Consider the following 576,716-nt stretch of genomic DNA (forward strand, 5'->3'; position numbering starts at 1 on the left):
TTTGAGGATGGGACTGATATGCGGTTACTTTGCTTGGTGGGACAAACTGACTTGATCTTGTTTTCACATTTGTCACGATCAAAGTCCGTAGTTTTATCACATAATATGAAAGTAGATGCCAATTGATAGTGGATAGCGGTGTTATCTCAAAATTGACGAAAATCCATATGGGACTGATATGCGGTTATAGGCAGTACAGTACCGGACATAAGTATATGACCTCGCTATTTTTTTTCTCTTCAAAAAAGTTCAAAGAGCTACAACTTTTCCGTATGTCCATGAAGTTTTCTGAAATCTTGGCTGCTGGTCGGCCAACTATTCAAGATTCATCGGTGAAATTTTGAGCGTGATTGGTTGAGTTTGTAAAAAGTTGGAGCATTCTTAGTGTAACGACTTTTTTTGGAGTAGCCTATCTAAAAATGAGATTTCTTGAAGTACAATGAATCAAATAAGCTAGAATTCGGTCCATTGATAGTCAAGACATAGTGCTTCCATATGCTTCAAGATTTACTAAAATCCGTTCAGTACAGAAAAAGTTTTGCCAATTTAATTTTTTCCACCATCTGACAAAATGGGCGACGTCATATATTTTTGTCCGTTTTTGGAGGACAAAAATATATGACCTTGCATGAGTACTACTGCAACGTAGTAACATAATTCTGAACTCAATTTTTTAGTTTCTGTTAGTTTCCAGTCTCCCGAACTGTTGACAATTTAAGCGGCTTCAATCCTTTTCAAAATAAAATACTTATATGTGATAAGAGGTTATGTGCTTTTGTCCTCCCAAAACGGACAAAAGTAAATGACCTCACCATTTTTTGTCAGATGGTGAAAAAAATCAAACAGGGAAAATTTTTTCTGTACTTAACGGATTTTAGTAAATCTTGAAGCATATGAAAGCATAGATAGGCTTCTCCAAAAAAAGTCGTTACACTAAGCATGCTTCAACTTTTTACAAACTCAACCAATCACGCTCAAAATTTCACCGATGAATCTTGAATAGTTGGCCGACCAGCAGCCAAGATTTCAGAAAACTTCATGGACATACGGAAAAGTTGTAGCTCTTTGAACTTTTTTGAAGATAAAAAAAATGTCCGGTACTGTAAGTAGGGTCCAGGTGTGGGAGCTGCCTCCTTGGCGTCGGTAGCATTGGTACTGAGTACGGAAAACAGATCGACAGAAAACAAACCAAATAAAAAAAATCAGATAGGGTAAACGCTCCAGTAGTTGCGGAACCTAACCTAACCTAACCTAGGAACCTAACGCTTCCAACGTATCGCAACTACTGGAGCGTTTACCATATTGAAAATTGTTCAAAATCCAGGATTGACTTGTGAAGTTTTTTAAGATCTTGTGACTTAGAGAAGCTTTTTAAGATCTTGTGCTTTAAAATATCAATATTCCAGTTAAAACATTTTTTTTTTGATGTTCTAGAAATTGAAAATTTTTCTGTATTCTAAGACTTAAAAAATGATGATCAATATTTTGAAGTTCCAATCAAATTCCCGGTTATTTTCCGGTTTTTCCCGGTTGCTTCCAATTCTCAGTTAATTCCTGGTTCTTGCGGGTTTCCTGGTTGAGTGGCCACCCTGACTGAAGATGGGAGTAAATTCGATTTGTTGTTAACAGATGAAAACAGGTACGTAGCAAGGTCTCCAGGACAGTTTTATAATAAGCCCAACAGTGACTATTGCAATCTCTGGACATAAATCCAGCAAAATATTGATAGGAGGAGCTTGAGCGGTAAATTCTTGTTCGATTCTGACGATCTAATGGCGGTAATCGGGAAAGAATGGTGCAAAGTAATTCTCAAAGTGGCAGTTATTGCATTAGATGGCTAGCTATCGCTCGGTATAGTAAGTAATAAAAATAAATGTTTAAAAATTTCCTTAACAGCTTAGTTTAGCTGAAATTACGAAGCCTGACAGGAGTTTTTCAGCTTGATGCCTATTTTGTCTACCTCAAGTTTGCAATCGCATGGTTTCTCCAACCCCCATTCAAACACATTCTAAAACTAATACAATCATCCTGTGCCATAAGTTAACTCAGTGATCAAATAACATAAAATTTGTTCAGATTTATATAAACATTATAGAAAAAAGTATGTAAATTTCAGTGGCTAGGCTTGGTGCATTTTTATTGTCCGATACTGTAGGATTTCAGTAAAATTAAATTTATTTTGACAAACGATATCAAACGATTTGTTCAAAATTAAAAATCCCACTTTGATTTCACTAATATTTGCGTAGATTGTGTATTTTGTGGCCTCAGAAAAAGGCACGGTTCAATGCTCGGTTCTGTCGAGAGAATCTTTCAGGCTTGAATTTTTCTCGACATCCCTGGGCATAATTTTTATTTGCCACACAATATACAAATTCATGGATTGGTGCTGGTACATAGAGCTCGCAATTAATAACTGTGGAAGTGTAGATTGCCTCTTGGGCCTAATCCCCCGCTGCTGGCCTATCGAGCAGAAAACATCCAATATAATAAAGACAATTACACCGTCTTCAACCAGAGATCGCACAGACTGAACACTTAACACTAGACAACGGACAACACACAACACCCAGTAAACCAGTAGGGAATATTACGGGTTACGAAAAGTTCCACCGGCTGGAGCGGGAATCGAACCCTCACTCCGTGGTACAAGCTGAACGACGGGTGACGCCGCTAAACACTCGACCACGAAGCTCACGATATATTTATGTATTTATGTAATATATTTATGATTTTAGAGTAAACGAGTCAATTATACGTTTGGTACGATGCTTTTAGATCAAAAGCTACTACACAAATTTCTTACGCTCCATAAAGAAAAAATCAATTTTGTATGAAGAAAATTTTACAAAGGGGTTTGAAAACGTCAGTGGATGGTCCTTAGTGTATCGGGATATCCGCTGTTGTAACCACGGTCAAGTCCCATAAAAGGGGCTGTTTACAAACTAAGTAGACGATCGTGCATACAAATTTTTAGAAGTTTGTACCGTACACAGCCAACAGAAATAACCCACGGAGTGAGTTCAGTTTACTCACCTTTGTCAATCTGAAAAAAATCCACACCCGGTCATTAAATCACACCTCGCACTTTTGCCGAAAGAAAGTACGATTTGTGTGGTTTATCCGCAGATTGACGCAAAAATGAGTAAACTGAACTCACTCCGTGGGTTATTCCTGTTGGCCGTGTAGAAAATTTCCAAAACCAACCCCCCCACTCCCCTCACTAAACCGTCTACGTAGCTTATGCACAGTCCTTTCGATACAGGTACCCACTAGGTTTCTATTAGCGCAGCCCCTATTAAACGCTTTGTCAGGGGAAGCCTGTATATGGCAGCAAGTTGCAGATACGAAGATAGCTATAAATATCTGGGAGAAGTTGATGGGATTTTTTCGAACGGGAGAAAAAATCACAAATACCTAATACAATTTATGAACGTTAAAATAAAATTGATGATGATTCCTCTATCATTTGGTTGAGTCGACTTGCGATATAACTTTAATCCGCGAGAAATCGACCATTTGTTTGTTTACAAAAAAAAAAATATCAAAATTTCAAAAAGAAAGTAAATTGGAATGCGCTCACCAAATTCTGCATCCGTTATCCTTTAAATGATCATGGTACTAGTAGACTCCTTAGAAACCTGAAGATCCGATGCCATCGCTGCTGTTTTTTCTTTATTTTTTTCCAAGGCGAATAAAACAAAGAATTTTGCAAATCCTTCAACCCGTTCTTCTATTGTAGGTGACAAGTGGACACCATTTTCTATTAGATTTTTGTAGATCACTGCCTCAATTTGAATAACTTCATATTCTTCTTCTTGGCATTTGAAGCTTATTGTTTACGGCATTTAAAAAAGACAATTGACACAGCCTTCAACCAGACGTTGCACAGGCTGAACACTTGATACTAGAAAACGGACAACACACAACATCCAATAGACCAGCAGGGAAATTTTAAATTACGATAAGCTTCACCGGCTGGCACTTAGCTTTTGCGTGCCTTCAACTTATGTTTTAGATGCGAGTTTTTTCGATGGTAACTCCAATGCATGAATTTGTGTATCATGTGGCAAGTATAATGATATACTATGCCCAGGGAAGTCGAGAAAATTTCCAACCCGAAGCATTCCCTCGACCGGATCGGGACCGCCATCACCGACTTGGCCGCACTGCATGCAATCATCGCCATCTTTACCGCATCTGAGGCAACAAATTCTACGCAATACACTATTTCTTCAGCACTAAGTCTACGTAGAGCCGCCACGCCAAAGGTTATCGCACTGCATGCACTGGTTGCACTTACCCGTACGATTAAAATCGATTCGCACGATGAAAAACAATCAAAACGCGAGACCACCAAAAGCGAAAACTACCGCACTGCCACGGACTGTGTGTGTGTGTGTGTCATCCTCTATCCCTCACCCAGCCGGGGGCGTTGGACAAGTAGAACTGCGAATAATTTGATCAAATCTCATGCTCCGTAATGGTGCCCTTTATGTTGTGAAGACTAGTACTTCAAAAAGGGTAACTTTTGAGGCAAGACAGGGTGTCCTCAACAAGTTAAGGGAACAGGGTGCACTAGATGTCCACAACAGGTACAGCAAAACATCACATAGACGCCCTTATTCACACTAACTACTCAGGGGATAGAAGGTCAAGAAGAGCCACCGCCGCCAACTAAAGCTTGAACCGGGTATCTGGGACTCCCACGATATACCCGCGGCAATGGTCAGCAGACGATGCCCTGTGCGTATTTAGTATGTAATATGTTTTATTTGGATACACAAAATGTTTGAAGCCATGCGTCATCTAAACCATAATTTGCATCACCACAAATACACTTGTCAACAATCTTCAACTGGAACGTGCTCATCAAATCACTTCACCCGGGAGCGCATTCCCGATGCTTCCACGCAAATTTTTCTCTCCACTTCAACCACACAACAACCAAATATCACTTTTCTTCACTTTTCTTTTTCAAGACACTCCGTGCACAAAAGCAATGCACATCGCAAAACCCTAACAATAGATCAGCGCCGTGCTCATCACCGCGTTAATAAAAAGAAATTAAAATTTTCACTCGCGATGCCACAAATTTTTGGTCCGGGAAAAACAATAAAACCACGCAGCGCCTAATCTTCTGATGCTTTCAATTTTGCAAACATCATGAATCATGTTTTCTTTCTTGATTCTAAAACTTCTCGGAAAGCGAGAAAACCACCACTCACACACGTATAACCGTCCGGGAGGCAGAGTGCCAGCGCTAATCCGGCAAATGCAGCCGAAAACTATGAAAGTGAATGCACGCACAAAACAGAGAGCAAATTTAGATACAACCGTATCCAAAGGCGTTCAAAACTCGACTATTTTTTGAAGAACAGAACACTTGTAAACATAAATCTTAAAATTTATGATGCAAAATTTATTACATTTATGCCATATACTAGAGAGCTGTAAAGTGCTATAAGTTCGGTTTACAAGAATAATGTATTGTAATAATTGTTCTGGTGTCTTATGAACAACTTATTACCACATTACAGCTCCTAGTTTGAACATGGCATTTGAGTCATCGAAAATTAATTTAATTAATCTAAAAGCATTTCGCGCTTCGCGTTGAGTTTACAATATGACTGACTACTCCTTGAAAAGAGCTAAATTCGCAGTGCTGACTCATTGTATAGGTACACCCAACCCATTTTTTAAGCGGTCTTATTTTCATTTTTTCCGATGTTCAAATAAAACCAAGCTTGACGAAACTGGTGTCCAAAAATCTGCAAAATATTAACCAACAGAAAATTTCTAAATTCACCATAAAAAGAAAATTGTGAAAATTCACCTGCTTAAAAACCACCTAAGCCACATAGCCTTTGATCAAGCTCAATATGCAAGAGGAGCAAATTGTATTTGTATTTATAAAGTGTTACGTTAGCCTGCAGTTGACAGTTTTTACTAAATCAACAATTCCGCAAAATATGAACGCATTAAGTGTTAAATCAAAATATGCCCAAAATTCACCTTCACCCAGACACATATTATGTGGTACTAACAGAAAACATACCGAACAGCAACTGCACCCCGTACGGTAATCTCTGTTGGATAGGACAGGGAAAATGGAGACCCGAGATAGAGTTGCCACTTTGTGTGATGATGATGACGATGACGATTCTACCACTCTACCGCTAATGACGGTGACGGACGGACGATGACCAGGAATGACTATCAACCACTACCCTTCCTAAACTCTTTGCTGGGAACCACCAGCAACGGAACAAACCCGGATTACAACGACCACCAACGATACTGTTTTCTCCACTCGAATAGAAAGAAAAAAAAAAATGTTTACTTTATTCACTTCACGCCATTATCCGTAATCCGAGCAGCTCCGGGCTTCGTAGCGTGTTACACTTTCATCGCACCGTTCGTTGCCACTGGCACTGGGGACCGTAATATCGCTTTTCAGGGAGGAACAAACACTTTTTGGTCACTGCCGGAAACAGGACAGAACCGTCGACGGCACCGGAAATTGGTAGCAGGAAAATCGACACCGCAAACTAGCACCAGATATTATGGACTTTCATAAGTCTGCAGAGAGCCTCACCCCGACCCGACGAACGATGACGATGATGATATTATCACTTTGATTTTTTCTTTTCTTTCTGGCTTTCGCAAAAGCGGCACACAAGACAAGACACAAGCGACGACGAACGCATTCGCAAGGCAGGCTACACGAACAACGAATGACGAACCGATCCGCCGATCTGAGTCAACTACCGCACTGCCACGGACTGGAATGAAAACTAATTAGAATCGAGCCGAGCCGTCACTCTTCCTTTTTTTGCCTCGCTGGTCGCTGATGCGGAGCACGACTTACGAGCACGAGAGCTTATTCACGCATTTTTCTCTCTTTTCCGCTTCGTTCGAGCAAACTCTCGCGAGAACCAGCAAAAAGTTTCTCACTCAGCCCGACGGCAGCCCGTGAGCCCGATGCTCTTCTTAGTGGGTACCCAGTAAGAATGCCGTCGGACGAACTGGCTGCTGTCGGGCTGGAGAGTTACTCTTCTCTGCTTTTCGCGAGTGGAATTGCTCGAACTGAGCGAAGAAGAGAGTAGAATGCAAAGTAAAACGAAAAAATTAGAGAATAAGCTGTCGTGCTCCTGTCCTGGAATATTACAATATAGGGGAAACATGTCAGAAGGGTATAACTCGAAACGTAAACAATGACTTTGCACGTCGATTTCTCTTGAATGACCACACACCCACGAAATCTGACTACACTAGCTCATAGAACAAACTTTTTTTCTGTCAGATGATTTAGTTAGTTTGAGTGGGTGTGTTGTCATTGGTAAGAAACCGACGATCCAAGTCATTGCTTACGTTTCGAGTTAGACCCTTCTGTCATGTTTTCCCTGAACAACTCTGCGTAGTTTAACTAGGTCTTAAGCTCTTTATTTCGACAAATTTTGTTGACGAACTCGGTGAAGCTGGACCCAGCAGCAAAAAAACAAAAAACAGAGATGTTCTCTACGCATAGTGTTGATTTTAACGGTATGCATTCATATTAATTTATATCTACATTTTATCGGTTTTGAAACATATATTTAAAATTCTCTTTTAGACCCGAGTGAAGTTATGCATTTTATACTGCCGAAATGCATACAAATTCGCCGAATTGAAACTCCAGAATGTAAGTTAATGACAACGTTTTAACCTTTGCGTGCCAAACGTCTAAATTAGCATAGACTTCAAAATGCAATTAGCTCTAAAACCATAATTCCTCAATCTTCTCAATCGGGAATCTATTGAAGTTTTTGAATCCATTTGAAAACATTTGGATCAATACATGGTTCCGGAGTTATTCCGGTTCCCGTTGGGGTCACTTTTGGTCGGCATTCGGCTTTACTGTTCTGTAATAAGTATACACACGATGAACATCATGTTTTTTTTTTCTCTCAAATGATGTGATTGGACCAATGGCATTCATACTGACGTTTCACGGTCACATTAGGCTTCCCGGAAATGTTGCTGTGTCCCCGGGGAAGTGGCCAATTCTCGACAAGAACCAAAACCTATCGTGCGACATATCAAACTTCATGATTTTACAAATCTTGGCCGAAAATGGTCTTATTGAGAGTCCATGGTCACACTAGCCCTCCCGGGCATGTTCCGGTGCCCCGGGGAAGTGGCCAATTCTCGGAAAGAACCAAAACCCATCGTGCGACATATCAAAATTCATGATTTTACAAATCTTGGCCGGTAATGGCCTTAATAAGATTTAACGGTCACACTAGCCCTACCGGGAATGTTCCGTTGCCCCCGGGTATTTTTGGAATCAGGATGACAATTACCGTGAGTGAGTTATTTCGGTTTCCAACTCTAGCGACAATACTTGTTTTCCATATAAAAAAAATCTACATTTTCATTTGAAAAGGTCTCAACATTTTATCAATGTTTTTTTTACAAAAAAAAATAAGCTCATTAATGATAAGACCTAGAAACAATTGGTGAAAAGATGAATTTAAGCTTAACTTAAGAACAAAAATATTAGCAATCAATTTATATGACTACACTGAAAAAAAAAACATTTTTTTAAATTTTAAGGTGATTTTAAAAAAAATATTCCATTTCTTAAATGTTGATTTTTTTTATAGAAAAACAATCCAATTAATCACAAGTCGTCCATACATTGCAAGATAGTCACTTTTATATGAAAATACTTTTTCTAACAAAAACTATTTGATGTCTGAACTCAAAGAACTTAGAAGATGATTTTCATTCTACAGCAAAATAATTTCTACCAGCACCCTCCCAAATTAGAATAAACCATTATTTGTGTATTTACTTTGGGAATTTTAGCAAGTTAATTTAAAGGCTCATTCATAAATTACATAGCGCTAAAGGGGTTTGGTGGGTAGTCATCAATACGCTACAAGTTGTTACAGTCAAATTAGGGGAGTTAACTCATAGCGGTAACTCAAAGATCAGGGGGTCCTGAAGAAACATGCTCAGCTCTGGTACTATTTTCCGTTCCAAGCTAATTGAAGCACCCTTCAAAACATAGGAAAATCCACGAACCTCTCATTTTATCTGAAAATTTTTCCCAGAGTATCAAAACAAACAGATTGTAGTACTAGAATCTCGACGAAAATGGTGCCCCCGGTTGGTTTGCGTTACACGTTACGGTAAGGCCCAAGTAACACACAAAACATCTTTCTGAAAAAGAATTAGAACGACTTGTTGTATTAATGTATTATAAGTGATGCATAAAACATCCCATGTTTTATATGAGGTTTAAAGATGTTTTGTTCATACTTCCTTGAATTCAACATTTTCCAAAATAGTTTTCTTTTGCTTTTAACTTTAAATGTTATTTAAACGTGCATCTTACTGTTTTAATACCACTATAAAACTTGTCGTATGCAAAATAAATTTTTGTTGAATTTATAAAGCTCTTGAAGAGATTCTGCACTTTCCAGATTGACGTGGACATTGACGGTGCCATTGAGCCGGACTGTCACTTCACGCAGTCATTGTAAGTAGAAAACACTCTTTTATGACATCTCATAAATTAATGCAACTGAAAAGGTGCAGGATGTGTTATAAGTAGTTGAATATACATTTAAATAACACTCTGGCAATTAAATGTACGCATGCTGCTTACAAAACATCTTTATAACGGATCGAAGCAGGCGTGTTGCACAAGAATATAATTTTCATGCCATTGGCAAGAACATGATAGATACTTATTATTAAACTTTTATCAAGCGGAGTTGGTCTAGTTAGGAAGAAATAAGTCTTTCACGCCAGTGTTCGAATCCCATGCTCATTTTTTTTTTTTAATTTTTTGCCGCTGGTTTTTATGATGTTTCGAAAACATGTTATAAGACCAGTATTAAGTTTTATAAGCTCCGCTTTTTAGGGTGTATAAATGTATTAAATGATGTGAATTAAAGTATTATTGATTCTATACGTAAGTCATTTAAAAGTATTTTCAACTTCATTATGACAAGCCGTGTTGCTTGGGGGGTTGGAGAGGTTGTATTATACTTGTTAGGAAGAGGTGGGTGGGGTCGAAAAATGTCGTTTTCCACTTTATGTAATTTACGAATGGGCCTTAAGTATGAAACAGGTATAAAACAGGTTTTGCCAGAATGTCATTTTTCGTGAGAGAGTGCCCATCTTGCAATGCATGGATGGATTGAAGATAATTCTAGATTGAGCTGGAAGAAGGGTCTAACTGCTTTTATAATCAACAACTTCTCTTGATGACTTCTGGGAATTCAGGACTCGCCCACACAAACCAACATCACTATCGGGAAGGGGAAGGCTTCGATGGTGGTGTTGAAATAATAGAGAGAAGTCATTGATTACAAAAGCAGTTAAGCACTTATTTCAGTTCAATATAGAATTAAACTGTGTTTACAAGCACGCATTGCTTGATTTTAGAGAATGAAGTTTTCGAGATCAATCAATTTGAAATTTTATAATGCGTTTTTTTTAGTGTAGCAATAAAAAAAATATTTGTAATATATTTAAATAAATGATCAGACAATTTCCTATCATCCACCATTCAGCAAAATTTGTGTAGATGTTTTAATTTTTGAAAAATATGTTTTTGCAAAAAAAACGAAAAATATCTAAAACTAGTATGCACACTTAATCTAGCTCGGTAAAATCTCCAACAGCCGATTACCTCGGCATTTACTTTTCCTGATATCTCTGCAAAATATCTGTTTGTTAGCTGATATCTCAGCAAAATGTTATTTGTTAGCTGAGGCTCGGCAATTGTTTTACTGAATCTCAGCTAAATAAATTGCAGAATCGCTCGGCTGTTGGAATCTCGGCGAAAAAATTAAGTGTGTGGGAAATGTTGGCATCGGCAATACCTTAACCTATTATCGTTAGGCGGTAAACAAAGTCCTAGGGCACTCAAATTTGGCCAATAGTTGCTCTGAAACACAATGTATCCACATGCCAAAATTGAGCTCTCAAGAACGTTGTTTACCTCCCTGACGATAATAGGTCAAGGTATTGCCGAAGCCAACTTTTCTTCTATCTTAATCTTCAAGAATGATAATCTACACAAGAAAATTGCTAGAACTAATATATAAAAAAATAAAAATTAATTCATTGAAACACTGAAAAAAAAATCCGCTGTAAAACATAAATTGTTTTTTTCTCGAAAACTCAATTTTCAAAAAAAAAAAGAAAAATTGAATTTCTAGATGAACATATGAAAAAGACTTATGAACCACAAGTAAATAATGACTTTAAACGTCGATTTCTAATGGATGAAGACATAATTAGGCAAACCAACAGCAACATCTGGTTAAGGATTTTTATACACAGTAGTGTTAGCGTTGTTACGGTATACTTCGTAGATTGGATAGTAGTGACTCTCATGTCTCTTTGGAAAATTCTCAGTCAGGCTGCTTTTAGGAATACTACTGGGGAGTAAACATTGATTCCTATCTAACCAAGAAGAGCAAAAGCATGATTGTCACTATTCCCGGCCACGCCAATATTTACCGTAACTAGGTATAAGGAAGGAAATTTTGATGTAGTACTTACTTAACGAGAGGCCACCGACTCAGCGACACCCTCATAAGTGCTACGGACTTGCAATTGGGTAGGGTATAAGGTCAGGATTCACATCTAGCTGGCGATACGACCAAAAGCATATGTTGTTTATTTGTTGTTCATTTAATCTATCGACAGAATATTATCATTTTATGTATTGTTTATGCATTTTAAGGTTAATGGTAGAAGTACTTGGGATTAAACCCATGATTTTTTTGCTTTGTAAGCAAAAACAATCCCTTGAGGGTCATCGAGTTCCTTAAACCACCCCGCTCCACGACAAAACACGATTTTCTTTTCACGTGGTGTGAAACGCATTAACTGAAAACCCTGGTCCAAACCCTTCTTATATTCTATCTCAGTTCCCCGTAGTTCCCATGCATACGAAAAAACAAACGAGTCACATGACCATCAACAAGAAGAGCCTAGGGCCAGAGTTCAAGGGCTAATTACTGTGGAGGGCACCCAGGTACTCCACAGGCTCCGTTAGGGATTAGGTTTTTATTAGACTCCCTAACCATTCATTCATTGGCAAGGTAAGCTAAAGGCCGCATGACACCGTGAATTAGGGGTCGCCTGTGTGATGGACTTCTACCACCGAAACAGGCGATCCGTAGTGCTATTCTTAGTAGGTCTTTTACGACCCATGCCAACACTACAACTTAATTGTTTTCTTAGGTCTGTGTACATTGTAGCATCCAGTTGTGTTCAGAAGATTTTCATATTTGTTTATTCCAAAACTTTTGGAACATTCACCTTAATTTTTCACCTTAATTTTTCACGTTAATTTTTTCTTAAGGTGAAATTGTATTTCAAAAAGTTTGAAATTGTATTCAAAAAGTTAACTTTATTATATTAACATATAGAAAGTTCATGCCTTGTGCAAAATTATAGGGCTTATAATTTCAAGAAACTTTGTTGAAGACATCAAGTTGCCATGACTTCAATCTGTTGAAATATAAGAGAATCTTTGCCACTTGCACCTTAAAATCAGTTTTTAGAGCTTTTCTTCGTTTTAACTACCTTCATTTTATCTCTTTGGTGTATTCTGCAAAGTTTTAGAAAACATTAAAACGCACAACTTTTCTAAAGACACCAAAGTGCTATATTTTCGTTTGTGAGAGATATAGCGATTTTTAAGCAAAAAGTAGCCCTTATTCCAGAAGTTATAACTAAGCTGGCCGCAAGTTGCCGCACTTGAAACAAGTTTCATTTGAAAGTTTAGAATATGTACTTTGATTTTTGTGGAGATCAGTAGTATCCGTTAGTATCCTGAAAACTGTAGTGGTTTTATTAAACAAAGAATTTTGATTATTGTACGGTACTATTTAAGAACAAATCGAAATTTAAGTAAAAAAAATGATTAATGTTTCGTTTGTTAATTTTATTCTATTCTCAATTTTCATCAAAAAAACTTCCTCAAAACTTAATACCAAAGGTATAAGCAAAAATTAAAATAAATCAAATTAAACTTCAAAATTGTCAACACATCATTCTCATTCTCCGAATCAATTTCTTCTTCTTCTTCATCTAAGTTCAAAAAGAACTTTGAATCTGCGACAATTTGATGATTTATTTGCAGGTTGCTACCCCTAATTTCATTGAAAAGTTTATAAATGTTGTCAAAACAGACTGAATTTGGCAATAGGCTAGACCGATATGGGTGTTTTATGAAAAGTTCCTGCGGTTCTTATTCTTAAAAAAAACCAATTTTGTGGGTTATCTGACAGTATTTCCAAGTTTCTCTGTATGCAGAAGCTACCATCTTGGATTTTAAAACGGCGTCAGACATCTATTTCTGGTCTGTGCACGTCAGTCCGATTCCAAAAATACCCATATTGTGCGGTATTTGACTATGTTTCCCAATTTCAATGTAGCTGTAGTTTGCAATCTTATTATGCTAACTTTTACTATTATTATGCTAACCCTTATTATTACGGTAGTTATTTTATTTATTATGCTTATTCATGTTACAAATGGATCTCGATTTTTGAAACACAGATGTTTCATCTATGTTGCCAAAATCGATCGAGACCTACACAATTCGAAATTTTTTCCACTTGTCCTCAAATTACGTAATATAATTTAAAGAACTTCCTAGCGTGATGAATCTACATTTAGCACGGCTGCCGACGTAGATCTCCATCCAGTGGCCAGGGTCCACTGGCACGGAGACAAAAGTTGGCAATCACACAAGATCAAAATCGACAGCCGAATCAAGGACCGCTTCAGGACAGGAGACAACTCGCTGGCTTTACGCCGGACAGTTGTCGAAACTCTCGGGGCGCACAACCAAGGTTATGAAGTTAGGTACACCGTTCTCAGCTGAGGCAGCGGCCATTCTCGACGCGGTTAAGTTACCGGCCAACCGGCCGATATTAGTCGTAACTGACTCACACAGCGTGATATTGGCCCTAACACCGGGCCGAAACACCGAAGCATCCGTGGATCCAAGGAACGGTAAAGCACACGCCGCCCAACACAGTATTCATGTGGGTACCCGGTCCAAGGGAACGTAATAGCCGACCAGTTCGCCACACCGGACCCAGGTCCACCGGCAATGTACCGCTCCAAGATGTCAAAACGTTGATCAAGCGGACGATTCGGAGAGCCCGGGACACCGAGTGGAGGAACAACAGGACACACCATCTTCGGAAGATCAAGGCGACCACCGGAACCTGGAAGGATCGACCAAACATACGAGAACAGCGAGTGGTGTCAAGGCTGCGCACCGGGCACAGCAGATTCTCCCACAACTTCGGAGGAACATCGTTCCGGAGGACCTGCGAAACCTGCAGAGTGCCAGCCACCGTGGAGCACATCCTCGTGAACTGCGCGGAGTTGGAAGACCTTCGGGCTGCCTTTGGCTTGGCCAAGATTGGGAATCTCCTTCTGAGAACCCAATTTTTTCTCCTTTTTTCAATCTTAAGAGATGAACTAGCCATATGGCTAAAAATCTTTATAATAAAAAAAAAAAAAACTACAATATACCTATTAAATAAAATGTGATTTTTTAACAATATCGAAAAATTTAAATTTTTAGTTATTTAAATTGTTTTATTTTTTATGCTTATTCTTATTATTGTTATTGCTTTTTTATTACAGTATAATCATTCCTTGTCTCATTATTGTTATGCTTATTGTTATATTCATTAAGCTAATTCTTATAATAATTTTGTTAAATACCCTAGTGTACCTCATAGTAAGCGTAAACCGCACTCAACCTCTTAACCACTTGACAAATAGTAGAATGTTTCAATAAACTTCTAAATGGATTTACCAATCACACCGGTTGATTACCAAAGGAGTAACAAATTGTTGTGATAATGATAAAATCTTTACACCTCTATTTGACGCCCATTCCGTCATACGGTTTCAATTCCGGCAGAACACATTGAAATGCCATTGAAATCCATTCAGCACACGAGTGCAGGCTGAAAAAAATGGTGTCGCTCGGCGCACTTGATTTGTTTTTTAGAAGAATGAATGTAAACATTCATTTTATGCGTTCTCATAATTATAAATTGTTTTGTAGCTTTTGAAATAAACTGTCATACCAAGGGCTCGATTGATTCAGCGAATTTATTGATTTATTTGATGTTTCCGCTGGATATGACGGAAATGGGCGTTTATGCCGTAGATGTTCCCTACCCTATCCAAATTTAATAAAAATCTACACCCCGATGCGAGCACGATGCCAGGAACAAAATTTTGCCCCGCATCGGCTTCACGTCGGAGTGTCATTCTGATAGGAATACGCTCAAAAGCGAAAATCGACACTCCGATGAGAGCCCGATACGCCATGCAAAATTTTGTTCCACATCGGAGTCACATCAGTGCTACAAACCGAGCGAGAGCATGCTCTCGAGGTCTACAATTCCGATGTTTTGGTTGCAAATTAGCACGATACAAGGGGTCAAATCGGACTGTTTTATCGGGCTTACATAAGGCCGATAGTCCGATGCATCGGTTTCTCATCGGAGTCGCATCGGACCGACAATTCTTACTGGGTATGTACGTAGGATTTATCGAATCATTAGAATCCGTGCAATATTCAAAGTGCATCCTCTCCGCTTCACCGCACCATAAATTTCAACTCTGGCACTCACTCTCGCAACATAGAATCGGTTTCTGGTAGGTGTTCATCCGAACTTTCTCTCATTCATGCTTCGCGCAACACAGTTCGTCCCCGCGCGTTTCCTGGCGGACGCTCATATTGATGATGGCGTGTAGATAGCGGATCATGCATTAATTACGACACGCATTTAGAATGGGAGGGCGCTTCTGGTTTTTCTGGTGTTGTTGAAAAAAGTAGCGAAAATGACGGCTTTGGCACTTGTTGGCCTATTATCTTCAGGCGGTAAATGAATTCTTTGAGCGCTGATTTCCGAATGAAGGTGCATCATATTCCACAGCATCGTTTTGCAAAACAATTAACGCTCTAAGACTTCATATACCCTTGACGATAATAAGTAAAGAAGTACTGAAGCCTTCATTTTCTCTATTCCAAATCACGCTGGAAGTCATGGTTTTAAATCTCATCCTTGGAAAAGTTACAAAGGGCTTTAACAACGATTAAAGCTACTGCAGACAACTCTCCGTACCTCGATGTGCTACATCTCAATTTCTGTTAAGGGATTTTAACTCTTGGTGACAGGGATGGATCCACCTCGGAGCAGATAAAGAGAAAAGTAAAATTCTAATTTTACTCAGTTTTTAATAACATGCCCTCTTCTGCGCAGCCTCAGTTGTTCAGTGGATCCTACACGATTGCTTTAATTGACAATAATCGTACTGTCAATACATTGATATTGATAATATTTCTGTATTCACATCATCAATATTATTGTCAATAATTTCCCTTCGCGTCAATATATTGATAAGTGTGGTGTTCGCTTTCGGATGTGCAAAAATACCGAGTAAGCCACATTTTGTTCCTCTTTTAAAAACTGTTTGGCTTGATTGAATTAGTGTTTGATTCTTATTTGGTTTTCTTCGCAGTGTTCCAGCAAGCGTCGGTATGCGCCCTTTGGATCCCAGAGTTTGTGGTTCGTGATTTTGACAACATGTGATAACAATAGGTCTGTTCCCGCACTTGCTTGCTGTAAGATACTGTACACCAAAAAGAAACAGCATGTTTCCGTACTTCTCATATTATTTTCTTACAAGCAACTTGCAGCAAAAGCAAAATAGCAAAATACGAGTACAGACCTAATTAAAGAAGGGGGGGGGGGGTTATGTTTGCGTGACGTAGGTTTCCAAGAGGGTTGAAAATTGTTACATTGTGTAAAGAGTGGGGGGAATAATGTTAGGAAAATTTTGCGTAGCATAATTAATGAACGTTCCCTAGGTGGTGCGACCGATAGACGAGAGACAGAGGAAGGCACAATACTTACTCTCATCTGCGCCACCACATGAATTTATAAAAATGCACATGTCTTTCCTTTCTATCTCTAATTCATCGCAGCTGTTTCCGAATGTTTTCCGCTCCCTTCCTGATTTGCCTTGCCTTGTCTCCTTTTTTCCATGCAACAACACCGCATTCGGTTTCGTCGTCATCGTCCGTCGACTGTTGTGTTGTTTTGTTGGGATTGCTGCCTGCAAAAGAGGGAACAGAACGAAATTGTTTTCGCCGCTTGCTGATGTTTGTTACCATCATCGTCATCACCATGATCATCATCAATGACGAAGAGGACCTCGACGTCGATGATGGCGGTGGTGGTTGATGGTGGCGACGCGCGGTTGCCAATGAGAGGAGAGCAAAATGTGTTTTGTGTACACTCTCCTCGGTTCCCTCGTCCATCCGAGCGTCATTCGGCGAGAGGGGAACACACTCATACCCAACAGCAGTGGAGGCAAGTGCTACTGCTGCTGCTGCTGCTGGCTGCCCTCTATGGGTTTGCGCTTTTCCGACTTCTGCTTCATGTCGCATTTCGCTTCGATATTTAATACGAACAGATGTAACGCAGATGTTACTTTTGCTAAAAATATTTTAATAAAACTGATCGGGGAGCAACTGTTTGTGTGCTGCTGCTGCTTCTGTTCACCGCCTGCACCAACGAAAGTTTCTTTTTTGCTTAATTTTTTTTTCTCTGGTGGATATTTGAATGTGTATTACCTATTTACAGAAAGTACACCGACTGCTGCTGAAGATGGATTGAACTGTAATTTGTTTGTGGAAACATAATTGCCTCATGGCACGAGGTGTACGGACAGATTGTAGCAGTAAAATCAATACAATTGAACTGGAAATTGTTTATACATTATTGTTAAGGGTTTCGATAAACTGAAGGAATACATAGCTGCCTAAAAATTTCACTCTATTCTAAAATAAAATGCCGAGCAGCTCGGTGGTGCACATCTCGGCAAAAAAATCTAAGAGTGTTGTTTGGCCACCTTCAGATAATCATCACTTTTGAGACAAAATTCACTGTGAAATTCAAGTGGATACCTGGGAAAAAAATAAAAACAATGTGACAATATATTTTGATATTCTGGTATAATTGTTTATGATAACATAACTTGACAACGCTGTGGTTGGGTAAACGGCTATCAGAACTAAAATGAGATCTAAAAATTGTATAAATATTATCAAAATAATGACAAATATTGGCATCACTGAGAACTAATGAATAACTAATAATGTTATCGGTATTTTATGTAATAATGTAATCATTTTGTTATAATGTATATGTAAAAAGTACAAAATACAAGATATCAAAATATTTTATCATGCTTGTATGCGGAGGAATCTTCAATGTGGATTTATCGACCCATTTAGCGCAAAGTGCACGAAACTTTGGAGCACTATGGAATTCTTCATTATAGTTTTACGAAATTGCTAACGTCCGTCTGTACTTCAACAGAACTAGAAACAATCATTCAGGAATACAAATAACATTCAAATATATCATGAACCGTATTTGCTATTACAGTCAAATCCCAGAGGGAAAATTTCAAAATTTATTTGGTTACTCTGTTTTACATCTTTAGTCAAATTACACGTGCGATGGATTTTGCAACACGCATTAGAAATTAGCGCGTTTTCAAATGCATCACACGAACGAGCTGTCACTGTTATAGATCAGTGCACGAAGATTTGCTGCACTCTTCTCTCACCCGTAAATTTTGACAGTTCTGGGTGGTTTGTTTTGGTTCCCATTCGTTGCCATCTCTTTTACTCAGAGACAAAATGATTGGAACCAAAAAGTGAGGTTAGGGACCGTGCACTGCTCTATAGACGGTCAACCAGCGTAAACACATTAATGTGTAAAATTTTACACATTTCGTGAAAAAGGGGCCTATTCATAAAATGTGTAAATTGCGTTTACACATTCCAGTCGACGCTGCCAGGATGTTCTGAGGCATAACATCTCTGATCGCGCCGAGGATCACGCCTTCCTTCGAAAGGGAAGTGAAGCCATTGATCTCCGGTTCATGAGTTGATGGGTCGATAGGTAGGGTCCAGGTATGGGAGCTTCCTCCCTGGCGTCGGTAGCATTGGTGCTCAGCACGGAAAACAAATCAAGGGAAGAAAAACAAAAATCAGTATATGAAGTATATAAACTAAACTAAAACTAAAAGCTATGAAAAAAGTATAAATCACCTACCCTCTAGCATGTCCATCGTTGCACACTGTTCAGTTTGGACCGTAGTTCCTCCATTTTCCTGCTGTTCTTTACTTTAGCAAAATGTCGTGCGTCAACAAAGCAGGATGCAGCAAAGTTTGAAGTTTTTTACCCATTAATGAGTATAAAAATATACATTTTTTGACTGGTACTACATTCTTAAAATGTGTATTTTTTACACATTTAAGGATCTCCAAATTTACACTATTTTTGACAGCTGCATATAAATATAAAAAAAAATGTATAATGAGAGAGAGAAGGATTAGTATTTTCCATTTAATTCCACTACTTTATTTCCTTATCCTTGACAGATACGCGTATTTCGTCTACAATGTGCAGACTTCTTCAGTGTCTTGTACTAATACTCGACTGAAGAAAAACATCGCATTTACCGAGGGGGGCGACACATCTAAATCGCAATTCTAGATGCTCAACAAATCTCTCACTAGCGAATCAAACTTCGAAAAATCTTCTTTGATTTCTCGTATCTACTTGCATCGTGCATCATCTTTTTGCAGGAAATCTTCAAAATCGTCATCAATCTTCTTCATATCTACTCAGCGTGCGCGCAGCTAACCACAGTGAAACACAATTTTTCATGCATCGTAGATAGAGTCGCCCCCCTCGGCATTTACCGAATATATATTAACACAGGTACATTTTCACTTAGAAACTAGGTAAACTTAAATTTAATTTTCTATAGGAACAGGTACTCCGCTGCTGACTCGTTGATGTGTCCTAGGTAGTAACGGAGGACATCACGATTTTACGAACCGTATCTACACCATGGAAATTGGATGTTGCAGAAAGCCTCGAGATCAACAAACAACGTAATTCACCTTTACTCAACAGGAATCAAGGAAACGGACACACATGGCTTTTCAAGTTACTACCTAGGACACATCAACGAGTCAGCAGCGGAGTACCTGTTCCTATAGAAAATTAAATTTAAGTTTACCTAGTTTCTAAGTGAAAATGTACGTGTGTTAATATATATTCGGTAAATGCGATGTTTTTCTTCAGTCGAGTATTAGTACAAAACACTGAAGAAGTTTGCACATTGTAGACGAAATACGCGTATCTGTCAAGGATAAGCAAATAAAGTAGTGGAATTAAATGGAAAATACTAATCCTTCTCTCTCTCATTATACAGGTATTCCACTAAGACGCCCACATTCATCAGGATAAAAAATGTGTATTTTGACGTAGAACTAGGGTAAATGTTGGCTTCGGCACCCATTGACTGTTTTCGGCAACCAAAATTTAAACGATAATTTCACAATGTTTTCCCATCAACACACTTCCCTGAATGTATTCAAACGATTCTTTAGTCTTTCAGCTTCAATCTGATTATATTTGTACGACCGAGCAATCCTATTATGCCAGATTTTTCTTCAAATGAAGTATACGCACTACAAAATGGGGCTGATTTCGAGTTGCCGATAATAGAACAGCTGGTTAACACGCAGTTCTAATGGGAAGGTTGCCGAAGAAAAAGAGGCTGCCGACAATAGTCACACTCACCTGAGAAGTTTGGAGCGTTGTAAAATCGCTTTCAAACCGGTTTGAAAAATTCTGTCGATTGGAATGGATAGAGAAGCAAGCAGCAGATGAATGTTAACAAACAGACACGTGATATATGTGAGTAACGCTGACAAAATGCTAATAGAAGTGCGGACGCTGCTTAGATTGACGAGAATACGTAAATTCCCCTATGTCTTTGTCGACTTTACTGGGGTGCAAATCAAAAAAATATGCGTGGTGAAATAGTGTTAGGTTTTGAACGCTTGTAACTTTGTCATTTATTGATGAAATAAAAATCCAAATACGCCAATCGATAGGATATTACTTAACAAATCTGCTAAAATAAATCCTTTTCCAATTTTTTTTATCAAAAATCTTTTGAAAAATGCACAAATGCTAATGTTATCACTGTTTTCATGAACTAAACGTTTTCCCCAAACCCAGTCATCATAAACGAATACCAATTGGTTGCATATCATTCTGTTTGAACCTGAAAAGATATAAAACAGCGCTGCTGTTGTGCCTCTGCTCAGACACATTCGTTGCTAGACCGTCTAGCAGTATAGTTCGTTCGTTCGTTCGCTTCGCTATCGAGTTTTTTCTAGTTTGTTTTATTGCTACGTTCGCGTCGTGGAAGTGCCGTCATCGACAGGCGCATTGGCAAGTCTAATTGCACTTGCCAATAAACAAAGCATGGTACGCAAGCGTACTACTGCTCCTGCATCGGAGGGCCCTAGCAAGAAGGCCCAAACGGATCCCAGCGCTGCTTCGGATGACGCAGCAAATCGGCTGCTACAGAGCAACCAATTCTCGGTGCTCGGAGTAGAAAATGGCGGTGGTGCGAAAAAAGAGCGGATTCCCCCACTGTTTACCCCGATGATGGACGTCGCCCAGCTTAGGGATGAGCTGGCAAAACGCAAATTGTTCCCGCGATTGAAAATCTGTAGCGGACCGTGAAGCTATAAAAATTGCAAATTGGAACGCTTGCTCACTGACGAACAAGCATAGAGAGCTACTCGATTTCCTCAACACCAAGGAGGTCGACATTGCTATCATCACCGAGACGCATTTGAAGCCCGAACTGAACGTATTCCTTCCCGACTTCCGGCCCGTCAGACTTGATCGCACCTGCTCTGGAGGTGGAGGAGTGGCCATCGCTGCAAGAGAGAACATCAGTTGCCGGCTGCTACCAAACTTCCAGCTGAAAACAATTGAAGCCATCGGAGTGGAGGTGAGCACATCACTTGGCCCAATCATAAAGATCATAAACAACTATCTATCAGACAGGACGTTCCGAGTCTCTCTGAATGGCATCACATCGGATGCTTTCAACATCGATGCCGGGGTTCCACAAGGAAGCATCCTTGGCCCCATCCTATTCAACTTGTTCACCTCCGATTTGCCGGCTCTCCATGATGGTGGATCGTTGTCTCTGTTCGCAGATGACACATCCATCGTCTACAAGGGTAGGGTCAGAAGAACGGAGAGTATTCATCCTGGAAAGGTTCAGAGACACCTGTCTGAGATCAAATCACCAGATCATACGTGATCTAGCACGTTAGGTTAAGTTATGCTCGTAGTTAGGTAGGTTATCACTTTTTTCAATTCAAATAAAACACATCCCCAAAGGGATATTCTGTAAACTAGTTGAAAAACGCAAATATTAAATTAGAATATCAAATTAAACAAAGATGAAGAGCCAAGTAGGCTAATCAATTAAAATGATAAATCAATGTACTACCATAATCAACAGAAATAAACATAAGTCAGCGGACGGCGTGATCACCTATCACACAATAAGGAATGAGACTTAAACATGAAAAATACCCATGAATGAGACTTAAACATGAAAAATAAATCTAAGACAACAGATAAATCTGTTGTATCCAAAACGAACATTTTTCATACGATTTAATGGTTTGTTTGGATACGTCAACTCACGTTTTTGGAATCGGGATGACGTTAAGAGATTGGAAGTAGATGTGCGACACCATTTTGAAATCCAAGATGATGGTCTCCGGCTCAAGAAAAAGTGCATCCGATTCCATTTTCATGAATAAAAAATCATGAACTGAAAAAAATTGCCATCCCATGAAATCGTAACAATGCTTCATGATTTCGTCATGTAAATTCATGATTTCATAATGTAGTAGAATCAAGACCGCTACAAGCGTTACACGTACGTGGCAAACCGTGTTCATAAACCGCACTACATAGGTATCTCTTATACGCCTTTTGTCTTCTAACTTATACAAGTACTGATAGTCTAGTGGTCAAAGTATGGGTTTAATGATCTCAAGGTTCTTGGTTCGAATCTAGTTTGTTGCTTTATTTAATTCTTTTTATATTTTTTGGTTAAAAATTAAACCCATGAATATAGCTCATGATTTCAACTCGGATGATTCATGATTTTGGGATTTTTTGGTGCGTTACGTTGATATCATGAATATTATTTTTTTACGCTGTGTTCATAAAATCATGAGTCATTTTTCTCATTTTCGAGATCGGATTTTTTCCCGTGTGGGATATACCAAAGATGAATACTAAGATGAAACTGTCGGAAGAAAAACTTTCTATTTTAGTGTCTTCTTTCACGGTCCCTTTCATCCAATGAGAACCCCCCGTATTCAAGGTAATTTTGTGGTTTTGCTGCCCCCTCGGAAGAGATGAAATTTTTCGCTCATTTTTATCAAAACAATCACACCAAAATCAGAGATGTCCCATTTTTTAATTACTCGATTAACAACTAATCGATTATTTTTTGTTCGCTGTGCTGCCATTTTGCCACCAATGAGAGTGCAGCACATGTTTGAAACGATCGGTGATGATCCTGTGGAGATGTTAATGCTTATATCGGCATGATCTAACCGATTATAAATAGTTTACTTTTCGGTTCGTTAATCGATTAAACGATTATTCGAATGAAAATCGAACATCACTAGATGAATGTGAAACGTCATTTCAAATATAAGGCCGTTCATAAATAATTATACAATTTGAAAGGGACCGGGGCTAATCACAAATTACGTCTCCATGGTAACTGAAATAAACACGAGTGTTCACCGGTTGGATATACTGTCAAATAAATCGAAATAGTCGATATCCGACGCCATTTTGAAAAGCAAGATGGTGGTTACCGGTTTAAGAAAAAGGGGGAAATTCTATGAAATACCCATCAATATGGGTATTCTTGAAATCGGGATGACGTCTAGAGAATGAAAGTCGATACCCGATGCCATTTTTAAATCTAAGATGGCGGCTTTTGGTTTAAGAAAAAGTGGGAAATTTTATCAACTACCCATCAAACGGATTTTTTTAGAATCGGAATAACGTTTGAAATCGACATCCGATGCTATTTTGAAATCCAAGACGGGTTTTCGATTTTAGAAAAGTGTCAAATACCCAAAAATATGGGTATTTTCGGATCGGGGATGACACGTAGATGCCGAAAAGACAGGTAAATACTGCTCATCAATGTGAGTATTTTCAAAATCCCAGTAACGTCTAGAGGCCAGAAACCCATGTCCGATGCCATTTTAAAATCTAAGATGGTAGCTTTGGTTCAGAACAAGTGTGAAATACTGTTAAATACCGATAATATGGGTATTTTTTTAAATCGGAGTTTTCTTTAGAAATGTCAAATATCCCCCCCCCCCCCCGTTCCGGAAATACCCATAATATTTTCTGAAACCCGATGACCACGATCTTGGATTTCGAAATGACGTCGAATATCAATTCTCGGCATCTATGTTACGCTCGGAAAATATCTATGTTGATGTAGAATTTCGGCATGTACGCGTTGTTCCCGTTCAAAAATACCCATATCTTAGGGTATTTGACACTTTTCTGAATCTATATTGGATTCCAAAACAGCGTCAAGTATCGATTTTTGGCAGCTACACGTCGTCCCCGTTCCGAAAATATCCATATTGTAAAGTATTTAACACTTTTTTAGAATCCCAATGGCCACCTGACTGAATTTCGAAATGGCATCGAATATCGATTTTCGGCATCATTTGGTGTTAACATGTGTAATTTTGATGATATTTGGCCATTTTCTTACAAATGAGTGACTGACAAAACGATTAAGTGAAATTTTATAAGCCTGATATTCGGCCAAAGCACTAATCATTTAGGATGTTGTGTAATTTTCAAAATGGCTTTTTTGAAATTTTTAATTGAATTGCAGCATTCACACTTAGAAAAATTCATGTGAATTTAGGTGCTCTGAGACTGACATATACGAGCGTCAATTTTGACACAAAATTAAGTCATAAGAGACACAAAATTCAGCTCAATCAAACGTACTTTTCGTCGAGTATCGAACTTTTCAGTCTCGGAGCACTTAATTTTACATGACATGTTTGTTTACGTCTCATCCTTTATGTCAGATATGAATTCCGTCACATGTAAAATTGGTTATTTCTAAGTGTGTGGGAACGACCATTCTGATCGGAATGACGTCTGAAACAAAGCAGTGAAGATAAATGATGTTTTTTTTTCTGAGAGAAAATAAATAAATTAATGTTTTTAGTGATCGCAAATAAAAATTTAAAAAAATATTTAACAATTTTGATGTCTCCAAATATTCTTGTCCGATTTTTTAAATATTAAATAAAAAGAAGGTCATGAAAAATACGAAGTTTTGGAACGTTTAAATTTATGAACACCTTTTGTTCCTTAATTTATTTTCCGTCGATCTTGTTTTCCGTGCTGAGCACCAATGCTACCGACACCAGGAAGGCAGCTCCCACACCTGGACCCTGACTATCTACCCATCAACTCATGAACCGGGGACCAACGGCTTTACTTCCCTTCCGAAGGAAAGCGTGATCAGAGATGTTATGCCTCAGAACATCCTGGCGGCGCCGACTGGGATTGAACCCAGGCCTGCTGAGGTGAGAAGTAATCACGCTTACCACTACATCACTGGCGCCGCTTATGAACACCTTTAAATTGACAAAAATCGTAGATTAAGAACTTTTGGCAAAAATTTGGCACTTTTTGTTTAAACGTTTTTTTATGTAATTTATACTCAGAAAACAATGTTTAAGACATCTTGAAGCATTTACTTTGAAAAATACATAAAAAGCATGTTTACCAAAAGTTCAAAATTTTTACCAAAAGTTCATGGTCTATGATTTTTGTCAGTGCCCATAGTTTTAAACAATTGAAATATTTTGGGTTTTTATATTTTTTTTTTAAAGTTTGACTTTAAATAAATTAAAATTATGTGTTCTATCTAGGTGTCTAGCTCTTAAAAATGAGTAATTCTCATTGAATCCAGGCCACTATTGACACATGGTCTTTAAATATTTATATATATCCGCTTGATTGATCGAAACTGATGAAAAAAAAATCAAATTACCACTTCCCTTAGCTCAAATTAATGAACCCCTCGCTCGCCAAGGGGCCTTACAGTTTACAAAATAGTTGAATATCTAACCATTTTTGACATATTAATCATGTTATTGTTTTGAATTTAATATGGGTCCCTCCTGCAAACAACACGTTATTCATCGTACATGTAATCTAGCATTTAATTTTAGGTTTTATCAATATACATTTAAAACATTATCAAAACACCATGCTCAGATGCGGCAAAGTTCTACACGAAAAGTCATCATCATATTTCCGAAAGCCAGTGGAACCGGCAGCCCTATGGGGGCTGCTTGATTTCCGCTGGCACACCGGATTCCATTGTGGCGAATGGCGTCTGATACATGAACAAGAATAGTGATTTCCTCATTCTAGGAAGGCTCTCAAACGAACGGATACAAACTTGCTTCCAACTGCTTAGTTTTGCTACTAAATTTGTATGAAGATTTCTGCTACAACCATCGACACAAACCGACAATCTACGAGGGAATGAAGGAAGGATAGGGCTTTCATTCAGAATGAATATTTTTTGTTCGGCCATCTTGGATTTGGCCACCCTATTGGATTTTTTCAGAAAAATGTATTTTTCACTGTGTTTGCAATCACCGATTATGATTCTGAAATGACCACCAGAAAGCTATCAGATACATTCATCAGATTAGGTGATCAATGACATTAACACTATGCAACAACCATTTTTCTATAACGAGGTTCACAATTTTCTACGCATGTGTTCTGTGTTCTTTTCATGCTTTGTTTACGTTCTTTATAGCTATTTTTTTTTTATATGGCGAATGTAATTTAATTTATTGTTCTGTTATCTAAGTACAGAAATTATATACTACCCAAGTAAGCACCAAGCCCGCTAACTACCCGATAATCGCCCTTTTTGTGCGTCAAACACAAACATTACAATCTTTTCTTGTTACTTACACATACAAAATATCATTATAATATCTTACTATTCTATAATTTAATAAAACATTTTTTTAGGCAAAATGAATGGAAGGCACCCTGTTGTGATATAAGATAAATATAGGATTTCCGAACAAATATCAGTCGTACGTCAGTCTTATATTGCAAAAAGGGCTATTAGCGGACTTGTTGGTTACTTGGGTAGTTTTCAAGTATCCATCCATCCTCCAAGCAAGCATTATGCCTCTAAAGGGTGATACGGTCAAAATTTGGTCAATATCAACTTGACGTATTTCTTTCAATTTTGCATTTAAAAAACCTGAACACCCCTCATTTTGAAGGTGTGTGTGTGTAGAATATTGCTCCTTTTTTGATTTTGGAATTCACTCTTCAGTTGTCAAAATGCCGTCCAAACAAGAAGAGCAGCGTATCAAAATTTTGCTCGCGCATCGCGAAAATCCGAGCTACTCGCACGCAAAGTTGGCAAAATCGCTAAAAGTTGCCAAATCAACCGTTACAAATGTAATTAAAGTGTTTGGGGAACGTTTGTCGACAGCCAGGAAGTCTGGATTGGAAGGAAATCGAAAACCGGAAGCCGCTGAGACGACAAAGAGAGTTGCCTGTAGTTTCAAGCGAAACCCTAACCTCTCTCTCCGAGATGCCGCAAATAAGCTGGGTGTATCGTCTACAACCGTGCATCGACTTACAAGAAGGTAGTGACTCCAAATCGCGATGATAAACAAAATACGACGGCCAAAGCGCGATCCCGGAGGCTGTACACGACGATGCTGACAAAGTTTGACTGCGTGGTAATGGACGACGAAACCTACGTCAAAGCCGACTACAAGCAGCTTCCGGGACAGGTGTTTTATACGGCAAAAGGAAGGGGAAAGGTAGCAGATGTTTTCAAGCACATGAAACTGTCAAAGTTCGCAAAGAAATATCTGGTTTGGCAAGCCATCTGTAACTGTGGCTTGAAAAGCAGCATTTTCATAGCTTCCGGGACTGTCAACCAAGAAATTTACGTGAAAGAGTGTTTGAATAAACGTCTGCTGCCTTTCCTGAAGAAACACGGTTGTTCCGTACTGTTTTGGCCGGATTTGGCATCTTGCCATTACGGTAAAAAGGCCATGGAGTGGTACGCCGTCAACAACGTGCAGGTGGTTCCCAAGGACAAGAACCCTCCCAACACGCCAGAGCTCCGCCCAATTGAGAAATACTGGGCTATTGTCAAGCGGAACCTAAAGAAGACCAAAAAAATTCTAAGGGCGAGCAGCAGTTCAAGGCAAACTGGCTTTCTGCGGCGAAGAAGGTGGACAAGGTGGCTGTACAAAATCTGATGGCAGGGGTCAAGCGTAAGGCCCGGCAATTCGGATTTGGAAAAGCGGAAGCCTAACTGAATATTTTTCCTGAATTTTATACTAATTGAACTTGAAAAAGAAATTTAATTTGATTTTTTAAATAAACGATTTTACCGATTTACACGCGTTTTCCCTTGACCAAATTTTGACCATATCACCCTTTAGCAGAGGTAGCCAATAGTACATTTTAAGTCGTAAAGGATAGCCATGAATTATTTGTGCACCGAAAGCGACTAATCCGCTAAATCCATACCCTCTACAATTCGCTATTTGCTGTCGACTGAAGTCTGGACTAAATCAAACAAATACACAACGTAGGGGCTCACCATTAGATGAATCATCATGTTTTGTTTATTCTTGCCAGAAAGTCAATATTATTCTCTACATCTTTAATTGCGATCAGAAATGCTATTTATGTGTTACAATTTTTTGAAAACTTTCAAAGAGTTCATTTTGGAAATATTACAAAATCTGAAATGGCAATTTTTTTGATATAGTCCATAAGAAACGAATATGTACAGCTTCATATAAATCGGAGAAGCTTGATTCAAACATTAATTTTGTTTCCTCCCTATTTTTCCTGGAACTGCTCAACTATTATATCTTATAACAACTAAAATATGCGAGCAGCTTTTAGCTACTCGAAGTTGCTCCGCGATAGCTAAATGAAACATGCACAAGCAACTGAGAATAGCTTGAGTCGGATGAATCAACGATAAAATTGAAATCAAAAGTGTTTTCAATCTGTTTAGAGCGTTGGGCGTAGCCTTATTCTAACATGTTCCACAGATTGTAGTATAAGCAAAGCAAACAAAATCTCCAGAATCAACAAAAGGTTGATCAATCTAGGTTTTCCAGATTTCGAAGAGAAAAAACATCCCAAAGAATCAAGGACAAGCATTAAAAACCGTCAAACAAACTGTTCCGAATATTCTGATAAGAACAATGGAGTAAACAAAGCCCCAAAATCAAAAATTGTCAACCTCCATTATCCGAAGCCCGACAGCGACTTTCTTCCCTATATATATTTAGTATAAGCAACCAAATGTGGCGCGAAACTTCTGACGTATCATAATAAATATATATATACAAACAAACAGCAGCATGGCACACACACACACACACACATAGCGTTGGGTGGTGGCATGGGAAAAAATGTTGCCGAAGCAGCAGGTCCTTTTTTCTCCCGACAACAACGACGACGACGGCTACGACGATGAGGACGACCGTCGCGCGTGTGTGAGCGATTATGACAAGTGGTGGGTGGGTGAAGCTGGATCACAGTCAAACATTGGCTGTTATGACAACACAACCGTAGATAACTTCAGTCTATGCTTCTGAGAGGGAAGAGAACAGTTGGGGAATCGGATCAGTGGGAAACCGCACAACTTTTTGGATATGTTAAATCCACAAGCGTTCGCTTATTGAAATGAGCTCTCTGGGGGTGGTTAGAGGACAAGATTGGGGTGGGTGTCTGGCAGAGTGGGTTGATATAATGGGTGGATGTGATGGCATTTTTTCTCATAAGGATTGTCATCTACCAGCCGGTACCCCGTTTGCGTCATATGGCATTGGCTGCCGCAGCGGAAGATGGAAATTAAAATCTGTGATTTGTCGGGTGATCTTAAATTCCGGCACGAGAAAAAACTCGAAAAACTGCTGTGAAAAAAATTCCCCAATCACAATTACTTCTCGATAACTGTTCCCCTAAGGGCATCGAATTCACTCGCTTGTTTTTCCTCCCTGCGGGTAAAAGTTTGAGCGCTGGACGCCGGATCAGCTGCACAAATAAATCATCGCCACGATAAATAATTCACACCGTTTACCGATTACCACCAATTTCAACCCCATTTGTATTAGCCTTTAAAACAATTTTCGCCATAATCCCTCCGCCCGTTCGCAACTGGTGCACTTTTTCACACAAGGACGACGACGACGACGACGACGACAACATGGGGGTGGTGGTGAAAGCGGTGGCTGCCAGACGATAGCTCCTGCTGGACTAAGAGCATAGAGATGGTTGAGTGGAAGTGAGTTTGAGCGAGGAAAAGGGTCGACGAAAGCAACAAAAACATAATAATCCCTCGCTGTTTCCCACCGTTTGCCTCGTGCACTAGACTATCAACAACGTTGCTGGCAACTCCATTACACCTATCATGATGGAAGTGGGAAACCGTGGCATCGGACTATCGTTTGCTTACCTTGCACTTTTCTATTGCTATTCGGAGCGGATGTTTGCAGAGGGAGTTTCCAATTTTCCGCAACTCTGCTATGTATGTAAATAGTTCATTCGGTTTCACAACAATCCGGCCACAAATCATGCAGGTTGAGGTATCTTTAAACAGGATTGCATTAATGTGAAGCCATACTTCGTTCAACGGTACACATTATCAAACATGGCACTATCTTTTGAACGATTGCAAACAAGAAGCATTCATCAATGCTGCTCATTCTCTCGTCGAGGAGAAGCCCTTCTTATATTAGCTCATTTCTGTCCAATGTCCTCGGTAATGGAGCATATTTTAGGAGGGAAATCATTGAAATTTTCAAAATCCTAATCACATTACCCTGAGCAAATACAAAGTTACGATACAGGTACACATGATTGGTATGAGTAGAGATCGGTTTCGAATTGGATTCGGTACTTACAAGGTATTGTATTGTTGCTCCTGAAGCGTAGCGTGGTAGGGAAGACGGGGGCGATCCACCATGGTTGTCACCCTAATTTTCGAGAAAAATTTAAGCTCTATGAGCTGCATGTTTATGTATTTTTTTTTTTAAACCAGAACTATTATTAACTTTAAGTTTCAGAATTGGTCAGATTTTAAAATAAACTGGGACCAAACAAATGTCCATGCATCAGATTAAGCATGCAACACTAATTTTTGCGTACAGAATCTTTAAAAAATCGGTTTATAATAAACATTGATAATTTCATTTCAACACTTCTCAGATTTTCTCAAGATTTCCTTAAAACCATTCAAACAATTACTAATAGCGCGTTTCAGAATTCATGTGAATCATTCTTGGTTTTCTCTCTAGAAAACTCCACCATTAGCTTGTTATCCTTAATAATTCCCCAAAGAATTTTGTTGAGTTTATTTCTTCAAAATTTCTGTAAAATGTAGGTTTACGGGTTGTAATGTCAGCCTAGCTCCTCACTTAAGCCTATCAAGCAAATAACTCATTCGTTCAGCAATAATACACAATAGTAATGAAAAAGTAATATCAACAATCAATACGAAACTAACGATTTTAAATTGGCTCACCACTTTAGTAGCCTATTGGTCCCAAGCAAACGATTAACGTACCCTATTCTAGTCGAAATTCTAGTACTACGCAATGTTTGTTTTGATTCGCTATGAAAGTTTGACAGATAAAATGAGGGGTTATTGGTTTTTCCTATGTTTCGAGGGGTGATTCGATTAGCTTGGGACCGAAGAGAGTACCAGAGTTGAGCCAAAAAGTTGAGCACGTTATTTCGGGACCTTCTAGTCTTAGAGTTACCTCTATGGTAATACCACATCTGCTGTGAAGTTGAAATCCGTAAATGAATTGCCTATTTTTGGCACAAATTTAGAACATTAAATGTTCATATATTTTGATTTCTAGGCGCAAGATCATGGCCATATCATTGCACTAACACTGTGATGGTCATCAAAAAACCGGATAATTTCATAAATTGAAAGGACATACCTTTTTGTAACATGCTAGCATAATAAATCAATATAACGCTTTTCACTCTTATTGTGAATTTAGAAGATTTCATGTTCTTTGTGCTTTATAACTGTGGGCCGAACATTAGGGACATAATTTTGAGACGTACGAACTATATTTGATAATTATGTGTTGGTATTGGTGAAACCATTCGCGTTGACGACGACTCTGCATATGTTCACTCCTATAGGAAAACCCCATAGGTAAATGTTGAATTTCGTGGACCGTTTCTTATCTTTTCACTTCACTGAAAAATCCCGAGGCATCAAAACGGTACACACATTATTTCTTAACAAGCCAACGCGTCAAAAGAAGGGTACCCCAAAGTTTGGACTAACAAAATGACGATGAGAAAACAGGTTCTCTCACTATCACGAGATGAGACTACCTATCATTAGCTTTCTTGTCATTTTTCAATGATCAAGCACTCATGAGAATAATTATATTAGACTGATGCAAAATTTGAAATTTTCGCTCCACAGTGCTTAAACGGTTCCAAAGTTTATATGGGAATTACTATGGGAAAACTTATGTTTTTGTTCATATCTATCTAACAGTTCACCACATCACTATGCTTTTAAAAATGATAGCAGTGATTGTAGCAATTTTTTTTAGCTACAACTTTGTTGAAAATCATTTTCAATCAAATGTAAGGAACAAAAGTTATTAATGATTCAAGTCACTGATGTCTTATGATTATGCTCATTCAACAGTTCAGCAGGCAACATTGGTGTTTCTGGTGCGAAGAATAGAGCACAAATATCATGGCTACTATGTCACACTGCAGAATACAGTGTTGTCCACAGAACAGCCGCTTGATCATGCCATAAGATTATCAATCTCTTAAACAATTAATAACATTTAAATTTTAAATTTGGCTGAAAAAGAATATTCCGCAAAGTAGCTTAGAAAATTTCCCGTAAGAATCCCTAGTAGCACGCTTGTTACAAATCAATTGTAGAAACTTATATACGACTTATTTCAGTCATAAACAAGTTGCTGTAACTTATTATGATGAAAGTGTGCTACTCGGGATAGTTATAGAAATTTTCGAAAAAGCAATATGGAAAATGCGTAGAGGACAATGAACAAAAAGTTTGGTTTTCCCATAGTAATTTCCATACAAACTTCGAATAGTTTGTACCAAGTCAGTTTCTTACCAAATGATTTTAAATTTTGGGAGGCTAATCAGGACCTGATTTGAAACCGTTTGAGCACTGTGGAGCGAAAAAATCAAATTTTGCATCAGTCTAGTGAATATATTATTAAGATTTGCTCGGTACAAGTAACTTTTAATAGCATGAAATGAGCTAGTAATTACGATGATCACAACACTGTCACGTTCTGTCAAGACAAAAAATTCGATAAGATTTTGAAGAAAATCTCTATCATCGTTTTCTCATCCAATGATAGTGACAGAAGTATCTCTGTAAATATCGCGTGAGATCTTTGATTGAAAATGACATTTGCCAGCCCTGCTCCGAGAACATCAAGACACATCAGAAAATCAAACAAGGCAGTTTAAATAACTTTAAAAGAAATTGAAGAAACCTTTTCGGAAACTTCAACAAAGCTTCAAGGGAATTTCTGAAACGCATTGAAAATATGTGAAGATCCGGAAAATATGAGAGTATTTTAGGGGTGTTGAATTATGAAAATTTCAAGAATTTACAGATATTGTGAAAATTGAGCTCAACGAAGTGCAATTAATATGAAAAAAAACGAGAACTTTTAGCAATATCGATACCTTTAATAAATTCCAGAGAACTTCTAAGATATTTTGAAGCGTATATATATAGTTTCATGATATTGAGCGAAGTTCCAAGTACTTTATTAAATTATGCAACTTATGGGGCTCCGTGGGATTGTGGGATATTACAGAAATTCTATGGTTGACCCGAAAACTTCTGAAGCGCCAGGGAATTACGAATTTGTATCAGAAAATTTGCCAGCATATTTAACCAATTTGAAAAATCCTTAGGTAAGCATAGCAAACTTCAAGTATGTCCAGATAAGTTAAGGGAGAATTTGTGACTTAATACAAAGCTCCGTGAGTGCTTATACAGTTTATTAAACTTATGGAAAATTGTGGAAAATTGAAGGAAATTAAATTAATTTCAGTAAAATTGCGAGTTCTTTTAAAAACTACTGAGGAATTCAGGGCAGTCTAGAGAATTTAAATATCAGGAAAGTCTACACTATACCGTGCGGGACCGAAATCCGTACACCTAAGCACGAGAGAATCATTAACGGTCAATACTAAATAATGCTATCACATTATGCTCTGTATCACATCTTTTTCCTATACATTTATCTTTATTTTACCATTATTTGCAAACACCAGGTCTTAAAATTACCTTTAATTATAAGAAAAAAGTATTTAAATTGCACATCTCTTGAATCAAAATCCGTACACCGTTCTACGATTGAATCAAAATCCGTACAATTTTGAATCGAAATCCGTACACTGTGTTGAGGATGAATCAAAATCCATACAGTCATGAATCAAAATCCGTACATGCATGTAAATCGATCTAAATCAATGAAAAAAAAAACATGTTGCTGTCTTGAATAAAGTATTTTTTTAGAAGTTGCTTGGCTAGGAGTCCAAAACATATATGTATACTCGTTTAAATACACTAGTTTACAGCATGTTTGAACTTTGTACGTTGATGGTCATTTCCCATGTAAAATCGTGCGCTGAATCCGAAAATGTAGTCCAAAAAAATCTCAGTAGGACAGTTTTTGAGATATACCGTTCCGATTCAAATTTCGGACGATTCAAATTTCGGACACTTTCATTTTTAATTAAATATTACATCCAGTTAGAAACAAAGTAATAATGTTAGATGATCGTGGAGGGCACTAGTCAAAAAAATTTAAAATTTACAAGACATGTGGATCATATTCGACTTTTAAAAGTGTCCGAAATTCGAGTTTAAGTGTCCGAAATTTGAATCGGCATGGTAGTTAAAAAATGAAACCTCACTTTAAAAAAAAACGTGTTTACTAAAACCACAAATACCTCCGGCTGTAATGAAGTAATATTAATTATTTTAACACCGAATTAAACGTGATAAAATTTGATTTCGATCATTCCAACACTATTTTTCCGTTAGAGTAATGGTAGAACCACAATAAACATTTTTATTTACATTGCTTAAAAAATTAGCAGAAATTCAATTTTCTAAGGAAAACTTAAAAAAAAAACAAATTATTAACTAATAACAATACCACAAACCTCACTGACAATTGATGTTCAATTGATCGAACGAAAAATTTCTTACCTCTAATTCAGCGTTAAAATAATTGACATTTATATTGTTGGATTCAGCGCACGATTTTACATAAGAATCATTCGTCAACGGTTCAAGTTCATTTTTTTACTTTTATTTTTTTAACTAGTAATATCAGCGTTAGATTAATTGATGCTCCAATCGATTCAAAGGAAAGGTAACTGATTTCTTTTTATTTAAGAAGATGACTGCCCTGGATTTTTATGCTAACTAATATCATGTTTAAGGATTCATCTCCTCCTAATTTTATTCTATACCAGTGCTTTTGGGTTAAATATTATTACTAGAGTTTACCTCCGATCACAACTTCGAGGTCTTTGAAATTTGACATGTGGTAACGTGCAAGATGCGCCATACTTTGGAACTTGGGGGCACTCCAGCTCAACGCTACAAAACATTATTAACCGGGCCTAAACTGGGCGGTGTAGCTTAAACAATGTTGTCGAATCAATAATAGCAAACTGAAGAGAAGACTGCCGAAACATCTTTAATACACCGATAATGGAAACGCTCCACCAACCCACTGGCATCAAGCGATAGAATAAGCGGTTCCTAAGATGGTAGCCCTATAATGGCGGATAAGTGAAAAAAATAGAACCATCTTCGAAACCAACAAAAAAGACAATGAATTAACATCAAAGATCAGTTTTTGGTTTTGTGCATGAAAAATAAAATAAACGTAAGTTAACTACTAAAACTTAATTTATTTTAAAACGCAAAAGAGAGTAATAATCATAAAAATGCAGATCTTTCATTGCTTCTGTTCCGCAGCTTTCTTCTGCTTCTTCTGCATTGTTGCCATTGCCTTTTCAAGTTATAATGCTTTCTTGCTTTCAGCTTTCTTTCCTCTTCTCCCTCTTCTTCCTCCTCTTCATTTCTCGCTCAACCTTTTTCTTTTGTCGTTCCTCAATCCTTTGTTTCTTTGCGTTCTCTTTATCAATTTTCTCCCGTTCACTTTCATGTATATTTCCGGCCATTCCTCGCTGGTGGCTACTGTTGGGAATGCTCTCTTGCCCATTTCTGTCTGCTCTCTGTAATTTGTATATGCGTGTTGGTGTAGAGGAGCTGCGCTGTTTTCCTTTTCGGCTGGTTCTTGACGCTCTTCATTAGAAGATATTAATAATCAATACGAATAAAATAAGAGCGTAGCGATTCAATACGGCATCTCTTATGGTGGTGAATGGAACGGCAAAATCCCTGGATGCTTCTCGGTAAGATTTCTCCGCAAGCATCATTGCCACAGTCTTCTCCAAATCCTCCGGTGTGTATTTAGCTTCCATGATCTGCTGAAAAACATTGGATAAAGTGGAGTCGTCATTGTTAATACACAAGTGTATGGATTTAGAATCAGCTGTTATATATGGATCGAAATCCGTACAGTACTAATTTTGATAAATAAATACCATATGAATGATCCATTACTTAGAATTGAGATATAAAACGATAAACACTTACCTTTCCGATCGACCTTCAGGAAACTACTTGCAAAAATCACTTAAATACGCTTAACAACTGGAAGTAAATCCGAGTGGTTTTCTTAGAAAATCGTTAAGAACGCAACCGATTGATAGAAATGCCCGACACATGATTAGGTTTTTATTTTTCTTATTTTAATTGCACGACATACTGCTTAATTGTTGACGTAAACATCAAGCTAATGCATGAATGAACATGAATATGTATTCATGTATAATATTTACATTGTTATGATGCATATAAATAAACAAATTCAACAGGGTGTACGGATTTCGGTGCTGTACGGATTTCGGTCCCGCACGGTATAAGAAGTTAGTGTCGATTATTTAAGGACAGATGCACGAGCTACAGAAAAATCTTGAGAACTTTAGTGAACATCATAGAACTATATTCATTATTTTGTTTTGATTCCAAGAAAATTGCGGGAGCTTGAAGAAGTTCAAGAAAATTCAGAAAAACTTCTAAAATTTCACAAAAGTACAGAGCTTTTCTGAAACATTGCGAGAACTTCATATAAGTCTATGGAACTTAAGGGAAGATCTGAGAACTACAGATACTTGCATCAACAAGTTACGTAAGCTCCAATAATAGGGGAATTTCAGGGTGAGTTCAGTTTCAGAAAATTTTAAGAAGTTCCCAGGTTTTCAGAGAACTTCCGCGATGTTTAGACAATTATTAAGGTCTTCACATAAGTTCAGAAGAACATGGAAGCTTAAACATTTTTAGGGCAGTTCAATTAAATTTATGGCAGCACAGCAGGCTGTATGATAACTACAAAATTTTTATAGAAGTTTCGAGGACTTCAGGAAAGAACAGAGAAGTTGTGTTAAGATTAGAGAATATATAAAATTTTTAATCAAGTTCTGAGAACTTCAGCGAATAATTTTAGAGAAGATCCACGATCTTTTGGAAAATTGAGGAAGTCCAAAAATGTCCCGGAACGTTAAAAAAAATGGATGAGAAGTATTAATAGTTTCTCAAACTTCAAAAAGAAAAACTTCAATTCAGTTTCGTTAACTTTAGACAATTTTTGGGAACTTTCAAGTAGTCCATTCCATATTTAACGGAATCTTCTCATCCAAATTCCCGTTGATGTTCTCTACAACATTCGTTTTGTATTCTCCCAAAACTCTCATAGAATTATTCAATTAATTCACTTGGAATGCTCCTCTGAACTATTTTAAAAATTTCAGCAGTATTTACTTACAATACGTCTTGCAATTAATTTAAAATATTCCTCATGATTTCGATGGAACAAGCGCCCGAATTAATTTTTCTTTGAATTTCCCCCGAAATTACCCTGAAATTCTCCTCAGTAAGAAACCCTTTGGAAAGATTCTCAAAATTGTAATTTAATTCATTTCAGATTTTCTTCTGAATCTCACTCCTTCGCATTTCTCCTCATAAATTCCTTAGATTTCTCCTCATAACTTGTTTGGCAAACTCTCCTGGATTTCTTTTCCGAATTCTTTTGAAGATCTCCTGTAGTTATTCTCAGATTTAATTGTAATCCTTCTTACCCCTAAGTATTCTCAAAAAATAAAAAATTCCAAGGATTTATGCTCCGGATTCGTTTTCTAACACAAACTTCAGGAAATCATCCTTAACATGCCATTGGGATTTTCCTCTGAATTCCACTGGATTCCATTCAAGTTTTTATTAAAAACTTCTTGAAATTCTACTCAGAACTATCTCTGGCTTCCCATGAACTCTTAAATTCCTCAAAACTACATTGAAAGCAAATTGCACTTGTTGTTTTTCTAAAAACAAATCCCTTAGAATGAAGTCCTTATAAATTATAATAAGGATTATAATTCTATGAGCTTTTCAACTGTGCAAGGAATATGACTCCAGATTATTGAAAATTTCTTGAAGTATTTTAAGTCCAGAATTTCAAAAACTTAAAAATGTGCGAAACATGAACATTCCAGAACAAAAATAAAAATATTTCAAGCCTCTGAATTTTCAAAATTCATGAGTTACTGGAAATAAATTCACTCTGGATCTATAAATTGAAGTTTATGAATTTAACGAGGAAAGATATACGATTTTGTTAAAAATTCATTCATTTCTTTAAAATACCCTTGGTGAGCAAAATTAATAAAATCCTGGTGGGACCGGGCATGAAAAATCCTCATTTACATTCATTTGCCTCTAACTTTTTTCATCAACAGCATTCCACAAAATAATGTATAGAGCTTTAGTAGAATTTGTTATTAGCTACAACTTTTGTCCATAACTCAAATCTGTATCTCTTATGCATCACGAATTAGAGCGGGCAGACCTTGTTACTGTTTTTCAGTGAATGTGAAATACATTCACTGAAAAACAGTAGTGGCTTCTGTTATCTCTGGTTCGTCATGCATAAGATATACGGATTTGAGTTTTTACAAAAGTTGTAGCTACTAACAAAACCTACAAAAGCTCCATACATCATTTTGCGGAGTTCTGTTGATGAAAAAAGTTAGGGGCAAATGAATGTAAATGAATGCACGAAATGAATGTAAATGATTGTCCGTGCCTGGATGAGACTCCCTGAGATATCCGGATATTTTCGTGAAAAATAAAGCTGCATGAAGAATCCTGGTTTTTCAGCTTTTTACAAGTAGTATCTTTCGCTTTAGAGGTTCATATCGTACAAAATTGTTTATGAGTGAATAAGTTCAAAACATCAAACATTTAAAGGAAATTAATATTAAGGATCCTAGGATTATTCCTACAACAATGCATCATCTGGACAATACAAATGGATATTTTTGGCTGCTAGTGGAAAATTGGTAAAAAGGCTTTCCTTTGAAATTTATGCATGGGCTTATTAGGGGTTATATTAGGGACATTAACCCTATGGTACGAACGACTACTTTCCTTCTTGTAGGTCTCTTTTTTGCAACTAGAAGTCACTATTTGGAAATATTTATCAGACTATTCACTGTTTAATATCCAAAATAATTCTAGAATTATCTTTAAAATTCGGTTCAGCAAAATTGTAGATATATTTGGAAAATGCCCTTAGAATTCTTCCTGAAATTCCCATTCAATTTTTTAAAGCCTTTATTTAGAAGAGTTCGACTGGAACACTTTTCTGAATTGATCACATACTTCAACCAGTCCAAAATGACGCCTTCTTCTACTCAAACTGTGCCGTGGAACAAATTTTTTTATATTTTATTTGTTATTAGAACCTCGAGTAAAGAGTATCTTACTCATTCTAATGCTTGAATGCTTGTAAAATCTGGAATTTATTGCATCATTTTTGTAAAATCGCTTATAGAAGGTCATCCCAAAACTGCTCGACAACATGATTAATTGACTTGGAACTCTGGTCTACTTTTTCTTGGAACTATTCTCAGTATTATTTTCCATTTGTTTCTTCTCTAAATTTAATTGTTTGGTTTTTTTTTATATTTGTGTGAATTTTCTGGAGAATTTCCTTTAACGCTTAAATCTTCATAGAAACACATTCAAATATTCTTCAAATTGTCAGAATTAAAAAGAAATGCATGAACCTGCAGCAGGGGACAATTGCGTTTGTACGAGACGAGCACTTCCTAAAGCGATCCAAGTCAGCAAAGTCTTTAGCAACAACATTATTAGTTTAGCAACAGTAAGAACGTCGTTAGTAACAGGCTTGTTTCGAACGTTCTCGAACTAAGCCAAACTTGCTTTAAATGTGGGACCCCTATACCCAGGATTTTGTCGCAGATCCCGCCTCTCAAGGGTGAATAACCTGGCTGTCTACAAACAAATCATAGCACCTGCGATCCTCTTCGCAGCTCCGGTGTGGGAATCATGTGCACAGGCTCATAGGAAAAACAAGTGATGCAAAATATCATGACACTCTCTCGACACTCGTCAACGCATCAACCGATTATCGCTGACAGAACGTTTTGTCACTAGTAATGGTCGCTGCTCACAGGCAAAACGTAACACTCGCTGCTGATGATTTCAACCACAACGAAAACAGTGAAGATTGTCTCAGTACGATGATGAGAAAAAGCGAAACGACAGAAGAATATGAAAACAATGCCTACGAATTCCAAGTTCGTCTCGGCACACGCGACTGTGTGAGTTTCAAACAAAGCTGATAAAATTAAACGAAAGCTGTTGGGCTCCCTCACCAACACACTCACATAAGCAAGCAAAGCAGCAACTGGTTCAAAACGAGCACAGATGAGTGTCGTGATTGTCAGGAATGACCATATCGGTGAATGTACCAAGTGTTACAACCATCAGCTGTTTGACGATCGTGATTGTGATAGGTTGCAACTCTGGGAACAACATCCAGGTCGCTCAGAATAGAGTGCTGAGGATGGTTCTTGATCGTGTCTGTGATAGAAGAATTTTCGATCTCCACCTAGAAGCGAACGATCTTAAAATAGATTTTTAAATTGTTGACCTAAATACTAGGTTTGTGCAGAAATGCAACACCCCAGAACATGCTTTGATAAGCAATTTGTATATAGTAGTTTAGGTGTACATATATAGTAGTTGTAGGTTAGTTGTAGTTGTAAATAGTAGTAATAAATAGTCTTTTTTCAATTTCAAACAATCTCGTTCGGAGCATTTGCCTTTGAGCGGCAGATGACGCGATTGTGCCTGTCTCATACCGGTCGTTTGAGAAAATGGAAGAGATGCCAGTCTTCTTGATATGTTGTCTCCGTTTTTGATCAATATTTACTTCAAATCTATCAAAAGCCCATTCATGAAAAAAAGTAGAAGGGTCTGTGCCTACACAGCAAAAAAATAATTTTGATATCACATCAAAGTGGATGCACTACAATCATGTCGAAAATTTCATGTAATTTTTATGACCACATAAATAAACAAATGCAGTAAAAGCAGCGTAATGTCAGTTCATGCATTGTATTAAAGTTAAGACCTGGAGGGTCTTTTCGAATTTTTAAAAAAGGACGCGAACTCGTTGACGGTCGAAACAGAAGTGAAGTATGATTTTATTTCAATTATGAGTTAAGTACAAAATGCAAACTAAGCAGCGGCTACTCGTTGACAACAGCTTGAATTCCTCACGGGTTGAATGCCTCGATGTGGTGCAGCGTCAGCGTATCGCAGGTGCTCGGTCGTCCGGTGTGCTATATTGATGATTTGGTGGATCGGGTGTTAACTACTCCCCCTTTGGAATGTTGAGCCTCCTGGGTCAACGACTGGTAGAAATGTAGGTGTCAGCAAGTGTCGGTGGTTGATATATGTAATGCAGCGAAAGAGCCTGTGGTTTTTCGTGCGGTGTACTAATGTTGATTGAAGCGGTTTGTTGACGTGCCTTAACGAAGATATAGAATCCAATTAAGATGATCAATGTTGTGGTAAACGATAATCCTCCCCACAATGACCATGATGTTACATCTGCCTTTGTCTGCAGGTATCCCAATTTGTTAATGTTTTCTAAATGAAGTTGATGTATTCTGTTAATGTTAACAGTTTCGTATGTTTGAATTCTGGATATGTTTAAATCAGTTGATGGCGTGAAGAACGGTTGTTCTACGACTCGGATTATTGCGTTCGTAAAAGTGTAGTTTTGAAAGGTAATAGAACAGTTTTCATAAACGATCAGATATGAGCCTTGTAGGTGTCTGTTCGTAGCTCCGCAGGTGTTGCGTAATGTATCGTTTACATCGTTCAAAACTACTGTAGTGGTTCCCATCTCAATGACTGGAATGTGATTGTAGACTGCTTCGTATGAACAGTTGCTAGGGGATCCTATTATGACGTTGCTGATGCATCTATCGTTAGACACGTCTTTTAGTTCAGACGTTTTACAAATGGTCCAGTTTGCTAATTTTGCACAAGGTGTTATTAAGAGATACAGGTTTGACTCGCTTTTGAAGAATAATTTGCCAGGTATTATGATACGCTCTGCTCGATTAATCACGGCTTCTGCTCGAAGGTGTTGAAATGTGGTTTTGCTGAAGTTGGGGATGCCTACGATGTACAAGATGACTTCTCCATTGGTGATGACCGATGTAGTAACAAACTGCAAGGCTTCGTCTATCAGGTGCTGGTGAATTCCTTGTGTTTCTAATCTTATTGTGATTTCTTCAGTTTCATCTGGGTGTAACAATTTATTGTTTAAAATATTCAATTTTGAAAATATAATCGCATTTCTAATAGCTTCGATTTCGTCATTTATGAGATCTAAATTGAACATGATTTTAAGTGAATCTAACTCTTTTGATATTTCTTTAAAGTTTTGGGAATCTAAAGAAGTAATGTCGTTCAAGTAGTTGGTCAAATTCACAAGGCTTACATGTAATTTTTCGTTGATTTTTACTTGGTCATTATTATTGTCAACAAGGTGATTTATTGAATTGTTTATAGCATTAAGGTCATCTGAATCAGGAGATCCAGCCATCCATTTCCATGCTTTGCCTAAAGCGTCCCATCTTCTGATTCTATTGCTTTTTAGTGGTTTAACTTGTGCTAGGTTGTTTTTTACAGTTTTGATTCTATGTGCAAGTATGGGGTTTGTATTATTTTTTTCATTTACAATTTCTTCCAGATAGGCCACAGTGGTTTGGATAGATGTAACGTTAACGGTGTGTATAATTTTTGTGTAACCTTCTAATATTCTTCCGTCTCTTAATTTTACAACTGCTATGGGGTTTTTATCAAGGTTGTGGATCTGGAGGGATGCAAGGATGGGAGGTATGCTGAAATGAAAATGATAGGGGTGGCATTAGAGGAAGGTTGCAGGATTCACCAGAACTTCTCTAATTTTGGGTTCGTATATTTAAATTCTTAATGTTTGATTTATGTAGATTCTGATTTTTCTCGTTTCTCACTGTTACTCTTTGATTAGTTTGAACAAAATGTTTTTTGAAAATTGGTTTATGTTTGCCTTTGAAAATTTTATCCTTCACAAAAATCTCCTGTCCTGTTTCTAACTCTGGTGGTTCTTGTCGATTTTTGTTATGAGTGCCTAATAAATTTTGTTGTTTTTCCTTTAATTTAACAATTACTTCATCATATGTTTTGTTTCTTATTTCGTCGAGTTTTTGGACGGGAATGGAGTTATTTGATTTGCCAAAAAGAATTTCCTTGGGTGTTTTTCCGGTAGTGGAATGGATTGTATCGTTATATTTGTTCACGGAAATTGTCATTAATCTTTTGCAGGGATAGGATGGGTTTAAGGATTTTTCAATACGATATAATTCGGTAATTGTTGAATGGAAACGTTCAACTTGTCCATTCACTTCTGACTTGTTGCTAGGTGTCACATAAGCTCGGATGTTCAGATCTAACATTATGCCTCTTATTTCTGGTGACAAAAATGCTTTCTCGTTATCTGTTGTCACGGCTGAAGGAATGATGTTAGATGTTATAGTATCCTCAAATGCTCGGTGAATGTGAATAACATGTCGGGATTTGATTGGTATGATCCTTCCAAATTTTGAACATTTGTCTATGCTAGACAAGAAGTAATTGTTATCGACCTGGTAAATATCTATATGAATGATATCGTATGGGTGGTTTGGGATAGGTGTTTCTTGGATATGAATTTTTAAGGGATGTCTGTCATATTTTGTAGTGTTACAAGTGTCACACGTCCGCACAAAGTCTTTAATTTTAGCAGAGAGCTTTGGAAAGTAATATTCACGCAAAATTTGTTTCTTGTTTTCATCAATGCCTCGGTGGGCTCTTTCGTGAGTCTTTTCAATTAATTTATCTTGTTCATTAGGGTCGATTACATCAATCAGAAAATTTTGTGTGAATCGGATTTTCAATAAGTTTGCTCTGCTAAAGTATTTCCTATATATTTCCTGAAGTTGTCCGAGAATAGTTTCAGATGTGTATAGACCAGTAAGCTTACTTGGAATGAAGAACTCTTTCATAATTGTAGTTAGAATTTGTTCTGTAAATCGAGTTCGCCTAATTAGAATTCTTTTGTAACCGGGAAAGGGTGTCGTCACTGTCGTTTCGGGGTTCGTGTTTGTCTGTTCAAGGATAATTTGAAGTCGAAATGCATTTAGTGGAGCTTCGGTTGAAATTATGTAGTTACTATCATCGTCTTCGGCCGAATGTTGTGTTGGGGTGAGTGAATTTATCTGAACTCTACTTAAAGCGTCTGCAACAACATTTGTCCGTCCAGGTTTATATATTATCTGGTAGTCGTGTTCCTCCAAAAACGACTTCCAGCGTTTTAATTTGGCATTGGTGTTTTTTGACGATAGAGAGAAAGTTATCGGTTGATGATCTGTTATTACTGTGAATTTTTGACCGTAGATGTAGTTCCTGAAAACTTTCAAGGCCCAGTAGATAGCAAGCATTTCTTTTTCTGTGGCTGAGAAGTTTTCCTCGGACTTGTTTAATGTCCGAGAGGCAAAGTGAATGGGTTTATCTTTTCCCATTTCGCCTTGACTAAGAACTGCTCCTATGGCATAATTAGAAGCGTCTGTGGTTATAAAAAATGGTTTGTTGAAATTTGGATACGTTAAAATATCACTAGAGGTGAGTATAGTTTTGAGTTTATCGAAAGCTTCTTTCTCTGTATCTTCAAAGCTAATTTTTTTATTTGATGAAGGGTCTCTCTCCCCTCTGAACAGATTTGTAAGAGGTTTTGCTATTCTAGCAAAATCTTTCACAAATCTTCGGTAATATCCAATTAGACCCAAAAATCCTCTTAATTCCTTGATCGTTTTCGGTTCAGGCCATTTCTCTATTGTTTCGATTTTATTTATGTTTGGTTTAATTCCATTTTCAGTAATTACGTATCCTAGAAATTCTACCGATTTTTTCAAAAATTCTGATTTATCGGGTTGGACTTTCAGATTCGCTTCCTGTAGTATTTTTAAAATGGTTTCTAAATTTTGCATAGCCGCTTCCAATGATTTTCCGAAAACAACGACATCGTCCATGTACACATAACAGATTTTGCCTATGTGTTCACGTAATACGTCGTCCATTGCCCTTTGGAAAATTGCTGGAGCGTTTTTTAAACCAAATGGCATACGAACAAACTCGTATTTGCCATGGTTTACCGAAAATGCTGTTTTTTCGATGTCTCTGGGATTCATCTTTATTTGATGGAACCCAGAGGCTAGATCCAGGGTAGTAAAATAACGGTTTCCACCGAGTTGATCAAGTATGTTCGAGATTTCAGGCATCGGATACTTGTCTGAAATTGTTTTTTGGTTTAATTTCCGATAATCTATGACGAGCCGAAATTTCTTCTTACCTGACGCATCCATCTTCTTTGGAACAATCCAAACTGGTGAGTTCCAAGGAGATCTAGATGGTCGAATGATTCCGTCATCTAATAATTTTGAAATTTGTGCATTAACTTCTTCCTTATATGCGACAGGATAAGGATAGGATTTTTGGTAAATAGGAATATCATCTTCTGTACGTATATGACATTCCACATTTGTAGTACATGATAATCGATTATCAGGGTTGTGAAAGACTTGTTTTATTGAATTTAAAACTGGGAGTAACGCACTTTGTTCTTCTTTGGAGAGGTGTGAGGTTCTAATATTTGAAGTTAGGTTCACTTGGTTTATTTTACGTGGATTAGGGGAGGGAAAATAAAAATGTAAGGGAATGTTGAGAGTTGTGTCAATGCCAAACACTTGTAGGGTCGATGAACCAGAAATGAGATTAAAATCTTTTCCGAAAATTAATTCGGTTCCGATCAAACCATCGAAAAAGGTATGAAAGTCGAAAACCAAAAATTCTGATGGTTCACATCTTACGGGTTCAAATAACGAAAGATGTACCATTTCCGAGATAACGCTTTTCCCAGTAACTCCTTTAACAGGTTCATCTGGTATTTTTAAAATAGGTTTACCAGAGTGGTACGCCCAGTGTTTAGAAATTAAATTTACATTTGCGCCACAGTCGATAAGCAGTTTCATTTCACCCTTTGTCGTAGGGACTTTGATGTACGGAAGGGGGAGATTTTGGCTTTCAATCGAACCATTTGCTCACCCATTCCGTATCGTTCTCTAAAAAATTTACGTTTGTCTCATTTTCCTCATCTTGGAGTCCTGTTAATTCTTGCAGTTCGAAAGTTTCTATTTCTTCAGCAAAATTCAAATTTACTTCATCAGGTTCATCGTAATCCTCTCTTGAAATATCTTCGAGTTGATGGGCAACTCGTTTTGTAGGTGGATTATTAGCCTGCATAGACTCGGATGTTGGTCTTGCAGTTTTGAAGTTTGGTCGATTGCCGTAATTTAGCATGCGGGATTGAATTGATTTATCTATGTCCATTGGCTCAGGTTTAGGTTGCTGTTGGTAGAAGGTCCTATTTGGGGCAAAAACATTTGTATTTTGCGGTCGGAATGGAGGTTGATGTTGAGTTTGGAAGGAATATGGTTGTTTGTTATGGGAATGTGTTTGGAAAGGAGTTTGATGGTTGGTTTGGACAGGATATGGTTGCCTAAAGTTTACTGGTGGAGGTTGGTAATGGTTTCTAGGTGGAGGTGGTGGAGCATTTTGATGGTATCTATTTGTTGGAACTGGTCTGGGTGGTGGAACTGGAATGTGACCACGAGGAGCTGGGATTGGTGCCAAAGGATTAGATTTGAAGGGAGCACTACGAGCATTTAGATTCAAAAATTCTACGCAGTAGTGGTAGGCTGACGCTAGTGATTTTGGTTTGTAATTTTTGCAGAATAATGACAGAGGTTCACCTAAACCTCGGATGAACGTGTCAAGGGCCATCATGTTATAAAGCTTGATTAGGGCTGCCTCATGCCCTTTCCAAGTTTCGTCTGTAGAGATTGCTGAGCTGATCAATGTTATCATCTCGCGCACTCTACTGTAGTACGTTTCAATGGTTTCTTGCGGTCTTCTTGACATGACCTTTAACTGGTTGTCAAGCGTCATCAGATCGCGTTTGTCAGCGTAGTATAGTCTTAAAACATCTTTTATCTCACTCCAATCGTTTGGAGTGTTATTTGAAATGAGGATATCGTTTGCTTCGTTTTTTATTTTTCGTCTTACGGTCTTCATCACGAGATGGTACTCGTAACTATCCCGAAAGTCATTGAATAATTCAAGGCAATCTTCAACGTCGAGGATCCATGTAGAAAGATCTCGTGCGTTGCCATTAAAATCGGGCAAATCCTTAATGATACTAGGAATTTTACCTCTGTCGAGGAACCCTACGTTTACGTCAATCGCATATCGTGGAGCTGGACGCGGTACGTTTGGAATGGGAACGGGATTTGGAACAACTAATCGTGCGGGTTGTAGGATTGGATTTAGGTTAGCTGGATTTGCCATTTTTTTTGGAAAAATTATGATAACACTGCTAATTTCACTTCACTTCACTCACTTTTTTATTGATTTTTTTGTTTTGAGTTAGTAGCGCGCCTATCTGTGATATTCTAGCGGGTCACTTACGGGTGGTCCGGGTTCGCCGCTGTGTTATTAGTATTCGATTTCGCGTTTTTATGGTTTTGAATTTAGATGGTTAAAGTTTGGAAAATTGTTATGTTAGTTTGCGGTATTTTTGTGATATTTCAGGGGCTTGGATACTGTGGGTCAGTCCGCCTCCCTCTGAATTAGTATGCGATTATTTTTTTTTACGCACTAGCAGCTTACGGTGCGGTTTTGGCTTAAAACTATTTCTTTCTGTGTTAAATTGATACTCACAGTAGCAGCAGGAGCAGGGTTTTCATTTTCTGTCGGTGGCAGCGATAAACTCCAATAACCACTGGTACGGGTAGCGGGTGTTCTTTTCCAGTGTACCTATTCGCCGATTCCAAAGACGCAAGTCGCTGATTTGACAGCAAGTGGAGTTAGATCCGGTCGTTTGGCTCCTCAAAGGTGGCTCAGGGCAGCTTCGTGATTAGACACTTATACAATTACTGGATAAAACGGTCCCGACTTCGGGCGCCAGTTAAGACCTGGAGGGTCTTTTCGAATTTTTAAAAAAGGACGCGAACTCGTTGACGGTCGAAACAGAAGTGAAGTATGATTTTATTTCAATTATGAGTTAAGTACAAAATGCAAACTAAGCAGCGGCTACTCGTTGACAACAGCTTGAATTCCTCACGGGTTGAATGCCTCGATGTGGTGCAGCGTCAGCGTATCGCAGGTGCTCGGTCGTCCGGTGTGCTATATTGATGATTTGGTGGATCGGGTGTTAACTTTAATGATAATTTTGTCCTTTTTAGCAAGTAATATTACACCATATTTTCGACATGATTGTAGCAACAATCAATACGAAACTAACGATTTTAAATTGGCTCACCACTTTAGTAGCCTATTGGTCCCAAGCAAACGATTAACGTACCCTATTCTTGTCGAAATTCTAGTACTACGCAATGTTTGTTTTGATTCGCTATGAAAGTTTGGCAGATAACATCAGGGGTGTGTGGATTCATGCAGAACATGCAGGGGTGAGTGAAATAGCTTGGGACTGCTTGGGACCGTTGTTCTGGTACTGAGTGAGCCAAAAATAATAATGATTTTCTTCGGGACCCAGTGGTCTTAGAGTTACCTCTATGATTGTAGTGCATCCACTTTGACGTGATATCAAAATTATTTTTTTGCTGTGTAGGGGCACGAACGGAAGCTTGACGTAGGACCGCTAGTGGACGGAACAAATATGTTGATCATTTAGTTCTTAACTCTTTCCGTTTTTGAATTGGTGGCCCTGATAAGGGCCGGTTGTTTTTCAAGTGGTGGCCACGTCAGTACAAGTCGATGTCGACCGGATTACGGCGGCTCAGACAGTGGCCTAGTTATGCTGCTTATTGCGGCAAGCCTTTCCTCCGGTCGATGTGGGTGTTTTCGTCGTCGCCCGTCGTCTTTGTATTGGTGCGATGCGTACTGTTCCACTCATAAGTCGTGTTCGACGCTTATCCGTCCGTCGCTCGAAAGCAAATGACGATTTGGCAAGCGTTTTTATTATCGCTGCTTTTCTCCTCCCTTCCTTTCATTGGTGAAAAGATGAGCGGTGAACCGAGCATTGAGCTCAATCATGTGCGATTTGCGCTCTATCGTTGCGTCCGTGTTTGGGATTTTTCGTTACATGTCTGAATTTTGATTGTTTTTAATGTGACCCCCAGTATAGAAATAAACGACGTAGTCCTACGTCAAAACATGAAGAAAGAGCTGCCCACGACATGTTTTGGTGTAAAAATGCAATCATTCTCTGCTACAGATTCCTAGGGGGCATCCTGGTGGCCGATGTGGTCCAATTCAAATCTATCAGAAAAGCTATTCAGAACCCTGCATCAGAACCGATTCCAGGGAAATGGCCATATATCGGTTGATTATGGGCCGAGTTTAGTTCTTGGCATATCATTCGTTTTGGAAATGGCTCTTCTTGCTGTGTTTTTACTAAAAATATAAATTTTTAACCAGCATCCTATAAAAATCTTATCACAAATTTAGCAAGTTTTGAAAAGCCCTCCGAAAACCCTGAATATCTCCGGCATCCATGGTTATTTCCATGGCTTCACTAGTCGAATGCTTTTTGAAGAATTAAAATTGGACCAAATATGACGAAGTTAAAACACTCCAAAATTTGACCAAAAGTTTGCCTCTCCTTGTTATTTTGAGTATCCCTGTATGGGCAAATTATAATTTTCTTTACACAATATTTTATTTGATATAATATTTGATTTAATATGTAATAACAAATTAAGTATGACAAGTGATTTAATCCAATTTTATATGTTATGTCGTACAATTCATTCATCGTATGTCAGTCGTAAATTTTCATCATAATTTCATGCTGAAATTGAAACATAATGCAATGAATTTCAATATTAAATGCGATGTCGACTTCATATGTAGTACTTAACGATTCTTCATATGCATTATTATACGACTTCTGGCTGCCTGGGGGGTTATATGCATTTTGATTACAATTTGTTTTGATTGAAGAAGCGCATGTAGATCGATATTTCGGAACCCATTTAGTTTTGACGAAAAAAAATCAAACAAATTGGATTTTTGAGCTACTAATGGAAAAAGAGCAACTTTGAATCATGACAGGCCTGTTTGTCCCTCGCCTTGATGTTCCCTTTCTTGTTGCTTTCCTTTCATGTTGCGCCAAATCTATGCAATTTAGTAAAGCGTAAATAGAAACTGTGCTATTGACAGTTTTCTTTTTTCTTTTTAGATTGATTGTGAAAATTCACTTCTTTTGTTAAAATCTCTGGGATCAATTTTTCGCCGGTGAAATAATATATCCGTTAAACATGGAACTACCAGTGGTACAATGTAACCAAACAATATAATTTATTGAATAAACATAAACGATAAAATAGCCATTCAATTTATTGTATCCAAAATAGAATCTATGGTAAATTGGGAAATCTTCAACAGAACAAGGGAGTTGATAAAACAAAGCTTCTATTTCCGATCAAATTTGAGCCACTTAACATTCATTGTATTATTTTTCTATTGCCTAAAATTCTTACTATATCGGAAATATTGTAGATCTATTGTAATAACAATACGTTAATATAGGTATAATAAGATCGATGTCAGCCCTCGGTTTTGTTGTAGTTGTATTTCTAGACCAACAATTGAAAAAGGCGGAACAACCAAACGTAAACAATGGCTTTAAACGCAAATTACTCAATAATCAAAGCACGTCCAAGCAAACTTCCTTTATCGAATGGCATTGTTAGTTTACGTGGGAGTGTTTTGATTCTCAAGAATTTTGTGTTTAAAACCATTGTTTACGTTTGGTTGGTCCGCCTATTTAAATTGTTGGTCTAGATTTTATTTCATGCTAAGGGACCATGCACTTTTTACGTACTATTTTAAATGGACATTTTCTTACTTTTTCTTACAAGGGAGTGAGAGAATATCAGAAATACCTAATACGTAATTATGAAGAATAAAATGAAGATCACAGAACTTGTGAATGTCCGATGTAAGATTTTACTAAAGGGTAGCTGGAGTAGAAAATTAAGTGCATGGTCCCTCATTGTATGGTTATTCTACCAGGTAGGCTTCTAAGGATAGTCGTCCCTCTATTCAAATATGGTTTTTGCTTTATTACCGAGATTTCTAGCACAATGGCTAGTTCATCTCGAGAACCAAATAAGTAATTACTTTTTTCCCCAGAATAATATTCAGATGATAGCTTAAGATTGTTATTCAAATTAAAAATGTTTGAAAAACGTTGATTATCTGGATTTTTGCAATAGCGACCCAAAACTTTTCCGTCTCTTAATTTAAAAATTTATTTCAAATAGCTCCCATTTATGAACACAATTAATCAAGCGATCAATGATTGGAGCACACACACACACACACAGTGTAACGCAGTCAGAACACTAACTCATTAACAACCTCGCATCGCTTGAAACCTGACCGATATCACTCGGTAACATGATAAAACATTCTAAAGATTGTTTTATATGTGTTCCCTCCTCCCTGAAGAAGAATGAAAACTTCCGTTTGGCTGTTCCTGACACCTGTGCAACAATCCCACGCTGCATCTCTCGCGCACCATTTCTCAATCGTTCTCTCCGAGTGAGTGCGCGTACATGGAAACTGCCGAGTGTGAGAGTGAGTGCTCACGCGAATCTGAACGAATGAACATTCGGCGCGCGGATGAATGAGGGAACCCGAGGGAACAACAAAACAAAACGCCGTCTGATTGCAACCGATCTTGGCATTCCAATCGTGTTCGTTGTCCGTGCCGGTTCAGCTTCTCTGGGGTTTTCCGATAACACTGTGTGGAAATTGTGTTGCTGGTTCCCGGTGGTTCTCCTGATAGTTGCAGCTTGGCTCAAGAGTTAGGAAGTGCTTTGAAGTTCGATAGTAGCAAGTAGTGCTAGCACATGTGTGTAATGTAATACCCACTTTGGTACCCACCATCAGCAGATCGCATCGTCAAGTGTGGGCCGTTTTTCGGCCGAGTTCTGGCACGTAGAGTATCTTGCAAACACCACCGCAACTGTTGGTGCAGCACATGGTGGTGCTGAAAGAAGATTGTTTTGAATGGTGTGTGATAAGAAGGTTCGGTGGTAAATTGGAAGCAATCCAAGTCAAGGTGAAATTTGAAGAATTTGAAAGTGAAATGATGTAGAAGTGGTGCGGTGTAGATTGGCGAATGTTGACCATTAAAAAGTTGTAAAACTGTCCGGAAAGTTGACAGTTTGATCGGTTGAGGACCGGTGCGGATTAGCTCAGTGTTTGTGTGCAGACGCGTGTAAAGTTTCCAAAGATCATAAAAGCGCTGGCGATTGAAGGTGTTTAAATCCGTATCTTCATCGTTGACTGGATATAAATAAACCCGTAAGGTAGGAATTACTTGCATTAAGGGAGCGTGTGTGCATTTGTTATGGTCCATTTTCAGAGCAAATTTCTCCAAATCACCCAGTGGATTAAATGAGAAAATACACATTAATGGCAGAGATCCCGGGGAGCAATAGGCGTAATAAATCAAACCTCTGAAATTGCTTCTGGCAGTAGTCGAGCGTGGCCCGTTGCCGCCAAGCTCAGGGCTCTAGCACTACCAGCTATCGTCCATGCATAAACATATGCATACAACTAGCTGTGATTGCCCTCCTGGCGTGAGTTTGGTGTGCAATGCCAAACTAGACGACGAAGTCGCTTGAGACAGGGAAAACACTATCTCTAGAAGCACGATAATAATTTGCCATGAACACATCAATTCCCATGCTCTCCGATGATTGCTCCGAAACACGCAACCCAAAATAAACATTGTGAGGAGCAAAGTTGTAGGATGTTTATTCTGGCTGTTACTCCAGTACGCTCCCATAATACCTTATAACTATCACAGCCGTCGTAGAGAAGGGGACCAGGCAGCAGGCGAAACGATTCGAACAGAACCAACTCGGAACGGTCTGTTTGCGATGCACATGTTCTGGTTCACGAGGTCGTGATTTTCTAATCTTTTATTCAGGAACTTCATCCTCAATCGGCTTCCGGTTGGATAATTGGAAGGGATATCCACCTATTGCACCAGGTTCCCATCAGCTGTACTTTGTAACAACGTTAAAATAATCCCCCTTTGACCTTCCTTGGCTCGTGCTAAAATACCTGTAATTTCCACCCATATCTCCTCGCTCACACAAATGCGAAAGCATGAGCAAAAGATCGAGTTGAAAAACCATTTATTTACACCTGTCACGAATCAGTCTAAATTTATGAGATCATATGTTGACAGGGAAGCGACGGCAGCAGCTTGCGTTGGAGAGTCCTATGCTGCGTTGTCGTCATGTGTGTTTTCTTCCCGGTTTTTGTTCGAAGATTCAGATGTGTTATGGACCATTCAAACGAACCGACCGGTGTGCGATGCGACGATGACGATGACGATGACGGTGATGATGATGATGATGCCGACCCTTTTGAGGTATGCAAGCATGCAGCAGAAGAGGGAGGATGGAAAAGCAGAATGTAACCATCAGCGGCAAATGTCTGCTTCAGCTGTTTTCCTGCACAAGTGTTGGTGTGTATCCGACACAGGTCCATCAGAGAAGCTGTGTTGTATAAAAAAATACACAAAACAGAAAACAGCGACGGACGATGATGGTGGGAAGAATGGGATAGTGGGATAAAGACCGATGAATTAGGAGTTTTTAATCGTTCTGTGTGTTTGGCAAATAGAGACGATAGGCAGGAGCGTCGAAGGTGATTCGTTTGGGGGTGATGAACTGAGATGTTATGGCATTTCGATGAATCTTGGGATGGTATTTCGTGAGTTTGTTCGAGGAAGACTTGATTTTACCATCCTTTTTGTATCTTGGGTAATTGGATTATTAAGATTTCGTTGGATTTCCTGCGGCGTGTCAAACGTTTTGGAGGTCTATTTATTGATAACAGAAAACATCTTCAAGATTCGAAAAATACTCCCTCTGGATTGACTCGATTGAGCGAGTTTGTGTTTGCTTTTCTACCAAGCCATATCTGCACTTCATAATTTTCCACGAGTGAAACAAATTTTAAAGACCCGATGGTTTTTTTAGACTATTTTACGAGAAAACTCGATAATATAATCCCCTTTGTGATACAACTAGCTATATTTGTATAGATTTCATAGAAAGATACCTAGTTGTAACATTTATGGGACGAGTGTAATGTCATTAGGCCGAAAGTCTAAAGGCCGAACGAATGGGTAATTTGACTGAATTTTGGAGAGGGAAAGATTAAACTTAGTATTTCTTGGAACATGTAATACTGAGAAGGAATAATGAAAATATAACAAAATCTAGAATTTTAGCTTTTGAGGGGGTTGAGGAAGAGACTTTTTAGTGACTAGCTTGAAAAAAGTGAACAATTTGGAATTTGGTTTGGAATTTTTCGATTGTTCTTTGGAGTGTTCCATTTAAGCTCTTTCATACGTGGTACCAGTTGAGCTTCCATATCTTGAAGACAGTCATCGGGACATTTACAATGGTCTTTCTGCTCGATTGTTATGTTTTCTCCATTAAAATTTAACAACCTAACTATTGGTAACGTAACTAGGGGTAGCTCTGAGTTGGTTGTTTGGTTCCATTGCAGACACTAGCTCAATGTTTTGCCTGGCTGAAATTCAATTCAGTACATAATGAATCATATCGCTGTTCCGCTGGTAGGAAGTAATGAATATCCTCATATAGAATTTGAGAAAATTGGGAATTATTCGCTTTCGATGCATATTCAGGACAAAAAAAGTGAAAGACAACCTAAATAAATCAGTCAGGGACTTTGTCGTTCATTTTTTCCCAGATATTATTGTTAAACAAGCTACACAGCAAAAAATAAATTTTAATATTACGTCCAAGAGGATGCACTTCAATCACGTCGAAAATCTCATATAATGTTTATTGCCACAAAAATAAACAAATGCAGTCAAAGCAGCGTAATGTCAGTTCATGCACTGTATTAATAATAAATTTGTCCGTTTTGGCTAGTAATATTACACCATATTACACACGATTGAAGTGCATCCACTTTGATATGATATCAAAATTATTTTCCTGTACATGTTTTACCCACTTTACTACCAGTCCCAAGAGAGCTAAAAAAAATCGAATCCAAGAATGAAAATTTTCTCTCACGAGCTCAATTTCTCACTCTTTCGTTCATAGCAGACTGGTAGCACACGTAGCTTAAAATATAAGGAACAACTTAGTCAAAGATGTATTATGGAAATATTAATAAATTATGTGTATTCTGCTCGTATATTGCAAAAAAAATACAGGCAGCTTATGCAACGTATCAACTAGATTACCACTAAACATAAAAGTTCATGTTTTGCACAGTCCAACATCTGTGAATTGTGAAGGTAAATTGTAACAATTGAATAAACGCCAATGATTTTTTACACTTAAAGTCCGAGATGTGCAGCGAGCATTTCTCACTTCATTTTTACAACGCACAAACAAATACAGTTTATTACTAGAATTAAAATCTACTTTTTTTTACGTATCTATAACAAGCTTAAACTCTATTCTATGTACTGCTTCAAAAATAACTATGTTACGTCAACTGTGTGCGAAGTTATTAGCAAATGAGCAGTTCGCGACAAAAAATGTGTATGCCAAGCATGCACATGGGATCAGAATAGCAATTTGCAATCGAGGGTGAGACCAAGGTAGACTACTTCACTCGACCATTCAATGGGAGTGCTATCAAGATTGATCTTGACGTGAGCAGGCGGAACAAGTCGAGGTGAATTTGAGTGTGGAAACAGAATGGTTTGTGCTTTAACTGCATTGATAATCACTCTCTGAATGTTTCACCTGTTTTTGACGTTACACAGGCTGGTACTTTTGGTTCAAATTTTCATATACAAAATGCTCATGTCCATTTAGAATCCGGAATAATAAAATCATCTGTATCTCGGTAACGGATTGACGTACAAATAAGGTTAATGCATCAAAACAAAAGTAATTCACTGTACTTTTAGGAAACAATATCAATACAAATCATTTATCTTCGTTTCTAATGAAAATTCGCACTTTCTTCTTTATTCCTCCCATCAAACGCTGCACACCTCCGGAGTCAACTTCCTTGGCACATTTGTTCCACATTTTGGTCATCTGAATCGCGTCCCGAGCCGTTTTTCCACTTTTCTTAAGCTTCCGCTTCATTATTGCCAAAAATCTCTCGATGTCCCAGAGCTGCGGGCAGCTTCGAGTCCATCGTCTTATTCGTCACGAACACTTTGGTCTTTGCCCTTGCCAAATCATCAGTTTTTTTTTTGGCAAATTTGTCCATAAAAGCAAACTTAAACTTCGCAGGAACATCTCCTCGTGCCGTCGCCATGTAGAATTTTTGGCCAGGAAGCTGTCCGAAATCCATTTTGACGTAGGTTTCATCGTCGATGAGCAGGCATTCTTGGTACTTCGTCAAAACCTGCTGGTAAAATTTCCGAGCTCGAGTTTTGGTGACGAAAAATTGCTTCAACGTTCTGTTTGGTTGCTTGCTGGCTCGATAAGAACGATATCCTGCTCGCAAACGAATTCTTCGAACGGTACTGCGAGCAGCAGCGTATTTTAGTGCGATTTCATTATCTGATAGTCCAGGGTTTGCTCTGACGGTTCTCAACACCTTCTGGTTCAGCTTGCGGTCATATGTTCCACTACGACGCTTACCTTGAGGCACTCGATCCACGCTCTTTCGCTCCCTGAAACGTTTGACCACATCATACACGGTTGATCTGGCGATTTTCAACGTTTTTGCGATTTTTGTTGCGGACCACGTTGGATTATCAATGTGGGTGTTCAGATTTTTTTCTCTTCTCTCGGCTTCCATCTGGAATAATTATTGACTCACTGCACGAAACACCGTGATATTTATAGTAAACAAACCGCTGTAAAATAATTCTTGCAGCGGTCACTTTCCGTGCCGCTGCAACACAATAAGTGATACCGGATTCTAACTGGACAGAACTTTACATTCAAAAGCGAAACTATATAGATAAAAATGAATTTCTGTCTGTCTGTCTGACCCTTATAGAAACTACTGAACCGTTCGGCGTGAAAATTTGTATGCAGGGGTTTTTGGGGCCGGGAAAGGTTCTTATGATGGTTCGAGACCAAATGAAACAGAAAAATATAGCATGATTTTTTGAATCGGCGCATAAACTTAAGCTAATATTGAATCCCGAACAAGGGCGGGCACACTCAGCAAAGTTGTTACTCATTACTTTAACTACAAGTTTTGAAAATCTGAATCAAATCGAGAATAAGTAAACTTTTTATGATCGATAAAGTGTGGGAGTGTCATTTGTTCATGTATTATATCAAAATTCCCCATACAAAATTCTAACTAAAAGCGCCAGTTCATCATACAACCAAATGAGCTAAAACTTTCAGATAATGGGTTTTTCACCTAAAGGCACAAATCTAGGGGTTGGCCCGTGGAAAATTAGAACTTTGGTTTTTGTGGGTCAGTCTACGCCTAGCAAAAGAAGTGTTCTTCCAGTTTTCCTTCACTTTTGAAGATTCCCCCTCTTTTAGCTCCATTCTAAGAGATGCAGCCGATAAGCCACAAAAGGGCTCTGGCCCTATGAACTTATGAGAAGATCCGAGTCTTGCTAGTGCATCAGATCTTTCATTTTCGTCAATACCGCAATGACCGGGAACCCAATATAAGTTGACTTGATTATGACAAGGCGATTTTTGAAGTGATTGAACACACTCCCAGAAAGCATTGAGAGCAGCTTGACTGTCGGACATGATGCATATATTTGAACTCTTATAGCTTCTACGCAAACATATAATAGAACACTCTACAAATGCTTGGATTTCAGCTTGGAACACAGTTGGCCATCTGCCCTTAGGAACCGATATGTCTATCCCTGGGTCAGTTACTCCTGCTCCCACTTGATTGTTCAATCTTGATCCATCTGTATAAAATACAATCGATCCTGGATGAAGCACTGGACCACCAATTTGCCATGAATTACGACCAGGGTTAAATACTTGAAAAAGTCGATTGAAGTTGTATCTTTTCTCCATCCAGTCTTCGTTGTTCCTTACTAGAGAGTTGATACTAACAATTTTTTAAATCCTAAGATGTCCTCTAAGGTCTCCTTTAAAAAGTTTCACTGACCTTGCAATCCTTATAGCAAACTTTTCGGCTTCTTATTATACAAATTGATGCAATGGTAGCACATAAAGCAAAGCATTCGATGGTGTACTTATAATTGTACCTGTTATTGAGAGAGTTGCTAACCTTTGGAGTTTTTCTAACTTTCTCTGAAAAACACTCTCTTTTGTTTTTAACCATCAGACCAATGCACCATAAGTAATCCTGGGTTTCACAATTGCCGAGTAAATCCAATTGATCATTTTCGGTTTCCGTCCCCACTGTTTACCGAATGTTCTTTTGCATAACCATAGAGGATTGGTAGCTTTGTTTATTGCCTGCTCTAGATGCATGTTTCAATAAAGTTTTCTATCAAGCATTACTCCAAGATATTTGACAGCATTAGAAAGTTCCAAAAGTGTGCCTTTCAATCTTAAGTTGTCTAATGAAAATTTCTTTCATCGCGTAAATGGCACAATAGTAGTTTTAGAAGGATTTATATTCAATCCTTCCTTATCACACCATGATGAGACAATTATTACTATATCATCTGCGAAGCCAACTATTTCGAAGCCTTGGGCTAATACATTTTTGAGAAGATCATCAACTATTAAAGACCACAATAGAGGTGATAACACGCCTCCTTGCGGGATTCTTTGGTTGCTCTTACGCTTATGAGTGAGCTACCAAGGTTTGCTGAATATTTCTCCTTTTGATAACATCTCATTAATCCAATTTACAATGCTTTGATCGAAACTACGTTTCATCATAGCGGTAGTCATTGAATCGTGAGATGAATTATCGAATGCACCTTCAATGTCAAGGAACGCTTCAAAAGATCTTTCTTGTTTTGTAACAACCGTATGGAGTGCTGTTACTGATGACTTACCTTCCTTGTATCCAAACTGATATTTGCTCAGAGGTTTTCTTACTAGATAGGGTATACGTCCCTAACCTCGGTCTAATATGCAGCCATAGATTACGTTTTTAATCATAACTCATCAATTAATTTACCTGCAAACGATATTCTACTGCTAAATGGTATGCTTAGATATGCTTATCATGTCGTTTGCTATCAGGAACCGCAAAAAGTTGAAAAACTTACTTTTTTTAAGACAAAAACTCACCAGGGAAATGTATGTAATATCGGTCTATTGTCCCCAAATTGGGTCTATTTATGGATGCAACTTCGTCCTATCCTGTTTGATTCTCAAAAAAAACGCTCTTGGTAACGTTTTCTTATGTATTTTTTTTTATCACTATCACTGTTAACTTAATACTCTTCATTCCTCAAAACATTTCTTAGAGAAAATTTTACGAAAACTACATTAAATCACTCAAGTTAAAAATTAAAAATTAAAAATTTCGCTTATCGTCTTTCGACCGCAGAATATCTAAATCAAAACATTGTGATGTTCATTATACAGATTTGGCAGAAAAAATCTCCCTTCCTGTTCGTTCCTTATCATCCAAATGCAAACCACATTGTTGACGTTACTCTTATTGCTATATGCTGTCAAATGAATTTCATGGGCCAAAGTTAGGAACATAGAAAAGAAATGTGTCCCTAAAGTTGGGTCCATGATTTACTTGTGAAAACGTTGTTAAACAATTAAAATAAACATAAAATATTCAAACAGTAACTGTGAGTTTTACGTCTAGTGTGTATTATCAGGTAATTCCATTCAATAAATGCCATAATCAGGCCATTTGATGATCGTCAGTGCAACCTTCCCATCTTAACCTTAGAAGTCATGGCGGCTAAAAACTCCGAACAGAGTGATATTCTCAACCAGTTTTATTACTTACGAGAGCTGAAAATGTATTGAAATGTTGTGATATAAATTGATTTGTGTGTGGTACACATTTATCAATCATCAGTGATCAATATTTTCCTTATTTTTTGTGTAATATTCCTTAATTAATTATTTATTTGCGTGATAGGCCGAATGAAAGGACTAGACCCACATTACATACCGTAACCCTATGACGACAAATTTTTTTTCCATTATGTTTAGCACAATAGACGATAAGCTTATTGGCCTGAAGGATCATGGTGAAGTTTTATCCTTTTTATTTGTCTTGGGCATAACAGTACCCCGCACTTGTCGCCACACTGCAGATATATAGCTGAATATTAATCTTGCTCGAAATAGCTTTGTTAATATAGACGTTAAAACCGCTTTTCCCTTCTGTAGTAATACAGGAAAAATTCCATCCCTACCTGGTGATTTGAAAGGTTCAAAGGATAATAGCCAAATTCAACTTTCAACTTTCAGTAAAGATTTTGTTGCCCAAAGTGCAAGCATCCGCTCTTGTTCTGTCTAACTCAGTCGTTTCATTCAATATTTCATGAATATCCGTCCTGGTATCATCGATATCAATTGCTGTTGTCGTTGCGTTTTGCTTTTCGTTTGAATTAGTAATAGAACATGGAAAATGCGTCATCATTATAAAATCTAACGTTTTATTTGTAGAAGTAGTAAAAGAGCCATGCTCTTTTGTCAAAGTGCCCAACCCTTTGGAATGATCTTTAGCGAGTATTTTCTGCAAGCTAGCAGTTGCTGGAGTATTTTCAGTGAATCCTCTTTGATCTCCGAAAATTCCTGATTATAAGCGGTGAGGGATTCCACACATTGTTCTCACCATTGTGTTCGTTTAGCGCTGTTGAAAAGTTTTCGGGTCTTTTTACGAAGTTTTTTTAGCCTGTTGTTCCACCAAGGTACATCCCTATTTGTAGAGCGTTCCTTTATTAAGCAACTCTTATAAAAGGCATTTTGGATCAAACTTGAGAGTTGTTTAGAATTATTCTCAAGTTCTTCACAATTGTTTGTTCCAATTACTATCGTGTCTCTTCCTGCCTCTAGCTCTACATTATAAAGCTCTCAGTCTGTTTTCCTAGGATATCTAAAAGTTTGTGTGAGCTGTTGACCAGTCTCATATTCAAATAATGTTTGCTTGTGATCAGACAAAGATATTTCGTTTGATACATCCCAATTTTTGGTTTTGTTCGTGATTATTGGACTACACAAAGTCAAATCAAGAACTTCTTGTCTAATTGCATTTATAAAGGTTGAATAATCTCCTCTGTTATATATGTCTTCATCACAGCATCACAGCAGAATTTAACATAACTTGTATGTGACCTCATAATTTGAAATTGTACCTCAAAATCACATGAACCTTATCTGTAAAATGAAAGCTATATGATATCACACATAGATTTTTTATGTTATGTAATACTCTGATAAAAATAATTAATTTTGTTATTTGAAAAATAGTATGTGCATTCCCAATAGCAACTAGGGGAATTTACGTATTCTCGTCAATCTAAGCAGTGTCCACACTTCTATTAGCATTTTCTCAGCGTCACGCACATATATGACGTGTCTGTTGGTTTACATTCATCTGCTGTTTGCTTGTCTATCCATTTTAATCGACAGAATTCTTCAAAACTGTTTGAAAGCGTTTTTACAACGCTACAAACTTCTCATGTGAGTGTGACTATTGTCGGCAGCCTCGTTTTCTTCGGCAACCTTCCCATTAGAACTGCGTGTTAACCAGCTGTTCTATTATCGGCAACTTGAAATCAACCCCATTTTAGAGTACGTATGCTTCATTTGAAGAAAAATCTGCCATAACAGGACTGCTCAGACGTACACATACAATCAGATTGAAGCTGAAAGACTAAAGAATCGTTTGGATGCATTCAGGGAAGTGTGTTGATGGGAAAACATAGTGAAATTAACGTTTAAATTTTGGTTGCCGAAAACAGTCAATGGGTGCCGAAGCCGACATTTACCCTATGTGAAAACTTTTTTCAGCGTAGAACGTGTTTGAATATTTTAGAAATCGTTAAACTTGTTCCAAAGATAGTACCGGATATTTTTGCATCACCATGATACTAAATCCGACCTAAAATTAATAAAACTCATTTGGCCCATACATAAATTCAGAAAATTTTCAATAGTGACCAAAAATATCCATTAGTACCGTCCCAATGACGCGTTTATCTAGATAAAATTGATAAATAACAGATTTTTCGCGATGGGCCCAATCTTAGATCCATAGGCCAACATTAGAGCCATTTCCCCTACCTTAAATCACATGAGAATTCATCTATCACTTCACCTCATATGAGCACTTTTGTCGGAATTTCGATTAGTAAGAAGGATCAGATCTCAACAAAGGTAGATTAATTCAGGATAAAAATGTATTGCTAGGCTTAATCTAATCAAAAAGTGGATTTCAGCAAAGTTGTAGCTGATAAATTTTCACATTTAATAAAATTATGAAATTTTCCGTAAATTATTATGGCAAAGTTCCAAGACATTGAGAACATAACGTTTACTTTACCTATAGTAATTCCCATATAAACTTCAAAGAGCCAGTGCAGTATGAGTTCGCATTTGATTAGACTTCAAGGTAATTAGTTATTAATTAATTTCGAAGATGATAACTTTCTGATATGAACTATGCACTTATGACATATTAGCCTGGATTTTTTGTCCTAATATTCGCGAGAAGCACACCAATGCTCAGTGGTCCAGTAATGCAATCTAGCGGAACGAAAATAATAACTACAAATCGTGTGATTTTAGTGATTGTGGACAATGATTTTTGGAATGAAAAGTGCCATTTTTTGGTACAAATAATAATGTACTAAACTTGTACTAAACTGCTATTCAAAGTATAGCTTTTTAATAATTCAATTTGGAGAGTTGGTGTCTTTGACAAAGTTTTTTTTTAGAAGTTATGCGAAAAACACGCTACTACGTTAAAAAAATAAAACGCAAGAAACAATTCCTGACCGATTTGAAGTTGTTTCATATTAAATAATCGATCGAGAAATGATGAAATAAGAGAATTTTAAAATTATTAAAAGTGTGGGGATGTTATGTTTTAATACGCTTGTCGCACTATCTGTAGCTCATAAAAAATATAATGCGTTGTCATAAAATGACCTAGTGCGTTCCCTTCAGCGCTGTAACTATTACATACAAGCATTACATCAGTTCTGAAATGAACTTGAATGTCACAAACTTGTCCATGGATCAAAAGCTCCAAGGAGTTCCAATCTAAAATTTCTTCTACATACATTCAATACAGAAAGCTAACAGCCCTGCAAATTGGAATTTTGCGCGTTCTTGAAAGATGTGTCAAATGTATTGGTTTTTGTTCAATCTCATTTTTTCTTGGAGTTGTTTATGTCTATTTGGTTATTAATCCGGTTAACATTTTCGAAGGTGGCCAGGAACACGATTATCCGTTTCTAAAGAAATCAAACCATCTATGCAGAAGAAGCCCTGAGAGAACTGCATCCCATCCCCATCTATCCAACTGGCTGTACGTCATACTGCTGTACTGACTGTGATTTGCCACTGACATACGGTTTCGAAAACGAAGAGGAACCAAGATATTCCATTGTTTGTCGTATTCGAAAAAGCACAAAAGAAAGGGCAATCGCTTGATCCCCCTTCTGATGAAATTCAATTGAGCAATCAATTTGATATGCTTATGGATGATGAAAATGATCCATCATCCAGGTGAAATTCCATTAAACATTCACGGCTTAATGTGAAAAGGAAAGTGGTAACCACCTACTATATCCATTCTCTTCGCACGGAACTTTTAAACTCCGCTAAATTTAAGTTTTCACTTCAAATTGGGCGTCGGGATGAATGCCGTGTATTGGCTGAAGCGTTGGACGGATTCAAGCGTCTTCTCAAGTATCGTACTCAGAAGTAACACAAAATTTTCACTTACTGCACCAAATCTGAACGTCTGTTCAAGGTTGTCATGAAAGGTCTGCCCAGTGGTGAATCCCTGGATCTAATCAAAGATGAATTGAGAAAATTACTTGACGTTGAGTCTGTTCAAGTAGTCAAAATGAAAATAGAATCCCGTCCTGGCGATTCACGCAATGAGATTTCTAATGATTTTTGTTTAGTTCGCTTCAAGTCTAGTGAACTAAACAACCTTAAGGCCTGAGAAAAAGCTAGCCTTATGCTCCATATCCGAGTGAAGTGGGAACATTTCAGGAAGACTGGAATACTCACCCAGTGCCGTAAATGCCAGGAATGGGGTATGGGACTAAAACTTGCTACATGTCAGCTAAATGCATGAATTGTGATGACTCATCTCACGCAAAGGACGACTGTCATGTGAAGGAAGATCATAAGAAATTGTGGTGAAAAGCGCAATTCCAATTTTTTGAGAATGTAAGACACGCAAAGCAATCCTACAATCTCTTTCTTAATGCCAGGTAGGAATCGCTCCACCTTCCAGACCAGGTGCAAATACCTCTGCTGTTAACAATGGTCAGCGAAAAACAAAGTCTACATTCGTATCCATAGGTACACACAGCTCATATGCTTCAAATTCTTCATCTATACCTGCTTCCCTCGCCGCTGACAATGTTCAGCGAGTAAATGGAGCTACCTATGCTGCTATTGTACGGGTAGGAATCCAAATACTAGCCAACGTAATTCTACCGGAAATTTTGAAAATTTTGACATAGGAAGCATTACTGCTCCTAAAATTGAATTTTTACAGAAATCATTAATTGACATGATTACTGATATGCTTAAATCTAACTCCATGTTTGATGCTATTCAAACTGGAGTAAAATTAACGAATAATATCGTCGTGACTTGGAAATTCAGTAATGGATTTTAAATCATTAAATATTTTGAACTGGAATGCTCGATCTCTTAAAGATAGTGAAGACGAGCTATTTAACTTTTTGAGAGACCATAAGATTAAGAGGGACGCAAATTATTTCAATTATAGAAATAATCGTCTTGATGTACCTTGTGGTGGCGTTGCCATAATTGTTCATAGAAGTATGAAACATCAAAGTCTTTCTTCATTTGAATCCAAAGTTTTTGAAGCTTTGGTAGTTTCGGTCGAAATAAAATTTGGACAATTTACGTTAATAGCTGCATATTTGCCATACCAAAGCGTAGGCCAGCAAAAGAATGTTCTCAAGGGTAACCTTTAGAAACTTACCCGTCATAGGTCTAACTTCTTCATTATTGTAAAACACCGCTCATGGAATAATGCTCAAAGCAATTCAATTGGTGATATTCTGTTTGATGATTGTTCTACAGGTAATTACACTATTCAATATCCAAATAGCCCAACATGCTTTTGTTCAGCGAGAAACCCGTCTACTATCGGTTTGGTCTTAACTGATTCATGTCATCTTTGTAGCCAATTGGTTTCCCATGCTGACTTCGGTTCTCATCACCTTCCAGTAATTATTCAAATATCCCAAGAAATAATTTCTAATCCCAACAGCTCTACTTTCAATTACAACAGAGCTTATTGGAAGTAATTTATGGAATATAGCTTTGATCTAAACATTTCCAAACCAAACATGATGTTAATTATGCTCTTGAATCTCTGACTACTTCTATTGTTGAAGCAAGAGCTGCTTCAGTACCAAAATGCGAGGTTAAATTCGATTCAATTATAATAGACGATGATCTTCAGCTCTTGATCCGTCTGAAAAATGTCCGTAGGAGGCACTATCAAAGAACACGCGATCCTGTCATGAAAGTTATCTGACGGGATTTGCAAAAACAAATTAAAAATCGATTATCTGACCTGAGGAACAAAACATTTGAAATTAATGTTTTGAAATAAGACCCAAGTTCCAAACCCTTTTGGAAGCTCACAAAAAATTTGAAAAACCGCAAAAACCTGCGGTGGTAAAATTTTGATCACAAATTCGGTAAAAGATCAGAAACGTGCTAAGCTATTCGAGAGTTCCCATAATTTCAGTTCGCGTCTTACTGAGAATCAGGTTGCTCGGGATTATCTAAATATTTTCTATCGGGAAAAGATGTTTGATGATTCCTGGGACTGATTTGGACGAATTGAGATCTCCAACTGAAAAAAAAAATCAAAATATGAAAGCTCCTGGTGATGATGGAATTTTCTATATCCTCATCAAAAATCTCACAGAGAGTACCTTGTCTTTCTTGGTCAAATTATTTAACAGATATTTCCTTTTGACATTTTTTCCTGATAAATGGAGAAATGAAAAAGTTGTTCCAATTTTGAAGCCGGATAAAACCCAGCTGAAGATTCTAGCTACCGTCCAATAAGTTTGCTTTCTTCAATAAGTTTATTTTTTGATAAAATAATTTTGAATAGAATGATGTTTCATAAGAAGACATAATAATATTGACAGCAACTATCTAGGACGATAATTTTGAACTTATCTGTATACCATCAGAAATGCCTTGATCACATGAACAACTTTGTTAGCAACATCCTAGGTGGTCAGGACTTTGATATCAAGAACATACGGGTTAGGGTGGTTCAAAATATTGATTTTGCTCCACCAAGCTCAATTTAAATCATCATACCCTGATCATTCTCCGTAAATTTTGGCTCACTTGGTTGTGATCTCATACTGCACTGGTCCTTTAAAGTTTATGTGGGAACTTATATGGGAAAAGTGAACTTTTAGTATTGCATGTAGCTCACTTACTCCCTAGCGCTGCGTAAAAAGAGAATACTGACGAACTTATCTATTTATCATCCAGAAAGCCTCAGTCACCTAAACATGTTTGACGATGACAACAGCTTCCTCGATGGTTAGGATACGTAAACAAATATTGTGAAAACGCATTGCATTTACGTCAGAAAATGATTCCAAGACGTTACTGAGAACGAAAGGAAATTGCCGGAAGCTACTGATATTTTTTTTCTACACTAGGTACATGAATCATTCGGGGACAGTACTATACTATTTAAAGTTCGTCTGGAGGTCTTATTGATCCACCGCAAATTTGGAAATCAACATTCAACCGATATATGCTTGCCAAAAAAAAAAAAGGCTCTCCCCCCAAACAGGTACAGCCCCAAAAAGGATCCTTTCAACCGCAAAGACGCACATGCCCGGTCAAAATTTCCTTCCGAAACCCGAAACGTGCAATCACAAAAACCTGTTTGCACAACCGAGTGGAAAGATCTCGGGAAAATGCATTATGCAAACCGTATGCAGGCACAAGCACTGTGCTCTGGTGATGGTAGTTCCTACTACCTACTCGACAACCGTAGAGACAAAACACACACAGAGCGACGCACGCAGTTTTAGCCAAGGGTGGAAAGATAAAGCAAACACAAACCAAACCACCTCCAACAACCCGAAAAACTGCATGCTGCACACACATGTGTTTTTCTTGCCATGAAATAATATAGCATCCGTCGTTTACTCTTTTCGGGAGTCAAACCGGCAGGGGGACCATGAGAGGAAAACGTGTTTCTATCTTTTGCGAAAGTATCCCATATGTGAGCAGGCTGGCGTAGACCAAACCGACTCAACCCAACTCGTCCCAACAACAATAACAGCAGAAAACGTCTATGATGATGATGATGACGACGACGACGACGTTTTGAGAGCATCAAACTTCGTCAACGTTGCGTCGTAGTGATAATCATTGTGCTTGAAAATGCGGGAGTAAATCAAAGAATGATATACCGTAGCGCCCAGGGGGATGAGGCGACCGGGTTGGCCTTCATCTACGACGGCACAGTGCTCTGAACTTCGAACGCACATGAAGGTATGAACCATCAGCTCAGAGCCCTCATACTGTTGAGTTTGTTTCATTTCATCATCATCAGCTACCCCCATCAGAAGCAGAGGCTACGAACTTTGAAGCGTGAGAAAAGAATCGTAGATAACGAGAAGGAATTCACCTCCACTCCTAAATCTTCATTGATGCTTTGGCATGGTTGAATTTTCTAGGCATTGCCCACATGGGAACTGGTTCGATATTCAACCCTGTTTCAACCGTCAATCTTAACCAAGTCTTCGGAGCACCGCATCGAACCAAATGATACGCAGCAACGTTATGGCATTGTCCATTCCAAAAGAACCCCGCTGATGTTTCCGTATCGTCCGAAACTATCCATGTCTTTTGCTTTCACCGAACGTACCCACAGCAATCGAGAAGTAGTGGGGACCTTTTTTCCTCCTTTCATCGACCAGCTAAACAACTAACCGAACTGGAGCCTGCTGCAGCAGACGTGCAACGCATTTTCCAAAAATCTCTTTGTTTTTGCACCATCATCCTTCCATCGTCATCATCATCGTCGTCGTCGCCACTGTTCCGTTTCTGTGAAGAAGGAGCAGCGGAAAAGTGGGCAGTTGGGATGCCACCTGCAGTTTTTCCGGAAAACTGCTCCAAGCAACTTCGCAGAGAAAGCCGCAGTTGTATTTTAGAGCAACCAACTGCTTCCTTGTGGACCCCACTACTGCTAACTCAGTCAAGTGCGGTGGTATGAGAGACGTATCACTTGCACTGTTTTTGGGTACGTACCGCCAAGGTATGGAACCTACCACAGTTGCAGCAGGCTCCAAATTGATTCCTTTGCTTTGCTCCTGGAACGACATCGAATGGCTCACGATAACGGGTGGTCTCGGGTGTGTTTTTACTGGCATAGCGGAAGCGACGGGAAACATTCTAATCTTTATGTCCAAAACGTTTTTCGGATTCTTTTTTTTTCTTTTCTACGAAGGAAGAGAAGCTTTCCATCGTACGGTTGCAATCAAGCTCGGCAATTTCGGTCGGTGGAGGGAATGTGGATAAATGCGTATGAAATGACTCAGTGGTTTGAAATGGAATTATCTGGACATATTTGCTCTAAATTCCCCTTTCTGTCACATATTGTCACACATTCTCGACAACCGCTTTGAACATTTCGTCACATTATTACAACCCCCTCCCCGGTAATTATTTCAAAGATTGTTTGGCAACGAATTTTTGATATCTCTTATTTATTTCCATCCAGGTTTAACCATCCTAGTGCATTACAAATCTTTAACTTTTTAACGAAATATGATAGAGACCTGAAATTTCCTGACGGAAAAGAACATTTTGCTGTCAAAAGAAGCTTTCAGCGACCTCTAGCACAACCTAGCACCGATGTGCAAGCAGGCTTTTGAATTTACATAAGCATTCACGCGTGCACTCCATCAAACGAACACACATCTCAACGTGAGTACAATGTTTATGTTCGTTCATCGTTTGCTTCATAGTTTAAACATTGTTCGAACTCAAGGGCAGTAATCAAATGGAAATAAATTTAAAAAAAATTATAAAAGGGAAAAAAAGTCTGGCTCGAACCATGAACTTTGAGTGCATTAGACCTGCGTGTTCGCCACTCGTCTGTCATTACTCTGAAAGATGTGTAGGCTAAAGGCGTATAAGAAACGTTCATCGATTTCGTCTGCCTTTTCTGTTGCAACATAGCAAGCCTCGATGTTCACACTTGGGTACAGGAACGAAGTATTACGTTCGATGTGCAGAGTACACCTGAGTTCGAAAGACAACACGTGCGTTCAATGAACGCGCACTGAACAAATTGGAACTCAAGATCAACGCCGTCTGCGTTTCGTGAAGACTGCCTCTAGGAGTAGAGCTACAAAAAAAAGTGATACATTGTGCATTAGCGGGCCAAAACAAAAAAAAAAAAAACCCAGACTACAACTCGATACCAAAAATAAATTTTTGATCCAATTCTAGATCTATTGATGATAATTGATCTACCACTCATTGTAGCACGGAAACTAAGTCCGATAGCGGTGGGCGCTAGCAATGGGCGATCTTGGATTGAAACACAAAAAATAGATTCTTTTGGTTCGATTTATCGATTTTTTTAATCGATCTCAACCACGACAAAAATCGACTGGATCGATCCTTTTCATTCGATCCTTTTCATTCGATTTTTGTTTCGATAAAAAAAAAATGTTTTCAGTGCATTTGCATTTGCAATTTAATATTGATTTTTTTTCTTCACCACTTGCCTTGAACATGGATACAGTGAAAGATTTGGCGGAAAAATTTTCACTGCAGTTTGACGAGAGGTTCAAAGACGTTGATCTGGAGGATACATTAGCTATTGCGACGCTCCTTGATCCTCGTTTCATGACACTGTACCTGGAGTCTTCAGCTCACGCTCGGGCAGTTAAAATTGTGTATGAACAGATATATAGTACCGAAAGAGTATACGATTATATGCACACATCTGTGTTCCCACCAAAACCAACCGGAGGCCTGTGGGATATTCATGACGAAATGGTAAAGAAAGTTATTTTTCTACATATGTATAAACATTCCCTTCTTATGACATATTTCAGGTTCATCAGTCCTCTGTTATGTCAGAACTGGATCGCCATTGGGCATGTCGGCAGAATTACAAAATTTCTTGCATCAGCCTGTTTTCCCACGTTCTGTCGATCCCTCAAACATGGGAGAAAATCCGTAGTGAATATCCTCATTGCTCGAGAATATTCATCAAGAATGGTAACAAGTGTTCCATTAGAGAGGCTATTCTCTTAAACTGGTGAAACCACACAGAATCGATATAGGTTCAATGTAAAACGCATGGCTCAATTAGTTTTCTTGGGATCCCTTTCGGATGAGTTTTGGGATATCTGAATTAAGTACTTTCGTTTTTTTTATAACCTGTTAAATCACTCACCTAATCAAGTATCCTGAGCAAATACTTCCACATGTGAAATGAAATCAAAATAGTCATTTGCTATATTCTCATCATGTATGTATGTCACACTCACAAATTTTACTGCGTACGTACAATACATTTTATTGCTAAATGATATCAATCATCACACTAAATGACTATTTTAAGTGAAATCAAGCTGAACATTGCATTAGGTCCTAGGTAAAATTGACAGATTCTCTTTGTCAACTTTCTCTTTGCATCCTCACGGCCATGTTAAATTATTCCCAACTATTTTCAGCTCACAGATAGTTGAAAGAAGCTATTATCTATCTTGTAATATGACAAACATGACAAGAAACGGTTCTATACCCAAGTTATTAACGAAAGAGAAAGTCGATGAAGAGAATCGATCTATGTTACTTAGGACCTAATACAATGTTCAGCTTGAAATGTCATAAAAAAATAGCTTATGATGTAACGTCATATCATATTTAGACTGAACTTGGTGTTAATCTGCACCAAATTGTTTATATTTGAAACATTTTTGTGCCATTTTGAAAAATGAATCGATTCAAACAGATCGATTCAAAAAGATCGATTCAAATGATTCACTAAGATCGATTCTTGCCTTAGGATTGCCCAATGCTACTGGGCGCTCCTCACTGTTTGATTTGATCAACCTTAATAACCTCTGATTGTGCTTAACATGTCACTGTATGAAGGGTCAAAAACGGGTTTGGTGGATTGATAGGTAAATTCACCTATATGCTTCCACGGGATGGTAGAGAATCTCCTTCCGGCCACATGATCTGATCATACAATTGGTCAAAAAACGAGCTGTCCGACAGAAGAATACTCCAATGAGTGTGGAGAAGAGCGCGCCCTTTTTCCACGAGATGTTAACAATAGGGCGTTGACAATTTCACTCTCCCCATTCAAATCGCTTCAATATGGTGACCTGATGGTCCCTCCCAATCCCAGCATTGTTTTGTATATATGAGTAATAATAATTTAAAACGATCTCATCGTGCCTTTTTTTGAACTCGGTGACCTTCTGATGTGTTCTACGATATTTCGACGTCCATTATCTTTGTATGATGATCTTGAGTTCCTAGTTGCGTGTTATAAAACTGTAACACCAATGCGGAAAATAGAAAGTGTCTCCGGGAATTTTCTTAACGAGCAACACTCCATTGTCGTATCGCATGTGTTCCATTTTGCAGCTCTTGTAGCCAGCCCGGATGATCCGACTTAAAACGCGTGGCTTAAGCGCCACTCCACAAGGGAGACCACACGCCCAATGTAAATTTGCCCGGTTGAGACTCTCTGAAGGGCGAGTCCATTAAATTTCCTAGAAAGGATTTACGGATCAGGCAAGCCGGCTTTCAACTAACCGTCCAAACCCATACCAAAAATACCTCTACGAAAGAGAATTTATCCTCATCGGCAGTCTCGTCACTTGCCACTAGACGTCGCCCCGATCTGTAAGTGGACTACTCTCCCCAACATTCAAACTCTCAACAAGAGGACGGGAACCAAAAACTACAACGGAGAACGCGAAGTGATGTCGAATGCATTCATTTGTGTGACGTCACCTTATCGGCAACTCAACTCTAAACGAGTCAGCGCTCCTGGTGACAATGAAGTGGCGTCGGAAATCTTACGCGCGCATACTTTACAGGCGGGAATGCCACATCACGAGTTCTGGAAAAGCGTGTCACGGAAACTCGGCGCTATTCGCTCCTCAGTCTTAGACTGGCAAAAAATCACTCCGTGGCGCCTTCACCGGACGCCACACTCCAAATTTAAAAAAGGCTTCGACGCACTCGTTAGTGATCGTCAATGGTGATCCGATGAATGGAGCTCGAACAATGGCGTTTCACACGTCGGTGCAATGGCGGTTACTCTGGCGGTAGGTTGACGAACCGACGGATGGACCTTGTGCGCGTGAAGATCCCCTGAGTCTCCTCGGACAGATTTATGTAACGGATCCGTCCGCTTCCAGCTGGTTGACGATTGCCGGGGAAATTCCGTCCGTCGGGGAGAAGTTGCTGCGCTCGGGTACGGTGAATTATGGTGTGAACGATTTAAAGATGGCTTCACCAGAACAGTGATCACAAGTACGGGCACGGACATGGACAGCACAGATTGAGCAAATTTAATCACCTGCCATTTTATAGTCTGCCTCCTGATCGCACACAAATTCTTCAGGCATACCCTAGCTTCTTCTAGCTATGGAAACGAACAAAAATATTAAATAATTTAAACACTTAACATCACTTTAAATTACATACTTTAATTTGAAAAACAACAACCACGAACAAGCGCGCACACTTCAAGTTCGTTGGGAAGTCACGGACAAAATAATCGAGACCGCGAATCCTCAGATTTAAAAAAAGTGAAGCTCGGACGAACCGGAAGTCCATCATTTCCCGAAACCCTTCGTATCCTATCTTGAATCTAAATACACGAAAAATAACTTGACTCGTAGTTGAAGATGCTAATTTCAAATAACAGGCTAAAGTGGTAATTTTTATACGATAGATGGAGGAGATGAAAGTCTAGAGTTGATAGTTCCGTTAAGCTGGGTTTAGACAGGGCAAGTCAATTGATCAAGTTAGTTGAATTCAACTGACTTGAACGTGAATTGAACGTGTAAACCATGCCATTCAACTGACTTGATCAACTCACTTGAATTGAAAAAAGTTGAACCAGGCTCAACTTTTCAAGCCAATTGAATTCAACTGAGTTGATCATTTGACTTGCCTAATCTAAACTCAGCTTTAGAGTACGGCAGTGTGAAAATTGCATATAGAAAGTAGATAGCGAGCTAGGAGAACTTTTAAGGAAGGTACAAATCGGTTTTTTCATCTCTCTTTAAAAAAAAACCGATTTGTACCTTCCTTAAAAGTTGTCCTAGCTCGCTATCTACTTTCTATATGCAATTTTCACACTGCCGTACTCTAACGGAACTATCAACTCTAGACTTTGATCTCTTCCATCTATCGTATAAAAATTACCACTACAGTCTGTTATTTGAAATTAGCATCTTCAACTATGTAAATCGTTGACTTCACGCAGAAGTAATACTAAACATATAGTCAAAGAACTTGACTCGTTTAATCGTGCGGCTGTCCCTTTCCTACCTTATCCATAAATTAAATGGGCCCCTCTTAGGAAAGATTTCAGCAAAAATGCTTGTGTCTTCCTACTGCTTACACTAAGGAATTTAATTCAAACAATTTAAACCTATAAAGTTATAAACAAATTTACACAAAATTCCTGATCGTTACACTCTTCTTTCACTTTTACTTTGTTAACTCCATTATTAGCAATGATGTGGTATAACCACAACGGGATGGCCGTTCAGAATGGTTCAACGGATTTCACATGAGGGAACATATAAATTTAACACGATTTAAAGTATTTCAATGCAACATTACATTTGTTCACTAACAATTAAGGAATTTTTAAGTATGTTGTCCTAAATAATTTCTGGTAGAATTTACTTGTATTTTATTCAATCTTTTATTGTGACAATGAACCATTTTTCGAGTACTTGTTTAAAAGGACTAATCAAAGGACTAAAAAAAACTAAGTTACAGTTCGACAAATTATTTTGTAAACTGTTTTAAAACCATACGTTTACATTGTACAATTTATCTCAATGGCATAATTAATGAATGTTACATTGGACGCTCTGTTCACCATGAATCCATGATATATACATGATTCCCTTTCACAGACTTCAGATTAGAGTACCCAAAACCCTTCGTATCCTATCTTGAATCTAAAGACACGAAAAATAACTAGACTCGTAGTTGAAGATGCTAATTTCAAATAACAGACTAAAGTGGTAATTTTTATACGATAGATGGAGGAGATGAAAGTCTAGAGTTGATAGTTCCGTTAAGCTGGGTTTAGACAGGGCAAGTCAATTGATCAAGTCAGTTGAATTCAACTGACTTGAACGCGAATTGAACGTGTAAACCATGCCATTAAACTGACTTGATCAACTCACTTGAATTGAAAAAAGTTGAACCAGGCTCAACTTTCCAAGCCAATTGAATTCAACTGAGAACTGAGAATTTACTTGTATTTTATTCAATCTTTTATTGTGACAATGAACCATTTTTCGAGTACTTTTTTGAAAGGACTAATCAAAGGACTAAGAAAAACTAAGTTGCAGTTCGACAAATTATTTTGTAAACTGTTTTAAAACCATACGTTTACATTGGACAATTTTTCTCAATAGCATAATTAATGAGTGTTACATTGGACGCTCTGTTCACCATGAATCCATGATAAATACATGATTCCCTTTCACAGACTTCATAATAGAGTACCTAAAACGCGTAAAATAACTGGTAACCTTACTTATAACATTAGATTGGTTTTTCATGCCCCGCCCTCAGTGGCAAGCGCCGTACGGCCACACTACATATACAGGTAGACGGTATCCGACCCCGCAATCGTTGCAGGTAATCTTGGCAACAATTTCGCTTGCCTCTCTTCGATTTCCAAGTATGAGGCGACCTTTCAACGGCTAGCAAACCCATTAACTTCGTCCGTAAGCAGTTTTCGAGTTTCTTCGAGCTTCAGTTCGCGCTTAGTAGAAGCAACGGGCCTCCCTTAGCTCCGTCGGTAAAGGCGCAGCTACAAAGCAAGACCATGCTGGTGGTGGCTGGGTTCAATTCCTGGTCCGGTCTAGAAATTTTTCGGGTTGGAAAATTTCTCGACTTCCCTGGGCATAGAAGTATGATTGGACTTGCCACACAATTATACCATTGCAAAAATGGTACAGGCATCGAATGCTTTCAATTAATAACTGTGGAAGTGCACCTAGAACACTAAGTTGAGAGCACGCAATAAGCTAATATGCGATACGCAATAAGCTTGACATGTGAAGAAGAAGAAGAAGCAACGGGAAATCAGCCGGCCCAGACGAGATCGGCTACCCGCTGCTCAAGAACCTGCTTACCCCGGGTAAAGTAAAAATGCTGGAACTCTTCAATCAGCGTTGGCAGACAGACTCGTATCCAGAGCATTGGACGGAGAGCTTGGTTGTCCCCATCCCCAAAGTAAACGAGCCGACACGGGACGTACCGGCAAGGCTACGGTACATCCAAGTATTTTGCGACGCTAGGAAAGCTCCTCAAGGATGCCAAGGATAATGGTCTCGATACGGAGTTGGTTTCCCTGGACATTGCGAAAGCCTTCAACCGTACATGGACGCCCGTGGTACTCAAGTAAATTCAGCTGGGGCCTTAGCGGCCATATCATCCATTTCGTCCAAAATTTCCTGACTGGTAGATCCTTCCGAGTCTCGGAAGGTAATACCAAATCCCGCACTTTCTGCGAGGAAACTGGCGTTCACCAAGGATCAGTGATCGCTATCACTTTGTTCCTGGTAGGCATGAACAGTGTCTTCAAGTGGTTACCAGCGAACATCTACATTTTCGTGTACGCAGACGACGTGCTAATCGTAGCCACAGGTCAAACTCCGGGACGAACGAGGATTAGAGCCCAAGCAGGGATTTCAGCCGTAGCCAGATGGGCCGCTTCGAAAGGTTTTCAGCTGTCTGTTGGAAAGAGCGCTAGGTGCCACGTTTGCTAGTATCTACATCGGGTCTGTGGACCTTCCATAAAGATCGGTAAACTATGAAACTGCTGGGGGTTGTCATTGACCGGTCGCTGAGTTTTGACCAGCACCTCCAAGGGGTCAGTCCAGCTGTAGCAGCAGGATCAACCTCATCCGCACAATCTCCCTTCCCCACCGGTCCAACAACAGAGAAGTACGTTTCCGTGTTGCCCGGGCCATCGTAGACAGCCGGCTAATGTATGAACTCGAGCTGACCTGCATTGCCACCGACAAGGCAATACAAATACTCGCTCCGGTGTACCATAGCTACACACGCAGCATTTCCGGTCTCCTACCCTCGACACTAGCCGATGCCAGCTGTGTCAAAGCCGGCACTTTCCCTTTCCGGTACCGCATCTACGCAGCCATTGCCAACAAAGCCGCTGCATTTTCAGCAAATATCGCCGGAAACGACAGAAAGTTTTCTGTACAATCGCCAACGCAGAGCTTCCCCCAGTGGTCAAAATTCACTGGTACGGAGATAAGAGTTGGCAATCTCCCGCACCAAACATCGACAGCCGAATAAAGGAGAAGTTAAGAGTTGGGAACAATTCCGTAGCCCTTACGAGATCGGTAGCAGAGCTGACCGGATTGTACCCAAACTACATGCATCGATACACGGACGGGTCAAGATCGAGAGCTGGAGTCGGTGTATTTGGAAGAGTGTCTCAAAAAGCGGCTTCTCCTTCTCCTGAAGGCTCACGACGGTCCGACGATCTTCTGGCCGGATTTGGCATCATGCCACTACACGAAGGACGTGCAAAAGTGGTATAAGGCGAATGATGTCGATTTCGTGCCGAAACTCCCGAACTGCGCCCAATAGAAAAATACTTATGAAGGAGCACCTTCTAAAACGACCTAAAGTGGTGATCATTGGCGTAAATAGAGGGGGGATGAGGGGGGGGGGTACCCCCATACCTTGGGTTGCCCCCCCCAGAAAATTGCAGAAATAAATACCGGAGCAATTTATTTTCCAGATTATTCAGAATAAATTCTGCTGTGATTTTAAATTGCTTAATATATTGCATATTAATGGTTGATAATTTGTTTTTTTTTTAGTTATCCTTAAAATACGCTACCTATTTTTCATCAATACCTAGAACGCCCTTTTAATTATACTTATAATTCTTTTTGAACTCTAATCGGAAGTCTTTTGGAATTCTACTTTAATTCTCCAGCTATTTTCCTCACGATGCCCATTTAATTCCTCAGATTCACCTAAGAATTCAAATCAGCACTTCCTTTTATCTCACAATTTCTTAGAACTTCATCTCAAAATTTTCTTGAAATGTTGCTCCCTTAGAATGTTTTCCCTATTTTTCTCTCCTCAAAATTTCTTCAATTCCTTGTTAACTTCCATATCTGTTTTTTTTGGCTCTCTAAATTTAGGATCACTAAGATTTGTAAAAGTTACAAATCTCGAAAAAATGTCATAGTCTAAGACTCTAAACAAATATCAAAGCCTCACAGTCTTGTCAACTTTCCTAGATCCCAAAACATTCCCCAAGAAATTTCCCTAGATCTCATTTATTATAAAATTATAAAAAAACAATTTCTTAATCCATTCATTCCTTATTTAGAATTTGATCTAATTACCCATTCAGGCCGATAGTGTTCCTGCCTAGTGACCGTGATAAATATCTCTGTTTCTCAGAAAATTCTGGAGTTTTGAAAACATAAGGTCTGGGCTGGCGTGAAGCATATGGCTTAAAAAAGTGATAGCAATTGATTTTTCTAAGTACTATTAAAGATTTACCCACACATAACTACGAAAACTGGCACGCGGTCACGATTTAAGGAAAAATAGCCACTTTTACTTTTAACTACAAATTGAAAACTGGGAAATTTTTAAGATTCGTACCGGGAAAATTGGGAAAAAACGGGAATTTCAAAATGAAAAGTCACTGGCCACTCTGGTTTAACCAGTGAACATAATTCCTTATCATGCTTATTATTCAATGTTAAAAGAACATTTTTTTTTGTCCCACAATTCGTTGGGTTATAAAGAGGGGTGATTCATAAATAATATGTTGGAAAATGTAGAAAATTGGAAGTTCTTGGATTTCTTGCATAATTTTTTAATCTTGCATTTAGTATTTAACATCGAAATTAAATTTGGCATTCGCCACTGAAAAATATAAATTATTTCACAATACATATTTGTTCTGCTCTAATTAGAAGTAACATATGGTAAAAATGAAATTTCACAAACAATAGAGATGCCTAAAATCACGTCAAGCTTCCGCAGAATTCCCATATAGATTTATAGGAAATCGACAAAACTGTGCTAACAGCGGAAGCAATCGTGGCTGAGAACTACTATGTTCCAAAACTAATTTTCATCACTAGCGGTACTAAACATTGAAAATGAATTTGTCAAAGAAAAGGTTACTCTTGAACATGTTCTCAACAAGTTTCCTAAGGTTAACCGAAAAGTAAAACTCGTGTGAAACTTAAAATTCAAGAAAAGACATTCGTGATGTTATTTTTTTGGACTGAAATAAATATATCTTTTAAATAAACAATATCTGTAAATTTTATTGAAGCCGGAAACCTCAAAACAACTTGAATATGGGTACATTTTTTTTAACATGTTTGAAATCGTTTAAATCAATGAACTTTATTTGAATAGTACAAGTAAATAGAATAAAGTAATCTCCCTCCCCATACTACCGATGGTTTATGTCTTTTCAGCTAGGGACTTCCCCCCCCCCCAGCCCAACATGCTAGTTACGCCTCTGTGAAGAATGTAGAAGAAATGAAGAAAGCATGGGTTAATATGCAAAAGAAGACTGTCGATTCTTAAGGTCGTGCCTTATGGAAAAATGGGTTAAGGCAAACCCAGGTAACAATTTGATGCTTAACAAGTGTTGTTCAATCGATTTTAATTCAGCCTTAGTTTGAATAATTGTTGTACATAGACCACACTAACCTTTGTTCAGCTTTTAAACATCTAAATCTGGTGATTTTAATCAGCCCAAAGCTTAACAACAATCTAAATTATAAGCTTTTCAATGCATTAACCAACAGTCTTTTCCAACCCTTGTTCAGCCTTAATTTTTTATTTAAAAAAAATATAATGGAAGACCGCTTCATATCTTATATTTTTTTATGAAACTGCTTTAGAATGTTGCTGACTAATTGGATTTACATATTTATATTGTTATTATATGTCTAAAAATTACCTTTACATTTCGGGATTCGAACCGGCAGTCGCTGATTCACAGGCGTCAACTATACCCACTCGACCACATAAGCATATTTGAGGCAGAAGGTATGATCATTAACATGAAGCACGTCAAAATTAAGTTAAATAATAGCAACCGGAAGAGTATTATACAGCAATGCCGAATTATAAACAATAAATTGTGACAGTAAAACATTCCTCTCATTTCAAGTGCAGTAAACAAAATGTGGACACAAGTGCGCGATGTATTTCGATGCTATTTTAGTGCTATTATTGAATTCTATTTTTGAAATGCGGTATGAAAATTAAGTGCAATATAAAGTGGTGAACAGACAAAACACAGGAATACTAATGTTAATACTTCCAACGTCGTCGCAATCCACTTCTAGGTGGAACTATTCTTTAAAAGCTCCTCTTCCTTGTCAATTGTCTCTACTGCTGGTGCTGCTTGGGATTAGAAAGGTAGGCAGTGAATTTAGAATAACTAAAATGTCGGAAATGCAACTGACGACATTTAATAATATTGTGCAATAAATTCATATTATTCTATCAAGCTATCAGAATATTTATAGCGTATTGCAGGTTTGTGGAGTAGTATTAAGCTTAAATAAGTCTTGTTCAGTCTTTATATCAGCTAACTTACTGAGGTTGAATTATGGGGATACAATTCGCTTCATGCACTACTAATCAACTGTATATTCAGCCTGGTGTTAATCAGCTTCGTACACCTTAAATCAACCAATAATCAACTTTTGTTCTTACAATTCAGCTTGAATTGTTACTTGGGAAGGTTCGCGGATTCGGATATAAAGGCGAAATAAATTAAATGAATGCTGTCAAAACTAACTTTAATTGTTTCTTTTTATTCCTTTTTTTATATCTTTTTTAAGGAGACTTTCTTTATTCCTTGAAAATTTGGTGACAATCGAATAGATTCTCGAATTATGAGAAAAAAATTTGTGTGTGCGGATTTTAAACGGTACAACGTTTATTGCTTTTATAGCGTCACAATCAGCGATTTTATTATTCGTTAGCGTTCACTCAGAGTGAGCGCTCACCAATCGTTAAATCGCAGATTGTGACGTTCTGAAACCGGAATTGACAGGTTTTATGAGTCAAACACATTCGTTTCAACCTTTTCTAGTGTTGATCACGCCTTCCTTCGGAAGGGAAGTAAAGCCGTTGGTCCCCGGTTCATGAGTTGATGGGTCGAAAGGTAGGGTCCAGGTGTGGGAGCTGCCTCCCTGGCGTCGGTAGCATTGGTGCTCAGCACGGAAAACAAGATCGACGGAAAACAAATCAAAGGAAAAAAAAAACCTTTTCTAGTAACTTACTAGTACATTATATCATTATAACATCTAATGATTCCATAATTCCGAAAAAAAAAAATATAGCAAGTGAGTGGAAGCAACCTTGCTCTGAACTGTACATTGGAATTTTTTTTACCTATGATTATATTAAATAAATGCAAGTTAATTTAAATCGGTGTTTTTGTATCACACAATGATGGAAGAGCAATGGTTTGCATCGATTAACTTGATTTGTTTTTAGTTTGTAACTTAGAACCTTTTGAAAGAAGAAATCGATAGGTGACGAAGCTACCCGATAGAATGTGCATTTATTCAAATCACCTTGATAGAACATGATCCAATTTCATTTAACGCTTTACAAGTTGAACCTGAGTGCACTTGTCTCTCCGAACGGAAGCGTGTCAACTTATTTTTCTGGGACAAGCAATCAGACATAAAAAGCTTTCCATTTCCCGTTTTGTCATCGTTGGTTTCGAGACAATCCGTTCTGCTTGTCTCAGTCTGGCACTTGTACTCACATGTTAAAATGTTTGCCTACACATGTTCAAATATGTATCCAATTCCCTTTTCTCCCGGGACATCATCCTCCGACCAAGGAATCAGGACACATGTGTGTGCATTCTCGTACATCTTTCTATGCTCGTTCGTTCTCTCTGTCTCTCTTGCCACACCGAATGTATCTCTTCCCACAGCTCTTATTTATGTTTTATTAAATCAAAGGCTTATTATTTTCTGGAAATTGTTTCTTTGTTTCCGTCCCGTTTTCTCTCACCCACTCGTACAATGTGCATGTGTGTGTGTGCGCTGATGGAAAGTAGGAACAAGTGGGACACTAGTGTCGCTTTTTTATCGCCCATATTTTAGCTTGTTTCGCTATCAACAACAACAACAACAACCTTCCTTTCTTGTTCGATGATTGGAGGCACCCAGCGACGGCGAGATTCATATCAACCCGGAGCCGGGAGGTTTTATTTTGCGGCATGCGAGTGCACACATGTGTCGTATAATTTATCCAGCCAGCCATCCATCCATCCACCCACCATTGAAAGAAAATACCCCTCCCAAGGCTGCACCCCCTTGTGAACCGACACAGATTGTCAATGGATTGTCAATTTGGACCCATTAAAGTTTAATAATGTAGTGTGGGTGGCCACAACAACCTTTTTACGATGAAAAGATTGTTTTCCTTTTCAAATTGTGCCATTTAGCTGTCGCTGCCGGATTGACAACAGTAGAGGCGGGGAACGATTTTTTTGCCAGACTAACGTATTGTTTGGGGCTGTGGTATCAATTTGGGCAGAGGGTAACCAGGGAGCAAATTATCCTTGCTTCCACGGAAATTACCCCCGAATGGGGCTTGTTTTGATGTAATCAATAATTACATTGTGTATAAGTTGATTGGATGATGGGGGAAGGATACATTTGCTAGAATTGCTTGTAGTCCGACTAATAGCTTCCACTGATTACATTTATAGTTCAATCATTCTGACTTTGACAGCAATCGATTATTTCTGGCGGCGGCTGTCAACCAGAAGTGAAGTCAATGTTAAAATATGAAATTTAATGAGATTTTTCGAAAACGAGCACTTTTCATTGTTGTCAAGGGCGTAGTTTCCAAGTGTTTTTTTTTTTTTAAATTCTCGTTATTTGTTCACAATTGGGACTCTAAAACCTTTTTTTTAAATTTTTGTCTTTGATTTGTTTTCCGTCGATCTTGTTTTCCATACTGAGTACCAATGCTACCAATGTCAGGGACAGGGCTGGTAGCAGGTCACTTTTTAGTGACTTGGTCACTATTTTCAAGCCAGTCACTAAAAAGTCTCTTTTTTCATCAAAAGGTCACTAAAGTCACTATTCCTTAAAATTTAGTCACTAAAGTCACTTTTTTACTACCAATGTTAAGAGTAAAAAAAAAATTACTTCAAAAACTCACATCAAATCACAGATTGATTTGGTAAAAAATGTGTGTTAAAAAGATTCACTAATTCACTAATATTTTTATTTGTTTGATCTCGAATTGGTTATAGACCTATCACAAATTGTAAGAGGTTTCGCAGGTTGCAATTTTCTCAATTTGGTTGTGTTAGAGATCTCGAATTTTTAGGCCCAAAAAAAAAATGGTCCAAAACCAAGGAGTAGGTCACTCCGCACACCAATCCTGGGTCATCTTTTTTGTCAGTGTGCCACAGGTGTGCTGATTGTGCCGGTCATAGAGCAAGCTGCGATAGTTTGTAAAATACCCATCCCGGCAACCCGGTATTTCTGACACCTTGAATGTTTTGTTTGAAATCGCAGGGATAAATTGGATTGAGGATGACGCAGGAAGTGGCGGGTGTGCGAAATTTTGGTGTTTTGTGTTCATAGGATAGTAAAAGTTGTGTGTTTTAGGGTTTTATAATGCCCTCAAAGGCAGAACAGAAACCTAGCCTTTCGTGATGTGAAAAGCAACGGTCTATTAGCGGCCGGAAAGAGTTGGAACCGGTGGGGAACATGGTTCAAGATCGACTATAGAGGATGATGAATAGACTTCTGTAGTTTGTTTGGTGTGAGGTCTGATTAACTGCCTCTGTCTCTTGAGCCCACTCTAGAACCTACATTTCGTATTTAGATCTATATTTTAACTGCTGGTCTGAGTTCCTCTGGTATATTCAATTACATAATGTTGTGAACAACTTGAATGACAGTTTTTGAAAACTGCGATCTAGAAAATTTGTCTATGTCCCACAGTTATGAATTTGTTTCCTTGTGTTACAGAAGATTCTCTTCTTGGAAGGAATGGAGAGGACCAGTGCGTTATAGCGGCTACAAATAGGAGAACGATTTTTTTTAATTAAAAAACTAATCGCTTATCGCATCGCTTCATCAATATCCTAGATATTTAAAATTGACTGTCTTAATAAAATTGTCAAAATTTATCTAAATCTTTTTTTTCTGTGCCTCAATTTTGAGATCTAATCATCAATGTGTGCTTTCGATGCTTATATCAACTTAGTAAATAGTTTGTTTAAAAAATGCTTATTCAATTCATATTTATTTTTTGATGATAATGGGATCCATAAACCGTTTGTTTTATTTTTTAGAAACATGAAAAATGCGGGTTTGTGAGTTTATAAAATTTCTCGACGTGGCAATCGAAATCAATTGAAGATTGAAACCATATCTTTCTGACCAATAAATGTCACTATTGGTCACTTTTTTATTGTTTAAAAGTCACTATTTGGTCACTATTTTCGTTATTTTAGTCACTAAAGTCACTACTATTAAATCACATATTCACTACCAGCCCTGCAGGGAGGCACTTCCCACAACTACATATCGACCAAATTATTTTTATTTCTACGCACTACGAAAAATTAATTTAAACTATGTGCCCTGAGACCGACACAAAAAGCAGTTGAAAGACACGGGAAATCAAATTCAAATCAACGCACTTTTCGTCGATTAGAATATCAACCCTTCTGTTCAAGATGGAGAAGCTTGTCCATCAACACGTCCGGTTTTTAATTTTCTTTTTTCGTCTTCCACCTAGTACAACTTTTTTTAATACTACACGTATTGAAACAAAACTATCACCACTGGAACACGTATACTTTCAAAACAAATCGCTGTAAAACATTCCAAATCCGACCACTAGAGGCGCTGCTATAGAATAAATAAAGTGTCTGGATTCTAAGTGGACCAGACTTTATGACAGAGATCATAGTAATGAAGAGACTTAGGTTTTTTTTTAATTGCAGGCCACTTTTTAGTGACTAGGTCACTATTTTTAAGTCAGTCACTGAAAAGTCACTAAAGTCACTATTTCCCTAGAAATAGTCACTAAAGGCACTGCGAAAAACTTAGAATTTCGAGGACGAATCGAGAAAAATTAACTTCCTTTTTCCAAAAATAAATTCTGAATCTTGGAAACTTTTCAAGGATTTCGGTCTGTGCTAAATTTACAGAAGTTTTTAAAGAATTATCTAGAAATTTTAATGAAAATTTCAAAGAAAATTTGAAGAAAAATTCAAGAAAATTTGAAGAAAAATTCAAGAAAATTTGAAGAAAAATTCAATCTATAAAATATATAAATTGTAAATGAAATATAATATTACACACTAAAAAATTAATTAAAAACATAAAAAAACGGTGTACAGTAGTGAGACCGAAATTTATTAGTCCTGAAGTCAATAGGTTAATGATCCTTAGGCCTTATGATCAATAACATGATTGGTCAGAAGTTGTTTCCTGGGACTCATTCATTAGCGGAGACGTAGTAAGTTGCCATTAAAGGGCATTAATTACTTCCTTTATGTGGGCCCAAAATTGTGAAAATCAGAAATGATCCTCAAAAGCAAAATAATCAAATTCATTTTGGGCAAAATGATTGTTTGGAATATTGTTGACTCCAGAGCCTAAAACCGGGATTTTATCATCAGCTTGAGGCAATAATTTGCCATCGGATTGTGTGTAAAAACTAACACGACACGTGCTTCAGCGCTATATTTTAGAAAATGAAAATAATCATTTTGCATTTCTAGACCAACAATTGAAATAGGCGCAACAACCAAACGTAAACAATGGCTTTAAACGCAAATTCCTCGAGAATCAAAGCACATCCAAGCAATCTAACACCGTCATCTGATTGAGCAAACTTCCTTTATCGAATGGCATTATAAGTTTGCGTGGGAGTGTTTTGATTCTTGAGAATTGTATGTTTAAAGCCATTGTTTACGTTTGGTTGTTCCGCCTATTTCAATTGTTGGTCTAGATTTGATCCTTAAAATGATCCCCACCAAGATGAAGACGAATACAGCTATCCCCCGAAGACCGCGTTACCCACTGAGTTCTACCCACCGCTTTTTCTCGGTGGGTTTTCAACCAAGCGTTCTGATTTTCTGCGAGTGTCTAGTTCTCCATTGGCACTACTCACATGCAAAAAATCGGACCGACTGGTTGAAACCCCGCCGAGAAAAGGCGGTGGGTGCAACTCAGTGAGTAACGCGTTCTTCGGGGGATAGCTGTATATTGACAACAACGAAGGCGACAATGAACATCCAGCCACGATTGAAGAAAAACAAATGTTGACTACGATGATACTCAGAGGTTGCCTTGATCAAGAGAATGTTGTTATTTCAAAATTCAGATTCATGCAGGTAGGTCTATCTGTTAAGGTTGTCTATATTCAGCCGAATATTCGGCGCAACACTAATCCTAAGCACTTTAGGTGGTGCTGAACTGGGACGGGACTTGACAATCGGGTAGCGATTTCGAGCCAATTTGCTGTCAAATCCGAGCCAGTTTCTGATTGGTCGATTTGACAGTAGCAATCGTGGAATAAAAAGGGTAGAGGGTTCGCATCAATCTGGCTGGCAGTGATGTCGGAATCAATGTTGACGTCAATGGCACTGATAAAGGGTGATACGGTCAAAATTTGGTCAATATCAACTTGACGTATTTCTTTCAATTTTGCATTTTAAAAACCTGAACACCCCTCATTTTGAAGGTGTGTGTGTGTAGAATGTTGCTCCTATTTTGATTTTGGAATTCACTCTTCAGTTGTCAAAATGCCGTCCAAGCAAGAAGAGCAGCGTATCAAAATTTTGCTCGCGCATCGCGAAAATCCGAGCTACTCGCACGCAAAGTTGGCAAAATCGCTAAAAGTTGCCAAATCAACCGTTACAAATGTAATTAAAGTGTTTGGGGAACGTTTGTCGACAGCCAGGAAGTCTGGATCGGGGGGAAATCGAAAACCGGAAGCCGCTGAGACGACAAAGAGAGTTGCCGGTAGTTTCAAGCAAAACCCTAACCTCTCTCTCCGAGATGCCGCAAATAAGCTGGGTGTATCGTCTACAACCGTGCATCGAGCCAAAAAACGAGCCGGACTATCGACTTACAAGAAGGTAGTGACTCCAAATCGCGATGATAAACAAAATACGACGGCCAAAGCGCGATCCCGGAGGCTGTACACGACGATGCTGACGAAGTTTGACTGCGTGGTAATGGACGACGAAACCTACGTCAAAGCCGACTACAAGCAGCTTCCGGGACAGGAGTTTTATACGGCAAAAGGAAGGGGAAAGGTAGCAGATGTTTTCAAGCACATGAAACTGTCAAAGTTCGCAAAGAAATATCTGGTTTGGCAAGCCATCTGTACCTGTGGCTTGAAAAGCAACATTTTCATAGCTTCCGGGACTGTCAACCAAGAAATTTACGTGAAAGAGTGTTTGAATAAACGTCTGCTGCCTTTCCTGAAGAAACACGGTTGTTCCGTACTGTTTTGGCCGGATTTGGCATCTTGCCATTACGGTAAAAAGGCCATGGAGTGGTACGCCGCCAACAACGTGCAGGTGGTTCCCAAGGACAAGAACCCTCCCAACACGCCAGAGCTCCGCCCAATTGAGAAATACTGGGCTATTGTCAAGCGGAACCTAAAGAAGACCAAAAAAACTGCTAAGGGCGAGCAGCAGTTCAAGGCAAACTGGCTTTCTGCGGCGAAGAAGGTGGACAAGGTGGCTGTACAAAATCTGATGGCAGGGGTCAAGCGTAAGGCCCGGCAATTCGGATTTGGAAAAGCGGAAGCCTAACTGAATATTTTTCCTGAATTTTATACTAATTGAACTTGAAAAAGAAATTTAATTTGATTTTTTAAATAAACGATTTCACCGATTTACACGCGTTTTCCCTTGACCAAATTTTGACCGTATCACCCTTTAATTGTTTATATTTGCAAAAGGAAAGCTGAAAAATTGAGTGCACTGCATGTTTTAAGCGATGGATATTTTTGTTTGTTTATGGTTGTTTTTATTGTGTTGAGCAAAAATGATATATAAACTGCTAGACTGCGGTAGAAACTCCCAATAAAATCCAAATTAAAATAGAAAAAATATTTTAAATTCCTGGCATCATTGGTCAACTCCGCCAAACACCACGCACAACTTTCCGAAGGGCATTCTTCAAAAACATTAAGAAGAGTGAGAAGCTCGATTGTCAAGTCCCGTCCCGGGTGCTGAAGGCCAACGTGAAAGATTTCCATCCTTGGATCGTTGTGTTCTCTGTTGGTTTCAGTCATAGATCTCCTATCCTGCCATCATAGGTGTAGCTTCCGGGGATAAGAATTTATTATTCGGCCACTGAATGCCAGTCATGCTGTTTTAGCCGCTCCTCCAAGGTGTGGAATGTGCAACTGTTGCTATGATTATTAAAATCATCACCAATTGCCTGTGAAAATCGATTTCCCTAACACAGATTTCAAAGTTGAATTCGATCCGGTCTCACCAAACGATGTTTATTCAATCACCGCGTGGTGAGTGGTGGTGTTCTACAGTACACAAGGAAAGGCTCCCCGCAAGCTGCGAGCTGCAGCCCACATGAGCATCCATAGAAGGAGGAAGAAGCCGCACCGCTATTGATCGGAATCAGTAGCTTTTCGTGAGTCACTGTGGGCCATCTATGTCAAGCGCGTCATACTAAAGAGTATAAACAGAGAGAACCTCAAATTCCTATTCCTACACAAAACACAAGCTCCTGCTGCAGTTAAAAATAAGATTCATTATATAAGACCACGTAGTCCTACGTCACCATTGCGTTCAATCCCATAGGGCTGTCCTTTGTAGTTTTTTATAGTCATTCTTGCATTTTTCGCAAGGATCCGAATCTAATTGAAAGGTTCTGCTTTTAAGACCCTCCAAAGGTGCGCCCCTTTGTCAGTCAAAATTGGATTCCTTAGCAACAAAATTAACGAATGACACCGATAATGACCATGCATCAGAACCCTAGTCTCAACCACTGCAAACTAGGGAACAACGAATAGAAGATTAGGAATCACATAGATGAAGACTAACTAGCTCATTTTTTCCTTGTTTCAAGATCATCCTCGGTGGACAAAGCCGAGTCTTGTTACTATCAACAAGGACTAAGATGTGTTATTTTGATTACTGAAAAATCCTGTTCCCCTAGTTTGAAGTAGTCAGGACTAAGCCGGAGGAGAACCAGCCCCAGGCTGAAAGCCTCTTTAATAGAGAAAACTTAACTTAACTTAGTTAGGACTAGGAATCGGTGGTAGATCTTACATCTAGTAACGTACCACGAAAAGGCGATCTACCCACGTTACGGGGCAATGACGCTTGGGGTGTTGAAGCATTTCCTTTATCGCTAATGGGGGTGCCAAGGGGGTCCAGGCCCCCTCCAGAATTATCTAGCCCCCCAGAATATCTGGTGTATTTTTGACTCATCGGTATTTTGTCAAGTTCGATGTTCGATTAATAAAATTGAACGACAAACAACATTTTTTTAAAGTCCCTTATGTTGACTACTTTTCTTATATTCTGGACTAGAAGAAACAATTTTGAGAAATTATATTATATCGATATATAATCGATAGCATTATAAGACGTCTAGAGGCTCTACAAATTGGCCATGAACCTAGGGATTTTTCTTTAACTTCTGAGAACCTTTTACGATTGCATTCTGCTGAGTGAGCTGAATGAGAATTTTGCAGAAAGAATAACTTTTTATTTTCTAGCTTTAAACATACATTGACACATTTAAATCGCTATTATTATCAAAAAAAAAAAAACTGTTATACTGTAACACATAAACATAAGCGTCACGCAAATAACTTAAAACTGCTGTGGCCAATTCAACTGATTTAAATCAGTGAGCCAAAAACTATCTGACTCGGCTATTTAAATCGTTAGCATTCGGATTTTACGCATTCAATCTGGTTCTCCCTCGCTAGAGAAAATTGTTCGGCTTCCTTTCAGTTTATCCTTCTTTCCTTCTACTGCTGTCAGTTCTGAGTCGAGCTGCAGAGTCACTTGGTAGGAAAAATTTACACTCGTTCGGCAATCGGTTTGTAGGCGAGGATAGCTATTTTGATACTGTGGTGCTCGCGCGAGTGAATGAATTTTCCCATGCTTGCTGAGAACTTTGTAAAACCTCAAAGAATTCTTAGCAGCTCGGGAAATATCATAGAAATTGAGGAAACTAAGTAGAAATTCTGGGAGCTTAATAGATCTTCAGAAAATTTCGTTGAAACAAGGAACTTGGAAAAGTTCTGAAAGCTGCGTAGAAGTGGAAAATTTATTTAATTTTGAGGAGCTTCGTAGAGGTTATGGGACCCTTATTTTATTTCAGGAAAGCTCATTATTGGTCGGCAATCCCTATATAATTTCGGGACACTTTTTCGAAGCCTCATGGACTTGGAATAGTTATTGAAATTACATACAAATTCAAGAATTTTCAGTCTTGAAACTTCGTGGAAAATCAACGAGAAACGTAGAAGTGCAGCAAACTTTGTAGAAGTTTTGCGAATTTCCTAGCGTTTTGGGGAGCTTCGTAAAATTTCATGTGAGTGTAAGGAATTTTGAAAAAGTTCAGGGAATTTTGTAGAAGATCTAAAACTAGTTCAATAAACTTATTAGAACTTCAGGAATCCTCACTTCAGTTTAGGGAACTTCGTTGCAGTTTGTTATAGAACTTACTTCAAAAAAGCTCCACGAACTTCTTGGAAGTTTACGTTAAATTTCAAGAAACTTTCCAGATGTTCAAGAATATTTGTAGATGATAGGTGTCTTTCGAGAAGTGCACAGATGTACAGAGATCTTCGTAGAATTAAGAGAGATCGAAACATATGGATTTGGAATAAATTCAGGGAAGTTATAGGATATTCTTTCAGACATCCTTACTAGACAGTGAAATATCCAAAAGATCTCCATAAAGACGAATATATTAGTAAAGTTCTTGGGATATTTTTCAAGACTTCAGACTGATCAAGCTCTGAGGATCTCCAACGGCTAAAAAATGCAATGCTCTTTCAAGACTGTAGGTTTTTCATGAAGTTTTCAAAAGGTTTTCATCTAATTGAATCTGATGGAATCTTGAATGATTAATCTAGATTTTATGGACATTTTTGTATATTTTCTATAGGGAAGACTCGTGCATTGGTGATTTAGCTATACTGTCAAAAATTAGCACTGCAGCAGCTGAATTAACGGGGGGGGGGGGGGTTTATTTCAAGCTTATTGCATATTGCATATTAACTTATTGCGTGATCTCAACTTAGTGTTCTAGATGCACTTCCACAGTTATTAATTGAGAGCTTTCGATGCCTGTACCATTTTTGCATTGGTTTAATTGTGTGGCAAGTCCAATCATACTTCTATGCCCAGGGAAGTCGAGAAATTTTCCAACCCGAAAAATTCCTAGTCCGAACCGGGAATCGAACCCAGCCACCTCCAGCATTGTCTTGCTTTGTAGCTGTGTCTTTACCGACTGAGCTAAGGGAGGCCCCAATTTACACCCGGAATTCAGAATTTTCCTCTTGAAAAATGCTGTAACTCTCTAAATCTTGGTAAGTTTCCCAAGATCTTGAATTACAACACTTCAACAGGAGCTTCAAAGCTCGTGCCTATTATCGCAAAACATTGTTTTAATCCCTCTTTAAGTTTTGGCATATTCATTTTGTTGAGTTTTAATGAAATTTTCTATTAGATCAAACATATTATAATTATTGAAATTCTCATTTCCTTTTTTTTAATATTGTATGAACTAGAATTTTTATGAAACGACTGTCAAGGAAGGAACTTGCAATTTTATCTTTGTCTAAGAATTAGGACAATTGGTTAAATTTCGTTGACTTTTATTTACATTTGCCTTCGAACAATTTATACTCATAAGCTGTATCAGAGGTATCTATTTTTTTGGTTACAAAATCTTGAAGACATATGGTTTTGGGATCTTGAAACTATTTTTATTTTAACAAGCAGAATGTTCTGCGTCCTAAATGTATGGCGCGTAAGGTTTGTCCCGATTCGGTTCCGGTACGATGCAACACTCGTGATCCGCCGCTGGAAAACGATGACATGGACTCCCCGTTTTCGATGGTAGAATTCTCAATTGCTCTTCTTTCATGCAATAACTCGGCTCCGGGAATTGATCGAATCAAGTTCAACCTGCTCAAGAACCTCCCAGAAGTCACAAAGAGGCGATTGTTGAACTTGTTCAATCGATTCCTTGAGCTCAACGTTGTTCCGGATGATTGGAGACAAGTGAGAGTTATCGCCATCCAGAAGCCCGGTAAACCCGCGTCGGATCATAATTCGTACCGTCCCATCGCGATGCTGTCGTGTATTCGGAAGCTGTTGGAAAAAATGATTCTTCTTCGTCTGGACAAGTGGGTCGAGGCGAATGGCTTACTCTCAGATACGCAATTTGAATTCCGTAGGGGCAAAGGGACGAAGGACTGCCTTGCGTTGTTTTCAACTGAAATCCAATTAGCCTATGCTGAAAACCAGCAGATGGGTTCAGTTTTCTTGGACATTAAAGGGGCGTTTGATTCTGTTTGTATCGACATCCTTTCGGACAAACTCCATGCGAGTGGGCTTTCTCTGATTATCAACAATTTCCTGTTTAATTTGTTGTCCGAGAAACGAATGAGCTTCTCTCATGGCAACACGGAAATTGCACGAATCAGCTACATGGGTCTTCCACAAGGCTCATGTTTAAGTCCCCTCCTGTACAATTTCTATGTCAAAGACATTGATGAATGTCTGGCCGAAAATTGCACGCTAAGGCAGCTTGCAGATAACGGCGTGGTTTCCATGGTTGGACCAACAGCCCCAGACCTGCAAGAACCATTGCAAGATACCTTGGATAATTTGTCTACTTGGGCAATGAATCTGGGGATCGAATTCTCTCCGGAGAAAACAGAGATGGTTGTTTTTTCTAGGAAGCTTTATCCAGCACAGTTTCAGCTTCAACTTATGGGTAGAACAATCACTCACAGCATGTCGTTTAAGTATTTAGGTGTCTGGTTCGATTCCAAGTGCACTTGGGGAAACACATAGCGTATCTGAGGCAGAGATGCCAACAGCGAATCAATTTCCTTCGTTCCATTACCGGCACTTCATGGGGAGCCCATCCGGAAGATCTGATAAGACTCTACAAGACCACCATTCTCTCGATTTTGGAGTACGGTAGCTTTTGCTTTCAATCGGCGGCGGGGACGCACAAATTGAAGCTCCAAAGGATTCAATATCGTTGCATTCGAATCGCGCTAGGTTGTATGCAATCGACGCATACCATGAGTCTTGAAGTTCTTGCGGGCGTCCTCCCCTTAACAAATCGTTTTGCGGATTTATCGTTCCGGTTCCTCATCCGCTGTGAAGTCATGAACCCGCTGGTGATCGAAAACTTTGACAAGCTGCTAGAGCGGAATCCTCAAACACGATTCATGAGCTTGTACTACGAGTACATGACTCTGGACATCGGGCCCTCCTCGTTCAACCCCAATCGCGCTGTCTCCCATCATTTCAGTTGTTCTTCCGTGAGATTCGATCTCACAATGAGGCAGGAGATTCAAGGAATTCCAGAGCCTCACCGTTCCCTGATTGTCCCAACTATTTTTGCCAACAAAAACCGCCACGAGAAGAGATTTTTCACAGATGGGTCGGTGATAAATGCGTCCACTGGTTTTGGAGTATTCCACGATCTTCATAGCGCCTCATTCCATCTTCAAAAGCCGAGTTCGGTATACGTTGCTGAACTAGCAGCTATATCGTACACGTTAGAGCGTATTGCCTCACTTCCACCTGACCATTATTTCATTTTTACGGATAGCCTAAGCTCCCTGGAGGCTATCCGTTCAATGAGGCCGAAAAGCACTCGGCGTATTTCCTCCAGGAAATACGATCGTCATTGAGTGCTTTATCAAACAGCTCGCATATCATCACCTTGGTATGGGTCCCTTCTCATTGCTCTATCCCGGGCAATGAGAAAGGTGGGCGCTATGGAAGGTGATATTTACGAGCGATAAATCGCCTATCACGAAATTTTCACGATTTCTCGTCAGCTAATCCTCGCCAACTGGCAACAAAAGTGGAATGATGGCGATCTGGGAAGATGGCTACATTCTATTGTCCCACAGGGTTCGATCAAACCCTGGTTCAAAGGGTTGAATATGAGTCGTGATTTTATTCGTGTAATGTCCAGGCTCATGTCCAATCACTGTTCGTTAAACGCCCACCTCTTCCGTATTACGCTTACCGACAGCAACTTGTGTACCTGTGGAAACGCTTATCACGACATCGAGCATGTTGTTTGGTCCTGCTCCTTGCATCATGAAGCGAGATCCGTTCTGTGTGATTCCCTTAGGGTCCGAGGAAAACAACCCTTTAAGCCAATTAGAGACGTCTTGGCTTGCCGTGATATCGACATTATGAAGCTTATTTACGACTTTCTTAAAGCTGTTGATGTATGTGTTTAATGTTTTGTGTTTTAGTCATCCTTTACGTTTAAGTTTTAAATTAGTTCAAAATGCTTTCCCTTGTCCTCCCTCCAAATGATCAATAAATGTAATCCCTAATCTCGAGTAAACCGCGAGTAATCGGCCCCCGTTCTACTAACAATAGTTGTAAGAAAATTATATTCACACACAATAATGTAAAAAATATTCGGCTCCGCAAAGCTAACGCATTTGAGCCTTGAAAAATAAATGGATTATTAAAAAAAAAACACTCTTAGAACTCTGTGTCTTGTTGAACTTTCATCATAATTATCTTGGAATTCTTCTTGAAATTCACCTGTTTCCTCACGATGTACATACAAATCTCCTCAGATTCACGTAGGAATTTTCTTAATGGATTTTTTTTTTCAAAACTCCTTTTGAAATCTCCATAAATTACCTTAGAATTTAATTTAGAACTTGCATTCTTCTCCACAGAAATCTCCAAATTCATCTTACAATTTCTAATTCAGAAATTGAATATAATTCTGGAATTCTGCTCCGAACTTCTCCTTCGAAAATTTTGTAGGAATCCTCCTCAATATTTGTTTGAAAACAACACTTTGAATACTTTAAAATTTTATTAAATATTCCAGACTTTGTCCGCAAGATTCTATCGATCAAACTGTTATGTCTTATAACCCTTAAAATGCTTGCAAGTCTCAGAGCCTTGACAAATATGATTCCACGACGCATAAGCATGATTTTTTTTTTCAAATATGTGATCTTTAAAAAAAAAATCAAAATCTCACATTTTAATTATTTTTTCTCCAAACTTGTATCACGAAGATTGTTATTAAGGAGAAGCTCACTGCCCCGAAAAATAATTACGTTTTGGTTTTAAGAAAAATATTGGAGAAAAGTATCAACAATCTAAGAAAATTCACGTGCAAAAACATTTTTTATAAGTCATAATGACATAAAGTTGGACTCAAAAAACCACAAAACATCGACTTTTCGGTTTTGCTGAGAGTCCATTTTTTTCATGATGAGATATAAAAAAAATGTTTACATGTTATTTTTGTTAAGAATCTAAGAAAGAAACTGATTTTCTTGGATTTTTGATAATTTTTCGCAACATTTTAACAAAAATGAAAACATGCTAAAAAATTTTTTTTTATTTTCTAAGCGGTAAACTTCCCCTTAATCACACATTTTCAAGAAAAGTTCTAGTTTCAGACTGAACACAAATTTCAAAGTCCCTGAATCTTTGGAATCTTCTTAAATCACTTTTTGTTTTATCTTTTCAGTAAATTTCTTTCAGTTTTAGTTGAATATTAACAACCGGGAAATTGTTAAGATTTGAACCGGGAAAAAACCGGCAATTCCGAAATGAAAATTCACTGGCCGCCCTGATTAAAGCAAGCCTTAACGGCGTATTATTGGTCACAGAAAAAATTACCCCAAAACAAGTTGCCTTGACGCAATGTGATTGAATAATATCTTCGCGAGTTTTTATTTAACCGTACTTTGCAGTGGCCTCCCATCGGTCCCCTCCAGAAAATTTTTCTAGCTACACCAATGGCTATGATTACCGCACAAGTGTTCACGTCGCACCTCCTTAGTAATCAGATTGAGAACATTGCCCAGGCTTCGCCACTCCACCGTATCCGTAGTTTCTGCTGGTACTTTGTTGTAATCGTATAACTCGTGGGGTCGTGAGATAGGAACTTGTGAAGACTGAGCTATAGGTATCACGCACCTTATAGATTTTAGACTCAGCATTCTCATCCCTGAAGGGCATTCTTTAGTTTAAGCCTGAAGATCGGTTCTTTGTCACCATTTCAAGAGATTTGCACGATATACCACCAATTGTTCTCAAATCTCAAGAAACGGTTGCATAATCCGTCGAACAAGATATCTATCACAATCTCCTCAGATTGAAACGATGCTAAAGTACCCATCTCACGTCTGGATGGAGCAGGTACATTTTCTACCCCCATCCCAATCAGCACCGCATCATAACAGCGATTTCGGTTGCCTGCTTGCTACCAGCGGCCGCTTCTGCATCCGACGCAGAGAGGAGAGAATGTGTACTAGTCTTAAAAGTTCTAATAACTATCTTTCATTGCCAGCAGCCCAGAAAGCGAACTAAAACACAATCTGTGGAGCCATAAGGCTTGTGCACCTGTCAGGAACACTCTTTTCTTGTACCCGGGCGCTACTCATTCACTATACTCACCGCTCGACGCAGAAGTTTTGTGCCGATAATGCCCCCTTCGGCTGGAGACGTACAGCAACGCTTTTGGTATGAACGTAAAATGATGCCTTCCCTCCGACCCTGTCCCCCTTGGATGTTGGCAGCAGGTTGAAGGAGGCAACTCAATTTTCAACAATCGCTTACCCCATTCTGTTCCGAAGCTCCGGTACACTCACACACACGGTGGTCCCCATTCGAATCCCTGGACTATCCTCAAACGAAGAGCCATTTTCATGCGCACATACACACACACACACCCATCCACCCCTCCAACTGCCTGGACTCGCCGGGAAAGGAAAACAAAAATCTCCAATTCCATTAACAATTTTTTAGTGGTCACAGGTGTCCGGAACATACAATGCATCTGTGCTGCTTTTCCTGCTTCGGGCTGCTCCGGTCTCAGCTAGCTTCTTCCTTGGACGACGACAACGACGACGTCGAGCATCAGCAACAGCCGCTACCGAACCGAACGCCGCCCCCTAACATCGCTCGTTTCATATCTGTGCGGAAAACTGGAAGAGCGCACACAGATGCAGGGACAGGGAAATGGGAAAAACGGAGAAAGAAGCACACAGTCGTAATAGTGCTGGTTGGGCTGCTGTTGTTGTAGATGATGGTAGGTACGATCTTACCACCCACTGCAGCTGTCCTTTCTACCGTCTCTCCGCCTCGGTGTTAGCGTGCAAGGATTGAGCTCAGCTGCCAGCATGCGGTGCCGGGCTACTCCCGGACACATCCATCAACCATCATCTTTTGGCGTCAAGCTGATGCTTTTCCAACCAGCACCACCAGGCTCCGATCCTTCAGGCAATGGAAAAAGGATTTCACTCTCGAGGATAGGGTCTATTTATAGAAAAACTTTACAATCCATTCCATTTGGACTTTGCACTCCCCAGTTCCGAATTCCATCGATTCCGGGACAGTATTTTATCGATTCCAAGGTCGACGAGAACAGTGTATAGTTAGCAATCCTCCTGCAGACGGTTGCAGAAAGGGATGAGCGCTGGCGAAACAAGCCAGACTATTAATCATCACCCATATTTCGCACACGTGTGCGACTGGAAACCACGCTGCTGCTGATGCTGCTGCTGCTGCTGCCTCCGCTGTTGTGGCAATATATTAATAGCTATTTGGCATGCTGTAACATCCATGCAGAACGCGCGCGCATTTTCTGTTGTGGCCAAGCTCAGCCTCATTATGTTCAGCAGATGCAGTTCGGTTTTGGCCGGTCCACCCCCGTCCACTGCCCGATTCTGATCAGATTTTCAAAGGTCTGATTATTCTACCTCCATCAACACTATTGGATGGAACCATGTGCGTGCGGTTTTGGGCCGACGTGCCCGGAAGCGGCCACTAATCGCTTCCATGGACCGCACCGCACGTGCACGCGCTGTTGTCGAGTTCCGGAATGGCGGTAGTTTATTATGCCGATGCGAGAGATTGTGGGAGTGAGAAATTGAGTGCGGTTGCTCGAGCTATTAGTCGTCAACCAGCAGAAAGATTCTCCTCTCGCAGCAGCGCACTTCAAGTGACCTTTGGCCCACGTCTTTGAGCCGTTTGCCAGCATGTTTTTTTTTCTCCATTTAGGTCGTTGATGTAATTATATATTATCAATTGCAAGAAAAGCCCGAAACCCGTACAAAGGCGGGTGTGAAAGTGCATGTGTGAGGTTTAATGGTGACGGAAATCAGCTGGTTTCCGAACCGATGGAGAACACATGGTGGTTTGTGTTGTATTGGAAAGTCGCTTGATGAACAGAATGCTGGTTGGTTTTCTGTTGCTTCAGCATCAGCACATGTGGGATTTCATCGGTATTTATTGGTGAACATTGTGTGAGTGCTAATTCCGGCATTCGTCGCTAGGTGCATCCCACTCTAAACTTTAGTTTAAATTTAAAATATAAATCTCATAATAATTCTTAAGTATTTTTGAGTATGTATTTTAAATCTTACATTATTATCGTCGTAGTGACCGGCTGCTATTGTTGTTGATTATTTTAAGCTCCGTCAATTCGCGAATTAATCGCGTACACCGAAATAATTTAGGGTGTAGATATAGGATACACCTTTTTTTACAAACAAATGATGTTGAGCTGTCAATGATTCGCGCTTATTCCTGCTTATATAACACCGGTGCTACACCGCAAAAACGAAAACGACATATTTTTTTTTTATATCTTTATTAAGGAGACTTTTAGCCGTTGGCTGGCTCGTCTCCGAGATTTAAAAAAAAAAAAAAAACGACATAATTAAAAATGAATTCTAGTTTAATTTTTAATTGAAACGAAAATCAAAAATGGGTAAGAATTTCAATTATTCGTATGGTTATGCTTGTGCATTGTTCGAAAAAACTCAAAAACTCAAATCTCATGCATGAGTTTATGCACCTATGAGTTTTGCCTTCCAAAATTCAACTTTGCAAAAATCACCGATGAGTTTTCAGGTTTAAAAATTCATTTCTGTGTACGTTGGCGCTAATAATTGTTATTACTATTGTTTGTGCATCAGGGGTTGGAAAACTAACACAACATGCATAAGCATTAGACTGATGCAAAATTTGACTTTTTCGCTCCACAGTGCTTAAATAGTTTCAAATCGGGTCCTGATTAGCCTCCCAAAGTTACAACTCATTTGGTTAGAAACAGACTTCGCACAAGCCATTTGAAGTTTACATATAAATTACTATGGGAAATCTCAACTTTTTGTTCATTGTCTTCTAGTCTTTTCCCATATTGAGCTGCGAAACAGTTCGATAGCAATTCTTATAGAAAATTTTCTCAGCTACAACTGCTGAAGATCGTTTCTATGTAAAACGAGACAGGAAAAAGTTATTAATTATTTAAGAGAATGGTAAACTTATGACATGATCAAGCAGCTGCTCTGTAGGCAACACTGTATTTTGCAGTGTGACATAGTAGCCATGATTTTTGTGTCCTACTCAACGCCCCAGAAACACCAATATTGCCTGCTGAGCATATCATAAGACATCAGCGCATTGAACCATTGATAACTTTCGATCGTTGCATTTAATCAAAAAGTGGTCTTGCTGGAAAAATTTCCTACAAGTACAGTTGAGAATTTTTGAAGCAAACCGATATGGTGAATTATTAGATAGACATGAACAAATATCTTGGTTTTACCATAGTAATTCCCATACAAACTTCAAATGGTTTGTGCCATCTCAGTTTCTCACCAAATGGGTTCAAATTTTGAGAGGTTAGTCAGGATCCGATTTGGAATCGTTTAATTATTGTGGAGCAAAAATTTCAAATTTTTCATCACTCTAATAAGCATGCTATCAATTGACTTTTGAGAGGATTTTATGAGCTTAAAGCTGGAATGATTTTTTGGCGTTGTGAGTGTGAGTGCGTGAATATTAGACTGATGTAAAATTTGACATTTCCGCTCCACAGTTCTCAAACGGTTTCAAATTGGGCCCTGATTAGCCTCCCAAACTTTGAACTCATTTAGTGAGAAACTGACTTGGCACAAACCATTTGAAATTTATATGGGAACTACTATGAAGAAACCATAATTTTGGTTCATATCTTTCTCAAAATTCACCAGTTCACTCTAATTTAGAAAATGATAGCTGAGCTTGTTGAAAATTTTCTCAGCTAAAACTTTATTGAAGACCACTTTTAGATCAAATGTAAGGAACAAAAATTATCAATGATTCAAGTCACTGTTGTCTTATGATTATGCTCAATCAACTGTTCAGCAGGCAACATTGGTGTTTGTGGCGCGTAGAATAGCATGAGCATGAGCATGAGCATGATTGACCGCCCACGGTTGCTACTCTGTTATTGCCAGATCAGCTGTAATTACACAGAGAACCAATAGACGATGCTTGGGACTAGCAATCATCCTCAATGTGTAAAAACTGGTGATCTCAAATTAGGCAATACCAGCGCCAGCCGCGCCTGAACGCAGGTCAAGAAAGGAATGGGTAGGAATGTGTTGACGTGACACTCGCTTTGATGGAAGCCGAGAAATCCTCTGCACTTCCACGAGGAGTCACTGGGATGTTGGGTAAGAGGGTAGGGTTTGCAGCAAGGTTCGTTTTAGTAAACGATAAGCTGAATGTTTGTTTGAACCATAGGGAGGGGTTACTGTATAAATAAATATAAAATAATGATCTCTGCCAAATAACCAAGTGGAGCTGCACCAACAGCAACCGGCCAAATTCATATTATATTATAATAAAATAAAAGGTAAATAACAATGATAAGCTATTTGATACACCTTATGGTCCTTCAGGATCTGCAGGACAACTATTTTCTAGAAATGAAAATTTTAGTTATAATGATATAATGAGATTTTAAATATGTGAAATAAAAGTAATTTACTAGTCATGCAATATATAAAAGAATGTAAAATAGACAAGTATTACAAAATACAAATAAGCTCGATTTCAGTTAACCTCAATACATTCAACTGATTTCAACTTCTGATATTTTATTGGAATTGAAACAAACACTTTATTATGCACCATGGAATTTCTTAACGCAACATGGAATGCTTTTAAAAATATTGATAATCTTTCATAATGCATCAATAGTTAGAAAAATCGAGGTTATTTGGACAGTTAACAGTTTTTATGCAATGGATATCATGCATTCCAATGTTTTTTTTATATTTTCCTGAACGAAGGCTGGAAATAGTGAATCATTATAATATTAATCCAAAAATGTCGAAGAGCTGAAAATAAACTTAAAGTTTTAAATCAATTAGTCCAGCCTAAACGGAGGGCTCGCGAACACAATAAGCTTCCTCATCAGTCATATTCAGAATTTGATTAAATAAGTATTTACAAATATACAAATAAATATATCAATAAGTAATGTAACTTTCTATCCTGGAGAGGAAAAATACAATGGTTAATTGCACTGTCATATAAACGTTAAACATACATTAGATAAAATCAAATGATGTTACGTTGCCTCTTCCAGTTGTGTTTTGACCCTGTTATAAATATTTATCATTGAATATATAATAATAATATAATAGGACCTGGAATTTATTCAAACTCAAACTCCATGGTGGTGCCCTGTACACAAGAGTAAGCCTCTACTTCCGACAATCTTTCAAACCCGGAGACAACAAAAACTACGAAAAAGCGCTTATGCCTTCATTAAATTCTACTTTTACGCGACGTTCGTTGTTTGGATTTGGACCTTACGTAAGACGGGTACCGAATCCATAAAACTTTCACATTTTTGAGCTACCGTGCCCCTTACTTCACTAAGTAAACTACGACTGACGCGACAATTTTACCAAATATTGCACATCTCTTAAGCTATCTCGAACGAACTTTATTGTGTTTTAGAACGACTGTTTTTTTCCTTCATATTTCGTCATCAAAACCACCAGACCCCACAATAAAACACGACCCACCGTGACTACAGTCAGTCTTCAACCACGGCCCTGATGATCTTGTTAAGGATACACTTAAGAACACATCAAAAGCTAGTCGTTCGAGTGCCAAGCTTGCATGTTCGATCGCGACATTTATTTTCTTAACGAATCGTGCTTTAAGATGGAAAAAAAATCATAGTGAATTATTCGTAGACACCTAACCGTAAAAACCCGAGGATCATGCATCATGCGACCGTGGTCATCACTCTGACAAATGAAACGATGAACGATGAACATACATAAATCTCGACTACTCCCCCGAAGGGACACATCCGCTCCCGCAAACAATGCATCCCATCCCCAATCCGGCGCAACCAGCATCCCGCCCACGCATGCCAACACCACCAACAGATAGGGGAAATTTTCCCCTACCTGTTGGCGGCGCCATAACGCGCGGGCGAGCCACCAACCACACCAAACCGACCATCAAACGCACTGCCCACAAAAGCAGACACGTCTCCTCGAAAATGCAATCGAGAAATGTATAAGAACAATCTTCAACTGGAACAGATCATATTATATTATAATAAAATAGAATGTTAGTAACAATTATATGATTTAATACACCTTCTGATCGTTCAGGATTTGCAGAAAAACTATTGTCTAGATATGAAAATTAAATTTATAATCTTGAAAGGAGATTTTAAATATGTGAAATAAAAGTAATTTACAAGTCATTCAACATATAAAATATGAAAATGCACAATAAACAAGTATTGCAAAATAAACAAGTATTACAAAATAAACAAGTATTGCAAAATAAACAAGTATTGCAAAATACAAATAAGCTCGATTTTAGTTAACCTTGATACATTCAACTGATTTCAACTTTTGATATTTAATGGAATTGATACAAACACTGTATTTTGCACCAATGAATAATTAATCAATGGTCAGAAAAATCGAGGTTATTTGGACATTTAACAGTTTTCATGCAATTGTAATCATGCATTACAATAATTTTGTATTTTCCTGAACGAAGGCTGAAAAAGAACCATTATAATATTAAAATAAAAATGTTCCATCATCGAAGAGCTGAAAATAAACTTAAAGATTTAAATCCAGCCTAAAAGGAGTATTGGCGAACACAGTAAACTCCCTCATCACTCATATTCCGAATTTGATTACATAAGCATTAACAAGTATACAAATAAATATATCAAAAAGTAATGTAAGTTTTTCTCCTAAAAAAGGAAAAATAAAATAGTCAATTGCACTGTCATATGAACGTTAAACATACATTAGAGAAAATCAAATGATGTTACGTTGCTTCTTCCAGTTGAGTTTTGATCCTGTTTTAAATACTTATAATTGAATGTTTAGTAATAATATAATAGGACCTGGGATTTATTCAAACTCAAACTCCACGGTGGTGCCCTTCACACAAGGATAAGCCTCTACTACCGATGATCTTTAAAACCTAGATGCAAAAAGTAACGAAAAAGCACTTATGCTTCATTAAATTCTACTTTTACTATTTGCTATTTGAACCAAAGCTGGAAAAGAAAGAAGAAAAAAATGCGAATCACTTCCATTGTAGTAAAGATTTACTACGTACCAAGCCATGTAATACATATGTCCACTACCTTCCAGCATCGAATTGCCAAAAAAAGGGACCGCAAGACCCGCACTGAACACTGCAACACGCAAAAGTTCGCTTCTCGTCATGTTAGATATATATACACACATATACATATATATATATACACACACACACATACAAACACATACACACGGTAATACCCGGTGCAGACCATGGCCTATACCATGCTACATAGGCCGTCTCACAATGAGCACTCATACATAGGATTTCCAGTGAAAACTAGATGTATGAATGCTCATTGCAAGACAGCCCACATCACACGATACAAGCCATAGTCTGCACGGGGTATAATCCGCTCTTAGCGTGTGCGCACATCTATCACATAAGGGTCTATCATAAGCTATGGCCAATACTGGTGCACCTCCCCTACCCTTGTGTCTCTAGGATTTATGAAATAAATTAATTAGCGCCTATTCTTTCCACACAATTAAGCTAACCCTTACTTGTGATGCCAACCTAGTGCAAAAATATTAGTGAGCATCTTCATACGCTTCTACCTATACATCTCACTCATGCAATTAAATGCAATAAAATACTATCCCAACCAAACCAACTCGAAAAACACACATCCTTACACACCGCCAACTCAGACTACACACTAGCTAACTCAAAAGCACACCCAGCTAAACACGCTCATCGCTCGACAACAGCACGGTTAATCACCTGTTGCAGCTGAGTGGTTTGGATTCCAGTAACTACGCTGAAATTTTATGAACAATCCAGTATCTTGGACACACATGACTGTAGCACCGCTGCACTCCTTCAATCCAGTACATCGATAGCATTACTGGACTAAAGGAGCACAACGGCACCAGAATCATGTCTATCGATGGTTTACGATTATTACAAGGTACGCAACGGCCTCGGTGTTGCAAAAAGCGCCTGTGCAGTAGAATATAAAGTTTTTTTTAAATTTGGAATACAATTCCCAAAATAACCACCGATACTAAATTATCTACACAACCTAATGCATCTAGAGTCACAACATGCAAGGAATGGAAAATAATAAACAGGAAAGGTCTCACCGATTTTGATGATTTTATCGATACTGGTAACTCTGTATCGCTACAGCTGCCATCACACACTCATTCCACCTAGCATATAGGTCATGCTGTCACATTTTATTATTTCGGAAGATGTTTGCGCCTCCGTTTCTCTGCTCACTAATACACTCGTTTTAATTTCGCTTCGTCCACTAGATTTTCAAACACTCGACCTATCCCGGCGGCGGCGGCACCACACGAACTCTCTTATTTTCGCTGCACTCCACTGTAGCACCTAACCACCGTCACAGCGATGTGTTTCAACACAAATGACAATGAAACGCACACAACTAAAGCCTAATGGCTTGAGACACGAGCATGTGAGAAAATGGCGACTTTTTGGATCACTGATTCACTAAACTTTACTTCATGATAAGGTAAACAGGATTGGTTGTTGAACGGCATTTAAGCAATTTCGTGAAATCAGTGCACTAAGCATCCTTTACAAGTACAAGTTAGGATTTTATTCGACCGACAATCAATATAAATTCACGACACAAACGGACCCGAATTGAAAACGCGACCAACACATGGAAGTGCTGCCAACGGACCCATTGGGTGTTTGTGGCGCGTAGAATAGAGGTCAAAAATCTTGTTGCCCACAATACAGTTGCTTAATCTTACCATAAGATTATCAATCTCTTAAACAATTAATAACTATTTAATTTGAGGTTTGACTGAAAAAAGATTTTCTGCAAAGTTGTAGGTGATAAAAATTCCCATGAGAAAAGCCATAGAATGTGTTAACAGTACAATATTTAAAAGGGCTAGAAGACAATGAACAAAAAGTTTTGTTTTCCCATAGTAATTTCCATATAAACCTCAAATGGTTTGTGCCAAGTCAGTTTCTTATCAAACGAGTTTAAACTTTCGGAGGCTAATCAGGACCCGATTTGAAACCGTTTGAACACTGTGGAGTGATAATTTCAAATTTTGCATCAGTCTAGTGTATATGCATGAGAATCTCAAGCGTGAAAATTTGTTTGCCACATTCGCACGCGAGTTTACTCTCGCAAGGAGGCTCAATGAATGAGATTTGAGAATGATTTTCCGAACACTGTGCTTGTGTAAAAATACCTATTTCTCTAAGTTTTGGCCATCAAATTTGTGTTGTTCGAATTGTTGATGGTTTTGAACTGACTTTCCAGTGCACCACTATGTATTTGAACTCAATTGCAGAGCCGTTCCCGATTTCCCGAGAAAATAAGGAACCATTGATTGATGCGGCAGAACCAAGAGTGTCCGATATATGGCGTAGATTTCCGTGGAAAGCATCTGGAGAAGAAAGACATCTACTTTGAGCGGAATTAAATGATTATGGATCATTATGGAGCACACTGAATAGTGTGGCAAAGCCGGTCGTAATGCAATTTGTTTTCATTAGTTATTATTTTTTAAATATTTTGATGGATTCATAGAAAGATTTTAACTCTCGATACAAAGTTTCATCACGATCCGACAAAAACTGAATTGTTTGCTTAGCTATCAATACGAAAATTCATTTAAAAAATCTCATTTTTTATCCAATAACGTGTGCATCATTGATGACCAAAAGAATTTGATGCGTCTGACTAGATAATTTAAATGGCTTCATTTTGACTTGATTGCAAACTAAATAAACTAAAGTTTGTCATGACTAGGGCTTAATAGTTCTGTTTTAGCTTAGCTTACCAATGTTTTTTTTTGTATTACATAATCAGTATTTTTAACATTTTAATTTAATTTTAAACATCTACTACTAAAATGTGACCAATTGCGCGTAAATGGGACATGAACTATTTGAAAGGATTTTTCAATACCTTTCTAAATATCTTATCCTCATTTTGCACATGTTTGCCAAATTTGATCTTTTTCATAAGACCTTTTTGCTGTAGACGCTTTGTTACTTATGTATAAGAGCAACCGTAACGGTACGCTGCTAAACTCATTTTAGCAGCCCTCATCATAGCGCAGCTACCGTATCGGGGGTTGCCATACGAGTAACTAAAATAGCAGTCGGATTCTCGGTGAGAAGCGCGTTACCAAATTTAGCAGCGCGATAGCAGCGCTGGAGAAAGGTTGCTATTCGTAGAAATGTCAAAATGCTCACTACCGGTACGGACAAAGGTGAGTAAATTGATAACCACGATAGCAGCGACCGGTGTGGAGAAGAGTGACTAAACTAAAATGAGAGCGCTGTGCGCTGTTAAAATAGTCGCGCAAATGACAACGACCGTTACGGTTGCTCTTACTTGACTACCAGAAATCCTTTTATTTATATCAAACTGCTGTGGGCCGCTGAATCTCACTCAGTGACCGAGCAAGATCACGTCGCTATCTTCTCCCCTTCCATGCAAATCCAGTTCTGCCGCGGTGAAAAGGAAGGTCCCTCTTCTTCTCATTCTTGACTCCGGACGTTGAACTTCGCTCCGCAATCCAGCGCCAATCACCAACGGACATCGACTGTCATCATTAACGGCAATAGAATGACTAGGTAGGCGGCTTCCACACCTGGTCAAATATCGCACCTGTCAACACATGGGCCACGACCAATGAGGCTCAGAGTTCTGAGTAAGCCCCATAAACAGAGAAAAATTATAATTCACACATCGATTATACATGAGTAAATATCTACACGGTTAGAAAAAAGTACCCAAAATTAAGTTCTTTTCACTCATCTCGGCACTATAGTGCAGGAACCCAAAAGTAGGTAAAGCTGGTCAAAGTAATTTTCATTTACTTGTGTGCAGATCGTATGGAATTTTCCACTGGCTTTTTAACCAAAAGTAAGTTAGTTGTACCCAACAGTAGGTAAATATGGTTATACTCAACGTTGGGTTCCCACACTTTACTACCCCTGTTGGGTGGGTTTACTCCTCCGTTTTTGACAACATTAGAAGGAGAAAAGGAGACAAACTAGTCAAAAGTAGTTAAAAGTGAACTTTCCGTTGGGTACCTTTTTCTTACCGCGTATAAGAAAAACCCACCAAAAATAAAAATAGACAACAACATACACGGCAAATGAATCTGACTCATATCCGAGCCCATGCAAACTCGCAAAAGCGCAGGACATCCACAGAATGAGTAAATCTCCACTCAAATATGAGTAAATATCTCCCATTAATACCCGAGCAGAGATCCACCCTATCCACACCTCCGCGAACCCGAGTGAACGGGACGCAAACATGAGCCAAATTCACTTGCCGTACACCCTACAACCCGCGTCACTAAGTATTATTCAACGGCAGTGTATGTGAATCGCTCTTTCGAAAAAGCATTAGTTCACCCTAGGCCATCTGTTGGCAGATAGCTTAACGACATTTAAAGAAGAATATACTTGAAGCAGCTTACGATGAGCAGACAAAATGAAGGATGGACAATGTTGTCAGCTGAAACCGAATCGATCATAAATTGCTAGCATGTGGAACAAATAAATCGGTTAAAATAGCTAAATTTAGCAAACCAGTCATTCTCACTGAAAAATAAGTTATTTAAATGGACGATTGGTATACAATAATTTCAATAAATATCAGTGACTGAAGAATATTTCAATGATTTTTTCAATGAATTGAATTAACAAAAAACTTATCTTCTGTAATCCTCCGGTGTTCTGGCATCTCAGTAACAAAAGCTCAGGTATGATGCTATTTTGAATGCAAGATTCAGCAGGTCGTCGCTTTGGTTTGCAGAAAACTATCACTCACACCACAAACCTATTTGCCTCGGACACCATTTTGTTCGTTGCTTCGTCATCTTCTGACCAATTTATCGTTAACGGGCATTAAAAAAATTACAACACTTGGTGCTTCAATCACCATTTCAATTTTGTTTCCTTTGTTAAAACTGAGGTCTCAACCACCGCAAAAAAAAAAAAAAAAAAAAAAAACTTTCCTCATTACGGAATGAAATCATTTTCTACAAAACACTTTATGCACTACACATTGACTCTCGTTGCACGAATCAACACAAACAACCGCTCAACACGACATCCTGAAGAAAACTGATGTGTCGGCCACATACTTATAGCGAATTCGTTTATTATCGGGGTTGGAACCAGTTCCAACCCAGTGCGAAACCGAACTTTTTGTCAGTGTGAACCTCAACCTAAGCTAGGTTTTAAAAACAAACGAGCAAACTGACGTTTGTCAGAAAACAAGCAGACCCAATCTTGATACCCGATCCAGGTTGGAACTGAATAATAAACGAATTCGCTATAAATATATGTACATAAAAAAACCATGCGTGACCACACATACTATTGACAAATCCAAGTTTCAATCGGCCACCGTGGCGCTGCAATCGCAGCGGTGATAAGTCCGAAATAATGTGTCAAACTGAATACATTTTTGAAATTTCAACCAAAAAACTATTATTTTGTATTTATTCTAGCGAGTTTCTGTGGGAGTCAAAACATGATCCGAGCAAAAAAGTAGTACTCGTAATAATGGTATATAATTCTGAATTTTATCGTGCTTTGTTTCGAAAATATCTTCCAAATAAACAAACATCATCCAGATCACCCGATTCGTTCACCGACTAAATCTATTGCCACTTAAAAATTAATTTCAGTCGGTGTATTAATCAGCAGATTAAATCGTTTTTCGTCTGGTGCTACACCGAGCAATCGGCCTATTTAATAGTTTTTCGTCGGTGGATTTAGTCGGCCAACTTTGTCTGCTGTTTAATCGGCAGATGATTTCAAACCTTAATGTTTTCAGTAATTTATAAGTCTTGAAGTAGCTTTTTATTTAAGAACAATGCATTACAAAATAGTTTTGTGCATTTTGTACAAGATTCATCCATGCTGACAAGAAATTTTCATGAAATTACATTGAATTTAAATATTTTTGCAAATAATCAATGAAATGTTCAAGGGCTGTCACAGACTTATCACCGTCGGTTAGTGCTTATTCCTGCCACCAGGCGCACAGGAGTTTAAGTTGGATTTCTCAATTCATTTGCGTGTAAATTTCATGTGTACTTCTGAGTGGATTCTGTTTATGTGTGGTCAAATGAAAATCATGTGGAATTTCACATGGATATTTGTCAAGAAAAATGTGTAAATTGTTTTGAGTCAACCATAACCGAAACATTGAAATACTTGACAATTTTAAGGTAAAGTATAATAGTAAAAAATGCATGAAAAACATCAATTTTGTGTGGTTCTACGTCATACTGCGGTCGTGTCTAGGACACAACCCTTTACTTTTTTTTTTGGTTCAGGAAATTGTGAAATTTTCAAAATCCTGAATAAATATTTAGGAGCGAATTGAGGCAAGGGATTATTTACCTCTCCCTGCAACATCTGGGTCCCGCCCCCACTCACCAAGTTAAGAAGTGATGAAGACCAAGGTGACTAAATATAGGTGGTCCAATGTGGTAAATTCAGGATTCAGCCATGTTAGATTTTTGTATTTTGTATTTTTGTATCTCAAAAGTGACAAAATTATATCACCATGTATATACCCACCATGGCGAAGACATTTGACAAGGTGAAGACTTTTTCTTACATCTTCTGGCATCCCTGCTTGCGACAAGCAGTACAACACTGCTAGTCGCAAGGAGGGATTGCAGAATTTAATGTGTTAAATGAGTGAGTTTTGGGTTGGAGGTGCAACTGCCATCTCTAATTTGAGATACTTTACTGATACGCTATCGTTCTTCGAATAAATGCCCCACGTTTTATCGGACTTGGATAGATTGCACATGGACATTAAACCTATATTACTATCAGATATATCTGACATGGATGTAGCCAGAACACCCTCTTTTACCTTTTTTACTATGATGTGTCTACCTTTTTTCCTACTTAAAGGGCTATTTGCGGATCGATTTGTTTTATTATGTCAACCAATTGCATTGTGTGTACCTAAATTAGCTCCAATTTTGATTTTAAATTATTTGGACCTCCCAACAATTGCATTGCATGGAAGCAAAATGGATGCCTTTCGACACTCTGTAGTGCAGGCTTCAATTGCAATGTCTTGTCAACTGTTGAGTCATATTTTCTGAAGAAAACAATAACCTTATCGATAAAACACGCATTCAAGTGTTGTTTTGAAAATTTTAATGCACATGTAAAACCCAACAGCAAACGCTGCGCGTTCGCCTTCAAATGCAAACAGATTTCCCTCCAATATTCGATTCGGCAGTAAACTAACATGTGCCTTCAATCTGCGTACGTTTTCTCAACCAGTTCTGAAACAAATGCATTCGTGTCATACTTTCACACCAAACTCGTCGCCGAGCTAACGAAATATCAGCCATTTGTTACCAACCAGACTAGCGTCGAGGAATCTCGCAAAACATCTGTTTTGTCTGAAATTCGGATTTTTCTTACATCGAACGATTCAATTATCGCGCCTCTCTTGTTTCGAGTTAGGACAGCGCAGCTAGACCGGTACTGAAGGTACTTCAATCACTGCTCTCTGTTTTCTTTCCATTAAAAACTGGCCTCGTCTTCAGCCCCATATGGTCAATTTGGGCAGCATTAGTAGCGCACCTAGCCATGTAATCGCTGCCGAGTAAGTACTGACTGCTCTCTTCGTACCCGTACTCTTCACAGTTTCCAAGCCGGAGGAATTTTCCGTTCATCCCCGCTGGGGTGCACCAGGTGGACAACGATAGTAAGCCTACAAACTGATTGTGGCATTTAGGTAGACTAGATAGATACTCGGGAGCCGCTAGCAAGCACACGAAAAAAACAAACAAACAGAAAGTTAGGCAAATCGGTTGCCAGTCGAGAGCACAGGTGTAACATAGAAAATTGTGTTTTATTCATTATTTCGAATTCGGATCGGCATATGGTTCAGTGATAGTTGCTCGGTGGCATTTGGGAAGTATGCACCAGTGTTTAAATTTGTTATAACAGAATGAAGATCGTTGAGTATGCTACTGCCAGGTGGAATTAAATTGGAACTAATCGTTGAGATATTTTTTGTAACCATTTATTTTAATGCAAACAGTTTGACAGCGGCGTCAACTAGATGCACACACAAAATGTACAGTTTAAGGTGTCTAGCGAGCACTGATTTTGAAAGCTCATGGTTGTAATTTTTAGACTTAATTAAACTCTATATATGGATACTGTTCACTAGAGTGATGCAAAATTAAAATACTTAAACGATTCCAAATCGGATCCTGACTAACCTCTCAAAATTTGAACCCATTTGGTGAGAAACTGAGATGGCACAAACCATTTGAAGTTTGTATGGGAATTACTAATTCATGTCAATCTAATAATTCACCATATCGGTCTGCTTCAAAAGCTTTCAACTATACTTGAAGGAAATTTTCCCAGTTACAACTTTGCTCAGGACAACTTTTTGATTAAATCCAAAGATCGAAAGTTATCAATGGTTCAATGCGCTGATGTCTTATGATCATGCTCAATCAACTGATCAGCGACAACAGGCAGATTTCTGGGGCGTTGAATAGGACACAAAAATCATGGCTACTATGTCACACTGCAAAATACAGTGTTGCCTACAGAGCAGCTGCTTGATCATGTCATAAGTTTACCAATCTCTTAAATAATTAATAACTTTTTCCTGTCTCGTTTTACATAGAAACGATCTTCAGCAAAGTGTTAGCTAAGAAAATTTTCTATAAGAATGGTTATCGAACTGTTTCACAGCTCAATATGGAAAAAGACTAGAAGGTAATGAACAAAAAGTTGAGATTTCCCATAGTAATTTACATGTAAACTTCAAATGGTTTGTGCGAAGTCTGTTTCTAACCAAATGAGTTGTTACTTTGGGATGCTAATCAGGACCCGATTTGAAACCATTCAAGCACTGTGGAGCGAAAAAGTCAAATTTTGCATCAGTCTACTGTTCACTAATAATAATCACTATTTTCTTTTCTCCTTACAGGTATGGGAAATTCCAAGTTGGTCTAATTTTATTATTATCAAGGATAAATCACGCAAGTATCATTACTAGTGTTATAGTATTTTATGGAGATCGTTGTATTATACCATTATATTTATGATAGGGACTAGAAACTAGACTTCAAACGCAATATTTGCTGACTTTAGAGGCCTTATGCCTAAAGTAAAAATGCATCACTAAGAAGTACTCACCAAAATTAAGTCTCACGACTTTTGCATGACATTTTCAGGGAATGCTATACTACATATAAGCTTGGGTTACGTGTAGCAGGGCTGGTAGCGAGTCACTTTTTAGTGACTTGGTCACTTTTTTATAGGCCAAGTCACTAAAGTCACTTTTTATTGTAATCAGTCCCTAAACTTTTTTTTTTTAACGTGAATTTATTTCAACAGTGATCATTATTCTTCCAGTTTGTAGGATAGGCCTTTATTTTCTTCTAAATTTTGAACAATTTGAAGTTGACGACCTTGCATAGAGTTTTTTTTACGTTTAATCGTCTATCTCTATCTACAAGACATGACAATCAGTTTTAAATAAACAGCTTTACTTAATTTTAGTTAGTCACAATATTTTTAATGTCTTGAATTTTCGTTTTAGCAAAATTGTGGAAACTTTTAAGCAATTCTATTTATCTCAGAAAAGTTAGATCTAGAGATCCACAGATTTCAAAGATCTTAAAGGGAAGTCCCTGAAACTTTAGCTCAGACTATTGGATTCTGTTTAAAATCTTTAAGCGTTAGTTTAGACAAATACAGGATAGTTCCATGATGTGCTGAAATGAAATCGAGAACCCTTAAGATGTTCCGAGAGATTCAGTACAGAGACTTTCTGAAAATTTATGAAAACTTTATGAACTTCACAGAAATCCAGAGAATTCCAGGTGTTCACGAGAATTCAATTTATGTTAAAGCAGAACCGAGATCTTCATTAGCATTGAGAGCAGTGATGGAAATCAAGCGAGCATGATCCGATTTCCAGTTTGTCGTAAGCTGTACAGATCGTGATCTGTACAAACTACGACCAACGATTAGTCCTCTTCCACTTTGAAAATACGTTATTGCGTAGGCAACTCACAGATAACAAATACATTGTTAGACTGAGTCAAGCTCAGAGAAGTGAGTTACCCTTTTCGCTCATTATATCCACAAATCGCAACATGTGCTTATTTCACGAGACGAGAGTGAGTGTCTCTCTGTGAGTTGCATTCTTCGGCAGCTTGGGGTTACAGAGCAATAGCGAATTTGTTTATTCCCAGGTTGGTACCAGTTCCAACCCAGTGCAAACCCGAACTTTTTGTCAGCGCGGAAGTCGACCCGTGCCAGGTTATAAAACCAAACGATCAAACTGATGTTTGCTAGAAAACAAGCCGACCCTAACTTGATACCCAATCTAGGTTGGAACGGTATAATAAACAAAGTCAGCAGATAGGGGCTGACCATCAGTAAGGGAGAACAGTCCCAGTCCATAATGCACCCCCGGGGTAAAATGGTGCGGTGTGGGTTTTCGTTGCTTTCCCATCACTAATTATGAAAATTTCATGTTCCAGAATGTTAGTTCAAGCACTAAACTAGCAATGCTGATTGTTAAATTCACGAATTGACAATCGGAAAGCTATGAAAAACAGCACAGGGCTATTTTACCCCAGGGGTGCGTTTTGAACCATCCTATCCTAACTTTTAACACGAAGGCTGAAACGGGACGATGTGCGGTTTCTATAGGTGAGGACGATGCAAACAAGTCGACTCTTTCGTTCTCTCGGTTTCGAATGCAGCAACAGACGTGACGTAACGTCTGTTGCTATATTAGAACGCGATGAGAATGAAAGAGTCGACTACTTTCCTTGCACCTCACCTGTAAATAGCGCACATTTAGCTAGGTAGTTCATGCACGCTATTTCAAAACTACCCAAATTTGGGTAGAATCGACCCAGATCCGTCAAAACTGAACCTACCCAAAAATGGGTAAACTATGTTGAGAGTGACAAGTTGACAAATGAACAACATTGACATCAATCCGATCGACGTTGTTCATTTGTCAACTTGTCACTCCCAACACAGTTTACCCATTTTTGGGTAGGTTCAGTTTTGACGGATCTGGGTGGATCCTACCCAAATTTGGGTAGTTTTGAAATAGCGTGTGGGATAGTTGTGGAGTCCTTTTCGATTGGGTCGTATGTAACAAATGTAAACAAATTGAGATTTTAATGCTACCAGACACTACTCTGCTTACTCTTACGATAGGCAAAATTTGCGACCGCTACCTCATTTCTGTTTCATTCTATCGTCAAAAAAATATTCGTCGTTTGTGCCAACAGACCAAAACATAGCTCAATTTTACATACGACACCTAACTTCTAAGGGGGTGTCAATCGTCGTATGTAACAAATTTGACAGAAGCGTAAAAACTTTACATAAGACCTGTTGTTTTTTCCTAATAAAAGTGCAAATTTTACAAATATGCAATGTTAAACGGTTGTGGGTGGTCTATCAAATGATAACTACAGTTTTTGTGAGTAATTACTCATAATAATACATTTTTAAACCGCTAAAAAGCGCACGGTCGAATGTAAAAATACGGCATGCAAAAGGTCGTATGATATTGATTGGTTAAAAAACGTTTGATTTTCAACAGAAACGCTATCAATACCTTACTCAGTTGATAGCAACACTCCTGAGATGTTAGTTAATGGGAATTTTGAAAGAATTATCGTTCTCATTGAAAATAGAAACAATTTTTAGTGCATCAACACAAAACACCCCGTCTCTCTAATTGACATAAATGTTACATACGACCCAATCAAAAAGGACTCCAGAGTTCTGTCAACACGGTGAACTGTTCCTTTCTTTTTCACTCCACCGAAAGGACCAATGCCGTCAACGCAAATACATGCGTCTTTCCTAATTCACAGACTGAAAAAAGCAAAAAAAAAAAAAATCACGATCATTATGGCAATGATCAATGATCACGGTTGTTCATCAGTTGTACATAATCCGAACAACTTCTTGTACTCAGCTGTACGCATTGAGATCTTTAGTTTGTACACTCAAAAAATTCCACAAGTTTGATCGAAGTGTTTAAACACTTGATTTTTTAAATGCAGAATCACATTTACTTTAAGTGTATTTCACCTTGGTTCAATGTGTTATACACGTTAATTTATAGTGTTTCAAACTTTGAAATGTTGAAAATCTTTCACTATCTATTCAAGTGTATTGCACATTGAATCACGCTACTGTTCAAAACAGATGGATTTAAAGTGTTTTGCATTTCAATACGATGTGAATTGTTTGCTCAGAAAGGTAAACATCGAAAACAAGAGTTGTGACTTTATCCTATCAACCCGCCTCCGTGGCACAGTGAGATCGAACCTCGGATCGAACGAAGACTCTGGCAGCAGCACACCCCAACAGTTCATGATCGAAGCCCAAATCAGACCCATTAAAAAGATATGTGAAAGCTCTGGCCTCTGGCAGTTTTGTTTATATATTTGTCGATTCATTTTTATAGCCGGTAAAGTAGAAGTCGATAAAGTAGAATATTGTAGAATATTGAACTATGAAGTGCAAAGCTATTGATATCACCATATGAGGCACATAGAATCCAAGTGTGTCACAATTGAAATCCATAGTGTTCAGGCATGGTTTATAGCATAAGATTCACACATGAAATGGATGTGTTTCACAATAAGCGCAAAATTAAATGTGAGACACATGATAATGACGTGTGGAATTTTTTGAGTGTAGTGTGCACTCACAACAAGCTTTGCGTAGTAGTAATGTATCGTGAGTGCACACAGCAATGATGTTGTTATCGTCTTGCTCTCTTGAGATCTTGGTAACTCACTGTTCGAAATGCTCTCTGCGGATTAGTGTTAAGAGTCAGAGTTCATCGTTAGCTTATGATGATGCCAAAAAATCTTGTAGCAGGTGTGTGCGTATTCATTGATCGCTAGAAGGGATTTTTTGACATCACTGTCCGAGAACATCACAACAGATCATAGAATTAAAGGGCAGTTTAAAAAATTTCAAGGAAATTGCAGAAACCTTACAGAAGTTTCAAGAAAATTTCCGGGAACTTCCGGAAACTTCGGTTTTCCCAGAGAAAATTTCTGGAACGCAATAAAAATTATATGAACATCCGGAAAATGTGAGAGTATTTCAATGGATTGATGGATCATGGAAATTTCAAGATCTATAAAAATTCTAAAATTGAGCTAAGATGATTAGAGAACATCAACGAAGTTCCATTAATTAAAAAAACACACAATTTTTAGCAAGCACTGATACTTTCAAGAAACTCCAGACAACTTCCAATAATCTCAGTTCGATTTAGGCTATTCGGTCGATGAAACAAGGTAGGCACTCATCTTATTTCCTTTCAAAGGCAAGGTAGCCGATGAGTTTGCTGGTCGAAAGATCATATAGGATTACCTTTGTATGGGTCCCCTCACATTGCTCAATCCCAGGCAATGAGAAAGCAGACTCTCTCGCAAAGGTAGGCGCATAAAAAGGCGAGATTTATGAAAAAAGAATTTCACATGATGAGTTTTTCCATTAGTACGTCAGAGTTCTCCTTTAAGTTGGCAAAACGATTGGACAAGTAATTCTCTTGGGCGGTGGTTACATTCCATTATTCCAAATGTTTCTTCGAGAGCGTGGTTCAAAGGTCTGGATGTAAGTCGGGGATTTATTCGAGTGATGTCAAGACTTATGTCCAACCACTACTCGCTAGACGCACATCTCTATAGAATAAACCTCGTTGACAGCAATATATGTAGGTGCAGAACCGGTTATGATGACATCGATCACACAGTTTGGTATTGCCCGGGTAATGACGCCTCCAGAGCACGACTATTGGATACCCTAGTGGCCCGAGGTAGATAACCCTGCCGTGAAGTAAGAGTTGTATTGGGAACACGTGATCTTCCCTACATGCAAGCGATCTACAAATTCCTTTGTTTGTCTGATGTTAGAGTTTGATGTGACCATCCCCTCCTTTCCAAACCATTTCCAGCCATTGTGCCCCAGTCTTATTATCCTCCTGTTCCTGTGCTACTTGTCCCTGTTCAGCCAGGATTTGGTCAACCGTCCGAGAGTAGTATCTGAAGGAGCCTTATGAAACCAGTTTCCTACCTAGCTCCTTCCAATCGAAATTATTACCCATTAACCTCGAGCCCGCCACGAGTAATTGGTACCCAATACTAACCTAGAACTACTGCTATTTAAAATGTAAATTCAAACATTACTGATTTTGGCTCCGCAAAGTGTCACACACGACTGAGCCTAGTAAATAAAAAAAACTAGTTAAAAAAAAACTTCCAATAAATTTAGATATTTTTAGATTGTTTCATTATATTCAGTGAAGCTAAGAGTATTCCAAGACGATGAGATAACATCAGAAAAACCCCATTAACTTAAGGAAATTTGCAGTGACTTACAAGAAGTTTCTTGAAATTCTGGGATGTCCCGAGAATTCTATGATTGATCTGAAAACTTTAGAAGATTCAGGAAATTAAAAATGTATATCAGAAAATTTGCCGGAACATTTGATCAATTTAGAAAAATTAAGGTAAGCATACACAGCAAAAAAATAATTTTGATATCACGTCAAAGTGGATGCACTACAATCATGTCGAAAATATGGTGTAATATTACTAGCTAAAAAGGACAAAATTATCATTAATACAATGCATGAACTGACATTACGCTGCTTTTACTGCATTTGTTTATTTATGTGGTCATAAAAATTACATGAAATTTTCGACATGATTGTAGTGCATCCACTTTGATGTGATATCAAAATTATTTTTTTTGCTGTGTAGAAAACTCAGGGCTGGACTTTCCAGAGAAAATCAATGATTTAAGGCAAGTTTCCGTGAGAGTTTATAAATTTATGTTAAATTGAAGAACCTAAAGGCAATTCAATCAATTCCAGTAAAATGGTGGATTCTTTCAAAAAAAAAAAAACAAAATACTAATATATTCAGGGCAGTATAGAGAATTTTAAGGAAATAGATAAATATTTTGTGGCAGTTTCAAATATCTCAGGAAACTCTAGACTGTTGAAGAAGTTATGATTCAGTTTCGATAATTTGAACTTCAGGAAAATCTTGAGAATTTCAGTGAAAATCTTATCTTCGTTAAAAATCCTGCCAAGATTATCTCCAGATCATCTTCGTTTATGTCGTTGTTCGAAACATCGCTGGAATCGTCGGCTTTACCATCTACATAAAGGGTGATACGGTCAAAATTTGGTCAAGGGAAAACGCGTGTAAATCAGTGAAATCGTTTATTTAAAAAATCAAATTAAATTTCTTTTTCCAAATCCGAATTGCCGGGCCTTACGCTTGACCCCTGCCATCAGATTTTGTACACCTTCTTCGCCGCAGAAAGCCAGTTTGCCTTGAACTGCTGCTCGCCCTTAGCAGTTTTTTTGGTCTTCTTTAGGTTCCGCTTGACAATAGCCCAGTATTTCTCAATTGGGCGGAGCTCTGGCGTGTTGGGATGCGAAGATGTCAAATCCGGCCAAAACAGTACGGAACAATCGTGTTTCTTCAGGAAAGGCAGCAGACGTTTATTCAAACACTCTTTCACGTAAATTTCTTGGTTGACAGTCCCGGAAGCTATGAAAATGCTGCTTTTCAAGCCACAGGTACAGATGGCTTGCCAAACCAGATATTTCTTTGCGAACTTTGACAGTTTCATGTGCTTGAAAACACCTGCTACCTTTCCCCTTCCTTTTGCCGTATAAAACTCCTGTCCCGGAAGCTGCTTGTAGTCGGCTTTGACGTAGGTTTCGTCGTCCATTACCACGCAGTCAAACTTCGTCAGCATCGTCGTGTACAGCCTCCGGGATCGCGCTTTGGCCGTCGTATTTTGTTTATCATCGCGATTTGGAGTCACTACCTTCTTGTAAGTCGATAGTCCGGCTCGTTTTTTGGCTCGATGCACGGTTGTAGACGATACACCCAGCTTATTTGCGGCATCTCGGAGAGAGAGGTTAGGGTTTCGCTTGAAACTTCCGGCAACTCTCTTTGTCGTCTCAGCGGCTTCCGGTTTTCGATTTCCCCCCGATCCAGACTTCCTGGCTGTCGACAAACGTTCCCCAAACACTTTAATTACATTTGTAACGGTTGATTTGGCAACTTTTAGCGATTTTGCCAACTTTGCGTGCGAGTAGCTCGGATTTTCGCGATGCGCGAGCAAAATTTTGATACGCTGCTCTTCTTGCTTGGACGGCATTTTGACAACTGAAGAGTGAATTCCAAAATCAAAATAGACACACACACACCTTCAAAATGAGGGGTGTTCAGGTTTTTTAAATGCAAAATTGAAAGAAATACGTCAAGTTGATATTGACCAAATTTTGACCGTATCACCCTTTAGCCATGAAGCTTGATGAGGACATTCCTGCAACATTATATCGGAGGATTCCTTTAATGTAGCCAAAAAATAACTATGGAAGAACTGAACCACCCACCGTGCTCTTGCAAGATTTCTCGTTTTGTTTGCCTTTTTCACAGAGTGGTAAGGTTGTTTGCGGATGAAGTTTTAGCCGGTATCCCTTTTTACGAATTCTTTGCTTCCTGATTTTTGATATTAAGAATACTGACCACAAATGGTATATTTACTACCAAAAATCGGCTACCAAGGAATGAACAAAGAATTATGCCTAAAACTTCATCTGGAAACAAGATATGGTTTCATACTTACTTGGATCTGTTTTTTATCTTTCGAAGAAATTCTCTTAGATCCCAGGAAATTCAAGCGGGGAACAAGGAAAAAACATGCTTTGAACTGCATGTTCTCAGTGAGTTTTTGCAAACGCTTTTGAAATGCTTTCAAAAGTTTTTGGGCCAAATAGTTATTTGAAAATCTCGTTAGCTTAGCCTGACATATCAACCAGCATACGCAAAACTCGTAAAACGATCCTGGTAAATGTTTTGTAAACAATCTTTGTGAATCAATGAATGCATTCATAAACGATTATTTTGTCTATCATTCATAGAACGATGAATGCATCGTAGGAATGAACCAATGCATGAACAAAAATTTCAATAATCACTGTCATATACACTGACATATATCCCGAATTTGAGAAAAGTAAAGATTGGATTCACTCAGTCTATTGGTACTACTCCGAGACTGAATAAATTTTTTGTCAATTTCCTCATTTTCCGGCAGGTTTCTTATGTTTTCCACAGGAAACCATGAGACAAATTTACTCATCGCTGAGCTCCTGCACTTTTGGCGATTATGAGTAAACTAAACTCAAATATGGGTCGTTCTTATTCGCCGTGTATTTATCTCTCCTTTGCTTTGTGTCCTTCATTCACGGGAATGCGTTACTCTTCATAGAGATGGTTACTGAGATTGAAATATTTCAAAGAACATGTTTGTAAATGATTTTAAATTGAACGTTAGGCGATGCGATTTTTTCCATCACTGCCCATGAGTCAGTGTGCAACATTCGAGCAGCATCGATCTATCTCCGACATTTCCACATTCTTTCGGATGCTCCCAGGAGATGTCTCCTATAAAAGCAACCACACTCTTACCATGCGACACACTGTTATCAGTGATAACATTCTCAGCATATAATCTCGCTCCGAACGATAATGTTTGAGCATCTAATGGAGCGTTGTGTTGGCTCAGCGCTTCGGTAGATAATTGTAGCTGTAACGAGTAAGAAACGTGTTGTCGATGTGCCGAGCAATATTATTCTACCGCAGAATTCGTCGGCGGCTGTTGTTAGTTCCCTCTGAGCCATCATCAGAGAAAACAACAAAACATTATTGATTGGGTTTATTATCCTTTCCCCTCGGTCTGCGCCCCAAAATGGAAGACGCAACGGAAATCACCAACCGCATCCGCTTGGCACGTGGCAGGGTGGAATATTATTATTTTATTGCTTCCACTAAGAGGGAGCCTTCAAGTGTGTTGTTCGTATCTTCTTGAACCTGCCAACAATCAATGAGATTCGGTTTGGCCGCTTCGGGGTCCGCTGGAAAGAGAAAAATTCCCACGGTCTCGACCAATCCGTCGGTTCCGAGGAGACGCGCACAAATTCTTTGAATGGAAACGAGACCCTGTCTTGTGCTTCGAATTATGTAGTGATTCGTGATGGAAGATTTGGGAAGAGTAAAAATTTGGAAAAGCAACACTTGCAATAACAATGCTTCAGGAAATTCCGAATAATTTTGTGGTTGGTTCTCGTTAAAAGTACAATCAAATGAAGATGGAAAGAACCAGAGCCGGTTCCCATAAGATTATTTTCAAATTTATTACCAAATAGGCCAAACCCTCGATAGCAGGTGACACCGCCACGAACTCCAATTTCGTTCTTAAAACGTTCCCGGAAAATGGTCCCAGATCCCATCTGGACTCATTTCCTCTCTCCCCCTCCCATCGTTGATGGCGTTCCTAGACACACGCGTGCCTCGTTTTCGTCATGTTCCATTCCGGGTGGATTTGTGGATCGTCAATAAATCAAATTAATCGGTGCTATCCGGTCGCGGGGGCATGGGTCACTCATGATAGCTCGCGCCGTTTGCCACAGCCAGAGGAAAAGGTTTACCTTCTTCGCCATATTTTTCCGAAAAATATAAAACTGCCATCCAATAGCAGCGCGGTGTGCAGCGCTGTCTAACTGATATACCCCGTCCACCCCCACCTGATTCGAGAACCACGTCAGGATTCGAAGCCATTTGGGTTGTCGCGCGGGCATCAGCTGCCGCTTGGAAAAACAGAATGCTTGTGTACCCGATTTTCATGAATAAATAAAATCGCTATTATACTCGATTACTCACCGAGCGGCGATTACCGAGCGGTCGGTGGGGCAGGGTAAGCCACCGAGCGAGAGTTTATTGGTGGGAAAATTCTACCGTTCACCGATCCTAGCTACTCCCCAAACCGTGGGGGGCAGTCGTTCGTTCGTATAGGTATGGAAGGTTTTTTGTTTTGTTTTCAAAAAACACGTTACCCAAACTTATGATGGCCAATCTCTGCGCCGCTTAACCGGCGGGAAAAAAAAGTGCATACATATACGCACTCGCTGGACACACCGCACCAGTTGGCCGTTTGGATACACTGCTGAATGTGTGCTTTGAATGTGCCTAAATAAATCAAAATCCAATCAATTGGGGACAAATATTGGTTTGATGTTCCGTCATTGGCATCGACCGGTGGTGGCTGGTTTTCACGGGGCAGTAGGAAGCTTTTGAAATGCTTGAATGGTGGCTTGGTTTGCCAAGCACTGTAGCCATCAGCTGCCATCAAATGAGGAACAATGTGTTGTGTAGTTCTGGGTTGTATGTATGCTCAGTCTGATATTTCACATAAATAGGGACAGTTAATGTATTTCTATTAGGCCTTGCTCAGACTAGAGTCGGTGCATAATGAGTCACGCCAAGAGAAAAACAGTTGAACTCACATCACGGTTTTCGAAAGATTCCCTTTCTTTTCACTTGGCAACAGAGGACTGCTACATCAACTTCAAATGACTTCTAGCGAGAAAAAATAGCGGCTGTTGTAAATCATTATATCAAGACCAACAATTGAAAAGGCCTCAACTCCATTTTGTGAACAAACCTTGTAAGGCCATCTTTTCGCGATCCGAAACCTACATTCGCAAACCTGAAACACAATCGAGTAGAGCAGAATTTCCCCTACCTGTTCATTTTTGTTGATTTGCGTTGGTGAACTTCTGTTCTCGACAAAATGGCCCTGCAAGGTTTGTTTACAAAATCGAGTTGAGGCCTTTTCAATTGTTGGTCTTGATATCAGTGATTTTGTCCAATAATCTTAACAAAAAATAGTAGAAATTCTCATTAATGATCGTTACCAAACGTATCCCATGACAATTTAATTTCATAGCATCGTAATGATTGTTTACTTTGCACGATAGGTAGCCGGTTTGACAGTTGGGTGGTAGACTTGGCTTCACTCTTGGCGTGACTCATTATACACCGACTCTAGTTCAGACTACAGAGTTATAACATGTTATGATAATTATCGATAGGAAAAATGTCATAACAGTATAACATGTTATAACTGCTCAGTTTGGCCAGTGTGATCGATAGATGAAAAGAAAGTTAGCAATTGCTCTTCATTTCCTTAATAGTTTAACTTTGATGGATTCGCGTATTTCGTCTACAATGTGCATATTTTGTCAGTGTTTTGTACTAATACTCTACTAGTTGGTCATTTTTCGCTAAAACAAGGTGATTCTTAATTAAAAACTATTTCTTCAAATTAAAAACAGAATAACTACTAAGGCCGTTCATCAACTACGAATTTGCTCGAATTAATTAATTATTCCGTGAATGCAATAACGGATAACGGAAGCCATGTAGAAGTTTTGTATATAAATTTCAGCAAAGCGTTTGATCGAATTGACATACCCATGCTTCTCTTTAAACTTAAAAAAATGGAATTCATTCCGCACTACTCAAATGGCTTGAATCATATTTAAATAATCGTCATCAAATAGTAAAGACAAAGGAATGGCATCAAATCCCGTTGATGTCACTTCCGAAGTTCCTCAAAGCTCCCATTTAGGACCCCTTTAATTTATTCTATTCGGCAATGACATCTCTTTCATAATCAAGAAATTTAAAGTTTTATTCTATACTGACGACAATAAACTTTTTTTTGAAAATAAAAGATGCCGAAGACATTAACTCATTCAACAAGGAAATACAGATACAGTCAAGATTGCTATAGTACGGATTCGTTCTTGCTGGATTCCTATAGTGCTGATGCCACTATAGGAATATCCTATAGTACGGTCAATCCGGCATAACGAATACACGTACCATTTGGGTTTTGAGCTAATTGCAGGGTGGCCAGCAAACCGGGAATACCGGGAAATATCCGGGAATTTGAAAAGTAACCGGGAAAACCGGGAGAAACCCGGGAATTCGACGACAGAACCGGGAAAATAAATAAACCATACCATAGAAACAAATTTTTATACCACAATTTCAGAATAAACCATTAAAAAAGAGTGATCCTTTATCAAATGAATATCTTGCTCTATTTGCTGCATAATTTTCTTATTCGTTTTATTGTTTTTAGAACTTAATCACTCAGCAATATTGCAAATTGATTTTTGTCGTCTCAAATTCAGATGTAAAGTGCATGGTCCTTAAAAGAAAATATTGAAGATGTTGGACTTTGGAGACAAATATTTGTAAAAACCGAAACTGAATCATTCTTTTCCGGGGGTTAAATTGTTCGTTGTTCAAAATTCTCATGACATTAATTCCAGAATTGACTTGGAATTCTGTTATGAATTATCTTGAAATTGTTCTGAAATAAACCAGAAAACACTCCGCGTAATAATAACCGTTGAATTCGTTTTAGAATTACCTTGCAACCGCTTCTAAGAATTTAATTAGAATCATTCTTAGAATTCCCTTTTGCCTATCCGGAGACTTTAGTTCCTTTGAAAATCTTTTCAAACATTTCTTTTCATTCTATTCAAAACAGCAGAAATCTTTCGAAATTTTATTTAGAAACCCCTTGAAGTATTTTAAAGAATTTCTTTCTAATTATCAGCATTTTTTTCTGCAATCAATTTTGTTGGAGTTCTTTCGCATTAGGGTTAAAATTATTGCCAGAACATTCTAAGAACTCTGTTTTTTGTTGAATTCTGATCATAATTCTCTTGATATTCGTCTTAAAATTCATCTGTCATTTTCCTCAGAATCATTTAGCAATTTTCCTCAAAGTTTTGTTTTTCACAACTCCTTTTTAAATCTTCTAAAATTACCTAACAATTTAATTGAGAACTTGCATTCTTCTCCACAGAAATTCCTCCAAATTCATCTAACAATTTCTAAGGATTTCATGTCAGAATAATTCTGGAATTCTGCTCAGAACTTCTCCTTCGAAAACTGTGTGGGAATCCTTCTCAATATTTTTTTGAAATCAACACTTTGAATTCTTTTAAATTTTACTAAAAAATCCAGGGTTTGTCCGCTAGATTCTATAGATTGTTCTGTAATTTGTTATAACCCTTAACATGATTCCAAGTCTCAGCGCGTAACATTTATGACTCCACGACATTGCTGTTTTTTAAATCTGTGATCTTGAAAATATTTCAAAATCTCACATTTTCATTATTTTTTCTCCAAATCTTGCATCATGAAGATTATATTAATCACAAATTTTGAAAAAAAAAAGTTCTTGTTTCAGACTCTACACACATTTTAAAGCCCCAGAATCTTGGGAATCTTCTTAAATCACATTTTTTTATCCTTTCAGTAAATTCCTTTCAGAACGTTCTTAAAAATGCGCTCAATTTCGTTTTGTTGTTGAATATTAACAACCGGGAATTTTTTTTTTAATATTTAAACCGGGAAAACCGGGAATTTCAAAATGAAAATTCACTGGCTACCCTGTAATTGGGACCAAACACTGAACAGAGATAACTTCCTGATGTCTTTGGAGAAGTTGTTAAGTAGATAGTTGGCCATCTTTTGGGAAGATTAAGTTTCCGATAAGACACAAGCAGAGATGCCAGATTTTGTTTTGAGAAGTCTGCGAAAAATTTCTGTGAATTTCAGAAATGTCTGTAATTGGGCTGCATAAAATTAGCAGAAGTTTGCGAGTGACGGGAGGCCCCCCCCCCCATGAAATCATCATGAGGGTCATGAAATGGATGCGAAATTTGAAACTGAGCAAGCAAAAAAGACCTGCTTTTAACGAATTGAACCTAATTGGAGTTGGGAATGCATCCAATTTGTTTTCTAATATGAGCAACATCTCGATGCACATATGACATTATTACACGGAAAAGAAGTTTTCATGTAGTTTCCATTGTGAATGTACATAATAATTTTCCATTAACAAAACCAATGATATCTATCTATATTTCACATAAATGTCATGTCATGATGATTAATTAATTAATTTATCTTTATTAGGGAGGTTTTCAGAATGGGGCTGGTTCGCCTCCAAATGTCATGATGAGTGCTATATGATAAATCACTTAAATTTCATTTGACAGTTAAAGTTCATGTGATTTGGTGGTGAAATTCCCAATTATGATATCCCATGAAAGTTATGTGAAATTGGAATGAATATTTTCCATTGGATATTTCGACAATGAGCATGCATTAGGGCGTATACGCAATGATCGATTATCTTCGTCAATTTTCTCTTTGCATTGCTACAGCTAAGTGAAACAATTTTCTAGAATTTGTTCAATGCAGAGTTATAACAGGTTGTATTGGTTTTGACAGTAAACGCACCAGCAACACAGCAACAGCAAACGCACCGAGAAACGTTAAACCTAGCAAGTTATTAACAAAAGAGAAAATCGACGAAGAGAATCGATCATCGCGTTTACGCCCTTATGTATGCTCACTGTCGATTTGATTTATTCTCTCAAATGAGAAAATTTTTCGTCGATTTTTGTCATATTCGAGAAGATTTATGGGGCTCGGAAAGTATTACTCAGTATACACGTTTTATAGAGTTTCAGTAATTTAAACTTAAATTTGAGTCGATGCCATATAGTGTGGAAATCCGTTAATGACTTAATACTGGTCCTTTTGCACGCCAGCAGCGAGAGAACGACCACATCTTAGAGAGAGAGAGTTTCAACTTTAAACCACCTAAGTATGGAGAAATCAAAAATCAAAAGAGCAATTTATACGCCAATTAATACGATTCTAAACTCTTCGTGCTCAAAAAGTATTGAAGAATCAGGATCAGGGCTGCTTAAACGATTGGGATAGGAGGGAATATCGAAAAAAAAAAAAGATCATCGAAAAATGGAGAGTACTGTACAACGAAGCCAAGTACGATGAATTCGCGCTTAACACGAACACTGTTGTAACAATTTTACGAATACAGTTTATAAATAAGATATATCAAGCAACATGCTCATTAAATTTTTCAAAATAATTACACACCTGATTTAGCCAAGTTTTTGGCAAAATATAACAGAATTTGCTGAAATAGTTCTGGTGTCGTATTTTCCCTCCGGTGTTTTACACAACATCGATCACTGGTAGAAGTTCGAGAAAATCTGGCAGTGCAGAAATGTGGAGGATCTGAATCTGATTATTGTCGTTTTAAGAGCGTGAAAACGTGCAAAAAGTTTTATAATCAGGACATAGGGGAAATGGCTGTGATGTCGGCCTAAGTGTCCCTAATTTGGGCCCATACATAAATTCAGCAATCGACTAAATTTTTAGTAGCAACCAACAATATCCATTAGTACCGTCCCAAAGACGCGTTCATCTAGATAAAATTGATCAATAGCAGATTTTTAGCGATTGGCCCAATGGTAGATCCATAGGCCAACATTAGCGCCATTTCCCCTACTTAAGAAAGTGCAAACAAATCGGTGAATCAAAAAGTGGTTCGTTTTTCTGCTCAACAAGCATTTGACGTCGAACCGTATCGAAAATGTTCGTCGTCGATACAACATTGCACCACATAGACAGGTCTTTAACTATGAACGTCTATAACAGTGACAGCTCGTTCGTGTGGTGGATTTGAAAACGCGCGAATTTCTAATGCGTGTTGCAAAATGCATCGCACGGGTAATTTGATTGAAGATGTGAAACAGTGTAACCAAATAAATTTTAAGATTTTTCCTTGATTACAAAAGTCTGTGAATATCTGTGAAAAAAACTTAAAAGTCTGTAAATGTCTGTTACGAAAAAAATGTCTGTGAAAAAACTAAAAGCCTGTAAATTCACAGACATGTCTGTAAATCTGGCATCTCTGGACACAAGTCTGGTCCTGTGAAAGATCCGGAACATCTGTAAAAGTTGTCAATTCATGAAACTGATCCTAGAGCTCCACGGTTTTTTTTAGAAACCACCCATAGACGTTTTATCACTAGAAATTCAGAGGTGGAGGCGAACCAGCCCAAGGCTGAAAGCCTCCCTAATAAAGATAAATAATAATAATAGAAATTCAGAGTTTTGACCAGAAAATTTATACTGGGGACTACGGGATGGTCCACTAAATGATCCGGAACATCTGCAAAAGTGGTCAATTCATGAAACTGATCCTAGAGCTCCGTGGAATTTAGAAACCACTCATACGCATCTTATCAGAATTAATTCAGAGTTGTGTTTGAAATATGGACTCTGGAGACTACGGTATGGTCCACCGGAAGATCCGGAACATCCGTAAAAGTGATCAATTTATGATATTGATCCTAGTGCTCTGTGGTTTTTTAGAAACCACTCAGAGATGTCTTATGACAATACATTCTGAGTTGTGACCAGAAAAAGTTTTCAATTAATGAAATTGATCCTAGCGTTCCGTGGTTTTTTCAAAACCTCTCATATACGTCTTATCACAACAAATTCGGAGTTTTAACCAGACAATGGATGCTTTGGACCACGGGATGGTCCACTTAAAGATCCGGAACATCTGTAAAAGTGGTCAATTCACGAGACGGATCCTAGAGCTCCGTGGTTTTTAGAATCCACTCATAGATCTTAACAGAATTAATTCGGAGTTATGATCGGAATATGGACTCTGGAGACTACGAGATCGTCCATCGGAAGATCCAGAACATTCGTTAAAGTGGTCAATTCATTAAACTGATCCAAGAACTCCGTATTTTTTTCGAAAACTCTCATAGACGTCATATAATTATGAATTCAGAGTTATGATCGGAAAAAAGACCCTAGAGACCATGAATGCTCCTCTGGAAGATCATAGACGCTCCTTTGGAAGATGATAGACGTCTCTTCAGAATGAACTCGGAGTTTTGACAGGAAAATGGACCTCAGGGATAGCGTTTTTCTTCATTTTTGGTGAAACAACTGTGAGAGCGTTTTTTGTTTAAAGTATTTAGTTTAATTTAAAAAGTAATATTTTTTAGCAAAAACTAGCTATCAGGGCTGTCTTGCATCAACGTAGAGAGAGCAAAGTCAGTGATGAAAAATATTGTATTACTATCTTTGTCGCACTCCAAGCAGCGCATGACAAATTACGTATGAAGACAGTCCACTTTCATTTACGTCGTGAAAAAAAAACTAGCTCAGTACGTTCTCTCTCTCTTAGATCGGTCGGTTACTCGGAGAGGATTAAAAACTGCACGTTTTAGTCAGCCGTTCCGTATTGTTTGACAAAAAATGATGATCGTTGGAAGCAACACAAAAAACTTAAAATGGGTGCAAAACGGATTCGAACCACCAACGTTGAGATTATCAGGTTTGTGTCTTCACCACTGGTCTATAAACGCTTAGGAGAATGGATATGCTAAAGGAAAAAAAAAGAAGCGCTCATAGTGTGGTTACTAGTCTGCTCACATGCACGTTCAACGGTATTTGCTTTTATTTTGTCCATGCATGATACAGAAAAGAGAAGTGAAGGTAAAAGATGCGATAGGATTTGATCAAAGGGATTACTGTTCGTCAATGACGAAGGATGTATGGAAATGATGGTTTTGTACCGCGACAATTTATTTTTGGTTTTCGTCAAACGTCTCTGACCAAACTAACCGTTACCAACTCTGCTAGCTATTACTTTTCAAGTAAAGGAGATATCACCTTAAATAGTTCAGCAAAAATATGCATCATCATAAGTTCTAAAAGTATCTACCACAAAGTTTCTACGAGAAATGAACGAATAATAAGATATTTAAAGAAAGTCGATTTTCTAGGGGCCAACCTAACCTGCTTGTTTAAAATAATAATAGATATAAATTTGATGTCTTGCGCTAAGTTGCTTGAAATTAATTGGTGGTGTAGTTGTAAGCGTGATTACCTCTCACCCCAGCAGGCCTGGGTTCAATCCCTGTCGGCGCCGCCGGGATGTTCTGAGGCCTTCGGAAGGGAAGTAAAGCCGTTGGTCCCCGGTTCATGAGTTGATGGGTCGATAGGTAGGGTCCAGGTGTGGGAGCTGTCTCCCTGGCGTCGGTAGCATTGGTGCTCAGCACGGAAAACAAGATCGACAGAAAACAAATCAATGGAAAAAAATCACCAATTTTATAGACTATCCTAATTTTACTAACAAAAAAAGAATGACCAAAACATAAGAAGAAGCTTTCTCCAAGACACCATATACTTAAAAGTGATGGTTTTGACGAAAATTTTGTTGTCTTCCTAAATACGGCTTTGGGACCCTGGGTCAATTTTCCGGTCATAACTCTAAATTCATTCTGATAAGACGCCAATGAGTGGTTTTAAAAAAAAGCGGATCTCTAAGCTCAGTTTCAAGAACTGAACTATTTTATTGATGTTCCGGATCTTCCTGGTGGTCCCCGGAAACTGATGGTCTGGCAAGGAATTTGCAGCAGTGGACTCAAAACCAAGCTTTTCATCACCAACAAAACGATGAACTCGAAGCTGTGCAAGAGTGTCTGGAGGAATGTAAACTACCTTTCATTAAGGCTCACAGTGAAGTTCCGGCCAGATTTGACAAGCTACCACTACATCCGGTGCTACAGTGGTACCACGACAATAAGGTGGATTTCTTCGACAAGGATTTTTTTATCCCAACCATTGGGATTTACTATGTTTTACTGGTGGAATCTCCCTGTACATCACTTAGTTGCAATCAGTACTCATCCCAAGTAACCACCAAGCCCGCTAGCTACCCGATAATCGCCCTTTTTGCGATATAAGGTAAATAGAGGGTTTCCGAACTTTATATCAGTCGCAGCCTTATATAGCAAAAAGGGCGATTAACGGGATTGTTGGTTACTTAGGATATCACCTTCCATGGATGTGATATATTTGTGAATACAATAACTGGTTCAAGACCGGTTGCATGCTACTTGGTAAGTACCGAGTAGAGACTGACTTTATTGAGTCTTCCGGAGGGCTTTTATACCCGTTAAAGTTATTTAAAAAGGTTCTAGGTGGCTCTACGTCTAGGCCCAAAATTTGCTTGGTTGACAATAAAACGATGCGCCGCGAAACTGCGATGGGCGCCATTAGTTTACAAATATTCAAATGTGCGTGGTATTGATTCAACACATGCTGCACTAGGTCAGTATGAAATTGATCAATACGCGCCCTTTATGTTTTATCACAACAAGGATATCAATCCACCCAACTGCCTGCAATTATACAAAATTGAAAAGTATTTAGCAATTATCAAGCGGAAGTTAAAGAAACAGTGGAAAGACGACTTAGGACCCCGCACAGGTGGCTCGATGTTGGAAAAAAAAGTCCGCTGAGGTTGACCAGTCCACTGTTCAGCAGATGATGGCAAGAATTCCAAAGTAAGTCGGCGAGTTCACCCTAACGTCGGAGTAATTTAACAATTTTTATGAAAGTTAAAGGAAATACCTTCATTTTGACTTAATAACATTTTTCTTACGTCAAACCAATCCGTGTGTGTCCGGATTATAAATGGACCAGACATTACTACACATCTCAAGATCACTGAAAAAAAAATCTGATTTTTTTAGGGACACCCTAACTTAAAACAGACAAATTACTCTATTATTATCAGATTGTGACCTAGAAAAATGGTTTTTTCAGCAAAGTTGCTTGACACATATTTTCTACAGCTTTGCTAAATCATGAAACTAGCTAAACCTCAAACAAAAAAAAAGTTTCTGATTTAAGTAAAATTGTGGACCACCAATTGTTACAAGAAGGAGACCCATCCAAATAAAATGAATAGCAACAGAATAAATATTGTTTTTCCTGCTGAATTTCAAAAAATAAAAAACAAAAAGTGCGCTCAGGTCCCAGCTATTTTTAGTGCAACTAATTCGCTATTGATTGATCCATTCGATTTTTCGTGTGTTTGAGATCGATTAAAAAAATCGCTAAATCCAAAAGAATTACAACTACATAAATGACCCGATTTGAGTGTAACCGGTATCATTTTGTTCCTAGCTGAATCTGAATCCAACAGGAAGTTTTTGAATTTCTTGCCAGTTGGACAATTGATTTCCTTCCTTTGAGATGAAACTATCACCGTGATTCGGAAAGATGAACGAACTTAATTTATTTCTGTAAAATGGGCATGACCTTTTGAATTTTTTACTCCACAGGGCTCAATCGGTTCCAAATCAGTTAGGGGTTCTCATCTAAAATTTGAAATTATTGGCTCAAAACTGGCTTTGCAAAACTTTTTGATCACGTCCTTCTAGCGTTTCCACAAAAAATACTGGTTATAGCTCTACTGAAAATGCAAATACCTTAAAAGCCAATTGAAAAAGAACCGCGAAGAACCACTGTGCAATGATTGGGCACTATGCTGGTCAATTTCTGATGAAATTTCAAACTCGCAAGACGTTCCTGCCGTGCAATGCCATGCAATGCTGGTTTGCTGCTGTTTGTCAGTAGTGGTAAGAAAAATGATATCGATGCCAGCATATTCCACATTGCTCTCCAAGCTCATGCTCATCACACGAGTTCAACCTTGTTAGCCGGTACATGATTCGAGCTACACATAATGCGGGTCTGATTTATCCATTCTCGTCTATTCCTTACAGCAAACTGGCACGACTCAGATGTGGGCTAAAATCCAAACCAGGCGCCCTGGACAGCATTAGTCCGTTATGGCGAACTGTTGCAGCCCCGAAGCTGCTATATGGGGGCCTGGTCGGCCATCCCAACGTTATGGTGCACGGCATAAAAGTGTTCAATATGACGATCACAACCGTCATAAAAACCGAAGGAAAACACAAGTCGCCAGCAATCGACGTGAAGATTCCCATTTACGGCACTGTTTGTTGTTCTGATGGGAAATATTGCATCGGCCGGTGGTGGTTAAGCTTCTTGGGACAAAAATTCATCGCTTTTATAGGGCACAGATTGAATTTTTTGGAATTTGGAATGGACCTGGAATGGCACATTTTATGGCAAATATGATACTGAAGGATGCTGGAGGGCGGCGGCTAAACCAGGCCAGTTAGCTTTTGTGATGGGTACCCGGGGTGCTTCTGTATCTGTCGTAAATATTGGTGATAAATTAAAAAGTTTCATATCCTGCCGGGTGATCCGGTTGGTGGGCTTTATGTGCTATTTCGTTGTTGTTCGGTTTCAATCAAATGCTTTATTAGGCAAGGTAGTTCCCGATTGCCTTGCCTTTTTTTTTCTAACACCCAACCCATGACTCATCACCACTTGCTTGGCCCTTGCAATTACAAAGCTTATACCAACAGCAGCTTAGCAGAAACAAACTGTTTATCCAAGAGAACACTCGATAGTTACTCATATTTCCATTTCCATCTTCCCCGGCGGCAGCTGTTTGTACGCTCAGCTGGCTAGCGAACATGCTCGGAAACCTAATTGGAGGAACTTTGAACAGGTGTGTTCGATCGCCTGGCTTTCTTTGTGGAACTTGCCTCCCCGTACCAACCTGCTACTGCTGCTACTAGCTATGCCATTAGTCGTGGTAGCGAAAGCAATTTGATCATTTTTGCGAGGTCACTCGCTCGCATGGGGAGAGCTATTTCCCTAACACAAATTTGTTTTCCAACTGGTAATACATCACCGACTGGTCCAAATATTTTCTTTTCAATCTAAACTCTGACGACAGCTGCCGGCGAGCGAAGCCCACACCCGAATCGAACTCCGGGGGGAAACAAAAAAAAATTCCATCGAAATTTCCATTGGGGAAAAAGAAATAAGGAACACCAGTTGCCATTCCGACTACCTACAGAGGAAGCACAATCGTCATGGAGGAGCACGTGTTCGCCTATTGCCGTTGGGAAACAATCCTCATTGTGACTCACAGTGGGGGAGGACGAAAAACGGCTCCGGAACAGAAAAGTTCTCAAAAAATGCCAAAACAGCTTTAACGGGCAGAGCCGCCGCGAAATTGGAAAAGGCTGCGACACACTTGGCGTGCATCGATCGGAGGAGCGGTACACCCGTTGGCTTCAAGGAAGGCGTCTGAATACTTTTCTCCAGTCACTGCTGTTGGAACAAGGTGATGTAGCAAGGGGACATTTCACCAATAAGAAGCTTAAACTCATGGAGAAAGTATTTGAATATGAAGCGAGAATTTTGCAATCCTAAGTATGCTCAGCAATTTTTGCGCAGAACAATGCGTCATCTGAACAATAAAAATTTATATTTTTGGTTGCTAGTGTAACATTTACAAAACATGATTTCCTTCAAAATGTACAATTAGGCTGTCATTAGGGATATTAACATTATGAGCAAAATTGTACTGCATAAAAACATCATGAGAAATCTGCGTCCCTAAATATTGTTTGAAAATATTAAAAATCCAGAAAACAAACGCTTGAAACGCCTTGAAACGTGAAATGAACAATGTTTTGAGCCCATCATATATGAAATTTAATGTACCCACGAGATACATAAAGTTTAATTTTATTTTGGTCGCCTCATGAATGTTCATGCGGTTCTGTACAGAATAGTACCCATGTATTCAAATGCTTTATCTCCCTGTCCCAATTTTCAATAAGAGTGAAGAGTGTGGGGATAAAATCTAAATTTACCTTAGCATGTGCAAATTACAAGTGAAAGCATAATCCAAACATTTAAATACCGATCCTCCGACAATAACAACAATTTGAACTGCTTAAGAGCTGAATAAGCCAATTTTTAGCTGAAGAAGCATATTTTTGCATGAATAGGCTTTTATTCAGCTTTCAATGTTTGTTGAGAACCCCTCTAACTTTGGGTAAGCAGCAAGTATTCAGCCCAACTCCTACAAAACCTAGGACCTGAAAATATTATAAAGGACAAAATGGAACGAACTCACCAAATCTGGCCAAGTGAACCCAACAAGCTGGCCTGATATGTTAGATGGGAAGTCGCAATTGTAGACGGTTTGCTTCACGGGGTAATCTGAAAACACGTCTTGGCCGTCCGACAAAATCCACTCGATTCAAGTATCCATTCGTCACCAATATCACTTTACTGTTTAAAAAAAACGCAACAACGCAAAATCCAAAAATTTGACGGAAGGGAATACAAGCAAGCACTCTTCGATAATTTTATTTGCCACCAATCTGCATGTTAATCAAATAGAAGTGGCCCATAATTGTCGGTAAACCATAATACTTCGGTGACTCTACATATCCCACATGATATATCAAGATCTAAATTTTAGGTAATTTTTGGATAATGGGACATATATTGTTAGTCAAGAGGTATTCAACTCTGCACATCCCAATCTGTGCCGAGTACTTTATCTGTGCCAAAAGCTAGGTCAAGTGTTGTGCTGAACGTGCCAAAGTGTGGCAATCAAGCTATCAGTCTCAGTAACCCATGAGTTTGGCAATCCTGCACTTATGACTTTTGAGATTGTGTGTTTACATTTTCAAGTCAAGGACGGAAAAAAAGTCGTGATAATATTCAACGAGCTGCTCGCCGGTCATCCGCTTCAAGGAAGTGGCACTCGAAGAAGAAGAAGTGAGAAGGAGAAGTGAGAAGAAGAAGTGAGAAGAAGAAGTGAGAAGGAGAAGTGAGAAGGAAAAGTGAGAAGGAGAAGTGAGAAGGAGAAGTGAGAAGGAGAAGTGAGAAGGAGAAGTGAGAAGGAGAAGTGAGAAGGGGAAGTGAGAAGGAGAAGTGAGAAGGAGAAGTGAGAAGGAGAAGTGAGAAGAAGAAGTGAGAAGGAGAAGTGAGAAGGAGAAGTGAGAAGGAGAAGTGAGAAGGAGAAGTGAGAAGGAGAAGTGAGAAGGAGAAGTGAGAAGGAGAAGTGAGAAGGAGAAGTGAGAAGGAGAAGTGAGAAGGAGAAGTGAGAAGGAGAAGTGAGAAGGAGAAGTGAGAAGGAGAAGTGAGAAGGAGAAGTGAGAAGGAGAAGTGAGAAGGAGAAGTGAGAAGGAGAAGTGAGAAGGAGAAGTGAGAAGGAGAAGTGAGAAGGAGAAGTGAGAAGGAGAAGTGAGAAGGAGAAGTGAGAAGGAGAAGTGAGAAGGAGAAGTGAGAAGGAGAAGTGAGAAGGAGAAGTGAGAAGGAGAAGTGAGAAGGAGAAGTGAGAAGGAGAAGTGAGAAGGAGAAGTGAGAAGGAGAAGTGAGAAGGAGAAGTGAGAAGGAGAAGTGAGAAGGAGAAGTGAGAAGGAGAAGTGAGAAGGAGAAGTGAGAAGGAGAAGTGAGAAGGAGAAGTGAGAAGGAGAAGTGAGAAGGAGAAGTGAGAAGGAGAAGTGAGAAGGAGAAGTGAGAAGGAGAAGTGAGAAGGAGAAGTGAGAAGGAGAAGTGAGAAGGAGAGGTGAGAAGGGTAACTGATGGCAGAAGCTGTCCATCCAGGAGAAGACAGTTCTCTATCGTACGTCATTCTGGCAGACGTTTATCAAAACCAAGAACCCAACCGGCAAGTGGAGCATGAATCTTGTCTGCAATATCGTCATGCTACTCGGGCAATGCTACAATCTGAAAAATAGGAAGGACTCGACTTATTATTATAGCCCACCGGCAGTAGTGGGAGCAGCAATACACCTGCAGTAGCTTCCCAGTATCAGCATTCGTGGTTAGGTACTAAATTCGTCTAACTCTCCTCCCCCTCCATAAAGGGACTACTTGTCCATGGTTAATCCAAATGTCGGTCCAGAATCTCGATACTGGTTTCAGTCGATACCTCCTCCTTGTATCTGCCTGTTGTTCCATCATATGTTTTATCCTTGGTCATGCCGGAATTGCATATAAATCTCCCTGAAACTGCTGCCGGTTCCAATTGCGTTCATTAAGACCGCAATTCAGATTGGCTCTGTTACCTCCGGTGTGGTTACCTTCACAATTCTGTTAGCAGCATCTTTCTTCATGTTGCTGTTGCCGTCAGTGATACGAACCGTTGGGAAAGAGCGTAGATATCCACAGTCAATCGAATCCGAGCTCAGTCCAGAGAATGAACTGTACGGCGGACTGATTGGTGAACCATCAATCGTACCGGGGTGTTATGCGGAGAAACAGCTGCGATTGCAGATCTGAAGATTGGTAGGATCGTTCGGCACCGGGGTGTTGTTTTTTTTGTTTATTAATTTATTTGATAAGGCTCAACTGAATTAACTTTACAGAGCCGAGGATTATTGGTCACTATACAATACATTTTAAAACTATAGTCAAAAGGTACAACACAATAAACACTTTATTTTCCGCTATCCAAAAAGCCTCCTCCATCAGAACTGGAGCCGCTTCCAGTAGTTTCATTGTATGGCAAATTGTTGTACGCCAACGAGGGTCAGAGCGCGTCCATTGCAGCAATGGACGCAAAACGTGGTCAGCACTCACACACTCATCACGAAACGGTTGCTTTCCAAAGTCGACGACGCATCGACCGAAAGAACTGCTGATGAAGAACAATGAGGAGGACCACACAATGGTAGCTGCCGAGAAAACAGACGATCGCGTAGCACACATCGAGAGTGGCCTGCTTTTGTCGACAGCCGAGTGAACACTCATGGAGGTGTTGTTGACACAGTACATTATCGCTGCAATGCTCCTTACCCATACAATTGACTTTCGGTCCGGATCCTATGGCCATCGAGTTAATGCTTAATTCTAGTTAATTCTGGCCTATTCTGCGAGCCGTGGTGACTCTCACTAGTTCGTTTGGACTTCTCTGAAACTATGGACATCTTTCAAAAGCCGTGTGGACTTTCTGTAGGGGTTCATCCCTCAGAAGGCATAAAGACAAAGAGAGTCTCGTCAATTATACAATCCCTTATTATGATTGGGGGCAGTTTCGTTGGAAAATGGCAACTGACAAAAAATCCCTTTCCCCCTTACTTTGAAGTAAACGAAGAAGTTAACCTTAGCAACGATTGGCAAAATGTCAACACAAAACAGTGATGCCAATTTATATTATATCTTGAGTCATACTTGTCATCGTGTGCCATGACGCGCCGATCAGTATGCCATGACGCGCCGATCAGTGTGCCACGATGTGTTTCGGCACAATGTGCAGAGTTGATTACCCCTTGATTGTTGGTACAACTTTTTATCTCACTTGATGTAATAAGGTCCCACGGAGTTTCTTCATCTTCTTCTTTGCATTTCAAGCTTATAAGCTTATTCCGTGCTCTCAACTTTGTGTTCTAGATGCAATTTACACAGTTAATAAGTTTGGAGGCGAACCAGCCCCAGGCTGAAAGCCTCCCTAATAAAGATTAATCAATCAATCAATCAGTTATTAATTGAGAGCTTTTGATGCTTGAACCATTTTTGCATTAGTATAATTGTGTGGCAAGTACAATCATACTCTATGCCCAGGGAAGTCGAGAAATTTTCAAACCCGAAAAATTCCTAGGTTGAACCGGGAATCGAAACCACCCGCCTCCAGCATGGTCTTTCTTTGTAGGTGCGCCTTTACCGACTGAGCTAAGGAAGGCCCCACGGAGCTGCATAGATTCATAACATAAATCTGGATATCATACAATGCTTTGTTGAGCGTGTAGAACATCAGGACCCAATCCTCAGGATAACTTGTAGATAGCAATATGTTTTGTCATTACAATTACATATCCGTCATGATATTGTGATGCTCCACGAAGCATTTTGGGGTCACAAATTTAGTCGAGACATCGTAGAATACCTAGTTGAATCTGTAGAACTTCAATATCTGATCTCCAGGACAATTTTGATAATGGATCAGATTTTGTTAACTCCGTTATATACCTCACATGATGTTATGGAGCTCTATGATGTGGGTTAGGTAGTTCAATTCGGTTGCTACATCATACCAAACACTGTTGAGCCTGTAGAACTTGAATTGCTAAAATGCAGGATAGTTTGTAGGACCGCAGATATTTTTTTAACTTAACATTGATTGAATGAAGCTCTGCGGAATCGAAAAATCAATCGGGACATGCTACTTTAGGACATAGTATAATACTTTGTTGAACCTGTAGAACTTCAAGATCGAGTCTCCAAGATGATCTGGCTGACTTTTACTACCACGTTTGTCCTGTTTATGTGTCTTGTATTGAGATAAGTCTTTTTGATAATACTGATGCAACATATACACACTTAGAAATAACTAATTTTACACGTGACGGAACCCACACACTTCGAAATAACGTGACGGAATCCATCTCTGACATAAAAGATGAGACGTAAACAAACATGTCATGTAATATTAAGTGCTCCGAGACCGAAAAGTTCGTTGCTTGACGAAAAGTACGTTTGATAAAGCTATATTTCGCGTCTGTTAAGACTCAAATTTATGTCAAAATTGACGCTCGTATATGTCACTCTCAGAGCACCTAAATTTACATGAGTTTTTCTAAGTGTGCATCTATGATATAAAAAATGCGACGTAAACACACATGTCATGTAATATTAAGTGATCCGAGACTTAAAGCACGTTTGATTGAGCTTTATTTTGCGTCTGTTATGACTCAAATTTATGTCAAAATTGACGCTCGTATATGCCACTCTCAGAGCACTTAAATTTACATGAATTTTTCTAAGTGCGTAGGCTAGACAACTCTTCAAATGTATGCATGTTTATTATTTCATGAGATTCTGGAGGTCCAAGTCAAGAAAGTGTTCATGAAAATCCCATTTTGTATTTCTTGTACACGGCGAATGAGAACGACCCAAATTTGAATTTAGTTCACTCATAATCGCCAAAAGTGCAGGAACGCAGCGATGAGTTAAATTTGTCTCGTGGTTTCCTGTGGAAAACATAAAAAATCTGCCGGAAAATGAGGAAATTGACGAAAATTTTATTCAGTCTCGGAGTAGTACCAATAGACTGAGTGAATCCAATCTTTACTTTTCTCAAATTCAGGATTTTTTCCCTGGAAAAAACCTGGAAAAACATGAGACAAATTTACTCATCGCTGAGTTCCTGCACATTTGGCGATTATGAGTGAAGTAAACTCAAATTTGAGTCGTTCTCATTCGCCGTGTAGGAGTCATATATGACTCCGTGGGATTGAATTGGTTAAGGAAAGATACGTGAATATACGGGCAGTTCTGAAAGCGTCATAGCAGCTCCACGACCACCAGGAAAGTTTTGAGAACGTCAAAGCAATTTGAGAACTTTCTGGTATTTCTATTTACTTCAGGAAAATTATTGGAAACAATTAAGAAGTTTTGAGTGTTTTATGAAAGATTCAACGTCGAAAAAGATCCGCCCCTATCTCGATGAGTCTCATCGTTATCATAGCCGGTTGAGCTCCAGACGAATGTAGAACCGCACTACCGTTCATACTGGCGAAAACGCTCTGATAAGTCAACCGAAACCCTACTCCCAAGCTCCTCCCTTGATCCTATCCTTCGACAATGTACCCTTCTATCCTTGTGAGGGCCGCGAGTATCATGTCCAACTTATACTAGACATAAGTGAATTTTGTTACAAACATGTACAATAAATCATCGGCTCCGTAAAGCTTACGCGATCGAGCTATCCAAATTTCCCATGGATAGATAAAAAGAAGAAGGTCCGAAAACTTCAGAATAGTTTCAAGAATTCCAAGATCGTTTGGAGGTCTTACAAGCTAACATGTAAGTTCCAATAGCTTCAGTGCTGGTCCATAGATTTCAGGCAAAAGCTTAGAACTTCTGTGAAGATTAGAGACCTTCAAGGCAGTTCCATTAAGTTTGGGAAAATTGTAGGAAGTTTACAAAGGTGTGAAGGTTATTTTGAAACTTTCAGTGCAGTTCCGTGAGTTCCAGAAAATTTTTGGAACTTCAGGGAAGTTACTTTATCTGCAGGAAAGATAAGCGAACTTCTGGGCACTTCTATTCACGAAAATTTTAAGAACTTTAATTAAATTCCTAAAAATGAAAGGAAATTGAGCAGTTCCAGGCAAAAAAGTGAAAAAATATTGAATTTTTGAATCGACCTTCTCCGATTTGTACGAAACTTTGCGTGATTGTTTGTTGTGGACAATCATTCAGAGTTTTGCTAAAATCCGGTTTGTAAAATTTTAAAAATGACGTCCTTGAATTTTTTCAATAAATTATAACAGGGACACGGCATTTCTGATTGAAATGACGTCTGCGACAAAGTTGTTGAGAAAAATGATATCTCAATGGGAAAAAAAGTCAAAATATGTTTAAAAAAAAATTATTATCAGTAAATAAAAAAAAAACACTATGCTAAAAATCTCAAAATGTTCATGCCTGATTTTTTAAATTAAAAAAAGCTTATAAAAATGCAAACTTTTAAAATGTTCAAAACCATTCATACTTGAAAAATGAAAAAAATCGTAGAACAAGTTTTTTCGGTATATTTAAAAAAAATTTACGACGCTGTTTTGTGATTTTTTGCATTTTTAATGTCTCAAACTTTGTTATATATTGAATACTAAGTACAAGACTTTTGTTTTCAAAAAATAAAAAAAAATATTCGGGCAAGGGCATTTTGAGATATTTAGATTTAAAATTTTATTTTTAAATTTACCTGGAATTACTTAAACCATTTGTTGTACCTATATATGTTCCCAAAAAAAAACATTATTTTCCTCTACAACTTTGGCTCAGACGTCATTTCGATCAGAAATACCGTATCCGTACTACAATGCTTTGAAAAAAAAATAAATAAATTTAAATATTACAAGATCCAAAATGGCCGAATTTAAACAAAAACGAACCATTATGCAAAGTTTTATGCAAATCAGAGAAGGTTGAGTTTTTCAATTTTCGAGTTTCGAGAATTTCTGGGATGTTTCTTGAACAGACTGCAGGAACATGGGGAAAGTTCCCAAACTTTCTGGAAAAGTTTAGAGCTCTTCTGGCAAGCTTAAAGGCAGCTCCATTAGCTTCAGGAAAACTGCAGCAACTTGAATAAGTTCTGAGAACTTCATGGATATTCGGAAAACTTCCAGGAAGCTTGGAAAACTTCAAAGATGTCCAGAGAACTTTAGGTAAATTGTTAAAACTTCAATGAAGTTCCAAAAACCCTATGGAAGCTAGTTTTAGAGATCTTCAGCTCAGAAATTTTGAGGGCAGTTCCAATAACTTCAGGAAAATTCTGAGAAATTTTGGAAAATCCAAACATTTTGGAAATTTTATAATCTGTAAGGGCAAGTTAAGAAAAAAATCACTTCTTTTCCAAGAATTTTATGAAAATTTCGATAACATTTAAGAAGTTCCGGGAGTTTAAGGGGCGTCCAGTTTAAAGATGTTTTGGTCATTTCCATTTATTTCAAAGCTTCAGAAAAGCACTTCAGAAGAATTGCGAGAACTTCAGGAAAGCTCCAAGAACATCAAAGAAGGTCCGAGAACCTCAGGGCAGTTAAATTGACATCAATGGAATTACAAGACTTTAAAAGAAGTTCTGAGTAGCTCACGACCCTTTCAAACAACTTTAGCACAGTTCCGAGAGTTTAAGAAAAAAATTGCGGAATCTTCGAGTAAATTCCATTAACATCAGGATTTCCGAGATGCTTAGAACAATCAGAAAAATTCCAGGAATTTCACCGAAGTTTAGATAACTCCAAGGAACAAACAGTACACACTAAGATTATTTTACCGAAATCTGTGAAATTTTACCGAAATCGCAACAGCTGAATGTTCGGTAAACAGTTCGGTGATTTTTCACAGATTTCCTGTAATTTTTCACAGATATTCGGTGAAAAATTACAGGAAATCTGTGAAAAATCACCGAACTGTTTACCGAACGTTCAGTTGTTGAGATTTCGGTAAAATTTCACAGATTTCGGTAAAATGATCTAAGTGTGTATCAAAAACACACTCTCTCCAGACATCCCCTATGAGAAAAGCCCCACACTGCTATAACACTCGAACCACCCGCTTTCCATCCAAGTCTAACCAGTTGCCATATTTTACCGGCAAAATATAATCAAACCCGGTGGCGGCAGCTTTACAATCTTATTTACCTACTTTCCCCGACCTAAACACAGTCACCCAACTCAGGTCCAATTGGTCTTCCAATCACACGCACACAACAAACCCAGCAGATCGAGAAAAATCCCAAAGCCTCCGTCGTCGTCCGTCGCCCGGGCTGGAATCGAGTTAATTGAAATTTTAAATTAAAACTTATCAATTCCAATAAATTGTACAGCCCAACAGCGCCTAAGCAGAGACATAAATTGCAACTGTCTTGGCCCACACTGGTGGCAGCCGTGGAAAATTGGTTCAATTTGAATAAGGAAAAAAAAAGAAATGAAATGAAACGAGGAAAACGGAACTACCCGATGTTCCACAGTGGAATTCAATCCGAATCTGCTTTTCCCACGGTTTGGTTCATTGTCGTCGTCGTCGTCGTCGTCGTCGGTCACCGGCTGTTGAGGAAATTGAGCTCAAAAATACCTTCCAGTAATCGGGATCCCGGAACGACGGGGTTGGCTAAAATAAATAAAAACTCAAACTAATGTCGAACACTTGGCGCCATCCAGCCAGTCAGCAAGCCAAGCCGTATACCAATAGACTTTTGTCGTTGGACCATTTGTGACACAACTGATTGAACGCGGCTGCAGGAATGGCTGGTGTGTGGGCCGAATGGCGGCAGATTTCGTCCCCTCCGGAAACGGTGACGTAGCAAGCGTGAGGAATAGAAAATCTCCCGTAAGTGTGGGCGAATCTCTGGAATTTAAAGGTTGAACACGAAAATCTTGTTGAGATACATATAACGTATTATGCTTATGATAAGACCATTGTTTCAGTTTTCCTTCTTACCATAGGCCATTGCACGAACTTTTCTTCGTACATTGCCCATCTTCTTTTGTACGAACCCTGTTCCCACTTGTTCGGCTACCAAATGCTATTTCTTTTTGAAATCCTTTGCGTCAATTGCAGTTCCACCCTTTTCTTTCAGTATGTGCTTCACAATCACCAGTATTCCTCAATTTGTCTTAGTTCCGAAGTATTGGCCGGCTTAATCTCCTAGGGAACCAGTGTGACGCCATTTTCGCTGTAACATTGTTTGGTGAAATTTGAATAGTGACAGCTTGCCATATCCGGCCAGAATAGGAAATCCACCTCATGCTGCTCCTGAAAAGGCAGTATTCTTTTCCGTAGGCACTCCGCCTGGCAAATTTGCTGGTTCATAGTCCCAGAAGTAACGAAAGTTTCGCTTTTCAGCCCTCAATTGCAGATTGCTTGCCAGACAAGGAATTTTTTGGGGAATTTCGACTTCTTTTTGATTTTACATTCTTCCGAGGCACTCTTCCGGTCAACTGAGATATTAAATTGCAGCACAGGAATTTGTTCGAAAACTGCCAGGAGCGGATAGACCTGTATTTTCGGTTCGAGCGTGCAGGATCGTATCGTGACGTGCTTGCTCCGATGAAGCCATGATGTAAACAAATGAACTTATTCTGACAACCAATGCCTACTGTGATTCTACACACTCTTAGCTTGATTCAGTGAAGTTTTGAAAAAAGTTGCCGTAATGGCTGCGTTTTTAATGAGTCCGGATTTTTTCGTGTTCAACCTTTATTAATCCATCGTGAGTTTCCAAATTTTGCAGCTTTTGTAAATGGGAAATTTACCTTAGGAACTTCCGACAGCCTTGTCAGTTAAGGCATTGATTACCAAGCCGGAGGCGGTGAATTAGAGTCCGGTCTTGAAAATGGACCTGGACATATTAGTAGAGTAGGTTGAGTGTTTACTCGGCTATCGACAGAAGCAGACCACTCTCGATGTGTGTCACGCAATCGTCTGTTTACTCGGTAGCAACCATTGTTCAACCAACCGCATTGTTCTTCATCAGTAGTTCTTTCAGTCGATGCGTCATCGACTTTGGAAAGCTACCATTTCGTGATGAGTGTGTGAGTGATGACTACGTTTTGCGTCCATTGCTACAATGAAAGTGCTCTGTTGGCAATGCTGCCTCCCAATGAAACAACTGGAAGCGGATCCAGTGGCGGCACGTTCCAACCCTAGAAATTCCCGCCGATCGTATATCTCGCGGGGTACAACCGGATGATATCAAGAACGACGCACTGTGGTGGCATGGGCCGTACTACTTGCTGAATGAAGTGGAGTCGTGGCCAGCTCCGATAATTCCATTGACGTCTACCGACATTCAGCAGCAGACACCCGAGCAGCGGCACACGGTTGTACTCCTAAGTGTCACATTTGACGATTCGCTAATCCACGATTACTCACAACTGTCGCATCTTATGAAAGTTGCTTCATACTGTCAACGTTTCGCAAAAAACTGCCGATTGCCGAGGATGGCTCGTATAGTGGGTACAATCACTCCAGTCGAATACGACAGTACTTTGAAGTTACTCATCCGCGTTACTCAAGCTGCATGTTTCCAGCAGGAACTGCGCCACCTGCGGCACAATGATCAAGAATGGATGGCCCTGCGAAAGGCTAACTTCAAATCACCATTAAAAGACCTTGATGTGTGGATCGATGACACCGGTCTTCTCCGATTGAATGGACGGCTAGCAAACTCACCTGAATTCTTCGACAGCCGCCTCCCGATCATACTACCAGCCGACCATCACCTTTCAATATTGATTGCCAACTCCGTTCACCATCAAACACTGCATGCAGGACCCACACAGCTCCTGACAACAATCCGTCAGCGCTTCTGGCCAATACGCGGAAGAGATCTAGCTCGAAGGACAGTCCACCATTGCGTGACTTGTTTTCGTTATCATCCCCCAGCAAGCAACCAGTTCATGGCTCCACTACCATCAAGCCGTGTCACTGCAGCGAAAGTATTCGAGCATACGGGGCTGGATTACTATGGGCCGTTTTTCGTTCGACCATTTGCAGGTAGAGTCGCATCGGTAAAAGTCTGGGTCGCAGTGTACGTCTGTTCCGCCGTAAAAGCCGTAGTCCTCGACATCGTCGTCGGGTTGTCGGCGGAGTCGTGCGTCAATTCGTTGAGGCGCTTCGCGAGTCGTGTCGGGCGTGTTCGTACAATACACTGCGACAACAGCACTACGTTCTTCGGAGCGCGTCGAGAAGTTATAGAGATGCTACTAGCTTTGGTTGATCAACTCAACGGCACTGCATGGACCACCGAATGTTTGGAGAAATCGAATTCCAGTTTATTCCACCACGTGCACCGCATTTCGGCGGCCTATGGGAGGCTGCAGTAAAGGCCTTCCAGTGGCATTTCTGGAAGATCATCGGAGCAGCTATACACCACTACGGCGATATGCGCACAGTTGTTTCCCAAGCTGAATGTATACTGAACTCCAGACCATTGACGCCTCTTTCTAACGACCCGCAGGATCTCTCCGTCCTGACACCCGACCATTTCTTGCTAAGAGAGTCCCCCTTTCATTTGCCGGAGGCAGACCTTTCTCAGGTGCCGGCCAATCGTCTCAACCATTTCCAGGCCACACAACGCTCCGTTAAAAATCTCTGGAAGCGTTGGTCCACGGAGCTAAGTGGAGGAAGTCCGCAACCGAGTTTCTCGTCGGGAATGGTCTTGGTGAAGAAAGATAACGTCCCTTCGATGCAATGGCCCCTTGGAAGAGCTGTGGCCATCTATCCCGGAAGTGACAACATCGTGCGCGTAGCGGATGTGTGCACGCAACTAGGTATTCGACGCCGTGCAACATTTGAACTATTCGTCCTCCCCCATCGAAGATCAGGATCCAACGAAGGCACACGATTGTGAAACCGTCACCACCAACTCTTCTTGAATGCTGCGCTTCAACGGGGCCGGTGATGTTGCGGCCCAGAACTTATAGTACTAACATTAAAGCACTAAATTAGCAAATTATACCATTCATTATACATACAAAATGAATTATAAATTAACTTAAAAATATCCACCACCCAGAACATCGCTTCTACACTTCTACATCTATATACATCCCAAATGGATTACCCTCCATCTCACACTGAAAACGACAAATAAATCAGTTACCTAAGAACTACAAAACAAGACAGACCAGTTTCTGTACACTCGTCCGAAAACTATCTCGGTTCGCGGCAGTCCGCCCAGTGATCGAAACCACAATTTCGCCGTTGTTCACTAGTTCGCCTTTGTCGCCGTGCCGGCCAGATTCCGGCATTCAAGCAAGAACAAAACCTGAGAGCTTAATTGACGACGACGATTTTGGGTGGCCGGAGCCGGAAAGCGACAGCGGTCAAGATAGTGGTGGACGCTTTGTACCAGTCGCGACTGTCGGATCTTCGGAATTCAAAGGCGCTAAGCGCAAAGCCATTCCAAGCGACGAACAGACGAATAACACCAACGGAAGATCAAAGCCATGAAGCAGCTGTACAAACCGCCGACGGTAGAGGAAATCAATCGGTTCAAGGAAACGGAATATTTCTACCACTCGAATCTGTTCCGACGCAGGTGGAAAAGATGCTAAGCGAGGTGAAGGTGAAATTCAAGGTGTTACATTATATTGAGCGTTGGTTGATCGATTTCCGGAAGTTTTTGAGGACGGTAAAATATGCGGATGTGGATTATGAAGGGGTTGATTTTCCGCTGGCATTTCCCGACGGGTCGCATGTTCTCGCCAAGGACAGCTTCGTTCAGCAACGGATTGTGCACCATATTGGATCAAGTCGTTTGGGAACATGAACAGAACTGAAAGTAGATTTACTGCTGGAGATTCTGGACAAGTGTTTCGGGACGGAAGATTACCACAACTTAATTACCTTAACTCACATGAAGAGGGCACATTTCCTGGGCCAGCTGGCGGGCGGAAGCATTGGACAAACAGTCTAAGTATTCTTTGGCCAGTGGGATGCGCTTTATGTCGCTAAAAGGAAACCGCTGGTACTCCGAAACCAGGTCGTTCATGTTGCTCTCGGCTTCGGTGAACTCCATGTCGTCCGTTCCCTCGCCGGTGTACCACTGTAAGAAAACCTTCCGGTGGAACATGGCCGTAAATTTTTCGACGATGCGTTTGAAAATTTTCTGAATCGGCGATGAAGGTGGACGACATTTTCAAACGTATGTATAGCTCTACGTTATGCGATGGAACGACGGAGAACGGGTTAATGATGCGATCCGGGTATTCTTCTCGAATCTTCAAGATCAGTAGCGTGCCCATGCCTGTGGAGAGGAAGGTATTTTTGCTACTGAATTCCGCCAACGTTACAAAAGATTTAAAAGTTACCTGAGCCAGTTCCACCACTGAGCGAGTGCGTAAGCTGAAAGACCTGCAGGCAAACGCAACCCTCGGATTCCTTACGGACAACATTCAGCACATAATCCACCAGTTCAGAAACCTTGGTGTAGTCACTGTAGTACACTGTAGCTTCTGTCACTGTCGTTTGACCCAGTCCCAATGAGTAGGGAGAAGAGTCCGTCGTCAATCCACGAAATGTTGATGATAGAGAGTTGGAAATTCCACTCTCCCCATCCAAATCGCTTCAATCCGGTGTGCTGATGGTCTCATTCCTATCGTTTGCATTTATTGTATCTATAATTGTATACAGGCAATACCATAATACAGTACCCGTTCCAATTTTGCAAGATAATTTTGATTTCTGAGCAATATAGATTTTTTTTAATAAATGCATATTTTATTATCAGCAAATCTACTCCGCAAATCGTTAGATTATCCGACAGCTGGGAGGTGACAAAAGTCACTCACTAGTGAGGCGACTCTCCGTGCAATTCAAATGAAGAGTCATCTCACACGAGGTGACCACTGTCACCCCACTAGCGGCAGAGAACCACACGATTCGCAGAATAGGCCCGCAGGTGACGTTCAATGCACCCCAATTCTACTGATAATCTTCCCATTGGTAATATTTCGTCGATAAAGGGCTGGTTCTTCTCTCCCACTCATTGGGGCATCCTGTTGTTGACACAGGCTTGCAAATGCTTATAACAGCTAAAATGCTACTTTTTGAAATTATCAAACTATGGGATATAATAATAATAATAATAATTTTTATATTCAAGATGCAAGAAGAGGAGGTAAAGTCTGTGTATGACACATGCAACCTGTCAATTTTGCTTTCAGAGGGTTATAATTAGCGATTTTAGTTGTAATGAGCAATCGCGAAGAGTGAGCGCTCATTGTTATAGCTAATCGCTAATTGTGTCACTCTTTATGCGAAATTAACAGGTTTTATATGCAATACACAAAGTTTTTCTCCTCTTCCTAAAAAACCATCGTTATAATATTTCATAGTTTCATAATTCTGGATGATAAAATTTTAGCTGTAATAAGCAATTGCAAGCTTGATCGTAACTAAAGAGAGTCAGGTAATACTGCTCAACAAACAATTTGACTTTGACTATATCTTTAGTATTACTTCTGCGTGAAGTCAACGATTTACATAGTTGAAGATGCTAATTTAAAATAACAGACTAAAGTGGTAGTTTTTATACGATAGATGAGGAGATGAAAGTATAGAATTGATAGTTCCGTTAGAGTACGGCAGTGTGAAAATTGCATATAGAGAGTAGCAAGCGAGCAAGGACAACTTTAGGAAGGTACAAATTGCGTTTATCATCTCTCTTTACCAAACTCCCCCGTTGGAGAGGGATGGTGAGGGGTATTCCCCCCGCCACCACTAACAAAAAGAGATGATCACCGACACGCTGAAGTACCGACGATGTGTTTGAAACAGTTCTATCGATTTTTACCGTACTTAAGTTGTTATCTGAAGGAAGGCATCCAGTCGTAGGTTTGCAAATTGCAGCTATTGTTATCTCTACCACGGTATGTGCTCCTTTCATCGTAGACTTGATGATCTCGATGGACACGGGTAGGGTCGGTGCTGCTACTGTACCTTCCAACCAATGACAGTAATTGATGGTATGCTCCCATCCAGAGTTATGTACTTTGACTATATGTTTAGTATTACTTCTGCGTTAAGTCAACGATTTACATAGTTGAAAATGCTAATTTCAAATAACAGACTAAAGTGGTAATTTTTATACGATAGATGAGGACTCACCGTACTCTAACAGAACTATCAATTCTACATTTTCATCTCCCAGGGTGGCCAGCAAACCGGGAATGACCGGGAATTTGAAAAGTAACCGGGAAAACCGGGAAAAACCCGAGAAATCTGCAAGAAAACCGGGAAAAATTAACTAACCACACAATAGGAACAAATGTTTACACCAGAATTTCAGAATAAACCATTAAAACAGAGTGATCCTTTGCCAAATGAATGTCGTGCTCTATTTGGAGCATAATTTTCTTCAGTTTGCCGTCTTATTATTTTTAGAATTCAATCACTCAGCAATATTGCAAATTGATTTTTGTCGTTTCAATTTCAGATGTAATGTGCATGGTCCTTAAAAGAAATATTTGAAGATGCTGGACTTTGGAAACAAATATTTTTAAAAACAGAAGTTGAATTATTATTTTCTCGGGTTTTAATTATTCGTTGTTCAAAATTCTCATTATATGAATTCCAAAATTTACTTGGAATTCTGCTCTGAATTATCATGGAATTCTTCTGAAATAAACCAGAAAACACTCCGCGTAATAATTACCGTTGAATTATTTTTGGAATTTCCTTGGACCCCCTTCTAAGAAATTAGAATTCCCTTGAACCTATTCGGAGACTTTGATTCCTTTGAAAATATTTTCAAAATGTCTGGCTCTTTTAACAGAAATTTAATTTTTGAAGAATTTCTTACTAATTATCAGCAATTTATTTGCAATCAATGTTGATGGAATTCTGTGACGAATCTTTCGCACTAGGGTTGAAATTGTTGCCAGAACACTCTTATAGAGCTCTGTTTCTTGTTGAATTCTGTTCATAATTCTCTTTGAATTCTTCTTAAAATTCATCTGTTATTTTCCTCATGATCCCCATTCAAATCTCCTCAGAATATAGTTAAAGTTTTTTCACAACTCCTTTGAAATCTTCTTAAATTACATAAGAATTCAATTAAGAACTTGCATTCTTTTGCACAGAAGTCCGTCCAAATTCATCGAACTATTTCTAAGGAATTCATGTCAGAATAATTCTGGAATTCTGCTCAGAACTTCTCCTTCGAAAATTATGAAGGAATCCTCCTCAATATTTGTTTGACATCAATACTTTGAATACTTTTAAATTTTACTAAAAATTCCAGGATGTGTCCGCAAGATTCTATAGATTGTTCTGTAATTTGTTATAACCCTTTAAATGCCTCCACGACTCATAAGTATGATTTTTTTTTTCACATCTGTGATTTTTTTAAATATCGTACATATTAATTATTTTTTAAATAAATTATTTTATTATTAATTATTAATTATTTTATTATTAACATCACGAAGATTGTTATTAATCACAAATTTTGAAAAAAAGTTCTTGTTTCAGATTCTACACAAATTTCAAAGCCCCAGTATCTTGGGAATCTTCTTCAATCACATTTGTTTAGTCGTTCAATAAATTGATTTCAGTCAATAACCTTTCAGTAATATTCTTCAAGTATTGGTCTATTGAACGTTGATATTAAATTTAATGAACCATGTTTAGTTTCACGTTGAGCGAGTTCCAACATCAGTAGGATTTACATTTTTTTTTTTTCGTGTTCAACTTTGTTCATCAGCGTGTGAGTACTGAAAGGTTAATATTTATGTTAGTATAGATAACGAAGTGAAGACACATTTTCTTTATTCGATATCCCAGTCAATTTCCTCAAATTCTCATTTATATCAAGTTCATTTTTTTTTTGTGAAACATTTTTTTTTTAAATTAAATCTCTTATTTTTCACAATTCTGTCTTATAACCTATTCATCCAGGTAGCATTTGGCCTAGTGACCTCAACCTCTGTTACTCAATCAATTCTAGGGATTTGAATTCATAAGATATATCGAGCATAAATAGTGATAGAAATTGATTTTTCAAATTATCTCTAAAGATCAATGATTTGTTCATTAAGTGACTTATAGAGTTGAATTTATACTTTCATCTTTAACTAATACTTTCTGTAATTTTGCTTTTATTTTCCCCACTAATTACCTTCGTCAATTAACAGTTGGCCACGTTTTTTAAAATGTGTACCATTTAGTTTTTTGTTGAATATTTACAACCGGGAAATTTTTAAGATTTGAACCGGGAAAACCGGGAAAAAACCGGGAATTTCAAAATGAAAATTCACTGGCCACCCTGCTCCTCATCTATCGTATAAAAATTACCACTTTAGTCTGTTATTTAAAATAAGCATCTTCAACTAAACAATTTGAGTTGATCAACAGCTGAATAAGCTATTTTTTAGCTGAAAAAGCTTGTTTTTGCCTGAATAAGCTCTTATTCAACATTAAATGTTTGTTGGGTGTATCCACCCCTTATTTTTTTGAACATGCTGGAATTTCCAAAACTCTGTGGACTTCAAGAACTTTTGAAAATGTGAGACCTTCACAAGCCTTCACAATCTTCATAATTCGGTGATCTTGGATTGCAGATTTGGGGGTTCGAGAGCACCAGGAGTACCGACAGTTCTGTTTTTTGTTAGAAGAACTAGGGGATTAGGAGCTGCGGGAATTCTTAGGCATTACATCTAAGAATACTTGAAGAGTTCTGGTTGCGCTGGAATTGGAGTTTTCAGTGTCATGGAAGAGTGGGAAGTAGAGGGGGTGAGGATGGTTATTATTGGTCCACCTCTTCGGTTTCCAGTACAAATGGTATGAACTTATTAAAGAATGAAATTTTTTTCAATTTCCTAAAATATTTGAATGGTTAACATAAATAAAATAAAAGTAATATTAACAACGGATGTTCATATAAAAATAAAACAACAAAATTTGTAACTTTCCGTTACAATAAAGGATATGGTTGAATTCAATCTTTTGAATAGTAAAACTTAATCGCAGCAAAATAAACAAATTTCAAATTTCACACCAACTCTACCAGATTCCAATGAAACTTTGTCGGAGTAAAGACTTCGTCTACTGAAGCTACATTGCGTACTTATTTTCCTTGAATAAAAATATAACTAGACTACCATATGAACAGGGCAAATCTTTTTTTCAACTTATTTACATAAAAGTATAACTCAAACATGATACGACCTTCAAAAAGTATGTCCAAGAGTGATTTGTAAAGAATTATGTAAGCTGTCATCACATAATTAAAAATATAAATTGCTATAAGAGTTTTATGTGGAATGAAAGGAAAAATTTCGAATCGATCTACATATGAAAAACGTAAAATTTACGTGAAAACTAGATAGAAAAAAACTTTGTATGTTTTCATAAAACATCTAAGTGAACATTTTTCTGAGTGTAGGGATCTCTTCAGCTCAATCGCATTTGGTTTTATGCTTAATTTAAATGTATATCGCACAACCGGGAAAATTTCCGAAATTCCGGAAAATTGGTTCACCAACCACAACACACCAAGGCAAACTAACTACACCATCTGATCTTTCTTTCTGAATGAGTCCTTATCCGCGAGAAATGAACGTTTAAAGTGATTATTTACATTTGACACATCGGAACTTTTCACATGTTGTTCCAAAATTTTACATCAATTTCCTGTAATTTGTGTTACTCAAATATTATACTATAACACAATATATTTGTCATGAATGATCATTGATCACCCTCCTCCATTTGGCGATATTATATGCAACCAACAGCTAGCGAAAGGTGCCATCACACCTGTTTACATAATTCACCGCATTTTCCGTGATGCAAGCCGTCAGTTATTTCCTTGCCATCCGCTCAATTACGTTGAATTATACTAATTATTGACACAGATGCCGCACCAGATTCCGCAAGCAATGTACATAGTATGGTTACCTGGCATCATCTGTTTACACAATTGCCCGAACACAGTAGGAACAAATTCCTTGCGTGTACTTTCTCTGGAAAAAATTGACCTGTCAAACTAGCAGACGCTCCTTTTCGGCAAATAGCGCAAACCGCCAAAGCCGGGCCATATTCGTTCGGACGCGGTGTCGATTAAAATCACCTTTTGGCAGTGCATAAATTACGTCTCAGGCATGAAACAACTACAGAAACTTTGGGCAGCATTACGCCACCTTTGCTCCGAACGAATCCAGACTCCGGCACCGTGACCGAATGTTAACCAGACGCATTTCCTGGCCGACGACGACCAGACGGGATCGAACCGAGTGACTGACTACCAACTGCAAACTGACGGACGCCTGTCGGTTAGGAATTGGTACTCTCTCGCGTAGGCCTACAAGTTCTCTGCGGAATGCTTCTCCGGTAGTCATTGGGTTAGTGTTGTTTACCTACCAACTGGCGTGGTAGCAAACAGCGTAAAAACCGTCGGTGATAAATCATTTCGATTTCCTCGATTTTCGCTTGCTGTGCGCGGGATGCCACACGTGTGAGTGAGCCGTTGCTGCTTTCGGGGGAGGAATTTGGCTGACCACCGGTCCGGAGTCGACCTCAAATATTTGACCCCTGCCTGCTACACGCAAGACAGAAGTATCCATCAATCCGGATTGTGGCGCGCTTGGTCGGTTTCGGTGGGGTGGAGCTGGGTCTAATTGATTTACCACCTATACGGCTCAGTCGGAACGGACGTGCTGTAACGCTTCCAGATGCTACGTGTCACGTACGTAGGTGTGCATAGGTAAGCGGAAGGTACAAAAAACTCTTAATCACTGCCATTCTTTTGGCTCATTCACAACACAGCTTGATATCCACTTCGAAAAAAAAAATCGCTCTTAACCACTCAAAAGTAATTCCTGGATGCATGTTTTCTCTCACCTTTACTTCACCGCGACCTCAGAAAAACAAACCCTCGCCCGAACTCAACTCCACTTCGCTTCGCTTCGCTTCGCTTCGCAGATAGTGACTCGCGGACGTACCTGAAAATAGATTGAAGAGAAACACCCTGTTAATGATCCGTGGTCGTCGTCATCATCGACTACTTTCTTCTCTGGCGTGCAATCACTAAATATTTTGAAAGCAGGAGGCTTTCCATCAGCTATGGAAAACTGACCCCCTTTATCCCCCAGGGCATACACATGCACGGAACGAAGGTCGGCGTGCCATACGGCACGGATCCAACCGACAACGCGTGTTTGTCACTTAGTACATCTTACGCGGCCAGTGATCGGAACCAACTGGTGGAGTCTATCCACTAATGAGATTGCTTCGGTTCGGATCGCTGCCGGCCGGGGATGCCGGATCACGTCATGTGCCGTTTGCTTTTCTTTCCTTGGCACACGAGGAATTTCAGATTCGGAAAGAGCTCTCAATTAGGGAATTGATGGTTTCCAGATCCGCTGTCCGGGATCCGTAACGGCGATGTTTCAAAGTTTCAATGGCGTGGATTGAGTTGTTGTCGGTCGATCTCTTCAAGCACTAGAACGTACCCTTGCAAATGGAATTTCTTATTTTGCAGTTGATAAAGCCCAATGCTACAGCTCATTCGTTCAAACAATTTATTGCCACATGCAACGATTCTCAAGCAGCTGCGGGAAAGCAAAAGAAAATAGGGGGAACATCAAAGGGATGAGATTTTCGATTCCGTTCGTTTGTGTAGGTACAATGTGGATTGTGTGCTGTAATTGGAGCGTTCGATTTTTTCTACCCTTTCCACCTTCGGAAAAGTGAAACGTGTGATAAATAAGAAGCCACAGCGGGAGAACGGAAACACTTGTCCTACGCCCGATTTATGTGTGCACCACCATTTTTCTCTACGCTCTACGTCGGTTGGAAGAACTCTGTCGAAGGTGAGACGATTTTTTGATTACTTTGCAATGCATAAAGGTGAACATTGATGCCTAAGATATAACAGTCAGGAATTGTATTTAACTACATTCTAATCATTGTATTCGGTGTAAATATTAAAAGTGCTTCAACAATATTCTTCAATCATCATCATTAGTATACACATACATTCACACACAAGTCATTCCAAAATTTAAAGCAAGTATTTCATGATTTTACATCGTATGAAGATTTCATCACTACTAAATAAACAATCCTTCCGGATCAAAACGCTGTCAATAGTTTCTTGTTACGACAACTAGAGGCGCAACAGTAATTAAAAAGAAGTGGCCAAATACTGACTGGAACCAAATATATTATATTAACAATATGATCCATTCATGCCTTTTCCAAACATTGCAATTACGACCCGAAACATATTGCTTCACCCACCATCTAGCGTTGAAAAAGGTCAGCAAGAATCATACAATTACATCGAGGGGCGAGAATATAGCACTTATTACAAAAATAAAATTCAAATTATTTCCATTAATTACATTTCGTATATTACATGAAAATTTGTCTGACGTGTCACTGTTGTCGTCAAATCAAATAATATGCGGAAATACATACATTTGAAATATTATGCAAATTTTCAATTGGTTTACCCCTTGGGAAGATAAATAAATACAGTGGTAGCCTTTTTGGCCACAAAGGCGCTTTCATCGCTAAAAATTCGGTTCGCCAGCTAAGCGAAAGAGTGGATCATATTGTTAATATAATATATTTGCTGGAACAGACTTTAAAACACCATTACTGCATTGACTTACTTGCGTTCTTCGTAGCATTCCACAATTTCACGTAATCGAATACACAAAATTAATTTAAACTGGAGGTCAAATCTCTTGGTGAACAAAATAAAACACCAAGAAAATCACTTCGACTCCTCTTCTTTGCTGGCGAACGTAAAAAAAATCATTGAGCAAGCGTTACCAGATGTATTACCTCTAGCAGTGAATATAAGTTTTTTTTAAACATGCAAATACAAAGTTTAAACCAATAACTTAGATGCGTGGATGTTTTTAATGGGGAATAAATATCAAAAACTGACTAAATTAAACTAAAAGGGCCTTTTTTGGAACTTAAACGTTCCAATTACAAAGGTAAAAAAAACATCGAATTAACTACAAAAAGGGGAGTTGGCAGCATTGCAGATTAAATAAAATTAATTTGATTCAAATCCAAATATCTCATTATATCTCCGAGTTATTTTGAGTAATTGTAGTCAATTTTATGTACATTTTGAATAACTGATGACGATGAGGTGAACTGGTGATCGCATTTAAAAGTTTTGAATACCGTGCGTGATTTTTTTTTTTTTTTTGATCTCTTGTTGCTTAAGCAATAGTGCTTGGTGTGGTCTTGCGTTTTTCTTTGTTGCCCCGTACAACCTCTATCACGCTGATATATTTTTCTGTTGCTGCGATGAGCAACTTCTTTGTGTGGTGTTAAAGAAGACAGTCCGAAAATACATGACCTTGATTATGCGTGGAGTGCGTTCTTTTGTACGTACGAGCTAGAAGAGCGTTATCAGTGATTGCGGTGGTTCAAGGAAAATTAAATAAAGCATTTCTGAAAACATGACGCTGCAAAGTCTCTAGGCCAATCGGGTGAGATCTTTCCATTTTATCTATTTATATTTTATTTTTTGTCACTGATTTATCAAATGCTCTATATTGACGAATAGAGTTGCCAAATCATTCACCCTCCCACTAACACAACTCTTTCCTTCCTGTGACACCTATGAAGGTAGTATGGGTTCCCTGCACCTTCTTAAGTAGATGTTGGATTAACTTTCCCTCCCTTCCCCTGCGATTGTAAGGATGTGGCCAGGTGTATAATGCGATGCTTCTATTGTAGATTTTATTTTCGTGTGGGGAAAATCACTAATCCCAAGTGATATTTTCTGCGTCAACACTCGATATTTTCTGCAAAACGTATTAGTTGACCATTATATAGCCACCCACGATTTGTACAATCGCATATGCTATGCTATGCTATGCTATGCTATGCTATTTTGAATAACTGATGACGCTGAAGTCCGGAAAAGTTGATGATCACAGTCAAGCAGACCAGTTTTGGTGAGATTATGCCATTTATATATATAAATTAGGAATTTTGGGAACATTGGGAGGCATTTGGTGAGATCTTTCAATTATACTATATTATAAAAACCATTCATTACATAACATATGATTGTTACATTCACTCTTACATAGCTCGGAGCGTTTGGTACGGTATGTCCACGCATCCTTCTAACCTAATAATTTTCCAGGCTGCTTTCTCGTACTGGCTGCGTTTGTGTTAGATTAGATTTGGTAAATTCAGATTGCTGTCGATCTCGATGGAACCTTGAAGACACCTTAGCGGGAGCTCTGCGATGCCATCTTTCGAACATGTCTTGAATCTGTTAACTTCCATGCTTCCATTTGAATAATGATTTATTGTTGAAATTTGTTATTGATTATGATTCAAGTTGAAAAGACAAAGAGGTTTTGTACCTACGGTTGAAGAGGTAGTAAAATTAATCAATGTTCGACCATTTTCCACAGAGATGGCGCTGTTCCGCTGGTAGGAAGTGATAAAAATCCCCATATAGAAATTGAGAGAAGTGGGAATAATTCGCTTTCGGTGCATATTCAGGTCAAAAAAGTAAACGACAACCTAAAGAAATTAATCAGGGACTTTGTTGTTAAGTTTTTTTTTTCCCGGAAATTATTGTTAAACAACCTACAATTAAATAAAAATGATTTTTCCCTATACAGTTATACCTGATTTACTACCAGCTCCCAGAGAGCACAAAAAATTCAAACCTCAAACCTACGCTTTAAGAAAATTTTCCATATGAATGAGTTGAAGTGACGCACAAATGAGTAAAAGTTAATCACAGTTTGGGGGCGACCTCGGCGTAGTGGTTAACATCCATACATCTCACGCCAAAGTCACGAGTTCAAATCTCACACCCGGACAAGTCACGAATGACCCAAGAGTGTTAAAGTGACTATAATAATAATAAAAAAAAAATAATCACAGTTAGTTTCGTTTTCAGTGTACAATGCAACGAACACCCCTGTTTATCACTCGACAGTCAAACGATGACTGTAGTCAAACTTGAATGAATGCAATTTCGTTTATTTAAATTTGATTATTGTAGTTACATTATTTGAACAGGATAATTGATTAGCCTCTAGGCTCTTCTGTAGATTGTGTGACGAACTAGTGTCATGTTTTGAACGCTTGGAGAATGGTGATTTATGAATGAAATTCTATTTTAATTACACCATTTCATTCAGATTGATTATAAGATTTGTTTGTTGAAATAAGACAGTTGTTTATCAATGATTAACTATTGAAAAATGATCAAAGTGTTAAGCCTCAATCAACCAAACGATATCACTCAATGGGGCTTATTACGGATGTCACCTCACGGTGAAAACTTGTCACTTGTCGTGACGGTGAAGTGATTCCCATTTGATTTGTACGGTAATCACGGCTCTTATTCTGAGTATCACTGCCTTATCACCTTGTAGTGATACCCGTAATAAGGCCCAATATCATTATTTCTCTTTGCTTTTTCTATTCATCCACCTACATCAGCAAAATACAGGAAAAGGAGAGGCATAGAATGCTAATCTGCAACGTTGAATGATTGTGCGGCTTTGGTTTGTGTCATAAGGGATCAACTTTATGATGGCTGTGTTAGGGGTGAGCACCTTGCGGTCGAAAAAAATGTATGGGAAATGTGAATATTTCCATATTTCTTCATTCTTAACTGATTAAATATTTAACAATTACAATGTGTTACATACCACACAAATATTATAACACCGGTGAATGGATCGGCATAGCGGCGCCGGTGGTGTAGTGGTAAGCGTGATTACCTCTCACCCCAGCAGGGCCGGGTTCAATCCCAGTTGGCGCCGCCAGGATGTTCTGAGACATAACATCTCTGATCACGCCTTCCTTCGGAAGGGAAGTATAGCCGTTGGTCCCCGGTTCATAAGTTCATGGGTCCATAGGTAGGGTCCAGGTGTGGGAGCTGCCTTCCTAGCATTGGTAGCATTGGTGCTCAGCACAGAAAACAAGATCGACGGAAAACAAATCAAGGGAAAAAAAATGGATTGACACACAAATCATCAAAATCCATTGATTATTGGCCAAGTTATTAGCATTTAAAGACTGACCAATTTTCGTTGCATTTCCTTGAAATGGCACCCTTCCCGAAAGACGTAGTCCTACGTCAAAAAATAGAACATCCAAACTCCAAAGAACTGCACATGTTTAAAAAATTGAAAAATCTACTAAAATTATTTATATCTGTTTTTTTCTTTAAAATTTGATGACCAGCTGCATTTGCAGTCCTAAAAGCTCAAATATAACTAGAACATCAAAACTCCAAAGAACTGTTGATTTTTAAAGGGGTGTTTGGCTAAAAATCATGCCAATTACATAACTAAAAAGAACTACTAACGGTCAAAAGAATAATGAATCCATCGAAAATATAAAATTCATATTTTATACAATATCCAATTTTGAAAAATTCCTCATCTTCATAAACAGAAATCCAAAAGTTTGGAAAATCAAAAGAAATAAAAAGACCCGGATTCAGATACAGCAAAAAATCACATAGAAGCCCTTATTTGCACTATCTATTCAGGGACAGAAGGAAAAGTAGAGCCACCCCAGCCAATTGAATCACAATACCGATTCCACGTACTAAACTTCCACTACCATCATGATCATTGCTTTTTCTTCCCTTCTTAACTCCTGACTTCTGAAGCCATCCTGCATCTTCAAAATTCTCTTGTCCCAACAGTATAGCTTTACTCTCACTCCCAATGTTATTCTATAACTTCGATACCGGACTTCATAAACCCTTCACAACTAACAAATCCTTCTTAGCGGAGCCGGTGGTGTAGTGGTAAGCGTGATTACCTCTCACCCCAGCAGGCCCGGGTTCAATCCCAGTTGGCGCCGCCGGGATGTTCCGAGACATAACATTTTGGATCACGCCTTCCTTCGGAAGGGAAGTTAAACCGTTGGTCCCCGGTTCATAAGTTGATGGGTCGATAGGTAGGGTCCAGGTGTGGGAGCTGCTTTCCTAGCGTCGGTAGCATTGGTGCTCAGCACGGAAAACAAGATCGACGGAAAACAAATCAAAGGAAAAAAAAATCCTTTCACCCCCTTCTCCTCCACCAACCGTTGTCGAAGGAACAGCAACACCTTACCTCTCCTTAACCAAACAAAGAAAAACGCTACTCAATGTTCCACTAAACAAACAAACGACCCAATCAACGCCACAGAAACACTAAATCACCCGAACAACTGTATTAAAACCACTACTGATGACGTTTTCCAATACCGAAAAATCACTTACGCAAAAAAAAACAACCCGAAAAATCGTGACAGTTCCTTAAAATGACTGCGGGCAGAGCCTACTCAGCCTACATGACGAAAACAGCGAACTTGGAACTTACCATTTGTCTAGTATATAACTAAAGAGCCTGAATTTATAAAGAGACGACATGTCAAAATTGGAACAATCGATTGTCTTCTTTCTTCTTTCCTTTATTTAACGTCGGTCTTTGTTCCGTAATCTAGTGTCAATCACCGACGGACATCGATTGCCATCCATTGACGGCAATCGAATGTGCAGGAAGGCAGCTTCCAGCAGTAGGATATCGCACCTATTCAACACACATACGGGGACGGGACCAACGGCTTTACTTTCCTTCCGAAGAAAGACGTGACCAGAGATTATTATGCCTCAGAAAAATCCCACCGACCTCGACTGGGATTGAACCCAGACCCATTGGGGTGAGAAAGCAGTCACGCTTACCACTACACCACCGGCGCCAGCCAATCGATTGTCTGTCAAAGTCATAGGAAAAGTCATTCCAATCGAGCAGAAGACCTGTCAAATAGATAAGATGTCGCCTCTTTATAAATTCAGGCTCTTTAGATATAACTAATCCTCTGACAAGAAGGAGGGTTGCTGAAGCCACCACCATTGGTGGTGTCAGCACTGTAGCCTACAGTTTTTATGCTATGTTTATATATGCATTGACAACACGTATGCGTTAAAAAATCTTGTGTCAATAATCATTAATGAAACTTGAATTTTTCATGATTAGCTTGTCTGATTTAAAAATTATATTAAAAATATTTAATTCCTTCAGGTAGGGGAAACGCTCCTATAGTTGCGGTACGTTAGAAACGTTAGGTTCCTATAGTTGTGCATGGAGACTCAATACACAACTATAGAAACCTAACGCTTCTAACGTACCGCAACTATAGGAGCGTTTACCCTAAGCGCTTGTTGAACCTCGTGTTGAACATTTATCACGATTATTTTGCCGCGCAACCAACCAAACATCTATGTGGACGGAGCATAATTTCTCAATTTTTGCATCAGCTGTCTTAGATTGGCAGATAATCAAGCCAAAGAACCAACAACTTTGGCTTCAAGCTAAATGTTGGTGGATGACGTTTCTGCCACCGGAGTGGATATAACACCTTTGCTTGGCACCTCCACTGGATCTTCATGTCCACCATCTGTAACTGTCTGATTACCTGTGGTGTGATACTTCTTTCAACGAAAAATAATTTTCTTGCATTGTCATGGTCATCTGGTCTAAAAGTAGCTGGTCCACCGAGCACTCGCAATGAGCGGTGCGTGCAGATTAGTATGAGATGGTATTATATACAAAGTGCGAAAAGAGAATGAAAGAAATACGAAAGGGATTAGTTTCAAGAAGTGACAGTTTCATCGGATCCCCCAACCAGGCATGGAAAATCATTTGCATTCATTTCGTGCATTCATTTACATTCATTCGCCTCTAACTTTTTTCATCAACAGTATTACGCAAAATTATGTATAGAGCTTTTGTAGGTTATGTTATTAGCTACAGCTTTTGTTAACAAGTCAAATCCGTATCTCTGATGCATGACGAACCAGAGCAAACAGAAGCCACTACTGTTTTTCAGTGAATGTATTTTACATTCACTGAAAAACAGCAACAAGTTCTACCCGCTCTAGTTCGTGATGCATAAGAGATACAGATTTGAGTTATGAGCAAAAGTTGTAGCTGATAACAAAACCTACAAAAGCTTTTTAAATCTTTTTGCGAAATGCTGTTGATGAAATAAGTTAGAGGCAAATGAATGTAAATGAATGTATGAAATGAATGTAAATGATTTTCCATGCCTGCCCCCAACTAACCATACTCAAACATAGTAAGTATATACAAGCTATATTGCGACATAAGGTTACTTGGCCGTCAGAATGGTTCATGGGTTGCGAAGTGAAGTATTTTTGAAAGTGATGCGTTATATGCCAAATTCGATCGGATACAATACTGAATAGTTATACACTGATTGAACGATGTAGCTCATTTTCGCTGAAATCGAATTCGAAACTGTAAAATGCGTTTATGGAAATTGTCCTGATTTGGAACAATTGTTGTCCTAATTTCAGAATTTCACCCGAAAAAAAAAACACTATTAACTCCTATCCATGGCACGCGCCACACGAGAAGTGTTACTGGATTAGAGGTAGAACACATTCACCAGAACAGGCCCCTTCTCTTGAGAGCGCCCGAGTGCGTTGCGTCTATCAATGGACGAAAACCAGAACAGCTGACGAAAAATCAGCCAGATAATATGCCGGGAAGAAAAAAGCCGCCCTCATCGGTCTCTACTTCTTCGCTCTGATATCTCTCTCTATCTCTCTCTGTCTCTCGCATTCACTGGAAGATTTAATTGATTTTAAATTGTTTGCTTCTGGAATCCTGCAGTCTTCACTTGGTCTCATACGAGTGTGCGATCCGCAGCACTCTACTGGCCAACAAATCGACCCCGTCGTCATCGTCGTCGTCGTCGCCGTCGTCCGCCGGTCGACGTGATCCAGTCTTTCAGGTTCCGTCTGACCAACAACGGCGCGTCGCTCATTCCGCCGCCGAGAAAAGTGACTTAATGGTTGTTTACTCAAGTGATAGTGTTACTGAACGTACTCCCCTCCAGAATTACTACACATATATGTACTTGCATTGCGAAGCCGCGAAAAAAGTAAATATTGGCAATCCTCAAACAGTCCATCCCTCGGCTTCTACTAGGGTGTTATCCAGCTTCACTGTATCAGAAACGCACTTTATCATTCCTCGAGAGCGCGATGGCGGCAAGCCACTAGACGTCTCACCAAAACGAGGGCTGGTATACGCTGTTGGGCCGGTCGGGGGAGGTGCTTCTGGAGTTTCTCAACTGTTGAACTCAATTAAAATGTTTAGTAAACTTTGTATTTTTTTCGGGAGGATCCGGGAGGTACAGCACCAACGGTGGGAATCGATGGAATCCGTTTCCAGTCTCAGTGCGGCCGCCGAAGGGGCAGAAAAATACCGACAATGGCACTTTGCGGCCGGTTCGACATGGGGCCTTCTGGATTGTGTTTTTTTTTTGCGGCTCTTGAGGGGGGAAGGGTTGGGAAAATTTTTCGGGATAAACTTTTCGGGGCGAAATGTGTAAGATTAATTGACTCTCGGTGGTATGTTGAGGGTTTTGCGTACGCTGTGTGGGTTAGCGAGGGACGTGTAATGGAGGAGCCGGAGGGGAAAAAAAAGGGTATACATCTTTGGGTCCAGCAGACTGTCCTTGTGTGGATTCTGCCAGCTGACGGATAGATAAGGTTCGTTTTCGCATGTGTGCCAGCGCTTAAATGTGTTTGCTTAGGATGAAATTAATCGCGGAATGGGGAGGACTGAATCAATACAATTTTCTCTGTTGTCATTGCGTTCGGAATGAGGTTGTATGAACTCATTTTTGCTACAGAATTCATATCGTGTGTGGCATTGGGAGAATATTGATACGGTAGTTCAATGTGTATCGTAAAAAGCTTGTTCGGTTGAATTTTGTGTATACTTCAGTAGGTATTTCTAAATTGGAAATAAATTTATTCCACAAATATCTGGATCAGTTCATTTCCTTGTTGATTTGTAAACGTCAAAAAGTAGCAAGAAACATTTGTGGATAGAGATTCTTAAGTATTTTTAGGCGAGCACCAAACTCTGCTTCTGTTAATATTTTTGTTAGTCTAAACTCGCTGCGAAAATGTGATTTTTTTTCACTTCTTTCACACACTTTCGAAAATTGCTCAATGAATTTTAATGGTTCAATGATACAATACTACAAATTTAATCAACCGGATACGCTTCAGTTCATGTATACTGTGCATTAAAAATTAATCAATGATAAATCTGGAACTGAAACTTTTCCAAGCTTGATGAATAACATTTGAATTTTATAACATAATTCTGATGTATGTTTTTATTTCTGTGATTTCAGGTACAGTCATCAATTAAAGAAAGTGTCTTAGCTGCTTCATCATCCCTGCGTAAGTGGTTTTCACATATCTTTCTATTTTAATCAGGGAATCTAAAATGTCTTTGATATGCGACCTACGAGCCAAATAATGAATCGATTTGTGGATTTGAAGAAAAACTTCAAATCCCCTCATCCATTGATGTATGAGTTCGGTAAAGGAGTGTGCGTTTGACTAGTACTGTTGCATTACTGGCTCTTCGCTCAATTTCAGCTTCTATTCAATTTTCACACTGCCGTACTCTAGCGAAACTTATCAACCTATCCTCTTTAGAACATTCTCTAATTAATAAATTATCACACTAAAGCTTCATGCTAATATTAGTATAGCATTTCCAACCAATTCTGAAAAGAACTTTACCAAAGGGAATTTTTGTTTACATTGGGCAGGTTTTGGCAGAAGCGTCTCAGAATTTTATTTTTTTTTCCACAGGTTTATATGAACAAAACAAAAATTAAAAAAATCGGGTTGATTAATTTTCCCACCGAAAATCACGTACTTTGAAAATTAATAACTCCTTAACTAAGCATCGTAGATAGAACGTTGTTAAGTAAAATGATAAGAAAGTTGTCCCATGTCCAGCAAAGTTATAGCTGATTAAATTTCAAGCAACTTTGTTAATACGAGTTTAAAAAATAACATGCCTCTATTTTTTCATATTATTGAGAATAGCATACGCCCTTGCAAATAACGTAATTTTTTTTTGTTTGCCCCAACCAGAGATATTAAGGTGAAAGTGGATCGGTTCAGAATGACTCACTTCATCGATTTTTTACAAAATAACGCAGCGCTCAATTGCCTTCTAAAAATGTAAAATTTATTTCAGGACACCTTTGATCCAGAAAATAGCTCTAAATCGGTCAATTCATGAGATACAAAAAAGTTTTTTTTTTAACAAAGTTGCTTGAAATTAGCACAGCTATATCTTTGCCTAAAAATGAAAACATTAATTCCATCACACGAAAAAGTTAAATTTTTGATTTCAATGATAATAAGAACCACCCTAGAATTCATTGTCATAACAATGATGGCCTAGCTATAAGGAACAACTTTGTAGATTACACTTTTTGTCTAAAATTTCAATTTCAGGCTCAAAACTTATCCTTTAAGCTAAATCTGCATTCGTAATTTTTTTTGATAATAACTTTATTTGTACAGGCTCAATCGAATAAACTTTACAGAGCCGAGTTATCCTTTCCGTTATACATTATTACTGTCTTATATTTAAAGTTAAAGGAACGGTAACGAGTACTCGCGGTTGTCTCGAGGTTAGTGAAGATTTACAATTTTTTGGATGGGAAAAGGGGTGAAGGAGGTTTGAAATGTGGTTTACGATACAACTATTTAATTAATCCTAAGCATGAAATTATTTCTATTCATCTTGAAAACAAACATTGAAAAAAAAAAAACCCACACGTACAAAATACAAACTAAACACAAGGTTAATCAAACTTACAATCTAAGGTTAATATTCTTAAAGTTAACATATATAAGTTTCAACGAATAGTGATTGGACATGAGGCGAGACATCATACGAATGAAGTCTCGACCCAAGTCCAACCCCTTGAACCAAGGACTCTTCGACACCTTAGGGATAATTGAATGTAGCCATCGTCCCAAGCTCCCTTCACTCCATTGAGTTTGCCAGCTAACGAGCGACTGCTGACGATAAATAGAGAAAAATTCACTATAGGCGATCTGTCGATCATAAATGTCGCCTTCCATAGCGCCCACCTTCGCAAGTGAATCCGCCTTCTCATTGCCCAAAATTGAGCAAAGCGAAGGGACCCACGCGAAGGTGATGATGAAAGAGCGCACGGATAAAGCACTAAGCAGCTCTCGTATTTTCAAGAGGAAATACGAGAAGTGCTTTACCGGCTTAATGGAACGGATAGCCTCAACATAACTGAGACTATCCGTAAAAATAAAGTAGTGGTCTGGAAGAAGTGATGCAATAGCTTCCAAAGTGTAGTGAGAAATCTGCATTCTGGACCACTGTGCATTGTCAAGGTAATGACATTTTGACTAATGTATTTTTTGCAAGCCTGAATACTTCTTATGTTTCACTGGTGAACATTTCAGAGTGGTGTCTTACTGGTTTTGAGAAATGATGAAGAAAAGAATGGCCCGGAAAACTTTGGTTCAACTTCTCTGATTTTTTCGAAATTCTCTTTGAAAACCCATAACTCATGAAACAAGTTGGATCTAATTTAATCCTGTACAATTATTAGGTAAGATAACGCCCAATCATTTTTCTTGTCCATATTGATATTTGCAACATCTGAGATATGACACAAACATCATAATGGCCAGGTCTACTGCGTTGTATTTGCCGCAAAAATGATTCTTGGAAATGATTCGACAAAGCCTCTCAATTTAAGATGGTCGGAAAATCTCACGCTAGCGAATCAATCTATGAAAAATCTTGTTTCATCTTTTGCATCTATTTCCATCTAATTGCATCGCTCTACACCTTTTTGCAGGAAATCTTCAAAATCTTCATCAATCTTCTTTCTAGCCACTAAGCGTGCGATCATCTCACAATAGCAAAGAAAATGTTTCCTGCATCTTAGTTAGAGTCGCACCCCTCGGACAAAGCATTTCTTGAATCCACAGGGGAGTAAGGATGCGTGGACGTACCGTACCAAACGTTCCGAGTTATGTAAATGTGATTACAGTAATATTATGCCATGTAATAAAGGTGTCCGGCCATTTGGCCGAATGCCGTTTGGACGAATACTTGAAAAAAGATTTTCAACTTTTGAACTCTACTTGAAGCTAAATGGCAGCCCTGCTGACGTTTTTTTACGTTCCAAAATTATGTTTTTTTGACATTATAATTATGGGTTTGTTAAAATGTACATTGTATAAAACTGAATTTGTATGCTGTCGTTGAAGTCATTATTCTTATAAATATGAGCTTTTTGTTATGTAATTAGTATTTTTAGCCACCCTTTTTAACATGAGCAGTTATTTGGAGTTTTGATGATCTTACACCCAACCGGGGGATGTAAGATTCGCTTTCAACTATCAACAATTAAAAATTTGTGGGATTCATCATCAGAGGATGTTAGTGGAGGATGCCATATGCCTAGCTGCGGTCCAATGCAAGAAAATTTGAGACTGAAAAATGTGGAGTGTATTAGTGAGTGAAATTAATTATGTCTAAAAAAAATAGGAAAAACTACAAGGGGTTGTACACAATGGTGACGTACACAGATAAAAATTCTGAATTTTAATTGTGATGTAAACATTCATTCACGTAAACTTAAATTTAATTTCACACAACCGAGCAACTTGTAAACAATGTTGTTTACAAAGATGGGCTTTTGTATACAATATTTGCTACATTGCATGAATTGTGCTAGAACTTTACATGATATATAATGTAAATTTATATGATATATGACGCTCCATTTGTGTGCATCATATTGAACAGAAATTTACAATACTTTTCGAACTGTGTAGGACTAATACGTGGTCTTATATAATAAATGTTATTTGTTAACTGGAACATGAGCTTGGGTTTTGTGTAGGAATAGAAATTTGAGCGGGGTTCTCTCTGTTTATACTTTTTAGTTTGCCTTTGATTGCCCTGAAAAGAAACTTTTGATATGAATTTTAGTTGGACATGTTCAATAATTTAATATTGGTGGCCGATGGTAGTAAAGCCTTTGAAAGATGATGATGACGTGTGGGCAGCTGGATCAGCAAATCAGACCGGACAATCCCATATTCTTCGGTACAATGATTGGGCACTCGCAAGAGTCTCGGCCCATCTGCAGCTGGACAGGGGTTGAACTGGGGTCTGCGACAGGTTGGAAGGCCGCAGAATATCAGTGTCCACCCAGCTAAAGCTCCTCCTTTTTTTAGTTTTTCTCGTTAAACTCCTTCTCTCAACAAGTTGGTCAATCTTAGCCTTTAGCAGAAAGACGCTCAACACTTTTTTTCGGCGAATTTATAATCCTGTTTCACGTCATGGTTCTTCTCTATGCCGGTTAAGATAAGCTAGTACTTTTATTTATTTACTCTACTGCGCTAAATCAAACGAGTAGAAATAAGAAGGGAGTCGGTTACGAGCTCGAATAATTGAAAATTCGATAAATATTTATTCGAATAGCTGAAAAAATCTTCACGATTGTCACTTCGACTTGTTTCGTCTAGAAACGATTCTATGATGACTGTGTTAGGGAAGCAGCATATGCATGTACGTAATTGGTCTTCTTTCCTTTATTTAACGTCGGGCTCTGTTCCGCAATCTAGTGCTTATCACCGATGGGCATCGATTGCCATCCATTGACGGCTATCGAATGTGCAGAAAGGCCATTCAATTCAACACACATGGGCCGGGACCAACGGCTCTACTTTCCTCCCGAAGGAAGACGTGACCAGAGATTTTTATGCCTCAGAAAAATCCCACCGACCTCGGCTGGGATTGAACCCATTGGGGTGAGAAATCAGTCACGCTTACCACTACACCGCCGGCGCTGGCTGTACGTAATTAGTGGATTTGTTAGTTATGTCGACGCTTTTGGTCAATGCTTGACATTTACCACTTTTTCAATATTTTTTGTCGAAATCAACAGTCAGAAGCATTTTTACCGATGCGTAAAAATATTTCAGATCGATTGGTGTTAGAATAATTGAAATTGGTCTAGGGACAGCTGAGTTATCAACGTTCAAAATCTTTCATAATTTCGTTACATGTTCCATTTTCGGTTTTCACAAAGTGTACCCCCATGTAGAAATCATAGACGTAGTCCTACGTCAAAAGGTTGCCAAGTGGACTTGAATCACGAACGTTGTGGTTATCAGACCTGTGCTTTCTCCATGCTTTTGAAAATGAATAGCCTAAAAGCAAACACGAAGCGCTCATTTCCTCTCATACTTGACTTCGTATGCTTTTTCTGGTGGAGAGATTTGAGGCAAGTGTGTGCGTCAATGTTATAAATAAAAAGCTTACTTGTATAGTCGAAAGAACGTAGATAGAACACGAAATAAAAAAGACAAAAAGCCATTACATCGCCTCCAAGGTCAACTTCTAACTTTATTTTTAACTTTATTTTTGAGATTTTTAGCCGTAGGCTAATTCATCTCGTATCAACTTTTAACATTCGCTGCGATGTTCATGAACAGAGGATGATAGGAAATGGAACTAACATTCATTGTAATAAATGTATTATTTGCGTGTATTATTTGCACAGTAAACGCAGTAAATTTCATTACAATTATTTTGGCATTTGGCCAAACGACCTATTCGGACAAATGACCCGGAACCGTAATAAGTGGTGTAGCGCTCAAAAGTCATTTTATACGCGATTTTTTCAAAAAAATAAAATGGCAACACTGCGAATCATTAAATTTATTTGTTTTATTTTGCTTCTTCCGCAAGTAAAGAATTCTAACGAAATGATAACAATAATTCAAATCTACACCAAATTATGCAAACTGCTGTACCAAGCAAGTGACTAGGTACAGCAATTTGCATAATTTGGTGTGGATTTGAATTATTGTTATCATTTCGTTAGAATTCGGTGGTTCAAAAGTCATTTGACAACGTGTTTTTTCATGCTTAGTATAAAGTTGAACAAAATATTCCGCATCCATATCACTGGATAAATGTTTTAATAGCTAAAATGAATCAAAATGGATGAAGCGAATATCCTCTCGTATTCCGGGAACGCGTACTGCAATGTTTGAACGATGAGCGATCACAAGTTCAAGTTGCTTGTGGAAGTGTGAGCTTCTGGAAGAAGAAAAAATGGATACAGGCAAAAAGGCAACTCGAATGAACTCTTAATTAAAAGAAGGAATCATTCCTCTATATAAAAATATCTATTATTTGGAAATTTCTGAAATCAGTACAACTCAAAAGAACTGCTCATGTTCAAAAGAAGTTGTTCACTTGGCAACCCTGACTGAATGGCAGTCGCTAATTAAAATACCTTTCATGTACCAGTTGGTAAATACATTTAAAATGCGTATAAAAGACATATAGACTACAACCTGTTTCGGCTAGAGGACTTAAAATTAAAAGATATTTCAGTTAATGGTATTTCGCTTAATGAATGTTTAGTGTATTGTTCTCATACAATTATCGGCAAAATGGATCACCCGAAAGGACCAACCAAATGATTTTTTGGAGGGTAGATGCACCAGTTATGGCTATATATTCCTATTATGGTGTGGCTACACAGGCTACAATTGGAACACACCACAATAGGAACGTATAGACATAACTGGTACACCGACCCTAGTTATTTAAATTAATATTACCATTGAAAAATCAAAGGATTTAAGATTTGACGCCAGCCTTTAGGTTTTGTCCAAGATCATTCGAATGCAAAAAAACATGATATTTATCCAAATTTAGCTTCCACACTCGTGTTTCGTTAGAACATTTAAAATATAAATTCGATTTACAATTGGGCTAGCTATTTGTGTTTTACTCTTGCTTCTGCTCTGATTTTTGTACAAAATTGGCATTAATTCTGCTCGTCATATTTTGAAGCAAATGGTTTTTATTTCTTAATACTAACACTAACTCAAATAAGTGAAAAACAGACATTCGTCTGTGATCAGAAGAAAAATGTCTTGTCCATAAGCTGCCCGGAAATTTATAAGCCGAATCTAGACCTTATAATGCCTTAACATGAAACTTGTGTGGAGAGAACTTAATTGCATGTCGGAGTTGAAATCTGGATCGGTATCAGTACCGTAACAATTCTCTAAGATCATCCAAAATGGGTCATATGTATCTCAAAAACGGTAACAGGCACCACTCTGAAATATTCACCAGTGAAATTTTTTTTTTTTTCAAACATGACGATTTTGCATTATACTTCATCTCCTTCAAATGTTCGTGGAAAACATTCTTGATTATATTTTGTATTGGTTGCTGAGATAACTTGCGTATCATTTCACTACGATTCTCTCTCTCTACGATGCTTTGTTCCTGAGTTCAGAATTTACAATCTACGTGATGTCCGGGTAAATCCAAAAACTTCAGCTTAAAACTGTAAAAACCTGGACAATCTTCGAATTTTCAGGGAATTTGATTTGATCTGAAAATACCTGGAATTATCAGGGAATTTTCAAACTTCTTTATCAACATTGTTTTACATGGATACGAATTCTTTTAATTTAAATCAAAAATATAAATGTTTATACTCTAAACATATGAATTGTTCAAAGTAAATTGAAAACATATTTAAAACTAAAATGTTTATGTTTGAATTAATTTCAAAAGCATGTTTATTTCAACAATATAGAAATGAATCGAATTTGACGGCATCTTTCACCGACGTGTCTGTGTTTGACTGACGATAGCCGGTTACTGTAGGTGGCGAATAGGAATGGTACCTGGCCAAGCGGGAACGGTGACAAAAGCGCAGAAGACGGTAGTTCTTTAGCTGGCCATTCACACGCTACATTACTTCCGGGGAAAAATAGCAGTTGGTATGCAACTGTTTTCCCATCACGGATAACTTAAGTGTGTCAAGTTGGTCAAGTACATTTCGATAATATGGATAAAATCACACAACTAGTTTAAATCAACTTAGTGTCTGCAACGTATTTAAATCTGGGTTTAAATGCATCAGAAACGCCAAGGCGATTCAACCTTATGGCGCACATTAATTTGTTATTATGGCGCATTCGTTAGTTACTTTTACTCTTTGATCTGAACAATTCTGGAGAGGATTTATCCACACAACTTCTTAGGCTTGAATGGTGTGTTTTAAGGTTCATGGGATAATTTTGACATATTTTAAACTTAAATAGACTATTTTTTAAAAAGTTTGTCTCTAATGAGATCAAACTTGGAGAAATTTTCAAGAATCTGAAATGCATATAAACAGCGAATCCAAACACATAAAACAACCAACGATACAGACAAACCGGTTACACGACTACCATGACAAACTCGCTCTGTAACATAGCTCGATCGGGGCGGTAGAAGGATAATGATTTTTTGCTTGCTTGCTTTGTTGCAATATACACGGATGAGGACATAGCTTGATATGAATCGAGAAAAGACATAACATAAAAAAATCCCATAAACACACGTGTATCATCTTCGGCTTTACTTCGTGAAGCAGCCTGCCAACAATTTGCTCGTTTCCTTCTATCGTCCCGAGTGAGTTGTGTCGCACGTGCTGCTTGTCATGACAAAAAGGAAGAAGATTATATCATTATTGCTTCCCACTTCTGACATAACGTTATCATTCGGTTCATTGGTAGCTTGTCATTTTGTCACTTTGGGATATTTTTGATTCCTTGCACATATAAATATTCAAGACTGCGGGCATTCTATGATGCCATATTTTAAATAAATTAAAGGCCTTGCAAAAGCCTCAAAGTTATCTTTAATGAATAAATTTGATGAAAATTTCCAAACATCTATAGAAATAATTTCAAGGGAATTCGGCGGAAAATATTACATGATAAGCAAATCTAAGGATTCCTCTCAAATTAGTTCTGAGGAACTCCAGGCTCCAGGTAAAACGTATAGAGAATTCCTAGAGATCTTGAGTTGGATCCAAAGCAAATTTACAAGAGAACTCTGTGGAGCATTTCATGGCAATCCCTAAGAGAATCCAAAGAGATTCTGACTAAAACTGGTGAGTAATGTAATTTTGATGAGACTTTTTTAAGGGATTTGAGAGGAGAACTAACTTTTCGGGAGGGACCTCTCTTAGATCAGTCGGTATAGGCGCAATTACAAAGCAAGACCCGGTCCAGTCCAGGATTTTTTTGGTTTGTAAAATGGGCAATGCGTATGATTGTACTTGCCACAAAATTATACCTCGATGTCTCGAACCATCATAAGAACGGCCCAAAAACCCCTGCATACAAATTTTCACGTCGATCGGTTCAGTAGTTTCCGAGTATTTAAGGGTCTGACAGACAGACCGACAGACATAAATTCATGTATTTATATACAGGGTGCGTGACGAATTTTTGCAGTAAATGGCATATTTGAGAAAAAATACACCAGTTAGTTGTTCTAGCAATGAATTTTGTGCGATTTATTTTCTTTCGCAACATATGGAAGTTGTAAGTAAATGTATTCAAAAAAATTGCCTTCCCTTTCGACGACTGTAGTTAGCCGCTTCCGGAAACTGCAGTATGCACGTTTTAAAATGTTTCGATCCATAGATGTCATCACTGCCTTGATTTTAGCTTTTAGCGACTTAAGTGTGGTGTGAGTGGTTCTATTGGTATCCCGTTGGACGACGTCCTATACAAAATAATCCAACGGATTGATATCGGGACTGCTTGGGGGCCAAATTTCTTCCTCCCAAATTTACGAAATATTTTCCGTAAGCCAGTATGAGCAGGTGCTCCGTCTTATCACTTTCCCAAGCCTTTTTTAATATTATACACTGTTCTTTCAGACACATTTAGCGACCGAATTATTTCTTTCATGCATACTCCGGCGCGCAACAAAGCGACAACGGCTGACAGATTGCTCTCTTGTTTCGGCATCTTTACGTTTACTCAACATTGTTTGTTTAAATCTTACACCTAACAGTATAAGCTATCCAGTGCTGCCAAATATATCTAAATCATGATGCACCAGCATGAGAAATTACTATTGGAAATTTACTGCAAAAATTCGTCACGCACCCTGTATATACACTACCGATCATAAGTTTAAGGACACCCTCAAAAAACCATGCAAATATGTTTTGTTCAATTTTCGATCTCCAAAGGTTATTTGAATGGTATGAATGGTATAGCATTAAGTGTTTTACTACTACTTTTATTTAAAAATTTGGCCAACCCAATTCTGAGAAAATCAGTCACGATTATTCAAAGTAAATTTTGTAAAATATTGTAACTTTGGGTGAACTTTTGTCACACAAAATTTGAAAATTATATTGAACAATTTACCTACAAGAAAAGTTCCATTCAATACCTTTCAAATGATCTAAAGAGAACGAAAATTGGATGTTACAGAGATATGAACATAACAAATTTGTCATGTTTTTTTGGAGGTGTCCTTAAACTTATGATAGGGAGTGTATATATATATATACTTAATATATATATATATATATATATCTCATATATACATTATAGAGCAAATTGTAAGGTAATACCTAAGATGATCTCTGTGGAAATTGTTAGTTGTTTCTTAGAAAATTTTTGAGACAAAAATAAAACATCCTGTATAAAGTTCCAACTTGATTCAAACACAGAATGTTTATCAAGGTCTCCCTTAGCTCAGTAAGTAAAGGTTCAGCTACATATCAAGACCATGCTGGAGGTGGCTGGGTTCGATTCTTGAACTGTTGCACCGCTTTCCTGGCCATTTTACTGTCCATTGCACCACTTTTACAACCACCTTCTTCCTTCCTTCGGGCACTCAGATGCTCCTTGAAGGTTCTTATCACACGAGACGCAGTTGTATTTGCAATTCCAACCTTTTTAGCGATTCATCGGTGGGACGCTTATGGATTATGATTGTAAGCACACAATTTTTTTTTTCAAATTTTGTTTTCATATGACTGGAACTACTGTATGAATAACTATGAAACTTGACAGATGTAAACAATACACTATGAATAAGAAATCAAATAAAATCAAATTTTCAGGTTTTTACTCATACGGTTCAAAAGTCGCAGAAGATTTTCAGTGTGCCATTTTTCCCGAATACACCCTTTAAGAAGCTTTGATGATTTGAAACTTACACATATATGTGAGCATGCATTCAGTGCGTCACGCGAAATGTAGGGAAGATCAACTACCCTCTCTCCTTTCCTCACGTTTTTCCTATACATAATGCATTACTTGTCACACATTTGTAATCCTCCCTCCGCCCTTACAGCGTGACGTACTTAATTGATGCGTCTTATAAGAAATGACACTTTCGAAATGTTCAATATTGTAAAATTAAAATAAATCATCATTTTTCTAGTACTTAATTTTATTTATTTTTTTCTGACTCAATAAAAACTTCCGAGTCGAGCCTCGACACATTTTCTAATCTTTTAGTGCGTGAAAATGTTTGTACATAAGACTTTGTTCATCGCAAATTATTTACGCAAATTTTTTGTTTGTTTATTAATTTATTTGATAAGGCTCAACCGAATTAACTTTACTGAGCCGAGGATTCTAGGTCACTATACAATACATCTTAAAACTATAGGCAAAAGGTACAACACAATAAACACTTTATCTTCCGCTATCCAAAAAGCCTCCTCCATCAGAACTGGAGCCGCATTCAGTGGTTTCATTGTATGGCAAATTGTTGTACGCCAACAAGGGTCAGAGCGCGTCCATTGCAGCAATGGACGCAAAACGTGGTCAGCACTCATTCATCACGAAACGGTTGCTTTTCAAAGTCGACGACGCATCGACCGAAAGAACTGCTGATGAAGAACAATGAGGAGGACCACACAATGGTTGCTGCCTAGAAAACAGACGATCGCGAGTGGCCTGCTTTTGTCGACAGCCGAGTGAACACTGATTTACGCAAATTGGACATAGTAATACAAATTATCGAGTCCTAGATCTAGGTATCTTTTGATTGGAAATGTTATTCAAATTGTGTACTCTTCTATTTCGACACCTTTATACGTTTTCAAGTAGACTGGTTTCGAAAAAAGAGGAGTGCAAAATGGATGTGAAGAATATGGATCACAGGGAGAAACATAAAACATTAGTAGAACTTTTGTTGTAAATAATGCCTAGCAATTCTGTTGAAAATTAAACTGGGTTCGGGAGTCTGAATTGAGACTTCCGATGTTAAAATCTCCACTTGCAATACAGGAATTTCAAGTGCTACCAGTGAAAACCTTGCATAAGTTTCAGTCGCCTGCACAATAAGTAAAAACCTTTGTGGCACTTGAGGTATTGTTTTATAAAAAATGGCACATTTTTTAAACGTTTAAAATTAAAACAATGGTTCTTCGATAATAATTTCTCCATTTCCATATTAACTTCAAATGGTTTGTGCCAAGCCTTACTAAATGAGTTAAAATTTTGGGAATCTAAAGAGTGTCCACAGTTAAATTGCAGCACTTTCAAAAAGCTGTAACATTTTACCCTTTGGGTTAATTTTAATGAAATTTTGGGCGAGATGGGCTCAGCGTGTATTGTTTACACTGCGTGAGTTTAATTGTGAAATTTAATCAGGGCTCGATTTTGAATCGTTTGTGCACTGTGGAGCGCAAATTTAAAATTTTGCATCAGTCTAGTACACACCCTGGTTCTGTATTTGGTATTGCAACGACCATAATTGGGTTCTTTAATTTTGAAAGCATATATCGGTTTTTATATATTTTCTGAAAGAGCTTTGTTTTCTGAGCACAGCGATATTTTTTTCGAACACAAACATTTTTAAATCAAGATTTAAAGCATAATAATAACTTTACTGTTTGACACTAAATTGAGAAACTGACAGCTCACTCCTATACAAAGTGATACCGAGGGGTGCTAATAAGGTGATTTTTGCAAATGTAATCGTTCTTATTTAAAATAGTTTCAGTGTACCGAAACTGATGAAATTTTGGGTATGGGTTCCATTTTTAATGCAGATTACGAATATGCATTTACCTCAATACCCTTAAAGAACCCAATTGAGGGCACGGTTAAGGCATTCGATTTAACATACACATCTCTTGACGTTGATGCTAACGAACTAAAATTTCATGTCCAAAAAAGCCACAAATGTCCTTAAAACAGCTAAAGTGACAATAGTTATCAAAGTTATAAATTGATTCATCAGAAACATTTGAGTCCATTGAGAGCCGTTTCAATCGCAACAAATTCGGTAATGTTTCACAGTGCCTGCATCGTACGTTGTGCTGAAATTAACCTCACTCCCGCACTCACTCATCACGAAGCCAATTAGGGATCAATCAAACCCATGCGTGCTTCCAAACATGGAGCAGAAAAAAAAAAATCAAACACTGAAAGAGAGAGAGGGCAAAGTGTCAACAGCAAAAGTATTTCAATCAATTGCAACGACGCGCACGAAGCATGAATGAGTTCTCCAGTGTATGACGGCAAGTGCAACATCAGCAGCAGCCGTGGTGTGCAACCATTCATCGAGATGGATGATGCCTATGATGATGCGGTAGGGCGAGTGGGTGGTACGATTTTTCCCACTGACGGCAGTAGCTTTCCCTAGCACGCGCCACAGTTCTACTACATGGCCGATGAAAGTAACTCAGAATTTGAGTAAAATTGTATTGCTATATCTTTTTTTCTCAGTTCCGTGAAAAGTGGAGCGACCCAGAGCTCTGGGTCAAGAGTAACTCCACTTTTCACGGAACTGAGTAAAATTTGCGTGAGAAAAAAAGAGACAGCAATTCAATTTTACTCAGTCGCTAAGCTACTATCATCGACTGTGTACTGCTGCTCACTACTGCTTCCGTCGAGTGTAGCGCGAAGCCCGAATTTTTCCGGAGGTTATGCCATTCACGGGGGGGTGTGAGAGCGTGTTGTTGCCTACGACCATCGCCGTCGTCGTCGTCGTCGGATAGCTGCCACTGATTGCCATGCTGTTGCTGCTGTTCAAGCCATCAACTAGTGCTGCCCGAAACTGGATAGCTGACTGTGACTGTTGCTGATGACGGAAATTATATATGCTTTCGCTCCTGCATACATAAACAAGGGCTAGGAATAACACTAAGTGGTTGTATTACAGTAAGTTGGAACGTTCTTTTTTTACTTTCATTACTTCAAGATGGATAAATGAGCCAATGTGTCATTGGAAATCAAATAAAAATTGGGACATCACAATGCTTATGTGCACACTGTTCTCGATCACAGTGAATCAATTTAGTGAAAACGGATAAGGATCACTCATGTTAGGTCACCATCCTCACATGGGATTTAAAAAAAAACGAAGATTTACAACCTGACTTTCGAAAAATATTCTAGAGATCGTTCATGGCCCACTGTGCGTCTGGTTCCGGTTGGCCGTTGTATGGCATTCCGCTGCGCGCGCGATGCCGTCGTCATGCAGCCAGTAGCACCAGCACCGCCACTTGAACGAGTGTTTTTGATTTCTTTTGTTTCAGACAGGCGGCCTGGTCTAGAACACCCACCTACCAGTATCATCCGCACCACCATCGGCCGTTGCCAGACATCAGAGCGCAGAATTTTCCACTATACCGACTGTTTGGCAGATGAGAGTGTTTGGGCAGAAGGCAAAGGCGAAAAACAGTTTTTTGTTAGTCGACCCTCCGTATCACGCTCGCTCACTTGCTGGTCGTCGTCGTTGTCGGTGTCGTGACCTATTGCCTGTTTCCGACACTGACATGCTGGACTTCTGGCAATGCCAGAAACAGATGAGGGATGCCACTTGCTTGCTCGCGAGCGCAGGCATTCAACGCGGCGCTCGTCGAGTTTTGCTTGATCGTTGGAAATGATGCATGCGATGCTGGTTTTATATGTGCTGTGATTGGGATTGTACTGAGCGTTCCGAGGAATAAGGCCGATTTAGTTTGACCATGAGTTGTGACTATATGTAGCGGTAGTGTTCTCCAGTAGGGCTTAGTACCCAATGGTGGGCCATCTAAGTATATACTTGATTTATTCGTCTGATATTAGAGCATTGTACGCAGCAAAGATCGCTGCTCCATTCATTGGAAACAATGTATTAAAATCAGATCAGCTTTACTAATTGTATTGAGTGATCGGTCTCTGGTACTGAAAATCAACCTAGTTATTTCAAACTTGATGTTTCTAAATGTTGCTTGGTTCCTACAACATATTTTCCAATGAGAAAATTGCATATTGCCGTAGGTCTGCAAATACAATTGGTGCATTGTGTACCATGCATCTTGAATCGAAGATTTATGATTATTGTTTGACAATTATGATTTTACTCATCAAAATGGTAAAATGTGTCAGGTGTGTTATCATAAAATGTTATCATAGCTAATATATATTCAATATCAATGTCACTCGTCTCAATGCCAGTGCGCAAATGACATTGATATCGTAATGGGATTACTGATATTCTAAGCTCTGTAGCAAATATTTCTCAACACTCAAAACACCCATCGGTAAAAATGAAAGTATGCAATGGATTACACAAAATAGTTCATTTACTGAGTTAAAAGTAAGATTTTCAACAGTCTCCTAGTGATATTCATGAGGAATCCTAAGTCAAATCTTGGTACGAATATCAGTGTCAGTATCCATGCTTGGTACGAATATCAGTGTCGGAAGTGAAACTCAGTGCTAGAGCAGTATTCATGTCAATTGACATTGTTGACAGCACGCACCAACGTGGAAATGCAAAATGAGCTGGAGCTTCTCTCAAATATAATTGAAGTTGATCCATTATCAGAAATGGTCATTGGAGCCATCTGCTAGGTTCTGTGCTGGACAAGGTCGGTTCTCGATCGAGCTGACAACAGAAAAGTTGATGAAGTGGTGCCTTGGAGCTCAAATAGGGTAAGGTGGGGTAATATGACCAATGGTATCGTTTATCATGCTTTTCAAAGACTAATTACTATTAATACCTAAATGATGCTAACATGAATCTTCCTTCTAGTAATGGGCGATTTTGAATCGATTCTTGCAAGTTGGGCTCGACTGGATCGATCATTATCGACCATAATTATGCGTTTGGCAGGCTCACTACCTGGGAAATCGGGAAAAAGTCGGAAAATCGAAGTCAGCGGAAAAAAAAACCTGGGAATTTCGATGACATATCGGGAAAACATGCACTTCATCCTATCTTCGAAAAATAAGACTTTAGACCTTGATAAAATGTCTAGACCCTAGATCTAGATTTGGACGGGATTGGATGTTCAGGATGAAGTCACTTGGAAGAACTATTAACACTCCGAATACGGTGGGTAAAAAACTTTACGCCAACTACGAAGCCTCCGAAAAACGTGTAACGGCAAGGTTGCAATGGCACAACAATGAATTTCAAAAACTGTGGTACCTTTAGAATTCCTAGGGTTTGTAGATGATTTTGATAGTAAATAGTAATAGAGTTGTCTACTTTTTTAGAAAGCGAAAAGAGAGAGGTTTTGCAAGTGGCGCACGATCTGTAATTTAGATTACTGGGCACAAATGTTCACAATTAGCCAGAATACAGTCATGGTTCCTATATATATAGATCCTGGAGCCAACGGAACGGTCCTCGAAAAATCTGGAACATTCGTAAAAATGGTCAATCCATGAATCTGAAAACATTAGGAACTGTGATGATAGAAAGAATTTGGGGTTGTGACATAAACATGAACCTGGATGTCCATGGGACCGTCCTCCAGAAGATCCGGAACATCCGTAAAAGTTTTTTTTTTTTTTTTTTGTCTTTATTTTAGAGATTTTTACATCCGTAAAAGTGGTCAATCCATGAAACTGATCCTAGAGCTCCGCAGTTTTTGAAAAACACTAAGAACTGAGATGATAGAATGAATTTTGGGTCGTGCCATAAACATGGACCTTGATGGCCATGGACCGTCCTCCGGAAGATCTGGAACATCCTGGAAAGTGGAAAATTCATGAAACTGATCCTAGAGCTCCACGGTTTTTTCGAAAATACTTGGAACTGTCATATATACATTTATTTGCGGTCGTGACATAAACATGTACCTAGAAGGCGATGGGACCATCCTCCGTAAGATCTAAAACATCTTTAAAAATGGTCAATCCTCGAATATGATCCTAAAGGTCTACGGTTTTTTTCGAAAGCATGTGGAACTGCTATATAAGAAATAATTTGGGGTAATGACATACACTGTGATATAAGACAGAATTTTTGGTCGTGACAAAAACATGGACCTGGATGGCCATTGGACCGTCCTCCGGAAGATACGGAAAATCCGTAAAAGTGTTCCAGTGGTTTCTTATATCGCAGTGTTTAAAAAAGAGCTGAAGAGCTCTAGAATTAGTTTCACAGTATGACAAATTTACGGATGTTCCGGATCTTTTGGAGGACGGTCCAATGGCCATACAGGTTCATCTTGATGTCTCGACCCTAAATTCTTTCATATATCACAGTTGGAAGTGTTTTCGACAAAACTACGGAGTTCTAGAAACAGTATCATGTATGGACCACTTTTACGGATCTTCCGGAGGACTGTCTCATGGTCATTCGGGTCCATGTTTATGTTAAGACCCCAAATTCATTCTTATATCACAGTTCCACGGTTTTTGCGTTCTTGAATCAATTTTATGGCGTGCTTGTTTGCAATCGGGCATGGGCCTTGTTGTCCTCTGCTGTCTGAAGAAGTCGTCTCTACTCTACTCACCTTCCGTTCAAAAACACCAAGGGCGCGTTTGTCCTCCACGAGCATAGTCACGGTCTCGTGGCTGTAGAGGACCACCGGTCTAATCAGCGTCTTTTAGATAGTCAACTTCGTGGCGAACTTTATTCGACCGGAGCGTCCTCCGGAGTCCAAAGTAGGCACGATTCCCTGCCATAATGCGTCTTTGAATTTCTCTACAGTGCGCCCAAATACACAAACTCATCGACCACCTCGAACCTCTTCCTTTCATGTATTTTGTCTTCGATGCGTTGATGACGAGTCCAATCCGCCTAGCTTCAGCCTTCAGTCTGATGTACGTTTCCGCCATCGTTTCAAAGTTCCGTGCCATGATGTCGATGTCATCGGCGAAGCCAGGAAGCTGGATGGACTTCCTGAAGATCGTGCCACTCGTGTCTATCCCTGCTTTTCTGATCACACCTTCTAACGCGATATTGAATAGCAGACACGAAAGTCCATCACCTTGCCGTAACCCCCTTCGAGATTTAAAGGGACTCGAGAGTGTTCCCGATACTCGAACAACGCACATCACTCGATCCATCGTCGCCTTGACCAGTCGCGTCAGTTTATCCGGAAATCCGTACCCGTGCATAATCTGCCATAGCTGATCTCGATCGATTGTGTCGTATGCGGATTTGAAATCAATGAACAAATGATGTGTGGGCACGTTGTATTTGCAGCATTTCTACCTGACGAATCGCGAAAATTTGGTCCGTGTCAGCGCGAGCACCCATGAATCCCGGCTGGTATTGCCCCACGAACTCTCTTGCTAATGGTGACAGGCGGTGGCATAGAATTTGGGAGAGTACATTGTAGGCGGCGCTCAGCATTGTGATCGCGTGGTAGTTGCAGCAATCCAACTTGTCGCTCTACGGCATACGACGCCTTCCATCCATTCTTCCGGTAATATCTCCTCCTCCCAAATCTTTGAAATTACCCAGAGTAGCGCTCTAGCTAATGCTTCACCACCGTATTTTAATAACTCACTTGGTAGTTGATCTACACCAGTTGCTTTGTTGTTCTTTAGCTGACCTCAACTTATTGAAGATCAGAGGCCGGTAGCCTGTCGTCTTTATTTCATGACCCCAAATTCTTTCTTATATCACAGTTCCACATGCTTTCGAAAAAACCGTAGAACTCTACGATCAGTTTCGAGGATTGACCATTTTTAAAGATATCACAACCGTTTCGAAAAAAAACCGTGGATCTCTAGGATCAGTTCCATACACTGACCACTTTTACGGGTTTTTCGGATCTTCCGGGGACGGTCCCATGGCCATTTGGGTTCATGTTTATGTCACGACTCCAAATTCATTCTAATATCATAGTTCCTAATGTTTTCAAACGTTTTTTTTTTAACATTAGGAACTGTGATATAGCAACCATGACTGTATTCTGGCTAATTGTGAACATTTGTGCCCATTAATTTAAATTACAGATCGTGCGCCACTTGCAAAACCCTACAAACACAACTCTTTTCGCTTTAAAAAAAAAATAGACGACTCTATTTTCAATATTTCTACTATCAAAATTATCTGCAAACCCTAGGAATTCTAAAGGTACAACAATTTTTTAAAATTCATTAAGAAATGGCTAAGCTGTGCCATTGCAAACTTGCCGTTACATGTTTTTCGGAGGCATCGTATTCGGAGTGTTAAGAAAACACCACTTCGACCTCGGTCATTTTTACCGAGCTTTCAACGTACGGTAAAACTTTGACCCTCATTTCAAAAGCTGTTTCACTAAATTTTAATTTCAAAGCACTGTCAGCCTTGTTTAAATAATCGAGTCTTGCCATTGCGGTGAAGTTTTCCTTGTTTTGAAGCTTTAAAACTAATGAATTAAAATGCCTGGTTTTTACCGAACAGATCAGCTGTTGAAAGTACGGTAAAAATGACCGAAGTCGGTAATCATTTCTAAGCGTGTAAAATCTCGAAAGGAGTTTTGGGAAGGACTCTATGGGGCTTTCCACTAGAACTTCAAGTCAATTGTGAAAGTTCAGAGTAAAATTTTTAATTAGCTCTATGGAAAATTCCTTGGCGATTGTAAGGAGGTTTCCAGGACCCGTGAAAAATACCAATGGAATCGAATTTTGAAGGAACAAATCCAATTGCGTATTACGAGTATACTTCCAAGGCTATCTCGAAAAGAGTTTTTTTGATATTATATTCTGAAAAATCGGTGTGTCTGTGAATCACCTCCAAAAGGTATAGCCACACACTAAGATTATTTTACTGAAATCTGTGAAATTATACCGAAATCTCAACAGCTGAACGTTCGGTAAACAGTTCGGTGATTTTTCACAGATTTTCTTTGATTTTTCACATATATTCGTTGAAAAATTACAAGAAATCTGTGAAAAAACACCGAACTGTTTATCGAACGTTCAGCTGCTGAGATTTCGGTAAAATTTCACAGATTTCGATAAAATTATCTTAGTGTGCAACTTAGGATTGGGTGATCTTCAGAGAAACATCGATCTTATATTTGGCTCTAGAATCGATCCACTGATTAAATCGGTATCAAAGCATCAATCTTTGGTAGATCGATCTTTTCATTTTTTGTAATACGCTTGTTTAAGTAGGTAACCCAATAAACTCTTTCCTTTATAATAATCAATTTAATCACTGGCCAGATTTTTTTCTTTCTTCTAACTATCATCTGGCTCAGACCCATCGATCCATAAAGCTTTTTTTTTAATAAAATGCGCGCAAAGCTCCGAGCAAACGACAACAAAGAGGAAATTAACGTCACATTTGCTCCCTGTCAATGTGTGTGTGTCAATTCAGCTGGATTGCCACCAAAGTATATGTAGAAACAGAATGATACATTAATGATTTAAGTTGAAACATTTTCGAGAAAAACGGGACAACTCAAAATGAAAAATAATTTTTATCATTTTTGTGTAGTTTTGAATGCATAATGATTAATCAGTCAAAATGTATAATTCTGTTTCTCCATGTAGATGTGACGGCAAGGAGCAATGAGCACAGCAGGGAGTTACAAAAAACCTTCAAATGTTGTTGTATTCGTAAATATTGGAAACGCAAATAGTGACGTCATTGTAATCCAGCTAATAACATAGGGAACGATGCTTATGTGGACATTAAGTTCGTAAAATTGACCACGCAGTGTGTGGTGAGCGTATTTTTTTTTGTACGTACACTTAAAAAATTGAAAACCTATTTTTTTAAGATTGAGAAGATCGAAAGAAAAAACCGATTTTTTCGATCTTTTCGTGGACAAAAAATCGATCCAAAAAATTGGAAATCGGGATGAAAAAGATCGATCTTTCAAAGATCGATCGAAGATCGCCCAATCCTGGTGCAGTTGGACTAGGGTTTTGATCTAATTTCCGTCCTACTAAGCACAACTCGCGCTTTACCTCTCTTTTATGAACGAGTTTTAACCAAAAAATGGAATATTTCTATCGAAGATGACCTCTAAATTTATTCACCTTTCCAAACATGCCGTTGGATTTGATAAAGAGTCACAAATTGTTGAGATATTGTTTAAAATCTAATAGGGTTAACTACCCCATTTTCGGCCTATTAATCACAACCCACACTTAGTCTTTCTTAATCTAGCGCAGTTTAGCACCAAACGGAATGTTATTATTACTGATGGCTTCCAAATTTATTTACCTTTCCGTACGTACTGTAAGATTTGATAAAGAGAAACCAATCGTTGAGATATTGTAAAAAGTCTAACACTACTTCTTGACGTCAAACTCGGCTTACGGATTCTAAACTTGGTCTAACGCATTGAAACGCCATTGAAACGCCAATGAATTCACTTCGGCCTATCGGGTAAAGATAAATATTGATTCGGTCGGAGCACTTCTTTTGTTTTTGGGAATAATGGGTGCAAACCTTCATATCACGCGTTCTCATTGACTTCGTTCGGTAGCTTATTAACTAAAGTATCGTACCAAATGCATAATTGACTTGTTAACTCTGAAATCATAGATTTATTTGAAGTTTTCTGCTTGATACGCCCAAAATGGGCGATTAGGCCGAAGTAGTTCTCTACCCTACTGCTTCTTGATTCTAAATTCGTTCTACGAGTTTCAATTCCGCCCTAACCAGCTAATCCAAACACATAAAGCAACGAACGATACAGACAAAACGGTTGCTACGACTACCATGACAAACTCGTTTTCTAACATAGCTCGATCGGAGTGGTAGAAGGATAAGATATATTGCTTGCCTGTTTTGTTGAAATATACATCGATGAGGACATAGCTTGATCTGAATCGAGAAAAGACATAACAGAAAAATTCCCATTATCACACGGGTATCATCTTCGGCTTTACTTCGTGAAGCAGCTTGCCAACAATTTGCTCGTTTCCATCTACCGCCCCGAGTGAGCTGTGTCGCACGGGCTGCTTGTCATAAAAAGGAAGAAGATTGAATCATTATTGCTTTCCACTTCTGACATAGCGAGCAAGGAAAACTTTTTAAGGAAGGTACACATCGGTTTGATCATCTCTCTTTAACAAACTCCCCCGTTGGAGGTGGTGAGGGATATTCCTTCCCGCTACCATTGGCAAACCGATTTGTACCTTCCTAAAAAAAAAGTTGCCCTTGCTTGCTTTCTACTCTCTATATACAATTTTCACATTGCCGTACTCTAAAGGAACTATCAACTCTATACTTTTATCTCCTTATCTATCGTTTAAAAATTACCACTTTAGTCTGTTATTTGAAATCAGCATATTCAACTATGTAAATCTTTGACTTCACGCAGAAGTAATACAAAAAATATAGTTAAAAGAATTATTTATTTATTAATTTGTCTACATCAGCAGTCTGAGTATAGCCCCAATGATGATTTAAGTAACTTAGGTATAGGTTATGGGTAGGTTAAAGAATAAAAAATAAGAATAAAATACATAAACGATCATTCACGGTTAACTGCGCCAGAAAAGTATCTTCGTAGCAGCTGTCAGATGGAAATCGAAGATGCTCGAGACTCGATTTAACTCTTGTTGCAGCCCACCTATTGCACCGTTCATGCCTTAGTTTGTGCGCTGAAATGGCAACCTCAACATAACATAGTTACGTAGCGCACGGGGCTGGACGTTAATGATGACTTGCTACAAGATTGCACTGCAATCAATAGCTAGGCAGATGAAATGGATCTCTCCAAGGCAGCTTCCGCAGGGCAAAACGAAGAAAACGGTGTTGAACTCTCTCAGCACCATTGTTGTTGTTTGGACTATATACCACATAACAGTACAGTGACTTCAGACAGTAGATGTAGGAGAAATTATTTGCTATCCTGAAGATAAAACCCAATGGCTTAGATGCCTTGTCAATAACATACGAGATGTGCTGCTAGTACGTAAGTTGAGAATCCAGAATAACACCCAAATCTTTCACATGTTTCACACGTTCGATTACAATGTCCATAAGTTCGTTGTCAAAAGTGACAAATGCGTTAGATCCTAAGTAACATTGACAGATTCTCTTCGTTGACTTTCTCTTTGCATCCTCACGGCAATGTTAAGTCATTAACAGCTATTTTCAGCACATAGATCAATAAAAGAAGCTATGATCTAGCATCTAATACGCCAAACACGACAAGGAACGGTTCTGTGCCCAAGTTATTTAACGAAAGAGAAGGTCGATGAACAGAATCGATCAATGTTACTCTAGGACCTAATGAAAAATTCAGCTTGAAATGAGCGAGCGAGGTAAATATAGAAAACTTTAGTCGGATATGATGATATCGGGTTGCTGCGGATTCCGCTTAATGCGAAAACAGCTCGTTCAAGAGGTGAGTCTCCTTCAACCCCACCGCTGGTTGTCAAGGTGATCCACTTAGGGTTGATGGATATATTATGTCACGCTCTAAGGGGGGAGGGGGAGGGGGTTTTTAAGATTTTGTGACAAGCAATGCATTAGGTATAGGTATATTCTTTTCGGAGTTTTAAGTTTTCGTTTTCAATTCGAAATCAAAATAACAATGCAATTTTATTCAGTATTCTCATGACATGAATTGCAGAATTAACTTGGAATTCCGTTCTGAATTATCATGGAATTGTACTGAAATGAACCAAAAAACGTTCGTGTAATTATTACTGTTGAATTATTTTTGGAATTTCCTTGAAACCCCTTCTAAAAATTTGATTGGAATCCTTCTGAGAATTCCCTTGAACCTATTCGGAGACTCATTTGAAATTCTTTTCGAAATTTTCCTTTAATTCTATTGAAAACAGCAGAATTTTTTTGAAATCTTATTTACCCCTTGGAGTATTTTAAAGAATTTCTTTCTTATTACCAGCATTTTTTTTTGCAGTGCATTTTATTGGAGCTCTGTGGTGAATCTTTCGCACTTGGGTTGAAATTATCCCAGAACACTCTTATAACACTGTTTCTTGTTGAATTCTCGTCATACTTCTCTTGCAATTCTTTTAAAATTCATCTGTCATTTTCCTCGCTATCCCCATACAAATCTCCTCAGGATCGCGTAGGAATATTCCTTTATTTATTTTTTCACAGCATCTTTTAAAGTCTTCTAAAATTACATAAGAATTTGTTTTATTATTTGCATTCTTCTCCACAGAAATCCATCTAAATTCATCTAACAATTTCTCAGGCTTCAAGTTAGAATTATTCTGGAATTGTGCTCAGAACTTCTCCTTTGAAAATTATGTGGGATTTCTCTTCAATATTTGTTTGATGGCCCTTCACTCATTTTCAACTTCTATTCAATGTTCATACTGCCGTACTCTAACGGAACTAATAATAAATTATCACACTAAAGCTTCCAGTTAGATAGCATTTCCAACCAACTGTGTAAAGTTATGTTTAAAGCTTGAAAGCAAACAAAATGCTGACTCAACTGTTGCAAACAAATGTTTTCTTAAACGAATCTTAAATACTGCTTCACTAAGAATTAACCCCGGTACCGATCGAAATCTATTGTCGTCATGGGGTCATGCGATAATTACGTTAATAGTTTCATGTGATTTTTCAAGATCTTAGATAAGAACATAAATTTTGTTATTGGGAATTGCATCCTGAAAATATTTTAAGTTGCATGTGCGGGATTCGTAAAATTTACCGAATCATCTAAATAGTATGATTTAAAATTGATGCTTCCGAAGAATAACGGTTAAGCATTGGGACAATCCGAAAATAACATCCCAAACACCTGAGTTGCTAAACTACAGCATCCAGAATATCATGATATTCTTCTTTCTTCATCACATGTATCTGCTGCGAACGTGCGGGTGACCAAGATGTTCCAAGTACAAATAAATTTTCAAAGTGCCATTCAAAAACAAAATATCCTTCTTCTGTTTGTCCCGTTTGTTTGGACGTTCACACATACACACCCACACACGTATGTTCTGTGGGTAGTGACATCCAACGAAACCCGGCTCGTGGTTGATGCCAAAAAGGAGACCATCATATCAGCACAACTCAACAGCAGCAGCAGCAGCAGCAGCATCAACATATCAAATGTGGGATCATGGAACTGAGCTGTTGCCACCGACGATGCTTCTAGCCATCGGTCAGGACATTTCTGGTACTTCGCTCTTTGGATCTGTGTGGGGGAAAATGTCATCGAAAGAGATGAATAAAAAAATTCCTGGCGACAGCAGCAGTGTCAGTGCGATTCCACCAAGCTATGGAAGTCGGATGGGAGGCAAGTAGCAAGAAGCGCGCACTCGAATTAGATTAAAAACCAAATGTTACGACTGTTTGTGACATGTTTTTATAATTTCAATTTTTGCATGTTTCCTTCGTTTCGTGCGAGTTTTTTTACCGCGCTCGCAGTTCTTACGAAGAACTGGTTTTATGTTTTCTCTACGGTACCCCCGTCAGCTTTTCTGCATCGGATGGGAACATAGAGGTAAATGTATTTATGTTTTTATCATTATGATTTTTTGTTTGCTTGCTACTCATATGTAGGTATGCAGCATGGACTAAAGGAGACTCATCAGCCGGCAGAGAGAAGGCATCCTCCTGAGTGGAGCACCACTGTGAGCTCGCGTTTCATTTGGCTGTCCTCGGTGGCAAATGACATTTTTTTTCTGCATATTTGTAGATATGTGAAGCGCGGTATGTAGCGCATGATAAAGGTTGTTGTGCTTGGCGGCGAAAAATGAGATATAGAGAAAAGAAGGTAGAGACAGTTTGTGTGACAACCTGCGGTGGCAAATTATTCCGAATCCCGGGAGAAGGTTGAAATTGTGGGAAAATTAAATGTCACCGGCACACTTTCGGGAATCATTGAGCTAGCAGGAACCGATATGATGGGACAGTGATGGAAAAATTGTTGTTGAAGAATGATTTTTTGCCGAATTAACTGCTTAATGCAAACGTTTCCTTAAAGCTTCATTAGATTTATGGACCAGTTGTGTTCTGCAAGGCTGAGGTTCAAATAAGGACAGTTCAAGTTATGAAACGGACACACACACTTTTAGTTTCAACTTTGTTATTTGACTAACTAGCTTAATGCGGCATGTTTTATGCTCTGCTTATAAGCAACATAGTGAATATAATTAACAATATATTTGAAGCTGCATGTAATTTTTACGGAATTTTAAATCACATGTGCTCTAAAATGCAATTTGTATACCCATTGTAAATGTAACCTTCTTATGCCCTTTTCTCGCCACCCATATGACACCAACGCAAACCATCATCATCATCGGGTAGGGAAATCTTTACCCTTTCCGATGATGTTGTTGGTTTGCGTGGGCAACTCTCGGTTGGCGAGAAAAGGGCCTACAAAGATTTGTTTACAAAAAGCTTGTATGCCCTTTTCACATGTGGCTCTTGAATTATACAACGGTGGACCTTTATGGTCTACGGATGTTTTTGGCTAATGACATTTGAGTTTCGAATCCGTTTCCCACCCTTTTCTTTTTGCGCAATCGTCCTCTAATACACACCAATCGTTTATTGTCGATGAAATGTGCTCATTTTTGTTGTACATGCATGGGCCCAAATTAGGGACATTTAGGCCGACATTACATCCATTTCCCCAATTTAAACAAATTTTTAGACCGGCCATGCTATACGCTGTGCCAATATGGTCTAGTTGTTGCACGACCAGAAAAAAAGCACTTCAAAGGCTTCAGAACAAAGTTCTTAAGATGATTTTGAAGTTGCCTCCTTGGTACAGTACTACCGAGGTACATAGAATTTCAAAATTTGAGTCTCTAGAAAAATGTTCTACAAAATAATTAATAATTTGCAACGATTAATTTTCTTTATACTTAGATAAGATTTAGTTTTAGTTTTCAGTTTTAAGATGTCAATTGTCGTACTGACATGCAGGCTTAAAAAACCTGTTTAAAATACTGAATTTACAAGGCAGGCACAATGTAAAAACACTAAGATATATCATAATAATTAAGGCTGGTATGTTACTGTAGTAGCTGGGGCACCTAGGTTAAAATAAAATTTAATTTATTTTGAATTTGGAACAAATGAAGAGTTTAAAAAAAATAAGCATCAATTCTCTTAGAACTCAAGCAATTGGAATATTCTTTAAAACTACATTGAAATTCCTACCATCCGTCCCATACAATCATAATTTGACTTCCATTTGAATTCCCTTGAAATTCTTCTCAGAATACTTTTGAAATAGGGTTAATGATGGCTTTTTCTCTCTCTGAATTCCATTCCAAACTTTGCATAATTATTCACTAGTTTATGCCGGAATTCGGCCATTTTGACTCACGCTTAGTTTTTCAAGATGGCGTATTTGATATTTTTCATTAAATCATTGCACGAAAACGGCTCACCTAATCGAAATGACGTATGAGACAAACTTGAAGGAAACCGGATTACCCTTTTAACGGGTGTTCAATAAAAAATGAGATTTTGTTCAGTCATATAGCTAGTAAACAAATTTTTTTTCAAAGAATTCAGTATTTTTCTTAAAAACGTCAATGAATATTGGAGAAGGGGCCCTGGTCAGTCGTACGACGCAACTTAGTCGCGATGCTCTCACAAGAGCGCTGGACGGCACTGAAATCATTCTAATGTTTTATTGAACACCAGTTAGAAAAAAAGGTACTGCATTTTGAAGGTTTTCAAAGTTACCTTTATCTGAAAGATGCTAAAAATGCTTTTTATGAACTTTGCTGAAATGGACACAATGGACACCTCAATATTCTACACATTTACTTTACAAAATATTGAAAGTTTATGTTCTAATATTTTGGTCAGTTTTTGATAAGCTTTCAAACATATATAAGTTTAAAAATCTTAGAAATGGACCTTTTTTGGTTATGGAAGTTTCTAACAGTTTTTCTTTTTAATTTGTGTTTTTTTCAGTTTGTATTTTCTTTTTTCCATAAAGCCAATTCAGTTTCTTACAACTTTATCTCAGACGTCATTTCGATTAGAAGAGCCGTTTTCGTGCTATGATTTATTGGAAAATATTGACTATTCGAGTTTGAAAAATTAGGCGTAGCGAACAGTGTGGCGATGTTTCGTGGAGAGGTAAAATCATTAATTTGTTCGTTCGTTTTGTTCTCATCCAGTTCCCAAATGTATTTTATTGATTCGCGCTGAACCCTACATTTTATGAGAAAAATTGAGTGCTATTCAAACGTGTAGTACTAAAAATATGTAGGACAGAAAGGAATTTTGTTTTTTTTTTTTTTTTTTAATAATTTGTTTATTTTTCTAGGCTCATTTGCTGTAGCTTTGCGGAGCCGATATTCATTGTGTAGATAACAAAATTACTTAAAACTGACGTTAGTAAAGCGGGGGCCGATTACTCGCGGCTATCTCGAGGTTAGGGGTAACAAATTGTAACAAATGGATGGCAGGGTAGGGATTGTGAACACAAGGTTTGGAGAGCAATGTGCTCTTGATCTCGAACTAGGCGACACTCTGATGAAAAAGACAAACATGGGGGTACACCGATGGGTAGCTAACAACTTGGGAGAACACAAGATGACACTAACTTCTAAATCCTCAAATCTATCCGTTTTAAAAACACATAAATTAAATTCAAATAGTCAAGGTCTCGGCTCGCCAAGACATCTAACGGGTATCGCGGGTTGTTTTCCTCGGGCCCTGAGGGATGTGGATAACTCAGATCTGGCAACACGGTGTAAGGTACACGACCAAACAACATGCTCGATATCGTGATAACCACTGCCACACGCACATAAATTGCTGCCTGAGAGCCCAATTCGATAGAAGTGCGAGTCTAACGAGCAGTGATTGGACATAAGCCTTGATATAACGCGTATAAAGTCGCGGCTCATGTCCAACCCTTTGAACCATGGATTGTTCGACACCTGTGGGAGAATAGAATGTAACCATCTTCCCAATTCACCATCATTCCATTTTTGTTGCCAACTGATGAGGACTTGCTGGCGAGCAATGGAGAAAAATTCGTTGAAGGCGATTTGTCGCTCAAAAATATCGCCTTCCATAGCGCCCACCTTAGCCAATGAGTCCGCTTTCTCATTACCCGGAATTGAGCAATGAGATGGGACCCAAGCTAAGGTGATAGTATAGGAGCAGTTAGATAAAGCACTCAGTTTAGATCGTATTTCAGGCAGGAAATACGAGGAGTGCTTCATCGGCCTCATTGAACGAATAGCCTCCAATGAGCTAAGACTATCCGTAAAAATGAAATAATGGTCAGAAGGTAGTGAGGCAATTCGCTCTACTGCGTAAAATATAGCTGCGAGTTCCGCAACGTATACGGAGCATGGTTTCTGCAGTTTATAGGAGGCGCTATGAAATTGATTAAATACACCAAATCCAGTAGAAGCATTTATGGTTGACCCATCTGTGAAAAATCTTTTATCGTTACTTACATGGTGGTACTTGATTGCAAAAATTGAGGGAACAACCATCGACCGATGGTGATCTGGTATTCCATGGATTTCTTGCATCATGGTCAGATCAAAATTTACAGAGGAACTATAGAAGGCTTGGAAGCAATCACGATTGGAGATTAATGAAGAAGGACCAACCTCCAGCGTCATGTACTCATAGTACAAACTCATGAATCTTGTTTGAGGATTTTGGTCGAGCAGCTTCTCAAAGTGTTCTATTACCAAAGGATTCAATACTTCACAACGGATGAGGAACCGGAAAGACAGCTCAGCGAAACGATCTGTCAGTGGGAGAACACCCGCGAGTACTTCGAGGCTCATCGTATGCGTCGAGTGCATACAGCCAAGCGCGATTCGGAGGCAACGGTATTGAACTCGTTGCAGCTTCAAGATATGTGTTTTCGCCGCGGATTGAAAGCAGAAGCTACCGTACTCTAGAACCGACAAGATGGTTGTTCGATACAACCTGATAAGATCTTCCGGGTGTGCTCCCCACCAAGTTCCAGTAATTGTACGAAGAAAATTAATTCTTTGCTGGCATTTTTGTTTCAGATACGCAATATGTTTTCCCCATGTGCATTTGGAATCGAACCAGACACCTAAATACTTGAAAGACATACTTTGAGTGATTGTTCTACCCTTTAGTTGAAGCTGTAACTATGCAGGATGATGCTTCCTAGAAAAAACAACCAACTCAGTTTTCACCGGAGAGAATTCGATACCCAGCTTCATAGCCCAAGTAGACAAATTGTCTAAGGTATCTTGCAATGGCCCTTGCAGGTCCGGTGCACTTGGCCCTATAACGGACACAACGCCGTCATCTGCAAGCTGCCTTAGCGAGCAATTTTCATCAAGACAACCATCAATGTCTTTAACGTAAAAATTATAAAGAAGGGGGCTTAAACATGAGCCCTGGGGGAGACCCATGTAACTAATTCGTGAAGTTGTCGAGTTTCCATGAGAAAAGCTCATATATTTCTCAGACAACAAGTTGCTCAAATAGTTGTTCATAATTGGTGAAAGCCCACTATCGTGGTAAAGGAATTTTGTTATCAGTAGTAGAAAATTACTTTTAGAGTTATCTAATGTATCGCTAACTATCGAAAAATCCTAATCTAAATTGAATCCCAACCCAAGTTGAAAGTGAGTAAATCGAAATCCAAGTTGCAAAGTTTTTTATTTGAAAAAAAGAAGTGACTCCTAGTGGCGGTTAGGCGTAAGTCATACCAATAGAAATCAACTGGAGTGTTAGCCGATGCTCACACCCCCGCTCAGCATATTAACAGTGCACATCGATAAAATTAAAACGGAAATTACGAATCTGTCCCAACACTGCTGTGTATTTTCTCACCAAAACATTTCACTGATGCTAGGTTTTTTTGAAATATAGGCACTACCAAATGATGCCGATATTAGAATAGCTGGTTAACACGAAATTCAAATGTAAAAAGTGGTCACACTCATCTAAGAGTTTTGGAGCATTATAAAAACGTTTGCAAACAGTGATTGATCACTCTGTCGATTGCAAAGGATAAACGAGCAAGTAGCAAATAAATGTAAACATACAATCATGCTAGCGACGCTGGTGTTGTAGTGGTAGGCGTGATTACCTCTCATCCCAGCAGGCCTGAGTTAAATCCCAGTTGGCGCCGCCGGGATGTACTGAGGCATAACATCTCTGATCACGCCTTCCTTCGGATGGGACGTAAAGCCGTTGGTCCCCGTTTCGTGAATAGATGGGTCGATAGGTAGGGTCCAGGTGTGGGAGCTGCCTTCCTGGCATCGGTAGCATTGGTAATCAGCACGGAAAACAAGATCGACGGAAAACAAATCAAGGAAAAAAAAAATACAACCATCCCAAGTAACATTGCAGGTTTTATCGCGGTTTTATAGCATTCTACAAGTCTAAATCATGGTCTACAGAACCCTCATAAAACCAAAATTGTTACTTGGGATACCATGTGTTGGTGAGCAAATGTTTATAGAAGCGTAAACGCTGCTTTGATTGACGAGAATACGTAAATTACCCTATTTCTAGGAAGTCCCATAGATTTCTTTACGGTATTCCCTGGATACTATTCTCAGAATTTCCATGGAATTTTCGTTGAAACTTTTGGAATTCTTCTTTGAATTCACATGAGATCTCCTCACAATTCCCTTATAATTCTCGTCAGAATTGCCTTGAATTTTTGTTCAAACTCCATTATAGTTCTACTTCAGCTTCAAATAGATTTATAAAGTCCTTAGAATTTGTTTAGATTGCATCTCAGACTACCTAGGGTGTAATCCATAGATTTCACTCATAATTTCGTTTGAATTCTCCAGCTGATCCATCGACTTTATTTCTTTTACGAAGCTAGTATGGCCCTTTAGAAAATCCCATCAACCTCAGAGGTGATTGAACTATGGTCAACTGACTTGAGCGCCAGTCATATTTACCACTCTATCTAAAACTAATAGGTTAAATGACTACTTCGGCAATACCTTTACCTATTATTGGCAGGGTGAATACATCGAGCGCTCATTTTTTTTTTGCTTGAGGATACATCTTGTTTCAGAACATCGTTTGGCCAATATTTAATACTCTACACGAGCAGATAAAGAAAACAATATGGATAGTTTGATATAAGCGTTCTTGATAACGTGTATTGACAACCGTGTGGTCGAATTCACAGTAATCAAACCAAACATTAGATATTTATGGTATATGAAGGAAATTAAAAAGATGACAAGTCTAGCTTTCTTTATAAAGCAATCAATGTATGTGTTTTGATAATGGTATTTTCGTGAAAAACAAACAGGCTGTTTACAGCAAATTCGATTTTTATTTAGTATTCATGTTCTCTATAGTATTCTCTTACAATTAAACGTAGAAAATCCGAGATCCGATCAGTCGTAAGCCAAGGAGCGGATTTTTGATCTCACGCTACTCATTAGCTTCAGCACAGATGCCTTTCCAACAATTTTGGATACTTTTTCCCAGTCTTTCGCAAACTTTGTAACGGAATCCGGTGGCTTTACATGTTTATGCAGACATGCTTTGGTCAGAGCCCAGAAAGTGTCGATTGGCCTGGCCTGGGGACAGTTTATCGGACTCATCTCCTTGGGTACAAATTGGACCTTGTTGGCTTCATACCAAGCTACTGTGTCCTTGGTGTAATGAACCGACCTACTTTGACCGGATACTGAGGCGTCGTGTTTGCGGATCATGGGTAACGGACGCTTGTTTAAACACTCACTCACGTGAACATCGGTTGTCATTGTCTCCGTTGTCACAAACGGTTTGGAAAGCATACCACACTCACAAATGGCTTGCCAAACCATAGCCTTTCTACCGAATTTTTCGGTAAAAATCACCTTATTCGCATCGTCAACACTTCGGCCGTCACGAACGGTGTAGTACTGATCACCAGGAAGAGTTTTGTAATCAAATTTAACGTATGATTCATCGTCCATAATCACGCACACCGATTTTCCGCACAGTAATCGGTCGTATAACTTCTGAGCCCTTGGTTTGACAGATGTGGCTTGTTTTTCACTTCGCTTTGGCTTCTTCTGCTTCTTATACGTGTCATTCTTGCCTTGGCCCGCTGGACGTTACTCTGCGAGAATCCCACTTTTTTAGCCACGTCCCGAACCGAAGCACTTTTCTTCCGAGTGATAGCTTGCACGATTTTCCGGACCAGATTTCGGTCAACAAGGTTCGGTTTACGTCCAGATTTTTGCTTGTCCTGGAAAGTTGCATCATCCCATGCTTCCGATTCGCGTTTGGAACGGCTTCGGTGCTTACACCTTCCAATTTCGCTAAATGACTCAGAGAAATGTTGGGGATAGTACATCATTTGTGCACGATCTGGTTGCGCTTTTCCGGAGAAATGCTTCGCATTGTCACGGAAATGTAAAGAACCGAGAGTTGCGTTACACGAAACTGTTGGTCGAAATGTAAACAATGATTCTGTGTGATAATCAGCTGTTTAAACGTCATCTGAAACACGCAGGGGCGTTCCAAAGTCGTGCATAGACATTCCGTGACACACTATACTATAGCAGGAAAAAAATTAAAAATCTTTAGAATTTTTTATTATTTTAATATTTTTATCAAATTTCAAAATTAAAATGTCAACGTAATTCAATTCCAACGCATTGATCATATTTTAAGAGACATTTATTTTGTTGGGTGAAAACTGATAGTTAATAAGATTTATGGCCACATGGTAAAATATGAACTAAGAAAGTACTCGAAAGTTTCATAACAATATTTGACAATGTATTAGTATAAGTAGGGTAAGGTGGGGAAAGATGGGCAGCTAGTACATTGAATAATTTATTTATTTTTTGTCAAAACCAACAGGTTCAATTCAACCCCAATGATGGTTTGCTTTTTCAAAACAGCATTAAGGCTGTTTATGTTGAAAATCAAAAAAATAAATAAATCAAGTAGATGACCCATAATGCCCACCTTACCACATTAAAGCCGAACTGGACTGAAATCATTTTTAAATCGATTTGAAAATTAAACTCGCAGGTAGATTGATATCAACAATAACAAATAAATGTAAACTATCTTTTCCCTTTGTGTTGTTCATGAACGAAGCAGCAAGGATCCTTATAGTTTTTAGTAAAACTCACTGAATTATTTATTAACTACTACACAGAAAAAATTCTGAATTCTAACTATCGCTTAAAATCTCCCTTCATATAATTTTGAGCTATACCTGGCATAAACAGCGAAATCGTTTACAAACTTGCATGCAATATTGCAAATTTATGCGATATTGTGCTTAAATTTATACGAAATATCGCCTAAAATTATGCCAAACCTAGCGTTAATTTTATGTGCGCTATAGCTCGCAGAAATTTACATGAATTTTTCGAACGGTGTAGACATCAAGTTTTGACGTAGAACTACGTCTGTGATTTCTATATGGGGGTACACTTTGTGAAAACCGAAAATGGAACAAGTAACAAAATTATGAAAGGTTTTGAAAATTAATAATTCAGATGCCCCTGAACCAATTTCAATAATTTTATCACCAATCGATCAGAAATATTTTTACGTATCAATAGAAATGCTTCTAACTGATGTGTTTCAACAAGAAACTGTTGAAAAGGTGGTAATGTCAATCATTGTCGAATGTACAAATAAAAGTCGATAATTTTATCACTGTTTTCAGGTACCGGAAATGAACCAGTGTCTGGCTGAAAATCTCCTTAATACAGACAACCAACCATCCAACCAACCACTGTTTTCAGGAAATAAACGGTCTTCCCAAACCCAGTCGTCATAATCGAGTACCACTTGATTGCACCTCATTCTGCTTTAACCTGAAAAGATGTAAAAGAGCGGTGCTGTCTAGCCTCAACTCATTTTCGCAGCAGTAGGAAGGTGGTGGCAGGTTAGGTAGTCCACTCTTCTACCTAACAAGCAAAGGAGTAAAAGGTATTGGTAAAGAAGCCGCCATGCGTCATCGCAAGGTTCTTCGTGATAACCGCCATCCGTCGTCTGGTTCACCGTGGCGGTGTCAAACGTATCTTCGGTCTGATCTACGAGGAGTGCTGAAGGTGTTCCTAGAAAATGTGATTCGTGATGCTGTCACCTACTCTGAACACGCCAAGCGTAAGCGTCAATGGATGTCGTCTACGCTTTGAAGCGACAGACGCACTCTGTACGGCTTCGGAGGTTAAATCATCACCAACTTCGGCAACAAAACGACCCTTTTCAGGGCCAACAAGTCTATTATAGAAAAGAGTTGGAATGGAATTTATCTGTGCCTGGTTGTCCATATTCAGAACCACATGCCCCCACCGACCACTCAAAATGCTCTCCAGAGTTGTAATCTTTTAACCAAACCAGCAAGTGATTTCGATCGATTCTCTTCATCAACTTTCTCTTTGAAAAAAAAAATACTACAAATTTGGTACGCCTACAAATCAAAAACGAAAAAAGTTAAGATAATAGATGATCGATCAATTAAAAGAACTAAATTTTCTTCACATTTGTTCCGTGCCCTAGCGGTTCTGCGTCAAGCTCCCGTTCGTGCCCCTAGGTACAGACTCTTCTACTTTTATGTAAAAAGAGAATAAAATTTAAAAATGGTAGCTTTCAGTGATATATGTGCATGCTCTTTTCATCATATTCCAAATTATGTTTTCAATTATTTTTTTCGAAATATCAAAATAATATCAAACTATGAATTTAACCTAAATAAAAAAAATATATCAAAATATGTTATCAACATCATTTCAAAATCATAATTTGACATCATGTTGACAATATTTTGATATCGAACTTTACTAGGGTACTACTTCATTTAACCCTAGTTCGTGTAATGGGTAATACCTTAGGATATGCCTCACTTAGATTTTTGTACTTCGCATTTTTGAACTCACTTTCTGATTTGTTTTCCCCAAAACTGGTGTAATGGCTAAGAACTCATTGAAATCAATGAACTAGTTTTGGAATTTTGATATATTTCAATATTTCTCAATATTTTTTTATGCCAGGGCAATGTGTACTGACTAACAATTAACTGATAACTGGTGTGTTATGATGATCAAAATAATCAAAACAAATACATTGGATGTCATGCTGAATCTATGATGCAAAATATTGTCCTGCACATCAGCAATGTTGCCTATAGATAACATTTAGACATTCTTAAGGCGCAATTTATGCCGTGCAGAACTTGTCGATACCTTTTGCCGATCAAGAGTTAGTGGCGATTTTCTTATAAAAATACGCCCTGTTGATACCTCAGGGGCAAACATAAGACATATATTTTGACGGCATTATATTATTTTATATAATATCATAAAATTACAGATTTGCTTTTATTTTAACTTTCGTTAAATCAGTGTCCAGTGACTTTGTTAACACTCCAAACACGATGCTCCCGCTAAAATGTGTTTCGGCAAACTTGCAATGTTTGAAAAATCATAGCCCAGCCATTTATTGACTATTTTCAAATCTATTGGCGTCATTCAAAACTTTATACTTTAAAGATTTATGCGGTATAAATCGATTTAAAATCTATCGTTAAATTGCACTGATTTTTCAAACATTGCTTATTTTCCGTTACACATTTAACCGAAGGCATCGTGTTCTGAGTGGCTATAGGCAATTTTTAAATAATTAAACATGCAACTAAGATGCCCTTCATGAGGAATTTAAATAACAAAAATTACACGCAAAAGACAATTTTCAGACACAAACCACTTTTTGCACGAGGTTCTCAAAATCCACATTTTTTTGGCTTTCGTTCAGAAGTTATGAAGTTCCTTAGTTATGAAACTCGAAAATCAATCGGTAAAGGTCAAACTGATGGACTTCTCGGTTACTAGGAGCTCTAACAGTTTCCAAAAGGATTCTGGAAATTCTTAACAAAACAAATGCTTAAACCACATAGCAAAGGGTAAGGTTAGGGGTTTCATTTGGCATGTACAAACATTTTAGCGGCCACGTTGAATTTATTTTTTAAAGGCTCAGAAATTGAAAGGAATTGGTTTCAGCTTGGTGTGGATAGTGCAAGTAGGGAGGTTAAACGATTTTTGTCTAAAAATCCTTAGTTTTATACAACTCTCATAACTTTTAATCGAGATGAAAAAAGTTGAACTTCATTTGGTTTTCCGTAGCTTTGTCGTTTGATTTTACGAAAAAAATAAGTTTCACTAGAATCATTTACAGACTTCACCAATGATGTATTGAAAGACTAATAAATTTGAATAAAATTCTGATTTGTACTCATTTCATCCACTTCAAGCTGATCACAATACTATCGTAGCTTACTTATTTGCTCGAATAGTTTCGTCGCTTCAATTTTCAACGGATTAACGGGTTTCACCATTCCATCCAGTCGCGAACCAAAATCTGAGAAACAGGTGGCAAATGGATCCGAAGCGAAGGAGTTTTCTCGTCCACCTTCCACTGGCTGGCTGCTAGTGTGCCATTTGTCCTCCCCAGTGCCAATCGTTGGGCTCAAATACAGAGAGAACATCGAAGACGGAGGAGACCGAACAAGCAATCCAAGAGCGCGCAGGAAAAAGTTCCATCCATTTCGATCCATTAATATTACGAGCCACACCGTCCCCCGGCAAAGTATGTAGACCAACCGATCCCTGAAGTTGGAGCACCGAGGAGAGTGCTACTACCGCTGCTGCTGCTCCTCTGAGTGCGGACGCATATGTTCTATCTGTCAAAAACTTATGAAGAACGATATTTTAATATAGGTTATGTTCAAGCTCCGGCTGCTGCTGTTGGATGCTGATACTGCTGCTGAACGACGAATCGCGCCCACCCCCTCCGAGTGCGAGGAAAGGTTTCCGCAATTGCTTCCGCACAGTCGGAGCACCAACGGCATCTACCGAGCCAGCAGCGTTGGCATCATTTCGTGTAAGCATTGCCCCAGCGTTCTTCGGGGGGAGTATTACTGGGGTGGCAGTTTGGATTGGTCGTTCCTTGGTGCACAGTGGCGTGCGTAGATTCAGCGGAAAGGATTCCTTGAGTTCTTAAGAAGTGCTCAAACATTTAATAAGTTTCTCATTATTGACCAGGGCACAAGAGACGCATCAATTTATCCTTGTGATCCCGAATCCTATTCCGAAAGTTGTAATCCCCGATATACCTCGAAACGTCACTGCGGTCACACTAAACTCCAGCGAGTGCCGGTCTCCACCGACCCAGCAGCAATGGGTTTTGGAAGGATGGGAATGTACACATTCTCGTCGTCGTCGTTGTGGAGCAAGCCGAATAAAGGTAGCAGGTGACACGTGGCAATTTGGATTACCGAAAAAATCTAAAACCGACTAAAGTGTATGTGGCACACTCAAAGTTGTGCTTTGGTTGTTTAAACCGGGACCAGCAGCAGGAGCAGCAACTGGGGAATGAGTGAGTGAGAAAAAAAAGTTGTGGCAGCAGCTAGCAGCCAACCAGCGGCAGGAGAGAGAAAAAAAAACATGTTGTAAATCTGGGTTTGAGAGTTTCCAGTGTTCCTTCGGCATTAGCGCGATGGTTTCCAACACAGATGATGCAAGTTTGCGTTTAATTTAATTTTACACTTGTTTGAATGGTACATAACCGATTGAGAATTTTCTGCAGAGCTAAAATTCCTTTTTTGGACGAATTTTTAAACACCACTCTACTCCTAAAAGCTTGTAACCACGATTTGTGGGCAGTAGTAATCCCCCTTCGGAAAGTATGCACTCACATTCAATTTATCTAAATCCTTCGTGATTAGCATCGTCTGACCTTTCCCACTGGCTCGCAAACCGACCACATCGACCATCATCCTGGGGTGCTTTAGTCCGATCATGACTGGTCAGCTGATGGACGACTAGGGGAATAGATCTCCGCACAAAATCCCAAGTCTTCGGAGTGCATAGACAAAGATTCATTTTCTTCAACTACTCTTCCCACCCCAAAACAGAGCAACATAGAGTGGGCATTACATCACCATCGCTTCGGGAAGGGGACCTTGTGTGCAAAATTGGCATTTTGGCAGAATGTTACTGAAGCTGATTGTGCTGGAAACGTGTGGGACATTCAGCAGCAATGAAGCAGAACGCTTTTAGCTGCCACAGTATGACACCATCCATCCGACAGGAGCAACAGCAGTATCCATTTCGTTTCCGTAGCAGCAGGATATTCAAAGCCGTTCGTCGTTGCTGTTGTACCACATTAACCGCAAATGTTGGGAACATTGAAGAGATGGTACTGATATTCTGATGGTCTTTGGGCGATACGGACTGGACGGGGATCCGAAGCCAGATTCCTGCCAGAAGTTTGGAATTATCTATACGCCATGTGCCGGTGGGACATAAAAATGGTCGGTAGCCATCCGGTGGAAATGCGAGTTGAGAGGAATTTGTGATGATGGTATTGGTGTTTGAGCATTCTTGTCAAAATTAAACACTTTTACTAATCGTTACGTTGGATTGTCAATGTTACACGACACAACATTCGGACGGTTAGGATTTACAATTTGACATTGAGCAAAAGTATGCTGCAATGAAACACGCTGGACGTTTTAAGTTCATTTCGTAACACTTTCTGATGACCGGGATTGTTGGGTAAGATGAGGTCTTTTGGAACAAACTGACCTCCTTTGACGTTGTACGTATTATAACATCTAAATTCCGTGGGACTATTTCTCACAATTACCTTGAAATAATATATTGGATGTTGCTTGAAATTCTCTTCGAAATTCTTTTAAAGCTCTCCTCATAAATTCTTTTAAAGCCCTCCTGAAACTGTATTCCTACTCTTGATGATTCCTCTTACCCCTACAAAGGTTTGAGCTGGACGATTGATCTTTAAGATTATTAAATATGACATTTTAACCAAGTAAGCAAACAGAATCAAACTGGTTACAGTTACAGATATAAATTCCCTCTAGAGCTTACAGTTGCTTCACAGTGGTATAAATGTAGAAAAGCTCAGGCGTCCACCTTTTAGTTCACCTTTTTGTCCACCTAAAATATTCATAAGTATTACAAGCAATCAAGAGTTAATGACCAATCAACAAAGCATCATATAACACAACATTTGCCAGAAAACTTACTGCTAACTCAAGGTATCTTCCAAATAAGCTTCAAAATTGCATTTTTTTTTATCAAATGTTAAATTCAGTCCTCTATATCCGTAATACGCGCGCGAGGCTCAAACCTTTGTAGACTACTTTTTTTTTTAATTAATCTACTAAAGACAGTTTTACCGTGTGAAATGCAATGTCTCTTAAATTCTGTTAGTGTTGCCAAACGTTTGATAGGCATCGATTTGAAAATATTTATTCTTTTAAAATATAATGAATTTTGTGAAGCACAAGTCAAGAAATGTGGTGTTCTTATTTCATCCGCGTTTCTTGTATTATATCTACGAAAGTCACTTCCTCTTTCAATTCGATCAGTGATATCGATACAATGGAATAATTAATAAGGAGAAAAAAAATATATGAAAAATTAGAATTAAAGTAAAGTTTTAAATCGATGATAAATGAAATGGGTTTGGACTCCAAACTTTGTAGTTATTGATCAAATCGAAAATATGATAAAAGCTTCATCCATCCAGTTGTACAATCCTGGAAGAATTTTATCGAACAGTTGCTTATTAAGCTTAATAAGCAAAATATTCTCCAGCGTGTCATCGGAAAGTTTCGTGCGCTTATCTGACAACACTAATCCAAGTGCACTGAATGCTCGTTCGACGGAAACTTGATTCGAAGGGACTGCAAGCAGTATCGTGGCAACATCATACAACTCAGGATGAGTATTCTTCCGGGAAAGCCAATGTTTCCATACATCGAACGAGTGGTTCTGGTGAGGTTCCAAATCCAATGCGTTGAGCTGTCGCACAAACGAGTTTTCCGTTTTCTGTGGCAATCCTTGTTCAGGAAGGGATCCACCAAACATGTTGGTCAAGAAAGCATCTAGGTCGTTACAAGGAAGTGTTGTTGGGGCTGATGTTGACTGTGTAGCCTGCTCGGAATCGCATGCTTTCAACCGTTTAATCCGCTCCCACGTAGCGACGATAAAGGCCTATAAAATCGATCAAATCAAAACATATGTTTAAAATTGGTAGGAGTATGGTAAGTGCAGCACTTTTGGTCATATTTTCCTATATTTGCCATACCTTTGAAATATAATTAAATCACAATCTCCGTGCGTTTTGTCTGCGACATATATATCTAGCGTTCAGAATCATAAGGGCCTTACTGCGATGATCGATTCTCTTCCTCGGTTTTTTTTTTTCTTTTGTTAATAAATCGTCTGGATTAAGATTTCTTGGTGTGTTTGATGTTGCTTTTGCATACTAATACAACCTTTCACTACATTGTGTTGTAATAATTTCGAAAAATTGATTCACCACAGTAATGCGAAGAAAAAATCGATGAAGAGAATCGATCATCGGCCGAGTTAGGTCCGTATGATTCAGAACGCTAGATATGTACCCCGATGAATATGATTTGAATCTTAAGTTAAGATCTCAAACATGTAAAAAACAAGAAATATCAACAAAACATGACCAAACTAGGAGCATGAACAAAATAGGTGCGTTTCCTCTATACTTACCCGAACTTCTTCCTTCTCATCAGCACAAAATATTGTGGAGTTAAGGTAATTGAATCGCGGCTCGATAAGTAGTGCAGATTTGAAAACCATGTTGTCTTTCAATTGTTTTAGCCGCCTGGTAAGCGATGTGGCTAAAGGTTCTGCGAATTTGTTTGAGGTTATTTTACCGACCTGTGCATAGCTTGCATATTTTTAGTAGCTATGTAAATAGGTTCAAATGCTGCGATGTATTCTTTAACAAAATCCCACTGATTTACAAGATCTGGAATGTGACAAGAATAAATGGTTTTGGATAAATATGTAAATATGTTAGAACAGTTATTCTTCAAAACATCCTAACGTTCGCCATATGAATGGATTTTAAGGATTTTAAAGTAATGCATTATATAATAGATAACTCGCCATAAAGAAAATGAATGATAATTAGGATGTAATAAGGAATAATCGTATATTTATGTTATAGTTACCTAATTCAGGATACTGTGATCCAAGATCTTTGTAGAATTCTTCGTGCTTGTTAAAGTGTTGTAGCATTTCGAAAATTCCTCCCCACCTAGTTTTTGCATAAAGAGGTGGCAGCGAGTGACTTCGCAAGTCGAATACTGGCTTATATGCAATTTTCCTGCAATTCTTGGCAACTGTAGTACAGTGGCAACCATATTTGCCCCGTTGTCGCAGGTAATTGCAAATATTTGGTCTAACAAAATTCCATATGAAGCAATTATTTCTTCAATTTTTGATTTAAGAAATTTCGCTGTATGGCGCTCGTTTATCTCGATCATACCTTAAATTTGAAATAAGAAATTAATGACATATTCTATTTAGAATTAGGATAACATTAAAATTACCGATTGTGTAAATAGCAATTTCTTGTTTTTCCGGATCAAACAATTGAATATTCACACCGAGGATGTGACGTCCATAGCGCGTAGCACTGTCAATTTTCAAGCATAACAATTTTCCTTTGACTAGACTCTTAATAGAGTTACGGATCTTATCAGCTGCAGCAAGCAAGTGTCGCATGAGGTTAGGTCGGTTCATACGAACATTAAGTGAATTACTGATAGGGTCGAGGAGGAGTTTGAACCCTTCCCAATCAACGCAATGTAAAGGAACGTGATGAATAGTTATAAGCTTAATCATTGCTTCCACAAAAATTTGTCGATCAATTGCAATGAGCCTTTTGGAAATTTTTCTCTTCTTGGCAATTGCTTCCATTTCTTCGCGAAATAATCCACGAGCCATCGCTAGCTCGGCGTGTTCCGTCCGAATATGACGAATAAAGTTTCCGGGATCTAATTTGTTTGCAGTTTGACGGTACTTGCACGAATTGCTCCTATCAATCGCGCATATAACGAACCCGTTTTCCGATGCAGTACATTCTTCTACTAATATTTTGCGCAATATCTTCCTCTCACCGGTTGATGATGGTTCTCCCATTCTTAGCAAGGCTTTGGACGTTTAGGATGTACTTATGAATTCGATTTAGTGAGTATATTTAAAGAAACAGATGTCCTTGAAATATTTACCACGCGAAGCCGATTGGTATCAAGTTATTGAGATTAAAAGATAGAGTTAAAAGAAATTCTCGATTACTTTTTCGAAGGGACGTATCAACTTTTGTAAACAATGTATTTGATCGTCGGTTTGGTGTAAATGGTAGCTCGCCCACGCGTACTAGCACCACTATCAGGTAGGGGAAAATTTCCCCTATCTGGTGGTAGTGTTAGAATGCGTGGGCGAGCTACCAGCTACGCCCCCATCTGACGATCAAATGCATTATTTAAAAAAGTTGATACGTGCCTTCGAAAAAGTAGTCGAGAATTGACAATTTACTTTTTTTCTTATGGGAATTTTTAATGGAGCGAGAACGAAGTCTGCCATGTTTTACGCACAGTCTGACGGTTGCTTATGGATTTTATCGTAGGAGTAAAGAGCTACAGACTCGCCGTCAACGCCAATGTTAATCAAAGTAAAGGAGAATGAACTCTTTCGTGTCACTTACAAATATGCTGAATGAACATTTGAAGTGATCGACGTCGTTAGTGAGCATTGTTGTTTTATTATTAAAGCATGAACGTCTAATGAATAATGGAAAGCAATGTCATGATGTCAAATTACATTTGATGGTATAACTGTCGAGTGAATCCGTATTTTAAAATTTTCACCAATGACAGGACACAAATGTATGCAAAAGCATGTCGATGGTCGTGACAATTAGCAAGCCTGGCTGTATTTACTGGCAATAGTTAAATCGTTTTTCATTCGACATAGAATTCCATACTTCTTGGGAATTTTCTTGATGACATTGCCAATGCTAGAGTTGAACTTAAGTTTGTCATCAATAATCACGCCAAGATATTTAATCTCTCGAACGCGATCAATAGTCTCATCATCAATTACAACAGAGACGTTCTCATTAACTCTATTTCGCGAAATTACCATAAATTTAGTTTTACTTGTATTCAATTTCAACTGCTTATACTTCAACCATCTACTTAGAGAACGCAAATCTTCATTCAAGTGTAAAATAGCATCATCTAAATCCTTAGCTGCAATGAATAACACAGTATCATCTACAAAAAGATTAATGTTGCAAAATCTTAAAACACCTCGGAAGCCATTTATATACATAATAAGTAACAGGGGCCCTAATACACTTCCCTGGGGCACTCCAAGGTTATTCCCCGCAGGACTGGAAATAGAATCATTAAAAACAAAAATCCGCCGCCAGGAGTCTACCCTAGTAGCACGCTTGTCACGAATCAATTGTAGAAACTTATATACGACTTATTTCTGTCATAAACAAGTTGCTGTAACTTATTGTGATGAAAGTGTGCTACTCGGGTACGTCCCTACGTGGAAACAAGAACCCAATGATCGATGCCATCATCGCCGGCGATCTCTCCGGGGGTGCCTCCACGCCACGGGTCTTGGCCATGACCACTTTGTAGGCATCCCCCCATGGGTTCGTGTTGGTGCTTTGGCATAAGCTGTCAAAGCACGCACGCTTGCGTCTGGCGATCTCTTTGTTGAGGGCCGCCTTAGCTGCTCGAAAAGCGACGCGGCGTTCCTCTCGAGATTCGGTTTTACGAGCTCGTTGCATCCTCCTTCTCGCATGGAGGCAAGACGCCCTGAGGATAGCAATCGACTCGCTTAACCAGTACACCTGTCTATGGCCATGCCTGGGATAGGTTCTCCTAGGCATGATTGTATCGCACACCCTTGTCAGCGATGCTATCAGTTATTCCCCCGTCAGATCAAGGGTTATTCGCTCCCGCCTCAGTGCTTCGCCGAAGACCTCTTCATCAAAGAACGATGTCCACCAGCCTCGAGCGCAGGAAGGATTCCCTCCTGCCACTCGCCTCTCACCTAGCCCCACGCTGTAGCGAATCGCCTGATGGTCACTATGGGTGTAACCCTCATCGACCCTCCAGTGTAGGTTGCACCATTCCTTCTGTAGGTACTGACCGAGCCGGTGTTGGCTAGTACAACGTCCAGCTTGGCCATTGCCTCTAGTAGGATGCATCCTCTCTGGTTGGTGTGGTGGCTACCCCACTCTACCGCCCATGCGTTAAAGTCGCCCGCAATGACCACCGGTCTTAGGCCGACAAGTACCGCAGTGAGTCTGTCCACCATCTGCGAGAATTGCTCGATAGACCACCTGGGCGGAGCATAGCAGCTACTTAAGTATACTTCATTAACCCTGGCGATCACGAATCCCTCGCTCGAGTTGGACACGACCACCTCCTGAATGGGGAAGCTCGCGCATATCACCGCCTTCCCCACTTCCCGCTGCCGGATGGGACACGGTACGGGTCGGAGATGATTGCGACATCCACTCCCCATTCCGCTGTCGGGAGCTTGACGGTAGCCACCTGTATGGAGAACAGTCCCTTCTTCAAGGTAACCGCTGTTGGCGGTACCTTGATTTGGCACTGCTCCCTGAGTGCCTTGGCTAGTTCGGTCGCTTCTGTCACTTCTTCCAAGTTCTTAACCTGGATGGTGATCGTCGAGCCTAAAATCCGTGAAGACAATAACAAATTTATTATTATTAATTTTTCAAACGGATGTTGTCGAAGGAACCGGCTCACGGGGGAATAACGGAAAGGATGGCTTCTATGGCACACCGGGGTCACCAGAAAGAACCAGATCAACAGTCGTGGTGGAAGCTGCAAGTATTGGATACCGAAAAAAAAATGTGAAAGAAACGAAATTTATTACTTATGTGCTGCTCCACTAGCGCTTTAGATTTGCGACTCACCAGGTTACGTCACTGTATGGCAATACACATCGTGTTCGGATTCGAACAACCGATGGTCTCGAACGAGATCTCAAAGGTTTTTTTTTTCTTTGTGATTTTTAGCCGTAGGCTAGTTTATCACATTTGATAGTAGAAGGTCAGGCTTAGGGCCTGCCTCTAAGGAAACGTTTCAGTCTAACATTAACGTAACGTAAAACTGGCTCTGACACAACATTAAAAAAAAAATCTTAATGTAAAATGGGAGTTACATCGGGACTGTGGTGAGGAATGGATGCGCGAACAAGGTAGAGCTCCACTGTAAGAGACAAAGCCCCAGTCCGGCAGAGATACCCCGACAGCAGGAAAATAGGAAGGTGGAAGAACACGGACAGCGCAGCCAATGACGAGAGTGCTAGATTTGGTTGTACAGATGGGCGTCCTTCAAGAAAGCAATCAGCGCAGCTAGCGTCGAGGGTTCGTTGCCAAGTAGCTCCCTGATGTTCTCTGGGAGTCGGTGTTGTTCGCGTAGTCTCTGAAACTCTGGGCAGACACACAGCATGTGTTCCACCGAGGCAGGGATGCTGCAGATTGGACAAACCTTGTGGAAGGGTGTCCCACCAAAATTGTGGGAAATCCTCGCATGGCCGGTCCGGAGTCTTGAAATGATCCGTTGGTCCTTGTACTTGTGGCTGTCTTGCCAGGGTCGTACGGTTTCTTTGATCTTTCTCAGGAAAGTGGTCCGCGACTGAAACCATTCCTCCTGCCAGGTTTCCATAATAATATTCGCGATCCAACGCTTGACGTCTAGGAGTGGTACGTTCCTTGTGAAGCGGGGACCAGATGAACCGGATCCCGCCAGCCTGTCCGCAGCCTCATTTCCAGGAACACCGCAGTGCCCGGGAATCCACGTAAAAACGGTTGAGGGTGGGGCTTGTATCCAGGGGTGGCTCGGGGCTTCGGCTTCCACCGCCTGGATGACGCTGTGTGAGTCTGTTAGCACAAGGATCGGTTGATCTGCAGGAGTGATGGCTGCATCAAGAATAGCAGCGGCTTCTGCGGAAAAAACGGAACACTCCTCCGGTAGACTTTGACTTGTTGCGGAGTTTGGTCCTGCCACTCCGAGTCCCACTCCAGCCCGTGATCGCGATCCGTCCGTAAAGCGATGAACGTGCCCCGGATAGACCGACCCAAGAAGTTCTGCAACTGAACGCCTCAACGCTACAGAGTTATCTCGTTGAGGAGAATAGGGTCTTCATTCCCGGATGTCTTAGCAGCGAGGGCAGCGGCTTTCGTAGCAGTAGCTGCAGCAGATCGATAGCGGAAACGGAAAGGGAGGACTCCGATTTCCGCACAAGCAGCGTCTGCAGACGTGGAAGGTAGAAGGCCGGATACGATGCGTACGTAGGTATTGTATACCGGAGCGAGGATGCTGTTCAGCTTCTCGGTGGCTAAGCAGGTAATTTCAATGCCGTAGAAAAGTCGACTGTCGATAACAGCCCGGGCGACACGAAGGCGGATCTCGCGGTTACTGGAGCGGTGCGGGCGGGAGGTTGTCCTGACGATGTTGATGCGGCTACAACCAGGCTGAAGTGCTGGTCGAAACTTAGAGTCCGATCCAGAACTACCCCCAGAACACGTACTGTTTTCTTAAGCGGAATTGGATGGTCCTGGATGGTGATCGGTGGTCCCCGAATCAGATGGCCCGAGTGGCAGATATGGCACCGTACACTCTTTGGAGCGGAGAGCTGGAAACCAACAGAAAGCGCCCACCTGCTGACGGCGGAGACAGCTGCTTGGGCAATATTCCTTGTCTCAAAGGAATCATTTCACGGGGAATAACGGCCTCGGGAATAACAGAACTGATGGCGGTAGAAAAACTTCCGGAAGTCACTAGCCTTGAACTTCATTCGAATTGAGGAACATCAAAAATGGCGTCGTCGTGGCATTCTTTCATCCAACTCAGAGTTATTTTCACTCAACGCAAGCTTTATAGTAATTTACTCAGCGTTGAGTAAATTTAGGCCCACCAAACTTCCGATTTGGTTTTACTCATCTGTAAGTAATATACATATTACTCAACCGTTTAGTTAAAATTAACCGTCATAACACATTGATTTTTACCCAATGGGATACTATAACGGTTTTACTGGAATTTGGGTTGTTTAAACTCATGTTTTGGGTAAGTTTCATTTTCTGTGCATGCTGCGTTCTCCATAATTTGCTCATTGACAACAAGAAGTACTGCCCATCGCTGACTACTACGATGCGAACGGAAATATAATCGAAGGAGAATGGCGGACAAATGGGTGCGATAATATCAACAATCAATACAAAACTAACGATTTTAAATTGGCTCACCACTTTAGTAGCCTATTGGTCCCAAGCAAACGATTAACGTACCCTATTCTAGTCGAAATTCTAGTACTACGCATTGTTTGTTTTGATTCGCTATGAAAGTTTGACAGATAAAATGAGGGGTTATTGGTTTTTCCTATGTTTCGAGGGGTGAATCGATTAGCTTGGGACCGAAGAGAGTACCAGAGCTGAGCCAAAAAGTTGAGCACGTTATTTCGGGAACTTCTAGTCTTAGAGTTACCTCTATGATAATATTATGACACCATTACAATCAACTAGATGAAGAATTTCGGATAGAGCAAAAGAGATCCGCAATGCTTTGAAAAATTATGTGCTGGTAGTGTTCAAGCTAATGTTCATTTTTTTGCGATGTTATCCCATGCTGCATTACGTTTCACCAGATTTCCGTAGAATTTGTCCATTTTATCCCACAAGCAGGAGTAGTTCCGGACTTGCTGTGGCACTTCCTTGTTTTGCTCTTCGAGAATAACCCAACAAACAATTTGAACTGATTAAAGGCTGAATAAGCCATTGTTTAGCTGAAGCTTTTATGGCTGCTTCCAATGTTTGTTGGGAATGTTCTGCTTACGTTTTGCGGCAGCTGGTTCATGCTTCGAGTCGTCATCTTTTTCATCCATTTGCATATTTTCTTCTGATTCTATCTCCGCTTCTTGGATCACATTATCTTCCTACAGCGACTCCATAACTCAGTGGAATAAATACTGCTATCAGAATTTGCACCTGTTCACGGTGAAATGATTTTCAGAATGGCTTGAAGCATTTCAATGTGAACATCCACGGGAAACTATTTTGACATTTATATTCACCATTGTCCATCGTTCACGTTCACCATGATGAATTCACCACCGTCCAGATTCCGCGGGAAAAAATCTGAATTGCGATGAATTATCAATAGAACTAAGTGTTGTTAATATACAATGCTTTATTTGTACATACTGATTAGAAATTTGAATTTGGTTGTCTTTCAAAACTATTTTCCTTGCAATATTAGCAGTATTAATGAGTTATAAACAAACGAACAATTTTTCACGTTCACCGGAGGTGCATAGAGCTTTAGATTATACAATGAATGGGAAACGGTCGCAACTGTTCCTCAGCTACGGTCCGATCGTTCGCCCACCGAAAGGAGAAACGGAAAAAGGAACAACGTTTCCTACGGCTGGGAAAACTTGAGCAGTACCCAAGTGAATCAGCAGCACGAGAGAGTGAGTGACGCTCGGCCGGGTGGCGAAAACACCACCCCCCTCATGAGAACAGAGGAGAAAATCCGACACAATGACGAAAGGAGACAGTGCCAGTGGCAGTCGGTGTGCACATGTTACAATTTGAAATTTTCTGAATAAACACTCACAAAACCAGGGATGGCGGGAGAAAGAGAGAGAGAAAGAGCATGGGCGATGAATGAAGTGAACGTGTGTGAGCATGAGTGAGTGGGAGTGTGGTGGGTGCACGGTGGTGGTTAGTCCGTGAGAAAGAGCGCCTGCCGTGGAGGCGTAAATCATTTATTATTGTTATTAGAGGTTTGGGAAGACGGTACATAAGAAACCATGTGCGCGTTTGGTTCCCTTTTCTTTTCTGGGTGAATTGAAGGTTGGTGGAGAATGGCGAGGGGGTCGGCTTGTTAGGACAGAGCTCGGCAGAGTTTTGGCGAGTGAGTGTGAGTATACCAACTAAGTGGTTGGGAAAGGGTTATGCGGATTGCTGATATTGAATGAAAACATTAGTGTGTGGAGTTGGAGGATCAGTCAGAGATTGGTGTTTGGAATATTTGCTTTATTTTGTTTATTTTTTTACTAGAAAATAGCAACCACCAGAAGCCATACTGAACGCTGGTTCGATTCCTGGGCTGGCCGAGGATTTTTTGTTTTACTTGGACATCCACCCTAAACAGTATAAGATTACAATAACAGTGCAAATTGACATCGGTGTTACAAGAATATTAAGTTGAGAAACGGCGTTCCAGTCGGCTCGCAGTTTTGTATTTAAAATAAAAAAGTGAAACAGCGGATAAACGATAGTTTAGCAAACTTAAGTAACTTAAAGAACACAAGTGCGAACACAAATTCGAAATGACGCCTCTATTTTCAAGAAACATTACCATTTCAACCCCTCAGCACTCTCAAGTGTCAGCCGGTATTCGTCCGTCGGTCGCGTCGTCGTTGGTGCGATGAAATGGGAACCGTCTGTGAGTGGCATATCGAAACAAACCGGCAAGCAACAGCAGCAGTCAGCCCCAGCCCCCAGCCCCCAGCCCAATGATTCAAATGCTTTTCACGAGTGCAGGGGATGGGAGTGCGGAAAAGCTCACCCAAATGGGGAGCGGGAGGTGGTGAACAAACTGTTTAGGGAACACCAACAGCCGGTGTGTGTTTGCTGTTGGATGGCTGGCTGCTACCTACTACTGCTACTGAGCACTCTGGCAAGTGGGAACATTCTGCTTTGATTTGATTTTGACGGTTTTTCGTTTTGCTCTGGTGTTTCTTGCAGCTGTGAACTTTTTCTGATGCTTTCTGCTTTGGCCCTTCTGCCTACATAGTTGGGTGGGTATGGAATGGATGGGTAACAGCACTTTTTCGACTGTTTGCGCCGGTGGCGGCGGCGTGCGATATCGCAACGTGGTAAAACGTGTCGCTGACAGGTTTTCTAATTGCAAAAAAGGGGTTGAATGTCAATTTAATCGGTTTGAGTTGTGGCATTGCTTGTGTGGGGATTTTTTTCTTTCCTTGTTGGTCTCGACATGGTTGTTTATGCGAGCGAGATAGAACCGTGGAACCAGCATGCAGCTGAGGAATTAATCAATTTTTATAATTTTTCCCGACGACCGGTGAGCGTTCATGTGGCACTTGATGGTAATTGGTGTTTTGTTTTCTCGATGTTTTTCCAATGCAGATGGCGCTAGAGGCGAAAGCAATCAAGGAGGAAATACCCGACAAGGACACATATGAGACCACCACTCGCAAGGTGAAAGGTAAGATTTATGATTATTTGCTCCTGGTTTGGGACTATAATGGTGTTTTCTTGGAGAATCTTGCTGCAAAAATGTTGTTGACTTTGACTCATCCCATTAGCGATGATGATGAGGATTTATGTTGAATCATTCGATTCGTGCCACCATACCTTCGATTGATTATTGTTACTTCACACCACCCTCTGTTATGCTCGACCACGACAACGATACCCTTCGTATACCCGAGAAAATGTTTATTGTGAAACGATTTTTCGCGCTTTTCCGTTTCCATAGAGTACGCGCATGTACTTTTTCCACTACTCCGGTTTGGATACAAACATTGTGTAGGTAGTTTGTAGATTTCCATGCTCCCATAGTGACTGGCGGGTGGCAAACAGCTGTTGATTTCACGCGAGAAAAAGTCAATCCAACAGCAGATGGTCTTCGGCACCTACTCCGGTCGTGGCTAGCCTCGCGTCGTTGTGTTAGACTGGTGGGGGGTTGGAAATTGAGCTGACTCTCGTTTATTGACATAACGAGGAAATAAATTTAGCATTCATCAACCACCTTCGGATTCGATTGCTAGGCACCGTAGAAGGGGGGATTGGAATCCAGTTGGATGTGGTTGTGGTTAGAGGAGGTAGAATATAAACTTGAATGATCTTCCATTTATAGGCGATGAAATGTTTAAATTAGGTATTGTGTGTAGTATTTTTACAAGCTGTTAGACACTGAACATATCTAAGGCTACCCCATTCTAGCCCGATATGTTTGCCGTGAAAGCGATTATTTCGTTTTGCGAATAGGTAGTGATGTTCGACTTTCATTGAAATCGGACAAACGGGTTTTGTTTATAATGAAATGTAATCGAGTACATTTTAACGACTGAGCAAACGTGTTTTTTTTTTTTTTTTTTTGTTGGGGGGAGTTGAACCACTGCGTCCATTATTTGAAATTTTTTGGTACCCCTGTTTACTGTTCGTATCATGCAAGCTGACCACCATTTATTGAGTGGACAGCTAATTACCTGGACACGTCCTTTCCCAGTAAGGTATGATATGGTTTATGAAACCAACTACCTTTCCAGAATCAGCATACCAAATTCCATTAGGTTGTAAGATAACACTACGAAGACATTTAGATCTACGCCTGTGTAATGCACCGCAACTGCAGAGCAGATGTTGCGTGGTTTCACGTTCTATGCTACAGAAACGGCAGATATCGCTCTGAACCCGACCAATGTTCTTCAAATGATATCTACTCGGACAGTGCCCAGTTACTAGGCCAGTGTATATACTAAGAGGCCGTTTATTGAGATCCAAGAGCTTTTTGATATGTGTTACATTTGGAGTTATAAATCTTTTCGACTGGTGGCACTTCGTGACGGTCATCCAGTTGGCCATCACCCTTTGTTCTTCCCAGCGTTTGAGTTCCATTTTTACCGTACAGTTTGATATTCAGCAGTATGGTTCTGGGCCAATAAACGGTGAATTGGAACCTAATTTTGCGAGATCGTCTGCCCTTTCATTCCCTTCAATGCCACAGTGTCCAGGAACCCAATATAAGTTTACTAAGTTCTGTTTGCACAGCTGTCGCAACAAGAGAATACATTCCCAGACAATCTTTGATGTACATTTTTATGCACGAAGCGCTTTTAGTGCTGCTTGACTGACAGAAAAAATACAGATATTTGCACATCTATATTTTTTCCTTAGGCAAACACTTACACATTCAAGTATGGCCACGATTTCCGCTTGAAACACTGTTGGACAATGTCCCATCGCTACTGAAATATTTGTCCCAGGGCCAAAGATTCCTGCACCTGTTTGTGTTCCAATTTTTGAGCCATATGTGAAAAATATGATTGAGCCTTGACGAACGCTAGGATCACCGACTTCCCAATCCGAACGCAACATTTCACATACGTTAAAGGGAGTGTCATAATTGTCCTCTGGTTTCATCCAGTCTTCATTCATACTCATCACTGGTCATCTTTGGAAGTATTGTAAAATGCTTAGGTGGTCAACCAGGTCATCAGGCATGACTTTTTTTAGACCTTTTGAGCCTTAGAGCACTTCTTTCCGCTTCTAGTTGCACGTATTCATGCAAGGGCAGTAGATTGAGAATTGCATCTAAAGCTTTTGATGGGGTGCTGCGCATCGCACCCGTTATAGCAATACATCCTAGACGTTGTAGTTTTGCCAGCTTCCTCTGTGCGGTAACCTCTTTCGTTTTTGGCCCCCACACTAACGAAGCATAAGTTACTTTTGGACGGATTACTGGTGTGTAAATCCTCATTGTCATTGTTGGTTTCAAACCCCATTTTCTACCAACAGTTTTGGAGCATAACCACAGGGCACTGGTTGCTTTGTTGATCACAGAATCAATCTGAGCATCCCGATTCAACTTGGCATCCAATATAACTCCTAGGTATTTGACCTGTTCACTAAGATGGACCTGTTCTCCTCCAAGCTTGAACTCCTTTAGGTTGAACTTCCTCTTTCTAGTAAAAGGAACGATTACTACTTTTGACGGATTAATGTTTAGGCCCTCCTTAATACACCAAGATTGGGTAAACTTTAGAGCTTGTTGCATTCTTCCTGAAATGATAGCGTCAAACTTTCCTCTAACTACGATGACTATATCATCCGCAAAGCCCACAACTTCGAAACCTTTCGTCTCTAGGCTTCTTAGAAGATCATATACAACTAAAGACTACATCAGTGGTGAGAGGACTCCTCCTTGAGGACAGCCTTTCGTTGCCTTTACTGTTATAGATGAGCTTCCCAGCCCAGAAGTGACTTTTCTTTTTGCAAGCATAGTATGAATACAGTTGACGATGTGCGTGTCGAAGTTCCTTTTCTTCATGGCGTCAACCATAGAAGAATAGGATGCGTTGTCAAAAGCTCCTTAAATATCCAAGAAAGAACAAAATGCGATTTATTCAACTGAAAGTGATTTTTCGATTTTAGTTACCAAAGTACGGAGAGCAGTAACTGTTGATTTTCCAGATTGATACGCAAACTGAAAATTAGATATTGGATGCGTTAACATGTAAGTTGAATTGATGAAGTCATTCGACACCTTTTCCAGAGTCTTCAGTAAAATTGATGAGAGACTAATGGGCCTAAATGCTTTTGGCTGCGTTTTATCGCGCCTCCCGTTTTTCGGTATGAATATAACTCTTACCAATCTCCATTTTGATGGAATGTAGTTTAATCTAAAACTCGCCTTATAAATCTTAGTTAGAGACGGAATCAGCATTGCTTCACCGTTTTGAAGTAGTGCCGGGAATATGCCATCCACACCCGCAGATTTAAAAGGCTGAAAAGATCTCACAGCATTCTCCACTCTGGAAATTGTGAAAATTTCATCAGCTATATCTGGTATGGTGTTTTCTGTTCTCTGAGACACTAGCGAGGTCTCTACAGAACACATTTCACCAACAGAATCAGAAATATCTGATTCCACACACAATACCGAACCTGGAAAATGTGTTTCCATAATTAAATTTAAATTTTCAGAGGGAGATTTGCTAAAATCTCCATCATGACATTTAAGATTACCAAGTTCAATCGTATGGTCTTTCGCAAGAGTTTTCTGCAATCTCGCGACTATAGAAGTACTGTTTATATTTTCACACATTTGAATCCAAGATCGCCTCTTAGATTCCCGTATTTCATTATTGTATTCAGATAGAGTTTTCTTATATTGAGTCCAATCAGAAGTGATTTTCGCCTTATTGAACATCTTACGTGAAACTTTCCGAAGGCGTTCCAATTTCAAATTTCACCACGGCACATCCCTGTTAGAAGACGACCGTTTGATAAGACAGCTACTGTTGTAAGAATTTATAATTCTTTCGTTTACCTTTTCAGAAAATGATTCCAATTGTTGGATAGAATCAATCTTTACGTCGTTTGTAAATATATCTGAATCTAAGCACTGTGCATATTGATCCCAGTTTGTTTTCCTAGGATCTCTAAATGAAGAAGGTGGTAAATCACCTCAACCTTATTCAAACATAATGTGTTTATGATCAGAAAGTAAGATTTCATCTGACACACGCCAATTTCGAATCTTCTCAGAAATTGCAGAGTTGCAAAATGTCAAGCCTAAAACTTCCTGTCTAATGGCATTTGAAAAAGTAGGTTCATTTCCTTTGTTGCATATGTCTATATTATAAGATGAGAGAAATTCCAAAAGGCACTCACCTCAACTGTTGATGTCCGTACTACCCTACACGGTATGATGCGCATTTGCATCACAGCCAATGATGAACGACTTGTTGTATTCTCTGCAATATTGGACTAATGAGGTTGATCTCAGAAGGAGGTACCTCAGGAGCATCACAAGGAAAATAAGCCGAAGCAACTACAATCTTGGTTTTTTCCTTGGTGGTTGGTACCTCAACCATGACTGCGACGACGTCCCGTTTGATGAATTCTGTAATAGGGTAGCATTTCAATGTTTTATCAACCAGAATAGCAGTTCTAGGTGAAGTCTGCTTTTCGTCATAGTATAACTTACATGCGTTTATTTCAATTCCTTGTATTTTTTCTCTGTTGGACCATGACTCTTGAATAAGCGCCATGTCCAGCTCCTCCTTTTTGAAATTCCGACTCAATATAGCAGAAGCGCTTTTTGCATGGCGGAGGTTCACTTGCAGGAACTTAATGGGTTTCATTTTGTTTCTTAGATCGCTCATCTTTGCCTTTGGGGAGAGCGATAGACCCATCGTTTGATACTCGAGTTTTGATTTTCCTTAGCTGCGTTTCACTAAATCGGAAGTTCAGTACGAAATCACGTTCCGACAATGTCTTTAGCGAATCTGCATCAACATTTAACGGCCACTCGGCATGTTTGTTTGCGTTGGAGCGATTCAATATTTTCCAGCCATTCGTGCTTAAACCATCATTTTGACTCTCAATGAGTCTCTTAAGCCTCTCATCGCTGAAGTCTGCACTTAGTGGGAAGAATGCGTGGAATATTTCCGGACGAAGGACCTCTTTCTCGTCCAGGGCAATAAGCTCGGCATTTTCCCAAGGAGTGAGTACCTTTGTCACATCTTTTAACCACGTCGCTGTTGTTTGATCCTTGCAAATCAGGGACAAATAACCATGCTTGTAGCTGCATTTTGTGAACTTTGGTTCTTATTTTGGTTTTATATTTTCATGCTTTTGCTCTTCGATTTTTAAGAGCAGAGCATCCTGTACAGCATCGAGTAATGCTGTGTTCATTTTTTGTTCCGGGTATCTTTTTACGATTATTCCAATCTTAACTAAACTTGCAACATCTTTGAAGGAGCAACCACCTGAGTTAGAATCAACTGATGAACTTTTGGGATATCCTGAAGCTCCTCCATTTCCATCAGCTTTTCCTTCACTCTGGTCAGCCTTCTTCATTGATTTTGCCTGATTGCCAGTATTGGATAATCCAGCGCGCACTTTTGGACAAAGATTCGACTTTGTCCTCTTAACGTCCAGCTTTTTTCCACTGCTACATTGATTGCCATCTCTCGCTTAGCAGTGTTTGGAGTCCCAGAAACAGCGTTAGCAAAAACTTGTTTCCGAGCTTCCTCCATGCTCATCCCTGATTCAATGCATTTCTTATTTTTGTTTCTTTTGGTTTTCGAAAGATTTTTGCGCCACTTGATTTTCGGCGCACTTTCAGTGGAAGGGTTACTTCCACTCCCACTAACGATAACCGACTTTATAGTGACGTTTATTCCATCATCATCTTCGTCACTCTCGCTTAACATCGGACCGTCTTTCAAGTCGTCGCGTTTTGGAGTATCGAGGATAGAAGAGGAACAGGATTGCACCTCTGAGACAGAATCACTCCAAAGTTGATTCTCCATGAGCTCATCGTTACCAACGGATGTCTCAATCTCCATCTTTTGAGATCGAAGTGAGCAGCTTGTAGCTTTTCCGTTTTCAACAGTATTCATGTTGAAATCCTCCAATTGCGGTATCGAAATATATTAGTTTAAAGCTACGATTTGTTATATAGCTGAAAATAATAATAATGCGATGGAATCGAAATTAAACTTAAACTCTACAAAAATAATTTGATTGAACGATAAAATGTACCAAAAGAATTAACATATCTATTTCCGTGTTGAACTTGTTATCTACAGTATAATAGTGCAAATCCAAAATCAAAAGCAAAACCCCTATTTTCATTTATTTATTTATTACTATTATTCCCCTAAACACTTTACAGTGAAACTCTCAGCACTGATTCGATACAAGCTCCAACTGGAATACAGCGCTGCCATTTATACAGATTTATCTGTATTATACAGATTTTTTAATCTTAATACAGACCCGATACAGAATACAGATTTATCACAGATTTTTAAATTACAGTACAGATTTCTACAGATTTTTATAAAATGCTTGAGAAAAAAAAATTCAAAATTTATAAAAACAAAATAACTTTTTTGATTGTATGGGGATTTACAGTATTAATTGAATATTTCCAATATAAGCATGTATGTTAAATACAAAAAAAGTGCCCGAGCACATTAAAATGGTACAAATACAAGTACTCGTAAACATTTTACTTGCATTGAAAATGTATTTCGTAAGAAATTGCGGATTTTCTGATATTCTCCATACTGCAAAAATGATTTTACCAGCACTGGCGGGGCGACATCTCTCGACTTTTCGGTGTAACTACCACACAAATGATGTAATTAATTGTATTCATCTATATTAAAAATATCAAATAGTAATGAACTCGTGCACTTTTTTGCATTTAAAACTGCTTATCAGGAAGATAATGAATAGAAACTAAAATCTCCATACATTTTCAAACGGCTTCATATCACTCTTATAAATATGTACGGACGATATCACAAATGGCGCAATTATATCCCGTATGGTTAGTACGATAGCCCGAATAGGTGGTTAAGCACTTTTTATGGTTATTTTGTATGCACTGTATTTGTAAAACAACAAAACATGATTAATTAAGAAAAAAATCGTCAATACAGAAAATACAGATTTTTTAATAGAGTGGATACAGATTTTTTATAAAACCACCTGGCAGCTCTGCTGGAATACCATCTTTGCAAGTTTGCATGCAATATTCCATGTAAGCATTTGACAGTTTTGCACTACAATAATATTCTTGCAGTTACACCTTCGTCTTGCATAATCGACGTTTTCTTTTCTCGTTTCCTTTCCTCTATTGTACAGTTAACAGAGGAAATAACACTTTACATCACTGTTTCTCACCTGTACACTCGTGATAATCTTCAACAGTAGCAACAAATTAACCTTTTTCACTACCACACGCGATTATACTTTTCGCAATTCACCGTGAAAAAATGATTTATAAAGCGAGCCAAGGAAGACACTTGCGTTTTTTGAGAACAGTGTGGTGTTCTGGAAATGGGGAGCAAACGTGTTATGTCACCTGCAAACGAAACAAACGCACTACAAAATACGACTGATTTCGAGTTGCCGATAATATAACAGCTGGTTAACTCGCAGTTCAAATGAATGAGTTATCAAAGAAAAAGAGCCTGCCGACAATAGTCATACTCACCTGAGAAGTTTGGAGCGGTGTCAAAACGTATGCATACCGTTTTGGACAATTGACTCGATTGAAATAGATAGAATAGCAAGCAGCAGATAAATATAAACAAACAAGCACGTCAAATGTATGCGTAACGCTGAAAAATTGCGGATAGAAGTGCCGACGCTGCTTATATTGACGACAATACCTAAAATCTTGAACTTAAAAAAAATTCGCAAATTCAGAATACTGTCCCAGACGCTCTTTCCATGAGCATTGCTGTTGTTTCCACTAGATTATCTTCGTCCTGGTACAAAGACACCCTCAAAAAAGTTCCGGACAATCCTGACAACTTTGTCGATTTCCGAATAGAAGATGGAAAACTTTTGAAATTTGTTTCCACTCCTAATCTACCTTACGATCACAGGTATGAATGGAAACTTGCCTCTCCACATGACGAGAAACAGGAAATAATCCGTGAAAATCACGATGGATCAATGCATCTTGGGGTAGACACGACGATTGATCGAATTAGGCAGCGCTATTTTTTCGGCCTAGATTAGCTGCTGAAGTACGCGAGTACATTCAAAATTGAAAAACGTGTAAAGAAGTTAAAGGTGCTTCTGTCCCCGTAGTTCCTACATACATTTATTTGTACAACATCACATTTAAGATAAGACATAATCAACAATAGTACACCACAATACTCGGTTGCCGCTCTCCATCCTCGGTCATGCCCAATGCTTGCTAGATCACGCTCTACCTGGTCCGCCCATCGTGCTCTCTGCGCTCCACGCCTTCTTGTGCCAACCGGATCAGTAGCGAACACCAACTTTGCAGGGTTGTTGTCCGGCATTCTTGCAACATGCCCTGCCCACCGCATCCTTCCGGCTTTGGCCACCTTCTGGATGCTGGGTTCGCCGTAGAGTGCAGCGTGGTTCATTCTTCGCCGCCACTCACCGTTCTCCTGCACACCGCTGAAGATCGTCCTTAGCACACGTCGCTCGAAAACTCCGAGTGCTTCCAGGTCCTCCTCGAGCATAGTCCATGTCTCGTGTCCATAGAGGACCACCGGTCTTATTAGCGTTCTGTACATGGTACATTTGGTGCGGGGGTGAATCTTTTTTGACCGTAGTTTCTTCTGGAGCCCGTAGTAGGCACGACTTCCACTGATGATGCGCCTTCGTATTTCACGACTCACATTGTTGTCAGCCGTCATTAAGGATCCAAGGTAAAAGAATTCCTCCACTACCTCGAAAGTATCCCCGTCTATCGTCACATTACTTCCTAGACGAAAACTGTCATGTTCGGTTCCGCCTACTAGCATGTACTTTGTTTTTGACGCACTCACCACCAGTCCGACCTTTGCTGCTTCGTGTTTCAGGCGGGTGTATAGTTATGCCACCGTTCCAAATGTTCTTACGATAATGTCCATGTCGTCCGCAAAGCACACAAATTGACCGGATTTCGTGAAAATCGTACCCCGCCTGTTGAGCTCGGCTCGTCGCATTACACCTTCTAGAGCAATGTTGAAGAGTAGGCATGAGAGTCCGTCACCTTGTCGCAGTCCCCGGCGAGATTCGAATGAACTGGATAGTTCACCCGAAACCTTTACGCAGTTTTGCACACCGTCCATCGTTGCTTTGATCAGTCTGATCAGCTTCCCAGGAAAGCCGTTCTCGTCCATGATTTTCCATAGCTCTGTGCGGTCGATACTGTCGTATGCCGCCATTTTAGGTGATAGACGACGAAAGATGATCTGGGATAGCACTTTGTAGGCGGCATTCAAAATGGTGATCGCTCTGAACTTCTCACATTCCAAATGGTCGCCTTTCTTGTGAATGGGGCAGATTACCCCGTCCTTCCACTCGTCCGGTAGCTGTTCTGTTTTCCAGATCCTGACTATCATCCGGTGCAGGCAGGTGGCCAACTTTTCTGGGCGCATCTTGATGAGTTCGGCTGCGATACCATCCTTACCAGCTGCTTTGTTATTTTTGAGCTGCTGAATGGCATCCTTAACTTCCCTCAGCGAGGGAGTTGGGTCAGTTCCGTCCTCTGCTGTACTGACGTAGTCGTTTCCTCCATTGCACTGGTCTCCCGTGCCTACGTTCTCCTCGCCAGTCAGGTGCGCATCGAAGTGCTGCTTCCACCTTTCAATCACTTCACGTCCGTCCGTCAAGAGGCTCCCGTCCTTATCCTCGCACATTTCGGCTCGCGGCACGAAACCGTTGCGGGATGCGTTGAGCTTCTGGTAGAACTTCCGTGTTTCTTGGAAACGGCACAGCAGTTCCATTTCCTCGCACTCCGCTTCTCCCAGGCGGCGTTTTTCTCCCGAAAGATGCGGGTCTGCTGTTTCCGCTTCTGTTTATACCGTTCTACGTTCTGTCGGGTTCCATGCTGCAGCATTACCGCCCGCGCTGCGTTCTTCTCCTCCAAAATCGCTCTACACTTCTCGTCGAACCATTCATTCCATCGACTTCTTTCCACGTACCCGATGGTGCTCTCGGCTGCGTCGCTGATGACTGCTTTTACTGTACTCCAGCAGTCCTCTAGAGGGGGCACATCAAGCTCGCCCTGTAGTTCCTCTAATGGGTGATCAAAGGATCACAAAACACCCTTGGCAAATAATCGCTATGGATTTCGTTGGTCCCTTACCTCGAAGCAAAAAGGGTTGCCAACACATTCTAGTAGTGCTAGATCTCTTTAGTAAATGGATTATGCTCACCACAGTCCGCAGGTTGCATAGTGTTTCTCTCTGCAACGTAGTTCGCGATCAATGGTTCTTTCGCAATTCCACCCCTGAAGTTATCATAGCCGATAACGCAACATGTTTCCTTTCCAAAAAGTTTAAATCTCTGCTAGAACGTTTCAATATCCGGCACTGGCTAAACGCCAAGTATCACTCCCAAGCGAACCCAGTAGAGAGGGTTAATCGCACTGTTAACGCAGCTATCAGAACCTATGTCAAGGAAGAGGTGGTCCATTCCGTGACCAAAATGACACCTTTCTTTATAACGCACGGTCACGAACTCTTAGTGGAAGGATCTGATCATAAGGACTTACCGACCGAACAGGATCAAACCCTTGAGCAACGTCGAAAAGAATCTCAAGGAAGATTATGAGTCAGGTAAACAACGTTATAACCTTAGGCACCGTCATCATGCGAAGGATTTGCAAATAGGTCAGCAAGTCTACTACAGGAACATGAAACAATCGAGCGCAGTTCAAAACTAGGTACAATGCGAAATATGGTGCAATGTATCTGCCTGCTCGAGTTAAATCCAAACTTGGTTCTTCCTCATACGAAATCGAAACCTGAAAGGGGAATCTCTCGGTATAAAGGGCGAACACGAAATTATTGCGACACCGAAAATATCATGCCAATTTTCTTATCATGTTTAGAATCAAACCAAAATTTTAGGGTAGTTTTATACATATATTTACTTCAAAAATCAAAAGAAAAGTTAATCGATGGAGCCTTGAGTGTAAAATTGAACGCATTTTCGCTTGATGCCCTCCATCAAAGTCTTTACAGTGTCATCCGGTACCAGTTTCTCAGTTTTTTTTTCCATTTTCTTAACATGTCCTTCTCGTCTTTGACTGTCTTCTTGCCCTTCTGAAGTTCCCGCTTCATTATTGCCCAGTACTGCTCCACCGGGCGTAGCTCCGGACAGTTTGGCGGATTCATGTCCTTTGGAACAAAATAGACAGAATTGGCCTCATACCACTCCAGGACATTTTTAGAATAGTGGCATGATGCCAAATCTGGCCAAAATAGCGGAGCTTCGTCGTGCTGCTGCAAGAACGGCAAAAGGCGCTTCTCGAGGCACTCAGATTTGTAGATCTCGCCATTTACTGTGCCCTTTGTCATGAAAGGCTCACTCCTCAGTCCGCAAGAGCAGATGGCCTGCCAAATGAGATATTTGGAGGTGAACTTCGACATTTTCTTCTTCTTAAATTTGTCGTCCACATCGAACTTGCACTTGCCGGTGAAAAACTCCAACCCCGGAATTTGCTTAAAATCAGCTTTTATATACGTTTCGTCGTCCATCACACAGCAGGTATATTTTGTCAGCATCATCAGTAGAGCTTCCGTGCCCGAGTTTTAGCCATCGATTGTTGCCGCTCATCGCGGTTTGGGAAGTTCTGTACCTTGTATGTATGTAGTCCAGCTCTCTTCTTTGCATTCTGGACGTAGCTCTGCGACATGCCGATCTTTTTAGCCAAATCACGGCTTGAGACGTTGGGATTTGCTTGAATCATCCGCTACACCTTTCCCTCCGTCTTTTTGTTCTCCGGTCCCGGTTTTCTTCCAACTCCTTTGCCGTGGTCCAACGTCAACCGCTTCTGGAACCGCTTCAACACTCTGGAGACGGTTGAATGGTGAATGTTCAACATTTTTCCCAACTGCCGGTGCGACAGGTCAGGAAATTCCAGGTGTTTGGAAAGAATTTGTTCTCTCAACTCGCGTTGGTTCACCTCCATTTTCGTTGAATCGAAAAACGCGACTTCGAGTTTGACAGCATGTACAAAATACACATCAATGAGAAAGTGTGCAAAATTTGGTTGATTTTTACCCAATGGTAAAAAAGTTATGCCCTGTTGAATGTGTCGCAATAATTTCGTGTTCGCCCTTTATGCCGTGCTTCCCACCTGAAAACCCGCTTAATTTTTATTTGCAAGCTCAGTAACAAAGCGTTGATAACATTTTCATTATCAGCAGTTGCTGGTGCATCAAATTGGTCTTCGTCAATGGATCGTCTCTGTCCAAAACTATATAAACACGCGTAGTATCCCAACACAAGTACGATTAGAACAGTGTCAAGTTCGAAAATTCGTTTCACTATTCTCCCTAAAACAATGAAATGTTCACGATATTTCCACCATAGATGAAAAATAAGTAATGTTTTGGTTCACGTCGATCACGATCTGACAATTGACAGAATCAGAATGATCAATTCTACGTTGAAATTCTTAGTTCGAACAGAAATATCGATTGGTATCTTCATCTGCAGGCGATTGATCAGTTCGAATTTAGCACAAACTTTAATTTATTTTGAATATTAATTCAGGTTAATCCAGTTTGTGTTGGATGTGTTAACTCGAAATTCGCTGAAGACCTGAGGCAACGCACCGCTGACGGTCAGGGGGCTAGGTTTAGGAAACGGTACCCGATTGAATGAAAGTATGAATGAGTTAATTTTTCAGTTCGATAACATATGCTGAAAATGGTTAAAATTAGTAGAAACACCCTAAAGTTGTTCCTCACAAGTTGAGGGAGTCAGTAAATAAAAATAAAAATAAAACATTTTGAGAGAGACGTTTTCTCAATAGATGGAAATGAAAATTTGATGAAAGTGTAGTATCGTGAATTATTGGCTGAAGCTTTTAAAATAAGAGTCAATGTTCTACCGAACTGTTGTTGAAAGCAGAGTTGCGACCAAACACAATCACGATTGTCAAACAGCTGATGGTAGTAACGCTTAGTACATTCCTTTCAATGTGCTTGCCGAAGTACTCTCCATGACCATCCATCAAGTTGACGAAAGAAGTAAAAAGCAACTGATGAATGTCGTCTTCGGTGTTAATCCATCACCGATCTGGGCATTCCTGACAATCACGACACTCATTTATGCTCGTTTTGAAGCAGTTGCTGCTTTGCTTACTTATGTGAGTGTGTTGGTGAGTGAGCCCAACAGATTTAGTTTAATTTTGCCAGCTTTGTTTGTAACCCACACAGTCACGCGTGCCGAGTGGAACTTGCAATGCGTAGGCATTGTTTTCATTTTCTTCTGTCGTTTCCCTTTTTCTCATCATCGTACTGCAGAAGTCTTCACTGTTTTTGCTATGGTTTACATCATCAGCAGCGAGTGTTACGTTTTGCCTGCGAGCAGCGACCATTACTGGTGATTGTTGTTTGCCATGGATCTACCTCTCACTGCTTAAAACAACGTTCTGTCAGCGATAGTCGGTTGATGCGTTGACGAGTGTCGAGTGAGTGTCATGATATTTTGCGTCTCTGGTTGAAAGTTCGATAATAAATTACCGAAGTCGGTAATAATTTTTAAGTGTGTAACTAGTTGTCACCTTACGTCAGATTTTGACCATAAAGCATGTCTTTCAAAACTGAAAATAATTATGAACAATGACATCGATGATCGAAGATAATACAAAATTCATGGTTACTATGACTACTGCATCTAGTCCATATCAATCAAAGTTTTGTTCTAGTGATCAACTGTGGTCCATGTAGTAGATATAAGGGTTTTGGAATAAAATTATTAAAATTTGTTGGGCAGTTAATTATTCTTCTTGTGAGTTATTGTAGTAATAGATTGGTCTTCCCCTTTTTCCTTTTCTATGCGTGCATACCTCTCGCAGAACGCACAAAAGAGAAAACGACATTCTATTGATGGCTCTTTTAGAGAATGAACTACCAATAGTGAACAAACAGTAAAAAGCTGCAGCAGACCGACGGTATATAAGAAACGAACAGCGGAAGCAACAGTGATTCGATTGACAAATTTTGCAGCGAGCAGACCACCTACGGAAAAGCAGTTTACCAACTACCAGCGAAGCGAGCCGAGAAGGGTCAGCACCGGCGTGGTGGACCAAGCCGTATCGCCACCATGTTGGATTACGACAGTCCATAGACAAGTTCTTTACTACAAAATTACATGTTTTCAAAATTTATCAACTCCTGAACATCTTGCTCAAATAGAATCTGCAGCTACTTATATTTGCGTGCTCACTGCAGCAGAATTATGAAATGATCTGTTCACCACTCAGACCTTCTGATCCACTTTGCCGAAAAAATCACCCGTCTTTTTTTTTCCTTGATTTGTTTTTCCGTCGATTTTGTTTTTCGTGCTGAGCACCAATGCTACCGACGCCAGGGAGACAGCTTCCACACCTGGACCCTACCTATCGACCCATCAACTCATGAACCGGAGACCAACGGCTTTACTTCCCTTCCGAAGAATGCCTCAGAAAATCCCGACTGGGATCGAACTCAGGCCTGCTGGGGTGAGAGGTAATCACGCTTACCATTACACCACCGGTGCCGCTGTCACCCGTCTTAATAATCAAGATATTGAGATACAACAGCACATAATATTTGCAGCCGGCTGCTCTTGACTCTTGATCAGCTGTGCCAAAGTCATCACTCTTCTATATAATAAGTACCTGGAGATACAGCAGTTTTTAATATTTGCATGCTCACTAGCAGTGCCAGCGGCCGAATTCCAAATTGATGTCAACAAACTAGCAGCCCTTGACCTCCTGATCAACTTTTCCAAATACATTACCCTTCAATATAATCAGGATCTTGATGTACAACACCACGTAATATTTGCATTCAGAATTCCGAATTGGTGTCAACCACCCAGCAGCCGCGACCTCCTGGTCAACTTTGCCAAAGATACCACCCTTGTATGTTATCAGGGTCTTGAGATACAATAACACATAATATTTGCTTGTTAGATGCTCACTAGCACCGCCTAGTGTCAGAATTACGAATTGGTGTCAACCTGCTGATCAACTTTGCCGAAGACATTATCCTTCTATGTGATCAGGATGTGAATATATAGAGGAACAGATTATTTGCATTGTCACTAGCGCCGCATAGTGAAAGAATACTGAATAGATCTACACACTAATCGAGTCAGTACGGTTTTACCGAGTTTTTGAATTGCGGAACTGTTCGGTAAAAGTTTAAAAATCTGTGGAAAATTTATTAATGAGAAAATTTGTTCTGAACTTGTACATACTTAGTTCTGTTAACCCCATTTAATGATAGAAAATAAAATTGGTCGATTTCATTGATTCCTTACGGATAACGGTCATTTGAATTTTTACCGACTTTTTCAGTAATTCAAAAACCCAGTAAAAAAATACTGACTCCTGTAAAAAAATCTTAGTGTGTATCTACCACCCAACTGTCCGTGACCTCCTGATAGACTTTGTTTACACCCTGATGATAATAGAAAAAGCATTTCCGAAGCCCTAGTTTTAAAAATTATGAAAATTTATTTTATTACTGAATGCAGTCTCCGTCTGCACCCCCCTTGGCCGCACTCAGGGATTAACCCTTTAGCTAGTTGCCTCGATGGCACTGCTTCCAAGCAATCCACGAAGAATTCTGGTCTGCTTCCTAAAGTTCAACGAAAGAAGTCCATCGCAGACGAAATACTGGACATTTATGATCGTATTTCAATAAAACTTCTGATAGAACGGATCAGGAGTGATCCACTGAAGCCAGAAGGGTATTTCAAATATGAAAAAATAAATCCTGTGTAGCAGGGATGCTACGGATCTTGAGAAAAGTTTAACGAAATTGAACTAGGGGTAATTTTCCTAGTGTCGGCCTAAGCATCCATTAGCATTTTTCGTCTTTCAGCAACATATTGGAGGCTCAATTTTAAAACAATAAAATCGACCGCTTTACGAAAAGTGGTCAGGTTTTGACCACAAATAGTTCTGTCAATAGCGGATGGATTTTAATTCTAAACAAGGCAATCGAAAGGAAATTTTTGTGTGAATCTGCTAAAATGAACACTTTTTGCAATAGGTCACTACTGAAAATTATACAAATGTTCAACTGTTGCAATGGTGATCAAAATTATCACCGATTGCCTTGAAAAAGCGCTTCCCCTAACACAGATTTCAAAATCGAATAACATCCGGTCTCGCCGAATGGTGCTTATTCAATCATAGTGTGTGGTGGCGTCCGGTCGATTGTCATCAGTAGCATCAGCAGCACTTTCGATGCGTGGCGTTGAACATTGTTCTCCAGTTCGCAACGAAAGGTTGCCCGCAAGCAGCGAGATGCAGCCAACATGAGCGTCCACTCACCGAAGAAGGAGGAAGAAGCCGCACCGCTACTGATCGGAATCAGTAGCTCTTCGTGAGTCGCTGTGGGCCATCGATGCCAAGTGCATCACCCTCGTTTCAAACAACATACAGCTTACCAGCCTCATCTGTGTTGAACACCCTAATAGCTCAGCATTACTCAACCATCACTACAAAACGGGTCTTTTCAGGACCACCATAAATTATTGTTGTTTAAGAGTTAATTTTCATTGAACGTTTGCTCGCCTTGCTGTCTGCCACATCACCCCCAAAGCTCTTGATTCGTCCGTTGCTTCCAGCGCCTCACCGCCTCAAGATCAACAACCGGCTGGTTCGACTGAAAATCGGATCTGGATGTACGAGGTAATCGGACAAAAATTGATGATCTATGAGTATGACGTTATCATCTTGATTGAAATCGTACTTGACGATAGCATCAATTCGACTCAGATGTTTGGACCTGGCTACAACGTGTTTCGCTGTGATCGCAACTTACGCAACAGCGATAAAACATGCTTTTGGTGGCTTGCTGATAGCTGTGACGCAACGTTATGTCAGCTCATTTGCGAATGTCAGACACGGTAGTAGACTGGGACAAGTTTGTGTATCACTGGACTTACATGGCTGTAGACAATATTTATGCGCTGTGTACATCCCACCCGACCGAAGTCGCGACGTCGAAGTTATGGAAGCGCATATTGCCTCAGTCAAAGAGTTGTGCGACAAGGCATCTTGTGATGATAAGATTCTTGTTTGTGGCGATTATAATCAGCCTCGTCTTCAGTGGGGAATCGATGACAACAGGGTCTACCTCACCGAAACATCTCACTGACCGCTGCAAGTATTGCTCTCGTTGATGGAATGGATTTCGTTAATCTCAGTCAACGCAATACAGTCCGAAATGAACTTTGGCCGCACGCTGGATTTGGTATTTTGCAAAGGAGAAAATGATTTCGATATCGCTGTGCCGCTTTTACCTATTGATGCTTACCATCCTTCCTTAATTCTGTCGCTACCTGGCCACTCGACTGGCCATCGCAACCAGCTTGCAAAGTGGATGATAGAGCAGGGCTTCTAGACTTCAAGAAAATTGATTATGTCTCATTACTGCAGTATCTTTTTGATCAAGACTGGGCCGATGTGTTTGAATGCATTGATGTTGATGAGATGACTGTGCGTTTCTGTAGCATTATTCAACGTTGGTTGGAATCAAATGTTACTCTCAAAAGACGACCAATTTTCCCAGCTTGGAGTACTCCTCAGTTGAGAGTGCTGAAGCATGAGCGTAACGCAGTCCAGGGAAAACTACGTCGTCACAGAACAGCTGACACGAAGCGTGACTTCAAGCGTGCCAGTATCGCATACATTAAACTCAACAGTGCCTTGTACAAATCACACGTCCTTAGAGTCCAGTGGAATTTGTCGCGTAACCCCCGAATTTTTTGGAGCTTTGTCAACAGCAGAAGGAAAGATTCGAGCATACCGTCCAGCATGCTACTCGATGGGAAAGAGTCCACTTCTCTTAGCGAAGCGTGTGAGAAGCTTGCTAAACACTTTGCATCTGTCTTCGATAAAAATATGACAAGTTACGTTGAAGCTGAATCTGCTGCCTCTGATACGCCTAGTGACTTAGTGGAACTGAGCTTATTCGGAGTAACTCGGGATATGGTACTTTCAGCAGCAAGGAGACTGAAAACCTCACTCTCTCCTGGTCCAGATGGAATTCCGGCAGTGATGTTCTGCCGTTGCTCAGCTTAGCAGAACCTTTAGCAGCCATATTTAATGTATCCTTTGAGCAAGGAAAATTCCCAACATTGTGGAAGCAGTCGTATATGTTTCCTGTTTTCAAAGCTGGAAATACGGGATATTAAGAGATATCATCAGTCTTTTGGCAGCGTTCAAACTTTTTGCTATCATCTTGAGCGAATTTGCCCTGAATCGCTCGAAGAACTACATTTCAACTGACCAGCATGGATTGGTAGATCGGTAGCTACTAACCTTTTGGTTTTCACCAGTACATGCATCACCGCGATGGAGGATAAGGCACAAGTCGACGTCATATATACTGATCTGAAAGCTGCATTCGACAAAATCGACCAGAAGGTTTTGTTATGCAAGCTTTCCCGACTAGGAGCGTATGAGCAACTTAGGTCGTGGTTACATTCCTAATTGACTGGACGAACTCTTCGAATACAACTAGGATCTTGTGTCTCTTTTACGTTTACCAGCACCTCTGGAGTACCTCAGGGAAGTAACCTGGGTCCACTTTTGTTTACGTTATTCTTCAACGATGTAGCAGCTCTGTTGGGAGTTAAATGCAAGCTCGTTTATGCAGATGATCTTAAGCTATACATTATAGTTCCCTCGATTGAGGATTGTCATCGTCTTCAAGCTTTGCTAGATTTGTTTGTGGATTGGTGCCGTCGCAATAAGCTCATCATCAGCCTTGCAAAGTGTGCAGTGATGACGTTTTACCGCTCTAAGAGAGTTCAATCCTTTACGACTACTGCTTTGACAATGTAACGCTTCGCAGAGTAGAACGTAGGACTGATCTTGGTGTTCTCTTTTGGACCCAAAGTTGACCTTCAATCTTCACTATTCCTCGATCATCTCTAAAGTGAATCGTCAACTGGGATTTATTTCGAAGATTGCACGAGATTTCAAAGACCCTCACTGCATCAGTTCGGCCCATACTTGAGAATGCATCTATGGTCTGGTCTCCATATGAGCTAGTGTGGAATCTCCGAATAGAACGAGTTCAGAAAAGATTTTTGAGGTTGGCTTTGCGCAGCCTGCGGTGACGCGATCCAATGAAGCGAAACTTATAAATAGCGATGTGGACTGCCCTCAACTGCTTTCACAATTGAACTTCCGTGTTCCTCAAAGGATGTTGCGACAATCATCCTTACTACAACCAAGATTCCATCGGACTGCATATGGATACCATGAGCCAATGTCTGCGATGATTCGGACATTCTCCACTGTGGAAGAAGCATTTGAATTCGGAGAAACATCGAACCAATTTCGAAACCGATTGAGAAGATTGTGATTATTTTTGTAATCTGTTTATCTGTTGCTTTTTTGTGTATTATCTAAGTTTTATTCATTAAGACAACTACTGTCCGATGAATTACAATAAATAAATAAATAATGTACCAAACCAACCAGCAACCAAAAGTTTGTGGTGAAATGCGTAACAATATTGAAGTGGTGCATAAAAATTCTCGCAATGACCGAATACCACATGACCTTGTCAATTGAACAGAACACTTTGAAAAGCAAAACAATCTCGAATTTATACGATTCGTCGCGAATATTTCGTGAATGGAAAATTTAAGCAAGAAATTCCTCCAATCGATTTTCGCTTTTCTATTGTCTATTGAATAAACCAAAAATTCCGTCCGTTTTGTGCATGTAAATGCGAATTTTGTCATCAGAAAACAAGGCGTTTCCGTGATGGCAAAATGTGTTTTCCCTAACACAGTCGCTGAATATTAATGCCGAGCAAATCTACCGTCGTGTCTTGGATACAACCTCTTACTATTTTAGTACTAACCAAAAATATACATTATTTTTGTCCAGATGCATTGTTATAAGAGAAATTAAAAAAAAAACAAGAGATCCATAAGCCAACATTAGAGTAATTTCCCCTATTCCGAAACTATTTTAGATGGCCCTAAATAACATGTCGATGGATCTTTCCTAGGGAGCAGCTGAAGACTGGTCGATCAGCGTCTAAGAGCGGTATTATATTGCGGTAACACAGAAATCTTTTCAGCCGCAGTGGCGCAACAATTCAGCACCTAGAGGGGCCAAGTTTAAAGAACTTGACATCTGAAATCGAGTTCGCAAATACCTTCGTAGAGTTTATCCAGTTACTCAAGGCGACAAGACTCGTTAATCATCTGAGGCTCAAGATTCTTATGCAAAAAGTGTATAATCTGAAAAATGTCCTTGCATTATGCAATGGAGTGGAAAGAATATAGGGTAAAGGGATGTAATGTTGGCCTAACTGCTCCTAATTTGGGCCCATACATAAATTCAGCAATCGACTAGATTTTAAATAGCAATAAAAAATATCCATTAGTACCGTCCCAATGACGCGTTCATCTAGATAAAATTGATAAATAGTAGATTTTTAGCGATGGGCCCAATCTTAGATTTATAGGCCAACATTAGAGCCATTTCCCCTACACATTGTACAAAAACGGTCAATTTGCAAACGTTCGCCGAGAGGAAAGCGGCAAAGCCGTGTTCAGTGAAACCGAACGAGTTTTGGAGATGTTGTGGGACCCGGGTGCCAATCTAACGGATCGGAGATCATGGCGTCTAGTTGATAGCTAGACCATTATGCAGAATTTGTAGCGATCAAGTGGAACGATATCCACACGTAATTTTAGCTGCAGAACAGCTTATTCATACAGGCAAAAATGGGTTATAGAAATGAAGTTGAAATGACAATACTCCAGCCATTCCCTTTAAACAAGTTTCAACTAACTCGAAAGGTAACTTTTCCATTAAAAATAGTACCCCCACAATACCGAAGTAGCATTACACGGGCACGTGCTTCCCGTGCTGATATGCAAATGAGCTTCTGATCCCTTCGCTGCGTAAATTTTGTGAACTAAATTCAGTGCTAAAGTTCTCGGCGAATTCGACCGGGAGCAAACCGTTGCTGTTGCTTTTCCTACTGCTGCAAGTCCCTTGATCTATCGCAATCTCTTCTACCGGCTTGCTTCCCCCCACTCGTTGTGTTTATCGGCACCGAGCATACCAATTCCAGTTCACCCATCGTCGTCGTCGTTGTCGTCGTCGTTGTCGTCGTCGTCGTTGGAATTAATCGTGAGCACGTTCCAACTTTTATTTCCCATCTTCTTATGCCAGATTCTGATACGGACCACCTCTTCACTCTCCCACGCTCAAATTGCGACCTTTTTCGCCGACACTTTGAATCAACCAGGATATAAACGAATCCTCCAATGCGCACCACCCCCATCCGCCTGTAGCAATTTGCAAACATTTGCTGATTCATGAACTTTCCCACCGCCATCTTTCTCGGGATATCAGCGGGAAACCAAACACCAGCAGTTGGTCCTCCTCGGATGCTCCTCGTCCTCCTCAACGCTCGCGCAAAACAGAACGGAAGCGAAAAAAAAATCCTTCTCCTCAATTTGGTTCGTTCCGTTCGCCAGTTTGGCGGAGGTTGCAGGAAGATTGCAAACACCAAGAAACGCGGGCTGTGTGTCCTGTCTCCCAATCCGAAATGAGACTACTTTTCCGTGCGATGTGTAGTGGCAGGGTTGTACAAACTCATTCCCATACCTTCATATTTCAAGCTTTATCACTTCGGTACCACACACGACGATCAACTACGGCGACGAGCGCCTCGGTCTCAGGAAAACCACGAATCATGACAATTTTTGCCTTTTTTTCTGTTGCCTCATTGCGCCATTCAGGGAGACGATTCGGGTACCCGAGCAAAGTCTGAGATCAAATTGAAAACTAAATTTGATGTTGTGTTGTCGCTGATAATGATTGCTCAGGTTCAGGTTGCTCTCGTTTTGGTCGTTTTAACGGTCAAAATTAAGAGCAAAATAATCTTCCTGTGACAGCACATTAGAAACTAATTCTGCTATTAGTGAGAGCAAACTGAAAACTCGATTTGATGTGCATTTTTCCAGTAGATAATAACACGATTATTCAATTTGATGTTCTGCTAAGGCAATGAAAACAAAACTGCAACTACAGTTTTTTTTTAAATGCAATCAAAATTTGTTAGCAAATTTGTCAATCGCGTAATCTGAAATCAAATTATGATTTCAGTTTCAAAATTTGATTTCGATTTGCTGTCATTTTGATACTGGGCTTTGCTCGGGTAGTTGGTTGTTGGAGCATGGGATTGATGGCTGAGCTCGCTTTCGGGATGGAGCGTCCTTCGGAAGGTAGGATTGGAGAAGTTTTACCTATGTTATACAAGCAAAAGGAAGCACGTTCAGCAATTTTTTTGTGGCTTGCTGTTGGGGCACTTTACACTGTGCTTGGCTCTTCATCATAAGTAGGGTGGGTGAGCCAGAACAGGAGGAACTAAGGCATTTATTTATTAAAAAATAAATAAACGATCTGCATTTATCTGCATGCGTACGTCAATCTATAGCTTTCAACCTCTATTTTGATAGAAAAATATTACATTGTGATTAAACTGAATACATTTTTCGAAAACTCATCCTCCATTAAAACTCATCCTCCAGCAGTTGTGGTAATTGCTAACTTTAGTCCTTAAAACAGTGGGAAGAATTGGTTTCTAATGGATTCTACTATTATAGGAACACTACCGCAACTATAGGTGTAAATGAATTAATGTCTTAAGGAAAATTCATTGTAATTCATTGTAATTGTTAAGCTAATTTAAGGTTTCAAATATGCAAATCTACTTTAATTGAGGAGAGTTACCGAAAGATAAATTGATTTATCTGGTTTTCCTCGATTATTCCGCCTAAACTGTAACTATAGGAACACCACTGGAACACTTACCCTACTTTAAAATAAGGGTATATTTTTCATAAGAGATCCTATCATTGTAATGAATTGTTGCAAGATGATTTGCACTCACATTATTCGCAAATTGTGTACACATTTAGGTAATTAGTTGAATCCTAGCTTGTCGTGCTTTGTTTTTTTTTTTTTTTTTTTAACTCTTTATTTGTTCCAAATTCAAAATAAATTACATTTCATTTTAACCTAGGTGCTCCAGTTACTGCAGTAACGTACCAGCCTTAATTGTTATGATATATATCTAAGTGTTTTTACATTCTTCATGTCTTGGCAATTCAGTATTTTAAACAGGTTTTTTAACCTGCATGTCAGTATAACAATTGATATCTTAAAACTAAAAACTAAAACTAAATCTTATCTAAGTATAAAGGGAATTAATCGTTGCAATTGAGGATTGCAACGATTTTTGCCTGAAATTATTAATTATTTTGTTGGACATTTGTGCTAAAGTCTCAACATTCGAAATTCTATGTACTTCGGTTGTACTGTACCAGGGAGGCAACTTCAAAATCATTTTCAGAATTTTGTTCTGAATCCTTTGAAGTGCTTTTTTCCTGGTAGTGCAGCAACTAGACCATATTGGCACAGCGTAAAGCATGGCCGGTCTAAAAACTTGTTTAAATATTAGAAGTTTATTCGTCAGGCAAAGTTTGGATTTCCTGTTTATAAGAGGATACAAACATTTTATATATTTGTTACATTTGGCTTGAATGCCCTCAATGTGATCTTTAAAAGTTAATTTTTGGTCAAGTATTAATCCAAGATATTTCACTTGGTTTGACCAGGAAATTGGAACTCCGTTCATAGTGACTATGTGACTACTACTAGGTTTCAAAAACGAAGCTCTAGGCTTATGTGGAAATATTATAAGTTGAGTTTTGGAAGCGTTGGGAGAAATCTTCCATTTTTGTAAATAAGAAGAGAAAATATCTAAACTTTTTTGCAGTCTGCTGCAAATAACACGAAGACTTCTTCCTTTAGCGGAAATGCCTGTGTCATCAGCGAACAAAGATTTGTGGCAACCCTGAGGCAAATCAGGGAGGTCCGAAGTGAAAATGTTATACAATATAGGCCCAAGAATGCTACCCTGAGGAACTCCTGCCCTAACAGGTAGTCGATTAGATTTGGAATTTTGATAATTTACTTGAAGAGTTCTGTCAGTTAAATAATTTTGAACTAATTTCATAATATAAAGTGGAAAATTAAACTTTTTCAATTTAGCAATCAAACCTTCATGCCAAACACTGTCGAATGCTTTTTCTATGTCTAGAAGAGCAACTCCAGTTGAGTGGCCTTCAGATTTGTTTGAATGAATTAAATTGTTAACTCTTAAGAGTTGATGAGTAGTTGAATGCCCATGGCGAAATCCAAACTGCTCATCTGCAAAAATTGAGTTCGTATTGATGTGAAGCATCATTCTATTCAAAATTATCTTTTCAAAAAGTTTACTTATTGAAGAAAGCAAACTTATTGGACGGTAGCTAGAAGCTTCAGCTGGATTTTTATCCGGCTTCAAAATTGGAACAACTTTTGCATTTTTCCATTTATCAGGAAAGTATGCCAAATGGAAACATCTGTTAAATAATTTTACCAAGAAAGACAAGGTACTCTCTGGGAGTTTTTTGATGAGGATATAGAAAATTCCATCATCACCTGGAGCTTTCATATTTTGAAAATTTTTAGTTATAGACCTTACTTCGTCCAAATCAGTCCCCCAGGAATCATCAAAAATATTTTCCCGAGAGAAAATATTCAGAAAATCCCGAGCAACCTGATTCTCAATAGGACTAGTAAGACCCAAACTGAAATTATGGGAACTCTCGAATTGCTTAGCAAGTTTCTGAGCTTTTTCCAAATTTGTGATCAAAATTTTACCACCTTCTTTAAGCGCTGGAATTGGCTTTTGAGGTTTTTTTTTCAAAAATTTTGTGAGTTTCCAAAAGGGTTTGGAACTCGGGTCTAATTTAGAAATATTATTTTCAAAAGTTTTGTTCCTCAGGGCAGAGAATCGCTTTTTAATTTGTTTTTGCAAATCCCGCCAGATAACTTTCATGGCAGGATCGCGTGTTCTTTGATATTGTCTCCTACGGACATTTTTAAGACGGATCAAGAGCTGAAGATCATCGTCTATTATAATTGAATTGAATTTAACCTCGCATTTTGGTACTGAGGCAGCTCTTGCTGCAACTATAGAAGTAGTCAGAGATTCAAAAGCATAATTAATTTCATCTTTGGTTTGCAAAGGAATGTTTGGATCGAAGTTATATTCCATAAATGTTCGATACTGCTCCCAATCAGCTCTATGGTAATTGAAAGTAGAGCTGTTGGGATTACAAATTATTTCTTGGGATATTTCAAAAGTTACTGGAAGGTGATCAGAACCGAAGTCAGCATGGGTAACCAGTTGGCTACAAAGTTGACATGAATCAGTTAAGACCAAATCAATAGTGGAGGGATTTCTTGCAGAAGAAAAGCATGTTGGGCTGTTTGGATATTGAATAGTGTAATAACCTGCAGAACAATCATCAAACAGAATATTACCATTGGAATTGCTTTGAGCATTATTCCATGAGCGGTGTTTTGCATTAAAATCACCAATAATGAAGAATTTAGACCTATGACGGGTAAGTTTCTGGAGGTCACCCTTGAGAAAATTCTTTTGCTGGCCTACGCATTGGAATGGCAAATAGGCAGCTATAAACGTAAGTTGTCCAAATTTTGTTTCAACAGAAACCCCCAAAGTTTCAAAAACTTTGGTTTCAAATGAAGAAAGAATTTTATGTTTGATTCGTCTATGAATAATGATGGCAACGCCACCACAGGGTCCATCAAGACGATCATTTCTATAAATCAAGTAATTTGCGTCCTTCTTAACCTTATGGTCAGGTTTAAGGAACGTTTCAGTTATAACGGCAATATGCACGTTATGAACTCTTAAAAAATTAAATAGCTCGTCTTCATTATCTTTAAGAGATCGAGCATTCCAATTTACAATATTTAATGCTTTAAAATCCATTACTGAATTTTAAAGTCATGACAATATTATTTGCAAATTTTACTCCAGTTTGAATAGCATCAAACATGGAGTTAGATTTAAGCATATCAGAAATCATGTCAATTAATGATTTCTGTAAAAATTCCATTTTAGGGGCAGTAATGCTTCCTAAATCAAAATTGTCAAAATTTCCGTTAGAATTACTTTGGTTAGTATTTTGATTTCTACCCGCTGCAATAGCAGCATAGGTAGCTCCATTAACTCGCTGAACATTGTTAGCAGCGAGGGGAGTAGGTACAGATGAAACATTTGAAGCAGGGGAGATATTTGTACCTACGGGTACGAATGTAGAATTTGTTCCTCGCTGACCGTTGTTAACAGCAGAGGAATTTGTACCTGGTCGGAAACGTGGAGCGTTTCCTACCTGTCGGTTAGAACGAGATTGTAGGATCGCTTTGCGAGTCTTACATTCCCAAAAATTGGATTTGTGGTTTTCACCACAATTTGAACATTTAAATTTCTTAGGATCTTCCTTCACAGGACAGTCGTCCTTTGCGTGAGAGGAATCACCACAATTCATGCATTTAGCTGGCATGTAGCAATTTTTGTCGTGCTTTGTTTAGTCCCTTCATTATGCAGTGTACATTTACGGAGTATGATTTGTTTTTATATATTTATAAATATTATTCAATCAATTATTTTTGGATTTCTCTGAATTTTTTAAATTTCCTTTCATCTCTCATTGACGAAGGATTGCGTCTTTCGGCAACATGTTGAAGGTGCAATTTCAAAAAAACCAAAATCGACCGCATTACGAAAAGAGGTCAGGTTTTGTCCACATATAACTCTGTCAATAGCAGATGGATTTAAATTCTAAGCAAGCCAAACAATTGGAAATTTATCTACCAATCTGCTTAAATGAACATTTTATTAATTTTTAATATGTCACTATTGAAAAATACACAAATGTCCAACTGTTGCAATGGTGATTAAAATTATCACCGATTGCCTGCAAACAGCGCATTCCCTAACACAGATTTAAAAATCGGATTCGATCCTGTCTCACTGAACGGTGCTCATTCAATCACCGTGTGTGGTGGTGTCCGGTCGTCGGTGTCAGCAGCAGCAGCAGTGATTTCAGCGTGTGGCGTTGAACATTATTCTCCAGTACACAACGAAAGGCAGCCTGTAAGCAGCGAGCTGCAGAGCCCACATGAGCATCGAGCATCCATAGAAGGAGGAAGAAGCCGCACCGCTATGCATCGGAATCAGTTTCTTCGTCAGTCTATGCCAAGCGCTTCATCCTTGCTCCAATCAACTTACAGCTCGCCAGCCTCATCCGCATTACACCCTAATAGCTCAACATTACTCAACCATCACGACAAAACAGTCCTTTTCAGGACCACCATAAATTTGAGTATGTTTTGGACATTTGCAAAGGTCATCAATCGGATGTCAGTTCCCGCAAGCAGCTAGCTAGGCTCAACCTCAACCTGGTCTGTAGAATGTGTGGAATTGTAGGCCTAAATGTATTAGTGCAATCTGTGGGTCATCTATGCCTAGCGCGTCACCAAACAACATACAGCTTGCCAGCCTCATCCGTGTTGAACACCCTAATAGCTCAGCATTACTCAACCATTACGACAATACGGTCCATTTTAGGATCACCATAAATTATTGTTGTTTTAGAGTTCATTTACATTGAACGTTCGTTCGTCTTTCTGCCAGCCACATCACCCCCAAAGCTCTTTGATAATGCACCCAACAACCAAACATTTGTCGCCAAATGCGTAACAGTATTGAAGTGGTAGATACAAATTCTCGCAATGACCGAATACCACATGACCATGTCAATTAACCAAAGACATATGGTTCGTAAGGTTTTCTCCAGGACGCAAAAAAATCTCGATTTTATATGATTGATCGCGATTGGAAAAATTTGAGCAAGAAATTCCTCCAATCAATATTCCCTTTTTGTATTATCTATTGAATAAAACAAAAATTCCGTGTGTTTTGTGCACTTAAATGCGAAATTTTGTCATAAAAAAACAAGGCGTTTCCGTGATGGGAAGAGTGGTTTCCCTAACACAGCCGCCGAATATTGATACCAAGCACTTAGCATGCCAGACGGTACCGATCTTTATGCCTTATGTGAACATTTTAAGCCCCTCCTATTAAGAACATCATGCCATAAAACAACCTTGATAAATTCTCTTTATAGAAGCGGCTTAACATTTGCATCAAAAAGTATAAAGGTAGGTACCGTCCGGTAGACTCAGATTCTGTGATTTGATGTGTTTTCCCTAATAGGCGAAATGGCACTAATGTTGGCCTATGGATCTAAGATTGGGCCCATCGCTAAAAATTTGCTATTTGTCAATTTTATATATATGTACGCGTCATTGGGACGGTACTTAAGGATATTTTTAGTCACTATTGAAAATTTAGTCGATTGCTGAATTTATGTAGGGGCCCAAATGAGGGGCATTTACATCCATTTCCCCTACATATTTCATCATTTCCACAGTATTGTTCCTAACTAGCTTCCAACCCATCTGTCCTTTTCAAGACCACAAATATTTAATAAAAGAGTAAACTAAAGAGTAAGAGCTTGAATCCAAGACATATCTTCCAGGATTGCCTTGTACTACATGAACATCGACAGCTAGATTATCTCAAAAACAGAACTTTCAAATCGCTTACGAATTTCAACCTATCGAAATTTTTCACTGATAACGAGTTAAGAAATCAATTTAATATTTACGATACTTTTGCTATGAAATCATAACTACCTTTCGTAATCCTACGTCAAATCTATGGTCGTGTCTTGGATACAACCTCTTACTTTTTTCTGATATTCTGTTGAACTCTTTGTATTTATTTGAAGCTCTCCCTGAACTGGCTTAGGAATTCGATCTGGATTTCCCTTGGAAATGCATTCTCCTTCTCCTAAAAATTCGCTTCGAAATACACTGCTCACAAAATTCACTCAGAGTTCGTTTAAATTTCCTTAGACCTCCCACGAAAATTATTTGGAATTTTGCCTGAAACTTGTATGGAGCAAATCTCCGCAAAATAGCCAAAAAATAAACGAATATCAGATTTTACATCCCAGAATTCCATGAAGCTTTGCGCAATGAACCGATGAAAATGGTTTCTGCGCTTTTTTGCCATCAGATTTCAAAACTGTTGTTTGTGGCGGCATCTGTCGAAAATTATTATATATTATGATAAGTCACGCTAACCAGCCTAAACACATTAATGTGTAAAATTTCACACATTTCGTGAAAAAAGGGATCTACTCATAAAATGTGTAAACTGCGTTTACACATTTATGTGTACCCATCAAACGTCAAAAGAAGTGTATTTTTTACACATTTTTTAAGAACGCAAAATGTGTAAAAAGTAATCATTCAAAGAAATTAAATATGATAAGGACGCATGATTTTTTTTTATCAATATCGGAGATTTCTTATTTGTGTCAATGATAAAATAAAGATTGATCGGATTTAATAATATTTTATTAAAAAAAATCACAGCCCGACACCGAACAATGAAAATCTTAATAAAGATTATTTTTCTAGGGCCTAGCTTTGAAAATAATATAAATCACTTACCCTCTAGCTTGTCCACCGTTGCTGTGTTACAGTTTGGACCGTAGTTTCTCCATTTTTCTGTTAAAATTGCTGAAAGTTTTTCACCAAGGCAAATGGCGTTCATCAACGAAGCATAAGTTGTTTTTGACTCATTAATGAGTATAAAAATACACATTTTTTGACTAGTACTACATTCTTAAAATGTGTATTTTTTTACACATTTTAAGATCTCCAAATTTACACATTTTTTGACAGCTGCATATAAATATAAAAAATGTGTATTTTTTTACTCATTAATGTGTTTACGCTGGTTACCGTGTATGGATATTCCACTCACTGTAGCAAGACAACTGTCAGTAGATTGTGGACTATCCTCGCTGTTTGACTTGATCAAGTTGAATAACCTCTAATTGTACTATTTAAACGGTTTGTGTGCATCAGTGGGCAGCCCACGTTGCATCCACGGGATAAATGAGAATCTTCTTGCAACAACAGGATCATATAACCGGTCAAAAACAGGCCATTCAACAGGAGGATTCCCTAATGAGTGGGGAGAAGAGCCCGCTCTTTATTCACGAAATGTTAAAGACAGGAAGTTGGCATTTCCACTCCACTCCCCATCGATTTCGCTTCAATCGGGTGCCTTGGTGGATACGCCCGTATCCACCATATAATCTTCCATATCATAAGGGAATGAAAGTTAAGAGAAAAATAAATGAAAGACCTCTCCCGATATGTTGCATAGGAATCCATGATATAACGATGATTGCGAAGAGCTCCCATAGATATGCTGCCTCTACTACTTTAACCGGGGTTCCTCACAAAGCAGCGTAAAGAGACGAGGCTCGGTAGCTCAGTGGTTACCGTTTCTGCTTACTGAGCAGAAGGTCGGGAGTTCAATCCCAGGCCCGTCCCCTTCCTTGCAATTTTTCACTTTGCCCTATTATATACCCACTAGATTTTAATGAAAACCAATTCTTCTTTAACACCGATCGCATCACTTACCACAGTGTGGTTCCTGATCTAAAAATAGAAATTTGATGAGTGCGCGCGTGTGTGTGTGTGTGTGTGTGTGTGTGTGTGTGTGTGTGTGTGTGTGTGTGTGTGTGTGTGTGTGTGTGTGTGTGTGTGTGTGTGTGTGTGTGTGTGTGTGTGTGTGTTTTTTTTTTTTTTTTTTTTTTTTTTTTTTTTTTTTTTTTTTTTTTTTTTTTTTTTGGCAAGGAGGAAACCTTCAAAAAGGCCATCGTGCCACCGCTTGACGACTGGGCGCACAGTCGCGGTGACACGGTGTGTGGGATTCTTACCGCACTAAAACCTCCTTAGACGCCTTGCCCTTTTCCCCCGGAACCACTTGTCGTATTACTTCGGAGGGGGCCGTGCATTACGCACCTCACTTTACCTCAGCTAATTGGCGCTTCCAGTTCGCTGATCGTCTCTCCAATTTGTGAGCCATTTATCTCCCAGCGTCACGTTCTACTCGGTTATCCCTGGTGGTGGATACAGCCTACTCTGACGGAGAGTTCTCCCGGCTTCGGCTTTCAGTTCGCACTTGTGTGAGCACATTACTACTTTCTAGTTGGTCTTCCCGCCATTTTCGCTGCAGCGCTGACATGATCTGCGTTACTGCTCTGCTGACGGCGTTAAAGGTGCCCTCTTCTCGACACATTTCTTCGACGACATTCTCCGTGCTAAGGGCGAGCATATCCTCTCGCACATCATCAAACCTAGGACATTCGAAGACCACGTGCTCTGGTGATTCTTCCACATTCCCACACTCCGGACAGAAGGGTGACGTTGTGTGTCCGAACCGATGCAGGTACTTCCTGAAGCAGCCATGACCAGACAGGAACTGCGTCAAGTGGAAGTTGACTTCTCCATGCTTCCTGTTCACCCAGGTCGAAAGAGTCGGTATTAGCCTGTGTGTCCATCTACCGTTCTCTGCTGCATCCCACTCCTGCTGCCACTTAGCCATCGACTCCGTTCTCACCATTTTTCGTACTCCTCTGGTTTCTCTCGTCATATAGCACTCGTAGTCCTCCGCCAAGGTGATGCCGATTGGGATCATACCGGCGATAACGCATACTGCCTCCATCGAAATGGTTCTGTACGCACTCACGACTCGCATGGCCATGAGCCGGAACGTACTGCTCAATTTCCTTTGGTTCTGCTTCGTTTTCAGCGCTTCAATCCAGGCTGGACCTCCGTACCTTAGTATTGATGAGGAAACACTAGCCAGAAGACGTCTCTTGCTGCTGCTTGGACCAGAATTGTTCGGCATGATTCTGGCTATTGCGTTGATGACCTTCGTCGCCTTCTCGCAAGCATATTCGATGTGGCTATTAAAGTTTAGCCGGTCGTCGATCATCACTCCCAGATACTTAAGCATGCGCTTCGAAGCAATGGTGTGCTCTCCAACGGTAATCTCTGCCCGCTGCACTGCTTTGCAGTTACTGACCAACATCACTTCTGTTTTGTGGTGGGCTATCTGCAGCTTCGCTCCTTGCATCCAGTTACCAATCGTATCTATCGCCTCAGCCGCCAACATTTCCACTTCTTCCAGCGTCTCACCGGTTACCATCAAGACGACATCGTCCGCAAAGCCAACGATCTCAACTCCTTTGGGCAGCTTGAGCGTCAGCACGCCATTGTACATTCCGTTCCACAGCGTAGGACCTAGAATGGAGCCTTGGGGAACCCCCGCCGTGATTCTAAGCGATTTCTGCCCCGTGTCTGTCACGTAGACAAGGACCCGGTTCTGGAAATAACTACTTAGAATCCTGCAGAGGTAGCCCGGAACCCTCATTCTATGGAGCGCCTTGGCGATGGCCTCCCAGCTGGCGCTATTGAATGCATTCTTGACATCGATCGTAATCACGGCGCAGTATCGATTTCCTCTCCGCTTCTGTTTGGAAGCTTTCTCGGCTCTGTCAATCACTGTCCGAATTGCATCCACCGTCGATCTCCCTTTCCGGAATCCAAACTGTCTCTCCGACAATCCGTGTTCCCTCTCCGTGCATTTCGTCAGCCTGTTGAGGATGATCCTCTCTAAGAGCTTTCCTACAGTATCCAGCAAGCATATTGGCCTATACGATGCAGGATCCCCCGGCGGTTTTCCGGGCTTCTGCAACAGCACAAGCTTTTGTACCTTCCACCTATCAGGGAACTGACCATCGTCCAGACATTTCTGCAGCACCATCCTGAACATGTCCGGGAACGTCTGGATCGCCGCCTTCAACGCCACGTTGGGAATTCCATCCGGGCCGGGAGCTTTATTCGCTTTCAACCCTTTCGCTGCTGCTATGAGTTCCTCGTTGGAGACTTGTTCAACGTTGTCTTCATCTACCTCGCCATATGGTGTAGGTGGCCAGTTCGTTGGGTCATGCTGTGGGAAAAGTCCCTCCACGATGACTTTCAGCTTGTTGTGACACATTTCAACCGGCATCGTTGGGCCTCTGATCTTCGCCATCGCAACTCGGTATGCGTTGCCCCAGGGGTTGGCATCGGCATCGCGGCACAACTCCTTGAAACTATTTGACTTGCTCAGCTTTATCTTTCGTTTCAGTGCAGCCCTGGCCTCTCGGAACACCACCCTGCGCTCCTCTCTGTCTGCTTCTGTTCTTGCTCTCTGAGCACGCCTTCTGGCTAGAAGACAAGTAGCACGGAGGGTGCTAATTTCCTCGTTCCACCAGTAGGCTGGACGCCGCCTGTTCGTTGGCTCCAGTTTTCTCGGCATAGTTGTGTCACATGCCCTTGCTAATAATTCGGTCAACTCATTCGCACTTAGGCCCGGGACGCTGTTGTCTACCCTTAGAGCTTCGATGAAGAGATCCTTATTGAATGCCTTCGTCTTCCACTTCCGCTCGCTTACTTTCGTCCTCCGCATTTCCACCGGTGTTCGTTCGCCGATACTGTACCGGATCGCCTGATGGTCACTATGGGTGTACTCCTCGCACACTGTCCAGTTCATATTTGCCATTAGCGACGTACTGCAGAAAGTAACGTCGATAATGGATTCCCTACCATCTTTGCGGAAGGTGCTGATGGTTCCTTCGTTGGCCAGACTGACGTTCAACTTTGCCAGAGCTTCCAGCAGGCTATACCCTCTTGCGTTGGTACATCTGCTCCCCCAATCCACTGCCCAAGCATTGAAGTCTCCTGCGATGACGACTGGTCTCCGTCCAATGAGCTCTTCGGTGAGCCCATCTAGCATCTGGTGGAACTGCTCAATTGTCCATCTCGGGGGTGCGTAGCAACTACATACAAAGATTCCATTGATTTTGGCGATCACGAAACCTTCATATGAGCTTGCCACCACTTGTTGTATGGGATACCTGCCCATGACTTGTATGGCCGCCATTCCTGCTCTATCCGCCACCCAGTTACCATTATCGAGAGGGACTCGGTATGGCTCTGCAATGATTGCAACGTCGCACTTTGTTTCCGTTGTTGACTGCCACAACAGTTGCTGTGCTGTGTTACAATGATTGAGATTTATTTGGGTTACCTTCATTATTGCTGGCCCACCATCGCCTTCTTGAACTCAGGGCACCTGAAACTTCCCGTCACATGGCCATTTCCGTCCTCCTTTTTGCAGAGCATGCACCTCGGTTGCTTTGTACAGTCTTTTGCAACGTGCCCCTTCTCTCCGCATTTCCTGCACAGATCAGATCTGTCAGGGCCTTTGCAGTGTCTCGCCTGGTGACCGAAGCCCATGCATTTGTAGCATCTCTCCATTTTCTTAGATACCCGAGGAATAGCTTTCAACGGGCACACTGACCACCCAACCTTGATTCGGCCAGTCTTCAGCAGCTCGTTAGCTGCGTCCGAAGAAAGTCGTATCAACGCCGTCTGCGTGCCACCATACGCCTTTCTCAACCGAATTGCCATCGGTACGTCTCCCAGGTTGCATTGCACCTTCAGCGCACTTTTCAACTCGTCTTCTGTTGTGATCTCGTCCAGATCCCTGCACTCGACCACTGACTCCTGGGATAAGGCTCTTACGTTCGCCGTCTCGCCAAGAGATTTTTCGACGAGCTCCTTAAAAGCTGAGCTCTTAACCGTAGGGTCCCTTTTCAGCTCGAATAGCATCTCGCCTTTCTGGGTTCGCCTGGTTTTCACCACATTCTCGCCTAGTTGTTTCAACTCCGGATCGTCTCTCACTTTCCGGAGGAGTGCTGCGTAGGACGTTTTGTCCTTCGCCTCAACAACCAGAGCGTCACCCTTGCTTCTCTCCCTACGAGGCCTAGGCTTCTCCTTATTCTTCCTGTCTTCCTTCTTCTTCTCTTCCTTCTTCCTCGCTTCTTCTTCCTTCCTCCTCGCTTCCTCTTCCTTCTTCCTCACTTCATCTTCCTTCTGTTTTTTCTTCCTCTCCTTCTGGTTCTCGACTTTACGCCACGCACCATTTTCTCCCATCTCCTTGATGCCTTCCTCGTCGTCCCTGCGTTTTTTGGGCTCCTCCTCATCTCCTGGCGTGTCCCTATCTCTCTTTTCAGGACGTGGATTTGTGGGTCCCTTCGGAGTCTCATGTGCTTGAGCCAGTCTTATGCTCTCCTTGGCCTCCAGCAGAGCCTTTTCGGCATTTTCGGCCCTTTTTCTCCACTCTTGACATTCCCGATCTGCCACTGTTATGCCGGATTTGATACCGGTCACAAGTTGCTTGATCTCTTTGTGTACGTTGTTTTTATCCTTCACGAACACATAGAGATCATCGATCTTCCTCCTGACCTCCGTCATTTTGGTTCTCCCGAGCTGCAGTTCTTGGGATTTGCTACTACTGGATATTGGTGTGAATATCTGGCTTAGCCCAACGCCTGGCTGCTCTTCTTGAAACTTACTGCTGCTGCTGGAATTTGCAGTGACCCCCAGGTTCGACACTGGTGATCTCTGCAATATCCCACTCCTTGCGAACACGTTTGCTCCTCCGTTTTCACTGTCTGGCGTATTGCCGTCGTTCTTCATATTTTTTTTGGTTTTTTCATTTTCTTCATTTTTATTTTTTTCTCCAATTTTATCCATTCTGATGGGTCCCCCCTTCGGGCCGCTATCTCCACTCGTTGTATGTAGTCTCCTATCGTGATCCCATGGTTATCTATGCAAGCAGGGAGGCCATGCTAGGGTTGACACGGTCCTTCATGGGGGCCGTGTTCAGAGCCAGATCGGCGTAAGTCAGGAATGTTACATCTGAGCCTACTACTCACCAATCACCAATTGGTGACGAGTTTTGAACGTATCCGGAGGCCTGCCAAGGTTTTACCGGGACGGGGGCAGCCGCACTATTAGCCCACTCGCCATTTCAAGAAGGTGTCACCCTTCTTTACTTAGGGAGCAGAATAGCACGACTGTCAGCCCTGTAGCGTGGTATCCAATCCATTGTACCGTGTCGTGTCCATAGTTCATGCCGTATCCAGTATGCCGTAATAAGGATCTTACTGGCGTCGATCCTAATGTGCCGGTTGGCACTCCTGCGGGTTGACGAAGCATTTCCTCTATCGCCGTGTTATGGTTACCGCGCCAGTGTTCGCGTCGCACCCCCTCACTTTGCTATTGTCAGAAGGACAACATTGCCCAGGCTACACCACGGGGAGGCGTGAGGTAGGAACTTGTGAGAACCAGAGCTAGGTTGTCAACTCACCATTTGTAGCCCCGTGTGTGTGTGTGTGTGTGTGTGTGTGTGTGTGTGTGTGTGTGTGTGTGTGTGTGTGTATATTATAATCGCTCTACCAAAAACGATTCCTGCGTGTGCGTGTGCAACCTTTCCCCACATCCAACATCCCAGTGATTTCTCGTGGAACCGCAGAGGATTTCTCGGTTTCCTTCACAGCGAGTACCACGTCAACACATTCCTTCCCATTCACTAGTTGACCTGCATTCGGACACGGCCGACGCTGGTATTGCTAAATATTAGATCACCAGCTCTTACACATTGAGGATGAAGGTTAGTCCCAAACATCATCTGTTGGTTCTCTGTGTAATTGCAGCTGATCTGGTAATAACAGAGCAGCAACCGTGGGCGGTCAATCATGCTGCATGCTGCTGGTTCCTCACAAAGCAGCGTAAACCCCCATCAACCACGAAACACACTCTAGCTGCTCCGACTAGAAGGACCTCAGCAGAGAAAAAAAGACTGCAACCACTTACCATCACCAATCACTCGTGATACAACAGCTTCAGCTCACCAGTACACAGTCTGCAAGATGCAGCACCAACCCCTCACCGGCCAAATCAACTCACAACCAACGCCGAAATCAGAACCGACAACTACAGCGACCGAAAACAAACGCGTCTAAAAGCGGCCACAGCACACTTCGATTTTAGCGACATCTGTCGGAAATTACACATAAACTGCTTTCCGTTCAGAGGACAATCAAGTCAATAATCCTAGATTTGCCATTCTCAGACCTACACACAAGTAAATTTTAAAGTAAAAGTTCCAAAGTTGGTAGATATGAACTTTTATATGTAGGGTAGAGAACTTCTTCAGCCTAAGCGCCCATTTTGGGCCTATCAAGCAGAAAACATCAAATAAATCCATGATTTCGGCGTTAACAGGTAAATTATGCTTTTGGTACGATACTTTAGTTCAAAATTACTACCAAACGAAGTCAATGAGAACGCGTGATATGAATGTTTGCACCCAATATTCTCAAAAACAATAGGTCGAAGTAAATTCATTGCCTTTTCAATGGCGTTTCAATATATTAGGCGGAGTTTAGCGTCAAGAAGAAGTGTTAGACTTTTAACAATATCTCAACAATTTGTTTCCCTTTATCAAATCTAACGGTACGTACGGAATGGTAAATAAATTTTGAAGCCATCAGTAATAATAACATTCCGTTTGTTGCTAAATTTCGCAAGATTATGAAAGACTAAGTGCGGGTTGTGCTTAAAAGGCCGGAAATGGGGTAGTTAACCCTTCTTGGTCACGAGAATTCTTGATTACTGCTTGTAATTATTGAAAACAATTAATTTTCTCTGTTCTCCTATACTGAATCTAAACGGTGCCTACCAAATAAACAGCGTCATCTATGGAATCGTGGTGACGTGTAGGGACCGCAAATCGATGTCTGACATGTTTTTTTTTTAAATCTAAGATGGCGGCTTCTGGTTAGAGAAAAACTTGGAAATTCAGTCAAATACCCCACAATACGGGTATTTTTGGAATCGGAATGACGTGTCTGACTCCATTTTGATATCCAAGATGGCGGCTTCCGGATACTTTTAAAATTCCCCATAATATGGGTATTTTTGGAAATAGAGTGACGTGTAGAGACCGGTAATCCATGTCTAGTGCCATTTTGAAATCCAAGATGGCGGCTTCTAGCTACAGAAAAACAGAAAAATGATGTCAAATACCCCACAATATAGATATTTTTGGAATCGGAGAGACGTGGACAGTTTACTAGTTTACAAATATAAGAAAAAAAAAGAACTTGAATCTTTGACCAACGATTCTTATGTAAAATCTTGCGCTGAATCCAAAAATGTAGTCACAAAACAATATCAGTAGGATAGTTTTCGAGAAACAGCTAAAAAATCAAAGTTTATTTAAAAAAAATATGTTTACTAAAATACAAATATCTCCGGTTTTAATGAGACCAAAGCTATTATTTTAACACCAAATTAAAGGTATAATTTTTTTTTTTGATCAAACTTTTATCAATGTGCAGTGAGATTTGTTGTATTTTTGTTAAATAATAAAGCGTTTATTTATTTTTTTATATCTTGCATTTTTTTCCAGAAAAATTAAATTTCTGCTAAGTTTTAAGCAGTGTAAATGAATATGTTTATAGTGGGTGTACCACTAATATCACTGAAAAATCTTATTTGATTGATCGAAAAAAAAATTAGCACCTTTAATTTGGTGTTAAAATAATTAATATAACTTCACTACAATCGAAGATGTTTGTATTTTAGTAAACACATTTTTTCAAAGTGAAATTTCCATTTTTAGCAATATCTCGAAAACTATCCTATTGAGATTTTTATGGACTACAATTTTGGATTCAGCGGTTGATTTTATATGTACTTGGCCTCGTGAATTCTTGATTACTGATGGTAATTATTGAAAACAATAAATTTTCTTTGTTTTCCCATACAGAATTCCAACGGTGCCTACCAAATAAACAACGCCATCTATGGAATCGTGGTGACATGTAGCGACCGCAAATCGATGTCTGAGGTGGGCTTCGTGGTCATGCGGTTAGCGGCGTCACCCGTCGTTCAGGCGTATTGTGTGTGCCACGAAGTGAGGGTTCGATTCCCGCTCCAGCCAGTGGAACTTTTCGTAAAAATGAAATTTCCCTACTGGTCCACTGGGTGTTGTCCTTTGTCTTATGTTAAGTGTTCAGTCTGTGCAACCTCTGGTTGAAGACGTATCAATTGCCTATTGAAAAAAAAATGACCATCAGCGTACAAAGTTCAAATATGCTGTAAACTAGTGTAATCGATGTCTGTCTGGCGCCATTTTAAAATTCAATATGGTGGCTTTTAGTTAGAAAAATACTGTCAAATACTCCATAATATTTGTATTTTTGGAATTGGAGTGATGTGTAGGGACCGGAAACCCAAGTTTGAAGTCATTTTGATATCTAAGATGGCAGCTTCCGGATAGAGAAAAATTTGGAAAAACAGTACCCAGAAGCACTTTTGAATAAATGCAAGACTGCTAAAGTGTTGAGCGGGGACAATTTTTTCTGGATAATTTTAGCTCTTGCTCCATATTGTATTATTAACAGCCTGATTTGCTCAGAGATTTAACTAAATGAGAATTTAGGATAATGGTTTTGCTTGAATGGAATTTTTATGTATTGCTTGGAGTAGCACTTTTATGATTAAATAATGATTATATGATACACACTTAGAAATACCTAATCTTACACGTGACGGAATCCATCTTTGACATAAAAGATGAGGCGTAAACAAACATGTCATGTAAATTTAAGTGCTCCAAGACTGAAAAGTTTGAGCTGAATTTTGCGTCTATTATGACTCAATTTTATGTCTTAATTGACGCTCGTATGTGTCAGTCTCAGAGCACCTACATTTATATCAATTTTTCTAAGTGTGTACCCAGACAAGCAGTACCTTGACAGCATAGTGTCTCTAATAAAATTTGTATCGTTATTTGCTTAGCAACGTGTTCGGGGTATCATTCCTTTATATAACGTCGGTCTCTGTTCCGCAATCTAGGGTCAATCACCGGCGGACATCGATTGCCATCAATAGACGGCCATCGAATATACAGCAAGGCAGCTTCCACACCTGCGTAGGATATCGCACTCATTCAAACACACATGGGCCGGGACCAACGGATTTACGTCCCTTCCGTAGAAAGACGTGACTAGAGATTTTTAGGCCTCAGAAAAATCCCACCGACCTCGGCTGGGATTGAACCCAGACCCATTGGGTGAGAACCCAATTAACAATTTTGTTTTTATGAGGGTTCTGTAGACCATGATTTAGACTTGTCGAATGCTTTAAAACTTGGATAAAACTTGCAATGTTACTTGGGAAGGCAGTCTCGCTTACCACTACATCACCGTCGCCGGCGTGTTCGGGGTCATCCAAACCATTTGTGAAATTGTTCTATCATTTGGGTTATCGTTCATTTATGGTATTTGTTTATTAAGGGTGGTTTTAATGATTATTCTACTGCCTGTAATCGCATATCAGTCCCATATGGATATTCGTAATTTTTTTAAGATACGCTATCCACTATCAATTGGCTTCAACTTTCATATCACGTGATACAACTACGTATTTTGATCATGAAAAATGTGAAAACAACATCTAGAGTTGCTATCAGTGAGTCAGCTGAGATTGCAACAATGAATGGTATTCGACATCCTGGTTAACAACACTGACTGCCCAGAGCTTCTAAAGGAAGTTTTGCTATCGAACCTCATCGACAATTACGGCAATCCGCTGAGTTCCTGCCTAAGAGCTGCTGTTTGTGACGACTACGATTACGAGGTTAAGAGTAAATAGGATAGGTTAAGATTAGTCTGTACGAAATCGTCGAAGACTGAAAAAATAAATAAATTCCCTTGAATTTGTCTTTCAATTTCCTCCAGATTCATGAACAGACAGACACGAACGTTTTCAAAGTCGATCGACCGTTACCGAACTCAGTTTACCGAAACTTCTGTAAAATATTTCACCGAAGTTTTTTTTTTTTTTCCTTTGTTCGGGACATAACACTACTGCGACCAGTAATTTGATCTATTGTAGTATAGCCCGTGTCCTTAGTTTAGTGCATGTCGTATTACTCCATCACTATTGAGAAATGATGAAGTATTCGGTGTTGATACAGTTGTCATTCTTGCCTTCATCGCAAGGAATCGATCCTAAATGAAAGGTCCCGCTATTTATACCCTTCGGAGTGTTGGAATACCCTCCAAAGGCGCGCCCCTTTGTCAGTCGAAATGGGATTCCTTAGCAATAAAAATAAACAATGACACCGATAATGACCATGCATCAGAACCCTAGTCTTAACCACTTCAAACTAGGGAACAACGATTAGAAGATTAGGAATCACATAGGTGAAGACTAACTAACTCATTTTTTCCTTGTTTCAAGATCATCCTCGGTCCAGGCAACCCGAGGACTTATCACTATCAACAAGGCATAAAAAGTAACAAGGACTAAGATGTGTTCCTTTGATTACTGAAAAATCCTGTTCCCCTAGTTTGAAGAAGTTAGGACTAGGAATGGGTGGTAGATCTTACATCCCGTAACGTACCACGAAAAGGTGATCTACCCACGTTACGGGGCTTCACCGAAGTTAGTGATGAAGCTGATTTACAGACCTGCCGGTAAAAATGTTTACCGTTTTTGTTAAATTAAAATGAAATGACCGAAATGCACACGTCACCAAATTTAATAGATAGTTTCATCAAATGAATACCGTAGTCTTCTCGTAATTGATAGTTACTCTCCCCTTTGTAAAAGGTCACCTCAAAAGAAACCTCCCACCGCTTTGGACAATAATTTAAGAAAATTGAAGAAAAATCCACCCTTGAAAGCAACAATGATAATTATTTCGGAACGTGCTTCCAGTACAATCTACCGTCTTAGTACTATCACACGTTCCACACCCGCTCTGACGGGATAGTATTGCTTATTTTGGTGGGAATGGGGGGTTAGCGAGCAAGTCGTAGGAGGAAGAATTCGATTGACCCAACCTGGGCCCCGGCCATGCCAAGCCAGAGGCCACCAAACCGCCATGTCATCGCTCCTGAATCCTTCCCCGATCTTCCTCCCCCACTATTGGGAACCTTTTCCCTGAAAAAAAAAAGGTCCCCACAATAGATGTAGCTGAGCTAGTGCTGCTGCTGCTGCTGCTGTGTTATGTAGGTATGTGGGTGAGTACACGTCTTCCTTCTTCCTCTGTCCACGGTCAGCCAGCGCGGGACGTAAAGCAATGGGTGCTGAATTTGCTATCTCGGTCGCTGCAGCTGCTGGTGGGTAAATAATGGTAAATTGTACTATCCTGCGGGGATGTCCACATCCATCGTTCATTGGTTGGTTGGAGTTGTCCGTTCGGTCGCTGACGATGGCGGCACCTACTGCTCCTTGTCCGGTCGTCAGCATGGGGGAAAGGGATGGAACCGGAAATGTGTTGATTTAGCACTCAGCAGAGCTTTTCGTTCCATGGTGGGTTGGTTGGTACCTTCCGGGCTCAGACGGGGTTCCTGGATGCTGCACGTGTGTTGGAAGCCACGTTAAACAGGAATGGCATCAAAAGGGTGGTTTTGTGGGAGAGGATGTATCTTTACTGACAGCAGTAACCCTTCGCCAGATTCGAGTTAAAAGAACTGATGTGATTATTCGGGAATTCAAACGATTCCATCATTAAAACACACTCACTCTTCTCAGTATCGAATACAGAGTACGGAATGGCAAAAATCAAACACAATCAACTCTCACCGCCACCGTCGTCGTCGTCGTCGTCGTCGTCGTCGTCGTCGTCGTTCTTGTGTTGCCGACAGATAAAATCCCTCCAACCATCCGTAATTGAGGCAAAAATCTCTCCTTCCATATAATCCTACACCGCTCTCGGGGTGTGCATGTGCCTGACAGCTGATTTTCCCACCAGGTACGGAAAACGCGTGATTCGATATTTATCTCTTTGCCCTTTCTTCGCGCTTTCTCTCGCTCGTTAGGATGCCCCTACTACCACCGGAGTGAGCTGGCATGTGTGTCACCGGAACATGTTTGAATATGCACCCCCCGTGGAGCGAGGTGGAACCTTGCCGAATCTAGTGTATTGCTGTGTACCTATGCTCGTCTCGCTGTGTGTGCTGATTGCAGGTACCGCCTACACCTACTCGGCAGTGCCTTTTCTGGTTTTGATGTTGTGATACGTGATAGCAACGTCCAAAACAGCAGCAGTAGCATCAGCCCAAAAAGGAAATCCTTTTTGCGCCAAGATTCCGTGTGGATGCCGTTTTTCGCACCAACCAACCAACCCGTCCGCTTCGGAGCCAATCAGTGCAGTTTGAAGCACAGATGCCGGGAGATAGAGGTGCGATTATCAACAGGAGAAGGATCGTTTTTTTCCACATGCGATGCTTCACAATCGTGTGTTGGTATCGTCGTTATCGTCGTTCTGGTTGTGGTGGCCTTTTAGCAGGTTTAGGAGGGGGCAAAACGATCAACTACCATGGTGGGGATTTAGATATTGTGAATTCACCTAAAGATGGAGTAACTGGTTTTGTTTGCATGATTGGCAAATCTCATGGTACATTTGCTTCCATGGACTTGGACGATAAATCAACGCTTTACATGCTATGGTGGTTTAAATCTTTGTAATTAGTCTAAGTTTGAGATCATGAAATGATGATGATGATGATGATGAAATAAGAAAAAAAAAGACAGGTAGCATAATCGCTATAATTTAGTAGCAATGGAATATTACTCATCTTTCACAATAATGAATCTCATTCGATCGATTAATGCAATTCAGTCGGTCTACGCTTAAATGTTGCCACAGTAGAGTTGAAGTCGAAGATGATGTAGACTTCGTTGAACCGAGCCGACATGAAGCGGACAGGATCATGAAGACCATACAAGGAGCTTCGGGGCTCAAGCAGTAAAAAGTTTCGTTGGCGAAGCAATCGTTCAGGGACGTAAAGGTTAAGTTGACCTAGCTCCGGTGCGTCAGTTTCTCCTGTGGGAATTTTAGCAAAAAACGCTGCTTGGGCATCATTCCGTCTCTGCTCAAGCGTCTGCAGTCCCAATAATCTGCATCGATCTCCATATTGTGTTAAGTTTAACGGATCTCGCCACGGAAGGCGTCGTAGGGCATATCTCAAAAATTGTCTCTTATATGCTTCGATCCTACCAGTGCAGGTTGACTGGTACGGGCACCATAGTACAGAGTTGGATTCAAGATTAGATCGCACCAGAGCGCAGTACAGAGACCGAAGGCAGAGAGGATCTGTAAATTCGCAGGATATTTTGAACATAAATCCCAGCTTTCGGTTGGCTCTACAGATAATATCGTTGCAGTGCGATCGGAAGGTCAGTGCTGAATCCAGGATGACACCAAGGTCACGAACTTGAAGAACACGCTCAGAGGGACTGATAATTGGATAATCGTACGTAATCGGGTTGAGCTTACGATGAAACGATATAATGTTACATTTGTGGATGCTCATCGTCAGCATGTTCCGGATGCATTAATCAGCAAAACTATTCAGTAGCAGTTGTAGAGCAAAGCAGTCCGCGATATCTTTAATGATAATGTATATTTTGACGTCATCAGAATAAAACACTTGGCAGCCAGATGATAGTACGAGCTCGTTGCTGAACAGTGAGAATAACAAAGGACCCAGGTTGCTACCTTGTGGCACGTCAGTTTGAAAATTGTTCCGAAGATGCAAATTCGATATTAACGGTGAGGTTACGATTCGTAAAGTATGATCCAAACCAGCTAACAAGATCCGCAGATACACCAATTCTTCCTACACACTTAATCTAGCTCGGTAAAATCTCCAACAGCCGATTACTTCGGCAGTAACTTTTGCTGATATCTCTGCAAAATATCAGTTTGTTAGCTGATATCTCAGTAAAATATTATTTGTTAGCTGAGTCTCGGCAATTGTTTTACTGAATCTCAGTAAAATAAATTGCAGAACTACTCGGCTGTTGGAATCCCGGCGAAAAAATTTAAGTGTGTAGACGTTCCAGTACTATTCCGTGGTCGACTCTATCGAAAGCTGATTTCAAATCAAAGTATGCGGTGTCGATCAATGTTGCGTTGCAAAACGAAGCAAACTTGACGAGATTAGTAGATGTTGATCTTTTGGGGTAGAAACCGTGATGATCCGTAGAAATGTAATCCGTGCAGGAGTCGAAAAGTACATAGTTTATTATGATTTCGAAAACCTTTGAACAAGCACACATCGAAGTTATTCCTCTGTAATTCTCGATGTTCTGCCAATCGCCTTTTCTTAAACACGGGGAACACGACTGACGTTTTCCAGCTTTTGGAAAAACTACGCTTGCGGGATAATCAACTCTTCGCCGCTTTTTTTTTCAGGATGCATGACGGTATGTCATCTGGACTGGACACATAGTATTTCAATTTGTTTATTGCGAAGTCCACCTGATTCTACGTGATCGCAAAGCTTCTCAGAGAACATCTCTACAATCTACTGTGATTTGACGTGTAGACGACATAGAATAATTGAATCCCTTTCTGAAGTGAGTGGCATACAAATTGCAATTTTCCGAAGCGAAAGTGGCTACTTCATTGCCCAGAAACATCTCAACGGGTAACCCATTCTCCTTCCATTTACAGTTGACAAAATTCCAAAAAATTCGTGGATGTCTGTGTAGATTTTCCTGAGTTCGTTTGCAGTAGCCTTTGTACAGATAACGATTACACGTGCGATAATTGTTACTAGCACGTGCGAAGTGTTGCTTGGCAAAAGGACAATGAGGCTGGTTGTAGGTTCGGAGTGCTTTGGATCTAAGACGTTTGAGTCGTCGTAAATGTGTATTTCCCCAAGGTGGTTTCAACCAAGTAACTCTTCAACACACTGGTGAAGTACTCTTTAGCAAAGTCAATATCTTCAGTGGATTCAAGGATTTGCCAGTCAGTGTGGCGAAGCGCTTCAAGTATTCAAAATCAGCTCGTTGAAAGTCAAGTCTAGGTTCACCCGGTAAACTCTCAAATTCAGTAGGCTATGAGAGACTATGAGTAACTTCAAAAGCGGGATGATCGGCATCAATCTGGCATCGATAGAGCGTTGCTTCATTTACCAAAGCAAAATCCAAGATTCGCATGTTCTGATATGTAATATAGTTAATTTAAGACAGACCATGCAGATTGAAGCCATCGTAAAAGTTTTCGAACCAATCAATTGAACCAGTCATTTATTGCTTGGAGATCAATGGCCAATTTAACATTCATCGTAGAAGTCTAGAGTGACTTCGATACGCCCAGGTCTTATCCATATCAACAACGTTGCTGATAACAATTATCTTCAATTTGGTCACGGTACTACGTAATCCGTAATCCGTACAACAAAATGGTGCTGAAATAATCTGTTATTGACAACTTAAAAACCAATATGTATTGTTTATTATAGCTATATTTATAGAAGAAAACAGTCTTCTTTGTTCATGCCTTCAAACGATTCGGGAAGTTATCCACGATGGCCGCAAGTTCTTCTTCAGATATTTCTTCCCAAACTTTAAGAAGAGATGCTTCCAAATGTTCCAGTGATTTATGCGAGGTTCTGCAGGCTCTTGACTCCAAGATAGACCATACCGAATAGTCCATTGGATACATATCCGGTGAGTTGGAAGGCCATTCCTCTTTCGCCAAAAAGCCCATGAGCCGGCGCCCAGTCTTGCTGAAAAATCCAATCGTTCTTGCCGAAATGCTGTGACGTTTTGGGAGCTGCTGAGTCAGTCAACAGCTGCTGATACACTTCTTGGTTCACTTTTACCCCTTTGTCTATGAAGATCAACGGGGTTTTACCGGTGTGAGTTATTCCAGCCCAAATCATGACGGAAGCGGAATGATGACTCCTTGAAATATTTCCTCGATTTTCGGAAGTAACAGGATGCAACTGCCGATCATTCTGGTAGTTGTGATGCTGCTTGATAGTGATTTTTTTTTCATCGGTGAACACTACTGACTGATGTTCGTTTATTTGGAAGCCTCAATCGCGTTAGCATTATGGAGCCGGTAGTTCATTGTTCTTTGTTTGTAACAAAATTCACTTAATTCTATGTCTAGTAGGAGTTGGGCCGATTACTCGCGGCTTACTCGGGGTTAGAGAGGTACATTGTCGAAGGATACAATCAAGGGAGGAGCTTGGGGGTAAGGTTTCGTTGTCTCATCAGAGCGTTGTCGCCAGTATGACCTGTAGTGCGGTTCTAGTATCGTCTAGAGTTCGGCCGGCTATGGTGACCAGTGGGCGACGATGAGACTCATCGAGACGGGGAGACAAGACAAACAAAAACTATTAAAGAGAGACAAACCTTAACTTTTCTGAACCGATTTGTTTTCATGGTGTCATTCAAGTAGTGGTTTTTTCATAGTTTATATGATTTAAGCTTCAAGTCATCATAAACTATGGCAGCAGTGGAAGATTTCGACATTTTCAGTGATTTCGCTAGCTTTCTGATGTTGTTGAATTTCACTTGATTCGTCGCCAGATTGTCTCGCCCATTTGTGGAGTCCTAACAGTGCGTTTTTTTCCTCTCCCGACGCGGTCATCTAGCGTTCCAAGCTCCTGGAATCGTTTTTTTTTTTGAGTCACTCACAGTAGATTTTGCCAAATTCAGCGTCTTTGTAATCTCTGAGATAGTTTTTCCTTGACGAAAAAGTTCAACAACAGCTCCACGCAAACTATTCGGCTTCATTTTGCAAGAATTTGAAATCACAACTTTACCAAACTAACTGCGTATAAAGACAATTGGTCAAGATATTAAACCATATAGGTATGCTTAGTTTAATCCGCTTGGTTGTATTGAGGTATGCTGTCAAAGTCTGTACCGATAATTCGCAGCAGTGTTGGCAAAATCAGAAATCAATTGATATTTTTTTCGCTCTCATGCGCTCGCAATAACACGCGTGATATTGGAACAAAACATCATGCTTGATATCGATTTTACAAGCTCCTTTGATATTGCGAGACTATTCATAACGTGCAAAAATCAAGCTGAGAGTTGACTCGACACAAAAATGATTCCGTTGCACATCGTTCTCTTAGAAAGAGAAAGCATAGTTTGCTATCTTTTTTTTAATCTTCACCGATGGCAGATACTAAGGGACTGCTGCAAGCCGTTATGGAAGTTTCGGTTGCATTCGGGTGTAAAGCAAAAATCCTTAAACTCAATCTCACCACAGTTTGGTGAGATTTGCAGTTGGTGAGTTTTGTTAGCTTGATATTCCGAGCTGCGATAAAACAGCTTGCAAAATCAACCGCAGTTGTTTGCTTGTTGATTATTGTCTACGAAAATCAAGCGTGATCTTAGGCGTTGATGAGATTTGATTTTTTGATAAAGGGTGTCCACGATGAAATTGCCACACACAAAATTGATTCGCAAAATTCGAGTTTTCATCCGATTGCCATCAAATTTTCAGGGATTGAGAAATAACTATTAAACTTTATTTTACCATTTTACTCGTATTTTATTTACAGTCCATACGCAAATGCCCGCACCTTGGCCTTAACCCCGGCCATAAGATTCTGCACAACCTGTGAATCAACCGTTTTTTGCATGTAAACCCATACTTTCTTCAGTTCCTCGACTGTCTTCACTACCTTAGGTCGTTTAAGAAGGTGCTGCTTCATAATCGCCCAGTACTTCTCGATGGGGCGGAGCTCCGGAGTGTTGGGAGGGTTGAACATTTTCGGCACGAAATAAACCTTATTGTCCGCATACCACTTCAGCACGTCCTTGGAGTAGTGGCATGAGGCCAAATCCGGCCAGAAGATTGTTGGGACGTTGTGGGCCTTCAGGAGAGGAAGCAGCCGCTTCTGGAGGCACTCTTTTATGTACACCTGTCCGTTCATCGTGTCCTGGGTCACGAAAGGTGCACTCCGCTTCCCGCACGTGCAGATGGCTTGCCAAACCAGGAATTTCTTCGCAAATTTGGACATCTTCTGAGTGCGGACATGCTCCGGAACGCTGAACTTATCCTTGGCCGTGAAAAACAGGTTGCCGGGGATCTGTTTGAAGTCGGCCTTCACATATGTTTCGTCGTCCATGATGCAGCATTCAACTTTCGTCAGCATGTTGAGGTACAACTTCCTGGCACGGGTTTTGGCGGACTTGTTCTGCTTCTCGTCGCGATTAGGGGCCTTTTGTACCTTGAACGTTCGAAGCCCAGCCTTAGTTTTGGCCTTCTGGACAAAACTTCGGCTTAGGTGCAGCTTCTTAGCCACATCCCTAACGGAGGCGTTCGGATTTCGGTTGAAGGCCCCAACTACGCGGTTGTGATTTTTGGTGTTGTACGGAATACTTTTTCCTTCACTTCTGGGCTTCCGATCGGTGGTCAACCGTTCCTCGAACCGCTTAATCACTCGCGACACCGTGGAATTCGCGATTCCCAACGTTTTAGCGATGGAACGATGCGAGAGATCCTTGTTCTCGTGATGAATGCGCAAGATTTTATCACGCACGAGCTGTTCTTTCGACTCCATTTCCGCGAGTTTTGATCACAGGACTTTAAAACTTGCAGGATGTAAATAATGCACTATGAACTAAATCCACCCAAATTTTCATTAAATTCTACCCAACGGTTAAAAAGTTAGAGCAATTTCATAGTGTGGCAATTTCATCGTGGACACCCTTTATTTTCCCAACACTGATTCGCAGACACCCTGTATAAGAACTCTATTTGAACTATGCACCATCTAATGAGTCACTAGAAGAATTTTTTTTTGTACTCTGGTGCCAACTTGTCCCAATTCAATTGTTCACTACTATCATACGGGTCTCATCCAATTGAACAACTTTGCTGAAGACATGAAACTTCTATCTGATCTCGATCCCTAGTTATCACAAGACGAATTTGCAATGTACTCAGACACCGCCTTGTAAGTCAATTCCCAACCAAACTGAACGCGTCTTTACCGAAGAAAGGAAACTTCTATCTGGTATCAATCCTTAGTTATCACTAGAAGAACGTTATTTGTACTCTGGTGCCACCTAGTGAGTCAATTCCCATCGAAACTGTTCAATTTGAGTAACTTAAAAAAACAAAAACAAAGAACTTCTATCTGGTCTCGATCTTGAGTTATCTATAGAAAATATTTTATACCCTGGCCCACCTGTGAGTCATTTATTTACTAAACTGGTCACCACTGAACGCCACTCAATGAATTAATTTCCTATTAAACTGTTCACTACTGAATGGGTCTGGCCCAGTTGAACAACTTTGCTCAATACCGGAAACTTCTATCTAGTCTTGATTTCTAGAAAACACAAGAAGAACTTTATTTGTACTCCGGTGCCACCTAGTGAGTCAAATCCTGACTAAACTGTTCACTATTGAACGGGTCTCATCCTATTGGACAGCTTTGCTGAAGACAGAAATCTTCTATCTGGTTTCGATCCCGAGTTATTATTTTAAGAATTGTATTTATACTCTGGTGCCACCTAGTGAGTCAATTCCCAACTAAACTAATCACTACTGAATGGGTCTTGTCCATTTGAACAACTTTGTTGAAGTAAGGAAACTTCTATCTGATCTCGATTAGACCTGTGTGCCGGTCCATTAATCATCACCTGTCAATAGCAGTTACTTATATCCAGAACAACATGTGAAAAAGGCATACAAGCTTTTTGTATAAAACCTTCTTATGCCTTTTTCTCGCCACCCATATGACACCAACGCAAACCTTTAACATCACCGGGTAGGGGACACTTTCCCCTTCCCGATGATATTGCTGGTTTGCGTGGGCGACCCTCGGTTGGTGAGAAAAGGGCCTACAAAGGTTTGTTTACAAAAAGCTTGTATGCCCTTTTCACATGTTGTTCTGGATATTTGTGACAACATTTACTAATTCTATGAGCGAACAACGTTTTTGCGATTTGAGTGAATGGGACATGTCTGTAAATCTGGCATCTCTGGGCAAGAGAAGCTGCTTTGCAAATTTCAATAATTTCTTCTTTCGAACATCCTCCGGAACATTGAAATTAGAGTTGGCAACGAAATATTCTTGCCCCGGAAGTTGATGGAAGTCCGGCCTTGACGTAAGTTTCGTAATCCATCACGATGCAACGCGATTTGGTGAGCAACTTCGTATAATGTTTCCGGCCGCGGGTTTTTGCAGTGATGTTTTGCTTTTCATTCCAGTTTGGGGCTTTTTGCACCTTGTAAACATGTAACTCAGCACGCTTCATGGTTTTCTGCACAAAACCGACTGACAGCTTGGAATTTTTAGCGACATTTCGAATTGACATGTTTGGACGGTTCTTGAACTGTTTTGAACCACTTTCCTGGCCATTTTACTGTCCATTGGACCACTTTTACGACCACTCCCTTCCTTCCTTCGGGCACTCAGACGCTCCTTGCAGGTTCTTATCACACGAGACACAGTTGTTTTTGCAATTCCAAGCTGTTTAGCGATCCTTCGGTGGGACGCCACTGGATTTTGATTGTAAGTGCACAACATTTTTTTCACGGACAATTTCTTCGATGACATGACTGGAACTACTGTATGAATAACTATGAAACTTGAAGATGTAAACAATACACTATGAATAAGATTTACTCAAATTTTCAGGTTATTTACTCATACGGTTAAAAAGTTTCAGAAATTGTTCGGTGTGTCATTTTTATCGAACACACCCTTTATAACTCGAATTGTACTCAGTACACGACGTGACTGCCCGTGTAACATGTTTGCTCCATGGAATAACAAAATTCGTGCATTTTGTAGTTGAAATATTTATGTACACCGATGAATATGATTTGTATCAGCAAACTGAACGCAACTGAACATCTCAAAATTGTAAACAACCTGAAATCAGCCATGGTAAAAACACCGAACCCTTTTGCACGGGTGGCAGTTTTGCCTACAAACACACCACCAAGAGCATTGAGTTTTACGCTCCGTACCAGTGCTCGATTGATGAATTTACGTGACGGTTGACCAGCAGATGGAAATGATGTGAAACATGATAATGACGTTTTGCTACCAGTCAAATCGTATGGAAGAGTTTTTAGTACATCATCAGTTTTGTAATTGCAAATCTGAAATCTAGGTGTCGCATGGCCAGTTTTACCTTTGCTTAAATTCATAAATAGAAAACACCAAACGTAGCGGACAAGGCACCGGTACCGATAACAAGAGTTGATAGACGAGTGGTCAAAGTACCGGTCTCATAACCCAATGTCCATGGTTCGATTCCAGTCGATGATGAGGTAAATCTATGAAATTCATTTCGATTTCTTTTGGCTAAAAAACATTACGCAGATGGACAGACTGGAATCGAACCATTGACATTGACATTATGAGACCAATGCTTTGCTATCAGCTCTTGTTAAATGGAAGATGCTAATGGCGTATAAGAGCTACCTTGTGTAAGACGATAATCTTTCATAAGTCGACCAAAGAAAATTCCTACGAGCAGCAAGCGTGGTTTCCGAAATCGAAAACATTCTGCTGCAGTGTTTGCCGAAGTCAGAAACACTCGGCTTTGGTGTATGCCGAAGCATCCATATACCGGTGCAAACAATTATGCACGGCCACCGTTACCGGTGCCTTGTCCGCTACGTTTGGTGTTTTCTATCGAGCACTGGTATGGAGCGTAAAACTCAATGCTCTTGGTGGTGTGAAAAAAGTAGTACGCAGTGTAGTGTTGCGTTTACACATGCCTGGTCTTCACCCCAAAAATCAGGCGTTTAGAAATGCCTGCCTGAAATATCTTCAAAAGGTGGCCAAAATAGGAACATGGCCAATACTGGTGCATTTCCCCTATTCATTTATTAGGTGGATAATAAGACTGAGACACAATGGCTGGAAAATGTGTGGAAAGAAGGGGATGGTCACCTCAAACTCTAACATTAGACAAACAAAGGAATTCGTAGATCGCCTGCATGTAGGGAAGATCACGGGTTCCCAATACATCTCTTACTTCACGGAAGGGTTGTCTACCTTGGACCACTAGGGTATCCAATAGACGTGCTCTGGAGGCGTCATTACCCGGGTAATACCAAACTGCGTGATTGATGTCATCATAACCGGTTCTACACCTACATATATTGCTGTTAACGAGGTTTATTCTGTAGAAATGTGCGTCAAGCGAGTAGTGGTTTGACATAAGTCTTGAAATCACGCGAATGAAGCTCCGACGTACATTCAGACCTTTGAACCACGCTCTCGAAGAAACATTTGGAGTACTAGAATGTAACCACCGCCCAAGAGAATTACTTGTCCAATCGTTTTGCCTACTTAGAAGAGAACTCTGACGTACAAATGGGAAAAATTCATCACGTGAAATTCTTCTATCATAAATCTCGCCTTGTTGTGCGCCCACCTATGCGAGAGAGTCTGCCTTCTCATTGCCTGGGATTGAGCAATGTAATCATATATGATCTTTCGACCAGCAAACTCATCTGTTCCCTTACCTTTGAAAGGAAATAAGATGAGTGCCTACCTTTTTCAATCGACCGAATAGCCTCATTCGAACTGAGATTGTCCGAAAAGATGAAGTAATGGTCTATGTGCTCGTTGGAAATCATCTCCAATGCGAAGTTGATTGCTGCTAGCTCAGCAACATAAACGGAACAAGGTTCCTGAAGTTTCCGGAAGGTGGTTGAGTATTCATTGAAGACGCCAAAGCCAGTGGATCCATCAATGCGTGATCCATCAGTGAAAAATGTTCTATTGCAATTGACTTGTTGGTACTTTTCAGCAAAAAATACGGGGAATTGAGATAGGTCAAAGTTGATTTGGAACTCCTTGAATAGCCTGTTTCTTGGAGCGATCATAGTCAATGGGGGAACTGTAGTTAGTAAAGCATACACGAGGGGGGCTATAGCACGGAAGGCTAATATCCGATGACATATAATTCGCACGAATCTAGTCTGGGTGATCAATACTCAATACTCCCAGAAACGGTTTCTGCAGGGGTTTTACTCCCGCTAGAACCTCTAGGCTCATATTGTGTTTTGAATGCATACAGCCAAGGGCAGTACGTAAACAACGATATTGAATACGTTCCAATTTGATAAGGTGGCTTTTTCTTGCCGAGAGGAAGCAAAAAGAGCTATACTCAAGAACTGAAAGAAAAGTCGTTTTATATAGTATAGTGAGATTTTCCGGGTGAGCACTCCACCATGTCCCGGAAATTGATCGTAGAAAGTTGATCCTTTCTTGACACTTTTGTTTGAATTACGTAATGTGGGTACCCCAAGTGTATTTTGAATCCAACCAAACTCCAAGGTATTTGATGGTCAAAGATTGAGTAATGTCTCTGCCCAAAAGATTTAGACGAAATTGGGCTTACTTGTAAACACTACCAATTCAGTTTTTTTGCGGTGAAAACTAGAAGCAACAAAATCTTAAATAAACCTGTGCCCTCCCTTTTGTTTGCAGAATTTATTTATCTGATAATCACATATGCTCTCAAAATCTGGATCATCAGCCAATTACATCACAATTAGCATCATTCAGTTAAAAAAAAAGAAAAAAAGCAGCGAGTTACAAAACAACTACATTACTATTCCAAACGCAGTTCAAGAAGAGTACCTCGCATGGCACACCTCGTGAAGGATTTGGTTCCCCGTGGAGCGATAATGGTGAGAAGGATGTTGTGATTGCGCCAGCAGCAGCAGCACCAGTTGGGGTAAAAGCAAGCGGTAGACAAGTGTATTAAAACGATTGCTGAACATGACACTTTAGCTATTATAGAATGCAGGAGCTGCTATATTTTCACAGTTCACACGGATTTAGACCGGGATGGATATAGATAGAGCGTTGGAGACATGGAGCGGTAGAGCCAACGCGTGTGAAAATGTACAACTGCTGAGCCGTACACATATCACACCCAATGTGCCATGATGGGTTTTTGGGATTTCGAACATCATGTCTCATCGCACGGTGGCGGGTGGCAATGGCTCCAAGTGTACGTCGTTGTCGTCGTTCCGCAGCAATAGAGAGCTGATAGCAAATAGCACTTTCGAGAGTTGCTATCATTGAGAGATGTTGCACTGCTCCAAGTACCGATATCCACAAATAACTATCGGCACCGATATGTGAAGCGTGTTGGTGTCTGAATAAGAGAATTGGAGATCCCATCTCTTCTGAAAATGGGGGTTTGGATGTCATTCTATCGGAGACAATCGTTTGCAAGAGGATTCGATGAAATTTTAAACTAATGCATTTTGAATAGAAACGATTTGACATCGCTTCATGACGCAAAGCTTTTGAATTGATTGTGCTCAACCGTTTCGAAAACCTCCATCCTTACCTTCTGGGAAAGCTTCGACTGAATATAATTCTTCGAAATGATTGCAACAGCAACAAACCTCCCCCGCTGTCTGTGTCGACAAAAACCACCTTTAGCAGGTTTTTTTCCCATCAGTAATAACGATATGCGCTCCCCCCGAACGGAAGGGAAGATTCGCACGTGCTCCCACGGATCTACCACCTCCATCCATTCAACATAACCTTGCGCTTGTGTGCGTGATCAGTCAAGCACGAAAGAACACCAACCCCATGCTTCACTTCCCTTCCCTTCTGAAACCTTGCGTACGGAAGACAACCCAAACCGAATGAACGGACGGACGAATGAAATACGGCGGGAGATTTTTATTGCCACATTGATGTTATCGATGAATTTTCCCATCGTTTCATGTAAACACACCGCCGCCACAACGCGCCCCATCCGCTAGAACGAGCGCGCTGCCCCAGAAGGATGTACAGGCGAAAGTGAAAGCATACTTTTTTCCCATCATCCTCTTCCGCAAGGATGATTATCAATAGAAGAAGAAACCGAGCCAGATGCAAAGAAGTAGCAGGGAACCTTTCGCTTTTCAGCGATTTCAATGGAAGGAAAATTGTTCGGGATGAGTAGGTACTTGCCCGGTCCCGAAGACCGGGTCCAGGATGGTAAGGATAAATACGTGCTTGCCAGTCGTGTCCTCAGGGGTTCAGTTGATGGTGGTGATGGGAAGCAATTGGTTTTTAATAAAGTATTTTTGTCGAAATAAATAAAAGAAAAAAAAACGCAGGTTAATAACGTCCGCAGAGTGCGTTTCTGGTTTTGACAGGGGTGAGAATACTGTTCGGTAAAGTTTTGGTTGGCTGTCAAAAACATGCTGCCCGCTGAAAGGGGAACACCGGAAGCAGTCGGAGGAAAGGTGCTGATAAGAAGATTTTAGTACTGTCATTGGATGTTTGCATATGGTTTTGTTTGAGACTACAGCGCAATTTAAAATATATGTCTTATGTGAAACGTTCGTCTTGAATAAAAAATCTGAATATGGCCGTTAAAAGCTAAAAGCATTTGAAAATAAAGCAACTGATAATAGCCCATTTTATTTGGGCTTTGCTTTTCATGTATATTACTCTACCTCTTAACTTTGAAAACATTATGTTAGTTCCATTGATATCAGAATTTTTTTTGAAAACGTTCATAATATTCTGAGAATTTCATAGAAATTACTCGAATATAATTGAAAGCCCGAAACCTTCGATTCTAAGGAAAATTTAATCAAAGATCTTCATGGCAATTCTATCAACTTCAGGAAAATTGCAGGACCTTCACAGAAGTTCCCAATATTTCAGTTGCGTTTTAAGATCTGACGGAAATTACTTGAACTTTGTGACAGCTTCCTTGTGACAGCTTGAACAGGACACTTCCATGAATACTTGAAAAAATGTGGGAATTCAACTTCAGGGAAGTTCCGAAAATAGTTATTGTACATTCTGTGTAAATTTTGAGAACATAAGGGTAATTCAATAAAAATTGGATAATTAAAACAAAAAAGTTATGGTAAAAACGGGTTTTAATGGGCAACTGCTGTTTGTACTCCATTATCACCCTATAACTTCGTCCACTTGAGCGATAGAATAGTGTCGACTTGGTCAAAGTTTATTAAAATGACTTCATCTACAATGTTTCCATAGATGTTCATCAACTTTAGCAAGGCATAATAAGATTATTTTTTATTTAAGTATGTACCCTCCTTAATCAAAACATTTCACCACTCAAATTAAGTACTCAAAAAATGCTAAAACATATCATAGGAAACATAATAATGGCCGTATCCCACTCTGCACCCTATTGAAAAATAAATCAACAACTCTAGTGAAGCATCACAAATTAGATGCTGTTAATGAATGTCTCATATATCATGAAAAATTATAAATCCAAAAAAGTCGGTTTTTGACAAAACAAAAATTTCGAAACAACACCAGATCTCGACCATTTATGCATTGATGCATTTTACATCCAAAAAAATTAAAATCAATTTCAGCTGGAAACTTCAAATAATTCTAATGCTTATAGATAGTCCAAAAAAATGGGGAAAATTAGAGAATTTAAGCAAAATTTCAGAAACTTCACAGAAGATCCTAAAGTATCACAGACGTTCAGAAAACATTGTGAAGTTAAATTATATTTATGGCAGTTTTATTAATTTAAGGGCAATTCCAGGATCATCATCTGAAAAATAGCGAGAACTTCCGATAAGATAAGGAAACTTCATAGCAGTACACAAAAATTGTAGGAACTGTAAAGAAGCTCTGAGGAATGCAAGGAAATTCCGACGATTTCGGGAAGTTGCATGAACAGTTAGACTGATGCAAAATTTACCTTTTTCGCTCCACAGCGCTTAAATGGTTTCAAATCGGGTCCTGATTAGCCTCCAAAAGTTACAACTCATTTGGTTAGAAACAGACTTCGCACAAGCTATTTGAAGTTTACATGTAAATTACTATGGGAAATCTCAAATTTTTGTTCATTGCCTCCTAGTCTTTTTCCATATTGAGCTGCGGAACAGTTCGATAGCCATTCTTATAGAAAATTTTCTCAGCTACAACTTTGCTTAAGATCGTTTCTATGTAAAACGAGACAGGAAAAAGTTAATAATTATTTAAGAGATTGGTAAACTTATGACATGATCAAGCAGCTGCTCTGTAGGCAACACTGTATTTTACAGTGTGACATAGTAGCCATGATTGTTGTGTCCTATTCAACGCCCCAGAAACACCAATGTTGCCTGCTGAGCAGTTGAATGAGCATTAACATCATCAGACATCAGCGCATTGAACCATTGATAACTTTCGATCCTTGCATTTAATCAAAAAGTGGTCTTGAGCAAAGTTGTAGCTGGAAAAATTTCCTACAAGTACATATGAAAGCTTTTGAAGCAGACCGATATGGTGAATTATTAGATGAACATGAGCAAAAATCTTGGTTTTACCATAGTAATTCCCATACAAACTTCAAATGGTTTGTGCCATCTCAGTTTCTCACCAAATGGGTTCAAATTTTAAGAGGTTAATCAGGATCCGATTTGGAATCGTTTAATCGTTGTGGAGCGAAATTTTCAAATTTTGCATCACTCTAATGAACAGACTGTGGCATAATAAGGATAGTTCCGGGAACCTCTGTAATGTTTTGGGCATTTCAGGGAAGCTCCGAGAACTCCAAGGTGGTTTCATCAGCTTCTAAAAAACTGAAGGAACTTTAAAAAAGTTCCAAGAACCTCAGAGATATTCAGATAACATATGGAAAGTCAGAAATCACCAGAGAACTTGAGGAAAATCGTGAAACTTTAGAGAAGTTCTTCTAGAGATCTTTACGGATGCTAAGAGCTTCAGATTCAGACTTTTGGGGAATTTTAACAGGTAGTTCCAGTAATTTCATTGAAGTTCAGAGAACTCCCGAGAAGTTATGAAAACTTCAGGTATATTTTGGGAACTTTACAGCGGTACAAAGATGTTCGGAAAGTTTTAAGATCTTTATAAAGTACCATTTATTTCAAGAGAGTACACTGGAATCTCCATTATCGAACCAAACTGGGGTTTCGTAAGTGAATTTAGTGCGTTAAGAAACCCGTTATATAAGAAATTTTTAAAATTTGGTAAATTTCTGCTATGCTCCGAGATCTTCATGAAAGTCCAAAGAACTTCAAATAAGCTTAGCGATTTTTTTTGGCAGTTTCATTATTTTCAGGTATGTTCCGAGTTTCGAAGAAGATCAGAGGACATCAGAACAGTTTCATTAATTAACAGCAGAAAATTTTAATATTTTCCGAAAAATAATGTAAAATTCCGAGAAACTCTCGCAATTTCAAAAAAAAACTACAAGAGACAGCCCTATGGGGTTGTACGCAATGGTGACGTAGGACTACGTGTCTTATATAAAAAATCTTATTTGTTATAATTTGTGTTTTGTGTAGGAACAGGAATTTGAGCGGGGTTCTCGCTGTTAATACTTCTTAGTATGACGCGTTTGACATAGATGGCCCACAGCAACTTACAAAGATCTACTGATTCCGATCAATAGCGGTGCAGCTTCTTCCTCTTTCTATGGATGCTCATGTCGGCTGCAGTTCGCTCATTGCAGGCAGCCTTTCGTTGTGTACTGAAGAACAATGTTCAACGCCACGCGCCGACCGGACATCACCACAAACGGGGATTGGAACTGAATCTGATCAGTGGTTGAGGCCAGCCTTGGTAGCTAGCTCCTTGCCGGGAGCCTTTCGTTGTGTACTGGAGAACACCATCACTCACCACGTGGTGATTGAATAAACACCATTTGACCAGCTAATATTTTCCCACACAGCATATAAATGCAGAGACAAATCAAGGCATACTTTGATCAAATTTACGAAGCAATTAATTTTACGAATGTTCCAGATCTTCCGGTTGGGTATCTGGTGACCACTTAAAGCAATTACTGGCTAATATCTATATAGAGGAAATGGCTCTAATGTTGACCTATCGATCTAAGATTGGGCCCATCGCTAAAAATCTGTTACTTATCACTACTTATACTACTTATGGATATTTTTGGCCGCTATTGAAAATTTAGTCGGTTGCTGAATTTATGTATGGGCCCAAATTAGGGGCATTTAGGCCGACAGTACATCCATTTCCCCTATATAAAAATGAATTTATGTCTGTCTGTCTGACCCTTCTAGACTCGGAAACTACTGAACCGATCGGCGTGAAAATTTGTATGCAGTGGTTTTTGGGGCCCCTCGAGGGCTTCCATACAAATGAAACAGAAAAATATAGCATGCTTTTTTGAATCGGCGCATAAACACAAGCTAATATTGAATCCCAAGCAAGGCCAGGCACACTCAGCTCGTATAATATATAAAAAATCACAATGTTACTACATTTTACTGCATTAGTATCAGAACAAATCAAGGCCTACTTTGATCAACTTTACACAGCAATCTATTTTACAAATGTTCCTAATCTTCTAGTGAACATTTGGAGCCAACGATTAGCCTACTTCCGGGGGACTATCTGGTGGCCACTTAGAAGCACTTTCCATCTACACAGCTAAAAAAAAGTAGTGTAAATTTCCGTTACTATGATGCACATAAATGGAGCGTCATAAATCATACAAATTTACATTATAAATCGTGTAAATTTATGAGACATGTCATGCAATATTCCATATATTGTATGCAACTTTCCAACTTTGTTTGCAACATTGCTTGCAAGCTGCTAGTTTACGTGAAAAGGAAGTTTACATGCATGAATGTTTGCATGCATGGATGTTTACATCACCAGTAAAATTCAGATTTTTTTAGTGTGAATATATCAATATCATTTTACTACATTCCATAAGGTATCAGAACAAATCAAGGCGTACTTTGATCAAATTTACACATCAATCAATTTTACAGATGTTCTGGATTTTCTGGCGTCTGGTCACCACTCGATGCTAATGACCAGCTATTAGGGTTAACTATCCGATTTCCGGCCTATTAAGCACTACCCGCACTTAGTCTTTCTTAATCTAGCGTAGTTTAGCGCCAAACAGAATATTATTATTACTTATGCCTTCAAATTTATTTACCTTTCCGTACGTTTGATAAAGAGAAACCAATCGTTGAGATATTGTCAAAAGTCTAACACTGCTTCTTGACGCTAAACTCGGCCTACGGATTCTAAACTCGGCCTACGCATTGAAACGCCATTGAAACGCCAATGAATACACTTCGGCCTATCGGATGAAGATAAAAATTGATTCGGTCGGAGCACTTCTTTTGTTTTTGGGAATAATGGGTGCAAACCTTTATATAACGCGTTCTCATTGACTTCGTTTGGTAGCTTATTAACTAAAGTATCGTACCAAACGCATAATACCCAAGTAACACAAATTCATAGAACTATGTTGAGTAAACTACTATACAACTAAAGATGGTCATACAAAGGTTATATAAATTGTTATATAACATGTGTGTTGCTTCGGTAGACTTGTTAACCCTGAAATCATGAATTTATTTGAAGTTTTCTGCTCGATAGGCCCAAAATGGGCGATTAGGCCGAAGTAGTTCTCTATCCTATATATAAAACACAATTTACATTTTACGAATGTTCAAGATCTTGCGGCGAGCCATCTGTTGGCCAATTAGAACCAATAACTGAATTATATAACAAAACTCACTATTTTACTGCAATCCCAAGATCACGCTTGATTTTCGTAGACAAAAATCAACAAGCAAACAACTGTGGCTCTGTGATATCGCAGCTCGGAATATCAAGCTAACAAAACTCACCAACTGCAAATCTCAACAAACTGTGGTGAGATTGAGTTTCATGATTTTTGATTTACATCCGAACGCAACCGAAACTTCCATAATGGCTGGCAGCAGCCACTTCGTGTCTGCCATCTATGAAGAGTAAAAAGAGATAGCAAACTATACTTTCTCTTTCTAAAAAACCGATGTGCCACGGAATCATTTTTGTGTCGAGTCAACTCTCAGCTTGATTTTTGCACGCTGAATAGTCTTGCAATATCAAAGGAGCTTGTAACATCAATATCAAGCATGATATTTTGTTTCAATATCAAGCGTGCTATTGAGAGCGTATGAGAGTGGAAAAATATAATTTGATTGACGATTTTGCCAACAATCAGAACAACTCAAGGCCTACTTTGATCAAATTTACATAGCAATAAATTTTACAGATGTTCCTAATCTTCTGGTGACCCATCTGGTGAACATTTGGAGCCTATGATTGGTCTAAAGGGTGATACGGTCAAAATTTGGTCAATATCAACTTGACGTATTTCTTTCAATTTTGCATTTAAAAAACCTGAACACCCCTCATTTTGAAGGTGTGTGTGTGTAGAATGTTGCTCCTATTTTGATTTTGGAATTCACTCTTCAGTTGTCAAAATGCCGTCCAAGCAAGAAGAGCAGCGTATCAAAATTTTGCTCGCGCATCGCGAAAATCCGAGCTACTCGCACGCAAAGTTGGCAAAATCGCTAAAAGTTGCCAAATCAACCGTTACAAATGTAATTAAAGTGTTTGGGGAACGTTTGTCGACAGCCAGGAAGTCTGGATCGGGGGGAAATCGAAAACCGGAAGCCGCTGAGACGTCATAGAGAGTTGCCGGTAGTTTCAAGCGAAACCCTAACCTCTCTCTCCGAGATGCCGCAAATAAGCTGGGTGTATCGTCTACAACCGTGCATCGAGCCAAAAAACGAGCCGGACTATCGACTTACAAGAAGGTAGTGACTCCAAATCGCGATGATAAACAAAATACGACGGCCAAAGCGCGATCCCGGAGGCTGTACACGACGATGCTGACGAAGTTTGACTGCGTGGTAATGGACGACGAAACCTACGTCAAAGCCGACTACAAGCAGCTTCCGGGACAGGAGTTTTATACGGCAAAAGGAAGGGGAAAGGTAGCAGATGTTTTCAAGCACATGAAACTGTCAAAGTTCGCAAAGAAATATCTGGTTTGGCAAGCCATCTGTACCTGTGGCTTGAAAAGCAGCATTTTCATAGCTTCCGGGACTGTCAACCAAGAAATTTACGTGAAAGAGTGTTTGAATAAACGTCTGCTGCCTTTCCTGAAGAAACACGGTTGTTCCGTACTGTTTTGGCCGGATTTGGCATCTTGCCATTACAGTAAAAAGGCCATGGAGTGGTACGCCGCCAACAACGTGCAGGTGGTTCCCAAGGACAAGAACCCTCCCAACACGCCAGAGCTCCGCCCGATTGAGAAATACTGGGCTATTGTCAAGCGGAACCTAAAGAAGACCAAAAAAACTGCTAAGGGCGAGCAGCAGTTCAAGGCAAACTGGCTTTCTGCGGCGAAGAAGGTGGACAAGGTGGCTGTACAAAATCTGATGGCAGGGGTCAAGCGTAAGGCCCGGCAATTCGGATTTGGAAAAGCGGAAGCCTAACTGAATATTTTTCCTGAATTTTATACTAATTGAACTTGAAAAAGAAATTTAATTTGATTTTAACGTCAATCGGAACATTCTCCAGCACGAAATCTTCAGCAAAAGTGATCAAATGACCAGTATAAAATTCCAGGTTTTCACGGATCTCATCAACAGCTGCTACCCTTAGCTGCCTGCTATATGAGCAAAACAGATCATGGCTGGGTACTATACCAAACAGCTGATGAACAATTGCCCCAAAGAGACAATTTCCGTCTCCCGGAATTTGCAGTAACCAGTAGAAATCGCCCTTATTGTCAGTCAAAAAATCCATGGTTGTAACCTAAAAATACATGGTTCGTTGCGAATATACCTATATTAACATAATCTATAATATATTTAAGGATTTCATACCTCAGAGATCGTTTTGGGAGTATTATGGGCACTGTTCTTAATGAAACACTTTTTTTTTTAATATAATTTCGACTTAAATTTTAACGAGGGAGTAAGTAGTTTTACCACGTGATGATTGCAGGGGATATCTTGTAGATCTTGCTGCCTTTTTTCTCAATGATAAATGAGGCGTGGGAGTGGGGGGGTTTGGAGGAGGAATAAACACAAAGCTGTATTAGTGTGTGTGGAGACAGAACAAAAAATTATGAATGAACGTTGAATGAATTTTATTCTATGACTAAGAGTGTGAATGAACCCAAAATGCATGAGTGAATGTGAATGGGGCATACGTGATACCAGTATGTATTGTATAATGGTATTTTTACAGTTTGTACCGTTCTGATTCATATTACGAACACGCTCAAATTCTGAGCACTTGTGTTTTTGTATGGGACGGATTTTGAAAAATTTTCTTTTAGGATGTCCATATTACGATAAGTCGTGAGTTTAAATACATTCTGAGCGGATCAGCAATATTTTAGGTAAAAAAGGTGTTTTTCAAAGGATGATTTTAACGCACTGTTCGGAATTTGAATCAATACGGTAAATCGCGCGATGATCGAGACGTTTCCGTCGGATAAGATTATTTTGCGGCCGAGTGTCTAGGAAGCTATGGAAACCGAAATGGCTCTTGATTTTGTTTTATGCCCTTATAGTATAAACCACCATCGCACTTCGTGAGTTGCCCCAATAGAACCCTTGCTTTTGGTTTGAATCAGTACAAATTCGTTCTATTATATAAAAAAAAGAAGTATACATAGGGTAGATTATGGCTTCGGCACCCATTGACTGTTTTCGGCAACCGAAATTGAAACGTTAATTTCACTGTATTTTCCCATCAAAACTCTTCGCTGAATGTATTATGCCGATTCCTTACCTTTTCAGCTTCAATCTGATTATATTTTTACGACTGTGCAATCATGTTATGCCATATTTTTCTTTAAATTAAATACACACACTACAAAATACGGCTGATTTCGAGTTGCCGATAATAGAACAGCTGGTTAACACGCAGTTCAAATGGAAAGGGTGCCGAAGAAAAAGAGACTGCCGACAATAGTCACACTCACCTGAGAAGTTTGGAGCGTTGTAAAAACATGTTCAACCCGTTTTGATCAATTCTGTCGATTGGAATTGGTAGAACCGCAAGCAGCAGATAAATGTAAACAAACAAACTGTCATGTATGTGTGTGACGCTGAGAAATCGCTAATAGAAGTTCGGACGCTGCTTAGATTGACGAGAATACGTAAATTCCCCTATTCATTTTCTTCCGAACTAAATAAACCACCATCACACTTTGTGAGTGGCCCCAACAGTATCCTTGCCGTTGGTCTAAATCGGGTCAAATCGGTTCTAATAATTATTTTATGTTCAATCAAGTAAACCACCATCACACTTTGTGAGTGGCCCCAACAGCATCCTTGCTGTTGGTTTAAATCGGTTCAAACCGCTTATAATTAATTATTTTGGTCATTGATAAAATAAAATAAACCATCATCACACTTTGTGAGTGGCCCCAACAGTATCCTTATTGTTGGTTTAAATCGGTATACACACATCTAATAATGATCTACATCTCTAGACAGCCGGCTGTTTAGAGCATAAATCGAAAACACTTATAAATAACTACACAAAACAAAAGATCGCATCACTTATCAAGGTGAATCCTGATCCAACGAACCTAACCCAATAACAAAACCTCCTTCCTGTGACTTTTGTGGGATGCAGAGGTAAACACGGTCCCAAAACAACAAAAGTCACACACTAACATTCCTTCCCTCTCCCACCTGATTGCAAGGACGTGGCCGGTGACGTTATTGATCTTTAAAGGTAGGAGTCACTGGAACATGTACACTGAGAATGGCAGGTTACTCCCAAGCCCCATTCAGTTGATTCTTTGTACAATTTCACTGGTTCAGATCAATCACGGAGTGCAACTATCGATACGTGCAGTCAGACTAAGCTAAGCTAAGCTAAGCTTGAATCAGAAATCTAATTTGATTTTTTAAATAAACGATTTCACCGATTTACACGCGTTTTCCCTTGACCAAATTTTGACCGTATCACCCTTTACTTTGATCAAATTTACGAAGCAATACATTTTACAGATGTTCCAGATCTTCCGGAGGGCTATCTGGTGGCCAATTCCCATCTAATGTATCAATTTCATTTTACTACATTCCATAAGGTATCAGAACAGATCAAGGCGTACTTTGATCAAATTAACACATCAAACTCCAGCGTCTGGTCACCACTCAGGGATAAATCAAGGCCTACTTTGAACAAATTTATGAAGCAATACATTTTACGGATGTTCAAGATCTTCCAGCGGGCCTTTTGGTGGTTACTTAGAAGCAATGACTGGCTTTATAACAAAACTCACCATTGTACAGCATTACATATAGTATCAGAACAAATCAAGGCCTAATTTGAATAAATTTACACAGCAATCAAGTTTACAAATGTTCCAAATTTTCTGACGAACCATCTGGTGACGACTAGGAGCCAATAACCAGCTTGTGTAAAACATCACAATTTTAATTCATTCCATATAGTTGCAGGAAAAATCAATGCCTACTGTGATCAAATTTACGAAGCAATCAATTTCACGGATGTTCCGAATCTTTCTAATGGTTATCTGATGACCACTCGGAGCCAATGATCAGCTGATATATCAAAAATCACCATTTTACTTCATTTCATATAGTTGCAGTGAATAATCAAGACATACTTTGATCAAAAATACATACTAATCAAGATTAAGGTTGGCCATCCGGTGGATAATCAGTATGTAAAACCAATTTGTGGCTTGGTTTTGTTAAGATATCAATCAGCACTACCTATAGATGCCTGTTGCTGTGGATTACCAACATCACCTTGTTCTAGACGACTGGTACCTTTTCTCCACCCCGATGGCCTTTCGGAAACCCGGAATAAAACCGGAACCACTTGGCCAATCTGTTCAAATTTTCAGTAGACCCTAATTCTACTCACTGCGAAAATGTCAGCCAATTTCAAGGTGAAACAAAAAAAGTTATACCCATGCAAACATTGCTAGTCGTATCAGCGTTGCCAGATATACCGATTTATCGTATTTATACCAATTTTCGAACTTGATAGCGATATACAGACATGGTTTCTCAGAATACCGATTTTTTTTAGATTTTATACCGATTTATACCGATTTTTTTATAGTAATCAAAATGATTGCCTGTCCACGCTGAACTGTTGAAGGAAACCATTTTGAGAGACTTTTATTTTTAGTGCCGTCTTATAAATGTTTCCATTTCCTCGACGATTTTGGCTACCCAGGAATTGAGAAACAACTGATGCATCATCCCGGTAATTCCTGGGAATCGGGAAATACTTTTATTCTGTGAATAAATAGGTCCATCAATATGTTAAATTTTTAACTTCCTAAAATTTGTTCAATCTACGATTCCTACGGGAAAGTAATTTTGACTTCGATTGGCTTAGCTCGAAACATTCTTCCGTCTTCTCCCACCAGTTTGTTTTTTTTTTTAACTTCCCCGGAACATCAGAGATGCTTGAAGTGTTTTATTGCGGTTCCATTCTTACTTCAGGAAAACTGCAGGAACTTTTAAAAATATCTGAATATTCAAATTGCTTCAGACTTTTGGGTAAGTTTAAATATCTGTGAGGGTAAGTTCCGATGAAATAAATAAAGTTTCATTCAATTCTATTAAAATTCGAGAACGCGAAAATTTCAGGAAAGACCAGAGAACACAAATAAACCTAAGGAAACATCAAAAATATTTTGGAAACTTCACAAATGTAAAGCACTTCAGGGAAATTTATTGGTTTTCAGGACTATTCCAATTCAGAGAGCTTAAGGAAGCTCTGAGAACATAAGAAAAGATCAATTAATTTAAATAAAATTGCTGAAACTTTAAAAACAATCCGACAAACTCATTAACATTGAGCAAAGTACCGAGAGGTTCATGAAAATTTTGGAAGCTTAAGAGAAGTAACATGAATACTAGAAAATTGTGTGAAGCAAGTTTCGAGAACTTTTAAAAACAAAAAAAAAATCGAGAAGATCAGAGAGATTCAAAGCTGATGATCCATTAAATACAAGAATATTGTGAGAGCACTTAAGAAGTTCTGAAACCTTCATGAAAGTCCGGACACCTTCAAAGAAGATTAGAGATTTTCTGGTAGTTTCATAATAATCAAGGAAGTTCCCAGTACTTCGAGGATGATCAGAGAACTTCAAAACAGCCCCATAAACTTTAGAAAAAGTGCAAGAACTTTCAAGGAGCTCCTAGGAATTATGTGATATTTCTAAGTGCATTTCAGGAAACTTCAGGGGCCTTGTTGGGTCTTCAGGGATGTTTTATAAAAATTAGGAAAATTACTCTGGATCATTAGAACATGTAAGAAACTTCAGGTAATGTTGTGCTAACATCCCCAAGAAATCTCTTTCTTCCTGAATTTTTCCCCAACTTCTCCTTGAAGTTTCTTGTGACTGATTCGTAAGCTCTGTGACTTCAGACTTTCTCTAGAAGTTTCTTCCAATCTACCTTAGAAAGTTTGTTTCAGCGTCTCCAGGAAGTTTCTTCCGTTTTCTCCAGGAAGTTCAATTAACCTTCCACCAAATGTATCTCCCAGAAATTTCGTTCGTCTTCCTCTGGAAATTTCTCCTTAAGTCATTCTCCGAAGGTTTTTTTTTGGCTTCAATTGGAAGGTTTTTTTTAGCTTCTTCTGGCTTTCCATGGAAATGGCTACTCCTGGATTTTGTTTCAGATTTCCAAATCTTGTCTGGCTTCCTCTGGATGTGTCATCCGATTTTTTTTCCGAAAGCTGCTTTAACTTGTCATCAGAAGTTCCCCGATAGTTGTCTTGGAAGTTCCCCGGAAGTTTTTCTGACTTCTCTTAGAACTTAGAAACTTCCTCCAGTAGAGCTACTATATTCTTTCTCTGGAAATTTGATCGGTTTCCTTCAGAAGCTAGTTCAAACATTGCCCGGGAACTTCTTCCGACTTCTCCTGGAAAGCAAATTTTCCGTTCTAAGTCCAAAAGTTTGATCTTTTGGCATCAAGCCAACGGCAAAAATATAAATTTTGTTAAGATAATAAATAGCGATAAATACCGTTTTTTTTAAACTGTTGGTACCGATCAGCTGGAAAACAATCTGGCAACGCTGATTCGTATGCCTGCTCGTAAAAATAAAAACCGCACAAAGCGCGTTAGGCCCTCCGCAAAAGTAAAGCAGGTGGTGTTCATTTGAAACGCTAATAACTTTTCGAGATTAACTCGGATTCACAACCGGTCTTTAGCCAAGATGTTCGCAATACTCCAAAGGTTCTACATGTCGTACAAATCAACTAACTACAGCGCCACTTAGAGCCGCGAATATGAAAGTGGCTCGTTTCCCCATACATTTTCCCCATACAAACTTCAAGCCCTTTGAGCGAGGAGTTCCCGTGAAACAAATGATTTCAAATTTTGACAGGGTGTTTATGACTCCCCAAACTACCATTCCAGGGGGTAGCGTTTGAAATTCCAGACTTTGACTTTTTTTTTCATGTAACGCTGAAACACTCTAGTGTGCATTTTACATTTGTGGGTGGTCCTTGAAAGGGCCGCACATATAGGGTGTCCCCTGTTTGTAGATACTTGTAGAATCGACCGAAGCCTTTTGGTTCGTTCTGCTTCAACCAGCTACCGCCGTCCACTTCCAGTGATATTCGTATCGCAACTCCAATGCTATCAGACGTATAAAGAGATGTATTATAGGCCAACCATACAAATGCGTACCTCTGCATAATGCATAATATTACTGAACTCTACAGTACTGATCACCAGGAACAGTTTTGTAATCAAATTTACCGTATGATTAATCGTCCATAATCACGCATACCGATTTTCCGCACAACAATTGGTCGTATAACTTTCAAGCCCTTGGTTTGACGGATTCGGCTTGTTCTTCTCTCCGCTTTAGCTTCTTTTCCTTCTTATACGCCCTTAGACCCATTCTTGCCTTGGCCTGCTGGACGTCCCAACAAACAATTTGAGCTGATTAAAGGCTGAATAAGCAAATTTTTAGCTGAAGAAGTATATTTCTTCTTGAATAAGCTCTTGTTCGGCATCCAATGTTTGTTGGGGTTACTCTTCGAGGATCCCAATTTTTTAGCCACGTCTCGAACTGAAGCACAAGTACTCATAGTACTAGTTTCGGATAACCCAATTTTCACTAAGACCGTTACCAAAAATGGATTCTGGCCCAGTTTTGTCAGCGTTGCCCCATTCGATCCTCGCCTTCGGAAGTAGCAATCAGCTGCTGAGCTTGTTTTGTAAGCTTGTAAATTGTATATGTCCTACCGAAGCAGGAAATGATCACTACACTGCCGTAAAAAGTCCTTTCGCAGTTTCAGCCGCTTCTCACCAGGATGACTCTGATTGCAATGCTCAAGTCACTGAGCTTGGTTTCTCAGGTAATTGCACGAACAGTATATGTCCTGCCGAAGCGGAAAATGATCACTACACATCCGTACATATGTAGTCCCTCGAAAATTTCAGTCAATCTCCACCATGATGACTCTAATGACAACCGTAACGCATCCAGGATTCAGGGAGCTGAAATATTGCTGTATTACCAAAACGTTGGAGGCATGAATACAACTGTAGCTGAGTACAAATTGGCCTACTCGGATGCTTGTTACGATATGTACGCCTTCACCGAAACTTGGTTGAACAGCAAGACACTTTCTAAGCAAATATTTAGTTCGGATTTTACGGTCTATCGCACTGATCGTTCTCGCGCTACTAGCCCCAAAGCTTCCGGTGGTGGTGTCTTGCTAGCAGTTCGTTCTACTTTTAACTCTCAGTTACTTCATCCACCTAATACCTCAGGTGTCGAACAGGTGTGGGTGGCTGTTACCCTACCGTTGAAAGTGGTCTTCATTTGCGTGTTGTATTTACCCCCGGATCGACTTGGCGATTCTGAGTTGATCGATCAACACATTGATTCACTTTTTGGGTTGTATCCAAGAGGAATGCGACTGAAGAAATCCTTGTTGTTGGTGATCGAATGAAACAGGGTTCTTTCACCCTTGCTCTAATGGCTCATACATTACACCTCTAGTAGCATCTCTCCTAGATTGCTACAATACTGCTGATTTTCTGCAACGGGATCTCCAATGACAATCATAGACTGCTTGATCTATGTTTCCTTAGCCGTGAACTCGCCTCTAATTGCTCGGTTCAAGAGGCACCCGAACAACTAGTTAAACGTTGTAGACACCATTCACCATTGCACTTTTCGGGTTACCGTTGACAGCGAATCGTATGACTACCGTTGCACTGACTTCGAGGGAATGGCAATCTTTTTCGAAAACATCAGCTGGGACGATGAACTCCGAGATACCCACGACAACTCCACCCATATCTAGTAGCCCTCCTTGGACCAACCACCAACTCACGCGACTGAAGTCATCCAAACGAGCTGCCTCGAAGACATTTTGTAAACTTCGAACGGATGCATCGAAGAGGAAGTACAACCTCGTTAACAAACAGTGTAAGCGGCTCAACAAACAGCTTTATCAAGTCCATCAGCGTCATCTCCAAATTAAACTCAAAGCAAATCCCAAGAGCTTCTGCACAGCAAAAAAATAATTTTGATATCACGTCAAAGTGGATGCACTACAATCATGTCGAAAATATGGTGTAATATTACTTGCTAAAAAGGACAAAATTATCATTAATACAATGCATGAACTGACATTACGCTGCTTTTACTGCATTTGTTTATTTATGTGGTCATAAAAATTACATGAAATTTTCGACATGATTGTAGTGCATACACTTTGATGTGATATCAAAATTATTTTTTTGCTGTGTGGAATCATGTGAACGATCAACGGAAGGAATCGGACTTACCTTCTACAATGTAAAATACGGATCAAGAAGAAAATTTACCTAACGAGCACATCGTAGTGATGTTCCCGTACTTTCTGCTGTTGGGCCGCATCCGCCTATCTCGACTAATGATGTTCGTAGAGCAAGCCTTCGTTTAAAACATTCTTTCAGCACTGGCCCTGACGATATCCCTTCCGCGGTTATTAAGAACTGTATTGGAGTGCTGGCCGCACCTTTAGCATCCATCTTCAACCTCTCTTTGGATTCTGGAATCATTCCCGACTGACGTTCACTTTTCGATCCGTTGCCTGAAGCTGTCTTATGCTAACGATTTCAAACTATACTTTTTCATCAAAGATCGAAGTGATGCATTGTTTCTTCAGCAGCAGCTGGACATTTTTACTGTTTGGTGTGACAAGAACAGGATGATATTAAATGCTTCTAAATGTGCCATTATAACGTTTTCCAGGAAAAAATCACATATCTGTTATGCTTACAGTCTGCATGAGCAAATATTAAGCCGTGAAGCTACCATTAAAGACTTAGGCGTCCTACTTGATTCACACCATGTGGCTTATGTTTCCACTAAGGCGTCTTCTCAACTTGGTTTCATTTTTCGTTTCGCCATAGACTTTAGGGACATTTTCTGTTTAAAAACACTCTATTGTTCGCTAGTCCGCTCCACATTAGAGTACTGTTCCGTAGTATGGGCTCCTTTTTACAGCAACGGGGTGAATCGTATTGAGGCCATTCAGCGAAGATTTGTACGTTTCGCCCGTCGTTGGCTACCCTGGAGTGATCCTTTCAATCTCCCTAGTTATGAAAGTCGCTGTAATTTGATGTCCCTACAATTACTTAGTGTTTGCCGAGGCGTCTCTAAGGCTACCTTCATCGCTGATCTCCTACGATCGGACATTAATTGCGGTTCACTTCTGCAGCAGTTGAATGTCAATATAAGACGCGTAAATTTACGTTCTTATTATTTTTTGGCGTAGGACTACGTCTTTGATTTCTATATGGGAGTACACTTTGTGAAAACCGAAAATGAAACATGTAACATATTAAGAAAGATTTTGAACGTTAATAACTCAGCTGCCCCTGGTCCAATTTCAATAATTTTATCACCAATCGATCAGAAATGTGGCTACACATCGATAACAATGCTTTTGAACGTTGATTTTCAACAAGAAACTATTGAAAAACTGGTAAATGTCCAGCATTGTCCAAAAGCGTCGAATTAACTAACAAATCCACCTTCATGCATATGCTGCTTCCCCAGCACAGTCGTCAGAGAGTAGTAAGTAGACGAAACAAGTCAAAGTGGCATTCGCCTCCGATCCTCGGGCGCGTGCGAATAGGGAGGATGGAATTGCGTAATATTTTGCACACTCATCGCCATACTCAGAACCACACGCTCCCAACGATCACACCACTGTGTGGTGGTGTTCGGTCGTCGAAATTAGTAGCGGCAGTAGCAGTGCTTTCGGCGTGTGGCGTTGAAAATTGTTCTCCAGGCAGCGAGCTGCAGAGCCCACATAAGCAACCATCAAAGGAGGAAGAAGCTGCACCGCTATGCTATGGATCGGAATCAGTAGCTCTTCGTGAGTCGCTGCGGGTCGGTCATCTATGCCAAGCGTGTCACCCTCGCTCCAAACGACATACAGCTCGACAGCCTCATCTCAGCCAACTCAGAATTACTCAACCATCACTACAAAACGGTCCTTTTCAGGGCCACCAACAATTTGTTAAAGAGTATTATTTGGACATTGGTCAAGGTCATCAGTTCCCGCAAGCAGTTAGCTATCAAGGCTCAACCTGTATATAGAAGGTGTGGAATTGTAGGCCTGAATATATTGGTGCAATTAGTTTTTCCTTGGCTTTCATTCCGCACGATTCGTTTCTTTCGTTTAATCAATCACCCTTGTAGTGACGTCGAAAAGATTGTTTCAATCGGCGCTTCAATATGAAATTTAATGTGGATTATAAAATTTTTGTATGTTACCAAAATTTATGAATGGTTTGCCACTAAATGTTGAGATAATATATTGACTATTGAATTATCACACTGTACTGTATACCATGAAAAAGCAGCCTGTTTGTGAGTTTTTGCCTGTTTTCAAGTAAGGATTTATCTTAAAGAAAAAATCGCCAGCTGGTATTTCCCGGCGACTTTACAAATAAATAAAATCAAACAAAATCATCAAGCAGAACTAGCTAGGATTTGTTTTACTTCATATTTCACAAAATTGCTTTCGAGTGTTAAGACATCGTCTCACGCAAAGTTTACATTTTTCCCACTACCAACACATACATCAGGGCTAGATAGATCTCCACAGGATCTATAGAATCCACGCAATTTCAAAAAACCAAAATGCACAGCATTACGAAAAGAGGTCAGATTTCGACCAATAGCAGATAGATTTTAATTCCAAACAAGCCAAACGATTGGAAATTTATCTACCAATCTGCTAAAATGAACACTTAGTTAATTTTCAATAGGTCACTATTGAAAAATACCAAATGTCCAACTGTTGCAATGGTGATCAAAATTATCACCGAATGTCTGAAAACAGCGCATTCCCTAACACAGACTTAAAAATCGAATTCGATGGGGTCCCACTGAACGTTGCTCATTCAATCACCGTAAGTGGTGGTGTCCAGTCCAGCAGCAGCAGTAGTAGCAGCAGCAGCAGCAGCAGCAGGAGTGCTCTCAAAAACAACGAAAGGCTGCCTACAAGCAGCGAGCTGCAGAGCTCGTATGAGCAACCATAGAGAAGGAGGAAGAAGTCCCACCGCTAGGCCAGGATCGGAATCAGTAGCTCGTCGTGCTCAGCTCAGCATTACTCAACCATCACTACAAAACGGTCCTTTTCAGAACCACCATAAATTTGTTAAGAGTATTATTTGGACATTTGTCAAGGTCATCAGTTGCCGCAAGCAGCTAGCTATCAAGGCTCAACCTGGTCTCTATAGAAGGTGTGGAATTGTAGGCCCGAATGTATTGGTGAGATTAATCATCGTCCGACCATTTTCCAGAACACGCTGGTAGGAAGTGTTAAAAATCCATATAGAATTTGAGTGAAGTGGGAATAATTCGCTTTGGGTGTATATTCAGTCCCCAGAAAGCCAATAAAATCAAATTTGTGAGAAAATTAGCACTCACGAGCTCAATCGCTCGAAGTCCCTCCTTTTGTACATATTCTGCACAAACGATACTTTCCGCCACGCCCTATTCATATAATTCGGAAGGAAATCCTGTGAGGGGTGATTTGAATACACTTTAATACCAAAATGCACAAAACTTAAAAATTCATAAATAACAAAAAATTCAAAATACACCTTTTAAAGTCGGGTAGATGAATCGAAAATATTCAAGTTGACAGTCCCTTGGATTCTCTTCATCAACTTTCTCTTTGAAATAAATACTACAAATTTGATACGCTCACAAATAAAAAAAAAACAGAACGAGTTAAGATAATTGATGATTGATCAATTAAAAGAACTAAATGTTCACATTTATTCCGTCCACTAGCGGTCCTAAGTCAAGCTTCCGTTCGTGCCCCTAGGCACAGACCCTTCTACTTTTTCAATATCCCGGCTTTTCGCAAAAACTACGGCGCTAATGAGCCTTTAACTAGCATGTGTAAGATTTTCAAAAAATGTTAGAAATGCTTTGATTTTAATATCTCCCGTGTTAGGCTTAAGAATCTGTTTTATAATGTACTTTTAACTTCCTGACGGTTTTTGTTTGCTGTATTTAAATTAACTTAATTATGTTGAAGTAATGAAATTGGGTTGTTAGCGGAATGCTAAATAAAACAGCTAAAAAAGGTTATCTTCTATTTAATTCCACTTAATTAAATGGAATTAAATGGAAGATAACCTTTTTTTGCTGTTTTGATTATGTTATTATTAATATCTTTTTATATGATTAGGACTTAGTTCAAGCAAATGTATCTGTAGGATTCCATGTTATCTGTTGGCACTGAAATGATGAAGTTTTGCGCCCACTAGTTTGGGCTTTTCCCTCCAAATATATAAAAAATAAATACTTCCGAACCATGTTTGCACCTTCCAATTTCGCTTATTGACTCAGAGAAATGTTGGGGTTAGTGCACCATTTGTGCACGATCTGTTTGCGGTTTTCCGGAGAAATGCTTCGCATTGTCACGGACATGTAAAGAACCGACACTTGCGATACACGAAACTGTTGGTCGAAATGTAAAAATGATTCAGCGTGATAATTATGAACAGCTTAAACGTCGTCTGAAACAAGCAGGGGTGTTCCAAGCATAGACATTCTGGGATACCCTATATGAAAAAAAAGTGAGTAACCACTTAAAAATTTACCATGACAGCACTGACTAAAAACTTTTCTCCAGATCTTGTTGACCTGTTTCCTAAATGAAGTAGAAGCTCTGTTACTAACTTCCCATTCCTACCGTAGATTTTTGTTTGTTTGAGAGCATGTCATATAATGACACTACCGTGACATTTAATTTCACTACACTTACTAACTACTTCGAAGAAATCAACAGCCTCCTCTCCTCACCCCTCTGTCAGGAGCAATTAATTCTTCGGTTGCGTTCCCCATTCAAGAACATAACTTTACTATTTTTCTACAATCGAAATCAAACCACCGAACACTGTTAATTACCAGTTAAAATTGTTTCCACATTCAAAAATTCAGCTGTTTAATTGAATTCATTTTCCCATCGCACCACGTTTGGATTTTTATGTCACCATCAAACGACCTCCCCGTTGCTGATGCCACTACAACGCCGCTATGAATGTGAAAACAATCGGAAAATGAAAACTTTCCAGCTTTGGCTATATGGGAGAAATGGCCCCGGCTAGAGTCCACCGATAAGAATAATAAATAAACGATTGAATCGCCTAAGCTTTTTTTGTTCCTCGGACACGTGTGACAAAATCGAAATTCTCCAACCAACCGGATTCGGATTCGATGTTTATAGGAATGTTTGCAGAAGCCACCAGCGCCGGCCGCTGCTATGCTTGACCGAGAATAGTGAAATCAAGCGCGACGCGACCAGAAAACGTGTATAAGCTCTCTTCTGGTTTTTATCAAATATATTCAAATTTAAATAAATACGCCGAATAAATTAAACAAAGTGCATATAAATAAACCTAAATCGTTTCAGAAGCTGTGAAACTTTCGAGCACGCGTGTTCCACAGTGAGTGTGTCCAAACTGTGTCACACTGATGGCAAGAACGATCTCACACATTGCTTTAACTTTAAGAAACTTCATCAGATCAACAGCATATCAGTGAGGGGACAAATGATGCTTCTCATACAGCACTGGAACCACCCCATCGCAATACCTTCATTGCGAAAGCAACCAAGCAGACGGGAAAAAAAGTCGCGCTCTGAAAATATTTTCGTAACATTTCAATTTTCCCACCTACTGAAGCATTTAAATTTCAATTTCACGCGCCCTCTCGCACCTTGCCTTTTTCCAGATTCGAGCAGTCGCGCACTCATACACTCACGCACACATAGAGTCCCACCTATGGTCATCAGGCTCTTGCAGTCCACCGCTTTTCCACAAACACCCCCCCCCCCTCCACGGAACTCCACTTGTAGGTAATTTGAAAATTATTTAAATGTGTGTTTGTGTATAGTTTGTGTGCGAGCGTGCGTGTGTGTGTGTGATTGTTGTTTGTGTACGTTTGTGCCGCATTGGACAGGAGCTGTTTTGGGGCTGCGGGTAGTTGCCTATGTCCAAGCTTTCGCACAATTGCGTGAGGTGCCCCAATGGATGCAAAAGCATTCAACCGAATTTGAACATATAAACACACTCTGATGTTCACTCTCCCACAGCCCGCCCACTGCCGGTCCGGTTCGTTGAAAAAATACGGCCCAAAAATTTTAGGCTTCCTCCACCGAAGTTGCTAAATACCTGGTAGAGGAAAAAAATTAGAGGAAAATCTATTCCGCTGGAGAGAGCTGATGAATTCCAACGTGTGCAGGATTATTTTGATGGGTTCCACATTTCCACCCGGTTGGTTTTTGGGACGGGGGGAATTGGAATTTCGGTTGTTCAACCAGACGATGGCAGCTGTGTGTGCGCGGATGGGGGAGGGTTAAAATATTTATTTTTCTATTTTATATAATTTGTGCAAAAACAAGGGTCCCATATGTGCATGCGGTGCGGTTATTTTGGCACAGCGATGTTCTCTATCTCTCTTTGGTGCGCACACCGTGGCACGGCAAACATGGTGGTAACAGTTGGTGAAGGCCCGTGGGTGTGCAGCCAATCGCTGGAGTCGCTGCTACTGTTGATGCTGCTGCTGATGTGATGGATCGCAGCGATATGGGATTGAGTTTCGGAATTTATTGAGAAATGAAACTCGTTGGGTTTGGCAGTTCAAGCAGTTCGTTTTGGGTAGGATTCTGGAAAAAAAAATGCGATCAACGTTTGACCTTTGATTAAATAGGGAAATTAGGTGCAATTTAGTTTAATCACCACTGAAGGAAAATTATGCTATACTCCCAAGGGGGAAACGTTTAACTCGAGAAATTGCAATAAGACGATCACAAATGAAGATCAGAAATACTCACATGAGTGGGTGAAAAAGTTTGCAAAGAAGATTTTCCCGGACTCAGATCCAAACTGTCAACTCTATCGCGATGATGTGAACCATCTTTCTCAATGGTGGAGTTCTCTCTTGCTCTGTTGTGTGAGAAGAACAATGATCTGGGTGCGGACAGGATTAAATATGATCAGCTTAAAAATCTACCAGATTCAGTAATGAAACGTCTGTTAGTAGTAGTAAAGTTCTTCTTTATTTTGATTTGTTATGTGGTTTACAATTGCTAATACAGGGTAAGAGGTTAGCCAGAAGGGCTTTTCATATTTGGTGAACTTTTTGATTTTGTGTTGTACATGTTGTTTTTTTACTGTGTAATGTTTTTCAATTTTCTTCTTGTGAAGTATGTTGTTTGAATGTATTAATTTGTTATTCTACCTACTTAACCTAACTTAACCTAACGTGCCAGATCCCTGACGATCTGTTGATCGGATCGCCTACAGCAATCTCTGAACCTTGCGATGGAGTCAGCTCTCCGTAACTCCAGTGTCTGAAGACCAGCCAGGCGGTGGACCTCAGAATTTCTAATCCGCGGGGGACTGTTAAGGATCATCCTCAGGATCTTCCTTTGGATCCTTTGAAGTTTGAGGTGATGGCAACTCTCCCAGATAGGCATCCCGTATTCTATTACGGGAAGGATGATTTGTTTGTAGACAGCAAGCTTATTTTTCAGGGACAGGGTAGACCTCCTGTTAATGAGTGGATACAACGATCTTATCAAGATGTTGCACTTGGTTTTGGTTTTGTCAACGTGCTCCCTGAAAAGAAGCTTGCTGTCTAGTGTTAGCCCGAGGTACACGACCTCTTTGGACCATTCCACCACTGAGCCGTTTAAGCAGATCTTATTATTTTCAGATGGAACAAGTCTGGGAGATTTTGAGTGTGGAAAGATGATGACCTGGGCTTTGCCGCGTTGATACGGATCTTCCAGCTGTTGAAATATTCAGACAGGATGTCCAGGCCTCTCTGAAGTTTGGCAGTCAGAGTTCCAATGACCTTACCCTTGTACCTTGTACCCTTGCGAACAGAGACAACGATCCACCATCAGGGAGAGCCGGCATATCGGAGGTGAACAGGTTGAATAGGATGGGGCCAAGGATGCTTCCTTGTGGAACCCCGGCACCGATGTTGAATGCATCCGATGTGATGCCATTCAGAGAGACTCGGAGCGTCCTGTCTGATAGATAGTTGTTTATGATCTTCACTAGGAAGATTGGAAGACCGTACTGCTGCAATTTGAACACCAGGCCATCATGCCAGATATTGTCGAACGCTTTTTCAACGTCCAAAAACGCCATGGCAGATGTTTTCGAAACAGACTTGTTCCGTCTGAGAATGTTTGTCACTCGAGTCAGCTGGTGGACGGTCGAACGACCTTTCCGAAAACCAAACTGTTCCTCAAGTAAGATGTTGTTTTGTTCGGCAGATGTTAGGAGCCGGTGGTAGACTGCTCTTTCAAACAGTTTTAATAACCCTTAGAGAAGGCTGATTGGTCGATAACTTGAAGGAGAGGACGGATTCTTTCCAGGTTTCCGGATGGGTATGACTATAGCTGACTTCCATCACAAGAGGAAGTAGCCAAGTTGGAGGCACAGATTGTAAAATCTGGAACTCAAGTGTTTGAGTTCCAGATTCAGGATGTTGTCGAAACCTGGGGCCTTCATGTTTTTCGATGATTTGATAAAGGCCAACAGTTTGTCAGCCGTAATCTCAGATTCCTCTGGAAAAATTTTAGGAATCTGATGAAGAGCAATTTTCAGCAAGCTCAGATTCATGAGGGCTGACGATGTTTTGTCCGAGATTATGGGAGCTGACGAAGTGTTGACCTATCGCGGCATCCTTCTCTTCAGGAGTTATCAGATGAACCACTGGGTCGCCGGGACGATCCAGTGGGGTCAGTGGTGGAATGGGTCTCGGCTTTTTTTTTTTTTTCTTTGGTTTGTTTTTTCCGTCGATTTTGTTTTCCGTGCTGAGCACCAATGCTACCGACATGCCAGGAAGGCAACTCCCACACCTGGACCCTACCTATCGACCCATCAACTCATGAACCGGGGACCAACGGCTTTACTTCCCATCCGAAGGAAGGCGTGATCAGAGATGTTATGCCTCAGAACATCCCGGCGGCGCCGACTGGGATTGTACCCAGGCCTGCTGGGGTGAGAGGTAATCACGCTTACCACTACACCACCGGCGCCATTAATGGGTCTTGGCTTATTTTTAAGGATTTTCGTTAGTTTCCAGAAGGGCGGTGCACAATCTGGGAGAGAGCGGATCTTGTTAGCAAAATCTTGATTTCTGAGGTCCACCATCCTGGCTTGGATGGTTTTTGTAAGACGATTGCAATGGGTCTTCAAGACACGTAAACCAGAACGCTGGTATTGCCTTCGGATGGAGCTATGGAGTCTGATGAGATCTTTGGTAATTCTATCAAGGTTCAGAGTATTGCTCACCTGTCTGGATACTGGCACGTTTTGTTCCCTGGCCCGGGATATCGCCTCCTCGATGGAACGCAGACACCGGTCAACGTCTTCGGGCGTCTCCGGAAGGACACTGTAGTCAACAGTGGAGTCGACACAGTGTTGGAACTGCTCCCAGCTTACACGATGGTAGTTGCGTTGGGAAGCTTGGATTCGGTTGACGGATGAGCCTACTTCGGCCACCACCGGATAGTGGACCGAACTCAGCTCCTGATGGGTCACAGGTAGCGAGATGTTGTCTCCCATGTTGCTGATGAAGATGTCTATCGTGGAGTGAACGCTAGACCGGCTCAACCGGGTGGGACAGTCCGACGCTAATATGGCGTAGCGAGCCACTTGGTTGCGTCGACTGTTGCCCCAAGCCTGGTGTTTGGCGTTCAGGTCGCCAGCGATGATGCACTTTTCGCGCCGTCGAGTTAGTTTGATGATGTCCCTCCGCAGGTCTACTGCCGATTCGTCCCTGATGGTGACTTGCTTGGGGCAGCAGGTCGCAATGATGGTGATAGGGCCGACAGAAGTGGAGACTTCTACCCCTAAAGCTTCTATGGTATTGTTGGCAGAAGCCGACAGCAGATGTTTCTCCTTACAGCAATGGCCACTCCTCCTCCCCCGGAGCTGGTTCGATCATGTCTTATAAGCCGGAAGTCAGAAAGGTAGATGTTTACCTCCGGTTTCAGGTGGGTTTCGGTGATAACGGCAATGTCGATGCTATGTTCGTTGAGGAAGTCAATGAACTCGATAATTTTGCTCTTGAGCGAGCAAGCGTTCCAGTTTGCGATTTTGATAATCTCACGGTCCATAACTTAGCATGAAGATAGCCACAGCTTGGAGCTGGTCGGATTTGTTTTTGATGGTGTTGGCAATGTCGTGCATCTTGAGGAAGATGATCATAAGTTCCGCTGCGGTAAACCAAGATCCATCGTTGATTTCGGGCTGCGGTAGGAACGGTCCATCCTGACGCCAGTTTAGCCCAGGGGCTGCTGGGAGATTCTGCGGTTGTGGAGCAGCGGTCGTCATTTGGCCTGAGCTTGCAGGGACTCTGGCAGTTTGAACTTGAGCGGTGGCGACCGCCGCAGCAGCCAATCGTTGATTAAGTGGCAGCGGTGGCAGCACTGAAAACGGTCGTCAAGGTATCGGTGGGAAGTTCTGGTCATTAATTTCCGGCATCTTCTTGCGGCCAGACTGGTTGTAGCTTTGTGATCGGGCAGGCTTTGCTTGTAGCTTTGTGATCAGCACCGCAGTTGGCGCAAATGGGACCGGCTTCATCGAGTTTGTCGCAGACGTCGGTTTTGTGTTGTTTGCCACAGCAGCTGACCATATGGCAATTCTTCGTTCCATGCCCGAACAGCCGGCAGTTCGAGCATTGGGTGACTCCACGGCTGACCGGCTAGTACCGCTCCCACCTCACCACAATGTTGAACAGGACGCGGATGCCCTGAAGGTCCATCAAAGTTGTTGAGTTCTTCTCAAGGTGAACCCCTCAGTTTCCCCTGAAGAAGGCCCTAATCAGAGCCGAAACGTAGGGACAAATTACAAAATTAATTTGTTCTGATTGAGTGATTGCCAGACTGCCAAACCGAAACTGTTTATTGTTCCGTTCAAGTTTCGCCAGAAGCTGCTTAGAATGCTTTTAAATTATGTATAAATAATTATATATATAAATAATTCCAAGTTCTTTTTTTTTTTTTTTATTTTTAACTAGTTCGTTTATTTATTAGGCTCAGTCGTGTGTGACACTTTGCGGAGCCAAAATCAGTAATGTTTGATTTACATTTTAAATAGCAGTATTTCTAGGTTAGTATTGGGTACCAATTACTCGTGGCGGGCTCGAGGTTAATAGGTAACAATTTCAATTGGAAGGATCTAGGTAGGAAACTGGTTTCTGAAGCCTCCTTCAGATACTACTCTCGGACGGTTGACCAAATCCTGGCTGGGCAGGGGCAAGTAGCACATGAACAGGAGGATAATAAGACTGGGACACAATGGCGGGAAATTGTTTGGAAAGGAGGGGATAGTCACATCAAACTCTAACATCAGACAAACAAAGGAATTCGTAGATCGCTTGCATGTAGGGAAGATCACGTGTTCCCAATACATCTCTTACTTCACGGAAGGGTTGTCTACCTCGGGCCACTAGGGTATCCAATAGTCGTGCTCTGGAGGCGTCATTACCCGGGCAATACCAAACTGCGTGATCGATGTCATCATAACCGGTTCTGCACCTACATATATTGCTGTCAACGAGGTTTATTCTATAGAGATGTGTGTCTAGCGAGTAGTGGTTGGACATAAGTCTTGACATCACTCGAATGAATCCCCGACTTACATCCAGACCTTTGAACCACGCTCTCGAAGAAACAATTGGAATAATGGAATGTAACCACCGCCCAAGAGAATTATTTGTCCAATCGTTTTGCCAACTTAAAAGAGAACTCTGACGTACTAATGGGAAAAATTCATCATGTGAAATTCTTCTATCATAAATCTCGCCTTGTTGTGCGCCCACCTTTGCGAGAGAGTCTGCCTTCTCATTGCCTGGGATTGAGCAATGTGAGGGGACCCATACAAAGGTAATCATATATGATCTTTCGACCAGCAAACTCATCTGCTCCCTTACCTTTGAAAGGAAATAAGATGAGTGCCTACCTTGTTTCATCGACCGAATAGCCTCAATCGAACTGAGACTATCCGAGAAGATGAAGTAATGGTCTATGGGCATATCGGAAATCATCCCCAATGCGAAGTTGATTGCTGCTAGCTCAGCAACATAAACGGAACAAGGTTCCTGAAGTTTCCGAAAGGCGGTTGAGTATTCATTGAAGACGCCGAAGCCAGTGGATCCATCAATGCGTGATCCATCAGTGAAAAATCTTCTATTGCAATTGACTTGTTGGTACTTTTCAGCAAAAATGCGGGGAATTGAGATAGGTCGAAGTTGATCTGGAACTCCTTGAATAGCCTGTTTCATGGAGAGATCATAGTCAATGGGGGAACTGTAGTTAGTAAAGCATACACGAGAGGGGTTATAGCAAGGAAGGCTAATATCCGATGACATATAATTAAGATAGATTCGCACGAATCTAGACTGGATGCTCAATTCGAGCATTTCTTCGAAGTTTTCAATCACAAGGTTGTTACTGACACTACATTTAATCAATATTCTTAATGAGAGCTCCCAGAAACGGTTCTGCAGGGGTTTTACGCCCGCTAGTACCTCTAGGCTCATATTGTGTGTTGAATGCATACAGCCAAGGGCAATACGTAAACAACGATATTGAATGCGTTCCATTTTAATTAGGTGGGTTTTTCTTGCCGAGAGGAAGCAAAAAGAGCCATACTCAAGAACTGAAAGAATAGTCGTTTTATATAGTTTAATGAGGTCTTCCGGGTGAGCACCCCACCATGTCCCGGAACTTCCAAGTTCTTATAACGACTTAAAAATGAGGCTGCTTAGAATTCCATAGACCACCTTCAAACAAGCTGCTTAAGCCACACAGCCTTTTATCAGAACTTTTGGTTACTTGGGTTGAGTCTTATTGAATATGTTATCCACCTTCTTTTACATGCTCAAAATTTTCATGATACGAAAATGCACTGATGATATCCATATTGATGTTGTATTTTCTTTTTTTTATTTCAGGTAAGCATTGGATACATTGAACTACTGTTTAAAAAAAATTGATGTAGTGACAAAGGAACTGTCTTGTTTTATTAATATAAGCGATCATTTCTCATCAAACTATAAGGTAGGATTATTTATAACCATCTTGATAACTTGACCGAAGAAATTGTTTCTGCGAAATAGTGAATCGCGTACGAGTTTGATAATTTGGACCACCCTTGCTTCTACCCTGTGATTGATAGCCGATTTATACAATGTAGTGAACACTTTTTGCTAACATCTACCCTAAATATGATATCATAGGCACGTGTTACAAGCTTACCTACTGTATTAACAATTCGAATGACAACAACAGCAAGTAACATTTCCCTTCGCCTGGTAGTGCCACCAGAAGTCCCTTAGTAGCTCCCAGCTACCACGCCTGCCCGTTCCCCCGAAAATCCGGAATCAAAACACAATCCAAAAAAAAAAAATAGGTGGACGAGAAAATTGGGCAATGAGAAAGGAAAACTTTTGCTATATGGTAATCACTGAGGCGTATTATTAGTTTTTATGCTACAGAGCACCAAAAACGAAACATATCCAACACAATAAAGCGTCTGTAGAGTTTTTGGTTGGCCACTTTTCGGTTTCTGAAGGCCCCCGTGGTCTGTGTGAGTCTCATCCACAAACGTTCGGACCAACCGACCAGCCGGCGTCTAGTGTGTGCATGTATGTGTGTTCGTGCTCATGCATGGTGGATGATTTTTAGGAGTCGAAATAATTTCCAAGCTGCCGCCCAAAATTATCGAGTTGAATAAATTATGAAGCAACAGCACTGGGCAGGATTTTTCTTTGGATTTGCTTTTCGGGAATTAACTGCGGCTGAAATGGAGACGGAGGCGCAGAATGGAACGAGTCAGGTTCACTAATTGATTCTGGTATTTCATAATTGGAGGCTCTAATTGGGCAATAATCTAATTAGTTTTAGACGAATGAAATACGGATTCCATTGATTGGTAAATAGCCATCGGTTCTTCTGATTTGGAATTTATTCTAATGGAAACCACAACGCTTAATAGGCAAAAATTGCACAACACACTTAACCCCAGAGAGGATATCTGTTCAAGCTCACTCCCAATCTAGCAATAGGCGATGCATCCCGTTTCGAAAATTGACATCCCTCCCCCAGCTCGTATTGCGTTATCATGAACTCACCACTCGAGGCTTGTTAAACAACATTTCCCTTTTTCGAGCACACATGTTCGGCCAGAGAAAGTAAATATCCCGTTCTCCTCCCTCACCACCAGTCCCCCACTGCAAGCTTGTATCTGGAAAACAGATCAGCCACATTTTCCACCATCCCGTGCTTCTCTTCGCCACAAGTGCTCAAGCATGCATCAAACCAGACACCGACCGACGTTCGCCCGATACCGAAGAAACATTGAACGGACCAACAACAGCCGGGTTGAAAAATGTTCACTTTTAGTGTAAATATTGGTCCGACCTCATGTGCAAAATGAAAACAATAAAATCGATTCATTCAGACCCCCCCTCTTAACCGCACCGAACTGATTTCCTGTTCCAACGTGGGTACGAAAAATGTGTGCGGTTTCTTCGAAAGAAGAGAAATTTGGAAAATCGTAGAAGCCTACTACTTCGTTCGACGAATCCAGTTCAGGCCACCGAAGGAGCCCACAATCGAACGATGATGCTAAATGCCGGGAAAGCTGAGTGTCTCTGAGAAGAGATAAAAACTATTACTTGCCAAACACCAGCCAAGCCAATAAAGCTGCTGTGCTGTGAGATGTTTTCCCAGTTGTGTTAACCTTTTGGCCAATATCCTTCGTGTGCACGCCTCTTCCCTCAGTGCAAGCGTGTTTGTGTGCTGTTGATCGCCGTTACTGAAGGATTTATCCACAGTTTTTTCACAACATATTAGCACTAGTTGAAGGGCCATAAGTGAGTGGATTGGTCCTTGGTGTTTCGGAATACTTATGCATTTGTAATTGGTATCATGAGCTTTACTTACTTTACTTTATATGATGACTTTACTTTTCATAGAGATGAGACCCTACTCCTCGTTGGTAATAAAAACGAAGTAATATACCAAACCGATATGATTCACATATTGGATAACATCAACACCAGCCCGACGGACACTAGCTGCACCTTCCGACGACGGCTCACTGAAATCGTTTATGCTTGTCCCACTCCCGTCCACAGTAATAGTTAGTGACTGGTAATTAAATATTAAAAATTTACAGCTTGCCTCATTTACGTACATGAATGATTGACGACCATAAGCCTCCACCCCCGATCGGTGGTGGTTACCCGACTCTAATGTTCGCCTGTATACTTCAATATATGCAGCAGCAGCAGTAGCGGTTTAGGGAAAGTAGGAATGATAAATTTACATTAACACCTGTCCTCGAAACCACAACGTAAACTGTGTGTTTGAGGAAAGCATTTTCCTTTGCGAGCCAGAGTCGCACTCAGGGAGCGAACCGGGCTGAATTCTACCATCGCCGTTGCCCTTTTGCCGCTCTGCACTGACGATAGCACGATGCCTCCTTATTTCGACTTGTACAAACAGACATTTCACTTACAAGCTGCTCCTCCTGCTGCTGCTGCTGGTGCGAGACAAATCGAGAAGGTGGAACCAGAGCGGCTTATAGTTATAGCAATTATTATCGCTTACCTAACCTGATTGCCACCATCGTTTTGTGTTGTCGTTTCAAGCTACCAAGCGGCGGTTGAACGACGACGACGACAAGTGCTGACATTCTATATCTGGGATGGAAAACTTTTCCAACCTCCTCCCCCGCACCGTCTGATTCCAGAGTGAGAACCACCCTCTGCGTGCTTTTGAAGTAGCATGCGGCAATTGTGGCTGCGGGAGGGAAGGAAGGTTAGTGGTTTATATTTAGCCACACCGAAAGCGATCACTGCCAGGAAAGCGTGGGTATGGATTGGTTGTTATTAGTACAAGCCGGTCAGCGACGGGAGCTGTCTTGGACAAATGTCCAGCGATTTGCTGTTTCGGAGTGCACCAGCTCCTTGGAGGCTCGTCACGACGTGTATTAGGTTTGTGTAGCTGCAGTTACGTCTCCGTTGTTGGATTTGCTCGGAAAGGGCACGGCTGGGGATGAACGTTCCGTTTGGCACTAAACTAAGCTATATTAGGAAAGACTCAGGGTTGTGTTTAATAGGCCGAGAATTAGGTAGTGTACACTATTGCCCATATTTTGGACACTATTTTTTAAAATTTTGATCCATGAACCTTGAAAAGTTGCTCCATTACTGCGTAACTACTTAGATTTACTGGCATACCCGTGTTTTCTGGTTAGAAGTGCGGAGCGACGGGTAGGCGTCTAGAATTTATTTCCAAAAGAAGCTTCTATAATAATCTTCTTAAGAAGCTTCTTGTTTATGCTTCGTTTAAGAAATAAAATGTTTACTTTCTGACAAAAAAGAATACGGGTAGAACAGTAAACCTGAGTAGCTACGCAGAAATGGAGTAATTTGCCAAGGTTTATGAATCAAATAAAAAAAAAGAAATAGTGTGTGTGTGAGTGTGTGTGTGTGTGTGTGTGTGTGTGTGTGTGTGTGTGTGTGTGTGTGTGTGTGTGTGTGTGTGTGTGTGTGTGTGTGTGTGTGTGTGTGTGTGTGTGTCTGAGTGTGAGTGTGTGAGTGTGTGTGTGTGTGTGTGTGTGTGTGTGTGTGTTTGTGTGTGTGTGTGTGTGTGTGTGTGTGTGTTCGTGTGTGTGTGTCTGTGTGTGTGTGTGTGTGTGTGTGTGTGTGTGTGTGTATGTGTATGTGTATGTGTATGTGTGTATGTGTATGTGTGTGTGTGTGTGTGTGTGTGTGTGTGTGTGTGTGTGTGTGTGTGTGTGTGTGTGTGTGTGTGTGTGTGTGTGTGTGTTTGTGTGTGTGTGTGTGTGTGTGTGTGTGTGTGTGTGTATGTGTGTGTGTGTGTGTGTGTGTGTGTGTGTGTGTGTGTGTGTGTGTGTGTGTGTGTATGTGTGTGTGTGTGTGTGCGTGTGTGTGTGTGTGTGTGTGTGTATATTCAATCTAACCCCCACTGGCCGGCAGTGTTATTATGGAAGAACTCTCTCTACAATGTCGCAATTATGGTCAGTGTAGACAGCTTTAGTCCGGGAGTTAGAAGGTGATAGCTCTATTGCAGATCCAGCAACCCATTTCAGAATGTCTGGAGAGTCACGCCCATTCCGAGGTTACTTTCACTTACAATAAGCCCCGCATGTATGCATCACCGTTATCAAATGGATATTGGTATTACATACACGCTTCCAGGTTTGAAAATATATTTTTTCAAACCTGGCATGTATTTACTTTAATTTTGATATATTGTTTTTAATAATTGGAAAGCTCTCACCATATTCTGCTCTTCCGCCGTCGTTGATTACTTCTTTTGGAATCCCTTGGACTTTTTCTCTAACGCTTCGTATTTCATTCCGTGCTTCACCGGCAATTTCCTTCCGTAGATCGTCCTTGGTTGGTTCTAATATGATTCCGACTTTTTTGGTCGGTTTCATTGAATGAAATAAATTGCCATGGTGATCTGGGACGAGGCTCACGTCCAAAGTCGCTGTTCCACCGAGCGCTCCGTGTGCGAAAAGAGAATGAAAGAAATACGAAAGGGATCAGTTTCAAGAAGTGACAGTTTCATCACATTCCCCAACTAACCATAGTCAAGCAAAGTAAGAATATGCAAGCTATATTGCGACTATATGGTTACTTGGGTACTCATATGGCCGTCAGAATGGTTCATCGGTTGCGAAGTGAACTATTTCTGAAAGTGATGCGTTATATTTCTCAATGTTTTGATTTTATCCTAACGTTACCTCAATGTTATATCACAGACAAACAGACACAACACATTGAACATTTCTCATTGTTAACACACCGCCATCTACAGAAGGCTGTAGTGTGTAAACGTCAAATGCAAGGGAATTGATTATGTACACCACAAGTGGCGGTACTACCAACAAAGAAACATTTAAATTGACCGTTAAAAACGATTTCGATGAAGGTTTTAAGAGTGTTATGTCTGCTTGTCTGTGATCATACCTTCACTATCGCAACTTCGGGTAATCTGCGAAAGTATTTGCATTTTTCTCAGGCACTTTTGATCTAACTGCAACTGCAATTACTCTCTCATACTCGAAATGTGCCACGACCAAATTGGCACAACGACACCCTATACGCTCTCTGACCGAAGCGCAGGGTTAAAAAAAAAAAAATACTAATGTTGGCTTATGGATCTAAGATTGGGCCCATCGCTAAAAATCTGCTATTTATCAATTTTATCTAGATGAACGCGGCATTGGGACGATACTAATGGATATTTTTGGTCACTATTGAAAATTTAGTCGATTGCTGAATTTATGTATGGGCACAAATTGGGGGCATTTAGGCCTACATTACATCCATTTGCAGGGCTGATAGCGGCTCTCTTTTTAGTGACTTTGTCACTTATTTTTAAGGTGATCACTAAAAGTAATTTTTTCGTCATTCCCGCTTGAAGTGCAATGTAAAATTCGTTAAAAAATAAATAAAATTTGTTACAGTGCTACAGTATGCTTAGTTCTTAGTTGGAAGTTCATTCAACTAACGAACGAAAAAGTACGCAAAAGAAACCAATCAGCACACTTTTATTTGCGATTTCACACCTTTGAGGAGTCCAGTTTCAACTGCAAAATTAAATAATCAGGGTGACCGGGAAATTGAGATAGCCGGAAAATACCGGAAATTCGATGTCATCGGGATAAACTCGTGAACTTCGATGCCAAATTGAAAAAAAAAGTGCTTCTTCCTCTCTTTAAAAAATCTCAAGACTAGATTTTCAGGATACAGTTACTTTGAAGAACTACTAAAAGAACTTTTTTTTTCCAAAGCAGGTTTGAACAGATTCTAGAATAGATTCTAGAGAGGTACCAAGGTACTTCGGACAAAAAGTTCTAGGGAGTTTTGGTATGAATTATACGAGGGTTATGACTAGAGCTCCAAGTCAATTGTGTGAGATCAGAATTCAGATAAAAAATTTATGAGAACTCAGAGGTGAACAGCATGGGAATTTCTAAAGAGGTGAATTCTTTAAAAAGCTTATAATTCAAAGAGAATCTAAGGACGAATTTCATGTTTTTTTTTGTGTTCTGCAGAGAATTTCTGCACTGTTATTAAGAAAATTTAAGGCACTCCCAGAGATAAACTCGAATTTACTTTAGAAAAATTCTGTACAGAACTCTATAAGGGGAAATTCCTTTGAAAGAAATTCTTGAACTTAAATATAATCCTGTTAAGCTCTGTAAAGCTTCTTTGGAATTTAAATACGGCAAATTGGAATTTAAATTGTTACCCATAACTGAACAATCTAAAATTCTCATGTCAAATATTAATTTCGTTACAATAAATATAATAACCTTATTGTAACTGAAATCAAACACTTTATCAATAAGTAGCTTTTGGTTTTATATATAGTTAATCTACTGATTGGTTTAAGATAAATTTGAATCCACATCTTTAAAATTTCACTAAGTTCATGTGCCTGATGGGTTTAAATTTTTATTCTCGTCAATTTCCCTAAAATGCAACCCTTGAATTATTTTCGTCATGTCCTAGAACTCTAGTTTTGTAGGTAATTCTGTGTATAATTCCAATGCAACCTTGAATAGGATTCAATATAGACTGGAACGTGCAAAAAATGGTCGGCAAAATAAAAGTTTTTTCAGTCAAAATTGATATCACAAAAATCTTCTTGTTTTTCTTTTGGTAGTTTTATTCATATATTTAAAGGAAAAAAATGTTCGTTTAATCTTTTGGTTTTCCAAATCCAACCTGCCGTGCCTTCCGCTTAACCCCTTCCAATAAATTTTGCACAGTGGTCTCATCGACCTTATTCGCCGCCGAAAGCCAGTTAGATTTGAACTGCTGCTCGTTTTTCATGGATTTATTAGTCTTTTTGAGATTCCGTTTGACCAAGGCCCAATACCGTTCGATAGGGCGGAGTCTTTGGGTACCACAACTACGTTGTTCGTATCGTACCACTCGATTGCCTTTTCCCCATAGTGGCAACTCGCCAAGTCTGACCAGAACAACACAGGTCTATTATGTTGCTTTAGGAGTGGTAACAGCCGCTTTTCCAGGCACTCCTCGGCGTAGATCTCTTGATTGGTCGTTCCCGTAGTAATGAAAATCCCGCTTTTTAGACCACACGTGCATGTGGCCTGCCAGACGAGATATTTTTCGGGAACTTCGATAGTTTGATGGTTTTGAAAATTTCAGCCACCTTCCCTTTTCCTGATGCGGTATAAAACTCCTGTCCCAGAAGCTGCTTGAAATCCGCCTTCACATAAGTTACAGTCGAACTTTGTGAGCAGATTCGTATACAGCTTTCGGGACCGCTGCTTTGCCGACGTGTTTTGTTTGTAATCTCGGCTCGCCACCTTCACCTTCGTAAACGTCGACAACCCGGCTCGTTTCTTGGCCCGCTGCACAGTAGTATGGGAAACATTGAGCTTGCTAGCGGCAAAATAAGCGTGTAGAGTGACCACACCTTGGGGCAAAATAAAAAATAAAATTGCCTAAAAACATAATTGAGTGTTATTTGATTAAATTGAATTTCCGATGGTCATAGGCTACTTCGATGCCAGGCTTGTATTTGCGTCGATCATTTTTTTTTTTTCATTAGACTTGATATCAAAAAACATAATTTTGCACTAACTTTCGAAAGCTTCCGAAACATAGGGATATGATTTTTGAAAAGTTGATAAAGATTCTTTTAGACAATGCCAAATTGGATTAAAAAAATTATCTGTTTTTATACATCATCTGAAAGAGCTTTGTTTTCTGAGCACAACGATATTTTTTTCGATCCCACAGACTTTTATCTCGAGTTTTAAATCAAGATTTAATACAAGATTATAACTGCACTCTTTGACACTCATCTATCAAATTGACAGCTCGCTCCCATAAAAAGTCCCAACGAGGGGCGCTAAGAAGTATTTAATATTGTTAGAAGACACGGTTTTTCGAAGGTGCCGTCACCGCCAATTGAATTAGAGTGTGAGCACCGGAATGATGATTCGCGGTAGTGGTAGAAGGGCTCTTCGCAATGCGCCGTGGTATGAGAGGTCCCTTTTGTTTTCCCGTTGTTTGGATGGAAGATGGACTTTGACGTCAAACTCCGTCATCCGTTTGATCGGTCTTTGTCACGAAGCAGGAGCTAAACTCCATTGATGATGATATTAAACTTCTTTCGGTTGCTCTGCTACATTCAACTCTCCATAACTCTATGAGCCCTTCAATATCAATGCATAAATTTCGTTTTTATATATGAAATTTAATAAATTCATGTTGATCTTCGTCCAGCTTCGTCTACAATTTGGACTGCACATGTCAAGCAGCTAAACTTGATGACTTCGTTCCATTTGGTAAATTTTTATCTTTTCAAACAGTTACGTTGGGAGATCACCTTTTTCTAGCCGTGACAAATTCAAACTAGGGAATCAGGATTTTCCAATTATCAAAGGATAACATTTTATTCCTTGTTACTTTTTATGACTTGATAATAGTGACAAGACTCGGGTAGTGACCACCGCCGTTATGCATTTCTATATTCTATATTTCAAATCAAAAATATTGTTTATGTTCATAGATTTCAGATAATCCTTTTCCTTTTGTCCTTCTCCTTTTCCTTTCCCTTTTCTCTTTTCAGAAAGCGAGTAATGGCGCTATAGCCATGAGTCATAAAAGGCTAGGACAAGAGTTAGTGCTCATGTCCCAACCGTCAGAAGAAAATGGAGCATCACTTAACCTTTCTAGCTTTGATGCTTCTAACGACCAACCAATCATATAATACGGTGTACGAGATGTCCACGTTTCATCCATTTATTGGATTCTGAAGCATCGTGTTTAAATCTTGATTTAAACTGCCCGATGTTTTCTGAATCATCTTGCCCCTTAAATGCTGCACAGTAGGCCTGGCCGTTTTGATATGTGTGACGTATCTTCGATGTGAAACATATATCAAATAGACAAGAAAAATGATGTAGGTATATGTATCATTTTCCAGGATGCTTTCATGAACTGGCGGTGTTGGTGTTAGATTAGATTAGATTAGATTAGATTAGATTGAAAACTTTCTTATTTACAAAATTTTAAGTTTATTTGTCAGTCTGTCAATTGTCAAATCATCCAAAATCTCGTCAAATCACTCGATATTTTACTCATCCTGTCTTATTCTATTTTTTACCAGTTTAAAACAGTTTATAAGCTTAAAGGTTGAACACGAAAAAATGCGGACGCATTAAAAACGATGCGAGTTTTTTTTTCAAAATTTCTTAATCAAGCTAAGAGTGTATAGAATCACAGTAGGCATTGGTTGTCAGGTTAAGTTAATTTGTTTACAACATGGCTTCACCGCAACAAGCACGTCGCGATCCGATCCTGCGCGCTCAAAACGAAAATCCCGGTCTATCCACTCCTGGCAGTTTCGATCAAATTCCTGGGCAGAAATTTCATACCTCGGTTGACCGGAAGAGTGACCCGGAAGAATGTAAAATCAAAAAGAAATTGAAATCCCCCAAAAAATATCTTGCCTGGCAAGCAATCTGCAGTTGTGGCATTAAAAGCGAAACTAGGACCCTGAACCAACAAATTTACCAGGAGGAGTGCGTATGGAAAAGAAAACTGCCTTTTCTGGAGCAGCATGAGGTGGATTGCCTATTCTGGCCGGACTTGGCAAGCTGCCACTACTCAAATTCCACCAAACAGTGGTACAGCGAAAATGGCGTCACAGTGGTTCCCGAGGAGATGAATTCGGCAAATACTCTCCGGAACTAAGGCCGGATTGAGGAATACTGGTCAATTGTGAAGCACATACTCAAGAAAAAGAGTGGAACTGCAATTGGCCTGAAAGATTTCAAGCACAAATGGAATTTGGCAGCCAAAGAAGTGGGAACAGGGCTCGTGCAAAAGATGAAAAGTCTGAGAAATGGCCTATGGTAAGAAGGAAGACTGAAACAATGGTTTTACAATAAGCATAATACTTACAAATGTATAGATGCTACTCGGAACTTAGAAAAATAAAACGCATTTTAAACCCCCAACAAGATTTCCGAATTTTGATAACCGAACACGTCATTATTGTGGTTAAATAAACAGCCAACATAACAAATATTATAACAAAAAAAAAATACTCCTTGGATGTCACAAAAATAACTAATTTAGTTATCATTGAAAACATATTGATAACATATCCTGTGATCCATGCGAATTTTTTTAACAAATTTTAAATTATTTTATCGATTCAGGATAACAGCCTTACGCTGACAAATGAAATATGATTGGTAGTGTTTTTATTTCTTACCATGCGGATAATATTGTTAGTTTTGAACTAACCTTTGCTTCATTTCATTTTCTTTCATGATAACAACTGCTAACAAAATTAGTCGAGATTGATAACTAAATTAGTTATGTGATAACAACTGAAAAAAAACTGATATCTGGAATAACAAAACTTGTTTTCAGGATGATATCAGGTTGTTATGTTACTTTGCTCAGGCTAATGACTCATTCAGCCTTGTTCGGTCCAGTAGATGTTCGGACCAGTAGAATGAATAGCAACTCCTGATGTAATTATGCTTTTTTCAGTAATTCAAAAATTAGATCTGGGTATCTATATACTTTAATAATATAAAACGCTTTAAACGCTATAAACACATTTTTACAATTGTGTTACTAAATTTTACTTAACACTCCGTATACGATGCCTCCGAAAAACGTGTAACGGCAAGTTTGCAATGGCATAACTTAGCCATTTCTTGATGAATTTCAAAAATTGTGATATCTCTAGAATTCTTAGTATCTGTAGATTATTTTGATTGGAGCCGTCCTCCGGAAAATCCAAAACATCCGTAAAAGTGGTCCATTCATGAAACTGATCCTAGAGCTCCGTGGTTTTTTCTTAATCACGTGGAACTGTGATATAAGAAAGAATGTTGGGTCGTGACATAACAATGGAGCCGGATGGCCATGGGATCATCCGCCGAAAGATCCGGAATATCCTTAAAAGTGATTCATCCATGAAACTGATTCTAGAAGTCCGCAGTTTTTTCGAAAACACTAATAACTGTGATATAAGAAATAATTTAGCGTCGTGAAATAAACATGGTCCCGGATGGCCATGAGACCGTCCTCCGGAAGATCCGAAAGATTCTTAAAAGTTGTACATCCATGAAACTGATCCTACACACTTAGTTTTTTCTACCAAGCTCGGCTGTGCAAATCTCGGCAATAAAAGTTGCTTTCTTAGTCCACTTGTACCACACGTTTTTAAGGATTTTCTGCGGTGTTTTATGACTCATTTGGATGTTTTTTTAATGAACGTGTTTCAATAATTTATGGATCTTTTTATGAATTTTAAAGGTGCATACATACCTAGGACTGCCTTGCTGAGCCTGTCGTTCGCAAACCCATGGTTATTAGCATGATGGACACGCTATTTTGAATCTACCCAGTAACTGGGTAGATGGCACCCAGTCTGGCTACAAGGAGTTTTCAAAATCTGGGTAAACTAGTTTTGTTCTGATGAGTAGAATCTACCCAGATTCTGGGTAAATGGTTCTAATTGAAATTTTCCCAAACTTAAACATGGCGAAGGTTTGAAAGGGAGATTGTTACGCTTCCAGTGAAATGTTTACTGCTCAAATATACAATTCTGACGCTAAAAATGTTACAGCTACGGAACTGCCTGGATTGCGAATACTACCAGCCGCTATAGTTAGAAAGTATATTTAAACTTTAAACTTTCTTATAATTCTAGGTCATCCAGATATTCTGTGCCGCTTTTCTCAATGACAAATGTTTATTGTTGTTCAAAATTTATTGAACCTATTTAAAATCAAATCTCAATAAATGGTTAGCATTTGTAATGATATCCTTATTTGGGAATTGCAATGCCGTATTCCATAGTTATACATTTTTCAACAATCATTAACAGGCTAGATGAGCCGAGATATGAGCTATAGTCGGTTGAGGTTATGTTTGATAGAGCTGATACTGCGGTCATATCAACAAATTTCTATTAAATGGGTAAAGTTTACCCAGTTATCAAATGTCAAAATCTGAGTGACCGTTACCCAGTTTCTGTCGCAAGTACGTTTTCCCAGATTTGGGTAAATGCATGTTTACCCATTTTTGGGTAGGTTCAGTTTTGACAGAGCTGGGTAGACTCTAGCCATTTTGGGTAGTTTTCAAGTAGCGTGTAAACTGTTTTTCGGTGCTGGTTAACATTGGCGCATCAATTCATGGCACACACGTGATCGGATTACACCAATTTTAGTTAATCAGCATTATGAACCAGCAAATATTTAAACAGGGCATTAAGGGTCTGAATGTGCTCTCCCAAGTAACAATTTTGGTTTTATGAGGGTTCTGTACATCATGTTTCAGACTTGTAGAATGCTATATAACCTTCATAAAGCTTGTAATGTTACTTGGGCTGAGTCCGCTGGTGAGTTATTTGACGTTACAAGGTTTGGAACTGTTCCATACAACCGGAAGGTGTACGCTTGTCAAAAATGCCTTGCCAGATTGATTTCCCATGCTAACAATTAATTTTTGATACGAATTTCACGAAGAAACAGGATGGGCAATCCTTAAAGTACAAACTTGCCATACGAATAGCCCATCGTTCATTTTCGCCAACAAACTAACTACGTCAACTACGGATTTGCATAGAGTGTTAGAAACGCTTTCTACATTTGATGCATATACCGATAGATTTGCGCGAACTGTCTAAATTGCAGATTGAATTGATCGGTCCCAGAAAGCATCCCACTCATCCGGCGTTCCCAATTCAGTTTCACTTGGCAACTGTTTTTCCAGCCGCACACTATCGAACGGTACACACGAAGAAAGAAGCATTAAAACTCTTGTCCTTCCGATAAGCGAAGGACGAAGGTGTGTTAGAAGTTTTTCGTCCTTTTCCCGTCTCACACCAGCACATCCACTTATACTCACAGTACACATTTTCCTACGTCCAGCGCCCGGGGGCTAACTCTGCTAGCCGATAACAATTGGTCCAGATTTCGCTGTGTAGCAACACCAGCACCAGCACCAGCAGCAACTGGCCACAGCTGTGCTAATATCCGGCATGGTGGGTTCCAAGCTACTTTTATTTTCCTTTCTGTCCTTCCCCAAGGATGGGCCGTCTCTGGCAGTCGTAATACGAAAAATATTATTCACAAATCATTATAAATTGGTATTGTATGGTTCAACGTCACTGGCAGAGCTTGGCCCCTGTCGCCTTTCATACAGGGGAGGCAGGGACGTGAGAGTCCAAGGTGAAATCTCCTCTGGTCAGGCCTGGCTGGTGGCCTTCTGTTCTTTGGTTGGCACCCCAGAACCGGTAGATAGAGGGGGGGGGGGGGGGGGGCAATGGGAGAAGCTTACATAACTCAAACTCCGGTGGTCGGCGAGGTCTGACCAGATGCTGTAAGTGAAGAACGTTTTGCGCTAGAACGGTTCATCGGGAGAGGAGGTCCTAGTATTCGAAAGAAATTACTATTCTAAGGACCAGTCTATCGGCCCGGTGCATGTCATTTGGTTGAATTTCCCTCCTCATCTGCCGCTATACTGAGTTTCAAAGTCTTCGTCGTGATAATCACCAGACATTCTTTCCGAGTGTCCTTCCATGTTCTTGAGACTGCTGATGGTGGAAGCAGACACAGGACACACCAGAACACCAGCTAGAAGCAGCAGCAGCAGATTTTTCATTATGGCACATTTCTGTTTTCTATTACCGTTCTCGGTTGCAGGCAGTCATTGGATCCGGACTGGATACTGGCCTGTTCTGTAAAGTATCTGCGCTCTGAAAGTCTGTGGGCAGTTAGAACCAGAACTGCGAGTGTGCCTCTGTTTCTATCTCCCTCGGCGTCGGCATCGCTGTCTGGTCGGGGTGTGTGTTTTATACCGTTGACACCATCGTGTCGGCTTTGTTGCAGGTTTGGGGGTGACTATGAAATGTGTGAAGGTCGCCGAGCAGGATGTTATTAGTTCAATTGTGTATCGGTGGCTGTAGGAGGGGGGGGGGGGAGATGCTTTAACCGAAGGATGGGTATATTAAACAGATGTTATTAAAATACTTGCGCGTTAATTTAGCCAGGCGATTATTGTAGGATCACTCCACGATGCTGTTGATGAGCTTATTACAGTTAATTTAGATCATAAACTGAAAACACATGACAAACTAAATTGATCTTTAGCTGTGAAACATTTCCGATAGCAATTCTTTTACAATTTAAAAAACATCAAACAACATCAACATCTGATTTCAACATTGAATGGAAAGTGAAGCATTCTACCAGGATGTGTTCACGTTTTTGCCAGATTTTTCACATTTTTTTTTACTGGAAATGAAAAAAAAAATATTTGAAAACTGTGACATAGGGAGCTGCCTTCATGGCGTTGGTAGCATTGGAGTTCAGCTCGCAAAACAAGATCGACGGAAAACAAATCAAGGAAAAAAAAAGAACTTCAATTGAATTCCCACCTCAACGCTTCAAAAGAAATGTTCAAGCAGTTGTAGATTATGGTCTTCTGTAAGTTCAACTAGGTCTGTGTGCCCAACCAAACTTACGTTGGCACCGGTATCTACATCGCAAAGTACTGATTTCCGCTTTCTTGCAAACTTTAATTTCAATGGATCAATTAAAATTCTGAGGTTTTGACAGAACTATGCTGTGGCTACCACAGTATTTTACATTTGATCGTCCATATACAGTAGCGCCAAAAGCATGCTGTGGTGAGTTCAAAACTTGATCAATTTCGCCATGACATTCCCCGAGTCAAAATCAAAGTCCTTCGAAATTTTTCCCAACAGCATGCTCTTCGCCAATCTCCGACGAAACATCGCTGTTTGACGACTCTCCCTCTACCGAATACTCGCCCTTCATTGTTTTACTCCGAGACTTTGACATTCGGTTTTGTGATTTACTGCTCGCTTGGTAGACCTTCTCAAAGGGATTTCTCTCTTTACAATGGTAGCATCGCTTGCCGAAGCCAGGACAATTGTCTCTGACCAAGTCATGATTATTGATCCTCTGGTACCTTGAGCGGGTTTTCGTTTTTCTAACTTTGTTGACCGCCTAAACGTTCAATTCCTGATACCGTTTGGTTGCTATCTCCTCTGTACGACATAAGTCAACAACCTTCACCAAAGTAATGTCAGTTATTGTCAATATGTTGGTAGTTAGATGTTTCCACTTGTTGGAAGTTGCCACTTTGTATGTTACGAGTTCTGTCTCGAGCGCTCCCAAATTTGCAGACTTGGCCATGACAAACTCGTCGATGATCTCATAAGAAATCTGGGCTGCCAAGAAGAAATCCAAGCGATCAATAATCACGTTGCGCTTCGGCATTACTCTCTCCCTGAGCTGCTTGTAGACTCGCCAAGTCGTCCACAGTAAGATCGAAATTAAAATACTTTTACCTCGCTGATTCACCGATAACTGTCAAAAGGAAGCTCACTTTTGGTGACTTTTTCTCATGGGGCCAATGGTCCATTCCAATGGCCTTGGAGTAGTCGTTCCAATTTTTTTCAAAATACACTCTCCCCCCGAAGAGCGCGAGTGATACGTACTGCGTAAATCGAAATCGCGTAAATGGAGTACACGTAGCATAAGGGATTTGACCTAATAGGGACCAACATGGAATATCTCGCGATCCTGGACATATAGAAGGTTACTGTCTTGGGCAAAGTTGTTCAGTGGATCAAGACCTAATCATTGGTGGACAGAAGTTCGGAATTTTCTCACTACGCGGCGCTAGTGTGCATGAATTAATGATGCCCTTGTTTTTGTGATATCTTGAAATCCTTGCCATCTAGGAGGTTGCTTTCTTCGGCGAAGTTGTTCAGTGGATCAAGACCAATATGGATGGAATATGGATATTTTCGGAATCGGGCTGACGACGTCTAAAACCCGTAAATCGATTTCCGGCGCCATTTTGAAATCCAAGATGGCGGCTTACGGTTTCAGAAAAAGTGGGAAATACTGCCAAATACCCTTAAATATGGATTTTTTCGGAATTGGGATGACGTCTAGAGACCGAAAATCGATGTCCAGCGCCATCTTGAAATCAAAGATAGCGGCTGCCGATTCCAGAAAAAGTGGGAAATGCTGCCAAATACCCTTCAATAAAGGTATTTCCGGAACCTGGATGACGTCTAAAACCCGTAAATCGTTTTTCGACGCCATTTTTAAATCCAATATGGTGGCTACCGGTTTCAGAAATACTGCCAAATACCCTTCAACATGGATGTTTTCCGAATCAGGATGACGTCTAGAGACCGAAAATCGATATCCAGCGCCATCTTGAAATCAAAGATGGCGGCTGCTGATTTCAGGAAAAGTGAGAAATACTGCCAAATACCCTTCAATAAAGGTATTTCCGGAACCTGGATGACGTCTAAAACCCGTAAATCGATTTCCGACGCTATTTTGGAATCCAAGATGGCGGCTTTCGGTTTCAGAAAAAGTGGGAAATACTGCCAAATACCCTTCAATATGTATGTTTTCGGAATCGGGATGACGTATAAAACCCGTAAATCGGTTTCCGATGCCATTTTGAAATCCAAGATGGCGGCTTCCGGTTTCAGAAAAAGTGAGAAATACTGCCAAATACCCTTCAATATGTATATTTCCGGAATCGCGATGACGTCTAGAGACCGAAAATCGATGTCCAGCGCCATTTATAAATCCAAGATGGTGGATTGCGGTTCAAGAAAATATGGGAAATACTGCCAAACACCCTTAAATATGTATATTTTCAGCGGCGCCGGTGGTGTACTGGTAAGCGTGATTACCTCTCACCCCAGCAGGCCTGGGTTCAATCCCAGTTGGCGCCGTCGGGATGTTCTGAGGCATAACAGCTCTGATCACGCCTTCCTTTGGAAGGGAAGTAAAGCCGTAGGTACCCGGTTCATGAGTTGATGTGTCGATAGGTAGGGTCCAGGTGTGGGAGCTGCCTTCGTGTCGTTGGTAGCATTGGTGCTCAGCACGGAAAACAAGATCGAAGAAAAACAAATCAAAGAAAAAATATATATTTTCGGAATCAGGATGAAGTCGAGATCTAAAATCGATGTCCAGCGCCAGCTTGAAATCAAAGATGGCGGCTACGGATTTCAGAAAAAGTGGGAAATACTGCCAAATACCCTTAAATATGGATATTTTCGGAACCGGGATGACGTCTACATACCGAAAATGTTGCCCAGCGCCATCACATTTTTTTTTGGATTATTGACCCCCCTCCCCCTGCGTAGACAATCGACTATACAAAAATTTTAAAATTTGTATGGGCCGTGGATAATTGTCCCCCCCTTGAACTGTCTACGTAGTTTATGAACAGCCCCTAAGCAAATGTCCAATTTCGTGAAACGTAGCGGATCGTTTCATCCTTTCACTCCACTGAAAAATTCCGCAGACAAAATGTTAATCTTAGCGTGAAAAGACGGGTCGACACGGTACACACGCTTTTTTAAAAAAAAACCAAATTTGAGTAGGATATTCTCAAATCCGTCAAACGTAGGGTACCCCAAATTGAGTAAACAAAGTTGGGACTGACAAGATGATGAATGGAAAACATCGACCTCAATCCGAACGATGTTGGTTGAAGATGCTAATTTCAAATAACAGACTGTAGTGGTAATTTTTATATAGATGGAGTAGATGAAAGCATAGAGTTGATAGTTCCGTTAGAGTACGGCAGTGTGAAGATTGTATATAGATATTAGAATAGCGAACTAGGACAACTTTTAAGGAAGGTACAAATCGGTTTTTTCATCTCTCTTTACCAAACTCCCCCTTTGGAGAGGGATGGTGAGGGGTGTCTTCAATTTTATTTGCTCAATTTAGGATAGCCCTACTTTTGACAGCCTGAGTAGATTCTACTCAAATTTGGGTTGTTTAGAAATAGCGTGCAGTAAATGCTGCCGTCAAAACAAACTTTACGGCAAATGAAACTGACTAATATGTGAGTACCGTTCACTCAAATTCGGAAATCCGTTGGTCATTCGTAGAATGAATAATTTTTTATCAAATATGGGTAAATGTCACGCATATATAAGTGACATTTACTCATAGTTGACTAAAATGTTTCTCATTCTATGAGTGACCCACGTTTTTGTGAATTTGAGTGAACGGGATTAAAATATGAATTAGACATATTTACCGTGTAGGCCTTTCAAAAAAATATCTACCCGAACAATGCATTAGGTCCTACCTAACATTGATCGATTCTCTTCGACGACTTTCTCTTTCGTTAATAACTTGGCTACAAGACCGTTTGTTGTCGTGTTTGCCATTTTAGATGCTAGAAAATAGCTACTTTTATCGTACTATTTATTGAAAATAGCTAGAAGTATCTTTACATGGCCATGGGGATGCAAAGAGAAAATCTACAAAGAGAATCTGTCAATTGTTACTTAGGAGCGAACAGGCATGGAAAATCATTTACATTCATTTGCCTCTAACTTTTTTCATCAACAGCATCCCGCAAAATGATGTTTGGAACTTTTGTAGGTTTTGTTATTAACTACAACTTTTGGCTGTAACTCAAATCTGTATCTCTTATTCATCACGTATTAGAGCGGGCAGAACTTGTTACTGTTTTTCAGTGAATGTAAGATACATTCACTGAAAAACAGTAGTGGATTCTGTTCGCTCTGATTCGTCATGCATAAGAGATACGGATTTGAGTTGTTAACAAAAGTTGTAGTTAATAACAAAACCTACAAAAGCTATATACATCATTTTGCGAAATTCTGTTGATGAGAAAAGTTAGGAGTAAATGAATGTAAATGAATGCACGAAATGAATGCAAATGATTTTCCATGCCTGGGAGCTAATGCATTGTTAGGCTTGCTATCATTTGACTTGACAGTTCGTTATATGTGTGGTCGTAAGATGATATATATGGCTCATGATTTATGTTATCTGGATCAACCGGGAAGAAACCTCTGTATCTTTGATCCTCATCAGTTCTTACGCGAGAAGTGTAAGTTACGTCAACAATGTGATTGCGTATAAATGATAAGAAGTGAAAAGAAGTGTGAATTCACATGCCGAACCTTTGTAGATCGAGGTTCATCTTCGATAGGACGAAGATGCATCCATTTAAAGACATCACATCCATGTACCTCGAAAGTTTTCATGTTAAAGTGTTGAGTTTTACAATTTTAAGTCGTGCATAATTGATATCCAAATAGTAAGAATTTCTAAACTTGCATGTTGACAGTGAAATATCAACTGCAGCTCAATTATTACATAAAATACGGTATAACATGTAATTGAAGGCTACATATTAGGCTATTTCCTATATAATTTACCAATATTATATGATTTGTGTAGCTCAAATCAGCGTCACATAGAATGTGTCATGTTAGGATGAGCATTACCTAAGTAACATTGCAAGCTTTATAGAAGTTTTATAGTATTCTAGATTTCTAAATAATGGCCTATTAACTCTCATAAAACCAAAATTGTTACTTGGGTAGGGTGGGTCACAACCAGAAAGCTGGTCTTTCGAGCTATATTCAGGCCCCCATACAACTGTGCCACATTTGAACGAATGTGATTCCTATTCTTCTATGATTTTTACGCTTCTTATGCGAGTGTTTTGCCGGCTCCCGACTTAAAGGGTGATACGGTCAAAATTTGGTCAAGGTAAAACGCGTGTAAATCGGTGAAATCGTTTATTTAAAAAATCAAATTAAATTTCTTTTTCAAGTTCAATTAGTATAAAATTCAGGAAAAATATTCAGTTAGGCTTCCGCTTTTCCAAATCCGAATTGCCGGGCCTTACGCTTGACCCCTGCCATCAGATTTTGTACAGCCACCTTGTCCACCTTCTTCGCCGCAGAAAGCCAGTTTGCCTTGAACTGCTGCTCGCCCTTAGCAGTTTTTTTGGTCTTCTTTAGGTTCCGCTTGACAATAGCCCAGTATTTCTCAATTGGGCGGAGCTCTGGCGTGTTGGGAGGGTTCTTGTCCTTGGGAACCACCTGCACGTTGTTGGCGGCGTACCACTCCATGGCCTTTTTACCGTAATGGCAAGATGCCAAATCCGGCCAAAACAGTACGGAACAACCGTGTTTCTTCAGGAAAGGCAGCAGACGTTTATTCAAACACTCTTTCACGTAAATTTCTTGGTTGACAGTCCCGGAAGCTATGAAAATGCTGCTTTTCAAGCCACAGGTACAGATGGCTTGCCAAACCAGATATTTCTTTGCGAACTTTGACAGTTTCATGTGCTTGAAAACATCTGCTACCTTTCCCCTTCCTTTTGCCGTATAAAACTCCTGTCCCGGAAGCTGCTTGTAGTCGGCTTTGACGTAGGTTTCGTCGTCCATTACCACGCAGTCAAACTTCGTCAGCATCGTCGTGTACAGCCTCCGGGATCGCGCTTTGGCCGTCGTATTTTGTTTATCATCGCGATTTGGAGTCACTACCTTCTTGTAAGTCGATAGTCCGGCTCGTTTTTTGGCTCGATGCACGGTTGTAGACGATACACCCAGCTTATTTGCGGCATCTCGGAGAGAGAGGTTAGGGTTTCGCTTGAAACTACCGGCAACTCTCTTTGTCGTCTCAGCGGCTTCCGGTTTTCGATTTCCCCCCGATCCAGACTTCCTGGCTGTCGACAAACGTTCCCCAAACACTTTAATTACATTTGTAACGGTTGATTTGGCAACTTTTAGCGATTTTGCCAACTTTGCGTGCGAGTAGCTCGGATTTTCGCGATGCGCGAGCAAAATTTTGATACGTTGCTCTTCTTGCTTGGACGGCATTTTGACAACTGAAGAGTGAATTCCAAAATCAAAATAGGAGCAACATTCTACACACACACACCTTCAAAAAGAGGGGTGTTCAGGTTTTTTAAATGCAAAATTGAAAGAAATACGTCAAGTTGATATTGACCAAATTTTGACCGTATCACCCTTTAGTGTTCTAGATGTACTTCCATAGTTATTAATTGAGAGCTTTCTATGCAAGCGAATTGTATATTAGGTGGCAATCTCAATGATACTCTTTGCCCAAGGAAGTCGAAAACATTTCCAACTCGAAAGATTTCCTCGGCCGGACCAGGAAACCAAACATACCGTCTCCAGCTTGGTAATACCGTGTCTTTACTGACCAGGCTAACTAGGGAAAACAAAACGATCCTATTCATTTGGTTACCAAAAATTCAAATATTGGTAAAATCTCACAAATTCTCGAACTTAGATTGTGAATACTATACAAAACAACTTTGTTGAAGACTGCAAATCAATTGGATGTGTATACAAATTTCATCGATCATTCACTTTAGGCCAAGTGTTCCACACTTACCTACAGGGATTTCCTAACTTTGACAGTTCATTGCGGCCATATTGTTGAAGCTACAAGTGTCAAATTAGCTGTCATTTATTGAATGTGTCTTGCCAAATTACCATGGAGAGTTATAGCACAGACAAACAGACGTAACTCTTTGAAAAAGTTTTTCTTGAAAACATGGTATCTCAAAACATAGGACCTGTTAAGCATGCATAAGGGCTTAAATGCTATGATCGATTCTCTTCGTAGATTTTCTCTTTTGTTAATAACTCGCTTGGATTAAAGTTTCTCGGTGCGTTTGCTGTTGCTTTTGATAGTCAATACAGCCTATAACAACACTACATTGACCAAATTACAGAAAATTGTTTCGCTTAGCTGTAGCAATGCAAAGAGAAAATCGATGAAGAGAATCGATCATCGCGTTTACGCCCTTATGCATGCTCACTGTCGAATTGTTTTATCAAAGTAAGTGTTATTTGCGAGTAACGTTTCGAGTGCTTCGCTCATTTTACAGTCGCAGTAATCTTCCTACTGAGAGGGCTATTCGCAATGTGGTGAACAAATTAGAGGAAACGGAACGCAGGGTCTGCCGAGAATATCATCGCTGTACGCGAAAGTGTACAGGAGAACCCGCGGAAGTCGATTCCGCGCCGCACACAAGAGCTGGGCCTCTCGCAGTCTTCAACTTGGCGAATTCTGCGCCGAGACTTGGGTCTGCACCCATACAAGATCTAATTGACCCAGGAGCTCAAGCCTGGTTCTTCGTCGCTTCCAGTTACTAAATCTGGGATTTTATGTGCCAAAATGCTAGTTTAAGTTCTGAACTAGCAATGCTGCTCGTACAACTTAGGGTTAAAAGATTTCTCAGCAACACCGTGTATGTGTATCCATTATCTTCAACCCCTTACTACCACAAATTGTCTTCTGCATCTACCTTAAGTAATTGTCGTAGTTTTGCTTTTGGCCGTAGTATTCAAAGGTTAAATTAATCATATGTGAGAAATGGATTTAATGTCAGCCTAAATGCTCCTAATTTGAACGCATACATAAATTCAGCAATCGACTAAATTTTCAATAGCGACCAAAAATATCCATTAGTACCGTCCCAATGACGCGTTCATCTATAAAAAATTGATAAATAGCAGATTTTTAGCGATGGGCCCAATCTTAGATCCATAGGCCAACATTAAAGCCATTTCCCCTATATGGGATTTTATTTTATTTTTCAGTAGCATGATATGACGACCCAACATCATAGTCTCCATTTTTAGATGAGACATAACTCCTTTATTGTATTGTTCATTGCTCATACAACATTCATATTTCATTATGCACCCAATAACAAACAATGCTGGGATTGGGAGGGACCCGGTTGAAGCGATTTGGACGGGGGAGTGGGTATGCCAACTCTCTGTTGATAACGTTTCGTGGATAAAGGGTGGGCTCTTCTCCCCACTCATTGGGGCATCTTCCTGTTTGGGGGCTCGTCTTTTTGACCGATCATGTTATTGGGAGGAGATGCGTATATGTGACATTGCCTATCGATCCACTCAATCCACTTTTGGCCTTTCATACAGCGACATGTTGAGGACAATCAGAGATTTTAAACTTGATCAAGACAAACAGACAAGAGGGCCTACTGCTAGCGGATTTCGTTTCCGTGCTACAATGGGTGATAAACCACTATCGTTAAATTCACGAATTGATAACGGGAAAGCTAAGACCATTTTACCCAGGAGTGCGTTTTTCACTTTAAAAAAAATACTCTACATTTTTACCAAGATCCTACAGAGATCAAACCTGTCACTGGCACACAATTTATGCATCCATTTCCTGTTCCTCCCAGTGTGTTGGTGGTTCGCTTTTCTTTATCGCAAACAAAATCAAAAACAAAATAAAACCTCAACTCTCAAAGAGTGTGCAGCACTCAGTTCCAAACAGGCGTGGCGATGCTAAAATGGAGGAACTAGGGGGCACGGCGGCGGCGGGGGTGTCAAAACAGAACGCAGGTGGACGTAACTTTCTGCGGTATGAATCAGCAGTGAACACTCAGTCAGCAGCAGAAGCAGCAACGCAAACAGGAAAAACAATCCACCGGAAATGAGGAAAACTCCTTCTTCCTTTGCTGTTGTAAGAATCTATAAAGGAAACGGAGGTGCCTCCCTCCTTTCCGCCCCAACCACAACTTTCTTAACAAACAACAACAAAAACATCTACCTTCTTCCCCATTGTTGTTGGTAAATGGAAAACGGGAAAAGGTGCAGTCTGTTGTGGTAAGCGCTGAAAAACTTGCATGAATTTCAAAGTTTTTCCCCGCCCTCCGCGCGCCAGCAGGGTAGGTAGTCCAACAAAACAAAATAAAGCAAAAAATTACCCACCTGTGGAGGAGGAGAAGCATGAGGATTTTGTTTTCAGTGTGATCTTTGTAGGATTTTTTTTCTTTTTTACCCCTGCACGGTCGTGCAGACAGAATCAATTCAGGCAAAAGTGGGTTTACTCAAAAGTGAGTGGAATTTTCCTGCTGGATTTTTTTGTTCAGGGAAAACTTCTCGAATTTGAGGAACATTGATAAAGGTTTCACTCAGTCTATTGATATACAGTAACCCCTCCATATTTGTAGTGGGTGGTATTGTTCACCAATCGCTATTTATCGGCTGTTCTTCATCCCCTTGAGGTGATTTTATGTAGATAACTGGTTTATGGTTGACACTAATCACATTGAAAAAACCAGCGTACTTGGTTGAAGAATAGCCAAGAAACAGCGGTGAGTGGACGGACGGTACCACCAACCGCATATATGGAGCGGTTATTGTACTCCTAAGCTGAGTAAAATTTTCATGGATTTTCCTAATATTCGAGAGGTTTTTCCTGGTTTTCTACGGCTTTTGCCCGGAAAGTTCACTAACTTTTGCCGAAATTGAGTCGACTCGACTCAATTTTGAGTAGGTCTGAACGACCGTATGATGCTTCTGCGGTGGTGTTCGCAGGGCTTTCGTACTTGCGTAAAGTTTGTTTTGTTTCGGTTTTCCGTTCGTAAATTACCGGTTAAAATGTAAGGGAGAACAGTCCATAATGCACCCCTGGGCTAAAATGGCCCGGCGTGGTTCTTCGCTGCTTTCTCAATACTAATTCTGAGATGTTATGTGCCAGAATGCTAGTTCAAGTACTGAACTTGCGGTGCCGCTCGTTAAATTCACGAAGACAATCGGAAAGCTATGAAAAAGAGCGCAGGGCTATTTAACCCCAGAGGAGCGTTTTAGACAATCAAACCCCTCCTACATATGCTGGGAAGCGTGCAAGCTTAATGTCTTCTGTCACGCACCGGAAGGAAAGAAGGAGGAAGATGCTTTTGCAGATGATTTCTTTTTGGTTGGTAGTAGGACTTCGTGTGTGGTGGTGATTGCACGCGTGTCGCTGACGTGCAGTGCAACATCTGTGAAAAGTGGGTGTTTTTTGGTGGGAAAATTGGTTGATTCTATTGACTTACACACTTAGAAATACCTAATTTTACAAGTGACGGAATCCATCTTTGACGTAAAGGATTAGACGTAAACAAACATGTCATGTCAAATTAAGTGCTCCGAGACTGAAAAGTTTGTTACTCGACGAAAAGTACGTTCGATTGAGCAGAATTTCGCGTCTATTATTACTCAATTTTATGTCAGAATTGACGCTCGTATACGTCAGTCTCAGAGCACCTAAATTTACATGAATTTTTCTAAGTGTGTAGGTTGAGAAAAGATTGATTTATAGTATTAGGCAAGACAGCAAGAACTTTCAATCTGAATTCTCGGTGACCATTTCAAAAGGTCGTATCTACTTTGATCGATTCTCTTCATCGAATTTCTCTTTTGATAACCTCTGCTATGAAAACAGATTTCACGCTAAGTTTACCACAAAGTATGATCTTATCTAGCGTTCAATACGCAAAAAAGCAGGGAAATGTTTTTCTGCTAAGCTATAATCAATAATCAATCAATTGAAATGTTTGAAATGTTTATCTAGAAATAAATGCAATTTATGAACAACTGTTACAGATTTTAGTAATAAATTGATCTAAGCATCTTTCAACATTGAATCCGTGCATGTTTGCGAAGCAGTGAAATTAGAATGGTGCATATGAAATGCTACAGGTAAAATTAAAGAGCTTAACATATATACACCCTATTCAAAACGCTTTTGGAGATATCCAAAACTGCTCTTTTCAGCGGCCTTAGAGTCCTATGTTGTCACAGCAGCAAACTGAAAAAACGCTGTTCTAGATATTTTTTCACTATGAGCCTTTTGGATATGACAAGTAATTCGATTAGACACTGGAGCATCTCCTCCGATCACTTGCTGTTGTGGTGGAATAATTCCACTATCTTCCGCTTCTTGCTTATGCTTGATTAATAAATGTCGCGATAAATTGAACGTAGAATCACATTTAAATGCTTTACCATCCTCACCACACAACAAAGATAAGAAAACCTAATTTCCGTCACTATTTATCATTTTTTTTTTCTTATTGAAAATTTGCTGGACTACATCTTACCTTTTTCTTATTTACAATTACACGCTCAGATCAAATTCACAACAGACACGCACGACTAGGGTTACCATAACAAAAACTTGAAAAGGAAGACATTTCATTTGAGGTTTGGAGATTAAGGATGACAATGATTCCTTTTCTTAGCATTAAAGGAGGACAGTGAGTTTTTATCAAACGTTTTAATAATATGTGCGCTATCACAAAATTCATGATTTGCAAAGGTTCTATTGAGATTGTTCATAACTTGTAGTCGTTGCCAATTCAATTCACCTTCTCGTTATACTTCTGAAAAATGCATCAAACGAGGCTTCATACTTCATTTTTGATACTTGGAAATGATCTACAGCTTTACAGCCTTAAAACCATCCCATATTTTATCATGTACAAAAATCGGGATACATGTCATCGCTGATTGAAACCAACATGGAACATCTAAGCAACCTGTTAATTTTACCATTGATTCAGCATAGGACTCTAAGGCCGCTGCCATAGTGGGAGCAAAGAGGCGCGCTTAGCGTTTTATATAAAAGAATTCGATTTCACGCTACGCGTGCCTCTTCGCTCTCAGTATGGCAGTGGTCTAAACAAAGTACCGTAAAACGGAATATCTTTGATAATACGGGTAACTTTGATTGTAGAATATAATGATTTTATTTACTCCCAGCCTTCTTTTCGAATTAGAAACATTGGTGTCACATTGTAGCTTAGGGCATTTCCCTTGATATCGCATTTAATTTTTATATAGTTTGTGTTACATGTTTGCCAAACATATTGAATAACAATTTTCTTGCTTTTGCTTGTTTGAAAAAGCACTCAAACCATCACTTATGAAATGTATTCCTGATATAGCCATCACAAATTCAACGTTGTCTTATTATTGCTTATGATGTTTCTGATTATATACTCATTCAAAATATCAATGTTACCCCGTTTTACGGTACCTAAAATCCCATAGAACCAGAACTTCAAAATCGAACACATATTGGATTCAATCTGTGTGGCTGTGTTCCATTTGGTAAATTTTAACTTAAATTTGCCAGATAGAAAATTTTCAAATAAACCTGGTTTTGTACCAGACTTATTTCTGGCAGACCAGGAATCAATTTTGACAAACACCTCGAAAATCGCACGATCAACAATAGAGATATTTTTGAACATTATAATTTATTTTGTCAAATTTAAGTAAAAATTCAGTGTTCCATTAGATGAAATTATAATGTTCGAAAATCCCTCTGTTGTTGAATGTCCGATTTTCGAGAATTTGATTGTCAAAATTGATTCCTGGTTTGTCTGAAATAAGTCTGGTAGAATAGAAGGTTTATTTGAAAATTTTCCACCTGTATAAATTAAAATTCACCAAATGGATCGCAGCCTTAATGTAGGGGGTTGACAGCTGTAGCATACTCCTAGTCCCACCATCGCTAAATTTTGGTATTTGGTAAATAGATAAGATAAGGTTGCGACATAATTAAACAAATAAGCTCTGCAAACAGCGCTCTTTGAAAACAATGTTATGAGTATGTTACTGAAAAAAATGCAAGGATTGAAAAGGATGACATTTTCGGGCAAAAGGAGGATGTAGAAAAATCATTGAAAAGGAGGACAGGTCCTACTTTAGTAAATACACTATATGGTAACCCTACGCACGACGCGAAACACTCATATGTAGTGACTTACTTGACTTAAAATGATCTTGTATTTGTGTGGTTTACATGTATGACTTATCAAGTGACACATATGCGTCTTTTAAACTTTAGTTCTTATGAAATTTCAATTATTATTCATTACAGTTCCCGAGCAAAGTTTGAGATCAAATTGAAATCTAAATTTGATGTTGTGATTTCGCTTATAATGATTACTCAGGTTGATGTCGTTTTGGTCGTTTTAACGGTTAAAATATCAAAATTGAGAGCAAAAAAATCTTCCTGTGACATCACATGGAAAACTATTTTTACTATCAGTGAGAGCAAACTGAAAACTCAATTTGATATCAATTTTTCCTGTTGATAACAAAACAAGTATTCAATTTGATGTTTTGCTAAGGCAATGAAAACAAACCCGCAACAAAATATTTTTAAAGAGCAAATGTACAACAAAATAAAAAAAAAAAAAAATTGTCAATTGCATAAACTGAAACCAAATTAGGATTTCAGTTTGATGTTGATATCAAAACTTGATTTCAATTTGCTGTAATTTTGATGTTGGACTTTGCTCGGGTTTCTAATCCCATCAGGCCTGTTTAGAGAATGACCACCTTGGTGGGATTGTTTTGTGTCTCATATGTAGTAGGTCCATTTTATGCTTAATATGATTGTAGCAAAATAATGCTTCATCAGCGCTCAAACCTGGAGAGTGGGCTCTGCAGTGAAGTCTCTCGAGGTTTTAGGTGAGTGAACTCGAGAGAATTTCTCTAGAGATAGTGATTTTAGTTTTCACCACAGAAGTTCTCAATAAGCACTCTCACACACTTGGCTTGTCGTGTTCTCACCGTAAACGTGGTGATTTGCTCGCATGAGTTGCAATGCATACATCCTCAGAGGATGCAAAATATACGTACACTAGAGCCGCATTTGGGGGAAATGACATCACTGCCCACAATTATGTAAAGTTTTCTGCAAATTGGAAAAGGTCGAGTTTTTCCGATTCGGTGCGGAACTGCTCTCTAACGATAATCCTTGAAAAAGGCAGAACCTATGGCCGAAACGTCGGTTAGATTAAAGTGCAAACGTTGAAGTGAATTTATGCCTGAGAATGCCGTTTTTTTTTGTAGTTCACGGAACCTGCAACAACCTGAAAACACTTCTGAATATTGCTAAAGTTCTTGATATATCCTTGAAGTTTTTGAAGGTTTTGTGGAGTTTTGTAAATTGAATTGTGTTAGACCTCCCTGACTTCTATGAAGTTTTTGCAAATTTCTTGGGTCAATTACCCATTTTTTTATTTTGGCAGAATTTTATTCCAGTGTTTATTTATTTTTCTTCACTTCGAAAGCGCCTAGGGGATCCAAGGTTGGTGCTTCATCAAACGGATGAAGCATATTCCCTAGTGAAAATTGACTTGCAAATTTTCCTTGATGCATTTCGAGATGTAGGTGTCTGTCTTCACAGGAGCTTGTGAGCAATCATAATGCAGATCAAATGAAACCAAACTGTTTGTATCTGATGGGCGCTATAAATTTTACACACCCAAAATATATTGTCGTGTTCGGTTAGCAGCTGAACGTTCGGTAAAATTTTGACCATCATTTTGAAGTCTGTTTTGCTCAATAAATAATTTAAAAAAAAAATGATCAAATCTTGAAATTGTAGTTGAGATTTTGTTTATAAGTAGCATTAAAACAATGATATTGAACTACTCACATTTTACGCAAAGTTGAACTGTTTTGATATTTCAATAAAAATTTCCAAAGTCGGCAATTTTTTTTATTTTTTTTTTTTATTGTTCCTGCCTTGGCAATTCAGTATTTTAAACAGGTTTTTTAAACCTGCATGTCAGTATAACAAATGAAATCTTAAAACTAAAAACGAAAACTAAATCTTATCTAAGTATAAAAGGAATTAATCGTTGCAATTGAGGATTGCAACGATGTTTGCCTGAAATTATTAATTATTTTGTTGGAAATTTGTTCTAAAGTCTCAACATTCGAAATTCTAATGCAACTTCAAAATCATTTTTCAGAACTTTGTTCTGAATCCTTTGAAGTGCTTTTTTCCTGGTAGTGCAACAACTAGACCACATTGGCACAGCGTAAAGCATGGCCGGTCTAAAAACTTGTTTAAATATTAGAAGTTTATTCGTCAGGCAAAGTTTGGATTTCCTGCTTATGAGAGGATACAAACATTTTATATATTTGTTACATTTGGCTTGAATGACCTCAATGTGATCTTTAAAAGTTAATTTTTGGTCAAGTACTAATCCAAGATATTTCACTTGGTTTGACCAGGAAATTGGAACTCCGTTCATAGTGACTATGTGACTACTACTAGGTTTCAAAAAGGAAGCTCTAGGCTTATGTGGAAATATTATAAGTTGAGTTTTGGAAGCGTTGGGAGAAATCTTCCATTTTTGTAAATAAGAAGAAAAAATATCTAAACTTTTCTGCAGTCTGCTGCAAATAACACGAAGACTTCTTCCTTTAGCGGAAATACCTGTACCATAAGCGAACAAAGATTTGTGGCAACCCTGAGGCAAATCAGGGAGGTCCGAAGTGAAAATGTTATACAATATTGGCCCAAGAATGCTACCCTGAGGAACTCCCGCCCTAACAGGTAGTCGATTAGTTTTGGAATTCTGTCAGTGCAGAGTTCTGTCAGTTAAATAATTTTGAACTAATTTCATAATATAGAGTGGAAAATTAAACTTTTTTCAATTAAGCAATCAAACCTTCATGCCAAACACTGTCGAATGCTTTTTTTATGTCTAGAAGAGCAACTCCAGTTGAGTGGCCTTCAGATTTGTTTGAACGAATTAAATTGGTAACTCTTAAGAGTTGATGAGTAGTTGAATTCCCATGGCGAAATCCAAACTGCTCACCTGTAAAAATTGAGTTCGTATTGATGTGAAGCATCATTCTATTTAAAATTATCTTTTCATAAAGTTTACTTATTCAAGAAAGCAAACTTATTGGATGGTAGCTAGAAGCTCCGGCTTCAAAATAGGAACAACTTTAGCATTTTTCCATTCATCAGGAAAGTATATCAAATGGAAACATCTGATCAATATTTTTACCAAGAAAGACAAGGTACTTTCTTGGAGGTTTTTGATGAGGATATATATATATTTATTGTTTTTAATTATTATTATAGCCACTTTAACACTCTTGGGTCATTCGTGACTTGTCCGGGGGTGAGATTTGAACTCGTGACTTTGGCGTGAGAGGTATGGATGTTAACCACTACGCCGGGGTTGCCCCTGATGAGGATATAGAAAATTCCATCATCACCTGGAGCTTTCATATTATGAAACTTTTTAGTTATAGTCCTTACTTCGTCCAAATCAGTCCCCCAGGAATCATCAAAAATATTTTTCCGGGAGAAAATATTCAGATAATCCCTGAGCAACCTGATTCTCAATAGGACTAGTAAGACCCAAACTGAAATTATGGGAACCCTCGAATTGATCAAATTGTTACCCCCTTCTTAAAGCGCTGGATTAGGCTTTTGAGGTTTTTTTTTCTTAAATTTTGTGAGTTTCCAAAAGGGTTTGGAACTTGGGTCTGATTTCAACACATTATGTTCAAAAGTTTTGTTCCTCAGATGGCAAGGTTGCGTGTTCTTTGATATTGCCTCCTACGGACATTCTTAAGACGGACCAAGAGCTCAAGATCGTCGTCTATTATAATTGAATCGAATTTAACCTTGCATTTTGGTACTGAGGCAGCTCTTGCTTCAACTATAGAAGTAGTCATAGATTCAAAAGCATAAATTATTTCATCTTTGGTTTGCAAAGGAATGTTTGGATCGAAGCTATATTCCATAAATGTTCAATACTGCTCCCAATCAGCTCTATGGTAATTGAAAGTAAAACTGTTGGGATTAGAAATTATGTCATGGGACATTTTAAAAGTTATTGGAAGGTGATCAGAACCGAAGTCAGCATGAGTAACCAATTTGATACAAAGTCGACATGAATCAGTTACGACCAAATCAATAGTTGAGGGATTTCTTGCTGCAGAAATGCATATTGGGCTTTTTGGATATTGAATAGTGTAATAACTTACAGAACAATCATCAAACAGAATATTACCATTGGAATTGCTTTGAGCATTATTTCATGAGCTAACAGAAAAAATAATAATTTTAATATCACATCAAAGTGGATGCACTTCAATCGTGACGAAAATGTGGTGTAATATTACTTGCCAAAAAGGACAAAATTATTATTTATACAGTGCAGTGAAGTGTCATGACGCTGCTTTTACTGCATTTGTTTATTCTAGTGGCCATAAAAATTACATGAGATATGCGACATGATTGAAGTGCATCCTCTTAGATGTAATATTATTTTTTAAGCTGTGAGAATTTAAACATATGACGGGTAAATTTCTGTAGCTCACCCTTGAGCAAATTCTTTTGCTGGGCTACGCATTGTATTGGCAAATAGGCTGCTATAAACGTAAGTTCAGGCTTGCAATTGCTCATTACAGCTTAAATGCTATTTTTCGTTATTATGAAACAATGGGATACTATAATGATAATTTTTATTTGTGAGATGCAAGAAAAGGTGGTAAAGATTGTATATGACATATAAAATTGGTCAATTTTGCTTTCAGAAGGTCACAACTTTACCACCTCTTCTTGCATCTTACAAATAAAAATTATCATTATAGTATCCCATTGTTAACGAAACGATTATTAACGAAAAATAGCATTTTAGCTGTAATGAGCAATTACAAGCCTGCGTAAGTTGTTCTAATTTTGTTTCAAAATGAACTCCCAAAGTTTCAAAAACTTTGGTTTCAAATGAATTCAATTGATTCGTCTATGAACAATGATGGCAACGCCACCACAGGCTCCATCAAGACGATCATTTCTATAAATGAAATAATTTGCGTCCCACTTTAACCTTAAGGTCAGGTTTAAGGAACTTTTCAGTTATAACGGCAATATGTTCGTTATGAGCTCTCAAAAAGTTAAATAGTTCGACTTCATTATCTTTAAGAGATCGAGCATTCCAATTTAAAATATTTAATGATTTAAAATCCGTTGCTGAATTTCAAAGTCATGACAATATTGTTCACAAATTTTACTCCAGTTTGAATAGCATCAAACATGGAGTTAGATTTAAGCATGTCAATTAATGATTTCTGTAAAAATTGCATTTTAGGAGCGAGTCTTACATTTCCAAAAATTGGATTTATAGTTTTCACCACTTTCTTAGGATCTTCCTCCACAGGACAGTCACCCTTTGCGTGAGAGGAATAACCACAATTCATGCATTTAGCTGACATGTACCAATTTTTTGTTCCATGACCCCTATCCCTGGCACTTACGGCACTGGGTGAGGTTTTGGAAATTTCCTCCAGTCTTCCTGAAGTGTTCCCACCTCACTCGGACATGGAGCATATGGCTAGATTTTTCTAAGGCCTTAAGTTTGTTTAGTTCACTAGCCTTGAAGTGAACTAAATAAAAATCATTTCATTTTCTTTTTGATTACTTGGACTGGCACACCTCCAAGTAATTTTTCCAGCTCGTCTTTGATCTGATCTAGGGATTCACCACTGGGCAGTCCTTTCATGACAACCTTGAACACATGTTCAGTTTTGATGTCGTAAGTAAAAAAATGATGCTGCTTCTCAATAAGATACTTGAGAAGACGTTTGAATCCGTCCAAGGTTTCAGTCAATACACGGCATTCACCCCGACGACCAATTTGAAGTGTAAACTAGAATTTCACGAAGTTCAAAAGTTCCGTGCGAATAGCATGGAAATCGGAAGTGGTTATGACAATAACGGGGATTTTTTTCCTTGTTCGCATTAAGTCGGGAAAGTTTACTAGAATTTTTGTTGGATGATGGATTTTTCTCATCATCCGTGAGCAAATCAAATTGATTGCTCAAATTAATTTCATCAGAAGGGGGATCAAGAGATTGCCCTTTTCTTTTGCGCTTAGGTGCCATGGCGGCAATAAAACTTTTATCCAAATTGACTCCCAAGTAGATTACTATAAGAATCTGAAGAATCGAAGAGAAATTTTCCAAATCGATATCCAAGCAGAATTAGCTCGGGTAGGGTCCAAACAAGGATCGAAGAGGAATAAGAGTAGAACAAGGTAGAACATTTACAGATATATTGAGCTCTGAAAAGTGCTGTTTAAATTTGTTGTAGCTTTAGGTAGCAGTAACACTCCCTTTCAGCAAAAAGGAAAAAGATCCGCACGGAAAGAGAACACGATGTGCACTGCAATGTTTGAGATAATTTTTAACTGTGCATATATGATAAGCGCACAACATTATTCATAACACATTTCTAGGCGGAATATGTTTTAAACTTTTGTTTCCGATTTTGTTGTATTTAAGTTCCAGATTTAAGGGCACTGATTTTATATGGAATACAGAATACATCTCATGCTGGCAGCTCAATTTTGCACACAATAATAGATAAGCGTTCAAAAATTCCCTTATGCATTGTGGTGCCCAGCTTTTATAAGAGAAGCGCATGAAGGTCGATATTTCTGCGCCCAGTTAGGTAAAGAAGAATCCGTTTTTGAAGCTGGTTACTCATGTAGTAAGCATGAGTAACTACCATGACATGCCAAGAACCTTCTAAATGACCAGAATACCAAGATATAGCATATTCAGGAAATTCACTTGCACACTGACGCCATAGTGAAAACAATCTGAACCTCTGTCCACGAACTAAAAGTCTTTTACCCACTGAACATAACTTTTCCGATGACAGAAACCTTCTATATACTCAAGATCACGAGATATTTGAAGCTTTAACCAATTAAATATGTCAAAACCAACATTCTTCGTGTTCGATTTACGCGGATTTGATTTACAATGTCCTAGTTTGCCGCGCTATTTAGGTTATTACTGTAAAAACACGACAGATATCCCTCCATTTATGCGGTAGGTGGTGCGGTCCCCACCGCTGTTTATAGGCTGTCCTTCAACCAATTACGCTTATTTATCAGGAAATCAGGTCGTCAGCAGCGACAGTCGAGAAATAGCGGTGAGTGGACGGTATCGTCCACAGATTAAATGGTTGGATTACTGCATGTTTTATTTTGTTCCAAAACCATTTTCTTGATGATGAATACGGTTTTTGATCTAATTTCCGTTCTACTACCACAACCCGCGCTTTACCTCTCTTTTCTGAACGAGTTTAAACAAAAAAAATGAATATTTCTATCGAAGATGACCTCTAAATTTATTCACCTTTTCATAAGTACCGTTGGATTTGATAAAGAGTCACAAATTGTTGAATATTGGTTAAAATCTAATACTGCTTCTTGATTCTAAATTCATTCTACGAGTTTCAATTCCGTCTTTATGAGCTATAAGATTTTCTTCATCCTACGGATAAACGAAGAAAAGAGGATTCCCTAGGAGCATTTCTTTTGTTTTGAGAACAATGAGCGTAAATATTCAAACAATGCGCTCTAACAGGATTTATGTTGTAGCTAATGAACTAACGCATCGGAATAAGCCATTTATTGATTTGTGCACGCTGAAATCATTGATATTATTGATCTTTTCTGATCGATTGAACGAAAATAGGCGATTACGACGAAGTAGCGCTCTACCCTACACGTTGGTTTGACGATATCGAGAGGTGGCTTTGCAATAAAATGGTAACGGAAAATCCACATGTGCAGTACAAAATACAACAGCGCCATTTCTCAAATCTTAAGGAACCTGTAGTGTTCCAACCGTTGCAACGAGGTCCAAATTTAACGTGCAACTTGTTTACCTGCTGTAGGTTATACACCAACATAGTGCATTTTCTCGTAAACCTCCATCGCACCCAGCTTTACCCACAATAAACGCGGAAGTGTGGTGTTAAAACGATTGTTGTTCCCACCCAGCATCGCACCTTCGCTCGTCCACCCACCCATCCCTGTACTTACTACGCGAAGAAAAGTTTCCCACCGAGATGATGCTTCCCGATCTGGAGGTTTTTCTTTTACCCGAGCACTGCGGATGCTGGCAAAGCGGAGACTGCAATCTCGCTTTTGTTTTCCCGATTATGTACCAACCACCAAAGCAGCCAACCACCGTCACCTCTATATAGTCGCCCTGCTTCTTCAATCACAACAGAGCTCGGTGTGTTTGGTGTGCGCTTTCCCGTGGTGCGACGACGACGAGTACGACGACGACATCGACAAGGGACTGCGGTGCGGTGCCGGTGTGAGTTTGCTGCCGAAATGTTTGCTCGTGACATTTTTCCGAAGGAAGTGCGGTGTTAAGAGTTCCCAAGATTTTCCTTTTGTTGTTTACTTGCCAAACACACTCACTGCTGGTTTTTGGTACCTCACGGTGTGCTGGGACAGTCACCCCGTGGGAATGAGGGATTTGCGATAGCAGAACAACGAACTTTGATGTATTTTTATTTTCTGATTGCAAATTCTTAAAAATTGGATGAAAAATATTACTAATCTGGACATTAAAATCGTTTGCATTACAACTCAACAGGACGACAGCAGTCTGAATTCGATTTATCACTGCCGGCTCTCGGTTTGGTTCGGTTCGAAGTTTGCCTTTCAGCTGTACGTCTGCAGAAATAAATCCTTCACCGGGATGCTGCATGTGTCTGTCGTCTGATAATCCTTCTCGCATTCATGTTTGTCCGAGTCTTGAGAGGTCGACCGGCTGCGGGCGGTCGGGATGAAGAATGTAGGTAGGTATGTGTGTTTGCGTGTCCTGTCAGCATTCTCAGCTCCTCCGGTTCGTCCATATCGTCTGTCGACGAATGTGTATCAGCAAACACACGCCAATCAAGATTCGTCCCGAACAAATTGTTGATGTTTTTGAAGCTTATCCTTCACGAACATATTTCCTGTCACAATAGATTACGATTGAATCTAAAACTCGTCCGCCTCAGCAAGTAAGCAGCAACTACAATCGGTTGGTATTCAAGCCATGGTTCATCTCTCCGAACGGCATCAGTGAGAAGATGGACGTCTTGAGCTTCCTCTCCAAAGGCCACATGATGCTTACCCTCGACGGGAAGCAGTCAAGCGGGGCGGGGATGCTGCTCTCAGTACCTACGAGCAATATTATCCTTCCGCCAAACATACGGAATTTATGATCGAATAAGCGAATGCCGCAGCTGCGACATTTCCGCAAATTGTGCTTATCGTATAATAGTCACTAACATGGAAGGAGCAATGGGTAACACAATACATTGTGCAGTTAGCGGTGGCGGCAGTATAAGTAGCAACAGCAACAGCGGTGGCAGTGTTGGAACAGCAACACGAGCGAAACATTTTCAAATGTATCCAAGCTAGTGCCTTCCGCCTGCAGGATGGGGAAGATAAAGGCATCTTCCGTAATGGATGCATTTTCCTAATGGGCATCAGTTTGATTGGTGGAGATAGGAGGCTTGTTCCAATGAATAGATGACTATTTACTTAATTGATAATGAATTAAATCTTATTACGATCATTTGAAAGACCTAGATCGTTGTTTCCGGTAGTTTGATTGCGGTTATCTGTTTGTTTTCCATCGCCTGATTTACATTGCACGTTAATTTTTTTTCTATTCTCAATCGCCTTTTGGACATACCAAATTTCGCAAAACAATTTCCAGCGGGCTTTCAGCCTGCGGACAAAGCACATGTTCCAAACAAGTGCACCTCGATGGTAACAGCTGCCGCATGCCGGCCGTCCCGAAAAGCTCTATGTGCGGAGCAATGGAAAAACTGTTGATGGAAAATCGCTTTCGCCCTCCATCTATATATTTATTCATCCCTGGAACCAGGTGCTGCCAGACACAAAAACACTCTCCAGCACACTCACACACACACTCACAGTATGTGGCTGAGGCTGCTATTTGCCACCATCATCACAAGCATGGCTTAGTCCTGACTGCGGCAGCAGCAGGCAGCACTTTTTCCCATATCCAATCAGTATATGTAACTAATTATAAAACTGTCATAACCAAAAACTTTGCGCTGAATAAATTTAGTAGAAAAACCTTCGCCGCTTCGGCGGGCGGCGGGCGGCGATCGGTCGGTCGGTGGTGGATGTGACTCCATTCATTCCGCCATCGCGCTTCAGACTGACGACCATCGATTCGATGCGGTGCTGCTGAGCTGCTATGCAGTTCTCAATGCGACGGATGGCAGGCAGGTCTTGTGAGCGAATGGGTACCAGTGGGGTTTTCAATTAAATTTTAATATATTTTCTAAATAGGATTTCCTTATTACAATAGACTCCTCATCAGGTACCTGCCAGGAACCGGAACTCGTTTAGGGTGACTGAATAAAGTGTTGGATTTCCATGGATTACCCAACCGATGGAGCGTTTATCAGGAGTGTTATAGTGAAGGAATTTCACGGAAATTACTCATTAGTCTTTCGATCAGGATGGAGTAGTTGGAGTAATATATAATTGAAGCGGAAGATCCAATGCTTCTGAGGTGACCGATCTTATGCGGTAAATGCATCCGTTACAAGTTTCAGATAAATAAAGATGTGTCATGTGTTTCAAATGTGTTTATAACAGTACACAATGAGTCAGAAATGCAATAAGGCATCAAAAAGAGTACCGTAAAACGGGGTAACATTGATAGTTTTTCAAAGCATATTCTAAATATTTTTTACAGCAATGACTGTTTTTCAAATTTTATATTTTTAAAACAAGTACTGAGGATTCAAGAGTTAATTCGTTAGGAATATGTTAACCGAAAATTACTGTCCGTCAGTGATTGGCACTAGATTCCGGAACAGAGACCGACGATAAATAAAGGAAAGAATAAAGAGACATTTCAAGCTAAACAATGCCTTAGTTCCTAAGTAACATTGACTGATTCTCTTCGTCGACTTTCTCTTTGTATCCTCACGGCCATGTCAAGACATTCCCAGCTATTTTCAGCACACAGATCGATGAAAGAAGCTTTTATCTTGCTTCTAATACGATAAACACGACAAGAAACAGTTCTGTAACCATATTATTAACTAAAGAGAAACTCGATGAAGATAATCGATCAATGTTACTTAGGACCTAACGCATTGTCCAGCTTGATTTGCATGCCAACATGGCAAACATTCTTTTGAATATAAAAAAAAACCAATAAATGATCCATTAAATATTGGAGAACGTTCCATAAAAAACATCCAAATGATCCATAAAACGTTGGAGAAAATCCTTAAAAAAGTATTAATGATCCATAAAAAATATCAATATGATCCAAATTTTATGTAAAATTTAGCAACACAATTGTTAAACTGTACCGCTAAATTTCTAAATAATGAGCATTTAAATTGTACGAATTACCCATAAACATACTACAATTGATCCATAACACATTCAGCAGTGAACCTTAAACTAAAGAAAGTGATCCATAGAAAACTAAGTTTGCGCACTTAAAAATATAGCCATATTCGGATTAATGGGATTAATGAAAGCAACTTCCTCAGAGCAGTCTCGTTTTGGACAGCTTGAAGCTGAAATAGGTTTTTATTAAACTAAAATAAAATCTAAACCAATCGTAATGCTTATAATAAAACCTATTTCAGCTACAAGCTGTCCACTGTGCTCTGAGGTAGTTGTTTTCATTAATCCGAACGTTCATGAAGAACAGCGTCAGATATAACCTCAAAATGTCAGAGGGATCAACATCACCGTTGAGTAAAGAACAGAACAGCGATCGAAACTGTACGCTTTGTGAAGGCTATGACCACGTAGATTATATGATCCAGTGTGATGTCTGCGATTTCTGGACCAATTATAATTGTGCTAGTAAGACAACAGCTGTAAAGGAGGCTTCCGTAGACGTGCTAGAAGTGCACAAATATGCTGAAGGTGCCAAAAGGAGCCAAGAAGTATTTCCCAAAGAAACCACCTAGCCGAAATAATAGTGCGAGGAGTGATTCCGGATCCGAATCTGAAAAAGGAAGTACCAATGAGGTCAGTCTGGAGGATTCCCTAGACCACTTGCAGCAGGAGAAAAGCGCAAAGAAGAAAGCGCTGGAGGAAGAGAAATTCCTCCATGAAGCGATAGGAGGCTGAGCGGGAGATTTTACAAACCGAGAGTTATCTTCCGTCACTCTTTCAACAAAGATTTTGCTAGATTTAGGATTTAGGGATTCAATAATTATTTTAGTTAGGCACGCTAACGATGTAGACTGAGCTACTAACTAGTTACTTAGGGTAAATCTAGTATATAGCGTTTAGGAACAAATTGTAGGTTACAAGATTTTAGGATCAAATTGTAGTATCTAGATTAAGCAAATATAGGGTTATTAAATTCAATATGTTCACGAATTTCACATCCAACTAACCTTTCCAACATATTCACGTATCGGACACAATATTATTAATTTTGATCCACAAACCATGGAAAATTACTGTATTACTGCGTAACTACTTAGATTTACTGTCCTGCCGTGTTTTTTTAGGTAGAGGTGCGGAGCGATGATCTAGCGTCTATAATTAGGTTCCAAAAGAAGCTTCAATAATTTGCTTAAGAAAATATGAAAAATAAATGTTAATTTTATGGATCATACCTAGGGTAGGTGTTCCAGTTATTGGTAGACGTTCCTATTATTGTGTGTTCCAATTATAGTCGATGGGATGTACATATTTTTTTCATGTTTTGGACCCTTTTTTTTAAAATTTGATCCATAAAACTTGGAAAATTGCTACATAACTGCGTAGCTACTCAGGTTTACTGTTCTGCCCGTGTTTTTTTTTTTTTTCAGAAGAACGGAACGATGGGCGAGCGTCTAGAATAAGCTTCTTAAAGAAGTTCGTAAATGAAGCTTCCATAGGAAGCTTCTAAAGAATATTATTATAGAATCTTGTTTTGGAAGCTAATTCTAGACGATTGCCCGTCGCTTCGCATCTCTACCTAAAATACACGGACAGGACAATAAATCTAAGTAGATATTCAGTGGAGCAATTTGTCAAAGTATATGGATTAAAATTTAATAAAAATAGTGTCCTATATATAAAAACTTTACGTCCAATTTAAAGATCATGCCTATATGTTTAAGTGCATAAACTTGATTTTTTATGGATCACTTTTTTTTTATTATAGTCACTTTAACCGAAGACAACAAATCAAGAAGACTGGCAACTCTTCCATTTTCTCATACGAACGCTATGAGACAGGTACAATAGCGTCATCTGCCGCTCAAAGGTGCTTCGAACGAATTTGATAGCAAAGATTACATCCTCAGACGAAGGGTTTGTGTATTTGCTCATTTTTCTATGCGTTGCTTCCACCTTCACTCAAACGCAGCGCTACTGTATCTGTCGCTTGGATTCTGGCAAAGTTGCCAGTCTTCTTGATTTGTTGTCTTCGCTTTAATACTCTTGGGTCATTCGTGACTTGTCCGGGGGTGAGATTTGAACTCGTGACTTTGGCGTGAGAGGTATGGATGTTAACCACTACGCCGGGGTCGCCCCCCTAGGATCACTTTCTTTAATTTAAGGTTCATTGCTGAATGTTTTATGGATCAATTGCAGTATATTTATGGCTAATTCGTACAATTGAAATGCTCATTCTTAAGAAATTTAGCGGTGCATTTTTACAATTGTATTGCTTAATTTAACAAACAATATAGATAATATTGATATTTTTTATAGATCATCCACAGTTTTTTAGGGATTTTCTCCGATGTTTTATGGATCATTTGGATGGTTTTAATTGAACGTTTTTGAATATTCTATGGATCGTTTTATCAATTCTAAAGGTGCATACTTAGGGCTGCTGTTAAACATTCAAGTTTTGTGGATGTTTTAAAACATTATTCAACCCTTAATCATATTCCTCAAGAGCGTTTACTAAAATTATAACTGTTACTCGGGTAGGGCCCTTACCTAGTAAAATTGCAAGTTTTATTGAGGTTTGAAAGCATTTCTTTTTCCTTGAGTTGTTTTCCGTCGATCTTGTTTTCTTTACTGAGTACCACAATGCTACCGACTCCAGGGAGCCAGCTTGCATCCCTACCTGTCGACACATCAACTTATGGACCGGGGACCAACTTTCGAAGGATGGCGTGATCGGAGATTTTATGCCTCAGAAAATCCCGGCGGCGCTGACTGTACTTAGGCCCTTTGGGGTGAGAGGCAGTCACGCTTACCACTATACCACCGGCGCTGCTGTTTCAAAGCATTCTATATGTCTAAATAATGGTCTGCAGAACCCTCATAAAACCAAGCTTGTTACATGGGTTTTGATGGTTGTGGCTATTTGGGCTTTACAAAGACCGTTTCTTGGCGTTTCATTTCAGGATCATTTTGGAAATTCTAGGTCATTTTTTATGTTTCAGGTCGTTTTGACGTTTTCAGGTCGTGATGGTGTTTTAAAAATAATTTAGAAATTTTAAAGTCGTAATGGTATTTTAAAGACCAATTTGGCGTTTTGATATTTGCATTCCATAATAGACCGAACCTATGGAGGTGGCAGGGCTCGATTCCCGGTCCGGTCTCGGAAATTTTTGGGTTGTAAAAATTCTCGACTTCCTTGAACATAGGGTATGATTGTACTTGCTACACAATTAAATACACTGATAAAACATCTGAATTTTAATTGTGATGTAAACATTCATTCACGTAGACTTGTATTTTATTTCACGCAACCGAGCAACTTGCAAACAAAGATGGACTTTTGTACACAATATTTGCTACATTGCATGAAATGGGTCAGAACTTTACATGATATATAACCAAGAACGTTACAACGGCAGCAAATTACACAAGCGCCGCCAGGTCCAAACGTTGTTCAAGCTACCTACGTTGGCTAAGGAGTCAGTGTCCGAGCTTCAGTCTTTGTTGGAAGGATTCGATCGTATTATTCAGAACCTGGATCAGCTTGTGCAGCCGCAGGACTACAAGGATTTGCTGTTATTGGACATTCTTGGTTCTTGACTAGATCATGTGACGCGCCGAGGGTGGGAAGAGTATTCAGCCTCAAAGGATCAAGATTCCGTTAAGGATCTAACGGAATTGCTCCAAAAACGGATTCGGCTTTTGAGTTCGCTTCCATCCAAGCCTGTCGAACTCAAGGGAGATTCGGCAGCATTTTCCAAGAAGAAGTTCCCCGTCGCACGAACAAGTCATAACGTAGTACAAGCATCTGGTGGTCGATGCGTGGCTTGTTCAGAAGTTCACCTCCTATACCAATGTCCGTCCTTCCAACGTCGGTGTCGGCTCGAGATAAGCTACTTCGAAATCACTCGCTTTGTCGCAACTGTTTCAGACGTGGGCATCAAGCTTCCGAATGTTCATCTCGCTTTATTTGTCGAAATTGCAAGGCGAAGCATCATACAATGGTCTGTTTCCGATCTGAAAGGAGCGATGGAACAAAAGGGAATGCGGTACAAAATTCTACCCAAGCAGAGAATAGCAATGCAGTTACGGCGGAGCAAAATCCAAACCCAACTACTTCTTCGGCAATGAGAGCAGTGTCATCCAATATGGCACGCCGCCACTCTTCATCGGTACTGCTTGCTACAGCTGTCGTCTTGGTGGAAAATGATCAAGGGATCAGTTTTCCTGCACGGGCCTTGTTGGATTCAGGGTCAGAGTGCAATTTCATGACCGAAGGATTGTGTCAGCGTTTGAATATCCAACGAAGGCGTTCGGATATATCCGTCCTGGGGATAGGACAATCCAATACGCGGGTAAAACACAAAGTCACGGTGAAGGTTAAGTCACGAGTTTCCGGATTCTCTCGTGATATGGAATTCCTCATCCTACCGAGGGTAACAGCGAACCTTCCAACAACAGACGTGCAGGCGACAGGTTGGGAATTTCCTGAAGGTGTGGAATTGGCAGATCCAGCATTCTTCGACTCCAAGTTAATCGATATGGTTCTCAAAATCCAGTACTTCTTCGCCTTCTTCAATACAGGCAATGAAATCCAATTGGGAAATGGATTTCCCACACTAACGGAATCAGTATTTGGCTGGGTGGTATCTGGTTTGGTAAATACTGATAATCCAAATCCAAGGTTTTGCTGTAACATGGCAGTTACAGAGGGTCTGGAGGAAATATTATCTCGTTTTTGTGCCTGCGAAGAAATCGAGTTTCCCAACAATTATTCGCCAACGGAGGCAAGGTGCGGGGAGCACTAAAGTCGTACGGTACGACGTGGTACAGATGGCCGGTATACAGTCCCACTCCCAAAGGACAAAACCGTGCTACCAAGGATGGGCGAATCAAGAGATATCGCATTCCACCGTCTTCAAGGGATAGAACGACGATTGCTTCGGGAACCAAGGCTACGAGAACAGTACGATAAATTCATGGAGGAATAATTGGAGATAGGACACATGCGCAAGGTGGACGCGACCGCAGAAGGAGATGCAAACCGGTGTTATCTACCACATCATCCAGTAGTTAAGGATAGCAGCACCACCACCAAGGTCAGAGTGGTATTTGATGCGTCTTGTAAGACCAGTTCAGGAGTGTCTCTCAACGATGCGTTGCTGGCAGGGCCAGTAATCCAGGACGATCTACGTTCTATAATTCTGCGATCTCGGATCAGACAAATTTTGATGGTAGCTGATTCCGAAAAGATGTTCCATCATATTTGGGTAGACTGGTTTGACATAGTACTCCAATGCATACACACTAAGATTTTTTTACAGGAGTCAGTATTTTTTTACTGGGTTTTTGAATTGCTGAAAAAGTCGGTAAAAATTCAAATGACCGTTATCCGTAAGGAATCAATGAAATTGACCAATTTGATTTTCTATCATTAAATGGGGTTAACAGAACTAAGTATGTACAAGTTCAGAACAAATATTCTCATTAATAAATTTTCCACAGATTTTTAAACTTTTACCGAACAGTTCCGCAATTCAAAAACTCGGTAAAACCGTACTGACTCGATAAGTGTGTACTGTGGCGCAATGATTTCAACGAAAGAGCCGGAATCACAAAACTCTGCACGGTTACATACGGTACGAAGCCAGCACCGTATTTAGCAACACGAACTCTCAAACAGCTGGCGATGGATGAAAAATAGCGGTTCCCCATGGCAGCAAGGGCTGCCATGCAAGACGTCTACATGGATGACGTTTTGACGGGTGAGGATGATGAGCATACTGCGAAGCAGCTACGAACTCAGCTCGATCAAATGATGGAGAGCGGAGGATTTCATCTGGCCTCTAACTCAGCTGCTGTGCTGGAAGGTATACCGGAGGACAATCTGGCGTTATCGAAGGAAGGGATACAGCTTGATCCAGATCCAGCTGTGAAGACTTTGGGACTGTTATGGCTACCAACAAGTGACGTCTTCAAATTCGAACTCAAAATCCCACACACTTAGAAATAACTAATTTTACACGTGACGGAATCCATCGTTGACATAATAGATGAGACGTAAACAAACATGTCATGCTCCGAGAATGAAAAGTTCGTTGCTAGACGAAAAGTACGTTTGATTGAGTTATATTTCGCGTCTGTTATGACTCAAATTTATGTCAAAAGTGACGCTCGTATATGCACTCTCAGAGCACCTAAATTTACATGAACTTTTTTAAGTGTGCAGAGGTCGGTCCCAATGAAGTTGTCGAAACGAAAATTATTATCAATGATCGCAACTCTATTCGATCAACTGGGATTAATCGGAGCAGTGATAGTAACGGCTAAAATCTTCATGCAGCGTCTATGGTGTTTGATGGATGAAGATGGAAGGAAACTGGACTGGGATCAACAGTTGGCATCCAAGGAATGTGAAGAATGGCTGAGGTTTCATCGACAAATCCCGCTATTGAACGAGTTAGCGATTCAGCGTTGCATTGCATTACTACCGAAGGCAACATCCGTTCAACTGCATTTCTTCTCCGACGCTTCCAAATTAGCATATGGAGCGTGTGCGTACGTGATAAGCATTGACGCTTTGGGAAACTGCTTCGTGGCACTACTCTGCTAGCAGCACAACTGAAGGAGAAGGTGCTGAGTTCATTGAAGATCGAGACAGAAACATTCTTCTGGGTAGATTCTACCTGTGTGCTACAATGGTTGAAGGCGATTCCCTCAACGTGGACTACTTTCGTCGCCAATTGAGTAGCCAAAATTCAACACGCAACAGGAAAATGCATGTGGAATCACGTCCAAGGAGTGGAGAATCCAGCGGATCTGACTTCAAGAGGATTGTTACCAGAGGAAATTCGAGACAACCAGTTATGGTGGGAAGGCCCGTCTTGGCTGAAATAAAAGCAGGACTGCTGGCTGAACCAATCGGCAGAAATAGTTTCCGATGAAGTTGAAGAAGAGATCCGTCATTCTACTGTGCACTTTGCTACATCGAAACCAGAGGGATTTGGAAAGACGTATGTTAGAAGGTTCTCGTCATTCGCCGATATGGTCTGTCGTACGTCTTATATATTACGTTTCATGGAAATACTGAAGAAACCAAGGGATAGTTTGACATTTCCCGAATTTCCAACAGCAGAGGAACGTCGTAAGGCGGAAATAGCTGTCATACAATGTGTACAGCGTGAGGAGTTCGAGAAGGAATGGAAGGCGCTAACCAAGAAGGAACCAGTAGCAAGGAGCCCATCACTTCGTTGGTTCAACCCACAATTGTCAAGGGACAACGTGATACGAGTTGGAGGAAGACTAGAGCATTCCCAAGAACCTGATGAAACCAAGCATCCAATCATACTTCCAGCAAGGCATCCGCTGACCAGATTGCTCTTCTAACATTGGGAGGTCGAAACGTAGCACGTGAAGTTGTACATGATTGCTTACGATGCTTCCGAACTAAACTTAACGCAATTGAGCAGTTTATGGGGGAACTGCCAGCCGCTCGTGTGACGGTAGCTCGACCATTCTCTAGGACAGGAGTCGATTACTTCGGACCCGTCTATTTCCGACCGGGTCCTCGAAGGACAGCGGTTAAAGCATACGTGGCACTATTTGTTTGTATGTGCACTAAGGCAGTTCATTTGGAGTTAGTGACTGACCTATCGAAGGACCGATTCCTGCAGGCATTTAGGAGGTTTATTGCCAGGCGAGGACGCTGTACGGATGTATATTCCGAGAACGGAACCAACTTTGTAGGGGCCCGTAACCAGCTCAAATAACTGTTTGAGCTATTAAACAGCACGAATCATCAGAAGGATATGGTGAACGAATGCGCCAAGGAAGGCATAAATTGGCATTTCAATCCACCCAGTGCACCACATTTCGGTGGGCTCTGGGAAGCGGCAGCGCGATCCGCAAAGATTCATCTGCTGAAGGTTCTAGGCGAGACAGTTGTTTCTTTCGAAGACCATTCTACACTCTTAACCCAGGTGGAATCATGTCTGAATTCTAGACCTTTGACACCCATGTCGGATGATCCAACCGATCTAGAACCTCTAACCTCTAACGGTCATTTCCTTGTGGGTGGACCTTTGCAACAGCTTCCAGATCCAGATCCAGATTATACCGATGTACGAATGAACAGGCTGCATAGTGGGCAACTAATTCAGCAAAAACTTCAGTTGTTTTGGAAACGTTGGAAAGGCGAATATTTGTCGCAATTACAAGGAAGGGTCAAAAGATGGAAACCTGCCATTCCAATATCTGTAGGAAAGCTCGTGGTGATAAAGGAGGAAAATACACCGCCGCTTCGTTGGAGAATGGGTCGCATACAGGATATTCATCCAGGAGCAGACGATGTAGTTAGCGTCGACACATTAAAAACCGCCACGGGATTGCTGAAGGACCCGTAGAGAATATTTGTCTGTTACCAACTTCGCGACAACCACCTGTAGATATTTCTTAATACGTCAAACGATCAGCAGCCACCCATCCTGTGTTCGAAGAGGTTTATTTATTTCTTTTCAAAAATTCCGGAATTTCAGGGTGGGAAGTATGTCTAGGAGTGTACTACGATCGGAAATTACCATCAGCGGTTCCCTTGATCGATGCTGCATAGATCTGTGGAACATGTTGTGCTACCACTGTATGCAAGATCCATCAACCATCAGAATTGTCAGCGAGGTAGCACAACTACAGCCACAGAGCCGAAAAGAATGTTTAAAGGGAGAAAATATGCACTTTATATAGGTCAATAGTCTAAGGATAAACTATAGAGAACACAGAAAGACTCCAGATAGCCAGATCGATAGATGGTCACGGGACCGAATTTGTGATGTAGTTTTAATTGGTTTTAAAATAAATGTTAGATGTGTAGTGTAGTATTTAAAATAAACTTTTATTCAAGTATACAATTAATTAAACATTGAAAAACAGTTTATTTTAAACACTACACTACCTGACTAACTGACAATTGTGATGGTTGATGGATCTTGCATACAGTGACAGCACAACATGTTCCACAGCATCGATCAAGGGGACCGCTGATGGTAATTTCCGATCGTAGTACACTCCTAAACAGTAAACGCATATGATATGTAACGCTCCATTTATGTGCATCATATTAAACATAAATTTACACTACTTTTTTTAACTGTGTAGTACAGGCATCGAAAGCTCTCAGTTAATAACAGTGGAAGTGCATCTAGAACGCTAAGTTGAGAGCACGCAATAACCTTGAAATGGGAATAAGAAGAATATGAAGAAGAATTGCCCGAATTTTCAAGTTAATTTGAACTATTATCAAGCATGAACACTTAGATTTTGTTGCCGAGATGGGCACCACCAATCAGCTTGGCTTTTTATTTTGCTGGATCTCAGTGAAAAACTAGCCGAGATTCAACTAAAAAACGGAAATTTTGCCAAAATCTCATACATAAATTTTGCTTAATCTCGGCAAGTTTTCCTCTGAGATCCAACAAATTAAAGTCTGAAGCTGATTGGTGGTGCCCATCTCGGCAACAAAATCTAAGTGTTCATGCTTGATAATAGTTCAAATTAACTTGAAAGTGTGCATGACCATCATGGCAAAAAAAATCTAAGTGTGTGGAGTTAGTTTAATTCAGATTGACCATTTATGTCGCGTTTTAATTGATTTATTATTTCCATTCGTGTTGTCACTCCATTTTCACGTTCCTACGACCAATTTTAATCTGAATTGGCATTTCAGCGCCATTTTGTCAGTTTCAGTTTCGTCTTCTTTTTGATTTACTGTTTTTGCGATTTTAGGTTATTTTGACGTTCTAAGTGTATTCATGTGGTCATCCCTTTTGAAAGCTGTTTTGGCTGACCATTTTATTATTCTTAAGATTATTTTTGGCCTATAATCTGTGGCTTTGAAATTGTACGAATTGTAAGACGCATGAATCTATTGCAAATAATTCTAAGAACTTGCTGGTGCATTCTATACCATTTCCCGGAAATCACTTTGCGAACACTCCATTTAAAAAAAAAATGGTAGAATGTCCCAATTTCCGGAATATATTTCCCGGACTAACCCATTTCTTAGCTTGAATAAGACTGCTTGCGCATATCAATGGTTGCTACTTCGTTATTGATCACACATACATGTTTCAGTTTTAATTTATTTTTATTTATTGTTTAATCTTTACTAAGGAGATTTTAAGCCGTTGGCTAGTTCATCTCCAACATGTTTCAATTACTCTATAAAATAAATATATATTGGCGCTGACCGCAACATTGCAATCAGTTGCGGAGTTGCGGGATAATATATTTCAATAGTAGGTAAAGTTTGTTGGATCTGAACTCTTCTAGATAAGTGATGTGATCATAATTTAAAAAAAATATTGTTTTCAGAAACTCACGCGAATAAGAATTACTCAAAATCAGCCTGATGACATGTACTGCAACTCTAGCAATTCAGCATTGTCAAGAGGTCGGGGCAAAAACAAGCCACAGTTTATTGTTCAGTAAGCAAAAACGGTCGCCACAAGGCCACCGTGCCCCTTACATCACAACAAACCATTAAGCTGGGTTTAAACAGGGCAAGTCAATTGATCAACTCAGTTGAATTCAACTGACTTGAACACGAATTGAACGTGTAAACCATGCCATTCAACTGACTTGATCAACTCACTTGAATTGAAAAAAGTTGAACCAGGCTCAACTTTTCAAGCCAATTGAATTCAACTGAGTTGATCATTTGACTGGCCTAGTCTAAACCCAGCATTACGAACGACGAACGTTCAAGCCCGGTGACATGAAACAGTACACATGGAATGATGTTCTCGGCAGGACTCGGATAAAGCACTTGAGATTTTAGAGATTTTTTACGATCTCGCATACAAAAATTAAACCTATAATAAATAACAAATATAGGGACTGATAAGAATTAAAAAAAAAAACTTTCGTAAGTTTAATTCAATTGAATAATATAAAAATTTTGGTTGTTTTAAACTCACAAATGTTTATAAAGTTCAAAGTTTTCCAGTTTTTTTTATATCCTTCGAAATTTAAATCGATTAATGTTTTATTAAACTGTCACTAAACACGATTTAAGCAACAGCGACGCTGGTGGTGAAGTTGAATGCAGGATTACCTCTCACCCCAGAAGGCCTGGGCTTAATCCCAGTCGGCGCCGCAGGGAAGTTTTGTGGCATAACATCTCTGATCACGACAAAGGGAAGTAAAGCCGTTGGTCCCCGGTCTGAGTTGATGGGTCGTTACGTAGGGTCCAGGTGTGTCAGCTGCCTCCGTGGCGTCGATAGCATTGGTGCTCAGCACGGCCAACCAGATCGACGGAAAACAAATCCTGGAAAAAAATAATTTAAGAAACAATATGATTAAACTTCCGTTTAATCATAGTTAGCACATAGTTAGAAATTCGTAGAAGGTACATTTCACTGACCCCAGTCCGGTTACCGTTGCATTGTTTTCTTTCATCTACGTTTTCCACTGCGCGAATTCAATCCGTTTGTGACCTATCAGCGCTTGCACATATCAAAGCTGCTGCACGTCCATCCCATAGGTGCACTCATAGGTAATAGAGGTTCCCACTAGTGAGTTTGATTGAAATTTCAATTAATTTGCCATTCTCCCATCTCTATCTTGCTCGCTCTTACGTGTGTGTGTGTTTGCCCTTTTCACTCATCCACACTCCACCAGCGAATGGCAGCAGCAGCCAACCAAAGCCATAGTACAATGCTTGTCACTTGTCACTAGCATTAACTCATTATTTCCTCCCGTCCCGTACACTCGTTCTCAATCTATGTATCTTCTCATTTAACCCCAAGCCATCCTCTCTCTCTCTTCTGTATCCCGACACAGGTAAGGAGCAGTGTCGAACGCCAGACTCACCGGAAGGAGCCCGAGTGGTGGCACCACGGTCGCCGATTTCGCCTCAGGTGTCACAGCATCACAGCAGTCTGGTGCCCCAGCCGAGATCCGGCGGTGCTGGCAGTGGCACTGGGTCATCATCACAAGTCGCAAGCCGCAACGGGAGTTCATCGCCGCCGGGTGAGATACCGGCGGCGGTGGCAGCACGGGTACTGAACGGAAGCAGTGGTAGCATTGGGGGTGGTGGTAGTGGCGGTGGAGGAGGCGGAGGTGGAGGCAGTTTGGGATCGATTACGCCTCCGCCTGCCATCACTTCCGCGTCGGCTGCGGCAGCCGCTGCAGCAGCACAGCAGGACACGGCCAAGCTGGTCAAGATTCGACGCTTCCTTGGCGCACTGGTGCAGTTCGGGCAGGATACTAACGTGGACATTGGGGACCGGGTGCGCTCACTGGTGCTGTCGCTGGCGGTGAGTTGCGATTGATCGTCACTGTGGATGATGTTTTCTCAGCGATGGCAGCTTGAAACTCAATCATTTTCCATTCCTTTGTTTCCAGAGCGGTGGCCTAACAGTCGAGGAGTTTCAAATCGCCGTCCAAGAGGCGACCAATTTCCCTCTTCGGTCGAACGTTGTCCCATTCCTGAAATCACACGTACCAGTGCTGCAGCGGGAAATCACCATTCTTTCCAGAGCCAGCAAGCAGGTGAGTACTGCGGTTTATCCGGGGGGGGGGGACACACACACACACACACAATTGTTCTTCTTCGCCGAACAACAACAATTACAAACAAAGGAGTGTGCCTCGGTCTGACCCAAATAAAACAGAGACCATCATCGTCGTCGTCGTCGTTGTCGTCCTTCCTCCTTCAGTTGGTCGGACGGTTCGGTTCGGTACTTATCCCTATTCACGTTCGTTCGAGCTTCCAGTCCAGTTCTAAGGAACCTGGGAACGGAAGCAAATGACACAAACAAGAATCGTACCATGCTTTCCTTTTATTGTGGATGTTGTACTTGCTGTTGTTGTTGTTGTTGTTGGTTGTTGCTTCTGTGCTTCAGCATAGACAGAGTATATTTTTGAGTACTTTTACGCACAAGATACCGTGGGAAAGAACCTGATGCTCTGCACTGTGTTGCTTGGGGAATTTTAAGTTGTTGGATGGATTTTTCTTTCCATTCGGTTTTTCGGTTTGCCCGAGAGCTTTGCTGAGTAGAACAAAACAGCAAACAGCAAAACCAAAATATACGTAAGGACAAAGCTGGTGCTATTATTTCTATTGCAAAGGATGTTGAGACGATTGGAAGAATTATGCTCACGCAGTAGCTGGACGATTCGAATGAATGAGTACTTAAGGATGTGGATGGTTGGCTAGGATGTTCTGTTGATATGAATGAGGATCGTTTCTAAATGTAGGAATTTTCCTTTAACGCTGGGACTTTTGTTTTATTATGAACTCCTTACCTTTCATGAACCGCCTACGAATAAATTAAATTATTTGGAAAATTGGAGTGATTTACTGGTCTGCAATATAAACTTGTGATTCAATTTTAAGCATGCCATGAGGTGTCAAAAAAAAAAAGAGGCTGCGCACGCTATGTGTTAAGGCACTTTTTATGTAACTTTCATGTACCGTAAAACGGGGTATCTTTGATAATGCGGGTAACTTTGATAGTAGAATTGAATGATTTAATTTACTCTCTGCTTCTTTCTGAATTAGAAACATTGGTTCCACATTGTAGCTTAGGGCATTTCCCTTGATATCACATATAGTTTTTATAAAGTTTGTGCTACATGTGTGCCAACCATATTGAAAAAAAAAAAACAATTTTCTTGCTTTTGCCTGTTTGAAAAAGCACTCAAACCATCACTTATGAATTGTATTTCTGATATAGCTATCATAAATTAAATGTTGTGTTCTGGGGGCAAGACAGCTGCACTCAGAGTAAATATATTTGCAGCGAGTAAATTTGAGTTACTCATATTTACTCAAAAATGATCAAAGTAGTCTCGATTTTCTGATCAAAGAAATATCGTCTGACAGCATATTTCGTTTGAAGCATCTGTTCGCCCATTTGACAGATCGAATCGCTCGTTTAACAAATTGAATTGTGGACAACCGAAATGCTACTGTGGTGGTTTGACTGCACGACGGTTTTACGGAGCTTGTCGTTCGTGTGTGGCTTGGATGCCTTTCAGGTGCCTTCCCTCGTTTGTGAGGACTGACACGGCCTAGGACGATACAGGAGTGACGGGAGTGACCCGTTCCAAAAGGGCAATGCTCCTTTTCGGATACCTGAGGTACAACCTGAGCTTTAAACTTCCTTCGTGGTCAATAGAATTGGTCCTTGACTGCTGATTGTGGTATATTAAGTAGCTGCTGATTCTAGGCCAGATTAGGTCAGCTTTGGTCAGCTTCGCCAGCGAAAGAAAACCACTTCAACTTTAGCGCTTTGCCAGCAATCGCCAATGTATCATTGAAAAAGTGTTGCAGGGTGAGTTACTCAGAGTTACTCAAAATTAACGTCGGTTTTACTCATGATCGAGAGCTGTCTTGCCCCCAGGTTGTGTTCTTATTGCTTATGATGTTTTCTGATTATATACTCATTCAAAGTTTCATATGTATTGAACTAAATTGTTTGATTTTTCGGCATGTTTTCGACATTCATCGAGCATTATCGAAGTAACCCCAAATCAAAATACTGATGTTCGGTCACAAGACTAAAAAAATAGTGCAAATGAAATTATTTTCGTTAAACATATTACTCTAGGATCTTCAGTACTTGTTTAAAAAAAATAAAATTTGAGAAACAGTAATTGATGTAAAAAATATATAGAATATACTTAAAAAAAACTATCAATGTTACCCCGTTTTACGGTACCTTATTTTGTTAATCGCAGGAAGTAAGTATTGATCCTAACAATCAAATATGTGATGGTTTTAAAATATTTCATCTTGGATTTTTAAGAAGAAGTGTTTTGAAGTTTACATGACCGTTTATGAAGGCGTTTAGGGACTATTAAGGATCAAAACAAATACAACTGAAAATGATTAAAAAGGGGACTAACATAGTCAAAGTACTAAGTTTAAATAGTACAGTCAGATTTCTTCTTCGGTACCGTGAGATGTCGTGACTTTGTCATGATTTGATAATGTTTTTAATAATAAAATAATTTGGCAGTGGTTTTACTCGATGAATTTACTATTATTATCAATTCCATCTGATTCATCAATTTTTATCAATCTTTACGTAAATATTTATTGAAAGTGTTAAAAAAACTTGGAGCTGGAGTTTACTTCAAATGAGTACTATTATACGAAACCACTCACACTGGGGACAAAATCGAAACAATGTGTTAAAATTCAATAACTTCGGTGCTCGCTGGAACAAGAGACTAAAAAATAGTCATTCTTATAGAAAAAAAAGTCTCAGGAATCGATTGGAGTGGGTTTCATCTTGAACACAATAGGGTAAGTTGGAGTTTTTCACTGTTTTGCCCTAAAATCTCCTATTTTGCATGATTTGAATGCTGTATCTCAAGATACCGATGATAAATACGGATGATTTCTTCGGCCAAGTTGATCAGGAAATCAAGGACTGTTGGATGATGGATAGAACAATTCGGAATTTGGGGGAATTCCGAATTGTTCTGTTCATCATCCAATAGTCCTTGACCTTTTGATCAACTTTGCCGAAGAAATCATCCGTCTAAATAGTCAGGATCTTAAGATACAGCAGCGCAAACATATTCACTTCGAATGCTCACTAGTGTCGCCTAGCGGAATCATTTCGAATTGTTATGTCCATCATCCAACAGTCCTTGACCTCCTGATCAACTTGCCGAAGAAATCATCCGTCTAAATAGTCACTTTCAATAATCACTAGCACCACCTAGCGGAGGAATTCCGAATTGTTCTGTCCATCATCCAATAGTCCTTGACCTCCTGATCAACTTGCCGAAGAAACCATCCGTCTAAATAGTCACTTTCAATAATCACTAGCGCCACCTAGCGGAAAAATTTCGAATTATTCTGTCCATCATCCAACAGTCCTTGACCTCCTGATCAACTTGTCGAAGAAATCATCCGTCTAAATAGTCACTTTCAATAATCACTAGCACCACCTAGCGGAGGAATTCCGAATTGTTCTGTCCATCATCCAACAGTCCTTGACCTCCTGATCAACTTGCCGAAGAAATCATCCGTCTAAATAGTCACTTTCAATAATCACTAGCGCCACCTAGCGGAGGAATTCCGAATTGTTCTGTCCATCATCCAACAGTCCTTGAACTCCTGATCAACTTTGTCGAAGAAATCATCCGTCTAAATAGTCAGGATCTTGAGATACAGCAGCACAAACATATACACTTCGAATGCTCACTAGCGCCACCTAGTGGAAGAATTCCAAATTGTTCTGTCCATCATCCAACAATCCTTGACCTCCTGATCAACTTGGCCGAAGAAATCATCCGTCTATATCATCGGTATCTTGAGATACAGCATTCAAATCATGCAAAATATGAGATTTTTGGGCGAAACTGTGAAAAACCCCAACTTACCCTATCGTGCCCAAGATGAAACCCCCTCCAATCGATTCCTGAGAATTTTTCTATAAGAATGACTATTTTTTAGTCTCTTGTTCCAGCGAGCACCGAAGTTATTGAATTTTAACACATTGTTTCGATTTTGTCCCCAGTGTGACTGCTTTGAATAAGTTCTATGCCTTTTCCTGCACTCTTGCAAAAATCGCTCATATTTGATATTTTACAATATTTCACATCAAAGAAATCTTCAAGCTCGGACATCATGTTGCTCTTGGCTTATTTAAAGTCGGGCTGGATAGTTTGACGGCCGTTATGTCTCATACGTTAAACCAATTTCAGCATCTGTTAAATAAAAAGATAATTATCTGTTACATACTGTCCTTATTAACACTCAGATTTAGATCTGTCTTAATACTGAGTAAATCTTTATGAGAAAGCTTAACATTCAGCTTAGCGTTCAGCAACACTTACAGAATTCAAAAGAAACTACATTTGTGATGTTTTGAACAGTTATCCAGTGATATTTTTTTATGAATCGACAACCTATATATCTTGACCAAGCTATCTCTAACGGTTTTTTTTTTATAGATAGCTTTAATAATTGACTGTAAAAACGAATTTAACATTTGATAAAAAAAAAATTTAATTTTGAAGCTTATTTGGACGATACCTTGAATTAAAGACTGGAACGTGCAAAAATTGGTCGACAAAAAAATCGTTTCTTTCAGTCAAAATTCATATCACAAAAATCTTCTTATTTTTCTTTTGGTAGTTCCATTCATATATTTAAAGGAAAAATGTTCGTTTATTCTTTTGGTTTGCCAAATCCGAACTGTCGTGCCCTCCGCTTAACCCCTTCGATTAAATTTTGCACAGTGGCACATCGATCTTATTCGCCGCCGAACGCCAGTTAGATTTAAACTTCTGCCTGTTTTCCATGGATTTATTATTTTTTTTTTGAGATTCCGTTTGACCAAGGCCCAATACCGTTCGATAGGGTGGAGTTCTGGGCTGTTGGGAGGGTTGTGGTTTTTGGGTACCACAACCACGTTGTTCGCATCGTACCACTCGATTACCTTTTTCCCAAGCTGCTTGAAATCCGCCTTCATATAAGTTTCGTCGTCCATGACGACACAGTCGAACTTTGTGAGCAGATTCGTATACAGCTTTCGGAACCGCTGCTTTGCCGACGTCTTTTGTTTGTAATCTCGGTTCGCCACCTTCACCTTCTTAAATGTCGACAACCCGGCTCGTTTCTTGGCGCGCTGCACAGTAGTATGGGAGACATTGAGCTTGCCAGCGACGCCACCTTCTTCGTCGTCGCTGCCACGTCCGTATTACGATTGCCACCGCTTCCAGGCTTCCTGTGGTCGACAGACGCTCCCCGAACACTTTTAAAACGTTTGTCACGGTCGATTTGGCCACATCCAGCAATTTTGCCAACTTGGCATGTGAGAACGTCGGATTCTTTTCTGCGCGAGCAAAATTTCAACACGCTGCTCCTCTTGCTTGGACGTCATTTTGAAAACTGGAGAGCAAACGGTGAAAACTCATCATAGCAACCATTGTATATACACTCAACTTCCAAATGCAGCATTTCATGTCGGTTTCGATTTTGCGGTGTAGCTACACCGGTGCTACCCCGCCGAACACCGAAAAATTTCAGGGTGTAGCTATCGGTTGCACTTTTGTTTACAAAGAAATGATGATGAGCTGTCAATGATTCGCGCTTATTGCTGCTTACACTACACGTGTTGTGTAGTAAAAACGAAAACGCATTTTTAACAGACAAACACCAATTTGAAGTTGACCAATTATTGCGCGTTCCAGACTTCGTGGGCATTCCTGATTATGCTGAAAATTATGATAGCATCAGATTGCGGGGTTGGTAGTGTATTAGAAAGCTTTTTTGATTATTCATGAACTCTTGGTCGCTGAGAATGCTTATGAATTTTGAGGAGTACAAAAAGGTGAACAACGCCTAAGCTTTTTCATAATTATATCGCTGTGAAGCAACTGAAAATTTCTAAGGGAATTTACATCTGTAACTGTAACCACTTCAAATTTGTTTGCTAATCTGATCAAGATTTCATACCTAATTATCATAAAGATAAATCGTCCAGCTCAAACCTTTGTAGGGGTAAAAATCTATGACCACTTGACATAGCAAATGAAGCGGTTTGCCATATTGCTGCCTACGGAAATATGTGTATTTTGATGATATTGAAAACATTCTAGAACGTGTCGAATTGAATAGTTAAGATTTATAATGCCCTAAAATTCAAACACTGATTTTAAGGTAGTCCTGACAAAAATCCATTTATATCTCGCTATACTTATGCTTACCTTAGCTTGGTTTAGCTTACTTAGCTTAGACTGACTGCACATATCAATGGTTGTGATCAGGATCTGTGAAATTGTACAATGAATCAACTGAATGGGGCTAGGAGTGAGCATCCATTCTCATTGTACAAGATTCAGTGACTCCATATTTTGTAGATCAATAACGGCGCCGAACACGTCCTTGCAAATCAGGTGGGAGTAGGGAATGAATATTACAGTGACCTTTGTTGTTTGTGGGCCGTGTTTACCTCTGCACCCCAACAAAAGACGCAGGAAAGGAGATATTGTTAGTAAGTTGGGTTCGTTGGATCAGGATTCACCTTGATAAGTGATGCGACCATGATTTTAAATGAATTAGTGTTATCATGCATTATATTTGGATTTGCCTGAAGCCTAAACAAAATGGTGGATCATTATAATATAAATCAGAAGACGTTCCATCATCGAAAAGCTGAAAATAAACTTAGAGCATGATCAAATCCACAAACAAAACCAGGGTAAAAGCTGTAATAGTGATTTATTACAGTATAAATCTAATGATGTTCCGTTATCGAAGAGCTGGAAGAAAACTTAATCAATAGATCCAGTTTGAATGAAGGCTGAAAAAAGTGAATAATTATACAGCAATGACCCCATTTTGTCATCTAGCAAAGTATGTGTATGTATCTTAAACATCCATCTTGAAGGAAAAAGATATGAAATCACAATTATGTGGAGTTACTGAAAAATAACAGTCTGATGCGCGGACAGGCTGACAGGATCGGGTCATAACTGTAATGTGAGTATTAGGAAGATTTATCATCATCAAACTATTCTTGAATTAACCTGGAAGAATGCTTGTGAATAATTTTTATACAGATAAATTAAATTGATACACTAAATGGTTCAAACAACAACTCCAGCCTGTAGAAAAGCTGGAAATAGGGAATCTTTATAATGTGGATCCTACGCTATTCCACTATCGATGGGCAGTCTAGATCAATAGATTTAGCTATTTGAACCAAAACCGGAAAAGAAAGAAAAAAATATACGAATCACTTCCATCGTAGTAAAGATGTACCACGTACCAAGCCATATGTTCGTCATATAAACGTTAAACATACACTAGAGAAAATCAAATGATGTTACGTTGCTTCTTCCAGTTGTGTTTTGATCCTGTTTTAAATATTTATCATTGAATATATAAAAATAATATAATAGGACCTGTGATTTATTCAAACTCAAACTCCACGGTGGTGCCCTCTACACAAGGATAAGCCTCTACTACCGATGATCTTTTTAACCTAGAGACAAAAAAGCTACGAAAAAGCGCTTATGCTTTCATTAAATTCTACTTTTACGAGACGTTCGTTGTTTTGATTTGGTCTTTACGTAAGACGGGAACAGAATCCATAAAACTTTCACATTTTTGGGCTACCGTGCACCTTGCTTCACGCTTGCCGATTTTACCAGCGTACACATATTGCACATCTTTCCGACCGAACTCTATTGCATTTTAAAACGACTCCATTTATATCTCGCTGGACTTATGATGTAGAAACTTGGTGTATTGGGCAAAGATTCATGAAATACAAAGTTCTATTACTATGCCAAAGACATAAACATATTATCTTGTGATTACAAAAAGTTAGTTTTTTAGTTACCATAGAGGTAACTCTAAGACCAGAAGGTCCCGAAGAAACGTGCTCAACTTGTTGGCTCAGCTTTAGTACTATCTTCGGTCCCAAGCTAATCGATTCACCCCTCGAAAAATAGTAAAATCCACTAACCCCTTAAAAATTCCCTACTTTGAGGACCACCCTGATGTTTGCAAAGACCAAAAGAAGGGAATTTTTAAGAACAAAAACTTCTTCGAAGACTATAAATATCCAAATATTGAAACAAATGTACTAGCACATTTTATATAAATTTGTCATTAGAGTGGTCCTATGAAATCCATCTTTTGCCAATAACTTTGTTATTTGAAAATTCTCATGATAGTTATCTTCTAGAGACTTTTAAAACTCTTTAAGACAAATGTTTTATAGCTGGATTTGTTGCCTGTATCTCTTCTAATAAAAAAGATATACTCAAATATAGTAAAAAATATGAATAAATTCAAATTGATTTTATACGAGTTTAAAAAATAACATACCTCCAATTTTCTCATATTATTGAGAATAACATACGCCCTTTCGAATGCTGCAAAAAAACTTTTTTTTTTTTGTTTGCCCCAACCAGAGATATTAACATTTGAAAAGTGCATATGTTTACTATAAAAACGTCAATAACTCTTGATCGGCGAAAGATATTGACAAGCTTTGTGCAGCAAAAATTTGCGCCTTTTTAAGATCTAAAAGTTATCTCAAGACACCTTTGCTGAGAAATTCGAAATAAGAAAAATAGAGCAAAAAAACTGTTTTTTTAAGAGCCACTCTAACTTATTTCAAGAAAATAGCTCTAAATCGGCCAATTTAAGAGATAGAAAAAAGTTATTTTCAACAAAGTTGCTTGAAATTAGCTCAGCTATAACTTTGCCGAAGAATATATACCTTAATTTATTCAAACAAAAAAGTTAGATTTTTTATTTTAATGATAATAGGAACCACCCTACAATTCATTGTCATAAAAATGAGGGCCTAACTATAAGGAACAACTTTGTAGAAAAGACTTTTAGTCTAAAGTTGCAGTTTCAGGCTCAAAACATATCATTCCACCTAAATCTGCATTCTGTAACACTGTGATTGTTGCATTGGTATAACTGTGTGGCAAGTACAATCATACTCTATTGCCCAGGGAAATCGAGAAATTTTCCAACCCAAAAAATTCCTAGACCGGACCGGGAATCGAACCCAGCCACCTCCAGCATGGTCTTGCTTTGTAGCTGTGCCTTTACCGACTGAGCTAAGGGAGGTCCCTTATTTTTGGTCGCTATTGAAAATTGTTACTCACTGCGTGTGCTCTCTCTCTCTCTAAGACTACAATGCCCCAGTTCCCTAGTCTAAAGCCACGGGGACCAGACGGGGTGGGCTATCCACCAGCTCGAGCTTGAGAGACGGAGCTCTCAAGGTCGGCTCTGGACAAATAGGGGACACTGATCAGCAAATGCAAACACGGTCACCTAATCTTTCACTAATTAACGTTTAGTAATTAAAACCTACTTACAAATTCTAAGGGTGTGTGTGTGTGTGTGTGTGTGTGTGTGTGTGTGTGTGTGTGTGTGTGTGTGTGTGTGTGTGTGTGTGTGTGTGTGTGTGTGTGTGTGTGTGTGAGTGTGTGTGTGTGTGTGTGTGTGTGTGTGTGTGTGTGTGTGTGTGTGTGTGTGTGTGTGTGTGTGTGTGTGTGTGTGTGTGTGTGTGTGTGTGTGTGTGTGTGTGTGTGTGTGTGTGTGTGTGTGTGTGTGTGTGTGTGTGTGTGTGTGTGTGTGTGTGTGTGTGTGTGTGTGTGTGTGTGTGTGTGTGTGTGTGTGTGTGTGTGTGTGTGTGTGTGTGTGTGTGTGTGTGTGTGTGTGTGTGTGTGTGTGTGTGTGTGTGTGTGTGTGTGTGTGTGTGTGTGTGTGTGTGTGTCTGTGTGTGTGTGTGTGTGTGTGTGTGTGTGTGTGTGTGTGTGTGTGTGTGTGTGTGTGTGTGTGTGTGTGTGTGTGTGTGTGTGTGTTTGTGTGTGTGTGTGTGTGTGTGTGTGTGTGTGTGTAAGGGCCGGCCGGCACGTGGAGCTCTGCTGCGGGGAATCGGACGGGGTGGCTACTAGTGCGATCGAATGATCGCTGATATTGCTGCACGTCGGCGGCGTCGGCGTCACTTGCGCTGGACGCAGGCGACTGCTCGATGAGTGCGATGAATGGCACGCTTGCCACGGACAGTGGTATCAGATGGTACGAGTTTCTGTCGCTGTGAACTCCTCGCGGTACCAGGTTTCCTACCAAGGTTGAACGTCGGCTCGTTGGCACGTATAGCCGGTCGATCGAGCACTACCTGGCCCAGTGCCTTCTCGAGCTGATTTCACAGACACCCGGCTTTGAGATAAAACTCAATGGGTATGATTCTACGGTTTCAAAGTATTAGGCAGCTTTGTATTTCCACCCGTATTCGACTGTTCCCTATTTATTAAACTTTGTTCTTCAACTTGGTGAACTTGTTCTCTCAAAGGTTGGCGTGGAAAAGAACTAGTGCTATTCTTCGGACCGGTAGCAGACCATATATTTTCCTTTTCCCAAAATGTTCCTTTCCTTCTTGATCCATTAGCCCCATTCCAAATTTCCTTTCTCCTCCATGATCCGGTGGTAGGTGTTGTTTTCTGTATGCTAAGTGTAGGTGACCTCTTCTTGTAACTTACAAGTACTAATTAGCATTATACTATTTCATGGTTTCATTATTCCGTAAAACATTTTTGTATAGCAAGTGAGTGGAAGTAACCCTGATGCCCCGTAACGTGGGTAGATCACCTTTTCGTGGTACGTTACGGGATGTAAGATCTACCACCGACTCCTAGTCTTGACTACTTCAAACTAGGGGAACAGGATTTTACAGTAATCAAAGGAACACATCTTAGTCCTTGTTACTTTTTATGCCTTGTTGATAGTGATAAGTCCTCGGGTTGCGTGGACCGAGGATGATCTTGAAACAAGGAAAAAATGAGTTAGTTAGTCTTCACCTATGTGATTCCTAATCTTCTATTCGTTGTTTCCTAGTTTGAAGTGGTTAAAGGGTTTGAAGTGGTAAAGGGTTCTGATGCATGGTCATTATCGGTGTCATGTCTTGTTTTTTTTGCTAAGGAATCCAATTTTGACTGACAAAGGGGCGCGCCTTTGGAGGGTGTTTCAACACTCCGAAGGGTATAAATAGCGGGACCTTTCAATTAGAATCGATTCCTTGCGATAAAGGCAAGAATGACAACTGTATCAAAACCGAATACTTCATCATTTCTCAATAGTGATGGAGTAATACGACATGCACTAAACTAAGGACACGGGATATACTACAATAGATCAAATTACTGGTCGCAGTGGTTTTATGTCCCGAACAGAGGAAAAAAAAAAAAATAACCCTGATTCTACGCAAACATTAGATCAATCATTACTGATTATAAACTATCATGGTTCTCAGCCATGAGCGCACCGAACAGCAGTATACTAGTGGATTGCTGTCTCGTTCGGTTGAGTGTTCGCTCTTTATAGCACTGCTATCGCTCTGCTCGAGCTTTTAACTTAGGGCAAAGTTCCCAAACGGTAACAAAATTTAGTCGATTGCTGAATTTATACTCTCAGGGAACAAATACACACAATGGCTCTAATGTGGGCCTATGGATCTAATATTGGGCCCATCGCTAAAAATCTGCTATTTACCAATTTTATCTAGATGAACGCGTTATTGAAAATGTAGTCGATTGCTGAATTTATGTATGGGCCCAAATTAGGGGCATTTAGGCCAACATTATATGTTTCTGCAAAGTTCGTTTAACCTCCTCTTCTAGGCTAAATGCCCGCACCTTGAACTTAACGCTATCCATCAAATCCGAAGGGAGTGACTCTATCTTAGATAAAGGAAAATTTTGCTTTGTTGTTGTGAGATGCGCGCACACTTATTAGATAGAAGGAAGATTGATGAAGATTTTGAAGATTTCCTGAAAAAGGTGGAGAGCGATGCTAGTAGATGGATTTAGATGCAAGAGATAAAAACAGATTTTTCGTAGATTCGCTATCGTGAGATTTTTTGACGATCATAAATTTAGATTTAGATGTGTCGCACCCTACGATAAAATCCTGTGAAACACTTGCGCCATATTTCTTACACACTTTCATCCACTCATTCTTCAAATCTTTGTCGTTTTTTAAGACCTTCCCTGTTTTCCGGAGCTTGCCCTTCATAAGCACCCAGAATTTTTCTATTGGACGAAGTTCTGGCGAGTTTTGACGGATTTGCCTCCTTCGGCACAAAAACATCGTTGATTTCGTACCACTCCATCACACGATGTCAGATCCGGCCAAAACAGAGTGTCACCTTCGTGGGACCGAAGGAAGGACAGCAGGTGCTTTTGGAGGCATTCTTCTTTATATATTTGGTCGTTGATGGTGCCGGTCGTTATGAACGGCTTACTAAATTGCTAAATTTGCCGCACTTACAAATTGCCTGCCACTCTAAGTACTTCTTGGCAAGTTTGTCGAACTTCTTCTTCCGGAGCTTCTCCGGAACATCCAGGCGAGACTTGCCGACGAAAACCTCCAGTCTGGGGTTCTGCTTGGCGTCCGCTTTAATGTACGTTTCGTCGTCCATTTTGATGCATTTCGGCTGCACCAATCACTCGCGGTACAGCTTCCTGGCCCGGGATGTTGCCACCGTATTCTGTTTATCGGTGCGGTTAGGCACTTTTTTTTACCTTAAAGACAGACCGCTTCATTGTCTGCTGGACGAACTAGACGGAAGAACTGACCTTCTCGGCCACGTCCCGAATCGAAAGGTTCGGATTGCGCTTGAAGTAATCCCTCACCTTCCTTGCGTTCACGAGGTCTTCTTGAACGATTTTACCACACGCGACACGGTCGAATTGTCGATTCTAAACTGTTGCGCGATCCACCTGTAGGACTGGCCTGGATTTTCCACGACCGCTCCCATAATTTTTGTCGTAGCACTTCTTGCTTGGAAGCCATCTCGGTAACCACTTGACAGATTGTGACGAGATTTTGTACATGTAAACATTTTTATAGACTAGTTTTACTCAAAATTTCATCAATTATACCCATGCAATAAAAAGTTATACACAAAAGAAAGTGTTGCATTTTTTTCGAGTAAAATCTTTAGATGGGAAAAATTATGCAGAACAACTTTGTCGAATTAGACATTTGCGCTAAATGTCATTAACTTTGAACTTCTCATACACAAGCTCATACACAGGCCTTTAGGTATGGGTGGTGTAGAAGCCAAAAGTAAATGGTGGTTAACTTTTTGCACAGAAGTCCAATCAAGTTGCGGTCTTGAACTACGTTGTGCTGCACAGTTTTCCTAATCGAAATCTCAAGTTTGATCATAATTGAGCATTTTTTAATATTTAAAAGCATCAAAATAGTTTGTATCGCTGCGTTATCTTTACGACCAACTTGAACTATTTTTATCAACCAAATTGTAATCCTAATAAATTCAAGAAACTTCACTGAAGATGTCAACTCAATTGGATGCAATCCCAAAGCGTTATTATTTTTTCCCCTGCTAGATTTAATTCCTGCCCCACTGTGCATTGTTCCCCCGCATCCAAGTTGGGATGTCGGGAAAACGATGTCAGCAGGTTGCTCGTGTTAGCGGATGTTCGTAGTACGGATACGAGGTTGCAGCAGCAGTTGTTGTTCGCTGCTTAGAGCTGCTTATAGAGCGAAAGAAATGATGATAGTTTTTCTCGGAGACCATGTTTCCCGTCGTCGTCGTCGTCGTCTTCGTCATCAACCTCGCCATAAAGCCTAGGTGCATGTGTCACCCCCGCTTTCAGAACAGCAACCTACAGCACGTGCTACTGTGGCAGAGCAGAACAAACAGAGCTTAAACGGTGGAAGGGAAACCCTTTCGCTCGGACTTTTGCCAGCCTGAAACAGGAATTTTGCGAAACCCTTTCTTGTGTGACTAGGTATTGATGTGACTCCTGCAAAACGATGAATGATTCTGAATCTTGCCCTGCAGACCAGCATGGATGCTGTGTTCTGCAGATTCTTTTCAACGGCACTGTAGGTAGTGCAGTTCCCCACATATTTCAAATCCCCAAAAACTCCAAAACTACCGGTTTGACGAAACGGATGCTGATGGCGTTGAAATCCGAATGATGAACTGTTTCGTTCTTGTTTTCTGCAGCAGCCGGTGCTGTGCACGCGGTGAACGACAAGAAAACGGAACCAAACATCGCCGTTCAGTTGGTACGGCAGCAGAAAACCCGGATTTGAAAGTTTTGCCCTCCGCACTTTCGGCTGGTGGCACACTGCACAAGAAATAAAAAGCGATCGGGTATGGTGATTTTTCTTTTCCCGGGCTCTCTTGGTCCAGTCTGTTGAATGGAAATCGTTTTTCCCAAGCGTCGTCGTCGAACGCGATTTTTGGAATGGGAGTCCGAGTCTGCTTGGAGCCTGGAATGGGGTGCATGTGCTGTTTTTAAGTGCCGTTCTCTGTTCCAATCCAAACGGGTGAAGCTTTTGTTTCAACATGTGAGTGTGTTTGTGTGTGTGCGTTTTGTGCTCTGCTATTTTGACGACGTCCGCCAACCTCCTTCTCTACTCTGCTTCCGGAACGGTTCGGATTAGCTTTGACAGCACTTCATCATTATTGTGTACCAGCTGTTGGCTGTTTATAGTTTTTCCCAGCTCAGCTCAGCTCAGCTCAGCAGTCGGTCGAATGGGGAATAGTGCGTTCCTTCCGAATGATTGGATTCGAAATGTTCACCCGGATCTACAATGCTTTTCTCCTTCTCCTTTCAATTTCCCCTTTCAGACCCCATCGCAGTATGTCCGTTCGAATGAGACCAGTGTGATGGAGTACGTCCAGAATCTCGCCGACACAGCCGATATCTTCCTGTCGCACGAAGGATTCGGTTCATCGACGCCTATCCCGGCACCCAGTGTCAACGGGCTGGGACTGAAGCGGCGAGCGTCCGATAAGTAAGCTTTCTCGAATAAATCCCTTTCCGGGGACTTTGATCACGATTGTGCTCTTTTTGTTTTTTTTTTTCAACCGAACAGCTTATACGATACTCACCAAGCGGGACCGCCGGAATGGGCCGACTACGTACTGCCACCGACCAAACGGCCCCATCCGTCGCTGCTGCTGGCAACCGGAACGCCACAGCTCTATCCCACACATCCCGCACTGTTCGAGTACCAGAACGGAGGGCTTCATCCACATTCCGAGGGACTGGTAAGTGGCTATCGACATTCACACAACTGATTGCAATACAAATTTGATAGTAGGTACTCCATGCTTTCAATGATCGTATATGGATCTACGGCATTTGCTAGTTTCCTTTCCAAACAGAAAGTGTCCAAACATAGTAAAGTTGTCTGACATGACGATTAAAATGCACAGAGGACAAGTAAATGAGGAGGAAATATATATTTTGAAATACAATGTCTTCCTGGTTAAAATGCTTTCAGGGTAATCTATAAACATATAGGCTGTCCCAGAATGTCTATGCACGATTTTGGAACACCCCTGTTTGTTTCAGATAACGTTTAAACAGCTGATTATCACTGTGAAGCATTGTTTACATTTCGGCCAACAATTCCGTGCATCGCTATTCTTTTCATTGCCGTGAAAGCGCAAACAGATCGTGCACAAATGGTGGACTATCCCCAGCATTTCTCTTACGTCAATTATCGAAATTGGAAGGTGTAACCATCGGAGCTGTTCGAAACGCGATTCGGAAGCTAGACGAGGAAGCAACATTCCAGGGCTAGTAAAAATCTGGACGTAAACCGAACCCTGTTGAACAAAATCTGGATCAGAAATTCGTGCAAGCTTTCATTCGTAAAACAGGACTTCGGTTCAAGACGTGGCTAAAAAATTGGGATCCTCGAACGAAGAGTAATGTCCAGCGGGCCAAGGCAAGAATGGGTCTAAACACGTATAAGAAGTAGAAGAAGCCAAAGCGATGTAAAAAACCATCCACATCTGTCAAACCGAGGGCTCGGAAGTTATACGACCGATTGCTGCGTGGAAAGTCGGTGTGCGTAATTCGAGAATGCCTGACCATAACAAACTATTCTAATAGCGAATTCGCAGGCTTGAGAATACATTAGAAAAATTCCTTCGGGAAGATCAGCGATGTCAAGTTCTTCCTGTTCGTTGTCCAGGAGCTGCAAACAAAATGCAATGCAATGCACAAACATGCAATGCAAACAGCTACAAAGCATTTGCCGTTGTACGATTAAAATATCACCACTTACCTGAACTACTGGAATCTCCGTCGGGAATGTCTGGAACATTCGAAGCAGTATCTAAACATTTAATCTCAATTCGCAACGTTTCAAATCCTGAACAGTTCAAATCCTCCCAATTCTTCTTCTTATTTCCTTTATTTAACGTCGGTCTCTGTTCCGCAATCTAGTGCCAATCACCGACCGTCATCGATTGCCATCCATTGACGGCAATCGAATGTGCAGGAAGGCAACTTCCACACCTGCGTAAATCCTCCCAATAGATTAGTGCACGAAGATTTGCTGCACTCTTCTCTCACCCGTAAATTTTGACAGTTTTGGGTGGTTTGTTTTGGCTCCCATTCGTTGACATCTCTTTTACTCAGACTGATTGGAACCAAAAAGTGAGGTAAGGGACCGTACACTGCTCTATTAACGCAACGATCGCAAAACAAACATAAAAATCAGTTCCAACATTTCATTAGGGCGAAAGTGCTTTTGTAAGCAATGAATCCAATTGCCGATTTCTCGCAAATCAAAACTCACTCTTGCAAATTAGCTATGCCCGCTGGTCGAGAAAACATTTCTCTACCTGGTGGTGTTTTAAATTGCCATGTGTGAGCTCTTATTCGTGAGAAATCGATGACCAAAGGATTTGCTTACAAAAGCAATTTCGCCCGTTTGAAATATTGACATTAAAGTTACATTTTGTTGCATGTGTGTGTGCATGAGAGCAGTGAGAGTAGATTTTGTTTTGGCTGCGTACTTTTTGAAGATCTCTGATTCTAGTTTAATACGCTGAAATTGGGGTTTTAAAGCAAAATTCGAGATTAAAATTGAGGGTAATACGGCAGGTACCTACATATCTTGTAATTAGTGCAATTGCAGACAAGTTTCTACACAAAACCGGTATTCAGCGTCAGTTTGAGCTGCTCGAATTAAAATGATCAATGCATCTTATCAATCGAGCAGATCAAAATGCGTATCCTACGATTCTAACTTTACCACTGAGAAATATTATGAGAATATTTCTAGATGAACATTTCAGAAGGTCCTATCTGCATTGATCGATTCCCCTAATCGACTTTCTCTTTCGTTAATAACTCAGCTGTTAAACCTTTCCCGGATGTGCTTGACGTTTTGGACACTAGATATGAACCTCCTTTGCATAGCAGTGATTATCAAAAGAAAAAGTCGATGAAGAGAATCGATCAAAGCAGATAGCACCTTTTGAAATGTCCATCGAGATTTCTTCTAGAACTACGAGAAAAGAGGGTTGCCGCTTTTTCTTAAAATTTCTAGTAGAAGGACGCCCCAAATTCGAGTAGCTACATTTCCTACCTCTTGGTATTTCGAATGCTTTGAAACTTGTTGTATTCCAAGAAAAAGTATCTTAGAATCACTGCTAGAAAACTGCCTTAAAACTGCTCGACTACACTGAGGCAAATAATCTTAAGAATTGCATAAGGCTCGACTTATGAACGACACGTGACTTATGAATGTTTATCATCAAACATGAGGTAGCTCTTATTTACCTTTAACAATTTCATTTTTACAAGCGTCGAAAGACGAGTTGTCAATACACGGTCCCTTAATCTCAACGTCCATGATTCGGTTCCAGTCTGCTACGTTTAATTTATTTGTTTGTCAACATTATTTTTCATAAGGCATAACAATGAAATTCATACTGATTTCTTGTGCCTAAAATTCATAAATGGGGCGTCAGCGTCCAATTTGAATCTGATCAAAATTTACGCGGATAAGGCGATTTTTATACGGTGAATGAGAACGACCCAAATTTGAGTTTAGTTCACTCATAATCGCCAAAAGTGCAGGAACTCAGCGATGAGTAAAATTTGTCTAATGTTTTCCCAGGTTTTTCCAGGATTTTTCAGGGAAAAATTCCCGAATTTGAGAAAAGTAAAGATTGGATTCACTCAGTCTATTGGTACTACTCCGAGACTGAATAAAATTTTCGTCAATTTTCCAGGCAGATTTTTTAGGTTTTCCACACTTTGAACTGAAAGAGAATACTTTCTACTTTGAACTGAAAGAGAATACTTTAGAGAACATGAATATGAAATACAAATCGAATTTGCTGTAAACAGAGTCATATTATCATTTTTTAATATCGTGCTTAGACATTCTGGGACACCCTATATATTAACATCACCTTTTGGAGCACCGTTCATTCATTTTAATATAGAATCCTTCCGGTAAGTTCAACTAGCAGCGCCGGTGGTGTAGTGGTATGCGTGATTGCCTCTCATCCCAAAAGTCCTGGGTTCAATCCCAGTCGGCGCCACCGAGATTTTCTGAGGCATAAAATCTCTGATCACGCCTGACTTCGCAAGAGAAGTAAAGCCAACCGGTGAACACTCGTGTTTATTTTAGTTACCATGGAGAAGTAATTTGTGATTAGCCCCGGTCCCTTTCGAATTGTATCATTATTTATGAACGGCCTTATATTTGAAATGACGTTTCACATTCAACTAGTGATGTCCGATTTTCATTCGAATAATCGTTTAATCGATTAACGAACCGAAAAGTAAACTATTTATAATCGGTTAGATCATACCGATATAAGCATTAACATCTCCACAGGATCATCACCGATCGTTTCAAACATGTGCTGCACTCTCATTGGTGGAAAAATGCCAGCACAGCGAACAAAAAATAATCGATAAGTTGTTAATGGAGTAATTTAAAAATTGGGGCATCTCTGATTTTGGTGTGATTGTTTTGATAAAAATGAGCGCAAAATTTCATCTCTTGCGAGAGGGCAGCAAAACCACAAAATTACCTTGAATACGGGGGGTTCTCATTGGATCAAAGGGACCGTGAAAGAAGACACTAAAATATAAAGTTTTTCTTCCGACAGTTTCATCTTAGTATTCATCTTTGGTAAAGCCGCTGGCCCGGTCCGTAAGTTTTGATGGGTCGATAGGTAGAGTCCAGAGTACTGCCTCCCTGGCGTCGGTAGCATTGGTACTCAGTACGGAAAACAAGATCGACGGAAAACAAATCAAGAAATAATAAAAAAAAAAGAATTGATGAACTACTCAATGTTAGTCTTCTATGTTAAAAGAATGAACAGTGCTCCAAAGGGCATCGCAATCCCTGCAAGAAGCCATCTTTGATCCCTTCAAAACGTGCAAGTAAGGTAATTTAACCCGTAAAAGCCCAGGCCCTGGTCCAGACTGTTTGCCACCATCGTTCATTAAGGTTGCGTCGATCACACCTATTCACAAAGCTGGAAACATCCACAACGTTGAAAATTATCGCGGAATTTCGATTCTAAGCTGCCTCCCAAAAGCTCTGGAGAAGATCGTATATGAGGTCGTATATCAAGTGGTTAGGTTAGGTCAATAATTACCGAACATCAGCACGGCTTCGTGAGGAAACGCTCTACAACAACCAACTTAATGGTGTTTGTCAACTCGCTGATCAACTCCATTGAAAAACGACGACAAGTTGATGCGATCTACGTGGACTTCAGTAAGGCGTTCGATAGGGTTCCACATAGGGAGCATTAACGGTGTTAATTCGCCTAGTTTCGAGCTACCCTCTGGTGTTCCCCAAGGTCTGGGGCCTTTAATTTTCATCCTGTTCGTGAACGATCTGTGTAGTCGACTGTGTTCTTCGAAACTTATGTTCGCCGGTGACTTAAAGATCTTTCGTACAATTAAGTCAAGACTTGACTGTTGCGCACTCTAGAAGGATATTGATTCCCTTTTGCGCTGGTGTACATTGAACGGTATGCAGGTTAATGTCACAAAATGCTGCGCAATATCTTTCAGCCGTTCACGCGAGCCCTTACGACATGACTATAGGATAGGACTCAGTAGTTTGCTCTTCGTTTCTTCAGTTAAGAATTTGGGTGTTATCATCGACTCTAAAGTCAGATTCAATGAGCACATCTCCATGATAACTGCTAAAGCATTCGCCACATTAGGTTTCTTGAAACGAAACACAAACGCATTCCAGGACATCTACGCGCTGAAATCACTATACTGTGCTCTCGTCTGCAGTCTTCTAGAGTATGCTGTTGTTGTGTGGGCACCCTTTCACGCTATTCAAGCTAACCGAATCGAAGCCATTCAGCGAAACTTCTTAAGATACGCTTCACGTGTTCTGCCCTGGAACGATTCGGTAAATTTGCCGCCTTACGAAGAACGGTGCAGGCTGATTGACCTGGACACGTTGGCAGCAACGAGGAAACTACTTCAGCGACTCTTCCTGTTTGGATTGCTTAACGGTGACGTGGATTGCAACTCTCTTGTGAGCCAAATCTACATCAATGCTCCTCAAAGAGTTCTACGTAGTTACACGCTTCTGTTGCAACCTACCCATCGGACCAACTATGGATTCAACGAACCGTGGACTTTGTGCTGTCGTGTGTTTAATGAAACGTTTGATGTATATGATTTTAACATTAGTAAATCTACTTACAGGCATAGAATTCGACACATAGCCTAGAAAATATCTGTACAACTTTATGTTGAAGATTTAATTAAATAAAAGAATTGAAGAAGCTCAGCGAACTTCTTAGAAGATCAGTGTTAGTTAACTAGTTAGGCTTCTTTGTCATATTTCCCCATTTGTATACTTCACTTACCACGATTCCCTGTTGAACATCCAAATTTTACATTTTTACAGCATTCCATTCACCGTGACGAGCGTGACCTGCGGATACCCTCCAACGATAGTCACCGAGCATCGAGAATTCCTCCGGGCGGTGGTAGTGGAGGCGGCGGCGGTGGCGGTGGTGGTAGCAGCAGTATAATTGGAGCTGCACCTGGCAGCACTGGCAGTGTAGCTGGCGGCATAGGTACTGTTGGAGGTACCAGCGGAGAGGAAGAATGGAAAAACATCCACACTATGCTGACGTGCATATCGGCAATGGTTGAGAAAACCAAACGGGCCATTTCGATTCTGCAGCAAAGAGGCATCGAAACGCACGCCGCCCGGGATCATCAGGACAACTCGATAGCGGACATCAAACGACAGACGGAGGAGAAAATTGCCGAATTTCGGCGAAGCGCTGAGGAGTCCGTTAATCAGGTGAGTTGGAATGAGAAGGTTTTGGGGGAGATAGGTGACTTATTGCTTTTCTTCCTCAATGGCAGGTCAAACGACAAGCGGTGATCGAAATTCAGAGGGCGGTGGCCGCTGCCGAGGCGAGAACGATCGAGATGTTCGCCCAGGAGCGGCTGAAAATGGAGAAGATGTTCTCCGATATCCACCGGACCAGCACGGATCCAGACTCGGAAGGACCAACCAGTGGAAGCCAGAACGTTAGTACTCTTGTAATATCGTCCGTTGGGTGTAATACAGAGCGTAGCTCTCTAATTTCAGTTGTTGTCTACTTACAGGCGTGCTGGAATTGTGGTCGAAAAGCTAACGAGACGTGTTCGGGATGCAACCTAGCCCGGTATTGTGGATCTTTCTGTCAGCACAAAGACTGGGATCAACATCATCAGGTAATTAGGTTGTATTTGACCACCTATCTGCAGATTAATTCAACAAAGGTTTTACTTTCCAAGGTCTGCGGAACATCCCGAGCGGAGAACGCCTTCCAGAAGCATGCAGCGAGCGCTCGAGCTGCTCTGTCGTCACGTTCCACAACGCCCCAACAGTCCCAGAGCAGTAACAGTACATCAAATGGGACGGCGGCCGTTGCAAAATGACGGACTAAACCACTGAAACCTAAGAAGAAGTATCTATGCTAGTCAAATTAAAACAAACCCAATTCATACGACGATTATGGAGGAGTTAAGATGAGCCAACCATTTCTTGCATTAGAGGAAGAAGTCAGGCTAATATATCTTTAATTTCTACACCATAAGACTAAAACAGGAAATAGACATATAGCTGATTTCGGTTCCTTGAATAAATACTAGCCAAAACATGACTTTCACCTGTATTTTAGAACTTTAGTTGACGAATATCCAAATGAAAAGTGCAATATATGATAATGAAGGTGGGTAACATCCTCTTCAAAATGATCAAAACTAGTGGAGAGGATAGGAGAAATAAGAAATTCGATTGAAAATAAAAAAAAATACGTAGATGTGAAGTTAAATTACGACAAAGAAACACTCATTTTAGAATGTTAGCCCGTTTACTCCCAAGAGCACCGCTTCACAACCCCGTCAATCGTTTCCTCTCGTTTTCGAGTCAATAGGTTTATAATCAGGGCAACCCTAGTGTACTGAAATCGAAGCACGTGCTTCGAAGCGTACTGCGCCGAATCCAAGTTCATTCTCGCTTCGGTTACGGTATTTGTTTGAGCACGTGCTTTTCTGTTTACCAAATAGATATTCACTCAACTCTTTCAACAGAAATACACAGATACAACAATAGCCATGTTCGCAGTCAATACATAGTAGTAGCAAACCAAACAAAAAAAAACAGTAATTAACCTAGCAAACAGCTCCCATTGATTGATTCGATAGCACAGTGTAGAATAATTTCTCAATACACCCACACACACAAATAGTGAGGCTAGAAACCATAGAAATACACGCAGTGACTCCAAAGATTGACACACGTTCTTCTAGTTTTAAACCCTGTAGACACACAAGATTACCATTCATTCGAATTTTTTCTAAGATCACAGTGTAGAAATAAAAACAAGCAAAAGCTATCGGTAGCGCAGTTAATTATATTACAAGAACAGAAAACCATTGTTAATTATTTATTTATTGAAACCTAAGTTGGCATAGTTTGTACACTAAAGCAAATAAAAAAAAAAAGTTTGCAAATTCTCAATTTTCCGTAAGCGTGATTAGATCACCGTTGAAACTTATCAGTCAGAAATCCCAAGTCTAAGTAATTCTCAAAAGCAGAAAATAACACTAAATGCTAAATATTCGACTTATAGGACGCATTAGCTGTGAATCTTATGCTGGTACATACATTTTTTGTTGCGATTGTAAAACAGGATGGGTAAGTAAAACAAAAAATCAAACGTAGGGATTCCATTGTAAATAGATAACTCTTTGTCAAGTTGTAGCGTCTATCCCCAATGTTCACAAAACACACACACACACACACACACAGAGGAATACACTCATTCACGTTCGATGAAAATTAAACAATATCACATGGGGGAAAACATACACACACACACATTAGACTTAGTGAATTTGAACCCGACGGAATCTGAAGAAAAATGAAATCACCGAAGAAAAAAAACTGCAAATAAAGTCTCATTTGTTTCTAAAAATAGGTGTGATGGTATTCAATTTTGAAAGAATTTTCCTGCTTATTAATTCATTAAATGCAATACTATTGAACAAAATTTAAACAAAACAACTCAACTTTACTTATAAAATAAAATGACGAAGAAGAAGATCGCATGATCAATCTCAGAAACTAGTCATATCTTCTCTCGACAGCAGAGAGCCTACTTTGTCGGTAATGGTGGAAATCCTGGAAGAAAATTCTTCAAAAATATCGTCAAGCGTATTTTGTATGCACACTAGCACCCTCTATCAGGCACATTCCCAAGAATTGGTTTGCAACCGGAGCATCATGCATTTTTTCATTAGTTGCTTTTCCCTCGATCTGTCAACACATCAACTGTGTTGAATAAAACAAAACAGATGAATTTTGCAGAAATAAGAACCCTTAGAAGATAGGGTTTTTGATCTAATTTCCGTCCTTCTAAGCACAACCCGCATTCTACCTCTTTTTGAACGGGTTTGAACAAAAAATTAACTCTTCAAAAAGCTATGATTGTGTTGGTTTATTTCCTTTAAATTCCGTTATAATTGCTTATATTTTGACAGATACGGGTATTTCGTCTACTACTTGCAGACTTCATCAGTGCCAAGTGGTGTTGAGTACTTGGCACTGATAAAGTCTGCAAGTAGTAGACGAAATACGCGTATCTGTCAAAAGATAAGCAATTATAACGGAATTTAAAGAAATAAACCAACACACTCAAAGCTCTTCACAAAAAATGAAATATTTTAGTCATAGATGACTTCTAAATTTATTCACCTTTTCATACGTACCGTTTGATTTGAAAAAGAGTCACAAATTGTTGAGATATTGTTTAAAATCTAATATTGCTTCTTGATTCTAAATTCGTCCTACAATTCCGTCCAAACGCATTGAAACACCATTAGATTTTCTTCGTCCTACGGTACCGCTAAATCCTATTAATGTTGTAGCTAATGAACTAACGCGTTGGAACAAATCTAGTATTGATATGTGCACGGTGAAATCATTGATATTATTGATCTATTCTGATCGATAGAACGAAAATTGGCGATTACAAAGAAGTAGCGCTCTACCCTATTTACAGAAGCTGAGACTTTTATTAGGAATTTGTTTTGTTTGTTTAGTGCGTTTTTCTTTTGCTGGAAATAAGTTTTCAAATGTGATTATGCATCACTTCTTCTTCTTCTTCTTCTTCTTATTCTTCTTCTTCTTCTTCTTCTTCGCATTTCAAGCTTATTGAATATCGCATATTAGCTTATTGCGTGCTCTCAACTTAGTGTTCTAGATGCACTTCCACAGTTATTAATTGAGAGCTTTCGATGCCTGTTCCATTTTTGCATTAGTATAATTGTGTGGCAAGCAAGTCCAATCATACTCTATGCCCAGGGAAGTCGTTAAATTTTCCAACCCGAAAAATTCCTAGACCGGACCGGGAATCGAACCCAGCCACCTCCATCATGGTCTTGCTTTGTAGCTGCGCCTTTACCGACTGAGCAAAGCGAGGCCCCATGCATCACAAATGAGTGCCATTTGTACCACCGCTCATAATAAACAAATATAAAATGTATCAGTCAAGGATATTCATGGTGATATATTGAACATCACGCTTATTCTGGTCAACTCAAAATTGAGTCGAATGTACTCATCTCAGCGGCAAGTATGGCTACTCAAAATTGAGTAGCCTTATGTTGACTCACTTTTGAGTAAACTTCGTTCTCACAGACTGAGTCAAATCCACTCGCCGGTATTATCAGTTGCGGGGAGAGTTTTTGTTTTGATTTTTATTCAAGGAGATGGAAATTGCCTTCTTCGGATTCATTCTACCGGAGCAAAAAACGGTTCAACACCGTTTCCCTAAGCAATTCGTACTTACCTGAAGGCATTTCAGCCGGTTTTGAGTTACATTTTCTATGAGGTTTCCTGCGACATGACTGGCATTTTTTTCCAAGTCCAGGATTTTGCTGACTGAGTGGCTTTTACTCAGTTTGACATTTCTCGTTAACTCAATTTTTGACAACTCGATACATCGGACGAAAGTGAGTACGATCGACTCACCTGGTGAGTAAGCAGAAGTTAGCGTGATGACCAAAACTGGTATACGTTGATAGAATTGTAAGATTGCCGCAAAAGCTCAACGCAGATGTCGCCACTGCACGATGATGATAATGTTGACAGACTGCATATAAAATTCGTGAAAATTAGCATTAAATCATAATTTTCATCAAGCCTGCGTGAAATCCTTCCAAAATAACATTCGAATTGAAGAAGAAAACGTTTTTACGATCAAACTGATGTGCATCTTTGACTTTTCCAAGTGAACTTTCATAAGATATATTAATTTCATTTCACGGCTCCATCAATGCTGCATCGTAAACATGATGTAAACAGAAGTAAATTGCTCAATTACTCAAAATAAAGATGATTTGTTATCTTGTTATCACTTTGAAGACCATCTAGCACCATTTTATAGTAGGGTGCGAGTTGAGTAAATCAAGTTCCGGTGCGTTTTCCGTCGAAAATTGTGAGTATCAATATGTATGCTTAAAAAAGGCCAAAATGAACATTTATTGAATATTGGCGTCCTATACAACCAATTCTCTATTATCACCAGCATGATACAACCTTTCCTAAGTAAATTCACTTAATTTCCACTTTCACCTTAGTGAAAATCGCACATATTAACTATTTTCTGAAAAATGCAGATGCGCAGAAGCAGTGTTGGAAAAATCATTTTCAACAAAAGTTCTATCACAGCTCATTGCAGAGATAAATCCCAAAGGAACTTCTCACAAAAAGTTCGCGAACGAGAGATGATAAAAAGTTCATGAAAGCGTAGAGCGAGAGAAATTTTCATTTCGTATCTCGAAAGATCTTTAGTCTCTCCATCTCACATCATTTCACACGTACTCGTGATTCGAACCAACCAAATATCCCCTCAGCTTTGTTCTTTTTTTCCTGCGAGTAAAGGTAGGCGATGATCACGCGAGAGTGTCTGTTTGTTTTCTTCTCGTTCTCCGATATTTTTCGCATCCTTCACATAAAATTCAATTTCCAGAGAACTTTGAGATTTGGGCGTAATTGCTTTTGTAAACAAACACGTCATTCAACGATTTCTCACGAACCAAAGCACAATCTAGCGAACTATACTATACCAAATGAATCATTCCTCTTCCTGTCTGTGTTGTTAGTTTTTTTAGATTGAACTTTAATTCACGATAAATCGGCGAATGAAGTGTGTGTTTACAAAAGAAATTACGCCCTAATCTCAAAGTTTTCCAGATTTATTTATAGTTTTAGTTCTCAATACAACCAGCTAATAGTAGATACTTGTAACTATTCACCAAGAGTCTAATCTTTGCTGACCAAATCATCATTTGTGGCTGTACTCTTCGACAAGAAGAACTATGCTATTAGTGCGAAGTACAGTTAGACCAACAATCAATACGAAACTAACGATTTTAAATTGGCTCACCACTTTAGTAGCCTATTGGTCCCAAGCAAACGATTAACGTACCCTATTCTAGTTGAAATTCTATTACTACACTATGTTTGTTTTGATTCGCTATGAAAGTTTGACAGATAACATCAGGGGTGTGTGGATTCATGCAGAACATGCAGGGGTGAGTGAAATAGCTTGGGACTGCTTGGGACCGTTGTTCTGGTACTGAGTGAGCCAAAAATAATAAAGATTTTCTTCGGGATCCAGTGGTCTTAGAGTTACCTCTATGGTTAGACCACTGAGATTAGCGCTTAGACATGTTTAGTGTAAGCTAGCAAGCATTCTGTTGATTAGTCTTACTGCATTGAGAACATGCTTATTAGGGTGGTTCAAAATATCGGCTTTGCTTCACTAAGCTCAATCGATTTTTAATCAGGTCCAGATAATTCTCCCAAAATTTGAGCTTATTGGGTTGCGATCTCTTTCTGCATTAGCCATCTAAAATTTATAAAGGCATTACTATGGGAAAAGTGATTATTTTGTTCACCTCGTCTTTAAATTTCGCCATAATGATCTACCAATAAGTTAGCCTTGTGTACTCATAGGAAATTTTCTCAGCTACATTTTTTTCTAAAGACCACTTTTTAATTGAACATTGAGGAAATTAGTTATTAATTGATTTCTAATCTGCTCACTTTCTGATTTGATCACTCGACTGCATTATAAGGTACAGGGCAGCAATGTAACCCAGTAGCTCGCCCGATAGCTTGAATTTCCACACAACCTTGAATGAAAATATTAAATTTGCTGGTCACTGGTGCCATAAAGCTACTGTAACTTTTTTCATGGATCTCAAACTGCAAAAAAATATCTATTAAACATCGATTCTAAAAAAATAGTTTACTTGATATTTTTTATTCAGCAGGTGTATTCACTTGGGAATCCATCACTTCGCAAGTTGAAAGTATTTTGAGATTGTCTGTAAATTTCAAGTCTTGCAATACTTGTGGATGAAAAATTTAGATCGTTCTCAATCTGTCACTATATGAAAAGCTCAAGGTACATGGTTACTTTGATTAATTTTGTGTTCATTTCCAGCCAACTGGTAACAATTTTTCTTTTTTTTTCAGCCTATATTTTTTACAGTTTTAATGGACATTGAATAACCTGTTTAAATTTTTTATCATCCTTAAATGCACACTAAAAAGATGTTTTTGTCAGATCCTTGGTCAGCAAATAAAGCGTTTTGAAGTTCAGCATTGCAGTAGTCCCGCATACCTTATGGTTTTACATAGGGAGGGTCTAGACCCTTTCTAGTTTTACATTGTTTTACAAGAATTCCCAGTCATGGGAGAGGACAGTAATAAAGGGCGAACACGAAATTATTACGACACATTCAACAGGGCATAACTTTTTTACCATTGGGTAAAAATCAACCAAATTTTGCACACTTTCTCATTGATGTGTATTGTGTACATGCTGTCAAACTCGAAGTCGTGTTTTTCGATTCAACGAAAATGGAGGTGAACCAACGCGAGTTGAGAGAACAAATTCTTTCCAAACACCTGGAATTTCCTGACCTGTCGCACCGGCAGTTCGGAAAAATGTTGAACATTCACCATTCAACCGTCTCCAGAGTGTTGAAGCGGTTCCAGGAGCGGTTGACGTTGGACCACGGCAAAGGAGCTGGAAGAAAACCGGGACCGGAGAACAAAAAGACGGAGGGAAAGGTGAAGCGGATGATTCAAGCAAATCCCAACGTCTCAAGCCGTGATTTGGCTAAAAAGATCGGCATGTCGCAGAGCTACGTCCAGAATGCAAAGAAGAGAGCTGGACTACATACATACAAGGTACAGAACTTCCCAAATCGCGATGAGCGGCAACAATCGACGACTAAAACTCGGGCACGGAAGCTCTACGAGAAGATGCTGACAAAATATGGCTGCTGTGTGATGGACGACGAAACGTATATAAAAGCCGATTTTAAGCAAATTCCGGGGTTGGAGTTTTTCACCGGCAAGAGCAAGTTCGATGTGGACGACAAATTTAAGAAGAAGAAAATGTCGAAGTTCGCCTCCAAATATCTCATTTGGCAGGCCATCTGCTCTTGCGGACTGAGGAGTGAGCCTTTCGTGACAAAGGGCACAGTAAATGGCGAGATCTACAAATCTGAGTGCCTCGAGAAGCGCCTTTTGCCGTTCTTGCAGCAGCACGACGAAGCTCCGCTATTTTGGCCAGATTTGGCATCATGCCACTATTCTAAAAGTGTCCTGGAGTGGTATGAGGCCAATTCTGTCCATTTTGTTCCAAAGGACATGAATCCGCCAAACTGTCCGGAGCTGCGCCCGGTGGAGCAGTACTGGGCAATAATGAAGCGGGAACTTCAGAAGAGCAAGAAGACAGTCAAAAACGAGAAGGACATGTTAAGAAAATGGAGAAAAAAAAACTGAGAAACTGGTACCGGATGACACTGTAAAGACTTTGATGGAGGGCATCAAGCAAAAATGCGTTCAATTTTACACTCAAGGCTCCATCGATTAACTTTTCTTTTGATTTTTGAAGTAAATATATGTATACAACTACCCTAAAATTTTGGTTTGATTCTAAACATTATAAGAAAATTGGCATGACATTTTCGGTGTCGCAATAATTTTGTGTTCGCCCTTTAGCACAGTGAAAATGTTCACCACCACCTATATTCCCAACCCTGCATATAATTATTGCATAAGAGCTTACAGGAACGATATTACGAACACTAGTGATGCATTAACTGTATTTCGCGAAATTGAGGATACATTAGGCGCTCCTCCTTCCGAACCCCCCCCCCCATCCTGAGGAACGGTTTTAATATAAAAATTGCTAGTCACAAAATCTTACACTACCCTCCCCGTTCCTCGTTAATGCCGCGTTGACACTTGTGCTGATTCATTCATTTTTTTTTGCCAGAAACCAATGCACCAATCAATAAGCTGCACAAAACTGTTCACATCATCCTGATAACGGTTACTTTAAACAACAAGCGCCAGTAGACAGCCAGCTACCAGACTTATCAGGCTTTAGAGATTGTATTGATTTACTCAGGATAGCTTTCTGTCTATAATCTTTCCCTTGTGAAATGTGCAGCGCAATTTTCAAGAACGAATGTGGTGCAAAGAGATAGAGAGAGCGTTGGTGATTCGAGTTAAAAAAGTTCGCGATATCTCATTCTCTCATCCCAGAAAGTTCGCTCAGGAAATATTGGAGTGTGAAACTAGTGAGGGAAAGTTCCCAAGAAAAAACGTATCGCAAGCGAAAATGATATTTTGGTGAGAATTCCATCACTGCGCAGGAGGTAGCCTCTCCCTGTGGGTGCAAACTTGTTGTGCATAATTTGCCATGAAAACATCTCCGATCCATACCGAAATAATAACAGTTAGTTTGCAAACACGTTTTCTTACACGATTCAAGCAAAAGTTTCCACCGGAAATTATTAGTTTTTCTTTATGTACCGATTTGCCCCAAAAATCGTCTGTTTTACTTGGAGAATTTGGAAACTATCCTCCTTCTAGTAGTTCTCACTTTGAAATGTAGGTGGCGAAAGCTTGTAAAAGTTTCACTGCAATTGATGAATCTACGTTACGGTCGGCCAGTAGATGGAAATGATGTGAAAATGATAATGACGTTTTGCTAGCTGTCAAATCGTATGGAATATTTTTTAGTACATCATCACTTTTGTGGTTTTGGATTTCAAACCTAGGTGTCGCATGCACTGGTGCAGTTTTGCGTAGATTCATCAATACGCAAATTTGGTAAGTTGCATTATTTTCATATAAACGATCTGTTTGCTGACCAGTTTTCTGGGTGCACTGATCGACACGAACTTTCTTTTTTTCGTTCTCCTTGTGTTTCGACAACCAGCGTTTGTTGGTATTGTCAATGAAATCCTTTGTTGCGTTTGATGAGCTGGTGCTAGAGTTTTTGTCGTTACCTTCAACGTTTGAAGTGTGATGATCCTCGGTTTGATTGTCGGTGTTTCGCTGTTGTTCTACTGCTGAGAAACCGGTAAAAACAGGAGATGATGTTCGATATCCATCGACGGGAAATCAGCGAGACTGAATACCCGCTCGATTGGTGGAGCTGCTGGAGCGGTGCTATTGTTCGATGTGGCTACATCAAAACATTTCTTTTTGGCATGTGCTGCTCGGCCACAATGGCGGCACGTTTTTGGTTGCTTGTCGTACGTTAATAACGTTGTTTCGTTGTCATACATCACAAAACTCGAACACCGCTCTGGAATCCTGGGAATGCACTCGAACGGTCACTGCTTCACAATCCACATATACCGGGATTTTGAACTCACTCTTCGCACAGAGAAACGCGTGTTTATAGTTGTGCGCTTTTTCATAGCGCAAGGCAACTTCATTGTCTATCATCTCATTAAAAAACACAATTTCGGACGTTATGAAACTGAATGCATCTAACGTTCTAATATAGAAGCTTAATATTGTTCTAGAAGAATTATTGCACTTTTCCCGCTTGGGGACGAACTGGAAGGACACTGAAGTCAACCACAAGTGTGTTTTTACGAACTACACTCATTTTCGCTACAATATTTCACCAAGTTAAGCAGAGCAGAAAGAGCACACGTCCGATGAATACGAGTAACGGCTGTCGAATGACCTTATTACCAACAATCAATTCGAAACTAACGATTTTAAATTGGCTCACTACTTGACTAGCCTATTGTTCCCAAGCAAACGATTAACGTATCCCATTCTAGTCGAAGTTCTAGTACTACACTATGTTTGTTTTGATTTGCTATGAATGTTTGACAGATAAAATGAGGGGTTCATGGATTTTCCTATGTTTCGAGGGGTGTATCGATTAGCTTGGGACCGAAGATAGTACCAGAGCTGAGCCAAAAAGTTAAGCACGTATCTTCGGGACCTTCTGGTCTTAGAGTTACCTCTATGTTATTACGTTGTTTTTCCTTTAATTCTACTACTATTGTGTCACTTTCACTTTCACTAATTCATTTTTTATATATACTTTGATTTACTTACGTAAGATTAAATTATAAACCTACAAATCATGGTTTAACTGTTGGCACACTGCCATCTGCGTTTCATTTTTTTGAAGCCCAGTGTTGCATGCAATCTTGTATGGCAACTTGTGCTCTTGCGGACCCACGGTCGATGAATTTAATTACACTGAAAACGAAACTAGCTCAGAGAGTGAGTCCCTTTTACTCAGCTGCGGGTAACTTTTACTCATTCGTATGCATAAATTTCTAAAAGCGTGTACACTGAAGGTTCAATCAACCGAGGGAAACTAACGATTTTAAATTGGCTCACTACTTGACTCGCCTATTGGTCCCAAGCAAATCGATTAACGTACCCTATTCTAGTCGAAATTCTAGTACTACACTATGTTTGTTTTGATTCGCTATGAAAGTTTGACAGATAAAATGAGGGGTTCGTGGATTTTCCTATGTTTCGAGGGGTGCATCGATTAGCTTGGGACCGAAGAGAGTACCCGGGAAGAGCTGTGCCAAAAATATGGGCACGTTTCTTAGAGTTACCTCTATGGTTCAATGTATTTACTTTATATATTAATGGTATGTATGTATTAGAGAGGGTCTAGTATAAGAGATGAACGGATTCAAAACAAACTGCCTTGGCAACCTATGCCTAGATGATTTCTTCCATCACTGCCAATGCAATCAAGATAAGCGCTGCACGATTGGCTCTGGCTTTGACAGTTCGTTTGGCTCAAAACCAGCCAGTCCGCTCCTCTCTTGAAGAACCTTTCTAGTATGTATGTATGTATGTATGTAAAGGGTGTCCACGATGAAATTGCCACACACAAAATTGATTCGCAAAATTCGAGTTTTCATCCGATTGCCATCAAATTGTCAGGGATTGAGAAATAACTATTAAACTTCATTTTACCATTTTACTCGTATTTTATTTACAGTCCATACGCAAATGCCAGCACCTTGGCCTTAACCCCGGCCATAAGATTCTGCACAACCTGTGAATCAACCGTTTTTTGCATGTAAACCCATACTTTCTTCAGTTCCTCGACTGTCTTCACTACCTTAGGTCGTTTAAGAAGGTGCTGCTTCATAATCGCCCAGTACTTCTCGATGGGGCGGAGCTCCGGAGTGTTGGGAGGGTTGAACATTTTCGGCACGAAATTGACCTTATTGACCGCATACCACTTCAGCACGTCCTTGGAGTAGTGGCATGAGGCCAAATCCGGCCAGAAGATTGTTGGGACGTTGTGAATCTTCAGGAGAGGAAGCAGCCGCTTCTGGAGGCACTCTTTTATGTACACCTGTCCGTTCATCGTGTCCTGGGTCACGAAAGGTGCACTCCGCTTCCCGCACGTGCAGATGGCTTGCCAAACCAGGAATTTCTTCGCAAATTTGGACATCTTCTGAGTGCGGACATGCTCCGGAACGCTGAACTTATCCTTGGCCGTGAAAAACAGGTTGCCGGGGATCTGTTTGAAGTCGGCCTTCACATATGTTTCGTCGTCCATGATGCAGCATTCAACTTTCGTCAGCATGTTGAGGTACAACTTCCTGGCACGGGTTTTGGCGGACTTGTTCTGCTTCTCGTCGCGATTAGGGGCCTTTTGTACCTTGAACGTTCGAAGCCCAGCCTTAGTTTTGGCCTTCTGGACAAAACTTCGGCTTAGGTGCAGCTTCTTAGCCACATCCCTAACGGAGGCGTTCGGATTTCGGTTGAAGGCCCCAACTACGCGGTTGTGATTTTTGGTGTTGTACGGAATACTTTTTCCTTCACTTCTGGGCTTCCGATCGGTGGTCAACCGTTCCTCGAACCGCTTAATCACTCGCGACACCGTGGAATTCGCGATTCCCAACGTTTTAGCGATGGAACGATGCGAGAGATCCTTGTTCTCGTGATGAATGCGCAAGATTTTATCACGCACGAGCTGTTCTTTCGACTCCATTTCCGCGAGTTTTGATCACAGGACTTTAAAACTTGCAGGATGTAAATAATGCACTATGAACTAAATCCACCCAAATTTTCATTAAATTCTACCCAACGGTTAAAAAGTTAGAGCAATTTCATAGTGTGGCAATTTCATCGTGGACACCCTTTAAGAAGCCACCATCCTAGCTTGGGTCTTGCCCTGCATGCGGCTTCACTCAACAGCAAGATCAAATTTCGTCATCATTCTGAATTCAACATACTGCTGTATGAAGGGCCAAATTACTTATTTGTGAACAATTATATGGTTTTCCAAGTATGAATTAGATTGTTTAAATTCAAATTATACACCTTTTTTGTTTCCAAATGTGTTAAACTCAATAGCGTTCTAGGCGTGAAATAACCAAAATAAGTGCGGCTCAAAATATTCCCAAAAATCCAGTCACCACTGCAACAGACAATAACATATCCACCATTTTGAGAAAATCGGAGTTAAAGATCGACAGATTATTATTTTAACTGTTTAGAAACAATACATTTTGCAATACTATTTTTAATGTAGTCAGTGATTAATAACGTTTAAAATTCAGTAGAAACGGTAAAATCACAATTTTTATTTGAATTTCAAGCTACAATACAGCAAAAACCACATAGGACGTTTTGACTAGTCAAGTTGTACATCGAACATGTTACATTGAACGATTTTTCTCAATGACATAATGTTACATCGGACGATTTGTTCTACATGATACTACATTCCCTTTCACAGATGTCATAGTAGAGTACCTAACTTTAGATTAGTCCCGCCTTTAGAAAATGAGCACCAATCATGTAAGGCAGTCCGAATGACCGAAGTAACAAACATGTACCCATCATTCCCAAATAAAAATTGTATGGTTAATTTGCTTAACGACGTGTTCTGGGTATCATCCAAACCATTTGTGTAACAGTTCAATGATTTGGGTTATCGTTCGTTTATGGTTATTTTTTATTAGGGTTTCTAACTGTACATTGGACAATTTTTGACGTATGATTATCTTAAATAAATGAAAGTAAATTTGGATGGATGTTTTTGTATCACATATTAACAATGATAGAAGAGCAATTCAGTCGACTTTCTTGATTGTATGAATGCAGCTTAATAACTTTGATCCAATAAAGCATGCAATATTGCTTGCAAGTTTCAACACAAGAAGCAACCTTCGGTTAAAATACTTTGCATCGACATGTCATGTCATCGATTTGAACTTTCTCAGCTTTTAAAAACAAACACATCGCTGCACAACACAACCGAAACGATCTGATATTATTATAAAAACTGACATCATTCGTGTTGTATGACCTATCGTCGTTTTTTACTGGACACCTTCAAAGCAGCTCGGAGGCTAATTTATTCATCCATTCCAGTCGATTCTAAAACTCCGAAAATGACTTCAAGTTTGGATTTCTACCAAGTCGGAGACGCCATCTGCGACGAAATCCTTGGCCTGCTGGAAATGACCGCCAACGAAACGTTGAAGAAGCAGGACATTTTCCGGCTGGGAGTTTCGGGTGAGTGGCAAATCAGTGTCAACATTTCAAAGGGGCGTAAATGCTTTTGTAGATAATGGCTTTAGCCGTCAATTTCTCGCAAATAAAAGATCATTTTACTTTGACTATATTTTTTGTATTACTTCTGCGTGAAGTCAATGATTTACATAGTTGAAGATGCTAATTTCAAATAACAGACTAAAGTGGTCATTTTTATACGATAGATGAGGAGATGAAAATATATGAGTTGATAGTTCCTTTAGAGTACGGCAGTGTGAAAATTGTATATAGAGTGTAAAAAGCGAGCAAGGACAACTTTTTGGGAAGGTACAAACCACTTTAGTTTGTTATTTGAAAAGATCATTGTTGTGGAGGGGTGAGCCATTGTTAACAAAAGCAACTACGTCCCTTTGAAATGTTAGAACTAAAATGATATTATTTAAAGCTTGATTGATCTTAACCTTGCGACCATATGCTAGGAGGTTCCATCGCCAACATCCTCTCGGAGGGCATGCACGATCTCCGTTCAGACTTCAGCAAGTGGCAGATTTTCCTCTGCGATGAACGGGTCGTTCCGGAGGATGATAAGGAATCCACATACGGCGTCTACAAACGGGACCTGTTGGATTGTCATCCGGAGTTTCCGAAATCGATTTTCTACCCGGTCAATTGTAGCCTAAGCCCGACGGAAGCGGCAGAGGATTATGAGAAGACTATCCGGAGGGCGTTCGGTTTGGAGAAATCGAAGGAGATTCCGTCGTTTGATTTGTTAATTCTGGGGATTGGACCGGATGGGCACACGGCTTCGCTCTTCCCGGGTCATCCGCTGTTGGAGGAAAAGGTGAAGCTGATTGCTCCGATTGAGAACTCACCGAAGCCACCACCCAAGCGGGTCACGATGACCTATCCGTTGATCAACAATGCGAAGGTTTGCTTGTTCGGCTCGCAAGGGGAATCGAAGGCGGATATGTTGAAGAAGATTTTGGTGGACAAGGACGAATCTCTACCGGTGACCCGGGTGGATCCTAAGAATGGTCGGTTGATTTTCGTGGCATGCGATGGAGCTGCCAGCAAAATTGGTGCAAATCCGAGCCGTAAAGCCAAGGCTTGAGAGGCAGACACATGTTGCATTTAAATGCTCTCACTAAGTGTGCCTTAGAAGTGATGCAGAGGAAGATAAAGCCAGTGCACAATCTACAGCTATTCGATGGTTATGTGATAAGGAATTTGTGTTTTTATTGTTTGAATCGTAAAAGTAAAATAAATTAAACTACAATATAATACAAGGTTGTTTCAAACGCATATCACAAATCATTGAACGTAATACTTTAGCTTAGCACATGGGTAAAATTGTAGCCTAATCGAGATTGGTTCCACATCTTGGACACATATATTCCGATTAGAAGCTTTCTATTGGCAGCACCCAGCGTCACATTTCACCGTTGTTTTTCTTCTTTTTCATCAGTCTTCGTTGATAAACTTTTTGTACTCCTGATTGAGGTTGGCATCGATCGGTCCCCAGTTCTTCGACGGTCGGAAGGCGTTCATGATTTTCTGGAAAAGGAATTGAATAGAAATTGGTTATCACATCGAAATACGTTTCCACACATGAAAATCTGTCGGAAATCATCAGTGATCTAAGGAAATCCCATGAAATCTCGTTTTTTCTTCGAATACATCTTCAGTTCCAAATTAACGTCATCGCAACGCAAACGGATCTAATGTGGGTGGCCCTTAAGGGTAATCTCTCATGAATTAAAGACAGTTCAAATAACTTCTTTTAAAATTTGAGAACTTGGGAATTTCAGGAAAGTCCAAAGAACTCCTATGAACCTAAGGAGACATCGAGAGATGTTTCGGAAACTTCACATGTTCAAAGAATTTCAGGAAAATTTAATGGTTTTCAGGACAGTTCCAGTTCCAGGAGAATTTAGAAAAGTTCTGCGAACATCAAAACAGATCAATTAATTGCAAGGAAATTGATGAAACTTCAAACGAGTTCCAAGAAATTTGGGGAATTTTCGAAAATTTCAGCAACGTTCAGTTTGGAGAACTTTAAAAATTGAAATAATCGGGAAGATCAGAGAACTTCAAACACACTTAATAGCTAGATTTTTTTTCTAATCGTGCACCAAGTGTGCCGCAGCTGTGCCGGCTGTATGTTTTCATTGAATGGTGAATATTTGGTATGCTTGGTAACCTGGTATTTTTGACAGTTTGAATATTTGGTATGTGCACTGTGAAACGGATTCGAAGCAGCGGATTTGAGTTGCTACGAAACTTTGCTTCAATTTCCACTGTTTGGTACTGGAATTGCTAATGTTCACGGTATGAAAAAAGTACCCAAAGGTCAGTTCAATTTTACCTACTTTTGACTGGTTTGTCCCCTTTTTTCCTTCTAATGTTGTCAAAAACGGAGGAGCAAAACCACCCAACAGAGGTAGTAAAGTGTGGGAACCCAACGTTGAGTATACAATCATATTTACAGACTTTTGGGTACAACTAACTTACTTTTGGGTAGAAAGCGAATGGAAAATTTCATTCGAATTGCACACAAGTAAATGAAAACTCTTTTGACGCGCTTTACCTACTTTTGGGCTCCTGCACTATAGTGCCGAAATGAGTGAAAAGAACTTACTTTTGGGTATTTTTTTCTTACCGTGTAGCAACCGCTGGGGAGGATAATAGTAACACCACAGACAAACAGACATAACACATTGAATATTTCTCAATATAAAACATCGTCGCTAAAACATTACCGCCATCTGTTGAGTACACTGTGGTGGGTAGTACGCTGAACAGATGGCGGTAGTGTGTAAACGTCAAACGCAAGGGAATTGACTATGCGCGCCACAGGTGGCGGTACTACCAACTACGATACTTTTGAATTGACCGTTAAATGCTTGTTCGATGAACAACTTGCGAGTGTTATGTCTGTTTGTCTGTGGTAACACGAAGAATAACAACGTGAACAGCTCGGCAAGGGAGACCGCTCCGAGGGAACCGGGGAAAGTAGGTCACGAGATCGTGAAATGATTGGCCACTACGGCATTGTTGCATCAGCTCAAGGAAATGGGAAATTTGAACGGCTCTCGCAATCATAAATTTCGTTTGTGATAAAGCAATAGTCAAAGGTTCTTTCAGCACAAATCGTAAAGTTGACTGTAGGGATTATAGTAGTCAATAATGATTAATTTGGAAAAAACGGTACGCTTTCGTAAAAAAGTTGCTTTTGCACTTAAAAATTGCTTCAACAAATTGTTTAGTCTAATTGCTAAAAAAAGAAAAGAAAAAAAAAGTTCGTTTGGTTGATAGAATTCAAAATATATTGCAATTTAAGTATTTTTTTTAACACCACAATGTGTTCCCGGATTAACGGGGTCCGGATAAACGAGGTCCAGATTAACGGGGTCCGGATTATAGAGTCACCGGATTAACGAGTTTCGGATTAGTGGGGGTATAATGTATAGCCATGTTGCTAGATTCGTTTAAATGTCATGTAAATATCGGTCGTTGGTGCCAATAGGTGTGCCCGTATTGTGCCAGATCTGTTTTCGGCACACTGTGCTGAGTGACGAACCTCTTAACTTCAATGCATTAATTTGAAGAAAATTGTGAGCGCACAAAGAAAGTTCTGAAATCTTCCACAAAGTCCAAAGAGCTTTCCGGAAGTTTCATTATAGTCAGGGAAGTTCCGAGTACTTCAGGATGATCAGGGAACTTCAAAACAGACCCATTAATTTCAAGAAAATTGCAGAACTTTCAAGGAGTTTCGAGGAATTATGGGATATTCCGAAGTGAATTTCAGGAATGTTCCGAAAACTTCAGGGACATTGCGGGGCCTTCAGAGATATTTTATGAATATCAGGAAAATGGCTGGATCATTATAATACGTAATGAACTTCAGGGAATGTTGAGCTTTTGACTTCATCAGTGCCAAGTGGTGTTGAGCAGATGAAGTCTGTAGACAAATACGCGTATCTGTCAAAAGATAAGCAATTATAACGGAATTAAAAGGAAATAAACCAACACACTCAAAGCTCTTCATAATAAATACCGATTTGTGTAAACATTTGATAACGATAAGCTTGAACATAATCTGGCAACGCTGATTAAGTTCCAAGTTCGCTACTATACTTTGAACACAGACAAACAGACATAACATATTGAATATTTCTCACTGTAAAACATCGTCACTAAAACATTACCGCCATCTGTTGAGTACACTGTGGTGGGTAGTACGCTGAACAGATGGCGGTAGTGTGTAAACGTCAAACGCAAGGGAATTGACTATGCGCGCCACAGGTGGCGGTACTACCAACTTCGATACTTTTAAATTGACCGTTAAATGCTTGTTCGATGAACAACTTGCGAGTGTTATGTCTGTTTGTCTGTGCTTTGAAGATTCCTCATCTTCTTCTTAAAATTCTGCTTGGAGATCCAAAATTGTTTTACCCTTTCATTCTGATAGCTCCAGAATTTTGTCAACATGGTAGTTTCATAAAATGTTCACTCTTGTTTATGATCTTTGTTTTGTTTTTTTCAAGCGTGCGTTTAGGTACCCCTGAGATTCAAGATTTCGTATTTTTACTTACCTCCGTCAAGTTCTTTCCATCCTGTTTCACAATGGCGTAGATTCCCCAGATCGGTAGCTGAAGCAATCCAAATGCAGCTATACTCCATCCAAAGTCTGCAAGTTAACAATATCATACGTCAAAAAAATAAAATCCCAACTCAAACTGTCCCCAAACCACCAACTCACCGTAAGCGATCGTTGGATAGACATAACCCTGATAGGTCAACGGTTCCAACGTCACCAGATTGTACACCAATATAACCGACATCAACAGTGGCGTGATCCACTTCCAGCACAGCCGCCAGTACAAATTCGGCCGGATGCCAAGCATGAATTCCACATCCTTGCAGAACCTATCCACGCCGTAGATCCACCCGATAGTAATCAACTCCGCGATGGCCAGGACCAGTGCAATGAATGACGCCCCAAAGTGATCCACCAGCGTCAGAATATACTGACCACCTGGAGTCACGTAAACACTCCCGAGCGCTACCCCACAAATGGCGATCACCGTAGCCGCCTGCCAGTTTTTCACCTTCGGAAACTGATCCCGAATTACGGTCATCACGCACGAAGTCATCGCCACGTTACTTCCAATCCCCAGCACGAACAACATCAGAAAGAACAACACTGAGAACGCCTGCGGAATGACGTCGAATTTTGCAATAGCTTCCGGATATGATATGAACGCCAATCCAGCCCCTGGTTTCACTACCGAACCAACATCCTTGCTGCCCACGACGTGCGCCAAGTGTCCCAAAATTCCGAAAATCGTACATCCTGCCAGCAGCGAAGTGAAGGTATCGATTGTCGTCACGATGGTAGCATCCCGGTGGACGTTGTGCCGGAACTTGTTGTACGACGAGTACATGATGATGTTGCCGAAGCAGATCGACAGTGAGAAGAAACACTGGGTAACGGCGGCGTACCATACCTTCGGGTCGAGAATTTTGTCCCACTGCGGCTTGAGGAAGTAGATGATACCGTTGATGGCACCAGGTAGAGTGCAGGCCCGAACCAACAAGATTGTGATGACGACATACGGAAACAGGGCCAGGAAGTAGGACACCTTGCCGGCACTTCGCACGCCTGTTGAGAGGATGGATTTGATTAGGCACTAACGTTACCGTGAAGTTGTACTGACTGAAGGATTACCTTTGATGAGAATGAGAAGAACGATGGACCAGGACAGGCATAGGAACAGTGTTAGCTGCCAATCCGGGAGGCCGATCCCGTCGTCAATATTGTCGATTTCCTTGAGAACTACTCGTCTGGAGGAGAGAAAATTAGCATTAGGCATGGGTTATTACGATGATTAATACATATATGTGCGGCTCTATGTAGAACATACAACACTGAGACCTGCACCCTATGCTAATTATCTACGATTTACATTTTAACAGTGTAGTATATCTATGGTAGTATCTTGTAACTTGGATTATAATGTCTTGTTCAGACTACAGAGTTATAACATAGAGGAAACTCTAAGACTAGTAGTTTCCGAAGAAACGTGCTCAACTTTTCGGCTCAGCTCTGGTACTATCTTCGGTCCAAAGCTAATCGATGCACCCCTCGAAACATAGGAAAATCCACGAACCCCTCATTTTATCTGTCAAAATTTCATAGGGAATCAAAACAAACATAGTGTAGTACTAGAATTTCAACTAGAATGGGGTACGTTAATCGATTTGCTATATATATAAAGTCCAACTTAGGTTTGTCCAAACTATTCAACCTAGGCATGCAGATCATCATTGAGAGTAACATCCTATGAAATAAATAATGTGTTGTAAGACCACTAATGCCATAACTGGAACACTTACTCTATTATTAAATAATAATTTTAACTGAGTCAAGTAAATCGTCCACACATGATGGTAAAGCAAACTCCACAATGACGTCATAACTGCTAATTCTTAACACCAAGCACCTACTTACTTGAAGTACATTTCCGAACTACTAACTTTCTCTGTGCCACCTCCAACCGTCCCATTGCCACCGACCGTCGATGTCAGTTGCCGTGCCGTAGCATCGACACAGCTAGCACCCCATTCCGGGTCACAGTGAGCCCACGGCAGAGGGCTTTTGAATGAATCGAACATGTAGCTCGCAATGAGTGCCATCAGCGATGAGTAGTAGGTGATTAATGTGATTATCGAGAAGAGCTGTCCAAATCCGACACCTTCCAGTGAGAAAACATCAGCTATTGTGTTAAGACTTACTATTTCTACTTATGTGCATAACCATTAGAACCAGATTTTAGTAACCAAGAAGAGTCCCGAGAAGAAATCAATCGAAAGTGTGTCCAGACTTACTTATAATACAATTCGGCCGAAGAACTCATCTGAACTATGGTCGAGTTGGAAACTATCGAGCCGTTCATGGGCCTCTGAAGGGTGCTGTTTCCCGAAGGGATACAGTGACCGGTCCAACTCGCGTCACAGGTAGCCCACGGAAGGATCTTTTGAAACGACTCAAACAGATACTTCAGCGTGGTGGCCATCAGTGAGGCGTAGTAGGTGGAAACGATCGCTATCGAGAGGACCTGTCCGTAGCCGACGCCTTTTTGGGTTTTAGTTTGGAGAATTTACAAAATTTACACAAATGATCTCTGGGTTGGGTATTGAAGGTTCTAAGAATTACCTCTCATGGCAGGAGCACAATCGTACACCTTGACGCTGCCCCGGCTGGAGAACTGACCAATGATCATTTCCATGTAGTATACTGGTTTACCAACCAAGAGAAGCACTATGATGTAAGGTATGACGAAGGCACCGCCTCCATTTTCCAGAGCAATGAAGGGGAAGCGCCACACGTTTCCTAGTCCCACGGACATGGCTATGCAGGACATGAGGAACTCGATTCCCTTGCCCCATTGATCACGTCCTTTGCTGTTGTCGTCCTCGTCATCGTTGTTTTCTAGTGAGGTGGTGGAACTGTTGGTCACCGTTTGTGTTTCAACCTACGGAATTAAATCAATTAACATTCCACTTATCATGCATTAATTGTTGTAAAATTACCGAATCCCCACTCCGCGAGTTCCTTCGATCGCTGTGACCGGGAACATCATTTTCGATCACCGTACTCCATCGGAACTGACCCGGTATCGAGGGGCTATCTCCAACGAATCCGTTATTCTCGCGACCTTCCATGTTTGCTTTTCCTCGTGCCGAGTCGGACGCCATTAGCCACCGTTCCTTTCACTGTCCTACGCTGGATCTGAAACAAAAGCAAAGCACAGATAGGTTTGTTCAGCGGTCCGAATAAATCAACTGTATCAATTATCTTCGCACACACATGTCGGGGCTCTCGGTACTGGTTCGACGCATAAATGGACCGGTCTACAATTACCAACCCTTTGCCTCGACCTCCCCCAAAGACCATTCCATCGGTAGCGCGAGATTTGTTCGAAACGGCAAGTGTTTCCAGGTTGTCCCTAAAGGCTACCGCATTCATTTCAGCTGTCAAACTTGTTCATGTATTTATTCAGATTTATTCGATTGATTGGTTAGAAATAAGATCAGAATTGATGACCGGTACTCGCTTGTGACGCAGTCGACTTAAAAAATATAATCAGGAAACAAGTTGGTGCGACAGATCGAAGTAAAACGGTACGCATAAAAAGGAGGCACGTACCGGCATAAGTGTAAGTGCAATTGCCGTTGCCCGTGTCGGTCGGGCTGGTAGCTAGTCACTACTTGGACAAGTTTCGGCTTCGTGAGTAGAATCTCAATAATAACATCAACAAAACGACGGGTTTGGGGGCACAGTGACTGGTTTGCAGGTTTTTTGTTTTTCATATTCTATAAACAAGCGGTTTCCGATTTTCAATGTCAATTATGATCAATGATCTGCACGCAAGATCGTGCCTGCATGTCTGATGTAGTTGAACAGCTGGTTTTGAAAGAGAGGCCGGTTTGAGGGTGAGGATTGATCACGGTACACGGTGGATCTTTTGTTGCTAAGCTTGAATTAGTTTTGGTCAATTGAAGTGGAATAATTATATTTTCAATGCCTCTAGAGAAAAAAGGCAAAACAATTATACTCAGTTTATTTAAATTCCGTGAAGAAACCTATCGTCAGAGATGCCAGATTTGCGGACATATCTGTGAATGTGCTGACTTTTTATTTTTATCGGCGTTTTCAGATTTTGGAAGTTATAGATCTAATCACACATAAACTTAAACTTTTTCCAATATGTTTGATTCATACTACAGTCCAAGGGGGAAGACTCTATCTACAATGCAGGAAGATTGTGTTTTGCTGTGGCTAGCTGTGTGCATGCTGAGCAGATAGAAAGAAGGTTGATGACGATTCTGAAGATTTCCTGCAAATATAGATGATGCGCGATGCAAGAAGATTTTTCGAAGATTGATTCACTAGTGTGAGATTTTTTGAGCATCTAGAATTGAGATTAAGATGTGTCCGCCTTGACGTAAGTCTCACCATCTATCATGAGACAATGAGGCTTCGTCAGCATTTGGGTGTTCAGTTTCCGGGCCCGTGACTTTCCCACCGTATTTTACCATTTGCCACGATTTGGAGCCTTCTAAACTTTGTACTTATGCAGTCCCTCCCGGTCCTTGGCTCTCTGAACGAAAGACTTGAACAAATTCAAATTTTTGGCCACATCCCTGAAGGCTCAAGCGCAATGACAGCGGAAGCGGAACGGCAGTGCCAGCAGGAAAAGCCGATCTGAGTAAGCCTACTTGTTGGATTGAAAACTAGCTAAAACCAAATCAACTTCGATTAGGCATCTTGATGTCATTTGTGACAACTGTCAAACTTTCCGTTTCCGTTCCACTTCCGCCCACATTGCGTTTGGGCCTTGACCGAAGCATTGGGATTCCGCTTAAGGTGATTCCTTGTAGAGTTCACAAAAGGCCACCACGTAGGCTATACATGCACTTCCAGTTCGAATTTTCAATCACACCCATCTCGAAAATTAATCACTTGAAATTGCTACCTCATGTATGCTGCAGTACAGCAAACGTGGAGTAACAGTTTCATTGTGGTATGCGTCGTATAAACTGATATTTGTGAAATCAAAATTTTGAAGTGGCTACGATAATAAGAATCTCACACCGAAACACCTTAAACGCTTTCACGACACGCTTGTGATCCTGATCACTAAAAGAAATTCCATTCTGACCGCATTTCTCCTTCCGTTTGATGCTCAGAGTTTCGTAGTAACGTTTAATCACACGACCCACCCAATGATGCCACATATTTTCGATTTTCAATCTGTATTTTCATCGCAAAAAAATCTTTTTAATCTGTATCTGACTGACAAAAATCTTTAAACAAATCTGTAAAATTTCTTTATTATGGTCTTAGTGTAGCTTTACGTAAATCTCCATTGAGTAATTTCATAGTTCAGAAGGACTTTTTTCAAAGTTTAGAATCTTGAAAAATTACTAATGGTTACTTTCTAAAGAATTTGTCTATTTGAAAAATCCCCAAATCCTACAAAATTTTTGTTACGTGATGTGTATCTTTTCTATAGATAGAAAATATAAAACATTAAGTTAGAGTTGTGGCGAATCTGTTTCCGGCTGAAGATTTTCTTAATGAAGCAACTATCACAATTTCTAGAATTTTATTTTTTGTATGTCTGTAATTACGAAAACCTTTATCTGGACATTTGTTTTTTTTTTCAACTGCGTAATTTTTCAATAAGTTTTAACACAAACCTTTTACTGAAAGTTTAGTCGAATTGTATGCAATATTCCAAGGGGTGTTCAACTCTGCACACCTTAATTCGTGCCGAGTTATTAGTTGTGTCAAAAGCTGTGCCAAGCGCTCTGCCGAACGCACCTATCAAGGACAATTAAAGTATGCTTATCAAGGTGTTTGGCAACCCTGAAAGTTATGACTTTTGCAATTTTGTTTACATTCTCAATTTCTCTGATGGATCATGGTAGACATTCACCTCCATTCTCATTAGATCGTTAGAGAGTCGGGAGGTGGAAGAGGAACTTCAAACCATCAAACCAAGCATAGTTCAATCCCACGCTTGGAGCAACATCGTCGAACCAGTTTAAATCATCTGATAGACTCAGAAGTGCGTGTCCTCAAAGATATAACCCAAGTCTATCGTATCGCTGATTATGATGCCTTCCCCTGAAGAACTGTCATAAGTTGAAAATAGGATTGTCAGCCACCGCAGACTTCAGCGGAAGCACTTTATCAGGCGCCTTAGATCTGTATAGAACTTGAGAAGATACCGCCCAATCCAGTCAGCTCCACACAGATGACAAACGTGGGCGATTCGCGATAAGAGCACGACTTCCTTCCGATGGGAAGTAAAGCCGTTGGTCCCCGGTTCATGAGTTGATGGGTCGATAGGTAGGGTCCAGGTGTGGGAGCTGCCTTCCTGGCACGTTGGTAGCATTGGTGCTCAGCACGGAAAACAAGATCGACGGAAAAAACAAACCAAAGGAAAAAAAAAGAATATCCGAGGAAAAACGAAGGAGAAAATGTGAAAATTTCCGTCCCGAAGATACTCGGCAAGACCGGGAGCCAAATCTGGCCACCCCTAGGATAAGCTTGTTTTCTTCTTTATTGTTCATTATGCATAACAAAATTATTGATGTACCTCAACTCTCGCAGAAGATATTACTCTGATCCTTCGTTGTACGCTTCGAGATTGGATACATACGACAGTATCAAATGTTATGTTCAAATATAAGAAGAGTGTTCTGGAATAAAGCCTCCAGTGGGACAGCATGTGGGCTAGAATGTGAGCAGCATTGGAAAAAATTTCACGATATTTCACGAAGTTCAACAAGAAAAAAGTTCGTGAGTCCTAGTGCGTTTTGGTGAACTTTTCCAATAGTGAATATGAAGATTCATCAAACTTTAGATGCCCTATGCTCATCGTTCCACAATTAAATCCGATCTTCGCAGGATGCATGGTACTCTTATTTTCATACGAATAGCATAGTGAAGGTGTTCTGCAATCCCTGTTGTATAGTTGGGATCCATTTGCTTGATATTGATAAAATTGTTGGTGTGGCCGTTCGAATTTATCATCAAAGGCAACCATCGGGCATTTTTTCACAATGATTTCATCCTCAATCGAAAACGAATCGTCTCTAGAAGAAACCCGTTTCAACCGTCTTGACTGCCGTATCGACAAGACGCTCTGACCGGCCATGGTGTACATAGATGAACTCGACTGAAGTGAGGCCCTGATAGAAGCTGTTCTAGATGAAAACACGATCCACTGTGATTTTTGCGGTGGAATTCGGAAGAGACGGACTTAGTTTTGCTAGGTTTGAAGAGATTCACGATTCAGACAATACTTACAGATTTTTTCTAATGATCCCCAACACCAATTTGTATCCGTTTGTCGTTTACAGTTCTTGATTGAATCCTTGTATCACCAGTTTTATGTATGATATTCTCCCATTAGTTTCATTTGTGAGTAAACAAAGTATTGACCCGAGTAGTAAACCTTAGAAACGATTGGAAAAATTTCAACTCTCAACAGTGGTGTGTTTTATATTATATTGTTTGTGTCTTCCTTGTCAAAGTGTGTCTTGATGTGCCGAACAATTTGTCATGCTGTGTTTCGTAACAGTGTGCAGATTTGATTGCCCCTTGCAATATTCTTTATTTCTGAAATTTTGTTAATCAAATATCAATATACCTAGTTGACTCTTCGACAAATAGAAAGGGAAACTACTATTTCTTCCAACGAGAAATCAAAGCATCTGAGCATCAGAAGTCCATTCAAAAGATTCCAAGTCCATTCGAAGCTAAAATAATGATAATTTATTTAGTGAAAAAGACGATTTGTGTGTGATGCTCAGATTGAATTCAAGCTGTTCAAAAGAAAGAAAAGATTATTATTCGAAATTAAAAAATATAAAAAAAAGTTTAACATATTTTGAAAAATCTGAAAAATCTGTATATTTTTGAAAAATCTGTAATCTGTATATACAGATATCTGTATCAAAATATTGACAAAAATCTGTATGATTACAGATAAATCTGTATATGTGGCATCACTGGACCCACCGTTGACTGCACGATTCCGAGTTTTTGTTTTTCGATGTCCCGATGAGAGAGTTGAGGATTTTCCAGGTGATTGCGCAAAATCAATTCGCGACGTTGCTTTTCGGGTGATGCCATTTTTCCAGCTTTCGGAAAACTGACAGCGATAAAAAAACAGTGTAAACAATACACTCTAAACTACTTTTACCCAAATTTTCAAGAGAAAATACCCAATGGGTAATTTTCTACAGCGTTTTTTCCGTGATGCATTTTGATGTAGGACACCCTTTATCTGTCAAATACCTGATTAACATCTCTATAAATCAGTTTTATGTAGGCCAGAATCACAATGACTAGCAATTGCATTAGCATTCACATTAAGCAATTTGCACAAATTCGTAGGTGGTACAAGCCCAAGACCATTTTATGTGAGTATTGCCACCTCCGTCTGTTACCGTATTGACCGGGATATGGGATTGATCTCGACCTCTTAGATGGAAGTAGCAGTATCTCCTATAATCGAGGACTGCCCTGGCCACGTCCTTGTAACTGCTGGGGACATAACACCACTGTGACCGAACCGGCACATGAAGCAGAACACCATGGCCAAAAAGTGTGCAAGGCTCTGGTACGACCGTGTTTTGACGAATCACAAGGGCTGTACTTTGATCGATGACGAAACATACGTCAAACTCGATTTTAAGCAGCCTCCCGGTCAAAAGTGTACATCGCAACTGGATGTGGGGATGTGCCGGGAAGATTCAACTTCGTGTTTGCCAACAAGTTCGCGAAGAAGGCCATGATTTGCAGTTGTTGCTTGAAAACGGAACCATTCGTCACATCCTCGACGATGACATCCCAAGTTTACATCGAAGAATGCCTGAAAAAGCATATATTGCCGTTCATCCGCAAGCATAGGGGCAGAGCCATCTTTTGGCCCTATTTGGTCATCTGCCACTACTCCAAGGTGGTTCTGGAGTGGTATGCTGCCAACAAGATCGATTTTGTCCCCAAGCTAATGACTCCTCCGAATTACCCGGAATTTCGACTAATCGAAAAATGCTGGGCAATTTCAAAACAGCGACTTCGACAAAGGGGCGGGGCAGTTAAAGACATCCAGCAAATGCTGGCAAAATGGAAGAAATGCGCTGATTCCGTGTCCGTTTCCACTGTGCGGGCGCTCATGAGCTCCATCAAGAGAAAGGTTGGAGATTTCGTTCGAACTGGAGAAATGTTACCATCTAATGCTGTATCTTTGAAATTTTAATAAAAGTACTGTAATGAACTTTTTAAACTTATTGAATCATGAATTACAGGTCTTTTCGAGCGTACCAATTTGCTTTTAGTCAGCCTTTATTTATTACTGTCTCTCTTTCTGGTTGCACATCTATCTCATACTGACGTTTACTAAGTACAACCGATTTTAGATATTTTCAAACCTTGCCGAGCATCAGAAGCGACAAGTCAGGAGGAGGAACGTCCACAAGGCAATAAAGGAAATGGTGACAGGTATCAAATCCGCCATTATTGCGTGCGTTGCGTGCGTTGCGTGTGTAACGGAGTAATTCGTAGATTGCATACTGGCAACTGTCATGTATCAACTTTAACGTTCTTATTCTGATTGCTTAAGGAAAATTATTTTAGAGTGAATAGTTCTCCAATCAAACTTCAGAACAGGAAAAGCATGACAATTACCATAGCTGGCCACGCCCATCTTCTCCGTTACGAGAAAAGGAAGGAAAATTTTGATGTAACATCTACTTAACGGTATCAAATCCACCATGATTGCTGCCGAAAGTAAACAGGATGCGCTGAGGACGAGAGCCGGGACTACCGAAAAGGCACTGATCGAGGCCAAGGAGAAACCAAAAACTGAAGCACAGGAGACACCGAAGGGACCCCGAAATCCACGCTCGGGGAAGAGGAAAAGAGAAACGCCAGGAGAGGAAGAGGAGTTGAAAAAACTCCAGAACAACGAGGCAGACAATTCCCAAGTAACAATTTTGGTTTTATGAGGGTTCTGTAGACCATAATTTAGACTTGTAGAATACTATAAAATCTCGATAAAACCTGCAATGTTACTTGGGAACGTACCGTCAAGAAGCCGAAGAGGAAGTGGAAAAAACGGAAGGAAAAAGAAGTGAAGAAGAAAGAAGACCAGAAGAAGGAGCAGGGCAGCAGAAGCAAAGGATAAAACGACGTACGCAGCACTTCTCCGGAAGGTTCTAGACGATCCGGAATTGAAGGAACTAGGAGAGAACGTGGTGAGATGTTCTTTGAGCTGAAGAAGGATCCTTCGATCAAGAGGTCAGCCTTCAAGGAGCTCATCGAAAAGTCTCTTGGCGAAGGGGCGAGCGTTTGGAGACAGTGGTCGAGTGCAGGGATCTGGACGAGATCACTACAGAAGAGGAGCTGAGAAGTGCATTGAAGGTGCACTGTGATCTGGGAGAAACCCGATGTCAATCCGGATGAGGAAGACATATGGCGGCATGCATTCGGCGGTGATACGACTTTCGACATTTGCAGCTCACTGAAAGCCACTCCTCGAGTTACCAAGCAACTTGAGCGATTCCTCAAGTGCATGGGTTTCGGTTACCAGGTGAGAAACTGCAATGGCCCTGACAGATCTGATCGCACGAAGCAACCGAGGTGCATGCTGTGCAAAACAGAGGACGAAAACGGGAGGCTTCAACTGCCTAGGATACAAAAAGGCGATGGCCGGCCAACAGTAATGGAGGTAACCGAAATAAACCTCAATCATTGCGACACAGCACAGCAACTGTAGCGGCAGTCTGATACAGAAAAAAAAAGTGTGACGTTGCAATCATTGCGGAACCGTATCGAGTCCGTTCCGATAATGGTAGCTGGGTGGCAGATAAAGCTGGGATGGCTGCTATACAAGTTACGGGTAGATGCCCTATTCAAGAAGTGGTTGCGAGCCTACATTAACGGAATCTTCATATGCAGTTGTTACGCACCCTCGAGATGGAAGATGTAGCAGTTCCATGAAATGCTGGATGGACTTATCGAAGAGCTGATCGGGCGAACACCGGTACCCGAGCAAAGTCGGTTTACAAAATGAAAGCAAATCGATATTAAAGTTTGCAGTTCCTATCATAATGAAAACTAATTTTGATTTCAATTTCCGCGCTAGAAGTGTGATATCATATTGTGCTTTCATTATACAGTAAATACATTTTAAATAAAAACAACTTAACTTGAAGTTCAGCTGTTAACGTCTTGTTTAAAATTTAATTTAAGTTCATCTGTTGTTTAACTAACGATTATGGTTTATTTGTTTTGTATAACACATTTTAGGTTGTTAGTATTTTGCCCGGGATGAGATTTGAGCTCAAGTTTTTCAGCGTGAGAAGCATGGATGCTAACCATTTACACCAGGCCCGTATTCAGTTAAACAACATGAATGCAAAATCAGTAATCAAATTGATTTCATTGATAGCAGGATTAATTTTCCGTTTGATTCAACAGTGTAACATTGTGCTCTCATTTTTGCTGTGTTCACCGTTAAGGTTCAATTTACTTTGATGCATTTTTTAAAAATTCAAAAGCAGTTTTTTTCGACGCACTATTTTAGATTGTGAAAAGCTCGCGTCATTTTGTGTAAAATATCAAAAGGAATCGAATAGTGCGAGCTTTTTGCAATCTGAAATAATGCGTCGGAAAAAACTGCTTTTGAAATTTTCCAAAAAGCATCAAAGTAAATTGAACCTTAAGTCAAACAAAATGAGATCAAATGGAGTATTCAAAATAAGTTACATCATAACAGCAAATTTTGATTTCAATTTGATCTTCAGCTTTGCTCGGGTAGTCATCGGAGGAGACTTCGAGTTGGGTAGTGGAGTGGGGAAGCAGATGTTCCAATGCAAGAGGACACAGTCTGCTGGAAGCTCTGACAAGGCTTGAAGTTATACTGTCCAACGAAGGCACCAGCAGCACTTGTCGCAGAGATGGCCGGGAATCCATTATCGACGTAACTTTTGTGCAGTCCATCGCTGGTGGCAAACATAAATTGGAGAGTGTGCGAAGGAAATACCCAAACGACCATCCGATATGGCATCGGCCAACGGAATACTGTGGCAATACGGAGGACGAGAACTTGCGACCGGGAATGGAAGACGAAGACTTTCGACAAAGATCTTTTCGCATTGCATATTTTTGTATGAATCATAATCTATTTACGTCCAGAAGAAACAATACGAATCAGGGCTCTACATTTTCGAAGCTCTAAAATAAACTCGTGTTTTGTTTATCTCATACATACGTGTTCGACGCTTCATTTCTATAACGCCTAGCTAGACTATCAGCAAGAAACGAAAATAAAAAAGCAGGACGCTTAGAAGGAAAGGCTGGTTGTGGAACTTCTCGTCGTTGCTTTGCTCATCGCTTTCAACGTAACTAACGTCGATTTTCTAGTTAAATGAAACCTCATTATAGCTTTCAATCCCCTTTCACGAACACTCTATCACCGCTCTTTCAATTTGTTTAAAATGCGTTATGTCCCGTTTTCGTTAATTTTTTTTTAGATAAATATGTGGATGGAAGATAAATTAAACATATTACGTGTAATCTTCAAGTGTTTTCACGTGAGAAATGCTTTAAATATGTAATTTAATTTTCCTTCATATACGTCATGAAACCTCTGTTGATGTGTTTCATGAAAGAGAAAACTATCAAAATCGAGCGCTCTTTCGCTCATCCGTTTCACCGAAGCTTGAAAGGAAGACCAATGGAGCGACGGGAGAAAGAGAGACAAGCGATTGAACATTTCAAGAGCAAATTTTCATTATGTCGTAAGTAACATTCGCACCGATCCGAGAAAAATAAAATTTTGTTTTGATGACTGAAAAGTTATTCCTATTTCCAATTAAACACATATAATCTCATAGTGATAGCAATGTTTCACATATTTAGCCGGGTTTTATTCATACAAAGGCAAATCGCTAGCTTTCATGCTAAGAAATACTGGTTTTTGAGTCAAAAGTTATTATACGTCGTTTGGTGGCCCCTATTGTTACTGAAGTCAAAGTGTATTTACCAGGATATTCGGGAGAATTATCAATTACGTCTCCTTACGTGCAGCCCATTCATCATTTTAGGACCACCGAAATCATCTTAGCAACAAACAGTTCGATTTATTCACTTTAATAATGAGAAAGCGAAACGACGAAAGTACACTTTTCACGGGTTTCTCAGTGCTGTTACTTAAGGCAAACGGCATCTCCATAGAAATCGGGTGACTTAAGTAACATCGAAAACTATTTTGATCGGAAGGTGATTAAGTCAAAAAGCAATTTGACTGGAAAATAAACTTAAAAATGGGATGTGATCCTATATTCGGACAGTATATAGTGTAATAGCAGGAGAATCTATTGACACTGATAACTCGACTTTGTTTACCTTTGTTACTTTCGACGTAATGAAAATTTGCTCTTGATTTGTTTGTGCACGCCGACTGAGGTTCTAGTACGAAGCTGTTCGACTTTAACAGAAAAAAGTAAGCCAGCAGTCTCTTCATCGCATCGATTTGGTCGATTGAAGCTGATATTGTGACGCCCTGATACGAATACAATGAAAAATGTAAAAGCAATAGACAACGTTTTATAAACTGAACAGTCTTGTGTATTTTCGGCATATGCATAATAACATAATGATTACTCTTTTTGACCATTATAACCGAGAATACCGATAAGTTACTGGTTAGTTTTCAGTTATGTCAGGATTTGTCATTATATTTACATCATACATTCTCATACATACATTTGTTCTGATAGCCGTTAGCACTACCGCAGGGGTTTTAAGTTATGTTAAAGTCTGGAACGCATTTGTCAAATTGGTGTAGTGTAGAGAACTACTTTGGTCTAAGCGCCCATTTTGGGTCTATCAAGCAGAAAACTTCAAATAAATCCATGATTTCGGCGTTAAGAAGGAAATTATTCGTTTGGTACGATACTTTAGTTCAAATGCTTCCGAACGAAGTCAATAAGAACGCGTGATATGAATGTTTGCACCCGATATTCTCAAATACAATTGAAGCCGAGGGGGGTGACTCTATCTAAGATGCAGGAAATTTTTTGCTTTGCTGTTGTGAGATGCACTCGCGCTTAATAGATAGAAACACGATTGATTATGATTTTCAAGATTTCTTGCAAAAAGGTGGAGAGCAATGCAAGTAGATGGGTTTAGATGCAAGAGATGAAAAAAGATTTTTCGAAGATTGATTCGCTAGTGTGAGATTTTTCGACCATTTAAAATCGAGATTTAGATGTGTTAGCGCTCCGACCGAATCATTTGTTATCCTCATCCGATAGGCAAAAGTGAATTCATTGGCCTTTCAATGGCGTTTCAATGCGTTAGGCCGAGTTCAGAATCCGTAGGCCGAGTTTGACGTCAAAAATCAGTGTTAGACTTTTAACAATATCTCAACAATTTGTTTATCTTTATCAAATCTTGCGGTACGTATGGAAAGTTAAATAAATTTGCAAACCATTAGTGATGAAAACATTCCGTATGGTGCTAAACTACGGTAGATTAAGAAAGAGTAAGGGCGGGTTGTGCTTAATAGGCTGAAAATAAGGTAGTTAACCATATTTCTGTTAAAAATGCATAAAGTTAACCTGAAATGCTGCATTTGGAAGTTGAGTAGGTTGCTATGATGAGTTTTCACCGTTTGCTCTCCAGTTTTCAAAATGACGTCCAAGCAAGAGGAGCAGCGTGTCAAAATTTAGCTCGCGCAGTTCTCACATGCCAAGTTGGCTAAATCGACCGTGACAAACGTCTCAAAGTGTTCGGGGAGTGTCTGTCGACCGCCAGGAAGCCCCCGGACGTGGCAGCGACGACGAAGAAGGTGGCGGTGAAATATAAGCGGAATCCTAACCTCTCCATCCGGGACGTCACTGGCAAGCTCAACGTCTCCCATACTACTGTACAGTGGGCCAAGAAACGAGCCGGGTTGTCGACGTTTAATAAGGTGAAGGTGGCGAACCGAGATTACAAACAAAACACGTCGGAAAAGCAGCGCTCCCGAAAGCTGTATACGAATCTGCTCACAAAGTTCGACTATGTCTTCATGGACGACGAAACTTATGTAAAGGCGGATTTCAAGCAGCAGGGACAGGAGTTTTATACCGTATCAGGAAAAGGGAAGGTGGCTGAAATTTTCAAAACCATCAAGCTATCGTAGTTCCCGATAAAATATCTCGTCTGGCAGGCCATATGCACGTGTGGTCTAAAAAGGGGCATTTTCATTACTACGGGAACCATTAATCAAGAGATCTTCGTCCAGGAGTGCCTGGAAAAGCGGCTGCTACAATTCCTAAAGCAACATAATAGACCTGCGCTGTTCTGGCCGGACTTGGCGAGCTGCCACTATGGGATAAAGGCAATCGAGTGGTACGATGCGAACAACCACAACCCTCCCAACAGCCTAGAACTCCGGCCTATCGAACGGTATTGGGCCTTGGTCAAACGGAATCTCAAAAAAACTAATAAATCCATGAAAAACGAGCAGCAGTTTAAATCTAACTGGCGTTCGGCGGCGAATAAGGCAAAATTTAATGGAATGAGTTAAGCAGAAGGCACGGCTGTTTGAATTTGGCAAACCAAAAGAATAAACAAACATTTTTTCCTTTAAATATATTAACTGAACTACCAAAAGAAAAAATAAGATTTTTGTGATATAAATTTTGACTGAAAGAAACGCAGTTCAGCTTCGAACATGTTCGGATACGGTTGTGTATAAGTTTATTTCTGTTTTGTGCGTGCGTTCGCTGATTTTGCCAGATTAGCGCTGGCACTCTGCCTCCCGGACGGTTATACGTGTGTGATTGGTGGTTTTCTCGCTTTCCGAGAAGTTTTGGAATCGAAAAAGAAAACGTGATGCATCATGTTTGCAGGCATCAGAAGAAATGTCGCTTTCTTCGCTTGTGCTCCCGGTACAGAAATTTGCGGCGTCGCGTGTGATAGTTTTTGATTTCAGTTTGTTTACGCGTTGTATGATTTTATGAGCGGTCGCTTCGTGTTCGCATCATGGAGCAATCGACTACATTCGACCAGAGGATTGATCTCCGTAGGGCGGGTCTATGATCGGAGCTACTACACCAAGCGTGACATAGCTGCTTGCAAGGGAGTCAGTTGGACTGATTTGGTGAGATTGTTCCATTTTTCTACTTTTGTCTATTTAAACTTAATTTCTATGAATGCGTATCGTTTGGAATCATTTGATTCGGATGAGACTCTTAACTTTTATTTGTTTACATTGTGTTTCAATTGATATTCTTAAGAACTTCACAAAATAAGGTTTCAATATTTAAATTTGCTTACTGAGTAGAAGACCGTCGGGGATCCACATTGTAAAGATTCCCTATTTTCAGCTTTTTTACAGGCTGGAGTTGTTGTTTGAACCATTTAGTTTATCAATTTAATTTATCTGTATAACAATTATTCACAAGCATTCTTCCAGGTCAATTCAAGAATAGTTTGATGATAAATCTTCCTAATATTCAAATTACAGTTATGACCCGATCCTGTCAATCTCTCCGCGCATCAGACTGTTATTTTTCAATAATTCCACATAATTGTAATTTCATACCTTCCTCCTTCAAGATGAATGTTTAAGATACACATACTTTGCTAGCTGACAAAATGGGGTCATTGCTGTATAATTATTCTCTTTTTGCAGCCTTCATTCAGACTGGATCTATTGATTTAAATTATTTGAGTTTTCTTCCAGCTGTTTGATGACGGAACATCACTAGATTTATACTGTAATGATTCACTCTTACAGCTTTCACCCTGGTTTTGTCTGTTGATTTGATTTGTTTGAATTGGTTTTCAGCTCTTTGGTGTTGGCAGTCGCGGGCGATCAATTTTGCTCATGCTCATGCTCTAAGTTCATTTTCAGCATTTCGATGATGGAACGTCTTCAGATTTATATTATAATGGGGCTTATTACGGATGTCACATCACGGTGAAAAGTTGTCACTTGTCGTCACGGTGAAGTGATTCCCATTTTATTTGTACGGTAATCACGGCTCTTATTCTGAGTATCACTTTCTTATCACCGTGTAGTGACACCCGTAATAAGGCCCAATGATACACCATTTATTTTTGGCTTCGGGCAAATCCAAGTATAATGCATGATAACACTGATTCATTTAAAACCATGGTCGCATCACTTATCAAGGTGAATCCTGATCCAACGAACCCAACTTACTAACAAAATTTCCTTTTCTGTGTCTTTTGTTGGGGTGCAGAGATAAACACGGCCCACAAACAACAAAGGTCACTCTAATATTCCTTCCCTACTCCCACCTGATTGCAAGGACGTGGCCGACGCCGTTATTGATCTATAGTTATAGTTATAGAGTCACTGAAACTTGTATAATGAGAATGGACGGTCACTCCCAGCCCCATTCAGTTGATTCATTGTACAATTTCACTGATTCTGATCAATCACGGAGTGCAGTCAATCTAAGCTAAGCTAGCTATTGGTTATCCTATTTGTATAGTGTTTGTAGTACTACATATCTTTCATTATTGACTTTACATCATTTAATATTATTGTAAATTACATTTTATCATACTTAATTCTTAATGTTAGCTATTATGAGCGGCTCCAGGGAAGCATAGTGTCAGCTTGAAAAGAAATCTGAATCGTTCATTATCTGTTTTGTAAAAATCTTGTGTTTATTGTATCTTGTTACATGGCATTATAACGCATTTTCAATATTACATTACATTTAAATAAGTATTAACCCGGTTACACACATTTCAGGTCATCCAGGTCTTAAATAAGATGGGATCCGTTCCTTTTATCAACAGTTGTGATATTGCATCATATGCTGAAAATATATGAATTATCGCGTATTTCTGTTGTTCATTACATGCCAGGTGAGGGCTTAATCATGTTCTGCCGTCTAGTGTTTTGGTTTTGAGATGCTCGATAACCTTAGAGGGATCGGTTTTTGCTTAATGAGCAGAACATCATGGGTCTAATCCCAAGCTCTCCCACAACATAACACAACACAAACATATCAAGTATCATTCTAGCTAAAAATATTTATTTGCATAACCTGGAAATTTCAGGGTTACATCTTCCTTATTGGGAGCTGAGGAGACATAGAGCTGCATCATATTGCATGTAAAATAATTATTATTTTCATTGCGGAATACCAGTTTTTTTTTATCCATATAAATGTATTTTCATTATTACGTATTTTAATGTTCTGATATATTTCATTTCTCCATTACATATGTTTACTATATATATAAATAAATACTGGGTTGGGAGGGAGCATCAGGGTATCATTTGACCTGGAACTGGACGATTGGAGTGGTATGACAACCGGAGTCTAGGAGGGAATAAACACTATCATTTTCTTTATCCTACCGATTCGATTGTGATGGTGTGAATTCTACTCCAACAGTTTCATGGAGATTGACGCGCCCTTCTTAACAAACCATCCTGTAGGAAGCTTAATAAGTATTGCGAATTGCGTTATTCGATTTGTTGGATCGTATCGTTGGAAGGAGATTCTTAAATTCCCGTGGATTTCGCGTAAGTGCCTCTGCTTACGGGTCCACCCCACCGTTTTTGGCCCTTCATACAGCGATATTGTGAATTCAGATCGGTAGCTCAAATTGATCTTGCTATTAAGTGGAGCTGCATACAAGACAAGATCTTCGAAGGGATGGTGGCTACCTTACATACATTACATACATAAATTTTGACTGAAAGAAACGATTATTTTAATGAGAATATCAAAATATGTTTTCTCGTTGTTTTAATTCTCTGATCGGGAAGCTCTCATCCTACACTTTGACATTGATACACATAATTTTAAACTTTTTATCTCTACCCTACACTTTCGGTGTGAATTGCATATCATACATTGCAAGAAAACTGTTTTTGTGCGAATCGTGACTGAGAGTTTTGTCCTGTTAAATTAAATTAATATCATTATTGAAATAATGCATTCACAGCGCAGTGAGCTAAGATGCAAAGTGCAGTTCAGATTATTTTATTCCAAAGAAGGCTGATTGTTCAATCCCGTAAATTGATGCATCTCGCTTTCGATGCCATATGGAGATACAGTTTAATGAATGAAAACTAGCGATTTCACAAGGTCGTCCACAAAGTCTCCGAGACGATACCGATGCATGCACCTACAGAGCAGCGGTGCCTCGTCGTCTCGCAGCTAGTGATTTACTTGCTCTTCTCACATGAGCTGTCTGAAGTCAGTGACCATGTGGGTGGTGCTAAAAAGTTTCATTTGTTACACTGCATCGGTGGAATTTATTGTAACCTTCCATGAAGTCGTTGGTCACCCGTGAACAGTAGAAGTTGCAGACTTCCTAGATCGTATTAACAACCGTAATATCTCATTTGTCACGACGCTGTGGGTGTGTTAACCTGCAATCTCATGATGATTTTCCTCACCTTTCAAAAATAATTTCGATCCGTTGTACGAATTGCAACTGAAGCATATTCAATTGTTCATATGACTGATGAACATCAATTAACGATAGTGTTGAAACTATTGTCTCCTTGTTCCTCCCGTGGCAATCAATCAATTCAATTAACTGGTAGTTTCCCGCAAATCGCATCCATTCATTACCCGACCAAATCCCTTCCTACCTAATCTGTCATAAAACCTGCGACGTCACGCTTTCCGCACTTGTGAGCTTTGCCTTGATTTTTCACGATCCAATGTCAAGAGCAGACCTCTGTGAGTCGGCTACCATACTTCCACATGCAGCAATCAGCTGCAAAAAATTCCATAAGCGCCACCACCGACCGCACCGTCCGGTTATAGGTTTGGCCTACAATCACGCCTCGCTTGTACGAAAGCCGGCAGCAAACCAAACACGAGCATGATCCCAACCCAGCAGTTACAACAGCTGCTAATTCATACAATCGCAAGTATGGCCATAAACATTGTATCCACCATACGTATGCGATTCAACTAAATTATTAAATTATAATGTTGATACCAGCACACGTCACTTCCACCGGTCGCCGACTTCATGTATAGTAGCGTCGCCGAGTGAGTCTGAGCGGATTGCAATGTAGACGTTGTTAATGACCTAAACTAGAACTGAACAAATAGAATCTTACGTATATGTACAATATACATTTGGAATGGAATCCTATTCGAGGTGTTATCTTAAATGCTCATGATCCAGGGTTGAAGGCACACATTTCCTAAGAAATACGCAAACAAACCTTCAAGGGTTCATCGGAGTTGATACCATTCAATTACCCCATCATCGTTCATATCTGCATGCTGAAGCCCATCCGCAATGATTATTGGCTTTGTTTGTTTTTTTATTTCATGCGACAATCCGTGCCGTTAAATGGCAATCAACGAACGGCCAAAGTTGCACTCATCTCCACGCTATCAGTTGTATCAACACGTATGGAAGTGCATAGGTGACTCACGTGATGGTTGATGTCGCTATTAGCGCACAGCTGTCGAATAAGATGAGCATCGCAAATCGGTTGAGAAAATTACTTCCGAGGAACATGTGAATGGCGATGCCTTCTGAATGTACGTATACTTATCTGCATGCAACTAGGTACGTAGCGCGACTGTTTTGAATGCATAGGGAAAATGTATGTAATGTCGGCCTACATTTGGGCCCATACATAAATTCAGCAATCGACAAAATTTTCAATAGCAACCAAAAATATCCATTAGTTCCGTCCCAATGACATGTTCATCTAGGTAAAATTGATCAGTAGCAGATTTTTAGCGATGGGCCCAATGTTAGATCCATAGGCCAACATTAGAGCCATTTCCCCTATCTGATGGATTTTGAAAGTTTGATTATTGATTAAAACTGATATCTATTAGTCATTGCACGCTCTACGTCTCATTCTCTAAATCTCTGCAACAGGGTTGCTTCCAATCACTTGCTATAACAAAATATGTTTCGAAATTATAAAATCATTAAGTGTTATTATGGTAGTTTGTATTTGCTCTCTGCCTAATTTTTATTAATTTTGCATGCTTTCTTTCGATGGCAATATGAAAAAAATCATGGTATTTGTTTTGATCTAGATTAATTTTATTATCTTGCGCTTGTCTTGCGCAGTTTTTGAAATAAAAAAAAAAACATCCACGTGGCCGGACACATACAAACTAGATATAAATTCAAAAATAAGACCATACGTCAAAATCTAGATATTGGCAACTAAATTCAGTACTCAGGACCAGAGCACCATGGGAGATTTCCATACAAGCAGGCGGATAAAGATATTTCCATATTTTTTTTTTCGCGATTTATGAAAATTTCCTTGCGTGGTTTGATCAAAACACGTTTTTGATAAACAGTTTGTGGTTTTAAATGTAATGATAGTATTTTGAAAACGGTTACAGCTTCAAGTTTAATTTCAAAGAATAAAATCTTGAAGATAATCTGAACTTTGAATCATAGATATTTAACAATTGGTTTTGTTCAGGGTTCTCCGCAAAAAAAAAGTAAAAACATACATTTTATCAGGATAATTTATTTTTTTTATTTTTTCAAATACATTTATTTGTTTAAACAAATCCTCTACAAATAGAAAACATAAAATGGCATAGTAAAATTATTACCATTAAATATAATTTTAAACGAATTTCTCGATCATTTTCCCGCTACAATATCATCATGAACAAAATCTTCTACATTTTCATCGACAGCTATTTTGTTTTGTTTTTAACTCTTTATTTGTTCCAAATTCAAAATAAATTACATTTCATTTTAACCTAGTTGCTCCAGTTACTACAGTAACTTACCAGCCTTAATTGTTATGATATATATCTAATTGTTTTTTTAATCCTGCATGTCAGTATAACAAACGAAATCTTAAAACTAAAAACGAAAACTAAATCTTATCTAAGTATAAAGGGAATTAATCGTTGCAATTGAGGATTGCAACGATTTTTGCCTGAAATTATTAATTATTTTGTTGGACATTTGTTCTAAAGTCTCAACATTCGAAATTCTATGTACCTCGGTAGTACTGAACCAGGGAGGCAACTTCAAAATCATCATCAGAACTTTGTTCTGAATCCTTTGAAGTGCTTTTTTCCTGGTAGTGCAACAACTAGACCATATTGGCACAGCGTAAAGCATGGCCGGTCTAAAAACTTGTTTAAATATTAGAAGTTTATTCGTTAGGCAAAGTTTGGATTTCCTGTTTATAAGAGGATACAATTTTTTTTATATATTTGTTACATTTGGCTTGAATGCCCTCAATGTGATCTTTAAAAGTAGTCCGTAGTCCATCTTTGGCGTAAATTATGGCACGTAAACAAAAATGTAATGTAAAATTAAGTGTTCCCCAACCGAAACATACGCAACTCGACGAAAAGTACGATTGATTGAATTTATTTTCTCGTTTCTTTCAACTGATTCTTATGTCATTTGGGCCGCTTGCATGTGTCGGTCTCAGGGCACCGAAATTTACATTACGTTTTGGTAGTGTGTAGGGGAAATGGCTCTAATGTTGGCATATGGATCTAACATTGGGCCCATCGCTAAAAATCTTCTATTTATCAATTTTATCTAGATGAACGCGTCATTGGGACGGAACTAATGGATATTTTTGGTCACTATTGAAAATTTAGTCGATTGCTGAATTTAAATATGGGCCCAAATTACGAGTATTTAGGACGACATTACATCCATTTCCCCTAGTTGAAATTTGTTGATCACAAACTTTTGATGCTCGCACATTCCCAGGTTAATTCTTAGCTCTGGGTCAAGTTTTGAGTGTATCCTGTCTAGTACTATAGACAGGATACACTCAAAACTTGCCCCAACTTGCCCCATTTCGATATAAAGCGATTTGAAATTTTACGGTCAGTATGGAAGTATGATAGATGGAAAACTCCTTACTTTTATTACGGGGATTCGTCGATGCAGAATTGTCCAATCTGTTGATATAGAAATATAAGGATAATAAAAATGGAGGATTAGGAAACCATTAAACATATAGTTCGTACACAGAAATAAACCTGTAACGACACAGCTTTACGAACAATTTTGAGTAAAAGTAGATCCACCAAGATCGGGTGGAGCAGGTACCAGTTCTAAAGATAACGTTTGTCGAGGAGCATTCTGAAATCCTCAGCTTTTAAGCTCCGTGGTTTACATCAACGAAGAATTAATTGTAAAATTTCGAAATATTTCAATTGCTATTAACTTTCAAAGTGTATTTATGTTACTTCAAACGCAAAGTTTACGATTTTTAGAGGTGGTTGGAAATGTTATCTAACATGAAGCTTTAGAGTGAATATTTATTAGCTAGAGCGCGGTCTTAGAATAGGGTCGTAGATAGTTCCGCTAGAGTACGGCAGTATGAAAGAAATAAACCTGTATCGACACAGCTTTACGAACAATTTTGAGTAAGATTAGATCAACTACGATCGCGTGGAGCTGATATCAGTACTACAGATAACGTTTGTCGACGAGCATTCGGAAATCCTCTAAGCTCCATGCTTTACATCATTTAAGTTTTCGAAATATTTTGATTTCTATTTACTGCCAAGAGCAAAAAAACCCGCAAAAATGTTTTGCATATTGCAAAGAAACATGCAGGCTCCATCTTAAATTGTATGATTGGTATAAAATTCCGGTGCCCGTGGATAAAACTCTCGCTCACGCCGGAGGAATAATAAGGTAACCAGCACTTCTTGGTTCATTAGCAAAAGAGGCAGTCAAAGTCAACATAAACAATTATAAAATGTCAAGCCCACCATGAAAGGAAACGATCAATAGCAGACAACTTACAATATGTCATGATAATAACTACAATGCCTTGAAGGAGCTTATGATAGCTGTCGGTGATCATAGTCCGCATCGTGCTCTCTTACCGTGCGGATCTATTTGCTTTTTGCTGAAGGAAGTGTAACTACTACCTAAAGCTACAACAAATTTAAACAGCACTTTTTGATTTACGGTTTAGCGACTTTGCAGTCAACCCTAGTCTTTTTGCGCAAGCGTTCTCTGATACACAACAATCATCTATTATCGACGATATGTGCCTGTACCGCAACCACTCAGTATCAGTCGATGTGAACAAACACAGCTAGAACACAGAGAACGCTTGCGCAAAAAGACTAGGGTGGGGAACGGATTCGAAACTCAAACGTCATTAGCCAAATACATCCGTAGACCATAGGTCCACCGTTGTATAATTGGCAATGCACCCGTGTACTGAATGGGAATTGTGGGTTCGAATCCCACCGGTGCCCTTAGATTTTTTCGCAAATTTTCTCACACACACGTCTCTTACCGATGATATGTGCTTACCTCTCAGTATGTTCAAACTTTCCTATAAACAATTTAAACAGCACTTTTCAGTGCTCAACCTGTAAAAAAATTTCTACCTTGTTCAACTCTTATTCCTCTTCGATCCTTGTTTGGACCCTACCCGAGGTAATCCTTCTTGGATATCGATTTGGAAAATTCCTCTTCGATCCTTCAGATTCTTATAGTAATCTGCTTGGAAGTCGATTTGGATAAAAATTTACTGCCGCCATGGCGCCTAAACGCAAAACAAAGGGGCAAACTGTTGACCCCCCTTCTGATGAAAATAATTTGAGTAATCAATTTGATTTGCTCACGGATGATGAGAATGATCCATCATACAAGAAAAATTCTAGTAAACTTTCCCGGCTTAATGCCAAGAAGGAAAAGATTCCCCCTATTGTGATAACCACTACCGATTTCCATGCTCTTCGCATGGAACTTTTGAATTTCGTGAAAGTTAAGTTTTCACTACAAATTGGACGTCGGGGTGAATGCTGTGTATTGGCTGAAACCTTGGACGGATTTAAATGTCTTCTCAAGTATCTTACTGAGAAGAAGCACAAATTTTTTACTTACGACACCAAAACTGAACGTGTGTTCAAGGTTGTCATGAAAGGACTGCCCAGTGGTGAATCCCTGGATCAGATCAAAGATGAACTGGCAAAATTACTTGGAGTTGTTCCGCTCCAAGTAATCAAAATGAAAATGAAATCCCGTCCTGGCGATTCGCGCAACGGGATTTCTAATGATTTTTATTTAGTTCACTTCAAGTCTAGTGAACTAAACAACCTTAAGGCCTTGGAAAAAGCTAGCCTTACGCTCCATGTCCGAGTGAAGTGGGAACACTTCAGGAAAACTGGATGTAATTTCCAAAACCTCACCCAGTGCCGTAAGTGCCAGAGATGGGGTCACGGAACAAAAAATTGCTACATGCCAGCTAAATGCATGAATTGTGGTGATTCCTCTCACGCAAAGGACGACTGTCCTGTGAAGGAAGATCCTAAGAAATTTAAAGGTTCAAATTGTGGTGAAAACAACAAATCCAATTTTACAATCTCGTTCTAAGCGACAGGTGGGAAATGCTGCACGTTTCCGACCAGGTACAAATTACTCTGCTGTTAACAACGGTCAGCGAGGAACAAATTCTACATTCGTACCCGTAGGTACAAATATCACCTCTGCTTCAAATTCTTCATCTATACCTGCTCCTCTCGCTGCTAACAATGTTTAGCGAGTAATTGGAGCTACTTATGCTGCTATTGCAACGGGTAGAAATCAAAATACTAGCCAACGTAATTCTAACGGAAATTTTGAATAATTTGGCTTAGGAAGCATTACTGCTAGTAAATTGAAATTTTTACAGAAATCATTAATTGACATGATTACTGATATGCTTAAATCTAACTCCACGTTTGATGCTATTCAAACTGGAGTAAAATTTGCGAATAATATTGTCATGATTTCGAAATTATTTTAGAGAGTTCATAACGTGCATATTGCCATTATATCTAAAACATTCCTTAAGCCTGACCATAAGGTTAAGAGGGACGCAAATTATTTTACTTATAGAAATGATCGTCCTGATGGAGCCTGTGGTGACGTTGCAAGTGCAAGTACCTACTTTCGATGATTACCCATAGTTGCAATAACCAAGTAGCAATTTTGACTTTGTGAGGGTTGCATACACCAGGTTTTAAACTAGTAGAATGTTCTGAAACCTTCATAAAGTATGTAATGCTGTTTGGGTAGTGAAGGTATAATTTTGAGTTAACGATAGTATTAAGTCAAAACATTGAGAAATATAACGCACCACTTTGAGAAATGATTCACTTCGTAACCGATGAACCATTCTGATTGCCTATGCGTACCCAAATGACCATATAGTCGTAATTTGTTCGAATATGGTCAGTTGGGGAATCCGATGAAAATTATTACTTCTTGAAACTCATCCTGGTCGTACTTCTTTCTTTCTTTCTTTCTTTCTTTCTTTCTTGCTTCTTCACATACTACCCGCGCAAAGAATTATACCAGATTGATAACAAGTTCAGATACCTGGTTATCATGATTTGAAAACTGAACGTATTATAATTGTGGTTTAATAAACAGCCAACATTACAAAAATCATAACAAAAGAATACTCCTTGTTGATTTTTATGCAAAACACCGCTCATGGAATAATATTCAAAGCAATTCCAATGGTATTTTTCTGTTTGATGATTGTTTGGTTATTACACTATTCAATATCCAAACAGCCCAACATGCTTTTCTTCAGCAAGAAATCCCTCAACTATTGATTTGACGTTAACTGATTCATGTCAACTTTGTAGCCAATTGGTTACCCACGCTGATTTCGGTTCTGATTACCTTCCAGTAACTTTTGAAATATCCCAAGAAATAATTTCTAATCCTAACAGTTCCCATCTTTAAACTATCAAAGAGCTGATTGGGAGCAATATCGAACATTTACCCAACAAACATTAAATGTTGAATAAGAGCTTATTCAGGCAAAAACAAACTTCTTCAACTAAAAAATAGCTTATTAAGCTGTTGATCAACTCAAATTGTTTGTTGGGTATGGAACATGACCTCGATCAAAAGATTCCTTTGCAAACCAAATATGAAATTAATTATGCTCTTGAATCTCTGACTACTTCTATAGTTGAAGCAAGAGCTGCTTCAGTACCAAAATGTAACCAGCTCTTGGTCCGTCTTAAAAATGTCCGTAGGAGGCAATATCAAAGAATACGCGATCCTGACATGAAAGTTATCTGGCGGGTTTACAAAATCAAATTAAAAAGCGATTCTCAGCCCTGCGGAACAACACATTTGAAAATAATGTTTCGAAATTTAACCCGAGTTCCAAACTCTTTTGGAAACTCACAAAATTCTTAAAAACCTATTCCAGCGCAGAGTCCCTATAATTTCAGTTTAGGTCTTACTAATCCAATTGAGAATCAGGTTGCTCGGGATTATCTGAATATTTTCTCTTGGCAAAATATTTTGATGATTCCTGGGGGACTGATTTGAACGAAATAAGATCTATAACTAGGAAGTTTCATAATATGAAAGGTCCAGGTGATGATGGAATTTTCTATATCCTCATCAAAAACCTCCCAGAGAGTCCTTCTTGGTAAAAATATTTAACAGATGTTTCAATTTGGCATACTTTCCTGATAAATGGAAAAATGCAAAAGTTGTTCCAATTTTGAAGCCGAAAAAAAAAATCAAACAAAAGCTTCTAGGTTCAATAGGTTTGCTTTCTTCAATAAGTAAACTGTCTGAAAAGATAATTTTGAATAGAATGGTGCTTCACATCAATACGAACTCAATTTTTGCAGATGAGCAGTTTGGGCTTCGCCATGGGCACTCAACTACTCATCAACTCTTAAGATTTACCAATTTAATTCGCTTAAACACATTTCATGAAATTAGTTCAGAATTATTTAACTGACAGAACTCTGCAGGTAAATTATCAAAACTCAAAATCTGATCGACTACCTGTTAGAGCAGGAGTTCCTCAGGGCAGCATTATTGGGCCTATATTGTATAACATTTTCACTTCAGACCTCCCTGATTTGCCTCAGGGTTGCCACAAATCTTTGTTCGCTGATGACACAGGCATCCGCTAAAGGAAGAAGTCTTCGTGTTATTTGCAACAGACTGCAGAAAATTTTAGATATTTTCACTTCTTATTTACAAAAACGGAAGATTTCCCCCAACGCTTCCAAAACTCAACTTATAATATTTCCACATTAGCCTAGAGCTTCCTTTTTGAAGCCTAGTAGTAGTCACATGGTCACTATGAACGGAGTTACGAATTCCTGGTGAAACCAAGTGAAATATCTTGGATTAGTACTTGATCAAAAATTAAAAAAACCTCTTATAAACAGGAAATCCAAACATTGCCTGACGAATAGACTTCTAATATTTAAACAAGTTTTAAGACCGGCCATGCTTTACGCTGTGCCAATATGGTCTAGTTGTTGCACTACTAGAAAAAAAAACACTTCAAAGGATTCCGAACAAAGCTCTGAAGATGATTTTGAAGTTTCCTCTCTGGTGAATTTTTTTTTTTTTTTCCTTTGGTTTGTTTTTTCCGTCGATCTTGTTTTCCGTGCTGAGGCACCAATGCTACCGACGTGCCAGGAAGGCAGCTCCCACACCTGGACCCTACCTATCGACCCATCAACTTATGAACCGGGGACCAACGGCTTTACTTCCCTTCCGAAGGAAGGCGTGATCAGAGATGTTATGCCTCAGAACATCCCGGCGGCGCCGACTGGGATTGAACCCAGGCCTTCTGGGGTGAGAGGCAATCACGCTTACCACTACACCACCGGCGCCGTTAATGGTGAAATTTTACCGAGGTACACAGAATTTCGAATGTTGAGACTTTAGAACAAATGTCCTCGTTGCAATCCTCAATTATTATCATTTGTGAAAATGTCCCTCAAAATAATTGGAAATTGAAAGGAAATTCTAGGCAATACAATGGTTTTGGTCTTGATTCTGGCAAGAACTTTAAAACGAGAGCTGTACAATTCAAAGCCGGAGATCGCCCGAAAATTAATTCAAATTTAAACATGTTTTGGTGTAGTAAGACCAGAAATCTCATTTATTCCACATTTGAAACTTTACTGCAGAGCGATATATCATTTGAGTCAATATAATTCTTTCAATAGTACCTTCGTTGTCTGCGTTTTATGACACTGTTTACGTCTCGGTATCATCCAAGATAACGCAAATTATTCCGACCGGACGGTTGATGAGCTCGATCCATTGTGCAAAAACTCGCTCCAGATATGTCAATAAACTTTCCCCTTGAGTGATGAAGAATGCAAATACGCTCTTAATTGCGCCTCCCGCGTGGTGACAGTGTCGTCAAATATTCTCCGTTCCTAATGTGGAACTACTCATCATTTATCTTTCGGGGTATATATTTGCTCATTAAGACTGATTCTAAAAGGTCATATGGCGGTATGTATCCCTTCTTTGTGTGTGTCGTTGATGACCTACCGGTCCCATGGCAGCATAAACGTTGGGTCCTTAATTTTCGCAATGTATGCCGAAATAGCTCGATAATTACAAGCATCAGGCAGCATGCAGCTCATCGCGATCAGTGTGTGTAAATCACTGACATTGAACCTACACGTCGAGTGGAGGCACACATTACAGGTACCTAATGCTCGATCACTGATCGAGCACATGGGTGAAGAAGAGGCGATTAACCTGTATGATCGTATGCCAGTCAGCAAGCGTTGAAAAAACAATGCTCATTTGGCTTATCCACTCAAGTTGATCGGAGGGCCTGATGCGAGGTTTAAGCATAAGCTTGCGTGCCTGCACGAGGCGCTTGGTGACAGATTGATCACGAATTTAATGGTGGTGTTCCCAAGCCACGTGATATACATAGACCTGCTCGGTCCTGATTAGAATCAGTATGTAAAGTAGAAATTCCACATTAAGGTTACCAATGCGATGCATTATGAAATATGTTTTACGAGGTATTTCAAGGTCGGACTGAAGGTGATGGCTTACCTGGAGACGATACTTGGCATGCCGATGGTGGTTTGTGACCCAATGATGTTACATGTACCTCGACACTAATCGATGTTAAACCCTCTAAACTACCACAAACAGCAGCTTAATCGCTGTTGATTAATCGTACGATCAGGTAAGCAGTGTCGTAAAAAAACGTTGCTGTCTCTCAGAAGAGCCTCCCGGTAAAGGTGCAGCTATAAAGAAACACCATGCCGGGCTCGATTCCCGGTCCGGTCTAGGAATTTCTCTCTGGGAATAGAGTATGATTGTACTTTCCAAATCAATCATACTAATGCAAAAATGGTACAAGCATAGAAACCTGCCCGAGCAAAGCCCATCATCAAAATGATAGCAAATCGAAATCAAATTTTGATATCAACATCAAACTGAAATCATAATATGATTTCAGTATACGCCATTAACAAATTTGAAAACAAATTTTGTTTTCATTTTGCTGTGCATTTGCTTTTCAAAAATATGTTGTTGCGGTTTTCTTTTCATTGCCTTTGCAGAACATCAAATTGAATATTCGTTTTGTAATCAACAGGAAAAATGTACATGAAATTGAGTTTTCAGTTTGCTCTCACTGATAGCAGAATTAGTTTTCAATCTGATGTCACAGGAAAATTTTGTTGATCGTCATCACAACATCAAATTTAGTTTACAATTAGATCTCACACTTTGCTCGGGTTTCAACTAACAACTGTGGAAGTGCTAAAAAAAGAACACTTAGTTGAGAGCCGGCGTCAAACCAGTAAGAAGATCTCTCTGTAGACTTCTGTCATATGATTAAATATGTAATTTGGCTATATCAATATCATCATCAACATCCACGTGCTGGTGTCTATTCCATTGAGCACCCTAGATTGCTTCACATTTACATACAATTGTCTTCCATACATGTGACCGGCCCGCATCTTGACCACCTCTAACTCTAATGTTAGCAATTCACACGAAATCTCGATCTAAAGAGCCGCACCATGGGAGAAGTACCAATTTCGATCTCACAGCAGCGATGAAGATCACTTCTAAGCGGTCCGCTCCACTGCTATTCGACGCTTACGAAACTAAACAGACTTGACGAAATCCACCAAGTCATCGTCATTGTAGCGCTTCTTCTTCAAATCTATGAGGGCTCTGAAATCGCTAATTTTCCGTTTCTTAGTCATTATGTCACACTGCTTTTGCCAAAAAAAAAAACGTGCAAACCTTTTAGCAACCTTCACCCAATGTACTTTATAACGGGTTCTTTTTGTGTGTGTGCAGAGTCAGACGCGAAGGTGCATTTATTGGATACGTGCAATGTATAAATTCGCTCAATTGAACACGTCATAATTGCAGGCGCGTGTCGTGGCGTGGGGCAGAATCATAAGTGGCACTGTGAAACAAGTACTTATAGCTACTTAACTTTTCGATGTAGAATGGGATCTTGAGTACAGGGGAGAGAGCACGTACGGGAAAGATCGAATGAAGTAATATGCTGACCAATTGGTATGCGACTAAGGAAATGGAATGAGTTGGAAATGAGCTCCCAGAAACCACATTATGCTGATTCTATAGTCTGATTGCGGTCTCTGAAAAAACCGTTCAAGATAACATCGTTTGGGATTTACCGATGTGTCAATTGGGGATGAATCAGTTTGTAACTAACAGTTTACAGCAGTACGAATAATGCCTTTCTCTACGATCGACACGTACATACATTCTTGAAATATACTTCAAATCACTAGCGCCTAAGTGACAAGACTAGGCATTAGGGTGGGTCTCCGTTGTATGAAAAATTGAAAACTTTACCTCACCAAGTGAGAACGATCCTTTTTTGCTTCCATGTTGGGTCCCAAACAGTTGTGCAAAATTTTGGGACAGTTGGTTATAACCCGGTTTTCCCGCATTGCGTTTAAAATTAGCATGGAAATTAGAATGGGAAAACCCAATTTTGCTTTGCACCAAATGCAACTAACCAAGTAAAAATACAGTCCAATAAGTGCCTAACAACTTTGTCAAATGAAATATGGTGCTAGAGTGTCTCTAAAAAAGCTTATAGCTGTTAAAATATTTATGGTTTGAATTAAATGCCAAACATCACATCTTTTCCGGTGTACCAATGGAAGTCAAATTCGATACATACATATATATCGATTTGGTATGTTCAGATGAATGCTCTCATGAGATTGAGCGTATGTTTTTCACTGGCGTGCACAGGGTGGGGCAAAGTGGGGCAATTGCCCCTTTTTTTATATTTTCACATTTACAAAATTATGATATAAAAAAACATGATTTCTTGATAACTTGAATTGAAGGTAAAATAACTTTATTCCATAAAATAAGGCCACTGAAATCTTTTTATTGCGTCAATTCCTTTGAGATGGTGCCTGAAAATTGCACCAAATGGTGCATGAAATGACAAACTTCAATTAAATTTTTGGGTCGAAAAATTGCACCCCAGTGGTGCATACAAAAAAATTCTGGTGTAAATTTTTTTCAGGGTGGTTCATAGAGGGTTAAAAAAGAGGGTAAATTTAAAGTTGAAAAAATTCACCTTCGTGGTGGTAAATCGAAGAAAAAACTTTTTATTGAATATTTCCGGTGTTAAAATATCATCGAGGTGGGGCATGAAGGGACTAATCAAAATGAATAACTCTGGTGTAAAAATTGAATCACGCTAAAAATTTGTAGAAGCACATTTTACTGAATATTTCTGGTGGAAAATTCGCAACACTGTGGTGAATGTAGAAGCAAGGTTTATTAATGTTTCTCGTGTATAATTTGCATCGTTCTGATGAATGCAAGCTTCATTGAAAATTTATGGTGGAAAATTGTACATGAAGAGACAAAGCTTGAAAATTGCACCACAAAGGTGCATGGTGAAACAAACTTCACTGACAATTTTTGGTGCACCGTTCTGGTGAATGAAGGAGCATGCTTTATTGAAAATTTTTGGTGCAAAATTTGCATTGCTCTGATAAATGAAATGAACGGAATTATTTCTGGTGGAAACTTGCACTGGTCTGATAAATGATGGCACAAGCTTTATTTAAGATTAAGCTATATTAAAAATTTCTGGTGGAAAATCTGCACCGTTGTAGTGAACGGATGCGCAAGCTTTTTGGAAAATTTTTGTCTTTAAATTTGCATCCTTCTGCTGAATAGAGAAACAAACTTTAATAATAATTTCTGGTGTAAAATTTGCACCATTCTGATGATTGGAGGAAAGCTGTATTACTGACAATTTATGATGAAAAGTCTGAAAATAGGGGCAAGCTTTATTTGGTGGAAAACCTGCAACATTCTAATGATAGGAGAAGCAAGCTATAAGGAAACCAACCAGAAGATTGGAGAAGCATTTTTTATTGAACATTAACTGTGACAACAGTGTTCACTCGGCTGTCGACAAAAGCAGGCCACTCTCGATGTGTGCTACGCGATCGTCTGTTTTCTCGGCAGCAACCATTGTGTGGTCCTCCTCATTGTTCTTCATCAGCAGTTCTTTCGGTCGATGCGTCGTCGACTTTGGAAAGCAACCGTTTCGTGATGAGTGTGTGAGTGCTGACCACGTTTTGCGTCCATTGCTGCAATGGACGCGCTCTGACCCTCGTTGGCGTACAACAATTTGCCATACAATGAAACTACTGGAAGCGGCTCCAGTTCTGATGGAGGAGGCTTTTTGGATAGCGGAAGATAAAGTATTTATTGTGTTGTACCTTTTGACTATAATTTTAAGATGTATTGTATAGTGACCAAGAATCCTCGGCTCTGTAAAGTTAATTCGGTTGAGCCTTATCAAATAAATTAATAAACAACAATTAACTGTGACAAATTTGCATCGTTGTGATCTATTGAAATTTTCTGGTGTAAAATTTTATGGAGGCAAGTTTGTGTTGAAAATTTCTGGTGTAAGATTTGCAACAATCTGCTGCATGGGAGGCAAGTTGAATTAAAAATTTCTAGTGTAAGATTTGCACAGGTCTGGTGAATGGAGAGGCAAGCTTTATTGAAAATTTCTGGTAGAAAAACTGCAACGTTTTCGTGAATGGACGGACAAACTTAAACTTGACTTCCGAGAAGAACCTCAAGGGTATTGAATTCTGACGACAGTTCTAAAAGAAACGATTTCTGGGGATGATTCCAGAAAAATCTAGTGTATCCTGCAGATAGTTTTAAGATAAGAATACCGAGAGAATCAAATTTTGAATGAAATTCCAAAGGGATGTTGAGAAAAATTTCAAGGGAATTCCGAGGATAACTACAAGCACATTTTGGGAAGAATTTCTGGAGAATACAGAGAAAAAAATTCTGAAACTTTAGGAGAATTTCAGTTTTAAGGTGTTCTGAAAAAAAGTTCAAAAATATTCCGAGAAGAACCTCAAGGATATTGAATTCTTATGACAGTTACAAAATAATTCTGGGGAGAATTCAAAGAAAATTCTGCGGAAGTGCATCTTGCAGATAGTTCCAAGACTATTTCGAAAAGAATACCGAGAAAATCAATTTTTGAGTGAAATTCCAAAGGGATTTTAAGCAAAATTCCAAGCAAATTCCAAGGATAATTTTTAGCTCATTCAGTTCAAATGTGTTCTGAGAAAAAATCATGAAGATTTCTAAACATAATTCCAGTGGACTTCTGACAAGAATTCCAAAAGAGCTCTTAGGAGAGTTCTAAAAAATCCAAGAAGAACCTCAAGGATACTGAATCCTGAGGACAGTTCCAAAAAAATTCTAAGGAGTGAATCCTGCAGATAGTTTCAAGATGATTCCGAAAAGAATACATAGAAAATTAAATTTTGAGTGAAATTCCAAAGGGATTTTTAGGAAAATTTCAAGGGAGTACCGGTAATTTCTAGCTCTAGCCGCGAATAATTTTTTTGAGGAAATTCTTCTGAAATTCTAAGGGAATTTCAGTTGCAAGGTGTTCTGATTAAAAGTCAAGAAGAGTTCTAAAAATAATTCGAGAGGACTTCTGAGAAGAATTTCAAAAGAGCTCACAGAGTTCTAAAAATTTCGAAAAGAACCTCAAGGAATTCTGAGGATGAACTTTTTCGCAATTGTACAAAGTTTAAAGACTGCTTTTGGATTTTCTTGATACACCCTTGAAAAGTGGGTATTTGTTTGCCATTGATCCTTGGTCTTAATAAAAAAAAATCGCCTAAGAATCTTCTCTGAAAATTTCAAGTCGTTGTTTACCGTGGTTAAAAAGTTACAGCTGTTTATGTGCGTTGCAATAAATTTGGGTTTGTCCTTTATATCATCTTTAAAACATGTTGAATGCTCAGAATCATTTTCTGTCACCCCGACTGGCGGTACTTTGTGACGGTTCACGACGGATGGGAATAAATTGCCAAATTCCATTGACTGTCTGAAAGCAGTTTGCACCACCGGAGCAAAAATTAAATAAAATTATCTAAATTAAACAGTAGGGAAACAGTTGTGGGTGGACAGCACCATCTCCCACGCACTTTGGAGTACTCCTCATCCCTAGATTAAATGCACCATAGAAAAAAAAATTGCCCCTCCTTAACAAGATTCCTGTGCACGCTAGTGATGTTTTTGTATAACCCATCCACACAATTCGAGAGATGGGAAACTCCGAAGTTCTTTCTTTATCTTAACTTTCATTGATATAAGTGAGGGGGTGGCTTACCAAATCGATAAGATAATCAACTCCCGAAATTATTTTAGTTTGGAATCAGATTTCTATTGGACAGTGTTAGCAGGAAAAGTGAGTTTTGGCATTTAATTCGAAACATCGATCTTTGCATAGCTAAAACTTTTTTTAGAGGCATTTTAGCACCGTATATCATTCGGCACTTCCTGAACTATACTTTTACGTGGTTCAGGAAAAATTGTAGTCCTTAGGAATGAAAATGCAAAAAGTAAGTTTTCCCATGCTAATTTCCCTAACAATTTGAAACGCAATCTGGAAAACCAGGTTACAACCAATCGTCCCCAAATTTTGAACAGTTGTTTGGGACCACAAATGGAACCAAAACAACATTGTTCTGAAAAAATGAGCATGATGACCCACCGTACTAGACATGTATGCCGACGTGTTTTTTGCTGGTGGTCGCAATTTTTGCCCGTTGGCGGTGTGCATCGGCATGGAGGAGCTATCCCTTCTGAACATTTTTACAGCATGAAAACTTGTTTATTCGGAAATTGGCTTGTGCTGCTTATTTGTGCCTGTATAAGATTTCCTGCTGCTAAATTTTTTTGTGTATTATGTACAGTACAAGAAGTGAAGGGATGCTAGTGAAATAAACTTAGTTTCGAGAGAACGAGCTTCATACTTTACGAACTTTATATGTTTCAAAACGAATCGCAGGGAACATTAAAATTTGACAGTTTTTCAATTCTACTGTGAAATGGCTCGTAAACTGCTAATATTTTAAACAATTTTACCTAGTAGGGCTACGAGATGTAATGTCAGCCTAGCCCCTCACTTCGGCCTATCAAGCAAATAACTCATTCATTCAGCTATAATACACAATCGTAAAGGAAAACTAATACCAAATCTGCTGTGGCATGGCAATCCGTAAATGAGTTTCCTATTTTTGGACGAATTTAGAACATTTATTGCTCTTTCTCAATGAAAAAGTTTCGCGTTGCCGTATTATTGCATTAACGAAAATCATTATCTAAATCTTATATTTTCATGAATGTATACCATGACTAACCTTTTTGTAACATGCTAGCACAATAAATCAAAATCACACTTTTCAATCTTATTGTAATTTAAGAAGATTTAACGCTTTTTGCGCTGTATAACTATGGGCTGAACATTAGGGACGTGTTCCTAATTGTGGCGTACAAACTTTATTTGATAACTTTGTTTTGGTATTGGTGAAACCATTCGCATTGACGAAGACTCTGCAACTGTTCACTCCTACAGGAAAACCCCATAAGCAAATGTCAGTTTCTTATCGTTTCACTCCACTAAAAAATCCCGTAGGCAAAATGATAATCTTTGCGTGGAAGAACGGGTTGAAACGGTACACACGCTATTTCTTATCAACCCAGATTTTAGTAGGATCTTCTCATATCCGTCAAAAGTACCCCAAATTGAGAAAACTAAATTCTGACTGACAAGATGACGAATTGACTTCTCGACGCAAGATCTCACTAATCCAACCTAGCGAGCGTAGCCGTGTAAAATCGATTTGTTTATTATTTTCAACCACGATATCAGCTGTCAAAGTGTTCGACTTGACAGCGGTTTGTTTTTTATTTTCAACCAGTAAAATGCATGTATTAGTGAAACTTCTCACTAATACTAACGGTGATAGAGAACTCTATGGAAAACATCGACCTGAATCCGAACGATGTTGTTTATTTCTCGATGAACATTTCAAATGGTCCTATCTGCTTTGATCGATTCTCTTCATCGACTTTCTCTTTCGCTAATAACTCAGCTGCAAAACCTTTCCCTGTTGTATTTGACGTTTTCTCCAAAATCTGTTTGCATAGCAGTGGTTATGAAAAGAGAAAGTCGATGAAGAGAATCGATCAAAGCAGATAGGACCATTTGAAATGTTCATCGAGATTTGTCATCTTATCAGTTCTAACTTTGCTTGCTCAATTTTTGGTAGCCCTACTTTTGACAGATATGAGTAGATCCTACTCAAATTTTGGTTGTTTATAAATAGCGTGCAGTCAATCTTGACGTCAAAACAAACTTCACGGCAAATAAAACTTCCTCATATTTGAATACCGTTCACACAAATTCGCAAAAACTCAAACTCGTAGAATGAGTAAATTATTATGAAATATGAGTTAATGCCACTCATGAGTGACATTTACCTCGTAATTGAGTAAACATTTACTCATTCTATGATTAACTTAGGTTTTGGCGAAATTGATAGAATGGGATTCAAATATGAGTCAGATTCATTTACCGTGTAGGCCCTTCGAAAAACTATCAAACCGAACAATGCATCGACTTTCTCTTGCATTAATAACGTGGCTGCAAAACCCTTTATTGCCGTGTTGGCCATATTGGATGCTAGATAATAGCTCTTTTATCGAACTATGTGTTGAAAATAGCTGGAACTGTCTATAATGGCCATGAGTAATGGAATGCAAAAAGAAAATCTACAAAGAGAATTTGTCAAGGTTACTTAGGAGCTAATGCATTGTTCGGCTTGCTATCACTTGACTTGACAGTTCGTTTTATGTGTATTCGTCTAATTGGCGTTTATTTTAATTCTAAAAGCATCGTGATTTATGTTATCTGGATCTCGATCTGGATCAACCGGAAAGAAAACACTGTTTTTTTCTTCCTCATCTGTTCTTACGCGAAACATGAAAGTGAGGTCAACAATGCGGTTACGTATGGATGATAAGGAGTGAAAAACAAACGCGATTTTACATGCTGAACCTTTGTAGATCGAGGTTCATCTTCGATAGGTCGAAATTTCATCCATTTATAGACCCAATTTGAGTATAGTAGACCGACATTACATCCACGTACCTGGAAAGTTTTCATGTTAAAATGGTGGGTTTTATAATTTTCAGTCGTGCCTAATTAATATAAAAATAATAAGAATATCTAAACTTGCCCGTTGACAGTAAAATATCGACTGTAGCTCAATCATTACATAAGATATGGCATTCGATTTAATTGAAGGCTTAACATAAGACCGAGGTTACGAACATAAACCCTACACACATAGATTTTTTCGCCGAGATGGGCACCACCGAGTAGCTCGGCATTTTATTTTGCTGGATCTCAGTGAAAAACTTGGCGAGATTCAGCTAACAAACATATTTTTTGCTGAATTTCCAGCAAAATAAAATGCCGAGCTGCTCGGTGGTGCCCATCTCGGCAAAAAAAACTAAGTGTGTACCTCACTTTCCGGCAGGTGCTTCAAAATATTTGATGGTAAGCGCTGAACTGAACATATTTGTAGTTCTTTTTTATGAATTAATTTATTTATCAAAGCTCAAATGCGGAAGCTTTACAAAGACGAAATTCATTTTACTTTTTAAAATGTTTCTTAAAACAAGAGTCAGTACAAGAGGAGTTCGAATTCTCGCGGTTTGTTCGAGGTTACAGGCTACAATCTATTAACAGGTAGAGAAGGGATCAAAGAAAAGGTACCCAAGGATGCGATTGATATATTTATCTCCATCACCGTTGAATTGCTGTTTTTCGATGATTGTCATGGGAGATGCACTGTGGTGACGGGAAAGTGCTCCTCTGATGGTTGATTACAACGAAACACAAAAAAAAAGGGCTTGAGGAGGACAACGATGAGAGAACGGATACTAAAATTAATATACGAACAGACAACACACTGCACACTGGGGACAAAATCGAAACAATGTGTTAAAATTCAATAACTTCGGTGCTCGTTGGAACAAGAGACTAAAAAATAGTCATTATTATAGAAAAAAGTCTCAGAAATCGATTGGAGTGGGTTTCATCTTGGGCACGAAAGAGTAAGTTGGGGTTTTTCACAGTTTTGCCCTAAAATCTCCTATTTTGCAAGATTTGAATGCTGTATCTCAAGATACCGATGATATAGACGGATGATTTCTTCGGTAAAGTTGACCAGAAGGTCAAGGACTGTGGGATGATGGACAGAATAATTCGGAATTCTTCCGCCTGGCGGCGCTAGTGAGCATTCGAAGTGTATATGTTTGTGCTGCTGTATCTCAAGATCCTGACTATTTAGACGCATGATTTCTTCGGCAAAGTTGATCAGGAGGTCAAGGACTGTTGGACAGAACAATTCGGAATTCCTCCGCTAGTTAGTGCTATCTATGATCTTCTCTGGCTATTACGTCCCAACTTTAACGCCTGCTCTCAACTTAGTGCTCTAGATGCACTTCCACAGTTGTTAATTGAAAGCTTTCCAAGCCTGTTCGATTTTTACATGTGTATAGTGTGTGGCAAGTACAATAATATACTATGCCCAGGGAAGTCGAGAAATTTTCCAATCTGAAATCCTAGACCAACCGGGATTCGAACCCAGCCACCTCCAGCATGGTTTGCTTTATAGTCGCAGGCTCTACCGACCGAGCTTATGGAGGCCCCCTGATCTATGAATGTAATCAAACTAAAATGGTAGCCTAATTAACAAGTTTGAGGACAATGTGGTGAACCTAGAACGTCTTAAACATATCGAATTCAAACGTAAATAATGTGCATGATATGTTTAACCCTGTTTGGAGATGTTTTAATACAAAAGGCTTTGAATCAGTGAACCTGGATGAGAATTTGATCTGAACTCAAGGACAATTTGGAGAACCGTGAGTATCTTATACACCTTAAAATCAACTATAAACGAACAGCAGAAACTGTATAAACGTGTTTCGGAAAGTTTTGTCGGTGAGATCATCGTGCAGATTTTAGTTGATCCAGTAGATCAAATAATCTGACCTCTAGAACAATTTGAAGAACCTAGAGCTTCTAATACACCTTAAATTGATGTTGTTTGGAGATGTTTAGTTGCTAAGGACTTTGTATCAGTTATGGTTGATCAGGTAAATCATTTGATCTGAGCTCAAGACAATTTGGAGAATCTTAAAATTATAAATCAAAATAAATCAAAAACAATCCGCAGAAACTTTATGAACATGTCTTTGTAGGTTTTGTCATTGAGGACATCGTGCAGTTCATGGTTGAGCCAGTAAATCAAATAATCTAAACTCCAAAGCAGCTTGGAGAACCTAGAACATCTCATACACCATCAATTACAAAGAAAATGATGTGCATTATAGTCATGGACCTGGGTGCATAAACTTGCAATAATTATAAAAATTTGCCAAAAAAATTTCATTCTGCTAAAAAATGTCAAAATTAAGCGGAAAATATGAACCTTACTGCTTAAAACTTCTTTTGAATTTTCAACATTCTTATATGGTGGACGTCACTTATCCGTAGAAACAGTGAAAACATATGACACTTTCTCCGAAAATGTATGGTTACGTCACTTTGTCTCCAGGCTTCCAAAACACATTTTTATCACGAAGAGAGTGTTTTCTGGTGTATCTTAGGGTATAGATTATGAATATGAAGAAAAGTTAAAATTAACCATGGTGGCGTTTACGTCACTTTGTCATCTCACGGCAGTAAGGGCCTTGTACCGGTTATGACTGACCGGGTACATTATTTGATCTGAGATCAAGGACAATTTGGTGAACCTTGAGCATCATATATACATCAAACTGATCATGAGCGATGTACAGAACCTCTTTGAACATGTTTGAGCAAGTTTCGACGCTGAGGACATTGTGCAGGCCTTGGTTGTCAAATGTTCTAAACTACAGAATGCTTTGGATGACCTAGAACGTCACTTATGACGTGTGAATTTTTAAATAAGATCATTGGTAGTATATTGAGTGTAAATAGGGTCAGACCGTATGTGAATAAATTGGGTTTTTTCCTATACATATAAGCAAGTTTGGTCTCTTAATATCCATTAAAATATAAAATACAGTAATGACCTGATTTTTTCAGTCCCTTCACGCATTTTTCTTTTAATGTTCAGTAATTTCCTATATCCATAATTCGAAATCTTTTCCATTAATCTTCTTGATCGATGTTTAGGGTAAACTTTGGTGCAATAAAACCATTGAAATAGCGCATGGGTTTCGTAGAATATTAGAAAATATTTTCAGAAAGGGGCTGATAAAATCGGATCATTATTGTATATATTATATCTTTAAAAAAAATCCACCGGCTGGAGCGGGAATCGAACCCTCACTCCATGGCACACGCTTAATAGCTGTTAGACGCAGTCTTGTAAGCGGTCACGGTAGTCGACACATTTTCTGTGATAATTGACTGCCTTTGTCTCCGACACTTGCAAAACAAGCTTTCATAGTACAGTACCAAACCAAAATGTCATATGACAGGCTCTGTCATACGACACTGTCGCCGAAGACCGTCACGAATGTATGTATTTTAGTTTTTATCATAATAAGAGCTGCTGATGGTGTGCTTGTGTGAATTCTGAAAATAGCAAGCAATGATGTCCTAGTAATAATATTTCTGATCAGAAATGGTTTGATTTACACCAAATTGAGGAATTACAACGAAATCACACATGTCATATGATAGCTATTTTGATAATTTTCTTTTAGCTCGAATGTTATTCTACCGCTCGTGTTGTGTGAGAGAGACGACGGTAGAGCATGAGTGTTCTAATACAAACAGACTGTCGCGCACGACAACGAAGCGAGTGTAGTAAAAAACGTCGACTGTTTCAACCCCTGGTTAGACGGGTGACGCCGCTAACAACTCGACCACGAAGACCACTTTGACGCGAAAATGTGAAATGTCGTCATCGAAACCCAATCCAAAAGAATTATTTGCTTACTCTTGTTTCTTGCGTGACAGTAGCTCAGTGTAGTGCAGTTCTTCCGTGGTGTTAAGTGTGTTCCACTGAATTTCATTAAGCAAAATGCTGTCAAATAAAAATATCGTTGAGGAATATTTTGCGTCTGGTCGAGATAAAAACCGTTTACTTGACTTTGTGTCTAGGGCACTGTCGAAAGCACCTGCGGCTGTTGCGCAAGGCGTTAAAAACTGGATTGGTCAATTGGGTTCTTTAAGGGTATTGAGGTGAATGCATATTCGTAATCTGCATTAAAAATGGAACCCAAACCCAAATTTCATCAATTTTGGTACACTGGAACTATTTTAAATAAGTACGATTACATTTGCAAAAATCATCTTATTAGCGCCCCTCGGTGTCACTTCGTATGGGAGCGAGGTGTCAGTGTGTCAGTTTAGTGTCAAACAGTGGAGTTATTATTTTGCTTTAAATCTTGATTTAAAAATCGAGATAAAAGTGTGTGGGTTCGAAAAAAATATCGCTTTGCTCAGAAAACGAAGCTCTTTCAGATGATATATTAAAAACGATATATTTTTCAAAATTAAAGAACCCAATTTAATCGGCGATGGTCAAAAAGCCACAGTAAGGATCGGTTCTTTAAGAAGAATGCAGAGTGGCTTGAAAGCATATTCGAGGTAAAAAACCCTGGGCGTGTCTAATTTTAGAAAGCAGCATAAATTAACGAAGAAACGTTTTTTTAAACGATACCGTCGAACATTAAAAAAATAACAGTTCGGAAAAATTGTACCTGTTGAGCGAAGTGCTAAATTTTCAAAAAACAACGGATTCCAAACCAATTTAAATTGAACTTGAATGAAAATTAGTAAAAGCGTGGAAATGCGTTAATGTAAAGCAAGACATATTACTGATGAAATCTGTTTTTGTTCATGTTACTAAATAATCAATAGCATCAACCGCGATTAGAAAAAGATTTGTCTTTGATATTTGTATGAATATTTTATAAAAATCCTAAACAAAAACTACCGTCTCTAAATTTTACGAAAAAAAATGCTTGAATATAATTCATCATCAATTATTTTATCAGGTCGAAGACCAACCCTCAGGATCCAGGCCTTCGAAAAATATGCCGATCCATTCAAGGAAACCCAAAGATCCCTCGTCACAATCATCTCCTATTTCACCTCCTATTTCACCTCCTTTTGCCACTCCGGATTTGGATACCAGTTCCAACAGTCAGCGAAGACCGTCAACCCTAAAGCCTCGAGGTCGAAAGCGCAAGGAGTTTAGCCAGTAGACAAGATTTTCGAAATACAGACGCAGTATCGGACTTTTCAAAGAACAAGGTCTTGTTATTATTATTTATTCATCTTTATTAGGGAGGCTTTCAGCCTTGGGCTGGTTCGCCTCCAACTGAACAAGGTCTTGATAACTTGCTGTATTCAGTCAAAATTGCTGCCATAAAGGTTGCTAATCCAGCAACTGCTCAAATCTTACAGCACTTGTTGAGCGGCGGTGAGGTTTGGGCAAAAGAGACCATCGAATCCATTGACTTTGTTCGTGGAACATCTCTGTGTTCGGAGGAGTCATCTTTGGCGATAAAATCAAAACTTGGTTTAAGTAAAACCAAATATGGAGAGCTGGCTCGATTCACTAAGAAGCATCTAGGTATGACAGTTTAATTAACGTATATATAAAAAAAAAACTTAGTAGAACAATTTTTTGTTTAAAATAGGTCAAGTTTCTAAATCTTTGATCAATTTTAGAGATGTGCATTGTTATTAGTCCTTCATATTGTCCCATTTAGGTATTGCAATTTTGCAGCCATGGAAAAAAGTAGCTGAATTTAGAAACGCCATAATTCCACCGTTCTCAACTCCAAACCGAGAAAAAGGATACTTATCATCAAGCGTTTCAATCCGTGATATGGTTATATGCGATTTGACACAGATTCTACAACTGGATGATGTAGCAGACAGGATTTCAAAGTTAAACCAGAAAGTGTTGACTTGTAAATTGCATGTTTGAGCAGTTTTTTGCAGAGGTTGACCCCCTGATCAACTTTGCCGAAGAAATCATCCGTCTATATCATCGGTATCTTGAGATACAGCATTCAAATCATGCAAAATAGGAGATTTTAGGGCAAAACTGTGAAAAACCCCAACTTACCCTATCGTGCCCAAGATGAAACCCACTCCAATCGATTTCTGAGACTTTTTTCTATAAGAATGACTATTTTTTAGTCTCTTGTTCCAGCGAGCACCGAAGTTATTAAATTTTAACACATTGTTTCGATTTTGTCCCCAGTGTGCTCTGCCAGATTTTCAAACTTTTTTAATTTTAAACGTCAAAGTTGATGATCGACAAAAGCAATGGTCCTTTAGAAGCTAGTTGCTTTAAGGCGATTCCTTGTAGAGTACATAAATGGCCACCACGTAGACTATATATGCAATTCCACTTCGACTTTTCAATTACACACATCTCGGAAATTAATGCCCAATTTCATTTGTGATATTTGTGCACTAAAAGTTCCGAAGTGATTTTGAGAATAAGGATCTCACAGCGAAACACCTTAGCAAAATTTTAGCACTGAAATCATGGAAACAATAATGGTCCTCATGGAGTCAGACACATGCAATATTTCGAGAATGACATTCAAAATTCCAGAAAACGTGAACGTGTTGTCCTGGCTGTGGAGCTTGGAAAAATCGTGAACAGTCTATCAAAATCAAATGATTTGAAACCCGGTGAAGAGGCTTTTGGAATATTACCGCTGCTTCCGGGTTTCTTTGAGATGACTCGAGGATCAATACGAGAGGCGTCCTTAGGCTGTTGCGTGGTAATTTTGGATCGTTTTCTGAGTGGGGTTTTGAAAAAAAACTACTTCACTCGCCAACTTCAGGGTTAGAACCCTGAGAGAAGGTCGAAGGGGCTACTACACGGGGAAACTCGGGAAGATGGAGTAACTGATCTTAGGATTTCCGCTCAAAGGCAACAATCTTGTTTTCCTGAACCTGGTCGGCAACGCATAACGTGCTGTTTATTTTGCCTCACCTTCAAAATCGCAGTAATTTTTTGCTGAAAAATGTTTAATCAGATCCATTGAAATCTAAAGAACGTTCAAAGTTTTTTTTATTTGCGTTGGAAAAAGACAACCCAAAACCTTTCGAGTCTTCTGTGTAAGACTTAGATCTGGGGGTTGGTGATGTTCTCGGGGTAACGGGTGGAGCAGGGCGCTGTGGAGATCGTTTAACCATCACCACCAGAGTTGATCATCAGCTCAGAACAAGGATGATCCATCAGAGAATCATCGTCGGAGAGTGAGATCCCCCCGTCATCATCTAAAATATGCATTGCTCGACTGAGACTCATATTTGTAGTGCTGTGGGAAAGATTTCTGCTCAATTTATCATAAGAGAAAAAAGTTGCAGCATGTAAAATTTGACCATATTGTTTGATTTTTTTTTATTGAATGGTTTAATTCGCTGCTATATCGAACAGCACTGTAGATACAAGATCATAATAAATTTTCTAGATAGTATAAAATCTTGACATTATTATTTGTCTTTGGGTAATTGTACTCGTTTTGGCCATACTAACCAAAATGATTGAATTACAATCTTCTTGAGTTTTGGGGCTAATGTTTATGAGAATCCCGATACATCCGATTTGGACCAACAATTTTAACACAACTTAAGATCTAAAACACGAAACAAAAATTAAGTCGAATACATGGCCAAAATAGGTGTGTTTTCTCTATACCTTTTAATTCTAAATCACATTATTGCAGATCGAATTTAATAATATAAGTCATTTTCTTTAATCAAACTTTCATGTTTCAAAACACCACCTACTCAACCATTCGGTCAAATTATTTTCAGCCTAATGGCGTTTGCCTGAACATCAGTAAATATGGCTATATTGAGAAACTGATTCTGAAATTAAGGTAAAAGAGTGAAGATGAAGCTATAATGCAATTAACATGGGTTTTTCAGAACTATAGGACATCCTGAGTTCATATTCATGTAAACAAGTCCAAAACTTTCCTTTATCCAGAGTGACCACTGGACCGGGAAAACTGGGAATAACGGGTACTAACCGGGATCGAAATCAACCGGGAATTGGATTGGGTCCTAACAATACATTGTTGTTGACATTCTATGTTTGATACAGTGCAGTCATGGTAAGCTTGGAGCTGGTTACTCACTGATTGCTTGTATGTGTGCCCCCTTCAAGGAGTGCCCATGATTGTAATTTGGGAATGTACACACAATTTAGATCCCTCTTATTAATACTAGAGTACGGGTGAGCTAATCTGATCAGCTATCAGAATTTTCATAACATTAAAAAATACTTAATTGTTCGGATATTGGTGCTCAATGGTGGATCAGAAGGCTACGAAGTCTTATGAAAGACGTATCGGTCTTTAGACATAGTCTTCTTCAGGAGATATAAAGTTGTACAGTCAATTCGATCTGCACAAACATATTTATGATCTTAAAGTAATACTAGCCTTGACAAAGATCGTAGCCCCTCTATCGAAACGTTGGCGATGATAAAACTATAATCAACACTTTTTCTTGATGAATCAAAAGCCGAAACATAATAACTGATTCACCAAGATCTTTAAACTTCCCCACATGTTTAGACTTTCCTGGAGTTTTCTTTGCTTCCCTGAAGTAATTAGAATTACCCTAAAAATCTCTGAACTTCAATTATATTCTCTTGTCTCCCTGAACTTCTCAGAACTTTTCAAAAGTTCCCACAATTTTACATTCCTCGCCTTGAAATTTCTTTCATCTATCCTGAAGCACTCACATTGTTCCTGATGTTTTCAATACTTCCGTGACGCTCATAGAACATCATGTGAAATATTCAAACTCCCCCAAATTTTCATGTAGTTCTTGGAACTTCTCTTATGTTCACACTTTTCCCAGGTAGTCACGAAAGTTCTCTGAAAACCCGCAAAAGTCAAGAAAGGTTTGGAACATTAATGAAATTCTCGTAATATTTCATGATTTTTTGGCAACTTCTTGAAAGTTCCTGCAATTAATTAATAGAATGGCTCTGAAGTTCTCTGATGTTCCTCAAAATACTTGTAAAATCCCTGAAGATAATTAAACTTCTTTGTAGTTCTTTGGTCTTCCCTCAAGATGTCAGAACATTTCTAGTAGTTCCTTCAATTTTCTTGAAGTTCATTGAACTGCCCTGACGTTCACTGACCTTCCCTGATATTCTTGAAGCTATCTTAAAGTTCTCACAAGTGTCCGGACATTTTTTGGTATTGCGCTGAAATTCATTGAACTGTCCTTAACATATTTAGACTCCCTGAAATTCTCTCAACATCTGCAATGTTCCTAAAAATGTCTAGTTTTCTGAAATTTTACAGCGTCCTTAAAATATTTGAAACATCTTAGAGATTATCAAAATTCTGCTAACGATCATGCCCAAGCAAAATTCTTAGTTTTATCCGGGTTCTACAAGCAAGCTACAAGCATTGGGCGGGCCTTAACTCAGTCGGTAAAGCCGCAGCTACAAACCAAGACCATGCTGGAGATGGCTGGGTTCGATTTCCAGTCTGGTATAGGAATTTTTTGGGTTGGAAAATTTCTCGACTTCCCTGGGCATAGAGTATGATTGTACTTGCAACACAATTATATTAATGCAAAAATGGTACAGGCATCGAAAGCTCTCAATTAATAACTGTGGGAATCCATCTAGAAAACTAAGTTGAGAGCATGCAATAAGCTAATATGCGATAAGCAATAAGCTTAAAATGCAATCAAGAAGAAGAAGACAAGCATTCTACAAGTCTAAATCATGGTCTACAAAACCCTTATAAAATCAAAATTACTACTTGGGAGGTGCTGTCCTGAATTTATCGTAACTAACCTTCACAGATATTTTTTCGTGTCCGAAAGTCAGAACGTTTCGGAAGTTTTGGTGACTGTCCTTAAGATCTCTAAGCCTCATTGAAGATTGAGTAAACGATCAATAGCATATGAAGTGATATGTTTGTATGTCTGTGGATAAACTAATAACTCATGAAAGTTATACCATATGTGCTGTAATGTGAACGGGGTATTATAGATTAGGAATACTCATAAGCATGCTTGGCATGCACAGTTGTACACACCAACTGCTCATTTGTTAATAACTTTTCACACAGTAGTTGAAATTTGTTTTTCTTTAAAGTAATTGATAGATTAGGATCATGGCTTACTATAGATATGCAAAGAGTAGGTAAATTTTAACACTTGAATCAACACCAATGAATTATTACGCTTAAAGTCGGAGATGTGCAGCGAGCTTTTCTCACTTGATTTTTACAACGCAAAAACAAATAAAGTTTATTACTAGAATTAAAATCTACTTTTTCTTACGTACCTATAACAAGTTTAAACTTTATTCTACTTGCTGATTTAAACAGAACTATGTTTTGTCAACTGTGTGCAAAGTTATTAGCAAATGAGCAGTTCGTGAAGAAAACTGTGTATGCCAAGCATGCTCATAAAAGCAAAAATAGTAAATATTTTCCATTTAATTACTCTTATTCTTCTATGTGGCAAAACCTCACCATCTTCAATAATCCATTACTGACCCCACAATTATGGATCAGCTTTTTTTTTTCTTTTTTTTTATATTATAGTCACTTTAACACTCTTGGGTCATTCGTGACTTGTCCGGGGGTGAGATTTGAACTCGTGACTTTGGCGTGAGAGGTATGGATGTTAACCACTACACCGGGGTCGCCCCCCATAACAATGGATCAGCTCAAAAAATTATATGAATAAGTTAGTTTAGCGTGTTAATCAAATGGAAATGATCCATAATTGTGGGATATCGCTGCACCATGTATGTCAGAATTCCTTGTTTACGACACTTTGGATATTTGCCTTTATCTTTTGCTTGATGTCTATATTGCTTCTTTCAATTAACTTTGCTGATTGAGTTGAACTGCAAACATTGAGATTGCAAACCAAATCAACAGCGGACAAATTAACAACATTTTGATTTGAATTGTAAATTGAAGGTACGCTCTGACTACACAAACTTATTTCACTTGTAAATTGATGGAAATTTGCAAATTGAATAAGCTTCAAGATCAGCGATTACGGATCAGTCTTACTCGGTAGCAGATGAGTAACATTCGAACCGCTGGGTTCTTTCCTGAAATGACACAACTTTTTCACGACTTCCATCTGCTTTCCGGAGAAATGCCGATCCTGTACCGTGTTCTTTGTCATAAATGACATTAATCATACAAATCCGTTTCTGTATGTTTTACGATTGAAAACCTCCACAAATCCGGTGCATGGCATCTTGTACCGCACGAGCGCACGAGTCATTAATCAGGACACAATTGAACTGTACTGCTATTAGCATCGGTTATAAGTTATTCCAATCAGGTCACAGCAGTTGCAGTTTAACATTCTCCCTTTTGCTCGTTCCGCTGTGTGAGATCTATGATCAGAATACTAATCATCGAGCTAGAGATCGTCATCAGTTAGAACACATTCTTAACACCACTCAAGGAAAACTGGTGCACCGATCGGCAGGAACTGAAGCTTTACTTGAGGAACGACTCGTGGCTAATAAACCCAGCAAACTCGTTCAACTATCGATTAAGGATTGTTGTTTGGTTGTAGATACTTATACGTAAGGGCTCCTCTTTGTTGCTAATTCAACCACACTGCAACTGCCATGTACCCATTAATGGGTAAAAAAGGACCCATTTTTGATGACTATATGAGGCTGTCAAATAATGGGTGAAGTTCAATTTCAAATAATGGGTACTCTTTTACCCATTTCTCAGAGCGCTTCGGGCGAGAATAATGAGTACTTTTTTACTCATTAATGGGTGAAAAGCAACTTAGATAACATCTTCCAGTCCTCGCTTCAGTCGCAAAGTGTCTTAACGATGTCGAATGGAAATTGCTCGTTTGAAAAGTAGGTATTTCTTATTTTATTTCTTTCTGCCCACATCTAAAAATCAATCTGAAACTTGCAGGGACAGAACTAGCCGGATCAGCAAGGAGATCCCAGGAGAGCTTTGGGAGCACCATTTCTTGCACGAACGATGGAAAGACCACTGGATGGAAAATGGTGAAATAAAGATATAAATATAAATAACGTTTTGTATTCTTAACTATTCATTGTGGCTCTTTCAATGATCCATAAATCATACAAATTCTAAAAGAAAAATCCTGGTTTAAGGATTTCAAAATTGGGTACTTTGTACCCATTTTATAAAGCCAATTATTATTTAAAAATGGGTAAAAAAGTACCCCATGATTTGACGTACAAGGTCTTTACCCATTAATGGGTAAAGACCCGACTAGATGGAAATAACAAGATTACATCACCGTGTGTTACGTTGTTACACTGTTTTTCTTTAACAACGATTGTTATAAACTAGATGCAGGATGTTGTTAAAATATCTAAATTTATAACAAAATTTACTCGAGTCTTAACAAAAAAATAACATATTATGTAACAATCCTATAAAAAAAATATCAAACCACATTACATTTTTTTAAATAATTTTACTGGTTTATAACATAATGTGATACAACGAATAACAGACTTCTAACACGCTGAGTTACTGGAAATATGTTTCTTTAGAACACAATTATAATGAAATATGATAGATTCTAAAAGTGGTTTTGTGATATAGTGTATAATATGATTCATATATAAATAGAAACGCGTTTATAGTAGTTAACTGTTGGTATTTATTCTTAACATGGTTCAGACCATCATGTTTACATATTAAAAGATAATCATATGTAAGTAAAAAACACATTAAACGACAAAGCAAGATAAAAAACGATTCTTCTCAAATTAGAAGGATGTCGGTAATAAACTTAAACAATTTCTTTAAAATTCAAAATCAAATAATCAAACTGTTGCAAACATGAATCACTTATTGCCATAGTAGGAAATAACCCGGGCCATTAGCCCATGGCAATCCTTTGCTTTGATACCTGCGACAGCAACCGAATCTCCTTGGTACCGGCGATGCTCTACAAAACGTGCTAGAAGAGAAAAAAGTTTTTAAGTTTCACGATGTGGGTGGTTGAGTAAAAATCTTACATTCAATATACGTAGATTTATTCTGATCGAGGCGAACCTTCTCTGCATACTCCATTTCTTGAGATCGTACGCCTCCTTTGCGCCCATTCGGATTATTAGACGTGCGACCGGTAACTGTCAGATTTTGCAGTCCTTCGGGGCAAATATCAAGCATCAGCAACTTTACAAATATATAGTTCCTTCCTCCGGCAGTTTCCGAAAATTTCCTCAATTTACCCTTGTCCGGAAATCCTTCGATCTCAGTGAAGACTTCATCCCGTGGCGTTCCAAGCACTTTCGCGTTCAAAGCATCTGTTAATGTAAGGCAACGAATGTTGCTTTCCTCGTTTAAACGTTTCAGCTTCCTGTTTTGAGTTTCCAGAATGTTGTTTTGCAGAATCAGGTTATCAATTGTTGACTGCTGTCCGCAAACACAAACTGTAAGCATTTTAAAAAAAATTAAAGAAATTTGTAATATAACGTTTAATATAATATAAATTATAGTCAAATATAGATCAACTGAGATGCAAAAAATCTACCTACCTTCCGAATGGGATGTACCCTCAAACATAGGAGCTGGTAAATACGTGTTCTGCTCAAAATCATCTGTTAATGTTCTGATATCTGATTGTGGAGCTGATGAGCTTGCCATGATGGTGCGGGCATATGTTTTTTTGCTGGTAAGGGATTTTTCACCAGCAACCAAAGCACTCACTGGGCCATATTCATCCGTTTGAGCACGTTGATCATCATTTCCCGATGAATCTGAATCGGATCGGGAATGCTGCAATGGTGAGCTCACTACGTAGCCATCCCCTTGGATTGGTTTACTTTCGGATCCGTTGTCATCCCCGTCGCTCTCCATGTCAGAAATCCAGTCTCGAAGGAGGTTTGTACGGATGTCCAGTTGATGTTGGTTATCGTCGGCTTCCATATCAATCAATGGTACACGAATCGCGGCCCGTTTTGCTGCCAAAGTTCCTGCCGTGGTTGGCATTCTCGCTAGTTTCTGATTTGACGGGATTGACGCGACGGCGCGCCGTTTGGTACACGGAATAGCTGCTGTGCTTGCCATTTCCTTATGATTGCCAATCTGCTGAGTTGGTCTGGCCATTTTGTTTCGCACCTGTGGCTGAAAGAATGTTAGGTTAGATTTGAGGTTAAAGTGAAGAATCAAGTATTACCTGTTTAGGCTCCAGCAAAAACTCCAAATTTTTAGTTTTTGCCTCATTCCGAATGTTTTTCACCTCTTTTTTAGTCACGACCTTTTTTGTCACTGTTCTTTTAGATGTTTTTCCCATTTTGCAGGATTAATAATACACAAAATTACGCTAAAAACTTCCAACAGACTTTGCGGGGCAAGCACGAGAAGAAACAATGACGCTCTCTGGCTGGTGGTGGAACGGATGACAGCAACGATGATGCATGGTTGCCATCTATTTTATTTATTTTGAATTTGGAAAAAAAATCGATTTTCATATTTTTGAACATATTAAAAGCAGTATTAAAAATATTCACGATTAATCGTATTTGCGCAAATAATGGTAGAGTACTTTTTAAGTAGGTCATATGTCCTTTCGTCGGTTAAGGAAGTCGCTAGTTTCTTTTCCTTAATACCGCCACATAAGCATTATTTGGTCGGTTTGATGAATGGAATTATAAGCTGGAATAGTGAACTAAATATTGCGGAAACGCTTATAAGACAAATTTAATTGTCTTCGGCGCACTTATTCCCTTCGTCCATTAAGGAAAAGTGCACCGAATACACCAAGACGAAAAAAGCGCACTTTTGAGGAGTACAGTTTCAAATGCAAAATTCAATATTTTTTGATAACATTGCAATTCACAATGCAGTGATAGGCAAAATCCACTGATCTATTTTTTCAATCGATAAAAGCATTCAAGAAATCTTCGAAAAGTACTCCAACATTTAATCATTGTGTGAATTGGATTTTTTTTATTTATTGTTTGTGTTATGAAATCATTTGACATCAATAGTATTGGTTCATATATTTTGATATTTTGGCGTTTGTAATCAAAAATCTTAGTGTCAAAAGTGTTTGTCCAAACGTCCAATATATTTATTATGGCCTCAGATAGCCTAGGTATTACCAAGCCGGAGGCGGCGGGTTCGATTGCTGGTTCGGTCGAGGGAATCTCTTTGGTAGAACATTTTCTCGACTTCCCTGTGCATAGAGTATCATTGTATTTACCACACAATATACTAATTCATGCATTGGTCGTCGGCATAGAAAACTCTCAATTAATAACTGTGGAAGTGCATCTAGAACACTAAGTTGAGAGCAGGCGAAAATCTCGTAAAAAGAGCGTCAAAGCCATATAGAAGAAGAAGATATAAGCAATTAAAAATTCATACGATTTAAGGTTTTGATTCTTGTCCACACAATTTAAATAAAAATAATGTCAAAATTAACGTAAGTATTTCATGGCTTGCTTACATTATTCAAAGTTTTGAAGGATATTTAGATAAATGTTAATATCATATCTACATTGAGAACTAGACCAAAATTCAGAGTTGAAAAATGACGTTGAAATTAATGTTACTTTAGAAGATTAGAACAAATTTGAATTATTTTGAAACAACTTTCAATATTAAAATAAAAAAGGAGTTAAAAATATATTTAAAAAAAAACGAATGTTCAAATAAGAATGCGAAGAAATGTTTTGCAATTCAAATAATAAAGTATTCTGGATAAAGTATCAAAGACAAAAGGTATGCTTTTCAAAATAAAACAAAAATCGATTGGTTTTATCAGTTTATTACATATTCTGAATTTACATTAAGGGGAGGTTCATTTGGATTTGACCGAAAAATTCAAAATGGCGGCTTCAAAATGGCTTTTTTCTCGGAACCATTTTTTGAGAACTCTTGTCAATGATAAGTCTTGTTCTATTCATCCAATTCGCTTCATTCAAACATACTTTTAAAGTGAACACTTTTATTTACGGCTTATACCTATTATTGGCATGAAAAATTGTTTTTTTTTTATAATTTTTAAACGAGATCAAAGTAAAAAAAAGAGAAAAAAATAACTTTTTTTTTAAATGTCCAAAAAGTTAGGTTTTTTTCGTTAAAAATTTGTTAGGTTAGGTATATGCCGTAGGAAATTTTATGTATTTTCATAATATATGACAGTTACTTATTTCAGTTTACCACGGAAGGCCCTACAATTGACAGCAGGGGACATTGTTTCGTGCGCAGAGGCCGACGAGATCCGCCATTTTGAATTTGTCAAAAACAAAAAAACATTTTGTAGTCATCAATGTATAACGCATTAAAACTCAATATCACAACTTTGTGTGTCTTTTCGTTTTCCCACAAAAAATTCGCAAAGTTTGCACGATTTTCGGCCAAATCCAAATGAACCTCCCCTTAAGCTGAACTAGAACCCACAGTTCCATTATTTTGTATGACAAAGAAATGCGTGTGAAAATTTATGTAACCAGTATAACGATTATTCAAAAACTGATTTTAATAATCAAAACCAAGGTCTGCGAATACGAAAAACATATTTTGTGGGTCAGACATATGGACATTGCAAAATGGCGAAACTGCTTTTGTAAATAATGACTTCAATCTTATTTTCGCAATCAACCTGTCCCAGCTGATAGAATAAACTTTCTTCTATCTGATGTTGTTGTTGGTTTCTGTGTTTAAGCCTTTATTCACGAGAATCGACGGTTAAAGCCTTTGTTTACAAATGCAATATCGCCCTTTTTAAATGTTGATATTTAAATGAGCTGTTTAAATGAGATTTAAAAATCTCAAACTTTTTCAACCCACATGCTTCCACATGCTAGTACAATTGATTTGCAAATCGGTTTTAAAACAAATCTTCTTATATGGCAACACTGTCATCTGAACGTATTCTTTGCTTTTGACATATAGACCATTCTACGAAATAACAAGAGCCAGTTTGTTAGCACAATCGACGGCAGCTTCAGAATACATGGTCTGATATTTGGCGATAATTGCACTTATATTTAGGCTACTAAATACTTGCTAGAAATGAGTGAAAGACGGAGACCCAATCACTATTGGTTAATGGATCCTTGGTACAATGGAACATACGTTAAAAAAGTAAGTTTATAGCGTGAATTCAGTACAATTTTATTATATTTGTTGAACTTATTAAAGCGTATGAGAACAAATCCGTCCCACAAAACCACTTCCGAGATTTCTGATATTGTGGAGTGTGATGATGTTGTTCAAAAATCCTGCGAGAAAACGCAATCAGGTATTTTAATTTAAAACTATGCCCTTTGCCGTTGTCTCACAATTTCAATTGTTTCAGCCAGTGCTTCCATACATACTAATAACAATAATCCAGTTAGTCATGATTCCGAACCCACAGTGCTTGAAAATGGCTCTCCTAATGCCAAACCTTATGTTTGGGCTAATGAAACGCAATCGTATGTAGACAATGATCAATCAGATTTACAATCTGAGCCTGACAGTTACGCAAATGCGAGTGATGTACCGGATAAACACTGTGACTACAATGAAAATCATAGTAGTGAAGAACCGGTAAGAATTTTTTCATTAATGACAGAACCCAAGTAACATTGCAAGCTTTATAGTGGTTTTAAAGCATGCTACAAGTCTAAATTATGGTCTACAGAACCCTCATAAAACCAACATTGTTACTGGGGAAGGCTTAGTATATTACACTTAACATATTGTTCATGCTTATTTCAGGAACACATCAGCATGTGTAATCAATTCATGAAATTCAAGACAGACATTCGAATCAACGATGTGCTGTTTATGATACTTAATTTTTACGTTAAGTATAAGATACCACAGCAAGGAGTAGAGCACTTATTACGGATGTTCGATGTGATCTCATCAGATAGCAGCCTTCCAAAAACTTTCGATACTTTTAAACAGATGTTCCCAAATGAGTACGAAATAGAACGTGTTTATTTCTGCCAAAACTGCCAATATGGGTAAAATCGAGATATATTTTTTTCGATAGTGATCAATATCATTTAATTTTAAAATATTATGTATTTCAGGTATAGTGGCACACCCAGTACAGAAACTGTGTGTCCTGTTACGAATTGTAATTCAACGCAAAAAGACTTTTTTGTAGCCTTTTCTTTGGAGCATCAGATTCGGGAAACCGTTTTGAAATACTCGAAACTTATAAGAGATTACGAGAAACACATTATTGATAATGACATCTGTGACATAAATAGAGGTCTTCTGGCACAGGAAACAATGTCACGTGAGGATTGCAAGTTCATCACCCTTTCAGCAAACGAGGACAGCGCTGCAGCATACAAAAGCACAACCAAAAAACCTCTATATCCTCTATTTCTAACGATCAATAATTTGCCTCCTCAGTTGAGATTTGATAAAAACAACCTCATCCTTGGTGCTCTGTGGTTTAACGCAGGAAAACCAGATATGGCCTTGTTCCATAAGAATTTCATTCAACAAACTCGACGACTTCGAGATGGAATTAAAATTGGATCAGAATACTACAAAATACTAGTTCTCCAGGATTGTTTGGATTCAGTTGGTAGATGCGAAGTTCTCTGTTCAAAGCAATTTAACGGCAAATTCGGGTGTACTATGTGCCTTCACCCAGGAAAAGTGATGAACAAGCAAATCCGCTATCCCTATCAACAATCCAAACTTAGAGATAATCAGACCACAAGAAAACTCATGATGCAAGTTCATAATTCAGAAACGAAGGAACCTGTTCTTGGAATCAAGGGCTTGAGCGTTCTCACTGGCATTCCAGATTTTGACATTATCAAAGGGTTGCCACCAGATTACATGCATTTGGTAAACTTGGGTCTCATGAAGCTAATATGGGAACTACTTCTAGAAGGGGACGCTGAGAACAAATCGCAACAATACCATATTGGAAATTATAAAGCGTTGATAGAACAAAGACTACAGGCTATTCGAATACCAAGCAGCTTCCCAAGGCGGATAAGGAGTATAACCGAACATGCCAAATTCAAGGCTAGCGAATGGGAAACGATACTTTTCCACTGTATTTACCCTTGTTTCAATGACTTGCTCCCACCCAAGTATATGAGTCATTTAATGCTTTTGAGTACAAGTGTATTCCAGCTTCTTGAATTCAAAGTATCCAGAATCACACTTTCCACATGTGAAAAATACTTAGATCTGTTTGTAAGGGATTTTGAAAAACATTACGGAACGAAAAATATGGTGTATAATGTGCATTTAACCTCCCATCTTACAAAAACCGTTCGAAACCTTGGGGCGCTTTGGAATTCGTCATTGTATCCGTATGAAAATGGAAACAGCATGCTTATAGAATTTCAGACCTCGAAAAATCATCCTGTCCTTCAGGTATCACATAAATTCTTATTGAACAGGATATGCCATTTCACTGAAGTGAAAAATTCACCAATCAATGATTGGGTATCAAGAGTTTGGAGTCCCCAGCATCATAACGTAGAGTTTAGTAACAATAATCGATATATATTACCGGAAAATGTGGAAGTCGAGTTAGAACTAAGAGATACAAACTTTTGCGAAATCGGAAAGTATTATTACAAAGGGATTAAAGTATGCACCAAAGATTTATGTAAGAGCTTTAACTACGATGATTCATTCATTTCTCTAAATGGTGTTTTCTTAAGTATCCATCGGTTGCTAATCGATTCTAGAAAAAATGCTTATGTTCTAGGAAATTTGTTATTTACAACAAAAGTTTTCGAAAACATGTTCATCTATGAGATGACAGAAAATCTAAAATTAGCTTGTATCAATGATACACTTCGATTATGTGTAAGTGTCGAAATACCAAATAGGGAAGGTGAGAGACGGGCAACCAAATATATTTCTCTTTGTAAATCAAAAACTCAAATTGATTAAAGTTCCTATTCTAAATAAGCAGTATTAGTTATTTGTTGAACAAAAATAGATCAAATTTTGATATAAATCTGTTCAAAAAATAATAGAGATAATAAATATTTATTGTATCATGATAAGATATATTTGTGTTAGAATGTTTTTTGAGTGATGATGGCTCTGATCTAAATTATATCATAATAAGTTATTCGTATCAAATATTATTAAAATTTTGTTATTTTTCTGATATGCTCTTCTAGTCGGGGACGTTTTACCCATTAAATGAGTTTACCTACTTTACTTCGAAATGGGCACTTTTTCACCCATTAATGGGTACTTTCCAGTTACAGTGCAGTGCTTTGCAAGCACTTCCTGAACAGGAGTGTGCTGAAAGAAGGCTTTTGCTCTGAGTCTAAGTAGTTCTAGATGAACATTTCAAATGGTTCTATCTGCTTTGATCGATTCACTTCTTCGACTTTCTCTTTTGATAATCACGGATATGAAAACAGATTTCGTGCCATTTTTGCCACTTAGTTTGATAAAGGAGGCTCTTATCTAGCATCCAAAACGTCAAACGCAACATCAAGTCAATGTTTATAACACGTTCTGATACATTTTTTTTTAAATAAATAGCTCCGGTTGTTATAATTTTGTAATGACCTTCTGATCGGGTTATTAACCCAAGAGCAGTCGCGTCAAATCACCGAAAAATTTGCGATATTTTTGAAAGGGAATAAAAAATAAAATTTCACTCATTGATTCGGGTTAAAATTGTATTTCAAGGCCAACTCTTCTTCTTTCTTGTGATGTATAAACATTTATAAATATGATAAAAATATTTTTATGCGTGCACTCAGTGCACCCGCAACTGCTGGATGGTTAATCAAAGAGAAAGTCGATAAAGAGAATCGATCAAAGCAGATAGCAGCTTTTGCAATGTTCATCTAGAGTTCCACCGAGAAGCATGATTCTTGAGCATGATCTGATCATTGTTATCTGCCGAAGGGTGCGAAGGAGCAATTTGATTTTTTTTTTATCCTAGCTTCTCCCGACTGGTTCTACAGGTTGGCTTCAGCTAGCTACCGTCATTTTAGACGTTATTAACGTTAGCACCACAGTCTGGTGCGTATGTAAACTTGTTTGTTGGGCTAATAATGCGGTGGATTACAAACATGATATCCTGTTAGTAACACACATATTGTCATTAGAGGTAAATCGATTTTCGCTAGTGGTTTTTTCAGTTTTCAGCTGTAACGACAACATGAAGCTAAGAAATATTTGCTATCACGATCAGTTGGTATGATTGACAGTTGGCAATTTTTTTTTAAATTAAATGCTGCTTCTAATACACGACCGTAAAGGAGTTTCAGATTGAAGACTTTTGATGGAGTTGTGGTGTCATTAACTTTCAAGATCTATAGATCAAATACTTTGGCCAAATAATGAGCATTGGGTTTGTCAAAAAAGGCTTATAGGTCGCTTGATTGATGACACAAAATGAAATATCAATACATTTCTCCACTGAAAACCTAAGCGCTAGCGTTGTTGATCTCTTTTGAAATTCTCACTCAGGCTGCTTTCGGTAATAATGCTGGCGAGTAAACATTGATTCCAATCTAAACAAGAATACCAAAAGCATGACTGTCGCTAATCCCGGCCATGCCCATCTTTCCGTAACTATGGATAGGGAAGGGAATGACGATGAGAGGCCACGGAGTTGGATAATTGTGTAGGGTATTAGGTCAGGATTCGCCACAAGCTGGCGCCCGCAAGCATAAGTTGTTTATGTGTTACTTATTTAATCTCCGGATAGCTGGCTGTGGAAAGAATATTTTCTCTTATTTAGTGTTTGTGCATTTATCGCGAGTTAAGGAATAGCTTTATGCTCTCGAAACCCGGCGATGGCGATTTATTTTGTTGTGGAAGAGCTTGGAATAAATCCACAAAGTATTTAACATGCCTAGACAAAACGTATAGCTTTAGTTGCATTTTGAAGTGATGTGATAAAAAGCTACCATCAGTGCAAGACTCGCAGTTCCACACAACGGGTCACTCCGCACAGTGTTCCAAAAACTGAATTGGCACACCTGGGCACACTCATTGACACAGTGTGGCACCCATGGTAAGAAACTTTCAAGACCTTTAAACTTACTGGCAACATTGAATTTTCTCTGCGCCTGTGCACTGCATGTGTCAAATAATTGTTGTTGACTAATCATTTTTTTGCATTTTGAAACGTAACCTATAATTTTCACCTTGTTCCCCAAAATAGAGTTGGATTCCCCACGAGATTCTCCAAACAAGGCAAATCCTAATGTCTGTCCGAAGCAGTAATTAGTTTCGCACAATGCATACGGAAACCAGGGTAATCGCTAATGATCAACATCGAATGTATAATTACACTCCACTCTATCAATCTAATATTCTAAAAAGCACTGGTTGTGATATCAAAAAGGCTGAAATTGCGATCGTTTCACAGTAACCTCGTGTGGGAGAATAGAACCGGTCAAGGAAGAGAAGAACACATAACAGTTCGAAATTGAATAGGCTAGTTTAGTAGAGTTACTGTGGCTACGGGATTAAGACTTTCGCTGACTGTCGCTGCACGGACACAGGATCATTCTGGTGAAACTGGTGGTATGCTTTGTAGTGACTTTGAAGACTGGGTAGTGCTGAAAAGCAACGAAAGCAACATAGGGGAATAACTTTTTCCAGCACTTTTTCAATGCTGGTGCTTATCAGTGATATCACCAGTCTTTATCAGTGGAACACTTTCGTCGCATTCTTCGGTAGGTATATAACTTGGCCATCTCAAACCGTGCATCCACGTAGTCTCGGATCGCCGCAGCCAATTTTGATCGCCGATAGAGTTCCAGCGATTCCAACATAAGCAGCAGCTTGCCTCGGTGGTTGGAAATTCCCAATGCCATCAGATGCGTTTTGATGCTGTTTTTGCTAAGCATCTGCAGCGGTTGGAGAAACTTCATCACCTTTTCGAGGGGATCCCCTGATCGGGTCAGTTTCTCCAGCCGAAGTACCTCTAGATCATCGCCTCGGTTCAGATTCTACTGTTTGTTGTGTTGTATCTTCAAAACAAAACATTTGAACTGTCAAATTAACCGGGTTGCCAAACATATCATTATTAGCAACCAAACAATAGTCAGCCAGATGACTGGCACTGTCGGCACAGCTGCGGTACACGTGGACACACTGAGATAACTGTGGTACAAAATACCGTATGCGTGATATTTAATGTTTGCACCATTGAGCAATGTCAAAATTTATAAAATTCTCAAAAATTTCGTTTTCGAGTTTTTTTTATTTATTCAAAGGGAGATGTTTCTCAGAGTCTTAAACTATGTTAATCATCAATCGAGTTTCCACTTGCTGCAATTATGGCCTCCACATGCTTCCGGAATGCACGGCAGGTTCTAATAATGTAGTCTGGATCCATTTCTCTCCAGGTACAGGTCAATGTTTGTCTGAGGCTTGCTGTACTCGGGTGGCGTTTAGAACAGGCCTTGGCCTTCATGACGCGCCATATTGAGTAATCCAGCGGATTAAGACCGGGGCTGGATGGCGGCCACATATCCTTCGCCCAGAACGGAAGATGTTCCTGCAACCACTTCTGAGTGCGGTTCGAGGTATGGCACGGAGCCCCATCTTGTTTAAATACAACATTTGGCTTCGGAATGTAGTGTTCTTTGATCCACGGAAGAACATACTTACTTAAAATCCCGATGTAGACGTCCGTGTTGACCTTGCGCCTTCTGGAATGAACACCGGGTCCATTTTTTTGCCATCGGAATCCACCAATCCAAACACCATAACGCTAGCAGTATGCTTGGTCAGATACACGTTCTTGTGCTCGTCGGCCACGTCTTTTACCGGAAGAGAACTAATATACCGGTCGGTTCTGGAATTTGATACGGTAACGACGGTAAACATGCTCTCGTCGGTGAACAGGATTACCGGATTTGTTCGCTTAAGGAAGTTAAAGATTTGCTTGCATCGTTCGACTCGTAGCTCCCGGATGCGGTTAGTAATCATGTGAGTTTTTTTTTCGTGCCCCCGACTTCGCCCCGAAATCTTCCTTTACGATCTCCCGTGCCGTAAAGTCACTGATCCCGTGATCCTTTGCCATTTTCCTTATTGAACGCACTGGATTCACCCGAATCTTGCTTTTGATAGCAGCGATACCCCTCGGAACCCGAGCTGACCTCGGACGACCTGTGGCCACCTCCGCGGATAGTTGTCCTTGCTTTTCTCGGTCTAAAACCCTTTTGACGGTCCACCGGGACACTCCCACGGCGATTGAAATGTCTTTTTGCGACATTTGCGCGTGGGACAAATCTTGAATACGCTGCCACTTCGTCATGGTGCAACTGTCAAACTAAGTAAATCATTTTCTTTCATACACAGCCTACTACGGTATGAGCTATAGGTTCCCGAGCAAAGTCGGCTAACAAATGAAAGCAAGTCGATATTAAAGTGTGCAGTTCCTATCATAATGAAAACTCATTTTGATTTCAAATGTTGCGACATAAATCTGATATCATATTGTGCTTTCATTATGCAGTCAAGACTTTTTAAATGAAAGCAACTTTACTTGAAGTTCTGCTGTTTACGTTTTGTTTAAAATTTAATTGAAATTCATCTGTCATTGAACTTATGATTATTGTTTATTTGATTTGTTTGACACATTTTAGGTCATTCGTGACTTGCCCGGGGTGAGATTGGAGCCCAAGTCTTTCAGCTTGAGAAACATGAATGGTAACCATTTACTCCAGGCCCGTATTCAGTTAAACATTATGAATGTAAAATCAGTAATCAAATTGATTTCATTGAAAGCAGGATTAGTTTTCCGTTTGCTTCAACAGCGTAAAATTTTGCTCTCATGTTTGCTGTGTTAACCGTTAAGTCAACCAAAATGAGATCAACTGGAGTATTCAAAATAAGTTACATCATAACAGCAAATTTTGATTTCAATTTGATCTTCAGCTTTGCTCGGGTTACGTGCATCCAAAGAAAACCAACACGTTGTATGCACAGGGGAAACGGGAACCTTATCTGTACGATGGTGCAAACATTATCACGCATACGGTATGTGCTAAATTAGCTAAACTAGCTAGCCGTATATGGGGCCAAACAGAAAATACACTTTTCCCATACCGTCTCTTACTCATAATTAATTATATCTTAACTCATGCGTATGATGAAAAAACTATGAACAGCAAAGTTTAAGGAAATTTTTTGGGCTTTTTGTTAAAACTACTAACTCATGAATAACATCTCAAAAGAGCGAAAATTGCTCAAATTATGCGATAAGTGAATTTTAACCTACGAGTATCTCGAAAATAACAACTTTGGGCAATTTGAGCATTATGAGCTTTTTTGTTGTCAATTTGATGTGTTTTAATATTTACACTATTTAAAGATATTCGATAACTGTAGGTGGTATTTTGGAAAATACTTATTTTTTCATTAATTCATAACTTTTTTGTTTATGATTTGGCCAACAAATGCACAGTGTCAATAGGTATTACTTTATCTAAACTAAAAAATAAACATAAAAAAAAATAAAAAAAAATATGCAATTTGAGTAATTTTAATTTTTTTTTTGCAAAAAAATCATAATTTTTTTACAGTGCATATTTATACTTGTCCGCAACTTCTTCGAAGACACCATCACAATCAAACAAATCGTTCGCAAGATATATGTTTTTCTATCGATGCGTATTTTTTTTGCATAAGCCCTTTTCAAGTGTTTGTCGTGTACATGGCATGTTGGACAATAACAAACAACTTTGCATAGTTTCAACATAATCGTAGAAGGTCGACCAAAAAAATTCGTCGTTTGAAATGGAACTGCTGGGCTGCCAATCGGAGAATCTGACCCACTCGTAAGAAATACAAAGAACCGGAAAGAATAACCAATAATGGTGTTAGGTCCCGAAAGGCCGACCGCACTGATGGGCGATCATCATGATTATGATCTTCCGGGTGGCAAATAGAGCAAACGAAGCCTGGTTGAAAATTAATTGAAATTGCACAAAACTCGAGAAAAGCGGAGCAACAAATTGACGGCTGAAAATTTGCCATGTTTCTCTTCGATCACAGCACACTACGATCAGCTACAACTATCCACTGAAAACCTTCACCTGAATCTAGATGAAGTTCAATATAGGGTAAACGCTTCTATAGTTGCGGTACGTTAGAAGCGTTAGGTTTCTATAGTTGTGCATTGAGTCTCCATACACAACTATAGGAACCTAACGCTTCTAACGTACCGCTACTATAGGAGCGTTTACCCTATATAATTTTAAATGAAATTAATTGCATTTTCGGAACGAGAAATGTATTCCTGTACTCCTGTATTCCTTATTTTCCTCCAGCCTCCTCTAGTTACAAATTTATTAAAATATCCTCTTCATATCAAACTTCAAAAACAGTGCAGCTTCAACAGTAAGAAAAGTGTGACAACCGAAAACCTTTAGCACACATTCTAGGGCATTGGTACGATTTAAAAACCTTTCCATTCACTTGAGTTCAGTTCAGGTATCGATCCATTAATTTCTCTTTTAAGTCCTTATTTTTGTTTGATCTGCTGAATATGCCCAAAACATCGTTATACGCGCAACTGGAGCAAGTGAACGGCGTACAGCGTACGGATAAGTACCAAATCGTGGCATAAATTAATAACTCATCAGGGTTGCATTTTAGCAGTCGTGTGTCTTCAGCACAATTCAGCAGAGTATAACACTTGAAAAGGGACTATACTCGTTGATAGATTCTCTTCATCAACTTTCTCTTTGGTTTACCATGGCATCATGAACGAATTTCTCGCTAAGCTCACAGAACAGTTTGACAGAAGATGATGTTAGCTTACACCTGAATCAACACACTGAAAAGTCGGGTTATTCGCGAAAGACAAAATCGATGAAGAGAATCGATCAACAATGATAGGCCCTTTTCTCGTGTTGCGAATTGATTCTTTGAGACTAGGCCTTCATTTGGTGACATCTTTTTAGTTCAGAAATATGCCGCTAGGGCGGTACTATTGCTAACTTGCATGATGTCTTCGACGATTTTTTAGATAATGTCGATTGGCTCTAAAACTGTAATCTAACCTCATCGAATCTAATTTAACACCAACAAAGCCAGTACTTCACATTTGGAGACGAACCAGCCCAGGGCTGGAAGTCTTCTTAATAAATATAAAGCCCGGTTCAAAGTAAATTTAGTCGCATTCAGTGATCATAACTCTAGAATTAAACCACATACACGGTTGATCAAAATGTCAAACAAAAGGGTATTTATTCGGGGGTATTATATATATTTATTATATCGATATATAACAAGTTATTACATTTCATCGTTTCGAACGAACTGTCGCACTTGTGATCGATGCCATCATGATCTGCACAGTCGCTGGTGACACTGTACCGGTGAACTTATTCCACTTCAAACGCATTTGTCACTTCTTTACTGCATCCTAGAAGTTTTCGCTTGACAATTGCCCAATATTTTTCGATCGGTCTGAACTCAGGGCAATTAGGAGGATTAATCTCTTTGGCGACGAAATTAACATTGTTTGCAGCATACCATTCTAGTACCTCCTTAGAGTAGTGGCAGCTGGCTAGATCCGGTCAAAGCATAACGTTGGTCTTGTGTTGCCGAATGAAGGGTAAAATCCGCTCTTTCAGACACTCTTTAATGTAAACCTTCGACGTCATTGTGTGAGATGTGATGAAAACCTTGGTTTTAAGGCCACAACTGCAGATTGCGTGCCAAATCATTAGTTTCCGAGCAAACTTATCAGCAAAAACAAATTTATACCTGGAAGGGACATCCCCACGACCAGTTGCCAGGTAAAATTTTCGTTCGGAGATTTGTTTATAATCCATTTTGACATATGTTTCGTCATCCATTAAAATACAGCCATCAAATTTCGTCAAAACTCGTTCGTATAGTAATCGTGCTCGCTTTTTGGACACTAAATTTTGTTTCAGGGAGCGATTCGGATGTTTACTGGCACAAAACAGACTTATATCCTTCTCTTGAAAGGATGTTACGCACGGTGGAAAAGTTGAAATCGTATTTTTTTGCCAAATCACGTATGGAGACACCTGGGTTGTTTTTCACGTACCTCAACACCTTTCTCCTCAGCTCTTTGTCTCTAGTGCCACTTTTATGATAGATGCACTGTGCTCTATCCACACGCAGAGTATCCTTGTAACGTTTGATTACAAGACTCACCGTTGACTTTGAGAATTTCAACACTTTTGCTATTTTTGAGGAAGACCACGAAGGGTTCTCTACATGTTTGTGCCATGATCCGTAATTTCGGGATGCGTTGATCAATCGAGAAAAACTTTTCACCAATTTCTTCGTCAATGAAACATCAACAAATGCCTGTCAAACGTTTTTTGTTCCAACCACCAGGGGCACGACGGTGTATTAAACCGTGCGCCCAGATTTACTTTGAATCGAGCTTTATATCAAGCTGAACATTGCATTAGGTCCTAAGAAACATTGATCGATTATCTTCGTCAACTTTCTCTTTCGTTAAAAACTTGAGCACAACATTAGGGGGCGACTTCGGCGTAGTGGTTAGCATCCATACCTCTCACGCGAAAGTCACGAGTTCAAATCTCACCCCCGGACAAGTCACGAATGACCCAAGAGTGTTAAAGTGACTATAATAAAAAAGGAGGAAAAAGGAGGAGGAGGAGCACAACATCGTTTCTTGTTGTGTTTGTCGTATTAGATGCTAGATAAGAGCTTCTTTTATCAATCTGTGGGCTGAAAATATCTGGGAATTTTTTTACATGGCCGTGTGGATACAAAGAAAAGGTCAACGAAGAGAATCTGTCAATGTTACTTTGGACCTAATGCAATGTACAGCTTGATATAAAGGGTTTACTACCCCATCTCCGGCCTATAAAGCACAACCCACACTTAGTCTTTTTTAATCTAGTGCAGTTTAGCAATTTATTTACCTTTCCGTACATACCGTAAGATTTAATAAAGAGAAATCAATCGTTGAGATATTGTCAAAAGTCTAACACTGATTCTTGACGCCAAACTTGGCCTATGGATTCGGCCTAACACATTGAAACTCCATTGAAACGCCAATGAATTCACTTTGACCTATCGAATGAAGATAAAAATTGATTCGGTCGGAGCGCTTCTTTTGTATTTGGGAATAATAGGTGCAAACCTTGATATCACGCGTACTCATTGACTTCTTTCGGAAGCTTATTAACTAAAGTATCGTACCACACGCATAATTGACTTGTTGACTCTGAAATCATGGATTTATTTGAAATTTTCAGCTCGATAGGCCCAAAATTGGCGATTATGCCGAAGTAGTTTTCTACCCTATATAAAAAAGTTTCACATTGAAGATGTGCCACACATACCGAGACGGCCAGGCCTACTGTGCAGCATTTAAGGGGCAAGATAATTCAGAAAACATCAGCCTGTTTTAATTGAAAACTTAAATACGATGCTTCAGAATCCAATACATGGATAAAACGTGGACATCGTACGTTCCGTTTTTGGTAATTATATGATTGGTTTAGGATAGAAAGGTTAAGTGATGCTCCATTTTTACCAGATAGTTGGAACATAAGCATTAGCTCTTGGCCTAGCCTTTGCTTATGGTTATAGCGTCATTACCCGCCCCATGGAAACTTCAAAACTCTTCCGTAAATCCAGATCGCAACCAAATTAGTTCAAATTTAGTTATACCAAAAGAGCGCTGGGGAGCAGAGCGTTGTAACCCATCATACAAACTTGACATATCCTATTGGCTATATGGGGGAAATGGATGTAATGTCGGCCTAAATGCCCCTTATTTGGACCCATACATAAATTCATCAATCGACTAAATTTTCAATAGCGACCAGAAATATCCATTAGTACCGTCCCAATAACGCGTTCATCTAGATATACATAATTGATAAAGGTCCACGGTGATATTCCGCAGTCAAATCTGTATGAGTTTGTTGCGCATCTTGAAGTTGGTGTGGTGTTTAAATTCCCTAAATAAGTGACCTTGTGTAGGGGATATCATGTTGTACGGAATATTGTTCTAAACAATTCCCATGCTTCACCTTTTTCGATTGTCCATCTCGAGTGGTACATTTCCATCTTGTTGAAAATTCGCACATATGTTTCCTATCCACAAAAAGAGCAGCAAACGGGATGTGGACAATTATCGTGGATTACGTCGTTGAGTGCAGTTTCGAAGTTATTCGAGTTAGTTATCATGGAGCCTCTACTCTATCATTGTAAGCAGTATCTAAGTGGTGATCAACACGGCTTCACTTCTGGTCGTTCTACTTCCACAAATCTGCTGTGTTTGACATCGTATCTTACGAAAAGCATGGCAGAGAGGACTCAAACAGACGTCATATACACCGACTTGTCAGCTGCCTTCGATAAGCTAAACCATGCCATCGCGATTTCCAAGTTGCATAGACTTGGGGTCAGCGGCAACCTCTTGCGATGGTTTCGTTCATATCTCACTGATCGGCAACTGATGGTTGCCATTGGTGACAACCGGTCCAATATCTATCTAGCTACGTCAGGAATACCTCAAGGAAGTCACCTGGGACCTTTGATTTTCTTACTCTACTTCAATGACGTGAACTTGGTCATCGAAGGCCCATGACTATCGTATGCAGACGAACTTAAAATCTACCTACGAATCCACTCGATTGATGACTGTCACTTCCTTCAACGTCAGTTCGAAGCCTTTTCCAGCTGGTGTAATTTGAACCGAATGGTGGTTAACCCCACTAAGTGTTCAGTGATCACTTTTATTCGGAAGAAAGAACCAATCACATTTGAATACAAACTTATCGGCACTGTAATCGACCGTGTGAACCATGTGAAAGATCTGGGTGTTATTCTAGATTCTCAACTAACGTACAAGCAGCACATCTCGTACGTTGTCGACAAGGCGTCTAGGACATTGGGATTTATCTTCAGGATAGCAAAGAATTTCTCCGATATCTACTGTTTGAAGTCACTGTACTGTTCCTTGGTGCGATCCATTCTGGAATATTGTTCTGTGGTCTGGAGTCCAAACTACAACAATGGTGCTGAGAGAGTTGAGTCCGTTCAACGCCGTTTTCTTCGATTCACTCTGCGGAAGCTGCCTTGGAGAGACCCATTTCATCTGCCCAACTATGAAAGTCGTTGCCAGCTGATTGATCTGGAGCCTCTCCGAACTAGAAGAGACACCTCTAGGGCCCTGTTCATTGCGGACACTTTACAAGGTAGAATTGATTGCAGTGAAATCTTGGGGCAAGTCAACATTAACGTCCAACCCCGTGCGCTACGTAACAACGTTATGCTGAGATTGCCACTTCAGCGCACAAACTATGGCATGAACGGTGCAATACGTGGGCTGCAACGCGTGTTCAATCGAGTCTCGGGCATCTTCGATTTCCATATGCCTCGACAGCTGCTACGAAGATACTTCTCATCGTTCTTTTCTGGCACAGTTTACCGTGAATGATTGTGTGTTTTATTTATGTATTTTATTCTAAGTTTTTATTTTTTGATTTACCTATATAAGTTACTTAAATCATCATTGGGGCTTTACACAGCCTGTTGATGCAGACAAATAAATAAATTACAAATAAATTAAACCTAGCCTTAACGATAATCCAAACCCCTGGATTGAAACGTTGGTGATGATAATGTAGTCAATACTTTTTTTAAAGACTAAGAATTCCAAACAAAATTTTAAATACTTCATGATCTTTAAACTTCCCCTAAAGTCTAGACTTTTCTAAAAAAAAATGTCGATACTTCTCTGGAGTTATCAGAACTGCCTCAGAAATTTGAATTTCTCTGCAAATCACTGAATTTTTCAGATCGATTCAAAAGTTCACGCAGTTTTTCTGAAGTCAATTGATCTACTTTAAAGTTTTTTGATCTATACTGAAGTTCCAGTTATTTTTAAAAAGTTTTCGAAACTTCCTTGAATCTTTAAACTTTATAAACTAACCTGATATTTGCGTTGCACCGTGATCTTTTAATTTTTTTTAATATTCCTGAGATACTCGGAATTTTCAATAATTGCTCGAAACTTCTGGAATGTTCATGTAATTAATCAATTGAATTGAAACAAAATTGGAAATATGTCTTAACTAAGAGGCTGCCATATCAAGAAGACTTCAGCATGCAAAAATGTCACAGAATAAATCGGTTTGATGAATAATCAAGATTGCAAAAATTGCCTGGGGTCATATTGACTCCAAGATACAGGGTTAATGGGACAGCTCTGCTGTGCAAGTTTCACGGCTAGTAAGTGTAAGCATGAAAGTGGTGTTTATTCCATCTTTGCGCTGTATCAGGCACCTGAAATTAATGCTCTGGGGCATGTCACATTGATGAAAAGGCGCTGAAATTATAATTTACTCTAAAATTTTCTTAATATTGATTTCAATCAACTCATAAAAATCGGCTAATCATATTTCACATTGATCGGCACGGTACCTTTGTCACGTAGCTATATCGGGTTGAGTCCCTTCGCACATTCGAACCCATCTACCTGCAATTGTTTTATGATCGCTTAATTGCCGTTGTGCATGCATATGACCTGGAAACAAGTTTACGACAGTGTTTCTCTAAGAAGCTGTATATTTCCACTCATATTCTTCCGGCCGTAGTCGTAAAGTTCAATAACAAACCGTCCATAAAAGTTGGAAAGCTTCATACAAACGCGACCAATTGTTCGCTGCATTCTATCAATCACTTAAACATCACTCAAAAACCGAATACTTAATTGTCGTCTGACAATTCCATTCATTCTAGAACAAATAATGACTTACATTTGCGTCACCAATCACCGCACCACTTTCAGGTACAATTCCGTATTGTTGTGAATGGCACTCACTGTAACAGCAATGTTCCACTACAATCACTTTCACCACGTGTTCCAAACAAATTAGCACTTCCTATCGCGGTCCACAATCAGTTCTCATCATCACCAAGACAATTGCTCTTTTCGTTTTTGTTCTCGAACTCGATCATAAATTGGATTAACCTTCACAAGCCCACCCTCAAGCAGCGGAAGGCCATTAACCAGCTAATCAGATCCGTAATTAAATTCGATTACGATCGCGAACCATCCAATCGATCACAATCACATGGGTTAACTAATGTTTATGGTACCGGTAACAGTTACACTTTGGCTTAGGGTTTATTCGTCCGTTCCGATGGATACGACCGATCAAAGGTATCGTGTCGATTCTGCACTGCGCGCGTTCACAGCCACCGTGAGACTGAGGAAAACATCGCATCTAAGCGGGTACTATATTTGCACCTGAACGGAGGTGAGGTGCTGACGAGCGGCGTGAGCAAATGGATAGAACTCACGATTTGGCGATCATCAGGCGTATAGGTGAGAGAGCGCACGGTTTACAGAGGCTATTACTGCAGACTAGGTAGAAGACGCCGATTTGCCGGTAAATTGTTGGCAGCATATTAGAAACAAAACTTTAAGCGCTAAGCCGACAGTTGTCGGTCTAAATGAGCATGCTCGTTGGACGTGCGATGATTTATACATTACTGAGTAATCGTCGAACAAATGTACTTAGTAAGGATTAAGAGTTGCAATATACTGTAGAAGCAGTTGATTGATGTTTTGAATGGAGTATACCACGCGGCGTTTCCGCAAAGATCACGGTATGTAGGGTAACTGTCAGCTTTGACACCCATTGACTGTTTTCGGCGACCAAAATCTATAAGGTAGTTTCACAGCATTTTCTCACCAAAACCCTGTGCTGAAAGTATTCCAATGATTTCTTAGTCTGTCAGCTTCAGTCTGAGCAGGTTCTTACGGCTGAACAAACGCCAGTGCTGTTGTCGTAAAAACGCATTTTTTTCCATTTGGCGCTAAATATAAAGGCTGACTAAAAGTAAATTGGAACGCCCCCCGCACGCCACTAGCACGTCTCTAGTGATGGGAATCGAAAATCCTTGACAGTGGTTTGACAACTGGTGCAAGTTTGATCAAAGTAGTCGATCGCGTTCAGAAATAACGTCAAATGGAACTCGAAACAAGGAAAAATATTGTGCACAAATACCTGGAAAATCCAGAGTGGTCCGGTTTCAAGCTGGCTAAAGTGAGGAAGATGCCAAAAACAACAGTTTGTCGAGTGCTCAAAACCTACAAGAAACATTTATTCAAATTTTGTACAATAATCCAACATCTGACGCACCGTTCTCAACCGCTCGACTGCGGCGCACATTCATCAGCAAAGCTTACCGAAAAGCATTGCCATTCCTTCGCAAAAGCTCTCTAACGATTCTCGCTAATCACAAAGCTCTCCCACTTGGCAGTTATTAGAGCGTGTGGATCGGAATCTCGAGAGTCTACTGTGTTGGCTTAGTGAGACCAAGTGGCGCTTGCTTTTCAAGACTGTTATATGGTCCGCGGATGGAAGCGTGCGCGTGACGTAGGAATGTGAATAGCGTGTTTATTCTCCTTTTTCTGTTTTGATCCACCATTCGTAACCGGCATTACAGTCAGTGGATCGAGCTGGTTTAGCTCAGGGTAATTAATTGTTTTTTTTTTCGTTTCTGAGAATGCACGCGCATTTGATTGATCGTTTACATGCTCAATTTGGCTTGTTATGAAGCTACGATTGCTACCACGATCATGATCGTACGGACGTTCGCACGTCTGGATGAATTATGACCCTGTTCTAGCATCAATGGACGGCAGCATATCAGTGCTATTATAAATGGTTCAACTGGAGTTGCAGATGAGATGAGCTTACTTAAGGATAGAACAAATTGAATTTATGACTTAGCAATCCTGTAGTCAGTAGTTTATCGAATGGTGAAGTCGAAAAACGCTTAGTTTCAACTTCCATAATGAAGGCTCAGATCTAGTAATTGAGATCATTGACCGTGATTTTAATAAAACCGATTAAGAGCCTGCTGAATGCTAGCGGCTAAAGTGGAATACCTGTATAAAGAGAAGGATTAGTAATTACATTTAATTTCACTACCTTAATTGCTTATCCTTGACAAGTACACAACTATGTTAAGTCTACAATGTGCAAACCTCATCAAATACTTTTTCTAATGCTCGAGCCGATTATGAGTATAAGATACTTATTCTATTCAGTTATTCTGAATCACCCTGTATATTAGACTGATGCAAATTTTGACATTTTCGCTCCACAGTGCTCATACGGTTCAAAATCGGGTTCTGACTAGCCTCCCAAAATTTGAACTCATTCGATAAGAAACTGACTTGGCACAAACCATTTGAAGTTTATATGGAAATTACTATGGGAAAACCAAATTTTTTTTTTTCCTTTGGTTTGTTTTTTCCGTCGATCTTGTTTTCCGTGCTGAGCACCAGTGCTACCGACGCCAGGGAGGCAGCTCCCACACCTGGACTCTACCTATCGACCCATCAACTCATGAACCGGGGACCAACGGCTTTACTTCCCATCCGAAGGAAGGCGTGATCAGAGATGTTATGCCTCAGAACATCCCAGCAGCGCCGACTGGGATTGAACCCAGGCCTGCTGGGGTGAGAGGTAATCACGCTTACCACTACACCACCGGCGCCGTTGGGAAAACCAAATGTTTTGTTCATATCCATCTAAAAATTTTCCATATCGCTCTGCTTTTAAAAATAATACTTGAGCTCGCAGCAAATTTTCTCAGCTACAACTTTGTCAAAAAACCACTTTTCAATATAATTTAAGCATCAAAAGTTATCAATAATTCAAGCCATTAATGTCTTATGATTATGCTCAATCAACTGATCAGCAGGCAACATTGCATTTTATCTCTTATGGTTCATGAGTTATGATTTTTTTAAACAAACAGGTTAGGGTGGCTACTAAAATCGGTTTTCTTTGAATATCTTTTCATGCGTTAATTTTTCGTTAAAACATTGTTCTGATTACATTTAGAACTTTTGAAGCCGTATATTTTTGCTCAAGAAACTTTTTTGATTAGAAAGTTAAAGGCTATTTTCTTCGAAAAAATGGCTCTTTTCAATTGGCAATATCTCAAAATGGAGCAAACCAATTTCCAAACATTTAATTTCATTGGAAACATCTTTTTTTCTTCTTTATTATAGAGATTTTTAGCTATATGGCTAGTTCATCTCTTTATTGGAAACATCGTTTTTTCTTCATTTTTGGTAAAAATAAACAGCAAGAGCTTTTTCTGTTTAAAGCATTTAATTTAATTTAAAAGAAGTAATATTTTTCAGCAAAAACTAGCCATAACTTTTCAAATAAAACAGATATCAACTTAACAAAAATATGCGTCATAAAAAGTTCTTGAAGTGTCTAGCATAACGAGAAATGAGCGTATAAAAATATATTTAAAGAATGCCGATTGTCTAGGGGCCACCCTAACCAGCTTGTTAAACAAATATAACTCAACTTAACTTGTTATTCCTAATTTCAACACTTTTCGCAAAAAATCGCAAAACACATAAAAGCCTATCTGAAAGCTAATTTTTCTAGCTATCTTTTGATTACTAAAAGATAGTGGGCGGATGTGTCCGTCATATGTTTTGCTTAGTCTAAATGTGAAAAAAGTATATTTTTGCAATTTTTTTTATTAGAAACTGTCACTTAAAACAGCACAGACACTCTTTTTTCCATCCATTTGATGTGAAATAAGCCGAAGAACATTTCTTCTGAAGCAACCAAGTTGATAAACACATTATTTTTTGCTATATTTGAGCAAAACAGTAACAAGAAACATTACGATTTTTTTCAAAAATTTGTGATATCGCTACACTATAACAACCATAAAAAAAAATATGTTATCAACAGAACTGCACAAATCATTCAATTTAAGATACTCTTAGCATGTAAAAATGATAAAAAAATATTGAATTAAAAAAATATCAACTTTAATGTTTGAGGTTTTGGCCAGCCAGGAACCACTGTGCATTGGTGTTTCTGGCGCTTAGAATACAGCACAAAAATCATGGCTACTATGTCACACTACAAGATACAGTGTTGCTAACAAAACAGCTGCTTGATCATGCCATAAGATTATCAATCTCTTAAACAATTAATAACTATTTTATTCGACGTTTGGCTCAACAACTATATTCTGCAAAGTTGTAGCTGAGAAAATTTTCCATAAGTATAACTTTTGAATTTTTGAACAGTGCAATATGGAAAAAGGTAAGAAGACAATGAACAAAAAGTTTGGATTTCCTATAGTAATTTCCATATAAATTTAAAATGGTTTGTGCCAAGTCAGTTTCTTATCAAAGGAGTTCAAATATTGGGAGACTTATCAGGACCCGATTTGGAACCGTTTGAGCACTGTGGAGCGAAAATGTCAAAATTTGCATCAGTCTACTGTATATATTCAGCCTAATCAGCTTCTGCTCCTGCCGTTCAGCTTGAATTGTTACTTAGGAAGGTCCATTAACGCTGTGATTTCCATGAGTCTACTCAATTCTTCGTCTGATCGTGTGGTATTGGTTTGTCGTAGCTTATCTTGTTATCTAGAGCTCCCTTTGCTCAGTCGGTAAAGGCGCATCTATTTACAAAGCAAGACCATGCTGAAGGTGACTGAGTTCAATTCCCGGTCTGGTCTAGGTTTTTCGGTTTGGAAAATTTCTCGACTTTCCTGGGCATATAATATGATTGTACTTGCCACAAAATTATACTAATGCCAAAATGGTACAGACATCGAAAGCTCTCAATTGATAATTGTGGAAGTGCATCTAGAATACTAAGTTGAGAGCACGCAATAAGCTAATATGCGATAAGCAATAAGCTTGAAATGTGAAGAAGAAGACGAATAAGCTTATATAGTTTGATAATGTGTGTTTGATGTCCACTTAATCTAGTTGTTCGTTCGTTTTTCGTCATACCAATGTAAGTCATCTCACAGAAATTGCATGGTATACTGTAGATGACTTTGAATCTTTGTTGGGTCCATTACCGGTTTCAAGATGCTTTTCGTTGTTGGTTGTTTGATAAGCTGTGGGTAATCTCATTTTAGGGAGTGAGCTAAAGTGGTCGTCAGTTGAGGGATAAATGGGATGGATCGGTAAATGATGATCAGTGATGCTGATGGTGGAGTTTCATGTTCTTGGTCAGTCATCGGTGGCTCGTTTTGGAGCGCATTGGTGATGGTTTTGGCTCCTGGTAACAAGTTTTGGGTGTATATTGAAGATTCGACTGCTGTAGTGGATGTTGGTACATCGTGTGGTGGAACATCTGGTGGTGGAGTGTTACTTCGGGGTGGGATCTGGGTTTATGATTGGTTAGGCTGGCTCATGGAGTGGATGCGTGAAAACATTATGTTGATTAAAGTTGCTGGATAATTGGTTTGGTGTAGGTATCTGAAGATAATTGTTTTCTGCTGTTCTAGGGGCTCGTTTGTCGTTAATTTTATGACACGATCGATGCAATTCTGAGCTACATTCATCTTCATTGCCATTGGATAGAAGGATTGGTAGTTCAAAATTTGTCCGGAGGCTATTGACTTGCTATACCAACTGATACCGAGTGATGGGTCATCGTGGCGGGCGATGAGGGTATCCAGAAACGGTTACTTGCTGTTGGTTTCACAGGTGAATTGTAGGTGAGGGTTGTAATTATTGAAGGTACGGCATGTGATGCCTGGTCTACTTAGAATCCAGGCACTTTATTTATTCTATAACACCGCCTCTAGTGTTCGGATTTGGAATGTTTTGACAGCGATTTGTTTTGAAAGTACACGTGTTTCAGCGGCGAAAGGTACCAGATAGAGGAAGAGAAAAGAAAATTGATCGCACACCCACGTCGAAAACCCGACGTGGTCAATTCGAAATATCGCGAAAAAGTTGACGATTTCCGATTTCAGGCAGGTTTCTGGACATAATTTGTATCTGATCACAGCACGAGGTGATGTCCCCAGTAAATTCAGGTTGTCAGGCTGTCGGACTTAGTTTCCGTGCTACAATGGGTGATAAACCACTATCATGCATACAAAGGTCCAGTGAAGTTCTTGTCAGATTCGGCAAGCTGGATTTCGTCGACAAGATTATCAATCCATCCAACTGCCGGCAATTCCCGCAATCGGAAAGTATTGGGCAATTATCAAGCGAAAGTTAAAGAAAACTAGAAAGACGACTCAGGACGCTTCACACATTGCTCGATATTGGAAAAAATGGCCGCTGATGTTGACCAGCTCAGTGTGCGACAGATGATGGCGGTAATTGCAAAGAAATTCCACGAGTTCATCCAAACGCTGTCGGAAAAATAAAAAAAATACGTTCAATTTTGAATAAATTACATTTCTTCTACGGCAAATCAATCCCGAGAAACACCCCAAGTAACAATTTGATGCTTAACAAGTGTTTTTTAATCAGTTGCTATCCATCTCTCGAACCGATCAGTCGCTTTATCACCAGACACTATATTCGAGATTCTTTTGGGCGGCGTGCGAGCGTACGCTTTTTACTTTACTATGAAAGTGTTACGAGAAAACTGTGTCGTATTAGACACATCGATCCTTCCCAAGCGACCGTGTATTTCGGTCATAAAAACATTCTTGGACAATGAGCTGCAGCTCGATATGTCGCTTGTGACAAGTATCCAGCCTCACAACGTAAAGAACGTTGTGTACCTGGGTATGCGAGACAAGGACGCGACCGACAACATTGCTTCAGCCCATCATTTGAAGCATTGTATTGAAAGTGAGGGGAAAAGTTTCCATTACCCATCTACGTCGAGAGCAGTGCTGTTGACGTACGGATTCACGATCTCCCGTCGGATATGGATAATGTGGTTATCGTTAACCATATGCGCCAGTATGGAGAGATAATTCCAATCAGAAGTGAAGTTTGGAAAAGCTACTTTCCAGGCTTCATTGATGGAGTTCGCGTCGTAAGGATGAAGCTTAATCATCCGATTCCCTCCTACATTACTGTGGACGACGAAATGACTTTGGTGTCATATAAAAACCAAGTCAAAACTTGCCGTAACTGTGACCAAAAATCTCACCCGAAACAACGTTGCTCCGAAGTGGCAACAGCGGTAGCAGCAGCAAAAAAACAGAATTCACAATCGGAGATGGGGAAAAATAACACCAGCAGCGATAAAATTCACAGCAACAGTAACATCAACAACAACATGAAGACCAACGGCAATAGCAAGCTTGCGGACGCACCTAAAGATAAGCAGTGGCCTTCTCTTCCTAAACCGGCAACTGATGCAGATCTACACATAAACAATAGAGCAGTGATGAACAAGCGACAAAGGTCCGTTGAATCGGAAACAACAAGCAACCATACGAAAAAAGTTAACACGAACGAACCAACTTCCAGTGATAGTGATTGCAGCCTGACCACCGTGAGTTACATTTGTCCCTACACGCAGCGACCATACAAGATCCCTTCGTTTGAGTGGATTGAAGATGAACAGCAGAAACGTGCTTTGATCGAGGATTACAAGCAGAAAGTGGATGCTTTGTACCTAGCGCAGCAAAAGGAACGAAACAAAAATATTTGAATGGTTTTTTTTTTGTGATACTTGGCTCCGTTGAGTCTTTTTAGACATATGAGCCTTACAAATAAACAGATTGAAAAAAAAAGTGTTGTTTAATCGATTTTAATTCAGCCTTAAATTGAATAATTGCTGTATATAGACCGGCTTTTAAACAACTAAATCTAGTGATTGTTATCAGCCAAAAGCTTAACAGTAATGTACATTATAAGCTTTTTAAGGCATTAAATAACAGTCTTTTTCAACCCTTGTTCAGCCTTATAGTATTGAAGCTGAATAACAGCAACCGGAAGAGTATTATACAGCAATGCAGAATGGTAAAAAAGAACTGGTGACAATAAACATTCCTCTCATTTTCAAGTGCAGTTAACACAATGTGGACACGAGTGCATGATTTATTTCGATGGCCATTTTGACGCTATTTTAGTACCATAATTGAGTAATATTTTTTTGAATACGGTCTGGAACTTCAGTGCAATATAACAGACAAAACACATGATAACAAATATATACTTCCGACGTCGTCGCAGCCCACATCTACCTGGAGTTATTTTTCTAAAAAAATCTCCTTTTTCTTGTCTCTACTGCTGCCACTGCTTGTAATTAGAAAGATAGTGAGTGAATTTAGTAGAACTAAAATGCCGGATATGCAACGAGTGAAACAGACACTGCCGACATTTTACAAATCAAGCTATCAAAATATGTGTAACGCATTGCTGATTTGTGGAGTTGTGCTAAGCTTAAATAAGGCTTGTTCAATCTTTGGATCAGCTAACTTATTGAGGTTGGATTATGGAGATACAATTTGCTTCATGCACTACTAATCAACTATTTATTCAGCCTGATGTTAATCAGCTTTGTACACCTTAAATCAACCAATAATCAGCTTCTGTTCTTAATGTTCAGCTTGAATTGTTACTTGGGACCTGGTTTCATGTGTCGGGATTCTAAGTGGACCAGACTTTATTTGGTCGGCAGGAAAGGCAAGTATGAAATCGTCTACATACTTCTTTAGGACAGGTATTTCACATCGTATGTCCTTCGTAACGGTTTGTGGAAGATTGCTAAGTTAGTTTGCTATTATGGGGGAAAAAGAGCTTCCCATAGCGATTTCGAACGTCTGAGAAATAAGTATGAGCTGTTGTGGCAAAATGCTATTGCTTCGAGAAACAGGTCCGTGTTTGTGATGGTTTTGATACTGTCCCAGGTGTGTATTACATCTTGTATCACTAGGACGTTGGAGATGTTCATGACCAGAGATTCAACGTCATACGACACCAGCACGTATCCTTCCGTTAATGTGACTGTGCTAATGTGGTTCACGAATTCAAAAATGAAAATGATGTTGCATTGGCTGGTGACAGCTTTTTGGAGGATAGATGCCAGGTAAGGTCTGTATCCACATTAATCCGGACACCTTCAAATCACTGTAACTTTTGAAATATAGCACGTAGGAGTGAACAATTTCGCTGAGGTATAGCTGGGAGTAATTAATGAAAAAAAAACTATGATAGGTGGTTACATTCCATGTTTACTGTTCAAGATGGCAACGAATGAAAAACACCTGATCCCGTCATGGACCGAAAGGTGAAGAGGATATTGAAGGAAAACCCGAATCTCTTTGTTCGAACGGTGGCTCGTTAAATAGGAATGTCACCTGGTTTTGTCCAAAAATCAAAACAGCGTTTGGGGCTGAATTCGTATAAAGTAAAAAGGGTTCCAAAATCACGGGCTTGACGTTTGTACTGCGAATCATTGACGAAGTTTTCATGCGTTGTTATGGACGATGAAACTTATGTCCCGGTGGTTTTCAAGCAGCTTCCAGGCCTGACTTTCTATTCTGCTCTGGCCAAAAATGCTACAGCTGAGTATTTCAGGCCAAGAAAGGCATCGAAATTTCCCAAAAAAACACCTTATTTGGCAAGTAATTTGCACGTGTGGCCGATAGAAAAAATCACACAGGCACAATAAACAAAAAGATTTACCGGAAAAAGTGGCGTCATGCCATTATGCTAAAACTGTGATGGAGTGGTAATCAAGTGAATATTGTTTCAAAACCCGCAAATCCGCCAAATTGTCCAGAGTTACGTCCAATCGACAGATATTGGGCTCTGATGAAGCGGATCCTTTGTAGAAAGAAACAAGGAATCAAAGATATCAAACACTTCCAACAAATTTGGACAACGACGGCCACCACGGTATCTGAGGAGTCTGTAAAAACCCTAATGGATGGAGTTAAGCGCAAAGTTCGAAAATTTTATGCAAATACCGAATAACTATGTTTTGACTTCGTGAATTTTTAAATCATATCTCATGAATATGAAATAAACAACTACAATTGATGTATAATGCAAAATTTGTGTTTTACTTAAGGGGTATTCCCAATCTTTTGCCTTTTTTCGGCCTGTTTTTCACTTAATTTTTTTTTCAAGGAAAATGAATAGTAATGCGCCTAACTCTTTGGGATTCTTGTTTATTGAACATTAAAGTTTACAAATAAATTTTTTTCGACACAAAAAAAAGACATTATTGACGTCACAAAATGGCGGCAAACAGACCCCAGTTCGCCGCAAACGCCTGGACGGGCGAAGACTTTTCTCTGGAACGGCTTCATCTGAAACAGATTTCGTGATGAAATTAATAATCTGCATAAGATTCTCTGGAGCTTCTCCCGTTGGCAGCAAAAAATCTAGCAAATTAACAAAATGGCGGCCATATGAAAAAACAGGCGATTTTTAGCCCGCTTTTTTGCAGCTTTAAGGTGCTTCAAACAATGTTAAATGTTATTTTTGGCTGAAAGTGGGAAAAGCTCCAAAGAATTTAATAAGGAACAAAATGCGCAAAGATTCAAGTCAATATCTCTTATAGTTTCTGAGAAAAATCTTCGCCTGATAAAAAAATGTGGTTTCGAGAAAAACGCGTTTAAAGTTTTGACTTTAGTTAAAACCATTTGGGGGTTCTTACCATTAGTCAGCTATGCCTGGACACCGAATTCGCTGATCGAAAAACGGCTTGGGGGGATGAAAGTATATAGTCTAAAGTACAAAAAAACGTGAAAAAAAAAATTTGATTTTTTGAAAAAAAAAAATCGGGAATACCCCCTTAAGTTTTGGTGTGTCCGGATAATTGTGGATACAGACCTTATTTTGACAGTTGATATGATGGAGTAGTGATGTTGGGGAAGTACGGTGCTAGAATGTCTCTAAACTAAGTTATAACTGTTCAAATTGTTATGGTTTGAATTAAATTCCAAAAATCAGTTTTTTTGCCAACACTGCCGGTGTACCAATGGAAGTCAGATTCCAAACTGAAACAATTTCGGAGTTTGTTATCTGACCTATTTGGTATGTCAAAAACAATTGCTCAATCTCATAAGCGTAGTTGGAGATGGGGGGGGGGGGGGGGGGGACTTAACTTCCTCTCTCCACCCCTTATATCAATGGAAATAAAGCTTCAAACTGAAATAACTTCGGTTTCTCATTTTGTCAAGTTGGTATGGTTACATGTGTTATTTAAAAAATATTTTCTCAATCTAATAGACGTACTTTTATAAAGGGTGAGGGTCTTACTGTATCGCCTCCATCTCTTCACTTATATTGATGATAGTAAAAGTACATACTTGAATAATTTCGGAATTTCTTCTCGAGTTGAGACGCCCGAGTCGTCCTCGGCACCGTGTCGTGACACAGTGCACTAATTTTCTGGTATTTGGGCACGGTACGAAGAATTTTCATAGGAAGGCTCGTTGTGGAAAATGTGCTGGGGCTCACAATACTACCGCCTGCAAGAAGGAAGAAGAAGCTGAACCTAAGTGCGTGAACTGTGATTCCAACCATCTGGGCCGCGATAGGAGATGTTCCAAGCGTGCGGCCTTCATCCAGATCCGACAACAGGCTTCCACGAGGGACCAACCTGGTTGCCACCACAATAATCGTGCTCCTATTGTCAACATGGACACGTTTCCAGTACTTCAGGCTCGTCGTATGGTACCGAACTTAACAGCGCGCCCGTTGCGAATCCAACATCAGATCAAGCGGGTCCCAACCACCGTTCAGTTCAGCATCGTCTCACTGCCGCTGCGGCCTAGCCGAGCCATGGCTATTCTGCCCCTGGATTATCGTACGCCCGTGCTGTCTCAGGTGAGTCAGAAGACAATCCTCCACTCACAAGCGACGAACTAGTGATCTTCGTGACTGAGGAGATCATAATCTTGCGCACCACCAAGACACTACCTAAACAGCTTCGTGCAGTTATGTCCCTCGTGCAAAAGTATAGACCGTGAAGCCATCAAAATAGTCGCTTGCTCGCTCAAGAGCAAAATTAATGAGTTCGTTGATTTCCTTAATGGACATAGCATTGACATCGCCGTCATCACCGTATCACACTTGAAGCCGAGCCGGAGATAAATGTTCACCTCCCCGAGTTTCGGCTCGTAAGGCTAGACTAGAGGGGCATGAAGTAGTTCGCCTCCTCGTGATGTGCCCTGGTAACGTTAATTATCGAACCCAAGGGAGAGATATTGCAGCTAAACGTCTGTCCTGTTCCACCGTGGACAGCTGGCTTGCTTCAACGTCTGCTCCAGAACTCAGGCGAACAATTAACGGCGAACGATAAGAGGAAAGCCCTGCACAGCTGCTCACTGTGCAGTAGCGAGTGTCACGTCTGCGATGCGCCACTAGTGATGCGCCCTAGCGCAACCGGCCCCCTCCCATGATGTAATGCTTCCGAGCGGTTCCGGGGAGGGCAAGGGCCAATAGCACAGGGTAAGGTTTAGTGGGTCGGGAGCGCTACTTCTACCATCCTCACACCCTGAGTTATCTTCTCAGGTGTCTGGGAGCAGATTCCCCCCTGTATAAAAAAGGCTAGACCGGAGCAGCTCCTGTGGAGGAGGAGTGGCTATCGCGTTAAGGAGAAATATTGGCTGTCGACTGCTACAGATTTTCCAGCTGAAGATGATCGAAGTGGTGGGTGTGGAAGTCTTCACTCCTGTCGGCCCTATTACCATCATTGTGGCCTACTGTCCCAAACAAGTTACCACCAGGGACGGGTCAGCAGCAGACCTGCGGAGAGACATCATCAGACTCACTCGACGCCGTGAGAAGTACATCATCGCTGGTGACCTGAACGCTAAACACCAGACTTGGGCTTGAGGCTTGAGGCTCGCCACAATATAATAGCGCCACCGGCGCCGGTGGTGTAGTGGTGAGCGTGACTGCTTTCTCACCCCAATGGGTCTGGGTTCATTCCAAGCCGAGGTCGACGGATTGATGTCGGTGGTCATGTCTTCCTTCGGAAGGGAGGTAAAGCCGTTGGTCACGGCACTATATTGCGGAACAGAAACCGACGTTAAATAAAAGAAAAAAAAAACTATAATAGCGCCGGACTCTCCCACTCGGTTGAGCCGGTCTGGCGTTCACTCCACATGGGAGACAACAACTCGCAGCCTGTGACCCAGCAGGTGCTGAGTTCGAACCACTATCCTGTGGTGACCGATGTGAGCTCATCAGTCAACCGATTTCAAGCTTCCCGGCGCAACTACCATCGCGTCAGCTGGGATCAGTTCCAATACTGTGTCGACTCCACTGTCGACTCCACTGTTGACTACGGTGTCTTTCCGGAGACGCCCGAAGACGTTGACCGGTGTATGCAGCAGTACGGTCTTCCAACCTTCCTAGTGAAGATAAAAAATAACTATCTATCGAACAGGACTTTCCGAGTCTCTCTGAAGCATCGGTGCTGGGGTTCCACAAGGAAGCATCCTTGTCCCCTTTTTATTCAACCTGTTCACCTCCGTTATGCCGGCTCTCCCTGCTGGTGGATCGTTCTCTCTGTTTGCAGATGACACATCCATCGTCTACAAGGGGAGGATCATCGGAGCTCTTACTACCAAACTTCAGAGAGGCCTGGACGTCCTGTCTGAATATTTCAACAGCTGGAAGATCCGTATCAACGCGGCAAAGAACCAGGTCATCATTTTTCCACACTCTAAATCTCCCAGACTTGTTCCGTCGGAGAATAATAAGATCTGCCTGAACGACACAGTGGTGGAATGGTTGAAAGAGGTAGTCTACCTCGGCTTAACAGGAGGTCATTATGGACTATACTTTCACATGATTAGTTGCATGGTGATCCCTAGGATTTAAAATGCAAACAAATTTCAAACGCAATGCGGGGAGCCGAGGTACAACCAATAGTTCCCAAATTTTACAAAGTTTTTTGGAACCCCAAATGGAACCTGAAAAACATTGTGCTGAAAAATGATCATGATGACCCACCCTAATATCTATTCAAATGTTTTTTTTTTTTTAATTTGTATGGATCGTGGACACTTACCAACTATAGTCACTTTATTCATAGTCTGGTGGAAACAATGACGGGAGCCAATTAGACCTGCCACTTGTGGGAGCCAATTGAGCATGACTGTTTCTTTTTGGTTCAATGTGGTGCAAGTATTAAGATCGTGGCGATAATTGAATCGATCAAAAATTAACTCATTTTTGGTTGTAATTTTTCAAAACGATTCTGAATGCATTATATGGCGTTTTTCTCGGGAAACATTGACTAGTCTGACAAAACAAAAGTACTTTTTGAAAGCTCGTTTTAATCGAAATTATGGATACCTAAAACGTTTTTTTTATGAATTGGGTTTCTAGTCACAGTTAGAATATGTAGGATTCGGTTTACTAGTAACGTAAAGTTACATGTAAAGCTACAAATAAATACAAATGTCTCACGGATAGGTACAGCTTGTGTTAATACATCTTTAAATAAGCCACTGAAGTTTATCTTCAGATTAGAAAAAAAGTCTTACATGTTTATGCAAAAATTCGGGTGCAAATTTTGTGGGAGAATGAATACATAAAAGCTGTTCTTATATAAATTCGCGGTTTCAACGTTAATTTCCCATTTACTTGACAGGCCTCCCTGGATCTGGCCAAAGCTTACAACAGAGCCTGGACACCCCAAGTATTACAGCAGCTAGCCAGATGGGGCCTCGGAGTAAATATCCTCTACTTTTTGAAGAATTTCCTGCTGGGCAGAACTTTCCAGGTGACTGTCGGGAACCACCGCTCCAGCACCAGACGGGAAGAGACCGGGGTTCCCCAGGGTTCTGTAAATTCAGTGACCATCTTCCTGGTGGCAATGAACGGAATCTTTATGGGGCTCCCTAAGGAGATTTACATTCTGGTCTATGCGGACGAAATTTTGCTACTGATCATAGGGAAGACCCTGAAGGCCATGAGGGTAAGGCTCCAAGCTGCGGTCTCCGCTGTTGGCCGATGGGTCGCAAGGACCGGCTTTGATATATCTGCCGAAAAGAGCTAAATCTCTCATGTCTGTCGCCTTGGCCACCGACCACTTCCGACACCAATCAAAATTAACAGCCATACTATCCCTAGAAAGAAAGCCATATCCATCCTCGGGGTCACGATTGACCGGAACTGTCGGTTCGGCACCCACCTTAATGGTGTCAGGACTAATTGTAGATCACGATTGAACATCCGCCAGAGCCATTGTTCATAGCCGACTGACCTATGGAATTGAGCTCCTCTGTGCGTCCAGCGATTCGGTCGTCACCTGACTAGCGCCGATATGTAACCAGGCAACACGAATTGCGGCTGGACTTCTGCCCTCAACACCAGCCGATACCGCCTGTATTGAAATCGGTGTGCTCCCTTTCCGATATAACATTGCGGAAACAATCTGTACAAGAGCCGTGGGCCTCGACGAAAAATTAAGCGGAGACGGAGAATTCTATCTCCTCATAGAAGGGAAACAAATCCTCCAGGAAATCGCTCTTCAGGAGCTCCTCCCGGTGGCTCAGCTCCACTGGAACGGTGCCAGAGAGTGAGATTCTTCCCCTATCCGAGTGGACAAATCCATGGCCAAGCAGTTCCGAGCAGGAGACAACTCTACGGCTATGAGATCCTGCCTCACCGAATTACTAAAAACACGGTACCACAATTACGAACTCCATTTCACCGACGGCTCCAAGGCAGGAGGCAGGGTCGACTTTGGAGTAACTGATGGACTGACCTCACACTTCTGGAGACTTCCCGATCAATGCTCGGTCTTCTCGGCCGAGACTGCAGCCCTTCATTACGCAGATTCCCTACCGTCTTCCTCTCCGCTATGTGTACTAACCAACTCTGCTAGCGCCCTCGCGGCACTGGAATCTGCCACTGCCCGCCACCTCTGGATTCAGGCCATACAAAACCACACCCCTGGCACCACTTTCATGTAGATACCGGGACACTGCGGAATTTTCGGAAACATAGAAGCAGACCACCTCGCAGCCATTGGACGAAGCCAACACTTCGGTCCCCAGACAAGACTTAAAAATTTGGATCAAGTCAACCCTCAGGACGGCATGGGACCGCGAATGGTTCGCCAGGAGAGACCTCTTCATCCGGAAGACCAAAGGGGTAACCCTTTCCTGGACGGATGTCCCAAGGTTTAACGACCAGTGATTCCTGTCCAGGTTAAGAACCGGCCACACCCGCATCATCCACAACATGGGGAACAGTAGCGGAAACTTCCGCCAAAGATGCGACACCTGCAGAACAACATTGACGGTCGAGCACATTCTAATAAACTCCGAGACAACGTTACTTTCAAAATGGGAAAAAATCGTAATCCCGGCATCACTTAATAATTCTACAGTGATTTATATCATAATGCTTAGATTGTCAGTCGAATTCTGGTCATTTTCCGCACGAAAGTGGGTGGCTGCATTAGGTAAATAAATCGTTAAATGTAGCAAAAAGTCTATCCAAGCAGATTTTCTGAAATGATCTCCCGGAAGAAACCCCCGAACTAAAATTGCAAACTCATGTACCTTCATTGCTCAATTCCGTTGGCATGTTAATTGCCTCAACTTAACGATCCTTCCACTTCTGCAAATTAAGTTCCATTTAATGTGCAGAATGTAGCATGTTCAAGAGTGGGTTAAAACCTGACAAAAAGTCCGTTTCATCAATGCGTCCTTCTGTTGACCTTGGTCAGGAATGCTGAATTGTTCTTTTTTATATCTATCGTTTGTGATTGATTAAATCTTATCGAATGCATGCTATCATTGAAGCACCGATCAATCTAACAAACTACTCGGATTACTTCAATTGCTAGTTTACAGTGCCATTGACCCATGAAGAATCAATTTGGTTGAAGGTATACGGAATCTCGCAGGATGTCGAATATTAAATGTGAATAAATCGCATAAGGTATAGTCACGTCGCGGTGCTTACAGTGCCAGTGGGTTGAAAGCAGGCCTTCAGTTCAGAACCAAATGACTCACTGTTGGCTAAAAAAAAATGTAATCAACTTTCGGTTCGGACACGAGTGGAGGCGGTCCATGTGTTTAGAAGCAACGTGTCAAAACAGAAATGAGTAATGTTTTGATGGCATTTATTTTTACCCAAAACGAACAATCAGTTCCGCTCACGTTGCCGACAATAACGCACTTTTACACTCAATGCGGGGGAAAAATTCAATCGGCTGTTTTTTTGCACCCAACCACCTCGTGGTTTAACTGTTCTGTGTGTACACCTACCGACCTCCCCCAGCCAGTCGCAGCACATAGTGAGGTACCGGCAAAATTGCGTTCGATTGCTTTTTATATTTGCTCATTTGCACCTGGTGGATGGTGGTCTCCAATCGCTGGAAGGTTGGCTGCTGGTCTGGCTGTCACGCAAGCCTGGTTCGAACCGGACTAACCACCCTCTGCACCCAACCAGAAGAAGCAGGGAAAAACAAAACTCGCCTCCGGTTTGCAGCTACATATCAGGTCTGACTCGCCATACATTGTGAGCACAGTCAAGCCAAGCGATGCAGTTGGCAGTGAACTTGATATTGAATTTTGAACACATCATAAATTAATAGTAACAATGGTACGTAGTCGCTTGGCACCATGGTCAGCTGTGAAAATGGTTCCGCTTTGATCTATTCTTATTATATAAACGGTCATTTGGCTTCGTATTCAGCGATAAAGGAGTCTTCGGGTAATTATCTTTTTGCTACAAGTATATGTCAATTATTTAAATCGTTCCTACCGATTCGTTCTATTGTGGTGGAGCGAAAGAGCATATCTTGGAAATTTTCCACAGATGACTATTTCTGGTTTCTGCTTTGTCTGGATGTTCTAGACTAAGGTTTTTTTTGCGGTTTCAAGAGAATTGTTCTGTAGCGACATGTCCGGCGGCATGTTCTGACTGTGACGACCTTGAAAATTGCAGTCAAGCAACTACTGGTTACACATAGTGCCGGCATCTTTTCAGTATCACATTGTTTGAAGGTAGGTAAAGACAATCAACCTTAATCGGGGTGGGGCATTATAAGTCTGCTCATTAGAGATAGAGAGCCTGGATCAACTTGTACTTGTATCAAATAACTCTGCCACGGTAGGATTGCATGCTCAATTATCCCGGAACTTATTCAGAAGTTCATAATTGATAATCATAGCATCCGTCCTTTTAATATCGTACTCAGGTTAGCCTGGAGGAGTTTTGTCAGACCCAATAATACGGATTATAAACTCTGTTTTTGACAAATGTCGTTAGAACTCGATGAACTTGAAGAGAGTGTAACGTTGAATCCAATAATTGTCGGAGGCAAACTAGCCCTAGGCTGAAAGCCTCCTGAATTAAGAAAACCTAACCTAACTAAGCTAAGAGGAAATGAGATGGGCGCAGCGTCAATTCAGCATAATACTACTACGACCAATCCAAAGAACTTTGACGTCTAGCATACTTATAGGGTAGAAATTTAGAAGTTTTCCATGGATCAGTATATCTAAGTCTAATCAAATGTAATAGTCATGATCATCAGAGATCATGAGTATTATTTCCGTTCCTGCAGTGCCTAGATCCGGGGCTGGTAGCGATCACTGCGGTCAAAAATAGTTATTTTAGTGACCATGTTGAAGAAATAAGCGACCAAATAGTGACTTATAGTTGTAAAAATAGTGACTTAGAAGTGACCTAAGAGAAAATAAATGTTTGATGTTTTAGACTTATTCAATAAGTAGCTCATAAACCCTTATGTACGATATGAACCTTTAAAGCGAAAGATTCAATAGAAAGTTTATGACCAAACCCACGGTATTAGTCAGGATATCTTACTTACTTACTTAAGGGTCCTGTGCACCACCAGCGGTTCAAAGGGCCAACGTGAAAGAGTTCCATCCTGGGCCCAGGTCAGATTCCTATCGACTTGTTTAATTTCCTTATTGAGGCTCCGTCGCTATGAGCCCCTGGGTCTGCCTCTGCTGCGATGTCCTGCCGGATTCCAATCCAGCGCTTGCTTGCAGATTTTGTTTCCGCCCCGTCGAAGTGTGTGGCCGACCCACCTCCACTTTCGCTCTCGAATTTCTGTTGCTATCGGCTTCTGATGACATCGATGATGGAGCTCGGCATTCGAGATCCAGTTGTGAGGCCACCAGGCACGAATTATATACCGCAGGCATCGGTTGATGAAGACCTGCAGCTTTTGAGTGTTCTCCGCTGATACACACCACGTCTCGCTGGCGTATAACAACACAGATTTCACGTTCAAGTTGAAAATTTGGATTTTGGTGCGTTGACTTATCTGGTTGGATCTCCATACGTTTCGTAAACTCGCAAAGGCAGCCCTAGCCTTCTTGATTCGTGCACCCATGTCGCTCTTGGTCCCGCCGTCCGACGCTGTTTGGCTGCCAAGATATTGGAAACTTTCGACCTTCTCCACTGCTTGCCCCGCTACCGTAAAGTTGGAAGGGTTGCCCGTGTTGATATCCAACGATTTGGTCTTGTTGACGTTGATGGTGAGACCCGCCGCAGAGTAGCGTTCGGCTAGGTCATTGAGCTTACTCTGCATATCAGAGCGCCGTTGTGCTAGTAGAGCAACATCATCAGCCAAATCGAAGTCGTTGAGATGCTCCATGGTGATAGGCTGGCAAAGCAGCCCACGGTTCGGTACACGGTCAATTGCACCTACCATGATCTCGTCGATTAAAATGAGAAACAGTAGCGGTGATAGTATACATCCTTGTCTCACACCAGCGACTACCCGGATAGGGTCGGACAAGGCTCCGTTATGCAGAACTCTGCACGTGAAAGCCTCATACTGCGCTTCGATGAGGTTGACGATCTTATCCGGGACTCCCTTGCGTCTCAGGGCGCCCCACAGATTCTCGTGATTGAGACGGTCGAAAGCTTTTTCGTAGTCAATGAATACCAAATAAAGGGACTCTTAGAATTCATTGACCTGCTCCAGGATGATGCGGAGCGTGACAATATGGTCCACACAAGATCTTCCGGCACGGAATCCTGCCTGCTGCCGTCGGAGAGTCGCGTCGATCTTCTCCTGTATCCGATTCAGGATAACTTTGCACAGAACTTTGAGAACAGTAACATGATGCCTCGCCAATTGTCGCACACAGTCAGATACCCCTTCTTTGGGACCTTAACTAAGATGCCCTGCATCCAGTCGGCCGGAAAAGTCGCGGTGTCCCAGATATTACAGAATAGTTGATGCAACATTTGAGCGGATAGCATGGGGTCAGCTTAGAGCATCTCTGCTGATATGCGATCGACCCCTGGAGCCTTGTTGGATTTCATGCTTCGGATAGCTGCTTCAATCTCCTGCAGCTATGGGGCCTCGGAATTGACGCGAGTGATGCACCGCACCCTAGGCGGATCATGCCGAGATGTTGATGGCTGGTTGGCCGTCAAAACTTGAAGAAGTTGTTCGAAGTGCTCAAACCAGCGTTTCAGCTGGTCAGTGGGGTCGGTATTGTCCAGTCTTGTCCTTCACTGGCATCCTCGGGTTCATCCTTGCTCCAATTAGGCGTCGTGAGATATCGTATGAGGAGGCGTATATTGCCAGTGTTTGCGGCTTTCTCCCCTTCGTCGGCCAGGGAGTTCACCCACGCTCGCTTGTCCCGTCTGCAAGAGCGCTTGAATTCCTTCTCTAGAGCCGAGTACCATTGACGGGCTTCGTTCTTGGCTCCTCTGGTTCTCGTCCGCTCTATCGTGGCCTTTGCTTCTCTACGCTCCTCAATCTTCCGCCAGGTTTCATCTGTGATCCACGACGCGATGTCGGCGCTGCGTTTATTCCGAACATCAAGAAGGCTCCGCCTCCATTTTCGGCTGATGCAGATGTGGTCGATCTGATTTTCGGTATGTCCATCAAGGGAAACCCACGTGACTTTGTGAACTGGCCGATGGGGGAAGAGCGAGCCCCCGATCACCATGTCGTTATTGCCACAAAATTCTGCAAACAGCTCACCGTTCTCGCTCATTTCGCCGAGACCATGGCGTCCCATGACACGCTCATAGTCGCCAGTGTAGATCTTGATGTCACCCTTTGGAACCTTATCCACGATGGCATTCAGTTGACTGTAAAAATTCTCCTTGTCCTGTAGCTCGGCAGCATCGGTTGGCGCATAACATTGGATTATGGTAAGGTTACGAACGCGTGTTCTAAATCTGGCAACGATTATCCTCTCATTAACAGGCTCCCACTTGATGAGCGCAGTACTTGCCTGAACGCTAAGTAGGCGACCAAATCCACGATGGCGGGGAGCGTTTTCACCTCGAATACTAGAGTATAGTAGTACCTGTCCCGATGGCAGTTTGTGTTCTCCAAAGTTTGGACAACGAACTTCACTCAGTCCCAGGATTTCTAGCTTCATGCGTCGCGCCTCGTTGGCGAGTTGTGTCAGTTTACCTTGCTGGGCTAACGTCAATATATTCCATGATCCAATTCGTGTCCGTTGTTTTGCGCTAAAAGTCGTTGCCGTTAAATCAGTTCGATGTCTTTCTCTGTTGGTTTATGTAACAATTGCAAAGGTTTCAGAGACAGTAGGTGGTTGGCCTAAGGTCTTCTATTCACCGTGATGGGGCGGGCTGCCATCTTAGGTGTAGATTCCGGGGATGAGCATTTCTTATTCAGCCGCTGGATGCCAGTCAGACGTTGTTTTAGCCGCACCTCCATGGTGAACAAACGCTCGAGTTGGCGAAGCATTTCCTCTATCACCGTGCTATGGTTACCGCGCCAGTGTAAATCTGAGAATAACTTCAGAACATCTTCAAAGGAATTCATAAAATAAATTCAGGAGGGTTCGCCAAACAAATTATGAGAAGAAATCTAATGAATTTGTGAGGAGAACTGCCAATGAGTTCATAGGAGACTTATTATGTGAGTAGAATTCCAAGGGAAGTTTTGAAGTTCTTTTGTAGTTTGAGAAACTAGTCGGATGTTCACAATCCTTCTCATCAAATTCTCAAACTTCTGTGAAATTTTCGAAGTTTTTCTAAATTTCTGGAATTTTATTGCTCCCGCAATGTTTATGGAATTAGAACGAAATAATTAATAAAATTCTATGATTTTCATTGAATTTCTCAGGGTCATGAAACCTCCTTTAAATTATAGACACTAATTTTAAACTTCTTGAATAGTCTTGACTTTCCTGCCTAAACGATTATTAAATTTCGTTTATGTTCTGTTGACTGCCCTGAATTTTCAGTATGTTTCAAGAATCCGCAACTTTACTGAAATTAAATGATCTGCCTTGAAGTTTCGACAATTTCCCGTCAGCATTACAACCATTATAAACGCTCACTAATTTTCCCTGAACTCAAATATGGTTACCTGAACTTCCCTTAATTTGTTTAATAGCCCGGAAAATTTTCTGATATCTATTCATAATTCCCTGACGCTTCTGACGTTTTCGGATCAATCATAGAATTCATCCCATCATTCCACGGAACTCCTTGTAAGTCTCTGCAAATTTGCTTAAGTTAATGGGATTATTCTGAAGCTATCTGATCGTCCTTGAAGTACTCTGAACTTCGCTGAATATCATGAAACTATCTTAAAGTATCTAAATTGATTAGAAGATCTCTGCAATTTTTTAAAGATATTACTGTTTGCTAAAAGTTCTCGGATTTTTTTTAATAATGGAAATTCGTTGATTTTCTCTAACAAATTTAGCTAAACTTTCTCGTTTTTTTAAGTTCGTGAAATCTCCATGATATAACACGCTTAAAATACTCTCACGTTTTCCGGATTTTTATAAAGATTTTAACACGTTCCAGAAATTCTCTCGAAGTTTCCGGAAATTTCCTGCGTTTCTTGCAACTTTTTAAAAACCAGATTGGAGAATCAAAGGGCGGTTCAAATAATTACAAGGAAATTGTAGAAACTTTACTACAATTTCCTTGAAATTATTTGAACCGCCCTTTGATTCTCCAATCGCTCTTGATGTTCTGCTGCTAGGAAATAAATGGAATTCCCGTAAACGCCTTTAAGTTTCCCTGAAATTCTTTGGACTTCTGTGAAATTTCTAAAATATTTTTGAAGTTTTCATAAATTCTCTGAAGGGCTCTGTACTTCCCTGAAATTTTCGGAACATCTTAAGGGTTCTCGATTTTTTAGCACATTATGGATTTATCCTGAATTTACCGATTATTAATCTCATAACTGCTCCAAAAGTCTGGACTAAAGCTACGGAAACTGCTCTTAAGATATGAAATTCCCCCTTTTCTGAGGTACTTAGAACTTCATAAAAAAATGTACAATACCCCTCATGTTTTCTATATTTCTCAAGTTCGCTTGACACCTGTGAAGTTATCTGAAATTCTAGGAAATTCATAAAAGTTCCTGAAAATTTTCAGATGCTAAAAGAACCGCTTTGAGTTCCCCGTATTTTCAGCTTGGATTACACAAATTAAGTAAGTTTTTTTTTTAAATTTTATTGAGCGAGCAATTAAGTAAGTGTTAAACTCCAACATTGAATAGATTTGATTGCAATGCTGTTTCTTTAAAACTGATTGCCATGTCTTAAAAACGTTTTGGTAAATTGCTGTTGTTTTTGATCCACAAAAAAAAACATATTTTTAACGCATTTAAAAAATAGCTTTTTTTATTTTAAATAAACCTGGAATTTATCCATTAATGCATTGGAAAAACCTGTAAAACTCAGGTAATATTACTTAGAGACATGAGTAGACACCCTGTAGATAGAGAAAGACGATTAAACGCCACAAAGCAAAGAATGATCAATCTTGAAATAAATTCACGCTAAAAAGTTAAAAATAGTGATTGATTACAAGAAAATGTAACTTTAGTGACTTGGCCTTAAAAAAGAGACTTTTTAGTGAATCGCTTGAAAAAAGTGACCAAGTCACTAAAAAGTTACACGCTACCAGCCCTGCTAGATCCCTGTCGGCTACAACCCTGGATTTTCGAGATTATAAAAAAAATCATCTTACAGAAGAGATTACTCCACAGCCAAAGAAGCTATTCGTGATCTTAGAACGTCAATTTGAAGGTTTTTTAACCCTCCGTTACTCGCGCTGTTGTACTTTGTACAACACACATGATTTTTCCATTGCCATTTTGTTGCTGAGTTACCAATCGATCTGAAACCAACGAGTATTCCTCAAAAAACTTGTTTTGATCTAAATAAGCTTAACTTTGATTACAGTAAACACCTAAAAAATGCGGATAATAGGGAAAATGTAAATTGAAACCGCGTAAACTATAACCATACTACGTGGGATATGATTTAATTGAATAAAACATGGAATATATCTAGATCCTGACCAGATAGAAAGTTACTGTCTCCGACAAAGTTGTTCAGGAGATCATAGCCTTGTCGCTGGCGGACAGTATTTCAGATTTTTCTCACTACGTAGCGCTAGTATACACGTGAAATTCTCATATAAAATATCTCGAGTTCCCAACCAGATAGACAGGTACTGTCTTCGGCATAGTTGTTCAGGAGGTCAAGGCTTTTTTGCAGGTGGACAGTAGTTCAGAGTTTTCTCACTTTGCGGCGCTACTATACATGTGAAACTCTTGCATATGCAATATCTCTAGATCCTGACCAGATAGAAAGTAAATGTACTCGGCAAAGTTTTTCAGGAAGGTAAGATCTTTTTGTTGGGTTACAATAGTTCAGAATTTTCTCAATATGCGGTGCTAGTATATACGTGCCTTTCTCGCATATTCAATATTTCGAGATCTTGATCAGCTAGAAAGTTTCTGGCTTCGGCAAAGTTGTTTAGGGGGTCAAGAATTTTTGGCTGGTGAACAGTAGTTAAGAATTTTCTCACCACGTGGCGTTAATATACATGCACACTTCTCGCATATGCTATATCTCGAGATCCTGATCAGCTAGAAAGTTACTGTAAACTACAAAGTTGTTCAGGAGGTCAAGGTCTTTTGGCTGGTGGACAGTAGTTCAGAATTTTCTCACTTCATGGTGCTAGTATACATGTGAAATTCTCGCATATAAAATATCTCAAGTTCTTGACCAGATAGAAAATTACTGTCGTCGGTTCAGGATATCACAAAATTTTTGCTCGTGGAGAGTTGTTAAAATTTTTCTCACTACGAAGCGCTAGTGAAATGTGAAATTCTCGTCTGTGATATATCTCGAGATTCTGACCAGTTTAAAGTTACTGTCTTGAACAAAGTTGTTTAGGAGGTTAAAGCCTAGAGTTTGTGACTGTTACTTGCTACTGTTCACCAGCCAAAAGACCTTGACCTCCTGAACAACTTTATTGTAGACAGTAACTTTCTATCTGATCAGGATCTCGAGATATAGCATGTGCGAGAGGTGTACATGTATACTAACGCCACGTGGTGAGAAAATTCTTAACTACTGTTTACCAGCCAAAATGGCTTTGACCTCTTGAACAACTCTGTCGAAGAAAGTAACTTTCTATCTGGTCAGGATCTCGAAACAAGCCACATGCGAGAATTTCACGTGTATTCTAGCGCTACGTAGTGAGAAAATTTTGAACTACTGTCCACTAGCGAAATCTATCTGATCAGATACTCGAGATATTTTACATGCGAGAATTTTGCGTGTATACTAATGCCACGTAGTGTGAAAATTCTTAACTATTGTGCACCAAGCAATAGGCATTGACCTCATGAACAACTTTTTCGAAGACAGTAATTTTTTACCTGTTCAGAATCTCGAGCTTAGCATACGCAAGAATTTTACACGTTTACTAGCGCCTTGTGGTGAGAAAATTCTGGGCTACTGTCCACCAGCCAAAAAGTCATGACCCCCTGAACAAGTTTGCCGAAAACAGTAACTTTCTATCTGCTCAGGATCTCGAGCTATTGTATATGCGAGAATTGCATGTGTATACTAGCACCGAGTAGTGTGAAAATTCTGAACTGCTCCACCAACGAAAAGATCTTGACTTCCTGAAAAACTTTGCCAAAGATATTTACTCTCTATCTGGTCAGGATCATAACATGTATACGAGCACTACCTAGTGAGAAGATTCTGAACTACTGTTAACCCGCAAAAAGGCTAAAGGTATACTAGCGCTGCGTAGTGAGAAAATTCTGAACTTCTGTCAACCAGCCAAAAATACTTGACCCCCTGAACAAGTTTGCCGAAGACAGTAACTTTCTATCTGCTCAGGATCTCGAGCTATTGTATATGAAAATTGCATGTATATAATACTCCACGTAGTGAGAATTTTCTGAACTACTCCACAAACGAAAAGATCTTGACTTCCTGAAAAACTTTGCCGAAGACAGTAACTTTTTATATGGTATGGGATCTAGAGATATCTTATATATGCGAGAATTTTACATGTATACTAGCGCCGCGAAGTGAGAAAACTCTGAACTACTGTCCACCAACGAAAAGGCCTTGAGCTTTTGAACAACTTTGCCGCAAACAGTAACTTTCTATCTGGTCAGGATCTCGAGATATTCTAAATGAGAATTTCACGTGTATACTAGCGCCGCGTATTAAGAAAATTTTGAACTATTGTGCACCAAGAAATAGGCTTTGGTCTGATCAACAACTTTGTTGACGACAGTAACTTTCTATCTGGTCATGATCTCGAGATATATCACATGCGATAATTTTACATGTATTCTAGCGCTACGTAGTGAGAAAATTCTGAACTACTCTTTTCCAGCGAAAAGGTTATGATCTCTAGAACAACTTTGCCCAAGATAGCAAATTTCTACCTGGTCAAGATCTCGAGATTTTCTATGTTGTAAACCAATTAAGTCAAATTCCACGTTGTACGGACACCGCTTATGTGGTTTCCATTCACATTTTCTCTATTATCCGCATTTTGTGGGGGTTAACTGTGATAAAAGTTTAACTTTTTAAGTTAAAAACAAGTTTTTTAAGGAATACCCGTTGGTTTCATATCGATTGGTAGCTCACTTGCAAAATGGCAATGGAAATCTCACACTGTTGTACAAAGTACAACGCGCGAGTACTCGTGTTACAAAAGTTGGCGCGAGTAACGGAGGGTTAATGTAGATTCACATAGGTGTACCCATATTTTGTTTTCGTCATTTGAAATGGAACTGCTGAGGGGGCTTATCAAAGGATCTTTTAACTAGTATTTTCAAGTCGGTTAAAAGCGAATCAAAAGCGTTACTAAGCAGTAATATTTTCCACTGTGCTTTTAGTAAGTGACTTATGAATGTTATGATTTCAGCACGAAATATTCTGTTGATGGATATTAACGTTTGCATTTAAAAAAAAAATTAAATTCTTCTGAAAAATCAACAAATGAAACTAGGGTAAATGAGCTAGCTTTAGGCCCTAGTGGTGCTCGAATTGGCCCTAACTAAAATTCCCACATTCATCAGGTTTAAATTACACATTTTTGTATCATTTTCAAATTTTTTTACAATACATGGTTCGAATATATGTTTAATTTAAAAATATATTTAAAATTTGATTGAAACCCTAGGGCAAAAACTGGATCAAACTAGTAACCTAACTCTACGTTAAATAGATCCAAACGATTACTTTCGTTTGTAAATAGTGCTTAATCTTGATAGGAAAAATAGCCGTTCCTAGTAACTTTGAGACCACTATCTGACAGTCTTAGTCTGGGGCCTTAGCCATATTGGTCGAACAAAGTTTTCTAGGATTCTGTTTTGCCTCTCCTTTCCTTTTTAGATCAATCTTTCCACATTTTTTAACACAAAGAAATTGGAGTAGATCTTTGTGCAAGGGTTTGAGCAAAAGTTTGCAATTGGCCGCAGTTGAGAAACATACGGAGGGTTGAATCCTTGGGTATAACAGGTATCGAGGCACTCGATTTGATTTATCGTCCTGCTTGCGAAATTCTTGCGAATGGAACGATGGTTCCCTCAAAACACTGCAAATTTTCAGCTTAAACCTGGTCACTTGCTGCAAAATTGCTGCTTCGCTCTGGACTTCAAAATGTATGCAGTAAACTACTAATTTGCGCAGTTATATACGAATTCAAATGAAATGGTTGATGCAAATGGTTCCTACAATAAGAGAAAAGTTTAACGGAAAAACTGGTACATACACTCCCGAAAATAAGTTTAAGGACACCCCCAAAAAATTGAATTATTTACTCTGAAGATTCGTGACTGATTTTCTCAGAATTGGGTTGGCCAAATTTTGAAATAAAAGTAGTGATAGAACACTTAGGGATCATCCATTAATTATGTCACACTTTTAGGGGGGAGGGGGGTTTTGGAAACTGTGACGAGCCCTACAAAAAACAATTACGGTCCATATAAAAAAATGTGATAAAGGAGGGAGGGGGGTTGAAAATGGGCCAAAATTGCGTGACATCATTAATGGACCTTCCCTTGTGCTATACCATTCATACCAATCAAATAACCTGTGGGGATCGAAAATTGAACAAAACATATTTGCATGGTTTTTTGGGGTTTCCCTAAACTTATCATCGGTAGTGTACATTCTTCTTCTAAGTTTACTGAAATAAAATAGAAAAATATATCCACGCAAATTAACAATTAGAAGAACTAAACAAGTATTCGCGTGAAGTTTCCCCACATTTTTGCAATAGCTACAGAAAAACAATACATATCGCTTTCAAAATTTGGCTGTAAGCTAGCTTACTATGACATTTCAGGATTAATAGCTGGGTGCCAGGTAATTGCATAAAATATCAGTGAAAAATGTCTACTTTTTTTTTAAATGTAAACGTATACACGTTTTGCTGTGTGAAGGAATAATATAATAATAAAGGACGTAAATAGTTAACGATTAACAAAGACATAAGTTCAGAAGTGCTAGTCATAGAATCATAAACCACACACTTAGAAAAAATCATGTGGTTTGAGACTGACATATATGAGCGTCAATTTTGACATGAAATTGAGTCATAACATAACGTCGAGTAACGAACTTTTCAGTCTCGGTGCAAGTGTCAAAGATGGATTCCGTCACGTGTAAAATTAGTTATTTCTAAGTGTGCAGATTATTACTATTTTAATAGAATTGACTACCCCCTTGTGGCCCTTCCTTATTTTACAGCTGGTATAATCATTTTGACAGATCGATGTCTTTATATACAACTTGAAATCACTGAAATGGGGTCTTTTGATGATCGAGTTCCACATATGTTATGTGAAACAATAGAATAAATTAAAAAAAAAAATAATAATAACCCTAAATTACGATTGCGATTGTAGCGTTTGCCTTCACGAGTTCCTTCTGCAACAGATCGGCGATTCTAGCTGGCGACGTCTTCCGATGGATTGCCACGATATAATGGTTTGCCAAATAACTCGTCACGACGATGGTTTGCTCGATGATTTAACACGATCGATGCGATGAGATGACATGCACAATGACTTGACTCCCCCAGTGTTGTAAAATTTCGACAGCGCACGGTGATACTCAATAAACAGTTTTTTTTTCGCTCACTCAAGCAAGTATTCATTTTTCAGTGTCCAGTGAATCCGTGACTTTTTTATGTGTCGATGGATTTTACTAATTCTTTCGTTACCAGAGCACTGTAGTATTAGATGAAATCTGCTCCAAAATATTAGTAAATATCCTTATTGGAAAAAATATATTTAAATACTTACGTTGTCTGTACCCTGGAGTCAATTTGACCCCAAATTCAAATTGCCACATCTAACGAAACTTCAATGCACAGTGGTCCAGAATGCAGATTTAGGTGGAAGGATATGTTTTGAGCCTGAGATTGAAACTTTAGACTAGAAGCAAAGACTTCATATCAAAAAGACTGGCAACTCTTCCATTTTGTCATACGAACGTTGTGAGACAGGTACAATCGCGTCATCTGCCGCTCGAAGGTAAATGCTTCGAACGAACTTGATAGCAAAGATTACATCCTCTGAAGAAAGGTTTGTGTATTTGCTCATTTTTCTATGCGTTGCTTCCACCTTCACTCAAGCGCAGCGCTACTGTATCTGTCGCTTGGATTCTGGAAAAGTTGCCAGTCTTCTTGATTTGTTGACTACGCTAGAAGTCTCTTCTAAAAAGTTGTTACTTATAGCTAGGCCCTCATTTTTATGATAATGAATTCTAGGGTGGTTCTTGTTATCATTGAAATCAAAAATCTAACTTTTTTGTTTGAAGAAATTAAGGTTTACATTCTTTGGCAAAGTTATAGCTGTACTTATTTCAAACAACTTTGAAATATCTTAAATTGAACGATTTAGAGATATTTTCTTGAATTGAGTTAGGGTGTCCCTAAAAAAAAATCAGATGTTTTGCTCTTGTTTTCTTATATTAAATTTCTCAGCAAAGGTGTCTTGAAATAACTTTTTGATCTTTAGAAGGCGCAATTTTTTTTACGGCATTTGAAAGGACGTATGTTATTCTCAATAATATGAAAAAATAGTGGTTTGTTTTTGTTTAAAATTGAATAAAATCAATTTGAATTTATTCATATTTATTATTATAATTGGGTATATCTTTGTTATTAGTCTGTATTTCAGACAACAACTTTTGCTATAAAACATTCGTCTTAAAGAGCTTAAAAAGTGTTGGTAACTTTCATGAGAAATAATAGCGTTTACAGCGTTTTTACAGGAACACCCCAAGTCAACTCCGAAAAATTAATCTAAAACGAGAACGTTAAGAAATAAAAAAAAACTATGGATAGTTTATGACATAATTTACTCACTAGATGCCACATAAAAGAAAATGATCAAGTTGCGCCATCTAAAATACCTGTTTTATAACTCTATCTACAGATACTTCTCATATAGATGGTTCCTTTGTTCAGATGTGCAATACTTATCTTAAGGTGAAGACTTTAGCTCAGACCTCACTCATCAAGTGGCGCTAGTGTGACATTCATTATGAATTGTTTGCCCTAACATAACATCTTGACTAGATAGATAGGATTCCGTCTTGGGCAAAATTGGTCATATCGACAATACCTATTTTATGGCAAATAATATAGTTCAAAAATCACTCACCAGGTGGCACTAGTGTGACATTACTTTTGAATTGTTTGCCCTAAATAAACATCTTAACTTGATAGAAGTTCGCGTCTTCTTCAAAGTTGTTCAGATGAACAAGGTCTATTTTATGGTAAAGAGTTCAGATCATAATTCTCTCACCAGCCAATGCTAGTGTGACAATATTATTCCAATGTTTGCCCTAACTTAACAATTTAATAGAAGGTTTCCGTCTTGGGCAAAGTTGTTCAGATGAACAAGACCTATCCTTAGGTAATGAGTTCAGCTCAGAATTCACTCACCAGCCAACGCTAGTATGACATTAATTTTGAATTGTTTGTCCTCAGATGGGCTAGATAGAAGGATTCCGTCGTCGGCAAAATTGTTCATATGACTTATTTTATGGTAAAGAATTTAGATCAGAATTCACTTACCAGGTAGCGCTACAATGACATTCATGTTTCATTGATTGCCTTAACTTAACATATTGACAAGATAGAAGACTCTCGCCTTAGATATATAAGTTCAGATGAACAATACCTATCCTAAAGTAAAGAGTTGATATCAAAATTCACTCACCAGGTGGCGCTAGTGGGCCATTAGTTTTGAATTGTTTGCTCTAAATTAACATCTTAACTTGATAAAAAAAATATCGTCTTAGTCAAAGTTGTTCAGATGAACAAGATCTATTTTATGGTAAAAAGTTCTGCTCAGAATTCACTAACCAGGCAACGCTATAGTATGAAATTAATTTTGAAATGTTTGTACTCAGATGGACTAGAGGGGGCAAACCCGGCGTAGTGCGAGGGGGATGACTCTATCTACGATGCAGAAAAGATTGTGTTTTGCTGTGGCTAGCTGCGCGCACGCTGAGTAGATAGAAAGTAGATTGATGACGATTCTGAACATTTCCTGCAAAAAGATGATGCTCGATGCAAGTAGATGCGACAAATGCAAGAAGATTTTTCGAAGATTGATTCGCTAGTGTGATATTTGTTGAGCATCTTAACTTGTCGCCCCCCTCGGTGTAGTGGTTAGAATCCATACCTCTCACGCCAAAGTCACGAGTTCAAACCTCACCCCCAGACAAGTCACGAATGACCCATAAGGTGTTAAAATGACTATAATTAAAAAAAAAAAGATGGACTAGATCAGTGGTTCCTAAGCATGTGTTCCGCGGCCATCTGAAAAGTACCTTGTATACAGTGCTGTGTTCCTAAAATTTGAGCTAAGCAGTCGCACCCAATTGACCTGCGCCCTATAAAATATAAATCTGCCTAAAATAACGATTCACCCGACCCTGACGTTGATGACGTTGTTTCAAATAGTGTATTATCTAGTTGATATGGTACGTTGCGAAACATTTGCACTTTATTGATACTGCACGATGAGCAGCACCTTATTCTATAGGAGGCGAAGGGGGCATTTTCCACACAACAAAACCGCGAGGGGCGGAAAATCGCTCTAATTTTCCTTAAACATCTACAAAGGCCTTTTATCCTTACTTTTTTTTAATTTATTCTAAATTTATAAAAGTTTCGTCAACAGTTCCAAGCACCATCATTTTTTTTCTTATTTAGCTCATATCATACTTCTTCAAATTTCAGAAAAAAACGTTGAAACATTTTTAGAATTTTTTCTAAACATTCGTGGGTAAAACAAAGTTTCCAGTTATAAGGTTCCCATTTTTTAGGAAGTATGCTGAACTTCAACAAACCTGAACTGAGTTTCTATCCAATTCCCAGAACATTTACCAAAATCCCTGAGCTTCCACAATTTTGGCGAAACTTCTATGAAATCCCTTCAATTAGTGTAAATAGTGGTCTACTAACGACTTGTTCCGATGGTAGAAGTCCATCACACAGGTGTGTGTGGTGTGGGAACACAATCCGCTTTTATAGAAGAAACCTACCTGCACTTATTTCTTTATAAAACTGTTTTACCTATAGATGCAAACAGTTTTAGGCCTGGAGATGAAAGGTGATAGCTCTACTGTGAATCCTATAACCCATTTCAACTATACCTGAGCATATACGTATATTCTTAGGTCATCTTCATATACAATAAGACCCACATGAACACATTCACATATCAAATGGATATCTGACGTAAATTCAGACTTCCAGAATCAAAGAATACTGCTTTGATTTAGTAATAAAAATATAGTTGCAATTTATATGGATAAACAGAAATAATTATTTTTTTATAATGCGTTTATTTTTTCCAGGCTCATTTGCTGTAGCTTTGCGGAGCCGAGAACAGAAATAATTATGTTGATGGTAAATAGTAAGAATTATGTTGATGGTAAATAAGCTTAGCTGAGCGTTCAAAAGCATTATTAAGAACGAACAGAACCTCATAATGTTAGTTTGTTTGGATGAATCTTATTTTGTGAGCATTCGACGTTTGAAGTAATTGTTAACATTAAGCACAGAGGCCCTTTTTACATGTTTATCTAGCATAAATGTTCTCCTAACAGTTCTTTTGGAGCTGTTTCCAATTCACATTCCCTTGGAATTGCTATAGCAATTGCCTTGTTCTTTGGACGTCTTTTCATAATTTTGTTGGAGTTGTGGTCGAAAATCTGGGCATCGGCATAACCTTGAGGATTGATTAACTGCAACCAGGTCCCAGCCCAAGTATCAATTGTGGTTTTATGAGGGTTCTGAATACCATAACTTAGACTTGTAGAATGCTTTAAAACCACTATAAAACTTGCAATGTTACTTGGGAGGGCTTGTCTGTATCTTTACATTTTGAAAGATGCACACTAGTGATGCCAGTTGTGATGTAGCGGACCAAAAGTTTACACAAGTTTAACTACAAACCAAAATTAAATAATTGTGTAGTTTAGAATTATTATTTTAACAATGATTTGTTTCTTCTAAATAAGTGGCTGAGAAAATAAAAAGATTTTTTGTTATTCATTTGGTTCAACACTTTGGGAATGCGACATAGGGACACAGGTACAACCCTTGAATTTTTCTTGATCGAGTGGCGATTTTTTTTTTTCTCCAGAACAACGATCATAAATCACAGGGAAGAAAAAAGTTGGTCGCTGTATTACACCTGGGAAACTAGTGTGACACAGGATATCAAGAGATTGGGCCATTCCTTGAATTTCAAAACGCCACCTACAACGTCACTACAATAGTTGAATCTGTGTACGAAGCGAGCGATGGAACCGTATCAGACGATAGCAGCAGCGATGACCTTTACCCAACGAAAATCGAGGGATTCCCTGATGAGGAAATAAACGTTATGCTGGAATTTTCATCAGTCTCATCGTCAGACCTATAGAAGGCGGCATCATTAAGAGCGCCATCAACATCATCACGATAAAGTCAGGCAATTTCTTACTAATTTTACCTACCGTATGTGTGATAATGTTTGCACCATCGTACTAATCCGGTGTCCGTTTCACCTGTGCATACAATGCCTTGGTTTTCTTTGCATGCACTTAACCTATAGCTCATACCGTACACTGAACCAATATGACATATTCCTGTTATGTGGAAGTTTAATAAATTTGCGCTATAAGAAAATCCAACGAAAACGATCCCTCCCCATGGACATGGAGGTTGACGGTACTGAAGCAAAGGGTTATGTTTAATTTCTTTATATTTGCAACGATGATGATTTCCTATAGTGACACATATCACCTTCTTAATGCTTCAGTATACCTCAAACGATTAATTCTTGGTTGTTAATAGAACTTCCTTGATGCAATCGGCTGCTTCATGCAGACTGAGCAATTCTGATTATAGTATCAGATTTGTTCTGTATACAGAGGAACTGGGAGGGCTTATTAAAAACTTCTCACCAATAAAGTAATGATCTTCTTGTAAATTTTGCATATAATTTTATTAATATTTTATTTTATTTAAGCATATTATTTTTGTTACAGTCAATTTGCATTAGCATGTGATACAAGAGATTTAATATTACTTGCTCGTTTTCGCGTAAAATAATCAATATTTATCTTACTTGTAATTACCTTTGAAAGTTTTTTTTCAAGTTTTTTTTGTGATCTGAAAATTTACCCAGTTTGGTTAGAAGTTTCGAAGCTAACGCATGTCCACAGGCCTAATAGAAAGATAGGCAGAACAAGTGTATCATTAAGAATGGTTGCATGCAGGGTTGCTTCCACTCACTTGCTATAGATGAGTGATTTTCGGAGTTTTGAATTCGTTAGATGTTGTAATGGAGATTTGTGCTGTTGGATGCGGGTGGAGATTGGAGGGCGGGTGTTTGACGCATAGAGCCTGTTAATTTCGCTTTCAGAGTGTCGCAGTCAGCGGTTTTATGATTCGTGAGCGCTCGCGATTCGTAGAATCGTTGATTGTGACTGCAAGTGGATTTGACGGGTTTTGTGTGTCGGACGCTTACTTTTTGTCCTCTTCTTGTGTCTAATATGTGCCGAGTATCATTATAACGTCTAATGGTTTTGAGATTCCTGGTGGCGTGAAATATATTTGTGAGAATATCTTTTTGAGATTTTAGCAGTCACGTTTTGTTTGTAGTTTATATTTTATTTATTTCATGTAATTACCGTAAATAATAGTTATTCAAAGCGCTGTGGATTATAAGATGCTCGATGACCCTCGAGGGATCGATTTTGCTTACTGAGCATCATGGATTTAACCCCAAGCTCTTCCACAGCACAATAAATCGCCACCATCATTTGTATATTTGATATTGAACATTAACCTCGGAAACTATTTGCATATCAAGCGAAAACGTAGTCCTGTATTGTCGCGAAGCGTTATGGTTCTGAGATGCTCGATGACCCTGGAGGGATCGTTTTTGTTTACTGAGCAGAAAATCATGGGTTTAATCCCAAGCTCTCCATCATGACTCTTAAAATTCATTATCACTAAACAAAATTAATATGTTCTTTCGATAGCCGGCTATCGAGAGATTAAATAAACAACAAATAAACAATACATACTTTTGGTTGCATCGCCAACTTGAGGTGAATCCTAACCGAATACCCTACCCAACCCTTCAACTCCGTAGCACTTATGAGGATGTCGCTAAGTCGGTGGCCTCTCGTTAAGTAAGTACTACATCAACATTTCCTTCCCTATCCCTAGTTATGGTAAAGATGGGCGTGGCCGGGAATAACGACAGTCATGCTTCTGTTACTCTTGTTTAGATTGGAACCAATGTTTACTCCTCAGCATTATTCCTGAAAGTAGTCTAACTGAGAATTTCAGAAGAGACGTGAGTGTCGCTAGTATCCAATCTACGAAGTATATCATAACAACGCTAACGCTAACGCTAAGAAAATCCAACGAAAACGATATGATTGAAAATGTGTCAGGTAAATTCTATATGAATATCTGATACATTTTATTGGTAACTTTTATATGATCGTCATATGATAAATTAAAATCGGTCAAATTAAAAGAACTAACTAAAATGGATTTGAAACCCGTTAGCATTAGCTTTATTTCTCACTACAAAATCATATACATGTCATAAATCAATCTAATTAAAATTTAAATGAAAATCACATGAAATTTACTTTTTCCGTTGACACATATATTTTATCGGTTCTAACCAGGGTGCCTTCCATTCATTTTGACTAAAAAAATGTTTTATGAAATTATGGAATAATAGGATATTGTGACGATATTTTGTATGTGTAAGTATTAAGAAAAGATTGTAGAGTTTGTGTTTTACACATCAAACCTGCTAATTTAGCTTTGACAGAGTCACAATGAGCATTTTTCTGATCGCCTCTTCGCGAAGAGTGAAGAGCGAAGAGTGGGTGAGATAAATTACAAAATCGCTTATTGCGACTCTCATGTAGCAAAAATGGCAGGTATTATGTGTCAAACACAGTGTTCACTCGGCTGTCGACAAAAGCAGGCCACTCTTGATGTGTGCTACGCGATCGTCTGTTTACTCGGCAGCAACCATTGTGTGGTCCTCCTCATTATTCTTCATCAGCAGTTCTTTCGGTCGATGCGTCGTCGACTTTGGAAAGCAACCGTTTCGTGATGAGTGTGTGAGTGCTGACCACGTTTTGCGTCCATTGCTGCAATGGACGCGCTCTGACCCTCGTTGGCGTACAACAATTTGCCATACAATGAAACTACTCGAAGCGGCTCCAGTTCTGATGGAGGAGGCTTTTTGGATAGCGGAAGATAAAGTGTTTATTGTGTTGTACCTTTTGACTATAGCTTTAAGATGTATTGTATAGTGACCATGAATCCTCGGCTCTGTTGAGTTAATTCGGTTGAGCCTTATCAAATAAATAATATACAAGTAAGTATGTGTCAAACACAAACTTAACAATCTTTTCTTGTTGTTTACATAATCAAAATATTTTCATAATATCTTATTATTCCATAATTTTTTAAAACATTTTTTTTAGTCAAAATGAATGGAAGGCACCCTGGTTCTAACAATACATCCTAAAATAAACATCAGGCAGTGGGAGGTGCTGCTTCCTGTGCTTTCCAGGGGGTTTTTTTTTTATTGTAGCTGATTTGGGATTCGATCAAGGATTGTTGGGGTGTGATGCTGTCGGTGCCTTCGCTCGGTTTCACTGGGCCATGGCTAACTTCGAGATTGAGTTCGTACAATTAGCATGAAGTAAGAACAATTCTTCCGACATGGAATATAGTGCAACGTTTTACTTGTTTTGCTAGAGTGAAGAAAAATAGCACTGACAAATGTATGTTCCGTTCCGGTGGAGTCGTTTGTTCAAATTCAAATAAATTCGAGTAAAACAACCTCTACATTATATGAGTTCATGGAACTGGTTCATGAAGTTTCAGTACTAGTGCTGCAATCTGGATAAGCCGTGAAGAAGGCTTATAATTAGAATCTTAGCAAAGTAAATATTGCAGTAGAATCATTTTTTTTCCAATCTCAATGCATCGTTTTCCGGAACCCCTTATCTGATGGGACGATAACAAATAAAGATTATTCAATACACTACTGTAAAACATGACCGCCACCGCCATGACACTGCGGTGGGTAGTACGCTGGACAGCTGGCGATAGTGTGTAAACGTCAAACTCAAAGGAAAGGACTATACGCGCCACAGGTGGCGATACTACCAACAATCAATACGAAACTAACGATTTTAAATTGGCTCACTACTTGACTAGCCTATTGGTCCCAAGCAAACGATTAACGTACCCTATTCTAGTTGAAATTCTATTACTACACTATGTTTGTTTTGATTCACTATGAAAGTTTGACAGATAACATCAGGGGTGTGTGGATTCATGCAGAACATGCAGGGGTGAGTGAAATAGCTTGGGACTGCTTGGGACCATTGTTCTGGTACTGAGTGAGCCAAAAATAATAATGATTTTCTTCGGGACCCAGTGGTCTTAGAGTTACCTCTATGATACTACCAACTACGATACTTTTAAATTGACCGTTCAATGCTTGTTTGATGAACAACTTGCAAGTGTTATATCTGTTTGTCTGTCGTTTGCTGTTGGTTTTCTTAAAAGGCAAATCTATATGACTATCAAATGATTGGGATCGATCTACTTACAATCTACAAGCGTCAAAAATAATCGGAAGTTATTCCAATGAGATATAATTTTTGTCTTATAGTGCAAACTTAAATGACAGTCGAATAGTTTCTACATGTCTGTTTACACGCGACATATCAACAAACGTCAAACATCGTTGAAAGCAACTGCAATCAAATATACATGATTGTATTTAAGATATATCTTTTAGTTAGCAATATACATCAAGAAAACAGATATGTTTTACCAGTTTTCCATATAGTACAAACTTATATGAATTTCCATTAGTTTCTAGATGTCTGTTCCCACCCTTGACGTATCAACAGTTTTTATCCATAACATATAGCAGACAATATTAATAAAAATCTAACCCATCGCTAACCACGTTAGAAGCAAAGGAATATCATGTACTAAGTATGTGAAATTACGATAGAAATCATTCCATATGACAGTCATAGTTTTCAACTGATAATCCAATGGATTCTATTAATCATCACATAGAATGAATAAATCTTATGGCATTGTTATCTTATAAGATGGATCCAATAAACCGTACATGTCGATTTGTTTCAGTGTAGTAGACTGTGTATAAAAGAAAATGATTTACTTAGTTTGGCAGTTGCACCATGACGAAGTGGCAGCGTATTCGTGGTTTGTCCCACGCGCAAATGTCGCAAAAAGACATTTCAATGCCCGTGGGGGTGTCCCGGTTGACCGTCAAAAGGGTTTTAGACCGAGAAAAGAAAGGACAACTATCCGCGAGGGTGGCCACAGGTCGTCCGAGGTCAGCTCGGGTTTCGAGAGTTATCGCTGCTATCAAAAGGAAGATTCGGGTGAATCCAGTGCGTTCAATAAGAAAAATGGCAAAGGAACACGGGATCAGTGACTTTATGGCACGGAAGATCGTAGAGGAAGATTGCGGGGTGAAGTCGAGGACACGAAAAAAAAAACTCACATGATTACTAACCGCATCCGGAAGCTACGAGTCGAACGATGCAAGAAAATCTTGAACTTCCTTAAGCGAAAAAATCCGGTAATCCTGTATAAAATTACAGAACCGACCGCTACATTAGTTCTCTTCCGGTAAAAGACGTGGCCGACGAGCACAAGAACGTGTATCTGACCAAGCATCCTGCTAGCGTTATGGTGTTTGGATTGGTGGCTTCCGATGGCAAAAAATGGACCCGCACAGCAAAAAAATAATTTTGATATCACATCAAAGTGGATGCACTACAATCATGTCGAAAATTTCATGTAATTTTTATGACCACATAAATAAACAAATGCAGTAAAAGCAGCGTAATGTCAGTTCATGCATTGTATTAATGATAATTTTGTCCTTTTTAGCAAGTAATATTACACCATATTTTCGACATGATTGTAGTGCATCCACTTTGACGTGATATCAAAATTATTTTTTTGCTGTGCGGTGTTCATTTCAGAAGGCGACAAGGTCAACACGGAGGTCTACATCGGGATTTTAAGTAAGTATGTTCTTCCGTGGATCAAAGAACAGTACGGTCCAAAGCCAAATGTTGTATTTTAACAAGATGGGGCTCCGTGCCACACCTCGAACCGCACTTAGAAGTGGTTGCAGGAACATCTTCCGTTCTGAGCGAAGGATATGTGGCCACCACCCAGCCCCGATCTTAATCCGCTGAATTACTCAATATGGCGCGTCATGAAGGCCAAGGCCTGTTCTTAACGCCACCCGAGTACAGCAATCCTCAGACAAACATTGACCTGTACCTGGAGAGAAACGGATCCAGACTACATTATTAGAACCTGCCGTGTATTCCGGAAGCGTGTGGTGGCTGTAATTGCAGCAAGTGGAACTCGATCGATGATTAACATAGTTTAAGACTCTGAAAAACATCCGCCCTTTAAATAAATAAAAAAAAAACTCGAAAACGAAATTTTTGAGATTTTTTTTAATTTTGACATTGCTCAGTGGTGCAAACATTATTACGCATACGGTATACTTTACTTATACTCGAACTAACCACTATAAGTTACAGCTATCTATGAATTGACACAAACCCCCCCCCCCTCCTCCCTTGTTTCTTTCCTTATGGCAGCTAATTCATTAATATTGAGATGGGGTCTTGCCGATACGTTACCCTATCGGTGATGTCACTATGACTCGCCCTGTTTCACATTCGTGGATTACACAGAACTTATTTAACCTGCTGGTAAAGATGCTGTGATACCATCCCCTGTCTACTGGTATAGCATGTTCGGTGCATAAGAGTATCGGGAGACCTGGCCCTTGACCTTCTTCTATACTACACAATCACAATCACAATCAATTGTGATCGAAAATCCTACTGAATTTTCATTGATTTGAATTGCTTTCACAGTTTTTTTGAAAATTGGTTCAGAAATTCCTTCGGAATACTCTTCACAATTACCATGCACTTTTAATAAAAGTACGCTTTAAATGCTCCAAAGCATACACCTGAAGCTCTCATCATAAAGCCCGATGAATTCTTTCCAGAATTACCTTGGAATTCTCCATGGCCAAATACTTTCCAGAATTCCCATTGAATCCAATAAATTTAATATCTTTAACAAGTTACCAGACCTTGGCGGGTCCCGTTTCATCACCCACTCACTACGTTTCTGGATTGATAAACTCTAATCCATATCTGATTCTGAGTCTGAGTCCATCATTGCAGCATTAACAACTTTCCTACACCCAGTAGTCCCAACGAATGGAAAATTATCTGACGTCAACCCTGAAACAAAGAATCACTTTCTCACGCATTGAAACAATCGCTTTCAATTTTACGTCATGTTTATTAAATAAAAAAATTAAAATAATCCTACCTCACTGATTCTTATCAAAAACACTTACATCAATCTAAAATACCTAGCACGCTGTCGAGGAAAATAGTCTAGCTTGCATTCTAATTTGTGCTTACAATATTGCTTCCTGTAACTAAACCGTATCAGTTATAGACGCTGTTCTACACAAGCCTCGTGTCAGAAGCCCATGATGATCGAATTCGATGGCGATGACTATTGCAACAATCTTAACGCTAGCTGTGAAAATGTATTACTGCGCCGATGATAATGATGATGATGATGATTATGATCATGACTGCCACTGTTCTGTGGCCTCTGTGATAGCCACACTTGCGCGCGGCGGGGGTGGAATTACACTAGTCATTCGCGCTTTGCATGACCCTAACGAATGTTACACGCTAATGATCGGAAAGACTTCACCGCACAGTAGACGATGAACCTTCCGCATGTGCCGTCGAACCAACGATTAGCATTTTTGTTAAAGCTCAGGTCAATCATTAAAACTACTAATACTGACTCGATGACGATCGTCTGCTTGCCGGCTACTGCACTACTACGAGCACTCATCCACCGTCTCTTGACTATTAAATACCTACACATTCATACAATGATAAAGCACAATGAAATCGTCAGACATTCCACTTGCCTTAAATAAACGGCACACGGTTTTGCTATTTAACTGGTTATTACGGTAGTTTGGGATCTCTAGACGTTCACCGAGTAGGTTTTTTCCTGTCCGGTGAAAAACCGCTGGACGACGTTCCGCGATCCCGCATGCTGAATATCGTCAATGTAGTCGTCGTATTTCTTTTTCAGTGCGAGATTTTCCGGACCCCACTCGGCTATGGGTTGACTGGCGGAAACGATCTTCTTCCATATGCTGCCCTTCGGTTGCTGGGCAACGACCCAGATGCCCCAGAGCGGAAGGGGAAGCACCGCCAAGGCGTAGATGCACCATCCTAGAACTGGAAGAGAAGGGCGTTGTATTTACGATTTGATTTTGATGCTGGTTGAAGAGGGCAACTAACCGTGATAGCCATCAGAGAAGCCTTTCGGTTTGCCACCGCTGATGAAGGTGACGATAAGGATCAATAGGATCACCGTGGGGGTGATGTACTTCCAGCAGGTGCGCCACAGGAAGCTTGTGCGGATCGACAGCATGAACTCAATGTCCCGACATATCCGATCGACGCCGTACATCCAGCAGAAGCAGAACAGCTCGGCAACGGCCAGGGTGAGCGTGACGTACGTCACTCCGTAGTAGTCCACGTAGTCAATCAAGCGGGAGCTGGCCTGTGGGAATTTAGATCGAAACGGAACCGTGTGAGAAGTGTGATTGGTTGATGTGGTTTGAATTGAATTGTAAATTATAGTAAATTTGTGAGGGAATATTTGCGACCGGATTGGATTGTGCAACAGTATTTTTTATGAGCAATGTTTCAGTGCAGCTGTTAAACTGTCACTACTTAATCGATTTCGACGTACATGGGTATGAGAGATAAAACAAGTTTTCTCATTTAGCTTTGATTTAGGTTACCGCGCGCCAAAGTAATCATCTTCATACGGAGGTTTGTGTTTCTATTAGACAAGCCATGAATTACTTTTGCTAATTTATTACTCAAATTTCATACTGAAAGCTAACCAATAGTTGTATTTAGGATTAAAGAGTTCTCTTGTAAATTATCCCCTTCGACCCTTTGATGGCAATAAATTATAATAACGTCTCCCAAGCAGGGTTGCTTCCACTCATTTGCTATACATTTTTTTTTTCAGAACTATTAAATTATTAGATGTTATGTTAAACTTTTAAGTTACAAGAAGAGGTTGCAAAGTATGTGTTTGACTCATAAAGCTTGTCAATTTCACTTTCGGAGTGTCACAATTTGCGAATTTATGATTCCTAAAGCGTTCACTCAAAGTTAGTACCCACAAATCATTAGATTGCTGATTGTGACGTTCTGAAAGCAATTTCGACAGGTTCACATACCTTACAAGTACTTCTTGTAACTTACAGGAACTAACTATCATTATACCATCGAATGATTTCATAATAATAAAAAACTTTTTTATAACGAGTGAGTGGAAGCAACTCTGCGATAATATTTCCCAGCACCTACAACATAGTTCATCAAAATCACTCACCGGCGTAATAAACAGGAACCCGGTCGAAAACCCGAGCACACTGATGGCCAGCACCACCTTCCAGTTCTGCAGCTGCGGAAACTCGTCCCGGATGGCCGTCACCACGCTGGTGATGATTCCGGTATTGCTTCCAATGCCCAGCACAAACAGCATAAAGAAGAACAGCATCGCAAACAGATTCGGCACATGTTCAAACTTTGCGATCGCATCCGGATAGGTGATGAATGTCAGACCACTTCCCGGGTATACCACCTTGGTGTAGTCCGTCTCGTTGGTGATGAATCCCAAATGGCCAATGATTGCGAACACGATCGCTCCGGAAAGAAGGGACGTGAAGGTGTCCAACCAGGAGATGATCATCGCATCACGATAGATGTTGTTGGAAAAGTTGTTGAACGAGGAATAAGCGATCACACCTCCGAAACAGATCGACAGGGAAAAGAAGCACTGCGACACGGCTTCCTTCCACACCGTCGGATTCAACAGCTGCTCCCAATCGGGTTTGATGAAGTACAACAGCCCGTCCATTGCTCCGTCCAAGGTGAAGGCATAAATCGCGAAGAACAGCATCACACTGTACGGGAACAGTGCCAGGAAGTAGGACACCTTTCCGGATCCCTTGATTCCCTTGATCAGCATGAACGTCATACAGACCCAAATGAACAGCAAGCACAAGCCCAGCTTCCATTCCGGAAGTCCAATTTCGTCGCCCACCAAATAGTCCTCGCCCGTCACCGAACGGGTGTAGTACAGCTCGGCCGATGTCTTCACCGGGAGCGTCGAGTTGATGATGCTGGATTTGGCCGTAATATCACTCGAATTGATACAATTCACGTCGGTCCACGCGGGATCACAGGTAGCCCACGGGAGATCACCGGAAAAGGATGCCACGAAGTAGCGAATCGCCACGGCGATGGTGGCCGCGTAGTATGAGATCACGATGGACATGGCAATCATCTGGCCGACGCCGATTCCTGCGGAGGAGGGAGAGAAGGAAGAGTCATTAGTTTTAGTGACTAACACTTTCGGCAAATCGTTTGATTCCCAATGTGTAATTGTCAGGTTTCGATTCAAAGTAGAAGCACGTATGTAGATGCACGTGATGTGAATGCTCGCTTGTGGGAACACGCAAACAACACGCAAATTAGGAGGAATCCCTCATACGTGCATGCAATATTTAGTTTCAATGCGGCCGTCAATTTCAAACGGTGATTTTTAGAGAAAAATCACCTTTGAGGGACGATCATCGGCGTTTTTACTGCTTAAAGAGTTTACACTTGGTTAGACTAGGAACAATGCATTTGACGATTATTGATGCCGTAAAGAAAGAATTCCTTCTTGAAACTTAGTCGTTTAGAGAGAAACCCGGCATTTTCCACTGCAACCACAACATTCACATTGGGTATTCATTAGGGTGGTTCAAATAACGAGGTCCTGATCATAATCCCAATATTTGAGCTCAATTGTTTGCGATATCATACTGCACCATTGAAGTTTATATGGGAATTACTAGGGGAAAAGTAACTTATTGTTCTCGTCATCTTAGCCTTTCATTATAATGATTTATCGATACAACTTACTATCTGTACTTATAGGAAATTTTCAAAGTAACAACTTTGCGGAAAACCATTTCAATAGCTTAGCAAGAAACATTGCATTGGCTTGAAGAATAGGACAAAAAATACATCATTGTGCAAGATACAGTATTGCCCTAAAACCAGTCGATCAATCATATGAGCAGTCCCACGCCAAATCACGAATTGGAAAATCTTGATCTTTTCCGATTTACATGAAACTTTGCATAATTGTTTTTATGGGCCATGATTCACATTTTTGCTAAAATTCTGCCATTTTGTATTTTGAAAAACATTTACGCTATTTTGCCTGGAACTGCTCATATCAGAAAGATATCGGCTTGGAATCAATTAATAACGAATAATCAAACAGTGGTATTCAAAAAAGTTGGTGCTTAGAAAATTTCCCGTGAGCACTGACAAGAAGCTATCTCGTAAATCGATTTCATTGTCTTGAACAAAAAGTTCACTTTTCCATAATAATTCCCATACACACTTCGAAGGGCCATTTCAGCATGAGATCCCATCGAAATCGGATGCGGTAAATTTTAAGTAAGGTAAATTTTAATTTATTTTAACGTTGTTAAAACGAAAAGTGTTGTCTCGCGTCACGTCTTGTGAGTGTGGTTTAGTTCTTTCGTTAGCACAATACACAAAATAAAAAGTGAACCTGAGGTGAGATTTGACCCTTCTTGCTAGCGAAATACCCATTATTTGACATCAAATTAATATATCAAAAATGGTGTATCAGCTAGCTTAGTCAGTTAAGACACTGTATTACCATAGAGGTAACTCTAAGACAAGAAGGTCTCGAAGAAACGTGGCTCAGCTCTTACTCTCTTCGATCCCAAGCTAATCGATGCCCCCCTCGAAACATAGGAAAATCCACGAGCCCCTCATTTTATCTGTCAAACTTTCATAGCAAATAAAAACAAACATAGTGTAGTACTAGAATTTCAACTGGAATGGGGTACGTTAATCGATTTGCTTGGGACCAATAGGGAAGTCAAGTAGTGAGCCAATTTTAAATCGTTAGTTTCCACCGGTTGGTATTACCAAGCCGTTATCGTTTGCCATTTATCGTTTTGGAAATGTTCTCGACTTCCCTGGATTTTGCTTTCCACACAATATATAAATCCATGAACTGGATTTGTCATAGAAAGCTCTAAACTAATAGCTATGGAACCCGCTTGTAGAGCTCTACGTTTGATAACCGGCAAAACACTACACTCGCTACAGAAGCGTAAAAAGCCTACAAGAAGAAGACCCGTTTTCGAGGTCTTCAAGACAACTAATGACATTCACTGAGTCTAATCTCAAAGTCTTCCGCACCCTCTCCGTTTGTCGCAAGCGTTGGATAAACGCCGATAGAGAACTGATTAAAGGATTAATGCAAGGTTGTTCTGAAAAGAATTTCACATGCATTGTGTTTCAAACTGTTAATTAAATAGAAAAGTTCAAGGTGGATAATACAGATAATACTGTTTTGTTTTTCTTTTTTAAATTCCATCTACAAACTGAAGCAGATTTAAATTATAAAATTACACGCTTAACGATCAGCAATTCAATTGATCAACGCACAAATTTACACGTTCACAAAAATGTTAAATTTACAAAAAAAAATGCCGTGTGGAATTGTGGAATGTCCTGGACTGTTTAAAGGAGAATTCTAAAGAATTTATAAAATAATGTTTTATTGATTTAATCTTCGTCCCGAATTTATAAAAACTTCACAGACTGATTATTAACCTTAGTTCATAATTCTACTTTTCAACAGAAACTTGAAAAAATTAAAATCAAAGACAGCATTCACATAATGAAACGACCTAACACAATAATCAAAAGGATAGGCAACTCTATGACGTCTGACTAAAAATATATCTCGTTAACGAAGCTGACGACAAGGTTCGTAAAAACTTATATTTTGAAGAAGTGAAGCGCAATCTAGGTTTCCCTTAACCAGGTGTAGTGCTCCTAGCGGTCGGATGTGGAATGTTTTGACAGCAGTTTGTTTTGAAATGTTTCCTTTTTCAGTGCTGAAAAGTTCGTCACGTTTCATAAAGTTGAAAAGAACATTAACTCGATAAAAGCCGCGAACCGAAACTTAATTTTGGAAACCCACTTGGAAAATCCGACGTGGTCAGGTTCAAAAATCGCCTAGCCGTTGAAATGGGCTAAATCGACCGTGTGCAGTGTTCCCAAACGTTTCCGTGAGCGGCATACTATCGATCGGCAGGATCAAAGCAAGCGCCGTAGTGGAACTAAGGTTTAGAAGCTGCATTTGAAGGTGTTGAGAACGGTTAGGGCAAACCCACGGCTGTCGGATTAGGATATCACCAAGAAATTCAATGCCAGGCAAAGCACCGTCAGAAGAATTCGTCAGCGAGAAGGATTTCGATCTTTTCGAGCCAGTAGGCAACCAAACAGGACACTGAAGCATAATCTCGTGGCCAGAAGACGTGCCCAGAAACTGTACAATGAGATTCTTACAAAGTACAAAGGATGCATCCTCATGGACGACGAAACGTACGTGAAGATCAATTACGGGTCGATCGTAATCGATTCTAATTCAACCTTAGTTTGAATAATTATTGTACATAGACCACGTTAACTTTTGTGCAGCTTTTAAATATCTAAATCAGGTGATTTTATTCAGCCAATAGCTTAACAGTTATATAAATTATAAGCTTTTTAAGGCATTCAATAACAGTCATCTTCGACCCTTGTTCAGCCCTCTTTTTTTATTTAGAAAAAAAAAATGGAAGACCGCTTCATATCTTAAATATTTTTATGGGACTACAAGGTGCTGACTAATTGGATTTACATATGAAAAAAACGTATTCTTCCGTACATTAAGGCTCACAATGGACCTGAAAAGTTTTGGCCTTATTTGGTAAGCTCCCACTACAGCGGAGAAGTTCTACAGTTGTATCGAGACAATGGGGTAGATTTCTTCAAAAAGGACATCAGCGACGTAACTAGGGTAAACGCTTCTATAGTTGCGGTATGTTAGAAGCCTTAGGTTCCAATAGTTGTGTATGGAGTCTCCTTACACAACTATAGGAATCCTTTTGCAGAATTGCCACTAGGCAAACGAGCTCCTTTTTAATCATCGAGTTGTTATTGCTATGTAGTCATATTAAAAAGTAAAGCGATCGACGAATCTTGAATGTGGATGGGCCTGATATTAGACTCATTAGACTACTCAGTAAGCAAAAACGGTCGTTCTAAAGCCACCGAGCCCCTCATATCACATCATTCCGTTACTCGAGTTGTTGTAACCATTCAAACCCGGCACCAACGACGACAAGTTTCGCAAAATACACGATAAACAAGTTATTTTGATCATACATTTATTTAATGTGAAAGGACCTGGGATTGCGTTTTTCTGTTCAGTAAGTAAGCCACTGCAACCGGGGGATGTAGCTCATCGATTCTTCCGGTTCGCCTCCTAGCATCGTGCTATAAGGTACCAGGCGATAACCAGGGTAGTTGATCGATAGCTCGATGACGTCATTTCGTTGGCGTCTGCAATGGGAAATTCTCATAGCAGGCGTTGACGATGGGACGTTGTCGAGTTGTTGAATAAGCAACTATCGTGGTAACTCACCGATTACCTGTCGATCTGCCAAATTTGGAAAGACGTCTGCATTGAATTGTCTCATATAATAATATTCCGCCCACTATATCACAAGAAATTGCGAGTAGCTGAGTGGAATGGAGATAAGTTAAGCATTGGGTACAGGACCAAGTCTCCCCTGGGTGGTGCCAAAAGATGAGCGCAATAGAATCATCAAGTTGCCATAAGGCACGGAATGAGACTATTGCATGGCTGGGTAGTCAAAGTCTTCCATTCGTTAGTCATTTCAGGTGGATTAGAACAGGTTTCGGTTTAGGGTGGGCGTTGGCCAGATTTGGATTTTTCAGATGTAATCCTGGATAGGACCCTGTCATTGAACGTCGCGTGAAAGTGGAACTTAATGAAGGCCTAAGTACTTTTTCGTAGTTTTTAGTTTTCGGATTTGAAAGATCGTCGGTTACAGTGGCTTGCTTACTGAGCAGAAAAATGCGGTCCCAGGTCCTTACATATCAAAGAGATTTATGGTAAAATCGCTTGTGTATCGTGTATTTTGCGAAACTCGTTGTTGTCGTTGGTTCCGGGTTTGAATCGATACAAAAATTTGAGCAACGGTATTATGTGATATGAGGGGCTCGGTGGCCTAAGAGCAACCGTTTTTGCTTACTGAGCAGAACATCATGAGTCTAATCTCAGGCCCTGCCACATTCAAGATTCGTCAATCGTTTTATTTGTTAATATGACTACATGGTAATAACAGCAACTCGATGATTAAAAAGGAGCTCGTCTGCCTAGTGGCAAACGTTTTTGCTTACTGAGCAGAAAACCGTGGGTTTAATCCCAAGCTCCTTCGCGTTATATGATCGTTAGGACGTCAATTCAGCTTATCGTTTACCAAAACGAACCCTGCTGCAAACCCAACCCTCTTATCCAACATCCCAGTGATTCCTCGTGTAAGTTCAGAGGTGTTCTCGGCTTCCATCAAAGCGAGTGTCATGTCAACACAATCCTTCCCATTCCTTTCTTGACCTGTGTTCGGGTGCGACCGGCGCTGGTATTGCCTAATTTAAGATCACCAGTTTTTACACATTGAGGATGATTGCTAGTCCCAAACAGCGTCTATTAGTTCTCTGTGTAATTACAGCTAATCTGGCTATAACAGAGTAGCAACCGTGGGCGGTCAATCAAGCTCAAGCTCAGTAAGTAAGCCACTGCAACCGACGATCTTTCAAATCCGAAAACTAAAAGCTATGAAAAAGCACATAGGCCTTCATTAAGTTCCACTTTCACGCGACGTTAAATGTTTTGATTTGCTCTTTACGCATTGTTCAGGCTATCGTACCTCTTATATCATAACAAGCTATGTCCGACTTGACGATTGTTCAAACCCTGATTAAACAGGCTATACAAATGAAATTACGTTATCGAAAGCAGTCAATAATGTATCCCAAACTGGATCAAGAGTGTGCTCCCCCTGAAAAAGCCAGGAAAATTAATCTCACTTCTGAGTACATTCACAATTGCTGAAATTGAGTTAGTCTGATTGACCGTGTACTCTCTTAACTGGTTCATACATTTAAAGCCAAAAACATACGACAACAACACATACACATTTTGTGTTTGTAACAAAATCACGAACTTAAATGAATTGAATTGAATTAAAATTTAAACTTTAAACTTTTGACTTAATCAAAAAAGTGTCTTGAGATGAATTGATCATCGCTCACAATCCTGCAATTCAAAAAATTTATCATGGCCTACTATGAAAAAAAAAATGGAAAAGCTATCTTTTTTCCCCTAAAGGGATAGAAGGATACTTTATTGGGTAAAGTTGTAGAAAGGATGGGACTTAAAATAACATGTCATGTAAAATCCGTGATGTGAATCCGAGACTAAAAAATTCGTTACTCGACCAAAAGTACGTTTGATTGAGCTGCATTTTGCGTTGGTTATGTCTCAATTTTGTGTCAAAATTGACGCTCGTATATGTCAGTCTCAGATCACCTAAATTTACATGATTTTTTTCTAAGTGTGTTGAATGTTTGCGTGTTTTTCCATTTGCTAAGCACAAACGAGCCAAACTTGACTAATTGCTACTCAATTCTTCAAGCCACATTTAAAACACTAGCAGTTTGGCTCGTTTGTGTGTACAAATTGGCAAAACGCGCAACCAATCAACGTGACCCTATTCAAAATGAATTGGCGCTACTCAAACCTTCACTACTTTCTAGTAAAAAGTCTAAGCTTTAAAAGGAGTAGTTGACCTTCTCTTCTATGTGCAGTAAAATGGGGGGAAAACAAATTAGGGTTTAGGTCAAAAACTGGAACTTTTACGCTTCATCTTATTCTTCGCATTCCAAGCTTAATGCTTATCACATTTTAGCTTATTGCGTGCTCTCAACTTAGTATTCAAGATGCACTTCCACAGTTATTCATTGATAGCTTTCGATGCCAGTACCATTTCTGCATTAGAATAATTATGTGGCAAGTCGAATCATACTCCAGGGAAATTTTCCAACCCAAAAAGTTCCTAGACCGGACCGGGAAACAAACCCAGCCACCTCAAGCTCTGTCTGGCTTTGTAGCTGCACTTTTACCGGCTGATCTAAGGAAGGCCCCATCCGTATGCCAATGTTAATTCAATGACGTTACACTGTGTTTGGAGTAAAAATAGTACTGAAAGGACATCCAACTGTTTTATATTATCTGGTGTTTCTTATGAATGACATAGCAACACATTATCGCAAAAAAATTAGCGAGAAAAAAACGAGGTTGTAAAATGGCATCACAATAAAACTCAAACATACCTCAGTAAGTCTGTTATTTGCAATATGATTCAAAATAAATGGTATTCCTATATCCATCATCGTTTCATGCTCAGCGCAGCTGATCAAACTGTTCTTAGTTGATACGATAGCTCGTGTCATTTTCCTTGTACAACATTGTCTGCTTTGTATCAATTGCAGAGCATTCAGAAGCCAACGAGACATTGACACTTAAAATAAGAAACCCCAAAACACACTGATCCAATTGTTTGGATTTTGTACTTAATTTGTACGAAGATCAACTTAAGCATTCTTACACTGGACCAGCTTCAACATCGTCACAAATAAGCTTGATATTGATCATTTGGGAAAATTCCGCATTCCAAAACCTTATTATTTAAACACAAATACAGGAAACTTTCACTACTAAAGCTACATCATTGAGTGCCCTTGAAAAATGTACCGATGCAACTAAAACCAATTATATAGCAGCTATTGTTATACGTGACACAGCTCTTTGCTTGTAAATCTGACTGCGCTAATTTAAATTTAAAATATTTGTATTCCAATTATCTCCTTGCAAACAAAAATAAAACTACCCAAGCACATTTTCACCGAATCATTCTGTGTTTGTTTTAACACCTCCGTCATCGGTAGCTTTAAGTAGAAGCAAATTAAAGCAGACACGTCTCTTTGCTCACAACTTCATCGATCACTCGCGGCAGACTACCTGCCGTCGAAAACTATTAACCCATCATTATCCCTTTCACCTCGACCGATGACAAATGTAGATAATATGACTACCCCGACGTACCTCTCATAACCGGCGACACATCGTACACCTTGACGCTGCCTCGGCTGGAGAACTGTCCCATCACCATTTCCAGATAGTAGACCGGCCTTCCCACGATCAGCAGCACGATCATGTAGGGAATGACGAAAGCTCCACCCCCGTTGCGGAATGCCGTCGACGGGAACTTCCACACGTTGCCCAGACCGACCGACATGGCAATGCAGGACAGCAGGAACTCCACTCCGTTGTCCCATTTTTCCCTTTCACCGGAACCGGTACTGGTAGTGTCCACGGTGGTGTCTGACGCCGCTGCAGCAGGAGGTCCCGCTGAACCGTTGGTGGTCGTCTTGCCCGGTACCTGACCGTCATCGCCGACAAATGATCGATTCACAACTCCCGCCATGATTAACTTTGTAGGATCAGATCAACAATAGATCTTGTTGTCAGTCCAGGGTAAATCAAAACAATATCACTGATTGTGCTATTCACGTTACACTAGTCACTCGTGGAAATTGGCGGGTGGCTTGCACTAACTGGCACGTGGCACACAGGGTAGAATACTTTCACGTGTCGCTTTTCACTGTCGATTGCAATCGGCTACAAATTGCTTCGAATTGCACATGTCCGTTTCATTGCCCGTTTTACTTTTATCCACCGCAATCTTTGTATCACTTAAAATAAAATACTCAGTTATGACTAGTCCTTGGCATTCTTTGCAAGCCTCACGAGATAACTTATAACAAACAATTCGCCAAATTAATTGATTTAATGGTTCGTCCGGCTTCCGATTTTAACTATCACCCTACTACAATACTGTTGGGATCAAATGAACGTCGCCACTTCTTTCGGAAACAGCAACCGTTCTGAGTGAACTCTCGGCGGGTAATAAGATCACCGATCGAGCGGTACCGAGGGTTTATAAATTTTCGCACTACATTTTCGCTTGCTCGGTTACCTGTGTGTGGGGCTATTGTGTTAACACTAGTCATACCAGCAGCGATCAGCCCGGCGAATTGTTCTACTGCAGTCGGGACTGCCAGGCACAGCGGCTGGGCGGCACACACAAGCCCATAGAGCGGCGGTTCATTTGTGTTGATGTGTGGAGAGAAGACGGCGAGGCGTCGGACCGCTGTTCGGGTGCTGATGATTGTGCTTAAACTGTGGTGATCTGGTTAGTTTGGGATTCCCCAATTTATGCGGTTGGGTGTTGCGTGGCGATGGTTTTATGGCGATCGTCCTTAACATTGACGTTGAGTGAATGGCATTTAGAGATTGAGATGGAAAAGTACTGATGGATTAATGTTTATGCGAAATGTAGGAATTTTCTTCATTCTTCACGTCGAATGGCAAGCATTTAGGGAAAACCCCACTGTGCATGATGAGATGTAGAGTTGAAATAATGATATTAAGATCCAAATGAGAGCCTTTGGGGACGCCTGAAGTGACTTGAATTAGGCTCGATTTCTTTCCGTTGAATTTCATTATTTGTTGTCGGTTAGTTAAATATGATTCAAGCCATTTCAAAAGTCCTGACTCAAATCCAATTTTTTTTTCAATTTAAAGAGTAGCATTGGTACTCTTTAAATGCGGTTAAATACATTGCTAAAGTCTGTCTTGAGGGCTTCTACGTGGTTTCCATTATCCATTGCATTCAATGAATAGTCTATAATTCAAGTAAATGTGTCGAGGTCGAACGACCCTTGAAGCAGCCGTGGTGCATGTCAGTAATTATATTATTGACTTGGAGAAATAATTTTTCGTTGACAATTTGTTCGAAAAGTTAAGAAACGCAAGAGTTGATGGCTATTCCACGATAATAACGTACATCAGATTTTCAGCCAGATTTAAAAATATGCACTTTAAATGAGCTTTTTCCAAATTTATGCGAAGGTCCCTCGTATTGTGATAACCACTTCCGATTTCCATGCTCTTCACACGGAATTTTTGAACTTCGTTAAATTCAAGTTTTCATATCAAATTGGCCGCCTAGGTGAATGGCGTGTATTGACTGAAACCTTTGACGGATTCAAACGTCTCTTCAAGCATCTTACTGAGAAGCAACACCAATTTTTCACTAACGACACCAAAACTGAACGTCTATTCAATGTTGTCTTGCAAGGTCTGCCCAATGGTGAATCCCTGAATCAGATGAAAGATGAATTGAAAAATATTACTTGGAGTTGAGCCAATCCTAGTAATCATAATGAAAATGGAAATTTGAGCAACGGGAAATGATTGTTATTTAGTTCACTTCAAGTCTAGTGAGCTAAACAACCTTAAAGCCTTAGAAAAAGCTAGCCTTATGCTACATGTCCGAGTGAAGTGAGAACCCTTCAGGAAGACTGGAGGAAATCCAAAACCTCACCCAGTGCGAAGGGCGTAGCCAGGTTTCGAGCTAGGGAGGGGCGAAAAAAAATTAGTATGTAAAATTTGGCCGAATGCTTTTTCACCGAACGCCATTTCATCGAAAGTCTTTGTGTTGCTGAGTTTAGGGGAGCAACTGCCCCCTTTCGCTACGCCTATGCCCAGTGCCGTAAGTGCAGGGATGGGGTCACGGTTAAAAAAATTGCTAAATGCATGAATTGTTGTGATTATTCTCATGCAAAGGACGACTGTCCTCTGAAGAAAAAACCTAAGAAATTTAAATCTAATCTAATCTCATCTAACAGCAACACAGCCAGTTTTTGAAAGCATCATGGAAAATGATATACCGTGCCGATTCAAATTTCGGACACTTAAACTCGAATTTCGGACACTTTTAAAAGTTGATTATCTCGGTCGAATATGATCCACATGTCTTGTAAATTTTAAATTTTTTTGACTAGTGCCCTCCACGATCATCTAACATTATTACTTTGTTTCTAACTGGATGTAATATTTAATTAAAAATGAAAGTGTCCGAAATTTGAATCGTCCGAAATTTGAATCGGAACGGTATATACCTACATCATTTTTCTTGTCTATTTGATATATGTTTCACATCGAAGATGCGTCACACATATCAAAACGGCCAGGCCTACTGTGCAGCATTTAAGGGGCAAGATGATTCAGAAAACATCGGACCTGTTTAGATCGAAGATTTAAACACGATGCTTCAGAATCCAAAAAATGAATGAAACGTGGACATCTCGTACCGTACGTTCCGATTTTGGTAATTATATGATTGGTTGGTCGTTGAAAGCATCAAAGCTAGAAAGGTTAAGTGATGCTCCATTTTCTTCTGACGGTTGGGGCATGAGCACTAACTCTTGTCCTAGCCTTTTATGACGTATGGCTATAGCGCCATTACTCGCTTTCTGAAAAGAGAAAAGGGAAAGGAAAAGGAGAAGGACAAAGGGAAAAAGATTTTGTGAAATCTATGAACATAAACAATATTTTCGATTTGAAATATACAATATAGAAATGCATAACGGCGGTGGTCCTTACCCGAGTCTTGTCATTATTATCAAGTCATAAACATTAACAAGGACCAAAATGTGATCCTTTGATTACTGGAAAATTCTGATTTCCCAGTTTGAAGCTATCACAACTAGGGTTCGGTGGTAGATCTTACACCAGTAACGCACCACAAAAAGGTGATATCGCAACGTTACTGGTTTGAAAAGATAACAATTTACTACATGGAACGAACTCACCAACCCAAGTAACAATTAAGGTTTTGTGAGGATTCTGTAGACCTCAATTTAGACTTGTAACCTTTATAAACCTTGCAGTGTTACTTGGGAAGTTTAGCCAATTGAATCTTAAGGCTACCTGACATGTGTTGATGTAAAAGACCAAATTGTAGACGAAGCTTGACGCAGATCAGCATGAACTAGTCCGGTTTATGGTAGTTGCGCGGAATGTGTTACTTCGATTTGAGATAAACAAATGTTCGGATGCATGTAGTCGATTTTTCATGGCCATTGGCAAGCCTTTTCGAGGCCAATAGTCAGGTTCAACGCTGCGACTCAACGAATGATGGAACTAATGATGGGGCGAATGAGGGGACGCCTCGTGGAGGTTTTACTTGGCCTCGGAATTGCTTCTCAGCGGCAAATAATAGGGACCTTGAATTGTGGTGAAAACCACAAACAATTTTTAGGGAATGTAAGACTCGCAAAGCTATCCTCCAATCTCGTTCTAAGTGACAGGTAGGAAACGCTCCACGGTACTTATTTCTGATAGCAACGGTCAGCGATGAACAAATTCTTCATTCGAACCGGTAGGTAAAAACAGCTCCCCTGCTTCAAATTCTTCAACCATACCTGCTGGTACCAAATTTCAGCAAGTAAATGGAGCTACCTATGCTGCTATTGCAGCTGGTAGAAATCGAAATCAAAATTCTAGCCAACATAATTCTATCGGACATTTTGATGATTTTGAGTCAACATGATTACTGATATGTTAAAAACTAACTTCATATTTGATGCAATTCAAACTGAGTTAATTGTTCGAATAACATAGTCATGACTATGCAATTCAGTAAAGGATTTTAATCATTAAATATTTCGAATAGTGGCGCCAGTGGTTTAGTGGTAAGCGTGATTACCTCTCACCCCAGCAGGCATGGGTTCAATCCCAGTCGGCGCTGCAGGGATGTTCTGAGGCATAACATCTCTGATCACGCCTTCCTTCGGAAGGGAAGTAAAGCCTTTGGTCCTCGGTTCATGAGTTGATGGGTCGATAGGTAGGGTCCAGGTGTGGGAGCTGCCTCCCTGGCGTCGGTAGCACTGGTGCTCAGCACGGAAAACAAGATTGATGGAAAACAAATCAAGGAAACAAATAAATTTTGAATTGGAATGCTCGATCTCTTTAAGATAATGCAGACGAGCTATTTAACTTTTTAAGAGTTCATAACGTGCATATCACCGTTATAACTGAAGCGTACATTAAACCTAACCATAAGGTTAAAAGGGACTCAAATTATTTAATTTATCGATATGACCGGCTTAAAGGAGCCGGTGAGGCGTTTTCATCATTGTTCATAGACGAAACAAACATCAAATTCTTCATTTGAAACCAAAATACGAAACTATGGGATTTTCTATCTAAACAAAATTTGGACAACTTAAAGGGTGATACGGTCAAAATTTGGTCAAGGGAAAACGCGTGTAAATCGGTGAAATCGTTTATTTAAAAAATCAAATTAAATTTCTTTTTCAAGTTCAATTAGTATAAAATTCAGGAAAAATATTCAGTTAGGCTTCCGCTTTTCCAAATCCGAATTGCCGGGCCTTACGCTTGACCCCTGCCATCAGATTTTGTACAGCCACCTTGTCCACCTTCTTCGCCGCAGAAAGCCAGTTTGCCTTGAACTGCTGCTCGCCCTTAGCAGTTTTTTTGGTCTTCTTTAGGTTCCGCTTGACAATAGCCCAGTATTTCTCAATTGGGCGGAGCTCTGGCGTGTTGGGAGGGTTCTTGTCCTTGGGAACCACCTGCACGTTGTTGGCGGCGTACCACTCCATGGCCTTTTTACCGTAATGGCAAGATGCCAAATCCGGCCAAAACAGTACGGAACAACCGTGTTTCTTCAGGAAAGGCAGCAGACGTTTATTCAAACACTCTTTCACGTAAATTTCTTGGTTGACAGTCCCGGAAGCTATGAAAATGCTGCTTTTCAAGCCACAGGTACAGATGGCTTGCCAAACCAGATATTTCTTTGCGAACTTTGACAGTTTCATGTGCTTGAAAACATCTGCTACCTTTCCCCTTCCTTTTGCCGTATAAAACTCCTGTCCCGGAAGCTGCTTGTAGTCGGCTTTGACGTAGGTTTCGTCGTCCATTACCACGCAGTCAAACTTCGTCAGCATCGTCGTGTACAGCCTCCGGGATCGCGCTTTGGCCGTCGTATTTTGTTTATCATCGCGATTTGGAGTCACTACCTTCTTGTAAGTCGATAGTCCGGCTCGTTTTTTGGCTCGATGCACGGTTGTAGACGATACACCCAGCTTATTTGCGGTATCTCGGAGAGAGAGGTTAGGGTTTCGCTTGAAACTACCGGCAACTCTCTTTGTCGTCTCAGCGGCTTCCGGTTTTCGATTTCCCCCCGATCCAGACTTCCTGGCTGTCGACAAACGTTCCCCAAACACTTTAATTACATTTGTAACGGTTGATTTGGCAACTTTTAGCGATTTTGCCAACTTTGCGTGCGAGTAGCTCGGATTTTCGCGATGCGCGAGCAAAATTTTGATACGCTGCTCTTCTTGCTTGGACGGCATTTTGACAACTGAAGAGGGAATTCCAAAATCAAAATAGGAGCAACATTCTACACACACACACCTTCAAAATGAGGGGTGTTCAGGTTTTTTAAATGCAAAATTGAAAGAAATACGTCAAGTTGGTATTGACCAAATTTTGACCGTATCACCCTTTACATTCAAAGCTGCCTTTTTGGCATTCCAATGCGTAGACCAGCAAAATAATTTTTTCAAGGGTGACCTTTGGAAACTTACCCGTCATACTTCGTAATTCTACATTATTGGAGATTTCATTGTAAAACACCGCTCATGGAATAATGCTCACAGAAATTGCAATTGTAATATTCTATTTGATGATTGTTCTGCACTATTCAATATCCAAACATCCCAACATGCATTTTTTTCTGCAAGAAATCCTTAAACTTTTGATTTGGTCTTAACTGATTTATTTCAACTTTGTAGCCAATTGGATACCCATGCTGACTTCGGTTCTGATCACCTTCCAGTTACTTTTGAAATATCCCAAGAAATAATTTCTAATCCCAACAGCTTTACTTTCAATTACCATAGAGCTTACTGGGAGCAATATCGAACATTTATGGAATATAGCTTTGATCCAAACATTCTTTTGCAAACCAAAGATGATGTTAATTATGCTCTTGAGTCTCTGACTACTTCGATAGTTGAAGCAAGAGCTGCCTTAGTACCAAAATGCGAGGTTAAATGCGATTCAATTATAATAGACGACGATCTTCAGTTCTTGATTCGTCTGAAAAATGTCCGTAGAAGGCAATATCAAAGAACTCGTGATCCTGCCATGAAATTTATCTGGCGGGATTTGCAAAAACAAATTAAAAAGCGATTCTCTACTCTGAGGAACAACATTTGAAAAAATGTTTTGGAATTACACCCGAATTCCAAATCCTTTCCAATTTCAAAGCCTATACCAGCGCTTAAAGATGGTCATAAAATTTTGATCACAAATTCGGAAAAAGCTCAGAAACTTGCTAAGCAATTCTAGAGTTCCCATAATTTCAGTTTTGGTCTTACTAGTCCTAATGAGTATCAGGTTGCTCGGGATTATCTGAATTTTATTTTGATGATTCCTGGGGGACTGATTTGGACGAAGTAAGATCTATAACTAAAAAGTATCATAATTTGAAAGCACCAGGTGATGATGGAATGTTCTATATCCTCATCAAAAAACTCCCAAAGAGTACCTTGTCTTCTTAGGTAAAATTATTTAACAGATGTTTCCGTTTGGCATACTTTCCTCCGTTTTGCGATAGCAACTCATTGTTGTGGTGCTTGCTTATTGTTTCAAGTACGCTCGCTTTTGCCATTGGCCCGTTGGAAGCAAAAAACTGGTTGAGATGTCGTTGGAAATAAATCTGACGATTAAATTCAGCTTCACACATACCAGTGCGAAACCATCTGTGGTAGATCGCACTCAGATGACCGCTACATATCGCATAGCGGAGGAAAACTCTATGGTCATCAAGTTAAAGCTACACAACGGTGAACAATCAATTTTCCATTATGCCGATGGGAAGTTAGTACGCATGTCGCCAGCTGGGTGTACCGTTCAATACGTGAGAGTATACGACCTCCTACCAGAAGTCCCGGATAGCGATCTAGCATTATTGATGCTAGGGAAATAAGATGATGTAATGCGTGTTGTTTATTAATTTATTTGATAAGGCTCAAACGAATTAATTTTACAGAGCCGAGAATTCTTGCTCACTATACAATACATATTAAAACTATAATCAAAAGGTACAACACAATAAACACTTTATCTTCAGCTATCCAAAAAGCCTCCTACATCAGAACTAGGGCCGCTTCCAGTGGTTTCATTGTATGGCAGTTAGGTCAACGGGGGTTAGAGTGATTCCATTGCAGCAATTGACGCAAAACGTGGTCAGCACTCACACACTCATCACTAAACGGTTGCTTTCCAAAGTCGACGACGCATCGACCGAAAGAACTTCTGATGAAGAACAATGAGGAGGACCACACAATGGTTGCTGCCGAGAAAACAGACGATCGCGTGGCACACATCGAGAGTGGCCTACTTTTGTCGACATCCTAGTGAACACTGATGTAATGCGTGTAGTTCGGGATAAATTTCCCTCAATACTTCTCAGTTGCTTCACAGCGATATAAATGTGAAAAATCTAAGGCGTTCACCTCTTTGTGCAGCTTTGTGCATTCTTATACACTAGCAACCCCGCAATCTGATGCAACGTCATGACATATTCTATCGAGGAAACAAAAATGTGTGTTTCCTTTGTAAGGCGGAGGGGCATCGGATGAATTCCTGCCCCAAGCGGAAGAATCGGAAGCAGTCAGTATAACAACGCACGAAAGTTCAAAACCAACAACGGAATGAGGAAGATACCAGTACGTACGCTGGTGTAGTGACTGGAGGAGGCGCATTGTCATACGAGGTAGCGGTTGAATTTCTGGAAGAAGAAATGGTGATGAACAACAGGGGAGAGGAAGCAAGCGCTGCTGATAAACATACTCAACAATAGGCTTCTAACGCTGCTAACGTACCGCAACAATAGGCTACTATACAAGCAATCATTTTATTTATAACATTATTGTAGAACGTCGCTCACACTTCCCACGATTTTCTTCAATTCCCGATCAGCAGGAAGGCATACGAAATTGTTTTATCGTACTATGAGCGCTTCTTATTCGCTTTTGGCCTATCGATGTTCCGAAGAATGGACAGCGCAGTGAAGAAATCACAAGTCTGAAAATCGCAACGATCGTGGTTCAAGTCCAGTCTGCAACATTTTTTTTAACAATTTTTTTTTTTTTGGATATAATTCATTCCACTCATTATTTGCGTTTACTCTCTTTCTGGACACGGTCGGTTAAAGTATTCGTTATTCAAGTAGTCACTAGAGTAGTCGCTGTCAACCGAATTGTCAAAAACATAAACGTCAAAAAACAAAATCATTCAGCTTTCGATTAAAAACAAGTTTATGTTGCAATATATTTACGGTGATTTCAAATATTCAAAGTTTGCGTCCAATCAATTAGTCATGAACATTTCGATTTTGGAAAATGTTCGGCATAAAAGAGCCAGTAGCAACACTAAATATCATTGCCTTTACGATTACTACGTGCTTGGAATAAAACGGTTACATCTCGCCGTAATCTATGGTAAATCCAAAACGACCATCAGTTCCTGGATATTGGAATACGAGTGCAACGGAAACTTTGGAAAGAGACCTCGACACGTAACTTTCGCGAAATTTAACCATGCAAAGCGAAAATGGATATTGAATCTGTATGAACGATGTCCCATATTGCACCGAGACGAAGCACAACAAATGTTCACCTCTCATTTCGGCGTGTCGATTAGTGCTTCCTCGATATGTAAGATCCTGCACGCACATGGAATGTCCTGGAAGGTGCTGGTGCGCAGAGCTATTCAAATCCGTGAAACTGAAATCATTAAGTTTAGCAGAGAACTGTCTTGTGTTCAATGGTTTTATCCACAACTCGTTTTCTTGGATGAAGTATCGTTTGACAAATCGCGATTTGTGGCGAACCAGAGGGTATGGAATGGTTGGTCAGAAGGTTGTTTTTAAAGGAGAATTCCGGCGCCGACCAAGAGTTTCTACATTGTATTTTTTGGGGCATCGTGGAATACTTGAATCATATGAAACCGATGGCACATTTACAAGACAAAAGTTTTTCGATGCGTGCAGAAAGATGGCTCTGATGAACGGGAACGTTAGATCATACCCTGGTCAGTACTCTGTCTGGATTATGGATGGTGCAAGCATACATTGCGATAAGCATATCATACAATACTTACGTTCCCTGGGAATTATTCCAATTTTTCTTCCCCCTTATTGTCCATGCTACAACCCCATTGAAATAGTGTTTGGATTAATTAAGCGATATCCCAACAAACAATTTTAGCTGCAGCTTAGCTTATACAGGCAAAAATTAGCTGCATAAGGCAAATTTTGGCTGTATAAGCTAATCTGCAGCTAAAATTGTTTGTTGGGATGTAAGGCGTCACTACAGGGAAAACAAAAACATTCAATTGTCTTTAGTTATCGGGGCTGCTCTCACAAAATTCACCAACTATGATTGTACGAATCTGTTTAGAAAGTGCGGTTTTCTTCCAGGAGGAACATTCAACCCTTCTGTAAGCAGATCATGAGAAGTACATAATGGCCAAAGTTCAGATCAAAATGAAATAATTTGAATGAAATATATTGTTGATACTGATATTATTGGTTTTTTATTCATTGAACACTGCATACATATTATGTAAGCCAAAAAGTCTTATTATTGATGGTCAACGTCAACCATATCACCGACTGAAGAAGCTAATTTCTTACTGAATTCCGATTCCTCTGGTGGCATTGAACTTTGCATTGCATTGAGAAGTGAGAGAGAAGTGTCAACTTTAGCCTTTAACTGATGGGCTAGCATTTGAACATTATTCACCTCTTTTGCGAGCACATCGACAACATCACACAGCCGGTTAACATCTGATGACATACTGTCGCATACGCTGAATGCAATTTGATTTCCTCGACGGGTGACTTGCAGTTGGCTTCCTTCTGAAATGGGTGGTGCCCGGAACAGATGTAGATATTTATCTGGTGGAGCTTCATTGACTAGTTTCGAATGTTGATCTCCTGGTTGTGAAAGGATGAAATTCGCCCACTTTGCCCAGGACGAATACAATGCTGTGTAATGGCAATGTACCTCTTTCAGCTTGCTGGTGCAAGCAAACAGCTCTTCCGTTGTGGGGGCACCAGCACGATCTTTTTTACCCGGTCGTAGTAAATTTTTGTCCACCAATCCCCAAATGGTGTTCGATGTAACTGACGTCGAATACTTGTAGATATGAATTTGAATGCGTTTTCCTCGCCAACTGGTCAAAACAAAATTGTGTTGAGTACAACAAATTTGTTTATATCGATCAAATTCGGCTTCTCATTTGTGGACCAATACACAGATTTTTCTTCCTGTGTATGATCTACCACCACTTCACGAGAAACATGAGAGCAGCTTTCCTGCCATAAGCATTGGAACAGTTCCTCAATGGTGTTTCCAACAACGTTCTTCGAGTATACTGGATCGGCCAATCGTTGTGTTTTGAAATATCTCACGTGAAACACACCAACAAAATGAAAAGCGTACTTCTTGAATTCCTTCGCTGAAAGATTCACTGCTACATTGAATTCCATAGCTGTGCTTTTCAGGGACAACGACTGCTCGGAAAAACTGGATCCAGCACCATCTTGCAGTGTTGCTTCGGGGTTTTCAACCGAAGATTCTTCAAAACTGGGATGACGTTCCGACAGAAGATCCGATGCACTATCTAGATGTAAAAATTCCACGTTGCAGTAGTTCCCCTCTTCCTGCTCGTCTCCAGAGTCTGGGCTGTCAGATTTGTCCATTTAAACATTAAAAAATTCATTAAATCAGATAAGTATAAACTGAGACTTAATAAAAAGAGTATTTACCTTCTAAATCCGGTCAAAGTTGCTGTTCAATGTTTATTTATTTTCGTTTGGTTCCGCCAAGCAGTACACACAGTGTTAAAGTTTATTATTGTTTTTTATTTACTTTTAGCACGCGGGGGTAGTCATATGTGCAAGCAGGAGAAGGATGATGAAAACAAGTTTTATTTTTTTGTACATAATGTGAAAATTATATTTAAAATATTTTCAACCATAGTTTACGTAGTGTAAAAATATATTGAAAATTCTATTTATTTGAAGGACTTATGTGGGAGTTGAAAAGAAGAAATAATCCATAAATTTGAAAACTCTGTTTATCGTTCACATATCCCTCGTAATTAAACGATTACTTGGCAGCCCTACAGGAGTAACCGATAAAATCCAGCTTTCGAGTAAATACACAATAAAACACCTCACATTTTTCGATCTCCATGTTCTTGCAATGGACTGCAACCTACACGAAAAGAAAAATCCATATTGAATGTATTAAGCAAACCACATAGATTTTTGCCATTGCTATCTTCGCATAGAGTGTATGCGCAATTCATATGACATTTATAAACCTTGTCAAAACAATTTTATAACATAGACTTATACATTTCAAGCGCATTCAAATATACTTGAGCCGGCATATGAATACTATATCGAAGAAAGTAATAATTTTATAAATCTCGCACATAATATTCATGGTACGGTTTATGGTTGGGATATACGAGAGGATTAATTAAATTGTTCCAAGCACCAATTTTTTAATGTAAAAAAAAAACTATTGAAAGCGAGAACTGGAAGTCCTAGCGTATCAAAAAACATTTTAATTGTTTGCATAATTTATAATACTTAACATATAAAAGTTGGTACAGAGAAATATTATTTAATACTAGTTTTACAAAATCTTATTTATACATCGTTATAAACACATTCTGCAGTACACAGAAGTGAAGTTGGTGGTTAAACATTCATTGTGTCGAAATCATGCTTTTTACGAAAATACATCTTACTATTAAGTTTGTGTGGCATAATCGGTGGACCATCAATTTCATCGATATTGAGAATACGGTAAACGCGACTTTTTTCGAGTGTTTCATATGCTAAATAATGTTCATCAAACAATCCTACGGTCCATGACAGTCCTACTATAAAAACGCTGGCAACATAAATAATTTCGAATAATTGTATCCTTAGCTGCTCGGTTACTGTTACATAAGTGCCTATCTTATATATAGTACCTTTGTATTTCAGATGAGATGCTTCTTGTAAGTTTTTTACCAAACTGGATTGGATATGGTGGAGGAATATTCTTGAAACAATCTTTCATCTCCAAATTACATGGTTTCACTGATCCTACTAACGAAAATTTAAAAAATACTTTATTAAAAACATCATGAGTGTATTGTAGAGCGGCTTTCATACATAGTGTATAACATATGTTTTTCCTCGATGAAATAACATGGGCATATTCTTTACATGGTTTGTGCTTAGCTTCGTATCGATAGTTCATCATTGAAATAACACTACCACTCATATTAATAACTGAACTATAATGGCATAGCAAATGTTGGTTTGGTTTAAGGCGCAGATTAAACAGTGACTGATATAGTTCGTGATGTTCTGAGCAGAGGTGGCGCAATTCCTGTAAATCTATCTCATTGAACGGTGGTGACAAAATTGTATCTGTAATTTTGACCAACACTTTACAAAAACGCCAAACCGGATCTGTACTTGGAACGAAAGGGCCCAAGATGAGCGTGAAATAATGAGTGAATGCTTTTAACTCTCTAGCGGTTGCCCTGATAACAATACTTTTTGATTTTGTTTGCTGTGAAAACATCTCATTTAAGTCTGGCATTCTTACTAGGGAAGTGTCTAAAGCAATTTTACTGAACATGGTTTTATGAACATTAAACATGTTGAGAGAAATGTATCGCTTTTGAAAAATACAATAGTTCAAAATTTCAGTTAAACCAGCAGTACATACTCCACCGCTAAAAAAGTCATGCATCGCATCAACGTACAAATTCTCGACAACATGAAAGAAAGGTAATTGATTGAATATTGATGGCCCTTTAATTCCTGTCTCTGATGGTTTATTAAGATTCACGTCACAATTTTAAGATTCGACTGTTCGAAGGCATTCAAAATGTTCTTTAGTATCAGTTTGACACTGATCACGTGGTCGTGAGCAAAATCTGCAGTAAAAATGTGAACTGAAAGTCATAATCTGGTGTAACTGGTGAATACCAAGGTTATCATCTTGTACTATTGATAACACAAATCTAACCTGGATTGTTTCATTGTCTATTTAAAATGTAGTTCAATTTTCTTCAATGCTCTTAAACTTTTGAGCTACTACGTTAAAAAGTTTACTGGTGCCTACTTCATTCATTTCTACTTTTCTTGTCATAGCAGCCACGAAAATGTTACATAGCTTTGAACGATATTGCTCTGGAATAGTAGGTATCGAATAATATGTACCAGAGATTACATGTCTCTTATTGTGCACACTTAGACAATCGTTCACTTCAAATTCATCTGAATATAAGGAAATGGGAATCAAAATTTCTCCTGGATACTTATTTTTAATTATTTTCCACATTTTACTAATAGCTGTTTTCTTCTTTAGAGTAATAGTATTAGAAATGGTTTCTTTTAAAATGCGATCACAACTAAAAAACGTTTTTTATTGATGTTCAACGTCCATCAAAACAATATGACCTTTTCCATTGTCAATTTCCTGGTCTTGACACATAAATAAAATTAGCACGAAATATATCAAATCCATACGCCAAAATCTATGCCAGTAGCGAAACGACACTAGCTGATTTACGTTAAAATTGGAATGCCTCGCGAGTAACGCCACTCGACCTTGCGTAGTTTCTCCCAAGGCCGAGTCCAGGGAAACCTTCGGGAAAGTTGGGGAAAGAGAGAGTGTGGCTACACCCGACTTTGAACAAGTGGCCAACGATCAGAATAATCTCTCGCATTACCGATCTCATTCGAAGAAGTTCGCGGGAAAATCGAACTTCCGTTAAGTTCGGCCGAGGTCACCTTCCCTAATCTGAGGGTCACGGTTTCGCTTCACTTTCGTCCGAACCGCAGTTTACAGTGGAAGTGTGTCGTTTTGTTCGCGTTAATGTATAGTTTTGTATAGTGAGTGAAAACAACGTGGTTTTACTTGTACTTAAATTCTAATTTATCGTTGATTGTTTAGTTATAGCAAATCAAACTAAATGTAGTGTGCGGCATATGTTAGACTTTGTGTGCATTGAAAAACAATCTAGACCAGGTAATGTGCTCGTCGAACAACCTTTGTGCTTTGTGCTTAATATTAATTTCAACAGCCGACGACTACATCCAACTTCCGACGACATCACCTACTTTCCCGGGGCGAAAGATCCCGGCAACCGTCACCTTGTCCGGTGGTAAGCGATCAAATTTCTCATCACGTATCGGAGCTCCAACTGCCATTGTTGGAGAAATCACCGTCCACCCACGTGGAAATCGTTGGCCGTCCAACGGTCGAACATCAACGTCGCTGCCGATAACAGCAGCGCAGCAAACAACAGCAGCGAAAAGCAACTGGTGAGTCCGTTCCAATTTCTTTGTTGAGTGTGGCGTCCGGCGAGGGCGCCACGGAGGACCTTTTTTGCCGACCATAAGGTCGAAGAGCATATTTTGCTAATATGTGGACAAGTCCAATGATTTAATGGTTGGGTGTAGGCAAATAAATCGTGCGCACATATCGTCAGATATGGACGCCCACCCAACCCATTAATAATAGACACCCGGGTGCCAAGCTTCGTCGTTTCCCGCTTGCTGCATCGTCGTGGGATTAACTGAGAAGACAGAAAAGAGCACAGCACAGATAGGAGGTAGCTGTACCGAACGCACACAAGTATAGGGCTAGAAGCAGTGCTGAGATTTGTCATTGACGTTGACAGACTTTCACGCGATATTGACAAAATTGTTCATCACATAGTCACTGACAGACTTGATCCTCAAAAAAACCTTCGTCAAAATCTCATTCATTTTTTCGTCAATGACAAAGATTCACCTGGTAATAAAAAGTGTAATTTAGTATATTCTGTGTCACATTATTGTTATCCAAGTAGCTCAGGACGTAGATACTTGTTCACTAAAATGGATCCATGTAATTGTTTTGCTCAAGTCATTTATGTCGTTTTCGTTTTTGCGGTGTAGCTACACCGGTGCTACACTGCCGTACACCGAAATATTTTAGGGTGTAGATATAGGATGCACCTTTGTTTATGAACAAATGATGTTGAGCTGTCAAAGACTCGCGCTTATTCCTGCTTACACTACACCAGTGCTACACCGCAAAAACGAAAACGACATTAATTTCGTAACATATTTAGCTAATAAACAAATCTGCACATGTTCGTCACTGACACCATTGTCATTGACAATTGACATGGTTTGCCTTGACTATGACTGTTAGCTCAAATGAGTGACCAAAGCAGAATTGTCAATATCACCGTGTACTTTCGAGATTTTGCAGCACTGGCTAGAAGTATAGAGAAGTAGAATAAAGAGGAGTAGAAATACAAACAATCACAACAAATCCGCAAAAGCATGCTTTAGTTTAAATACAATAAAAATCAACTTACCGTTTTCCGTTGTAAATAAATGTTTTGATTTGAAATCGATGTTATGTTGTTGATCAGTCCTATCAAATATTAGAATGAGAGGAAGAAAGTATTTTTACGTTGTTTCGGGTCCGTATAATTATGTTGTTGTCTTCCGCGTGGTCGGAATTTGACTGTTATGTTGCGTACCTCTTTTGCTGCGGCTGCGCCTCTGGCGGAATTTAAGTGAAGCTACCGATGAGGAGAACTTGACGTGGAACGTCGTTTAGGGCTTGTGTATTCTCTTACCGGGAGCTTTTTAGAAGTATTTCGATGTTGTGAGAGATTATGCTGTATCGCAATAGGGGTTTCTACTCGATCAAATTCGGTAGTAGTCAAGCTGGCGCGATCTATTCTTTCTATGAAGATTTTCAATTGGACTCGCCCTGAGGCAGTCTCATCCGGGCAAACTCAACGTGGCCTGCGGTCTCCTTTACCGGAGTGGCGCTTAAGCCTAGATCGGCCAGTGTCGGCTACAACACAACTTAACAGATGTTTGATCTTTATCAATAGCAATTGTGGAGGGAAAACGGAAATATCAAGCTTCTCTAAATACTTAAAAAAATATATAATCGGAGTCTGTGAAATCGAACGGTTGTTTGAGCCGTTCCATGTATTTGTGCATTTCAAAATCAGTCTGCGAATTTCTGTCTCTGATTAAAGTATCTTCTACCTTACTAACAATACTAGCATTTAGTTGACTCATTGTGTAATTCTAATGTAAAAGCAACTGCGGCCTTGTTAAAATCTTCTAAATTTTTAGCAAGTGCAGATATTGTATTTTGCTGATGATCGGTTTCGTCATTTCCCGGTTTAACTGTTGAAAATGTTCCTAGTGAATGTTCAGGCTGTATGCAATTTAGCTGTGTTTCATTATCAGTACTTTCTGGTTTCTCCCGGACCAGAAATTTGTGGCATCGCGAGTGAAAATTTTAATTTCTGTTTATTTACGCGGTGATGAGAAGTGCGCTGATCTATTGGAAGGGTTTTGAGATGTGCATTGCTTTTGTGCACGGAGTGACTTGAAAAAGAAAAGTGAAGAAAAGTGATATTTGGTTGTTGTGTGGTTGGAGTGGAGGGAAAAAAATATGCGTGGAAGCATCGGGAATGCGCTCCCGGGTGAAGTGATTTGGTGAGTACGTTCCAGTTGAAGATTGTTGACAAGTGTATTTGTGGTGATGCAAATTATGGTTTAGATGACGCATGGCTTCAAACATTTTGTGTATCCAAATAAAACATATTACATACTAAATACGCACAGGGCATCGTCTGCTGACCATTGCCGCGGGTATATCGTGGGAGTCCCAGGTACCCGGTTCAAGCTTTAGTTGGCGGCGGTGGCTCTTCTTGACCTTCTACCCCCTGAGTAGTTAGTGTGAATAAGGGCGTCTATGTGATGTTTTGCTGTACCTGTTGTGGACATCTAGTGCATCCTGTTCCCTTAACTTGTTGAGGACACCCTGTCTTGCCTCAAAAGTTACCCTTTTTGAAGTACTAGTCTTCACAACATAAAGGGCACCATTACGGAGCATGAGATTTGATCAAATTATTCGCAGTTCTACTTGTCCAACGCCCCCGGCTGGGTGAGGGATAGAGGATGACACACACACACACATTATCAGTACTTTCTAAACATGTATCCGGTAAAATACTATCCTCATCACGACTATCATGACGTATGCAATGACGCTTGAATGAATACCAATTAGAAGATTTCTGATTATATTCTGGGTATGTACAGACATAACGATAATTTACAGGAGTTTTGTGGTCGCTACGAAGATGTTCAATATAGTTACTGCTCGTTTCGAACGTTTGCAGACAACCTTCAATGAAGCAAGCAAACATGTTTAATTCAAAAGATACGCCTTTAAACTATTAATACACTCGTACTGCTCCTGCACTGGATCGTTGTAGAAGCACGCGGATATAAAAAGCCAAACCAGTCTTGAAATACGAGAATGCTCCAGTCCAAAAACAGCACAGAATTTAACCAGAACATCTATGGCTCTACTTGCACTATCGAATCGATAACTGAAGTCCTGGAAACGTACCTGAAACTCCCCTTCAAGAGAGTCAATACCTTTGCCGATGAATATCAGTTTCGGAGCCGGTTGAAATCCGTAATTAGAATAGTCTTCGTTGAATTTAGTTAAGACGCCAGCAGCCAAGTCGTTTGATGCCGCAAACAATATGATTTCTTCCTGAGCTGCCAAAATCGATGGCTTAAATTTTCGAGTTACCTTTGTTGGTTTTAGAACATTGTTCAGAAGCAGGAGAAAGGCACAGGTTTTAACATCTAAAATAAAAGAATATAAGTAATTCACTTCGAATCAGGCCTAAATAAAAATAACAACAGGTCACTTACCTAAGTCAAATTCTGGAGATGTTAGGCATTCCAGAATTTTCTTTGAAAAATCGTCTTTGTATGGTCGATCTAGGTATTTCACCAGTTTTGGAAACGCCAAATTCCACTTCTTAACTCCATCGTTGATACCATACATCAACCGAAAATCAACGTCAATCTTCGAAGAGAATAGAAAACATGTATGTTGTAATAACAAAAAATATGTGAAATTTAACGAAACTTGACAACATCCACACCTTGTTACATACTTATAATTAGACTACACTTCGTATGTGCGTAATGCACAAAAATAAAGCACGAAAACTGCGCTCCTAAGGCCCAAGCGCAATGATAGTAGAAGCGAAACGGCAGCAGAAAAGCCCAATCCAGATACAGCTTTATCACTATATGATCGTGGAGGTCGCGGGGGGGGGGGGGGGGGAGTACGGCTTAAAGCAAATTGTAAACAAACTCGGTCGATGTCCCATACAAAAATTCAACATGGCAACCTTGGCCCGATCTGAGGAAGCCTACTTGTTGAATAGAAAACTAGTTAGAATCCAATCGTTTTCGGTAAGGCATCTTGATGTCATTTCTAGATAAATCTCGATGAACATTTCAAATGGTCCTATCTGCTTTGATCGATTCTCTTCATCGACTTTCTCTTTCGTCAATAACTCAGCTGCAAAACCTTTCCCTGTTGTATTTGACGTTTTGGACGCTAGATAAGAACCTCCTTTATCAAACTATGTGGTAGAATTAACACGAAATCTGTTTGCATAGCAGTGGTTATGAAAAGAGAAAGTCGATTAAGAGAATCGATCAAAGCAGATAGGACTATTTGAAATGTTTATCGAGAAATATTTCAAGAGGTCCTATCTGCATTCATCGATTCTCTTCATCGACTATCTCTTTAGTTGATAACTCAATTTCAAAAGCATTCCTTGCTGTGTTCAAAATTCTAAGCGCAAGACAATAACTTCTGCTATCAAACTATATGGCAAAAAGAGCACGAAATATGTTTGCGTAGGCGTGGTTATCAAAAGAGAAAGTCGATAAAGAGAATCGATCAAAGCAGATAAAACCTTTTGAAATGTTCATCGAGATTTGTGTCCACTGTCAAACATGCCTTTTCCGTTTCGCTTCCGCCCACACTGATAAATTGAACTATTCCCATTTTGCTTGAAATTTAATCAATTTGACATTAAACTCAGTTTAATCATATTGAATGATTAAAAACTAATCCTCTCTTTCTAAAAATTAAGCATCTCATCTTAATCCCAGTTTAATCATGGTTGATTAGATTGTAGATTATCTTTTTTTGAATAAATTTTAATCATTTTTGTTTCTATTTTAATAATTTTTGATTGAATTTCAATCTTTTTTGATTATATATCAGTATTGAAAAAGAATAAAATTTAATACAATAAGAAACTCGTGGAATAAGCTTATTGGCGAGTTTCCAGGATTCATTCATGATGAATTCAATGTTGTCGAACAGGACTATCCAGCACAAGAAGATGCGGATTGTATTAATTCGCTCACGCAGACCAGTGAAACTGATGTGAAACGATGGTAGAATGACCAAATTTTAGACTCCGAGGTAATTATGGTGTGCAGAACGAGTCACGAGTATACACCGACGATGAGATTGTTAGGGGAAACGCTCCTATAGTTGCGGTACGTTAGACGCGTTAGGTTCCTATAGTTGTGTATGGATAATCAATACACAACTATAGGAACCTTACGCTCCTAACGAACCGCAACTATAGGAACGTTTACCCTACTGGCGTTCTCCGTGGTTTAGATTAATCAGTCTGCATGCAAGATGAGTGGCTAAACGACACCGACGTGAGTGCTTCAGGCTGTGCTGAACCCCGGATTTGAGCTAATGGCAGTCGACGAGGAACCGACAACAAAACAGGATTTGGCTAATGTGCTGAAATCACTTGACAAGGTCATTCAGTACGTAGAAAACGATGTTTCAGAGGTTACGTGACGCAAATCCTGGAGAACTAAGCTTATTGAAGCCGAGTGGCAAAAGCGAAAACTATAATTTCGTGCAATTTTTATTATTTTTGCATGAATTTCAAATAAGCATTCATTAAAAAAAAACACAATATAAAAAGCATTTGCTCACCCCTTGCAAAAGTTAACGTCTGGTTATGAACTTCAATTTGACAAGAGATTTTGACATCCAGTTGCTGTTTAGGTGGGTCACGGCCCAAGCCACGGCAGGCCAAGTATTGAAAGCTCAACCAGCGAATTCCGACTGTACTGAAACAACTACAAGGGACAGTTCTATGGGGTTGTACGCAATGGTGACGTAGGACTACGTGGTCTTATATAATAAATCTTATTTGTTAACTGCAGCAGGCCGACGCCGGTGGTGTAGTGGTAAGCGTGACTGCTTTCTCACCCCAATGGGTCTGGGTTCAATCCCAGCCGAGGTCGGTGGGATTTTTCTGAGGCATAAAAATCTCTGGTCACGTCTTCCTTCGGAAGGGAAGTAAAGCCGTTGGTCCCGGCCCATGTGTGTTGAATGGATGCGATGTCCTTCGCAGGTGTGGAAGCTGCCTTCCTGCACATTCGACTGCCGTCAATGGATGGCAATCGATTCCCGTCGGTGATTGGCACTAGATTGCGGAACAGAGACCGACGTTAAATAAAGGAAAGAAACTGCAGCAGGAGCTTGTGTTTTGTGTAGGAATAGGAATTTGAGCGGAGTTCTTCTGTTTATACTCTTTAGTATGACGCGCTTGACATAGATCTCCTCCTTCTATGGATGCTCATGTGGGCTGCAGCTCGCTGTTTGCAGGCAGTATTTCATTGTGTACTGAAGAATACCACCACTCACCACATGGTGTTGGAATAAACCGTTTGTTGAGACCAGATGGAATTGAACTTTGAAATCTTCGTTAGGGAAATCACTTTTCACAGGCAATATTGTGATAATTTTAACTATCATAGCAACAGTTGCACATTCGTGCGATTTTCAATAGTGACATTTTAAAAAATGATAAAGCCATAATTTTAACAGATTCGTAGAAAAAAAAATCCTATCGGTTGGCGTATTAAGAATTCAAATCCATCATCTCTGAATCAAAATCAAACCACTTTCATGCCGCGACCGACTTTGGATTTTGAAATTGCACGCCAATGTTACCTTCAAGAACATATCTAGATAGAGCTAGAAATAGGCGTAACAGCTTTTGTAAATCATAAATTCTCTCGATGGTTTTTAGGAATTCAAGGCACGCCTACGCAAACCAACATTATCGTCGGGTAGGGAAAGTTTTACCCTACCTGATGGTGATGTTGATTTGCGTGGGCGAGTCTTGACTTTCAAGACATCATCGAAAAAAGTCCTGAAAAGGACCGTTTTGTCATGATGGTTGAGTAATGCTGAACTATTAGGGTGTTAAACACAGATGATGCTGGTGAGCTGTATGTTGTTTGGAATCAGGGTGACGCGTTTGGCATAGATGGCCCACAGCGACTCACGAAGAGCTACTGATTCCGATCAATAGCGGTGCGGCTTCTTCCTCCTTTCGTTGTTTACTGGATAATAATTTCAACGCCACGCGCCGAAAGCACTGCTGCTGCTGCTGATGCCGACGACCGGACACCACCACACACGGTGATTGGAACTAAATCCGATTAGCGGTTGAGACCAGCCTTGATAGCTAGCTGCTTGCGGGGAGCCTTTCGTTGTGTACCGGAAAACATCACCACTCACTACGCGGTGATTGAATAAACACCGTTTGGTAAGACCGGATGGAATTCAACTTTGAAATCTGTGTTAGGGAAATCGCTTTTCTCAGGCAAACGGTGATAATTTTAATTATCATAGCAATAGGTTCACATTAATGCAGTTTTCAATAGTGACGTTTTTGAAAATTGATCAGATTCGATGATCTTTAATTTATCAGTAGGAATATTTCTGATCGATTGGTGATAAAATTATTGAAATTGGTCCAGGGGCAGCTGAGTTATTAACGTTCAAAATCTTTCATAATTTTGTTACATGTTCCATTTTCGCTTTTCACAAAGTGTACCCCCATATAAAAATCACAGACGTAGTCCTACGTCAAAAAAAAATGCTTTCTTCCTTCAAGAGAAGTATAAATAAAAAAAAAATACTTTAAATTTATAGTTGAATATGCATCGGACAACAACACCAATTTCATCACATTGCCCCCTTCTGATAGGGTTTTAGCTTTAATTGTTTATGTTTTGTGTCTGCTGTTTTCGATTTTGACATGAAGCGTTGGCAATGTTGTTGTGATGAAATTGGTGTTGTTGTCCGATGCATATTCAACTATAAATTTGAAGTATTTTTTTTTTAATATTATTTATTTTTTATTATTTTTTCAACGTGTGGACTATCAGTACCAAGTGAGTACCAAGTAAGTGAATTTAAATAACTTCTCATAGGAATTCGTCATTATATCCATATCCACATCCAACTTTTGGTCGACCTATACAACTTCATAAATCTTTACCATTTTTTGCACAGTTTAATATTTTGGGATTATGAATCAAACTGAAAGGAAGCCTATAAGAAAACTAACTTTTTTTTTATAAATGTGGCACCCTTATAGCAGCTCTAAAAAGCTAAAAAGCATTTTCGCTCTTTTGGAGTTGAATCGTTCGTTAAAACATGGGACAAATATAAATCTTTATTAATTAATGAAAAATTCAATTTAATCATTAATTTTATACTTATTTCAATACTTTTTTTTATTACACATGTATCTTCATGGTCACATCTCCAATACTAAACACAAGTCAATGGCTTTCACATTACGCCTGAACGGCAAATATTAGCAGTTTTTTTTAGTGATCTCGAGTAATTCAACTTTTGGTCTTTTTGACCTATAGATTTTCGACTAGTTGTCATTGACTCCAGATTCCTGCGAATCTGTTCTTCGGAATTTTGTTGAGCGGATTCGTGATAGCAAAAGCTGTTGATGAAAACGAAGAAATTTGGATCAGTTGCAATTGAATCGATATAAAAAACATAGGCAGCGATAATTTACTCATTGTCGACTGCGAAAAACTTACCACGTTCAATGTGCCCCACGGATAAACCAGTCAATCAGCGTCTAAAATTCCATGGGTTTTATTGATTCCAAAATTTCCATGTGATCCATTAGTTTGAATATCACAAAAGTTTACAAATTATGCCAAACTACCAATATGCCAAATTACTTAAGGCAGCACGGTTTTATGTCAAACGGCAGATTCATTGAAATACTTCCTACAAATTTTCGAGAATCCCGCTTTTTTTCGAATGCATAGCCCAAGTAACAATTCTGCAATCATTTGACATCCACTCTGATTTATGATGGTTTTATAATGGCAATGAATAATCCATTTAGTTTAAATACAGTATTTCACAGAGTAGAACGGTCCTGCTTATAAGTTCATCTTTTCGCTGTTTTAAAAACCTTTTACAGTCTGGCGAGGAGTCAAAAACTGCCTTGATTTAAAATTAAATTTAAAGTAGTTCTCAATCCCACCATAAAACTGTTCTAAAAATCAATCATAAACTTCATTAGCAATTCTTTATTAATGTCTTGATAACATACTCTATAAACCTGTTCTATCATTATAAAAGCAATCATAAAACCATTCGGTTTTAAATGAGAGTAAAATGCATATATTCTTGCCTTTTAAGCATTACTTTAGTGTATCACAAAATCTCCTCTGCTTACAAATTGAACTTTACGTATGTATCCTCAGAGTGAATAGGAGAGGAGAGGATAAACAAAGTAGGCGATTTCAGTAAATTCGACCGAAGGGAAATCGATTTCAGTAAAATCTAGTCCTTTAGAAGAACCAGCACGTCCGGCGGAACGGGTACCATCAACGACTGAGCATCTGGTGTAGAAAAGTAAAGTGAGCATGGTCCTCAAATTCATAAAAAAAAATGTCAAAACAGTCTGAAAACAGACCAGCCTTCTCCAGACCTTACGAATAGATAACGATCGGAATATCTTGCGTCAGTACCGACAGCAAACCACTAAAACTGTCAGTTAGCAGAAACTAGTTGGTTTCCGATCCATAGCACAGTGGTTCAAAACCCCCCAAAACGTGCGTTTTTTATTTTTCGGTATGAAAACGACATTTTAGAAGGATGGTGTATTGAGAAGAGTTGCAGAAAATTTAAAGGGCTATCGTTTGGTGCTGAGATATTGCTGATCTATCCACCTAGAAGGGCAGGACAAAATTAAAATTTTACAAATTTGCTCAAATCATGTTGGTGTTTTGAGCAAAGTTGTAGATTATGTCAAATAAAACAACTTTGCTCAAGACATCAACTTCGTAAAACGATTGCGTAACGAGTTAACGAACGTTTTCTTTGAATGACCCCCCAAAAACAGTTTTTTTTTAAATAACTTTTTTGGACGCGATTTTATCAACAGAAAGTTATTTGCAATCACAAAACACACATTTGACTCGAAGACATTTTACCTCTATGACCATAACTGTCAAAGTTATAAACAATATTATAGTCAAAATACGCATTTTTCACGTTGACACAACATAAAAACCGGCAAAAACTGGCAAACCAAACAGTTTCCATTCGAAAGATACGCTTTCGCTTGTTCTGTAATGTTCTTCTATTGATTTATCCTCATTCAAAGAGGAGCGTATTTTCTTCATACAGCATTCCGGTTTTAACTTTGGTCTTCAGTTTGCCATCCTACTATAGATTCACATCTTTATATAATACACAATGTTTACCGAGTTTTTGTGAGAGCTAGACAAAAATAAATTACAGTTTTTGATCAACCACGTGCTGCTTAGTTTCAGATTGTTTGTGCTGGCAATTCGTACCGTTCAGTTTATTGTGTTAGACGATCTTTATCTTAAAATCTAAAATGGAGTCCGAAAAGATGTGCAACCTTTCAGGTACGTAAAAATAATAATATTTATACTTCCATTTTGCTGTTTTCCCTAAAATGCAATGTAATTTGTTAACACAGAGGGTATTGATAGACGGGATCTGTTCCTCTCCTGGAAAGAAGCTAAAGGAACGTTAAAGACAAAAAGCTCTGCAGTTACATATAAAGTCATAGAATTTTATAGTATCGATACGGATCTTATGCCGGAAATTCATTCCGAGGTGTCAAAAATTACAGAAGTACTGTGCAAACAATACAACACCGAACGATGACCCATTTGTTCGAACAAAACGTTAGGTTTTTTGAACGACCATTTGAATTACCCAAATCTATTTTAATGCAGCTTCCGTGCTCATCGAATGAATCAAAACGCGGTCGGAAGCATTACCATTTACTGATTGCTCAAGATGAGCTTCATATACTTCTCTCATATGATCAAAATATGTATTCAAGAATAGAGCAGATGGAAACAGAAGCGGCTGGCAATCCGGGATCATGAGTTCGGATCTTGCTTCGAGAAACCCTCGGTGGAGTAGCTGTTATTAATAAATGCAAACATTAATTTAAGACATAGGGGAATTTACGTATTCTCGGCAACCTAAGCAGCGACCTTCTTTCTATAGCCTTTTTTTCTCTAAGGAACACACACATATGCAGTACTGGTTTGTTTACAATCTTTTGCTGCCAGCTGCTCTAACAATTTCAGTCGAAAGAATTGTCAAAAACTGTTTTGAAATTCTTTTACAAAGCTCCAATCTTCTCTAGTGAGAGCGAGTATTGTCGGCAACCAGTTTTTCTTCGGCAACCGTTCCATTTGAACTGCATGTAAATCTGCTGTTCTATTATCGGCAACTCGAAATCAGCTACAATTTGTAGTGCGTGTGTTTCATTTGCAGAAAACCTTGCTAGATTGATTTTTCTCAGTGTTTAAAATATAGTCAAATTGAAGCTGAAATAATAAAGAATCGTTTGCATGCGTTCAGCGAAGTGTGTTCGTAAGAAAATCCAGTGAAAATAGTGTTTCAATTTGGGTTGCCGAAAATAGTCTGGCATGCCGAAGCCGTCATTTCCCCTATATCATATAATCAACGATAACATTTCTAGATAAATTATCGCAATTAATGATTAGAGAGATTAATTGAAAGAATATCAATCAAAGATTAAACAGATGTTTGTTACTACTTCCTCCATGATCACAGAATGTGAATTTTGGCATAATTACATATTTTTTCAATGTGCACAAATAAATTAAATTAATAAAAACTGTACAAGCAATTACTTTGGCGTACCACGACAATTGTTAAATTTATTTTAATCTGTGAATATTGTGAGTACTTACACAACGGTTATTAAGGAGTCATTAAAAAGTGCTATAAACGCTTTTCACCGCTTGCTGTATAGTGATTATTAAGGAGTCATAAAAGAGTGTAACAAACGCCTCTCAGGTTCAATCTCTAATACATTTCGAAGCAGCTGTTAGGAGGTGTCTACAAACGTTGTATAAGAGCTTTCACCAAAATAATAAAGCTTGAGTTTAAATATGTATATATAAACGTTGTATAAAAGTTTCTTCTACTCCTATACTGCGTATACATATAATGCTGTAGTTGAAAAGGTTCTCCAAACCAGTGTAAACAAGAGTTTTACAGAAGTTGTAATAAACAAATTGTACAGTTATTATTCAGCATGCAGTTGAATAAAATTACAATGGAAGCGTTTCTTCAACAAGAAATTGATTTTGGGTAAACGTTTTACTGAATACGTTAGACAACACCTTTGTGTTGCAGTTGTATAGGTTCTCCAAACCAGTGTAAACAAGGGTTTTATAAAAGTTGTGGTGAACACATTGTGCAATTATTATTCAACATGCAGCTGAACAAAATCAAAACGAAAGCGTTTCTTCAACTGGAAATTGTTACTTGGGAAGAGAGTAGATGAAGCCTTGTTAGTTCGAGAAGCTACGTGCACGTCACCCACCAGAGCAAAACAAATGGTTTCTTCTCTGCGGGAAGTGCGCCAAGAAAAATTGGTGCCATATTCCAAAAACGAGGCGTTGGCCATGATTTTGGATGCAAATTTGACAAAGGCTCAATATATTAATATAAGAAACGGAGCTAGATTGAGGCATTCAAACTTGTATCCTAGTTATCAAAATGTTTTGACGGCTAAGAAAGACTGCTATCCCAACTGCAATGCTATCACTGTAACCGAAACATCCATTGAAATAAAACTTCAGGATCTTTTGGACCATACGACGTCAAGAATTATTGATGCTAATATCAACAAATTTCTTGCATTATCTGACTGCGAGCTACAGAGTATAACTCTTACGGTTAAATGGGGGTTTGACGGAAGTTCGGGGCACAGCGAGTTCAAGCAAAAATTTAATTTCGACGATGGAACCAAAACCGACTCCAATATGTTCGTAACATCAATCGTTCCGGTTTGTGCCAAGAGCGGTGACAAGCTGATTTTTCAGAATCCTCGTCCGTCTTCAACTCGGTATTGCCGTCCGTTACACATCCAGCTCGTGAATGAAACAACCGAAATTTCAATGGAGAAAAGTCTATCCTTGAAGCTTTATCATCAGGACTCAAAATAAACGGCTCGAAATTTGAAGAATATTGCCACGAAACTGCGAAGGAATTAGTACGCGTCTATCCCTGGTTTTACCTGTCTACAACGGTACATAAAGTGCTCATCCATGGAGCTAAAATCATTTCATCTTTTCTTGTGCCTATCGGCCAATTATCGGAAGAAGAACAAGAAAGTCGGAATAAAAACATCAAGCGCTACAGGCTGAGCCATACCCGAAAGATTCACGGACAGCAACAAATACTGACCTATTAAATCGCCTTTTGGAATCATCGGATCCATTGATATCTTCACTAAGAGCACTTCCAGATAAGCTCTCTTAGTGGACATGGATCAGCCCAGTACAGATGGAACAGAAGAAAGTGATCAAGATAGCAGCATAAGTAGCACAGAAAGTGATGATGAAATTGAAGATAAACAAAGTAGCGATGATGAGGTATGTACAAAGCTCAAATCGTAATCGTTCGGGCAAACATTAATTTTATATTGCTTTTTTCTTATTTCAGATTTGATTGACACACACAACGAGATCAATAGCGGTTGAATAACTTTTAACGCTTATGTTATTTTTTAGCCCATAGTATTCCTCAAAGAAATATAGACTAAATATATAAATGTAACTAAACCATTTGTAAAATCTTATATTCAAGCATAACTTTTCAAAAGGACGTAAGTCACAAAAATAAACAAATCGATATTTTGCATCAAAACGAATATAAAATACATGCTTTTCCTACGAGTTGTTGAAAAACAAGGTTTGAAATTGTAATGCAGTTTGGAAAATATATTTAATGAACGCTCTATGTGACCTGCTTTCATTGTTTTTGAAATGGTGTTGATACACCCTTTTATTGTCAACATGACTTAACTGTTAAAATTTGATGATAACACAAAAACTGCAGATACGCTCACAGTGAAGCGTCGTATGTGAAAAAACAAAGCAACCACCACAGACAAACAGACATAACACATTGAATATTTCTCACTGTAAAACATCGTCGCTAAAACATTACCGCCATCTGTTGAGTATACTGTGGTGGGTAGTACGCTGAAAAGATGGCGGTAGTATGTAAACGTCAAACGCAAGGGAATTGACTATGCGCGCCACAGGTGGTGGTACTACCAACTACGATACTTTTAAATTGACCGTTAAATGCTTGTTCAATGAACAACTTGAGGTTTTGGAGGATGCATCAATGGCAAAGCAGTCTTGACCAGGGTTTTATGAATGTTGTTTTATAGTAATTTTGAAGTATTTCATAAAACTTAAAATGTTACTTGGGAACTTTGATTATCTATTCAGAATATCAAGTCTATCTTGGAAAGCGAGATTTTTTTGCAGGTGCTTTCTAACCCACTTACTTCTTACGGAAAATCCGCAACGCAACCATAAACTACACTGGTGAGTGTGCGTATGCAAACCGCAGAAACTTAACAACAGACAAGCTAATGTTGGTGCAATAAGCAATGTGGTGGCATTTAGTCAATTTGAAGCACGTCGTTCAGTTCGGTACTTTCCCTAAATGTGGTTTGATATAAATCCACATATCACCTTCTGAGATCCATGCAAATAAACTGACAGGCAATCAATTACGCCCTCATGATTCATAACTATATTTGTTCGCGTTGCGAATCATTCGCAGCTTCTTTAATATCTCTGGTATTTATGGAACAATAGAACCTGTGATACCAGCTATGTTGGATCTTGACACAATTGTAAATTGTCCCATTCATGTAATCACTCACTAAGCTGAGACTGAGTATAAACAATATACAGTATGGTTTTCCATTAGCAGATTTATTGATTTTCCGTCGCGTCGTTAACAGCGACAAATTCTACCAAAAGCACGTCCACCCGTGTGACACGTGCTTTCGTTCGTCGTTATTGATGGCTTATTGAAAAACAAAAACAAGGTTTCATTTATTTACAAGTGGCAATCTGTCGGAATGATGGACTTTTAATGATTCGATCAACAAACTTATGAAATTTTCAGAGTCAAAATGTTGACACCTATTCCCTTTGATTGAATTTTCTTTTGTATGATCAGCTGATCAACACACCAGAAAAAAAAAACTTTTGTATTGGCTTGGAAGTGCTAAAATTAACTTGCCACTTGATGAACAGAAAATATTTGCACTCCGTCAATGGCATCGCTGTTGGATTGGCTGATGTTGTTAATAATATGTGCAAATATTTAATCCTCTGGATTGGACTTAATTAGTACATGGATCATGTCATGGCAGTTCGTAACTTTCCATAGTTCAGCTGACTAAAATCGGAAAATTTCATGACCGATGTTCGTATTTTTGTCGTATTTTTTTTTAAATTCTCGACATCTGAATCCACGAGCGAACATAGGTAGCGCGAAATTAAATATAATTTCCGAATCGACTAATGCGTCATCGCCTACGTCTGTCTGACCCAAACCAACCATTATATTACCGTATATCGTACACATACATCTGTTTAGATACATCTAAATTTAAAAGCTTCGTGTAGTAATGTCATTAGACCTTCATCGTCGCTGATTGTGATAACTATTTACCAGCTTCATAACAAAACGCAAATTAACCGAACCCCGTCAATCGCTGCTGGTGATGATATCTAGCACAGTAAAAAAATAAATTTTAATATTACATCCAAGATGATGCACTTGAATCATGTCGAAAATCTCATGTATTTTTCATGGCCACAAAAATAAACGTATTTTCGACACGATTGAAGTGCATCCACTTTGATGTGATATTAAAACTATTTTTTGCTGTGTACTTATTTGTGCAAATTAAGCGAAATTACTTACACCGACGTTACGCAAAATGACATCTTCCAAATTCCAGAGCAACAATTCACATGTTTTTGTTTGCTTACGGCAAACAGACAGATGCCACAGTAGTGGGACTTCCCAGCAAACAATCATGAGCGGTTATTAAACTGGTCAATCGAGTAATGGTTGAATAATGGCGTTGAGTGCTGAATAAAAAGAAATGCTGAACTACATTTTGTAATTAAGGCGATTTGAACAAAGTTAAAGTTTGTTGAAAATTTCCTGCATAATATACTTATAATTTTTTTTTGAGTCCTTTCTATCTCTTTTGTTCAATGATAATGGCCAGTTTGGCGAAAAGCTGTACAGAAGGCATTTCCATCAAAATTATCGCTTTAATCTGATTGTATCGTTTGCCCATATAATATGCTTAAAAAGTGTCATATAAGCGTTGCATAGATTCTTTATTCATAATCAACACGAGAAACTGGCATAACATAAATTAGGCTCCTATTCCGCTTTTGACCCTCAGCCAGTGCTGTAAATTCTCAAAATCAATTGAACATTTTTGATGAAAATTAGAGAAGCAGCTATCCGCTATCAAAGGGGACCTCCTTTGAATGGGTGATATCAGTTGCTTAGTCTTTGACGAAGGCATGGATCATTCTCATTTGAGAAACGCTTGATAAAGTCTGGAACGCGCAAAAATTGGTCAAATTCAAATTGGTGTGTTTCTGTTTAAAATGCATCGAAAAAAAAAACCTTAAATGCTACATTTGGAAGTTGAGTGTACATACAATGGTTGCTATGATGAGTTTTCACCGTTTGTTCTCCAGTTTTCAAAATGACGTTCAAGCGAGAGGATCAGTATGACAAAATTTTGCTCGCGCAGCAAGAGGATCCGACGTTCTCACACGCCAAGTTGGCAAAATTGCTGGATGTGGCCAAATCGACCGTGACAAACGTTTTAAAAGTGTTCGGGGAGCGTCTGTCGACAGCCAGGAAGCCTGGAAGCGGTGGCAATCGTAATCTGGACGTGGCGGCGACGACGAAGAAGGTGGCGGTGAAATATAAGCGGAATCCTAACCTCTCCATCCAGGACGTCGTTGACAAGCTCAATGTCTCCCATAGTACTGTGCAGCGGGCCAGGAAACGAGCCGGGTTGTCGACGTTTAACAAGATCAAGGTGGCGAACCGAGATTACAAACAAAACACATCGGCAAAGCAGCGGTCCCGAAAGCTGTAAACGAATCTACTCACAAAGTTCGATTGTGTCGTTATGGACGACGAAACTTATGTGAAGGCGGACTTCAAGCAGCTTCCGGGACAGGAGTTTTATACCCCATCAGGAAAAAGGAAGGTGGATGAAATTTTCAAAACCATCAAACTAGTTCCCGAAAAATATCTCGTCTGGCAGGCCATATGCACGTGTGGTCTAAAAAGCGGCATACTCATTACTACGGGAACCATCAATCAAGAGATCTACGTCCAGGAGTTCCTGAAAAAGCGGCTGATACCATTCCTTAATCAACATAATAGATCTGTGCTGTTCTGGTCGGACTTGACGAGCTGCCACTATGGGAAAAAGGCAATCGAGTGGTACGATGGGAACAACGTGGTTGTGGTACCCAAAGACCACAACCCTCCCATACGGTATTGGGCCTTGGTCAAACGGAATCTCAAAAAGTCTAAAAAATCCATGGAAAACGAGCAGCAGTTTAAATCTAACTGGCGTTCGGTGGCAAATAAGCGGAAGGCACGGCAGTTCGGATTTGGCAAACCAAAAGAAAAAACGAACATTTTTTCCTTTAAATATATGAATTGAACTATCAAAATAAAAATAAGAAGATTTTTGTCGACCAATTTTTGCGCGTTCCAGTCTTTATCATTCAATTGAGTGTAACCTACACATAAACGAAGCTCGGCTCGACATTCCAGCGAAAAAGCTAAGCCAACCCGACACCAACTTGACCAAACCCCAACTTGTTTGCTCGGGACCATTTTGCTTGGTTTCATCCATACTCCACTGTCGTTTATCAAATGATAGTGAGTGACTCAATTGACAGTGACGATGAGCTTCGAATGAGAAAGGCGCTCTTCAAATTATGGTCATGTGAGAATTCGTTTTCACAGAATTGATTGAATGGTTGTATTCAGTGCTGTGCATTATCATAACGGTTATTGTACCTTGACGGTCATCCTCGCATAACCGCACATCTCAAAAATGACGGTTAACTAGTATATCACTATGAAACACCTCTACTTCACAAAACCATCTTCATAAAAGCAATCCATGACAATTTTATTAAATGACAATGAGAAAGTAGGTAAATCATTCACTCACTGATCATCTCTGTTGTGCATTTCTAGATAGAGCTGAAATTAGGGCGTAATATTCATTGGCTAAGAGAAGTCTTCTCCTACTGTCGATTTGCCAGGGCGAGCCATGACTTTGGAGAAATCATCGAGAGAAGTCATTGTTTACAAAAGCTGTTACGCCCTAATTCCAGCTTTATCTAGATTTATAATTGGGAAGTGAGAATAATGCTCCCTCATTTTCCTGTTCTTGCTAAAAGTTGTTAAGTTCAGCATTTACAAAAAAAATTTGAAGGGAACGTTGGATTTCCATTCTCCTTGTAACAAATAAATATGTGGGTGCTGTTACGTTACAATGTTGAAAAATTTTAAATTAAAGCCACTTTCACTTTTTTATGTTCCATTGGCAATATCAATTCTTTTTTACGTACGCGTCATTGTGTACGATGCCTTATAAATCTCAAAACTGTCACAACTCACGATTGACAAGATCACGAGAATATTACTGTCAAAACAAATATCTTTTCAACGTGGTTACGTTTGGTGTGAAAAGTGAAGCGAAAAATCTAAAATTTTTAAATCACTCCGAAAAATTGCAGGAATCATCCTGGAACCAACAGCTGGGAAGGGAGGGAATTAGGAGAGTAAGGATGAAGGGTATTATGAAGGATATTAAAAAGGGGGGAGCAATTGGTATGATTTTACAAAGCTTACATTGGGAGAGAACGAGTTGAAGAATCCCGGAAACCTTCTAACGTTATTGTATGACTCTTGTATTTTATGCTTGTCTACTTGTTTTCTGAAATAATCCTGAACTGTGGTAAAGCAAGCAAATATTGTATTGTGTTTAACCTACACCGTGTCCAATATATTCTTCATACACCTTTTCATCTTGTCGTAGTGGTGAAGCTACAGTTCATACACTTAATAATCTTGCACTGTGTTTACACAAACCATTGACGGTTCTGTTTGCTTATTTTCATACAGTTTCCATCTTTTATCAACGATGAAAGAATTTCGTGCTGTGGTAATAAAAAAGTTTTTGGAAGGAAAGCGCACTGGTGCTATTTTCAAGAGTTTGCAGAATCTGGGAGTAAAGCAGGTTTTTTTTTGTATCGAACCATTAGAAGGTACCGTGAGACTTCCTCGTTAGATGACCGGAAAAGATCCGGCCGAAGACGTTCAGCTAGGACTGAACGAGTGATTAAGACCGTCAGGGAACGAGTTCGACGAAAATCACAACGCTCTGTACGTAAAATGGCCACTGATCTCAATGTCTCGAAATCGACCATGCACAATGTACTCAAGCAGGACCTGGGATGCCAAGCTTTCAAGAAACGTAAAGTTCACGGAGTTTCGGAACCTTCCAAGAAGAAACGGCTTGAAAGAGCAACTCTCCTACTATCGCGGCACGCTGGACGAGACTTTGTCTTTTCCGATGAAAAGTTATTTGTCCTGCAGCAGTCTCACAATGTTCAAAACGTCAGGTTGTGGGCGTGTAGGTCCAGGGACATCCCAGATAGGGACAGAAACATTCCACGGTTCTCATACAGCAAACTTGGTCCAAAACTGGTGTCGAGCAAATTTGACCGACTTTTTGGCCAAGGATGAATGGCCTCCCAGTTCACCAGATCTAAACCCCTTGGATTATTTTGTGTGGTCATACATGCTGTCAAAAATAAACGAACACAAGGTGTCCACTTTGGTTCAGTTTAAAGCCGTAATCCTTCGAATTTGGGACAAAATGCCGATGGAAGTCGTGCGTGCCGCTTGCGATGGGTTTGAAAAACGTTTGAAGCTGGTCAAAAAGGTTAAAGGCGGTGTTATTCCGAAGCATATGCTGTAATTGATCCATACTATATAAGCTTGAGCTTGACCTTGAGCTTGCTTGAGCTTGATTGATCGCCCACGGTTGCTACTCTGTTATTGCCAGATCAGCTGTAATTACACAGAGAACCAATAGACGATGCTTGGGACTAGCAATCATCCTCAATGTGTAAAAACTGGTGATCTTAAATTAGGCAATACCAGCGCCGGCCGCGCCCGAACACAGGTCAAGAAAGGAATGGGAAGGATTGTGTTGACATGACACTCGCTTTGATGGAAGCCGAGAACACCTCTGCACTTCCACGAGGAATCACTGGGATGTTGGATAAGAGCGTTGGGTTTGCAGCAGGGTTCGTTTTGGTAAACGATAAGCTGAATTGATTTCCTAACGATCATATAACGCGAAGGAGCTTTGGACTAAACCCACGGTCTTCTGCTCAGTAAGCAAAAACGTTTGCCACTAGGCAGACGAGCACTTTTTTAATCACAGAGTTGCTGTTATTACCATGTAGTCATATTAACTAATAAAACGATTGACGAATCTTGATTGTGGATGGGCCTGAGATTAGACTCATGATGTTCTGCTCAGTAAGGAAAAACGGTTGCTCTAAGGCCACCGAGCCCCTCATATCACATAATACCGTTGCTCTAATTTTTGTATCCATTCAAACCCGGAACCAACGACAACAACGAGTTTCGCAAAATACACGATACACAAGCGATTTTACCATAAATCTCTTTGATATGTAAGGACCTGGGACCGCGTTTTTCTGCTCAGTAAGCAGGCCACTGTAACCGACGATCTTTCAAATCCGAAAACTAAAAACTACGAAAAAGTACTTAGGCCTTCATTAAGTTCCACTTTCACGCGACGTACAATGTTTCAATTTGCTCTTTACGTATTGTTCAGGCTAGGCCCTTTTCAAAATTTACGCGAGAAATACGCACAATCGTCACCTACCTCGCAAAACTGGTTCCAAACGACAACAAAGGCATAAGCAACGATGGATTGTTGAACTTTGCTGGCTCCGGTGGTGTAGTGCACAGCCAAAAAAATGTAATATCGATCAACGCAATTCAAGCTGATGTATGAAATAATGATGTAATTGTAATTTTGTAATTTATCAGCACACACCCTGGTCGACCACTGTAAACCAATCTGCCGTTCAGCGTTTTCGGTTTTTGTTTCTGGATCTTTAGTTGCCTCTGTGATATACTTACTTGCGGCATACTATTTTGGGAGTGTACATGAGCGTGTACCATGTACGGTAGCTCATCTCTCATCGTGATGGTGGGACATAGTAGACAAATTAGAGAGAAAACAAGGAGGTATTAGTATTAGTTATATGTAAACAAACAAAACAATAGTTAGATAATGCGGCACTGTAACTACTTCTATTTTAGAGGTATGATTCGTCATGTTTAACTCAATGTTTCAATTGAGGCAAACTATCTATCTTACAATTACAAAAGCAAACCTAAACTTACAATTATATGCAAATGCAAAATGAAACTTGAAAAATCATCGTCAATTCCCTTATTCCAGGGCAGGGCCTGACGATTTGAATCTAATTTTGATCAGTGAACGGGCACCATACGGTACATTTTCTCACCATGAACCTATCATTTCCAGCCTATCTGAACTATTTAATAAATGGAAGCCATAACATGGGTTACGCTCCCCCTAAGCTCCGCATCCTGTCTCTGTCTTATCTCAAATACAAAATGCCAATGGTATGAATGTATCTATATATAACTTGGAAATGACGTACAATCAAATAAACCCGTAACCCACTCACTTGGTCAGGCTTCAGAATCGTCCAGTGGACAGTGCACTCTACACTCCAAGTTCCCTTTTTTTCAAATTTACCGCAAATTTGATATTTTACCCATTGAGTGTTGATTAGTCACAATGAAACATTGTGACAGAAGTTGAGGTTACTAGTGTATTAAATAATCTAGGTCCTATTTAGGAAACCAAATCTGGCCAACGCCCACCCTAAACCTAAACCTGTTCTAATCCACCTGAAATGACTAACGAATGGAAGACTTTGACTACCCAGCCATGCAATAGTCTCATTCCGTGCTTTATGGCAACTTGATGATTCTATTGCGCTCATCTTCTGGCACCACCCAGGGGAGACTTGGTCCTGTACCCAATGCTTAACTTATCTCCATTCCACTCAACTACTCGCAATTTCGTGTGATATAGTGGGCGGAATATTATTATATGAGACAATTCAATGCAGACGTCTTTCCAAATTTGGCAGATCGACAGGTAATCGGTGAGTTACCACGATAGTTGCTATTCAACAACTCGACAACGTCCCATCGTCAACGCCTGCTATGAGAATTTCCCATTGCAGACGCCAACGAAATGACGTCATCGAGCTATCGATCAACTACCCTGGTTATCGCCTGGTACCTTATAGCACGATGCTAGGAGGCGAACCGGAAGAATCGATGAGCTACCTCCCCCATAATTGATCCATACTATATAAGCACAATTACTAATAAAATCTGAATAACTGATGTGAAATAATCGATGTTTGAATTTGTATGAGAATATATAGGACACGGTGTAGAGATATGCAAGGACATGTTCAACAGTTCAACGTTTGATTACTCAGCAATAACACCTCTAGCTACAATCCCAATATTTAGAGGGGAATTCCTATTATCGGAAGGATTTTTTATTGGTATTGCTGTTTGTTCTCAACCAGTTTCCAAATCTATTTTATAGATTCGCGCTGAACCCACCATTCTGGTACTACAAATGAGTGCTATACAAATGTAGTAGTACCAACAATCAATACGAAACTAACGATTTAAAATTGGCTCACTACTTGACTAGCCTATTGGTCCCAAGCAAACGATTAACGTACCCCATTCTAGTTGAAATTCTAGTACTACGCAATGTTTGTTTTGATTTGCTATGGAAGTTTGACAGATAAAATGAGGGGTTATTGGATTTTCCTATGTTTCGAGGGGTGAATCGATTAGCTTGGGACCGAAGATAGTACCAGAGCTGAGCCAAAACGTTGAGCACGTTTCTTCGGGACCTACTAGTCTTAGAGTTACCTCTATGGTAGTACTGGACATAAGTAGAGTAAAAATTAATTACGTTAGTAGTAGTAGCAAATTAGGTTAAGAGTTAATTGAATTATTAGTAATAAATCATTCCCAAACGAGCCATCCAAAAAACCAGACCTAAAGTGTATCCCAAGTTAATAGTTTAATAAATCCAAATCCAAGGTTGCAAAGCGTTTCCTTTCAAAAGAAGAAGTGACTCCTAGTGGCGGTTAGTCGCAAACCTAAAAGTTCGGTGCAATAATCAACTGGAGTGTTAGCCGATGCTCACACCCCCACTCAGCCTAGTTACAGTGCACATTTGATTTTCCCGCTGGTTAAATTTTTAACGGAAATCACGAACCTGCCCCAACATTATGGTGCCGTGACCAGGATTCGGTTTCCAATTCGCCATTGTGTCCGCGTACAAAATTAGTGCTATTGAATTTCCGCCATCGTTCCAAGTGCAACCGACGCCATCCTTGCCGAATAAGAATACGAGATTGAAATATGTTCCTGCTGTTCGAGATTTAATTTAATACAAGGCCTACTTGATTCAGGCACATGGTACGTGTAATTCCATAGTGCGCAGATATTGTCCACGGGTGCCTTGAGATTTTTCCGATTTTCTTTACACGCTATTCCGTCCGCTCATCGATTTCGAACTGTGAAGCGAAGTGCCTCCATCTAGTGTACCGTAAAACGGGGTACCCCCGCCCGTCAAGAAAATCATCCAACAAGCTACCGCCGTCGTTATCATCCGTTCCGCCATCCTGCCACCCGCTTACCTGCTCCAATCATAGGTGCTCTATCAATAAAATACAAGGCATTATCCTAGCCTTGAAAATCCTTTTTGTGTGTCTTCCACCTAGAACCGCCATTTTGATACATCGCGTTCCAACCGCACCGCCATGGACGAACAACGGATGTTACAACTTACGAACCGTCGCACCGCCTTAACAGCATCACTGTGGAGAGCCGACCAGTTCGTTTCAAAGTACCAGGCCGATCGAGACCAAGCTCAGGTGCAGCTACGCATCGAGAACCTAAACGACGTGTGGACGGAACTGGAGGATGTTCAGTCGAAAATTGAAGATGAAGAGACCACCAATGAAGGTAGGGAACAGAACAACCAAACCCGTTACAAATTCGAATCCCTATACTTCAAAGTAATGGCTGCTCTGCGATCCTCCTTACCCGCCAATCCTATACCGACTCAAAGCGCAATCCCTGCCCCTGCTGGATTATCTGGCATCAAGCTTCCCATCATTTCGTTGCCAGAGTTCGATGGCGACTACAATCAATGGCTGGCTTTCCATGATACTTTTGTTGCCCTAATTCACGCCAACGTTGATGTCCCCGACGTACAAAAGTTTCATTACCTCCGTGCTGCCGTTGAGGGTGAAGCGGCACAATTAATCGAATCGATCTCCATCAGTTCTGCCAACTATTCCATCGCTTGGCAGACGCTGACTTCACGCTACGCAAACGACTACTTGCTCAAAAAACGTCACTTGCAAGCGATTTTGGATTGCCCTCGCATGAAAAGGGAATCTGCCGAGGCTTTGCATAGCCTAGTGGATGAATTTGAACGCCATACCAAAATTCTCCACCACCTAGAGGAATCTGTTGACCAATGACCAAAGGATCCCTTGATACTTGGGCTTCGGTAATGTGGATACGATGTACGATCAGCATCCTTATTATTGGAGCTCAGGAGTCACGGTATCCAGAAAAAGAAATAGCTGCAAAATCTCCATCCATAAATAAGCATTCGTGACTGCAGGTAGTACGTGTAGATATGAATTCTCACAATAATAATTACTGGTATGATACGATTGTGGAACGCAGGATCAGACTTTTTTCTTGATACAGCACAAGTATCGCCCTATCCGTGATTTTGGAAGAAGAATGACCGTCATAACCGTTTATGCTCGAAATGTGATGACGGTCAATTTATATGTCTGTTTATTTTTCCTCGGTGATATGATGGTACCACATGACAGATGTGAGTGATATTGCGAATGAGTGAGACAAGCAAAATGACGATATCTCACGGTTGTTGTGTCAAACTGGTGAGAAGTTTTAGGGAGAGAGGGTTCTCAGTTGCTTTGATTGCTAACCGTAGGATTCTCGTTTATCAATCTAAAGGCTGTCAGTACCGTGATGCAACTCAGCACTGGTTGTATTGGTTCATCTTCAATCGAATGATCTGAAAATTAACCGCACCGAACTCAGCTGATTATTAAGCCGAAAATATTCGTACTATTTTCTTCAGTCTTTCTCACCTCTATATGAATAAGATATAAGGTCTGTATCCACATTCATTCGGGCACAACACTGTAACTTTTGAAATATTGCACGTAGGAGTGAAAAATTTCGCTGGGAATCATTGATGAAGAATACTATGATTGATGTTCACATTCCATGTCTAGTGTTCAAGATTGCGACGAATGAAAAATATGTCTGCGAGCGGATTTTATACGGACGTAATGCAAATCCTGACTCGGCAATACGGGAACTTAAAAAAAAAATTGATTTATCTAAATTCACTGTTCACGGTGTGCTCAAACCATATTCGGAACGTTGAGAGGAAATCGAGAAGGGATAAAAACATTGGACGTGCTGATCCTATCATATACCAAAAGGTGAAGATGATGTTGAAGGAAAACCCATATCTCTCTGTTCGAACGGTGGCTCTGTCCAAAAATCAAAACAGTGTTTTTGGTCTGAAGTCGTATAAAGTAAAAACAGTTCCAAATCGCAACGAAAAATAGAATTCGACAGCAAAATCACGTGCTCGACGTTTGTAATGCGAATATTTGATGAAATTTCCATGCGTTGTTATGGACGATGAAAATTATGTCCTAGAGGATTTCAAGCAGCTTCCAGGGCTGGCAGCATGGCCAAAAATGCTACAGCTGAGTATTTCAGGACGAAGAAGGCATCGAAATTTCACAATAAATAACTTATTTGGCAAGCAAAGTGCACGTGTGGCCAAAAGAGAAAATCACAAAGGCACAATCAACAAGGAGATTTATCAGAAAGTGTGCCTGCAGAAGCGATTGCTACCCTTCATCAAAAGCCACATATAAAACCCTTTGTTCTGGCCCGATTTGGCATCATGCCAGTATGCTAGAACTGCGATGGCGAGGGTACGAAGCAAATCATGTGAATATTGTACCAAACACCGTAAATCCGTCAAATTGTCCAGAGTTACGTCCAATCGAGAGATATTGGGCTCTGATGAAGAGGAAGCTTTCTGGAAAGAAACAAGGAATCGAAGCTATCAAACACTTTCAACCAATTTGGACAACGACGGCTGAGGAGTTCGAACTTACTTGATACTTGATGGGCTACGAATCGTCAGGTTGATTCAACGCCGAACGAAGTACTCTTCTCCATTGGACTCGGTCCTGAGCCAATCGCTTCCAGTCGCCATGAACGTTTAGCGACCTGATGTCCTCCTCAACTGCAAATAGCCAACGTGTCCGAGGTCTACCCCGGAGTCGACGACCTCTACCGGGTTCTCTGCTGAATATAATATTTGCTTGTCGTTCTTCCGGCATCCGCACTACATGCCCAGCCCACCGTAGTCTGCCGTGTTTTATAAGCTTCACTATATCCGTACCGTTATACACTTGGTACAACTCGTGATTCATGCGACGCCGCCAGATGCCATTCTCCTGTTTACCGCCGAGTATTGTTCGCAGCACCTTACGCTTACCAAATGCTCTCCGGCCAGACTCTTTTAACGTCCACGATTCGTGGCCGTAGAGGGCTACCGGAAGTATCAGCGTCTTATACATAGCGAATTTCGTTTTCGTTTGCAGGCTACGGGACTTCAGCTGGCTACGTAATCCGTAAAAGGCCCTGTTTGCAGCTGCAATACGTCTCTTCACCTCGCGGGTAACATCATTATCGCATGTCACTAGTGTTCCAAGATACACAAATTCTTCCACTACCTCAAATTGTTCACCATCTAACAACACTACACTACCAACACCACTATTGCTCCCATGCTGTCTACCGGCTACCATGTACTTCGTTTTGGTAGAACTTATCGTGAGCCCAATCCTCGCCGTCTCCCTCTTAAAAGGCACAAACGCCTCTTCCACTGCTCTACGGTCAATTCCGATGATATCGATGTCGTCCGCAAAGGCAAGGAGCATGTACGATCGTGTGATGATGGTACCGTTCCTCTGCTCCAGCTCTCCTAATCGCTCCTTCAAGAGCAATGTTGAACAGTAAGTTTGAAAGTGCATCACCCTGCTTCAATCCATCTAAGGTCACGAACGAGGTCGAAATCTCATCTGCAACCCTTACACTTGATTTCGATCCATCTAGCGTTGCGGGAATCAGTCTAATTAGTTTCGCCGGAAAACCATGTTCTAGCATAATCTGCCAAAGCTCATTTCTCTTCACTAAATCGTATGCTGTTTTGAAATCAATAAACAGATGGTGAGTCTGCAAGTTGTACACCCGGAATTTATCAAGGATTTGACGCAGGGTAAACATTTGATCCGTCGTTGATCGGCCCTCACGAAAACCAGCCTGGTATTCACCGACGAAGGACTCCTCAAGCGGTCTCAATCTGTTAAACAGAACGCGTGACAGTATTTTGTACGCCGAATTCAGAAGAGTTATTCCTCGATAATTGGCGCACTCGAGTCTGTGCCCTTTTTTGAATAATGGGCAAATGAGGCCATCCAACCAGCTAGCAGGCAGTTCTTCGTCCTCCCATATCTTCGTTAGAATACGGTGGATTGCTTGATGCAGCTGCTCACTTCCGTGTTTGAAAAGTTCGGCCGGGAGCTCGTCCTTCCCAGCAGCCTTATTGCTTTTCAGCTCACGTATTGCCTTTTTAACCTTGTCTAGCGTTGGAGGCTCCACAGCTTGATCGTCGTCTGCGATGTTTACTCTGTTCCTCGATACTCCCTCACTCTCTCCATTCAACAATGTCTCAAAATGTTCTTTCCACCTGGCAGCCACCATTGTTTTATCTGTCAGCAAATTCCCCTCAAGGTCACTGCACATGGCGGGAGATGGCGCTGTTTTACTCCGCACACCATTGACAGTCGCGTAGAACCTTCGCATATCGTTCTGTTCCATACTTTCTTGCGCCTCAGCAATCACGCGTTCTTCGTATTGCCTTTTCTTTCTGCGGTGGGTTCGTTTCTCAGCTGCCCTTGCTACCTTGTACCGCTCTCTGTTCAGCCGGGTACCAGACACTAACATCCGGCTTCTGGCAACGTTCATCTCATCCGTCAACCTATGGCACTCCTCATCAAACCAGCCATTACGTGGTCGTCTTTGAGCTGTACCTATCACTTCTTGTGCTGTTGTGTTCACCGCTCCGTGGATTGTGTTCCACAGATTGTTGAGGTCCTCGTTCACGTTGATTTCGCTAATCCGCTCATCAAGCTTCTGGCGGTACTCTGCAGCAACACCTTCTACTGACAAGCGATGGATATTGAAACGCATCGATCTCCGGTTCGTTGAATTCGTAACGGTCGATAGACGCGCCCGAATTTTGCAGACAACAAGATAATGATCTGAGTCAATGTTAGGCCCCCTAAAAGTCCTTACATCAATGACATCTGAGAAGTGCCGGCCATCCACCAACATGTGATCGATCTGGGTGCAAGTTTCGCCATTTGGGTGTCTCCAGGTGTGCTTTCGGATATTCTTGCGTACAAAGTAGGTGCTACTGATGGCCATACCTCTAGCAGCGGCGAAGTTTATCAGTTTCAGGCCGTTATCATTGGTTACTGTATGTAGGCTCTCTGTACCAATGATTGGACGAAAGAAATCTTCCCTCCCGACCTGCGCATTTGCATCTCCGATTACAATCTTCACGTCGTGTTTTGGGCACTCATCATAAGTTTTATCGAGACTGTCATAAAACGCGTCCTTCACGTCATCGGATTTATAGTTGGTTGGCGCATAGATGTTGATCAGGCTGTAGTTGAAGAATTTGCCCCGAATCCTTAATACACAGATGCGGTCGCTTACCGGTCTCCACCGCATAACATGCTTCATCTGCTTCCCGATCACTATGAACCCTACTCCATGTTCTGCCCTATCGCCACCGCTGTGATAGATATGATACTTGAAGGAAGTGTTGGCGATGGGATCCACCGCCCGGAATTCACGTTCTCCGGATCTAGGCCACCGTACTTCCTGAATAGCAGCTACGCTCACATTCACTTTTTGTAGTTCACGAGCCAAAAGGCCCGCTCGTCCAGGTTCATTTAAGGTTCTGACATTCCAAGTACCGAGTTTCCATTCATTGTCCTTATTTCGTTGCCGGGTCGGTTGCCGAAAATTCCGTTCGTTGTTTTCTCTTTCTTCGTTTTTCTGAGTAATGTTGGGGGTTTCAGTATGCTACCTTACCGGGGTCGCGATACCTACATCATGTTGGTGGGGCTGCCACCTTAGGTGTAGCTGACGTGATACAGCATTTCTTATTCAGCCGCTCGCTCCGAGACAGACGCTGTTTGAGCCGCACCTCCATGGTGAACAGACGCTCGAGGGTCGCACCTCCTCACTTTGCTATCACCACGATCCGAATCCATGTTTTTATCGTGGTGACATTGCCCAGGCTACGCTACCAGCATCTTTTGCTGACGGTCTTTGTCATCGGCTGACCCGTGGAAGCGTGAGGTAGGAACTTGTGAGGACCAGAGCTGTTGGGACAACACTCCTTCCAGTTTGTCGACTCACCATTTGTAGGAGTTCGAACACTTTATGCAAATACCGAATAACTATGTTTTGACTTCATGAATGTTTAAATCATAACCCATGAATCTGGAATAAACAACTACAATTGAAATATAATGCAAAATGTGTGTTTTACTTAAGTTTTGATGCATCCGGATTATTGTGGATATCAAGGGGTAGTCCGAGCAAAGTAAAATATCAAATCGATTACAAGTTCTATTACCCGGTTATCACTTTTTAATAACTGAATGTGTTATCATTATGGTTGAATTAACAGCCAACATAACAAAAATGATAACAAAAAATTGCTCGTTGGATATCACAAACATAACTTATTTTGTTATCATTGATAATATCTTGATAACAAATTCTGTGAGCCATACAAATTTATTCCATAAATTACGATTAGGGATTAAAAGCACTATTTTTTATTGTTTCAATGCGAATAATATTTATAGTTTTGAACTAACCTTGCATATTTAGTGAATTTTTCATGATAACAACTGATAACAAAATTGATCAAGGCTGATAACTAAATAAGTTATGCGATAACAACTGAAAACAAAATGATATCTTCGATAACAAGACTTGTTATCTAGATGATATCGGGTTGTTATTCTACTTTGCTCGGGAGGTCACTCCGTACACCAATCTTGGGTCATCTTTTTTGTCAGTGTGCCGCAGGTTTGCCGATTGTGCCGGTCATAGAGCAACCTGCGATTGATTGTAAAATACCCATCCCGGCAACTCAGTATTTCCAACAATCAATACGAAACTAACGATTTCAAATTGGCTCACCACTTTAGTAGCCTATTGGTCCCAAGCAAACGATTAACGTACCCTATTCTAGTTGAAATTCTATTACTACACTATGTTTGTTTTGATTCGCTATGAAAGTTTGACAGATAACATCAGGGGTGTGTGGATTCATGCAGGGGTGAGTGAAATAGCTTGGGACTGCTTGAAACCGTTGTTCTGGTACTGAGTGAGCCAAAAATAATAGTGATTTTCTTCGGGACCCAGTGGTCTTAGAGTTACCTCTATGGTATTTCTGTGTAACCAGTTGGTTACAAGACGTGGATTTTCGTTTGTATGAGTTGTTGTTGTTTGGAAAATTCACGTTTTGTTAAACCTAAAACAGTAGACACACACAAGAGCGAGAGGGTTTGTGCCGCTGCAAAGAACAAAAACGTTACATAAGGGAAAAAAACTATTATACAACATCTCGCACAAAAATGGTTGTGCGAAAAGAGGGAGAATGATAATGATTGGAGATATTGGAGAGGCCATCTTTCAGTGGAAGATTGACCACAAACAAACAGGCGTCCGTGTGCAAAAGACCGGTATTTTTAAGTGCAGTGCCATTTAATGTACCCCCCCCCCCCTTGTGGGGTTTCTGGAATGTAGGACTGCCTCCGTTCAGGTAAATAGGCTTAAATTATCTTTATCAGCCAACTTGACCCCACACGCCACAGAATAGGGAAATAAATGTTAGAAAATGTGAATATTCCTGTGTGCTTCATACTTTATCCGCGTGGCCCCTACGAATACCCAGTAACATGCAGGCCCTGCGACACAGTTCAGGGGTCTCATGCTACTGAGCTAGTTACCCGGGAGTGTCTGGTTATGCCATAGTCACATCTGACAGCTTGAGTGTATTGGTTTGAAATCGCAAGGATAAATCTGGGACGGGACTTACCAATAGGGTAGCGGTTTAGAGTCAATTTGCTGTCAAATCCGAGCCAGTTGCTGATTGTCAATTTGACAGTAGCAATCGTGAAATAAAAAGGACAGAGGGATCACATCAATCTGACTGGCAGTGATGTGAGAATCAATATTGACGTCAATGGCGCTGTCGTTTATATTTGCGAAAAGAAAGTTAAAAAAATGGAGTGCACTGTGTGTTTTATGCGATGGATATTATTGTTTGTGAATGGTTGTTTTCATTATGTTGAGCAAAAATGATTTACAAGGCGTTAAATTGTGGTGGAAACTCCGAATCAAATCCAGATGATTCACCAAAAACATCAAGAAGAGTGAGAAACTGGATTGTCAAGTCCCGTCCCGGGATAAATCGGAATGAGGTTGACGTGGGAATTGGCGGGTTTGCAAAATTTTGCCAAAACCAGAGCCTAATTATAGAATCAAAGCAAATGTGATAACTATAAACAAACTTTCATTTGAAAATAAGGCAAACCTTCGAATAGTCAATCAACTTTTGCTTAATGTTGCTTGTACATCGAAGATGAAAGCTTACTTTTCAGTTCATTTGTCAGTTTTACATCCTGATTACCGCCATGTACCGTATCCCTCCCCTTGGCTAGTTTTTGCACCTTGCTGTTGGTGGGTGGGCTTAATTTCATGCTTTATAGTGGAGTGTTGGAGACGGTAGGTTTATGGCCGGCATTGCTGGCTCATGCCGCGATAGAATGGCGCCATGTGCCCATGTGCCATGTGCAATGGGGATTACTAAGCTGCTCCCCTCTCCGATAAACCACTGCATGAGAGAACCAAAGATCTAGTCTAGCAGTGATAGTATCACACTTGTTACTCCTTTGCTTGGGAGCCGCGTCGTAGTACGCTTACATATAGGCACTGACGTTGGGTGTGATACTGGTGGGTTTTACCGCAAATCACTCTTATTTTTTTGTGCAGATAGATTTATCTGGGTTTGCAAGGGAATTACACTATTGAAATATTTCAGAAAGTGCCCAACAGTGCTTACACTTAGAAATTATCGCCGACTTCGGTAATTTTTACCGAAATCTGAACAGCTGAACTGTTCGGTAAACTTTATGCAATTCAATTCAATTGCTTTTCAGTTACTTTGAAACTAAATCTCCACTAAAATGACAAGATTTGATCATTTAAGCAAGGTTGAACATGTTTTGAAATTATTTTCAAGTTCAATAGCCTTTAAAATAAAGGTCAAAGTTTTACCGAACGTTCAGCTGTTCTGATTTCGGTAAAATTTAGCGAACACGAAAACAAAATCTTAGTGTGCTCCTTCTACTTGCGTGACAAGCTTTCATTGTTGTTTTCATTGAGGTATCACTCAGGGAACAATGTTAAACATCATTTTTGTACATGTTATTGTAACTTCATTTTGATTTGGGATACATGTTTGAACTATGGCTCGGGATTTCCACTGTGGCGTGCTTCTATTGTGATATATCCATACGTAATTTTGTGGGACGACATAGTGGAAACGAGATTTGTGACAAGCAATGCATTAGGCATAGGAAAAACGTCACGATAGGGGGGAGGGGGTAATTTTTTGCTCGATTTAGCGTGACATAGCATGGGCCCTATGGCGCATCATGAAGGTCAAGGCCTATTTTAAACGCCACCTGAGTACAGCAAGCCTCAGACAAACATTGACCCGTACCTGGAGAGAAATGGATCCAGACTACATTATTAGAAACTACCGTGCATTCCGGAAGCGTGTGGAGGCCGTAATTGCAGCAAGTGGAAACTCAATCGACGATTTACATAGTTTAAGACTCTGAGAAACATCCTCTCTTTGAATAAATAAAAAAAACTCAAAAACGAAATTTTTAGAATTTATTTAATTTTGACATTGCTCAATGGTGCAAACTTTATCACGCATACGGTACTGCGACATACGCCTTAGCCTTCAAAATCGAATTCATCGTTTTAGTATTTAGCATATTCTTCACTTTTGTTTTATTTGCATTCAGAACGTAAAATATGCGCTGAAGATTGTAGTATAATCAGGAAACTGATGATGCAACTTCTCAGAGTAGGGTGCGCAAAGCTATCATTCCCTCGCTTAATATTCAGCAGCTTAGCCCAGTTATTCTGGGATGTTAAGTTCCCGACGATCTGAACTTCTCCACAGATCAACCACGGAACTAATTTTCAAAGCTGTTCCTTACCCGATTTCAAGAAGAATGAGAAGGAGGCCTCAAAATATCTGTATATACATTTACCCAATCAAAAATCAGCATAATATATCAGCATGTATATACAGATTCTTGGTTTAAAAACTGCTAAAAAATCTGTATAAATACAGATTGTTCTGTATTGTTGGCATCTCTGCTTAGCGCTACGTTTTTAGACATTTCTCGCGTCTTTTTTCAAACAGACCAATGTAACATAGGGCCCATGCATTAATTAATGCAAAATTACCCCCTCCCCCTATCGTGACGTTTTTCCTATCCCTAATGCATTGCTTGTCACAAAATCTTAGACCGCCCTCCCCCCTTAGAGCGTGACATAATATATGCATCAACCCATATCCACCATTTTGAGAAAATCGAAGTTGAAGTTCAATAGATTATTATTTTAACTGTTTAGAAACAATACATTTTGCAATACTATTTTGAATGTAGTCAGTGATTATTAACGTTGAAAATTCAGTAGAAAGTAGAAGTTGCTGCCTGTATTTTGTTCGTTTGCACGATTTGTGACATGCGAGCCCGTTACCAGCAATGGCACTAAAGTATCGGGGTTGAGCTCTGGGTTTGGGGTTTCCCCAACAGTGTACAATCCTTTGCCGGGTTCTCTGACTTTGCGAAAGAATGCGCCGCGGTTTCTTTTTCTTATGCATGCTTTCAGCTGTAGCCCCGGTGGTTTCTACTGGCGGCATCAGTGGATTAATTTGGTTAACACTACTACTGCTTTGAGATGTGGTGGGTAAATCCAAAAGAAATTACTTTGTCATGCCAAGTTGTTGAAACGATGTTTTTTTTTCGCTACATTCCACAGTGGTTGAAATCGGCATTTTCGTGTGCCTAATGAATTTAGAGATATGGTATCTTGAGAGAAGTGTTTCAATATGTTACTGCGCTTCTTTAAGGGGAGGTTTACTTGGATTTTTTCAAAAAAATTGATTTTTTTGCATAAAATGAAAGCTACAAGTGTGTAGAATATGTGGCCAAAAGAATTTTACGATCCGAAACATATTTAGCGAGTTATGGCGCTTTGAGTGAACCTTTGTCATGCGCGCTGAGGGACGCTACAAAAACTTTAAACGCGTTTTTCTCGAAACCATATTTTTTATAACAACTTAGAGCATAGGGCTTGAACAAATGATCCGATTTACAATCGGAAAATTGCGCTTTGAAGGATACTATTTTTTGTATGGCTTATACCTAAAATGAAAAAAAAATGTTAGTTACTATTTTTTAAGCAATGTCAAAGTGAGAAAAAAAGGGGTAAAAAAAGCACTAAATATTCAAATGTCCATAATTTGGTCAATTTTTGTCGGATTTCGTTCTAGTTAGGTATAAGCCATAGGGAATATTATCAACTTTAACCACAATAAAAAAATTTCATTTCAGTTCACCACCAGAGGGTGTGCACTCGAAGTTCTGCAGCAAAACCTGACTGACACTCCTCAACGCGAGCCGCCATTTTGAGCCGCCATTTTGTTTTTCTACCTTCAAAAAATTTCCAAGTATTCAGGAATAGTGTACAAATATAATTATCGAAACCGGAAGTTCGTATGTCTTTTCATTCTCCTGAAAAAAAAATCCAAAGTTCAACTGTTTTTCAGCCAAATCCAAGTAAACCTCCCCTAAAATGAAAACATTAAAAGAATAATCCCCCTAAGAGTGAGATAGAAAATTTATTTTTTAAACTATTCAAGATATTGTTTTGCACAAAGTTGTATAAAATTCCTTTACAATCATCTTTGCTAAAGACTATTAATTGATATCTTTTTTACTATTCAAGATATATGACGTGTTTGCCAACGGTCCCTCAAATTGGTTTTCTTATCATTACTTTTTTGTCTACATTTTTACGGCTTTGCCATGTTCTCGTAAGTTGTAGATAGTAAAAAATATACAATATTGGAGAACGTTGTATTGCAGTATCTTCTCTAGAAAAAAACCCGAATTTATCCACCTATGGTGTGATCAGACCCTTCTTACTTATTCAAGTTTATTTATTTTATTGTCATTATCAGTGACCAAGCCCCCACCCCCGTGTCATCCAGTGACGCTACGCCACTGCCTGGGGGTACCCGAAATATATCCGGGTGTAGTATATTTGGTGAGGCTACCAATCACCTTATCATCGTATTTTAATGTGATTTAATGGGTTTTAATTCAATTCATATTCAAGCAATTTCCCTGGGGTACCCGGAACATGTCCAATGTGGTCTGGAACACTTAACACGACTTGCATTGATCTTATTTTTGAATTCTGTAGTAATTTGATGTGTCGCATGATGGTTTTGATACGTTTTCCGTTAAATCCAGCGTGAAGGCCCATATTCACCGGATATTATTCCGGTCATATCTCCGGAACCGGTTCACCGATTCCAAAACCGTTCAATAGCGTTCAATGAGACCCCAAGACCTATCATTTGGCGCCGAGTTTGTCCAAATCGGTTGAGCGGTTGCTGAGAAACGTGAGCGCATTCATTTCGTTACATACACACACACATACACACATACACACATACACACGTACACACACACACACAGACATTTTCCGTTTTCGTCGAGCTGAGTCGAATGGTATATGACACTCGGTCCTCCGGGCCTCCGATCGATAGTCGGTTTTTCAAGTGATATCTATACCCTTCTTTGTAAGAAGGGTAAAAAGTTATTGAAGTTTTTGTAGATTTTTAGACCATAATTTATGAACTTGTAACTTAGCAGGGGTAAAATGGGGCAAAGTACCCATGATGCATCTGAAACGTTGAGAAATTTACTTCAAAATGATAGTAAACATCTGCGAATGTAAGCGATTGTTGGTAGACTTTGATTTAGACAAACTAGTGATAGTCGTACCTAAATGCGCATGCTATTTTATCAAAATTGCCTTACCTAGTGTTCGAGATATCTTGTATACATTATAATGCTACTGTTGAAATCAAGTAGGCCATGAACCAAGACTTCAATCATTTTTCTTAGTCCCGTAACCACCATCTACGAGTGAAGTAAAATAACATTGTTAAATCTTAATTATTTGTTGGACATTGAGTGGTTTAAAAGCTCTGTTGTGTACACGAATCATGGTAGCAGTGCCCAGATTTCAACTGTATAAATGGCCTCCATCGGTTTGTAAAATATCTCAATTTGCAATTTGAATGCCCATGATGCCAAGAACTATTTTTTTAAATGATTCCTATATTCCAGTTGAAATCGATAAACATCATCTATTTTCAACATCGAGAGCAGCAGGAAGGAAAAAAATCGCAGCATATTCAAAGAGGTCCTGAAAGGCTATTCGATTGATTAAGATTGTCGGAAGTTGCTGTGGAGGTTGAAAAGTATACCAGACTATTTGTGATATTTTTCAAAGGCTTTGGATAAAACATAATCGCACAGCTGACTTGGTGCTGCTCCCCCATTTTGAGAATTTCAAAATACATCTGAAAACTTCCTCAATATCCTAACTAACATTTTCAGCTTCATAAACTAACTTTTTTTCAGCGTTATGCAGTAAAGTAGCTGAAACAAAGCTGCAGATACAGCTACAAGTAGAAGCTAGCTAGCAATAGTTTTAGAGAGTGTTTACTCAACTTTTTCACAACATTATTCAATTTGTCAGTCGCACTGAATCACAATAGCCAGTAAACACTAATGTCACTTTTATACACATTCTAGTCAACTTTCAACTTGTAGCTGCAAAACAAAGCCAATGAAGTGCATATGTTACTCATTTCATTCCTAGTTGAGCATTCAGTCGGTTAACAACGTCCCGGTTTCAGTTGCGCGGCATCTAGTTTTTTTCGGTGTTTTTTCCGCCCGAGCGGTTTTTTTCACCCCCCATTGGGTGCCCCAAGTGACCAGTGTCCAACAGAGGAAGTGGAATTCCATCGGCCGAGCCCCTTGGAGTTACCATCCAGCTTTAATTCATCCCGGTAATCCATCACCGGAGTTACAGCGTCGTCAAGTCCATCATTTTTTCACGCCGTCGCGAGGGTGTGCAAGTGATAGTGAAGCGTGTCGTATCACCAGCTTGCCGACCCACCAACACCAACCATCACCACCGGATAGCAGCGTGGACCAACACCAACGCACCACGTGATAACAGCGTTTCCACACACACGCTTTGTGCCGGTGTAGTTAAGTAGCGAATAAGTTTTATTTATTGCCCCTTTGTTTTAGTTTCCCATTTCTCCCATCCCACGCAAATATCTTCTTCTTCTTCTTTTTCTCTTGTCCCTGTGTGTTCCCTGTGTGTAGTTGTTTTGTATCTATTGCGGTGGCAGTTGCCCCGCAATGGATGGTAATAGTGATGGCGGGGGGAATACCCTTCCTGCCCTTCCCACTGAAGACGAACTGTCCGACGTGGAAACGTCAGCCACGGTGAAGAAGTACACCGGAACCATCCCGAAGCGGCCCAGGCGAAAACGAGCACCGGAGCCCGTACCGCCTACCCCATCTCCTCCTACCCCGCCTAATCCATCGCCACCAACACCACCAGCACCGTCACCCCCCGCACCACCAAACCCGTTTCCCCCTACCCCACCTAATCCCTCTCCCCCCACACCGCCAAAACCGTCTCCCCCTACTCCGCCTAACCCCGCCAAGAAAACAAAAACTGCCCCCCGCCATAAGTCATACCCAGACGCCTCGACAGGCTCATGGGTTGTTTTTTTCCGACCCAAACAAAAACCGCTTAACGTTAACCAGATCGAAAAAGATCTATTCAAACGTTTCTCGTCAGTGACCGACATTTTGAAGGTGAGGCCAGACAAACTGCGTGTCACTGTTGGTAACCGCAAGCAGGCGAATGAGATTGTTGCCTGCGAGCTTTTTACGTTAGAGTACCGCGTTTACATTCCCAGTCGTGACGTGGAAATCGAAGGAGTGGTCACCGAAGCGAGTTTGACCTGCGATGACTTCTTGAAGAGGGGGGTTGGTGTCTTCAAGAACCCCGTTCTTCCAGAAGTCAAGATTCTTGACTGCACCCAAATGCAGTCAGCATCCCTCGACGGGACAAAAAAAAATCTATTCGCTGACTGACTCGTTTCGAGTGACTTTCTCCGGATCGACTCTGCCAGATTACGTCCGAATCGGGAGGGTTCGACTTCCTGTGCGGTTGTTTATACCAAGGGTGATGAACTGCACCAAGTGCAAACAATTAGGCCACACCGCCGCCTTCTGCGGCAACAAGCCACGATGCGATCAGTGCGGCGAGAAGCATGCGGAGGGTGCTTGTGGTGCTCCTCCTAAATGTGTTTATTGTTTGGCACCTCCGCATCCACTCGCAGATTGCCCGAAGTATAAACAGCAAGGAAAAAAAACTTGAACGGTCTCTGAAGGCGCGCTCTCAGCGTTCCTTTGCGGAGATCTTGAAGACTTTCAATCCTCCTCCCAAAATCACTCCGGAAAAAGAAAACAATAATCCGTTCAATCTTCTCCCAGTTGACGAGGACGACACTGACTCAGAGGGCAATGACGGAAGTCCTTTTGTTTTCAAAGGCCCTTCAAGGAAGCGATCCAAGAATGACTCGCAGAAAACTAAAAAAACTGACTCCCAAGCCCACTTGGATAAATCAAGAGGTCACGGAAATAAACCGAAACCCAATCCACCGGGTTTTAAGCCTGTCGATTATGACAAAGAATTTCCGGGGCTTCCGGGAACATCTAAAACCCCAGATGTCCCAGTTTTGCAACCAGAACAGCAGAACGCCATGTTCACGCTTTCTGGAATTGTGGACAGCATTCTCGATCTGTTCAACATCAATGACCCTCTTCGGAGCATCATTAACATGATGCTTCCAATCGTGAAACCTTTTCTGAAGCAATTTGCTTCCAAGTGGCCCCTCCTTGCTTCATTCGTGCAGATTCGTACGGTGGGGTGCTCCTAGGGGTCAACAAACAACACTCATTCTACAGAATCGACCTTCCTCCAGTGTCAGGTATTGAAATTGTCGCATGTCAGGTGAATATTAGAGGTAAAACCTTCAGTATTACCTCGTTATACATCCCTCCGAGAACGGCTGTTTCTCGGCGAGCGCTATCTGACATCTGCTCAGTGCTACCTGAGCCGCGGTTGATCTTAGGGGATTTTAATTCCCACGGTACAGGCTGGGGAGAGCTGTACGATGACAACCGCTCAACCATCATCTATGACCTATGCGACGATTTCAATATGCCCCTTCTAAACACCGGTGAAGTAACTCGAATAGCCAAACCTCCAGCAAGAGAGAGCAGACTAGACTTGTCACTCTGTTCGAACTCACTATCATTGGATTGCATGTGGGAGGTAATCCAAGACCCCTATGGTAGTGATCATTTGCCCATCAAAATTTCGATTTCCAACGGTTCATCTTCACAGTGTCCAATCAACATCGCGTACGATCTCACGAGAAACATCAATTGGGAAGAATACGCGAACGCGGTTCGTGACGGTTCAGAATCGGTCGACGTTCTCTCTCCGTTGGATGAGTACTCCTTCCTATCGCAGCTCATAGTGGATTGCGCGCTTCAAGCACAAACGAAGCCTGTTCCTGGCACTACCATTCGCAAACGTCCTCCCACTGTGTGGTGGGACCAGGAATGCACCGACGTGAATAAAGAGAAGTCTACCGCGTTTAAACAGTTTCGTAAATACGGTTCCCGCGAATACTTTGAGCGGTATACGGAGCTAGAGGAAAAGTTTAAGAGCTTGGTCAGGGCCAAAAACCGCGGTTACTGGCGTCGGTTCGTCGAAGGGCTATCGCGAGAGACTTCCATGCAAACGCTCTGGAATGTCGGCAGGAGAATGCGTAACGCGGCATCGTCGGTCAACGAGGGCAAGGAGTACTCTAACAAGTGGATTTTCGACTTCGCGCGTAAGGTTTGTCCCGATTCGGTTCCGGTCCGATGCAACACTTGCGATCCGCCGCTGGAAAACGATGACATGGACTCCCCGTTTTCGATGGTAGAATTCTCAATTGCTCTTCTTTCATGTAATAACTCAGCTTCGGGAATTGATCGAATCAAGTTCAACCTGCTCAAGAACCTCCCAGAAGTCACAAAGAGGCGATTGTTGAACTTGTTCAATCGATTCCTTGAGCTCAACGTTGTTCCGGATGATTGGAGACAAGTGAGAGTAATCGCCATCCAGAAGCCCGGTAAACCCGCTTCGGATCATAATTCGTACCGTCCCATCGCGATGCTGTCGTGTATTCGGAAGCTGTTAGAAAAAATGATTCTTCTTCGTCTGGACAAGTGGGTCGAGGCGAATGGCTTACTCTCAGATACGCAATTTGAATTCCGTAGGGGCAAAGGGACGAAGGACTGCCTTGCGTTGTTTTCAACTGAAATCCAATTAGCCTATGCTGAAAAGCAGCAGATGGGTTCAGTTTTCTTGGACATTAAAGGGGCGTTTGATTCTATTTGCATCGACATCCTTTCGGAAAAACTCCATGCGAGTGGACTTTCTCCGATTATCAACAATTTCCTGTTTAATTTGTTGTCCGAGAAACGAATGAGCTTCTCTCCTGGCAACACGGAAATTGCACGAATCAGCTACATGGGTCTTCCACAAGGCTCATGTTTAAGTCCCCTCCTGTACAACTTCTATGTCAAAGACATTGATGAATGTCTGGCCGAAAATTGCACGCTAAGGCAGCTTGCAGATGATGGCGTGGTTTCCACGGTTGGACCAACAGCACCGGACCTGCAAGGACCATTGCAAGATACCTTGGATAATTTGTCTACTTGGGCAATGAATCTGGGTATCGAATTCTCTCCGGAGAAAACAGAGATGGTTGTTTTTTCTAGGAAGCTTTATCCAGCACAGTTTCAGCTTCAACTTATGGGTAGAACAATCACTCACAGCATGTCGTTTAAGTATTTAGGTGTCTGGTTCGATTCCAAGTGCACTTGGGGAAAACACATAGCGTATCTGAGGAAGAGATGCCAACAGCGAATCAATTTCCTTCGTTCCATTAACGGCACTTCATGGGGAGCCCATCCGGAAGATCTGATAAGACTCTACAAGACCACCATTCTCTCGATTTTGGAGTACGGTAGCTTTTGCTTTCAATCGGCGGCGGGGACGCACATATTGAAGCTCCAAAGGATTCAATATCGTTGCATTCAAATCGCGCTAGGTTGTATGCAATCGACGCATACCATGAGTCTTGAAGTTCTTGCGGGCGTCCTCCCCTTAACAAATCGTTTTGCGGATTTATCGTTCCGGTTCCTCATCCGCTGTGAAGTCATGAACCCGCTGGTGATCGAAAACTTTGAGAAGCTGCTAGAGCGGAATCCTCAAACACGATTCATGAGCTTGTACTACGAGTACATGACTCTGGACATCGGACCCTCCTCGTTCAACCCCAATCGCGCTGTCTCCCATCATTTCAGTGGTTCTTCCGTGAGATTCGATCTCACAATGAGGCAGGAGATTCAACGAATTCCAGAGCCTCACCGTGCCCTGATTGTCCCAACTATTTTTGCGAACAAATACCGCCACGTCCCCACCGAGAAGAGATTTTTCACAGATGGGTCGGTGATAAATGCGTCCACTGGTTTTGGAGTATTCCACGATATTCATAGCGCCTCATACAAGCTTCAAAAGCCGTGTTCGGTATACGTTGCTGAACTAGCAGCTATATCGTACACGTTAGAGCGTATTGCCTCACTTCCACCTGACCATTATTTCATTTTTACGGATAGCCTAAGCTCCCTGGAGGCTATGCGTTCAATGAGGCCGATGAAGCACTCGGCGTATTTCCTCCAGGAAATACGATCGTCATTGAGTGCTTTATCAAACAGCTCGCATATCATCACCTTGGTATGGGTCCCTTCTCATTGCTCTATCCCGGGCAATGAGAAAGGTGGGCGCTATGGAAGGTGATATTTACGAGCGATAAATCGCCTATCACGAAATTTTCACGATTTCTCGTCAGCAAGTCCTCGCCAACTGGCAACAAAAGTGGAATGATGGTGATCTGGGAAGATGGCTACATTCTATTGTCCCACAGGGTTCGATCAAACCCTGGTTCAAAGGGTTGAATATGAGTCGTGATTTTATTCGTGTAATGTCCAGGCTCATGTCCAATCACTGTTCGTTAAACGCCCACCTCTTCCGTATTACGCTTGCCGACAGCAACTTGTGTACCTGTGGAAACGGTTATCACGACATCGAGCATGTTGTTTGGTCCTGCTCCTTGCATTGTGAGGCGAGATCCGTTCTGTGTGATTCCCTTAGGGTCCGAGGAAAACAACCCTTTAAGCCAATTAGAGACGTCTTGGCTTGCCGTGATATCGACATTATGAAGCTTATTTACGACTTTCTTAAAGCTGTTGATGTATGTGTTTAATGTTTTGTGTTTTAGTCATCCTTTACGTTTAAGTTTTAAATTAGTTCAAAATGCTTTCCCTTGTCCTCCCTCCAAATGATCAATAAATGTAATCCCTAATCTCGAGTAAACCGCGAGTAATCGGCCCCCGTTCTACTAACATTAGTTGTAAGAAAATTATATTCACACACAATAATGTAAAAAATATTCGGCTCCGCAAAGCTAACGCATTTGAGCCTTGACAAATAAATGGATTATTAAAAATAAAAAAAAAATGTCACTCATTTGAAGGCTTCTATACAACCAACCACTCTTGCTGAATAAAATAAACCTAAAAAGTGTTTTTTCAACAACTAAACAACGTGTACTCAGCTAATAAACTGTGTTAGCGCTACTTTGCAAGCATTTTTACAGTCAGCTGGGTTTATTTTTAGACGTGTGCAGTTTTATAGCTTTTAATCTGCTACTTTACAAACCTGAAGTAACTAGTCGAGAAAAGCGATTCATGTGCACTATTATAAAGTCTAATAACCCAGCAACCCAGTGTTGTAGAAGGGCATGTTGATTTTTTTACATCAGTTCAAAGTGTCTGCGTAGCACAGTTGAAAGTCAAGGTTTGCCAATGCGGTCATCTCGAGTTTGATTCCAGGTTCCGGTGAAGGATAAACAATTTGGTGGTGTGTTTATAGTTAATTTCGAGTCATTTGAATCGCAGCTTAATAAAATCAATTAATTCCCCCATCAAAAAAGTAAACAATATTTAACCCGACTTCAAGATTAAGCTGTGTAGTGATTATTGGATAAACGGGAAAAGGTGGAATAAGCGCCTTTCAAGTCCACACACAACTAAACAGCAGGATAACAGCTGTATAGAAGCGTTAATGGGTATGCAATAAGAGCTTGTCCCAACCGTCCCAACAGTCATAAGTAGCTGACTAAGTTCGCCAGATTTGCTTGTATAGAGGTTGAGTAAAGGTTTCCTCATATCGTTTAACGTTTGAATACACACTTAGTTTTGTCTACCGAGCTCGGCTGTGCAAATCTCGGCAAAATAAGTTTCACTGAGGTCTCAGCAAAAGTGACATTTGACTGCTGAGTCTCGGATAGTGCTTAGCTGAATCTCAGCAAACAAATTAAAGGTTTGCTGATATTTTAGTAAAACTTTTTTTGCCGAGATTTGCACAGCCGATTTTGGTAGAAAAATCTAAGTGTGTACAGCTTGAGGCTGTGTAAATGAAATGAGTAAAGCGTTTACATTATGAACATTGTTAGTTGGGATGCTTCCCCGAGCAAAGTAGAATAACAACCCGATATCATCTAGATAACAAGTCTTGTTATCGAAGATATCATTTTGTTTTCAGTTGTTATCGCATAACTTATTTAGTTATCAGCCTTGATCAATTTTGTTATCAGTTGTTATCATGAAAAATTCACTAAATATTTATTAACGATGCAAGGTTAGTTCAAAACTATAAATATTATTCGCATTGAAACAATAAAAAATAGTGCTTTTAATCCCTAATCGTAATTTATGGAATAAATTTGTATGGCTCACAGAATTTGTTATCAAGATATTATCAATGATAACAAAATAAGTTATGTTTGTGATATCCAACGAGCAATTTTTTGTTATCATTTTTGTTAAGTTGGCTGTTAATTCAACCATAATGATAACACATTCAGTTATTAAAAAGTGATAACCGGGTAATAGAACTTGTAATCGATTTGATATTTTACTTTGCTCGGATCCTTCGTCATCATCGAGCGTCCCGGCTGGGCGTAAGTGAATGCCATTCGAAAAGTGCAGTGACTCGACTAAAAGAAATAAAACAGCATCCATTCGTGAGAACCATCAAGCAGAAGAGCTTGTATTTGCAACGCAGATGAAGCTACGCGAGTCAGGTCAGAAACGCGCTGCTGATATTCTCAAAGAGGCTGCGTAGACTACCCCGTGGCGGGCAACAAAATTGCTAAATCGTGGAAAAGATAATCGAACAATCCATTGTTCGAGTATAGCGATGCTGATGCTTTGGCATTATTTTTTGATGCAAAGCTGTCCAAATCGCAGTACGTTAGAATTCAGACTGAGGCCAAACAACTTTACTTTATATGATCTTTATTTCTTGAGTTTGTGTGGTTTGTATGTATAACTTATCAAGTGACACAGATGCGTCTTTTCAACTTTAATTCTTTTGAATTTCAATTATTATTAATTACAGTTCCTAGTCCTATCAGGCCTATTTTAAGAATGATCATCTTGGTGGGATTGGTTTGTTTTAAATTGAAAAAGAAAACTACTTATAACTAATATTTACAACTACAACTAACCTACAACTACTATATACAAATTGCTTATCAAAACATGTTCCGATAAAATACATTTTTGTGCAAATTTAGTGTCAATTGCTGGGATGGACAACGTGTCTGAAAGACAACCATTCAACGATACCTTAAACGACCTTTGTTGGGGGTAGTTACGGGTGATTTTAATAAGATGTGTAAGTGTCAGGCAGTGTTGGAAAAATCATTTTCAAAAAAAGTTCTATCACAGCTCATTGCAGAGATAAATCCCAAAGGAACTTCTCACAAAAAGTTCGCGAACGAGAGATGATAAAAAGTTCATGAAAGCGTAGAGCGAGAGAAATTTTCATTTTGTATCGCGAAAGATCTTTCGTCTCTCCATCTCACATCATTTCACACGTACTCGTGATTCGAACCAACCAAATATCCCCTCAGCTTTGTTCTTTTTTTGCAGCGAGTAAAGGTAGGCGATGATCACGCGAGAGTGTCTGTTTGTTTTCTTCTCGTTCTCCGATATTTTTCACATCCTTCACATTAAATACCATTTGCAGAGAACTTTGAGATTTGGGCGTAATTGCTTTTGTAAACAAACACGTCATTCAGCGATTTCTCACGAATCAAAGCACAATCTAGCAAACTATACTATACCAAATGAATCCTGTGTTGTTAGTTTTTTAGATTGAACTTTAATTCACGAGAAATCGGCGAATTAAGTGTGTGTTTACAAAAGAAATTACGCCCTAATCTCAAAGTTTTCCGGATTTATTTATAGTTTTAGTTCTCAATGCAACCAGCTAAGAGTAGATACTTGTAACTATTCACCAAGAGTCTAATCTTTGCTGACCAAATCATCATTTGTGGCTGTACTCTTCGACAAGAAGAACTATGCTATTATTGCGAAGTACAGTTAGACCACTGAGATTGGCGCTTAGAAATGTTTAGTGTTAGCTAGCAAGCATTCTGTTGATTAGTCTTACTGCATTGAGAACATGCTTATTAGGGTGGTTCAAAATATCGGCTTTGCTTCACTAATTTCAATCGATTTTTAATCAGGTTCAGATAATTCTCCCAAAATTTTAGCTTATTGGGTTGTGATCTCATTCTGCAATGGCCATCTAAAATTTATTAAGGTATTACTATGGGAAAAGTGATTATTTTGTTCACCTCGTCTTTAAATTTCGCCATAATGATCTACCAATAAATTTGCCTTGTGTACTCATAGGAAATTTTCTCAGCTACATTTTTTTTCTAAAGACCACTTTTTAAATTAACGTTGAGGAAATTAGTTATTAATTGATTTCTAATTTGCTAACTTTCTGATTTGATCACTCGACTGCATTAGGTAGAGGACAGCAATGTAACCCAGTAGCTCGCCCGGTAGCTTGAATTTCCACACAACCTTGAATTAAAATATTAAATTTGCTGGTCACTGGTGCCATAAAGCTACTGTACCTTTTTTCATGGATCTCAAACTGCAAAAAAAATCTATTAAACATCGATTCTAAAAAAATAGTTTACTTGATAATTTTTATTCAGCAGGTGTATTCACTTGGGAATCTATCACTTCGCAAGTTGAAAGTATTTTGAGATTGTCTGTTAATTTCAAGTCTTGCAATACTTGTGGATGGAAAATTTAGATCGTTCTCAATCTGTCACTATATCAAAAGCTCAAGGTACATGGTAATTTGATTAATTTTGTGTTCATTTCCAGCCAACTGGTAATAATGTTTTGTTTTCCTTTTTTTCTGCCTATATTTTTACAGTTTTAATGGACATTGAATAACCTGTTTAAATTTTTTATCATCCTAAATTGCACACTAAAAAGATGTTTTTGTCAGATCCTTGGTCAGCAAATAAAGCGTTTTGAAGTTCAGCAGTGCAGCA

General features: G+C 39.7%; 6 protein-coding genes across 11 annotated transcripts; 2 read left to right on the plus strand and 4 right to left on the minus strand.

Annotated features, from left to right (window-relative positions):
* Window positions 1-52,503: 52,503 nt before the first annotated feature.
* Window positions 52,504-374,885, plus strand: nvy (nervy). Of its 5 annotated transcripts, none has more exons than XR_010517434.1 (11): window positions 52,504-53,111; window positions 165,624-165,672; window positions 216,311-216,389; window positions 350,964-351,439; window positions 351,528-351,674; window positions 366,293-366,459; window positions 366,541-366,715; window positions 372,373-372,777; window positions 372,843-373,010; window positions 373,072-373,196; window positions 373,260-373,372. XR_010517434.1 is itself a non-coding variant. In XM_065217533.1 (11 exons), exons 3-11 carry the CDS (start codon window positions 216,311-216,313, stop codon window positions 373,401-373,403), a joined length of 1,881 nt encoding a protein of 626 aa, XP_065073605.1. In that variant the 5' UTR covers window positions 52,504-53,111; window positions 165,624-165,672; the 3' UTR covers window positions 373,404-374,885. The 5 variants fall into 5 exon arrangements, 4 of the variants coding, with proteins under 4 accessions (XP_065073605.1, XP_065073608.1, XP_065073607.1 ...); XM_065217533.1 differs by having other exon boundaries at window positions 372,843-373,022; window positions 373,089-373,196; window positions 373,260-374,885; XM_065217536.1 differs by having other exon boundaries at window positions 373,089-373,196; window positions 373,260-374,885.
* LOC135697668 (uncharacterized) lies at window positions 207,607-208,242 on the minus strand. Its single transcript, XM_065217441.1, has one exon. The coding sequence runs from the start codon at window positions 208,240-208,242 to the stop codon at window positions 207,607-207,609; it is 636 nt and encodes a 211-aa protein (XP_065073513.1).
* Window positions 374,886-386,627: 11,742 nt separating the features above from the next.
* Window positions 386,628-388,142, plus strand: Pgls (6-phosphogluconolactonase). Its single transcript, XM_065217573.1, has 2 exons — window positions 386,628-386,877; window positions 387,336-388,142. The coding sequence occupies exons 1-2, from the start codon at window positions 386,664-386,666 to the stop codon at window positions 387,965-387,967; spliced, it is 846 nt and encodes a 281-aa protein (XP_065073645.1). The 5' UTR covers window positions 386,628-386,663; the 3' UTR covers window positions 387,968-388,142.
* LOC135697727 (sodium-dependent nutrient amino acid transporter 1) lies at window positions 388,068-462,893 on the minus strand. 2 transcript variants are annotated; one of them, XM_065217527.1, is made up of 8 exons: window positions 462,385-462,893; window positions 394,453-394,651; window positions 394,076-394,394; window positions 393,371-393,614; window positions 392,588-392,703; window positions 391,619-392,521; window positions 391,452-391,546; window positions 388,068-388,410 (listed from the first exon to the last, which is right to left on the minus strand). In XM_065217527.1, the coding sequence occupies exons 2-8, from the start codon at window positions 394,615-394,617 to the stop codon at window positions 388,318-388,320; spliced, it is 1,935 nt and encodes a 644-aa protein (XP_065073599.1). In that variant the 5' UTR covers window positions 394,618-394,651; window positions 462,385-462,893; the 3' UTR covers window positions 388,068-388,317. The 2 variants fall into 2 exon arrangements, with proteins under 2 accessions (XP_065073599.1, XP_065073598.1); XM_065217526.1 differs by lacking the exon at window positions 393,371-393,614 and adding an exon at window positions 393,748-393,994.
* A 40,654-nt stretch (window positions 462,894-503,547) lies between these two features.
* Window positions 503,548-515,313, minus strand: LOC135697706 (sodium-dependent nutrient amino acid transporter 1-like). Its single transcript, XM_065217489.1, has 4 exons — window positions 514,443-515,313; window positions 505,713-506,686; window positions 504,599-504,863; window positions 503,548-504,535 (listed from the first exon to the last, which is right to left on the minus strand). Exons 1-4 carry the CDS (start codon window positions 514,822-514,824, stop codon window positions 504,276-504,278), a joined length of 1,881 nt encoding a protein of 626 aa, XP_065073561.1. The 5' UTR covers window positions 514,825-515,313; the 3' UTR covers window positions 503,548-504,275.
* Window positions 515,314-531,436: 16,123 nt separating this feature from the next.
* Window positions 531,437-552,998, minus strand: LOC135697669 (uncharacterized). Its single transcript, XM_065217442.1, has 4 exons — window positions 552,948-552,998; window positions 533,119-533,275; window positions 532,708-533,049; window positions 531,437-531,582 (listed from the first exon to the last, which is right to left on the minus strand). The coding sequence occupies exons 1-4, from the start codon at window positions 552,996-552,998 to the stop codon at window positions 531,437-531,439; spliced, it is 696 nt and encodes a 231-aa protein (XP_065073514.1).
* Between the last annotated feature and the right edge of the window lie 23,718 nt (window positions 552,999-576,716).

This window comes from Ochlerotatus camptorhynchus, unplaced genomic scaffold, assembly GCF_037179485.1.
Source record: "Ochlerotatus camptorhynchus isolate MF236.1 unplaced genomic scaffold, CSIRO-AGI_Acam_v1.1 ptg000077l, whole genome shotgun sequence".
NCBI lineage: Eukaryota > Metazoa > Arthropoda > Insecta > Diptera > Culicidae > Ochlerotatus > Ochlerotatus camptorhynchus.

Coding starts and splice junctions, on each gene's coding strand:
- LOC135697668 (XM_065217441.1), bottom strand. CDS start 208,242: ATGGGAGAACCATCATCAACCGGTGAGAGGAAGATATTGCGCAAAATA.
- nvy (XM_065217533.1), top strand. CDS start 216,311: ATGGCGCTAGAGGCGAAAGCAATCAAGGAGGAAATACCCGACAAGGAC. Junction 216,390..350,963: donor CACCACTCGCAAGGTGAAAG/GTAAGATTTATG, acceptor ATCCCGACACAG/GTAAGGAGCAGTGTCGAACG. Junction 373,197..373,259: donor ACTGGGATCAACATCATCAG/GTAATTAGGTTG, acceptor TTACTTTCCAAG/GTCTGCGGAACATCCCGAGC.
- Pgls (XM_065217573.1), top strand. CDS start 386,664: ATGACCTATCGTCGTTTTTTACTGGACACCTTCAAAGCAGCTCGGAGG. Junction 386,878..387,335: donor TTTCCGGCTGGGAGTTTCGG/GTGAGTGGCAAA, acceptor ACCATATGCTAG/GAGGTTCCATCGCCAACATC.
- LOC135697727 (XM_065217526.1), bottom strand. CDS start 394,617: ATGGCGTCCGACTCGGCACGAGGAAAAGCAAACATGGAAGGTCGCGAG. Junction 394,395..394,452: donor ACTCGCGGAGTGGGGATTCG/GTAATTTTACAA, acceptor TTAATTCCGTAG/GTTGAAACACAAACGGTGAC. Junction 392,522..392,587: donor TCTTCTCATTCTCATCAAAG/GTAATCCTTCAG, acceptor TCCTCTCAACAG/GCGTGCGAAGTGCCGGCAAG.
- LOC135697706 (XM_065217489.1), bottom strand. CDS start 514,824: ATGGCGGGAGTTGTGAATCGATCATTTGTCGGCGATGACGGTCAGGTA. Junction 504,864..505,712: donor GGTTCCTGTTTATTACGCCG/GTGAGTGATTTT, acceptor AAATTCCCACAG/GCCAGCTCCCGCTTGATTGA. Junction 504,536..504,598: donor CTTCTCTGATGGCTATCACG/GTTAGTTGCCCT, acceptor CTTCTCTTCCAG/TTCTAGGATGGTGCATCTAC.
- LOC135697669 (XM_065217442.1), bottom strand. CDS start 552,998: ATGGCGAATTGGAAACCGAATCCTGGTCACGGCACCATAATGTTGGGG. Junction 533,276..552,947: donor GCACCATAATGTTGGGGCAG/GTTCGTGATTTC, acceptor TTCTCTTCGAAG/ATTGACGTTGATTTTCGGTT. Junction 533,050..533,118: donor ATCTCCAGAATTTGACTTAG/GTAAGTGACCTG, acceptor CTTTTATTTTAG/ATGTTAAAACCTGTGCCTTT.